The 569104-nt window shown below is 39.3% G+C and overlaps 2 protein-coding genes across 2 annotated transcripts; both read left to right on the top strand.

The window, feature by feature from the left end:
- The first annotated feature begins 91611 nt into the window (after positions 1-91611).
- On the top strand, positions 91612-443725 carry LOC120524020 (FRAS1-related extracellular matrix protein 2-like). Its single transcript, XM_039745822.1, has 24 exons — positions 91612-96791; positions 115498-115587; positions 231221-231367; positions 257255-257485; positions 283489-283614; positions 284477-284728; positions 343309-343458; positions 358336-358545; positions 364992-365189; positions 369452-369616; positions 369982-370164; positions 379514-379644; positions 381964-382122; positions 384471-384774; positions 390375-390506; positions 394098-394429; positions 412262-412454; positions 413810-413914; positions 420751-420878; positions 422392-422526; positions 423509-423635; positions 427355-427542; positions 432031-432177; positions 440963-443725. Exons 1-24 carry the CDS (start codon positions 91775-91777, stop codon positions 441461-441463), a joined length of 9351 nt encoding a protein of 3116 aa, XP_039601756.1. The 5' UTR covers positions 91612-91774; the 3' UTR covers positions 441464-443725.
- A 23359-nt stretch (positions 443726-467084) lies between these two features.
- trim47 (tripartite motif containing 47) lies at positions 467085-532928 on the top strand. The gene is made up of 8 exons (XM_039745823.1): positions 467085-467404; positions 474446-474657; positions 500926-500971; positions 501495-501590; positions 521374-521598; positions 525828-525850; positions 525935-526050; positions 531358-532928. Exons 1-8 carry the CDS (start codon positions 467216-467218, stop codon positions 531882-531884), a joined length of 1434 nt encoding a protein of 477 aa, XP_039601757.1. The 5' UTR covers positions 467085-467215; the 3' UTR covers positions 531885-532928.
- The last annotated feature ends 36176 nt before the right edge of the window (positions 532929-569104 follow it).

Genomic DNA, 569104 nt, shown 5'->3' on the forward strand with positions numbered 1-569104 from the left:
TACAAGATAAGTCAAAGTGCAAGGACTGTAGTATAGGAGATAGCACATTACATAATCTTATCACATCTCATTTTAATGCAAATAATGATCTAAAGGGATCATGGGTTATTGTACATCCATCACTGTCTAACAATTAAGTGAATATTTCTCCACAATTACCTTAATTAAGAATATAAGTAATTTGGCAAATAAGCTGAGGGTGGCAAGGTGGTGCACTGGTTGTGATGCTGCCTCTCAGTAAGGAGACCAGGATACGCATCCCAGTTCCTCCCAATGTGGAGTTTGCATATTCTCCCCCTTTCTGTGTGGGTTTCCTCTGACTGTACTGATTTCCACCCACTGTCCAAAGACATGCAGATCTGGTGAATTAGAAATGCTAAATTGACCCTCGTATGTGTGTGTGTTTGTCCTCTGTTAGAGAGACCCCTTTCTAGGTAGGCTGGGTGTGGGGTGGGTGTCAAAAAGAGAAGGGGATAAATACAATACACAGAACAGAACACAAGTAATCCACAATACAATATAACAGTGCAATAGAAATATTACAAGGATAAAGCAGAATTCAACAGTAGATGATATCACATAACATGATTTGGATTTGTTTAGAGCCCTGGAGACGTCGGCCATGAAGCTGCCTCCCCACATTGGCCCTTCCACAGTTGAGTCAGCGCTGGGCCAGCCAATCTGTTGAAAGGACCCATCTACCCAATGATTCCTGTAATCCTCCATCAGAGATGATTTTACCTTAGGCAGGCAAAACAACTTGGCAGTAGAGCATTGGCACTAAGTGCCACATTTGAGTACCGAGAAAAGAAACAGAATAGGTGAGGGTTGTGTTCTGTGCTAGCTGGAATAGTCTCCTGCACCCCTGGTCTGTAAAATGACAGGACGAAAAAAGAGGAGACCTTTCAGTCCATCAGTCTTGTTTGATTAGCTGATAGCTAAGCTGTAAGATAATCCTGAAACATATGACCTAGCAAGGCTGGTGCGTGATAAGAACATTCACAGCTAGGATTCTTGCTCTGTTATATTTTAGCCTGTTTGAATCTTGAATCAAATAAGTGTCTAGTGATCATTTGAGAAAAGATGAGTTCAAACAAACGGATTAATTATTGTTTTAACGACAGGGAAATGAGAGGTGATTTTTGGGCAGCACAAAAGAGAAGTCAGAAAAACAGGCAAGGTCAGTTCACTTGACATCAAAATCCCTAAGAAACATACTTGTAAATGTCAAGGGAAAATATCTTTCTAAAGTTAAAACCAAAATGCACTACAATAATTTAATTCTTTTAAAGGAAAAAGGTTTTGAGGGTCTCTCTTTCATTGTTGTTGCAGAGTTGAAAAATGCATAAGTCTGGCAATGGTATCGTTACCATAAACAATATGGTGGTGCCCATAAAAAAATAAAATAAAATAAAAATAAAAAATTGATAGGACGATGATGTCACAAAAATGACGATAAAAATTATTAATAATATGCATAACAATAATAGTTGAGCAGAACTCATTTTTATAGAGATCGACCATTAAAGTGCTAAATAAAGGAAATTGCACCTGATTTGAAAGGATCCCCTCAGTAGAGGCCTGGGTTAACCGTGTTTAAGTTTAATTTTTTTTTATACTTTCATTGTACTTCTTTTTGTGGTTTACATTTACTTATTTGGCTGATGTCTTTATCCAAACCAACTTGCAACGTTTGACATACAATTGGCTATATATTTTTTTTGATTTTCCAATTGGAGTACAGGCAGCTGAAGTGACTTGTTCATGGTCACACAGTGTCAGGGGTAGGATTTGAATCGCCAGCCTTGGGTTCTAAAGTCCAAAGCCTTAACCACTGCATTACACTGCCTGGTTACCAGTTATCCTCCACTTTTCCAGCTTTAGTGTCCGAGTTGTTTGATTAAATTTGGATACATTTAATTGCACTTTTTGTTGTTTTTGATTGTTATTCCTTTTCATGAATGCCACCATATTGTTGATGGTTGTGGTTAAAGCCAACAACTGCCTGAAGCCCAATTGAGGTGCAGCGTGTACAGCCTCACACTTTATTTTAGAATACAAAATAAAGTTACATTCAGGCTGAAAATCAATTCCAATATCTGTGGCCGTATTTATCAGGCACCTCAGAATTACTTCTAGGAACTGCAGTAAAAATCTGGCTAGTATAAGAATTTTTCCTACCTCAGTGTAGGACGTAAAAACTATTTATGAAGTGTCCAACATCTACTCCCCAGTTAGGAGTACGAGTTTACATTTGAGAATGAATGAGGTGATGACTTTATGACATCCTGAGCTGAAAAAAGAATATATTTTCTAGTTTCCTGGGAAATCATAGTGATGTTTCACAGTTTTCTGATACTAACATTATGGTTTCACCACTAAGATAATAATAATAATTAATAATGATAATAATAATATTTAAACTAGTAGGAAGAGAAGAAGAAGGAAGAAAAAGACAAATAAGGAAACATAAGAAGGTAGGATATTGCGCTAAAAAGAATGTAATTGTTGCCTTTCCGGAATTTTAATAATAACACTGTAATGAGCCCTGAGATGGAAAGTCTAAGACACCCAAATCAAATGAAAGTAAAGCCTAATAACGGGTACATTTATTTACCGCTTTGAACGAGCCAAGTTATTTCTCATTGAGCCTATCAAAAAGCAAAATTCCCCAGAACTCCTATTTCAGTATACAGTGATCCCTCGCTATATCGCGCTTCGACTTTCACGGCTTCACTCCATCGCGGATTTTAAATGTAAGCATATCTAAATATATATCACGGATTTGTCGCTGGTTCGCCGATTTCTGCAGACAATGGGTCTTTTAATTTATGGTACACACTTCCTCAGTTTGTTTGCCCAGTTGATTTCATACAAGAGACGCTATTGGCGGATGGCTGAGAAACTACCCAATCAGAGCATGTATTACATATTAAATAAAACTCCTGAATGATATACGATATGCTTCCCGCGCGGTGCTTCACGCACTTAAAAGCTCTAACAGCCCGTATTGATTTTTGATTGTTTGCTTTTCTCTGTCTCTCTCAATCTCTCTGACATTCACTGCTCCTGACGGAGGGGGTGTGAGAAGAGGGGCTATTTGCTTAGAAGATACAGATGCTCCTCTAAAAATTGCTGAGACTACCTTCACATTGATCCCTTCATTGCGGCCGCTTTATCGCGGTGCTTTGCATGCTTAAAAGCCCTATTGATTTTTGATTGTTTACTTTTCTCTCTCTCTCTGACATTCTCTGCTACGCGCACTCCTTTGAAGAGGAAGATATGTTTGCTTTCTTTTAATTGTGAGAAAGAACTGTCATCTCTGTCTTGTCATGGAGCACAGTTTAAACGTTTGACTAAAGGGTGTCATTTCATGTCTAGAGGGCTCTAATAATGTTAAAAAAACGTATTTAGAAGGTCGTAAACAGGTTTTCAATGCTCTAACTGTGAAAATATTAGATTTATAAATAAAGAATCCTACTTCATGGAAATTCATTTATCTGTCTGGAGAGGATTAACCGCTTTAAACAAGGGTTTACTGTATAACTGTGCTGAGAATATTTATAAACAGTGTGGGAGAGTTTCTAAGGACTTAAAATATATAAAAATAACCATACAAACATATGGTTTCTACTTCGCAGATTTTCACCTATCGCGGGGGGTTATGGAACGCAACTCCCGCGATCGAGGAGGGATTACTGTACAGCTGCTAGAGACGCAACCAGATTGCAGTCAAGCTTTGCTGATGTGTCACAGTTGCCTAATATAGTACTGCCATCTAGTGGAGAGCCATAAAAATTTTTTTTTGGTGGTAACAGCTTGCGGAAATGAATGTTATAAATAGTGTCACACACTGGCGATTAGGAAGCAGCCATCAAGTCCTAAGGTGAGTGTTACTTCATGAGGTGAGGGGTTGGTTATGTACACTGACGTCTCTATCTCTTTGCCTACAGAAATAAAGAAGACTAGGGGGCTCCACCCCCTGCTCACTTCGCTCGCCAACCCCTAATGCTTGGTTAATCGGATATACAATTTTAAAAGCTTGTTTTTTCTTTGGAATTGTTTCAGTTTCATTATTTGCACTTTTACTATAAAACTTCAGTAAACATTTTTCTTCAAGATCACATTGAATTTGATTCTGGTTTTGGACTTACATCATGACAACGTAACGTATAACTGCCCGTGAGTGAATATCGTTTCTTTTTTTTTAATAAGTAATCCGACTTTTTCGAATGTTTGTCCCTGTGATTTGTTAATTGTCATAGCAAAAGCTATTCTCACGGGAAACTGTAAACATTTTAATATACGAATGGCATATCAAGATTTCCTTTGGTGTCTAATGTTATTCGCGGAATCTATACTACACTATACTTTTCGCCTGTTAAAATTTGCATCACTTCTCTGTGATCATAAATATACACCTGACCGAATTGTGGTTTCTTCGAAATTAAACTTGTCTTTGATTTAATTGTTGCAGGACCACAGAGACTCATAGCGTATGGTCCATTATTGTGTAAATCTACGTTTTGAGCATTGATTGATGTGAATGCGAAAAGATTATTGTAGACTCGTATATTTTGTCTGTAGTGTTTATGGATTCTGCGGTGGTCTGGCACCCTGCCTGGGGTTTGTTCCTGACTTGAATCCTGTGCTGGCTGGATTGGCTTCAGCAGACCCCCGTGACCCTTTATTCAGATATAGCGGGTTGTGAAATGACTAACTGACTGACTGACTGTTTGTGGATTTCACTTTCCCCAAACATCAAATCTTTGAATTTTTGCGGATATGCCTCCTCATTGTGTAGAAACACTACTTTTCCCTGATGGCAATACGAATTAGATGATCTACAAGTCTCTGACTTAAACTTCAAAACCTTACAATATTTTCATACTTCTGACATATCACCTATGTCCATATATTCGATCTCTATCTGCCTCTCCGTTATTTCACCGAATAATAATTTCTCTTTGTTTGTACTAATGCGATCTTTACTATCATTTTTTTGATACTTTCGAATTTTCCTGCTTTTATATTCTGTAACTTGCTCTGCATGTGTATCACGCCTACTTTTTTTTGTGTCTTTCAAATTCTACTGTTTTCATTATCTCTATCCAGCTCCGCATTTGTTTCGCCCCCTCGGTTTTGAACCTCTTTATGACGTTTTACTTTGTTTTCTACTCTTTGTCTTTTATTTCCAACCTCGCTTTGTCGTACTACCTACTACCTGGTCCGTGATGATTATTTTTCCTTTTTTTGCGTAATAATTTCTGTTTGTTTGCGCTAATGCGATCTTTAGTGTCTTTTTTTTGATACTTTCGAATTTTACTGCTTTCATATAGCTTTCTCTGCATGTGTATCGTGCCATCATTTTTTTTTTTAGCCTTTCGAATTCTACTGCTTTCATAATCTCTTATCTACATTTTTTTCTCTCCAATGCTTTTGGGTCTCTTTTCTCCGTGCTGCTCTTTCTTCTTTGCTTAGTCGTTGACGTCTCACCTAGAACGTATTGTCCTTATACGCTTTCTATGAGCTGAGAGCAGAGGATCTGTTTCTGCTAAAAGCTTGTATGAGACTGAGAGTTTTGATGACTGTGGTCTTATCTGATATTGTTTTCAAGTAGTGCGTGACTTGCAAGAATCTCATGTTCCACATCTCCTGGGATAATCTCTTGGCACCAAATCTCATGTTTAAGGTCCCCGCGAGATGCTCCATGGCCAATCTCTTTCTTCTCGCAGGTCTTTTAAGTGTCTTCCAAGAAGATCACGTCTCGTCTCCCTGGTCTCCCTTCCAAGATTTTTTTATAATAGAAAGAAAAATAAGAATTCACCTACCTTGCTTTCAGGTTCACAAAATGGCTGCGACATCACCACACACAATATCTGTGACGTCACGTCCGGTTTCTACACAGTGATGGCATTCCTGATGACACCACCTCTGGCTCTGCCATAATGACGTCACTTTCGGCCATTTCCAATGACCTCACTTCCGGAAATTTCCGATGACGTCACTTCTGACCATTCCCCATGGTGTCATTTCCGTCATGTCACTTCCTTCCACCATTTTGTTTGATTGCATATAAAAATGCCATACAAACAAATGTACTTTGTCTTCTGTGATCAAATTTTTCATTATTTTGACCTCATTTTTCATCTTTGTCCATCGGACAATATATGGGGACATTCCCCAACTCTTTTTTAGCTTTTTCTTGTGGCTTATTTTACCACAATAGATAGTCCACAGTTATAGAATTTACAATACAATTTATTGTAACAAGAAAATCACACCAGAAGTGCTGCAAAGGGCTTTAACAGGCCCTGCGTTTTGACAAACCCCCAGCGTTGACTCTATAAGAAGACAAGGAAAAACTCCCTGCAGAGGCAAAAAGGTTATTTTGTCACAAAGAAGGTACAGAATAAAGCTGCTAATGTTTAGAAAACAACTAGATTTGTTGCAAGATGAACATTTTCACGATGATAGTGATCGAGACACAATCAGCTGAATGATCTGGAACCTGTAGGTTCTAGTACAGGTTTTTTCATCATAAGGTGTTCAACTTGTCACATCTGAGAGGACAGCACTACATGGACATTCTGCTGCCCACTGAGAGCAAAACAGTCAAATGTGTTGTGAGCAACAAGCGTAGACAGCTCAGAGAAACGCATTACATTTTTGGCACCTGCTCTGCGTGGTAACATGCTCTTAGGACTCTCATTCAAATAGAGACTTTTAGTCATGTTACTGGTCAAAATAAAGTAATTAGCAGTTCATTATTTATCATATTTATGCACACACCTATCCTGCAGTTTTCAGGTAATAAATGGTCCACCAGTAAATTTGTTAATAATGAATCACTTTCTTGCTTTTATGGCTATGAGCTGTAAGTTACTGAAAGTAGCCACAACTATTCTGGCACTTTTTCAGAAATCGTGTTCACTCTCCTAATGTTACTGATTGTCTTCCAGAGTCACATTATGTGTCTTTCTATCTCCTGGACCCTTCCTTACCTTCTGCAAAGCTCAATTTATCCAATGGCCCACATGTTTTCATCTGTTTTCTTGAACCTTCTTGTAAATTGCAGCTCAACTGTTCCAGTAGTTTGTGGAATGCAGGTCTCAGCATACCTGTAAGGCATTTTACTGTCATCACCTATCCAGCCTCACTTATTCTTATGATAATATGCTGACTACTGCAGTGCAGTCTGAATCAATGAGCATCTGTGCGTTGATACTGTAACATCGCTTGCAATTCATATATGTGTGCTCATCCACATGATTACATGTTGATTTACGTGAATGCATCTTGCTTTAACATTACCTCACATAGAAATGTGTATATTAATGTATTACTTCACAAGTTTGGTAAAAAAATTTGTGAAATGGTTGGTTCTGACATGCCTAAATCATCACTATTGCAAAGATTTTTTTCGAATACTTTTTTGCGAATTTACTCTTTGCAGCATTTCCAAAAATATTTTGCTCCTCCCGGAATGTGTGTGGTCCTGGTGAGTCAGGACAGCTCAAAACATCTCTTAAATCCTAGTGAAGTTGGGAGTACTAGCAAAAATTTTAAAGAATGGATAAATCACTCCTACCAGGGCCCAATTTGCAGAATTCTGAGATTTGTGAGGAGTTTGGACTGTTTTACTACTCTACGACGCTTGATAAATAAGGGCACAGTTTTTGAGCAGTGTGAAGAGCAACCACATGGAATTAGAACTTTTCAGATAGGATTTATTTTGTAATTCCTTAAGAGAGTAAAGGAAGATATATTTTTAAAAAGAGATCAGGAGATGAAACCTAAGTCACAAAATGGCAAAGGTCAAAATCATGACTCTTTCCTGTCTATTGTTGCAGCTAAATCACTAAACAAAGGCATTGTCAAAACACCTTATGTGACCTATAATTTTGAACTGAATTAAACTGCACCTTCCACAAATCCAGTATAGCAGGAGTAGATTATATGCATTAAGAATCATTAAGATTTTATACCTGACTAGCTGTCCTCTGTGGTTCCACCCACATAGTAGTGAAACAGGACAAACTTTAAAAATCAATAAAATTATTTTTATGTAATTTGTATTGAGAAAGCATATGGCCGTGATATCTTTGCCAACCAGCAGCTACCCTCTAAAACACATGTAGCTGTGATCTCTCTCTCTCAAAAACGTCAAACATTACGCCTTAACAATCTCTAGATGATAATGTCTGCTGAACAAACAGGTATTGCTAGGTAAGTGGAGGCAAGGTACACTCCAACCTGTGGCGTGAGGTAGAGAGACTCGAATGGCTGGCGCGTGAGTGATGAGAACCCCACCCAGTTCCCCGCTCTCAGCCCGCAGCAATGAGAGAAGTCACAAACTCTGAAATGTTCAAGCAAGTTATAGAACAAAACCTGAATCCATTAAGTAGTCATCATGTGAAAAGCGGACAGACATACATATGTACAGACATTGGATTACATATATATATATATATATATATTTATATATATCTGCCCAGGGTTTGCTTTCTGCCTTGCGCCCTGTGTTGGATGGGATTGGCTCCAGCAGAACCTTGTGACCCTGTAGCTAGGATATAGCGGGATGGATAATGGATGGACATACTGTATATACTGTATATATATATACAGTATATATATATATATATATTGTGAACGCTGGCCCCGGCACAGACAGACGGACAGCATATTTTTACCACACACCATTTATTTACAACCCCCAGTGCCTTCTCGCACCGATTTCCCCAAAGTCCAGGCCCACAGTCCTTGTGCCTTCCTGGCCACCTCCAGTCCTTCGACAAGCTCAGTCCTTCTGCCTCCCGACTTCCACACATGACTGGAGGGAGGCGGCCCCTTATATAATGCTCCCGGATGAGCCCCAGGTGTTCCCGGTATCCGCTCCTTGGCCATGCCCCAGCGTGGCGGAAGTGTCGGCTGTCCTCCTGGCAGCTCTCCGGGCGCCACATAAAGTCTTCTTCCTGGTGTGGCGGAAGTGCCGGGCCTCCGGGATAATTAGGCCCTGGGGCGCCGCCTGACGGTGGCCACGGGTGCATGCCCTGTACCCGAGGCCCCCTGCCTAACCAGGACAGACGCCCCCACTCGGTCTGGAGGAGGCACTCGCCCTCCTCTGGTCCTCCAAGGCGTCCCGGCCGGGCTCCAGCCCCAGCCGAGGACCGTACAGGATACACCGGCATCGGGGCGCCGCCTGGCGGTGGCCACGGGCCCCTACAGGGTAGGGCTTCCATGCCCTCGACCCGTGGCTCCCAACAGAACCAGGACGGACGCCCCCTCGCGGTGTGGAGGAGGCACAAGCCCTCCTCACGTCCTCCAAGGCGTCCCGGCCGGGCTCCAGCCCCGGCCGGGGACCACAGTGCCCCACCGCTAGCGAGGACACGTGGGTCCGAACGGCACAACCCGAAAGGGCAGCACGTCCCCGGAGAGGGTCCTACTATGTCCCCAGGGTCCATCACGGCACCCTGGGACATCTCTCTTCGGCACCATGACGCCACTGTCGGCCGCCATATTGAATTTTCCAAACGTCACTAATTCTCCAACTTCCCGTGTAGGTAGAAGGCTGAAATTTGGCAGGCCCATTCCTTACAGCTTACTTACAAAAGTTAAGCAGGTTTCATTTCGAAATTTTACGCGTAACGGTCATAACGGTCAACAACGTTCGCCATATTGAACTTTTTTATTCATGGCCCCATCTTCACGAAATTTGTTAGGCGGCTTCCCTGTGCTAACCGAAACTAATGTACATACTTATTTCAGTGGTATGACGCCACTGTCAGCCGCCATATTGAACTTTCCAACGTCACTAATTCTCCAACTTCTCGTGTAGGTAGAAGGCTGAAATTTGGTACTTATTTCGGTGGTATGATGCCACTGTCGGCCGCCATATTGAACTTTTTAACAGTCTTTGTTATTACTTATGGGTCCATCTTCAAGAAATTTGGTACACGGGTTCCCAACGCTAACTGAATCCTACTTCCGTACATATACACGTCCATAGCCTGCAGTTCGGTCACCGTGTAAGGTGGCGTTGGGTCCCCCATCCCATCGTCTCCCACGTTGTTGGCTGCCTGCCTATATAAGACCGTCCGTCGCTCCGGTCTCTACATTCCCTTCCTTGCTTCGCCACGGGATTCACATCTCCCTACTGATAACTACAGCCTTTTTGTTTAATCCACGGCTTCTCCACTGTTTTATTGTTTGTTTATTACAATTATAGTTATTGTATAGGTATTTTAGACTTACTTTACATTGCTCAGGTACCCATTTCCTTTATCATTCCCACCGTACCCCAATTAACATGTCTATCGAGGTGATCACCATCGATCAAAGAGCTGTCACTTACAGAGTGGTTTCCATGCCCGGAGATGGCACCTGCCTTTTCCATTCTCTGTGTTACATATTGCACGGCCATATCAGGCTCACTCTTGATATCCGGAGGAACATTGTGTCTTATGTATTGAGTGACTGGGACAGGTTCAAGGTGTGGACTGATGACGGTACAGGAGATAATTATACTACACAGGAGCACTAGAAGAGTGAAATGCTTAAGCCCTTCACCTATGGTTCTGCATGTGAGTTGATGGCTGCCGATGGCTGAATTGTTCGTTTGTCACTTTTAAGTGTACCGAAATGGCCAAATATTTTACACCTTTCGACAACCGCCAATGCCTCTTAAACATCTTAGATTCACAGGTGACGATTTCAGTAGTGGACAATTTGATGTTTATGAATGTTTAAACTCTCAAAAGCTGGATGCGATGTTATCAATGAAACCGGTTGTGTGCTTACAACGCTTGACAAATGCCGAATGTCACTTCAACACAACAAATCCTGCAAATACTAACGTAATTGAAACAAACCATGAAACTCAAACCGATTATGACAGCAGCAATCCAAGCTGTGAGATTTGAGACAAGATTACTGTTCACATGGCCAACTGTACGTTGCATGCTCTAGAGTAAGCTCAGCGCACAGCTTGGTCATGTTACAACCGGAGGGCCGAACTGACAACATGGTATACAAAGAGATCCTTAACAAATAAAAAAAGTTAAATTTTCTTATTAATAAAAGTTTTAATAGTGAAGCGCGGGTATTTTGCTAGTATATATATATAAAAGTTTAGTACTACGGTGTTGTACTGTGTTAGCCATTATGGTTGTAAATAGAAGTCAAGCAAAATTACACTTTTTATTGGCTAACTAAAAAGGTTTAAGATCAAATCACAATACAGAAACTGCACTGGTTAAAGTAGTACATGATTTGAGGCTAAATGATGTATATTTGTTCTTGTTCTCTTAGACATGAGCGTAGCATTTGACACCACAGACCACAGTATTCTTATACTGTAGCTCTCTTTAGACAGTGGGTGGGCCTCAAGCATCTTAAATTGGTTTCAGTCTTACTTAACAGGTAGAAAATTCTTTGTTAGTTGCGATGATGGTACTTTGGACATCATATTTGGTGTACCACAAGGATTTATTGTAGTCCTGCTGTTTTTTTTTTTAATCTACAGGCTTCCATTAGGCCAGATTATCTCAAAGCACAAGGTGAGTTACTAAAGCTATGCAGACGACACACAGCTGTACTTATCAAAAGTATCTGATGACTCTGACGCTCTTGAGTCTCTGATCCAATGTCTTAGCAGTATTTCCGAATGGATGAGTAGTAACTTTCTTAATCTAAATAAGGAAAAAACAAAAATCTTAGTGATTGGCAAATATGGATATTGCAAGAGCATTCTAACATAAACTTGATTCCTTAAGTTTAAAAATTAAGGCAGAGGTAAATAATTTAGGTGTAATCATTGACTCTGACCTAAACTTTAAATCATACATTAACCAGGTTACCAGGACTGCGTTTTGTCACATACTGAAAAATTAATTCACGCTTTTGTTTTTAGTTGGCTAGATTACTGTAATGCACTCCTAACAGGGCTACCTAAGAAATACATCAATAGGAGGCAGTTAATCCAGAATGCAGCATCCAGAATCTTAACTAGAAAATGAAAATCTGAGTGTGTAATTCAGCCAGCACTTGTATGGTTTTGACATATTTCTTTCATCGGTGGTTGTGCTTTGCAATAAAAACTCTGCAAAAGATAATAGTGGGATGTAAAGAAATTTAACTACATTGCCTCTAGCAAAGTTGTCATAATTGCACTTAATGGAAACAAAAATATTTTTATGAGAGGTTATAATTAGAAATAAGTTATTCAAAACATTCAGAAATACCATCAATATGTCTTGATGCTGTCTATACTCCATACTGAGTTATATGGAGTTGGGAAATATGTGATGTAATAAGGAAAGCAGGAGACGCAAAAAGGTTAAGGGCTGGCCATCCCGTATACTGAAAACAGCAAAAAATAAACACGTTGTTACGAAATGGAGTTCAATTGAGAACTGAGGTTGATACAGAGACATTTAAATGGCTGAAACAGGAAGGGGTCGATCAGGGTGGCTGGAAGTGAATCACTAGGGTCAAGTGACCATAATATAATACATTTCTAAGTGTTTTGTAAGAATGCAGATGCAAAGACTAAAACTGATAAGTTTAACCTTGTCTGGGCAAATTTTGAGCAGATGCAGCAAAGACTAAGAAGGAGACTGTGATGGAGCAGTGCAACAGGTTTAAAAAAAGTTTACATGTAATGCAGGACATGTACTTAACTAAATTTGGAATTAATAGGAAATTAAAAAAAAAAAACTGCAGTGGGTTAGTAAAGAGTTAAAAAAGAAGCTGCAAAGGAAAGAACAGTTGTATAAGGTATATAAGACTAATAACTCCAAAGTGAGAAGGATATTAGTGAGGCTTAAAGACATTTGGAGAGGAATATAGCAGATAAGGCGAAGTCAGTCAGTCATTTTGAGTACTCTGTGCAGTTTTACTCTCCATGGTACAAAAAGGACATAGCAGCTGTAGAAAAGGCCCAGAGAAGAGCAACTAGGCTGATTCTACCGCTACAGAGGATGAATTATGAAGAAAGATTAAAGGAGCTGAGTAAAAACAAAAGACGATTAAGAGGTGACATGATTGAAGTATTTAAAATTATGAAGGAAATTAGTCCTGTGGATTGAGACCATTATTTTAAAATAAGTTTATCAAGAACACTGGGACACAGTTTTTTTTTTTTTACACAAACATTAGAAAGTTTTTCTTTACACAAAGAGCCATAGAAATTTGGAATAAGCTACCAGGTACCAAGGTAGACAGTAAGACTTTAGAAACTTTCAAAACTAGACTTGATGGTTTTTTGGAAGAATTAAGTGGACAGGATAGGTGTGCTTTGTTGGGCTGAATGGCCTGCTCTCGTCTAGATTCTTCTAATGTTCTAAAAAGTGGAAGTGATGTCTTCGGCAGGTGGGTTTTTAAGAGGAAGTTGTCATCAGGGATGGACAGATGGAATGTCATTGGAGGGAGGGTTGGTAGTGACGTCGCTGTTTGGGCCGTTCTTCAGCTGGTCTGCAGTGGGACAAAAGGAGAAAGGATCAGATGACAACACCAACCTCTGGTCTGAGAAATAACATCATTTGAGCCCATCAGCCTTCTCCCAAGTGCACCATGTATGTGACAGTGGTTAACTTGTTTAAAGGGTAATGGAAAGTAACCATTTGGCTTTCACATTTGTCAAATTCTCAGTTAGTCAGTCTTCTTATGTTTACAATTATTTATATATTGGCACAAATAGCAAAGCAAGTAAGAAGTATTGACTTGGTATCGGTATCGACCTGGTGCTCTATGTTTCATTCAACAATCTTAAAACAGTGACATTCACTACCCATTGAACAAAGTTAAAACTAAATCCAATTTTTTAAGGATTCTTTTATTTAACCAAGAATGCAGTGGATAAGAATTATGGTAGAATAAACAAATGGAGGAACGAAGCTGGAGACAGTGGAAATAAGAGGGGAAGGGGTGCTGAGTTTGTCTCGTTTAATTTAATTTTAAGACATAATTCTGTGTTACTTACTGTAGTGTGATTTACAAACTCAAAAAATGTGTAGCATTACCCTGTTCCTAGTTACAAATAATAAATAAATAGATAAAATTTACACTGGCATTTATTTATTAAGAAACAAACCCAGAGTACAGCTTACTACCGATATTCACACTGAAGACATCATAAAATCCATTGCTTTCTTCAACTCTCATTTTTATGCAATGTCTTACAATGGATAACTATCCTAAATCATTCATACACAGAAAACAGGTAAAGAAAAAGTTTTCTTTAAATAAGGATGGACACGGTTGTGAATGTTGGGGCACCAACTCGTTGATCCCCTTTTCATTAAATCAAAATAAGAAATAAAAAGTAAAAGTCCTAAATCCACTCCATAATAGGCGACTATTGCTTCTCTGATACGAGCGCTGTTAGTAGTTACTGCTATGCTCCACAAAACGACCTTGATCTGCCAAATCTCCTTTATATAAAGGTTCCTTGCCTGGAAGGTCATAGGATGGTGGCACACAGCAGATCGACTGAGACTCACAGGGAATCCTGGGATGCTGAGGTATTGCGGAGAGGTACCTGATCCTGGCATTTTGAGGGTTGACTGTGCCTGTCGGCAGACATCTCCTGCTTCAGAGGAGATCTTTAAGAGTTGGCTAAGGAGACATCTGATTTTAAAAATAACCACTGCAGCTCATGATGTTTGAACCTGACAGTGATTTTAACCTTGTTTAACTAGAATACGTATTGACATTTTAACCTTCATGGATAATGTTTTTATGAAATATTTATTAATTGGAGCACTGCATGTTTGAACACTTGAGCACTGAAGTATGTTTGCATCTTACTCTTGTTGTTGATGTCCTCATTTGCCCAACTCACCCTGGTCATGTTAGGGATGGTTCTAGGTTAAAGGACAAAATGGCAGATGGAGTCAATCCAGACCATTACAGGATGATGGATATGGATTTGTCATACAGAGTTTCAGGTAACAATTATGTAAAAAAGAACAAATCCCCATATGCTGATAGAGTCCTTGTAAACCCTAAAAAGAACATACAACATAAGAAATTTAACAAATGAGAGGAGGCCATTCAGTCCATCAGGCTTGATTGTTTAGCTAATAGCTAAGCTCTCCTAATATCTCATCCAGATTCCTCTTAAAGGTTCTCAGGGTGTCTGCTTCAACTCCACGTCTTGGTAGTTTGTTCCAGTGTCTCACAACTCTCTACGTAAACAAGTGTTACCTGGCTCCAGTCCTAAATGCATCTTCCCTTAACTTCCATTGCTATCCTTGAGTACATATTCACCTCTAATTTGAAAGTTGAAAGAATGTAGCTGGATTTACTTTATCAATGCCTCTGATGATTTTAAATACTTGGATTAGGTCCTCATGCAGTCTCCAGGTTTAATTCTCAGAGTCTGTCACAGTAGGACATGTCCTTAACTCTTGGGATATAGTTGGTTGCTCTCCTCTGCACAGCTTCAAGTGCTACTATGTCTTTCTTATACCGTGGTGACCAGAACTGCACACAAAACTACAGATGCGGGCTCACTGGTGCATTATATAGTCTGAGCATAACACTCACACCTTGACTCACATTGAACATTTTTTATGACATAAACTAACATTTTATTTACCTTTTTTAACTGCTTCTGCATTTTGCTTAGTCAATAAAAATTTTGTGTCAACATAAACCCCTAAATCCTTTTCAGAAGTTTCTTCCTGTAGGTCAGTGTCTCCCATCTTGTGTTTATAATTGATGGTTCTTTTGCCCACGTGTGGCACTTTTCAGTTTTCTACATTAAGCTGAATTTTCCAGGTGTTTGCCCAGTTATAAAGCTTGTTCAAGTCTTTTTGTCGCACTCCTCAGGGTCTGCCATCCATCCAATTTTAGTGTCATCTGCAAATTTCACAAGTTTACTAACAATACTGGAATCAGTGTCATTAGTATAAACCAGAAAAAGTAACGGTCCAAGGGACTCCACTAATGATCATGTGCATTATTCTCCTCTTATCTGTACTCTTTGTATCCTGATGGCTAACCGATTAGAGATCCAGTTTTGCAGGTTACCTCTGATGCCTAGAGCTTCTAGTTTTAATGTGACGCATTACCCTACTGCACCCCAAATCCATACTTAACACATTTAATGCTCATAGCAGTCTTACAATTATGAAGTGACAAAATTTCCTGGATACCACTATTGTCACCCTGTGCTTTTATGAAATACCAGGCTTCTTCAGCTAATAACAAAGATGGCAGTTTATCTGTATGCCTCCCTCCACATTATGAAAACATGTGAAATCACCTTGTCCACAAAAAAAATTACACATCTCTGTGATTGAAACCTTAGGAAAAGGAAATTGCACCCTGATTATTAATAAACAGACCAATCTGTTAATTATGTCCATGTAACATCGAGAAAAAGGTATCGAATTGCAAACCTGAGGATGATGGTTCAGTTTCCGACACTGACTCCCAGGTATGGCCCTTAACCAGTCACTTAAACTGACGAGAACGTAGTTGCACAAAAATGGGAAAAAGATAACCGTGGCAATTTTAAAATGTTTTGGATCACCTACTAGAAATAAATCAATCTAAAAGTAAACAATGGCACGTACAGTATCTAAAAATAATTCTGGTGAAAAAGAGATCAAAAGTTCAACTGATTTCGGAAAAACAAATGATGTTTTTAAAAGTTGCCTGGTAGCAAATTGAACATGAATCTTATTTCCATGACATCCGATCCATTCTTTATACTTTAGATAATAGTCATACAGCAAGGCGAGAAGTGCCCCTTCCATCTGTCAGATTTGTAATATCCATTAAGTAAAAGACAAAATCCGCACAGAACTATGAGAAGTTGTTCTTACAAGACTCTGTCTGTTACCACAGCTACCAAGCTTTGAATAAAAAATACAAGCCTGAAGGTACAGCTTACAATTTGTAACTAAGATCAACAGTTGTACATTTCTTACATGGCACAACTAAAGAAAACACATGTAGCGTGTATTTTCTCTGTGTGTTTATTTAAAAAGTGCTGCCTTTGCTGTGGATTACAGGTGGGTTTGACTGTGTGAAAAAATAATGAAGTTGGTTTATGACAAGTTTTTTCCTCTGTTTGACTTTTCTACTTTCAAAATATGATTGACATCATCAAACTATCAGCACATTACAATTGGGGGGTCACTTGCAGTATGTAGACAGGATGTTAGTTCAATTCCAAAAATCAGCAGAGAGTACAAAACCATGAAAAACCATGATAGCCATCCATCCATTATCCAACCCGCTATATCCTAACAACAGGGTCACGGGGGTCTGCTGGAGGCAATCCCAGCCAACACAGGGCACAAGGCAAGAAACAAACCTCAGGCAGGGCGCCAACCCACCGCAGCATGATTGCCATAGCGTATGCATTTTCCTATACCCTGTGTTGGCTGGGATTGGCTCCAGCAGACCCCTGTGACCCTGTAGTTAGGATATAGTGGGTTGGATAATGGATGGATGGATAATATCCATTTAAAGCAATAATTATACTAAAGTGAGCAATCCATGGTGGCACAGTGGGTAGCACTGCTGCCTCACAGTTAGAAGACCTGGGTTCGCTTCCCAGGTCCTCCCTTCGTGGAGTTTGCATGTTCTCCCCGTGTCTACATGGGTTTCCTCCAGGTGCTCCGGTTTCCTCCCACAGTCCAAAGACATGACCGTTATGTGCATTAGCGATTCTAAATTGTCCCTAGTGTGTGCTTGTTGTGTGTGCGTGACCTGCGGTGGTCTGGCCCCATGCCCGGGGTTTGTTTCCTGCCTTGCACCCTGTGTTGGCTGGGATTGGCTCCAGCAGAACCCCGTGACCCTGTAGTTAGGATATAGTGGGTTGGATGAACAATACAAAATGCTGTAGTGCAAATATTCAAGCACTCTTGTATCCATCTCCATTGTTCCTTACTTAGTCTATTTTGTTAATCAGCAAAACTCACCAAAGTATTTTTCCCTGCAGATTTGCTAACTTCATTGATGTCCTTGTTCACCAATTTCTCCCTAAAAATGTGCTTTGTTACCAATTTAGGAAAATTTTTGTTTCCTGAGCGGAGTGCCCCATGATGCTTTGTAAAGGCCAGTGTGACATTATAGAACCGTAGCAGCCAATGTTGGATGGGGATGTTGTGATGGGAGAGGTCTGTGCACTTTTAAATAAATAAATGAATGACCCGGAGTGTGCAGGCTCCAGAGGGCCACAGGTGCATGTGAGAACATGCATGCACCACTCCAAGGTTAATTGGGATGCTTGGCAGTTCACATATTCATGTGCGAACGTGAACGGATCAGTCGAGTGCTTCATTCACACCTCGGAGCAGGTGATTGCAGCAACTGTGCTCATATACAGTTTAAAAAGGAGTCTGTATGGCAAAAGGAGGAGAAGCAATTAGAAAAATGAGATGACTGAAAACAGAAAGGAATAAAGAAATAAGGACAGAATAGTGGCACAGTTGGTGCAGAGCAAGAGAGGAGACAGGGGTATGGCTATGGCCTAAAGAGTAACGTGAGGCCGATGATTGAGGGATAGAGCTCTGTGGGGTGTTCAGCAGGAGCAACCATGGAAGAACGAGGAAGGGTGACAGGAGAAGGAGCAGGGCTCACAGTGTCCCTGGAATGTCAAAATAAGGCAGCAAGGGACATGAGACAGATTTTAATTGTTGCTGCACCTGTTGGTTTTAGAGTGAAGGCACTAAGGTTTAGGATTGTTTTTAAGGTGGGAAAAAAAAATCTGTCTGTTATTTTAACCTCATTTTTATTGTACGGATTATTTGTTATTTATTTGTTTGCATTTTTAATCTACACATTTCACCTGATTTTATGGATTAGAACATTAACATTAGAACAATCTACAGTAGATGAGAACAGGCCATTCAAACAAAGCTTGCCAGTCCTATCCACTGAATTCTTCTAAAATAAGATCAAGTCAAGTTTTGAAAGTCCCTAAAGTCCTATTGTCTGCCACATTATTTGGTCACTTGTTCCAAGTGTCTGCGGTTTTCTGTGTAGAGAAAAACTTCCTAATGTTTGTGTGACATTTACCCGTAACAATTTTCCAACTCTGTCCCCGTGTTCTTCATGAACTCATTTTCCACTGTACTAATTTCCTTCCTAATTTTAAACACTCACAGTCATGTCTCCTTTTTATCTCCTTTAGCTCAACTAAAAAGGTTCAGCTCTTTTAATCTTTCCTCATAATTGTACCTGATTATTTATTTATTGAAGAAGAAGCACTGCACTACTGATATGGACTGGGTAATGTGTTAGAAACAAAAGGATGCTACATCATTTGATGGAAATGAAAATTATCAACCTGCAGAGGGCTGAATTCAAAGAAATCCTGACAATCAAAGTGAAAAAATGATGCGTCAGGCAGGCGAGTCCAGTTTGCTGAAATTTCATTGTAGCAACTCCAAATCATACTCAGTAGTTTGTATGGCCCCCAAGTGCTTGTATGCATGCCTGACAACGTTGGGGTGGGCATGCTCCTAATGAGACGAGGGATAGTGTCATGGGACCAGAGCATCACTGAGCTCCTAGACAGTCTGAGGTGCAACCTGTTGGTGTTGGATGGACCAAAATATAATGTCACACCAGAGGTGTTTTATTGGATTGAGGTCAGGCAAGTGAGCGTGGGGGCCAGTCAATGGTATCAATTCCTTCATCCTCCAGGAACTGCCTGCATACTCTCGCCACATGACGCCGGGCATTGTCGTGCACCAGGAGGAACCCAGGACCCACTGCACCATCATAGGGTCTGACAATGGGTCCAAGGATTTCATCCCGATACCTAATGGAAGTCAAGGTGCTCTTGTGTAGCCTGTAGATGTCTGTGTGCCTCCCCAGACCATCACTGGCCCCCAACCAAACTGGTCATGCTGAATGATGTTACAGGCAGCATAATGTTCCCCACGGCTTCTCCAGACCCTTTCACGTCTGTCACATGTGCTCAGGGTGAACCTGCTCTCATCTGTGAAACGCACAGGGTGCCAGAGGTGAAAGCACTCAGGTGCAACCTGTCCTCAGGTTGCTTTGTTTACTCGGGTTATGGCCTTCCTGCGAGGGATGGCTCTATGTCCAAACATAGTCACCCTTACCAAAAATAAACTTCTCATATTGAGTTGGTATTTGTTGGGGGGGTGCATGTTAGGATTTGAGGGGTTGGGTAGGTAAACATCAAAACACTGCTGTTCTCATCAATGAAGTAAAACACCATCTTACATTACATTTGTATTTGTTTAGCGTACAAATAAAGACATACAAAATATTTATCACCTTATATGCTAGAAAACACTCCTCAACCACAACTATAGATATGAGTAAGTACTTTATAATACATAATGTTACCTATATATTGTAAATATATACTGTATGCAGCTTTTTTAATAGCCATTTTATTAGAATCTCATTGTTTACAGTGCTTATGTCTACTTGAATGTCTACTTTTTGCATATACTGAACTGTAAAGGCAGAGATATCAACTACATTTATGTGTACAGAAATATAACGGCAATAAAACACTCTTTCTCTCACATATACAGTAATTATTTCAGAGTAGGAACAAGGATCATGAAGTAAACATAAATCAGTTATTACCCATTCACAATTTCAAACAACTTGTAACTCTTTGTGGCCATTTTTTTAGAAGATTCCCAGCTATTCAAAGAGAAAATGTGAGAAAGAAAGAATGAAAAACAAGTGAAGCAATTTTCAATTTATCATTTGCACCACAATGACTTCTTTTGATCCATCTGGTGGGAAAAAGTAGCTAACCAGAACTCTTTGTTTATCCTATTGAATGCTCAATAAAAACAGATGCACAGGCATTGATAACATAAATAAATGTAATTGTTAACATATGCCTATAAAAAGTTGCTGATCCTGTTGCATGTATTAAGTTAATATGTTAGTAATTTTTAGTTTTGTTCTTATTTAATGTGCAATTTTTCAGAGTTGCTTTACAAATTGTGTGAATATTAGAAGCCAAGAAGAATTGCTTGGTGTCCTGTGGTGGAGCTTGGCATCGCTGACACTTTGATCAAGATGGCCCCCTTGACCTTGGACTGGTGCCTCACAGTGGTTGGGGTGTATTAGCAGCATCAATGGCAGAACCAGCATCAGACCTTTGTTGTATTCCATCAAAACTATGAATGCAAGCCATTGTACGTGCCCTAAGGGATATACTGGCATCCTGACTAGGATGAAGGGTGATTTCTGGCCATAATGTATGGATACTATATATGGAGGTGTAATCTGGCCGGGAGATTCTTGATTTTGATAACCAGTCTATTAAGAGCAGTTAATTCCCAGGCACAACAGATCACAGTGATCCTCTGGCATGGCCCCAATATGGACACCCGCAGAGGTCTATGGGATTCCTAGTCCTGAGGGACAACCCTGTCGGGGTCCTTGGGTGCTGCCACAGGGCGCTGCAGGAAGATGAACTCCCTGTTTCATGCTGCTTCCATTTGACTTCTGCCATTCAGTGCTATAGCACCATAAGTACTCCCATGTTCAACATAAAAGAAACCACTTGACCTCATCCAAGTGAGTTCAGTGGAAGAAGGACAAAGCTTACCTGGAGGAGAGGAAGTCGAGAGAGAGGGAAAAGAAATGGAGAAGAACACAAGTGTTTTGCTATTTTTAAAGCCATTTGTACAGTATTTGTATGAATAAACCTTTTATTGTGAACCCGGGACATGTGTCATGGTGGTTGTGTCAGAGTGCTGCAATGCCCCGTACTACTCACACCAGGAACGTACGGTCAGGGGAGGCAGGTGAGGCAGAGCCTTTATTTTTATACTTTGTTTCCGACTGACTGTCAAAATGGACGATTAAGATTTTTAAAACTAAAGGAAAATAAGGAGGACTTTTACAAGAAAGTGACAGAGATTTTCGTGAAGAAAGATAGGTGCATGGACTTCATTTACAAATAAAGATAAGAACATAAACGGTTTTCAATTTTACAAAAAAATGGGATCAGACTAAGAAAAAAACAATTCAATATTTACAGTAAAAACTACATTTTGACAAATAAAATATTCTTTTGTTTATCGTGCTATCCTTTTGATGAACAGTCTGTATTAAAATTTATTAAAGCATCAGAATTAAAAGCTTTTAAAAACAATTAAATATTTCAATTAAGGTCAAAATTGAAATCCATTTTTTTTGTACACCACTCAATACTTTCATTTGAATTGAAATGTGTATGAATTGAGGAATTGCAACGGCAAATTTATAACACATGAAGGGTTCAGTGGAAATGCGCTCTGTCCGCTCTCTCTCGCTGCTATAAATGTAATGTTCTTTCTTAGCCAAATATGTACCTTACCTATCTATGTATGTAAAGAATGCTGATGAGATATGAAAATAACCAGTAGTCAATGTGCATGCGTCCAACTGAACAGTGAATAAGCTACTCTTTTGGGTTCATATATTTATAAATCTGACTCTGAAGGAGTCAGTGCCTCACCAGCCATGAACCTCACCGCATGTCACTGGGTCACACAATTTATTATTTTCAAGGTTTAAGAATCTTTTTCTAAGAACAGCCTAGAAATACACTGTCTGTCTTGTCTTTCTGTATGTCTTTCATGTCCCTTTTCCTGGTGAGAGTTGTGGTGGCATTAGGTTGACCTGGATATACCAGGCAGTTCTTTCTCTGTGAGTTTCTTCTGGGGAATTCCTAGATCAGTAAAGAAATATATACAATCATATTTTCAATTTGTATTTCTGTGTGGTGGAATTGTATTTTTACTATTTGGCTACTATATAATAAAACAGTCACTTAGAATAGTCTGATTTGTCCGTTTGGCTTTGGTGTGACTGGTCAGTTTGTATTTGGTGACGTGACTGAACAGTAGGTGGAGTGTGATATGCATGAGGAATATGAGTTAAGTTGCACACTAATGGTGTTGCCTTCAAAGGCAGAAAGTATAAAACAGTAGGCGAGAAAGGCGCCTCAAAAATAATGACAGAATCAGAGAAGTAGACTTTTCGGGAACACACTCGAGAAAGGGACATCCCGGTGAAGTGAGGTTCAGATATACGTAGAAAGTACATGCAGGGCAAGAGATAGCAAATATTTTAACATTGTTCTATTACTTGTCATCGACAAGTACCGTGGCTAGTATATATGTGAAATGCTACAGGCTTTCTGTTGCCACATGCATGCGCTTGGGAAAGAGCTTAAGGGCTCTGGTGATAGTAGTTACCAGCCCAACCAGGGACTGGCGCTGCTTCCTAATGCCTTCTCTTTCCTCCCTCTGCAGAACGGAAGACTTACAGCCATTCCACCTCTGAATTCACTTCTGCTATCAGCCCTCCTGAGCCTGCTCCTTCCTTCCTGGAAGCCATATAACCAACAGTTTGGCCATCTTTGAGTTAGTGTAGTTCTGCTTTGAATTTACATTTGGAAAGATATACATGGGGTCGCCAGGCTGGTGTCCCAACCCTTTCATATTGTTGTGTCTCCTTTTACACTATCACACAAAATTTGCAAACCCCTGGTCCCTGAGGCTTGATGTTGGTTTCAATTAACATGTTATGCCATGATACATGTAAACACTACCGATGAACTTGACGTTTGGGCCTCAAAATTGGGCTTTAATGTGACAGTGAAGCACAGGCCAACTAATTGTTTTCATTGCAAGTACCAGTCATAAAAACATGGTGGGACCATCCCAGAATTTTCCAGTATGCTTGCAGACTTCTCTAACATAAACATTAATTTACCTCACTCTGATGAGGGGGGTGGTGGTGGTGCAAGTTTTGAATAAATTGTCACGCACGTGCAAGTAGGAGGATGTTGTATGGACCAAGTGAAGGTAATTTCATGCCAGGCCAGTGTATGGCGGGGTGCGCAAAACCTTCTTCTGTTGTCTCTGTAGACCCAGACACGGGAAAACCTGTCTGATTCATCTCTGAAGACATCACTTCCGGTTCCGGTGCATAGAATGATGTCACTTTCAGTTCTGGTGCCTATGATGTCACTTTTAGTTATGATGTCAGAAGAAGGTCACTTCTGGTCGCCCATGGTCACTTCTGGTTTTGGCATTTAAAGCCACCATCTTTACAACCTCAACTCAGTTCACTTTTGGACCCCATCAAAGACACTTCTGTCTACTTTTTCTAAACTCATTGCCTCCAGGGACAATACACGGGTGGCTGCCCCAAACCTTTTTGATTGTGTCGAGTACAATCATTTCACAAAATGAAAGTGTGCTCAAGCTTGGAGTGGGTACAGGTGCATGTGGTAGCACAGTGGAGTGGCTCCGGAGGTTAATGGGGCAACCATGCATTCATGTGCCGACATATTCGGTTTGGTTGATTGCCTTGTTAGCAGTCTAGGGTCTACAATCAGTACCCTGCATCCCTAGAAGGATAAAATGGGAGCAAAAATGGGGTATGGAAGAGAAACAAAAAAGGAAAGAGACGGGAGGTTAAAACAAAAGTGAAAAGAAAAGGGGAACAGCAGAGTCAGGCAGTTGGGAAAGTCAGCCCCAAAGAGAACTATGTGGCTGATGCTTGAGGGGCCTGAGGGGTCGTTCCTGTTGAGCGCACCAGGGAGCAGGAGTGATCCACAGAAGTGTGGATGAAGGGAAAAAGAGGCAAGGCATGGCACAAAGCCTCGCAGGACTGGCAGTGAGTACACAAGCCAGATTTATGTAATGGCTGTTCCTATCAGTAGATGTCTTCTGATGCTGAGAAGACCATAAAGGGAAAGCGGTGGAGACTTCAAATGTGGGAAGAAGCATCAAAGTTCATGAGTGATTTTAAAGGATGGACAGATTCTGCCTGGGACGTGATCCTCATTTTTATCTGGATTATTTATTGCTTGTTCATTGTTGATTTTAACCTCCACCTGAACACCTGATCTTATTGAGAATTTGTATTTATTTGATGATTGAAGTGCACTTCCTTCATTGATAACACTGGAAAAGCATTAGCACTTTTTGCACCATGTCTTACAGTTACGTGTCATCATCGGGCAGCTCATCTGCTCAAACATACTATTGATGGTTCTGGGATTTGAAAACTGCCAAAGATCCTCACACTTGCTAAAAATATCTGCCCCCCTCTTTGTTAATGGCATGCGAAACATGTTCACACACCTTTTATGTGACAAAGAAACCAACCAGACAATAGGATGCTTGTGCCTGGCATCAGATCATTTGGATACCCTCTGACCTTGTCATCACCTGCCAAAATGCAGCCATCTAGATTTACACGCTACGTAAAGTGAGAGCCTCAAGACCACCCACTGCTAAGGAAAATCTATTGATTATGAGATAACAGATTAGAACAGATTTTGAGGTGAAAAAGAGCAAATTTAGAAGAAAGAACAAACTTAGAATCAAAAAGCATTTAGGACGAAAAAGAACAAACCACATAACATGGAAAGTACATGCAGACTACACACACTGCAAGACTCAAAGTGCACACTGCACATCTAATAGCAGCACTAACCACACTCAGACTGCATGTTTGTTGGTTAGTGTGAGGTCCACCAACTATTAGAAACACAATGTTCTACTTCACAATTTTCTTCAACAGGATTTAGTGCTTCTTTGAAAAAGGAGCACCATTCTTCTTTTCCTCAAAGTGGTAGAAGATCATGTAGGTCTTCTTGGTTTTTATAAACTTTAGTGGGGTTCTCTTTAGCAGCGGTTGAAAATCAAGATCGGGGTTAATGTCTGACCAATTACTGGCACAGATCAATGTTCATTTTGGTCAAATTAATGTGGCTATCTTTAAGGGAGCAAAAGGTGGAGAACACTGAAGGGCCAATTGGTCTAGTCCCTCAGCCAGAGAAAGGCTTGCAGCTCCCCTGTTATACTGTATTACAACCTAGCTTGAACAACATAATTGCTGCCTATTTTTCTATCATTGTTGAATTATTATTTTAAAATGTATTTCTTATTTTTATTGGCTTTAATGGTTACTATATAACTGTATTGTCACTTTAAATGTGATTATGTTCCATGTGTTCTGTGGGCCACCCTGATGCCACCACTCCTGAGACCTTCCTCTGGCTATTTAAACCCCACAAAGCATTGACACTTAACTGGAGTTAATTCTGAGTAATGTTTGTGTGTATGTGGGTGTGTGTGTGGGTGCATGTGTGTTTTGGTGAATTCATTGTTTTTTTTATCTTCTGCTTCTTTGTTTATTGGATTTTAGCTTTGAATTGTGTTTTGGGACTTATTCACTTAGGATTGCCTTTTAGACAGTGCCTTTTTTTTCCTTTTTCGAGCTTTAAAGTATTTTTTTTTTCTTCACTTTTTAAATAAATATATTTTCATTTCTAAAGATTCCTTTTATGGACTGCCTCTTTGAGCCAAAGGTTTTTTTTTTTTGTTTTTTTTTACAGTTTTCTTTCCCTTGAGAGGCACCTAAGATATTTTGCAACTTTAAAGACATTTTGAATATAAAAGCCAGTCATGTCATTTTTTTACATTTCATTTACAGTTATTTGCTTAGCAGAAGCTTTTATCGAAAGTAACTTACAAAAGAGGCCAAAATAATCAAGTAAAGATCAGTCTGGGAGAACACGTTACTGGACAAGGATACAAAATTGATCATCACAATGGAAGAGCTCAAAACAAAACACAAGAAAGTTATATAACTGTCTTATTGACTGGGGAAAAAGCTCCAGGCTTTGCATCTTGACGGCCCCACAGTCTAATGGATCATGGACTACCTGACCAACAGACAGCAGTTTGTGAGGCTGAGGGACTGCGTTTCAGAAATGGTGGTGTGTAATACTGGAGCACCTTAGGGAATTGATCTGTCTCCCTTCCTGTTCACCGCTCTACACAACAGACTTCCAGCACAATTCCGGCACTTGCCATTGACAGAAAGTTTCAGATGACTCCTGCATCATAGGCTGCATTAATAATAAAGAAGAGTCAGAGAACAGGAAAGTCGTGGAGGACATATTGTGGTGGCGGGGCAACAACCTGCAACTAAACATCAGGAAGACAAAAGAGCTGGAGGTGGACTTCTAATGTGCCAAGAGACCTCTGAGACCAGTCATCATCCCGTGGGAAGACATGGAAATGGTGCAGAGCTACAAGGACTTGGGAGTGGGGGCACATAAACAACAAACTGGATTGGTCTGACAACACAGTGGCAGTGAACGATAAGGGTTAGAGTAGACTGAACTTCCTAAGGAGACATAGGTCTTTTGATGTGTGTAGCAAGCTGCTGGAAATGTTCTATCAGTCCATAGTAGCCAGTGTGGTGTCCTACACTGCAGTCTACTGGGGAAGCAACTTGAGCTCAAAAGAAACACAATGCCTGAACAAACTTGTCAAGAAAGCATGCTTCACCACAGGGCAAGCCCTGGACACACTGGAAGCTGTTGTGGAAAAGAAGATGGTGTTAACACTGGGTGCCATCATAAAAAATCCCCACCATCCCCTCCAGGAGGCGCTCTCTTGTAGCACTTTTAGCCACAGGCTCATTCCAGCACAGTGTACTAACAAGTGCCCCTGGGGGTCTTTTCTGCTCACTGCTGTCAGGCAATTCAATGGCTTCAAGTCGACCACCATCATACCAGTGCCGAAGAAGTAATCAGTGACATGCCTGAATGACTACCGACCAGTTACACTCACGCCAATCATAATGAAGTGCTTCGAAAGGTTAGTCATGTCACACATAAAGACTAATCTCCCTGTCTCCCTTGACCCTCTTCAGTTTGCATACTGCTCAAACAGGTCAAGTGAGGATGCCATATACTCTGCCCTTCACCTCTCCCTGGCACATCTGGATAAAAAAGACACACATGTCAGGATGCTATTCGTAGACTTTAGCTCTGCCTTCAACACAATCATCCCTCAAAAGCTGGTTGTAAAACTGAACAGGTTGGGTCTGAACACCACCCTCTGCAATTGGATCCTAGACTTCTTGACAGAGAGGCCCCAGTCAGTTCGGATGGGCTGCAACACTTCCAGCAACATCACACTGAGCATTTGAGCGCCGCAGGGCTGCATGCTTAGTCCACTGCTCTTCACCCTGCTGACTTATGACTGCACAGCCACGCACAACACCAACCACATCATCAAGTTTGCGGATGATACAATGGTGCTGGGACTGATAAGCAGGGATGATGAAAGAGCATACTTAGATGAGGTGCAACGGCTGGCTGCATGGTGTGAAGACAACAATCTATCTCTCAATGTCGACAAAACAAAAGAGATAATTGTGGACTTCAGAAAATCATGTCCTGCCCACATCCCAGTCAGCATCAACGGTTTAGATGTGGAGACTGTTAGGAGTACCAAGTTCCTTGGTGTGCACATAACTGAGGAACTTACGTGGACACATAACACCTCATCACTAATCAAGAAAGCCCAGCAGAGACTACATTTCCTGAGGCGGCTGTAGCGAGCACGTCTTCCCCCTTCCATCCTCACCATGTTCTACAGAGGCACCATTGCGAGTGTTCTGACCAGCTGCATCACTGTCTGGTATGGCAACCGCAACATATCTGACTGCAAGCGCCTTCAAAGGATAGTGAAGACAGCAGAGAACGTTATTGGGGTGCCTCTCCCTTCACTACAGGACATATTTTACAAACGCAGTGTCCGCAAGGCCTGCAGCATTGTGCAGGACCCCTTACACCCCTCACATGGACTTTTCACACTTCTGCCATCCAAGAGAAGATACTGCAGCATCAAAGCCAGATCTGCCAGGCTGCAGGAGAGTTTTTACCCCCAAGCTGTTAGACTCCTTAACACCAGGCTGCCCCCTGGGACCTTCCACACAGCCTCAACCACCTCTAAAAAAAAAAAACTTTTAAACATGAAAACCACTGTCCTGCAAAGATGAGTGTGCGTGTAGAAAAAAAACAAAACTGAAAATCTCATACTGACCTTTAAGTATTTTGTCACTGTTTATCCTTCTGCTGTGAAACATTCTGACCTGTCATTGTTTACACGTCTTAAACAACTATTATCATACACTGATAATTCCTGTATTATCTATATCTATTATTTATTTATTATATTACATATCTTACACATCAATATTGCTGCTACTTCTTTGTCCTATCTTTGCACAATGTCTTGTCTTGTTTTTGTTTTAATCTTTAATTTTTACATTTTTAAATTTAAATTTTATTTTTAATTTATCATTTGCATGTCATGTTGTTACACTGTGGACCCTGAGCTTCGCAATTTTGTCTATCTGTATACTTGTATATGGTTGAGATGACAATAAAGTTCACTTTGACTCTGACTTTTGACTTTGAAATGCTTCCATCATGTGTACTCATTAAGTATATTTTTATTGATTTATTTATTTATCGATCGATCGATCGATTGGCTGTAATACATGTCCTATGAGTGTGTATTGCATATTTTTATGTTTCTGCTGCAGTATGCATTTGAATTTCCTAATGGGGTTAATGAAGTTTATTTAATCTAATCTAATCTACTAATTTCTAGGTTATAAAAACCTAACAGTTAATACCACATAACTAGAGAGTCTTTAAGCACTTCCTAAACACTTTGAGTGAGTCAGAATTTCAAATGGAGGTAGGCAGCTCATTCCATCAGCTAGGAGCCACACAGGAAAAGAACCTGGACTGACATTTGATGCCACACAGAAGTGACATCACCGTCATGCAAGGCACAAGGAGTAAGAAACTTCCCTGCTAATGAGGTGGTACAAATGAACCAATTTTATGGAAGACAAAAAAACCTATGTGCCAGAGTCAAAGTTTGTAGCTGAAAAACAAAGGTATGCACAATGAAAAATGTAACAAACCATGACTAGACTTTATAGAAATAGAGATATAAAGGTATATTGTAGAGTGACGATAGGCACAATGGGGCGAAGAATTATACAGTCCGATGGCTGTAGAGCAGTTGAAGTACTTCTTAGCATAACATGCTAGAATGAGTCGGGGTAAAAGTTGTTCTAGGACAATATTTTTGGGCCCGGTTAAGCTGCAGTCTCAGGTAGCAGTGTGAGGACTGGCTGGCTTGGGGTGAGGCTATTTTGGTCAGGCATAGTATGCTCTAGTGGCTTATTGGAATTTTTTTAACACCTTTCTGTCATGTCTGAGACTCAAGATTACAACACAGCCAACAAGAAGTCAAGCAAAATGACACTTTTTATTAGCTAAATGCACAGATTACAATATGCACGCTTTTGAGACAAATCAGGCCCCTTCTTCAGGCAGTTTGTAATCTTGCTTGAAGAAGGGGCCCGAGTTGCTTTAAAAGCTTGCATATTGTAATCTGTGCATTTAGTCAATAAATACAGAGACCTCTAGATGATGGAGAAAACGGGCTGGAAGAGCAGGGCATTGTCAATGAAGCAGGCAAGGAAGCTGGTCATGCTGAAATGGCTTCCAAGGAAGATCTCTGGACTAGAAGAATGTGTGGAACATGGAGGAGAGCCAAAGCAAATTCCTCTTATATTCCATGCACAATGTCTTACCCACACCAACAAAACTGCATCAGTGGGGGCTCACAGAGAGTCAGATTTTGGGCCCTTTGTGGAAGACCAGCAAGGCTCCAATGCATATTATCAATCTGCTGGTTGAGCCTTATAGACAGGAAGTTCAGAAGGAGTGACGACCAGACCTTATCTGAAGTGGAGGAGTGAAAAGAGAGGAGAAATAACATCAAAATCAAAGTGCCCTGCTACATCAGATTGGTCAAATCAGAAGTAAGCCCTTGTTGAACATTAACCAGCACAGGAGTCCTGGAAGCAGCTGCTGACTGGGAGATGAGAGTGGATCTCAAGAAACATCAAAAAGTCTCAGAGGAGCTTGATATCTCAGTGCTTAAGCCAGATGTAGTTCTATGGTCATTTAGCAGCCATACCATCTGCGCTTCAAAACAGTTTATCAATCTGAAGCTATGCCTGTTCAGGGCCAGCCAGTACTTGGATGGGAGACCATCTAGGAAAAGCTACTGTTGCTGCTGGAAAAGGTGATGATGAGGCCAGCAGGGGGCGCTTATGCTGTGGTCTATGTGTGGATCCCAATGCCCCAGTGTAGTGATGAGGATGCTGTGCTGTAAATATAGTGATGTCCTTTGGATGAGACATTAAACCAAGGTCACAACTCTCTGTGGTCATTAAAGATTCCTGGGCATCCCAGTAATCACCAACACGAAAGGAGACAAAATCATCGACCACAAAAATATAATGCACACATTTAGAGACTATTATAAATCCTTATATTCTACTGAGTTTAAAGAAGACAATACACTATCTAAAGCATTTCTGGATACATTACAGATACCACAAATAGGCACTTTTAGTGTGGAGGAACTCAATAAACCTCTGGATTTATCAAAATTACTAGATGCTATAAAGTCCCTTCAAGGTGGGAAAGCAGCAGGCCCTGATGGCTACCCTGCAGAATTTTATAAGAAATTCTCCGCTCAGCTAGATCCCCTCCTATTAACAACATTTACAGAAGCTAGAGACAATCAAGCTCTTCCTCAAACTTTTTGCCAAGCATTAATCACCGTTTTTCCTAAACAAAATAAGGACTTATTACAATGTGCATCATAAGACCAATTTTGAATAATGATGTTAAAATACTCTCAAAAATCATAGCTAGAAGGATGGAGAAAGTACTCCCTTCGGTAATATCACAGGATCAAACTGGATTTATCAAGGTTCGACACTTATCTTCAAATCTTCGACGCGTGTTTAATGTAATATACTCACCAACTAAGTCAAACACCCCAGAAATATTATCATTGGTTGCAGAAAAAGCATTTGACATGATTGAATGGAAATACCTTTTTACTACATTGGAGAAATTTGGGTTTGGCCCGAACATTTGTGCATGGATCAAACTACTGTATACCAATCCAGAAGCTTCAAATTGTTTTAACAACATTTGTTCAGACTACTTTAAACTAGAATGTGGTACCACACAAGGATGCCCCTTGTCACTGCTAATATTTGCAATCGCCATTGAACCACTGGCAAATACACTGTCAAAATGCTTATCAGATAAAGAGGATTATCAGAGAAGGACTGGAACAGAAAATTTCTCTATATGCAGATGATATGGTACTATATATATCAGACCCACAAAATTCTGTGCCTGCAGTCTTAACAGCACTTACAGAATTTCAAAAGATCTCTGGTCTCAGAATTAATCTAAATAAAAGTGTACTCTTTCTAGTGATTTCTCAAGCATATAATATTAGATTAGACACCCTACCTTTTATCATTGTAAAACAGTTTAAATACCTAGGGGTAAACATCACAAGTAAACATAAAGCTCTTTATCAACAAAATTTCACCATCTGCATGGAAAAAATTAAGCAAGACTTGCATAGATGGTCAACCCTTCATCTCACTCTAGCTATAAGAATTAACACTGTTAAGATGAATAAAGCACTGAAGTGCTTTACATAATAAAGAATAGAAAAATAAAAGACACAATAAGAAAATAAAATATGTCAACATTAATTAACATAGAATAAGAGTAAGGTCCAATGGCCAGGGTGGACAGAAAAAAAAAAACTCCAGATGGCTGGAGAAAAAAATAAAATCTGTAGGGATTCCAGACCATTAGACTGCCCAGTCCCCTCTGGGCATTCTACCTAACATAAATGAAACAGTCCTCTTTGGATTTAGGGTTCTCATGGAAGGACTTGATGATGATGGTCACGTAGACTTCTGCCTTTTAATCCATCCATCATTGTTGGAGCATCATGAAGCTTTGAATCAGAAAAAGAAACAGAAGAGAGAGTAGGGGTCAGTACGGATTTTAGAGCCACCATGAATAGTTATTATGAAGAATTGAACATACAGAGTATCAGGATTAAGTTAAAGTGAAGTTATAAAAAGGCCATGTTAAAGTAATGTGTTTTCAGCAGTGTTTTAAAGTGCTCTACTGTATTAGCCTGGCGAATTCCTATTGGCAGGCTATTCCAGATTTTAGGTGCATAGCAGCAGAAGGCCGCCTCACCACTTCTTTTAAGTTTTGTTCTTGGAATTCTAAGGAGACACTCATTTGAGGATCTGAGGTTACGATTTGGAATATAAGGTGTCAGACATTCCGATATATAAGATGGGGTGAGATTATTTAAGGCTTTATAAACCATAAGCAGAATTTTAAAGTCAATCCTGAATGACACAGGTAACCAGTGTAGTGACATTAAAACTGGAGAAATGTGTTCGGATTTTCTTTTCCTAGTTAGGATTCTAGCAGCTGCATTCTGCACTAGTTGCAAACGATTTATGTCTTTTTTGGGTAGTCCTGAGAGGAGTGCGTTACAGTAATCTAGTCGACTGAAAACAAACGCGTGAACTAATTTCTCAGCATCTTTCAGTGATATAAGAGGTCTAACTTTAGCTATGTTTCTTAAGTGAAAAAATGCTGTCCTAGTGGTCTAATGAATATGTGATTTAAAATTCAGATTACAGTAAACAATTACCCTAAGCTTTTTACCTCCGTCTTGACTTTTAATCCTAATGTATCCAGTTTATTTCTAATAGCCTCATTGTATCCATTATTGCCAATCACTAAGATTTCAGTTTTCTCTTTATTTAACTTGAGAAAGTTACTATTCACCCATTCTGAGATACAAGTCAGACATTGTGTTAGTGAATCAAGAGAATCGTGGTCACCAGGTGCTATTGATAAGTACAGCTGTGTGTCATCAGCATAGCTGTGGTAGCTCACGTTGTGCCCTGAGATAATCTGACCTAACGGAAGCATGTAGATTGAGAAGAGCAGCGGACCCAGGATAGAGCCTTGTGGAACACCATATGGATATCATGTGTCTTTGAGATGTAATTACCACAACTAACAAAGAATTTTCTCCCTGTCAGGTAGGATTCAAACCAATTTAAGACACTGCCAGAGAGGCCCACCCATTGACTAAGGCGATTTCTAAGAATATTATGATCAATGGTGTCAAATGCAGCACTCAGATCTAAGAGGATGAGAACAGATAAATGGCCTCTGTCTGCATTTACCCGCAAGTCATTTACTACTTTAACGAGTGCAGTTTCTGTGCTGTGATTTGTTCTAAAACCTGACTGAAATTTATCAAGAATAGCATGTTTATTTAGGTGGTCATTTAACTGCATAATGACTGCCTTCTCTAGAACTTTACTTAAGAAAGGCAGGTTAGAGATGGGTCTAAAATTTTCAAGAGCCGAGGGGTCAAGATTATGTTTCTTAAGAAGGGGTTTAACTACAGTAGTCTTAAGACATGTCAAGAATATTGTCAATTAGCACGCCCGATACTTCTTTGAAATAATTTGTTGGTATTGGATCAAGGACACAGGTGGAGGATTTTAACTGAGAGATTATTTTTTGTAAATCAGGTAAATCTATCCTAGTGAAAGAGTTTAATTTGTTTATAACAGGATGCTGGGGTTTAGGAGGATCCTTAGTGTTGGAGGGATATACTATGTTATTTCTAATATCATTAATTTTTGATTGAAAATACAGCGATAGCCTCACAGGTTTTACTGGAAGTACTTAGGAGGCATTCCTTTGAGTTACCTGGGTTTAGTAGGCGATCAATTGTAGAAAATAAGACTCTGGGATTACTAGCATTGTTATTTATAATCTTAGAGAAATAGCAGCGCCTCTCAAGACGGACAGTGTTATTGTATTCTGTTATTTTAACTTTTAATATTTCATAGTGGATAGTTAGTTTAGTCTTCCTCCATTTACGCTCAGCTCTACGGCATGTTCTCTTTAAATCAGACACTCTTTGGGTCTTCCATGGTATAACAATGCTAGAAGATTTTTTCACTGTCTTTTCAGGTGCAACTATGTCAACAGCAGCTCTCACTTTAGTATTAAATCTTTCCACCTTACTATTTACATTATCCTCGCTATTATATTGGCACTATAAACGGACTGATTGCTTAAAATGTTTGTAAGTTTTAAAGCTGCTGCTGAGTCAAAGAAGCGTTTTTTAACAATATGCTTCTCATGGTGTTTTTATCATTATTTCTATATTAAAAGTAGAAGAAAATGGTCTGATAGACCAATATCAATGATCTGTTTTATATCAACTTTCAGTCCTTTAGTAATCACTAAGTCTAATGTATGACCTGCTTTATGTGTAGGCTGATTTACGAGTTGTCTCAAATCAAAAGAATCCAGGAGGTTCATAAATTCTTTTACTTTTAGATCACACTGATTATCTATATGAAAATTAAAGTCACCAACTATTAGGAGTGTGTCATAGTTAGTAATTAAAATTGACATTAAGTCAGAGAATTCCTCAAAAAGACGCGTGAATTTTGGAGGTCTATACACGGATAGTACTAGAACTTGAGAATCTCCATGGATAACAACGGCGAGATACTCAAAGGACTTGAACTTACCAAAACTGACATCTTTACATTTTAACCAGCTCGAGTAAATGTTTGCCAATGCCGCCCCCCCTTTTTCCCTGGCGGTCTGCATGAGTAAAACTGTAATCCGGAGGCAGATTCGATTAAAACAGCGCGCGTCTGAGTTAACCACGTTTCACTTAGTGCAATAAAATCTATTTTTTTATCACTAATAAGATCGTTGATAAAAAACGTTTTGTTAGTTAAAGCTCTAACATTTAATAGTGCCATATTTAATGTTTGGAGGGCAGAGATGAGTAGTATATATGTTATTGATATTTGGAATAGGAACTAAATTATTTTATTAGCCGCTCTGTGTGTATTTTTTGTTTAATCTGTGATCTGTTTTTATAGTTTTAATACATTGTTCCTCTAAAATAGTAATTTTAATTAGATTATTGGAGTTTATGCTGTATTTCCTAGATTTTCTACGTGCATTGAGATTGCTTATTACAGTATTAATGTTGTGCACTTTAACGGAAGATTCTATTAAACACTTATCATGTCCTAGCACAATAGTATCATTTCGGAAGGGGTTAAGAGCAGACATAGATAGTCAAGATAACCGAATTACCTTAGATATGTTTTCGGAGAAGACCCGGGCGCCGAAACTGTTCGGATGCAGGCCATCACGCTTGAAGAAATGTGGCCTTTCCAAAAAGAGATTCCAATTGTTGATGAAACCGACGTCTTTCTTCTTGCTTTCTTCTAAGCTTCTTTTTTATTTCAAAACATTCCAATATACATCAATAAATCATTTTTAAGCAATTATATTCAACAATAACCTAATTTATTTGGAACTCATAACAACCACGTATCCAAAGAGCGACCCTACAAAGACAAAAGGCAGAAGGTGGCATGGCTCTACCTAACTTCCATTTTTATGACTGGGCAGCAAACATACAAGCTATAAAAACCTGGACACAAATAGAAGAACATACACAGGCTTGGTCTGCAATAGAAGTAAAATCCTGCAGTACTTCTTTATATTCCCTGCTCTGTGCCCCAATAAATTCAAGTTATCTGCAATATACTAATAACCCAATTGTGCTTCACTCACTCAGAATATGAAACCAATGTAGAAAGCATTTTAAGATGGAGAAGCTTCTATCTGTGGCACCCCTGCAAGAGAACAACCTCTTTCAACCTTCACAAACATATGCAGTTTTTAATATATGGAAAAAATTTGGAATTAACTTGCTTAGAGATCTTTATATAGACAACGTTTTTGCATCCTATGAACAATTACATTCCAAATTTAACATTCCAGCTACACATTTCTTTCACTATCTTCAAATCAGGAACTTTGTTAAACAGAACCTTCCAAATTTTCCTTATCTTGCACCCTCATCCATGCTGGAAAGAATATTTCTCAATTTGAGGGACTCAGACACCATTTCTGCAATATATAAAATTATTTTACAATCCCTCCTTTTCAAAGATCCAAGAGGACACTGGGAAAAAGATCTCTCAATTAATATATCAGAAAAGGAGTGGAAAATAGCAATGCAGAGAATTCACTCGAGCTCCATATTCGCAAAGCATACAATTATACAACTTAAAATTATATATCGAGCACATCTGTCTCGACTAAAACTCTCCAAAATGTTTCCAGGGCATGATCCAACCTGCGAACGTTGCAACCAAGTTCCAGCCTCACTAGGTCACATGTTCTGGTCCTGCACCAAATTAACATTATTCTGGACAAACATTTTTAATTACCTTCCAGACAGCCTTGGACTCACAATCCCTCCTAATCCATTAACAGCTGTGTTTGGTGGGCTCACAGATGGGTTTAAAGCGGAGAAAGACAAACAAATTGTGATTGCATTCACTACACTTTTGGCACGCAGACTTATTTTGCTAAACTGGAAGAATCTTAACTCTCCTCTTTTAAGTCAGTGGGAATCCGATGTTTTATACTATTTGAAATTGGAAAAAATCAAATACTCCTTTAGAGGATATGTACAGATTTTTTCAAAACATGGCAGGATCTAATCAGTAATATTTCAGAATAAGCTCTCAAAGCACAGAGGAAGCAATTATTTCCTTTTTTTTTTTTCTTCTCCATTCATCTCTATTGGCTTATCAAACTCATCAGTTTAGGTATGTTTACAAGCCTTAAGTTTTACTCCATTGGCCTTGCCCACTCTCTCAGGGTTGGGGGTCAACTTGTTCTCAATCCTACTTTTTGTAAAAATTGATTGATTTGTATGGAATGATTGAAATAAAATTAATAAAATTTCAAACAAAAAATAACTAAAAAAAATTTAAAAAATAAAGATTCCTGGGCATCTTTAAAAAAGGGTAGGGTGCATCCTGATTGTAGGGAGCTATCCTGGTTGAATTGCCCATCATGGCCTCATCCATTCTCACTCCCTAATCATCTCCTGTCTCAAACTGAATATCTCTCTCAATCCTTCACCACTTTAATAGCTAATATGTGGTGAGCATACTGACACAATAATGGCTGCCATCGCATCATCCAGGTGGGTGCTACACATTGGTAGTGGTTGAAGTGGTTCCCCTCTGTCTATGTAAAGTGCTTTGAGTAGCAAGAAAATCACTATATACATGTAATTAATAATTGTTATTATTATGGTGCTCCTTGAGCTAACTGCTGTTGGAGGAAAAAATGGAGGAAGCCCATAGCAGAAAATCCTCAAATGCTAACAGAGGGCATAGTGGACATGGAATCGCATAGTGGAAACAGGCTGCAGAGGATTTCCAGATCAGTCACTATGGCGATCATTTAGCATTTTGGGGATTAGAGGTTCATCCCAAAAGAAACTTGGTTAACATCATCAAGCAAGGAAACTCAACACTGAGGTGGTTGTGGCTGAAGTGCAATGAACACTGGGGCAACTCGCTTAACAGATGGGATAACTGAGTGGATGTACAGCCTGAGGATCATCAGGTTGCTGAGGTTCACTGTTGAGTGCTCCGGAGGTGTCATGGGCTCAAATTGACTAAACACCTAAGAAAGTTCTGAGTGCCCACACTACAAAACTCTGTGAAGAAGTGGATTTGCAATGATAAAGTTACTTGCCATCCATCTCACACAAGGTGCAAGGAACTTCCTTACTAATGAGGTAATAATGACACACCCATCGTTTGGCAGAGAGAAGAAGAACCTGTGTGCCAAACTTAAAGTGTATAGCTGAAAAACAAAACTGTGCACAAAGAACAGGTAAGGAGACCATGATTAGGCTAATAGAAATAGAAATAAAAAGAAATATTGTTGAATGATGATGGGCATGATGGTATGAGGGACTGCAAAGACTGTATGCTGAAGAGCAATACAAGTGCTTCTTAGAACAACATGCTGGAATTAGTAAGTGGCTAAAGTTGTTCCAGGACAAGATGTCATGGAGAGGATGGGCAACATTAGTCATTCTTTATTCTGTTACTGCCTCCAATGAGTCCAGGTTCATTTGGCTTTCCTGATCAGTTTGTTGAGGTGTGTGTATATTGATTCATTATGCATTTGTCTTCTAAATGGTGAGGATGTCAGACACTTAATTATTCGTAAAGTGAGTTACTGAGTTTATCTATTCATTGGACAGATGCTGCTGGGTTCCATTATGTTAATCAGTTACTATTTAGTTTTCTGTTTGTTTTATCAAATCTGTATACTAATTGTCCATCCATCCATCCATCCATTATCCAACCCACTATATCCTAACTACAGGGTCATGGGGGTCTGCTGGGGCCAATCCCAGCCAACACAGGACACAAGGCAGGAAACAAACCCCGGGCAGGGCGCCAGCCCACCGCAGGGCACAGACACACCAAGGACACACTAGGGACAATTTAGAATCATCAATGCACCTAACCGGCATGTCTTTGGACTGTGGGAGGAAACCGGAGCACCTGGAGGAAACCCACACAGACAAGGAGAGAACATGAAAACTCCACACAGGGAGGAGCCGGGAAGCGAACCCGGACCTCCTAACTGCGAGGCAGCAGTGCTACCACTGCACCACCATGCCACCCGAGTACTAATTGTGGATTTAGTAATTTATAAAATCTGTTTTTTCATTTTACATGAGAAGTTGTCACAGTACTATGTAGCTGCACACAGTGAAGAGTGCTATGCAAAAGTAAATTGAATGGAACTGAATTGTGGCTCATAAAGAAGTAAGTCCAGATATGATATACATGTTCACTTTGTGTATGTGTGGGGGAATTTAAAACAATTCTTGGCCAAAGGAAGAATTAATATCTCATCCTCTAGTGAATGTGTGAGGAAGAACCATTATGGGTGTGAGTAGCAGTGTGTAAAAATGAGCTGCCACTAAAATTACTTAATTAGATGGAAAAGGGCTAAGCTGAAATGTGATTTCCTCTAAGCTTACTTGATACACAATATAAATGGCACAAAAAAAGATCAGACAATTAGACAATAGGTTCCTGGGCCTCTAAACATTCACAGAAATTAAGATTCTGGCAGTCAGACAATACTGTTTTGTTTCACACGCAGAACAACACACTGACTACATTTCATTTACAAATGAAAGCCGGGGCTGTTCTGCCCTTTCTGGCAAGAAGGCAAAGACCAATGGTGTTAGATGCAGACGTCCAGAGAACTTTCAGATTTTGCAGAGGGATGGTTACTCTGAGACAAATGAATCTCTTTAAGGCAAAAAGAACAGCACTAGGATGCAGCTGAGAGCCTGAAATAGGAGAAGTGCACCGGAGAAGTGGCATGTGGCATTAGTAGGGCAGTACAGGCACAAGAAGTAAGTTAGAAAAACATAAAGCACAGGTTATGTGCATGGGCATTACTTAACTGGTTGTGGAAGAGTTTAGGAGAAAAGGGACTGGATGTGCTTTTGGGATCTAATACAGACAATCGGTGAACAGAAGAGAATACCAGAGGGGTGAAGGAACAGTGTGGTTGTACTCATCTATAAGAAGAAGGGGGGTATTGAGGATTGTGGAAACTATAGATGGATAAAGCTGATGTCACACACAGTGAACATTAGGTAAAGGGGTATAGAGAGAAAGAACAGGAAAAAGACCATTATAGAGGAGGGGTAATTTGGTTTTATGTCAAGAAAAGGAACAACTGATGCAGTCTTTGCATTGAGACAGCTGATAGAGAAGCATTGAGAAGAAGAGAATGGACTGCGTGTGGTGTTTATTGATTTGGAGAAGGCTTATGATAAAGTGCCATGTCAAGAAATATGGAGGAGAAAGAAGGGCCAGAGAAGTGTGTGAGGATTGTCCAGGATATGTATGAGGAAGTGAGGACTCGGGTTAAAAGCAGTGTTGGGATAACAGACAAGACTTCAGTTAGAGGAGGTCTGCACCTTTAATTCCTTACCTCTTTGATGTGGTTATGGATGTATTTTCGTGTAGGCTTATTTTGATGACATTGTGTTGTGCAGCACCAGAAAATAGGAACTGGAGAGGAAGATTTAAGAATGGAGAAGGGATTTAGGAGATAGAGGATTGAAGACAATTAGGAAGAAGAAAGAATATATGAGGTTTCATTAGATCATAATTCAGAAGTTAGACTGTGGGGAGAGCTATTGAAAAGAGTGGGTAATTTAAAATAGCTAGAATCATTGTTAGCCCAAGATGGAAAATTAGATGCAGAGTTAACCCACAGAGTTCAGTTTGGATGAAACAATTAGAAGAAGGTATCAGGAATACTGTGTGACCGAAGAATTAAGGTGAAGGTTAAAGGTAAGTTTTTTAAGACGATGTATGGACATAAGACATGGGCAGTAAATGGAGCAAAGCAGGAAAAGAAGTTAGTTGTGGCAGAAATGAGAATGTTGAGATGGATGTGTGAAGTTACCGAAATGGACAGAATAAAAAATGAGACAATCAGATGTACAACAAAAGTGGGAGAGATAGCTAAGAAAGTACAGGAAAGTACATTGAAGCGTTTTGGACATTTGACGAGGAGAGACAATGAATATGTGGGCAAAAGAGTGATGAGAATGGCAGTAGAGAAAGTGAGGAAGGCCAAAGCAGAGGTGGATTGATAAAGTAAAAGAAGGTCTGAAGGAAAATGGTCCGACAGGGGAGGAGGTACAGGACTGAGTTGTAAAGAGAAAGCTGATCAATCACATCAACCCCACATAAAAGTGAAAAAAGATGAAGAGAAAGAAGAAGAAGAAGAAGAAGATTGCCTTGTGTTGCTGTTTTCTTCTTTATGTCTCATGTGCTCTTCAGAACATCACAGCATAGAAGAGCATTTTGTGAAAGTAATTTTTTTATTTTATTAAGATCCTTTGTTTGCCCTTATTACTAGCCAGGGTTTGACAGTAAAAAATCCCCTCTAATATGCATTTTTGGAAATGTTTTTTGGCCTTAAGTACTTTAGTACTCTGAACGTTCATCACAGCCAGAATTTGAAGATCTGAAATGATGTTTAGGAAGGCAAGGGAACAGGCATTCTAAAATATAGAAAAGATGTAAAAAAAGCTGTGAGACATATGCACAATACAAAGCATTTTAAAGTCAGGGTTGAAAGAAACTGACAGCCAATATGTTAATGCATTCTTTTAGATTTAGATTTATTTATCAATAGCACCTGATGATCCCGACTCTCTTGATTCACTGCCCCAATGTCTTACTTGTGTTTCTGAATGGATGAGTAGTAATTTTTTCAAACTAAATAAGGAGAAATTCGAAATCTTAGTGATTGAAAAAATGGATATAATGAAGGTATTAGAAATAAATGTGATCCATTATGCTTAAAAGTCAAGACAGAGGTAAAAAATGTAGGGGTAATTATTGAATCTGACATAAATTTCAAATCACGTATTAATCAGATCACTAGGACAGCATTTTTCACTTAAGAAATATAGCAAAAATTAGATCCCTTATATCCCTTCATACTTTTCTTTTTAGTCGACTAGATTACTGTAACACACTCCTCTTAGGACCACCCAAAAAAGACATCAATTGATTGCAACGAGTGCAGAATGCAGCTGCCCGAATTTTAACAAGAAAAAGAAAATCCAAGCACATCTCTCCAGTTTTGATGTCACTACATTGGTTACCTGTGCCACTTAAAATCTAGAATAGCTTACTGATAGAAATTCGCCCGGCTAATATAGTGGAGCACTTTAAAAAAACTTCTAAAAACCCATTAGTTTAACATGGCTTTCTCATAGCTTCATTTTAGTGTAGCCCTGATATTCTGTATATGCTTTTAATTATCATTTTTTTCATGGCTCTGAAATCTGCACTAATTCCTAATATTCTCTGCTGTTCTGTTTCCAGTTTTTCTCTGGTGGTGTTCTGTGCCACCACCGCCACCTGATCAAAGCACCATGATGTCCCTACATTGATGGATTGAAGGCCAGCAGTCCACATGACCGTCATCATCTAATTCTTCCACTTGAAGCATGAAAACCAAGAGGACTGATTGAGATCATTGATGTTAATTAGAATTCCCAATGGGGCTGGGTGGTCTCATGACCTTGGAACCCCTGCAGATTTTGTTTTTTTCTCCAGCCCTCTGGAGTGTTTTTTGTTTTTTCTGTCCTCCCTGGCTATCGGACCTTACTTTATTCTTTGTTAATTAGTATTGCCTAATTTTATTTTTATATTTTTTGTTCTTTTTTCATTCTTCATCTTGTAAAGCACTATGAGCTACATCATTTAGATAGATAGATAGATAGATAGATAGATAGATAGATAGATAGATAGATAGATAGATAGATAGATAGATAGATAGATAGATAGATAGATAGATACTTTATTAATCCCAAGGGTTAATTCACATAATCCAGCAGCAGCATACTGATAAAAAACAATATTAAATTAAAGAGTAATAACAATGCAGGTATAACAGACAATAACTTTGAATAATGTTAGCATTTACTTCCCCGGGTGGAATTGAAGAGTCGCATAGTGTGGGGTCTCCTCAGTCTGTCAGTGGAGCAGGACGGTGACAGCAGTCTGTCGCTGAAGATGCTCCTCTGTCTGGAGATGATCCTGTTCAGTGGATGCAGTGGATTCCCCATGATTGACAGGAGCCTGCTCAGCGCCCATCGCTCTGCTACAGATGTTAAACTGTCCAGCTTTATTCCTACAATAGAGCCTGCCTTCCTAACACGTTTGTCCAGGCGTGAGATGTCCTTCTTCTTTATGCTGCCTCCCCAGCACACCACCACGTAGAAGAGGGCACTCGCCACAACCGTCTGGTAGAACATCTGCAGCATCTTATTGCAGATGTTGAAGGAAGCCAACCTTCTAAGGTATTTGTATGAAAACGTGCTATAAAAATAAATGTTATTGTTGTTGTTGTAGAATTATTGTATAAATATGCTAGATTCCTGTGCCAAATTTATAAAACGATGCAGCTGATTTATATTTTTGGTAAACCTGGTAGAACTGCATTATAGTACTCTAGCCTGCTAAAACAAAAAATAAGTTAATATTTTATATTCTTGCAATTAATTTATACATCAAATGTGTGCTATAGAAAAGAAGGTTGGAGTTTCAACATTTTGAAAATAAACGTTACTTGTTTTTATATTTACAAATACATGCTGATGCCCTTCACTAACGCAAGGTTTTCCCAGGGCTGTACATCATCCACTTTCTTCCTCACTTAGTTCTTTCTCTTTCTTTGTCAAGAAACTTAACAATGCATCTCATGAAGTTGATATTGCCAAAATGTTGTGTCTAACCTTTTCTATTGTTTCATTGGGGCAATAATCCATAGATAGATAGATAGATAGATAGATAGATATTAAAGCTAAATTTAGGTATTGCCACTAATAACTGACAGAAACAAAAAGCCTTAAAGCTCTTGTCAGAGTATAAATAATGCCGCAGCTGTCCCTGTGTAGATTTCAGCAGCTGCAGACCCAAAGGCTTTCCTGATCCTGGGATGAAATCTGAAATCTGACTTCAGAGTTTGCCGACTCTGTGGGAGGAATTTTTCACTACCAGGCGCCTGTCCTTTAGGTCAGGAGACAGATCCAGGTCACAAAGTGGAATTACTACGGCAGCCTTTGGCTTTTTAAGACACATTCCAACAGCTTTCCCCAGGCCAACTGTACAACATGAAGAGTTGTCTGGTTACATGATGGTCGTTTCACATTATTTGTATGTACATATATTTCAGGACATGAGGTGCAGGAATTCCATTAATCAATACAACAGTGTACTATACATAATTACATTTATAGCAGTTACTTATTAGGTGTCAAAGAAGCTGTACATAATGTAATGTGCGCTTGGTAAATATACTGCTTACACTGCAATTTTGGCTTTATTTTTTAATAGATTATATAAAAAAATTCATGAAAATCCACTTTTATGGTTGTTGTTAACTGGCGTTTTGAAAAAAAGAACTTTTTAGGAAAAAGTATTAGTGAACAGAATATAACAATTACAATGTCAGTAGTGCATTGTTTTAGTATCTGCCAGTCTTTCCTGCCATGGCTGTTCTGCAGTTGGTTTCATTTGTTTTCTTCAGCGTTCATTATGCCAATTCTAATTTTGTCATGGTGACTTGGAGACTTTCATAGACAATGCAGTTGCATTACTATCCTTGCATTGTTAATTTTTAAAATGTAATTGACACTGTTGTCAACGATGGGCGTACTATACTTAATAAATGCTGGACACATACATAAAATTGTAAATTATAGTAGCAGTAGTAGAAGTAGTATTATCACATGTATGAAATACAGGGAAATTCTTATTTGCATGTCTGACCATCCTGATCCTGGGCTGGCGCGGGTCCCATGCTTGATTCTGCCAGGACAGACTACGCCACTCCCTGACCCCAAATTCAATCAAGTCATTTTAAGAATGTTATGTTAGGTTATAATGTAGTTAGCATCACATGTCTACATGATGTCAGCATCTGTTTTAATGTGGGACATTCTGAGATACCAACTACAGTCTGCTCAGTGACCTTTACAGGCCGCTGGCCACCCACAAGGAGCAATTTCAAAAATGTTTGCTTGAATGTAGATAGGTAGATAGATAGATAGATATGAAAGGAACTATATGATTGATAGATAGATAGATAGATAGATAGATAGATAGATAGATAGATAGATAGATAGATAGATAGATAGATAGATAGATAGATAGATAGATAGATAGATTATAAAGTATAAGAAGCATAAGGTTTCCTTGGTGCAACAAGTATAGCACATTACCAAAAACCAAGTGACTTTTCGAAATTGCAATACACAGATTAGTAATGCATAAATGCATTTTTTACAAGTTTAAATGTTCATTGGGGTTGTGTAGCACATGGTAAAATTATCATTCTCATCAGTTATAAATGAATTTGAAAAAACTTCAAATAATACTTGAAAAGGTTAGACTAGTCAAAATCTATATGGTATAAAAAAATAAATAAAATCATGACTTAAAGGGCATATGATGGTGGTGCAGCAGTACATGTACTGCACATCTCCTCTCCTGGTCACTTTCTCTCTGTGTCTGTGTGTGTTTTTCCCCTCCAAGGCACTTTGTTTTTCAAAAACAATTCTCAGTGAGCTGTGATTTATTCTTTACCGATTAGATCTTAGCCATTAGATGATGCCACAAGCACATTATGCACCATGGTGTCTACATTATTAAGTTCATTGGACAAGTTCTGAGTTAATGGAAGGCAGCAGTGAAAGTGTAGTTTGCTTTCAGAAAAAAATTAAAAGGGAATAATTTGTTTTTCATTAAAAAATATTTTTATAGTGTGACTAATTTGTTTGTCTTTATTGCATATATAATGTTGTATTTTAAACCAGGTCTCCTCTGTATTTTCCATGGGCCATTAGGGCAATCCAATGCTAAGGAAATCCTTATTATTGACATTTTGCTGCCATAAACTTAATGGCAGTTAAGGTACCGTACTACCTTATGACGCTTTTCCACTGCATAGTACGGCACGACACGGTTCAGTTCAGCTCACTTTTTGGGGGTTTTCCACTGGTAACAGTACCTGGTACCTGGTCCTTTTTTTAGTACCACCTCAGCCGAGGTTCCAAGCGCGCCGAACCGTTACCAAAACGTGACGTGTAAACTCTGCTGGTCACTGATTGGCCGGAGAAAATCGTCATTACTGGCTATTCTTTTCTTTAAAGGTACACACACGCGGAAGTTTGTGTCCCGTCTCTCCATCGCTGGACGCAGTTTGTTGCATAAGTGGATGAATGTTTCTTCAGACATTCGAAAGTTCTCCAGCCACTGAGTGTTTATAAAACCGGGAACAATCACATCCCACCACTCTGAGGCACGGTTAAATGTCCAAACAGATGGTCTGTTGCGTCGACTTTTTTGCAAAATGTGGAAGATCTGTAATATACAGAATTTTTAATTTTTAATGTTACACTGGCAGTTAAGTTCATTTTATGCTTTGCAACAGTGCTAAAAGTTAGCTAGTGATGTGCTTTTTTTAGATGCTTACCCTTACGTGTCGTCGAGCTAAAGTGTTGTCGTTGTCTGCGTGTTGTTGTAAAAGTTCCACGGTGTCACGGCAGTAGAGGCGGCGCAACTATAACGACACGTGAATAATCCCGCCCACTCTAAAGCGGTACTAAACTGCAGTCGAAACGCAAACCGAGCCGAACTGAGCCGAACCAAGGTGAGCTGTACTGAACAGTGCTGTGCCGTACTATGCAGTGGAAAAGCGCCTTTATAAACCCGCTTACTCCAGAGAAGAGTTTGCTGGGGGCTGAAACCCATCCCAACAAGCATAGGATACAAGGCAGGAACAATCCCTGGACAGAGCTCCAGACCATCACAAGGCAAACACATGCACACTGGGGTCAATTTAGCACTGCCAATCAACCTATACTATGTGACTTTGAGCTGTGGGAGGAAACCAGAGCACCAGAAGGAAACACACAAAGACATGGGGAGAACACGCAAACTCCTAGCTGGGAGGACCTGTGAGGCAAACTCTGATCTCCTTATTGCAAGACAACAGTGCTACTGCTGTTAATATAAGATACACAAATAAAAGATAAAAGAAGCCGCTCTACCTCATCTAGGGGAGTTGGAGTCGGGTGGAAGAGTGGAAGGAGAGACAGAGAGAAGAAGAATTGCGTTGTGTTTGCCACTGTTACAAAGAAGCTTTTTATAAGGTATCTTGCATAATAAAACGTGCATTTGTGCCCAGCACTTGTGTCTTTGCAGTTGTGTCTGGGGTTTGGCGGGGTGGAATGGGGTTGGTGCTTCAATGCCCCCTAGTGGTGACAAAACTAATTAACATAAATGTAAAATGATTTTTAATAGCATCTAATGTAATCTAATCTAATCTAATCACTAATCACAACCAACCCTCAAAATGTTGGCACCACTCAACAAAAACAAAAAGAATAATGAAAAAAATAAAATTTCAAGTCTTAAACCAAAATCAAGACATACAACAAAACTCACGTTCATATAACTTAAAACCACAATAAAATATACTGCACTCTGAGAAAAAATTCTCAAGCACCAGAAAAATTACTAAGCGCCCAAAGATTATAGCACAAAGGTTTTGGATTCACTATGCATACAAAAATGACCAACAGGAAAAACATTTTGTTTATTTCCATATAAGTGGGTTTGAAAAAAGCATAAAATCACAAATATGCCCAGGTGATTTTTATTACAAAAATTTGAAAATCAATGCTTTAGGTTTTGGAAGAAAACATATGAAATGACTGCGGTGGGTTGGCACCCTGCCCGGGATTGGTTCCTGCCTTGTGCCCTGTGTTGGCTGGGATTGGCTCCAGCAGACCCCCGTGACCCTGTATTCGGATTCAGCAGGTTTGAAAATGGATGGATGGACATATGAAATGATTTAGTGTAAAATATTTGTACTATAAGAGAACAGGATGCGGTACACACATTATATGATTAGAAGAGAAGCAGAAGTGTTAAAACAGTGCAAATGCAGACTATATGTGCAGTACCTATAAAAAAAGTATTCACTCCTTGTAAGTTTTCATATTTTATTGTTATATATCATTAATAACAGTAGATTTAATTTGGTTTTTTTGACACTGATCAACAGAAAAACTCTTTAATGTCAAAATGAAAACAGATCTTTGTAAAGTGATATAAAAAGCAAAAAAATTGAGAATTTATCTAGTCACCCCATTAAATACAACACCCTTAAATCATCACTGGTACAGCCGATTGGTTTTACAATTCACAGAATTAATCCAATGGTGGTCACCTGTCTGGAGTTTCAATGGATTGTCCTTTAAATGTACCAAGATGTGGGGGCCAACTTGTGGTGGCCTAACCTACATAATGAAGACCAAAGAAAAGTCAGAGGAACTCTGTCAAAAGCACAAGTCAGGGATTGGAGACATGAAAAATATCCAAGTCGCTGAAAATCCCTTGCAGTGCAGTTAAATCAACTGTGAAGAAATGGAAAAGTGTAGGCACAAAAGTAAGACTGCTTTGTTTAGACCATCCACAAAAACCGAATCATCACGTGAGACCAAAACCAGGGAGAGAGATCAACCTGACCATTATGAGAACTGTGAAAGAGTTACAAGCGACAGTGGCTCAGATTGGAGACACTGTTCTCCACCGGTGACAGCTTTATAGGAGCGTGAAAAAGAGAAAGCCACTGATAAAAACATTACTTGAAATCATGGATAATGTTTCGCAGAAGGCAGGTGTGAGAATCTGATAACCGTGTTCCTATGATATGATGAGATTACCATTAAATAAAATGTTTAAACACTGCCATTGTTAAAAACACACCAATCCTATTGTGAAGAATGTTGGTTGCAAAAAAATGCAGAGAAATCTTAGAAGAAAACCTGATACAGTTTGTAACTCCAATCATAAAGTCAAAGCTAAACAGGAACGGCTTCAGAACAACAATGTTAATGTCCTGGAGTGACCGAGTCAGAGTCCACAGCTCAAAGCATCTGTGCACACAGACTTAAGCCTCTCATGGCACTAAATACTGACTTGAAGGGGGTGAACACTATGAAATTTTGAGTTAGAATATAATAACCTTTTCCAATTTATTACAAGCATATGAAGCCATAACAGAATGAATTATTAAACATAAGGAAAAGGACTGAATTTGACTCACAGGTTCAGTTAATGTAACTTAAACCTGAAAGTGCAAGAAGTTTTGTCTTAGAGAAGCCACCGGCATAATTTTTCAAGGTTAGAATGAGGTAAACAAGTAACAAGCACCCTTCAAGAAAGCAGAGAGAAACTGATGGGAAAGCTCATATGCCCCTCCTATAAAGCAGTGCTAAGATCAATAGAACAATCAGGAAAACACCACTCTTAAGGAAGGAGTGCTCAGAGTAATAGGAGAATCGACATGAGTCAGAAATTACTGGTGGATTTGGTTGATTGGAGGAGGTAATAAAGTTCTGCATATTAAGAGACAGATGACATGATGCAGTAGATAAGGTTATGATAATCAGAAAAAAAAAGTATAAAAGCAGATTAATTGTTTAATTAATTGCTCATCCCATGGACTGAGACCTTTGCGCATAACTCTGTGCAAATAAACAAATATTTTGCATTCTCATCTGGGCTCAGTGACTGCTTTCTTTGAAGATGGAAGAACGTTTTTCCATGACAGTACTTGTACCATCAATTAGTTTGTGTTTTATACTTGGACTTAATGTAGACCACTTTACAAAGAAATGTTTTTACATTTAAGTTACTTTTTTCTGTAGTTCAGTCTGAAAAAAGCCAAATTAAATCTATAGTGATTCGATGTTACATAACAAAACAATATGAAAAATTCCAAAGGAGGCAATAATTGTTATAGGTACGGTAACTGTAAAGATTGCTTTTTAATGCTCTTCAGCAGACAACAGTTCAGACATATAACAGCTAAAAGAGATTCATTATAGTCACCTGCATAATAAATATAGGGATATGCCATAAATATTTTTATATTTATAGAAGGCTGCTATGTTAGGTCTTGAGCTGTTTGTGCTAAACCCTCTTTTTCACCTTTGCAATGCCCCAGGTGCCTGCAGCCAAGAGCATCTTCCATCACCAGGGACAGCGATAGTCATAACTGAGGATGGACTAGGCCAAGTGAGGTCATAACAACATTTACCTGTGTTTTATTCAGTTAAAGCAGTGCATTTAATGGTCTTTAATAAATAATCCGTAAAACAGTGACAATAATCAATAAATAAACAGCTAAAGCCAAAGATGAAATGATAGTCAGAATTTTGTTCCCAGTGTTCTCTCCTTCTCTCTCCTTGCTCTCAGCTTCTCTGTTCCGGTCTTCTCAGCAGAACTGACGACAGGTGACTGCAGTCTTTAATTGACTCTCATCCCAGCCACCTTCTGACGGTGTCTGCCGGGATTTACCAAGCCCGGCTCCCTCATCCTGCCACATGGACCCTGGAGCACTTGATCTCTCTTACTCTGAGCACTCAGCAAGGGAGATGTTCCCCAGGAGTATCATTCCCCTTGCACTACCGCGGAGCATCCCCGACACTTGCCTCCTTGCCCACCTGAATTGGCTCTTCTTTCCTCTTTCTGTTCCTTGATTTTTTCTTTCCTTGTCTTTGTTTCTTGTTCTCTATTTCTGTTCCCACTGACCTACTCAGACCTTTTTCCTATTTCCCTTTGAATGTAGGTGACTCACTAATGAAGCACAGGCTGTGCCGACTGCGCTCATGCATGTGAACAAGTAATCAGTCAATTTTCCTATTAAATACTCAGCGGGCTGCATGTCTTTTCTTTCACACATTTACAGTCACAAAGTCTAAGCTGCACTATCTCTTAAAACTCCTGAACCTGCTCTGGCCTGTCGATCGTACAATGCACCCCTGACACACTTCACCACAACCACTGACTGCTTAAAGAATAATCAAACCAGTGACATGCAATATTTGGAATACTGAGGCTGTAATGTAACTCCACAAATCTGCATAGAGTAGACAACATACTAATCAGGAGCCACCATATATAATTTAAACCAGATATGTGTGAAACTTTTACAACATGCCACCCGTGATAATCAACAGCAATTAAACAAAGCACATCTGATAGAATGAAGGCAAAATTCCAAAATTCCACATTCAGTGCACCCACAGATGCCAAAAAAGATACACTTAAAATAATATATGCAGGAACATTCCATTATTAGATCATAGCATAAATCATATTCGGCAATGTGTCCTGACACACCAATGAGTCTTATATTCCAGAAATCATCATGTCCTAGTGCAAGATAACCAGAGACACTTCTCAAAGAACTTCTAAACTGACACATGTTAAAGTGTTAGGACCTTCCACTTCATTATTCTGACTTTGATTATGGTGCTATTTGAGAATTAGTTTAGTGGGCTTCTTTTTTTTTTTACAGATCCCTATCTTTATTTCAACAATGATTCTGTTTATTTCTACTTGTTCTTTGCATTTCCTTATCTTTCAGTCATAACACTGGGGTGTTGGGATGAAGAGCTTGTGTTGTGGTGTAGCTCCTCTATGCTTGTCTAGAGGGCCACTTACACTATACTTATAAGTGATACTGAGTGACACGCTGGTGAAGAATGCATTTGAACCCCTACCAAGATATGAAGTATTCAGGTTCCTCCTATGTCAATGCTTTGTCTTTGTCTGTGTACTCAGCTTTGCTAACTCAATGCACATGTTTTTGGCGTATGCCTGGTGTTTGAGTACACTCTACAATAACACTAGTGCCCGATTTGTTACTGCCTTGCAGTTGGGATAGCCACCACTGCCTTCTAATCCTGAAATGGACTGAGTGGGTTCAACAATGAATAAATTAATTGTTGCCTCTGGCTTGCCACTGAGCTCTAAACTCCCAGATCTCAATTGCACAGACAAGTCCCAGGTTCACAATGTTTCTTATTTAACACAAGCTCCTTTTTAATTTCTCGTCCCAGCATATATTTTCCTTTGTTTTCCTTCATTCTCCTTCTACTAATCAATTCTCCACTCCTCCTAGACCAGTGTTGCCCTACTCCGTTTGCAAATCTGACTCACTGGGCCAAGTGGAGGGCTCTCTGTTTTAATTCCCAACATGTAGGGTACTTCTGTTGCTCAATCTATTGCCTCTGGGTAGCACTTCCGTGTTAAGCAAGACCACCCTGGTTGTTCAGCAGTTAATTAATTCCTGGCAGCTCCTGACAGGGCAGTTGTATGGCACTACAACTCCCATGCTGTCCCTGTGGGCATCCATACAGAGTCCCACCAGAAGGGATGCTACCACCCAGTGTATGGGGGAAATGATCTGCCCATAGCAGGCAGTTTCCCACGGACTCCTGACTGGAGAAAAGGGACTGCCAACCAGCCTGGCTGGGTTAGTTTCCCAACCAAGATGTACATCTGTGGCTGTTAGGACCTTCTAGCACAGAGTGGGAAAACTGCAGCTCCCTTCCTGACCATCCCTTAGTTTGGCTTCCAGGTCAGGTAAGGGAGCAGGGTCCATCCCAGCTGGTACACCACAACATGCACACAGTGTCACTTCGTTCGACCAATTAAACCCCTTAATCCAATTCCAGATTAAGAGGGTTCAACCTTTGATAGATATAACTCAAATTCAAAGTGCCTTTACAATGATTATTAAATGAGGGCAAAGACAGTCGTTCATTTCTTAAAACTTAAACCGAATAAATAAAACAAATGGAAAAGCCAAACCATTTGCTTAGATGTTTTTCAAGGCACTGAATGACCCCAAAGTTATAAGATGCCACTTTGACTATTAATAGCAGGCGTTTGACAACCAGAAAGTTCCAAGGTCTTAAGAGCAGGGTTCGAGCTGTGAAAGTTTTTAACTAAAAGTTAACTGTGTGTCTTTCCTTGGCCATTGTAAAAGTAGTCTTTGTTTCTGTTCATATTTCTCTCTTTAAACCTGAACATGAGGTGTGAGAAATGTACTAAAACATACTGGCAACTCGTAAAAAGTGTAATAGCTACATGGACAAGCCTCTGGACTGCCACAGCTATTCCATTCAAAGAACTTATGGAATGTAACTTCAGACCTTTAAAAAAAAAGGGCTCTGTAATTAGAGCTATGTCGAAAATTTGTAGATGCAACTGAGACATGATTAGGCAGACTCTCGAAAAAGATCCTGGGCAGTTTGGAAGTTTGGAAAATACCATAGGCAAAACAAAATATGTTGTAAATAATAATGGAAGAAAATTTAGTAGAATGTTTATTGGCATTAAGGTGTGTAATACTAGAGCACCTCAGGAAACTGTCTTGTCTCTCTTCCTGTTCACCAAAACACAACAGACGTCCAGCAAAATACCACATACAGAAATTTTCAGATGACCCGTCTATCATAGGCTGTGTTAATAATGGAGATGAGTCGGAGCAGAGAAAGGTTGTGGAGGAATTTGTTGTGTGCTGCAGGGACAACAAACTGCAACTCAACATCAGCAAAACAAAAGAGTTGGTGGTGAACTTTTGGTGTGCCAAGGAGCCTCTGAGACTAGTCACCATCCTTTGGGGACATGAAAGTGGTGCAGAACTACAAGGACCAGGGGGACCATATAAAGAACAAACTGGAATGATCTGACAGCAGTGGTGCTGTACAAGAAGGGCCAAAGCAGACTGCACTTGCTAAGGAGACTCAGGTGCTAGAAATGTTCTATCAGTCCATAGTAGCCAGTGTGCTGTTCTACGCTGTGGTCTCCTGGGAAAGCAAATTGAGCACAATGCCTGAAAAAAACTTATCAAGAAAGCCTGCTCCATCATAGGATGAACACTGAACATATTGGAAAGCTGGCATGGAAAAGAGGATAGTGGCAAAATTGAACGCCATCATTAAAGATCTCCTTTATCCTCTCCAGGAGGCGCTCTCTTGGAGCTCCGCTAGCCATAGGCTCATTCCAATATAGTGTGCTAAGAAGCACCTCGGTTGGGTCTTTTCTGTCCACTGCTTTGTATTTGTTAAGTTTATTTTGAAATATCTGCACAATGTACATTTATTTATTGATTGATTGATTGTTTTATTGGCTCTATTATTTGTCCTGTGAGTGTGTATCTTAGTTATTTATGTCTCCACTGCTGTATGCATCCGAGTATCCCCATGGGATTAATAAAGTTTATCTAATCTAATATAATTAAACAGTCTGAGCACAAATCAGGATGGCACTGTTTGCTCAGTCAGTAGCTTACTGTCTCACAGTTCCAGAGTCTCAGATCTGAAACCCAAATCACACACTCATCGTGTGGAGTTTGCACATCTTTCCCGAATTGCTGGATATTCCAGTTTTCCTAAAATTTTGCAAAAATGTACAGCTTAGGTTAATCCATCCATCCATTTTCTAACCCGCTGAATCCGAATACAGGGTCACGGGGGTCTGCTGGAGCCAATCCCAGCCAACACAGGGCACAAGGCAGGAACCAATCCTGGGCAGGGTGCCAACCCACCGCAGGACACACACAAACACACCAAGCACACACTAGGGCCAATTTAGAATCGCCAATCCACCTAACCTGCATGTCTTTGGATTGTGGGAGGAAACCGGAGCGCCCGGAGGAAACCCACGCAGACACGGGGAGAACATGCAAACTCCACGCAGGGAGGACCTGGGAAGCGAACCCGGATCTCCTAACTGCGAGGCAGCAGCGCTACCACTGCGCCACCGTGCCACCCGCTTAGGTTAATTGTCAGTTCTAAATTGTGGGTGTTTGTGTTAGTATACCTTGTGATGGATGACTGGCCCCTGTTCAAGGATGGGTTCTACTGGGATTTTCTTTGACCTCTGTTATTAAGCCATGTTGAAAAGTCAGGCTTGTTCTTTAAAGGATAAAAAGCAAGAAGGACTGGGAGATGAAAAAATATAGGTGTTAGGCAATATGCTAGTCAGAAAATGATAGGTAGTATTTAACCTCTTAAGCACTACAGTGTTTTTGGCGTTATTGTGTATAAATTAAGCACCTTGAGTATGGGAAAGACACTATATAAATAAATTGTATTATTATTATTATTATTATTAAATTACATACTGTCACACGTATGTGCATAGGGGACAACTTAAGGGCTCTGATGATTGAAATTCCCTGTTGCTCCAGGGGCTGGAGCTGTGTCCTAATGACTTTTCTCTTCCTTCTTCTGCCTACCGGAAGATTGATGAGTATAAGACCACTGATGTCACTTCTAATGTTCATCCACCTGGCACCTGGCTCTTCATGTCAGAAGGATTTAAGACCGGAAGATCTGCCCATTTTGAGACAGTTCAGTTGGGAACTTCTTCCAGTACTAGGTTACTGGGGTGTGCACAATGTTTTTATTGGTAGTCCTGGGAAAAGAGCTAGCCATTCGGACACCGGCACCTAAACCAGTGTACGTCAATCACTTTTGAGTCACAGGAGGCCATTGCTGTGAAAGTTCGAGAAGCACAAGTACAACATAACAATTACTCATTGATATGCTAAGAAACATTGCTGGTGTACTCTAAGTTGAAACTGAAGGAGCAGTGCTCAGAAAACTAAGTAATAGAGAGAACGGGCAACAGACAGCCTCTGGGTATTGTAACTGAACCCAGGATGCTTGAACTGTAAAACTGCATGCTGTGACAGTTCAAAGGAGAACTTCCAAATTAAGCAGAGCCTCGAGCACTTTATCAAATATGTCATTCTCAATAAAATCAAAACTTTCTTCAAAACTGACTCAGATTTTGTGCATAACTATGCAGAATGGTGTGTAAAAAAATTTGCTGTTATTATATCTGTTGGTATTTACACACAACTGTGACATGTAGTACAAATGACAAATCATAGACAACTATACATCATTAGAATGCTCTGAACCTCTGCTATCCAATAGTAAAGAGCCTTTCACTGTATGCAGCTTGACATACTGTAGGTGGGATATTTGATAATAGCAGACTAAATCAGCTGTAACGCTGTTCACCTTGGGGTATACATGTGTAAATTGTATATTTTAATAATGAAAAAGCAGACAACGTGGAAACTTTTCATTTATTTAATAGAAAAGTATGTAAAAATACAATTATTGCTTTTGGCTGACTTGTGGATTTATTGCATCATACATAAACCATATATTGGGACACAATGTGCATAAGTGGATAACAAGGAAGTCAAATTATTGTGTAGACAAAATCAAGACGTCATGTCATTTTCCCAGAATATGGAACCAATGTCGGAAGTACTTCAAGATAGAGAAGCTTTTATCTGTGGCACCTCTGCACGAGAACCACCTTTTTCCACTCTCTCAAACGTACTCAGTTTTTAATGTTTGGAAAACATTTGGGATTAAATCACTTAGAGATCTGTACATAGATAACGTCTTCACATCTTATGGACAGTTACACTCCAAATTTAACTTTCCAGCAACACATTTCTTTCACTACCTTCAAGTTAGAAACTTTACTAAACAAAACCTCCTCAATTTTCCTCACCTCCCACCTACCTCTATTCTGGAAAAAATATTGATCAGTTTTGAGGACTCAGACAGCATTTCTGTAATATATAAAAATAATTTAAAGTCCCTACCTTTCAAAGATCCCAGAGTACAGTGGGAAAAGGATCTCTCACTCAACATTTCAGAAAAGGAGCGATAGGCAGCCATGCACAGAATTCACTCGGGCTCCATATGAGCAAAGCATACAATTATTCAGCTTAAAATGACCAGAGCATCTGTCTCGTTTAAATTCATCCAAAAAGTTTCCAGGGCAAGATCCAAACTGCGAACATTGCAATCAAGTTGCAGCCTCATTGGGTCACATACTGTATTTTGGGCCTGCACCAAGTTAACATCATTTTGGACCAAAATCTTGAAATGCCTTTTAGACAGCCATGGTGTCACAATCCCTCCTAACCCACTAACAGCTGTGTTTGGTGGGCTCACAGATGGGTTTAAAGTGGAGAAGGACAAACAAACTGTGATTGCCTTCACTACACTATTGGCACGCAGACTTATTTTGCTAAACTAGAAGAATCCTAACTCTCCTCTTTTAAGTCAGTGGGTAACTGATATTTTATATTATTTGAAATTTGAAAAAATCAGAGGATCTGTGCAGAACTTTTTCAAAACCTGGCAGGATCGAACCATTAACATTTTAGAATAAGCATAAGAATAATTTTCCTCCCTTTTTTATTCTATTTTTATTTATTTATTTACTTATTTTTCCTATTGTTAATAGTTTTATTCTATTAGCCTAACTCTCTTTCTCATGAGTGGGGGTTGATTTGATTCAAACCTAGTTTTGGGAATGATAAAACTTGACTTGCTTGTATGGAATATTTTTTGATTTTAAATAAATTCATAAAATGTTAAAAAAAATACCATTATTGATTTTGACTGACTTTTGGATTTATTGCATTGTACATAAACCATATACTGTAATGGGACAACTCATGCACTAGTGGATAACGAGGAACTCACATTATTGTGTAGAACAAAATCAAGATGTCATGTCATTTTCTAACCTGCTTAATCCACCGAACCTGCTTAATCCAGTGCAAGGTACCAGAGGGTGCTGGAGCCTAACCCAGGTAACAAAGGGCAATTGGCAGGAGCAAAATCAATATGTGAGACAAAGTTAACGTCAAAAGTATATTAGCTAGAAGTCAAATCCTAAAGTCAGAATAGCATGGGAAAGCACAAACTTCATTTTGAATAATAGAATCCAAAAACTTGTGTAATGGACAACACACATGGGCTGGCATTCTTGATGGGATTGACCCCATTTCCTTTACTGGCTGGGAGGGCAATCCAACAGAGAGATATGCTGTACATTCCTCCGACCCCCAAGATGGCAGCATCCCTGGGCTTCGGTACCGATTTGGACACCTGCAAGGAATGCTGGAAATTGTAATCCAGTGGGGCAGTCCTGTTGGGGTTATGTTGGTGCTGAAGAATCGGTTTGTTGCAGAGACATACACTCTCTACTTTATGGGAGTTCCATATGACCCAGAAGTACTCCCAGTTGTTCAATAAAAAGAAGCACACCACCTTGTTCAAGCGAGTCAGAGCAGGGAGAGGAGACAGGCAACACTCGCCTGGGAGGACAAGCAAAGAGAAGAGAGAAGAAGAGTGCTTGTAATTGCAGTGCAGAGGCATTTCTTTGAAATAAAACCTTTATTTTAACCTGGGAATTGTCTGTGCATTAGTGTTTGATCACACTTGGGACAATAAAGTTTCTTTGCCATCAGGTTTTACAGTGATGTCAACAAATCAGGCGTTACAAGAATTACATGATTGGCAAACTCTCCAAGAAACTGCGGTGACCAGAAGTGGACACAATACTGCATATGAGCTCTCTCATTTACATTACATAGTCCAATTATAATGATTTATGTTCAACAGTTCTTACTAGATGACAGAACATTTTGTCTTTTCAATAGCTTATGTGTGTTGCTTAGATGATGAAAATGTTGTGTCAACATAAACCCCTAAATCTTTCTCACAGGTTGCCCATTTTAGACAGTGTCTCCCTTCTTGGATTTATTTATAATTGACGTTCCCATTGTCCACAGGTCAGACTTTGTACTTTTCTATGTTAAATGACATTTTTCAAGTGTTTGCCGAGTTGTGATTCTTGTCCAAATCTTCTTGAACTGGTTTTGGTGCCTCCTCAGTGTTTACCATTTCTCCAAGTGTAGGTTCATCTGTGAATTTCACAAGTTACTAACTATATCAAAATCTACTTAATTATTTTGAATCAGAAAAAGTTGCTTAGATTATAGCCAATTTTCATAGATATGTCTTTGTTAAAACCATTTACTCTGTAATTTGCTTAACTTGTGGGGTGCCCTGGCCTGACACCATACTGTTGTGAAGTGTTTACATTGAATTCGTGTGTTATGGGGTGTATAAGCAGTCCATTATGATTACACATTTCTAAGTTTGCTGTGTGTCTCCTTGTCTGCTAGTATAATGTTTGTACAGCCATATTATTCTTTGTGTTGCATATTGACGCATTGTCCACAAGGTGCTGAAAAGAGCTTTCTGAGAGCGTCTGTCAACATTAAGGGCCATACTGTATTGAGCTGTTAAATGTACTGAAGAAATAGAGGCCATGGGGAACAAAATCTGTTTCTATTCGGAAAATATCCAGTCTGTTCAGCTGGATTCCAAAAAATATGCTGACACTGTTAGTGAATTTTAGGAAGTGGAACACTCCTTTATCCAACAGTGTTTGACACACATCTGCAGGTCTGGCTCTTAGGTAGCATACTAATGCTAAGAGAGCCACTAAGTCGAGTGCAGTACTAGCGACCTTTACAGAATATTATTTACGTCAATAGGCAAGAAATGGCTGGCAGCCACCATAACATTGCCATTGCTAACCCGAAGAAGCACCCGCATGACTAAAGCATGAAGGAAGTAACAGCCTTGCTTTCCACAAGCTTTCAAGTGACAGTGAAACAAAATGGAAGTCAATGTAAGTAACTTGTGACCAAGCTGAAGACGTCTTTAAGTTTAAGGGTCCAGGAAGGATGGTTACAGTATAAAGGAATAAAAACTTCTTGAAAAAAAAATATCTACCTTGGTCTGGGAAACACTGAAGCTCTTTGGAGTTGGTCTTGTAGCCTTCACCTTGGCCATGCTCTTGGTTATTACCTTCCTCCTTTCCTCCTCAGTCACCTCTCTGCTCTTCCTTCTCTTGTCCATGTTCAGGGTGATGCAGACAAGGAGAGCAAACGGCCCATTGAGGAATTTGCTCCATTCTAACATACTTAGAGGGCTGATAAGAAGATTGAAGACAGCTGTTATACTAATTAGAGTAACTAGTTTGCCTAAGATATTACTACAATCTAATTATGCCTTTTAATGATGCCCCAATAATTTTGTCTAAACCATTTTCTTTTTTTTTCTTTTTTTAAAGTAACATATTAATTCCTAAATCAAAAGCAAAGTGTCTATTCTGTGGAATATGGAATAAAGACTGGTGAATGGTAATAACTGTACCAGTTTCAACTTCTTTCACAGAAAATTGTGAATCTTTTTTAAACAGCAGATACTTTGGCCTTGTCTGTAATTTGTTTTCCTTAAAAGAACATTTGTTACTTTACTTTTCAGACTGCCTTTCACCCTGTTACATTTTCCAACATACACTCATGCACTAGGTCTACCTATCTAGTACTGGGTAAATTCACTTTTGCCTCTAGAACTGTGCAATTTCTTTCAGGTATGGATTTCAACAAGGAGCTGGAAGCATCTTTTATGGATTTGATTCATATTAACTCAATAGCATCATGTAGCTACTGAGGAATGTTTGGCCATAGTTTCATGCTGCATACCTTGTAACCCAACTCATTCCAAAGCCACTCAATGGGACTGAAATATGGTGCTGAGCAGACAGCTGAAGTAAAGAAGTCACTTGATGGAACAAACTGAGATGATCTCTATTTTGAGACATGGAACATTATTCTGCAGACAGAATTTAAAAAGGGATAGATTGCGCCATGAATGGATGCACGTCGTCAACAAGAATCCTTATGCATTAAAATGACACTATATGAGGCTTAATGTGTAGTGTTCACAACAGGCAGGGTGAATTTCATGAATTTGTGCTGTTTATGCTAGATTCTAATTATCAAAATTTACTAAACCAGATTTCATTTTTCCAGTCTTCAATTGTGCAATTTTGGTAACCATTGTGGACTTATCTTTTCTAGCTGATATAAGAAGAACTTGGCATGGTTGTCTGTTGCTGTAGTCCATCAGACTTCATAGATAGATAGATAGATAGATAGATAGATAGATAGATAGATAGATAGATAGATAGATAGATAGATAGATAGATAGATAGATAGATAGATTAAAAAGGAAAAAATAGAATGAAGGAAATAATTCTAACTTGGGAGTCACAGTTCCAGTGCTGCATTATGCAGGCATATTGCTTTTGGTATAAAGAAGCTTGAGTCGCATTACATAACACACTTCTACTGAATGATTCATTGGCTTAAAGTTCTGTGTTGGTGTATCAGAGAGATGTGCAGCACTGTTCATAATGGCACACAATTTTGTTTTAATTCTCTCTTTTGCTACTACCTCCAGGGGGTCCACATGTACCACAGATGTACCACACTGACTTCACTGACTGTGAAAAAGGGATGGTTGAATAGATTAGAATTGACAATCAAGTAAGCATTTCAGATTAAAGAAATTTGAATGCCTGTTATTTTTTATTTTCATATACTTTATGTATTTGCCACACCATTCACATGGAGGTTGTGCAAAGAATCTCCAAGCAAGACGAAAGGCCTGGATCTAGAAACCATAACAGCCAAAGGATTGACAGAAACCCCATTAATATATATATTGTAAGGTTTCTGAACTCTTTTGGGACTCCACCCAACAAGACGACGATCCCAAAGCGCGATCACCATATCCGTTGCCAGGTCAACCGCAGGCTCCTAGCGCTGCAGCGGCTACAAGTGTCATCGTCGATTGGTGATGCAAGGAACATTATAAACATAGGGAACAGTATTACTTGGCCACTAACCTGGCCAAGACCCTTCCTGATTGCTGATTGCTGTGTTTCTGTATAGCAGAGTGGTAGATCCTGCTACAATAAATAACCATGCTGTTCCTGTTTCAAGCTGAATAAAGATGGTTTGGGTAATATACTGAGACTCAGCCTCATGTTTTGCGGTGCAAGACAGTGACACACATATCACTATATATATATATATATATATATATATATATATATATATACAGTATATATATATATATATATATATATATATATATATAAAACTCTTGAGACGTGACAAGACGTGATCTTTGGAACAGAGATCTTTGAAGAGAGACACAGAGACAGAGACACTTTCACATTCCGCGAGACAGACAAGTCATATCATACTTACAACCTTTGTAAGCAAGTCCCGTGATACACATGCAGAGCAGGTTACAGATAATAGAAGTAGAAAAATTTGAAAGTCTCAAGAAAATGAGAGTCAAGATCGCATTAGTGCAAACAAACGGAAGATATTACTCGGTGAAATAACGGAACAGCGAAACGAGATTGCATAGTGTTTGAAGATGTCTGGGGGACAGGCTTTTAAATGATTGCAGCACCGCACAAAATGCAGATCACGCAGCATGGCAGGAGTAGCAAGCCATGCAGCTGATCGAGCAAACAGGAGGTAAAGAAAAACAACTATAATTTGTTTCCCATTGTATCACCATGTAAGAGGGGTTTCCTTGGAGTACATTCAGCGGGGGGCACTTCACAATGGTGTGTTGTGCTGGCTTGAAGGATAGGCGAGCGAATTGCAGATCACGCGACACGGCAGAGGCAGCAAGCCAGCAGCTGATCGAGCAAGCAAGAGGTTTAAACAGCACTGTATTTGTTTCCCACTGTATCAACGTTTAAGACGGGTTTTGGAGGGGTAGCTGCGTCTCCTTGGGGTGCGTTCAGTCCAGTTCCTTCACAACAGTCCATAGCGCTGGAGGGGGAAGGGGTTGGCAAGTGAAGTGAGCAGGAGGCAAAGCCCCCTACTATATATATATATATATAATGTATAGATAGATAGATAGATAGGAAATGCACTATATAATAGATAGATAGATAGATAGATAGATAGATAGATAGATAGATAGATAGATAGATAGATAGATGGATCAGCACCTCTCACCTGCCAATATGCATAATGACTGTGCTGGATTTGGCAAGTTACGACTTAAAGTAGGCAAAGGTTGTTGATGCAGAAGTAAGCGATCATTCCATTTTTGTGAGTTCTTATAATTCAATACCTGGCAGACAGACCTGTCTGGTATTTAAAATACCTGTAAACCTGACTATCCAGGTTTTTCCATGGGAATCCATCTGTTTAGAACAGTTCTACCATAGGAGTCTTTAATTTGCTAACAAGGGAGCTATTAACATCCAGAAGGTCTTTTTCTTTGGTCCTTTTGTTCCAGTTCATAGACACTTCTGTTTGAGCATTTGCTTGAATGCCTTGGAATCTCATGCCAAGTTGTTTTTTTTTTTATTATTTTTATTTTAGTTAAGGTCTTAAGGAAAATACGGTGTAAAGATACGCTTCAAAAAGCCCTGATATATGAATGGAAGTTTTCTCTTCAGATTTTAAACAGATATAATGTATAACAAGCTATCTTGATGTTAGTAAATGTAGCCTCAAGGAGAAAATGGAGTAATAAGAAAAACCTCAAGACAAAAATCTGTCTTCGTTTTAGCTTAAAGTTCAAATTGGCAGCAAGGTCAGGCTGAAAGCAGGAAGAATTTCAAGACGGGGCATGTAACATGTGTTAAGAACCACTCCAAGTTTTCAAGTTGACAGCTGAAAGATCTCTTTTGGATTAAAAAAGTAATAATAATGTAGTATTGTACTGAAGCAAAGGGACATCATTATGTGTGATGCGCCCAGGCTTGTCATTACATTCTATACAGGTTTCTAAAGTGAAGGAATCATGTTAGGTAATACAGAAGCATTTTATTTCCATTGCTTTTAATAAGTGGTTCAGTCTGCAGCCCTTGTATTTCACGGACTCTGTAAGATTAAGATCAGTTTTAATATATGACATTTTAAACAAGTATTGACTGCCTAATTAGATCTGGATAACTTAATACAGACAGGAGATTTGTTTTTACAACTTTGTCTGTGTCACGAAACCCCTTCGTGTAACCATTCAGATGCACAGAGTGCAAACAATACACAGTGCTTTGCAAAAGAATTTACACTTGAGGCCAATTGTTGAATTTTAGTAACTAAAATTTAGCAACTTACAGCGCATTGCTGCACCCAACACATGACGAACCACCTGGACTAAGACCCGAGTGTCGCAGGTGCCATATCAGCACCACACTGAACAGTGTGAGTTTTTATAGTGGCTGGAGTGCCAATCCTGTCACCGACCCCTGGGTTTTCCCCGTAAGTTGGAGGACCTGCTTGCAGGGCTGGATACAGATTACCATCGTAACCAGGACGGAACAATTGTAGGTTAAGGGCCTTGCTAAATGGAGTGGAGTCACTTCTGGTGTTTATGGGATTTCAACCGGCAATCTTCTGACTGCTGGCACAGATCCCTCATCTCAGAGCACCTATAGTGTCCAAACTAAAATAAAATGTGACTCAGGGTGCAATCTATAGGGGAATATAAAATTAGCTGAAATACAGGAAGCAAAGGATTATGGTGCAAGGAACTTTTTCAGAATTAGGCGATATTAAATGTGGTGTCCTTTCATTATCAGTGCTGGGGCTGCTTCTCTTTTTAACACAAACGATCCGGATAAGAATATAATCAATACACTGTTTAAGTTTGCAGAGGATACCAATCTAGGTGGAAGGTCATGTGAGAACATAATTTCAAGACATATATCAAAATCACTTCTGAAAAACTTGTGGTACACCTGCTGAGACTATCTGTATTAACAACCTTTTATTAAGAATCTTCCTAACTACAACATGCTCACTCAACATCTCCACCTTTACTACTATGTCTGCCCATTTTTTTGACATATGTCCAGTACTTTCAACACTGCCATTATTGATCTGTGATAGAAAAAAACCTCACTTTCACTAATCCCAATAATTATCTGACCCCCACCATGAATGAGGTTTAAAACCTGATAACAGTGGGTAATTCCCCACACGTCTGGGCTGGGTTCTTCAATGTCCTACTTGACGAAGACAGATGGGGGTGCCCATGGGTAATATGGCCCACAATCTGCCAAAGTTCTGAGGTCAGGTGACATCTTTAGTCTCCCATTACGACACACAAAATGGGTGGTGACCTTATTTTAATTCCAGGTAAAATTTGTGCAAAACACTCTTGATTTGTTAATTTATCCATCCCTCCACCTCTGACAAAACTTGGCAGTAATGGGCTTGATAGACCTCATTTGACTAACAGGAGAATGAAGTGAGTTTGGGTCATGTGTGCAGCAGTTTGGGAAAGATCTTCATGCCTTTACATTTCATTCTAGAAAAGCAGAGTGGGTAGATGACTACTAATGGTTTTAGAAGTGGAACACACTATTCTCCAGCTGCTTCTTCTCCCCAACAGATAGACTTGCACACCAAATCAAAGAACATAACGTCAAAAGACTTTCAGTAATGAATCTATCCAAAACTGGTCATTCCTTCCTGTGACACTTTGATTGGCTTTAACTGTCTCAAAAAAGTGCATTTTTCACCATAATAGAACTCCTATTTCAGAATGCTAGAAATGGTGGTGTCTAGGAACTTAAAACTCTCTTCCACCTCATGCGAGCTGGCCATTGATGTATAAGGTGGTCCAGATCTAATTTTGCAATTTTCATTACACCATAATTTATTAAGTTTATTACATAGAAAATCACCCGAAAAATTCCGGACCATGGAGAAGTGTGCAAACTGACAACATGAAGAATCGTCTTTGCACTGAACTGGAATCATCCCTGCATAAATCAAAGTCATCCAGACGATCTGGATCTGCATAATTAGATCTGGACCCCCCTGTATAAAGGTGAGTGATCTGTAGACTCACTTTAATTGCACTAGTTATTATTTTGTTTACTTCACATTTAGGTCCATATTGCTATGGCTACACCATTTGACCAGTTTGGTTCCCTCACTCTCCACTTTATTAGAGGTTAGGAAATCACAGTACTGTATATGGCTACATTGTAATCAATAAGCAGACACAGTTGCAGGTATGCATCATCTCTATGGAAATAATGTAATTAAAGACAGAAGGAGAAGAGGATAGGGAGAGAGGTCCATGCAAGTGTAAAAGAATAATTACTGTATGTACACAAGCCATGGAAATCACTGTTTGTCTTCAGATAAGTGTTATAAATAAGGGAAAAGTAATCACTTGAGACATAAAGCAAGTCAAAAACAGGTTATAAGCCTTGTATCAGCCTGGGGATGACATTGAGTTACCAACAGTATGAACTGGCCTGACATCTTTCAAATTACCAACTTCATTAGAACAATTAGAACAATCTAGACGAGAACAGGCCATTCAGCCCAACAAAGCTCGCCAGTCCTATCCACTTATTTCCTCCAAGAAAACATCAAGTCGAGTTTTGAAAGTCCCTAATGTCTTACTGTCTACCACACAACTTGGTAGCTTATTCCAAGTGTCTATCGTTCTTTGTGTAAAGAAAAACTTCCTAATGTTTGTGCGAAATTTACCCTTAACAAGTTTCCAACTGTGTCCCCGTGTTCTTGATGAGCTCATTTTAAAATACAAGTCTCGATCCACTGGACTAATTCCCTTCATAATTTTAAATACTTCAGTCACGTCACCTCTTAATCTTCTTTTGCTTAAACTGTAAAGGCTCAGCTCTTTTAATCTTTCCTCATAATTCAACCCCTGTAGACCTGGAATCAGCCTAGTCACTCTTCTCTGGACCTTTTCTAGTGCTGCTATGTCCTTTTTGTAGCTTGGAGACCAAAACCAAGATGAGGCCTCACCAGTGCATTATAAAGGTTGAGCATAACCTCCTTGGACTTGTACTCCACAGATCGTGCTATATAACCTAACATTCTGTTAGCCTTCTTAATGGCTTCTGAACACTGTTTGGAAGTTGATAGCTTGGAGTCCACTATGACTCCTAAATCCTTGTCATAAGGTGTACTCTCGATTTTCCAACCGCCCATTGTGTATTCAAACCTAATATTTTTTACTTCCTATGTGTAATACTTTACATTTACTGACATTAAATTTCATCTGCCACAAATCTGCCCAAGCCTGTATGCTATCCAAGTCCTTCTGTAATGATATAATGGATTCCAAATTATCTGCTAATCCACCTATCTTGGTATCATCTGCAAACTTAACCAGTTTGTTACTTATATTCCTATATATATTAAAAATAGCAGCGGCCCTAGCACTGACCCCTGTGGAACACCACTCTTAACATCGGCCAGTTCTGATGAGGTTCCTCGCACCATCACCCTCTGCTTCCTGTGTCTGAGCCAATTCTGCACCCATCTAAAAACATCACCCTGAACTCCCTGAACATTGGGTTACCACTGGTTAGCAAAGTGCAGTGCCACAATATTTCTTTACATTTTCAATAATAACTTGCTTAATTCATGGTTAATAGAACATATCTGTAGATGGTGTGACAGATAGGGGGCGCTATCGCTCCCTTGAACCCCTGTCCACGACTCCAAACACCAGGTAAAAGTCCAATACTTGACTTTATTAAATCGCCACAGTGCACAAAGCACCCTCTCCTCCACCATACTCATTAACAAACCAATAACTACAATAATAACAATCCTCCACTCCCAGACGCATTGCCACCCTTCCACCCAGCTCAGCTCGCCGTCTGGGAGCTCCCGTAGTCTTTTTATATATCCTGACCCGGAAGTGTTCCCAATCCCCAGTCCATGTGATCTTGTATCACTTCCAGGTCAGGTAAAAAGTCCTTTTCTTCACCCCGGAAGCACGTCATTCCCCTTGTCCATGTGTGCTTCCGGGGCGTAGGGAAAATACCTGTTGTTCCTCCCTGCAGCGTCTCCTAGTGGCCCCCACGGCATCCAGCAGGGCTGCATATAAAAACTGCAATGTCCATGATGCCCTGCTGGTCACCGGGGAACCTCCACACTGCATGGAAGGCTCCACCTAGCGGCTTGAGGGCATTGGCCGGGATAAACGGCCGGCCATACACCACAATGGTCAATTAATCATTTTCTGACCTGCTCAGTCTTAAACAGGGTCACAGGGGTGTGCTAGAGTCTATCCCAGTTAGTAAAGTGAACAAGGCAGGAACAAACCCTGGATGGGGCACCAGTACATCACAGGGCAAACACAAACCACACCAACCACACACTAGGACCAATTTAGGATGACCAATCCACCTAACCTGCATGTCTTTGGACTGTGGGAGGAAACCCACGCAGACATGGGGAGAACATGCAAACTCCATGCAGGGAGGACCCAGGACGTCAAACCTGGTCACCTTACTATGTGTTAGCAGCACTACTACCATGCTATCCTAGATATTAACAGTCCATACATATTTTATTAAGAATTTACATTTTTCTTTCCTAAAAGATAGTAAAACCGTTGAAATAATAATATTATCAAACCTCCTTAATCCAATTCAGGGTGATTGGTGGGAAGGAGCTGTTAAAATATGTTATTTCTGTTGCACATTACTTTGTATTATCTTAAAAAGGCACACGATTTAATTAATGGATACCCAAACTAAAGTTTTAACAGTTTTTTAATAGCTTCAAATACAGCTTAAATAGCCACTATACTTGTATAAGGCATGTAATAAAGTCATTTATGGGCCATTTTAACATAATATGAAACAACCCAAAATAATGCAAAATGAAAATTTAAACTGAAATGATGGTATATAGTGATGACAGTGATTATTTTCTAATTTAAAAGCTGAAAATGTTTTCCACTGTCATTCATGTCATAATAACACATGTTCACTAAATTCTAGACTCAAGGCATTTATGGGAGTATTTCTTCTTTAAATTTATGCCCAAATTAACATGCCCATGTTTCATATCAAACACACATTGATATGGTTGTTTGCTTTGCTCACAGCTGGTTTTAATTTGATCTTGCTTTTAGTTATTTAGGAGTTTTACATTTGACTGCAGGCCTCACACTATAAAGAAGACAGATGATTTATGGTGACTCATGGCAATAAGAACTTTATTGCATTTATCTTTACAGATAAAGATGAGAGTTACCAGTTTGCATAATTTACGGGACTTTTTTTCTACCCGTCACAAATATTATGAATAAATAGTATGAAGTGATACAAACACAAGAAATGGAGTTATGGTTCTTGTTGGTTCTAAATTATATTTGTGATTTTTTTTAATTACTATTGTGTCAGAGAATAACATTCTCAAGTCTGCCTACTCCAAATCGGAGTCAGAAGACATCTTGAGCACCAGGCAGTAGCCAACTCTCTCACACACTAAACTGCTTTAGAGGCTTCAATTTACCAAACAAGCACATCTTTGGGGGTGTGGGAGAGAAAAACGGGAGTTTAATGGGAAATCTCATGCAAAAAGTAGGAGATGGTGCAAACTGGACATACCATAGGATTTGAACCCAAGACATTGCAATGCGGGCGGCACAGTGGCACAGTGGTAGCGCTGCTGCCTAACAGTTAGGAGACCCGGGTCCACTTCATGTTCTCCCCATGACTGCGTGGGTTTCCTCTAGGTGCTCCGGTTTGCTCCCACAATCCAAAGACATGCAGGTTAGCTGCATTGGCGATCCTAAATTGTCCCTGGTGTGTGCTAGTTTGGCGTGTGGGTCTGTGTGTGTGTGTGCCCTGCGGTGAGATGGTGCCCTGCCCGGGGTTTGTATCCTGCCTTGTGCCCTGTGCTGGCTGGGATTGGCTCCAGTAGACCCCCGTGACCCTGTGTTAGGACATAGCAGGTTGGAAAATGACTGACCGACAGACATTGCAGTGCTAACCACTGCCATCCAACTGTGTTGTCTTCTGTTAAAATACCATACTTACATGTAGGACATATTATTTTTTGTTTGTATAGTGAATGAAAAGGGTTTTGGTTATCACACTATCTAAAAAAATAGTATAATTTTGAATCGATGTATTTCATTGCTATCTTTAATCGATTAATTCATTTACTGTACCTGCTTATTTAATTCAGGGTTGTAGGGGACAAAAGCCTATCTGTGCATCAGTCAGTGATAGTCACTGGATGGAAGTCCACCATACACTTAACCAGACATTCACACTCACTTTAACAATGTAAAATTAGCATTGCTAATCAACTTAATACCCCCATTTATAGAATGTAGTAGAAATAAAGAAAAATCAAGAATTCCTTAAAGAAAATTCCATGAGGACATGGAGTGATATACCAACAATGACTAAGTAGTCAAATGAAGTGTAAAGAAGCAGTGGTAACCATTGTGCCACCATGCAAAACTTAGCCAAACGTACCAAAACAGATAAAACTTCAAACTTTCCATAGTGAAACATGAATCTAAGGTGTTTGTCAATAACAGGGTGTCACGCTTGAATATCAGAGGTCAACCATCTGGGTTCCTCCCAGGTATGTAATACGACCGCAGGCCGAGAGAGGGCATTGTCACTAACTGTGTCATCTTCCTTTACAATGCAGACAGACCGCCCAGTAAAGGCAACTGACTCCACCCCTTCCGGCCACAGGACCTTAAAAGCCCAGCTGCTTAGAAGGAGGCGTCACACATTGACTGGAGAGCAGGGAAGACGAAGCTACTGTAATCTCAGTGAAAGAACCCTAAAGAATCCTTGATAGGTAGTGTCTGTATTTGTCAGAACACTGGAGGGCGATATTTCTGTTTTTACTCACACCATCAAGCACTGATTAATTTTTGTTTCTCAAGTAAACGTAGGACAGCTGGATTGGCACCACACACTTATTTTGCCTTTCAATCCGTCATTCCCTTGGATGACCACAAGGGATACCTTATTTCTGTTCTGTTCTGGATTGAGGTTTTATAATAGACTGGTGCTCCATGCTGAGCTGCTTTTTGTTTTGTGGGCGCTGCTCCTTGAATGTGTAAGCTCTGACTCCAATGATTCTATAATGGAAAAAGATGATAAAAGAATGAATGGATGGATGGTTACATATGGCATGAAAAAACTGCATGTTAAAATGTGACAAAGAATAGTATATCAGGGAATGAATGGATTTTATAATTAAAAACCTGAGTGCATAAAGTGGAAAGATAGAAAGTATATAGGCTCAAACGACAACAACACTGTGCCATGAATGAATGAACAGGAAAACGTTTAGGGAAGTTAACTTTGAGAGCTGTTGAAACAGTTTGAAATAATCATTAGCACTTAAAAGAGTGTGGTGCATTATCAGGCAATTCAGTCGTGGGTCCACTTCACCACATTAACCCCAGTGTCAGTGTTATATTAAAGTGGAGTAAATAGAGATAGGGCAATAGGGCACCTACCCGCCCAGAATGTAAGTGTTATAAGTGGCAGCTTCTATCACAAAGGATACCATACCACCTCAGCCTTCTGCAGAGATCTGGCACTTGTGGGGGCTCCGGCCAGCAGCATCGCACAGATAAGCCCTGCACTAGCAACCATTACAGACAAACAGACAAAGACTGAGATATGCCTTTTATATTCAAATTACATAAAGGTGCAACTTAAATTAAAGAAATTAAAAAAACTAGTTATAATAATTAGGAATGGGGCACAGTTAACTGTGGTCTGGGCTGTGTCTAAAACACTGGACTGTAAAAGACAAAAGGAGATGGTTCAGTTCCTACCCGTGACTCATTATGTAATCCAGAGCAAATCACATTAATCTAACTCTATTCCAACAGTAAAAAAAAAGATATATAAACTTTGAAGTATACCCTGATCTTGATGTTCAGAATGCAATGTGGAAAAGTAATTCTGCTTACAGTACCATCTAAAAACCATGAAAGCAGCAAAATCATAAAAGGATCATTTAGTGTATAATATACAATCATATTGGGAAAACCCAATTGGAATATCAGCAGAGTGGATGCAGTTGCCACAGTTAGGACACTCAATCAGTGTTCCAGCAAATTATCTTTTCCAGCTGTTGAAGCATGTAGAACATTAAAGAGTGGGAAATTACGGGTTTGGGGGGGGCACAAGTCAAAAGTCCAAGGATTGAGCAAGGCAGCACTTCTGATGGGTCAAAGTGGCTCTTGAGTTTCATGGTGTGATAATGCTTTTTGGAACTGTAAAATAAAATTGTTTTGGTATACGATAGACTAGTCAGTGTTTAAGTTGACTTGAAAGATTTGTTCCTTTTTACTGAAAATCTCTGAAAACAAAGATTTCTCGGCAGAGATCAAACAGTACTTTCTCACAAACTGTTAAAGTAAAATTGCAGTAAAAAAAAACAAGAGTGTATAATAAAAGAGTATTGTGGCAGCAGAGCCGGCGCTAAGCTAAAGGCTAAGCAGCTAGCGAGGAAGTGCCTTCTGTGATCCTGGGAAATGCGAACTCACTACCAAATAAGATCGACAAACTGGCTGTGCTGGTGAAAAATGTCAGGACCTACAGAGAATGCAGTTTGTTGTGTTTTTGCGAAACGTGGCTCACAAATAACATCCCAGATGCTAACATGGAGCTACCCAGGTTTAACATAGTTAGAGTGGACAGAGACGCAAATACCTTCGGGAAGTGGAAAGGAGGAGGACTCGCTCTGTATGTGAACAAAAGGTGATGCAACCCTGGACATGTAAACGTCAAAATCTCCACTTGCTGCAGGGACATCAAACTGTTGGCCATAAGTCTGCGTCCCTACTGCATGCCCAGAGAGTTTGGACACATCATTGTTGTTATTGTTTACATCCCTCCTTGCGTGGACGTAGAGATAGAGTGTGATGTCATCCACTCCGCTATTGCTAAACTATAAACACAGCACCCCAAGGTGCTTGTGCTAATCTCTGGAGATTTTAACCATGTGACGCTGGACAATACATTATCTGCCTTCTCCCAGTATGTGAATTGTAAAACCCGAGGAAATAGGATTATTGACCTACTGTATGCAAACGTTATAGACGCATAGTGCCACCCTGCTGCCTGCGCTTGGGAAAGCAGATCATAACCTGGTTCTGCTTCAGCCTCACTACAAACCAAGAGTGAAGTGATACCTACAACCACATGCTTTCAGGAAGTGGTCCCCTGGGGCACAGCAGGCTCTGAGAGACTGTTTTGGAACTGCGGACTGGGATATCCTGCAGGGATCAAATAGTGAGAACATTGAGGAGGTTGTTGACTGCACTACTGACTACATCAACTTCTGTATGGACATTGTAGTTCCAGTAAGAACAGTATGCTGCTGTGCTAACTACAAGCCATGGATTGCAAGTGACATCAAGGGCCTTTTGAACCAGAAGAAAAGGGCTTCCAAAGGTGGTGATCAGCATGAGCTCAAGCATGTGTAGAAGGAACTCCGAGTCCAGCTCAGGGTGGCGAAGGAGCAGTACAGGAGAAAGCTGGAGCAGAAGTTGCAGAATAACAAATGAAGGAAGTGTGGGATTCGATGAAGATCATCACTGGCTGCAGCTCGAAGCGGGGTGCCTCCATCAAAAGAGACAGGGAGAAAGCAAACCTGATGAACAACTTTTTTAGCAGGTTTGACCACCCTAACCCACTCTCACCTCAGAGTACTGCATCCTCCACCCATCCTTCTGCTGATACCAACATAGAAGAGAGTTTCCCCCCCACCCAGAATTACAGCAGCCCAGGTAAGCAGAGAGCTGAGGAGACTTTGTGCCAGTTAAGCAGTGGGTCCAGATGGAGCATCACCATTACTGCTGAAGGCCTGTGCGTTGGAGCTGGGGAGTTCTGTACAGTGCATCTTCAACCTGAGCCTGGAACAGGGGAGAGTCCCGAGGCTTTGGAGAACATCTTGCATCACCCCAGTCCCAAAGATATTACATCCTGGTGAGCTGAATGACTTCAGGCCTGTCTCCGTGACGTCACATGTGATGAAGACCATGGAGCGGCTGCTACTTCACTACTTCCTCGACCCTCTGCAGTTCGCATACTAGGAAAAGGTGGGAGCGGAGGTTGCCATCATCTACATGCTACACCGATCCCACTCCCACTTGGGCAGAGGCAGTGGTGCAGTAAGAATTATGTTTCTGGACTTCTCTAGCACCGTCAGCACAATCCAACCTCTGCTCCTTAGGGACAAGCTGACAGAGATGGGAGTAGATTTATATATACCTGGTGGCATGGATCGTGGACTATCTTACAGACAGACCTCAGTATGTGCATTTCGGGAATTGCAGGTCTGACATTGTGGTCAGCAGCACAGGAGTGCTGCAGGGGACTGTGCTTTCTTTTTTTTTTTTGGTCTTGTTGAGCCTATATACATTGGACTTCCAATACAACTCGGACACCTGCCACATGCAAACGTTTGCTAAAAACACTGCTATCGTGGGCTGCATCAAGAGTGGGCAGGAGGAGGAGTATAGGAACCTAATCAAGGACTTTGTTAAATGGTGCAACTCAAACCACCTACAACTGAACACCAGCAAAACCAAGGAGCTGGTGGTGGATTTTAGGAGGACCAGGCCCCTCGTGGACCCTGTGATCATCAGAGGAGACTGCGTGCAGAGGGTGCAGACCTATAAATATCTGGAAGTGCAGCTGGATGATAAATTGGACTGAACTGCCAATACTGATGCTCTGGGCAAGAGAGGACAGAGCCGACTATACTTCTTTAGAAGGCTGGCGTCCTTCAACATCTGCAATACGATACTGCAGATGTTCTATCAGACGGTCGTGGCAAGTGCCCTCTTCTACATGGTGGTGTGCTGGGGAGGCAGCATAAAGAAGAGGGACACCTCACGCCTGGACAAACTGGTGAGGACGGGAGGCACTATTGTAAGCATGGAGCTGGACAGTTTGATATCTGTGGCAGAGCAACGGGTGCTGCACAGGCACCTGTCAATCATGGAGAATCCACTGCATCCACTGAACAGTATTATCTCCAGACAGAGGAGGAACTTCAGCAACAGACTGCTGTCACCGTCCTGCGTCACTGACAGAATGAGGAGATTGTTCCTCACCCACACTATGCGACTCTTCAATTCCACCTGGTAAACGCTAACATTAAACAATGTTATTGTCTGTTATACCTGTCTCGCACTCTCCACCTTGCATTTTTTAATTTGCACTGCATTTTTATCACTCTTTAATTAATATTGTTTTTATCAGTATTCTGCTGGAGTATGTGAATTTAACCTTGGGGATTAATAAAGTATCTATCTATCTATCTATCTATCTATCTATCTATCTATCTATCTATCTATCTATCTATCTATCTATCTATCTATCTATCTATCTATCTATCTATCTATCTAAAAGGAAAAATTAGCAATGTAACATAATAATAATCTCTATATACAGTATATAAAGTCCAACATCTGTCTCAATGTCTGAGAGAACTACTTAACGGAATTAGATCAAGTTTTTTCCTATAATTTGCCAAAACATTCCAGTTGATTTTGTGACTTCTCTCACTGTGTTATGTATCACAGTTCGCTTGCGGTACCAATTTATTTGCGCAAGTCCGAGAGACATACAGCAGGCCAAAGGGAAAAGGGGGACCTCCTCACTCACGCACCAGCTTGAGGGAGTGTACCTTACATCCACTTAGCTAGTGAATGAGAGAACTACTTAATGGATTTGGATTTTTTTTTGTATAATTTGCTTGAACATTCCAGTTGATTTTGTGCTAATTATCATAGTTCACTTACAGGAGCAATATATTCGTGCTAATCCGAATCCGGGAGGAGGAAGTGTGACGTCAGGAGTAGGGAGCCGGGCAGACTCTCCTTAATGTCCCGTTTCACTACTACGTGGGCGGAGTCACGGGGGACGGCTAATTTGAAATAAAGCGTATCTTGTATATAAAAGAATACTGTTTCATAGCCAGGCTATGCATATAAGTGCAAACCTTTTTACTGCAAATACACAGACAAAAGCATCTGATTAAGTATTCACGACTGCCTACAAAGCCGTTAGATAAAGATGTCAGCCCAATTTACAATAATAATTAGGGTTGTAAAAAATGGACAAGAAATGAGAAACTCAGATGGTCAGAATAAAGTGAGAGGAGAGAATTCATGAAATATGTGATGAAAAAGACAACACACTCAAAAGCAGATAATGAAAATGGTTACTCATTCAATTTCCAAATCTGATTATAGATTCTCTCCTTTGCTACAACCTCTAGGGGGTCCAGGGTGTGTCCCATAACTGAGCCTGCCCTTATAATTAGCTTTCCAATTCGGTGGGCCTCTCTTAAAGTGATGCTACCGGCCAAGCACACCACACCGTACAAAATTACACTAACCATTACAGACTTGTGGAAGATGTGAAGGATGTCACTTCCCACTCTAAAAATAATAATTCTTTAATGGCATTTTATGGTTCATTACTGGATTGTGTAGTTCTTCCATTACTTGACAATTCTTGGTTCTTTGCACTCTGAAATCTTCCTAACATGAAGAGAAAAAACTGAAATCTTTAATGTATTGTGAGGACTACCTAGCAAGTCACTACAGATTAAGAAGACCTGGAGCCTCATGTATAAACGGTGCATATGCATAAAAATGTAGTGTACAAACATTTCCACGCTCAAATCGCGATGTATAAAACAGAAATAAAAATAAATAAATACATTTTCATGGTAGCTCCAACCCTGGCATACGCAAGTTCTCCACTCGATTTTGCAAACTGGCGGCACCGAGCGTCAAAGCAGTGCTATTGTTCCTGTGTGATTACCCTTTCTTTTTTAGAACCAATTTCCTGATCTGGCTTTATCATATACATTGAAACTAACTGCATATTGTTTATTTGTTTATGGCATCTGATTGTAATTAACCTGTAACAATATAATGGTCCAGGGAATAGCCAAAGTATTCCAAATACCATAGCTGCTTTAACATTGTTACTCTCACTGCACCTTTTTCTTCTTCTTCTTTCAGCTGCTACTGTTAGGGGTTGCCACAATGGATCATCTTTTTCCATATTACTCTCACTGCACCACTCGGAGTATGTATATCACTGCATCTGAATGTGGAATCACAGATCTACAGCAGCTGATTGGAAAGAGAATTATCGGTATATATCATCAAGCACATGCTGCCTTAGCCATGCTGCCTATTTGAACTGCTCTCAAACGGCAAACGTTTCAGAGCCTTTCCTGTACTGGCTCAGAAACAGTTTCGTCCCAAGAACTATAAACATGCTCAATCAGTCCATCAAATGCTCTTTCTAGTACTGTTTGTACTCATTAGTACAATCACCTCACTGTAAACTTGCGATAGTTATAATATTGCACAAATTGTGCCACTTTATAAAGCGTGTATTTACATATGATGACGATATCATTTTTATGATGAAATGCAGCAAAATATTTGTATTATACAGATAAAACTTTAATTTCATTTAAATAATCTGTATTGTTAATAATTAAAAATGTGTGGACATGGTGTTGATATGCTAGCAAGGAGCTGGCGCAATGTTCACGGATTGTTTCTGCTTCGCGCTGTATGCTTGCTGGTGCTGGCGTGACACGAAAAAGATAGAATAATTAAACTATGAAGATATTTCAATGTTCCTTAAAATTTTGAAGAATCTGCCTTCTAAGCTTACAGATTGCTTAACATCTATTACAGAGCTGATTGCGTGGCGATTGGTTACTTGGAGAAAGAAAAGGAAGGACAGGAATTGGAGGTTAGAACATTTGAAAGAGACAGTACTGCTGCAATAGATTATTTCATTGAAGGTCGCGCAGCAAGCATCTTGCATGAGGCATGAACAATTACTGCACCACCATGTTCCCATGTTTAATACATGCTTTAACTCCTATCATCAAATACAAAATAAAGTATTTAACTTGCTACTTTAGTTACAATGGGATTTGAGAAACTAGTAAATTAAACGATTTTAAGATGACGTTTATGATGTTCTACTTTAATGACAAAATAAACTACGTGACTAAAGTGGAAATTTCGAGATTAAAGTTGACACTTCGTTTTTTTTTCCCACTGTGTGCCTATTTTTTTTTCTCTGTACCCTAATAAGCTTTCATATGATACTCAGATGGTGGGCAACGACTCAACTTTTCACGGTGACTTTGATATCTGACAACTTCTTTTTTATTTCAGGCACCGTGCGACTTTGTCAACTTGAGCTTCGAGTTTCTCCGACACTCTATGTCACTCGATCAACTTCCTTTTGTTGTTTATACCACTGTTTAAACCAACAAATGGTATGTTTTTCTTTGCCTCCACTTGGTATTCGCTGAAATTCTTCTGTTTTCCCTCGTGCTTTTGCCATTGCCTTTTCACAGAATTGAGCTTAAGGGCTATGTATATTGATTTGCATATACAATGAGGTGTAATTCTGGGAGGAGACAGGGTGGGATCAGCAGGCGCGTGCACGTGCATTACTTTTCACGCTGACCGGGATTTATGTAGCAGAAGAACGTGGAAGCTGGCGAACTCACAGATTTATGCATCTGGATTTTTTTGTGCGTACGCACACTTCCGCTTTTGTCCGTACGCCATGTTATAGTGTGAATTCTACACACGCTTTTATGCATGAGGCCTCTGGACTTAGCCTGTGTTATTGTATGCAGCAAGAGTTATTTTAAATTCACAAACCATTGGTGTTTTACAAATCTGTTCCCATTTGTTCATGGTTGTTTACCTTATGGAGGCTGTTACACATTTAAATAAATAAAGGTTTGTCCTGGAGCCATCATGCAGATGGGTCTTTTGGAAACCAAAAATGGTTCTCCTATGTTTTGCTCTGTAGAACCACTCTGGCAGTTTTATTTATAAGAGTGTACAGAGTCATAAGGTCCTGGCACAGGTAATTCACCAGTACTTGGATGGGAGATCAACCAGGAAAAGCTTGGGTTGCTGCAGGAAGAGGTGGTGGTGAGGCCAGCAGGATGCACTTACCCTGTGGTCTGTCTGTGGAGCCTAATGGCCCAGTGTGGGGATGGTGACACAGTACTGTAAAAATGGTGCTATCCTTTGGATGAGATGTAAAAACAATGTCCTAAGTCTCTGTGGTCATAGAAGATCCCTTGGCAACCTTCATAAAGAGTAGGGTGTATCCCTATGTCCGGACTAAATTGCTAACCACATGCTCATCCATTTTGGCCCCCCGGTCACCCCTAGTCACTAATTGGCTAACAATCTCTCAGCACTTTACCACTTAACAGCTAATGTGTGGTGAGCATATTGGTGCAAAATGGCTGTTGTTGCATCATTTAGCTAGATGCTGCACAATGGTGGTGGTTGAAATGGCTCCCCACTCTATAAAGTGCTTTGAGTAGTAAGATAGGCACTATATAAATGTAAAGAATTATTATTATTATTATTATGTTGGCATTGGGCACAACAGACAAACAAAAACTGAATAGGACATCAGTCCATTGAAAAGCACATCTGCATATCCACATCCACCATGGGCAAGTTTTGAGTTACTAATTAGCTTTATCTGTATGTTTCTTTTTTTTGGGAAAGTTCAGAGTACAAATAGAAAAACTGGTAAGAACACAGGAAGAATCTGCAAACTTCACACAGATAGTCACCAAGCCGATATTTGATTTAGCACGTCTGGAGCTGTCCACAATGGAAACAATAGGTGCTTAATTGAAAAAAAATACAACGATCTCTTTACTGTATACTGTATATTTTCCCAAACCAGGCTACAGGGATAAATTATTGTGTGTGTATAATTACTAGAGCACAGACAGACTTACTTAACTAGTTTTCTCTCAGACTAGGAAGATTAAGAGGACCGAACTGGGAAAATGACATTGTAAAAGTTACATTCTTGACTTAGTGCCAATAAAATAGCCTAGCCTCATTTCTAATCACTGCATTGCTTACTGCTTATGTAGACTTTACTATATTAGTCCAACATGCTGTATTTAGTCAAAATGGCTCTAAAAATATACTATCCGTTGATAACGAAAAAAAAAACTTTAATTAAATAACTTATTAATAGATACTTTTAGATTTTCTTTCCATATTTATCTTAATGGTGAGCTTATAACCAACTGACATAAAGTAGGGTCAAAAACACAATACACAGCATATGGAAGCTCATCCCTTAGAAATGACAGATTTATTTTCATTTGTAGCTGCTGCAAGAGGAAGCATTCAGACAAGATACAAAGAGTTTGGACTACTGGTGACTTTCAATGCTGTATTATTCCAAGGAAAAGTATAAAGATTACTTGTAAAGAAGGCAAAAACGTTTGACAGGAGGGGTGAAAAGTATTTCATGAATACACAAAGTATGCTGTTATCTGCTATACTAGCTTTGGAATGGCAAGCATACCAGCATATTATAAACTACAACAAACCTGTTACCGAATATTTATTTTTGGGAAGGACTGAGGATATCAAATAGGTAAAATCGTATTCTGTTTGTGATATAATGTGCATTATTGCAATGCCCTGTTATATAAAACCTCAAGTTTGAGATAATTTGAACAGATGATATGAAATTTAAGATTATGTGAAGATTTAACTCCTTGTTTTTGGGATGTGGGCAGTAAACGGGACTTCCTGATGAAAAATTGTAACAGAACCAGGGGACATTAATCACCACCGGCCTGCGCTTTGCTCACCAACCCCCCTGGCCTGCGCTTCACACCAGCCACTTCACGTCTCTGCCACTCGCGTTGTGAAGAGTTGGGCTGAATGCACCCCAAGGAGACATGGTCATTCCTCTGAAATCCCCAGTGATATAATGGGAAACAAATAACAGTTCTTTTTTTAACATCCTCTTTGCTTGATCAGTTGCTGCCTTGCTGCTGCTGTCGTGCTTTGTGATCGGCGTCTCGCACGGCTCTTCGAACATTTAAAAGCCTGTACAGCAGCTGTCCTACTCTTTGTCTTTTTTTTCTGGCCCTGGGCGTGGTTAAATCTCTTGGTACAAAGTCTTGTTTTACTGGACGTGAGTTCTTGATATTTTTTAGTTCATAATTTAAGAATGAAATAAGAATTTGAAAATCTTAAAACATCACATTGAAGTCTGATAAATTCTGAAAAGAATGATATCAAACATATATATGTAGGTTTTAAAATAAGCTCGATTTAAAGCATGACATTCAAAACGTCACTTAAAATCATTGCACAAAATTGTTGCACTTTTAGGCTTAGGATTGTATATATATAGAGTAGATCGTGTCTAGGCCAGGTTTTGAACTAGCTGTACTAACCACTATATCTCCCAGCATTATAACTATTAATAAGTAGATTGTAAGTAGGTGGCTTACAAAAATCAAAATATATACAAAATAATTGTAAGACTGCAAAGTTAGCAAGCAAATAAGAATACATACCTTAGGTAGAGTGCAAGATATTCAGTTCTGATGTCAGTCCCAGGACTAGGTGATAAACTATCAACATAAAATAATCACAGTAACTTTAGGGTTCTGATGAGAGATTGCCTACTCAGTCCTCTTTTCTCTGGTTTGAGATCGACCCCATACCTGAGTGACTCCCTGTCAGCACTCATCTTGACAGACCAGCTACTGCAAGGCTTCTGTTGACATTGCTGTTTCTGTCTCTCCTGTTTGTCTCTTCTTCCTTATGAATTGAAAGCTTTCCACTGACTGCTGATTCCATTTCCTAGATAAACCATTCTATGATGATACTTAAGCTCTGGATAAAATACTTAACTTAAATATCCATTATCCATTATCCAACCCGTTATATCCTAACACAGGGTCATGGGGGTCTGCTGGAGCCAATCCCAGCCAACACAGGGCGCAAAGCAGGAACAAATCCCGAGCAGGGCGCCAGCCCACCGCAGGACACACACACACACATATACCAAGCACACACTTGGGACAATTTAGGATCATCAATGCACCTAACCTGCATGTCTTTGGACCGTCGGAGTAAATCCACGCTGAGAACATGCAAACTCCACGCAGAGACGACCCGGGAAGCAAAACCAGGTCCCCTTACTGCGAGGCAGCAGCGCTGCCACTGTGCCACCGTGCCGTAATTTAACCAATGAATTCCAATATTAAAATTTTTACTTAATCTTAAAATATGAAATTATGTCAGAATTGGCATTTTGTTCAGTAGTAACAATAACAAAAGAAGCGACCAAGTTATGCAGCTCAGATTAACCTGCACAACTACAGTATGTTGTGATTCAGTGGCAGAAATAATATGACTTTTCCTTCAGTGTCATTAGATCACTAATCATTTTTAAAGAACATCCTCATTAACCAAACACTTTACTGAGAAATACAAAGTCACTCACCAGAGGAAGAACCCAGCTGAAAGTCAGCAATGCAGTAAGGTCAGTTATTAACAATAAATAACCCTAAACTACAACCAAAATTAGCCCAGCCCCAGGATGATTCAGATTCACCCCTAGCTTCCCAAAAACAGAAAAATGTCCATCTTTCTTTATCTTGTATATTTATGTTTCTGTTGGTATTTCCTTAAACAATAATGCATTTGTCCCTAAATTTTGTACAAAATCACTCACCGTATAATAAAAATATTAAGATCTGATAGCATACTTTACTTCCCACCTGCTTATTTACATGTGAGTTCTGGGACATCACGTAGCCTACCGGGACTTTCAGTATGTGGCACCCAATAACTTCATTAAAGTTTGACAGCAAAATTGTCGAAAAACAGTAAAGGAATTGAGCAAAATTCAAAAATAAGAAAGATGGCAAAAGAGCAAACATGATAATGCATTTAAACAAGCAAAAATGTCAGAAGGTAAGAAAATTAGTGTATGTAGAGGAACTAGGAGTGATATCTCACCTTATGGCCACAAAACTGATTATCAGCCATCTCCCATGAGGATTTCTCTGGGGAAATCAGAGAAAAGTACAGTGCGCCATTCCCAGGTCTAGTTGACTAGGTTCTCATCTCTGTTTCGCCCAGCTGACTAAAAATATAAATCAGACTTCTACTACATTTGGTAGTCTGCTGACTTGGACGATTGAGGGAACAGATCTGAGACACCAAAGGAGGTGACTGTATTCTTTCAACCGCTGTTTCAGAGACTATGAGTTGAACATTTTCCCACCTACCCTCAAATTATCTGTGATTCTTAGATTGGATCCCAAATCTTTTTGATGATATTGGCCAGATCCTTTTAGTCCATGGCACTTAGAAACACATACTCACATACTACTAAATTCCAAGCTTCTTGGCTGGTTTTAATTAACAGTAATCAATGCATCCAGATCTATTGAGTATAGCTATTTGTATTAAATACCATGAGGAAAACTTCTTTCTGAATGTCAAAATACACTACACATGTATTTTATTTCTTGCTTTCATGACATAATTGCAAAAGTAAATGACCTGACAAGCAACAACTCTCACCTTTGTCTTTTCATTACATTGCATTCCAGTGTTATTTGATTCATTATACAAGTGTTTAAAGTTAATAATGTAAAAGAGGCAATGTGAGAGAACTGAAAAAAAAACAAGTGATGCCTCCTTAAATACCTCAGTCCTCCCCATCACTGAGAGTGCATTATCAAATGTACTTAAAATGCCTGCTATTTATCATTGGACTTTTCTGGACTGACAGGGTGTTAGATACTTATACTGTAATTTTTAAGTAAAGCCACAGTGGATGTTAACCAACAGAACTGACAAACACGGTAGGAACACACTGCAATCTGACAGGTTCATTTTTAATCAATATATTTATTTTTTCCGATTGTGACTGAATGCAGCTGTGTATGTGTGAATGGGTCCTACGTTGGACTTCTGCCCTAACCAGAGCTCAGCACCCACCCAACCCTAAGTAGGATTAAGTGAATACTTGATAATGAATGTATGCACATATTGATTTTAATTCTGCTGAACTGAGTCTCTTTAGGTTCAATGCTTTCTAAAGGTTTTACTTTATGTTTACTGTGAGTCCTTGTGATTTGGTAGGACATATAATCAATGACAAGAAAACTACCTTTTGGTTTATTGTGAGAAAAATCCATCAGTATACTGCTCATGCTAATAAAATGTAATTTACTGGGAATGTGCAAGTTGATCTCCAACAGGACACAATTTTCTGATTTTTGCTCTGATTGCTAATTACAAAATAATGGCATTGTTTGGTAGGGCTATAGTTCAATACTTTATTATGGTACGTCATGTCATTCTCTAATCTGCTAAACCCTAACTTGTTTTGCAGAGATTTTTGGAGCCTATTCCTAAGTAGCATTGGGCGCAAGGCAAGAACAAACCCCAGAAAGTGTACCAGTCCATCGGAGGGTGAGCATACACATATCAAACATACACTACGGCCAGTTTACTGCCACTAATTCACCAAGCCTGCATTTCTTTGAACAGTGGGAGGCATCCAGAGCACCTGGAGGAAACCAACGCAGACACAGGGAGAACAAGCAAACTCCACACAGGGAGGACCTGGGACATGAACCCTGGTCTCCATACTGTGAGGAGGCAGTGCTATCACTGTTGCACTCTCTACTGTGGCATGTAATCTATCAAATGTACAAAACTGAACCCGCCTAAAACTTATACATGAAATATTTTATATTTACCTCATATCATGTGCCATAATAAATTACTCCAGACACATTAGATACTCACTGTTCTTATGTACTGTAAACCATCTGCTTGGTGCATGTTGCATATTCATGTGTAGTTGTCCATTTTTGGATGTTTCAGTCCTTTCCAGAGTAAGATATTTTTGTGTACAGACAAGAGAGTGATGTGCATGCATGTTCTATTTTATTTATTTCCTTTATTTATTTTAGTATGAAAACACAAACAATTAATAATTTTAATGCACTTTATTGTGTATCTTAGCTGAAGAGCACTTGCCGCCTCTCTCTATAGCACATCTGACCCATATTTTCCTTGCAAATTGGGTTATTAATGATTGGCATCCGCAGCAAAAAAAAAGAGCTTCTTTAGGTTGTGTTTTTGGACTCCTTTTATGAATAATAATGCAGCATTTTGGCCTATTTTTAAAAATACTTAATCCACCTTATAAGCATTTGTTCATCTTTCGGGTAACCCTTCCCTTCACACCTACATACTTTATTATTCTTCAGTGGCATTGACCTAATCCTCAGCGCCACAATCTGCTTTACGGTATGTCATTTTGTCAACATCATGTATCGGGCTAGCTTTTTGCGCCACTTTGTGATTTTTGAGGTGTCCTATATTTTTTTTTTAACGACCTGGCAAACCTGCCTGGCCTCTTACATCTTAAAGTAAATTGTCCCAGTAGAAGTAATTGTAGTCTTTTTCAGATTAGAAACACCTAATAGTTACACATGGCAAATAAACTTGAGTAAACATAAAACTCAATATAAAATAGTGAGTAAAATAATACATTCTTTTGGAATAATGCAATGTAATTTCCACAAATAATGCTGACATCTCCAGAGTAAAAATTTGATCCAAATATTCCATGGCATCTCTTTTGTTTTGTTTCATTCACAACTATGCACACTAAGGAAAGATACTGGAAACACGGCTCTAAACAACAAACAAATATTTGTTTTGCAGCATGAACAGGTGCTTACTCATGTAAAACTCTCTCAAAGAGACAATGCCTTCATTAATAAATAACATGCCAATAGTGAGACCTTTTTTACCCAAACCCAAAAAGATAAAATTCATAAAGGGGGGTGGAAACTAACTTAAGTAATCCATCTGCTTATGCTGTTTTGGCGGCACTCATAACACTCCTTTATGTTTGCTCCTACTCATTTCTCCTGACATTTTCTACTTATGACAAAAAAGCCCAGTCAGCTCAGCTGCCCAGGGTCCACCAGGGTTTCAAAATGATGGATTTACTTCATTCTGTACTGTTGCTCTGTACAGCACTTTGGGTTAATACAAATAAACAAAAATAACTAGAAGTATGCCAAGAAGGGGTACTTTTTGTGCTACATTTGTTAGACTCAAACACTCAACAATTTAAAGAGCTGAAGTTTTATGGAGAAGTTTGGTCAGACTGGGTATCATTTTTGAATTCTGTACAGAAGAGCTGGCACTGCATTAAGTACACACACACACGCACATTTCTGCTACTAGTATTTCTAAAACTGCCTTGTGTTCCAGTTAATCAACATTAGGTACAGGACTGTCTCCCAAACACTTCTAAAGCTCCAGATCCCTATTTAATAAGAATTCCAGCTCTCAAGGGAGATAAAAATCACCTGTACCACTGTCTCCTAACAGTTCTCACAAACCCATGTCAGTTACCAAAGTTCTTAGCGTTTGCCTACTGTAGTCTTGCCTTTTTTTTGCATTTACATTTCTGGTAGCACAGTAGTTAGCAATATTGCCTCATGTACCCAGGGATGTGGTTTCAATTATTGTCTTGGCCACTTTCTGTATAGGGTCTTCTTTCTCTACCTGAGTTTTCTCCAGGAATTCCTTTGGGTTGATATATAGTGTCAGATGACTTTATATATTAGCATAGCATTGTTTACATTTAACAAGTGCGATTCATGTTTGTTTTCCTTGACATGTCTGTTTATGGATGCAAATATTTTAAGATTTTGTTTGTTATGGTTATCAATTACAGATGTAAATATGTGCTATTGTCCTGAGCCTATACTCAGGGAAACGGTGGTAAGTAAGAATACAGTACGTTTAATTGAATCGAAGGGTTTTCATTGTGGTCGCTTCCATACATGGCTGAACTTCCTAAGAATGCACCCTTCTCTTTCTTTTAACAGCTGTAGATGGTAACCCCAGTAACACTACAGTATATATGTGGTACAAACAGCTTAATCTTAGAAAATAATTACTTTTTTAACAATCATCTATTAGATGGCTGCTGGAAGCCTAAACCTATTCCAGCAGAACTAGTTATAAAGCAGGATGCCACACCATTACACAACACAATCTTACACACATCCACTCTCTTTCAAATTGGAGCAATTTATACTCAACAATTCAACTTTAAAGTTTTTGGGATGAGGGTGGAAGCTGGAGTACATACAAAAGAAAAGCCACAGCAGCAGAAGTAATAAAACATGCTTATAAAGAAAATGACTGGAAATGGAACTTTAAGGCAGCAGCTATAATCACTATAAGTGATAACAATTTCCAACAATCACGACATTAAGTCCACTGCTTACCAATGAGTATCAATAGAACAGTATGGACAATTGTTTTCAGAAAAATAATAAGCAGTAGAATAAATTAATAGAAAAAATGTATTTGTATCTATTTTTTTTTTTTTTGTTAAATTCCATAGACCATCTGGAAATTGTCTTCAGAGAACAACCATCATTTAGCTACACAACAGCTCCTAATATGTCTTTCTTCTGTCATAATAACTCCTGGTCATTATGGCTTGTGAATCAGGCTTCACCAGTTCAAGCCTTCTGAAATCCATATCTATACTGTAAATGTTTATACAGCATGTGCCCGGTATCATCTATTTAGAAAGACTGGAAAAATGAATCTACTGTACTTTCTAAACTGACTTTATTTAAATGTTTTAAAATGAATCTAAAATATAACTTATCCTTTTTCACATATTAGCTTATTACAGTATTTAACAAGTTGTTTGATGGTACTCTAGAAAATCTGACTTGAATTGCTTGCCATTAACATTTTCCTCATAATTCTTTTATTTTCTCAATGGCTCATGTCACCATTCAATATCAAAATTGTTTTCATTAACATCAGAAAACTTGTTTATCAATTTTCTTTCACACTCAAAGGTGGCAGGACAAGATTGCATCATTTGTTACAGGTCTTTAAAGACATGCAAGAAAAAGGAGATTTCTAGAGAGAAATCCCACTGGTTTTGGCACTAACAAAAATGCCTACCCTGCAAATCACACATTGATTTTATTGTTACTTCTTATACAGTATTTCAGAAGGTGAACAAAATAAAAAAAGAATTAATTTTAAATAACTAGAATAATTAATTATAGTTCATAACACATTGTGTCAGCACTTGTTTTACAAACACAGGCCGCAAGAAGAAGCCAGATGTGCTTATAAGGAATGTAAATTGTGATTTGATATTGAATGAGTTTCTATGAGGAGTGGGAGTGGTGGTATATAGCTGGCAGTCATTTAAAATATGTTCTTTTGTTCAAGCAAGAACTATCAAAAATGGTTTAGGCTTTCAAAACCAGCTCTGAGAGGTGTTATAGTAAGCCCAAACATCAAACAGGTGGAATATCTCTTTAAGGAGTTACTTTTCTAGAGTGAAGTATTAATAAATAGCTTTACGAATAGGTTTAATCCATAAAATATGGTATTGAAAATTTTCCAAAAGTATGAAATTTACTGTAGAAAATCCATCCATCCATTATCCAATCCACTATATCCCAACTACTGGGTCACGGGGGTCTGCTGGAGCCAATCCCAGCCAACACGGGGCGCAAGGCAGGAAACAAACCCTAGGCAGGGCGTCAGCCCACCACAGTACTGTAGAGAAGATATGCATTATTGATGTTTCATTTATTTTCAGCTTTACCCTCACCCTAAAAATGATAGGTGGGCAGTGTAGCCCAGTAGACAAGGCACTGGGTTTTAAACCACACAATTTCAAGCTCAAGTATTGTCCCTCAGCAAATCACTTACCCTTTAGTGCTCCGTCAGGAGATACGGGTAAAGAATTATGACCTGCAAGTGCCTTTGGATAAAAAAGTATTGTAGCTTCCTTCTAGCTCTTCAGTCCGTAAGTAGTCTAGTTGGTAAGATACTTGGACTTTAAATGACTCACTCACTATGCCTGCCTGTATTACAATTGTAAAAAATTCAATATGAAATATTTGTATTAAGGTTCTATACTAATAAAGCACCTTAGAGACACTGTTGACTATATAACATTGGGAACTGAAACTTGAACAACCAATGTATTAGCTGTCCTTCTGCTTGAATCATCATCATTAGCACCTGTCTATTTTTCTCAGCATGTAATACCTTTCAAAGCAACACTCAGACAAAATCAGACATCTTAGCAAATGACAGAAACACATTCAATGGGGAACATTTTTAAAATATTTAGAAAAAGGAAAGCATTTCTGGAAATTTTTAATGATCTAAGATGAGTGTAAAAAGGTTAACATGAAATGTAATTAAGCAAAGAATTCATGAAGGAGTGATAATTTATCCCTGTCTGAGAAAGTGGAAGATGCAGCTATACTGGACCAGGACACTGATGTGTAATGTAGCATGAAAAACCCATTCATTGGCACTGATAGTATTTAAAACATTTCAATATGGAAAGAGAAACGTATACACACTTAGAAGAAACTGTCTAAATACTTAACTACTGGAGGATGTTCATGATATTTGAGGGGAACACAGAAGTGAATTCTACTATCCTAAGTCCTTAATGATTAAATCTGAGCATCCTAGGCAGAACCTACTTCATTTTAAAATACTAAAATGAATTTCTAATCTAATCTAATATTAAAAAGAAAGCTAACTTACTATATTACTTTGCTCTGTTTTATTTGGGCTTCTTAATTATTTTCTCAGCACCTTTATTCTTGTTTAACTTCTTTAAACATTTCTTAAACTGTGAGAGGCCTATTAGATATGAAGAGTAATATAAAACACTGTTTCTCATTTTGCCAGAATATTGATATTAAATTATGATCATTCTTTGACTTACAATAAGTTTTTCAGATTTTTTGGATGTTTATTTTTGTTAAATTTAAAACTAGGTAATGCACAACGACAGCAATGTTTCCATACTTTTAAAATCCTTTTTCCTTAGGTATATTTTAAATGGGGAGGGTTACATCAGGAAGGGCATCTGGTATAACATTTTGCCAAATCAATATGCGGACAACAATACAAATTTCCATACCGGATCGGTCGAGCCCCGGGTTAACAACGACTGCCACCAGTACTGTTAGCCAACAGGGTGCTGGCAGAAACTGGGCTGCTGTTGGCCGAAGAAGAAGAAGAAGAAGAAGAGGAGGGGGGAGACATGTCCGGAGGCAGGAGGAGAGAAGGAAAGTAAAGAGAGTGAGAGAGGACATGCAAGTGATGGGTGTAATGGAACAAGATGCAGAGGACAGAAAGATATGGAAGAAGATGATCCGCTGTGGCGACCCCTAATGGAAGCAGCCAAAAAGAAGGAGAAGATATTTTGTCATTAAAATATACATATTTTCTCCAGCCACGTACATGTTCTAATAAACATAAATATTAAGATAAATAAAAACATTCACCAACAGGTAGAACTCTATTAAAAAGTAAAACTTGGCATAGTGTATTAGGGTTGTGCCTCATGGTGAATGCCATTAACATGAATTTCTACTCTTATCTCTACTATATGACATAAAGTATTGTATTTATGACAGTTTCATGGAGGAGTGAAGTCATGACTTTATTTAATTGGAAAGAAAGAAAACTTCCATGTTACACATCACATTTCAAAAACCCTTTCATAGATTTTTGAAATTTACATTTCATTTTGAAATTTAAGAAAAAAAATCTTAAATTCAGTTCTTACATTGTGCACTTTTTACCTAGTAATATTACTACAGATAATATAATTAAAGAAAAAACATACAGTGCTACGTAAAACATACATATTATGCATAAACATTTTTAAATGGTTTATGTTTGTCTTTTAAAGCAACTGATATAAATAAAGTAATGTAATGAGAATTAAGATAAAGTGCATTAAACAAGGCAAATGAAGTCTAAGCGGCCCTCCAGTTGCGCCCTACTTAATAATATGTTTATGTACTGTATGTGTGTGTGTGTATATATATATATATATATATATATATATATATATATATATATATATATATGCGTGTGTGTGATGATAGATAGATATACATTGTCATAAAGAAATATTACACAATAAATAAATAAATGTGATGTAGATTTCACTTGTTTGTGACAAAGTAACCCTAATATATCTGAAACAGGTAATACACCAAAGCTTTAAAACCAATATCTAATACAGTATTATATAATTGAATATATTCAATTTTATTTCATTTGACTCTTTATTGCCAGTAATTATACATATGTTATTGCCCATCTTTGCTCAAATGAACAGCGTAGAGCTCCAACACTTAGACACAAAATCAATGAATATATAAGAGAGGAGACCATTTCTGTGTACGCAAGGCATGTAAAAACATAATACTACGCGGTATCCTTAAAGCAGACTTTGCAGGCAACCTTATCTTTAAAACACCGATTGCTTATTCCTAATTTAATGCGAACTTTTCCACAGATGTAAGCCTCTCAAAACGACATTAACATAATATTTGCCATTTATTCTACAGATAAAATGTGTAAAAAGAAAGTAGCGGACGCCACAAGAGGGCAGAAAGAACCGCCTGTTTTAAAGTTCTATTAGAAAAATAAGTCAAAGTCGTATCTTGCAAATTTCAAACCTCTCCTCAAAACTAATGCAGATGAGGGAATATTCACGTGTAGTTTTATACAACAAAATGGGTCAAGAATGCGGCCCACGTGCAATTGAAGCACACACTTCGCCTTCTCTTTTCTTACAGTTTGTTGCTCGGTTTCGTTTTTAATTAAAATTTTCTTTTTGTTATTCTTTTTTTTAAGGGGTAAAAGTTTTGCTCCGCTTTTTTAAGTTCGTTTTTTGCTCCTACTTCTTTTAAGTGTTCCATATTTAAATACACAGCTTCGCGCGTGATTCCGTTTCTGTCACTTTGAAGAACCTGCTACTAGTTTTAACATTTTTTTCTGAATAAAGCCCGCCTTACCCCGCCCTTCGTCGACCTTGTTTTCTTATTGACAGAATTATAACCCAATCACAACTCGGAGAACACATTCCTGCATACAGTATGTCCAATCACTGATTGGGGAGGTGTGGTTAGTCCACCGCCGGCTCCAGAGTTCTACTGAAGTTTATAACCGGAGTGGCTGCTGAAAGCACAGCGCAGAGCACACGAGCTGCGCAGATTGCCGGCTCACGTCCTTTTCCTTTCTTTTCTTTTTTTTCTTATTTTTATTTTGTTCCCTCGCCCCATCCCCGTCTTTTTAAAGGGAGTCTTGCTGCTTGTGAGTGAAGCATCTGCACGCAGGTACGGATGGCTGGAAGCAAGCACTTGAGGACTGCATCACTAGCAATTATTTGCACTGGCTTGCTGGCTGCTTTGGCGCTGACAGGTAGAGTGAACGCTCAGAGCGATGACAGCTTGGGATTGTTTTACGGATTAAGATCAGGACCCTCCGTAGATGCTATACTGGTTGCCAATAATGGAATACGAGTGCCGTTTGGACGATCCATGTTTATTGATCCAATTAATGATTTGGTGATTCAAGTTCAGCCAGGTGACAGATGCTCTATCACCGTCCTGGACAATGACCCTTTATCTCAGAGGCCTGGACAGCTGACACCAAAGAAGTTTCCCTGTGACTTTGGCCCCAGCGATGTGAAGTATTCACATTTTGGCTCCAGAAGCCCTTCAAAGGACAGAGTAAAGCTGCAGCTCAGGTATGACACACAAACTGATACCATTATTATACCGTTTATGATCGAAGTGGAGGTGGTGTTCACCCAGTTAGAGGTTGTAACGAGAAATATGCCTCTGTCTGTGGAAAAGCTTCTTGGAACTAGCAATCCTATTGACAGAAAGGTTCTGGAGTTTACTTTTGATAGAGCTGCACAGGTGTGTAAGATTACTGCTTTGACCAACCCTAATGGGCTTCCCAGGTATGGCAAGTTGATTAATGATGCAAAGGCTGGCCAGATGGTGGACTGTGATGAGTATTTAAAACTAGATATACGATACCAGCACTCTGCTGCCACAAGGTCCCCCAACAGAGACTATATTCCAATGGTAGTAGAGCTGCAGGACAAAGAGGGCAACCTACTTAAGCAAGAGTATTTTCAAATCATGGTTCGAATTCGAGAGGGGGAGGAGAATACTGCTCCCAAGCCCAGCTTTGTAGCAATGATGATGATGGAGGTGGACCAGTTTGTAATGACAGCCATTACCCCTGACATGCTTGCAGCAGAGGACACAGAATCTGATCCTGATGATTTAATATTTAACATCACCTCTTCACTTTCTTTTGAGCAAGGCTACATAGTGAGTACAGACGATCGCAATCTACCCATTACTACTTTCTATCAGAGAGACCTTAAAGATCTAAAAATTGCCTACAGGCCACCTTCTCAAGATGCAGATATGGAAAGGATTTTTCAAATTGAATTTGAAGTTGTAGACACAGAAGGGGCTACATCAGATATTTTTGCATTTATGATTGTTGTGAAGCCAATGAACACTCTGGCACCAGTAGTGACACGGAACACTGGTCAGCTTTTATATGAAGGTCAGTCCAGACCTCTTTCTAGTCCTCAGAATCTGGAAATAAGTGATGAGGATAATCTTGCAGATGTCAGAGTTACAGTTATTGATGGCCTGAGACATGGAGACCTGACAATTTTAGGAGTGAGAAGGAAGTTCTTCACTGCTGCAGACCTTGATGCTGGCTTAGTTGTGTATCAACATGATGGAAGTGACACCTATAGTGACAATATCATTTTTAGAATGACAGATGGAAAGCATGAGGTTGAGTTTCTTTTCCCTATCACAGTTGTACCCACCGATGATGAGCCACCCATCATAAATGCCAACACGGGACTTGTGCTGTCCAAAAATGAAATGGTGCCCATCTCACCCTTTGTGCTCAGTGCTACAGACATTGACTCAGAAGACTCAACCATCAAATTCATTGTTGAGCCCCCTTTTTCTACAATTGGTGAAATAGTGCTTCGTCAGTCAGAAGTGCCCGCAGACCCCTCTACTTGGAAATTTCTAGAAAGTGATGAAATATATGAAAAAGTTGTGACAGAATGGCTACAGCAAGATATTATGGAAGGAAAGCTTTTTTATAGACATGTGGGTCCTCACAGCACAGTTACAGTTATGGATCACTTTATTTTCCGTGTACAAGATGACAATGATCCCCCCAATCAGTCAGGTGAGAACACCTTTATAGTGAAAATTCTTCCAGTGGATGATCTCCCTCCTGAATTGTTTCCAGGAACAACTTTACAAATGATTGTTCAGGAGTACCATGTCACACATTTTAGGAAGAAGTTTCTACGTTACACAGACCTGGACTCAGAAGACAGGGACTTGAAATACACCGTAATCAAACCACCAACTGACATAGATGAGAATAATATGGTGGAACTTGGCCATATTGTCCTAACGGAAAGTCCTAATACTATAGTGAGAGAATTTACCCAGGCACAAATTAACCATCACAAAATAGCATACAAGCCCCCAGACCTTGAACTTGGAATTACTCCTCATGTGATCCAATTTCAGTATACTGTTGAAGACACTTCTGGAAACAGTGCAGAAGGAACGTTTACCATATTTCTTCAGCCAGTTGACAACAAGCCTCCTCAGATTATAAATACAGGATTTACAGTTTTTGAAAGAGGAACTCATATCATTAAAAGTGCAGAACTGGATACTAGTGATGCAGACACAGACAGAAAACATATATTATTTACTGTTGTCCAGCCTCCTCTTCATGGGTACGTTCAATATTCAGGCATCACAATGTCTGAAAGAGAAACATTCAACTTGGAAGACATAGCCAAAGGTAATGTTGCCTATATTCATAATGGAGATGAGACAACTAGTGATTTTTTCAAAATAGATGTCACTGATGGAGTGCACATTGTGACAATAACTATCCGAATTAGTGTTCGCCCAATAGACGATGAAACACCAACTATCATGCTGCCCTCTGGCACTATTGGCTCCTATATGGACGTCTTGGAAAATGGTGCAGCTGAGATCACAACAAACGTTATTCAAGGTAGAGATGAAGACACTGACGATTTGATGTTAACATTCATAGTTGAAGATCCTCCTGTTCTGGGTGAAATCTTAGTCAATGGTGTTCCTTCTGAAAGATTCACACAGGGCGATATTATCAATGGGGTGGTGGTATATGCACATACAAGTGGTGAAATTGGCCTTAATAAAAAAGAAGATTATTTCAATTTAACTTTGTCCGATTTGTCAGATGAGTGGACAATTGGAGGCAATAAAGTCCACGGGGTGCGTGTACAAGTCACTATCCTCCCGGTTGACAGTCAGGCTCCTGAGGTTACAGTTAGGGAGCAGTTCACCGTAGTAGAAGGTGAAAAGAATGTCATTGAACTGGACCACATGAGTGCTGAAGATGTTGACACACCCAATGATGACCTGCTGTGCACCATTATTGTCCAGCCAACATCTGGCTATGTGGAGAATATCTCACCGGCTCCTGGTTCAGAAAAATCACGTATAGGAACAGCCATCAGTGCTTTCACTATTAAAGATATTCGACTTGGACACATTTATTATGTTCAGAGCATTCATAAGGGTGTAGAACCAGTTGAAGACAGATTTAATTTCCGATGCTCAGATGGCATAAATTTTTCTCAGAGGCACTTTTTTCCCATTGTGATCACTCCATCTAATGATGAAAAGCCGGAAATCTTTATGCGAGAATTTGTTGTCATGGAGGGCATGAATATTGTGATTGACACACCTATTCTTAATGCAGCGGATTCTGATGTGCCTACGGATGACTTAATGTTTATCATTACTAAGCCACCAAAGCATGGGTCTATAGTTAACCAGCTGACCACGGGTACAGTCCTAGTAAGCAATTTTACTCTTGATCAGATCAAAGAGGCCTCCAGCATTGTTTATGAGCATGATGACTCTGAGACCAAAGAAGACAGTTTTGATGTCATACTTACTGATGGGAAGCATACTGTACAGAAAACCATTATTGTCATGATAATTCCTGTTGATGATGAAACACCAAGAATGAGTATTAATGACGGACTTGAAATTGAAATTGGGGAAACAAAAGTAGTCAATAATAAAGTCTTAAAAGCTACAGATCTTGATTCAGAGGACAAGTCCTTGACCTATATTATTCGCTTTGGGCCTGGACAAGGTCTTCTTCAAAGGAAGAAAGCATCTGGAAAACTTGAAAATATAACAGTGGGAATGAACTTCACCCAGGATGAAGTGGACAGAGATCTGATTTTCTATATCCATAATGGACAGGAAGGCATTCGTGATCTTATTAAGTTTGATGTTACTGATGGCATAAACCCACTTATTGACAGGTATTTCTATGTTACAGTGGGCAGCATTGATATGGTATTTCCTGATGTCATAAGCAAAGGGGTTTCTTTAAAAGAAGGTGGCAAAGTGACTCTGACAACAGATCTCCTGAGTACAAGTGATCTTAATAGCCCAGATGAACATCTTGTTTTTACCATTACACGAGCCCCTGTTCGGGGACATTTAGAGTGCACTGACACCCCTGGCATGCCTATAACTTCTTTCACACAGCTTCAGTTAGCTGGCAACAAAATTTACTATATCCATACATCAGATGATGAAGTTAAAATGGACAGCTTTGAATTTGAGGTCACAGATGGATACAACCCAGTGTTTCGTACATTCAGAGTTTCCATTACAGATGTGGACAATAAAAAGCCTGTAGTTACAGTGCATGTCCTGCATGTGAACGAGGGTGAAGTCAAACTGATAACTCCCTTTGAGCTTACAGTGGAAGACAGAGATACGCCTGACCACCTGCTGAAATTCACAATTACCCAAGTGCCAGTACATGGCCAGCTGCTGTTTAATAACACAAAGACGGTTACCACTTTCACCAAGCAGGATTTAAATGAGAACCTAATTAGCTACAAACATGATGGCACAGAAACCTCTGAAGACAGCTTCTCATTTACTGTTACTGATGGAACTCACACAGATTTCTATGTTTTTCCTGACACTGTATTTGAAACTCGCCGACCCCAGATGATGAAAATTAATATTATTTCTGTGGACAATGGTGTGCCACAGATTGTTGTTAATAAAGGAGCACCTACTCTGAGGATTCTTTCAACTGGGCATCTTGGCTTTGTGATTACAAGCAAGGCTTTGAAAGCTGAAGACAGAGACAGTACGCAAACATCCCTGCAGTTCAAGATCACGCTTGGTCCAGATCATGGCTACCTTATTAACCTGGCCAAAGGCAATGGCTCCATTATTGGATTTACGCAAGGTAAGGAATATACGTACTTTGTTCAGTTTTCAGTTGATGTTAATCTATAAATTAATCAGCAGGATTATGAATGAGGTGTCCTTCTGTTTAAATCACCAACAGTAGAACACATGTTATAAATGATGAAAATTATTTCTTATAACTTCCAATATATATAGCCATCCAGCCATCCATCTGTAAATGCATGTTATTGATGATCAATATCCAGTCTATGGCATAGAGCTAAAGAGCTAAGCAATAGTCAACAAGGTTGCAAAATAAACCCCCTCTGCTGATGAACTTTGTGACCCTGAGCACACTTAGTCTACTTTGGCTCCTGTTCTCATTTACATGTCTATTTACTGAACCCAGTAAATCCAATTTTAGAATTAGAGATGTCTAGTCAAAAAAATAGTGACCCTGTACAAAAATGTGAATAGTTATGGAAGAAGAATAAGTCAATATGAGACAAAGTGAGGTCTGTCATGAAATTAATGAGGTTGATAATATTGAAGACATTGTTACTGTAAAAAGTGTTACATGTTATTACATGTTAGTCCCTAGAAGTATTTTTTGAAAATGTCTTCTGTGACGTCTGCCAGTACATTGGTAACAGAGTGTTTTAATCAGGTTTATGAATTTCACAAAACACTTTCTAATATACAAATATACAGAATGAAGACCTTATATATACAGTATGCATATGTGATATTTCCAGAAAACAATAAAAAAATCCAACAAATGATGAAACAAGAAAGAAATCATCTTAGATATTGGATCTTTCAACTCCAGAAGATAAAAGAGAGCAAATTCAGCCACTTTCGAAATTGCTACTTACCAACATGTAACAGATGTATTCCAGTTCCATTGTAAAAAAAGAAAATCAGGCTTGACAAGATCTGAAAAGAAAACCAAAGATAAAAGTATCTAGCAAACAGCACCATTCCATTTGCTGAGCTAATCCAGTATTAGGATTGCAGGGTGCAGGAATCATTCCATGTGAGAAATACTGTGTTTATTATGAAAGGTTCAACAAAAATGTATAGAACCTCAGTACAATGGGCTGCAGTTCTTTTAGTATCAGATAAAATATGTGGAATAATCAATTAATGTTAATTTTATATTGTGTATTTCATAACAAGCACTATCCAATATACTCTTAGAATGCTGTGATTGTATACAAGGTAGAGTCATAATAGTTATTAACAAATACACTAAATAAGATCTGTTTTGCTCAATTTTTACAGCAATGAGTAGATTCCATCATGCAGCGGTGCCTTTTCTGTACAGTGCTTTTTACGATGCTCTATATGTCAAAGCATCCATTATTCTATTTCCTCAATAACATATTTCAGTTTAGGGTTACAGACAGCCAAAGGGTATCCTATAACTTAGTAGCATAAGGCAAGACACAGCCCTTAAATGTTGTGTCAGTCCAGCACAGGAAGTCCCGACTTTATAGTCACCATTCAATCTGTCAGGGAGGTCTTTTCAGACGTAAGAGGAAGCTGGTGCACTTGCAGAAGATCTCATATTGCAGACTATTAGAAATCAAAAAGTTCAACCTTATTCACAAATCTGAAGACGAGATAGGCCAAAGCATTATCAACAGATGTGCCTTTATAGCTGCTGGATGACTTAAACTCACAAGGACTCCAGATGCCTCCAAATTGTAATCTTACCCTAAAAAATCCATGTATCGGTTAGTTATATTTTGATGTTTATGGTGGGTGCTTCATGTGCAGAAAAGAAGGGAGGCATAGCAGTTGTCACTGCTGCCTCAAAACTCCAGGAGGCATGGATTTTTTTACTAGACTGGTTGCTGTCTTTCCCTCAAGTCTTTTTTGGTTTTTCTCTAGTTACTATGGTGCTGTCCCACATCTCATGGGCATGCAGATTAGGTTTATTGGCAGGTTAAATATGACGCAGTTTGGGTGTGTTTAAGAGGCCCTGAGTACTCTATTCCAGCAATGTTCTCAGTGCTAGGTGGATTTTGGTGAGCAATCTTTATTTTTAGTGTCTTCCAGGGTAAACATCTTTACAATGTAATTTGTTTGTGCTTTGAAATACAAAATTGAGAACAGAATCTGGCACTATAATCAATACATATGGAGTCTTTATAGAATGGCTAGCAGAACAACTGAGTGATTAATGCACAGAAGTCAAAGCAAGGTAGCAACATTTTTGATACATAAGCACTATTAAAGCAATAAATCCATCCATCCATCCATTACCCAACCCGCTATATCCTAACTACGGCGTCACGGAGGTCTGCTGGAACCAATCCCAGCCAACACAGGGCGCAAGGCAGGAAACAAACCTCAGGCAGGGCGCCAGTCCACCGCAGGGCACGCACACACACACACACACACACACCCACACAACAAGCACACACTAGGGACAATTTAGAATCACCAATGCACCTAAAATGCATGTCTTTGGACTGTGGGAGGAAACCAGAGTACCCAGAGGAAACCCACGCAGACATGGGGAGAACATGCAAACTCCATGCAGGGAGGACCCAGGAAGTGAACCCAGGTCCAGCAATAAATTAAGAGTCTAAAGCTAGAGGCACATTACGGAACTTCTACTCAAAAGGGTTGTCAGTCTTAATGACTACAGTTTTGGATCTTGTCTCCTTGAGGATGTCAGATTACATGACTAGGAATTTCAAGGGATGAGATATTGCACAACTCTGTGGGAGGTTTTCAGCATAGTTTCACATTTGCAAAGTATTGCCACATTCTGACAGCCAATAACATGATGACTGACAGTGCCAGTACTTGGGTATGGCGACTTCAGCCACAATCTCACTTCTTTTATTTTCCTTTTCCAAATCTGTTTTGGTTTGACAAACAAAAGGCACCAGAAAGAAGCACTTCTCCTCTGTTTGCACAGTCCATTAGAGCCATGTTCTTTTTCTGCTGTGGGCCACATTGTATGGATTGTAGTTACAGATAAGAACTCATATGTTGTCAGTTCATGTGCACGCACACACACACATAGGCCTGCTCCTACGGCTTAAGACAAATTGAGACCTGGGTGAATGGCAAAGTGGTGTGGCAGAATTGATGGGGACGTGAGACACATGACTGGCGGTGACGTGAACGTGTCACAACTGTCCAATTCACTGAGATTATGTAAATAGAATCTAAAAGTAAAAATAACTGGAAATCTTGCGTAGTGTGTTAGGGGCTTTAAATTTAAGAGAAGATGAATGTTAATTGCTGCATTGGTTAAATTTCTAGTGTGTGCATTGAAAAGATAATAAAATGAATGCTATCATCAAAAAATGACTGTTAAACATTTAGTATGTACTAGGCAGGTAGCTATCTTCATCAGTTTTTAATTTGATTTTCACCCCTGATAGATATCAGGACTCAGCAGTATGATGTAAAATCATTACTACATGAAACTGTCTGTTAGCTTTTCTAAGTGATGGTCATGGTGCTTAGAGACAACAATGAATGAAATTTGCTTTAAACTGTGTTGGAACAATTAGACGGCTCTCTGAGAGACACATTTCTAAACCAATCCAATGCCATATAAAGTAGTGCTCAAAGTAGGGGTGGTGATTTTGAACTGCAAAGATCGGAGATGTTCTCGTTAACCTGGTCTGACAGATAGCAAGCTTCTGTTTATGATGAACCACCTATGAACAAAAAGCTTCCTAATAAAATCCTGTTAGATATATACAGTAACTGTGCATTGCTAGTGCAAAAAGCATATTGCACATTTTAAAAATAAACATAACCTGATGCAAGGGAGAAACCTTTCTGGAGTATCAGATTATAAATTGGCATTAATGGATGAATGGTAAATGTGAATAATATATCATCATGCTTTTTCATATATTATTTTGTCAAATATATTATTATGTATTTGTTTCTCCCGTATATTGTCACATACGTATTGTCAGGTACGACAACAGTGTGAGAATCAATGTATGCTTGAAAAATTGGCAGTTACATTCATGAAAATATGAACTGCAAAATATGCATTTGAAGTGAAAGGTGCGTCACATGCTGTGAAAAGGACTGCCGTTAAGTGAGCTGATAACAAAGTGCCACAGGAGATGCAGATTTCAAGACTTGAAACAAATCAATCAAATCAACAAGTCTGCTGAATAACATCAGTAGATGCACAGATGAGGCTGTATGACATCCATCTTGTGACTGCATGTCTAAATGAAAAACTTACATTATTTAACATTACTGTCCAATTGGAAATACAAACATGCCATGGAAGAATAGCCGTAGCATTTAACACATTGTATATCCGTAGACCACAATGCTTATCTAAACTCTGTTTGCTGTGGTTAGGTCATATAGTGATGCAATAGTTAAAATGACAGAAAGATATTTTAGCACACAGAGGTACTTTTCAAATGTGTGGAGCCCAGTAGCTGAAGTGGTCTATATGTGTGTGCCCTTCTGACTCCACTGTTGCAGCACTCATTACAATGTTCAAATTAATTATTAAGCTTCAGTTACCTTGTGCTATTAAGCTCCTGAGTGAACATCAGAAAATTTAGCTTTTTATTTTCTCTCAGCATCAAGTCTTTTGTTGTGTATCTTTTACTCTCTCCCTGAAACCCCAGCACCGGAATAAAATACACGGACTGGAGAAACTGGGGGCGAGTGTTTAAGGAAGAAGCCCTGTGGCTGTGTCCTTTGCAGCACAGAATTTCACTGCTGTTCACCACACACTTTTTAAGAGGTTGTCCCCAGTAATGTATTTTCAAGTGAGAATCACGTCTGGCCCCTCAAGACTAGGGTGCCCAGTCCTTCCTAATTTTTTCTACATTATGCATCCCAAAAGCCAGTTTTCACTGCCACAGCACCCACAAGATGAGGAGTGAGACTAAGTGTAAGATGGAAATTACTCAATCAATCAATCAATCAATCAACATTTATTTATATAGCACATATTCATACAAAAAAATGTAGCTCAAAGTGCTTTACAAAATGAATAGAAAAATTGAAGACACAATAAAAAATAAACATAAGTCAACATTAATTAACATAGAAATAAGCCGCTTTTCCACTGCATAGTACGGCACGACACGGTTCAGTACAGCTCACTTTTGCGGGGCTTTCCACTGGGAACAGTACCTGGTACCTGGTCCTTTTTTTAGTACCACCTCAGCCGAGGTTCCAAGTGTGCCGAACCGTTACCAAAATGTGACGTGTAAACTCTGCTGGTCACTGATTGGCCGGAGAAAATCGTCATTACTGCGTCACTGAACTTGCGATACGAGACACAACAGACCCGCGAAGGTTCGAACTGGTTTTAACCAAAAATGGCTGTTCCGTGGTCTGTTGAGGAAGTACAGACGTTCCTCTCGTTGGTAGCCGAGGAGTGGATCCAGCGAGAGCTGGATGGGGCGACGCGGAATGAAAACATTTTCCAGGAGGTCGCTCAGCTCTTGGCCGCACACGGCTACCATAGGACTTACAAACACTGTAGGGACACCTTAAAAAAAATGAAGAGCGAGCAGTAGAGGCGGCGCAACTATAACGACACGTGAATAATCCCGCCCACTCTAAAGCGGTACTAAACTGCAGTCGAAACGCAAACCGAGCTGAACTGAGCCGGACCAAGGTGAGCTGTACTGAACCGTGTCGTGCCGTACTATGCAGTGGAAAAGCGGCTTAAGTAAGGTCCGATGGCCAGGGTGGACAGAAAAAACAAAAAAAAACTCCAAAGGCTGGAGAAAAAAATAAAATCTGTAGGGGTTCCAGACCAAGAGACCGCCCAGTCCCCTCTGGGCAATCTACCTAACATAAGTCAAACAGTCCTCTTTGTATTTAGAGTTTTCATGGAAGGACCTGATGATGATGGTCACGTAGACTTCTGGCTTTCAGTCCATCAATGTTGGTGCATCATGATGCTTTGAGTAGGTGGTGGTGGCAGGCCGCCACCAGAAAGAAACCGGAAAAAGAAACAGAAGAGAGAGTAGGGGTCAGTATGGATTTTGGAGCCACTGTGAATAGTTATTATGAAGAATTGAACATACAGAGTATCAATATTAAGTTAAAGTGAAGTTATAAAAAGGCCATGTTAAAGTACTCTAGCCAATGGAGGTCAGCATAATAAGAGTAGAGGCAAAGCCAGGGCAGATGCTTCAGCATTTGGTAGATGGGAGGATAAACTGCATTTCTCTGTCATTTTCTGGCATTTTTGTAAGGAATAATTTGCTCTTGGTAAGTGTACAAAGGGTAAGAAGCACTGAGGTTAGTACTGCTGCTCCATGGCTCTGGAGTCCTGAGTTCAAATACTACTGGCTGCATTGAGTTTACTCATTGATCTGTTATCTGCTTGATTTGTTTGCTACAGGTACTCTAAGTTATCTTCTCACATCATAGAGATGCACATGTTAGGCCAACTGGACACTGTGAATTTTACCTGTATAAGCAAGTGTGTGCATGAGAGCGTGGCACCCTATCCAGGTTTGGTTCCTACTTTGCACTACCTCCGTGCTGCCCTGAACTAGATGAAGTGGATTAGCTAATGGATGGATAGATATATGTATAATTAAAATTCTAAATCTTCTGATTAGAAATTCTGATTTATTATGTAAGTGACAAGAGGCAGCTTTCATTCTTAAGTAAGACAGTTCCCAGAGGACGGCAGTGATGGAAAGGCACATTGCTGACTGTCAGCCTGCGTATAATAAAAACTCTTGGCTTCATTCTATTCCTAGTTTCTTTGTCATTGCATTTAAAAGATCCTCATATATTGTTCACATTGGTGTCTGCCCATGAGAAAGCATCTGATTTAATGGGATCCCTTTAAAACAAGTGGTGTAAACATAGCAATAACCTCATGTTTAAGACAAATCTGTGCAGATATTTGTGTTAGGGGTGCATGGAAGGCCCTAATTCACTTGCTGATCATCATTTTTCCCAGCAAAACTTTAATTCATGTGGTCCTCCAGGACTGAGATGGTGCAGTTTTGTTTCAGAAAAAATAACAAACTAGGATGAATCTCAGACTCAAATCATTCTTACAAATTTCCTGGCTCAAAAATAATTGGGCACATCCATCCATAGTTTATAGCTGGCTTGTCCAGTTATGGGAACAGGAGTTTATAAGAGCAGTTTAAGGTGCAAGACAAGAATCAACCCTGGATAGGGCGTACAATACAATGCCAATGTAAAAGCATTAATTAATTTAACATGTATGTGCAAAAATGAAGAACCAATAAAAAAAGCATGAAAACCTGATGAAAAAGGACTTGAACCTAGCCTTTGAATGTTGTGGGACTGTGTTACTACCAACCATGCTACTCTTGGTAGGTGTCATAGGACTGTCAATATTATTTTCATTTGATTTTTTATAACTAACACAAATTGGATAAACCTGAACATGTGATAGTATCATTTGCACCAAGAATGCTGAAGAACGCTTGAGATTTCCATCTGGTCAACCATCAAACTGTGGAAGAAAATTATGAATACAGACACCCCCCACTGGAATGCCCCGATTTAAGCAATAAAACACAGGCAGGAGAAAGCGTCAATCGTTATTCATTATCTAAATCTCCGAAGAGGCAAAAAGCATCATATCAGTGTTTTTGCAAAGGAAAAGGTGTCCTCTGTGCTATATCTATACAATCCATTGATTAAGTCATTATTCTTTAAAAGGAATTCATTACAAATTCAGAAAATTTTTAACAGGATTAGTTACACCTAGTTGCTACCAGGACATGGCAGATGTTGATACCTTAGATAACCACAACTTGATTGATAGTCCTGGTTGTTTAGGATGTATGTGACTTTTTGAATGTGTATTTTTCATTTTTATTTTTATTTTAGGAGATGTGTGAACTTCGCCACATACATCTTGTTTTTCAAAAAGTAAAGAACAATGGCCTCATTAATTTTATGATCCAGCTTTGGTACAAAAACAGGAAACTTAGTACTATGGAAGAATGGTTATGCCATAAATGATATATACATTTATCACAGTGAATAATAAAGTAACAACATCAGCTTTTAAGCATAAGCTCAGAAGGATACAAGACTCAGACACATGCCAGGTGCACATCCCTAATTTGTAGAGATAACAGCAAGAATTTTCCTTTCTCACATCACAATCAATGGCAATGTAAAATCTTCAATTAACTTAACACTTATGTCTTACATGTAGAATGAAATTGAAGGACCGATAGTAACCCCCCCCACACACACCACCACAGATGGTGGAACATTCAAACTCCATACTGACAATCGTCAGCTTCTGACAGATGCTGGACAATATCAGTACCAAGTGTGGCACCCTTGATAGGTGTGAAAAATACTGTCAATATTTTTTAAATGAGATTTGTATAACTAATGCACACTGCACAAAACAGAACATGTGATAGTGTCAGCACCAAGAAAACCAAAGAATGCATGAGATTTTACACTTCCATTTGGTCAACCATCAAAGCAGTTTATCCAGGGTTGACAATTTGGATTAACATACCAGTCAGTTAAGTTGCCAAAGCATGTCTAAAACTGACAAAAGTGTGACGCAGTGTTTGAGATTTAAGACACGGAGACGGAAGAATCTTGAGTGAGAAATACTAAAATGCAATAGATAAAGAATACATGCTTCACTCAGGCAAAGTAATAGTTTGGTCTATTCCAGGAATGAGTAGATCTACAAATGCAACTATGTGATCATTTAACATCAAAATTAAGTTGGGTTAAGAGCAGATAGACTATATAAATGTATGTTTCTTTTCAGACAGCCTAGAATGTGACTCCATACCATCCATGTGAATAAGATGAGCTTAATGAGGAAGTGAAATTACAAATTCCGCTCCTCGGCTACCAACGAGAGGAACGTCTGTACTTCCTCAACAGACCACGGAACAGCCATTTTTGGTTAAAACCAGTTCGGTCTGTTGTGTCTCGATAGAAGTTCAGTACGCAGTAATTCGATTTTCAGCCAATCAGTGACCAGCAGAGTTTACACGTCACATTTTGGTAACGGTTCGGCACGCTTGGAACCTCGGCTGAGGTGGTACAAAAAAGTAATTTCTTAGTTGAAATGCACAACTTCTTTGTCAATAGCTGTTTATTATAAAGGCAGCGTGGTGGCAAAGTGGTTATCATTTTTGTATTGGTAATTCCAGCTGACTAGGTTCAAAATTCTGACCAAGTAACTGTCAGTGCAGATGTTGCACATTCTCCCTTTATTTGTATGACGATTTTCTCCAGAAACTCAACTTTTTCTCCCACATCTTAAAACTGGGTGTTTTGGGTTAATTGGAATCTCTAAACTTGACCAGTATGAGTACACATGTGTGTTAAATGTTAGCTATGATAGACCAGCAATGTGCCTGAAACTAGTCTGCCAGTCAACCATCCCATATCAGGATTAAATTACCTGAGAAATGGATGGATGAACGAAGAACTGTTAGAAGATGGTACAACAATGGCCATTCTTGTGTATTTAAAAGGAACAAAACCATCCATCCAGTCGTTTTCCTAACCTGCTCATCCAGGGCCGGGTTGAGGAGCAGCCAGAGCCTGTCCCAGCAATCACTCGGCACAAGACAGGAGCAACACTTGGACAGGGTGCCAGTCCATTGCTAGACTACAAGGCACAAATATGCAGATAGTATACATTTATATTGATCCTTCTTGATGAATGAGATCTCAGAATTCTTTTGATGTACAATTTTAATTAAGTGTATATCTAATTTTTAATTTCTTGTACAGTATACGAAGTATAGGGAAAGTATTGTAATCGTTCAAAAATTCGATGTCAAGATCTTGATCAATCACAACTTTTTAGACCTCCCTGAGTCCAAAAATACCATTTTTGGAATTATGTATGTGTGTCTGTCTGTCTGTGTGTGTGAATGTAAGCATGATAACTTGAGTATGCTTTCAGTTAGGTCAACCAAATTTTGCATATGAGTATTAGGTACAAAACTTCCTTTCTTTTTTTATTTTTTATTTATTTTTTATTAATTTTATTACAATCCATACAAAGCAATCAAGTTTTTACAAAGAGAAAAATTAAGTTAAGAACAGATCAATCCCCACCCCTGAGAGAGGGAGCAAGCCAAACGGCGTTAAATTTAAGGCTTGTAAACATACCTAAATTAATAAATTCTCTGTGCTTTATGAACTTATTTTAAAATATTACTGATTAGATCCTGCCATGTTTTGAAAAAAGTCTGTACGGATCCTCTAACTGAATATTTGATTTTTTCCAACTTCAAATAATATAACACATCAGTTTCCCACTGACTTACAAGAGGAGAGTTTGGGTTCTTCCAGTTTATGAGAATAAGTCTGCGTGCCAAGAGTGTAGTGAATGCAATCACAATTTGTTTGTCTTTCTCCGCTTTAAACCCATCTGGAAGAACACCAAACACAGCTGTTAATGGGTTAGGGGGGATTGTGAGTCCAAGGCTGTCTGAGAGGTAATTAAAAATGTTTGTCCAGAATAATGTTAATTTGGTGCAAGACCAGAACATGTGACCTAGTGAGGCTGGGGCTTGGTTGCAACGTTCGCAGGTTGGATCATGCCCTGGAAACATTTTGGAGAGTTTTAGTCGAGACAGATGTGCTCGATATATAATTTTAAGTTGTATACTCAGCAAAAAAAGAAACGTCCTCTGACTTTCAACTGTTTTTACTTTCAGTAAACCTAATGTGTAAATATTTGTATGAACACTAAAAGAGTCAACACTATAAGACATAAACTAAAAATGTTTCACAATGTGTCCCTGAATGAAGGGAGGCTCAAAATCAAAAGTACCAGTCAGTATCTGGTGTGGCCACCAGCTGCTTGAAGTACTGCAGTGCATCTCTTCCTCATGGACTGGACCAGATTTGTCAGTTCTTGCTGTGAGATGTTACCCCACTCTTCCACCAAGGCACCTCCAAGTTCCTGGACATTTCTGGGGGGAATGGCCCTAGCCCTCACCCTGCGATCCAACAGGTCCCAGACGTGCTCAATGGGATTGAGATCCGGGCTCTTCCACTGCGAGGATGATCAGCTGTCCTTCCTGTCTCCCTGTAGCGCTGTCTTAGGCGTCTCACAGTGCGGACATGGCAATTTATTGCCCTAGCCAACATCAGCAGTCCTCATGCCTCCCTGCCTAATGCACGTTCACGCAGATGAGCAGGGACCCTGGGCATCTTTTTTTGGGTGTTTTTCACAGTCGGTAGACAAGTCTCTTTAGTGTCCTATGTTTTTAGAACTGTGACCTTAAATGCCTACTTTCTGTAAGCTGTTAAGGTCTTAACGACCATTCCACAGGTGCATGTTAATTAATTGATTATGGTTAATTGAACTTGCATGGAAAACATTGTTTAAACCCTTTACAATGAAGATCTGTAAAGTTATTTGGATTTTTAAAACATTATTGTTGAAATACACAGTCCTGAAAAAGGGACGTTTCTTTTTTTGCTGAGTATATAATTGTATGCTTTGCACATATGGAGCTTGAGTGAATTCTCTGCATTGCTACTTTCCATTCCTTTTCTGATATATTAATTGAAAGATCTTTTTCCCAGTGTCCTCTTGGATCTTTGAAAGGGAGGGATTGTAAAATGATTTTATATATTGTAGAGATGGAGTCTAGGGTGCAAGATGAGGAAAATCTGGAAGGTTCTGTTTAACAAAGTTTCTGATTTGAAGATAGTGAAAGAAATGTGTAGCTGGAATGTTAAATTTGGAATGTAATTGTTTGGTACACAACTTTCTATCAACTTTTGAGCTATTTCCGCTAACTGAAAGTTGTACTTTTTTATTCATGCAGCTGCAGAGTATGATTTTTTCAACTTTACTTTATAGTAATAGTTCAATATATTATATTATTAATTTGATTTGATTTATTGCTGATGGTTCTTTAATGTACATGATATAAAAATATAATCATTGTCTTGCGGTTTACTCATCAAATACCCATCCACATATCTGTGTATAAGAGAAACTCTAGAGTAGATTTTTATAGTCTCTTTCCTGAGTTTTTGAGAAGCAGAACTGTATAAGAATACATTATAATTATTCAGCAGAAGTGTGTCAAGAAGAGCTACTGGGGCTCCTTTATTCCAATGGCAATGTGCCTTTATAGTAGCTCACTGGGATTATAAATGCTGTTTTTATCTTTAGCCAAGTCAATTTTCTTTCTTTTTAATCATTCTTGTTTGTATTTCAGGGGGATTGTTGTTGTTTGTTATTAAAAACTGTAAAAACTAAAATCCACCAATTATTCATTATAATTATTCATATAATTATTATAGTAATGTATACACTTTTATTAATTCGAAGAATAATTTGCGAACTATATTAATGACTAGTAAATCTATCTATCTATCTATCTATCCATCTATCTATCTATCTATCTATCATTTACCTTAATTCCCTTTTTCTTATATATAATTTATAGTATATTATTTCTTATAAATAAAGAAACATGAGTATTATGTCAACGTCCTCATACAGTGCTCTTAGAATACAGACCACAAAGGACTGCTGCTTTGTTTCTCGAGTTGTTTAGTTGTTCAACCTTAGCAGTCTTTCAAATATTTACAAGGCTGGCATCTCACAAGTTTCTGGCTGCTCACTTTGCCTCTTCATTAGACTGCTCGACCGTAAATGTTTCAAAGAATGTAGCCCATTATTAGGGCCTTTCCCAATGTTTACAGCTGATAAGCAAGTCAATGGAGTTACTGCGTTGCTTTATTTACTGGTTTCATCCATTTTCATACAGTTTTGAAATGTTGAAATGTCAATATTCTTAAAAAGAAAGAGAAAATCAAATAGCAAGAGCAATTGTAATAAGGTATTTTGTGCTTTTGGTGACATTTGCGTGAGACTGAAGTAGAGCTGGGATTTAGATCTAATGCAATTACAGAGTTTGACAAGCAGCCAGAAAAATTACAGGCACCATCAAGTAGTAAACTATGAAGCGACACTGATGTTTAAAATTGGAAAAGCAGGTGTGTGACACTGCCCTGTGAGAAAGAATTGTGTCTCCAAATGTTCTAGTCTGTCATTAAGATATTACCAAGCACCTACTATGCTTGAGAATTTCCTACAGGCATACTGTACACATGTAATTCTGATACCCATTGTTTGATGGAAACAGATGGACTCGGAAGTCCAGTTCCATTTTATTATAGAACTATTAACGTAATAATATGCCTTGAGTTTTTGACAGTTAGTGCCGTAACATTACATTTCCAGGAAGGTACGTTTCAATCCCAGCCCAGTCATTGCCCGTATGTATTTTGTGCATTCTCACGTGTTCTTATGGGTTTTCTCCATGTCCCTCAGTTTTTCTCCCACACCTTCTAAAGTTGTCCAGTCAGTGGATGTATGCTTCATCTTGCTTTGTGGTAAACTGATGTCCCATCCGATGTTCCCACTTTATTTCTGGAGCTAGCCTGCCTACATGGTTCACAGCAGAATGAGAGAATGAATATAACAGTAGCATATTATGTAGCATTTATATGATCAAGGGTTTTAAGTTGACGTTTGAAAGTTGAGAATGATTCAGTATTTTTAAGCTCAGTAGGTAATGAGTTCCAGAGCTTGGTGGTGGATGGAGGAAGAGGATCTAAGATTATGGGAGGGAATGTCAACATGAAGAAGATCAGAGAGATATGGAGGGGCAAGGTTATGAATGGCCTTAAATGTTAATACAAGAATATTAAAATCAGTTCGAAGCTGCTGCAAGACTGGAGTAATATGGTGAAAAGACGGGGTTTGAGCAATGATGCGAGCAGCAGAAAAATACCATACATTCATTCATTTCATTTTCCAAATATCCTTATTTAGGTTATGAATGATGGAGATTATCATAGCAGCATTGGCCCAAAGGCAGGGTCCAGCCTTGAATGAGGTGTGAAACTGTCATAAGGCCAAGAAATCCAGAGTACCCTAAGAAAACAGCTTACTTATAAGTGGAAGAACATGGAAACATCCACAGAGAGGGACCACACTATAGGGTACTAACCCAGCGTACTGTTGCTGTGAGGTAGCAGTGTACTCCAGCGCAACACAGTCCTACTCTAAATAATAATAATACATTTTATTTATTCGTAGGCACCTTTCTAAAGATTCAAGGACACCGAATAATACATAAAACAAACATTATAAACAAAACTAAAAATCTAAAATTTAAAATCAGACAGAGCAATTGTAGCCAAAGAGAAAAAGCAGTCTTAAACAAATGAGTTGTAAGTTTATATTTGAAAAGTAAGAATGAATCAATGTTTCTAAGCTTAGATGCTAATGAGATCCAGAGCTGTGGAGCAAAGCAACTGAATGCTCTCCTCCCCATAGTGGAAAGACGGACGAAGGGGACAGTCAAGTGGATGGAGGAAGAGGATCTAAGGGTACGGGAAGGAATGGCAACATGGAGGAGGTCAGACAGATACGGAGGGACAAGGTTGTGGATAGCTTTAAATGTTAAAAGGATAATTTTGAAGTCAATATGGATACTAGAATACCATAGTGTGCAAAGAGAAGTAAACTGACATTATAAGTAGTGCTTGAAGTGTAACCAAATTAGTGGTTGTTGATGACATTTTGGTTGTCCTTGTGATGTTTTGTTAATTTTACACAACAGTTAGGCCCCCCACCTGCTTCAAGACGGGATTGGAATGCGTTTACATTAGTATATAATATCTGGGTGTTCCCTTGGAGATCGGAGCATGTTAACATTAGTATATGATTTCAAAGAGCAGGGAATGTGGGATGTAGGGACTGTTGGTGCCTGTAAGCATCGGTAGGCCCACCTCATGTCCTGGTTTATAGACATAAATGATCTGTGGACAGAGTGTCAGTCCATCGGAAAACACACACACACACACACACACACACACACACACACACACACACACACACACACACACAGAGGCTAGGATCAATTAGCAACACCAATTCATCTGAGCTTAATCAGGTTAAAGTTTAGTAAGTTCAGAGCTGATGTTTTAACATAGGCACAGTAATAGCAGAGAGTTTTCATTCCTACTTCACGTCGCCAGGGTCTGCATGGGTTTTGCATGTTCTCACTGCTCATTTGCAGATTAATTGGTATCAGCGTGTCAGTGGGTTAACTGCCTCAAACACATTGTCCTCAATTCTTTTATCACAGTATTCTCAGCAAGAGTGACTCCTCTTGCATTAAAAAAAGACGATATTTGGTTTGTGGTTCTTCAATCCTGAAATAAATAAAAGATGAGATGGAGAAAAGGAAACGGTCATAACAGAGAACTTCTAACTTTGGCAGAGTTTAGAAAATGAAAATTTCCAGGTAAACATTAAATTTACCAATGAACAAAGATCGTAGTAAGGAAGAACTTTAGCAGGAACGTAAAAAACTTTAACAGATCCAAGCTGTTTAATGAAGTTCTAGAATTTTAAAAGCTGAGTGAAGGTCAGTGGACTGGTAGCCATTTTGGTGTTGATTGAAGTTTCCCACATAGCAGTTATTCCTAACTATTAACATGCAAAGCAAATAATGAAACTAACTTTCTTTCTTTCTTTCTGCTTTTTCTGTTCAGTGACACAAAAAACGATTGCACATGGTACACTGATTCAAGGAAACAAGTGCTTTTCCCTTAATCATGCTATTAAAATGTGTAAATTGAAATCCTACTGTATTTATCAAACCATTAAACATACCCATTAAGTAGCAGTAATTTTCAACAGTGGCCTAGTTCTGGCTAGAATGGATTTAGTAAACACATGAGTGGAAAAATATATTTTGAAGGTTTTCTACCGTTAGTGGAATCACACACAAGTTCTTTTTTTAAGTAGTGAACACTATACTGAAGGTCTCCCTGTGTATACTTTTCCAAATTTATAACTGGACCACCAGCTGACAGGCTCACACACATTGACTGATGTAAAGCAATTAGCATTTAACCCCTTAGGCACAATACCTCACTATCTGCAATAGCCATTTTAATAAAGCTTTATAGGTTCACTATACAATGTATGCATTTCAAATAAAATATCTTTTAGGATTAAATGTCAAAAATAACCAAAAGGTAATTGTAAATGTATATAGATTCTTTAGAAACTGTAATTTAAAATGGTACTGTACAGTACATACAAACTTTCTCAAAACGTCTTCATTCATTACTTACAGGGCAAATTCTATCATAACAACACTGGCCCCAAATTGGGAACAGCTCTGGACAGGGTAAACATACATGCATACCCCACACTCACCTCACATTGGAGCCATTTTATAATCTTCATTTAAACTAACCTGCATGTCTTTGATGATGAGGGAAGAAAACCAGAGCACCAGGAGGAACATTCATACTTCACACATACAATGTCCAGGTGTTAGATTCAAATCTATGAGGCAGCAGCCTTGAATACAGTGCCATTGTACCACCAAAACTGTAGATAGTTAATCTGTATATACAGTTATTTACTCCCTTTGCCAGTTGCCTCATGTGGGTATAGATAGATAGATAGATAGATAGATAGATAGATAGATAGATAGATAGATAGATAGATAGATAGATAGATAGAGCTTTATTTGTCCCTTGGGGGAAATTTGGCTTTTTACAGAAGCTATTTGAATAAATAAATATATAAGATAAAGAATGACTAAAAAGCAAGAAAATTAAAAAGAAAGAAAACTTCTGATTTGACAGTCACAGTGCCATTGAGGCATTATGCAGGCGTATTGCCATTGATATAAAGGAGCCCCAGTAGTGTTTCACTTTTGCTGAATAATATGTTGGTTTAAAGTCCTCAGTGTTTATGAGCCAGAGAGATGATTTCCAGCATCTCTCTTTTGCTATAACCTCCAGGGAGTCTAGATTGCATCCCATAACTGAGCCTGCCCTTTTAATTAGCTTCTTGATTCGGTGGGACTCTCTTGAAGTATTGTTACCAGCCCAGCAAACCACAGTATAGAAAATCACACTGGCCGTCACAGAGTTGTAGAAGATGTAAAGGATGTCACTTCCCACTCTAAAAATAATCATTTTTTAATGGCATTTTATGGATCTTTACTGGATTGTGTGGTTCTTCCATTGCTTGACAATTATTGGTTCTTTGTGCTCTGAAATCTTCCTAACATGCAGAAAAAACTGAAATCTTTAATGTATGGTGAAGACTACCTAGCAAGTCACTACAGATTAAGACGACCTGAAGTTAGCTTGTGTTATTGTATGTAGCAAGAGTTCTTTTAAATACACAAACCATTGGTGTTTTACAAATCTGTTACCACATTAAAGGAACACACTCTCCTAAGAATAAACATATGTAGTTTGTCTGTGTTCCAAGGCCAGACCAACCTGTTATTGATGTGGACACCCAAGTACTTATAGGATAGTATCCTTGACTAGTGTCCTTGTCCTTGAATAGTGACCGGACATAGAGGCTCATTGGTGCGATAAAAATCAATAACGAGCTCCTTGGTTTTGCTGATGTAAAGTTACTGACAATTCTCTTTGTACCAGAAGCAAAAGGTCTCCATCTGACTCCTCTACTCTGACTCAACCCCTTTATCTCTACACTCTATAAGTGCAGAATCATCTGAGAATTTCTGCACATGACCTGACCTGGTGTTGTAATTATAATCTGAGGTGTACAAAGTGAATCATAAAGGAGACAGGAGTCTTCCTCATGGTGCTCCTTTGTTGCTTACATCCATTTCAAAGACACAATCCTTAATTTTCACAAACTGCGGTCTCCCTGACAGATAGTCCATTATCCTGGACACCATAGGCTCAACCATCTGCATATCTCTGCGGTGGCCCCTTAACAGTGAAGGCTGCATGATATTGAAGGCACTGGAGAAATCAAACAACATACACCTCCCAGTGCTGCGCCAGCTTTGTCCAGATAAGAATATGCCTTGTGGAGCAGATTGATATTTGCATCCTCCACTCTAATCTTTGTCCTATACGCAAGCTGCATTGGTTAAGGTGGCCTAACAAAAGAGAATTCGTACAGTCCAGGACAAGCCTCTCAGATGTCTTCCTGATGTGAGACGAAAGTGCTACTAGGTGAAGATGTGCCTGTCTTCTTTGGAACAGGAACAATGTAAAATGTTTTCCATAGCAATAGCACTTTCTGAAGTCTTAGGGACAGGCCTTAAGAACTCAAGGACTGGCTCCATCTGGTCCTGCAACTTTTCCTGTGTGTAGCTTCCTCAGTTGCCTCCTTACTTGGTCTTCTGTTATGGACAGCCCATGTTTGTGGTCAGATTTGTATAGATATGTGAGTAAAACTTACCTGCGATCAACTGGTGCCCCATAAAGTGCCTTTTGCTCTGTGCTTCTGAGAAAATCAGCCCCTGACATTTAACACGATTGAGCGGGTTTGATAATATATGTAGTGTACATATGTACAAATTAATATTTTATTTTATGTAGCACCTTTTAAAACATCCCAAGCTAATTTTCACTGTTCACAGATTTACAGATATGTTTTACAGTTGAACACCAACAGGTTAAGAAACTTGTTCATAGTCAAACTGTGAGTCATTGGTGTTGAATTGAACCAACAAACTGGTGGTCCAGTTCCTTAGCCACTGTGCTACAGTGCCTGACTATTCAGTTAGTTAACCTTGTCTAAAAAAAAAAACTGCAGCCTAACTACAATATAATTTCCTTTTTTGTAAAAGCAAAGTTATTCATAAATTTACATTGATTTTTGGAAAATAGTGTTTAAATATTTTTAAAATACTTGTTAATCTTACTGATCTTTTTCATGACTGCATTTACTTTTTCAGCTGATATTGACGACATGAAGATTTGCTATGTATTACGAGAAGGGGACAATGCTACAAGTGATATCTTCTACTTCACTATTGAAGACAACGGTATGTTTAATCTAAAATAAGATAAGGTGTTTATTGCTTCCTGCTTCCGTGATAGGTGTCTGCATAAGCCGATTGACCTAAATGTGACGCCTTAAGTTGTTTTTTTTTTTATGTGAGTGCTTTGAAGAATATGAATAAGAATGTGTCCTTTTTCTGAAATAAGAAATGTGCAGAATCTAGTGGTTGTGACATCTTCTATTGTATATACTGACTGTTAATCATAATGATCTCCCAAGAATGTCTGCAGTTATGTGATACTGAAGCATTTTGTCAGATAATTGGAGCTCATTATGTATTCGATGGTCATGGACTCTTACAGTATAAACAATCTGTTAATAATAATGAAGCCCTGATGATTTCCACTGCTACATGATGCTAAAGTATATTGCCATATCATCGTAGCACAGTGTGTGCCAGGGTTTGCCAATGTTTTAATCTGTAATCATAAGGAAAGCAAAATTTTAAATGTGGCCTGCAAGGCATACCCAGGAAAGAGCAAAGATAAAACAAATTCTTTGCAGAATCCGGGCCTCAGATGATCAGTGATTGAGAATGTTACGTCCAACTCATTACAAAACTGCTCTTAACTAATTGATCACCTCTTGCGTATTTGCAGAGAAACACTTTGTGACCCTAATGCATTTGGTTATACACTTTACTGTTCCTTCAGTTAAGCTTTTCCCACGTGCATTGCAAGTCAAGGCCTTTCATTCTTTCAGGCTTTGCTTTAGCCTTGAGGTGCTGAAATTCCTGGAGTTTTAATGTGTGTTGTTTAGCTGGCTGAAGTGCACAGGCTTTCTGTCTGATATTGATTTGTGTTTAAAACTCTTTTACTCGCTTAGACGTACTGTATGTATTAAACACTACCTGAGTCTGATTATAATCATTGTTCATCCTGCGTCAACCAGCTAATCTCTAAGACCTTCTGACACTGTTTTCTCAGTTTTTGTGACTTTTCTTTGAGATTCTTTTGGCAAACTGATTATCGTTGTGCTCCCTGGAACCCTCTCCATAGACCTGAATTTATCCATCAATGTTAACAAGCACATCACATCTGAAACTCAATTTTTATCTTCTACTGTTGATAGGGTATACCTGTCTGTAGTTTAATGACACGTTTCTATCTGCCATATTCATGAGAATTCTCCTGTACACTTTATTAACTTTTTTCTCTGTACAGGTATTATTTTTTTTATTTTCATTTATTAAATATAGCAATCGAAGTGTAATTATTTACTAAAATGTGCAAAAATACTTCATGTTAGTAACTGTAGAGATTACCTTTCCACATATTTATTCAGTAAAACATAAGGTGTTTAAGGTTTTTAGTCATGTTTACATAAGAGAACATGACATTTTTATAATTCATTAGTAAGTGTTATCATTATCTGTACTATAAATAATTAATAAGACCCCAAGATATTTAAACTTATGCACTTGGGAGCAGCTTCTCATTCCTTAACTGCAAGAAAAAAACATTTTTTTTGGGTGGAGAACCACGACCTCAGATTAGGAGGTACTATTTTTCATCTTCCAATGCATACTCTAAATCACAGTTTCAGATTTCTTGGTTTGTACATCTCAGAGAAACTAAACGGGTTACAAAGCACCAGTGTCTTCATCAGAAAAGCACAGCATTGCCTTCAATTCCGAAGCTGATTTAGGAAATGCAGCATGCAGAAATAAATGCTGGTGATTTTTTTCCGTAGCACTGTTCAGAGTATATGGACAGGAGAGATCACCACGGCCTAGGAAAAGAGCTCACAACATAGGGGTGTGAAGCGGGCACAGCGTATCACTGGGTCTGTACTTCCCACAATAAGAGTCCATATATGCCAAATGCTGCAGAAATAGGATTGATACATTCCTGTGTGATCCTACTTGCACAGTTTGATTTCCAAACTGAGGTCAGGCTGTAGGTATGCTAGTATCAAAGCTAACGCCTCTCGGTTCAAGAACAGATTCTACGTCTCTGTAGTCTGTCTTCTCAATAATGTGCACCACAGCTGGAATGGGAACATTAGACATACAAAGTACATTAAACATCCATGAGCATACTTCATAGCCATGTAAGTGTTCTGGTTTTTATTTTAATGTCTTGCTGTTGTTTTGTTGTGTATTGTATATGAGTGACCTGTACTATGTTTCAATGTACCTAACTGGACAGAAAAGTAAGATTTCCCATGAACATTTACACAAAAAGCAAGTAAAGAATCTTGAAACTTGACTGTCTGCAAACAGAAATAGTTTAACATATAGTTTCTCAAACTTTATGTCCTCCAATAGTAAACTACACCTTTATATTCTACACCTGAAAAACCATAATAGGGAGGGAAGACAAGATGCACACTTGGTGGGAATTAATGCCCACATTGAAAAGGCTTGACTTAAAAGATGTGTTTTCTCTCTGCGATTTAGGTGAATCGGTCATCCACAAAAATAAATAGCACCTTGCTAGGGGCTAATGAGTATTGCCACACTTATTTTTTTCTTTTGGGGCAGCTCCATAGTAGGAGGGCAAAATACCCCTTGATTGAGAAGTTTGCTTCCAGTGAAAGTGCTGTGCATAGAGATGTCTATGACTATATCCTGCCTTTTTCACACTCCGTCAGGTTTCAAGAGATTCCAGACTTTCCATAGCCTAATATGCCAGGGTCTGTCCTGCTAACTGACTGGACTTACACCTGACCACCATCCTTTGCTCAAACTTTTTCTGGCTGTGTTTGACCAGGGCACATGAATCACCTAGCCATCATGCCTTCACTTCTGTTCCAGGCAAGACTTTATTTGACTTAACTTGAATATTAATCAGGATCAGTTATGGATTGCTCTTTGTCTGGCCCACACACACAATTATACCAAGGCAGAATCCTAGTAGGGGTCCATCTATTTACTCGGTTTTTAATCACACTGTTCATTTTTATATGTAAGATGTAGCAATTGTGCAATTTTTCACCTATGGCCGATCTGCTTGGATAATTGAATTACTTTAATGTAATAATTACCTTCGTATGCAATTTTTTCTTTAACAAATAAAAGCTTCCAGTACTGTACATTTTCCATGTGTTCTGTTTAGCCTGTTTAATGCCTCCTAACAGCGCTGTTGTGTTTATCTTTGGGGTCAGTGATGTTATACAGTATATCCACAGGGGGATTTGAGAGACTTCCAGTGGAGAATCTCAAGAATAGTGTGCCTATTTAAATTATAGTCAAGAAGGCAGAGGTGGACAAGTATAGTATATCGTTTATTCCGATTGTGAAGGGGCTACTCAGTGTTAAAAAAAATTTACTATCTGGAAAAAGGAAAATCATCCAGATGCTGCAAGATAAGTCATTGGCTAATTTTCCTATCTTGCCGAAACCTCTTTGAGGAGAGAGAGGATATAAAGGCTTTCCTTACAGCGGCAGGTGTAAGGAAGGGACACACCCTGTTTAACAGATAACTGAAGATGAAAAAAGGTATAACAGGCAGCTTGAATGTATTTAAACAACATAAAAGAATAATAATCTTAAACCGCTTCCTAAAAGTCAGCTTATGTGTTTTTGCTCACACTGGATGAGGTAATTTTGGTTGTAATAGTCGATACAAAAATTTACACACTAATTCCTGGCTTCTTCTCAAGTGGCACAATGGTTACTGCTGCTGCCTCACAGCTCCAGAATCCTGGCCTAGTTGTTGTCTGTGTGGAGTTTGCACATGCACATTGTGTCTGTTTTAGCATTACTATTTTTATGGGTATGTCAATTTCCACCTACGTACAAATTATTCAGTCAGGTACTTTGGTGACTATATGAACAATTACCAGTGTGTGCATTAATATGCCCTTCCATGCCACATGTGGACCCATCCAGCACTGATTTCTTCCTTACTGCTGAAGCTGTCCAGCATCCTCTATGGTCCTGAGCAGCTTTCAGTTTGTTGGTTAATAGACAGATAAGTTATTTAAATAAAATAAATCTTTTGGAGTAATTATTGTTTGTATTTTCTGTACAATGAAGTGTCTTTGGATTTAAAATACACATGATGTAAGATATTTTGATAAAACTGATGATTAGTCAGATATATTTTTTTTGTTTTATCAGTTTTATCTTGAGTCTGTAGCTTTTGTCTTGATTGATTAATAGCGTTTGTTTTGATCTGACACTAAATGGTCCTGAAACTCTCTTTGGATTTTTCCAAGTAAGCCTAAGTGTGCAGTTTACATGGTTTCACCATTTTTGTATAGATTTATCTCTATTAAAATGTGCATATTAGGTTATATATGGGCTTCAGACTTGTCCTATGTACAGTGCCTTGGAAGTTTTTATATTTATTGTTACACAACTTGAATCAGAGTTTATTTAATTTGGCTTTTTGACACTGATCATCAGGAGAGGACTATTTAATGTCAAATTGAAAATTTTATATATTCATTTTGTATATAATTTTATAAACAAAATAATTGATTACCCTCTAATATCAGTTGATCTGTGTCAAAGAGATACAATAGGTTATTTCTTAAAAATGATTATAATTTAGTTCACCCAACTTCCATTTCACAAAGACATTTTTTTTTACAAAAAAAATGTTTTTAACATTGTTACTTGAGCACAATGTCTTCCAACATTGTTAATTGAGCACAAAGGCTTCCGATATTTTAAACAATTTTTGAACAATAGGTAAATGACCATTAATATCATCTTAAAAGTAACAAAGTTCAGAGGGTCAGCATATCCAGAAATGTCCAAGAATCAAACTTCTGTTAGCGAATATTCACAATGTTGTCCATCAGGCCGACGCATTTCGGGACGAATCCTTTCATCAGGTCTAGGCAACTAGAAACTAAAGACACATCTCATTAAAACATATGGAAACATATTCTGAAGGAGGGATATACAATAAAACCTTACCAAAGGTACAGATTTTCAAAGCACTTCTCAGACCCAACATCTACAATTCTGATTAACGGACCTCTCCCTTATTGGAAGGGCACTAGATTGAAAGTAGTTGCTGGTGTGCCAATAAATCCCATACATTAATAAAATCAGGATCTTGTTAAGACCTCAAAGTCTAAGAAATGTAATACAATATAATAAATTAAAAATATCCTAAAATCGAAGCAGAGTATATAAAACATATACAGTATTAAAAGCTGTAATGTTTACCCTATTTATAGTTATTTATAATTAACATTATATATAAGTTATTTTTTGTACTTAAGTAAAGATAATATCTTTGTGAAATGAAGGCTGGGTAAGCTAAAATATAATCGTTTGTGAGTAATTAATTTGTATTTTTGTAGCATTGCAGCTGGTTTTGTATAATTATAATTATAATTAAAATATAAGTTTTTTTGATTAATCAGTTTCAAAAAAGCTAAATGAAATTCACTTTTATTTAATGCTGTATAAAGTAAAATGTGAAAACGTTCAAGGTGGTGAATAGTTTTTATAGGCACTGTGAGTGCTGCCTGTGATGGGATGTTGTCCCATCTAAGGTTATTGAAACTTTTGTGTTCTTCATAACATGTATTGGGCAAAGCAGTTTCTGCGGTGGTTTCTTTTCATGATGGTATGCTAGTTCAGTGGTTTAGGTTCATGAGTTCCGTTTCCCATTACTTAGTGACTGCACTTTGTCCTCATGTTTCTTTCAAAATCCAGAAAGGTGCATTTTAGGTTAATTGACATCATAAATTGTTTCTGGTATGATTGACTGACTTAATGTGCCCTACTGTGATCTAGTGCTCCATCCAATACTGGTTCTTGCTTTGTGCTAGATGGAGTTTAAGTTAGCTGTAGCATTGTCTAATCCAGTAATGGAAATCCAAACATCCATGTATTTACCTTTTTTTAGTACATTTTGAGGGTTGTATGGAACCAGACTCTATCCCAGAAGAATTGGGTACAAGCAGAAACTAACCTGAAACAGGGTATCCGTTTGTTGTAAGGAATGTTTACAGTATATATACCATACAACTTACACTTGCTCATTACAGACCAGTTTAGAGACAGTCACTTGAACTGATCATGTCAGGGCCACACAGACAGAGACTGGCAGCATTAAGTGCATGTTATCTTTATTGAGGAATGGCACAATATCACAGTGTTAAGTACTGCTATCACACTACCCCAAGAGACTAGATTCAGATCCTGCCATAATCTCTGTATGTTATTTTGGCTATTGTCAAGAAGGCCAAAGTAAAAGTAATCAATGACTTTACTTTACTTTACCTGGGGGCACAGTGGAGGTTGTCCTTACTGACTGAATTACCTCCCAGCGTAGGTTTTCAAAGAACTATAAGAGCTGCCATTTATTTTGAACATATACAGTACACCAAAAGCAACTAGACTTTCAATTGCACAAGTATTATTAAAGACCTCATTCATCCTTCACAATCATTTTTTGTCCTTCTCCATTCTGGCGAATGATATAGCACTATTAACACTTGAACCACTAGACTAGGGGATAGTTTTTATCCTCTGGTCATAAGGCTATTCAACAGTCATTCCATGTTTACACCTGCATTCATGTTCCTTGCATAACTGATGTTGTATTTAATGCATGGCATCATATTGACAGGCTGTTATTTGTATTAAACTAATGTCACTACTTTGTGAAAGATATGCAGATGAGAATCTCATTGTACTGTGTGCACCTGACAATAAACTTGAACTTCAGTTTGCATACTCCTCCATGACCATCTGAGTTTTTCCTTGGTGCTCTAGTTTATTCCCACAATCCAAAGACATGCATTCCATTAACTGGTGGCATTACATTGGCCTAGTATGAGTGTGTTTGTCTGACACATCTTTCAGTTTATATCGATTGGCAAATTTCTCCCTAGGTGTGCTTGCAATGAACTGGTGCCCTATTTTGTATTTATTCCCGTCTTTCAGCCAAAACCTGCTGGACAGACTCTGGTATGCAACCACAAAAAATTGCTTTGAGGAAAAAATTAAAGTAACATGACATAACATTTTCAAACTAAATCCAAGTAAGCCAAGGAACAAGGCAGGGCCCATTCATACACACACCCACACTTATAATGTCACAGGGCCAATTTTGAATCTGTAATTAACAGTCAACATCAACAAATTAAGAAAAGAATTGAAAGTGGAGAATAGTTTTATGTAAATAAATATGATCTGGAATGTATTTTTTTACACAAAACAGACTATAGGCAGACACACACACTAGTCTTCAGACTCTTGCTACACTATGTTTTGATGCAGGCCTTCATTGTTCTTTAGAGCTGATTATTTAGATAAGAATGTTTTACCTTTATGTGTATTATGGCTTTTTTTTACCAATTAGGCAAGGAAATAAGTGTTGAAAATGTATTTTCTGTATTTGTGAAAGCCTAGCAAGATAGAAATTGTTTAATGGCATATTATATTTCAAAATATTTATAAGAAAGATCTTGGCAACAATACAGCCAGGTCCTGTTGCAACAGCTAACAAAGAGTTACAGAAGAATAAGAACTCATGTCTGGCACACGCTCAGTGTGTCCATCTCACAATAAAGAGAAAAAGAGCCCAAGGAACAATAAAGGCTTTTCATTTCTCATACATGGAAAACTCCTTCTAAAAGATAGTCCAGGGTATAGTTTTCAGTGTGTTCCCTACTAGTATAAATCAAAATTGAAACAATGCAGCAGAACTGCCAGTTTGGCGCTAGTGCCTTTTTGCCTTTGAGCATGCTGAACTTTTGACGCAGTAGACATCTCATATTGTATTAGTGATACATGGGGTTCTGACTGGTTCATAGTATTAGTAACATCATGCGTGAGGAATGATGTTTACCTATTAACATTTAGATGGCACAATCAGATGGTTTTAACTCCAAGCAAGCCTTTAAATGTAGATGCAAGTAATAAATGAATGTGTTGTAATTCTATGCTGTTGTTAATTTGACATGCAAGGTTTGTACTGGAGGGAGGAATCATGATGTAAATCCAACACCCTGAAAGTGTTTGTGTGGAGTAAGCATAATCACCTACATCCCTAAAGATATGGAGTTCAATGAAATGGTAAACATCATGCCAAATTGGTGCCTCTGGGTATGTCTGTGAGTGTTGCCCTATGATGGACTGGTACCCTGTACTGGACTGTTTGCTGCCTTGAACCCAGTGCGTCTGGGATATGTGATTCACTGCAGCCCTGATTTGGATTAGGGAGGTTTAAGAATATTAGTTATGTTAGGACTTTTATAAGTAAATATTCAAAATAAAAGACACCCAGTACTTGAAAATTAAAACAGTATTAGGCTTCTTATATCTGTAATGGTGCTTGTCAATAGGAGAAATACAGAATATTATATGTTTACTGATTTTCTTATAAACAATTTATTTGTTAAAAAAAAACTAGTCCATCTCTATGTAATATGTGATGGATTGACACTTCTGTAGCATCCTGGTATATTTTGATTTCTAGAACTGATAAGGATGTGTACTCCTTAAAAATATAAAATTGCCCAGCTTGTGGATTCATTGCTTGACATTTGCTGCCAGTGACCTCTCCCTGCAGCCTAGCAACATGCCCCATTATTGACTGCTTTAAAGGGTGAAGTGGTGGCTCTGAGGCTAAGGATCTGCTCTGGTATCCCAAAGGTTGCTGGTTCGAATCCCCGTCACTGCCAAAAGAGATCCTAATCTGCTAGGCCCTTGAGCAAGGCTGTTAACCTTCAATTGCTTCAGAGGTGCTGTACAAAGTCTGACCATAAGGGGTATGCGATAAGTAACAAATTCCTAATACGAGAAATTGCATAAGGCAAAATAAATAACAAAAAAAAAATGTACTGTACTTGTTTTTTTTGCCAATCTTTGCAAAATTGTCAATGTTAACTTGTTTGGCTTTGTACACTCACCTGAACTTTCTACTTGATGGATCAGTGTCATGTCCATTGCTTCTTTAGATTCAAGTTGTTCCAGCCATTCATCAAATTCTGTTCTAGTGATGTCTAATTTAGGGTTGCTAAGGCTGCATCAAACCTACGTGTCATGCCAGTCTATCACAGGATATGTTCACAAATACAAAATCACTTTCTGTGGTCTAATATAGAGTCACCAAATAGCATAACATGTACATCTTTGTGATGTGTATGGAAAAGCAGAGCAGCATGAGAAAAGTCTATGCAGATGGCAAAGAGAACATGCAGAGCCCACATTTACTGGAACATATGTAGGGTTACACGCTGATCCAGAAATGGGTGCTGAACTATGAAACCTTCTTGTTTAAAGTCCAGTGCCTTAGGCACTAGGCCACTATCTGTCCAACATTAAAATTATAGGTTATTTATATCTCTAAAGTGTCTTTGCACAGTTTTCCTAAGGTCTTAATATACTGCATATACAGCTTTCATTCATATTTAATGCTTGCTTTATACTTAATTGGAAATGATTAGCCTAACTTGAAACAGTAATAAATAATTGTTGTAATACCACAGTTACTAAACTGAAAGCCACGAGAGTATCTGGAAACTGAAAGCTCACTGGTTCAGTAGACTAAGCTCTTCTGAATACAGTAGACTTCTTCATGAATGTCCTTTGAGGTATTCTGGATGAGAGACAACCAATTAGCCTCTGTGTCAAGACCTTCACCTCCTGTAGGAAGCGGCACCAACCATTAAAGCTTCCTGTTGAGAAACTGAGGACAGAGAGGTTAAGGGTATAGAGAATTCAGTTGTGCAGAACAGCTTATGATTTTAAATAGTAGGAGAAAAACAACTTTCAGATTCTCTGCATTTCAGGCTATGGGTAGAATGGCACTATGTATTGTATGGGACCATGTTGTAGACTTTTTCTTTATTTTGCTAAGCAAAGAAATCATGTGAAAAGACAAACCTGTTTTGTAAGGAGACAGGCCATTTACCACTGCTGTTGATATGTGAGAAATATTGATCACTTCATATCACCTGTCTTAACTCATAAAAAATAGTAAAGGGGTGTTTGGGAGAGTTCCTGGATCCATAAAGAATACATCTGGCCAGCAGTTAGTCCTAATTAGTCATTTAGTATTCATGCTATAATGCACCTTTCATAATCTCAAAATGCCAACTACAGAATTACAAAGCACCAGTTTAACAACAAGGAGGGGTACATGTGGTACAATAAAGCCAACAGAAGAGGATGCTGACTTAGTTAAGAGTGGGTAATGTCCGAAAGTTTATATTGTCAGGGATTGTTCTGTTAATTATTGAGTCACTCGTTTGTATTGTGTGTTTATTATAGTTTGTATGTTTTAGTTATAAAGCAGGGGATCCCAACCAGAGGGTATATTTTGCCAACTCAGGTGATAAATTTGCTTAAAAACGCTGAAGTAGTGAAGATCTTTATTAGCTCCCAAAGATGACATGTCTTTCAACTGCACCAAGAATATCTAAAATCATAGGTGTAGTGAGAAGTCAAGCAAAATGACACATTTATTGACTAACTGAAAGATTACAATATGCAAGTTTTTGACACAACTCAGGCCCGTTCTTCAGGCAGGATCTTGCAAAAGGATTGTTTGATTAATGCCATTTATTAAGAAATGAAAAAATACAAAACTGGCTGGCCTTGTCTGAAGCCTCTGTCCATTAAATTATAGTAATACCTTTAGTGGCAGCACTGTATACATGTGTATATTATTTAGATCCTTCTATACATAATTTCTTTCAAGGAAAGATACAACTTAAAGGTTATTTATAAAGGATAGACATTAAAACACAAAATCTCAGGTGTATATCTTTTATCACATGTGGTTGGACTGAAAATGAAAGAGCAGATAACATACTTAGGAGGTGAAGGAGGGAACGAAGCCAGGGTGGATGAAAGGAAACAAGGGAAGATTAGGTGTGAATATGCTGCCATTAAAGAAGATTAAGGAGGAGATTAAAAAGTGCAGTAAGTGCATCATTAAGATATGGAGAAATATAGATTGCCAATTCTATATTATATTTCCTATTGAAGGAATTCTGAAACCAAAATTATATTTTTACATGTTACTTACCCATATGTTTGTAGTAATAGCCAAGAACAAATTTTAATCAGATGTTTACATGCAGAATAGAGAGAAAAAAGTTTTTAATACAGTTTAAGCCAATAGTAGCCAATGTTGCACAGTGGAAAAAAAAGGTTTGAAAATGCCCATGGAAAAAAAAATGAACTGACATATAATCCACATGTTAATTATCCAATTGTATGCACAAAACATGCAAAACAGATGTTTTTTAGGTTAAAGATCGCTAAATAGATGAACTGAAGAAAGGACTTTTGACCAATGAATGACAATTCTCCTGTACCTTCATGGCACCAACTCTTAACTGTTCCTGCCTAAACTTCCATTACAACAAATATGCAGTGAACAGTTTGAAGAGGTAAATAAACACCTAATACATAACCTAGGCAATGTGTTGTAGTGGTTAAGGCTTTGGACTTCACACCCTGAGGTTTTGGGTTCAAATCTCAGTACTGACACCATGTGACCAGAAGCAAATCACTTCACCTGACTGTGCTCCAATGGTCAAACCAAAAAAGAAATGTAACCAATTGTATCATAAATGTTATAAGTCTCCTTGGATAAAGGTATCAGCCAAATAAGTAAATGCAAATTTGTGACAGACAAGCTTCTCTTATTTGTTCATGTTTGTGCACAACAATATTTTCTAAAGTCCTTGAACTTCCTCTTATGTCATGGAGAATATGATTACATCACATACACTTAAATAACAACCTTTATTATACCATATACAGTATACGTTAAGTCAAGAACGTAAAGGGGTACAACCCATAGTGAAATTATCCACATATTAAATTTTTACACTGTGAGTACAGACAGGTCAAGTAACTAACTCGGGGCCGCACAGTGCATTAGACTCCTGAATTGACCTTGCACTTTCAAGTCCACTTACATGCTGCATCTGCTAAAAGATTGACCATAAAATATTTCTTAATGGAGGATTACGACATAACCCAGAGTTGATATTTCTTCTGCATATTGGTCTTACCTTGTGTCCGTGTCATTTGTAACCTTTTATCATTTGCTTTCTACTGTATTATTCACTCTTTATCTGGAGTTGCTTAATTACAGCACATAAGAAATTACATTTCAGTTTTTGAAGATAAAAAGATTAACTTCTGGTCACATAACACTAATTGAATTGTTTAATAAAGGTTGATAGGTGGTATTTCCTTATGCCTATCTTTAGAGAATAGACTCAGTTCTGTATTACACTGAATAGAGAAACCCTTGTCCTGTAAATGAGGTTATTTTAACATAACCTCCTGAAAGATTAGGAATGACTAATTATAAACAGATACAAATAATAAAAACAAGATTAAGTACAGTAAGTATATAAGCAGTACAGTGATATTATCCCATCCCCACACAAATCCTTAGCCTTAAGAGATATGTCCACACAGGATAAAGAAATTTTACTTTAGTTCCACAAGCTGCTTTTTGCTTTTTAATTTCGGCTTATATCCTAAAGATGGGCTTTGCAGTACATTGCAATTGATATTTTGAACGAAGAAAATATTATGAACACTGAGTGGTAGCTCTTGCTTACTCATTTTACCTATTTTCTGATTGCCGTAGGCAGAAATGATAAAAACATGAAAGTGGCAAAGCTACATAAAAAACATCCAAGAGACCTAAGCATTCTGCGGGCCTCTGTCAAAACATACTTTATGTCCAACTTTGGCATAATAATGCTGTTTACATCACTGAAGCAGGTCTGAACACTGTATGTCTGTGTGCCATCCCATCGTAATTAGAGATGAAAGACAAAAGTGGCAATGCGCTAGTGTTTAAAATTTATTTAAAATTGTATAAATTTTAATGAATTAATTAAGAATTTTTTTCTGCCCAATTTCCTGTTCTGACCACAGTTTTTCTTTCACTTTTTTCCTTTTTTAACGCTCTTTTAATTTAACAGGATTTCATTATAGTCACCTGAGGTTTTTTTTTTATATAAGTAGTACTCATTCCATTTTTATTAATTCTAGCACTTGAAGGAACAAAATGATGTGAAAGAAAGAAAAAACTAATTATAGGGTGTAAACTGGCATTGTGTGTATTATGCACACAGTAAAATAAACATTTCAACACTACAATTTCTTATTAAACTTTTCACAGAGGGAGGAATCTGAGAGGAGGAGAACCTGTCAGAAGCTTTTATAATAATGTAACTTAATCTTTCCAGTGTTAGTTGATTTGCTGCCATTGTTTATCATTTCTTGGGGTTGGAAACTATTCCCTGACCGTAGTTGGACATAGGAAGTGATGGCCTAGTGGCAGGACCCAAGACTGTAAACTACTGCTGTAGGTTATTGGTTCAGTTTTTACCCCTGACTAAATTGTGTGGAACTTTATAGATGACTTCACTTGTAATGTTTCATGCAATAGTTCAATAACTGTAAAGCACCCTAGGACCGTGTAAACTAGAAAGAAGCTATATTATAGCATGCAGCTTATATAGTCATGGATATTGGGCCCATTTATAGTCACTTATTTGCATACTAGCTGTGTAAGCCCGTGCTGTAAACAGCCCAGGGTCATAGAAACTATTGAAATCGTCAGAAAAATAATTGAAATGTAGAGATGTCAGTTAATTGAAAGGGACTACTCTAGGCATCTCTGTCATAGGAGGTTTTGTTTTGCTGATGTGCTTGCATCGCTTGTGTATTAGCGGGAGGAAAAGTAAAAGTGATACCGTGTTGCCGATGTTAGCAGCTAAGCAACTTTTGTATTTCTTCTGAGGTTTCGTTTTGCTGACATGCTTTCCTCGCTTGTGTATTAGCGGCTAAGCGAGTTTTCTGCTTCCTTGGAGGCGAAGCCCTAACCCCGACTCCACCTCTCACTTCCGGGCCGGACAAACACACACACTTCCACGTGTAGATGTTTATATATAAGATATTTGGCATTTTGGGGAAAACACACACAAACACATAAAGAGACGAAATGTATGATTGTGATAGTTCAAATAAATATATTTCTTTGTATATACTGCATGATTGTTTTCTGTTTATGTTTTAAGATTATGCTTTTTGTGGGTGGAATGATGGCACAGTGATAGAGCTGCTGCCTCGCATTAAGGAGACCAGCGATCACATCCCAGGTTGTCTCTGTGTGGAGTTTGCATGTTCTCCCTATGTCTATGTAGGTTTCCTCTTTGAAGCTCTGGTTTCCTGCCACTGTCCAAAGACATGCAGGTCAGGTGAAATGGCGTCTCTAAATTGGCTCGTGTGTATGTGTGTGTGTTTGCACTTTAATGTACTGGTGTCCTGTCCAGGATTTGTTCCTGCCTTATGCCCATTGCTACCTTGGATAGGCTTCAGCAACCATGACCGTTGTCTGGATTGAGCGGGTTACAAAATAATAATATTAATTCTTTGCATCTATATAACACTTTTTTCACTACTCAAAGCGCTCAGCAATTGCAGGTTAAGAGTCCCTTTTGGCATTTATGGGATTCGAACCGGCAACCTTCCGATTGCCAATGCAGATCCCTAGCCTCAGAGCCACCACTCCAAGATGCTCACCAAAATGACATGATAACATGATTTTTGTCTTTGTTGCTTGTCTTTTCACAATATTATATTACCGGATAAGTTTAGTATTTTTCAGGTCAAAGTTCTTTCTTCACAACCATTTGCTTCATAAAATTGTGTTCTAAATAAAAGCACTTTTTATAAATTAAAACCAAACAAATCCTTGTCGGTTTTTGCAGCTAATGGATACCTGGGTTCATAGGCAAATGAAAAAGCTTTAAAACTTGCCAGATATGTCCACTTTGAAGCAGCAAAGGTTTTGATTTAGGAAAACATGCCTTTGTTGTTTTAAGAAGAAAAAATGCACAAAGCAAAATAAATGTTTTGATATTCAGCTTTTTTAAAAGGAAACTGTTGACTTTGCTCCACCACTCGCCTTTTTTCCTCTGCAGCTTTCAGGGCCTGTGGTGTGGATTCACCTTGAAATGTCATCACCAAGAGCTTCTATTGATAATGAATGTGGATGCCCTGATGTAAATTGCTGATTGTGTTCTGTAGACAGCTAGGTAAAAGGCACACAGGATTGCCTATATTCTTTCACTATATGGAGGTGTATTTCATTGTTTCAGTGGCCACTTCCACCATGCTGTGCCACATGTTCCTACTTCATTCGCTCACCAAGGTCAGAGGTAATCTGTATGCCACTCTTTCCCCAGATTACTTCACAGTAGCAGTCAGCATTTTTCTACCAAACATACATACTGTACTACTGATCTGTCAGTTGAGGTACCACTAGTGACAGTGAGGTACGAGAGAGTGATAGCTTACAGGCTTAGCCAGTGCTGTGTCTGCAGTCTGCACCTTTGCCCCCTGCACTCAGCTCTGCCACTGTAGCTCGCGAAGCTCCTTTTTATGCCAGCTCCTTTAGTTAGCGCAGAGCTGTTATCCTGGCTTCATAGCACCAGGTTATGCATGTGTTTTGCATATTTTCACTCATGTATTTATTGATTGTTATTTGCAAAACGTACAATGAAACTCTTATGTGCTGTTTTCACCATGCTGTTACTCAAAGTGAATAATGCAACACAGAATCTAAGGGGCAAAAAGTAAGTGCCATTTAGGAAAAAATAATCATATGATTTGTGTGCACATCTGTCTTATTATTACAAGCTGAGGTAGAATATAACTGTTGAAAAAATAGATTTGCAGAAGCCAAATTAGGATAATAAGCAGAATATATCTTGGTACTGGGGGTTTGTCGGGTTGTGATAACTCCACCCATGATGGGGGCTTTGAGCAGACAACCAAAAAGGAAATGTATTCTTACCTCAAAAATAGTTCTAAGAATCTGTGATAAAATGATTATTTTTATTTTCCTTTTGCTATCACAATTATACCACATAAATGCAAAAAGCATATTTTCTTAAATAGAAACCTTTGCTGCTTCAAAGTGGATGTATTTAGTAAGTTTTAAGGCTTTTTCATTCACCTACAGACCCGTGTATTAGTCTCATTGTAAGCTGCACAGACGAGGTATTTTAAAATTCCTAAAAACACTTCACTTCAGAGTACAATTTTATGTTGCAAATTAATGTATACCAATAATGTGAAGAAAAATACCAAACTTATCCTTTAAGCAGAAATGTTCTTGATAAAAATAAATTTGATTGAACATAAATATACTGTATATTAAAGTACATCAGAACCCCATTTATCTGCTCCCCAATTTACTAAGGCTCTGCAGTATCTAAAACAAACCTACTGTACAATGCACTACTTTTCTTATAATTCATAAATGTTTTGCCTTGAATACTGTGCCAGGCACTTAAATGTTATACTTTTCACCTCAACTGTATCAAGCAAGCAGTCAAGGAGCAGGTGACTGTGGGAATGTGGGCACGACTCATTCAGCCCTCCCCAGCTGCACTCCTCAGCTAATGTCAGTGTGTCGCTGACATGCTCTACTGTTTTGTTCACTTCCGATTTTTGTGTTTATACCTTTTAAAGTGCTGTGGTGAACTGCAGGTGTCAACTGCAAAGTCAGTGACCACTCTGTGACGTGAACTAAATGGAGATCTCCATCTGTCAGCTGCACAGCGCCTGTACTGTGCAGCTCTGACCACTGTAAGTGACGTCAGCCCCCACCTTCTCAGTGAGTTTTCATCTATCCAAGGAGACATTGGTCCAGATTACCTCGGGGTCTACTGGGTATATGGGAAATTACCTTAAGTTTATACAACTCAGTTCCATGATATTTCCCATGTTACTTAAACACACTAATGAGATGAACAATAAAACAATTCAAAATACACCACCTGTGACCAATTTTTACGTGTTTATATTTAAATTACACATCATCGATTATTAAATGTGTTAAATCTTTCCCTAATTTTATATATACAAATTTTACAGATAGTTATTTTGTTTTATATTTTTGTCTGTATTATTTCTGTTGCATGCTTTTAGTTTTAACTTTTTTAGTGTTCCACATACTTTGTTTTATATTACATTTACTGTATATACATTTGCATCTCTACTGCATATGTATACCAGATATATTTATGCATATATTTGCATAAAGCTGTATATGTAATATACTGTAGCATTTTTATACGTATATTTTTTGTATTTCATGTGTTTTTTCACTCAGAGATTCTGTCTATGTGGTTTGTTTTTTATTTTGATTTTGGCTGACAAAGATTAATTTGGTTTCCATTTTTTTTTTGTTTACACGATGGTCTGTGCAATGTCACAACACCATTTCTATCGCGTTGCTGCCATGACCAGCTGTCATGCATAAGGCGGCAGTCACAACATGTGTTATGCCTTGGTGGATAAATCTACATCTTGTAATTTTCATCATGGTCAGCTTGTCTCACATGTAAGCCCTAGTGTGTTAGGTATTTTCATGGCTCTGATTTACATTCAACTATTGATTTTTGTCCTGTTCTTTTAATTTTGGTTACAGAGTTATTTATCGTGGTTTTGACCTTTGCCTGTTCCTCTTTCATCTTTCTTCTAAAAATATTTAGAAACTTGTGCCTTGTAATAGTGCCTTTACATTTATATCTTTATACTGTGGAAGCTGGCCCGCCACATCCGGAAGTGCTGAGATCCAGCGCTCCAAAGGCACAGGGGCACCCCCTGGCGGTGACCACGGGCCCCTGCAGGGTAAAGCTTCAAAGTTCTGTACCCTTGGCCCCCAAAAGAACCAGGGCAGTCACCCCCACATGGTCTGGGGAAGGCGTAAGCCCTCCTCCGGTCCTCTTGGGCGTCCTGGCTGGGTTGCCACAATATATATATTTAAATTTTTATGAAAATTTAAAACCATGTATACACAGTATCTATCTATCTATCTATCTATCTATCTATCTATCTATCTATCTATCTATCTATCTATCTATCTATCTATCTATCTGTCTGTCTATCAGGATGGTGGTATAGTCCTCAGCACTGTTGCTTCACAGTTTCAGAATTCAAATTTCCTGTCTGTGTGATGTTTGCATGTTCCCTCCATTTTCATGTGTGTGATTTTTGTCTGAATTGTGTAATCTGCATTGGACCGGTACCCTGTTCAGAAGAGTTTTTTGCCTTACACCAAATGATACTAAGACAGGCTTTGGCTCCCTGCAAACCTCATTTTAAATGTCTGGCTTTGGAAAGTGAATTAATTATTAAATTAATGTATATACCTGTATTATGCACCATGGTGGTACAGAAAATACAGTTCTTGTTTCACTCCTGTGTTTTTGATTGTGTGTGAAGTTTTCACATCTGCCTGCACGGTGATTCTCTTTACAATTCAGTTTCTTTAACACTTAACCAATGATATGAATGTTAGGATTATTGTTCAGTCTTATTTTGTTTTATTGAGTCTGAACATGAGCATTAGTTCACCCAGTTATAGACTCCCATTAGAAGGAGGGTTTATTCCTACTGCAGCGCTTAAGTTTTGGCTTCCACAGGGCCAGTAGTGAAGTAAGTCGTTTTGGAAACATCAGAACGGATGCTTGAGTATATTTCTGTATAAAGTACACACTTCAAACTGGTTCAAAGAGAAGGCTGCTTGAATGGAGTTAAGGATTCCATGGGCGCATATTCTGGAGCTTCAGCTACTTTTCAATTCCCTATCCATTCACCGTCTTTGTGGTGTCAGCAACTTCTCCCAGCATTCACATGTGTTTCTCCTGTCTCTTCCTGCATCCCACAAATGTGATCTTAGTGTTAATTGGTAACTCTAAACCGGTGATGGGTGTCCGAATGGCTTACTATGCTATTGGGTTTTGTTTCGACTTGACTCTCTAATAGAAGAAAAAAAATCAATAAACGTGAAAATCGGAAAATTGTGTAGCAATATACATCTTACTGTTCAATATAATCAAACTTTGAAATCAATAAAATGATTTAAATTAATTTTTTTAAAACATAACCACCATTCAATATTAATGCCACCATTAAAAAGCTTTTGTTTTCATAAATGTTTTATTAATTTTTACAATGTGGTGTATTTCCATCAGGTATTGGGCTAATTTTTGTCCCACTTTTTTGATTTTTTTCAGCTGTCTTTGGGCTATACATTTTTTAAGGACCTGTTAACCCTACTCAGACACAGGCTTGATTCAGAAGCAAGTTTAAAAATATACACTACATCAGTGAATGTGAATTTTCACTATTGGTGTCTGCCACTGTGTAATAAAAGACATTTAGTTGGGTTTATGACCTCAACAAACGCTACAATTTGAACTTTAACTGACAACGCATACAGCTGGTCTTTGACCAATTTGTCCTTTCTAACATGAATATGTTTAGATTGGGTCGAGTAAATGTTTTTGTACTTTTATTTCCAAGCAAAAAAGATCTTTTAAATGTCATGAAATAAACTTTATATTGCCCTTTGCTCTGTAAATAGAAATTTCAAAGATTTAATTACTATTCCTTGTGAGTACAATGCAGGGACACATATTTATTACTTTGGTCGTTAAATACTTATCTCTTTATAAAGAGATCATAAATTGTTGAAATGTTACAAAAACAAATATATAATTGCTGAGCAAATATTGGGCTTCTTTGAATTATTAAAGATCAGTAGCTTTTCTTATCAAAGCTGCTAATGAGACACACCGGGAGGTTTCTGAGTTTTGTTGTCATTTTATAGCGGGGTCAGACCTTTCAAGTACACACATCAAAAGATATCAAAGAATTGAAAATACTGGCTTTTTGTTCATTGTGTCTCATTCATGTGCCCACATCCAAACAGCAGGTGATGGTATATTTGGGGGTGATTTATGCTAACGTTTCTAAAATTTGTGATGAATGTTGTTAGCGCATGTTGCCCTGACAATACACTCCACCATTTTTTGCTTTGTACATGATTTATGAATGTGTAGTGGTGCTTGGGTATGTTAACTGTAATGTATCACCCTCTCAGTGGACATCAAAGTCCCAATGAAAATTAATGGCTCCAATAAGAGCATGTAATTATGCCATGGAGCTCAGTAGTCTATTGTTCACTAATAATTTTGTGTGTACATTCATGCGCCGTTTTCCAGTTTACTTTCTGTGAAAAAGCACATCATCAATTCTGCATTGTATGTATATCCCTTTAAAATTCACCAGCGTCCTTAAATAAATGATTCATTAAACTGTAGTCCCACACAGACACTAACATTGCTAACTCTTCATGGTATATTTCAGGGTTGTTCTGCAGAATCTTATGCAAGGCAGGAACAAACCCTGACAGTCCATTGCAGGGTTTACACATACAGACACAGTCATACTGAAACAGGTTTAGTTTCGAATAGCCGATTAACCTAAAGAACACACCTTTAGGCACAGGGTAGGAAAACTGGAGTACCTGAAGAAAAACCGGTGTGGACACTGGGCACATATTTAGGCTGCACACAGACAACAACCGGGCAAGAGATTGAAACCCATAATGGCAGATCCTTGAGGCAGCAGTACATTAATGTTAATGTTAAGGAAAAATCATTTTTAAACTCATGAGTTCTTAAGAAATCTGTTTTTGGTAAAGCAAAATAAAATTTTCCAACTTAGTTCAGATCAGTGGCAGAGCATAGGGCCCACTCTTACACATCATACGCATTCATATTGGAAGAATTTATAGTCATTTATCAACTATAATGCATCGGTTTCTAATGGATTATTCAATTGTTGCTAATTATCATTTTCACTGTTCGGCTGTTTATCCTTGAGTTTTGGGATGTGGGTGTTCTTAACCTAAAATGCACAATATGTCTTAAGAAACCAGCGTACCAAAGAAAAGACTGAAAAAATAATGCAAATTTGAAAGAGGAGATGACCAGGTTAGTGAAACTGTGAGGCAGCAAAGCTTTTTGAGAACTAATCAATCAATCAATCAACATTTATTTATATAGCACATATTCTTACAAAAAAATGTAGCTCAAAGTGCTTTACAAGATGAATAGAAAAATAGAAGACACAATAAAAGATAAACATAAGTCAACATTAATTAACATAGAATAAGAGTAAGGTCCGATGGCCAGGGTGGACAGGAAAAAAAAAAAAACTCCAAAGGCTGGAGAAAAAAATAAAATCTGCAGGGGTTCCAGACCAAGAGACTGCCCAGTCCCCTCTGGGCAATCTACCTAACATAAGTCAAACAGTCCTCTTTGTATTTAGGGTTTTCATGGAAGGACCTGATGATGATGGTCACGTAGACTTCTGGCTTTCAGTCCATCAATGTTGGTGCATCATGGTGCTTTGAGTAGGTGGTGGTGGTACAGGCCGCCACCACAAAGAAACCGGAAAAAGAAACAGAAGAGAGAGTTGGGGTCAGTATGGATTTTGGAGCCACTGTGAATAATTATTATGAAGAATTGAACATACAGAGTATCAGTATTAAGTTAAAGTGAAGTTATAAAAAGGCCATGTTAAAGTAATGTGTTTTCAGCAGTGTTTTAAAGTGCTCTACTGTATTTGCCTGGCGAATTCCTATTGGCAGGCTATTCCAGATTTTGGGTGCATAACAGCAGAAGGCCGCCTCACCACTTCTTTTAAGTTTAGCTTTTGGAATTATAAGGAGACACTCATTTGAAGATCTAAGGTTACGATTTGGAATATAACGCGTCAGGCATTCCGATATATAAGATGGAGCGAGATTATTTAAGGCTTTATAAACCATAAGCAGTATTTTAAAGTCAATCCTGAATGACACAGGTAACCAGTGTAGTGACATCAAAACTGGAGAAATGTGTTCGGATTTTCTTTTCCTAGTTAGGATTCTAGCAGCTGCATTCTGCACTCGTTGCAAGTGATTGATGTCTTTTTTGGGTAGTCCTGAGAGGAGTGCGTTACAGTAATCTAGTCGACTGAAAACAAAAGCGTGAATTAATTTCTCAGCATCTTTCAATGATATAAGAGGTCTAACTTTAGCTATGTTTCTTAATTGAAAAAATGCTGTCCTAGTGGTCTGATGAATATGCGATTTAAAATTCAGATTACAGTCAACGGTTACCCCTAAATTTTTTACTTCCGTCTTAACTTTTAATCCTAGTGCATCAAGTTTATTTCTGATAACCTCACTGAATCCATTATTGCCAATTACTAAAATTTCAGTTTTCTCTTTATTTAGTTTGAGAAAATTACTATTCATCCATTCAGAAATACCAGTAAGACATTGTGTTAGTGTATCGAAAGAGTCGGAGTCATCAGGTGCTATAGATAAGTACAGCTGTGTGTCATCAGCATAGCTGTGGTAACTCACGTTGTAACCTGAGATAATCTGACCTAACGGAAGCATGTAGATTGAGAATAACAGCGGATTAATAAATAACTAATATTTATTTGGTTTAGCAAATTAAACTTTAATAACTAAGTATTTTATAGACCATGTAAATAACCATTTCTAATTGAGTGTCTACACTGTTTTACTTAAACACCTCAAAGTTGTACTGGTGTTAGAACTGCTTCCTCTTGTTTCTAGATAAACTGTCACTTTCTAGGGAGTTTTTAGGATTAATTAGCATTCCTCCATTGGAACTCCCAAGAACTGGTGAATTTAAGCTGGCCTCTATGTGTGAGTGTGATTGTGTGCATGAATGTGGCCAGTGATGAACAGGCACCTTAGACATTGTCAGTTCCATTCTCCCTCAGTAAACTTATGCTGCTCCCATACCTATTCTGGATTAAACCATTTTAGAAAACAGAAAGGTGAATGATTGAAAATTCCACAAAAATAGAATTACCAGATTTTTAAATTACTATTATTTATGTTATCTGTGTGCCTGTCTCATATACTTCATTCTTTTATTAATTTTTTAACATAAGTGTTATACATTCATGGTCATGGAAGCTGAATCCTATTTGAGTAATCTGCTTTTTGAGAAGGCATCGGCCTTCATGACATTGATCAAATAACGGATGGATCAATAATAATCTAGAAATCTTTCTGCTTAACATTAAACACTAATTAATTTTCATTAATCAAAAATTCCAACGACATACAGGTTAGGTGGATTGGCGATTCTAAATTGGCCCTAATGTGTGCTTGGTGTGTGGGTGTGTTTGTGTGTGTCCTGCAGTGGGTTGGCACCCTGCCCAGGATTGGTTCCTGCCTTGTGCCCTGTGTTGGCTGGGATTGGCTCCAGCAGACCCCCGTGACCCTGTAGTTGGGATTCAGCGGGTTGGAAAATGGATGGATGGATGGATAATGCAAACAAAAATGCTTAAGTGGTTGGGCGTATAGGAGTGGGGTTGGGGGAAGTGGGTGATAATGGATATTTTTGTCATAGTCCCTTTTGAAAAATCACTAATGAAAGATTAGGTTTCACTCAGTGACTGTTCAAAGCCCAAAGTGTGAAAACTTATTAGAAAACCGGAAAGAAGAAAAAGTACTAAATGTAGGGGTCAGCCACGATTATATGAAGCAGAAAACCTTTTTCAGCAAAAAACTACAATGGGCCTTCTGAAGCTTGGCCAATCAATCTGTTGTTGCAGACTTGTTCTGGATAACCTCTGTTGATAACCTCTGACTTAAAAGGTTTCCTGGTATTCTACCTGCCCTTTAGGGAGGCCCACTTTGGACATGCTGGGAGTGTACTTTCTGAATTAGCCTGGCTTTTCCTATTTGGAAATACACTACAAAATGCAGGCTGCAGGAAGCTCATGGCCTTTAGTTCTCATTTTGATGCCGAATATTGTCAGAAAATATGAAATTATGCCCTGCTCTGGGCAGCATTTTACCTTACAACTTCATTATTTCTTTGCAACTGTACCAGCTATAATAAACCTTTTGTCAGGTGTAGGGTCCCTTAACCTAACATGGATGGAATTTGTTAAGAAAGCAGACCACCATTCAAAACACTGGAAAAACAGAGTAAAAAAACACAGACTGTGAGCAGGTTTCCAAATTATATAATAATATAAAATCCCAATCATGCTTATAAAATGCAGAACTGTAGTACTGGCCTCTTAGTTTCATTATCCAGTTATTAATTGATTATTAAACCAGCCAAATTCAGTTCTAGGATGCAGAAACAGCATCGAGCATAAAGCAGAAACCATCGCTGGGTGGGTTTCTAGTTATTCATCTATCAGTATATCTAATTTTAAAACTGTTGGAATGTTAAAGCCTGGCATCATGACTGTCAATTTTTTGTATTCTAATATCCAGTTATTAATTCTTGGGAATCATGTCCAGTCCAGGTATGCAATGCAGAGTTGCTAAACCAAGACAGGGAACTAGTCAATCACAGGACACATTCCAATACACTGGGCCAGTCTTAGTGGTGAATCAAATAATGAGAAAAACAAAGGAATAATAAACAGATTCCATATGGCTAACCATATGATTTTAGTCAGCAAGTCATTACCCAACCCGCTATATCCTAACGCAGGGTCACAGGGGTCTGCTTGAGCCAATCCCAGCTAATACAGGGCGCAAGGTAGGAACAAATCCCCAGGCAGGACGCCAGCCCACCGCAGTATATGATTTTACCTTTTACAAAATTTATTTGCAGAGTAGCCAGAAGAAACATGTTGTCAAATTAATGGGAAAGGTCTAAAGACATAACAATGCTAAAGTCTAAATACACCTGCAATCTACATTAAGAGGGATCATTAACATGTTGGTCCCAAAAATACCACCTTATGCGACACCATAAATGATGCTGTGCAATGTCTGCACAATAGCATGAGTAGGGAGACTGATGTGCAGTCTAAATGTCAAAGTCAGATGTACTGTACGTTTTTGTGCTACCATGACAACAACTTGTTGCCCGGTTTTAGTAAAACCACGAAGTACATGTCATGTGGTACATTTATCCCAACTGACCTTGTGAGGAAACCTGTAGAGAGACAAAGCTGGGCTTAAGGTCATCTTGGTTTATGCCAACTAGAATTTAATTTCCATTTAGTGCACTACACAGTTTTATAAATACAGCATTGTTACATTTGAACATAAAATGAAATGCCAACATGTTGAAGTGTTGCATGAAAAAAAAAGTGCAAATAGATAAAATCTGTGATGTTCTGTGTGCCTGTATATTCTTTTCATGTCTTTGTAGGTTTATTCCAGGTATTCTTTTTTCTGCCCCACATTGTAAATATATGGTTATTAGTTTGTTTGGCAACTTATCCTGTCAGAGTGAGCAATTTAATCAGTTTATGCCATTTCCAGAGTTAATTCCTGCTCTTCATCTGGATTTGCCAGAGAAATTATTTACTCCCTACAACTCAAAAATTGGATTGTGTAGGACTAGTAAATGAATTGTTGGATACAGAGACAATAATACATAATATTGGCATCAATAGTAACCTGAAAGGCTAATGAATCAAAAAACTTGTAATGTCCGTAAGCAGGTCTCACAATTTGTATCTTTTTATTAACTGGTACTTGTTGTTTTGTTTCAATAGTTTGTAATGCCCCAGCGCACTTGTCTAGCCTAGAAAGTGTCACTGATTCACATAAAGAATAATTAATGCCAATATATACTCACAGGCTACTTTATTAGGTACACCTTGCTAGTACCATGTTGAACCTCCTTTTGCCTTCAGAACCGCCATAATTGTTCATGGTATAGACTCAACAAGGTATTTGAAACAGTTCTCATGGATTTTGGTCCATATTGACATGATAGCATCACGTAGTTGCAGCAGATTTATCAGCAGCACATCCACAATGCAAATCTCCCATTCCACCACATCCCAAAGAAGCTCTGTTGGATTGTGATCTGGTGATTGTGGAGGCCATTTGAGTACAGAGAACTCATTGTCATGTTCAAGAAACCAGTCTGAGATGATTTAAACTTTGTGATGTGGTGCATTATCCTACTGGAAGTGGCCATCAGAAGATGGGTACACTGTGGTGATAAAGGAATGGACATGGTCAGCAATAATACAAAGTTGGCATTTAAATGATGCTCAATTGGTACTAAGGGGCCCAAAATGTGCTAAGAAAATATCCCCCACACCACTACACCACCATCAACAGCCTGAACCGTTGATACAAGGCAGGATGGATCTATGCTTTCATGTTATTGATGCCAAATTCTGACTCTACCATCCGAATGTTGCAGCAGAAAACAACATTTTTCCAATCTTCAATTGTCAAGTTTTGGTGATCCTGTGCAAATTGTAGCCTTAGTTGCCTGTTCTTAGGTGACAGGAGTGGCACCCGGTGTGGTCTTCTGTTTCTGTAGCCCATCTTCTTCAAGGTTCGACATGTTGTGTGTTCAGAGATGCTCTTCTACCTACCTCAGTTGTAACGTGTGGTTATTTGAGTTACTGCTGCCTTTCTATCAGCTTGAACCAGTCTGGCCATTATTCTCTGACCTCTGGCATCAACAAGGCATTTTCACACAGAGAACTTCTGTTCACTGGATATTTTCCCATTTTTGCACCATTCTCTGTAAATCTTAGATATGGTTGTGCATAAAAATCCCAGTAGAGCAGCAGCAGTTTCTGATATATTCAGACCAGCCTGTGTGGCTCCAACAACCACACCACGTTCAAAGTCACTTCAATCACCTTTCTTCCTCATTCTGATGCTCGGTTTCAACTTCAGCAGGTCATCTTGACAATGTCTATATGCCTAAATGCATTGAGTTGCTGCCTTGTGATTGGCTAATAAGATATTTGATTAACAAGAAGTTGAACAGGTGTACCTAATGAAATGGCCTGTGAGTGTATGTTTTACTTTAAAAGATTTGGGGACTCAGGTGAATTTTATGTCCTAAATTACTATGTACACTACATCTGAGAAAAATAAGACATTCAGCACGATATCTTACGAAAAACAATATTGTATTAAAGGACACCAACACAAAATAACAAAATAATGCATACCCTCCCTTTAACAATTACGTTATAGACCAAAATGTGAAAAACAGAAACAGCAATAACGAGAGAATTGAAAAACTCAGTCCTTCTTTTCAGTGAATTGAAAGTTTAAGGTCCATAGGACTGTAGACTACCTCCCTGTATGTGTCTGCAATTACAAAATGGACTCCAGATTAAACAGAAGTGTGGTTTAAATAGTGAAGAAAGAACCAAAGAAAACAAGACAGATTCAGCATGTCCTCTAAAAGTACAATACTTTCAAGTTGCATCATCTATTATTGCATAAATGAAAGTGGGCTCCATTGTAGAAGATCAGGAAAGCCCCATTCCAAAAAAATGTTGACAAGCCTCCATCCTTCTGGAAGAATGTCTTTTGGACAGATGAAACTAAAGCAGAATTTTTTGGGTAAAGGAGCTCTACATACACAAAAGATAAAACAATGCTTACACGTAAAAAAAAAAAGATTTTAAACACGGAGGAGGCTCATTAATATTATGGGGTTACAATGCTGTCTGTGGCACAGGGTGCCTTGAATCTGTGCAGGGCGCTCAGTGAAATCAGATTATCAAGACATTCTGGAGAAAAACATATTACTCAGTGTCAGAAAGCTCTGTGTCAGTGACAGCTCATGTGTCATCCAGCAGGATAATGTTGCAGTCCTGATCTGAATCCAGTTGAACATCTATGGAAAGAGACTGAGAATCGAAGTTGGGAAAAGGAATCCATCAGCCCTAAGAGAACTGGAGCAGTTTTCTGAAGAAGAGTGGAACAAATTACCAATTGAAAGGTTCAGAAATCTCATTCAGAGCTACAGAAAGCACTTGATTGCAGATACTGCCTCAAAATATATTTTGGTTTAGGGTTCCAATAATTTTGTCCAAGCCATTTTCATTTGTTTTAGTTTTAAAAATATTATATTAAATCAAAAAAAAAGTGTCTGCTCTTTGGAATGTGGAATAAAGACTGGTGGATGAGAATTCCTTTTGTTGGAAAAGTGGTTCTTTTTAAATAGTGGAACAGTTCCAGTACTTTTGGCCTCTGTATATTTAAGAAAACACCTCATTTTATTATGTAGTAACCACGGTTCCTGTTGAAGACAGGTAATAGAATAATTAAAAAATATTTGTTGTCTCTTGCCCTACTTGCACCTTCAGCTGCTTTCCTTTGTATTCGTGTGTGTGTGACCATGTCTTCTCTGGCACTCCCTCTCTTGAGTGTGTTCTTGTAAAGCCTGCTTCTAAAACTCTGTGATTATTTTTGCAGTGTCTTTCTAACCTTCTCTCTGGCTTTATACTTTGAAACTGACTCTTTTCAGCATGCTTCTTATGCCTTTACTCCTCACCATGCGTCATTTCCTTTCATCGTGCTACCAAAGTCATATTGACCAATCAGATTATCCTATGGGACTATACAGTACTATTACTTGTAAATAGTATATTTGTCTGGCAAGGTAGCCTTTGAGATCAGGATATGGTAGCATTTTTTTCTTTACTCAGGTCACACAATGAGTTAGAATAGGATTTTAAGAGGTAGTTGTTTGTATTTAAGGTTGATTCTTTTCAGAGTCTAGAAAAAGCACTCTATCTATCTATCTATCTATCTATCTATCTATCTATCTATCTATCTATCTATCTATCTATCTATCTATCTATCTATCTATCTATCTATCTATCTATCTATCTATCTATTCACCACAATGCCTTTTAACATGTGGTATCAATTTGTCTTGTACTATACTTTATAGAGTGATTTGTAGTAGTGATCACTATTAAATTAAAAATAATTTTCACCTAGTGCTGCCACGTTAGACCGCTCCCCAGGCCATTGAACCAAATAAGCAGGTTATAAAATAATAGAAGAAAATTTATTAAGTATATGTAATCTAATTTCACAAATAACTTAATGTGTGTCTGATGCATAATAAAGGGAGCAGCTGTCATTGTCTTAGCTCTATAGCCAACAGCGTTGAAGCATCCATCAAGATAAGGTTAAGAAGTATTGAGAATGAGCGCATAGAAATTCTTTATCAAGTGCCAGTAGTTATGGTCGGCAGTGTACTGTGATCTTTTTTGTCAGCAGGAAATAATCATGAAGTATTTATTTGTTCAAAGCAGCTCAGTCTTTATTGTCAAAGCAATCTGATTGCCACTGGCTGTCGGACAAGTCTGTTGCTAAAAAGTGTAGAAACACCTGTTACTGTTTTATATATATAAAACGCACTAAGCACACAAGCATGACCTATCATGCACAATAGTAAGATTACTGTCATGCTGACGGTTCTGATGTTCTGTTGCCGTCTGCATTTCTTTAAAACAGATCCACAACTTTTCATCAGATGAAATCTCTAAATTTCCATAAAGTGTTGTATGGCTTTATTTTCTTGTTTTCAAAATATTAACTTTTTTTTATGTTGTGCATATTTGAGTATATCGTCTGAACAGCAAAGTGTCCTGCAATAAATACTGACACTATGCCAATACCTTTTGGAGTCATTTAAAACATAGCACCAGTTATGTTAATTATCTGTTTTAAAAAGGCTTATAGAAAAGTCCAATTAAAGGCAGCATTGGTACAGTATTTGAATATTCAGCCACCCTGTTTCAGGAAAACCAATGTTCATGCCAGCGGAACTGAATATAATGAAATAACAAATCTTAGAAGGGATATTGTTCCATTGCAGTACACACTCACTGATATGAGGCTAATTGAAAACTGACAATCAAAGTGAAGAACTAAATATGACATAAATATAATCATTCCTACATAGTGTCATGTGAACCAGAGCGTTCATAAGATAGGAACTAACACTTAGGTGGGTTACATTAGGGTTTCATTTACAATGAATATGAAATTTTACAAACATATGTTATAGATACTGTGGTGGGCTAGGGGCCCTGCCCGGGGTTTGTTTCCTGCCTTGTGCCCTGTGTTGGCTGGGATTGGCTTCAGCAGACCCCTGTGACCCTGTAGTTAGGATATAGCGGGTTGGATAATAGATGGGTGGATGGATGGATGGATGGATGTTATAGATAGATAGATAGATAGATAGATAGACAGATAGATAGATAGATAGATAGATAGATAGAAATGTAAGGTACTAAATAATAGACAGATTAACAGATAGAACAATGGGACATACTTGCAAACAAGTATGTTTATATCTTTATATTATGTACTTTTCTGCAGTTCTTTTGTACCAAATTCCTCTTGCAAGTTATCCTTATGCTAGATGATATTTGTCCATTTAACAGATTTAATCTGAGGATGTTGTTAAATTTATGGGTCACAATTTATTGAACTTTACCATAACTGGAAAATAGTGTACTAAGGTGTATTGCTAGACTTTTCAAACACGCATTGTTGTCTTTCACTTAATATCTGTACTAGGGCTGTTAATAAGACACATTAGTAACTCGTTGGTGGATCAAAGCCATGTTTACATAATCCCTTTTTAAATTGTCTCATGTATCCATTTTCTTAAATCATTTATTCAATTATAAGGTAATGCAGTGGCCAGAGCCAACCCTGGAAGCATTGGGACAAACTTGAGTTGAATGCTGATCTGTTGCAGGGCATCCACACTCACATTCTAATACGCAGATACTTTACACGCTTACTCACTCCTTCACTCATATAAGACCAATTTAGACTTACCAGTTGAGAAAGATATGGGGTGACACTAAGCCCCAAACCCTGGACACAACAGAGACAGATACAGTTAGGAGTTGAAAAATAACGATTATATTCTATCCACTACCTTTACAGGCCCTTCTAGAATCCTTAGTGCATGACACCACAACAATAAAGACTTTCCTACTCCTCTTCCTCCAAGCAAGTGTTGTTCTCTGCTTTCTGTATCCAATTTGCTTGGATGAGGTCAAGCGGTTTCTTTTATCTATGACCCGGGAGCACTGCTGGTGCTATGGCATAGCCCAATGGAAGCACTTCCGGGTCAAATGAAAGTCCTTGAAAGTAGGGATTTTTAATCCTGGCAACTTCCTTTAGCAGCCCCTATGAAACCCAACAGAGCTACCCCACAGGTGACTACGGGTCCCAGCATGCCCTGTGGGTGTCCATGTGGGAATCCTAACCCAGGGATGCTGCCATATAGGGATCCAAATATTGTTGTCTCCCCATTATATTGCCCACCCAGCTAGGTAAGGGTTCCTGTTCCCTCTCAGCTAGAAAGCCTGCCCTTCCATTTTCCTTTATTATGGCATCCTGGCACAGCTACGAATCATCTTCCCTCCCTTTCTGGATTCTTGTCCATCCACTATGGCACTCACATAGTCAATTTGTATAATGGGTGAAAATCCACTTGACTATGGGGAGAACATGAAAAAGAAACTGACATAGGCTGGGACAGTATATAAAGCCAGAACTCTGTACTGTGCCATCAGCTCAGCCTGTGTATGTTTCATTTTTTGGAATCTTTAAAACTATTTCAGTTTAAGGCACATGGAATAGTTTTCTTGTTTATTTCAGTGGGGCCCAAGGCTCTGCCCCATTACCAAACAAAGTCCTTTCTTACTTCCAAATATTTAGAACACACCCTGGAAAGTCATTTGGACATTGTATTACTAACCCAGAATTTCTGAGTAATGCAAATGAATAGTTTTTAGCTACAATGATCCATTCATCGGTTTTCAAATAACTTTTATCCAGTTCAGAGCCATGGGGGACCAGAGACTGTCCTAGCTTTGTAATAAGTAGCCCCAGGAGGGGTTTGCAGGCAATCAGGAGGTACACTCACACACACCAAGCTAATTTAGGGTTACCAATTTCCTTAATGGAGATGTGGACGAAAAAGCAAACTTAACCACCAAAAAATAAAAAAAAAATCAGTCTAACTTGGAGAGAATGTGGCAGAATCTACAAAGATGGTGACAAAGCCAGGATTTAAATACATGCTTTTATAATTAATTTCGTTTATAGGTGTACTGTGAAAAAGGAATGACGTGGAAGAAAGTGAAAACTCCATCAAAACAAACCCTTTGATCTTATGCAAATCCACGATTTGCTTGTGTGAATCACCACAACCTTTGAGCCATCCTTTGTTAAAGTCGTTAACAGATCCAGAGTGCACAGTTTTGAATGACAGTAGGCCATTCTGTCATACAACTAGGCAGATGTTTTATTTCTGCTTTCTGTGTTCTAAATGGGGACACCTATAAACTGTGTAATATTACCAAGACCTCCTGTATTTGGTTTGTTTGAAGAAAAAGGCATGTAGTTTGGCTTAAAATCCTTCAGGGAGTCCAGCTGCATATGAAAGGTCAGTTGCAGGCTTTTGGAGATTAACTTTGTTCCAACTAACCAGCTCATCCAGAGTCTCATGAAATCCTCCAATGCTTCAGTGCTAAAGAGCAGCTAATAAGAAATAATCTTCTTATAAAGCTTTCACCCGCCAACTGTAACTGGTGTTTTACACTCTAAGAAGGAGTTACCACTGAATCACCAGGAATAAAAAGAGATTAAAGCTTCTTCTTTTTTTTAATCAGATAAAATGGAAGCTTTACACTCCTTGAGAAAAACAAAGCTGCGTGATATATTTGATGTAAAATGAGGCATTTGTAAATGCTGCACTTAAGTAAAATCTCAAATTTTGTAACAGTTTAAAATAAATACTGTTGCTACAAAGACAATAACTTTATAGAATGGTGCTTCAGATTTGCTTACTTTTGCACTATTTATAAAATATAAAATTTGCATAATATTTAACAATTTTTTGTCCAATGATGGCATCTGTTTTTAATTAAGGAATAGCTTGATGTGTTTTGATGTAGTAGTAGCACAAAAGATACCGAGTTGAGGTTTTTTCCAGTGGTTGGTTTCACGCGCTATTTGAGGTGCTTTCTGTGTGGAGTTTCCATGTTTCAATCATGTCACATGGCTGTTTCTCCAGAGTTCAGTGCCATGCTGTCAGGATTACTGGTGAGTGAGTGTGTTATTGTATTTGTGCATTCTTACAGATTGGCGTCCTATCTAGTATGGATTCCTGCCTTTATTGACAGGATAGATCTCAGGTTCCAGCAATCCTGAGTCAAATAAAGTAGGTATAGGAAAATAATAAAAAATGTAAGTTACTTATGTAATACTTGGAAATATATTTTAATTTTCATTTTTTTATTTATAGTGCGGTGTAGGCCTTAGAGTATCGGACTTGGTTAATGTTCTCCACTTCTGTTTCACCATTGAAATCTGACAAATTCACTTAATTCGTCTTTTATCCTGCAGTATACTGCTGTTCTGTCCTGCCTTGTGTCCAGTGCTACTTTGATAGGTTCTGGCCCACAGTAACCCTGAATTAGAATAATTTTGGTTTGATTTTATGTTGTTATATCCATCGTTATTTAATCTACTTAAACCAGTTCAGAATCATGAGAGTATAGAATCTATCCTGACAGCACAACCCTGAACTCCACCACAGGGCACATTAACTGACACAGCACTTCAGATTCCTTATATCCTTTGTGGGTATCTGCCTTAACAACCTATGCAGTGTCAATGAGGAACGCATGTGGCTGATCGCGATTCCATGTGAGCAAGCAACCAGCCAATTTCTCCATTGCACATCCTGCAGCCGTGCGGCTTTCCACTGGCACATACCCACACCCACCAAGTCTGAGCCACCTTGTTTTTATAAACCACAAAACACCATGAATCCTTGACAAGCTTTACCACAGATGCCAGTCCATTGCAATATCAATTTCCAGTGTCATTCCGATTTGGGTAATTTGGACTCCAAAATCAATCTCTTGAAGATGGGAAAAAATTTAAGCACCTAAAGAAAAAGCCACATTAACACAGGAAGAATGTATAAATGACATAGACAGTGATCAGGTGATTGTCTGCAGGACAGAGTGGACGCACTTCCCTTTTATATTCCCTTACATTTAATGGTATTTTTTACAGTATTTTTCTGTGTATCATGGTGGCCATTATACATTTTATTTGCACTTCAGAGAACTTTAAAATGAGCAAAACTGCCTGTTCTCATTGGTTATGTGTGCTTGCTCCCAGGACCTTTTTTCAGAATGTTTTTGTTAAGTGAAAATGATTTCTTGTTTTTTACACTTTGTTTTTTGTCCAAAGAAATCTACATTAAAAAGTAGCAAGAAAACATGCTGAAATTAGTCAGAAGAAAGTGTCATCCTTACCTAATACCCAAACAGCTTAAAGGAGTTTTTGTGTTTTCTTATAGATGGGATTAAAGTGTGACAACACAGGTACAGCTTCCATTTGTTTTGCTGCCACATGGTTCGATGAGGTTTAATCCCCTGTCAGCCAAAGGCGGCAAAGCCTTGAATCCTGTGGATGGTTTGTAACCGTAACAAGAACATCCACTGCTGCACCGAGAAAACAGGGTTGTACCTACCAGGACAGCCTGTGACTTGCATGTCCGTAAAACACAGGGACACTTGGCAACTGAAGATTTTCTTACACTTTAACATAATCCATCTGTGCATCTATTTACCTGTCTCTCTTCAATACAGGGTTATTGGGAGCTAGAGTTTGTTCGCAAAGCACATGCAAGTATTGCAGAGGACACAGGTTTAACCAAGGACATACTTTCATGTAGGATGAAAATCAAACTGCACATTGACATACCGGTAATCTTTACATCTTTCGAATATGGGAAAGCACCAGAACACCTCAACATAAAAATGGGGACACAGGAAGAATGTAAAAACTCAAAATTAAATAGCTGTAATTTGAAAAATAATGGGTAATTTATTCTTCAGCGTCACAACCTTACCTGACACACACTTCATCAAAAATGTGATGCAGACTGCTACGACTCTGATTGGCCAGTTTGGTAACTACATACAGTATTTCCTGAAATGCATTTCTGTTCATCTTACGCTATTCTGAAGTAAACATGGAGCAGATCGAGAAATGATTTATTGAGAAAGTTAGAAAATACATAAGTTTATAGGATACCTCATCACAACACTACTTATTTTCATTTTGTTTCATTTTTATTACTATTTAATTTAATATTGTTTCTTTGTATCAGTATACTGCTGCTGGATTATGTGAATTTCTCCTTGGGATTAATAAAGTATCTATCTATCTATCTATCTATCTATCTATCTATCTATCTATCTATCTATCTATCTATCTATCTATCTATCTATCTATCTATCTATCTATCCACAAAGACAATCAGATGGCGGCCAATTTGTGGAACGTAATATGAGCCAACATCGGTTTGGAAGTTGCTGAATGTAATAAAAAAGTGGAAAAATGTGAGGAACAAATACATTCGCCTATGGAAAAAAATGTGTAGCAAGAGGAGTGGTGATCCCGGAGGGCAAAAACTGCCTGCATCTTAATGGATCATTTGCTTTTCTTGCATGCTACAAACACCGCCAACTAGTGTTCAGACATGTATCTGCATAAGTATAAACTTCTTTTGACAATGTAGCTATGCATAGCTACAGTGTAGGCTCAACACTGAAGTATAAATCGGCCTTAAAGGAGGACCTTTCAGAACTGTCCCATCATGCTGATCAGCACATTTTATTTTTTCCTTTTGGAAGCACTTTATTTCCTACATTTTTCCACAATTTACCTGTTATATATTTTGTAAATCAGGTTGTGAGCAGTTAATGAAAATTAAAACATACTGTATATCATTAAATTTTGCTTTCTTTGGTCTGGGGGAACTTTGCTTATTTTACCTTTCCGTTTGTGTATACTTTACACAGGGAAGTGGCTGAACAGTGTCACTTTATAGCTCCAGAGTTCAAATCCTGGTCACTGTACTGTATGTGCACAGTTTACCTTGTCTGCTTGAGGGTTTTCTCATGGGTTTCTAGTTTCATCCAACTTTGGCATACTATTAATTCTACATAGTCCCAGTCTGAGTAGGTGTGGATGTGTACAGGATTCATTACAGCCTTGGACCCATGTGTTCAGGTGAAAATACTGGCTTGGCTTTAGTTTATTTTTTGTTTATTTGATATTTTATCGGTTTGACTCATTGTTTGTTGTATGTTTCTTCTTATGTAATTTTTGCTATTGTCACATTATTTAAATGATGTTTCATTATGTAGTGTGTATTTTAACTGTCCATCTTATTGCATTTTGTGAATGGAACCTCCAATGGGCAGGGCCAAATTGATGCCACTTTTCAGGGACTGCCCTCCACCTTTGCATTCTGGTGGATGAAACAAATTCCCTTATAGTGTCATTGGCACGGCATTATTAGTATTTTTGTTTGATTTTTCGGTTTATTGTGGATTTTTGTGTATGTTCTTTGATATTACTCTTGAAATATGTATTGGGATTTGCTTGTTCTGGGTTGCTTTTTTAGGTCCACCCCCTTTTTGCTATTTGCTGTTCCTTTTGTTTATTTCAAAGTAATTTAACCTTTTATAATGATTATCAATCAGGCTTATCTTTCAAGCCAGAGGGTTTTACAGCTCCTAACACTAGTGGTACATTTTGATATACATTTAAGATGTTTTTATACACTTTAAAAGCTAGTCCCAGTTTTTGGGCATGAAGGCTAAAGCCTTCCTGTTGAGTGTTAGGCTGTCTGGATTGAGACCTATTCTAGACAGGCTAGGGAATATCCTGGCCTTATTTAGGGGTCTTTTAGAAGCCTCACACCTCATTTTGCTGTTTCATATACACTGAAATCATAACACCATGTACTTAAGAAGGAAAAAGTTAAAATGCCAGATGGATGAATTAAGTATACTAAAGTATAATTCCCAGCCATGTTGCTATGTATGTAAGGTTTCTGTTTGCTTGGTTTTCTGGTTATTTCAGCTACCTTCCCTATCCAAGAATGTGTGTTTTAACTTAAACGTTCATTTTAGTATGAATATGCCCTAGGTGGAAGGTGTCCAGTCTAGGAAATGTTTGTGCATTATTCCCTGTACTCCCAGAATAGGCTGTATCTTTAAGTGACACTGCATTGTAAAAAGCAGATTGGGAAATTGATTGATGGAATACATATAAGCTTCTGGGTTGCTTTGTTAGGAACACCTCTTTTTACCTTTTTTTGCTATTTGCTGTTCTTTTGGTTTATTTCAAAATAATGAAACCTTTTATAATAATTATTAATTGGGCTTATCTTTCAAGCCAGATGTTCTTACAGATCCTAGCACTAGTGGGACATTTCAATACACATTTAAGATGTTTTGATACCCTTTAAAAGCTAGTCCCTGTTTTTGGGAATAGTCTAAAGCCTTCCTGTTCATTATTTGGCTGCCTGGGGTGAGACCTATTCTAGGCAGGCTAGGGAAGGTCCTGACCTTATTTAGGGGTCTTTTAGAAGCCTCACACCTCCTTTTGGTGTTTCATATGCATTGAAATCATAACACCATTTACTCAAGAAGAAAAAAGTTAAAATATCAGATGGATGGATTGAGTATACTAAAGTAGAATTCCCAGCCATGTTGCTTTGTATGTAAGGTTTTAGTTTGATTGGTTTTCTGGTTATTTCAGCTTCCTTCCCTATCCAAAAATATTTGCTTTAACTTAAACGTTGATTTTAGTATGAATATGCCCTGAGGTGGAAGGTGTCCAGTCCAGGAAATGAGCGTGCATTACACCCTGTACTCCCAGGATAGGCTGTATCTTTAAGTGACACTGCATTGTAAAAAGCAGATTGGGAAATTGATTGATGGAATGCTTATAAGCTTCTAGTTAGACATTGATTTACTTATGTAAAGAGAAGATTGGCATAAAACAACTTATACATGTATTTCTGTGTTTTACTGCATCATAGCATAACATTCTTAAACCTTGTAATCTAATTCAAGGTTACAAAGCAGGAATAAAACCTAAACAGGACACCACTTCATCAAAGGGTTTAGAATTAACATACCTTTACTGAGGTTTCCTTTAAAAAATATTCTGTAGGAGTAGTTGTTGTGTGTTGTGTGAGCTGTACTTGTTCATGTCGTATTTTTTACTGTAGACATGAGGTCCCTTTAATACAGCTGGCCTTATGTTGCTTGATAGTTTGAAAAATGTAGGCACCCCTGCCCTCCTGCCCCTTATACCCCTTGATACCAGCTTCTAGATAAATGTTTCCCTTTGAAATTGCTTCCAGCTGGGCACCAAGCCATGACCTTGTCTTTATTTTCAGACCCTTTTTGATAACATTGAATCTCAACCCAGTGCTTTCCATTGCTTAATGAAGTACTGCCATACACCCAAACAGGCCGGGGGTCTTGTCTAAGAATAATTCATAGTACTAGATTGTTAAGGTTTGCTCCCCCATTGCTGCATTGCCACAGAGAGAAATGAGAAGAGTTTCACAGTAGGATGCAAAGTGACTGCAGCTAATTGGCAATGTTGGAGGATGCACAGTCTCTCTGGCACACAAAATTCTATTAACTAAAATGCTTTGACGTGATAGGAAGAATCTGTTAACATTCAATACCTTTTTATCAAGTTCATAGATTTTTTGTAGTTGGTTTCATCACAGGGAGTGAATATTTAACTTTGAGACCTTTAAGTTGGCACATCCTGCATCCTGGTAGGTTAGAAAGCAATAAGTGCAGGAGAAAAGATGGTTTATCTTATTATTGCAAGGCTGTTGGGCTTGACTGCATTTGGTTAAAAGCTGACTAAAGTCACTTCAGGACAGTTACATTAAGTATGCAATGCTGTCTGGGATTGCTAATGTTAAAAGGGCTTGCTTAGATGTCTGCAAAGAAAAGAATAGGATATTAGGTTGGAGAAAGTCTGTTCTGTAAACAGTTAAGTTTCTTTTATCTGTTGGAAATTTTAGAGAAATTATTAGCGTCTCTGCTGCCGGAGATTTTACAGAAGTTAAGTTTTCCTTTTTAATTTTCTTGTCTGATTTATGTCATATATAAAAGAAAGGTGTCTTTGATGTACAGATCAGAAATGCTTGTCAACATGCCATGGCTCTTTGGTGTCTTTCTCTAATAAAGCTAAATTCATTAACTACATATTGGTCCCAGTTCTGTAAGAGAGATCAACTTCCTCCAGATTAGCTTAAATGTATTCTTCTGCTGTCTAAGCCAGTGGTTCCCAAACTTTTTTGATTCTCAGCACCGAGGTTTCCCAAGGCACAGGTCAACTTCTATCTTGTGAAATAGCCCAATTTTTTTTAATTAAAAGATTAGGTAAAAATAAGTAAATCATGTATTTAAGATCACAAAAAATGTAATTGAACAAATTAAACTAATTATAATTAATGGGATAGATGAGCCTGTTGATCACCACACATTTTCTCAAATCTTGGAATCAAACTGGACACAGCCACTCTCATTTCCTTCACCAGATTGATTTTCGCGCAATACTTAGTTTTAATCACAGCGACCACCGAAAACCCAGCTTCACACAAATAAGAAGTCGCAAATGGAATTAAAATTCTCTGAGCTTTACCACTCAGAAGGGAATATTCATCTTTTATGGATATCCAGAATTCAGTTAATTCCATGCTGCCAGGTCTCATTTTCAATGTATTGTCACAAGACAACTCAATAAGATAATTTTCTTCTCCAGCAGTAAATTCAGATGGAGCCCTTGCATTAAATGGATCTGGAATCCATGCAAATTTATCGATATTATCATTTTGAAAATATTTCTTAAACCATAAGCCGTGGTAAGTGTTCTTCAAAAATAGATTTCATACCTCGAGAGAAATCAACTCCATTGGAGGTCAAAAACTGTTGCAACAAGAGGAAGCATTCTTTGCCTCCGTCTTCATTCATTTTTCTTTTCCATAGTTTTAGTTTTTTTGTAAAAATGGAAAGTTTCTTAATCGACTTTAAAAGGTGCACGTTGCTTCGGTGCAGGGTGAGATTCAGAGCATTCAGCTTTTCAAAAATATCACTTAAGTATGCTAGTTTTACCAAAAAATCTTCATTCACAAAATCTTCAGTATACTTGTGGTCTTCCTCTTTAAGAAAAATATAAATTTCCTGTCGCAGTTCAAACGTACAAGGCAAAACTTTAGCACAAGTTCGTGAGGTGCTGTAATACAACAAAGACATATGCTCGGATCCCATATCCTCACTTAGTTTTGTGAAAAACCTTGCCTTTAATGGCCGAGTTTTTATAAAGTTTATTACATTCACTACATATTCTAAGACCTGGTTCAATTTTGACGCGAGTGCTACCCTGTGAATAACACAATGGGTCCAAAGTGCATCAGGGGCTTTGCTTCAAATAAGTGCTTGCAATCCTTCATAACAGCCAGACATAGAACGAGCACCATCAGTACAGACACCAACGCACTTAGTCCACTCCATATTATTTTCGGATATAAAAGTATCAAGGATCTCGAACACGTCTTGAGCGTTAGCACCAACAGTGGTACTTTTACAAAAGACAAGGTCTTCTACAATGTTATTACTATCTATAAACTGTACATAGCAAATCAAGTGAGCATCATTATTATTATCTGTGGCCTCATCCAGCTGCAACCCAAATTCCTTCCCTTATTTTAAATAATTGATCATTGAAGTCCTCCGCTATGTGCTGTATTCTCCAACTGATGGTGTTATTGGACAAAGGCACTTTTGAAAGCAGCTTCCCAGGAGACTCATAATGTTCACCATATCTACAGCAGCCGGTAGAATGAGTTGTTCTGTGATGGTATGAGGCTTCTTACATTTTGTAATGTGCCCCTTGTAAGATGCTAGCAAAGCATTGCTTGGTATTGATGCCTGCTTATAAAAACTAACTTTTTGTTGATTTAACTCTTTAACTTTCTTGTAAAGTAGTCACGAGATTTACTAACCATGCTGGTATGACTGGTTTCTAAATGGTGTTTCAACTTACTTGGCAGCATACACTCTGGTGCCAAAACTTTCATACACAGTACACCCTGCAGCCTCTGTTCAACATTGACTTCCATCAATGTAAAACCAAAGCCCAAATAACTGTCATCATATTTTTGATATTTGCGCTTCTTCGCACTCTTGCCACTGGTTGATAGTGTGCTCTCTTTATTTTCACTCTCACAGCGCTTATTATGGAAATACTTCAAAAACTTCACTTGACTTAATCACAACAATATTCGGTTGATACAATCTCCAAAAACTAATTCAGCACTAAGGCCACATGAAACCGACAGTCCACTAGTCCAGTGTTGGGCACACTCACACAAGCACATCCATATTTATTCAGACAAGACTAGTTTAAATTGCTTGTTAACTGCATGACTTTGGGCTGTGAGAGGAGACACAGATGTGGCTTCTGCAATTAACAAGAAATAAAGGTTGTATAGAAAACAACTACACAGACCCAGTTTACCTTAAGAAGAGATTTCAGGTTTTTTTAGAAAGGGAGGACAGTTAAGATGTCTGGTAGGGATGTCATCAACAAATCCCATTCAGATGCTGATATTTGAGAGATATTGGCTATGTCAAGGTTAGCCTAGAAGGCAGGTGGCAAGTCACTACCAACTAATGGAGACTACGGAAAAAGTACAAAGTATTTGAGTATGATGTCCAGGCCTTGATCTGAGATGCAAGGAAAAAATAGACTTACAACTCTACATTATTTGACTTCAAATATCAGTATGCAGTGAGAGCAACAACATACTGTATAATCAGGAACAGTCCATTGATGCTGTGGTGCATAAACCAACAATGGACAGCTGGGTGAAAAAAATTATTGGTCTAATAAGAAATATATAGCACAGAAGTGCAAATCTGTTGAAACCTCAAAATCAAAGGCCCTTGTGAAAAAATGATCACCTTTTGTCTTCATATTCCAAGATTCCTTGTTACTCTTTTAGCTGCAGACAGTTTTAATGATTTTGTCCATTTGTTTGGGGTCATTGTCATGCATTAAGGAAGTTGGGAACACTTATATGACCAGTCTGATGGATAACAATCTACCTGCATTTCTCAGAGTTGATCAAATCATCAACTCCATTTGTGGAAATGTAGCTCCAGACCTACAAGGAACCTTCACTGTGCTTCACTGTTGCTTGCAAACTTTCACCCATGTATTTTTTTCCAGCCCTTTGGTGGACAAACTGCCTTTTGTTAGCACCAATAATTTGAATTTATGACCCATCTACTTGGTGCAGTAGTTTTCTACAACCCAGTTCTTGTGTTTTCATGTATAGGTAAGCTGTTTGGTTTTATTCTGCATTGCTGGAACGGTTTTTTGGTGGCAGCTCTTCCATGAAGACCACTTCTGATAACAGCTCTTTGGCCTGTAAATACCAAGTTCTGATCTGATAGCAATGGTGGATATCTTCTGATTTGTTTGTGCTTCTACAGAAGTGCTTGGACAGCACATATGAAAACACCTTTCTGCACCAGACTTTCTGATTGGTAAAGATGTTGATGATACAGAGTTACTTGTGTCTTGTCACTATTCTCACTTTTGTCACAGTATACAATTTGTATCTACCATAATCTCACCTCTTTAGTTTGGTTGTCCCTTGCCCACTTTTATTCCTTTTTGATGGTTCTTACAGTTTCAGTTAATCTATTTGGTTAAACTCACAAATTATCTTATTTATCATTAGCATGTGTTTGTTATATTTTCATAGCCAATCTGGGTTATACACCTCATGTTTTTTAACTGGAAAGTGGAGCATTGCTATATTAATTTGTTTCTTTAAGGACATTCACATATTCTAATGTTATTGCTTCACATTTTGCATAAATAATGTTTCGAAGTGTAAATATGCTCTTTTAAAATGACACACTAAACCAGAAGACATAACATTAGAACATTAGAACAATCTAGATGAGAACAGGCCATTCAGCCCAACAAAGCTCGCCAGTCCTATCCACTTAGTTCTAAAAAAACATCAAGTCAAGTTTTGAAAGTCCCTTAAATCTTACTGTCTACCACACTGCTTGGTAGCTTATTCCAAGTGTCTATCGTTCTTTGTGTAAAGAAAAACTTCCTAATGTCTGTGCGAAATTTACCCATAACAAGTTTCCAACTGTGTCCCCGTGTTCTTGATGAACTAATTTTAAAATCACAGTCTCAATGCACTGCACTAATTCCCTTCATAATTTTAAACACTTTAGTCATGTCACCTCTTAATCAGCCTAGTCGCTCTTCTCTGGACCTTTTCTAGCGCTACTATGTCCTTTTTGTAGCCTGGAGACCAAAACTGTACACAGTACTCCAGATGAGGCCTCACCAGTGTGTTATAAAGCTTGACCATAACCTCCTTGGACTTTTACTCTACACATCAGGGCTCTATTTAATGTAACATTCTGTTAGCCTTCTTAATGGCTACTGAACACTGTCTGGCAGTTGATAGCATCAAGTCCACTATGACTCCTAAATCCTTCTCATTAGGTGTAGTCTCGATTTTCAGACCTCCCATTGTGTATTCAAACCTAACATTTTTACTCGCTGAACTAGTCTAAGACAAATATTTTGTGCACTATCTAAAGTACCTAAGACTTTTGCACCTAAGACTTTTGTTGTATATCTACAACATATGTAATTTTGTGTAGAGAGAGCATTCTATTAGAGTGATTTTATTAAAAATCAACTTGCTTCTAGTATTTTACAGTACTGACAACTATGCTAAGTTATTGGTAATTGATGTAATTTGTTTATTTATCATACTCATATAAGCACTTGGACAATTCCCTAGAAAACTGTAAAAATCAAGTCTAGAGATACTGAAAAACATGCAAATTACCTGATTATATTACTTTGTACCTTGTCACAATACTTTATCTGCATACTGTATATTGTGAGATTTTTGAGACCCTGACAAGCCCCCAACTGCGCTGTGTGCCGAAACACTTGCTTATCTGCCACTGATTGCTTATCTGCCACTGAGGCAACTGCAAGTTCACAGGCTCCCTACGTAGATAGAAAATATGAGAAACATTTCAAACCAGCCACTGACCTGGCCGTGTGCTCACTTTCTGTCTCCTCGTTTGTACAGGAAGGCTGTCTGTTCTTTGGAACTGAGACGGAAGAGAATGTAGGATGACATTTTTGTCCCTGCTTGCATGCTGTGTGCGTTTGAGTGATAGCTCCCGTTTGAATAAATGCTTTCAGAATGTTCCTGTCTTCACAACAATAAAGCTGTTTTTTGGGAACCTGGACTCACCTTCTTCTCTCCCGTGCAAGTCTGTCACCCACTCATCACAATATATACTATGTATACATATTCACTATAACAAAAGGACAAGTGTCTGTGTGTATCTCTGTTTATTTGTGTGTCTGTAATCTGTAGGATTAAAAACAAAAATTGAGAATAGGCAAAGCAAATAGAAGAAAGGTAAAAAAAATTAAAAACAACAATAAAAGTACCAGATAAGAGTCTAAAAATAAGAAAACTGGACTTATTGACTTATTCTGTTGTCCAACATTGTACAATAGTAATAGCAGCATGGTAGTGACTTTCTTGCACATGCTTAGGCCATGTAAAAAGAGGTTTGCAGCTGCAATGCAAATTACTGATGACTGGTGTTAAACTAAGAATAAATCCATGTGCAGGTTAGGAAATCAAAGCCCTGACACGACTTAGCTAGAGTTAGTAAACCAGTGCAAGGCAGTCACGGCCAACATTGCATTTTCCCAGCAGAACACTTGAGTTGTAACAGTAGCCATTTCGAGAAGCGATGGTGAGAGGAAGCAGTGAAAATGAGTGTCTTTATCTGGAAAAGGCTGCCATGAGGGAAAAGGAATAGGTGCATATTATTATACCAATCCAAATGGAAGACCCATGTATTAAATAATATTTAATGTTTAAATATCATGTAATTCTGTAAGTGAAACAGAGTTCTATAAAGGGTTTATTACACTATGCTCCACTTATGTAGTTTTGATATCTTTATATACCTGTATATACTACTATACTACTAGTCAAAAGTTTTAGAACGCCTCAGTTTCTCTAGCTTTTATTCAAATTCTAAAGGTAGTAATGCTCAGTCTCATTTCATTTGTTAATTTCTGTGTTCTTACCATCATCACTGGAATATTGTCAAAGCAGTACGTCAGAGGGTGTAGTAACACAGTCGGTTCCAACTCTGCTTTAAGACAGACAGAGGGTTTTAAAGTAATCGACAGAAGTTGGGACACCTGTGCAAACTGTTTGCTCCAACTTGTGAGGCTTAATTTACTTTTAATTGCTGTAGAATTGCGGTTGTAACCTATTAGTTGTTTCCTGAAGAAGGCCCACTGTAATATTCTGAAATTTCCTTTTTCAGTTTTTGCTAAACTAAACTTTAAATTTAAACCTCTGTCAGTTTACTGCATGCCTTTTCACCATTTTAGGCCATTCATTACATTTCAACTGAATAAATTTGAAGAAAAACTGAAAAACTGAGGTGTTCTAAAACTTTTGACTGGTAGTGTAGATAAGCAATCTGTTTAGAAAAACCTGTACAGTATAAAGTATAAAAGAACTAATCTATACTGGGAAAATCCATCCACCCATCCATTATCCAACCGGCTATATCCTAACACAGGGTCACGGGTGTCTGCTGGAGCCAATCCCAGTCAGCACAGTGCGCAAGGCAGGAACAATCCTGGGCAGTGCGCACACATACACACACACACCAAGCACACACCAAGCACAATTTAGGATCGCCAATGCACCTAACCTGCATGTCTTTGGACTGGGGGAGAAACCAGAACACACGGAAAAAACCCACGCAGACACGGGGAGAACATGCAAACCGGGAAGCGAACCCAGGTCTCCTTACTGCGAGGCAGGAGTGCTACTACTGCGCCACCGTGCCACCCACTGGGAACATTCATAGTTAAATATTAAGCTCATATGCACTTCTTTAAATTATTGCTTATTTTTGTGGTTATCATCCAACTGTACGTTTTCTCTTTCATCTTCCTGAGTTTTGTGTTTTTGAATTGTAATGCACAAGACAAATTAGACTTCCCATTCACTTTATTATTCACTGATGCTAAAGTACACTTTAACCTTAATCTCCTTGAGATATATAGGAAAAAGCTGGAGTGCCCTGACAGAACCCACACCGACACAGATAGTAACTGGGCCACACTTTGAATTCAGGTTCCTAAATTTGTACATAAATGATAACCACCAAGCCACTGAAAAAGCACTCTTTAGATGAATAACTCATTTCAGATTTTATTATAATTGAATATCTTCAAAGACCATAATTCTTGTGTGGTTTTCTCTTTATTGGCCACATTTCAGCTACTGGTGAATGTTATAAATAACTCAATGACTACTGCATGTTACCTGCACATAATTTGGTTATCTCTTTGACACCTTAGGCTTTCACAGAAGCATTATCCATTTGGCATGTTTGATGACAGAGGCCCCAGATGCTTACTAAGTTTTTAATCATCGCAAACATCGGAAACAGAGATGAAAAGCTAATAGACTGGGGTGGGACGGGGAACTCTTTCCCTACAGGTACAAAACAGTGTACACCCCAATTTGGTTAAAAATAATAGCTTTCAGCAATCCCAGCTGCTTGAAATTTCATGAATTTCTAACAACCTTACCTGTGTCTACAAGTCTGAACCTTTTGTAGCTTTTGTAAATTAGATCAATTTTGAGGTACACCTGTTCTGTGTATTTATTTATTTGTTCTTTTAAGCTTCTGTTCTTATGTGTATAAAGATTTCTATTAAAGCCTTAAGTCTAAAAATGGTTTATGATTGTCAGTTGAAGAAAAGAAAAACTTGCCAAGTTTAAATTTGTCGGATTGCACACATTCATTAAAATGAGTGATGTGTGCTTGGTGTAATTGGTTCTCTGCACAACAGATTTAAGTATGCATTGGCATTATTCAGATAGCATTTTCAGTTGGAAATTAGCAGCTGGCAAGCCTGGGCTGCCACCACTTTTATTAAGTAGGCCTATTAGTTTTTAGTTTTTAAAGCCATAATTTGAAAGAATTAAACCCAGCAGCAGGGGTAGGATGGCAGCGTAGTGGTAGTGCTCCTGTTTCATGCACCTAGTGCCCTGTGTTTGAATCCCTCCACTGAAGTACGGTCATATTTCACAGTACAGAGGAATCTGAACATATTTGTTACCTTTTGTGTTCTTAAGAATTCCTTATGAACACTATGTAATAACAGTATTTTTGTCTGGCACCTCCTGACTCACCAGTACGAGAAAACCCCCGGATATGATATATCAAATGTCTTGTCTTGATGTCTTGTTACGCAACACAACAAGTTTTATGGAGATCACCCTATTTCCTGCCCTCCAGACCTGGAAAACCCTAATTTTTCAGGATCATATTTTGTGCATAAAATGACACCCTTATGATAAAGAGGTAAACCAATAGGTGGCTTCAACAGAAATGATAAGAAGGACATGAAGTTTTGCAGGCCACATCGATTGATTCCAGGGATTCACTGTGTATTAGGAAGCTAGTGGTCAAGGTTACTCCTTTTCAAAAAGTACAGATCAGTAATATAGGCATGCAGAGTGTTGTTTTATGCTACTTTGAGGTTACTGATCAATAATATGATAATATTTTTGACATATGGCTCTTTATGGTCCTAACCTTCTAAGAGCCACTCCTAGAATGTTAAAAATAACAGATTTTAAATATAAACATGTGGGATAACATTTCAGACTATTTCAAGGTCAGTGATTATGAATATGATGTTATTTTTGATTTTTCATCCGTTACTAGTAATCTAGCCCACTATGGACCTCTATCAGAGGGAGAAAAGTTACAAATTTCTATTGCAATCAAGAATATTTAGACTGTAACCATTTCAATTGAAGTACGCATAAAATAAATCATTACATTTCTCATGAACACCTGGAATTGGGGCGGTTTACACTAATTTAGAATTTGTCCATTTTTTTTTAAACTATAGAGGACACACCAGAAATAACCTTTGCCATAATTTACACTTGGCTGATTAAAGCCTTGTTTAGTTCATGTGCTATAGTAGTTAATGGAGTCAAACGTTTTCTGGTTCTACATGAAGGGCTGCTCTCTAACACTGATAACACAAAGAAGGAAAAGTAAAAAGAAAAGAGTCCTTCTGCAAAACAATCTTGTCTGTTTGAGATATGAATGTGTGGTGGATTCAAAATGAATCTGAAAAAATGAAGATGTATAATTCTTAATTACTGGCTGTCACAGTGGCACAATAATCTTTTAGGTCTAAGGACTGGTTTGATTTGTAGCCCAACCATTGTCTGAATAGAAGAATATGAAATTCAAACTAAAATGAATTTTCTACAAGTTAAAACAAAGCTAATTTGCATTATAAGAAATATACATTTGCTATTGCACTTAGAATGTAGCATTACAAATTAGAATGGCAGATCAAAGTGACAAACATGACAGGTTAAACTGAACTTCAGTGCGGTCAAACTTTTTAACGACCTTGAAAAAACAACGCTCACTATGGTGTGCTTCCATTGTCAAATAGCCATTATAGCACAAGTGCAAACATCTTCAATGAACTCCAGCTAACCCCGGTGCCACTTTTTCAATGGTTAAAGAATGCTTTCCACTGACAGAGGTCTTATAAGACCTCCCAGGCATGACAGCGCTAAGCAGCAGAGAGAGAAGGCTAGGGAAGATTAATTATTTCTGGGGGTGTGAGGGCAGCCAAGAGCAAATACAGCCATCCAAGAAAAATACAACCTTAAACCTTCATTTATTATATGGAATAAGGTTGGCTTTTGATGTATATAAGGAGCATGTTTTATTACTGAGCTGTAAGAGGTCATATTATATTATATAAAACATTTAAAAGCTGAGTAACATCCATTGTTCACATGCGATTACTCCAAAATAATTTTGGAGATATTTATTCTGCAGCTTTATAAATTTACTTGCATAGTCCCATAAATAAGAGGGGCTGTAAAATGGGCTTACTTCTTTGGGTGATTCTTCAAAATCTCTTCAAAATGAGCAATTAGTAATGATTTCATTCCACTTGAGACTGAACTCTTCTTTTTCTTCTTCTTCTTCCCCTGTAGCTATTCCTATTTTTTATTAGGGGTCATTGTTTTGTTTAACTAGACTTCTCCAATAGAGGTATCAGCATTATTTATCGGCCTTCGACCCATTTATCAGGGCTTGAGACTGGCTTCAAAATGGAGGTTGGATTTTTCCTGAAACTGAACTCACTAAAAGCAACAGATACTATAGCACTTTTGCAGATGAATATTAAGAATAAACATCCTTCCCAACTTTTTTTTCTATTTCAGAGTATCCCCATATACATTAACAAATTGTTCTTTAAAAAATTAGACTCAATTATAACCTCATTTTATTTGGAATTCTAGACATCCATGCATTCAAAGGGCAACTCTACAAAGACCTAAAGCAGAAGGTGGCATGGCACTACCTAACTTTCAATTATATTACTGGGCAGCAAATATGCAAGCTATAAACATCTGGACATTGACACAAATTGATGAATGTACACAAGCCTGGTCTACAATAGGAATAAAATCCTGTTGTATTTCTTTATATGCTCTGCTTTATGCCCCAGTAAATACAAATTATTGTCAAAATACCAATAATCCAATTGTCCATTAATCACTCAGAATATGGAACCAATGCAGGAAGCACTTCAAGGCAGAGAAGCTTTTATCTGTTGGAAAACTGCATAGTATTTAATGTTTGGAAAATGTCTGGGATTAAAACACTTAGACAGTTTTATATAGATAATGTATTTGCATCTTATGTACAATTATACTTCAAATTTAACTTCCTGGCATCACAATTTTTCAACTACTTTCAAATAAAAAAACTTTGCTGAAAGGAACCTACTCAATTTTCCTCACCTCCCACCCTTTTGCATTCCAGAAAGAATACTGATCAGTCTTGAAAATTCAGACAGTTTCTCAATAATGTATAAAAACAATTTAAAGTCTCTTTGTTTAAAGATCTTAGTGTATGGTAGGGAAAGGATCTTTCAATTAATATCTCAGGAAAGAAGTGGAAGGTAACCAGGCATAGAATACACTCTAGCTCAATATGCACAAAGCATCATTTAGCTTAACATCTTTCATCGATCACATTTATCTCATTTCAAATTGTCCAAAATATATCCAGGGCAAGATTCAACCTGCCAACATTGCAATTGAGCTCCAGCCTCATTTGGCCACATGTTCTGGACCTGCACCAAATTAACATCATTTTGGATAAAAATCTTTAAATGCCTCTCAGACAGCATTGGTGTCACAACAACGCTACAGCCATTAACAGCTGTGTTTGGTGAACTCCTGAATGGAAGAGTGGAGAAGGTGAAGAAGGACAAATTGATTATAGTTGACTATACCACACTACTTGCAAGTAGACTTATCTTGCTCAACTGGAAGAATCCCAGCCCACCTGTTATAAGTCAGTGGGTAACTGATGTTCTATACTATTTGAAATTGGAAAAACTTAAATTCTCTCTTAGAGGATCTGTTCAAAACTTGTTTAAAATATGGCAAGATCTAATTAATAACCTTTTATAACCAATTATATCAAGATTAAGGACATTCTTCCATCTTTGTTGTTTTTAAAGATTTTCTGTTCCTGTTGGCGCTCTTCTCTTTCTCTTGGGTGGTGGTTGAATTCTGTTTTGTTAAGTTCTATTTGATTGCATGTAATGTTATTTTCTCTGTTGTGTAAGTTAGACTTGATTGTATGGAATGTTATTTTCTTCAAATAAAATAAAAAATAAAAAAAAATATATATATCCATCCATTTTCCAAAGTGCTACCACTCCGCCACCGTGCCGCCCTTTTTTTTATATATTGTTCAGGCAATTACTTGTCTATGATTCATTTATGCACTATTTTCTTGCAATTTACTCTCACTTGGGACAACCTGTTATTGCAACAGTAGACATAAGATCTTAATAAAGATATCCACAGTTGATCACACTTCCTTCTGTCAGCGCAGGTATGCATGGGAATGTGGATACTATGTAATGTCCATTCACGGAATGATCAAGCCTAAAACTGAATCAATTTCCTTGTAGGTGAGAGGCAGTTCTGCCAACCACCACACCACAATGCCATTCAGTGAGGCGGCTATCCCTCCATCTGTCTTTTGGTTATGCAGTCATCAAATTGGTTTTGTGAGCAGAGTAAAAAAGGCATTAAGATGGATAAATAAGATAACTAGATCTAAACATAAAATGTATCTCAGTATGAGAAGTGTGTGATGCAGCAGAGCAAGCCAGCAGAGCTAATTAGTCCCGTGAACACTGCCACCCCTTTCTTAGCATAATAAAAATGACTAGGGAAGAAATGCCAAACTTGCTCAGATTGCATTCTTCTACGGTTAATGCACATGTGTTAACATGCGAATAAACCAAGCAGTGCAGAGTTTTCAATTGCTGTACTTTCTTCGTAATAAGTAACCAATGCATTGCTAGTTGCTTAGTCTGTTTGGTAAACATGTTTAATAGACATTCTGGGAAAGTTAGTTAAATAGCTGCTTTAGTTATGGCCGAAAAGGAACAGGGTTTTTGTGTCCAGTTTTTAACAAATGAGAAAACCATACAAGTGAGATTAACAAGATAAGTACTTGGAAATGCCCTCTGTGTTGACAAAGCCCCAGTTAGTACTAATGTGACGTGATTAACAGGGGCTCTTGACAAGGCTCACACACAGACACACACACGCACACACAACACATGCACATAACAACCAGACTATAATACAGCAAGAACACTTGTAACAAAAGCATGCACTACATATAAATAGTCCGGCCTTGGCACAATAAGGTTCATTCTGAAGTGTTGTCCAACAAAGTTTCTAAATGTTCCATGACTTATTTCGGCTTTTAGCTTCAAATACCCAAATAAGTATAAGGTTGACCTAATAATTAAGGGGTCAAGCAGGTCATGTGGATTCCAAAAGAATCGGAGAGATACTCTTTTTTTAATATGTCATCTTCCTCTTCTAAACTATTGTGGTACTAATATGGTACTAATATGTTAAAATTATTAAAATGTATATATCTGTAGTGAATATTTACAGCAGATAGATAGATAGATAGATAGATAGATAGATAGATAGATAGATAGATAGATAGATAGATCTAGATAGATAGATAGATAGATTAGATAGATAGATAGATAGATAGATAGATAGATAGATACTATATGATTTGGATAGATAGATAGATAGATAGATAGATAGATAGATAGATGTGCCAGCAGTATAAAGACATTGTTGTACAAAACATTATAATCAAAGTCCAATCAATTACAGTGTAAAACACAAGAATGTCTTTTACCCCAATATAAATGCTTATTGTAAAATGTTATTAATTAGATCTTGCTGTATTTTAACAGTTGTTTTGAACAGATCGTCTGTGAAATAAAGACATGAAAACTAATAATTCAAAATTAACAAAAACAATAATAAAACTTAAACTTTGCATACCTTCACCTGGTTGGTCTTCCCTGCACAACTTCAAGTGCTGCTTTGATTTCTTGTATTACGGTTTATAGAATTGCACACGATTCTTCAGATGTTGTCTCACTTGTGTGTCACATAGTCTGAGCGTAACGTCCCTTGATTTATAATCAAGAGTAATTACTATATTATCTTACATTTTATTTGTCTTTTTAACAGCTTCTGCACATTGCTTAGATGATGAAAATGTTCTCAACATAAACCTTTTCTGAGGTTGCTTCCGTTTAGTTTAGTGTCTCCCATCTTGTAGTTAAAATTGACGTTCCTTCTGCACATGTGTAGCGCTTTGCATTTTTCTACATTAAACCTTATCTTCAGAGAGTTCTTTGGTAAAAAAGATCAGTCATAAAATAATTCCTTGTATAGGTTAAAGGCTTCATGTTCTCCTATGTCTATGTTATTTTTTTCTCTTGGTATTTTGTTTTTTTCCTCTCAAATCCCAGACACATGGCACAGTGTGACTAAGTGTGGATGTGTGCACATGAGTGTGCCCAGTGAAACACTGGAATATCATTCTGGTTAAAAACCTGTACAATTTCTTGTACCACCTGTATTTTCATGGCCCTGCCATTCTGAACTGAATAAGCAGGTTTGAAAATGGATGGGTGGATGGATACTTTCTAATAATAAAAAGCACTATTTTTCTAAGCATTTTCTGCAATTATATTTCAACAGAAGACAAATGACAGATATCCCTGTTTTAATATCATTTTATTGTTAAAATATGTGTCACACCTAAGAACATGTACAGATTCAGTTTCTCACTTTTTTTCCTTTCTTGCTATGTTTGTGCTGTTTAGAAAATGCCATCAGTTAGCTTTGAATCTAAAATGAAGCCAACGGTTTAAAATGCTCGACCTTTTCTGACTTATTGTGATCTAAATGCTTATAAGGATGATGAAGGCAGACAAAATAAGATATGTAAAGCATGATAAATGCTTTGGCCCATCAAAGCTAGTTCCAAACTACTTACAGCTTTGCAGTTTCCCCCCTCTATGTTCATATTTTCATTCCTGCAATAAGGCTTTTTATTGTAGATTTGGTTTGCACGCAATGATAACCTAAAGTTCAATAGGAAGACAAAATCAAATAATTACAAATGTAGAATGCCTATTATTAAAAGAAGACACTTCCCTCTGTGAATGTACAGTATGTAACTTCTGAGTCATCATGCTTCATACTGTGGATTTGAGATATCTACAGATATATTGTGCATGTGCCTTTTGACATTTTCAAATTAAAGGTCAAAGAAGTCACAAGTCACAATTAGGTGGTAATGAACATGTCCTGTGAAAAGAATGAAAAGTTAAAAGGGAAATTTTAACCTGGATGGTGTTCTTCATAGCTGGATAATGTGAGGATTAAAGAACTCACTAAGGCTATTGTGGCACATTTGATTCTTTTGATTGTAACCACACAGATTTGTCTGTTTGTGTTTAGTCACTAGCTTTCAGACACACCCATCATAAAAAAACACCTTATCCATTTTCTGAAATTGCAAGTACAATTTCAAAAGCAGCAGATGCTAAAGTCATTTCTAAATGTGATTCTCAGTACTGAACGTCTGATGAATCTTTTAATCTCAGCATTTAATTTCTCATTCCTTTCAGTATTTTAGTCTGCCCTTTTCATGTATTCTGTCATTTTTCTTCCTTATCTTCAGCCTTCCTCTCTTTATTGTCTCTTAGTCCTCAACTCTGGAAAATTCTATAAATACATTTACAGTTAGGTCCATAAACATTTGGACAGAGACAACTTTTTCAATTTTGGTTCTGTACATTACCACAATGAATTTTAAATGAAACAACTCAGATGCAGTTGAAGTGCAGACTTTCAGCTTTAATTCAGTGGGGTGAACAAAACGATTGAATAAAAATGTAAGGCAACTAAAGCATTTTTTTTAACACAATCCCTTCATTTCAGGGGCTCAAAAACAATTGGAGAAATTAAATAACTGGAAATAAAATGTTCATTTCTAATGCTTGGTTGAAAACCCTTTGCTGGCAATGACAGCCTGAAGTCCTGAACTCATGGACATCACCAGATGCTGGGTTTCCTCCTTTTTAATGCTTTGCCAGGCCTTTACTGCAAACGGCTTTCAGTTGCTGTTTGTTTGTGGGCCTTTCTGTCTGAAGTTTAGTCTTCAACAAGTGAAATGCATGCTCAATTGGGTTAAGATCAGGTGATTGACTTGGCCATTCAAGAATGTTCCACTTCTTTTCTTTAATAAACTCCTGGGTTGCTTTGGCTGTATGTTTTGGGTCATTGTCCATCTGTATCATGAAACGCCCAATCAATTTGACTGCATTAAGCTGGATTTGAGCAGACAGTATGTCTCTGAACACCTCAGAATTCATTCGGCTGCTTCTGTCCTGTGTCACATCATCAATAAACACTAGTGTCCCAGTGCCACTGCCAGCCATGCACGCCCAAGCCATCACACTGTCTCCACTGTGTTTTACAGATGATGTGGTATGCTTTGGATATTGAGCTGTTCAACGCCTTCTCCATACTTTTTTCTTGCCATCATTCTGGTAGAGGTTGATCTTGGTTTCATCTGTCCAAAGAATGTTTTTCCAGAACTGTGCTGGATTTTTTAGATGTTCTTTAGCAAAGTCCAATCTAGCCTTTCTATTCTTGAGGCTTGAGTGGGTTGCACCTTGCAGTGCACCCTCTGTATTTACTTTCATGCAGTCTGGATATCGATACGCCGACCCCCTGGAGAGTGTTGTTCACTTGGTTGGCTGTTGTGAAGGGGTTTCTCTTCACCATGTGAATGATTCTGTGATCATCCACCACTGTTGTCTTATGTGGATGTCCAGGTATTTTTGCGTTGCTGAGTTCACCAGTGCTTGCTTTCTTTCTCAGCATGTACCAAACTGTAGATTTTGCCACTCGTAATATTGTAGCAATTTCTCAGAAGGGTTTTTTCTGTTTTCGCAGCTTAAGGATGGCTTCTTTCACCTGCATGGAGAGCTCCTTTGACCGCATGTTGTCTGTTCACAGCAAAATCTTCCACATGCAACACCACACCTCAAATCAACTCCAGGCCTTTTATCTGCTGAATTGATAATGACATAACGACGGACACTGCCCATGAAATAGCCTTTGAGTCAATTGTCCAATTACTTTTGAGCCCCTGAAATGAAGGGGTTGTGTTAAAAAATGCTTTAGTTGCCTCACATTTTTATGCAATCGTTTTGTTCACCCCACTGAATTAAAGCTGAAAGTCTGCACTTCAACTGCATCTGAATTGTTTAAGTTAAAATTCATTGTGGTAATGTACAGAACCAAAATTGGAAAAAAATTGTCTCTGTCCAAATATTTATGGACCTAACTGTATGTGTCAAAGGAAATACCCTCCCGTTTTCTCATGTTTTCTCACTATTCAAAATTAACAGATAATGAGCTCTGTCCTTCCAGGTATGAATGAATGATATATTTTAATACCCCCTTTCATCTTCTCACATAGCCAACTTTCTTCTTCAGTCTTGTTCTTTCACCCTTTTCATCTCATTCCCTACCTCTACTTGCACACCTCCCTACATGTGCATCTCTTCTCATAGCTTTTGACTCAGTTGTATAGAACTGTAAATCTTACACTGTGAACTCATTTTTACTTCATTAAAGCAAACTGGACTCTTTCTTGAACGTGGTTCTCACAACCTTTCAACACCGACTCACTGATGAATATTTAATCTTACTTTCATCCTCTCACATGGCTGCCTTTACTTTTCAGTCTGGTTCTTCCTCTGAAGAACTTACATCTCCTCTATTTTTTTTTCTTTTATATCTCCACCTCTTTCTTTCATGCATATCACCTCTTAGTTCTCAACTCTTCTCTGCTTAACCCACTTTTGTTGTACCTCTGATTGTCTCATTTCTTATTCTGTCCATCTCCATAACTCCATATATCCGCCTCAACATTCTCATTTCTGCCACATCCAACTTCTCCTGCTGTGTTCCCTTTACTGCCCAAGTCTCAGCTCCATACATCATTGCTGGTCTTATTCTCATTTATTTAAAATTTACTGAGCTGAAGTATCGGTTTACTGTTTCACTTTGGTTTTTTCTTTACACAATGCACATCTCTGCCTTCCCATCCTCCATTTGAGTTCCTTTCAACTTTTAAATTAATTTTTGGAAATATACCATGGTGTAAATTGCCCAATATCTGAAAGAGCTACACTTAATTTAGTCAGTAGATTCAAGGCGAAACGCAGCTGCAGTACATACAAAACACCCACACGGTCGAAAAGATGAAATAAGCCTCCTGGAGCTCTGTTACATTTTATGAACTTTAATGATATTTTTTTTAATGAGTTAGAAAAATTTAAATGAACTACAATCTAAAAGCATTTGGTTTGTTCAACTGTGTACAGACTTCAGAATCTGATTAAAATTAACGCTGATGGCCAGAACATTTAATTATTAAAAATTAGAAGTTTTGAGACTCATTTTATATGCTGTATGTGTTCTTTTGAAAGTTGCACTTGCCTTGCAATTGAACCTTTTTAAATAATTATAATAAAGTATGTATTTATATTTTCAAATTTCCGTCAAAATGTGTTTACCTTTATAGCCTGCAATGGGCTAGTAACCAAGTGCAGATTTGGTTCCTGCATAGCCTCTGATATTCCTGGAATGGTCCCCATACCCCTAAACGTGATTAAGTGGAGGTGTAAGTGGCTGGATAGATGGATATTTTTACTTAAGAAGCTTGTATTTGTCACAAAGCCACTTGGCACAAGGTAGATTGCGCCTAAGGCAGAAGCTGTGTTCTTGCAAAATAAAAAAGGAAAAGACTGTAGACTACAGAACAACACGATTATGTGGTTTTATTTGCTGTATAACAGAGCTCCTACTCATACTTGAGTTATTTATTTATTCATTCACTCAGCTATACATCTGTTTGTCAAGTCCATTAATTCTAGAAACTGGAGTCTATACCAACAACAGTGTGCACAAGGCAGCATCCAACCCTGGACACAGCAAAATTTTAACACTAATTTTCACAAAGGCAATTCAAGTGAACCAAAGCATGTTTCAATGTTGATTGAAACCGTAAATCCATCCATTTTCCAACCCGCTGAATCCAAACACAAGGTCACAGGAGTCTGCTGGAGCCAATCCCAGCCAACACAGGGCACAAGGCAGGAACCAGTCCTGGGCAGGGTGTCAACCCACCACAGGACACACACAAACACACTGAGCACACACTAGGGCCAATTTAGAATCACCAATCCACCTAACCTGCATGTCTTTGAACTGTGGGAGGAAACCGGAGCGCCCGGAGGAAACCCACGCAGACACAGGGAGAACATGCAAACTCCATGCAGGGAGGACCCGGGAAGCGAACCCAAGTCTCCTAACTGTGAGGCAGCAACGCTACCACTGCGCCATTGTACCGCCTGAAACCATAAATCCTGCAGAAAATTCAAGTACCAGCTGCTGCCCAACAATTATTTACATACTGTATGATATTATCATGGCAGACAAGAAAAATATATATTGTGACGAGTACGGACCATAACAGCAACCCAAACCCCAGACTCAGCCTCACAGACACAAGTCCAGGGTGCAAATACAGGGCTTATTATAATGAAATACCTTACAATAGGCTTCTTTGTAATAATAAAACCAAGCAAAACTCTTTTCCCCATTTCTTTCTTCTTCCACTCCTCCGCTCCTCCAGGTGAACTTTTTCCTTCTTTCACCCCACACCCACTTGCTTGAATGAGTTCGAGCAGCTTCTTTAAACTTAAACTCAGGAGTACTTCTAGTGCTTGGGTCAGGTGGAAGTTCCCGAAAGCAAGGATCACAAATCCCCCCAGCACTGCACTGTACTGTTCCCATCATACCTTGTAGCTGTCCGTATTGGTAGTGCTGCCAATGGATGCTGCCATCTATTGTAATGTATCAGGGGAGTTGCATTTTGTAGCCCTTTCAAGTTGTCTGCCCTCTGTCCTTCCATCACACTGGACTTGAGGCCAGGTGTTGTTCTTCAGTCCAACCTTGCCAGGACCCCAACATGCCCACTTACACATTGGTATCTTCTGTCAACTTCCTGTCTAAGGCAGGAAACACCCTGCCTTTTTTCTTGTGACTCCAAAGGGATGGGCTCATATGTAGGTAAAGAACCTTGCGTCGTTCTGAATGGGATGCCCACGCATGCGTGCTGTCCATCACAATATATTTTATGTTATACTATACTAATATTTACTATATATTATAGTTCTATAGTATATATATATATATATATATATATATATATATATATATATATATATATATATATATATATATATATATATATATTATACAATATATACTGTATACACACATATACAGTATGTATATGTAGAATAAAACAACAACAGGACATGAAAGGCATTGCAGTAAAAGAGAGAAAAGTGAAATATTTGTCCGGGGTAAGTTTATTTGTTTATTAGATATTATAAGGAAGCAAGTCTAATTACATATATTTTTCATTTTACTTTGAAGTTTTAAGGCTGCTGCTTGGTATACTCTGATAAATTGTCATACTGTGTATTGGCCCAGTAGCAAAATGTTCTACCATCTGTAATCTTTTTGTGTAATCTTTATTAGCTAGTGCATTGGGAATTAGCAGGCTCAGGCTGGGCTGTTTAAGGCTGATTGGAAAAATGTTATAGTCAGAGCTGAAAATAAAGTAGGTTGGAGCCATCAGAGCCTATAGAAATCCCTTAAATAGTGATGCATTTTGTGCTATAATTTGTTAACCTAGTATTGAGGGCCTATTTGCAATTTGTATTTAAACATGTTTGAAAAAGAGATAATTGAATATAGAACATCTCAGTGCCCTTGTGTCATATTACAAAATATGAGTGCAGCAGTTAACTGATGGAGTTTGCACATATTCCCCCGTTGCTTGGGTTTATTTTTTTAGGGCCAGTCATGTTTTCCTTCTGCATCGTTAAGAAAAGTTTTAGATGATTCAGTAAATCTAAACTGGCCCAATGTGAGGTTGTGGGCAGCGACTAATTAATGCTTTGACCAGGATTGATTCCTGCCTTGTGGGAGATGCTCCAAGGTTAGGCTCTGGTTCTCCATGGATCATGGTATCCTAGATTGGATTAGATCGTTCAGGAAGGGAGATTAAATGGATTGGTAAAATGGAGGTGATAGAGTGGCATCACTGTGTAAGAAACTAAGGTCCAAATGTATTGTGTAACTTAAAGGTCTTTGGCTTTATGAGTAGTTGTGGTAAAGCATGTTTTAGAGGTCTGTGGCGGTGTGGTAGTTTGTATTTAAAATCAGTGTGCTCAGGCTTGGTGCGAATGGTAGCAAGGACAAGCGGCCCTAGGGTGTTGATAGCAGGATTGACAGAGCAAACGTTCAAGTGCAGACGTGTCCAGTTGATCCAATTCCCTCATTAGTGCTCTGGGGTATGCGATTAGGCACCTGCGCCCACAGGGATTTAAAGACAATCCTGAGCAGATAGAGGGGATGGAACAACCAAATTAGTAAGAGGCAGAAAGAAAATATGGAGGTTAAAGAGAAGGGAGCATTAGGATCATGACAGAACTGGTGCCGTATGGGGTGGAGACAGGAGGTCGGGAATGAGAGAGTGGATGGCACTCAAGGGCAGAGTCGCTTCTGCTGAGCCTTTGAGGAATGGAATTTAAAACAGTCCTGAAGAACATTTAGTGTATTATTAATTCTAATTTTCTATGTTGCAATATGATTGTCTACATGCAATTCCCATTTTTAGATCATATTTGTTATATTTCCAAGTTATTTTTCTTCTACCAAAATATCAATATTTATCATTATTTATTGTAGCATTATTTATTGTACTTTTCTCTTTTTTATTGCTGTAGTTTATATAATTTTCTTTTAATTAGCTGTTATTTTGTGCTTTTTATACTTTATACTCTTTGTTTTAACTACTAGATCACTTTTGTATTTGTGTGTTTGTGAATTTTCACCTTTTTTGTTTTGTACTTTTGATTGTATTGTGTAGAATTTTGTTCTAGTAGTAGTGGAGAATATTTTATTAAAATAAAAAATGGATATACATCAGAAAAAGCATGATGGCAACAGAATGCACTATTTTAAATTAGTCCTCCAGCATTGCACAGTTTTATTTAAAATACATAAAAATGTCTTCTGGTCATATTTGATGTGCTTTTGTATTTGAAATCAGTCACAGCATCATAAATTTTGTCTCTGTAGGGTTAAACTTTGTGAGTTTTCCTGCATTTCCTGAAATTAATGAACAGCAAAAATAAAAATGAAAAACGTATAATTTATACAGCTCCTAAAACATGTTAATCTTGCCATACTTTTTTGGTCAATTTTGACCCAACGTTGACTTCAATGGACTTTCTACTGCATTTAAAGTAATTTCTTTGTTCCTAACGCATAAAAATCATTTGCTGTAAATGTCATCCTTTCAATTCAGAGATGTTAAAACTTTTTAATAAAGTGTCCTACCTTTACAAAAAGCAAAAAAACTTTCAAAATTTCAGATTCTTGTAGAACTGCTACACATTTTGAATATGTCAATTTTGACCCACCCATATTTCTACGTTTGTTGATCTCCTGTGAAGAATAAATTTCACATTTGGACAAATAAAGTATCTATCTATCTATCTATCCGTCCATCCATCCACCCTAAATGTCATCTGTTCTAAAACATAGGATCTGTGGATCTACAGATTATGATGGTTAATCAAAATAAAATAGATCTGAGGGAAATAAAATCTGATGTCCAGGTACATAAAAAAGGATTTTAGAATAAGGTCAAAGAAGACACGAAAAGTAAATGATTGGGTTAGTGTTCAGAGAGGGTTAAAAGTAGCGAAAGATTTTTAAATAATGAACTTAATTCATATACAAAAAACAGTTGTGGTTTTGAAGCAAATGTTAAACCTGGCTTTTTGTACTGTATATTCTGACAAGCTTGGAGAGTAGTACGCCTACATCTCCTTACTTATTCAATTTTTTGGTTTTTGAGATGAATTTAGTGTTTTAAACTTAGATACAAATGTGACAGGTATCAAATTCTGTCATCTAATTTTTACGCTTTTTACTGAACATGAGTCAAATTTCAATATGTTGTTTACAGTAAGCAGTAAAGGTAATTGTTAACCCATAAGAAACCTATGAAAGCTCAGGTAGGAAAAAATGATAAACACCAACGTTTGCCATCTTATCTTGCTATTGGAGCAATGGAAGAAAAATCAGGTGACTTAGAGTTTCACTTGGCTGCAAACTTTGGTCAGTTACCTTTTTTTCTTTAGTACATCTTCATACACGGCATGTTGCTCAAAGTGCTTTACAAGATATTCAAGAAAACTACATGAATATGTGAACAAATTAATGAAGTGCCAAAAATAATCAATACACACTTTAATACAGATATACAAGTAGCAGACAAAGCAGAGTCCATAATTATGAATTTGTTTTTAAGTCTCTTGTAATTATAATGTTAAGGGAGAACAAAAACAACTCTAGCTGACGACATGCTGTAGAAAAAGAAACAAACTACATGGGTTCTGAGGCCAAAATATCCCACATCACTCAACTGGATGTTCTATCTGACATACTATAAATATGTTGAAGTAGTTCCTATTGTTTTAGCAAATTCTTAGTAGATAACAGTCAACCAGATTTTTATCCCAGACTTGAAATCTTAGTTAAAAAATGTGATGGTTAAAAGAAACACATATCCAGTCTTTCATTTTCAGCATTTTTCAAATAAAACCGTTTAAGTCACATTGAAATCACAGTTCCCAAATGCCGTTGTGAAACAGTCTTTTAGCAATATTAATTCCAAACACGGCTTTCAGCTAGTTTTTTCTGATGTTTTTGATTTCTTACTGTCTACATCAAAATCTAAATGGAAGTGGGATTTATCAGCTACGTCTGTTACATTTTTCTCCCCATGGACTGAAAGCCAGAAGTCTACGTGACCATCATCATCAGGTCCTTCCATGAAAACCCTAAATACAAAGAGGACTGTTTGACTTATGTTAGGTAGATTGCCCAGAGGGGACTGGGCGGTCTTGTGGCCTGGAACCCCTACAGATTTTATTTTTTTTCTCCAGCATTTGGAGTTTTTTTTTGTTTTTTCTGTCCACCCTGGCCATCGGACCTTACTTATTCTATGTTAATTAATGTTGACTTATGTTTATTTTTTATTGTGTCTTCTATTTTTCTATTCTTCATTATGTAAAGCACTTTGAGCTACATTTTTTTGTATGAATATGTGCTATATAAATAAATGTTGATTGATTGATTGATGCTTTTGATCATCTGTGAACAATAAAGGTAAATTTATGTTGACCAGGGTGTAGCTGTCGGAATCCATTAATTTGTCTTCTGATCCTACGCACGGCAGATATGAGCCTGGTCTGAATGCCACCACTCTGTTTTTGAGGAGTCCAACATAACAAGTGTTTAACCAGCCTTCTGCCCCCTTTCACTTGAACACACACACGCACACACACTGTATTAGGAGTGCTGCCTGCTGAAGCTGTGACAGGGCTACTGGTCTTACTTGGTCACCAGCTTTAGTTATTTAGTCATCTCACACACAAAACGTATTCACCATGAGAGCATTTGTGTGTTTCTCAAATCGAGCATAAAATAATTGCATTTTAATCACAGAATCGTCTGCCTACTTAGAACAGTGCACTGACTAGATGATGCAGCGAGAAGTGTTATGAATGCAAATAATGAAATGTGTTTAAATGCGAAAGTGCTATAGTAAACTGTCATGCCATTGTTCAGAAAAGTATTGATTAATATTGATTTACCAATGTAACACCACTGCATACACTTCATTTTGAAAATCTCTCCGTCTACTGAAGAATGTTTTAAAAGCAAACTGGGCAAACTGGGCAGAGCAGATTGCACTTCTGACATCAAAAGTGCTTCACTTTTATTTACCAGTTATATATTGATACGAAGATACGCAAAAGTTTACACTTTTTATTTCATCTTTTCAGCAATTATAATTGCTTATTGGTATTTTTCTAAGTCTTTTGTTTAGTAATTCAGGGTAGCACACTCAGTGAAGTGTTTATTACTAAAAAAGTGAACTTTAATTTATTTTACCGATAGTTCTTGAAGTAAATGCTGAATTAATACATGAATAAAAAACTAATGCATCGTATACATTCAGTGATTCAGCACTACTTCTCAATTATGTTTTTTTTTATGTACATGAATTTGCACATGAACGCCTTTGCAATAGGCCAGCTACTGTAGCTGTCATTCATAACTTTTATTTCCTTCAAAGCCTAATGAGTTTGAACAGTTGGAGGAAAATATGCATTGCTTGCCCTTCTCAGATGAGGAAATAGAGCATAGTAAAAAAAAAAAAAGAGACAAGTACAACAAACACTGACATTTTAGTGTTAACACTGTACTGCTTGTTTTTTTCTTCTTTTTTCCACTGGCAGCCTTTAAAGAAGCAGATCTGAATAGAAAGCTTGGGAATTCCAGGCCCTCTGCAGCAAGGCATGAGGCTGTGGCTTTTGTGACCTATAAAACTAAGCTTTAAAAGGTTTCCACAACAACTACTAGTCTTGTGTTGGAATCAGAAAGAAGGGGCAGGGTGATTAGTTTTGTAAGTAAAGTGTTTGTAAAAACACTTAGCAAACAGCGTAATTAGAGAAAGGCCGGATTAAAACTGTTTTTTTTCTTTCTTTTTTTACTTTTTGCGTTAAGTCAATAATAATAACTGCTTTAAATATGGCTATTATTTATATCAATACTTTTACTACTACTGTTACAATTAATAATAATAAAAATTAGAATGATATTTTTTAATAATGTTAATAAAGATTAATACTATTACTAATGCAACAACTAACCATAATTTATACTAAGGTTAAAAGTTATTTCTATTGAAAAGGAAAAAAAGGTTAAAGATTCAACGTTTCAGTTGTATAGCCTTCATCAGGTGTGCTTAACCATTTTTCTTCTTTTGCAGATACACCCTGACACAGCTCTACACTAACTTTATAACATTTATAACATATATTATACTATTACAATTAATATTAATACTATTACTGCTGCTCTTTTGCTCCTATCAAATGATATCACGTGCCCATAACCCGATGGCCAGTATATTTTTTTGACCACTACTGTCACAAATTATAATAGAGTTAATTTAAAGCCTTTTACCACTACAGTAGTATCACTAATATTAAATACAGTTTTAATAATGATATTCACACAAGTAATAATGCAGTGCTATTACAGCTGTTATTTCTCCCAGAAATAGTACTATTGTCTTCATATCTGTATTTAACAATAACCTACCCTAACCTTATTGTTCACTCACTTAATCCAGTCCATGGTGGTGTGGTGCAAAGGCTGTTGCTAATCAAAATAAGCTTATTAATACAAATGTTGTTATTACTATTATAATTAATAATAGTGACAGTAGTGCTACTACTACCACTGGTAATACAACTACTGCTAAAACAACTAAAATAATAATTACTCATATTTTTGGCAACAATGTATTAATATTAATGTTAATAGTATTATTTCTTCCTCTACTACAAGTAAAAATAATCTTGTAACATTTCACAGTAGTGTCTTTAAAGGCTTTCTGTAGTGCATTTATTAGTCATTTATTGTTAAGTAACATAAAGCCTTTGGTGATGTCTTCTTAGACAATGATATGCTACTAATACATGCACAATAGGTTAGCCTCTCTTCTGGAGCTATTGGTGTTTTATAAGTCCTATTGAGACCCAACACAGCATTTGTTAAAAGTCTTCTTGCACTGGTGTTACTGGCTAAAAAATGCACCAAGACTGCCAATATTCTGAAGGATTACCAAAACATTAGCGATAATATTGTGAATAATAATATTAATAACACTAACTCTAAACTGAGTGGGTGCCATTGTCGACATTGCTGCATATCCTCTCTCTGACACACTAACTCTGAGGACTTCCAGCCAATGAGTTATTCAGCAGAAGTGTGTCAAGAAATGCTATGGGGGCTCCTTAATACCAACCACAATATGCCTGCATAACACAACACTGGGACTGGGACTGACACTGCCAAGTCAGATGTTTTCTTTCTTTATAATTTTCTTCCATTTTAGTTATTCTGTAGTGCATTTGAGAGGGGTTTGCAGTTTGTGATAATATAATAATCCAATAATGGCACATTGCACGAATACACTTGACTTGAGCATTCATAGTTTTCATCCTCTTTCTCTGTATGTTTAGCATTTGTTTGCTCAGAGATTGATGTGCTTGCTGCTTCCCGAGCAGCTCTTCTTTTCTCCACCCTAGCTGCCCGCTTCTCTCTTCTTTCGTTGCCATCTTTTTGCGTTAAAACTGATTAAGTCAGTGTTTGTGTTGCATTACTTAGTACGTTTTTCTTAATTTTTCACTTAAGCTGGCATTTAAGTCTTCAATCTACCTCAAGAATGATTTAAGAGATGAAAAGGCAGGGGAAGTGACGGCAAAGGTGGTAGGGATGAGAATGGTGCCCGTACGCATGCGCCGCACGGCTGTCCTGCTGGCCACTCCCAAGAGTTGATTTTACATTAAAAGAAAATAAAAATAAAATGAGGAATAACCTTGGAGGTCAATCATCACCCCGAAAACGGATAGTATATATCATATAGTATATGTGTACCAAATTTCAGGTCAATAGTTCAAATGGTTTGCGAGCTACAGGTGATTTAAAATCCTGGACAGACAAACGGGCAGCCACAGTAGCATACTATATAAGAAGGTTATTTATTTTTTTAGTTTCTGTAAAAAGTCCATCTGCCACTGTTGATACACACACATACATCTACATCTACCCCTAACCTGCCCCCCTGTAGATATACACACGCACTTTCCCTCGTAATCAAACACACACACTCGTATTCCTCCCCTACAGACTCACGTACACAGATCACTGGTCTCTGCAGGCATACAACCTCAGGAAAAGTCTGGACTTGATGATGTTTTATTGCTGCTGTCTTCTATACTTATTATGTTTATTTTATTATTTATAGTGTATTGTATATTTTAAGTATTCTCCCTTGAAGCCGAATCTATCTATCTATCTATCTATCTATCTATCTATCTATCTATCTATCTATCTATCTATCTATCTATCTATCCTAAAAATTGCTCCCTGACCTCCAAAGGTCATATGAAAAGACAATTTTCCCATAGGGGGTTAATAAAGTATATCAAATCAAAAAATCTATTGATGTATCTGTTTCTTTCACAGTAATACTAATAAGGGTGGTGATTATTATTACAATAAACACATTTCTTATATTTCTTTCAGGACAAACTTTAATCACACTTGATGCCACAATATTTAACCTGTGAAACTCTGTCCATTACTAGCCAACTAGTCAAGCAAAATGAAAAATTATTTTTGGTTTGGCTTTCATGAGGCTCAAATAAATTAAAAAAGACAAAAGTTAGACAGGTCGTATCATTTTACACATTCTGATATTTTCTTACTTTTTTGATGTCTTAGTGAATTAAGAAGTTCCATCTACAAAGAAACTCTTTAAATACAGTCTGGGTATTTCTCAGACGTGGACTAAATTGAACTGAATTGCTATTTATTGCCATATACAGTTAAAGATGTGCAGGCAGGAACCATTTCTGTTCTGTTTTGGCATGCAGTGAGCTGAGTGTTTGCTAGTTAGAATCACTAAAGATTGTTATTTATTAAAAATGATCATTTAATCATTGAATATACTTTAAAACTGTGAAAATACTGCTTACAGCTATTTGTCTTGAAATTCACATACTGTTAACTTGTAATTTATGCATCTAAATGGCTATAAAGACCCACAGTTTGCCCAGTAATGGACTGGCACTTGATCCTACTCTACTCAAAGTGCTATCAGAATAGGGTCTGGTCTTCAGAGACCCTGAATTAAATAAGATAGGTTAGAGAATACTTGCGCTTGCTTCATTAAATGTTGGATATAATTGCTGTTTTACAGTATGCTGTTGTAGTTCTGTACACCTTAATAGTAATGTGAATATGTTGCTTAATAATAGAAAAACAGACTATTTCTCTGCTACAGTCAGACAGTAACAACTCCAGCTACTGTATGTACTCACAAATGGAATGACTAAACTTATCATGACGGAAGCAAAGTAGAAAATAAATGAATAAATAATCTGCTGTAAGGCCAAGGAAATCGTTGTCCCATGAAAGTGTACATCCGTTATTGCACTTCAATACTTGGACAGCCTTTACTTACTTATAATGTCACTATAACAATCTTGAATGGCAGTGTACGCCATTATTGTATGAGGTAGCTTTCTTTAGGAACTGTACCTTTATTATCATTGACATACCATTCAAATCTCCATTTATCTCTGACAGTAGATCTTCTGTTAGATATGTTGTGAGAAAAAGTTTGTACCTGTTTTTTTGGTATCTGGATTCCTACACTAAAGGCTTCTATAGTGTGACATGGACGTAGTAGAAGCCATAATAATTGTTAAAGACTGATTTGACAAGTAGCTGTGATGCCTGGCTTGCTCACAATTGGCCTTCATTCCTTCTTGCACCCAGGTATTGATGGTCATGTACCGAGGTGGATAGTGCAATGAGATCACATAAAGAAGCAAGGTAGTGCTTTGTGCTTTTTACTCACCAAGCCAATGTCCAATAATTAAATAAGGTGCAGTGCTCACTTTTCATAAATGAATAAATAATCCATAAAATCCATTGCATGTACTAATGTTAAAATACGATAAATAAGTCAATTAATATTCCATTAAAACCTAGGACAAAACAGAAACAGAATTGCCTTTAACTTCATTCTCTAGTGCTCTGCCTCTGTCACTCTTGTCTCCTCCGTTCACCCATCTACAAGGCTTAATCATCGGGGCTCAGACCCTGGTGAAAACAGTCCTCCACAACTTGCATCCCCGTCACCATTCTTTGGCATTCACTGGGAGGCGCTGAACCCAACTCCTTCTTCCTTTAACTTTGGTGACCATAGGACCCCCAGGAGCCCCGTCTTGACTCCTGTCTTGGTCATATCCCATGGCGTCCACTAGGACATACTTAGCTCAAATCTCTCTTCCCTATGTTTCAGCGTCTGTGGGATCCCTAGGAGCCCCTCCTTGACTCCTGCCCCGGCCACCATCCCTCGGCATCCACCGGGATATGCTGAGACTGACTCTGTCGTCCCTATACCTCAGCCTCCATGAGATCCTTATTAGCCCCTCTGTCACTCCTGCTCTCCATAGCACAGCAGGAGTGATTCAGACTACCCAAGGAGTGCCTCTCGTACAGCTCCACCAAGAGGCTTCCAGTGACCATTTCACTGCTTTCTCTCATCATTGGCTCTCCTCAATTCTGTCATTCCTCTTTTTTTTTCACCAACAATTTTGCTTTCTCATTTTCTTCATTTTGTTTTCCTTGCAGTTCATCCCAGGCTTCTTTTATACCTTTCAAGCACATCTTAACATCCTGCAGAATATCACTGGGGAACAGCTGAATCGATTGCGCCTGCACATAACAAGCAATCGGCTTGCCACCCCACTGAATGTCGTGTGACCACACAGCACTGTAGAAGAATGCTCCTGCACCCACAAGCATGGCCTGAGCTGTACTGATGTTATGTCTAAAAATCCTGTACTGCCACAGACCCCACACTCACTTCACCACAGTAATTGTAAATGCTAATTTTTCTTGAAAATATTGTTTAGATATAAATGTCTCATGGCCTAAAAATAAATAGAGATACATAGCACATAGCACATTCTAACAAATGATAGATTGACATTCTACTGGAATACTGGTGAGCCTACTCATTCAAAAGATTTTGGCCTTGTCGGACAAATATGTCAGACTGACATCTCGTCAAGTGTACATCTGTTTTTTGGAAATCATTTCATCTCAGTTTGGTCCAGCTACGTTTCTGTTTTGGAATTCAGAAGTAGCACAGTCACAATGCATGGAATTCAAAAGCAGTTAAGATAACCATACACCATTTATGTATTATGATCCAACATAAAATAGTTGCATTGCTTTCTGATTCACTCTTACTTTTATAAGGTACACTGAGGTGACTGAACATCAGCTCTGCCAAGCTTTCTAAGAATTTAAAGCATTATCACACTGGAGTCTCATAATGTTGTGAGCAATGGTGACACACAACACTATGCAGCCCTTTCATCAAGGTGTCCTGTTTGTAGCAGGTTGAGGAAATGCAAAAGATGAATGTAATGATGGGCAGACATATTAGTTGAACAAGCTAGGGTTTTAGATACATAATGTATTATGATCGTAATTGTGCAGCCTAATGGTTTAAATAGTTTAAAAAGGTAATGTGAGTTCATCAAATGTTTCTATGATAAGATTGTAACAAAAGGCAACAAAAACAAAATGCTTGTAGCACATGTGATTTTTATATTTACTTAGGCTATGGATTCTTTAGCACACAGATGCAATCTCTAAAGTGACAATGAAATGTTTGAAAGAAAACATGTGGGCATGAGACTAGAGGGCATGAGACTATTGAGAAGCCTGCCTAGGGCAGTAACTGTCCTGGAGCCGACCTTTTAAGGGTATCTTCAAATTGTAATAGGCCATCTTCATCTCTCTTCTAGGATATCCTAACTCTCAAAGTGACCTCACTTTGAACTTACAGTCTCTTTCATTGATCCCCCTGGCTGACTCTGTGTTTTAATTTTTTTCCTTTTGGCTTCTTCCTTAATTTTGCTGCTCATTCTTTGTGTCTTTCCAGCTCTCCTTTCAAGGGCAGCACTCCCACGTGAGCTCTACCCTAGCACTAATTAGTCCCGACTGGCACAGCACCAGAGCAATTGACCCACCTAATTAAGGGATCAAATTCAGTCTTTAATACGGCATGGCTGCTTGTGCTGACCTGCGTGATTACATTTGCGTAAAAATTTAAACGAGTGGCATGCTTGCAATCTGTTACTACTAACACAGATTCTAGGACCATAGGAGATTCAGAAAATAAAGGAACTAATTAATATGCTGTGAAAACATTCATCTGAGAGTTACTTCTTTCCATGAGTTTTCCAATACTTTTTGAGGAACATTTAAAAATAGCAATGCTACTAATTGTTTTCTTGATTGAAACTATTATTAAACTGATACATTTACCCAATATCAGAACAAAAGAACATTTTAAACATGCGAATGAGGGAAAAGATTAGACAAAAATAACTGCATACAACTTTAAAAAAAGAATAAATGCAAGAGAACATGGGAGCTCTGCTCCTTTTAGGTTGAATGGCAAATCTACTAATATTGATAAATAAAAGACAAAAGTAAAAAGTTCTTTCATAACAATGTTCCTTTATTTTAGCTTTCTCTTGACCTAAAGGAAGTCAAACAGAGTTACCGTTATTACTTTGGCAGAACATGAAAGAATTCAAGAAAAAGGGCAACAAGAAAGAGTCATTAGATCAAACAGTACAAAATTAAGGCATTACAGATTAGAAGGTAAAATTAATTTAGGATGAATTAAACAAAGCTAAACCTGGAAAAGAAAAGCAGTAAGACTACCCTTAGATGTTATTTATTTGTAGTATGGCCAGAACTGCAGAAATTACAGAAGTTACAGATGTGACTTTTGCTTATCCGTTAAATTTAAATCAGGAGTTTTGTTTTATTGATCCACAACATCATCAATCGGGAAGCAGGTTTTGATGTGTGGAGTACAGGGCTGCATTCACATGCTATCAGACAAATGATAAATACATGCTTCAAAGCTGGAAATTACACGTGAATGCCCTACAAACTTGGAGCTGGAAGTTGGACAATTCATGAAACAACAAAGCTACCCGAATCATTCGACTGGAGGCATAATGCTGACCTTTCACTTTAGTCAGTTATATACAATAAAAGAAAAGTGATTTTTGCAGTCGAAATTACATTTGGTTTGCTCTTTATTTTCACATAAAAAGCTTGTTATCTTTGAATTGTTTCATTACAGACCGAGTAACAAACAACACACCTTGTGTTTCTATGAAAGGTCTGAACAGAAATTAATGTGAATGTACTGAAGTGAGAAGGTCAAAGTCACAAGTTGGAGCTCCGAAAACACCAATAACATGTGAGCACAGCTTAGAAATGCATACATCTCATATTTATTTATACCTTTATTTGTCATCTGTATTATACTGTAGACATTTCTTGCATGCATGACTGAAAATTTTAGTATAACTATGATTAGCATTGCTGCCTCATGGATCCAGCTCTAGAGACATGACTGAAATGACATGTGGTTATTTAATGGACACCGTAATGTCTTGCGATTAAATCTCACAACCATAAAGGTTTTCCTTTTTCTTTGGCCTGTGTGGATTTTCCTTTCACGTCCCAAAGACACGCGTAATATCTTCATTAGTAATTTGGTAATTGACAGTTTCCCCCTGGAAACAAATAAAGCTATCTATCTATCTATCTATCTATCTATCTATCTATCTATCTATCTATCTATCTATCTATCTATCATATTTATATCTTGTCATTTTTGAGAATGATGTGCAACATCTGGAAGTTGCATAGTGTGCGAATCAAAGTTGCAGACACAATGCTGTCACCATGATGTTGCAGTAAGCAGTACACTAACAGAGTTCAAATGAGCATACATAGAATTAAAAGAGAAATTGAAATCCAAAACTTTCTCTCTCCTTGTTTTTACTTGCATTTTATAAAGGATGCGCAAAGCTTTCCAGCATTGAATGTGACAACACTTACTCTTGAAAGTAATATGAACACAATTACATTTTTACACCACCAATTTCTTAAAGTCATGTCAGAAAGGTAATTACATTGTGGCTCAATGTATAGTGTGGTGAATTGTTCTGTATTCTAAATTTGTAAAATACTTTACCGCTAGCCTCATAGGCAATAATAGTAACAATTCTAGTTTAAGTGTGTTAAGATAACTTACCTCTGCTGTCAGAACTTCACTAGAAAACACTTGTCCAAATAATTTTACTTTAGGTGTTTGCAATTTGTGATGGTAGAAATTTAAACCTTTTTTTAATAGTTTGGTTTTGGTTAGATAGGCCAAGATAATTAATATTTCTCATATTATTTTAGGTCATAACCGAACAATAAACCTAAATTAAAGATTGAATTTAGCACGAAAGTCAGGAACCAGAAAATTAAAGTAGTTTTTGACAAAGTTCAGGCAGTCATGATTGGTGTCACAGTGCACCAGCAAGGGTCATCAAAGAATGATATCACTTCTACATGCATATATGTTAATGACTATGACACAATGTGGCATATCAAAATTGTTTAATCAATGGACAACAGGCTGTACAAGTGTAAAATGTAACCAAAAAAACAAAATTAATCTAAGATCACTATTTGTGGTATACAGTATATGTCTATCATTACATTAAAGTTGGGCATAATTCTGCATCACTTCCACATCCTTCCCTGGATGGTGACTGGTCTCAGAGGCCCCGTGGAAGTCCACCACCAGCTCTTTTGTCTTGCTGACGTTGAGTTGCAGGTGGTTCTCCCTGCACCACAATAAGTCGTTTACAACCTTCCTGTACTCTGAGTCATCTGAAAATTTCTCTAGATGGCAAGTGCTGATATTGTGCTAGACGTCTGTTGAGTAGAGGGTAAACAGGAATGGAGACAGGACAGTTCCCTGATGTTCTTCAGTATTACACACTACCATTTCAGATGCACAGTCTCTTAGCCTCACAAACTGCTTTCAGTTCATCAGGTAGTCCATGATCCAGGAGACATCAAGATGCAAAGGCTTGAGCTTTTCTGAAACTCAATGAGGCAGAATTGTGTCAAAAAGGATTAAATTATAAAAATACCTAAGAACATTATTAAAAATGATGGAAACAAGTCCTTCAGCCCAATAAAACATTAATCCTTCATGATAAACATTTTACAAAATGAAAAAATAAATAATGCAGCACTGTCATTTTTAACAATATACCGTTATTTAGTAGTCCATGAGCATACCACAGACCATCATGTGTCCAGTGGGATTTGGCAGTGAATTTCATTACACATCACATTATTTTCAAGGACCTGGAAGAATTTCCTTGAGCTATCAATTTGACCAGTACAGCTATGGAGGTTGGCACAGCCAGACCAGCACTGAAGCTCAAGTAATTCACAGGAAGAACTGGGCCACATTCACAAATTTCACTTTATGTGCTATATAAATATTATTTGCTGTTATTAATAATATAAAATAAAATTTATTAACAACACATAAACAAAAAAGTGGACTGGTCTGACAACATAGTAGTGCTTTACAAGAAGGGACAGAGCAGGCTGGACTTCCTAAGGAGACACAGATCATTTGATGTGTGCAGCAAACTCCTGGGAATGTTCCACCAGCCCATAGTAGCCAGTGTGGTTTTCTACATTGCAGTCTCCTGGGGAAGTAACTTGAGGAAAGCCTCCTTCATCGCAAATGTGAACCCTGGGCACATTGGAAGCTGTTGTGGAAAAGAGGATGGTAGCAAAACTGGATGCCATCATGGAAAATCCCTTCTATCCTTTCCAGGTTGTGCTTTCTTGGAGCACTTTTAGCCACAGGCTCATTGCACCATGGTATGCTAAGAAGCCCCTCTGGGGGTCTTTTCTACTCACTACCATCAGGCAATTCAATACTTCCTCCCAAAGTACGTTAATTTAGAAATTTCTGCATATTTATTTATTTACTAGCCATCCCCCACGGCTTTGCCTGCATATTAGTGAAACAGTACAGTGAGGAGGACCCCGCCCAGCTCTCTACTCCTGACATCACTCTTCCCCCTCCCCTCGGCCTGCAGCCTCTGTCCCGGATTAGCACGAATATATCGTTCCAGGCGAACTATGATTCTTAGCGCAATGAGAGAAGTCGTAAAATGAACTGGAATGTTCAAGCAAATTATATATAAAAAAAAAAGATCTAAATCCGTTAAGTAGTTCTCTCGTTCACTAACTAAGTTGAGTTAAGGTTACTCCCGGAGGCAGACACGTGAGTGAGGAGGGCCCCGCCCCCTCCCGCAGCCTGATGAGTCTGTCTCGGATTTGCGCTACTAAATCGGTACCACAAGCGAACTATTATGCTTAGCATGATGAGAAAGTCGCAAAATCAACGGAATGCCCAAGCAAATTATAGAAAAAACTCTATCTAAATCTGTTAAGTAGTTCTCTCATGAAAAGTGGACAGACATATAAACAGGTCTAAAAACTATTAGAAATTGCACGCTTGTTCCACCAAATTTTTACAACCGTTTCTTAGTGAGCACTTTTGGGCCAAGGGTAACCTACATTGCAAGTTTCAAGTCCCAAGTCCTCATGGTTCAGGAGATTTCATGATGAGTGAGTCAGTGGTATTTGACTTTTATATTTATTTATTTATTTATTAATGGATTGATTTGCTGTATTATTTGTCCTGTGAGTCTGTATCCTTGTTTTTTACTTTTATGATGCAGTATGCATCTGAATTTCCCATTGGAAGTAATATTCTATCTAATCGAATCTAATCTAATCTAGTAAAGAGCAAGTGAGGGAAAAGAATTCTGTGGTCCCTGTGATTCCACATTTATAAAGTAATACTATAAGTAGTCATTTAAAATATAATAATTTTTTTTTCATAAGTATACTATAAATATAGTAATATAATGAATGTTTTTTAAATCCTTGAATTTTTTTAGAGACAAATAAATCATTAACAGGTGATTTTCATTAGAAAATAGGACTGCTTTCTTCATTATTCTCTTTTTATTGTGTATTTTATAATGGAAAGTGACCTTCTTCCAGCTTTATAACATTCCATTCATAACAGAAAGGTATAATGTGCATTTTTCATGTATTCACAGTTGAAGGATGCCATTTGTTGTATTTTGAAATTTTACAGCGTGATTTAAACATTCTATTTCTATTTGCATGAATACTAAATGAAGAAGGTCACTCATAGCCCTTGAAGTTTCTGTTAGAAAGATTTGTGTCCGAATCAAACCCACAGTTTTGCAAGCTAAGAAAGACAGATGTTAATGTGTTAAGAACAAAGGTTAAGAAAATGGGCTTTATCAGAGTTAAAGAAAAAAAATCTTTGTGTAAAAAGTGTGCTTGGCCTCCAAAGCTGAGAATTTGATCAACTAAAAAGTCCAGAAAAAAAAACCAACCTCCACCCCTTAATTATTAAAATACACGCAACCATTAAACTTTTAGGAGGACTGTTTTTATGTTGCCAGAATATGCTCACATTTCTTAACGTTTCCAAAATTTGATAGTTTGTGTCTATTCGCACATAGTATTTTTATGTATGGATGAATTAGAAGAATAAATATAAGCTGCAATTTACATATTAAACATATGATTTCCCTGGGAAGTAATCTGGCGCCTGCAGAGCGAGTTAAGCTGTTGTTTGTACCTGCAGGACAATAAGATTTGTTGGAAGGAATGTTTTGCCATAAATCTAGGTGTAGCTGCGGGGCATTGAAGAGAATGCATGTCGAGCCAGGTGCTATTCGCAGACAGGAGTCTTAGGGTGGGAATGGCAGACAATCCATTTACACTTCTAGCCACCCTTTGTTCAGCAAGTTTTAACCACACATATATCAGTGTATTTGTGTTTCTCATACACTCCTACCTCCTTTTTTGATTTCTGGTCTTTTTGATTCTGTTTCATTTCTGACTGGTGTATAAATAATTCTGCTACATTTAAATGTTTTCACCAGCATAGAATTCAATAGACCGATTCCTAAATATATTTATTTAAAGCGCGTTCAATACCAGCTTAACCTTTTCAAAAGAAAGGTCATTGTGTTTCTGATCTCTCAGGTTACAATCAATGTAAAGACTTCAGGTGGAAGACGAGGGGAGCATTTCAGGGTGACTCACATGTTAAATTTGTATTGATGTCAAAGAAGTGGTTGTGATGTGTTGCCAGTGGCTGGCCTTTGGTATAAATCTTTATGAGCAAATGCTGCATTATACAACTAGAATTTAGAAGGGGATAATCACATGGATGTGTGTGTTAATAAATTTAATATCAAATAGTTTGTTATATGAAAAAAAAATGTATTAAATATAACGTTTTATGTTTTTTCTGTAAACACAGAATAAAAAGGACAAGTTCAAAAACTGAATAAACACTATTAAACCCACCTGATCCAGTTCAGGGTCAAGGAATGCTGAAACCCATCCAAATAACGCTGGGTGTAAAGCATGAACTAACTCTGAATGGTTTGCCAGTATATAATCAGGCATACTCATGTATAAGTGCCCACATTCACACTCACAAGGGAATCATTATTGAAACTAACGTATAATATACAGAAAATAGTTGTACCTGAAAAAAAAAAATACTGGAACAGACACAGGAAGAAAGTCCAAATTCTACACAGACAATGATGTAGAGGCAGTAGCTGTATTATGTGGTAGAAATCATTACCTTAAATATATATATATATATATTCCTCAGTAGGAAAGAAAAGAGTTTTCAAAAAATGTGTGTTTTACTTTTCAATATAGTGCCCTGATAGCTTCAAACACTTCATTCACTGTTCCTGCAATAACTTTGACCCCTTTGAAAAAAAATGTTCTGTTTGACCTTCAAACCAGGACGTCACAGCTGCCTTGACGTCTTCATCACTTGAAAACCGCTGTCCACGGAAAGATTTCTTCAAAACTCTGAACAGGAAATAATCTGAGGGAGCCAGGTCAGGACTGTAGGGTAGATGGTTCAGCTGCTGGAAGCCACATTCTCAGATGGCAGCATATTATTGACATGACTGGCGCCTTGTCGTGAAGAAGCAGCACACCTCCTGTGAGTTTTCCGTTTCTCATTGATGGACTCCCGCAAAGCAATCATTGTTTTAGTGTAACTTTTTCCAGTTATGGTTGTCTTGTGTGGCAGAAGCAGAAGTCCTTCAACATCCTAAAAGACAGTTGGCATGACTTTGCCTGCCGATTTTTCTGTCTTGAACATTTTGGGGCGGGGGATGACTTGTGCTTCCACTGCATTGACTGCATTTTGGAATCTGTGATAGACCCAAGTCTCATCTCCAGTCACCAATCAATGAAAAACTTTCCTTGGTTTTCATGGTGCATCTCCAAGTTCTCCTGATAGCACTGGAGCCTCGTGGCCTTCAGACATGGTGTCAGCATTCTTGGAACCTACCTTGCACTGACCTTTGACATGCCCAGTTTTTCATGAATTACTTTCCAAACTGTACCTGCCGAGATGCCTATTTCTTCAGCTATTCTGGAAACCTTAATTCCTCTGTCCGACAAAATTAAATCCTTGACTTTCTTCCACATTTCTGTGGAAGTTGCTTCCACAGGCCATCCAGTGGGAGGGTCATCTTAAATGGATTCTCTACACCACTTAAACTGCTTGCTCCAACATTGCTCCAAAATCCCTTTTTTTATGAGAAATTTTATCACTGAACCTTGTATTGCATTTTCTTACTTGATTTGCAAAAGGACTCTCCTGACATTCTGTCTCTTGGAATATTAGACTCGCACTGTGCAGGTGTAACCTTGAGATGTGTCACAACATACCCAAACTTGTTTCAGCAGGCTTGCTAGCTTCTTTCATACTCAGGTAGATAAATTATTAAACATCCCTTTTATATTAATACAAGAACCAGGCAGTAGGAAGATTGTCATTATGTGTTTTATTTCTCATCATGAAAAGGGATACACCCCATCACAGCAGCCTGTGATGTGTTTTCCTGATATGCTTAAATAGATTTCTGACATGTATTAACCCTTTTATACTGTTTCGATTATCGATGCTATATTTTAATGTGGAAAGCATACAAAAACACTTTGTGTGCAATAACTATATTACCCTTAAATGACTATGTGATCCCTAAGTCTCATTATTCTCCTACATCTATTTAAAATAGAATTACAATAACTCATGTAACATTGCTGATCTTCTAATTAATGGCTTTGATTAAATAATAATGAGTATTTTAAAGGACAGAACTCCATTTCCAAGCACATACTGCAGCAAGAAGTGATTTGACTAGCACTCTCTGTAGAACTGGCAATCATACAGGTCCATTGTTTTTTAAACACGTATGTCTAAAACACTAAACAAATTAAGGATTTAGATTCAGCTTTCTGAAAAAGTAAAGATTCCCACTTGTTGCGTAATGTATTGTATATTTGTCTTTTTGTGACAAAAGTATGTAAATTAACTCAAACTATACAAATATAAGTATTTATATCCATAATATTTTCACTAAAGTTGTAAATTAAACTTGTATATTCCTTTGTAGCTTGTTCTCCCCACTGTGAAAACGTGAAACTCTTTCCTAGCTCATGCCTCTACCTTATGTCACTAAGTTTTCATGTAAAACTGCTTGGAATAGTCCTGAAAAAAAAATAATGCCGGCTCAAGTGTTAGTTGCACACTTCCAAATTTACATCTATATTGAAGGGTATATTGAACAGCTGAGTAGCTTTAAATTTCTTAGACAAACTGAGGTGGGCACATTTGTCTCTTGCCAAAATGGCTCACCAGTGAGATATCTGAGGATAGCCTGAATTTCTGCATCTGTTCTCGCAGACTGTTACAGGTGTAATATAAATTCCATCTCACTGGCTGAAATAAGTCCTGTTATGGCATCACCTCATTTCAAACTCATAAAACACTGCAGAGGTTGGTGTTGGCGGCACAGAAAATTAAGAGCATTGAGTTGCCTTCACTTTAGAAAATACACGTATAGAACACTCACTGCTTTAGAAAGGCAAACAAGATTATTAAAGCCATCAACTATCCTGCATATCTGCTTTTCACAATCCTCAATTTCTGGCAAATCAATTAATCATAAGAATTCAAATGTTATAACATAAATAAAAAGTGTGTAAAAATACGTAATGCCTGCAAATAATTATTGTGATGTGTGAGTCGGTGTCTTGCACTCCAAAGACGAGGCTGAGTCTCAGTACTTTAGCAAAACCAGCTTTATTCAACTTGAAACAGGAACAGCATGGTTATTTATTGTAGCAGATCTACAATTCTATTATACACAGACACAGCAAACAGGTAAGGTCAGGGTCAGGTCAGTGGCCAAGTTCTGATGTTCCCTGCATTACCCATTGGGTGACCAGCACTTTGCGCGTGGCAGCGGTCAGCTTGTAGTTGCTTCTATGGCTCTATGAATCTGCGGTTGCCTCTGCAATGGGCAAGCAATCCTCAACAGATGTGTCAGTCATGCTTCTGAGTGTTATCCCATTGGGGTGGGTCTCAAAAAAGTTCAGAAGTCTTTTAATATACTTTTTGTTATTATATTTTGTAAACTAATCAAATCAGAGAGGATAAAGTGCTGGGGTCTCAAAAAATGCCCATTTAGTGCACAGCAAAAAATTGAAGATCAAGGTGCAAAACACCAAAAAACAAACAAGTTAGGTGATTCTCCAGCACAGTTCAAGTCAATAACTGCTGTGAAGTCCGACTCCTTGGGTAGCTGCAGACTAAACACCAACTTCTAGTCAAGTTCTGGCTTATATGACCATGTAGGTGGAGCAGTTGGGAAGGAGGGGTCATGGGCATTCTCTCGAAGGTGATGTCAGATGCCTTCCAGTGGGTGTTCCGCAATTCTAAAGGTGGAAATGGAAGAGTGGTTGGTTCCACTTTCACTCCCTTAACCTTCCTCCATGTTTCCACAGATGAGAACCCATTAGATGCTCCTGGACCTTAAGGTGTTTGACGATAATTTGCATGCTTAGTATACTTTTTAATTGTATTTTTGTGAGCTGGTCACTGGAAAATCCAAGTATGAATTTCATTTTACTGTGTACAAATGACAATTGACTTGGGTTATTGAATCCTGATGAAATTTCAGTTTAAAGTCAGAGTTTTCTGGGTCCTCAGTCAACCTTTATGTATAATGCTACATCCACCCATGTTTCAGTTTCAAATCCATTTAATCCAGTGCATGATAATGAGAAAACATTGTATGCCATTTAACTACATTTAGTTGGAAAAGTACCAAAAAAACCCAAAATTTAAAACCACACACTGCCAGCATTTTGGAATTTCTGGTACCGGAAGTAAACATTAGCATTACTGTCAATCACCTGCAACCCCATACCCACCTAACTTTTATCTTGACTGTATCTACAGTAATTGTGGAAAAACATCCATTTCATAAACTTCATAGTCCATGCTTTGACGTGACTGGAAATTCACAGGGGAATCACCCCAGTGCTTCCGTGCGATGGATTCATCACAGTTTCAAGAGGGAAGGTAGTGTGCAGTGCACCATTGTGTGGTGCATCAGGAAGGCTGGAGTAAGATGGGAGGTTTTGGAGTTATTAAGCCATTATTTGCTTTGGAATCATTTTAGTAGTGGTACTGGTAAATTTTAGTACCGATCCAACACTAGTCTGTATTGTGTAAAAATTTCAGTTATCTCAGATGTTCAGGTTCTTTTTTTATTATATTGATATTTTTGGGTACTTTTGCCCCCACACCTTTGAGTTCCTGTGTTACTGCTTTTGTTCTTCCAGATTCTTCTTACTACTGGGATAAGCATGTTCAAAAAACAAATGACTTTTTAAGTAAATAACTAGTGCTAAATGTTGATACAAACAGCCATGTTTACACTCCACATTTAATGGCCTTTAAGAAATATCAGATCAGAAGGAAATGGAGTATAATGTCAGTTTGAATAGCCTGTTCTCATATCCTTTTTCTTGTTCTGAATGAATTTATGGATGTATGGGTGGATTGATGAATGTAGTGTTAAAATCTAAAATGTATAGTAATACTGTATATACAGGGTGAAACAAAATTATGTTAACATTTAAATGGTGGAAACAGTTTATTCACAAAACACACTTCATATGTGCAAAATGATTTACAGGAATGTCTCAACTTGTTCGCCATCATGTTCAACACATGGACCATATGTGAAACATAAATAGTCCACAAAAATTGTATATAAACATATACATAGCAGTGCCATTTGTGTTAACATAATTTTGACTCACCCTGTAATAATATATATTGTTATTACTTTTGATAGTCTCCATCAGCAGTCTTATGCTTTCAAAGTTTTGGCTGTTTACAGCCAGTACCACTTGGGGTAAAAACTTTTTGAATCTGCTATTCTGAGCGTTGATGCTTTTGTACTGTTTGTCTGACCATAGAATTGAAAACTGTCTGGGTTCAAATCTTGTAATCTGGCACAGGTTTGATTATTGTGATGTCAGAAATCTGGAGCAAATGTCACAGTACTCTGGATTGTCCGGTGTATTTGAGTTATCGTGCAACATAATGATGCCAGCAGTCCCATCACTTTCCATATTGCAATGATCAAAATAGAAAATTATGGACTTACTCATTATATATTTCCTAAGGCATCTCCGAAAGTAAAGCCATTCTTGTGCCTTTTTTCAGGGTTTGACCTCAGCTGTACGGGTGTACTCTGGTTCTTTGGAGATCTATTAACTCAACGAATCTGAAGGCGCTTACAGTTTCAACAGTTGTTCCCTTAATGCTAACTGTGATGTGACTCTGCCAGTGTGTCCCGAAGTACACAATTGGCCCTTTTATCTTGGTGCTGCTCAGGGTCAGGTTTTTGTTGTGACATGACTTTGTCAGATCTGCCACCTCGGTCCTGCATGCAGTCGTATTGTTGTGTCTTCTGTCTGAATTCCAGGATTGAGACAAAGGGAGTCTTGTGAACAGACGTCTACACTCCAGAGCACATATGGTGCAAAATTTGAATGTGTGTTCAGTAATAAATGTGCTGTAAAGATTTCCTACTATATAATGAGAATTTCTCAGCTGTTGCTCAATTTTTAATAGTTAAAACCAGGGCTGACATAAGCTTTTGTTTAGTCCTAGAGCAGTGAGATGATACTATAATGCTTACCCTTAATTCTATACATTTTTTCAAGGAATTACTAGTTGTAATTAATTAAGGCTTGCATTCACCAAGCTGTTAATTTTTCTCATGCAATGGATAAAGACAATTATCCTTATAGTACGTGCAAGAATAGAGGAATTTATAGAATAGTAATGACATGCAAATGAACTGGATTGATAATTTTAAACTTTCATCTGTGTAACTGTGCACAAGCAAGTGAGATGTGAACTAATAAAGAATAAAGCAGGACAAATAGAGATGGTGATGGTTCCGATTTCTTAAGGGACATTGTTAATGTTTTCAGTTTAAATTACAGAATACAGGAGAGGGCAATGGAAAAATCCAAAGGCAACAAAAAGATGTTGTTATAATTCCAGACAATGCACTAATATAATATCAATGTACACTCTAATACATAAGAAGCGAACAGATGTATAGACTGAATGGTATCTTAATTCTTTTAGGACAATGTAAAATTATATTTTTTGCATGAAAAGAGATCATTTTGTAGAAAAATTAATTTTTGGATTGTATTTTACTTATTCTTCTGCATATATTTTTATTTATGAAACATAAGTTAAGATCAACATGAGAAAGGATGCAATCTAAATTGAACCGAGGTATTCCTGGACGACTGCTATCTGTGCTTTTCTGCCATTTCTAAGTATTGAATGTGGAATATCATTATGGTTGTCTCCAATTATTTTCATGACTAAAGTATTTTTCCTTGAGTTTGGATTTTTGTGTGCCTTTGGTCCATGAGAAAGTGAACAGCACAGTGCTGCCTCACAACTACAAGTGTCATAGGCTCAAATCCAGGCATCTGTTCACCTCTGTGTGACATCAAATCTCAGTCCAGGCTGTTTTATGTGTGGCTCCTAGCTGTTGGGATAAGCTGCCCATCTCCTTCGAAATTCTGACTTCCTTAATGTTTTAAAGAAGTGTTTGAAGAGTCTCTCGTTTGATGAAGTTCTTCGTAACTGAGTTGTTAATTTTTATGATCAAAGGATTGTAATTATATTGCATTTTTTTAGAGATCTTCACTAGTGTTAAATCAATTTTGTAACCTTGTGCTGTAACAGTTGTTCCTGAACAGTCCCCCATACTGATGTTTATTTGATTTTGCTGACCTCTTTTGTAAGTTGCTTTGTATAAAAGCGTCTGATAAGCAAATAAATATACAGTAAGTGTGTAAATGGTCACTATATGGGAGGATTTTGCCCGTTCTTCCTTGCTCCCTATGCAGTTTCTTTAGGTATTTCGGTTTCCTCCAGCTTCCCAAAGACACACATATTAATTAATTAATTGATTGATTGATTGTCAACTATAACATTGGCCTTGTACTAATGAGTGATGTTCAGTCTTAGATTGATTCCTGTGTTGTTCCTTTTGGTCCCAGGACTTGGCTGTGGCTTTTTGCAATCCTGTAATGAAATAAACAGATTCAGAAAAAAATGAATGGACAAGTTCTTTGCTTTTGATGCAGAAAACTAATTACGCAAAGAATTCAAGTAGTAATGATATAAGGATTTACTATACTATTTTCAGATATTACTGGGACTAAGTGAATCACAATTGTTTTTTCAATCAGTGTATTTGGAGAAAGCTCCTTACCTAAGGTACTTGCACCATGGACTCTGAGATTTGGATAGAGAGCCAATACATTTTCCTCCTAAAGTGTCTTTCACTGTATCAGTGGGTTTATCTGACAGGTCATTTTGAACGTGCCCAGCATTGATGTGTATTTTATGGCATTGATGGCTCAAATAAGGCCTATCAAAATCAGGATTATGAGACGTAATATCAGTACCTACAGTCTAGACATGAAGTGTAGAGTTCCAAGTAATTTTTATTTGTGTCTTGTTTTCTTTTTTTTTGTTAGCTGCTTGTGGGCACTGGGGAATGGTGACAGTGGCTATACACATGTTGTATGTTTTTTTGGATATTTTGTATGTGATTTAATTTATGACATTGAATTAAAGTACAATAATGTGAATTACCTTCACAAGGTGTTTATTTGTCCTGTCATGGAGTTTGTTTTTGTCAAAACTCTTCTCCCTTTAGGGATCCTGGCTCTCCTCACATGGGCATACTTGCTTGAATGCATTCAGAAATGCATTTGCTGTTTAGCCATGCATCATTCTGTGTGGTGGGTAGACATAATGCCCTGAGCACAGGAAGAGAGGTCAGATCAAACAGCTTGGAAATTAAGTCGTAAATGAAAATGTGATTGATGACACCTGCTACAGTCATATGCGCAAAAAGAGAAATTTAAATCATATGCTTACCCATAATACATTTACTCCATTATCTTCCATGTAAAGCCTTTGTGCACAGGTAAACTGTATCATGTCAGTTTGTACTCAGACATGTTACATCTACATCCATCCATCCATTCTCCAACCCGCTGAATCCGAACACAGCGTCACGGGGGTCAACACAGCGTCACGGGGGTCTGCTGGAGCCAATCCCAGCCAACATAGGACACAAGGCAGGAACCAATCCTGGGCAGGGTGCCAACCCACTGCAGGACTGTTACATCTACAGGATGGTAAAAAATTAAAAAGAAAAGAACAATAGGTAAGAAAATGTATGCATGGTGTTAATGTTTCGGTGTGTTCAGAGACTTGGTTAACTGGTTTGAAGTTGGAGCACTTTTACATTTTCTAGTAGTCACTTCATCAAAAAGTTTGTTATCACAATTTTATTTATTACATATTTTTATAATAATAAGTCAGATTCAAAATTAATTATTATAATAAAATGTAATTACATGTAATAACAGCATACTGTGGAATGTGACCCGGACACAGACAGGCGGATACGTTCAACTCACCCACAACACATTTATTATACATTATTTACAATTATAAGTGCACCACAACCCCAAAAGTCTCCAAAAGTCCGGGCCAATAACCAAATGCCTCACTCTCTTCATGCCGCTTCCTTGCCTCCTCCAAGACCTCGTCTCCTTCTCTTCCGACTCCAGCCATTGTATGGAGGGAGGTGGCCCCTTTTATAATCACCTGGATGTGTTCCAGGTGCCTCTCGACAATCTTCTGCCCCCGCTCCTCTTCCCCCCAGCCGGAAGTGCTGAGGTCCAGGGCTCTAAAGGCATTGGGGCGCTCCCTGGCGGTGACCACAGGCCCCTACAGGGTTGAGCTTCAAAGCTCTGTACCATAGGTACCAGGACGGTTACCCCCACGTGGTCTGGAGGAGGCGTAAGCCCTCCTCCGGTCCTCCTGGGTGTCCTGGCCGGGTCGCCCTCCCAGCCATATGCGACAATACGTAAAATATGTTTTTTAATGCCGTTTTAGAATATTTGGTTTAAAGTCTGTGCTAAAGGCTCAAGCTAAAAGTGGCTATATCCAAATATGATAGTTAGTGGATCATAGGAACGTGTTTTGTCACTGTAGTGTAACCGTTGTACTGCTGCACTCTTCAGTTTGAATCTGCTTAACCTCTGAAGCTTCTGTGTTGTGATTTGCAATGTGTCGAGTTGTACAAATTGACACGAAGGAGTAATGCAACCACACTGAACACCTTTATCTGTTCATGTTTACTATTAACTGGTTGAAATGTTAAGACAAAAAACATATGGTATGAGTGCTCAAGCTCTGCCGATACAATTGCTCCTCCCACAATTAACACAATGAATACTGGAATGCGATGCTAATTTACAACAGCATACATATTCATACCCGGCTTAGTATACAAATACACACCTAAAATATTACGAAAGAAAACATATCGTATGAGTGCTCGAGCTCTGCAATCCAATTCTTGTTAACAAAAAACACGTGGAAAGGCCAGTGGACGTTCAAATAACCAAAATTAATATAAAATCATTCAAAGCACTTCAAAACAACAACCGTACATTCCTGAGAAGATCATATTACAGTTACTCTCAAATACAAAAAAATGAAGTTAAACAATTTCAAATATTTCAATTAATTCTGCTGTACAGAGAGTACACCGTACTTACCTCCTCTCACACATAACACAATGAACACTGGGAGAGGCTCACACTGATGATGTAATATAACTTAGTAAACAGATCAGGGAAACACAGCAGGAACACAACAGAAAAGCATACAACATAATGAATATTATCAGGATTTGGTGAAGCCCCATAGACACCAGTTACATTAGCATAAAGTGTCACTGAGGCATTTTTCATATATTCATACAGGAGTTAGTTTGTTTTTATTTTTTACTTTTAATGACATGAACATCATATCGCTTATCCACTTTGATTCACTGCTGTGAATGAAGGCCACACAAGACAACTCAGAGCTGCAGAGTTGGGCTAGGCAGAGCCATACTGTTAGCATGCAAGGAGACCGATCCCTGAATTCTGGTACAGTAAGAAGTGGTGCTTACCTTGTACTGCTGTATGGTTGATTAATAAATGAACAATATCATTACATCCATATTGAATGAATAAAACATATAATTATTTTCAAGTTTATGAAATAAGTAGTCATCTAATATCACAACCTTTGCCGTCTGGAGTTTTTTTTTTTTCTGTCCTTCCTGGCCATCGGACTTTACTCTTATTCTATGTTAATTAATGTTGACATTTTATTTTCTTACTGTGTCTTTTATTTTTCTATTCTTCATTATGTAAAGCACTTTGAGCTACATTTTTTGTATGAAAATGTGCTATATAAATAAATGTTGTTGTTGTTGTTGAAAAGGTAGGCCATCCATCCCCACTTACATCTGACCCTGGCACATCCCATACCCTGCAGTGATGTGGATTTGCTCCAGTGCACACGACTGCGGATGCTTCACTGTATTGCTGTCATAGCAGCTTTCAAACAAGTAAAAGAAAAAATATAAAAAGTGACCTTTCTCAACATAATATTGAAATTGTAAATTTGCAGTGGAAGGCACACTGTTTTAAGACAGGCACGTTTGCAAATTTGTAGGTGCTCTTCAATAAGAGATTCTGAAATTAAATAATGTGTACAGTGAGCTGTATTCAAGATAATTCAAGAAAATTAAACTGTCCTGGTAAATTTCCTTAATGAATAAGTGTGTGAAATTTCACCATAAACAGACAGACAGACTGACAGACAGGTATTGCTGTCACAGTAGATGCCTTTCACATTATACGCAAACACATCAGAAAAGGGCAACAAGCTAATATCATACATTGCTCACTGTTATCAATTCTAGTAGCTTCAAGGAATCCTGTTAGTTAAAGTGTTATTAAATGAAGATATCAGCTACAAAACATATATGGAGAACCAGATATGCCAGGTCTTTATGGCCAAAAACAAGAAAATGCTAAATTTTACACATCAGGACACATCCGTTTCATCTTGAGATTCATATGGTGCCATTCCCCTACCCTCAAGCTTACTCCGTATGATTCATTATAGCCAGGTACTGTAGAGCGTAACGTTTCAGACATTAGGACTTACTGTGGTGCTCAAAGTAACGTGACATAATATTCTCAAACTGCCTAATCCACGTCAGGGTACAGAAGGTTGCAGCACAGGGTGCCAGTCCATCACAGTGACCATTCACACATACAACCTCATTTACAGAGAGTCAATTTAGAATCCCTGGTTAACCTTATATCCACATTTGATATTATTTTAAGGGAATCTGAGATACCAGGATAGAAACACACACTGACATGGGAAGAGGACAACACCTGGATTCAGGATTCACACCCAGGATGTTGGATCCGTGAGGCAGTGGTACTAGCTATTGTGCTTCTGTACTGCAATCTGAAAAGTAAATATTCTGAAATAGAGCTTAGACAACTGATGGATTGTATATTGGAGCCAGTACCTGTTAGAACTCTGTTCAGTAGATTTTTTATTCTGCATTTGTTTATGTTTATCTATGATATAGTGATTTCCATATCTATCTATCTATCTATCTATCTATCTATCTATCTATCTATCTATCTATCTATCTATGATATAGTGCCTTTCATCTATCTATCTATCTATCTATCTATCTATCTATCTATCTATCTATCTATCTATCTATCTATCTATCTATCTATCTATGATATAGTGCCTTTCATATCTATCTATCTATCTATCTATCTATCTATCTACCTATCTATCTATCTATCTATCTATGATATAGTGCCTTTCATATCTATATCTATCTATCTATCTATCTATCTATCTATCTATCTATCTATCTATCTATCTATCTATCTATCTATGATATAGTGCCTTTCATATCTATCTATCTATCTATCTATCTATCTATCTATCTATCTATCTATTTTTGCATGGCCATTATACTTACCATAAAAAGACAGCAGAACAAGAATTTCTCCACCACACATTTGTCCATTGTATAAGCAACTGAATAAGATTCACTAGGATCTGATTGTTGAACTTTGTGAAGTTAGTTAGGCAACCCACTGTCTTGTGTCTGTTGCTGGCTATACAAATACAATGCCTTGAAAAAGTATTTTCCATCTTCTTAATTCCCATTACTGTTCCTCAATTACAATCAATTATTACCTGTGTAAAAAAAGGCAGGGATGGGCTGGCATTCCTTCTGGGCTGGAATTTCCCTTACTCTGCCCAGAGTCTCTCATAATGGATGGACAGCGTCAGTGGATAGGTGTCACAGCTGTGATGGGTGGTGTGCCCTTTCCAGGTCGGGAGACCAGCGTAATGGAAAGGCAGAGAAAGACTACTTCCAATGGGAATGTGTTGCCCCAGTACACCGTTGAGGTTCCCATATGGACACCCACAGGTATGCATGGGGATTGAAGCCCTAGTTGGCGGCCCTGCTGAGTTCCTTGGTTAGATGCCATGAGGAGACTCACCTGTTCTACTGAGGTTTTGCCTCTCATAGAAGTGCTTCCTGAAGGTAATTCTGCGGTGCTGAAAGTGCCCCCGAGTCTGGCATGAAAAGGAGTTGCTCTGTTTTACCTATCTGAGTCAGGAGACAAATTTCACAGGAAGGAGTGCAGAACAAAAAAAGAAAAGGAAGGAAAGTATTGTCTAATAATACAGTGTAGTTTGATGATTTTGTAAGACTCATAGCTATATCACTTTATTAAAGGCTAATGGATTGTACAACTTCATCTACCATTTGAGCAAATACTTGCTACTTCATTGCAAAGAATGAAAAAATGTAAATTTAAAATCACATGATTTTTAACAGCATGGAGGAGCTGAAATTCTCCTGTCTATTCATCTCAACATCATACTTGATGCTTATTGTCCATAACTGACAGATGAAATAACTTTTGAGAAGATCTGGGGCTTAAACAAAGCTTTGTATTTTCGTATAGTGGTGAATTTAAATTTGTTTTTATTTTTTTGTCATTGAGTTGCTTCTTGTAGAACATAATATACAGTATCCCACATCTGTTTTTCTTTTAATTCTCCTCATGTCTCATTCACTTTCTTTTTTTTCTATCAAATAGATGTAAATATGCTCAAAGACAAAACTTGTCTGCATATCATCTTTGTACTACTTCAGTGGTGACTATTTAGGATTTTGTATTTCAATTACTTTGTCACTATCCCTTAATATGATGCTGTCCACTGAATTTCCATTTTGGGAACACTTGAATGAGCAAAGCACCTGTTTAAACTAACGTAGATAAATTGCTAATTTTGTGCTGCTTTTTATATACTGCCCTAATGCCCATTTGGGACAGCACAGTGGGGCAGTGTTAACACTGCTGCTTCATAGCCTTTGGAAACTCAATTAAAAGCTCAGCTTCATCACAGTCTGTATGGCATTTACGCTTTTCCCCCATGCCTTATGTATATGTGTGCGTGCTTTTTAGGTGTTTTCATTTCATCTGATATCCCAAGGCCCTGCATGTTAGATTGTTTATAGGGTGGAATTCTATGAGGAAGCAACAAAAGATACAATCAGAGCGGTGCAGAGGATATCAATTATCTTGATTTTTAGAAAGCATGTGATAAGGTCCCACAAGAGAGGTTGTGTGCCAAACTAAAAAGAAGTGGGAGATCAGGGAGCAGTGTGTAGATGGGTGCAAAACTGCCTAAAATACAAGAAGCAGAGAGGAACCTTATCAGAATTAGGTGATGTTAACAGTGGTGTCTTGCAGGGATCAGGGCTGGGGCCAATGCTATTTTTAATCTATATTAATAAGTTAGATAGGAATATAAACAACAAGTTGGTTAACTTTACACATGATACCAAGCTAAGTGGATTGGCAGATAATCATGAATCCGTTGAATCATCACAGAGGGACTTGGACTCCATACAGGCTTGGGCAGATTTGTGTCAGATGAAATTTAGTGTAAGTAATAAAGTAAAGTATCACATGTAGGAAATAAAAATGTTAGATTTGAATACACTATGGGAGGTCTGAAACTTGAAAGCCCATCTTATGAGAAGAACTTATAGGTCATAGTGACCTTCCAGACAGTGTTCAGAAGCAATTAAGAAAGCTAATGTCATTGTCAACTTTATTTATATAGCACATTTAAAACAACATAGGAATGCTGTGTCCAAAGTCCTTTACAATAATAGAATTAAAGAAAAACATACAATTAACATGAATAACATAAATAGAAATAAAATAAATTAACATAAATAAAATAAATAATAAATAGAAGTAATGTTACATAATCATAATGAGGAAACCATCAGTATTACTGAAGGTCACGGAATGCAAGTGAATAGAAATGAGTCTTTAATCTTGTTTTGAACAGTTCAATTTTAGACGACTTCTTTATGTGATGAGGTAAAGAGTTCCACCGGCGAGGAGCAGCAGCTGTAAACGCTCTGTCCCCCTTAGTTTTACATTTAGTACAAGAGACAACTGACCAGAAGATCTAAGCACTCTGGATGGCTGGTGTAAAACACACAATTTGGATTAATAGGCAGGAGCAAGCCCATGTAAAGATTTAATAAAAGTTTAAAGCCCTTATTAAAAAAAACTTAACCTTAGTAAGGATGACTTAAATAATTTTAGACCGATTTCTCAACTACCTTTTTATCTAAAATACTTGAGAAAGTTGTTTTGCAGCAGCTTCAGAATTTTTTGGATTGTGATGGTGGTCATGGAATTTTTCAGTCAGGTTTTAGAACTTATCACAGCACTGAAAAGGTTTTACTCAAGGTTGTTAACGATATTTTACTTTCCGCTGACTCTGGGGTTTCAACAGTCTTAGTGCTTTTGGATTTAACTGCAGCCTTTGATACCATCGATCACAACATATTGTTGTCAAGGCTCGACAAGTGGTTAGGGATCCGAGGGGGTGCACTAGATTGGTTTAAATCTTATTTCACAAATAGGACCTTTTCTGTTGGTAACAAGTCTGTACTTTCCTCTACTGCTCATTTGAAATATGGTGTTCCACATGGCTTTATTGTGGGTCCTTTGTTATTTTCCTTATATTTGCTACCCCTTGGATCCATATTTTGCAAATGTGGTATTTCATTTAATTTCTACGCTGACGATACCCAGATTTATTTACCTATGACTAAGGAGTCCGTAAAGTCACTGCACGAATGTTATGATGAGGTCAAACATTGGGTGGCCGTTAATTTTTTGAATCTCAATCAGAGTAAGACTGAGGTTATTGTACTGTATTTGGACTAATGGCTTCTGATGGGGCTATCAGAGATCAGCTCGGCTCATTAGCTGGGTTTTGCAAACCCCACGTCAAAAATCTTGGGGTTATCCATGATTCTGATCTTTATTTTAATAAACAGATTTCGGCCATTGTTAAGAGCATTTTTTTTTCAGCTTAGGCTGCTTACTAGAGTCAAACCATTTCTGGGGCACTCTGATCTGAAGAAGGTATGCCATGCTTTTATTATATCATGCCTCGATTATTGTAATGCACTTTATTCTGGAATCAGTAAATCTCATCTTTCTTGGCTGCAGATGGTTCAGAATGCTGCTGCTCGTTTTCTTACTGGGGCTCCCAGTTGAATTTAGGATTCATTTTAAAATTTAACTTTTGGTTTATAAGTCTTTAAATGGTGTTGCCCCATCCTATCTGGCTGAGTTGTTGGTTCCATATTACACCAGTTCACTCTTTACGTTCCTCTCAACAGCAGTTGCTGGTTGTGCCAAAGTCTAAGATGAAGACAAGGGGTGAACGTGTCTTTGCAGTTCTAGTACCTAAGTTATGGAATGCTCTGCCAACTGAAATTAGTGTCAGCGTCTTCAGTTCAAATGTTTAAATCTAGATTTAAAACACACTTGTTTTCACTTGCTTTTAACTTTATATGAGTAACTCTGGTATCAATTTTATTAATAATGTATTAATTATTTTCCCATATCCATTGTTTTTCTGTAAATTGTTTATCTTCTAATTGGTTCTTTTAACTTATTTGTTTTAGTATTTGTGTAATTTTTGTACTTTGTTTTACTGATTTATTATGGATATTTTTTTTATTTTATTGTACAGCACGTTGGTTTTACACTTTTGGTGTTTTAAAATTGTGCTTTATAAATAAATTTTTATTTGATTTGATTTGATTAAAGTTTTAAAGTATCTGCTGTTAAGTGTAGTTGTGTGTCAAAAGTACAAGTAAATGTAGCCATTGTTTTGTATTTTATATGTAGTCATAAAAGTTCTTAAAACCTTAAACTTTTTTTTAATTCTGCCTGCACTTCTATTTCTGTGAGTTGTATTACGATCACTAAAGAATGAGCCAGGAAACTGCACCTAGAATCAGCGACTGTCAGCAAGAACTGGACATCTCAATGACTGAATCTTAATTCAGTGGTGTGGGCACTAATAAGAGAGGCTTTGCCCTCTTTAAGAACGAGCTAATGTATTCCTAAAAAAACCTTCATTAAGTGAATATTTGTAATGTGACTTCCTAATTTGTAAATATTTTTAAGCTTTACTGAGCACTTTGTGTGTTATAAAATACCACACTACATGAAAATTGACAAAATTAGTTTAATATTAACATTAGTAATAATTAATGATGTTTAATAAAGCACTTTACCTAGACCTTATCTCTTCTAGTTTCACATTCAATAGAATGGCCTTTTGATTTACTTGATCTTTTCTAACTAGTTTGTAATCTGTTTTGGAGTTGTGACACCCAGGATATTGTAAGGAGGTATGTGAGTAACACAAGAAATAATGTGAACGAAGCCCAGCACAGATGAGGTGGTCTGCTTTGAATCTTGGGCAGTTCCTTTTATTGCTCTTGTCATCACTCTGATGCAGAGTAACCGTTGTCTCTTCTGTCCACAAGAACCCTAACCTTGAATTTGACTGGCGCCTCATCTAGGGCCGTACCTTGTGTTGCAGTGCTGGTGGGACAGGCCTCAGCTCCATGTGACGCTAACATTATTAGATCAAACCCTTTTAGAAAATGGGCTGAGAGAAGTTTATCATTTCTCAGAAACCAATGTCTCCCTCTGTAACAATTCTCTGTGGAAAGAAATTCAGCAGAAGAATTTTTAACCTGGTTCTGTCTCTGTTGACTGTGACTTGCCTCTTTAAATAATATAAAAATATACAGGATTGCTGGCATCTTCTACTAGAATTAGAGCCTATACCTGTATGTTCTCTCTGAGGGTTTAAGTGATTTATAGGCATACGTCTCAGCCCTATTATAGAATGGTTAACACTGTGAATGGTTGCTTCTTTTCTCTTTCAGAGGTTTTGTATTAATCTGATCCATTTAATCAGTTTCCTGTTGAGCTCTAGCTCTCTGAAGAGGAGGGATTACATTTTTGATCCTCCTAGTAACACTTGAATATTACTAAGGCATCGTTTCTTCTGATGTAAAAGTGCACTCATCCTGTCGTTATTGTGAATATAATTATAAAGTCATCTTCATTGTGTCACATCACTCGTGGTAAATGGTTAGGTCAAAGACACCAAAGAGTCAAAATACAGGGCCCACCACAGTGTTTGACATGCAAACACATTTTTCCTTGATTGAACCATTTGCTCCACAGTTTAAAATTACAAATCAAACAATTCAGACCTGATTAATGTGCATATTGCAGACTTTCACATAAAGGTCTGTGCAGGCATTTCAGGCACACCATGTTGGAACTACAACACTTTTTTTTCATGGTTCCCCCCATAATGTTTGGGACAACTGGTGTCACAGGTGTTTGTGATTCCACAGTTGGGTTTCATGGCTTCATAAAATACCTCATCTTGCTTCCACCCTTTGGTGTTTCTAGTTGCCATTGTTCAACATGAAGACAAGAGCTGTGCCAATGGAAGTTAAAGATCTAATTTTGAGGCTGATAAAATAGAATAAAATCATTAGAAACATCGATAACCTTAGGATTAACTAATCAACTGTTTGGGATATCATTAAGAAGAAAGAATATGCTGGTGAGCTCAGTAATGACAATGGGACTGGTAGGCCTAGGAAGATCTCCACTACTGATAGCAGAAAAATCCTTACTGTGGTAAAGAAAAAGCCCCAAACTCCTGTCCAACAGACCAGAAACAGTCTTCAGGGGGCCGATTTTTGTGTGTCAGAGACAAGTATCTGCAGAAGACTTCCTGAACAGAAATACAGAGGCCACAGTGCAAGATGAACACTACTAGTTAGCCACAAAAACAGGATGTTTAGATTACAGTTTGGGAAGTAAGGACTTAAAAGATCCTGCAGAACTCTGGGAAAGGTCTTGCGGACAGACGCAACAAAGATGAACCTGCTGTATCAGAGTGATGGCAAGAGCAAAGTGTGGAGATGAGAAGGAACTGTCCAAGATCCAAAGCAGACTACTTCATCTGTTAAACATGGTGTTGGGGGTGTTATCACTAGGGCATGTATGGCTGCCACAGGTCCTAGCACACTTCTCTTCATCGATGATTGAACTGCTGACGGCATTGGCACAAAATTAAATTCTGAAGTGTGTAGAAACATCTGACCTGCACAAGTTCCAGTAAATGCCTTCAAACTCATTTGATGACGCTTCATCCTACAACAAGATCATGATCCAAACATACTGATGAAGAAACACAGGAGTTTTACAGTGCTAAGAAATGGAAAATTCTTGAATGGCCAAACTAGTCACCCAATTTAAATACAATTGAGCTGGCCTTCCATATGCTGAAGAGAAAATGTAAGGGGGCAAACCCCCGAAAAAAGCAGGAGCTGAAAAGGCTTGACAGAGCCTCACCCGAGAAGTTCCTCAGCACCGGCTGATGTCTATGAATCACAGACTCCAAGCAACCATTGCATGCAAACAATATGCGACAAAGTCCTAAATGTGACTGCACTAATAGAGATGCCATTGCTATGGCACAGACATTAGGGTGAACCGAAATGGAGGGCCATGTAGAAAAAGTGTCGGTTTTACATAGTTTGAGTGAAATATATACAAATACCCCCAAATGAAAGTCTACAGTGTGCACTTTAATCACACCTAAATTATATGATTTGTAATTATAAACTGTGGAGCACAGGGGTAAATAAAGGATTGAAAAATTGTCTTTGCCCCAAACATTATAGAGGGCACTGTAGTTAGCAGGGCTTTTATTTAATGGCTCATCTCGATATCATTTCAGCTAATTGCATTCATTATTATGTTACTTTTGTTTTATCTTTTTATTTATTGGCTTATTTATTTTGTTGAATATTTTCCAAACATGTCTTTTTATTGTTAAGATCTAATCATAGATAACGTTTGAGGAAAGCCAGAATAACTGGAGGAAAATCTACAAAGACACAGGGAGAACTTTCAGACTCTGCAAAGTCATTTGCCAGGCATGAAGCTTCAAGCCAGGATGTTGGATTTGTGAGCACGCAGCACTACTTACTGTGCCACAATGCCACTCCCGTTAGACTCCTGCTTGGTGAATTACCATTGCTGGGCTTCACTAGTTATAGCTTTGCCTTATCTCATTGCACTTAATGAAAGTTCTGTTGTCCGTGTTTCATAACTGTAATGATTCCAGATCTGTTTATACATCACTACACCTTAACTAATGATTAGTGTCTAAATTGATAAAGTGTGTAAAAAAATGATTTAATTAAATTCAATGATTAATTAATGTCTAACGGCCATTGGTAAAAAAACAGTGTAATTAATAGAAAACTGCACTGTGATTTCTTTTAACATTTCTGAGGAGTCGGCCCCTACAATGCTGAATTGTGTCAGGGTCCCTAAGTATCTGAATTTGTGCTGTTAGTCGTGTCTTTTCTTTTATCTTCCCTGGTGGTCATGTAATTGAGCCACTTATGCAGTCAACCTGTTGTTTGTAGGATTGCAGCTGCTGACCATTTCCTCAGTGGCCGTTGCTACACATGTTTGAAATACTCCCCATGTTTGTTAGCAGGCAGTAAGATCTTGTCACAAGGTAGCTGGTCAAGACTTGTGCAGTTGTGGACGGAAATATCCTATTATGGCCTCAGCTTTAGTGTTTATCTATTCTGCTCATGCTGTTATTATTTCCTTTTGTTTATAGGAGTCAGATATTGTAGGCAGGTGAATAATCCCTCCTTTTGTGTGGCTGATTAGATGGAGCGACCCCTCATAAGCTCAGATACTGTATATACGGTGGACTAAGTTCTTGGTTTTTTTGTAGGAATGAATTTGGATCTGCTAGGGTGCCGCTGCAGTGTTTTTCTTTAATATCTCTTGATTGAGCAGCACTCACCACTAAATGATCCTCCATGCCTTGTATAACACAATCGTCGCTGAAGAGTTGGGAGTGTCAGAAATTAAACAAATCAGGTCTAACAAGTCATAGATGTATGAAGTTATTCATATTGAAGATCTGAAATTGCAAATATGTAGTATGTCACGGAGCAAACAAAGCCATAACAAAGTCTGAATCTTTATAAAAACTGAGTGTTTTTTTTATACACAACAGACAATGGAGGTTTAATCAAAGGGAGATGTCAAATTAACTGTAAATTAAACAGAAAATTAAACCCTCTCTGCACCAACTCAGCCTAACCTAGGAAACTTGCGCCCCGAGTTATAAAGTGGTGGGACTCATCCACTTCCCCACCACCTAAAATTCAATGCTGCAGGCACTAAATTGTTGATTGAGGTAATCTGTAAAATTTTTAACATAATTACATATTTTTTCAACGTTATGCCTGGCAATTTCCTATGCTATTATTATTAATTTTATTATGAAGTTTTGCACCATCATTATGAAAATGAATATGAAAATAAAAATGATTTATTTTAAGATGTTTTATGTTCCCACTGCTGTTCAAATCCTTGTTTCATGTTCTTTTTTTTTCATTTTTGAGTTATTTATTTATGTTAACATTGCTAATTTGCTTTATTCCCGATGCATATGTTATTTTTCTAAGTTTTTTCTGGCTGGTTAACCCTGGGTGCGGGGCCACCTGCCCATCACAACAAGGGAGTGCCCTCAGCCCTATAAAGGTGAGGGTCAGCCCGCATTTCTCTGTGGTTCATTCTCGTGGTGTGGCAAATTCTCTTGTGTTTATTCTTGTGCTTTCGTGATTTTTCTGGATTTTTGAACCTCTGATTTGTTTTTGATTTCGCCTCTTGGATTCTGTATTAGGACTTTGTTCTCATTGCTTAGGAAACCCCTTTTCCTCTTGTTTTCCATGGAGCTTCTTTGTGTCCCAGGCCATTTTTGGAAAAATAAATCTTTTATTTGAGAAAGATCTCGAGCCTTCCCTTGTTACTAGCCGGGTTTGATGGTTTCCCCTTTTAGTGGACATTTTGGACGTTTTTGGAACTTTGTGCTTAGGAGTTGTTGAGATTCGTAACAGGTTGTATTGCTGTGTCATTATGAAAGTACATTTTTTTTTTTTAATCGTTCACTGATGTTTTGTGTGCCCATTGGCACAATGTGTTGTGTGGTTGCTGGAGGCATGTTTCTTGAGAGTTGCATCAGATGGCATTGTTAGAGTGTCAGTTTATTAACTGGCAGCAGGAGGCAATCATTCCCCAAGTATTCACTTTTACCATCCAATTTCATATTTTGAATTAAGGCTTCAATTTAACAACAAGTTCTTTCTGATTACATTATTGGTTTGTGTCATGATTTAGACAAGTGTTCATGTGTTCTTGGCTTTGCTTTTTCTGCCAAACGTAATCATTATTTGTACTTGTGGTCTGCCTCTAACCCATGTTGGCAGTACATAAATATCTCCCACTGACCTCCCAAGTTGCCTTTTGCTTTTTCTTTGACTTGCCAGTTGAGTCTTTGTACCAACTATCTAACCAGTATTTTTCTTTGCTGCCTAACTTGTAACAGAATCCCACATGTTGCATTTGGGAGCTCTCTGTTGATCCTGATGTTTTATTAAAGCCGTCCCAGCCTGCTTCCCTGCGATCTCTTCATTGCTTTTATGTCTTGCCCTTACCAGTTAAGAAACATGAGCTTCTGAAATCATACCTGAATCTGAAAATATAATAGTGATTAAGACTTTGGACTTCAAGCCCTGATGTTGTGGGTTCAAATCCCACTACTGGCACTGTGAAACCATAAGCAAGTCGCTTAACCTGCCTGTGCTCCAATTGGAGAAAATGACAAAAGAAATGAAACCAAATTGTATCACAAGTTTTCGAAGTTGCCTTGGAAAAATGTGTCAGCCAAATAAGTAAATGTAAACGGACAGTGTTTTTAATTTATAATGTTAATTTATGAGGTTCTCATAGCTTTTTCTTGTATGAATTCACTTTAAACACAATCTGCTGTGTTACTATGTCCTTTTAATTAGTAAATATGTTTCGAGAATGGAAGGGCACTCAACTGTTATCCCTGAATTCTCTGAAATGTGCTTCTGCTGCAGGCTATCAGACTCTTTTATTCAGGATCAGCAACTAAATCCTCCCTAAAGGCATACATACCTTTTCAAAGCACCGTCCTTAATTAATTTCCTAATTGTTTGGTTGATACATGCTTTTGTTCGTCTTTCTCTGGATGATTCTGTTGTGAGAAGCAATTGAGAGGCCTATACTATTAATGCTTGAATTTATGTTTTATTAGATGGGCACAATTAATGAATAATTGGATGTATTTTTTTTTTTGTAAGATTTGGTTTTGTTTAAATATTTCTGTGAAAAAATCACTGATCACAATAAAAAAGAAAATGTATGGATTAATGTTTCTTCAGAATTGGTCATGAAATGTGACAAGTTAGGTTAATGACTCTGAGTTGGCTCAACATATTAAATTTTGTCCTGTGACAGACAGGCGTCCCTTTCAGGATTTTCTTCTGAACCAGCCTCAGTCTGTCTGCTAGTCTATAATGTGACAAGAGGGTGTAGAAAGTAAGTGGATGGCATCTCAGATCACAAAAGGCACACAATACGTTCAGAAATAAACTTTCTTGTTATAAGAAAGGAAGCAGAAGTACGGTTTATACAATTTTTCAGTTAGCCAGAGCAACATTTTTTCAATGTGTGGTGGATTCAGAATGTGGATTCACATATTCCTGTGTTGCAACCCTAAAATCTACATTTAGATTAGATTAGATAATCTGGAGAAATTCAAATTAATTATTTTATCCCTCATTAAACATCAGTCAGAATCCCAGAAATGACAAAGCAAAAGCAGGATTTTAGAAATTAAAATAAAATTATTAAAAATAAAAAATGGAAATATAATATTGGCAGAAATCTTCAGACCCTTGACTGAGTACTTAGATGAGGCAGCCTTGGGTCTTCTTGGGTATGACATGACAAGCTTTCCACATTGTACTTGGGGGAGTTTCTGCCATTCTTCTCTGCAGGTCAAGCTCTGTCTGTTTGGATGGACACCATCTGTGGATGGCTAGTTTGAGGTTTTTTGACGGATGTTCAATTCTGCTCAAATCTGATTTCTGGCTGGGCAATTCAAGGGCATTTCCAGAATTGTCCCTAAGACACTCCTGTGTTGTCTTCAGTCTGTACTTATAGTCATTGTCCAATAGGAAGGTGAACGCTTGGCCCAGTCTGAGGTCCAGAGCACTCTGGAGCAGGTTTTTCTAAAGGATATGTCTGTACTTTGCTCCTTTCAGCTTTCACTCAGTCCTATCTAGTCTCCCAGTCCCTGCCACTATAAAACAACCACATAGCATGATGCTGCCACCACCAGACATGACACTAATCTTGGTTTCATCAGACTGTAGATCCTTGATTCTCACAGTCTGGGAGTCCCTATAGTTGACATTTTGCAAACCAATTAGTGGGCTTCCATGTAACTTTTACAGAGCTCTTGTCTGGCCACTCTGTTATAAAGCCCAGACCGGTAGTAATGATTGGCCTTCTAGAACCGGGGTCACCAACTCTGGTCCTGGAGGGCCCCAGTGGCTACAGGATTTCACTCCAACCCTTTTCTTAATTGGTGTACTGTTTTTGCTGCTAATTATCTCCTTTTCCTATCATTTTAATTGACTTGTTTTTTAGAATTTGTTGTAGGCGCAGAGTCTTCTCATTAATTAAACAAGTTTTTTTAATTCCTTGGCTTGATGCTGCTGTTATTGTGCGATAGCAGACATTTCTGAAATTGTCGATTTTCACTTAAAATGCTTTGGGGACCTGAGCAGATCAGCATTCCTAAGACCTTCACCTTTCTTTATTTTCAGATATTGTATAATGGTCACTGTTTGCTGGCCATTTTTTGGTTCATTTTGTGTCTCATTACTGTTTAGCTGCTAATTAGGAAAAATAAACAGTTAAGCGGTCTGAGTCTTTGAAAGCAAGTCAAATAAAATTAATTCAAAAGAAGTTATTTAGGAGCATAAACAGGTCACTGATTAAGAGTAGGGTTAGAATGAAAACCTGCAGCCACTGTGGCCATCCAGGACCTGAGTTGGGGACCCCTGTTCTAGAAGTTTCTCCCATCTCCACATAGGCTCTCTGAAGTTCAGCCAGAGTGAACATCCAGTTCTTTGTCACCTGTCTTACTTTGGCCCTTCTTCCATGACTGCTCAGTTTGGCCACACGGCAAGCTCTTGGAAGAATTGTGGCTGTGATCTCTTGCTTCAGAAAGCATTTGGTAAGGTGCCACATGAGAGATTGGGCATCAAATCAGAGGGTGATGGTGTGAGGAACCTCTTCAAAATTGGCCGATGTTAAGAGTCGTGACCAGCAGCGGGCAGTGCTAGGGCTACTGCTATTTTTAATTTATATAAATGATTTAGATAGAAATATAAGTAACAAGCTAGTTAAGTTTGCAGATGATACCAAGATAGGTGGATTACCAGATAATCTGGAATCTGTTAGATAGTTATATCATTATAGAGGGAATTGGATATCAGACAGGCCTGGGCAGATTTGTGGCAGATGAAATTTAATGTCAGTAAATGTAAAGTATTACACATAGGAAGTAAAAATGTTAGGTTTGAATACACAATGGATGGTAGGAAAATTGAGAGTACACTTTATGAGAAGGATTTAGGAGTCATAGTGGACTCAAAGCTATCGACTTCCCAACAGTGTTCAGAAGCCATTAAGAAGGCTAACAGAATGTTAGGTTATATAGCACGATCTGTGGAGTACAAGTCCAAGGAGGTTATGCTGAACCTTTATAATGCACTGGTGAGGCCTCATCTGGAGTACTGGGTGCAGTTTTGGTCTCCAGGCTACAAAAAGACATAGCAGTGCTAGAAAGAGTTTAAAGAAGAGCAACTAGGCTGATTCAGGGCTACAGGAGATGAGTTATGAGGAAAGATTAAAAGAGCTGAGCTTATACAGTTTAAGCAAAAGAAGATTAAGAAGTGACATGACTGAAGTGTTTAAAGTTATGAAGGGAATTAGTCCAGTGGATCGAGACTGTGAGTTTAAAATGAGTTCATCAAAAACACGGGGACACAGTTAAGGGTAAATTTTGCACAAACATTAGGAAGTTTTTCTTTACACAAAGAACGACAGACACTTGGAATGAGCTACCAAGTAGTGTGGTACACATTTACGAATTATAGAGGCTACTGTACTCGTGGGAAATTTCAGTGCTGCAGGAATATTTTTACAGCCTTCTTCAGGTCTTTGTCTCAACACAATCCTGTTTCAAAGCTCTGCAGGCAGTTCCTTCGACTTCAAGACTTGATGTTTGCTGTGATACACATTGTGAACTGCAGGACCTTCTATAGCCGGGCGTGTGCCTTTTCTAATCGTGTGCAATCACTTGAGCTGACCACAGATGCAGTCCAAACAAGGTGTAGACATAAGTGTAACATTTCAATGATGATGAGCTACCTTTCAGGTGACATAGTAAAAGGTCAATGTAATATTTCAGTTTTTTTTTTATTTTTAATAAATTTGTAAAATTTCTAAAATTATTTTTCCACGTTCTTATTCAGGGGTTGTGAGTGTAGCTTGATGAGGGAAAAAAATGAATTTAAATGATTTTAGCACAAGTCTGCAACAAAGCAACATGTAAAAAAAAAAACAAAAGTGAAGTGGTCTGAATACTTTTTGAATCCACTTTCCATGCAGATGTGCCACTTCATGCAGAAGGATAACCAGAATGAAAGTTTCATATTTTCTTTTTTCTCACTTCAGTTTGCTTATCTTCATCTTTTCTACCTGAATGCGGCATTTGGTCATGGGTGGTCTGTGTATTTCTGTTTTTTTCCTCTGCTGTAAGTCTTTAGTGTGTGTATTTTTTTTTTTTTATTCTACAAGTATGGCAATTTTGCTTAATCATCACAAATAAATTGAAAGTTGCTCAATTAAAGATAAATGTGCTCCTGTCAAGGTTCTCAGTTTGCTGGGTCCACCTCAAAGGATTTTTTTTAAATTGCAGGTTTGACATCTGGCTTTTGTTCACCTTGAGGAGTTTAGGTTTCTTTGTCAGAAAGTTGATTTTTTTCTCAGATTATCAGACGAGGAAGCCCTTATCTAACTGTTCTCAATAAGCGAGTCTGGTTTCTTACAAACAGCATATTTCATTCTTATGTTGGGGGATAGTTCTGTTGTTCATTTCGATAAAACCCATAAGCCCTTGGGGCTCCTCAAAAGTATTTGAAGCTTCCTTTGTACAAATGGCCTTGCAGTGGTGCCATGAGTAGAAAGGCATCACTAGAAGCGTCGCTGAGGGGAGATTTACCAAGTGTTGCTGAATAAGATGAAGATTGATTTGAATTATGCAGCTGTGTTCATTGTCTCTAGGTGGTGGTGGGGGGGGGGATCATAAATGTAATAGTATTTCAAAACTGAGTAGTTTTGAAATTAATGAAGAAATGACCTTCAAAGGTGCCCTGCGGTGGGCTGGCGCCCTGCTCGGGCTTTGTTCCTGCCTTGCACCCTGTGTTGGCTGGCATTGGCTCCAGCAGACCCCCATGTCCCTGTGTTAAGATATAGTGGGTTGGACAATGACTGACTGACTGACCTTCAAAGTCATTACAAAAAGATCCAGACTTTCCCATTAGTTAATCAGGATTCAGCACATCTGGACAAAGATTAAATGTTAGGTTCTGTTTCAAAATATGAATAAGAATGCTATGGCAGTTGGGGAGGACCTGGGACGTGTGATTATTCAGAAATGGAAGAAATATAAAATGATCATCAATCACCCTCGGTCTGGAGCTCCATACAAGATCTTGCCTCATGGGGTGAGGATGATCATCAGAAAGGTGAGGGATCAGCCCAAAACTACACAGGAGGAGTTTGTTAATGATCTGAAGGCAGTTGGGACCACAGTCACCAAGAACACCATTGGTAACACACTACGCCGTAATGGATTGAAATCATGCAGTACCCACAAGGTCCCCCTGCTCAAGATGGCACATGTACAGGCTCGTCTTAAGTTTGCCAGTGAACATCCAGGCCTGTACAGACTGAGAGCGATTGATGGTCATTTCATATTTCTTCCATTTCCAAATAATCGCACCAACAGTTGTCACCTTCTTACCAAGCTTCTCGCTGATGGTCTTGTAGCTCATTCCAGCCTTGTGCAGGCCTACAATTTTGTCCCTGACATCCTTTGATAGCTCTTTGGTGCTGCGCATGGGGGTGGAGAGGTTGGAACGGAAGAAACTTGTTCTGTGGACAGGTGTGCTTTATACAAATAACGAGTTGAGATCAGGAGTATCTGTGATTGATTGATTGATTGATTGATTGATTGATTGATCGATTGATTGATTGATTGATTGATTGTAAAGCACACAGCCAATCTATGGGAGCCAGAATTCTGGCTGGGTTGTAGGGGATCAAATCCTTATTTCACTCCATGACATGCAAATCAATTTATAACTTTTATGTAGTGCATTTTTTCTGGATTTTTAGTTGATATTCTGTCTCTCTCCATTAAAATGAAGCTACCATAAAATTAGAGACATTTCCTTGTAAGAGAGCAAACTTATAAATTCAGCAGGTGATCAAGTACTTATTTCCCCCACTGTGTACCATATATTTTTTCGGTCTCTGAATCATATAATGAATAATAGTAATACTTTTGTTTTGTTTATTTTTCCCACATTCATAACCTCCAATGTTGCAGCTAATCTGTGTTTTTATTGCCACTGCTTTTTAACAACACCGACATGGGAATAAAACAAAAGGTACCTTTGCAGACAAGAATGACTCCTGTGACTAATCTAAACGATTATCATCCTGTCTAATGTCCAAAGCGGTTTGCATATAAAGTACAGTTTTTACATTGATATTCCAACCATTTGGACATTTGACAAGCTGGTCAATTTATTATTAGTCACCTGCTAAATCAGAGGTGAGGATTAAACTTGCAGCTGTGTTGTTTATATTCCAAATTCTTAGCCCTTGGCCTAACAATGATTAAAAGCTAAAATTGGCAAATATGCTTAAGCTTTCTGGACTTTGTGGGTCATTCAGAGCAGATGGTTGGACTTTCCCACTCTTTTCTTGCTGCTTCACTACTGTTGTGTGGGTTTCTGTGGTCCTTTATTAATGCCATACTTAAAGAGCAATGGCTGAGCTTGCATGCATTTTATTTCCCCGGTGATGAGGATTAACTGCTGTTTTGGTCCTTGTCCAGAGCTGGATGTGACCTTTATCAACAAGTAGAGCAGGAGCTCTTACAGTTAAATAAGGGAACACAGTACAGGATTACATGTGGTAATAACCTTAATAGTTTGGTGAAAATGACTGCATTAGCCACATAATGCAAAAAGACAAAAGCCGGAGCTGACTCCATCAGCACAGCAGTGAGGCAGGAACCAACCCCTGGATTAAATGGCACACCCAGCCCACAGTAGGTCACATTTGTGATCTGGGGCGGAAATCTGAAGTACCCGCTGTCGTGATTCAGGAGTCCCAAAAAATACCTTCAAAGTTGTCCTCTGTGGGGGGAAAGGGGGGCGAGGGGGGTGGAGGGGGCATGGAATACCATCAAAACCCCATCTAGAAACAAAGAAATGATCTTTGTAAAATTCATGATTTATTTTAAACAAAGGTTCAACATGAATAAAGCTCTTATGAGCACAAAAGAATTGCTAGAGAAAGCAAGGCAATCCACTGCAAACACAAAATCCAAAGGCGAGGTCAAAAACAAAGCACAGGTTCAAAATCCAGAAATCACAAAAAGTAATAAGACACAATAAAACGCAAATGACGCTCCACTTCCTAGCGAGTTCATAATAAACTGCCAGAGACTATGGAAATTCCCACAGTTAATAGGGTGGAGGGCAGTTCCAGGCGGTGATTGGTAGGTGGTCCCTCCCCTTGGTGAACCACCCACAAAACACATGAGACATAACCAAATAAACACAAAGAATATTGTACACCAGTAACAGCGTACTGCAGGATAACGTGCAGTGAATACACTTGACTTGACCAAACTCTGTTGACCATTGATTGCCAACTTTGATTAGCCTTTTTCTCAGTCTCATTTACTCTTGCGATTCTCTTTCGCTAAGTGTCGGCCTGTCTTCGTTGTATGGTCTGTTCTATGCTCTCACTTGTTCAAGCAATTCTCTTTTGCTCTGTGTGAGCCTCTCATAAATGCTGAGTGCGCTCTTCATAGTTTTCATCCTAGTTCTTTGTACGTTTAGCATTCGTTTGCTCAGAGGTTGATGCGCTTGCTGCTTCATGAGCAGCTCTTCTTTTTTCTACCTTAACGGCCCACTTCTTCTCTTCTTTCGTCTGCATCTTTTCAGGTTAAAACTGATTAAGTCACTTTTTTTGTTGCAATTACTTTTTCTTTAATTTTTCACTTAAGCTGGTACTTAATTCTGCAATCTGCCAAAAGAATGATTTAAGGTATGGAGAGGTAGGAGAAGTGACAGCAAAGGTGGTGAGAAGGGATGAAAATGGCGCCCACACTGCTGGCTGCTGCTAAGAATTGATTCTACAATAAAATAAAACAAAACTAAAAAGAAGAATAATAATTCCCAAACTCTTTGCTTTTAATATAAACCTGTAATGCAGAGTTTCAGCATAGTATATGTGTACTAAATTTCAGGCTGCAGGTTATATGATTTTTGACCATGACCTTCCTGGGTTGATCTTTGACCTTGGAGGTCAATCATCACCCTGAAAGCGGACAGTAGACATCATGTAGTATATGTGTACCAAATTTCAGGTCAATAGGTGAAACGGTTTGTGAGCTACAGGTGATTTAAAATCCTGGACAGCCACGGTAGTGTATTATATAAGAAGACAATAAACAAAAGAAACATTATACAAATAAATAATAAAAAAAAGACAAAACACACAACTCTGAACCCCAGCCAGGGGAGAAATGCTGGCTGAAACATAACACCCTGTGGCCACTAGGGGGCATATCAGCACCCCAAACCCCAGACACAATTGCACCATAACAGTCCCAGTTCAATAAAAGTTAAAAATAATACGATCTGCACAACTCAGCAATACGGCACAACTGCAGCTCCACTCCCTCCCTCTCTCTACATCCGACTCCAACTCCTCCTGAGTCGAGTGGAGAGTTCCCTTTTAACTCCAGACCTGAGAGTACATCTGGTGCTTAATCTGTTGCCCTTGGGAAGCACTTCCGGGTTGAGCAGGACCCCAAACTGTCCTTACAGTGACAAGATACAAACAGCTCCCTCTGGCAGACCCCACAGAACAGAACAGGATAGGCCCCTGGGATCACAGCTGCTATGCTGCCCTGTGGGTGTTGCATCTTTGGGCTCACCAGATAGGATGTCACCACCCAGTGTATGGGGGAACGTTCTTCCCATAGCAGGCAGGCAGCCGCTCTCCCAATGTTCCTGGTACCCAAGCACAATCAGACTGTCCAGAGGTTTAGCTGCTGCCACAGCATCTTCCTGTGCCCATGGCCTGGCACGGCAGGGGAATATCACTTCTCCTCAGCTGTTGTTTGTTTCCCATGGACTCCAGGCCAGGTAAGGGAGCAGGACCCATCCTGGCAGGGACACCAGTTGGTCTCTCACAACCCGTAGGAATAAACACACAAGCAAAAAGAGAATGTGAAAAATGTACAAAAAGAGTCACCAGGTGTGAGGAGCTGAATTTAGTGTCCAGGACTCACAAGGCAGCTTTGCTAATAAATATATGATTAAAATTCTATACTTTCAAAGCAGTTTAATTAATAATAATAATAATAATGCTGCATTTAAATTTGTCCCGTAATGCACCTCAATGTTAGGCTATTCATACAATTTCTAACTTGTTTGTCATTATTTTAGTAGGAAATTTGAATACCCTAAACCAGCAAGAACATAGAATGTTAAAGCTGGTAAATTATTTTTGTAGAAATCAAATGTGAATTAATATGGAACTGTACAGATTTTGCAGAAGGTAAAGTTTTTAGAGCTAATGAGCTTTGTAGGTAGTGAGACAAACGCAGAGCTTTGTGCTGTCATGCAGAGCAGCTTTACACCGTAAGCTCAGTTTCTCCACCCTGTCTGCTAAGGTTTAAGTCAAACAAATAAAAGGCATGGTGAAGTTGCTTGAGGGGTCTGTTAATGGGATAATGGATTTGATTCGTCATATTCTGTGGCACAGTAGCTTTCACGTTCCAGAGATCACACAAGTTGTATTTACCTGTGAAACTTGGCCAGTTTTGCCTGAATGCCTTCATCGGGAGAGCTAAGTGGGAACTAAATTAAAAGTGTGCATGTTTGCTCAAGAGACTTGAGCGGAACATATTGAAAAAATTCTTCTGTGCCAGTTGCCTTTCAGAGAGGGGGAGCCGCAATAAGGCAGATTAGGTAAAGCTTCAGTCAGGACCCTGCATTCTTGGCGACCGACACGGCAGAGGTTTGCACTTGTTGCTGTAATTTAATTTTTTGGCACTAAAGATTGCAGACGCTGTACAATTTCATTGAGTATCAGAATATTTATATTGTAGCATTAGTTGGTAAACACACAAATCTCATAGCTTCAGTTGGCTTCCTTGCCATCATAAGAGGTTACTAGAGCAGATAGCACACACCTCTGTGCCATTGTACCTTGTCACTACATTATAAATATTAGGGTGATTTATGATCCAGGATATTATTTAGAGACTTTCCCAACTAATACTTATACAGTCATGGAAATGGTTGACTTTATCAACATATATTTAACATACAGGCAAACATTAGATCTTCACGCAAACAGATAAAGGTGATTGGCTCAAACAAATGACACATAAAGTTGACATGGTGTATTCATTCTTATAATCTATATTAACAAAAATGTATATTTGTTACGCAGAAAAAGTAAGTCCACCTCAACAGCCTTCAAATCCATAAAATCAGAAACAGATGTTCCGGATGATGTTCCAATGATTAGAACCTCCTTAGGGAGTCTGCAGGTGGTCCTGACTGTCTTATTTAAACCACAGGTGTCAAGGGTATGGTGTTCTCTTTGCTACTGACACGTGTGGTGTCACATGCCAAGATCACAAGAACTATTCCTAAAAAATGGAAAATTCTTGAATGGCCAAGCCAATTTAAATCCAGTTGAGCAGGCCTTCCATATGATGAAGAGAAAAGTTTAGGGGACAGCAAGAGCTGAAGATGGCTGCATTAGAGGCTTGGCAGAGAAGATCCTCAGGACCTGGGGCCTCATGTATAAACGGTGTGTACGCACAGAAATGTTGCGTAAGAACTTTTCCACGTTCAAATCGCGATGTATAAAACCTACACTTGGCGTAAAGCCACGCACTTTTCCACGGTACCTCATGCCTTGTCGTACGCAAGTTCTCCGCTCGGTTTTGCAGACTGGCGGCACCCAGCGTCAAAGCAATGGTACTGTTCCTGTGTGGTTACCCATTATTTTCCTGATGAGCCTTTATAAATACACTGAAACTAACCGCATATTGTTTATTAGTGTAACGCATCTGATTGTAGATTACCTGTAACAATATAATGGTCCAGGGAACAGCCATAGCATTCCAAATACCATAACGGCTTTAGCGTTGTTACAATCACTGCACCTTCTTCTTCTTCTTTCAGCTCCTCCCGTTAGGAGTTGCCACAGCGGATCATCTTTTTCCATATTACTCTCACTGCACCACTCGGAGTATTTATATCACTGTATCTGAGTGTGAATCACAGCAGCAGCTGATTGGAAAGAGAATTATCAGTATACAGTTTCATGGACACTCTGTCTCAGCCACTGCAAAACATTTTAAAGCTTTTCCTGTACAGACCTCGCGGTTCAGAAACAGTTTCATCCCAAGAACTTTAAACGCACTCAATCAATTGCACCTTTTAGAACTGTTTGGACTTATAAGTACAATCACCCCTCTTTAAACTTGCACTACAGTTATAATATTACACAACCTGAGCCACTTTATAAAGCGCGTATTTACATATGATGACGATATCATTTTTAAGGTGAAATGCAGCAAAATATGTTTATTAAATTATACAGATAAAACTTTAACTTCATTTAAATAATCTATATTCTTCACTGGGAGTGTCGTTAAGGATAGAATAATTAAACATGTACTACGAAGATATTTCAATGTTCCTTAAACACTTTGAAGAATTGGCGCTAAGCTTACAGATGGCTTAACTTCTATTACAGAGCTGATTGTATGGCGATCGGTTACTTGGGGAAAGAAAAGCACTGACTGCAGTGACGGCTACGCCAATATATATTAAATATAAAACAGAAAGAGAAAATAACAACACAGCTAAAAACGCAGCGACAAATTTCGGCAAAAGTTAAATGCTTGTGTCATGAGCACGAGGCGGCTATGCAGTGTCTACAATGGACGAGGCCATCCACCGTGCATAAGCTACTTTACTGACATTGGCGGGTGAAGGAGCCATCGATTCTTCCTCTGCCCAGTGCCACCACAAGTCTAGAGCCGCCCCTGAGTACTACTGCAATAAATTATTTCATCGAAGTGAAACACATGTTTAATAACGTGCTTTAACTCCTATCATCATGAAAATGATATCACGTATATATCTCAGTATTTTAGTTATTCAGAGAGCTGTAATATCACGAATGTAATGGACTCTGTGTCCAGTTGGAGGAAGAGAGCCGGTTTAAGAAGCAAGTAGTGATTCACACACATAGAAGATCAAATACAAAACAAAGCATTTAAAGTGCTACTTTAATTACAATGTGACTTGAGAAACTGGTTAATTAAACGATTTTAAGATGAAGTTTATGATGTTCTACTTTAATGTCAAAATAAACTACGTGATTAAAATGGAAATGTCGAGATTGAAGTTGACATTTCGTGCTTTTTCCCCACTGTGTGCCTTTTTTTCTCTGTACCCTAATAAGCTTTCATATGACACTCAAACAGTGGGCTACAACTCGGCTTTTCATTACGACTTTGATATGTGACTTCTTTTTTATTTCCGGCACTGTGCGATTTTGTGAACGTGAGCTTTCAAGCTTCTCCTACACGCTATGTCACTCGATTAACTTTCTTTTGTTGATTATACCACGGTTTATTTGAACAAATAGTATGTTTTTCCTTTGCCTCCACTTGGTATTCGCTGAAATTCTTATATTTTCCCCCTTGCTTCTACCAGTCTTTTCACAGAAGGCTGAGCTTAAGGGCGATTTATATTGATTTGAATATTTAAAGAGGCGTAATTCTGGGAGGAGTTGGGGCGTTACATAAAGCGCGTGCACGAGCGTTACTTTTCAAGCTGATCGGGATTTATGTAGCAGAAGAACGTGGAAGTTGGAGTATGCACAGATTCCTGCATCTGGATTTTTCTGTGTGTAAGCACATTTCGGCTGTTGTGCTTACACCATGTTATAGTGCGAGTTCTACGCACGGCGTTATACATGAGGCCCCTGGTGATGTCTGTGAATCGCAGACTTTAAGCAGTCATAGCATGTAAAGAATATGCAACAAAGAACTACATATGATGGCTTTAATAGACCTGCCATTGCTGTGTCCCAAACATTATGGGCCCTGAAATGGGGGGACTGTGTAGAAAAAGTGTTGTCATTTCTACATGCTGTGACCGAAATGTATAAAAATCACCTTAAATGAAAGTCTGCAATGTGCACTTCAATCACATTTGAATTGTTTGATTTGTTATTTAAAATGTGTGGAGCAGATTGGAAAATCAAGGAAAGAAGTGTCTTTGTCCCAAATATTATGGAGGGCATTGTAGGTAGATAGATAAAGCACTATATGATAGATAGATAGATAGATAGATAGATAGATAGATAGATAGATAGATAGATAGATAGATAGATAGATAGATAGATAGATAGATAGATAGATAGATAGATAGATAGATAGATAGATAGACAGATTTTTTCTTTGTACTTATTTTGTCCTCACAGTTTTTTTTTTATAATACATACATTACAGATCATTTAGCTATATAAATCTACTTTCTATTCTGATCAAGTATAGTTCTCCTTGATTTTTTCTTTTTTTAATTATATTACTTGTCCTCTGACTGCCCATATCATAATTTTTAGTTTTACTTTACCCAAAGAATGCAGCACTACTGCTTGGCACCTTTCATGTATTGTCCATTAACTGTGCTCAGCTCCTAGTATGATGGGGGTCTTGTTTATATGAGACTCAGTGTAGCTGATAAGCTTCTGGGACTTGCATGGTTACTTACAGTTGCCTTTTCAAAGAACAGTGTTTTCCGAATGCCTCAAGGGCACAAACACTCTTCGTTTTAAATTAACATTTCAAAGAAACATAGAAAGTAGCATCTGCCTTTTGTTGAGATTAGGTAAAGCCTAACAAAAAGCGTGTGTTTAAATTTAATCCAGCAGGTATAAAGACCAATTAAGTGCTACAGCAAGGTAACCAAGATGTTGGCAGGCTCTCACATAATCAGAACTACAAAGAGTGCCGCTCTTTTATTTTGATGTGTTTTGGGTACAAAGCTGCAGAAAGTCCCCATCATGTGTCACCACTTTGGATATTTAAAAAAAAAAAGACAAACCTCGTTGAGCTAAATAGTTGCCAGTAGACCACTTACATGATTCTGACAACCTGGTAATTTTTAGTGTCTTGTATTCCGGCTGCATTAATTAGTGAGACATCCCATAAAAAATCCCTTGACAGCATTAGGCAAGTTGAAGTAATCCTCATTTCTTTTGTTATGCTAGTTACCGACACAACTTGTATTTGTTATACACATTTTGTGGCAGTCTTATGAGGATTATTTTTAGCAGGCCCTATTTTGACTAATAGGGTTTGACTCAAGGTTTTTATTCTTTTTTTCATTATTTCATTCTCATTTCATTTTTATTTTTCACTAGCCACAGTACCTGCCACAGACAAGTAATATAATAATAAAAAAATATTTCTTGCCCCACATGTGCTTTTTCTCTGTATTTGTGTGTGTGTGTGAATGTCTCTTCACTGGTGTTCCCACTCTTGAGTGTGCTCCCATAACACTGAATCTCATACTCTTTCGTTATTTTCAAGGTGTCTTTCTCACCTCCTGTCCAGTTTTATAATTACCATCTTTGAAAGCGACTCTCCCTATGTGACTTATACACTGTTATTTGTTAATCTCACTCTCGCATTTCCTCTTTCGTCGCGTCACCAAAGCCAAACCAACCAATCTTACTAAAGCCAAACTGACCAATCAAATTGCTCTCTAAATTTGGACACACAAACCTTAGTATTTTATAATATAGTGAATTATTATTACAATGAATATTTGGTCTCAAAATATAGATATGGGTATGTTCCATAAATTTTTTGCTGTTCATTCTTATAAATTCCACTTTCAATTATAACCCCAGTCTGCCATACACTCTTACAAGTTTAGTGTAGTTAAATTAAAATTAAGGCAAACAGACAGAACATTAATCAAAACTTCACATTGAAAGCAAAAACACTATGCTGCATATACAGAAAGATATTGAATTATCTGTGGATTTTTTTGCTAGTTGTTAAATTCAGTGCTTCAGACATCTCTTCTTTACTATTCAATTCAGTTAGTTTTCATATAGTGCTCTTTACTGAGTGATTGCGCACGATTTCACAGGTAAAAAACAGTTTTCTAAATTCACAATTATGTAATGTGTATATATTTAAAGATACACATTAGTTTAAACACACAGTAAAATAAAGCAGATCCAAACCAATTAACGTAAATGAGTCCTGGAAATATCTGTCTATTAACATCATCAGGGGGCTATGACTAGCTAACAATAGAACAGAGGAAAACAACAACTCCAGTCTAGCATTACTGGTGGGGTTCCATTTTAGTGGTAACAAAAGTCAAAAGACAAAGTCAGTCACAGTCCTGGAGACCTCTGCCAGCTGGTCACCCACACCTTACTGGGCTTTCTTCAGTATTCAGTTTTGTGAAAAATTAATACACTCCATCAAATGATTCTCTTATTTCTTTTTCAACATTGATAGATAGAATGTTGCGGAAAAATTTTTTCTCTGTTTTCAAATAAATCATTCTCGAAGACCAGATGAAAATGCAGAATGATTCTTTATTTGCAAATAAATATGCACAAACAGAGTGAGCAATCAAGAAAACAATTCATTCAGTCTTATACTTTTCTATTACCATTACCTTAAATAATACATCACGTCATCTGAATCTTAATGTGCAGAATTCTAGCATCTTAGCCAGTTGACTGCAGCCACCAGTAACTTCATGTAGATGTCGATTCTTTGATTATTCTTAACACTGCTTCATTAATAAGAGTGTCCTACGTGTTTTCCCATTTTTCTTATCACCACTTCGTAATAGGGGTGTTTGGGCTTTCTCAGTAGTTTGTTCTCATTTTGTAAGGGGGTGTTTATTACTCATTTACTTTATTTTAATCTTATTAATTACCTAGATTATTCCTATTAAGATGAGGTAGCCCTGATGTGCTCAAGCTTTAACCCACATTTAGTTAACCCTTTAGTTCCCTTTAGTCCTTTTCCTTATGCTTTTAATAATTTGTTGATACAACTTAATTTAAGTATACACTTGTATGAAATTATAAAAATGAACATATATTGATTAAAAATATTTGATTATAATTCTATAATAGATAGATAGATAGATAGATAGATAGATAGATAGATAGATAGATAGATCCTTTATTTGTCCAATGAGGTAAATTTGGCTTTTTACAGAAGCTCTTTATATAAATAAATACATAAGTAGATTTAGAAATAAATATACATGCACAAACATAATGTCTGAATAATGAGAATGACTAAAAAGAAAGAAAACTTGACTTGGCTATCACAGTATGGCATTATGCAGGTGCAATGATATGCAGGTGTTAGTATAAAAGACCCCCAGTCACGATTATTGACAAACATCTGCTGAAAGATTCATTGTCTGAAAGTCCTCACTGTTGTTGTGTCAGAGATAGGACGTGCAGCATTGTTCATAATGGCACTCAGTTTTGTTTTCATTTTCTCAATCTCCTACGACCTCCAGAGGGTCCTGAGTGCATCCTATAACTGAACATGCCTTGTTCATTAACTCGTTAATTCGCTGAGCCTCTCTGGATCCTGAGTTGGTTTGTGGTGGGTGCGGCAATGCACTGTATCAGTACGTGACCCTAACCTCTCTCCTGTCTCTCTCAAAGTGATTCTACCAACCCAGTACACCACAGTGTAGAAAATAGCACTGGCCATCTCAGAGTTATAGAAGATGTGACGGATGTAACTTCCCACATTAAAGGAACATAGTCTCTTAAAGAAAAAGAACCTGCTCTGTGCTTTCTTCTATAGTTCCCCTGTGTTATGAGACCAGAACATTATGTCATTGATGTGGACCCCCCAGCAACTGTAGCAGTACACCACCTCTACATCCACTCCCTGAGTAGTGACTGGATGTAGAAGCTCTTGTGTCGAAACTCAATAAGCAGTGCCTAAGTTTTGCTGATGTTTATTTGCAGACAATTCTTTCTTCACCAGGAAACAGGAAGTCCCCCACCTGACTCCTCTACTCTGCCTCATTCTCTTTATCGATTACATCTATAGATAAGAGTTTCCAGCCATCCTAATTGTCAAAAACGTCATTATGCTGACTGCTATAAAGCACCTGATGATTTTTGGCAAATGCATCAAAGTTTCGGCATTGTAAATTCAGCTCTCAATCACAATGACACATCAACGCCAAATCACAATTTCTTCTGCTGCACCAGAAATGCCGAAAAAGCTTTAAGTTTTCAGCACTTAAAAGAAAAAGGTTTCTTTACTTACTAAACACATGAGCATATTTTTTTTCTTATCTGCCATTCTATATTATACAGTGTGATATTTAACAAAAAAAAAAAAAACATTTTCAGTTGAGGACAACGTAAAGAAATGATAAATACTAAAAATCAGTATATTTATGCCAGTAGGTAAAAACTTGACTCTCTCCTTGGGTGTAAGTGCAATATACTGTATATATTTGTTGGGCAAAAGCACTGATAATCTAATCTAATGTTCTTTTTTATTATTATAGGGGGAAATAAGCTGAAGAACCAGCACTTTCGTCTGAACTGGGCATGGATCTCCCTGGAGAAGGAGTATTATGTTGTGGATGAGGAGTCCAAGTTTCTAGAAGTGGTTCTGAGACGCAGGGGCTACTTGGGTGAAACTTCATTTGTTAGTAAGTGTTGCAGTCTCAAATCTTATGTAATTAAGTATTTGGAAAAGGTTTGTTAACATTTATAGAGAATTTTGCTATTTCTTCTTTAGGTTTGTCATATTTACTTTAGACATTTTTACGTGTTCTTTACAAATTATAATAAAACAAAAAGTAAATGTTGGGTTTTAATAACGTCACACGGTCAGTAACCTTATAAATGATGGCGACATTTTTTTCCAGGAATAACTTTTGTTCAAGATTGTTCAGGAAATACAAAGTACACCATGTTCTTGTGATGCAACAAATATAAAATATATCCTCAGCATGCCTATGTGGTCCTAAATTTTTAATATGCCCCATGATAACAGGCATCTTGCTAGTTTGCCCATCAGGCATGAAGAAGCTCATCTGTTGGTACGTCAGAATTCTAATTGATTTTCCTTTCTGCCTGCAGTAATTTGAAAAAGTATTCAGATTCTTCCAAGCTTTCTAATGTTGCTAGATTTAAAGTGATACTTGCGTATCTTGTTCCAGTCTTCATTTCTTCTCCGTGCTCTTTTGCTCAATGCAAGAAAATGTAGAAGTTATTTTTGGCAGGTATTTTAAAAGTAAACATTTCCACATAAAATATTCAGCTGGCATAAGCATTCAGATCTCAGTTATTAATATTTTGTTTGCTTCAATAACAACTTAAAGTATGTTTGATAAATGTCTACCAACAACAACAACAACATTTATTTATATAGCACATTTTCATACAAAAAATGTAGCTCAAAGTGCTTTACATAATGAAGAATAGAAAAATAGAAGACACAGTAAGAAAATAAAATAAGTCAACATTAATTAACATAGAATAAGAGTAAGGTCCAATGGCCAGGGAGGACAGAAAAAACAAAAAAAACTCGGGCTGGAGAAAAAAATAAAATCTGCAGGGATTCCAGACCATGAGACCGTCCAGTCCCCTCTGGGCATTCTACCTCACATAAATGAAACAGCCCTACTGTACAGCATATAGATAAGAACTAACATATATCGGAAGAGTAAGGTGATATATTTTAGCTCAAATATTAAGTGCATGTTACCGTACAGCTGTGAATATTACACGTCAAATTAATGAATGAATGAATGTGCAAGTGTTAATTAATGAGATATATTAGAAGCTTAAATATAATATGGCCAGAGACAGTAAACGATGACAAACTTTTTCAGTGAGCAAAAGAAGAAAGTATGAAAGTTAAAATTAGGATGAGGAAATGAGGGTGGCTGGGACACCCACTGCAAAAGGATGTGCAAGCAATTTAAAGAAAGTTCTTGGACCTGAACCCACAGAGGTGAGGACAAAGATGGAGACAAAAGAAGGAGGAGAAGTCAAAGTACTGTTGAGGAGCATGGCACTGCTTCATAGAGGCTTTAAGTTCCACCTAGGAGCTAAAGGAAAAATAAGAATAATATGTTAAAGAGCTCACACCTTTTCATGGGATATGCTGAATGTTTTGCAGTTTGGTGGTATATTAGTTAATACTGCTGCCTCATAGTTTCCAAAGTCTCTGTATGAAATTTCAACATGCACCTTAAGAGTTAATAGGTCTGCGTCTTGGTCTTAACATTATTCCCAAACATATGAATTATAATTTCATTTTTCAAACTGTGTTGTAGGCATGTCCTAGAATACTGTATATCCAGTGAGAGACTGGTGTCCCATCCAGAGATAGAGATCTTCGCTTCATGCATAGTGCTGCCTGCACAGGTTCTGAATCTTTACAAATCTGCAGATTTAGGAAATGGATGGATGAATGGATATATTTGAGACTGATTAGCGCCCTGTGCATGGATTGTTCCTACCTTCTGCCCTACGCTTGCTGGGGTAGGCGCCTGCTTCTCCACAACCCTGCTCGGCATAAAGCGGGTTTGGAAGGTGGATGGATGGATATATTGCATGACAGTTACAATTGTGTTGTAACAATATTAGTATGTTTCATTGTGAGTCCACAAATGCATTTTAGCCTCCCAAGGTTCTTTTTTTACTGGTGGACAAGTTAATCCTAGAAATGCCTAAATTGTTAGGCTTGCTTTATATGTACAGTACATTCCACAATGCTTACCATTGGAATCTTAATAAAGGCTGACTACCTTTATAAAGGACTCTACACTAAACCCCTAAAACACCTTAATAATAAATGAGGACACTTTAGCCTCAGTTGCCCACACTGCATGCGTTGAACCTCTGAATACCCTAACGAAGGCCAGGAGCCTGCTCCTTAGTGATAGGTATTTCGATTTGCTTTACTGATTTGATTCTTTTGAAGTACAGGTTTAAGTAAATCGATTATTTTGATTCTGCGGTGGGTTGGCACCCTGCCCAGGATTGGTTCCTGCCTTGTGCCCTGTGTTGGCTGGGATTGGCTCCAGCAGACCCCCGTGACCCTGTAGTTAGGATTCAGCGGGTTTGAAAATGGATGGATGGATGGATTATTTTGATTCATTTGATTCACTTAGAGTCTGGTGTACATGGGTAACATAGGTAGCAATCTCCCCTCTGATCACATTACAAATATATAATTTAACAATGTGTACATTATGTATATGTGTATATAAATAATATAATTGTTTATTAAATTATATATAATTATGTATATATGTATATTTAACATGATAATTCATATTCCATTATACTATTTCCATACACAAAGCATCATAATATATATTAAAATAAGACAGTCCATTGCAGAATTAGATTAGATTAGAGTAGATTAGATTAGATTAGATTAGATTAGACATTGTTTGTTCCCAAGGGGAAATTGAAATTAAAATCACAAGTGAATGAGAATTGTGCAACTCTTGTGTAAATCAAATGAACTATTAAACTTCTGTTTCTTTGTGGAGAAACCAGGCATTTCAAATACTAGAAGTTTAAACAGATGAGCACATACAACCTGAATGATTTAGGTCAATGTCCACAAGCTCCACAAAAGTTAAACCAAAAGAGATGTTTGTATAAACAGGGAGTCCTTTCTTCTTAATCCATCTGAGGTGCTCTTTTAAAGTGCATGCCATTGCCTCAGCCTTTGTCCTCTTGACACTTGTCTCCATTGGGGCGTATTTTCATTTTGTAGGTGGCACCGTACTTTGTCCTTTTCATTGCCTCTTAAATACTGTCTGTGTCACATATGTTTTACACCCTCCCTCTCAGTATCATAATGTATTCTCAAAACACAATGCTTTTGGTAGCTGATTATATAAAAATCAGCAACAGCTGCAACAGACAAAATTGGACAACTGATAATTTCCAATCATCTTGTTACTTGTCAGTGAAGTTACTTTAAGCTATATATGAGAATGTGTTAAATGCATAAATAAAGTTCCAAGCAGCTATTTCACATCTTCTTACAAGCATACACACACTGGTGAGTTTATCTGAGCTTAAATGTATACATTCCACTAACAACAACACCTTATTAGTATTTGCTTTTAGATTTGCATATAGCCAGTATTCTTCAATAAATTTCCATGCATGCCAGATTTCTTTGTCCCTGAAAAACACTTCATCATTCCTAAGGTCATTCTTCTGTTAAAAAGGCATCTGCCTGTTGGATGCACACTGTCAGAGATATAGTTGGCTTTTACAGCTTATTTTCTTTAAAACCTGCATCTTAACCTAATTGACCCTATAATAATCCTGATATCCACAGTGATTAAATACTACGAATCTTATTTAACTGTAAAAGAACAATTTTTTCACCCCAAAGCATACTATTACACTTATTAATGCATACAGCAGTCAAGTTTTGACTCCTGAAGGGTGGGTTTGATCACCTTCGCCAGACATTGGCCATGCAGAGTATGAACACTTTCTATGTGTCTTGTATATTTTCTGCAGGTATTCTTGATTTCTCCCCCACCCCAAAGGTGTGTGGGTGAAGTTTTCTGGATACTAGGCACAGGATAGTTGTTTTAAACATGTGTCCTGGCATTGTTTTTAGGGCCAGTTCATACCTTGCACTCGTTATGCCCCACACTCACATAATGGAATATGTCTGAGAAAATGGATGACTGAATCATTTAATTGGCTTTTAATGTGGGCTCTCCAAGCTGTAGTAAATCCCTCCAACTTTTCCTAATGACCATAAGCCCCACTTTCAGCTGATGATTTTCCTCTCTGTAGTGCTCAATACTTCAGATAACTCTCCACTAGCAATAGGCCTGTTGAGCAGTCAGTAGCATTTTTCCTTATCCCCGTATCTGCTGCTGTCTTAGCAACCCACCTCATTTTCCTAATGTGGGCTTATTTCCCAAGAGCTGCCTATACCTGAAAGTAAATAAAATAAATAAACCACAAGGCAGACAACATCCTTCTGTTTCTATTTGAAATAATTTTCCGTGGCAACTAAAGAAGAAATAGCTGTGATGTTGTATGGAGTTAAGTCAAGATGAAAAGAACGGTATGGTCTGAAAAAGGTAAAAAATAATTTTAAGCTAAAGGGTGCTCAGCATGCACTGAGTCAAGTTAAATATAAAGTCCCCTGCATTTATATTGTCATAAACCTTTAAAATTCCTCTTTAACACATAATTCATATCTTTGACATGTTTAAGGATGTCAATTAAACGAATATGCTGTGTTTGGGTTTTAAGTAAACATAAAGACCTTTGTGGTATTTTAATAGCATTGCCCTGCCTCTTTTAGTTTTAACAATAAAGCCTTCATTAGTGTCTTTATGGCTTTACATTACATTAAGTTACATTAATTTTTTTATGGCTGCATTCCATTTTTGGACATTACTTTTGTGTTGGAGTAATAATTCTGTAGCTTACCATATATGCATATCTACAGTAAATGTCTCTCCTTCCATCTAGCTTTGTTTAACATTAATCCTGTTCAGGCTTACATTGGCTGAAGAATATCATGGCAGAATTTGGTGCAAGACAGAAACCATGTCTCAAAGGGGTGCCATTTCACTTTTTCTAAAATCCACTTTTGGCCTGTGATCGCTGCATTGATAACACGCCAAGCTAACAAAAGCCAAGGCCACCTAACCGTTATATCTTTTTCCAAATCCTCCTGGGGGATTCCTTGTTGTTCAGAACACCTTGAGTCAAGTCGAGTTTCTTTTCATGTTTACACAGAACAGTTGAATTCTTACCAGCATATCTTTACAGAATAGTTGACAAAATCCAATAAATGAATAAAAAGTATACATAGCTTGCAAAATACTATATATATTGTAAAAGGAGACACAAAAATGTGAAAGAGTTGGATCACCACCCTGGTGACCCCATATCATTAGATGCAAAAATTAACAAAGAAAACAAACAATAAATGTGTAATTGTCTTTTCAGACTGGAGTTCAGAATTAGTGATGTGCAGTGAACAAACAAACTAGATTTTCTGTACTTGTCTTGGTCTCTGAAAGAAAGCACTGGTTCACTGACAGTAAAGAATAAATTGAGGCATGTGCAGTGCATGTTACGTTTTATACAGCATTCTACGACAGTCCAGAGCTATCATTATAACTTCACTTGAATGGCTGCTGTCTTCAGGAAATAACTTATCAGTAAACTGTTTCAGCGAAACGGTTATGTTGACAACTAGCCCATCACTGACTTGGTAGATGACACCAAACATCTCCCCTTGATCGGTCCACTCTGACTGAGTAACTATGATCGTTTCAGTACATGGACTGATTGAATGAACCAATGTGCCCCCTACTGATCTGGAGAATCATTGTAAGTTCACTGACAAACTGAAGACAAGAGACTTGCAGTACAGTTCCCTGAACTAGTTCAGCGAAAGAATCGGTTCATGTACTAAACTGCAGACAAGAGACTTGCAGTTGTGGAACGAGCCCCGGACACAGACAGAATGACATTGTTTCAACACCCAACACACGCATTTATTTACAATATATTTCCAGTTCACAGTGCACAACCCAGTGCCTCAGCACCAGTCACCCCAAAGTCCAGGCTTTTTTCCTCAGTGCCTCTCTTCTTCAGGCCGCCTCCACCTCTCCATTTCGACTTTATCCACTCCTCACCCAACTCCAGCCCCCGAATGGAGGGAGGCGGCCCCTTTTATAGCCACCCGGATGTGCTCCAGGTGTCTTCCAGTAACCTTCCGCCGACACTCCCCTGTGTGGCGGAAGCACCGGCTGTGTACCCGGAAGCACTCCGGGTGTCCCCCTGTCTTCTTCCCCCCAGCACTTCCAGGTGTGGCGGTAGTGCTGAGGTCCAGGGCTCTCCAGGCACTGGGGCGCCCCCTGGCAGTGATCACGGGCCCCTACAGGGTTGGGCTTCAAAGCTCTGCACCCGTGGTCCCCAACGCAACCAGGGCAGTCACCCCCTCGTGGTCTGGAGGAGGCGCAAGCCCTTCTCCGGTCCTCTTGGGAGTCCCGGCTGGGTACTCCCCCAGCCGCGTGCCACACGGTATATTCAGTCACAGTTCAGATCACTGATGATATATGTATGACAGATTGCATCAGAAAGGACAAGATATAAAAGAAGGAAATTGTGGGAGATTAATCCAAAACTGCAAATAATTTTATTTAGTCATATTTCAATGTTCAAATCCAAAGATTTAGTCTATAAACAACATTGTGGTATAGCAGACTTTTTTATCCAGATGTAGCAGGATGATATAAACTGCAAGGGAAATGACATCCTCTGCGAACCCATGGTGATGATAGACAAACTGGAGTTGATCGTGACAATCTGGAATATTCTGTTTAATGTGTCCCAGCACCAGGCTGTCAAAGCTGTCAAAGCACTTCATCACAACTAGAAAGTGGACCACCTGTCAGTAGTCATTCAGACCCTCCACTTGTGTTTTCTTAGAGACAGGGATAATTTTTGTCATTTGAGAGAACAACTGAATCCACCAGAGAAATATTCAAGTTGTCACTCCAAAAAAAAATCCTCAACTTGTTCTTCTTGATCTGGAAAAGCAGCAGTTCCACTGTGAGGTACTAAAGATTGCTGGGATCCTTACCCTATCAAAGAGGTTAAGCACAGCAACCTTAATTAAAATTAATAATAATAATTTTTCTTACATTTATATCACAGTTTTCTTACAATTAAAGGCACTTCAGTGAGTGGGGAGCCACTTCAACTACTTCTAATTTGTAGAATCCAGCTGGATGATGCGTCGGCAGCCAGTTCACTCACAACACATTAACTGGTGAAGTGGTGAGAGAGAGAGAAACCCAATTGGAGACAAGGGATGATTAGGGGGCCAGAATGAGTAGGTCATGGTGGGCAATTTAACCTGAACATCAGGATATTCCCTACACTTTACGAAGGATGCCCAGGGATCTTTTGTGACCACAGAGTCAGGACATTGATTTTCTATCTCATTCAAAGGATGGTGCCATTTTTACAGCACAGTGGCTCTGGGCCATTGGGATCCACTTTCAGACCACAGGGTAAGCGCCCCCTGCTGGTCTCGCCAACATCTCTTTTAGCTCTAAGCCAAGATTTTCCTACATGGTCTTCCATCTAAGTTTTGGCGGGGCTTAAAATGCTTAGCTGCAGGTGGATGACCTGTTCTGAAGTGCAGGTGGTATGGCTGTGGTGTGGTATGGTGTGTCCAGGAGTCTCATTTTGTCTGCTGGCATTCATGATTTCACTCTTTTAGTCGACACCCAGAGCTTGTGGTTGTAAGTGAGGATTGCAAAATGCATTCAGTGGTAAACTGATAGCTTCATCAGAGGATTTGTTAGGAATTACTTGCTGGCAGTGTGACCCATTTAAGCCAGTTGGGCCAAGCCCAAAAAAACTCTGTTGAGCCTCCATGTGAGCTTGGAAAAGGCCCTATATAAATAAAATGTATTATTATTATGTGGACTTGCTACCCACTAGACAAAGAATGAAGGTCAGTAGAACAGTAAGCCAGACATCTATTAGTAGTAGTAGTAGTAATAGTGATAATAATACAATACAATACAGTACAATACAATTTATTTTTGTATAGCCCAAAATCACACAAGAAGTGCTGCAATGAGCTTTAACAGGCCCTGTCTCTTGACAGCCCCCCAGCCTTGACACTCTAAGAAGACAAGAAAAAACTCCCAAAAAAAAAACCCTGTAGGGAAAAAATGGAAGAAACCTTGGGAATGGCAGTTCAAAGAGAGACCCCTTTCCAGGTAGGTTGGGCATGCAGTGGGTGTCAAAAGAAGGGGCTCAATACAATATAATACAATACAATACACAAAACAGAATAAATCCTCAATACAGTATACAAATAAAACATTTTAGAAGTACGTAGCAGAATTTAACAGTAGATGATGTCACATAATATAATTTGGATTTGTTTAGAGTCCTGGAGACCTCATCCATCAAGCTGCCTCCCCCATTTGGCCATTCCACGGCTGAAACAGTGCTGGGCCAGCCAATCCGATGAAAGGACCCCTCTTTCCCATGATTCCTGGGATCTTCCATCAGGGATGACTTTACCATAGGCAGGCAAAACAACTTGGCAGGTGGGCCATGGCACCAAGTGCCACATTTGAGTACAGAGAACAGAAACAGAATAGGTGAGGGTTAGTATCCAAATATAACTATCATGTTACTTATGTTTTAGTGCTAATGACTAACAACAAAGATGCAGTCTATACAGTTTATCAGCAGCTCTAGTCAGGATATGCTAAACTGAAATAATGACTAATGAATAATAACTTACAAAATCCTAACCTCTTTTATAAGTTATATATGCCACCCTTAGCATTCATTCTTTAGGGGTTTACAAAGCACACATTAGACCACTCGGCAGAGATCAGTTTTTAATTTGACATTAAAGAGTTTTTTTTTCTGTTGATCAGTGTCAAAAAAGCCCAATTAAAGCCACTGTGATTCAATGTTGCATAACAATAAAAGGTAAAATCTTTCAAGGAGTGAGTACTTGTTATTGGCACTGTACCATAATCAGCCAGAGCATTAAAACCACCTAGTAATGTCTATGTCCTCCTCATGCCCGCCAAAACAGCTCTGACCCTTTGGGGCGTGGACTCCAAAAGACATCTGAAGGTGTCCTGTGATATCTGCCCCCAAGACATTAGCAGCAGATCCTTCAAGTCCTGTACATTTCGAAATAGGGCCTCTGTGGATCCAAATTGTATTATGTAATATCATCTATTGTTGAATTTTGCTCTGTACTTGTAATATAATGTAATATATTATACTGTATTGAGGATTACTTGTGTTCTGTTCTGTGTATTGTATTTTATTTACCCCCTTCTTTTTGACACCCGCTGCACACCCAGCCTACCTAGAAAGGGGTCTGTCTTTGAACTGCCTTTCCCAAGGTTTCTTCCATTTTGTCTTCTTAGAGAGTCAAGGCTGGGGGTCTGTCAAAAGGCAGGGCCTATTAAAGCCCATGCAGCACTTCTTGTGTGATTTTGGGCTATATAAATATAAATTGTATTGTGTTGTATTGTATGGATCAGACTCGTTTTTCCAGGACAACCCAGAGGTGCTTGATTGGACTGAGATCTGGGGAACCTTGGAGGCCAAGTCAACACTATGAACTCTTTGTCATGTTCCTCAAACCATTCATGAACAATTTTTGCAGTGTGCAGGGCACATTTTCCTGCTACAGGAGGCCACTGCCATCATAGAATACCATTGCCATGAAAAGGGTGTATGTGGTTTGCATTAATCTTTAGGTAGGTGGTACAAGTCAAAGTAACATTGCCCAGACCATCCCACTGCCTCCGCTGGCTTGCCTTCTTACCATTGTATATCCAGCTACCATTTCCTCTCCAGGTAAACGACACGCACCCGGATATACACATGATTTAAAAAGAAAACATGATTCATCAGACCAGGCCAGCTTCTTCTACTGTTCCGTGGTCCAGTTCTGACTCTCACCTGCTTATTTTAGGTGGTTTCAACCATGGACAGGGGTCATCACGGGCACTCTGACTGGTCTAAGGTCACGCAGCCCCATATGCAGCAAGCTGCAATGCACAGTTTGTGTTCTGACACCTGTCTCTCATGGCCAACATTAAGTAGATCTTCTGTGGGATGTCTCCATGCCCATGACCCTATTGCTGGTTCACCGGTTGTCCTTCCTTGGGCCATTTTCAGTAGATACTAATAACTACATACTGGGAACATCCCACAAAACCTGTCATTTTGGAGATGCTCTGACTCAGTCGTATAACCATCACAATTTGGCTCTTGCCAAAGTCACGCATATCCTTACACTTGCCCATTTTTTCTTGCTTCCAACTAATCACCTTCAAGGAGTGACTATTCTCTTGCAGCCTAATATATCCCACCCCTTGAAAGGTGCCATTGGAATGAGATAATCAATGTCATTCACTTCATCTGCCAGTAGTTTTAATGTTATGGTTGATCGGTGTATTTCGTAGTTGAAATGGAGTCAATTGGCTAACAAACCAAAGCAACAATAATTTTGCTTTGCTAGATATATAACAGTTTGAATGCAAGTAGCACCAGACATCTTTGGTAGCCTACTGGCTACAATCTGGCAGTCATAACTGACAGCAAATAATAACCATTAGGAACAGGTATGGCCTGGTGGTCTTTATCTTGACTGACTAGTGACAAAAACTATCATAAAAAGAGGCATTCTGAAAGAAAACATTCTGGCATTGAAAGAGCCATTGTTCAATAAAACAAGTCTATTTTGAAATTAAACCTGTCATAATTAAATGTAAGGTAACTAACTTACAAAACCAAAATAAATAATATTTCATAAATGTCACATGACTTTTGTTTTACATTTATTTATTTGGCTGACTTACACTTGAGATACAATTGGGTTACATTTCTTTTGTTTTTCCTTTTGGAGCACAGGCAGGTTAAGTGACTGGCTCATGGTCACACTGTGTCATTATGATATTTGAACACGCAACATCACAGTTTGAGGGTTCAAAGACTTAACCACACTGCCTGAAAAAAAATTAATTGGACCTGCTTTTTATGATTTGGCTGACATCTTTATCCAAGGTGAAATACAACATTTGAGAGAAACAATTGATTACATTTCCTTTGTTTTTTCCAATTAGAGCCCGGGCAGGTGAAGTGACTTGCTCAGGGACACACAGCAGACTCAGGGTTGGAAGTCTAAAACCTTAACCACTACACCACACTGCCTTTAATTCTACATTTTTAGATTTTTAATGACTCATTTAAACATATTACTGTACATATTACTGTACTTTTTCATGTGATTATGTATTTCAAAGTCAAAGTCAAAGTCAAAGTGAACTTTATTGTCATCTCAACCATATACAAGTATACAGATAGACGAAATTGCGAAGCTCAGGGTCCACAGTGTAACAACATGATGTGCAAATAGTAAATTAAAAATAGAATAAAAATTTTAAAATTTATAATTAAAACACAAACAAACAAGACAAGACATTGTGCAAAGATAGGACAAACAAGTAGCAGCAATATTGATGTGTAAGATATGTAATATAATAAGTAAATAAATAATAAATAATAGATATAGATAATACAGAAATTATCAGTGTATGATAATAGTTGTTTAAGACGTGTGTAAACAATGACAGGTCAGAATGTTTCATAAATCCTTAGAGGTCAGTATGAGATTTTCAGTTCTTTGCAGGATAGTGGTTTTCATGTATAAAAGTTCTGTTTTGTAGAGGAGGTTGAGGCCGTGTGGAAGGTCCCAGGGGGCAGCCTGGTGTTAAGGAGTCTAACAGCTTGGGGGAAAACTCTCCTGCAGCCTCGCAGATTTGGCTTTGATGCTGCAATATCTTCTCTTGGATGGCAGAAGTGTGAAAAGTCCATGTGAGGGGTGTAAGGGGTCCTGCACAATGCTGCAGGCCTTGCGGACACAGCGTTTGTAAAATATGTCTTGTAGTGAAGGGAGAGGCACCCCAATAATGTTCTCTGCTGTCTTCACTATCCTTTGCAGGCGCTTGCGGTCGGATATGTTGCAGTTGCCATACCAGACAGTGATGCAGCTGGTCAGGACACTCTCTATGATGCCTCTGTAGAACATGGTGAGGATGGAAGGGGGAAGACGTGCTTGATTCAGCCGCCTCAGGAAGTGTAGTCTCTGCTGGGCTTTCTTGATTAGTGATGAGGTGTTATGTGTCCACGTAAGTTCCTCAGTTAAGTGCACACCGAGGAACTTGGTACTCCTAACAATCTCCACATCTAAACCGTTGATGCTGAGCGGGATGTGGGCAGGACGTGATTTTCTGAAGTCCACGATTATCTCTTTTGTTTTGTCGACATTGAGAGATAGATTGTTGTCTTCACACCATGCGGACAGCCATTTCACCTCATCTCTGTATGCTCTTTCATCATCCCTGCTTATCAGTCCCAGCACCGTCGTATCATCCGCAAACTTGATGATGTGATTGGTGTTGTGCGTGGCTGTGCAGTCGTGAGTCAGCAGGGTGAAGAGCAGTGGACTAAGCACACAGCCCTGCGGTGCTCCAGTGCTCAGTGTGATGATGCTGGAAGTGTTGTAGCCCATCCGAACTGACTGGGGCCTCTCTGTCAAGAAGTCCAGGATCCAATTGCAGAGGGTGGTGTTTAGGCCCAACCTGCTCAGTTTTAACACCAGCTTTGGAGGGATGATTGTGTTGAAGGCAGAGCTAAAGTCTATGAATAGCATCCTGACATATGTGTCTTTTTTATCCAGATGTGTCAGGGAGATGTGAAGGGCAGAGCATATGGCATCCTCAGTTGACCTGTTTGAGCGGTATGCAAACTGAAGAGGGTCAAGGGAGGCAGGGAGATTAGTCTTTATGTGTGACATGACTAACCTTTCGAAGCACTTCATTATGATTGGTGTGAGTGCAACTGGTCGGTAGTCATTCAGGCATGTCACTGATGACTTCTTTGGCACTGGTATGATGGTGGTCGACTTGAAGCATGTTGGGACTGACGACTGGCTCAGAGATGTGTTGAAGATGTCTGTGAGGACACCAGCCAGTTGACTTGCACATTCTTTGAGCACAAGACCAGGTATGTTGTCAGGTCCTGCAGCCTTCCTTGGATTGACTCTGGATAGAGTCCTCCTCACATCTGTTATGGAGAGACAGAGTGCTTGGTCAGTGGATTTAATGGTCATGCATTTAATGTATTTAAATTTGGCACAAATGATATTTCATAGCTAGGGAAGCTGTAAAGGGACATCCCTAATTTTATAAAAGGTTGTGGGTTTTCCATTTTGATGAGTCTTTTGCTCTTTTGTACTGCTAAACTGTTTATTAGGCAGATGCCCATCTCCAAGTTCATATGCAAGGCCATTAAATATTAAAAACATTTTTTCTTAAATTTGAAGGGAGAGTAGGGCAGTATGGTTACACCGTAGCTACAAGCACTGCCAGTTTGCACCACTGGGGTCTTGGGGTCGCTGTCTGAATAGAACTGGCTGATCTTGCTATATCTGTGTGGGTTTTTCTCCATCATGCATTTCATGAATTCCAGTTACTTTAGTTTAACGTCTTCATTCAGTGTTCCATGTGATTGTTCTAAACGAGCCCTGGATGAGTGACTGTATGTTTGTAAAGTAATGTCTGTTCAATCCAGAATGGGACCTGCCTTGGACCAGGTGTTGCTCTGGTGGCTCCCTGAAACCTCATAATGGAAAACCAAGCTTGGTGAGTCAATAAAAACCACCAACTGGTTAAGCCACTTGCTCAGGTTTAACTAAGGACATTGCTCAGGAGATTTAACTAGTTTGTGGTTTATAGTCCAACGCCCTATTTACTAGGCCACACTGCCTGTCTATTTTATAACAACGGCCAAGACAAAGGAGAGTGACATGTAAAGAAAATCGTTGACAGATGGGGTGATTAGATGTATTCAGCTGTGAACATAGGTTAGAGGTCATGGGCAGGATTGCTCCTAAACCCCCCGAAGGATACATTTAGTGTATTTAACTTATTGGTATTCTCTCTCATCCCCCTTGCTTAAGTTTTTAAGTCATCAATCACCATTTCATTAAAAGGTTTCAGTCCACAAGAAGGGGATAGCAGAAAAATGCTTACCTAAAGGGATGTTTTCCACAGCCTTGACCACAGTGGGTTTATTTAATTGCATGTGAAAATGATAAATTAAAAGCAAACACGTCAAAACTGTAGAATGATCATTAACTCCGTGACTTGCCTTCGCTGCATGTCCTGAACAAAACAAAAAGATTTACAAGCACATTATTTGCTCAATGAGGCATGTGCTTTTTGCTGGCTTACTTATTCCAGGTCACCCCACAAGGCTTTCTTAGCTAACATTCACTGTCGTCTTCTTCTCTTTCATCAGTGCATCACACTGAGCACAATAAACACAAGACAAGAATAATGCAAACTAATCAGGGCACCAGTCTGGCAATTTATGTTTTTTTCATTAATTATACCATTAATGTAAGCAATTAACAATGGAGTCGGCATTAACTGGGAAATCAAGAAACCTTTGAATGGCGTCATTTTTATGATAACGCAGCATAATTATTGTGACATTTACTTTATATTTACAATGTAGTCAACACAACTCATAATTGATTAATTGCAGCCAAATCTCCTGCCCAGCCCATTTTATTTTAGTATATTTCAGAGCTGAAGTAACAATTATTAAATAGAAACTCAAATTCGGAAATTACCATTCAGTCACAAGTTCTGTCCCCATGCATTACTCCAGTGTTTGTTTCCTTTGCCGCATGTTATTCTTGACTAAGGTGACTTTCTTTTCTCCAGAAATTATGGAGAAAAGCCCTAGAATGGGTGTAAGCCAATGCCAATGCCCAATTAATTCTAGTGAGACCACTTTACTGGTTGTGTATGCAATTCTGGTGATGCTACAAAAAAACTGTGTTCACATTGCCAGGCCGACGCAACTTAAGTCCAGTTTTTTTAATGTGACTCAAGTCTGATGTGGATACAGAAGAGAATGGTCAGATCGAAATTCATGTATTTTTCTGAAAGTTCGCATTAGCTGAACCCTGCCGTCATCGGCCAGCACCGGCAATATGGCAATACAACAATGCAGGAGGGTTACAGTTGTACAACAGCCACAGTCACTCTTCTATGACATTTTGTGGTTTTATTTTGCGGTTTCTTTACCATTTTTATGTACTGATAGATGCTGCCCTTTTTTTTATATGTTTTCCTAGTGCTGACTTAGACGTGTGCGGTGTGTGATTGCATCACAGTGACTGGATATAAGGTGGTTGTCGCTTTCGTCTCATCATTATTCAAGATTCTGGATAACTCTGCTCTTTCTAGCAGTTCTTTAATATTTTCTGTGCTTATTGTTTGGTGATTTTTTGCTTTTTTCTTGACAGTATCTTTTCCTCGATCTTTATTTTTTCTCGTTGCTGTTTTTTGCACACTTAGGACAATGTCACCAACCAAATTAAAATGTTTAACAAATATACAGGAAATCAAATACCAGAAAACACAATATACAATCATATTACCAAATCACAGAACTTAACAAACACAATACATTGAAAAAAAAAATAAACAAAGACAACAGCAACCGGGGTGGAGCCCTGGCTAAAGCGTAACACTACTAGGAGCTGAGCATAGTAGAGAAACTGAGTGTGCTCCTGGTCTTAAGGACATGCTTTTTACAGGCTAATGGACTGAATTGTGCTCAGTTCTGAACAGAGAAAGCATCGCAGATGTCAAAGGCATCGATAAACTTCATCCAGAAGACCATTTCCAGTTAAATAGTCATTCACTTGGTCGATAAAACTTAATGGAGAATGAATCCAGAAAGCCCCACTTTATGCAAAGGTTTAAGGGACTGTATTGTTGAATTGGAGACCCTAAATAATACCAGGATGACATATTCTTAGCCATAAGCTAGCTAAGTGAGCTTGATGGACTGGACAGCTTCTTCTCATTTGTAAAATCTCTATTATCTATAGGGTGTACCCATATCTAAGACAAGAAACAACCTTTAAATACTTACCTTACGGATTTCTGAGTTTCTGCCTCCTGGATACCACCATCCATCACTACAATTCTTTAACCATTTCCTGCAAGTCCAATATCATGTACATCTTCACGCACCATTTTTCCTTTTATTATATTATTTGGCTGATCATAACACTTTGACCCAAAATTGGCCCCTTATTACAATTCATCTGTCATAACTTACTAAAACACACTTTTTTTGTGTAATGGCCTGCATTCTTGCTTTATCAGTTGTAGGGTAGCAAGTTGGTTTCCCGCTTGTTACCACATCCCACTGCAGTAAGGAGACCTGAGTTCGCCTCCCGGGTCCTCCCTGCGTGGAGTTTGCATGTTCTTCCCGTGTCTGTGTGGGTTTCTTCCAGGTGCTCTGGTTTCCTCCCACAGTCCAAAGACATGTAGGTTAGGTGCATTCGCGATCCTAAATTGTCCTTGGTGTATGCTTGGTGTGTGGGTGTGTACCCTGAGGTGGGCTGGCACCCTGCGTGTGTACCCTGTGTTGGCTGGGATTGGCTCCAGCAGACCCCCGTGACCCTGTAGTTAGGATATAGCAGGTTGGAAAATGAATGCCTGACTGACTTCCAATTTGTGTGATTAAAAGAATATTTACACAAATTAAAGAGTGCCCTCTATAAGGATTGGTACAAAGACATGTTTTTCCTTGATTGACCCCTTTGCTCCACAGTTTAAGTTATAAATCAGACAATTCAGACGTAATTAACGTGCATATTGCAGACTTTCATTCAAGGGGATTTGCATACATTTCACTCACCATTTAGAAGTGGCAACACTCTTTAACTGCAATGCTCTTATTTTGATTTGCACTCCCTTTTGGGTCCTTAAACGGCACCATTTTGATTCCTGTTGTTAGGTCTTCTTCCTAGGGGTGTGGCCTTCAAGGTCGTGACCTGTGATTATCAAAGCGACAGGATAAAAGGATGGCTTTGAGCACAATTTCTTGTCTGATCTGCAGTTACCAAAACCCTTTAAGAATAAAAGAATAATTTATCTCATTTACTGTTGTCTCACGTGTTACTTTCAGTTTTGATCGTTTCTGTTCTTTTGACTTCAATTCCTGGTTTTCGTTTTGGGTTTCGATTTCATATTGTTATCATCCTTTTATTTGTTTTGTTTTGTTTTCTTGCACACATCTTCCGGTCACACTCTAAAGCTTATCTCTGTCAAAAACTGTAATGCAAATTTTTGTTATTTTCTGAAATGGTGCTTGCTGCAAATTTTTAAACAAAGTATCAAACATGAATTTAAACACTTTACAGTAGACCAAACAAATGAGTTATTTGTAATTCCAGAGTAAGATACTAGACTGGGTGGCCAGCTCCCATTCTGGTGGGCCACAGTGGCTGCAGATTTTTGTTCCAACCCAGATGCTTAATTAAAAGCCAGTCCTCACCAATAACACATCATATTTAATTTCATGGCTTGTTAAGTGTTTTAACTCTACCATGTTTTTTCATTTTTATATCAGAGATTTTGTTTTCCTTTTCTAATGATGCATCTATCATCCAAGTGGTTTGAAGCCAAAACAGATGAGTAATTTTCAGTTCTTCACTTTTCTTCAGTTTCCTTCTGAGTACTTATTAAAGCAAATTGTGAATAATGAGTGGAAATGGAGAGAAGCTAGATGTAGAACTTCTGGTTTCTTTTGTCCAAGGACCCCCGTCAGGGTTGCCCTTCCTTTTGCATCTTATTATTTATAAGGATCATTTAAAACAATGAATACCGCTTAAGGCTAAAATAAGCAATTAAAGGTTCAAAATCTTAACAAAGGAGACAACTACAATGAACCACCAAAAATCTCACTTGAGCAATAAGTGTTTTATCTGCAATGGATGATTTCTCATGAAGCAAATGGGTTGGAACAAAAACCCAAATCCAGTGTGGCCTCCTAGGACCGACGTTGCTTAGCTCTGATTTAAAGTACCTGAGTACTTAAATAGCAAATAAATTAAGTGAAGTTTATACATAGCTAAAAATAGTCACTTATTAAAATAGAATGGAAACCTGTAGCCATTGTGGCTCTCCAATATCATAGTTGGCCACCCCTGTACTGGACCATAGATTGCTGGATATCAGCATTTCAAGTTAGAATATCCAGTATCCAGTACAAACTTTTTAGAGTCTAATAAATCATTTTATTCCTACTCAGTAGCTTTCACCTTTACCTGCAGATTTACTCAGGAGACAGGCAGACGGCTCCTAATGTTTTATTAAGATCCCGACCCATGCTGTGTTATACACCGTTGTCAAGTAGACTCCCCAGGTTTATTTGCACAACCTGCATCTGTCAGAGCAGCCCAACCATAAGGTAGCCTGCCAGCCGTGCTGCTTGAAGTTGTTGTGATCAAATAACAAGCGGCACACATAGAGGAAATCAAGCAGAGAAAGACACCGATATGAAAATGAGGGTGAGAAAAAACTAGCATTGCCAAGGAGGTGAAGCAAGCAGACAGGAACATGAAAGCCTCTAGTGCTGAGTTTATGGTAGGAACAGGTAAACAGTTCTCAGGCTTTGCTTCATGGCCCATGATTCTGGCTTGAAGATATTCTGTTCCTGTACTCCCTTGTTCAATCCCACCGCCCTTATGACCTTCAGAAATAGCAGTCTTATCTCATCAGCAGAAAAAAAAGAAAAACTGAACTGACATATTTCCTAGTCATTGTTTAAAACTGATGCGTTTGGAGTTAAGTGGCTTTATCTTCTAGCCTTTCACCTCTTGCATGCTTTGGTTCAAAGGGTATTACTTATGGGGGCATCAATTCACCATTAATTTTAAGAAAATATCTATGTTTTGACTTGTCTGAAAGGCAGCATTGAAATATTTAGTCTTCACTCTTAGAAAAGGTTTTCTGACAGCAAAAATAGTGTGTTTATTCATGTTTATACCATTTTGTAATATACAGATAAGGGCGGGTAGGATGGTGGATTTGACAACTGAAATTTGACCATGCCGGCGGGTGGGCCATTATGAGATGTGACTGTGCCTGAATATGCAAGCTTATTAATTTAGAGTAATCCTTGGACACATCTGCTGTCCTCGTGACAATCCCTGACACAATTGGGCCAGGCGCAATTGTGGATTTAAATAAAAGTTTTTTTTATTAATCACAGTACCTTCATATCAACGCCAAATACTACCGCCAACTACAATAAACCATCCTTTCCTCTCTCCTTTTGTTCCTCCTGGTGAGTTTTGCCCTTGGCCTCCCAACTCTGACTCACCTGGGTATGGTAGACCTGGGAGTACTTCCAGTGCATGGGCACGGCTTGTAGGAAGTACTTCCGGGCCAGGGAAGCTGGGAGAACTTTTTTTGGTACCACCCCCGGCAGCACCCAAGGACCCTGTCAAGATTGCCATTCCAAACTACAGGTCCCATGATACCCTGTGGGTGTCCAAACTGGAACCAGACCAGAGAAGCACTGCCACCTCCTGTGTTGGTATGATAATGTGTCCCAGTCCATCCATTATAGTCCATGCGCGCCGATTGAAATTGGAAGCATTAGCCATCCCTGCCGGGTTGCTTCTCCCATTATGTTGTCCATCCATTATAGCCTTCCTGTCAGGTAAGACATCACTCTCCATCCTAGTTAGGACAATATATTTTTTGTATTTTTGAATGATGGGTCTCTTGATCCATCTGCTATGTTGTATTATGTTACTAATTTTTTTAAAATACCTTCTGACCAATTGGGGTGTTGCAGTGCCCAAAACCCCAAACACAGCCACAATGACACAAGTCTCAGTATAAATAAAATGATTTATTAACAATAATACCTTAAAAAAGGTTTCTTATATGTTGTTCAACTACAAATGTTCTATTCTTCGCTCTCTTTCTATCTTTTATTTCCTCCAGTCCTCCCAGGCGAGTGCCATGCAGCTCCCCTCCTGATTTCAACTGCCCTATAGAAGACCCTGTGCTTCTTTTTATTGAAAACCTGAGAGTATGACACATTCCAGCTCCTACAGAAGTCCCAAAAAGTATAGAGTGTAACTCCCTACAGCGCCCACAGACCCCAGTAGGGCTTCACTGCTGGACTACAGTTCCCAGCATTCCCTGCAGGTGTCCAAATGGCTACCAAAGACCAGGAATGCTGCCAACTAGTGGATCTGGGAAACATACAGCCTAGATATGGAGCCTCCCCTGATCTCTCCATTATATTGGCCTTCTGGCTGGGTAAGGGATTGGGGCCAGTGCTAGCAGGGATGCCAGCCTATTTGTACCATAACTTTACAACCTTCACAATTTTTAAAAAAATGTAATCATAAACTGACACACTGACAGCATTACACTGCTCAATGAAGATTCTGCAACCTGAACATTTTTGATGATAATAATAATAATAATAATAATAAATCATCACAAGTTACTCAAAGTGCTTTACACAGTCATTGGTGAGCTACTTCAACCACCACTAATGTGCAGCACCCACCTGGATGATGAGACGGCAGCCATTTTGAAGGGGTGAGAGACAGTTAGTCAAATTGGAGACAGGGGATGATTAGGGGACCAGAACGACCAGGCCGTACTAGACAATTTAACCAGGACAGCAGAATACACCTTACTTTTTACGGAGGATACCCAGGGATCCTTAATGACCACAGACAGTTAGGATCTCATCAGAAGGAAGGCACCATTTTTACAGTACAGTGTCCCTGTCACTGCTCTGGGGCATTAGGATCTACATTCAGACCACAGTGTACGTGCCCCCTGCTGGCCTCATCATCACCTCTTCCAGCAGTTACCCAAGCTTTTTCCATCCAAATACTGGCCGGACCCGAACATGCTTAGCTTCAGGTAGATGACCTGTTGTATGTGGTATGCATGTGGTATGGTTGCCGGCTGACTTTTGGGTGTATCTTATGGATTTTGTCCTCCGGATTACTAAAATCACCTCTGCATTTTCCCCTGTCACGTCTTGTTTTAGTGCAATCGCCCAATTTTTGTGATTTCCTCTCATTTTATAAGTACATTTATACGGGACAACAACTACAAATGGCACATCTGTGGCGATCTAAAAGTAGTGGCACTGCTACCAGGAATGCAGCTCATAAATCCCAGGTGCTGTGCATGGGATGGCCATGCTAAAGAGTCTCATTAAATTTAAAAGGAATTGGCTGCTCTGGCAGCGTTATGGTTCCAGGGCAGAAAAGTTTGGCACATAAACTCCATGTTGACCCAATAAAAACAATTTGGCATCCTTTTCATATAAAACTTAAAATGATGTAAAACGTTCATGAACGCAATAAACAAAAAAGGTAAAGATTTAAATTTTTCAGACAACAATTTCCACGAATAAAGGATACCAAGACTAAGAAAGGCATTTTATTGGTTCACAAATCTGACACGACACCAATGACAATGACAATGAGAATTGTCTTGGTAACTATAGAGCACCAAACGTCATCCATCTGGTTGACAATGTGCTTCAAGCATACAAACCATGAAGTGCAACATGTAGCTAGAGATTCATTTTCGGTATTCGCACTTGAACTTCTTTCCTGCTAATCTCAGTGTGGTCAGTGGTGCAGTCAGTGATGAACATAATGAAAGGTTTCACCAGGACAGGAAATCAGTTTTTGTTGGACACTAAAATGTGAAGTACAAACAAAATAAGGAGCAGAACATATTTATCTCAACTGAATTTATGCAGCGTGTCAGCATCATTAAGTGACTAAACACACTAATTTCAATAAAAGTTAATTTGATCTTTCCCCAAATTCCTACATGATATAGTCAATGTGAAATTATATTTTTTCAAGGTGTTTTTATTGCCACACGTACAGTGTATAGCAGAATTCTTACTTGACACAATAATCAACATAAAACATCAGGAATAGAAAAAAGCTCAAACTTAAATATTAATAATCTCAGTAAACAGCTTCAAACGCAGCGTTACATACACAGGAATTTCAGAAGATGTGGCACTTAATGCACCCAGTTGATTACAGGCAGTTTATCACATATGACAGTTGAGCATCCATCTTACCTGCAGGTAGAAACTGCTCTTAAATCTCACAATTGTTCTAAAGCACCTGCCGGATGGACGTTAGGGAGAAAAATGTTCCTGCAGGGTGACTGGGGTCCTTTATGACTTATTTTGCTTTTTTCAGACGGATGTCCTGCAGAGAACTGTGCTGTTTTCACCACCCTCCGCAGTGTCTTAGCTGAACTGCTGCCATACCGGCACACCACACACTCTGTCAGGATGGACTCTGCAGTACATTTATAAAAGTTGATTGGGAACTGCTCGAGACATTCAGGCCTTCCTCCAATGTCTGAGAACGTAAATGTGCTGATGGGCCTTTTTGATGACTGCTGTAGTGTGTTCATATTTACAGTATGTTTGACTTGAAGCTGTTTATTTTAATTGCCAAACAATTTTTAGGAAACAAACTCTTGAAAAACCTCTGTTGCCCAATGTTATCAATATCAATCGATGCAATGCTAATGGACCACTTGAAATGATGGCCATTATCAAAATCACTTCACCTGTTTCCAGAGTCTGTTGTGTATGGTATTACAAATATACTAGCCATGATACCTGCCATAGGCAGGTAATATAATAATTAAAACATATTTGCTATCTAGAAACACTGCTACCCTCAACACCTTTCCTCTGCATTTGTGTGTGTGAACGTCTCTTAACTGGTGCTCGAGCATGTTTCCGTAAAGCCGGCTTCTCAGACTGTCATTATTTTCGAGGCACCTTTCTCAGTACGTGTCCAGTTTTACATTACCATCTTTGTGGAAGACTCTTTCAGAATCCCTCATACACCTTTACTCCTCTTCTCAGACTCACACTTCCTCTTTCATCATGTCACCAAAGCCAAACTGACCAATCAAATTGCTTAAAGGGACTGGACACACAGACCTTAGTGTTTTATTATATAGTAGATAGATTAATGTAGCAAAAGTGTATTGAACTAGTCTTGATGTCAGAAATTACACTGCTGGCCATTAAAGTTGCAACACTGGGAAAATTTGTCATATTGGTCCGAAACTTGTAGGATGGATAGGTCAGGGTGGAGTGTGGAAATGATCACAAGCACAGCATATAAGCAAATGTCTTGTCTCGACCCTCCATACCCCTGAGTTTCTTTTGCCCCAAACAGAACAAGGTTTTGTCATTAGTGATTTAATGAGTTTTTTCATTGCACTAAAGGAAATTTCAATCAAGTAACATACTTTATTTATTTATACGCTACCCCCTTCATTTCAAACATAGGTTTCTGAAATAATGGCATCACACAAACATCAACATAAAATATCTGTTGTTGCATGCTGTGGCTGCCAGTTTTCCAAGAATGTGCGGCAGGCTTGCTGCCAGGCTTTTGTGTGGCTGGGGCAGCAGCAGCAGTCACTGTTACCATGCATTGCAATCTGGCTTCTAATTCTACCTCTTGTCATTGTTAAGTGGCAGTCCTCCCAGGCGAACAGTGCCATAGGAGTGTCAGCTACTTGAACATGTTCAGCACCATAAATAGCTGGGGACCAATCAGCTGAAGCCAGAACCTCACAATCGTCTTTGATCGATTATATTAAAATCGGAATCCGACAAGTCATAGTCCAGTTTAGAGACAACAGGCAAAACGTAATCCCCGGAGCGTTCTGCTTTACACATCCATTTGGATCTCTCGGCAGGTGTCAGGGCCATTTTTGCCGTTGTTTGTGCCTTGTTACTCATGGGAGTGTAGGAAATCTCGGTTGAAACCAACGAAGCTAACTTTCTTTCTAGCAACAAGACTCCAACTAAAACATAATGGTTGGTTTTGTCACAGTTGACAGTTGATTACTATCATCAACTCCTCCTTTTGACAAAAGTCAACATCAGCCTTGAAAGAGTTAAACTAGAAAGTCAGAGCGTGATAGGAAGCAAAACTTTAATAGTAGTAAGTGTAATATTCCAGCAGGCTTAACACAAACACTGAAGGAGGCATCCAATAGAAGTTTGTGAAGATTTTTTAGTGCTTTAAATTTTTTATAACTCTTATATCAAGTTTTTTTTTCAAAAAGGGGAATGTTTAGGGTTTGTTGTAACTCAGTAATCCACAAAGTACAGAAATCCATAAATACTTAAAAAATTGCTCTCTAGGAGGAATTACTGTCCAAACCCTGACTAGAAACTGATGGGCCCAGAAGAATCTTTATAAAATAAGTGGTTTATTTTAACAAAAGGCTCTGTAATCCAAGAAGCTCCTAAGAGCACAAAAGGAATTACCTGAGAAGGCAAGGCAATGCACAGCAAACAAAGTTCCAGTACAAGGTCTTAAGGTGAAATAAAAAAAACAGAGCAATAATTCAAAAAACTAAGGAAATCACAAAAGCAAAAAAGATCAGTAAACCACAAGAAACCCTCCCCTCCCAATCACATTCAAAACGAACTGCCAGTAACTATGAAAGGCTCTCCAACATATGGGGTGGAAGGCAGTTCCTCATGGAGATTGGCAGGGGGCCCTGCACCTTGGGGGACTCCCCCACTAAACACAAATAAACACAAAGCATAATGTCCATAACAAACAAAAGAAACACTGATATAAATAAATGGCACAAAATTGGACAAAGCAGAAAAGAAACACAACTTTGAACCCCAGCCAGGCAAGAAATGATGGCTGAAACATAACAGGGTTATTGTTGGTAATAAAAAAATCTGATGTGTCTAGCACAGCGTTTCCCAACCTGTGGGCCATGATGGCATTGCAGGTGGGCTTTGGCCAACCTCAAAAAAAAAACAAAACGCAACCTCACCGCCTCCAATGATCGCTCTTGATCCACAGCAGTAGCAGCATCACCAGTGGTTCACGGCCGACTCTGGATGAAAACCCAAATTGCTTCAATGATCACTCTTGATTCATATCGGCAGCATTTGTGGTGGGTTGCGGCTGACCACAGATGAATTCCTATCCACCAATCTGATGATCTCGCTCGATTCACAGTGGCTTTATCTGAGGAGGATCACATCTCATCCTTGCAGACCTCCCAAACCTGCTCATGATATTGTAGTCGATTCACCATGGAGGAAAAACATTGACAATCGCATCTAATTATTCATGTAACTCTCTGATGATCTCACAAAATATACCCCCACTACTTTGTCGATCACGCTCGAGTCACCGGGGGTGGCCACCCCACTCCCCCAGCTCAGATGATCGCATTAAATTCTCAGTAGGTTGCAAATACACTAGCATGTGAAAAATTGGGTCATGACACAACCAAGATTGGTGAAACACTGGTCTAGCACAGGAATTTCCTATTTGATTTGGGCTGTAGGATATTACAGGTCTATAAAATAGAATTAATACAGGACATTGTTGAAAAAGTGTATATTCTCCTTCCCCACATGTGCTGAGGATACAATAATTATTATCTCCATATGCAAAAATCTACTGGAGTGATTGTGCTCAAAATCAGTAGGCTTCTAGCAGGCTTCTGGTGTTTTACAGAACAAAAATGTACAAAGTTTCATTCAGATTGAGTGAATAATTTGAGTTATCAGGTATATAGTCTCACATCCTGACAGGCAGACATCACTTTGAATGTAGTCATCAAATTGTGTTCAGAGATGTCCAAAATTATTTGCAAATCTGTTGAGAACTGCAAGATGGCATTTTGGCTCTTTGTCTATATATACTTTGTAGTATAAGTTGAGGAGGTCAAAAAAGGGAAATCATACTCATTCAGCTGAAAGTTCCTCTAAGCCAAGTTTGTTTAGTCTTATAGGGTTCTCCTGTTTCAGAATTGTGAATTTGATTGTGATCACACATATGAAGACATCAAACCAGAAAAGGTCAAATCCTGTTCAAAATGTCTAAAACATGTACAGTAAATCTACTGAAATCTCGAAGTGTACTCTACAACAGTTGAACATTGTGGAATATGATAATACATCATATCTTCAATTAATAAACTGAATATGTTTTGTTTTATTAACTGTTGGTTTGAGAAAACAAATTGCTGTCTTTTTGTCTCCTCAAGGTATTGACACCAAGGATGGGACAGCAGAAAAAGACAAAGATTTCAGGGGTAAATCACAGAAGCAGGTGCAGTTTAATCCTGGCCAGACCTTAGCCACATGGCGTGTCCGTATCCTGACGGACCAACAGTTCGAACAGTCAGAAACCTTCCAGATTGTTCTCTCAGAACCTGTAATGGCTGTTCTTGAGTTCCCAGAGATCGCCACAGTGGAAATTCTTGATCCAGCAGATGGTGAGTGACTGTCTCTTGTAGCACTTTTGTTTCGACTGTTGTGTTCTTAAATGTTAATTTTTGCTGGAGCTTGAAATCTTATTCTGTTGTTCAGCTGTTTTAGGCAACATTGCTTTAACTTATACTTTAGTATTTTAGATAATCGATTAGCTTTAATACTCAAAGGAACCATCCTTAACTAGAGGGGGTAAAGGTAGAAAGAGGGTCCTCTAAGCATTTCATTTTCTATCAGTGGTAGATTTGCCTAATATGTAAACTCTCGCACATAGTTATAATGTGGAGGTGCTAGTCTGTGCACCACCATGACAAGTTGAAGGATAATTTCAGTATTTTTCAAGTTGAACTTATTTCTTCACTATCATGGTACGTATTAGTTTGACACATAAAACTGTGTTCTAAAATGAAGCATTTTTTATAAATTAGATCAAATACGTAGACTGTTCTTGTTTTTAAATGGAAGTCATAAGGCAGAGTGCCAAACATGAAACGAAAAGCCTTAAAACTTAGCAAATACGTCATTCGGCCAAACTAAGAATGTTATTGAGTACTGATCTACATCTTGAGATTATACTTTTTGAACAGGTGAATAAGTTCAAGTAGAGTCCAAAAAGTAATGGGGTGTCAACGGGGTCGCCCTTTTTAATTTCCCAATATATAAATCAAAATGCAGTGCTCGAGGGCTCAAAAATGAAAACTGGTCTGTCACTCTGAGTTCTGTCCTTCCACTACATCTGGGCCCAAATGAGAAGTCAACATCAGTAGGTGTTGGACCTTTATAGCTCTGCTGATGGAAGGGGAGGCATTATTTTCCCTCAAGGGATGTCTTCTCACTTCTGTTGAGGAGGTGAAAAAAGACGCGGCTGTTATCAACAGTGCCTCCTTCTCACCCCAATGAGGTATTGCGTATCTGTGTCAGTAAGGTGCTCCTTTGAAGCACATGTGTAACAACATGTATTGCAAAAAAATGTATTCATGTTGTTTTAGGCAAAAAGGCAAATAGCACAACATTGTTGTGAAATTCAGCCATTTTAATAGGTGTCCGGCCGTGTGCCTCATCTAGTCGATTATTTACTTCTACGGCAACCTGTCATTGACATGGTATCACTTTGTTGAATGTTAATATCCAGATTTGAACTGCTGCCTCTGTCCCGTAGACAGCCATCAAATAATTGCCATATCCTCAGCATCTATGTACTGTAGATAAAATTCTTTTCGCATTTGAAATGGAAATTACGTATGACCACGCAAAATGGAAATTACGTATGACCACAGAACATATTGTAATACAGGAACTAATCACATCTTTTGTGGACGCCATTTTTATATCGTCTTTACGAATTGTTATTATTTGTGTGACAGTTATTTTACTGATATTGAAAAGAAGTAAACACAAACACGCCGATCTATCCCATAGAAGTGTGCCCCGCGTCGCCCTCCACTCTAGACTCCAGTGCTGAGCCGTCCACTGCCAGGCGCGTTGTGACAGAGAAGTTTTATTTATTCGTCCATGTGACTGTCGTGGAAACTTATAACTTTTTTTAATTGGCAGTACTTGATAGTAGAAGAGATGAGGAAAACAGCTTTGCATCTTTCTACTTTTTAACTGCGGCGAGCTGTAAACTCGAAGAACACACCGGCTTCAGCGGCGAAGGGTTGTGAGAACAAAGTGGACCCTGGGAGCCGCTGAATGTCGGGCTGCTCCGCCGGGTTCGAGAGCTTCACAGTTTCAGGCAGCGTCCTCTCTTCTCGCACTGTTTGTGACACTTCGAGTCCCCCTCAGCTCCTGGGAGAGTGGACTTCTTTCTGAATGAGTGTGATTGGTGCCATCGAAGCAAAACTCTCTTTGTAAATTGCACTGCACAACTACTTACTTTCCTTTAAGGTGAGTTGAGGTCACTAAAACCCCACAACATTCAAGGTTGGTTTTGTGATGAATTCTTTTAAGATGATGGAGGGTTTACATCTAAGAAGATGTACTGACCTCTTCATGTTAAGCTTTGGACTTGGGAATTATTTGGACCTTCTACCCGTTAAGCACGGAAGGGCAGCGTCCACATTTCTCAGAATTATTTTTCTCTTAAATCACAGGCACGTAGTGCAAGGTTGTCAGGCAGAAATTGGCAGGATCGCATAGAAAATGTAATTTCTATACCACAGCGGTCGTGTAGCGCCTTTCACAAGGGATCTCCTACCGAGTGATGATCCAAATACATTTAAGATCATCATCTGGTATTTTGGGTCATTGTCCTGTTGCAGCACCCAAGATCGCTTCAGCTTGAGTTGACGAACAGATGGCCGGACATTCTCCTTCAGGATTTTTTGGTAGACAGTAGAATTCATGGGTCCATCTATAACAGCAAGCCTTCCTGGTCCTGAAGCAGCAAAACAACCCCAGACCATCACACTACCACCACCATATTTTACTGTTGGTATGATGTTCTTTTTCTGAAATGCTGTGTTCCTTTTACGCCAGATGTAATGGGACATTTGCCTTCCAAAAAGTTCAACTTTTGTCTCATCAGTCCACAAGGTATTTTCCCAAAAGTCTTGGCAATCATTTAGATGTTTCTTAGCAAAATTGAGACGAGCCCTAATGTTCTTTTTGCTTAACAGTGGTTTGTGTCTTGGAAATCTGCCATGCAGGCCGTTTTTCCCAGTCTCTTTCTTATGGTGGAGTCGTGAACACTGACCTTAATTGAGGCAAGTGAGGCCTGCAGTTCTTTAGACATTGTCCTGGGGTCTTTTGTGACCTCTCGGATGAGTCGTCTCTGCGCTCTTGGGGTAATTTTGGTCGGCCGGCCACTCCTGGAAGGTTCACCACTGTTCCATGTTTTTGCCATTTGTGGATAATGACTCTCACTGTGGTTCGCTGGAGTCCCAAAGCTTTAGAAATGGCTTTATAACCTTTACCAGACTGATAGATCTAAATTACTTCTGTTCTCATTTGTTCCTGAATTTCTTTGGATCTTGGCATGATGTCTAGCTTTTGAGGTGCTTTTGGTCTACTTCTCTGTGTCAGGCAGCTCCTATTTAAGTGATTTCTTGATTGAAACAGGTGTGGCAGTAATCAGGCCTGGGGGTGGCTACGGAAATTGAACTCAGGTGTGATACACCACAGTTAGGTTATTTTTTAACAAGGGGGCAATTACTTTTTCGCACAGGTCCATGTAGGTTTGGATTTTTTTTCTCCCTAAATAATAAAAACCATCATTTAAAAACTGCATTTTGTGTTTACTTGTGTTATATTTGACTAATGGTTAAATGTGTTTGATGATCAGAAACATTTTGTGTGACAAACATGCAAAAGAATAAGAAATCAGGAAGGGGGCAAATAGTTTTTCACACCACTGTACCATGGTCTCGCTACCATCCTGTAGACCTTCCCTTTCACTCTTGCTGATATCCGTCTGTCACAAATCACTCCTGACACTCTTCTGTACCCATTCCACCCTGCCTGCTCTCTCTTTTTCACCTCTCTTCCACAATCCCCATTACTCTGTACTGTTGATCCTAAGTATTTAAACTCATCCACCTCCGCCAACTCTACTTCTTGCATCCTCACCATTCCACTGACCTCCCTCTCATTTACACACATGTATTCTGTCTTATTCCTACTGACCTTCATTCCTCTCCTCTCTATAGCAGATCTCCACCTCTCCAGGGTCCCCTCAACCTGCTCCCTGCTATCGCTACAGATCATAATGTCATCAGCAAATATCATAGTCCACGGGGACTCCTGTCTAATCTCATCTGTCAACCTGTCCATCACCATTGCAAATAAAAAAGGGCTCAGAGCCGATCCGTGATGTAATCCCACCTCCAACTTGAATGCATCCGTCACTCCTACTGCAGACCTCACCACTGTCACACTTCCCTCGTACATATCCTGTACAACTCGTACACACTTCTCTGCCACTCACAACTTCCTCATACAACACCACAACTCCTCTTGAGGCACCCTGTCATATGCTTTCTCCAGGTCCTTCTGGCCTTCTCCATATTCAAGAGCAAACATCACATCTGTGGTGCTCTTTCTTGGCATGAAACCATACTGCTGCTCACTAATAATCACCTCACTTCTTAACCTAGCTTCCACTACTCTTTCCCATAACTTCATGCTGTGGGTCATCAATTGTAGCCGCCTGTAATTACTACAGTCCTGCACATCCCCCTTATTCTTAAATATCGGCACCAGTACACTCTGGTTAAAAACTCCACTGCCATCTCTCCTAAACACCTCCATGCTTCCACAGGTATGTCATCTGGACCAACAGCTTTTCCATTCTTCATCCTCTTTATAGCTGTCCCTACTTCCTCCATGGTAATCCATTCCACATCCTGATTCACTATCTCCACATCATCCAACCTCTTCGGTCTCTCATTCTCTTCATTTATCAGCCTCTCAAAGTACTCTTTCCATCTGCTCAACACACTTTCCTCGCTTGGGAGTACGTTTCCATCTTTATCCCTTATTACCCTAACCTTCTGCACATCTTTGCCAGTTCGGTCTCTCTGTCTGGCCAATCAGTACAGGTCCTTTTCCCCCTACTTAATGTCCAACCTCTCATACAACTCATCATATGCCTTTTCTTTAGCCTTCGCCACCTCTCTCTTTACCTTGCATCTTATCTCCTTGTACTCTTGTCTACTTTCTGCATTTCTCTGACTATCCCACTTCTTCTTTGCCATCCTCTTCCTCTGTATACTCTCCTGTACTTCCCCATTCCACCACCAGGTTTCCTTTTCCTCTTTCTTCTGTCCAGATGTCACACCAAGCACTCTTCTTGCTGTCACCCTTACTACTTCTGCTGTAATTCCCCAGCTGTCTGGTAACTCTTCACTGCCACCCAGTGCCTGTCTCACCTTCTCACCTAAACTCAACCTTACAGTCATCCTTTTTCAAATTCCACCATTTGATCCTTGGCTCTGCCCTCACTCTCTTTCTCTTCTTGATCTCCAACTTCATCCTAACAACCACCATCCTATGCTGCTTACCTACACCTTCCCCTGCTACCACTTTGCAGTCTTCAATCTCCTTCAGATTGACTCTTCTGCATAGGATGTAATCTATCTGTGTGCATCTTCCTCCACTCTTGTACATCACCCTATGTTCCTCCCTCTTCTTAAACTATGTATTCACCACAGCCATGTCCATCCTTTCAGCAAAATTCACTATCCCCTGACCTTCTTCATTTCTCTCCTTGACACTATACCTACCCATCACCTCCTCGTCTCCTCTGTTCCCTACACCAGCATGTCCATTGAAATCCACTCCAATCACCACTTTCTGTCCCTTAGGTACTCTGTTCATCACTTCATCCAACTCACTCTAAAAATCTTCTTTCTCATCCATTGCACACCCAATTTGTGGTGCATATGCACTAACAATATTCATCATCACACCTTTAATTTCCAGCTTCATAATCATTACTCTGTCTGACACTCTTTTCACCTCCAAAACACTCTTGACATATTGTTCCTTCAGAATAACCCCTAGCCCATTTCTGCTCCTATCCACACCGTGATAGAACAATTTGAATCCACCTCTGATCCACCTGGCCTTACTCCCCTTCCATTTAGCCTCTTGCATGCACAATATATCAACCTTCCTTCTCTCCATCATATCAGCTAACTCTCTCCCCTTACCAGTCATACTGCCAGCATTCAAAGTTCCTACCCTCAGTTCCACTCTCTTTACCTTCCTCCTCTCCTCCTGCCTCCGGACACGTCTTCCCCCCTCTTGTACTCCTTCTTCTTCTTCGGCCAACTGTAGCCCAATTTCTGCCAGCACCCTGTTGGCTATCAGAACTGGTGGCGATCGTTGTTAGCCCGGGGCTCGACCGATCCGGTATGGAAATTTGTATTATTGTCCGCATACAGTATTTGCTTTGGCAAAATTTTACACCGGATGCCCTTCTTGACTTAACCCTCCCCATTTATCCGGGCTTGGGACCGGCACAAAGAAACACACTGGTTTGTGCATCCCCTGTGGTTGGGTTATTGTTCTAAACTTATTCCATTTAAAAATTATGAAGGCCATTGTGCTCTTGGAAACCTTCAATGCTGCAAAACATTTTTGTCGGCTTGCTCATCTGTACTTTGGCACAATTCTGCCACTAAGCTCTGCAGGCAGTTCCTTCAACCTCATGTCTTGGTTTTTGCTCAGCTGTGGAGCACATATAGGTGTGTGCAGTCAATAGAACTGACCACACATTGACACCAAACAAGGAGAAGAAACATCTCAATTATGATCAGTGGTATAAGGTACACCTGAGCCAAATTTCAAGTGTCAAAGCAAAAAGTTTGAATACTCACATCAATGATTTTTATTTTAATTAAACCTACAAAAAATCCTGTTTTTGGTTTATCTTTCTGGGGTATTGAGGAGCTTGATGCAGAGGAAAAGGAAATTGAATGATTTTAGCATAACAAGATGTGTAAAAAGTGGAGGGCTCAGAATATTTTCTGAAGGCATTGTATATCTCTGCTGCAAACAGTTTTACTCTAGGGATAATAAAGTGTGTCTAAGCTATGTTTTATAAATTAATAGTTGAAGTACATTTTTTGTTTAAACTTGATTTATTCATCCCTCTTAATTTTATACATACAATTGGCCTCGTGTGGTTGCTGAGTGCTGGTGACTGAACGTTTTTAACTTCATTACATTATGTATGACAGTAGATGGGGGAGCTGGTGTTTTTCAAACCATCCTCCCACCTTGCAGTACTCAATCCTCCCAAGCCTAACTTGGCCACTAAGTGAAAAGCCTTTCAAAATAAAGACATTCCTCAGCATTGAACAATCCTGCCTTTTTTCTGAGTCAACAAGCTATGGAGTGTGCGAAAAAAGCAATTTGTATTGTCCACTTTCCTCTAATTAAAACACAAGGGAGGTTAGGTCTTTTCACCAAAACAGCTGAATTATTCCCATGTGTGACTCAACGTCAGTTAGTCAACAGCATGCTATCTTCCTAATAGCTCAAAAAGGGGGAGTTTTACTTCTTTACTGTTTTAGAAGTTGCTATCAAGTCTGATGAAGTGCAGCCTTTTAGTTTCTGATTAATTGTAATACTTTTTAGGATGAGAAGAAATGACCCAGGTGTCATTTGCCATGACCATTCATTAAAGTACACTACATTACAGTAATCAGTTAATTTGTGTAGACAGCACACATGGACAGTGTTATGCTACCATAATTTGTCATCTGTGTTGTTGGAGTACTTTGAGCTACTGGTTTACTTTTTAAACTTTCAAGTCTTGCTTTGTTCAATAATATGTTTAAATTCCAAGGTTTGTAATATTGGATCTATTTGTTCTGCCTCTTTACATTATAATTGAATATTTTACTATTTGAAGCAAAGTATTCAGTTCTACTCACGTTTTCTTTCATTTCTGATGATAAACAAGTAGACTTCTGCGTCCATATTTATCGCGTCTCAGAATTAATCCTAGGGATTGCACAAAAGTCTGACAATGAAAAGAATTTGTCCCGCCTCAGAGTTGGACATGAGAAATGGATATGAGGCATCCTACACTAACTCTCAACCAGGAGTATGAGGCCACATGTGTGAATGAATGACGGAACAATTTTACATTACAGTACTTAATACTCCTGATGATGTTTTGTAGTTTCCTTGGAAATCACAATGACGCTTTGTTGTTGTTCGATACTAACGCTAAAGCTTCGCCACAAAGATAATAATAGTAATTATAATAATAATATTCAAAAAAGAAGAGGGAAACATAATAAAATAGGATATTGGACTGTGCTGCACATAATTGTTGCCACTAACGACATTAACAATAATAATGTAACAGGCAAAGAGATCTTTAGATTGAAACACAGCCTGGGTGAGAGTAAAGCCTGATAATGGGCACGTTTATTTAACAATGAATGATTCACAACTATACTTTAAGAAGAATCACCTTTCCGCTGCTATGGCCATGGGAAACGCCCCATAAAGTAAAAGATATACTGAAGCTAGTGACGGGTTCATGGAATGCAGAGCTCAGAATACCTGTGTGACATTTTGCTGTTAATCGCTTATCCAGCCCCGCTTATCTTTAGCATAATGTGCTAGCTACTACAGTACAGTTTGTATCCGTGGCCACCTGTGTGTCATTACTATGATATCGCTTGTAATTTACATATGTATTCTCATCCACACTTGAGGCAATGACCTATATGTGTGTGTGCCAATTTGCATGTCTGCACCTTGATTTAACATTAACTCACATGGAGCGGTGGGGAAATCTATAAATCGGCGTATTGCCTCACACGTAAGGGCAGAATTTGAGAAATGGTTGTTCGTGACATATCCAAATTATTGCTATTGTAAAGCTGCATTTTATATGCAACACATCTTATTTTAAGTGCACAATCACGAATACACAGTCCTTTCTTGCCTTCTTCTCTCCTTTCTCTGCTGCCTCCACTCCCCTCTCAGCTAGCTTCGTCCACCTCCTCCCGACTATGGCTCCCTGGATGGAGTTAGGCGGCCCCTTTTATAGGGCACCCAGATGTGCTCCAGGGGTTCCCAGACCTTCTTCCAGCAACACTTCCAGGTGTGGCGGAACTGTCTAGGCGCCCCCTGGCGGTGGCCGCAGGCCCCAGCAGTGTTGAATATCTAAGCTCCAAACCCGTGGCCCCGCTGTGACCCAGAGGGCTTGCCCTCTAGTTTTCCGGGGGAAGTATTGCCCTGCAAATGCCCTCTCCCCTGGTCCTCCCATCACAGGGTTGTCCTGGCCGGGCAAGGGCCCTGGCTGTTCACCACAGTACGCACATAATATTTTCAACCCTACTTACTGTAGCCCATTTCAGGGACTCAGGGCTTCAGATCCTATTTTGGCAAAAACGTATATAAGACAGGAAATAGAGTGCCAGTCCATCATAGGCCCCACTCTTGCACGTACCTATACTGACAATAAAGGTCCAAGATTAGGCTGGTGCCTGTAAACTGTAAAATGAGAACAAGATGCAGCAGGCACTTGTCTGGTAGATAGCTAGATCCATTGACCAATCACAGCACTGTACAGCATGGCAAAGTGGTCTGCAGTGTACAGATTACTTCATCAATTTATATAATCATAAGGCCAGATGCAACATGAAACATTAATTCAAGACAAGATATTTTTTTTCTATTTTTCTGATACAATATTCATAAAAGTGATACTGGAATATACACTGAAATCCTTCTCCCATGCTAACACTGCACCTTTATACGAAGCAAGTCCACAGAACTTGAATCACATGCTGTGAATGACATTGATAGTCCACTGTTGAGAGTAGGTTATGAGCCTCAAACTAATAGTGGCCACATAAAACACAAAGAAGATTATCTTATAGCACACATGTCAGGCAGAAATTAGTCAAAAATGTTATTGACAGTAACCTGAGAACTACACTATCATTCACAAAAATATGTCTTTAAGTTGTTTTATCTTAAACTAGCAAAATACCCACATTTCACAGCGGAGAAGTAGTGTGTTAAAGAAGGAAGATGTGAAACAAGGCCAACAATAACAGGCTTGAAGCGGTGGAGTAAATGAAAAGGCAGGAGTCACCAGCAGGAAGACGTGAAGGAAGGTGAACAATAACAGGCTTGAAGTGGTGGAGTAAAGAAGAAGGGAGCAGTGAGCATGACGAACAGCTGAGGAAAGTAAGGAAGCGAGTGAGGAGGCACATGAGCGCGGGATGTCGCTAATGTATATAGGCAGGGAGCCAACCACGTGGAAGGTGCATGGACAATGGCCGTGCGGAAAAAGGAAGGGGGACCAGGGGCGGCCCTCGTGAGTCTCTGCTGTGAAATAAATTGTCTGTTAATGGAAATAAGGAATGAAACCGCCAAAAGCAGAGGTCAGTTCTGAAAGTTCCTTATAGCATAATGGTGATAACCGCCAAAAAGAAGACATTATTTTTGAAAGTTTGTTATGGGGCACGCCGTGAAATAAAACATAATTAACGTTTGTAAGTACAGTGTAAAGGATGAGCATGGGAAATTTGGGCTTCCTATGTATATTGGAAGTCACAGAATTAGTGATGAGGGGTTTCCCCTATCTATATATACAGTTTAGGGGGTTCACCCGTTTTCTCCCCCCCATTGGGTGTTGCAATAGGACATGAAACATACCTAACTTTTGTAAGTGCACTGCAAGGAATGAACACGCAAAATTTCAACTTCCCGCCTATATGGAAAGTAGGAGAATTAGTGATGAGTCAGTGAGGGCTTTGCCTTTTCTATGTGTAGATGCAGACTCAACCACAGAACATCTAAATGGTCCAATCTGGTCTGCTCTGAATAAAAGTACAGCCTTGCAGCACTCTCTCTTTGCTCCACTGCATACAAAACATGGCATTTCATCGTTTTGCCATTGGGAAATCTTCTTGACAACATTTTAAAGTGGCAATTAAGGGTTTGCATATTTAGATAACTTCTAACATACAGATATTAATAAAGAGTGGCAACAGGGTATCATTTTATGATAAAGTTCATGCATATATACAGTGGATTCAGAAAGTATTGAGAACCCTTTACTTTCTGCATGCTTTATTGTGTTGTCAATTTAATTTTAAATAGACAAATTTGCCATTGTCGTCCATCAATCTAAATAACTCCTAATGACAAAGAGAACACATGTTTTCAAAAATGTTTGAAAATTTAAAAAAAAATCAAAAACTGAAATCTCATTTCTATAAGTATTCAGACCCTTTTGCTGTGACACTCCAATCTGTGGTCAGTTGCATACAGTTTTTGTTTTAATTCCCCTTGAGATGTGTCCACCTGTGGAAAACTGAATTGATTGGACATCGGTTATAAAGTCATGCATGTACCTGTGTATTTGTGATTCCACAATTCGCACTGCATGTGTAGACAATGCTAAGCCATGAAAATCATCCTAACCTTAACCTCCATCCTAAAACTGTATTCACATTATGTCCTAAAGCCACACTGACTTCAAAATGTCCAACTGCACGACTTTACACATACAGTAGATGTGTTTCTGTGCACAAGTAGATATGATGTGAGCACGAGCGGTAACCTTTAGCAGCACAACTCAGTAAGTGGGATAATTTGACAGAACACCACAAAAAATGTGCACCTGCCTGTACAGTCAGAAAGCCAATGCCCCACCGATCTCTTCTGAGAATGCTGAACCTGCCTTGCTATAGTATCAGAAATTGCATACCGCCAGTTGCAAGTAATGGACATAAGCCACTTTTGTCATTTTCTCCAATACAGTTCTCTTTATTCAAAACAGAACCCTATGGTGCAAAAGTTCTATTTTCTAGGCTCCACCAAAATGATATATTTTAGCTATATTACTTACTCCAGGTAGTATGTAGTAATAATCAAGAAAAAATGTTAATCTGATGAAAAATAGAGATAACAATCTTTCTGATAGTATGGCCATATATGCAGAGTAACGTTGGAGCAAAGCAACGCAAACAATATCAAAACATGAAAAAATCTCACGCTACTTATGCCAATTAATCCACATCTCAAGTCGTCTAGTCGTATGTGCTCACAAGGGACAAAATCTGTGTATTTTTTGCTTTAAATATTGTGAAAAAAATACCTTCCAGAGGAAGCACATACATACAGGAACAAGCTTTTGAATTGAAGTCAGGGCTGTTGACCAATCAATGAGGTGGAGAGGATAGTCTTCAAGTCAGAAGTTTAGTCACCTATGAATGTGTTTCCTCTGTGTGTGTTGCTCTAGTTTTCCAGAAGTATTTATTTAAGAATAATTCAGTAAAATGCTTGCACTTTGCTTGTTCTGAGTCTAAAACTGGATGACTTGACATGAGGATACTGCAACATAAGTACCATCCTATCAGAAACTTTTATTATGTCCATTCTCCATGAAAATATAAGATTACAATTTTTCTCAGCTATCACCACAAAACCGCATGGCATAAGTAACATATAAAAATATATCATTTTTTGTTGGAGTATTATATTATTATTTGGAGAAAGTATACTTACAATAAGTGCTCAATTTAAAATAAAAGACTAATATGTCATGCACTGTGTAGATGCCATGAAGGAAGGACAGGTATCTTGGCCAGGAAGGAGGATGGTTTCTTGCCCTCCCAAGAGGCCATAATAGATAGACTGTGTGAAAATGTATGCCAGGAGCAGTTCATTCCCCCACGTGACAGGTGGCAGTGTTTCTCAGTGCTGAACCCAATCAGGATATCCGCAGGGTGGCATGGGAATTGGAGTCCAGAAACGCAGCCCTGTTGGGGTCTTTGGATGCTGCCATAGGGTGCTGCCAGGGGAGTACTATCCTGGTTTTCACACAATCCGGAAGTACTCCGGGTAACCTGGGTATGACACCTGAAGCAGTTCCTGGGTCTAATTCAAAAGAAGCCTGCAGCCTCACCTTGAAAATTCAGACTCAGGAGGCAGCGGGCAACACTCTGCTGGAGGTGGAAGGAGAGAATCATTAATTATCTTTTTGTATTTTGGCTGGTGCTCAACTGAAATGGTATTGGTTAGAAATAAAAACCTTTTAATTTGAACCTGAAATTGTGTTGGGTGATATTGTGCCTGTGGTTTAGGGCTTATTGGTGCCCTGTTTTGGATACAACTGAAAACATAATTGAACTTTGCTAAAACTATCAACCTCCCAGAGAAAATTAAACTTAAACAGTTTATATCTGTAGGAAACAACAATTATGTATTTCATGTTTCCCCCAAACTGACCAAACTTGAGACTATTGGCATGGTGAATTTGCTCTCAAATAAGTAGTTATAAGTTCTTTTTTGCTGGCATTTTTAAAGATATTTTATATGTTGAATAGAACAGAAAATTTACAAAGCATTAGTGTTTTTTGTCACTGTCATGCATTGCTATTTTAGCTTCTAATGCTCTGCCTAGTAAGCCGAGTAGTGCGCCATGATGTAATGTTTGAGTGAAGCTGTCTGCTTAGCCTTCATTCTGCTTTAAAGATCTTAAACAGAGCTACGGGGACATGACATGAAATGATCTGGAGTCAAGCCTCTGCCTTGAAGAAGAATTTTGGGCATTACTGGTGCCAGCACTTCTGAGTTCAGAAAGGAGGCCGCTTGCCCATATTAGCTGCCCTGAATATGTGCTTTTTACCAAGCAGCTTAAAAAAATAGATTTTTTCAAGTCTTTTTAAAATATTTAAGAGTCTGACAAAATAAAATTCTTGCTGGCATTCTTGCTATTTATTCACTTTATTTGTATTGCCTAATGAATATGGTAGATTTAGCAAGTGGCTATGAACACACACACCTTGAATTACAGAATGTGATATGTGTGTAATATGCCATTGTTTTAATTGTTCATAAATTGAATGTGTAATAATCTGAATAATAATAGAGTGTAGTTCATTATAAATGTTTTATGTTCATTGTTATTTTCAAAATACACAAAGTGACAATAAATACAATAATAGTGAAGCCTACCATACAGACATGACATGGCTCATTGGCATCTGGCCTGGTTTTCTTGATCATTCATTATAATTTACCCAATGTTCTGTTTTGCCTTTATTTATAGACCGCTTTACTCAAAACTTATAACACTGTTTGCTATTGACTAATAGAGGAAAGGTAAGGATGCAATGAGAATTGTGAATGTACTAGAAAAGAAAAAAAGAACATAAAAGGTTAGTTAGATAGAGTTCTGCAATAAACCCAATTTCTTACCTTATAAGCCTTTGTTAGCCTTAAATAATATTCTTGGTGAAGATTCAACAGTCAAAATGATGTGCATACAACAATTGCCAACTACTTTAAGGTCTAGAGACAGGTTAGAAAAAGAGTGGAGGAAAGGATGGCGGATGGATGGATGGACAGACAAATGTTTCATATTAAGTAATATTCTGTACCACTTTTAAATGAAAAGAACTATCTGTTGAAAAGCATGAGAGAAGATTACAGAAGGGAAAAGCTGAACTAAAAAGTAATCACTAACAGAATCATAATGTTCTTTGGGTCCACCAAACCCATGGCCTAAACCCATCTTTACCAGTCAGGATGGCACTACCGCTTAACCACATTTCCATTACCAAACAGCACACTTGGTTCTCGACTCCCATCTCTCTCTCTCTCTTCTAACCCTAATTCCTTTCTTCGATTTTCCCACAGCTTACTGGCCTTCTGTAATTCAGCAAAACAGGCAGGTTTTAAAATAACTGTCTTGATCCACTGGACAAATTCCCTTCATAATTTTAAATAATCACACTTCCTTTTAATCTTCTTTTGCTTACACTGAAAAGGCTCAGCTCTTTTAATCTCTCCTTATAACTCATCCCCTGTAGACCTGGAATCAGCCTAGTCACTTTTTATACCAAAACACCAAATCAAATCAAAAACAAAACTAGCAATTATAGTGAGTCCATGTAAGGTATTTGTTTTTTTTATTTTAGAAATCTTTCCATTAAGAAGTAAAATTCAGGTATCTCACTAAATGTGCCACCATCTTTTATAGGGGCAACATGGTGATGTAATAAGAAATTCCTTTCATTTAGAAGAAAAATCCAAATTTTTATATATTTCTCTGCCTGCTGTCTTAAACCTTCCCAGGCTTGTGAATTGCTAAGTGTATGTTCCCAGGGTCTGTGGAGTACAGAGTTCAGCATACCTGTATAAAGTTTTGCTGTCAATCTCTCATCCTGCCCCGTCGATCTTCTAGGGCAGGGGTGTCAAACTCCGGTCTTGGAGGACCGCAGTGGCTGCAGGTTTTCATTCTAACCATCTTCTTAATTAGTGACCAGTTTTTGCTGCTAATTACTTATTTTTAAGTAACTTGACTCAGACCCTTTAGTTGTTTCTTTTTCTTTAATTAGCAGGCAAACAATAATGAGACATAAAACAAGCCGCCACATCACACCAGATCTGAAAATAAAGAACGGTGAAGATCTCAGTAAGGTTGATCTCACAACTCACTAAAACACTTTGAGGATGTGAAAAACAGAAAATCAACAGTTTTGGAAATGTCAGCTGTGGCAGAATGAGAGCAACAACAAGCCGTGGAATTAAATAACGAGTGTAATTAACAACAAGAATCGGCTTCTAATTAAGAAACTGGTTGGAGTTTGAAGCCCCGGCTTAGCTGGTCACCTGTTGGCTCGTTTCATGTCTCATTTCTGTTTGGCTGCCATTTAATGAGGAAGCGAATCAATTCAGAGGACTGAATCCTTCTAACAGGGCTATTAAAAAGTGACTTAGCGGTGAAAACAGGTCACTGATTAGGAAAAGGATCTAAATGAAAACCTGTAGCCATTGCGGCCCTCCAGGCCTTAAGTTTGACACCCGTGTTCTAGGTTAAAGTTAAAAAGCGCTTTCCAGAAAAGCAAGAAAAGATTAAATTGGTTGTAAAAAATCTCTTCCATTCAGAGAACTTAAGAATACCATTAAGAGAAAAACAATTAGATTCTAAATTAGAGCATTCTTTGGCTGTTTACTGTATTTTTAATTAGTGTTTGTATATAATTTCTTTAGCAGTTTTGGAAATTTTAATGGGCTGTGCTGTATGTGCAATCAAAGGCTTCAGAGTCGGCATTTTTCACCAGCTCTTGAAGTTAGCATAATAAAAAGAAATAAACACTTTTTTTTTCCTCAATTGCCCCCCACCCACCATCCCTCGCTTCTCGTGGTTTATGCCTGCAGTGGTTATTTAGATAAGAAATGAGATTCCTGTAGACATAAAAGCAAACGTGTTCTTTGAGGAATGAAAAGAGACAGAAGGCTGCCTTTCTTCTTCCTTCTCAGATCTTATATGTGAGCTTCACTTTGTGAGCGCTCTCTTATCTCTATTTGGGTTATCCTATTGTGAGTAAAATGCCCTCCTCTGGATTTTCTATAATGCTGACAAAAAGAAGCATTTCACAGCTGGTTTTGTCATCATTTAATATTCAGCTCCAGTGATACCCAACGCTGACTCCCTTTAAGGATTCTTTCTTACCTTTGCTGATCCAGACCTGCAGGTTGTAACATGTAGACATTCCTTAGATTTGTACTTCAAGCATCTTTATTTTCCTTTTACTTTACCTACTGTATATTATGAAGGGATTGTGGGGGGATCAAAACTCCAGTTTTGAACTTTCAGTAGATTAACATATTGTAGGCATCCTCAAACATAATCCGTTCGCTTTAGAGTGATGTCTGTTTGACCGTGTTTCAGGAGATGCATCTGTGGAGATGATCACTCAATCTAAATGAAACTTGACACAGTTATTAGCACAGTAAAAGTCTATTCATTTTGAAGAGGATTGCTACTTTGTGTGCCTGGATCCCTTCAAAGATTAAAAGGACTTGCACCTCAGTTTGGGGGACTCCTACAGTTGGGTTGTGGGTTTGAATCCTGAACAGATAACATGTCTGCAAAATGAAAGCTGCAAACCTATACAGTGAGTACTAGGAAAGAGAGCCATGATGGCACAGTAGATCTAAAATGGCCCAGTGTGGCTGTATCCTTGAGTGTACCCTGTAATGTATGAACACCCTATCTAGGGTTGTGTCCCATGGGCATTGATACCATCTCTCCTCGATTCTGATCTGAAAATGTAAGTAAAATCAATAGAGAGAAAGAAAGACCGGTGGCATGGTGGCATAGTGATAGAGCTGCTGTCTCTCACTACGGAGAAGACCAGGGTTTGTGTCCTGCTTCCACACTAAAGGAGTTTGCATGTTTTCCCTGTATCTGCATGACTTTCATCTGGTTTCCTCCCATCGTCCAAAGACATGCAACTTGGGTAAATTGTCAACACTAAATTGAGCTGCTAGTGTGTGTTTGTGGTTTGAGTGTGTGTATATGTAGGTTCACCCTGTGATGGACTGGTTCCCTGTCCAGGGTTTATTCCTGCCTTGTGCCCTATGCTAGCTGGAATAGGCTCCAGTACCCCCCATACCCTGGTGTGGATTAAGTGGGTTAGAGCAGGGGTGGGCAAAGTCAGTCCTGGAGGGCCGCAGTGGCTGCAGGTTTTTGTTCCAACCCAGATGCTTAATTAGAAAATAATCTTTGCCAATAATTTAATTTCATGACTTGTTAATGCTTTAAATCTCAATGTCAGGTCATTCTCATATCCTAGACTTTTTTTCCTTTCTAAGCATATCGTCCAAAAATATTTGAAGTCTAAAATTGAAGAGTAATTCTCAGCCCTTTACTTTTTTCTCTTCACTTTCCTTCTAAGTATTTAATTAAACCAAAGAGTGCACATTAAATACACACAGGTGTAAGTGGAAACAAGTTAAATGGAGAAATGCTAGTTTCTTTTGTCATTTGCATCTTATTACTAATAAGGAACAATTAAAAACTAAGAATACAGCTGTTTAAGACTAAAATAGGCAATAAGGGTTCAAAATCTTAATAAGCGAGACAACTAAAGTGAAGCAGAAGTGTTACTTGAGCAATACATGCTTCTGATTAAGTAACTGGGTTGGAACAAAAACCTGCAGCCACTGTGGCCCTCCAGGAATGACTTTGCCCACCCCTGGGTTAGAGAATGGCATGACATGACTACGAAAGACAAGAGTATATTAAGGACATTGCAGTGAGCTGTTCATGGACTTACCTTACACTGATGAAGAGTCACACTTGCTTTCTACACTGCTCAGATGTTCCTTCCTGTTAAGCTGATTTGTCTGGTCCAGACCTTCTGAAGCTGTATTTTCAAGTCAAGGATGCAACTGACCTAAGGGTGATGCAGAACAAACATTTCAGAGAATTGTCCATTTTAAAGTAACACAGTTGTTCTATTACACACTAGTGCAGACCAAGAGTACAGAGCTGCACGAAAACAACAAATGTCAGATGAACTTAACAAGGTCTTTGTGTCAACACGCTACAAAGGTTCAGCTCTGTTCAGGCTTTTTTGTCTCAGCCAAATTGTTCAATTAGAAGTCAGCCCTTGCTGATAACAGAACTTATTATCTAATCTTATGACTTGTTAGAGCTTTCATTCCTCCATGTCAGGTCATTCTTATATTCTGAAGTTTTCCTTTCTGATGATATCATCCGAAGGTTTTGTGGATTAATTATTCTCCTTACTTCACTTTTTCTCTTCTGTTTATTTCCAAATATTTTTTTAAACACAAACTTTGTGATGAACACACGTAAGAGTAAATGGAACTAAGTTACAAGGTGAACTTGTGACACCTTTCTCATTTGAATCTGATTGGCAGATGACTCAGAAAACTGTAACCAATGATAAAACACTGCATCTCCTGAAAGAGGAAAAATCAGGGTTGGCCATCTTAACAAACGAGTTAACTAAAAAGCAGTGAAACTGGGGTCCCATTGAACTTGGACAAGGTGGGACCTCCCAAAGAGTGACTCCATGAATCTGGAGCACTACCGGACTGCTTTTCTACTCAGGCTTGTGTATGACACCCTCCCAACACTGGCAAATTTCAAAAAGTGGGGTGTAAGAGCACCATGGCCCACATCCTGTAAGACTCACTCAAGGGAGATACAGGTGGTGGGACGAGAAAGTACTTAGGAGCAGGAGAGAGAGGTTAGGAGGACGTGCTGATACAGTGCATTGCCGCACCCACCACATGATAAACCAACTCAGGATCCCAGATTAGGACCTGAGTGCAGCCATGCAACAGGTGACACCTCAGCACCACACCAGTTCAGATGGAATGGAACAGTGTGAGGTTTTTTATAATGGCTGGAGTACCAATTCTGCCACCAACCCCCAGGTTTTTCCCTGCAGGTTGGAAGGCCTACTTGCAGGGCTTGATGCAGATTAACGTCATACCCAGGACGGAGCATCTGCAGGTTAAGAGCCTTGCTCAAGGGCCCAACGAAGAAGAGTCACTTTTGGCATTTACAGGATTCGAACCAGCAACTTTCCCGACTGCCAGTGCAAATCCCTAGCCTCAGAGCCACCACTTCACCCTCTTGGAGCAGGAGACAGGTAAGAAAGAGCAAACCCAGGGGACAGCAGCACCATTGATTCAGTTCATTAGAACAGGAGAGAGACCATCAGCCTCCAGAAAATCCAAGAACAACAACTTTCACAAGTCACCAGCCTGGAAGATAAGGGTGGACCTAGCAAGGAAGTGGCAGATTCCCCTAATCGTCCAAACACCCCAAAGGTGTGGACATTTGGTCAGAGCAGGTGACAAAGATCATCCTGATTGAATTAACTGTCCCATGAGAGGAAGGATGCGATGAAGACCATCAAAAGAAAGCTGCCAAGTACTAGAAACTGATGCAAGAATTAACTGACAAATGATGGCAAGTGTGGCTTTTAACAGTTGAGGTTGGATTTAGAGAATTCCCTGCAACAAGTGACATGGAATTTGCTGACAGCCTTGGTATTATCAAGAAAAGAGAACAAGATAGCAGCTTGCAGGTTTGGTAAGATAGTTATGGCATAAAAGGGAAGAGAGGATTTGGAGGCCAGGAGCTGATGAGCAGTGATCTGGCCAACTAGAGGCCATTACAGTTAATTCCTGAGGAACATTGGGTACTGATGACATCAACTGCTGGTCAGAAGCTACAATAACTTGAAAGAGTGTCTGAGGACTAGGCATTCCACAATGTATGTTAGAAAAATGTATGTAAATTGTGACTGAGCCATAACTGCTTTTGCATTAATAATTGGCCTCTAATTGTCACATTTAAATGGAATAAAAACTTGCAGCCGCTGCAGGACAGAACTGAACGTTTGTACAGAAATACACATGTGCTAGAGACATGCATATCTCAGTTATAATTTACTGAGAGTAGACCTGTTAGTTATATTCTTCATCAAGGCACGCTCAGCCATAAGCAAACTGGTCTCCTCACCACAGCCTCTGACTGGATCATCAGAGTAGATCTGGGCTAGCAGGTGCAATTTATAGACTATATCACACAAACAACACTTCGGCCAGTTGTCCAAACAATTGATCATCCCTGGGAAGAACACATGGAAGTGGTGAACAAAGGAAAAAAGAGTAAAACACCAGGAGCTGGCAGAGATGTGCTGGATTTGTGGTTGGTAAACTGTCTGTGCGCTGATTGAGATGGGCTGTTGGGTCTTCTCAGGGCCGTCCCTATGTAGGGCACCGTCTCGACTTGGGATGATAGGGGCTACAAAGAAGAGTGCCATAAGAGCTGAGAAAGAAGCCATGGAGAAAGCCATTAGATGGTTATGGATCAAGAGAATCAATCTGTGGGTGGTTGCTGGATCTCCTAGGCAAGGGTGTATAATGTTGAAAGATCTGAGAAACCCAGGAATTTCACTGATTGTGCATCCTAATGCATATAGGATATGTATCTTGATATTCTGCTTTGAAATGTTGGAAAACATTGTGGTACAATTAAATTTTCCCGTTCACTTCCCCTATTTCGATTTCAGTGCACAGGTCATTAAATATACCTTTGAATCAGCAAGCTAATTAAAAAGGACAAGCACAGTTATAGGATGCACTGTGGACCCCCTGGAGGTCTTAGCAAAGTAGAGAATGAAAACAGAAATGAAGGCCATTGTGAATAATGCCTCTCTCTGACACACTAACGCTGAGGACCTTCAGACAATGAATTACTTCATCAGAAGTGCATCAAGAAACACTGAGGGGGCCGCCTGTATAATGCCTCACTGAGACTGTGACATAAGTTAGATGTTTTCTTTATTTTTAATTTTCTTGCTTTTTAGTCATTCTAGTGTGTGTTCAGATCATGGTGTATATGTGTGTATTTTATGTATTTTTCTACCTATTTATGTATTTATTTATTTAAAGACCTTCTGTAAAAAGCCAAATTTCCTCCTATCTATCTATCTATCTATCTATCTATCTATCTATCTATCTATCTATCTATCTATCTATCTATCTATTTGGCGTTTACATACAGTAAGTTTCTTTCCTTCCGTTCATTTGTCAGCAGTTTCCTTTCTTTTGTTATTGTCTGACTTGTTGCTTTTAATTCGTTAAACATAATCTCATTTTCCAGAGTGAGCAATAAATCCTTTGAAGTGCTTGAAGCTATTGTGTCCCAAAATCAGTGTCAAATTTGGATTTGCTAAGTTAAAAAGTTAAACCAGCACAGGAATTCATTTACCCGTCCATCCATTTCTGATCCCACCTAATCCAATTCGTGGTCACAGGGATCAGTAGGCAAGCACCAATGCTGCCCTGTTGTATTCATTCACTATTTCATTCATTCGTTTGTGCCTGTGAACTCATTTTTTGGGTAAAAGTCCATCTGCCACTGAAGCATCAGGAATAAGGCAGGAACCAACCCTGGAAAGAAGCACGAGTCCAACACAGGGCACACACAGTCACCTTCACTTCGTCATATTATCTCACCTGTTGAGACGCCTAGTGGAAATTTACTTGGATCCAGCAAGATCATGCACACTGACAGGGACTAGGTTATAAAAGAGCAGCACAAACCGGTGAGCTCGTGTGCCACCATGTTAGTATTTCAATAAGTGTATTAGTGTATATTTAACACATAGTAACTGTTGCTTAACTGCCATTTTAAGCTCTGAGTTATGGAAAGTGATTCTAGTAGCTAAATGAAACTAAATATTCTTGTCAGAGTGCCATGTTTGGCACCTGATGGGTCTTTGAGGATGGTAATTCTGTGTTTATTTATATTTAAGCTATAAGCTGTACTTATAATTTGATGATTTTCAATGATTGGAAAAAATGTCAGAAATGGCATGGATAGAGGTCATAGCATTCTAGTTTCAGGTCACCGGCCAAGACTGTTATTAGCTGCTGCCTCATTACATGATGCCCTGAAGCTGGTGTGACAAAGTCAGTGCAGTTTAGATTTCAAATTTTGTCTGCAAGTCAGATAAGGCAGAGTCTCACTGTAGGCGAGCAGGTCAAGGATCTTGCAGGCGCAAATGAAAGTTTTTCGTTTTATGCAATTTCGCAAGATGGAGTACTGAATCGTGGGTCCCTTCACAGCCTGGACACTAAATGCGTACAGTTTGCAGGTGCCATTTTTGACTATGTGGGTTTTAATAAAGTACTCTAGTATTTTTGGTCCTCATTCTGAAAACTTGCAGCTTAAATTATCTGCTTATTCTTAGCTGGTCCTATTAGGGAGAGCGAATTTTGTTGACACAATTTTAATAATTTTATTGTATACTGTAAGTAGAGCTCTTTATATTGGATAACGTTCCTTGATTTGCCATCATAGAGGAGTCAGATACTATCCCAGCAGCACTTGGTGCAAACCAGGAACCAGCCCTGGACAGGGTTTCAGCCCATTGCACAACCATATTATTACTGACCAGTAACAGCATCTGCACGAAAACGTAGTTTTCAGACTCTTTCTCTGTCTCTGTTTAGTATTCATTAGCTCAGAGGTTGATGCGCTTTCTGCGTCCTGAGCAGCTCTTATTTTCTCCACCCTAGTGGCCGCTTCTCTTCTTTCAGCGGCATCTTTTTGCGTTAAAACTGATTAAGTTTGTTTTTGTGTTGCAATTACTTAGTACATTTTCCTTAATTTTTCACTTAAGCTGGCACTTAAGTCTTCAACCTACCTCAAGAATGATTAGCGAAGGTGGTAGGGAATGAGAACGGCGCCCATACACATGCGCTGCACAGCCGCCCTGCTGCACGCTGCCGAGAGTTGATTCTGCAATAAAATAAAAATAAAAAGAGTAATAAAAATCATCACCCCGAAAGCGGATAGTAAACGTCACATAGTATATGTGTACCAAATTTCAAGTCAATAGGTGAAACACTTTGCGAGCTACGGGTGATTTAAAATCCTGGACAGACAAACGAACAGCCACGGTAGCGTATTATATAAGAAGATAGATAGATGGATAAATTGATAGATGGTGGGTGAGACGTAGAGTTTTCAGCTAGATATAGTTGGGCTCACGTCCAACCAGCTCTCTTGTTTCTGAAACTGAACCCCTCTAAAGAGGCTGGGCTCCTCTCTACCCCCGAGTTGCTCTGGGGAGAAGACGTTGGGCGGGAGTAGGCTTCTAATTAAGTCAATGCCTGGTCGATGCCATGTTGGAGTTTGTCCCAGAAAATGAGAGGGCTGCCTCCGTGCAGCTGAAGGTCGCAGAATGGAGGAGTCTGACTGCCATATGTGTCTATTCACCAAATGTCTGTTCAAAGTACCAGGTCTTTTTGGAGTCCCTAGAGGAGATCTCGGAAAGAGTTCTAGATGGGGACTCCATAGTTCTGCTGGGAGACTTCAATGCCCATAATGGAGATGATGGAAACACCTGGAGAGGTGTGATTGCAAGGAACAGCCTCCCTGATGTAACTGAGCAGTGCTTTGTTATTGGACTTCTGTGCTAGGCTTATCATTAATGAACACCATGTTCGAATGTAAGGTGGCTTATAAATGTACTTGGTATCAGAGCATCATAGGCCAAAGGTATATGATTGATTTCATAATCAGATCATCAGATTTGCGGCCATAAGTTCTGGACACTCGGGTGAAGAGAGGGCAGACCTGTTAACCGATTACCACATGGTGTTGAGTTGATGGGGAATCAATGCCCATTTCACTGATTAAGGTTAGTGAAGTAGTTAAACAACTCCACAGTGGCAAAGCCCGGGGGGTGGATGAGATCCACCCAGAAATGCTTAAAGCTCTGGAAATTATTGAGCAGTCATGGGTGACATGCTTTTTCAGTTTTCAATGGTCATTGGGAGCTATGCCTTTTGAGTGGCAGACCAGGGTGGTGGTCCCCATTTTTAAAAAGAAGGACAGAATTGTGTGCTCTAACTGTCGGGGGAATCACAATACTTGGCCTTCCTGGGAAAGCTTATGCCTGGGTACTAGAAGGAAATTACACCCAGTCATGGAACCTCAGATCCAGGAGCAGCAATGTGAGTTCCATCCAGGCCGTGAAACTGTGGACCAGCTCTTTACCTTCATGAGGATTCTGGAGGAGGCATGTGAGTACACCCAATCAGTCTACATGTTGTTTTGTAGACTTAAAGAAGGTGTATGACCGTGTTCTTCAGTGGAGTCTGTAGAGGGTACTGGGAAAGAATGCGGTACCAGGGCCCCTTAGACAGTGAGAGCTGTGTCCTCATACTTGGAAAAACACCAGCACCAGAGGATGTGGAACTCCACCAGGAATGTGTTTTGTCTCCTGTCCTGTTTGTGATTTTTATGGACAAGATATCAAGGCACAGCCAGGGAGCAGAGGGGGTCCAGTTTGGTGGCTTTAGAATCGCATCACTGCTTTTTGCAGATGATGTGGTCTTTTTGGCATCATTGGGCTATGAACTCCAGCACGACTGCGTTTCTAGGGGCATGGTCTCTGGGGTCATGACCTTGAGTTCATCAGCACAATAGGATAAAAGGTTAGCATCTATACCAAGCTTTATCTGATCTGCTGATAAATCCTATAAAGCTTTAAAGAAAATTCTCTGTTTGTTATTAATAATCAACCTTGACAATCACAAAAAAGGTCTGTGTCAGCCACCCGTATACTTGAGATTTGGCTGCAAAAACAGAAAATAGGTTGCACAGTTGTGTACAGATTGAGTCCAAAACAGAACTGATTAACAGAGGAAAGATGGCAAGGTTTTAAGGTCAGTCACGGGAAGTGAGGTCCTCGGGCTCGGAACCGGAAGTGACGTCACCGGGCCCAGAACTGGAAGTGACGTCATTGGACTCAGGCAGAATTTCAAGTGTTTGATCTGCAGGAATAACAGAGAAAGGATTATTGCACTCTGCCACCCCATGGCCTGGCTTGGAATTATATTCTTTAGCTGTCTTTAGCCGCGCACATATGTGACACCATGTTTTACTTTGTTTTGATGTCTTGTCTGATTTTTGACTGTGATTTTGGCCTCCTGTTTGAGTTTCGGTCACTTTGTTTATTTTTGATTTGTTTTGTTTTGTTCTTTGTAAGCATCTCCTAGTTTGATTTAAAAAAATAGCCAGGACAGTTTTTCAAGTCATAAACTTTGTCACTCAGGTAATTGTCTCCATAAATAGGTTTTTGACATGGAACTTTCTGCCTTGTCCCTATGTGTAGAGGTGATGGAGGCTCAGGGGTGGAGCAAGTAAAATAAATACAGTGGAATCATCAGAGAAATAAGACAATGTCAGTCGTAATGGTGGGGTGGTGGTTAACATTCTCATCTTGCAGCCAAAAAAATCAGATTTGATTTGTGGCTATCACTCAACTTTTTCCTTTAATCAAGAGTTTTCCTTGCTATTTTTCTCTTTTCACCCCATGCTGCCTAGAGTGGTACCATATTGACTCCAGAGTTATTTATTACACCGTGGGGTCACAAGTGTATTCTTTCAACATTACACTACCGTCGTAAGCTGCCTATTTATTTTTATATATAGTATTTCAAGCTACATCTGTCAGGTTGGCCTTGTCCACCCAGGGAGTGACAGGAATGGCCTGAGGTTGGAGTGACTGGTCATAACTCAAAATGTAACGCTATTCTTATAACGAATTGGGATCGCTGATCATATTTAGACTAAACAGAATAAGACAAACCCCGGAAATAGAGTTGCTGGGATAAACTATGAGAGTGTGATCTGTCGGGAGAGAGATAAGCACATCACACAGGCAGTGATGGTGATGTGATGTGATGTTTAGCATGCTTGCTAAGAAATCTGGGTTTGATCCCCATCCATTATATTTACCTTTATCTTTAATCAGGCATCTCCCTCATTATTGATGTCGCGACCCCAGGCTGGCCCAGGTGCAGCCGCATTGTCTGCATTGTTAATTATTGCAAACTAAAGTTTTTTGTACCAGAAGCAAAACTATAAAGGTTTATACAAACAAGCTTTCCAATACTAAGTTCCAGTATATACTAAATGAGTAGCACATATATGAAAATATGTAACTACTTTTTAACTTTCCACCTTTCTACTTTCCCACTCTGACAATACCAAGTAACTCAGCTGATCATATTATAAAATGTTATAAGAAGTATAACATTCAAAGCAGACCTCTGTAGAACAAATATATCTAATGAAGTCTATGGATCTATTTGGTCTTTAGACTCTTGTATAAATTCCACATATGACAATAAGTAACACGTTTTGTTTCCTTCTCTTTTTCAGAGTCAACAGTTTATATACCCCAGTCTTCATACATTATCGAAGAAGACATCGGCGAGTTGATGATTCCGGTTAAAAGAAGTGGTGATGTGAGTCAGGAGTTAATGGTCATTTGCTACACACAACAAGGTGAGGACAGTTACACATTTTCTTTTGTCTTCTTTTGATTTGCAGCTCTCATATTTCTGGCCAATTCATAAAGCAAAGCTTTTTCTCAGTTCACGGTGAATGAACTAAACACGCAGTGTTTGCCTCTTTTCTGTTTTATGTGTTTGACTGCTGTCTGATTCCCCTCTGACATGGCTTAACTTTTTTTTGCAAAAATAAAAAAGCACAGAGCTCCTCTACACATCTGTGGCATTTCCCATTTGGAGATTTCAGAGAGAAAATGGTTTTATGATAATTACCAAATGTCAGACTAAACCTCATTAGAACGTTGACTTGTGGAAGTGACGGAAATGACATTTTAAATTAGATTTTAAATTCACTCCCAACAGGTGCTTGATGGCCAGGCACCCCAGGGAATGCAGGCCCCCCAGCAACAGCATAACAGAGAGGTGATAGTGATCAGAGCTGCTCACCTTCCATCCCTCGGCATTCCTAAATTGTATGTGTGTGGGTCAGATGTGGGGGGTATCCCAAAAGGAATTTCTTCTTTTAAATATTTTTTTATTTCATTTGTTTAGCTTTTTTCAATGTTTTACTCATTAGCCCCATTTCATTTAGTTCAGTTTCCTCCTACACGGACTGACAGAAATCAAGCCAGGTAAGCAACAAAGACTTCAAACCAGTCAGACCCTTTTGAATGTTTGCGCCATACTGCCTCAAATGAACTGTATGCAATGCAAATCACTTTGATTTTGTTTGCTTATTGTGAATTCTGTCTGGTAAAGGATTTGAATGATAAAGAAACTAAATTCTTGCCATGGATTTTTTTGGAAATAGATGATGAACTGGAAAATGGTCTGACTTTCAAATTGTTTGTGTTTAGGATCTGCCATTGGCACCATCCCCAGCAGTGTGCTGTCGTACTCGGATTACATTTCACGGCCAGAGGACCACACCAGTGTCTTAAGGTTTGATAAGGATGAGACGGAGAAGTTCTGCCGGGTCGTTATCATTGATGATTCTCTTTATGAAGAGGCAGAGACTTTCAATGTGACACTGAGCATGCCCATGGGAGGTCGTCTTGGCAAAGAATACCCGTCCACCCAGGTTACAATCACACAGGACTTGGATGACGGTAGGCATGACTTTGCTAAGTTTAAATGTTTGGCTGCTATTACTTATAAATATTTTATCCACCTTACCTATTTTTTACAGTACACTAATAGTGACAAAAACTGACAGGCATGCATTCAGTTTTATTCAGGTTGAAGTTTAATAAGTTTAGTTGTGATGCTTTAACATAGGCAGAGTGGTAGCACAGAGCTGTCATTCCTTCCTCACTGCGCCCAGATCTGCAGGGACTTTGCACTCTCCCCATGTGTTTACCAGTTCGTTGGTATCAGTGAGGAGTGTCAGTGAGTTTACTCACTCAAAAATATTGTCCTCAGTTCTTTTAGTACCATAGCAGATAAAACTGGCAGGCTTTGCTGGGTTGAGCAGCCTGTCCTCGTCTAGATTGTTCTAATATCCTCAGTTAGAGACTCAGCATACACTATAAAATTCAATAATTAGTCTGTGGTGCTTCATTCTGTTTCATTGTGGTTTGACTCTATTGTGCTTTTATCCTTTTTCATTTTTTTTTCACTTATTTTTTTATCGTACGTGCACACGGCATGCCATGGGAAGTAATGTTGAGTATTTATTGGCCTCTGTGAACCTACCCTGAGATGGTATCAACATGCAGGTCACTTGGCTCCTTCAAAAGCCTAAGGCTTATATACAAAATACAATGGAGTATAATTAACAACAACAACAATAACATGTATTTCAATAGCACATTTGCATACAAAGGTTGTATCTCAAAGTGCTTTACAAGTTGCCAGAGTGGCAATTACATGCAAAGATAATCAAATTAAAATTAGATAAGAATAGCAGTATACAACAATAAATAAGGTACTCTTCAATCAGACAGATGTATAATTAAGAGAAATAGACTCCTTAAATATTCTATTACTTCTTTTTTCAGTCTCTAAATGATAAGATCAGATGGCCAGGATGGGCAGAAAAACAATTCAGTTAAACTGGAGAAAAAAATAAAATCTACAGGAGTTCCATGCCAAAATACATGCCAGCCTCTACCCACCTTAAATTAATTGCCTTAAGTTGTTCTTTATTGTTCTTCTTTTTAAGGCTTTGTCCTAGATGATTTGACACAGTAAGGCCTTGTTCACACGGGCGTTAAGTTTTTGGATAAACGAACTTGCTCTGAACGTCCTAGACGTTTATGTTGCATTTTGTGGTGGCGATCGATTGACTTCTACACCGGCGTTCGTTTGTCTCTGTCTAACGCCAGACTGCAGCCCAAATTGTAGTTTGTGTGTTAACCTGTGGAGGCAGTGTCGGGAACTGGATATGAAAGCCCTTGTCGTTTTATTTGAGGTGCCTCCTTTCAATATGGACCATTTTGCTATGTTAAATATTAATCTTCTTGTTTTAAAAATACTCGTAATACGGCGACGTAGGGAGAGAAAAATCGCCGCTACTTGGTTCATCCTCTGACTGCACAAAAAAGGAAGTTTTTTTGTGCTTTATGAAGAAATGCGAAAATTTCCGCGCAAGTTTTTTAATTACTGTTGGATGTCGGTTTCCACTTTTGATTGTCTGCTGCAGCTGGTGCAATGCCACATTGCACGCCGATCAACCAATATGCGACTTGGTGTTAGCCCCGAAGAGAGACTACTTGTCACTTTGAGGTAAGGAAACAGTAGTCGAGTGTGCGCTTACACCGGTGTTATGCACTGAAATTCCCAACCCCGCCATGGATTGACCCCTACATAATCGTTATCAAATATTATATTAGAACATAAATTAATAGGTTCATGGTTTACAAATTACATGAGACAATAAAATAAAATAAGCAATATGAAAATATATATCCGGTCCTCCGAAGCGTAAAATAAACGCGCAGAAAACGAACTAGAAGCGGTTTTCTTGCGTTCGTTGGGTTTTGAACGCCAAGAAAAAGCTGCATGCAACGTTTTTTTGATGCCGTATAAACGCGCTGCCAGACAAACGCACGTCACCAAAGCCCGTGTGAACACTCTCATTGACTCCTACGTGTAGAAAACACTCGGCGCTTGATCCGCGCTCACTGGACGCTACAAACGCAAAAAAACGCTCGATTTTAACGCCCGTGTGAACAAGGCTTTAATCTCATGGCTGGTTGGGGTATCCTCTCTTGTGCATACATTCAAACATCACAAGTGGATACACAGGACTTTGTACAGGTGATGGTGGTGCGGAAAAGAAAACAGAGAAAATAAAGATAAATGCATTTTAAATTTTAAGAATTCTAAGTTCAGTCCAACTGTATTGTTATGTGTTGTGGTCATGCAAGGAATGACAAGTACACTGGAGAAATGTTGGGGCACTAACCTGGCCATTCCCAGTTACTTCAAAGTCTTTGATTAACAAATGCTGTAGCTGCGTCTTTTCCAGCTTCCCAAAATCAAGAAGCTACCCAGTTGGCAAAGTAGGATCCATTTCTCAGTCCATTCAAGTTCGTTTTAAAAAGGTTTAGTGAAAGTTTAAAAAGTACCAAATCACAAAAATTCAGAAAAAAGTTATTGCACACACAGAATAAAGGACAAAAAGACAAAAAGAATTTCTTCTCTCTTTCATTACCTTCTCAGCTTTCTTGTGTTACACTTTCCATACTAATTTGTGCTGTTTCTCAATGGCAAACTTACCAAGGCTTCACTTAGTACATTGTCTACGTACAGTTTGAAACTGTTTGCCATTCATGCCTTACCAACAGCAAGGCAGATCTTAAACTGGAACTAGAGGGACATGAAATAATTAGAATATTCCATTTATAATTTAGCTTGTGGGAATTACAGAAGAACCTCCCATTGACAATGCACTAATAAATAGGCATACATTCTAACTAAGAAATACTCCTATCATTTTAACATAATCTAACTAACTAACAAATGGCTCTTACAAATGCAAACAAAAAGGGGGCTCAGTGGCACAGTTTACAAACATAAAACAATGGTTGCCTCTCTGGGGCTATCAAAATCAGCTCAGTTTGTTGGCTCTTTGTCTGGCTGGGGAGCTCCATTTTGCAAGCTGCTCGGTCAACAAAAGACGTCCTTTTCTGGACGGCTCGAAATTTATTGGCTGGTGACCAGAAGTGGTGGATTCAGTTGCTTTCACTGGGTATCTGCTTGGCACTGTGGAGGGAATGGGACAGGACATGATTAGCGTTACTTACCTTGGACGAGCCCAGAAGGTGATCCTCTGACATGTATGCGCGTCAGTATATAGAGTACAATGAAATTCTTATGTGAGCTCTTGGCCATGATACTGCCATTTGGTGTGACTCTGATTCCATAGGTTCCGTAAAATGACAACACAGATTGTAATAGTCAAAAAATTCGGACATGAGCGTCAGTAGGCTTTGCACCCTAGGAACAAAGTTACCTTCTATTCTATAACACTTCAATAATTATTTACTGCTCTGATGCTGATCTTTCTGATCACAAAATAGGTCATTATGTTAGCAATTGATGAAAAAAATGTATAATTAATTGCAGAATTACAGTATTTGAGAATTCCTTTAGAGTGCCTCTTTCTCTTGCACAATTTGGCTCAAAACCTAATCAGCACATCGTCATCTCATAACAGCTTTAACTTTCGAGTTTGGTATTTTTCCATCCAGCCATTTTAGCTCTAGACCATCCTCAAGAAACTGTGACACACAGACAGACACACACCCATCATTGAGATATCGCTGTTTTCAGTATCGAGGATAGAAAGTAATTTCTTGATCCATGATTTTATGCCACCCATCGTGCTGTTGTAGTCGATCACAGCACAAGGCTTTGTAGCCTGCTTGTTTCCTTTTGCTTGTACAGTGAGTGTAGCTGCATTATGTACAGCGCTAAGAAGACAAACATCTTTCTTGTCCTTCCATGTCAGCACAAACAGTTTACCCTTTTGTCAAGCTTCTAGTTCACCTAGCTGTAATTTAGCTTAGCCAAAGTCTTCAGGCATGACACAACGGTTAGGATGCAGTGTTCCATATGCGTCAGTCTTTCTCTGCAACAAGATATTTAAATAGCTCTAGTGAAGTATAAAAATTGTCCATTGTTAACACAGTATCCTTGATTCAACAGAGCATCTATCAAAATCGGCACTGATGACGTTGTATCGGCGTACTGATTATATTTCAGATCAAACATTGTCCCTTTCCCTGTGTACCCAACCGAATTCCAAATGTATCCAATTTTATATTCACAAAGCTTGTGAAACTTTATGCCAAATCTTGCTCTTTTTGATGTGATGTTCTGTATGCATGACAGTCTGCCCTTATAAGCCATGAAACGTTCATCCATGCTGACATCGCGGTCCGGAATGTAAAGTTTACTACAATGTTCTGGTATATCTCCTAAATGTTCTTAATTTTGGATGCTGGATGGGTGTTCTCATCAAAGTCTTCATTGTTGGTAAAGTGCCGATATTTCATAATTAGTGAAAACCTACACTCAGACATAATTTCTCCAAGGAATGGCAGCACTGACAGCACTTTTACAGCACAAGTGATTCTCGATTCTAAAGCTTATGCAAGATGCATCTGTACAGTTGCCCGAGTGACACTTGGGACTAACACGTTTAGCAGCCCAAGAAATGCTCTGGTCTAACGCTAAGGAGATTAAGCTATATTTGCATGAGTCAGGACATCATTTCACTGACGCTCTGTCTCTCGAGCGCGATCCCATAATGCCTACTTCTCAGACTCTGTTCTTATTTTTGAGGCATGTTTCTTGTTTCCTGTCCACTTTTATACTTCTTGCCTTTCCAGGTGACTCTCTGAGTTTCTTTTCCTCATGCTGCTCACACTTGCACTTCTTCTTTCATTGTGTCACCACAGCCACACTGACCAATCAGATTGCTCTGAGGCACTGGACACAAAGACCTTATAATTTTATTATATAGTATATGTCTTGATTATTCGCTTTGAAGGCCCATGCTTGCACCCTGATAAATCTTTCATATCGAAGCTCCTTGGATGGATCATTAGTGAAGGGCTAGATGAAGAGTGGTACCTACCTCTGTGATAAGAGGAATAAGAATTACCACCAATGTAATTGCTGCATGGAGTAAAGAGTGACTTAAAGGAAGCAGCTGCTTTGTAGTTTGGACTCTTTAGTCAAGGGCTTGGTGTACCATCTGAAATTGTGTTTGATGTCAGCAAGGGCATGCAATCATGATACTTAATGCCAAAACATCAGCCATTCCTGATGAGTGGGACACATCAAGGCAGTCAACTCCTAGCAAATGGATGGCGGTGGGTAGGAAGAAGAAGAAGAAGAAGGGAAAAAAGCAACCTTATTCATTACACATAAAGGAAGGCACCGCTTTACTAATATGATCAAAAGTAACAGAATTAAAAATCATCACATTCATACGTGCAGTGAGTCTACCTTTCAAGTTTACTTGTATTATTGAAAATACTGTATAATCTCAGAAATCTAAACTTTAAATTGCTTTTTATTAAACACCAGAGGCACTCATTTCATATTTAGTTTCTTTGTTAGTAGTTGTCCTGCATCTCACCATTGCAGTCCCTGGCCACTGATTTTTCTTATGTCCACTGAGTTTTTCTCCAGATAATAATGTTTGCTTGCACAATGTCAAAAAACTTTGAGTTGGTTTATTGGCAAATCTAAGTTGGCACATGTGTGAGCAAGTGTGCCCTGTAATAGACTGACATTCTGTATGTGGTTGGCTCTCGTGTTGCAATTAAAGGTGTGAGGAAAGTGGTACATAAATGTAAATTATTATTATTATTATTATTATTATTATTATTATTATTATTATTATTATTATTATTGATAGGGAAAGAAACAGCAGGTATAATTAAAAGAAAGTCAATCATAGGGTCAAAAACAAACTTTGGTAACACTTTAGTTTAGATACATGCATCTTTTACACATACTGTACATAACAAGACCTTAACAAAGGCCTCTTTTGGTCTTAATGACGTTTATAAAGCATCATCTTCTTTCTTCTTCTTCTTTCAGCTGCTCCTGTTAGGGGTCACCACAGCAGATCATCTTCTTCCATATCTTTCTGTCCTCTGCATCTTGTTCTCTTACACCCATCACCTGTATGTCCTCTTTCACCACATCCATAAACCTTCTCTTAGGCCTTGCTCTTTTCCTCTTCCCTGGATGTTTTATCGCTAACATTTGTCTCCCAATATACCCAGCATCTCTCCTCTGCACATGTCCAAACCAATGCAATCTCGCCTCACTGACTTTGTCTCCCAACTGTCCAACTTGAGCTGACCCTCTAATGTACTCATTTCTAATCCTGTCCATCCTCGTCACCCCAATGCAAATCTTAGCATCTTTAACTCTGCCACCTCCTCCTCTGTCTCCTGCTTTCTGGTCAGTGCCACCGTCTCCAACCCATATAACATAGCTGACTCCTGACACTCTTCTCCACCCATTCCACCCTGCCTGCACTCTCTTCTTCACCTCTCTTCTACAATCCCCATTACTCTGTACTGTTGATCCCAAGTATTTAAACTCATCCACCTTCGCCAACTCTACTCCCTGCATCCTCACCATTCCACTGACCTCCCTCTCATTTACACACGTTTTCTGTCTTGTTCCTACTGACCTTCATCGCTCTCCTCTCTAGGCTTATAAAGCAACAGTAGAGCCGTTATTAATCTCTGTGCAGTGCGACATATTAAGAACCTTTGATAAGCTAGTAAAATTGCTTATGAATATGAAGGATTCCCAGGTCTTTTGTTTATTATGCAATATCAAGAGAAATAAGTCTCACATAAGCCTGACCATTCTAAAGTGAAGTTATTTGAGTAGGTTGCATTGTACAAATAAATAACTACTCTACTGATGCTTTGTCAGTGTTATTAACACCAAATGAAGCGTTTGTTACATAAGAGTAATTGAGTAATAAATGCTTTTTTTGCAGTATCTAAACTAAATTGTTACCCAACATTTAATCAGCTCAAAGAAGTTCACTTATTCAGCTCCTTATTATTTGCCTGCAGGAATTAGAACACAGAGCAACATATCAATGAATACCAAGTGAAAGAGACAGATGTTTATAAAAAGTGAAGTTTAGGGAAACCAAAATTGGTTTAATTGAAATATTAAAAATGAAATATACTCAAAATCAATATGCCATTACTTTGTAGCAATTTGCCTTATGGGACTTTTCTCGGAGTAGATTTTTTGATTTAGGATTTTTTTATCTCTGGGTTTATGAGCCAATAAAATTTTGTTTCTGATCTTGTGATGATTCTCTTTTGAGTATACAATCTGTTTCTTGGGATGGTACTAATGTTTTAATTAATTAACAGCTGGTAATATTATTGGTGTTACATTGAAAGCGGCCAGGATAGCATCCAGCGTCTAATTTAATGGAATGAGCAGGTTTAGAAAATTGATGAATGAAAGCTTCCGGAGGTGGCTCAAATGAAATTCTGACCATGTCACCTACAGTACTTCCATAGCATTTACTTATTATTTTTATTATTATATTTTTACTTCTTTAAGTTAATACTCTGTAGCTCATATTTTCACTTACTCACTAATTCAGGCCATGGCTTACTTTGTGCTGCCCACATTAGGCTCACAATGCTGACAAAGGAGAGCAGGCCATGATAAAATCGAACACTTTTCTGAATGTGGGGTGATTAGTAACAAGTGCGCGAAAAGCAGCCTGCTTACTTGGTAGCGGATCACTTGACACACAAATGAGGATGCCAGAATTATTTTAACTTCTGCAAACAGCTATGCTGCCCATGTTTGTAAAGCAAGTGATATGAGTTAAATAACTAGAGAGGTGACATGGAGCTATGCTGAAACTCAGGCCGTCATTAATATTTGGGCATTGGACTTTGTCCAAAACAGTTCAGATGGAAATTTCCAAAATAGACTTATGAATGTTTATGAAATGAAATAGGAGCCCAGCTGACAGACACCAGGCCATGACCCAAGTCAGCGTGCCACTGCAATTTACACCAGTGTCGGAAGTCTTTTTTTTTAAGAATAAATTCTTGTCACTAATCATTGAAATACAAGAACATTTTATAAAGAAATAGGGAAAATTTCTAAAATATACTGAATAACATTTAACTTTATTAGAATAGTGAATTTCATAAAAAAAAAGACTCAGCTTCTGTGTTTTTATTTAAAAATGTTTAGACTACAGTGTCTTGTGAAAGTATTCACCCCCCTCTGTGATTGATCTGTTTTGTCACATTATAACCTGGAATTAAAATGGGTTTTTGGGAGGTTAGCACCATTTGATTTACACAACATGCTTACCAATATTTTTATTGTGACACAAACAATAATTAAGACAAAAAAACAAATACCAGGTGTGCATAGGTTTTCACCCCCAAAGTCAATACTTTGTTGAGCCCCATTTTGCTGCAATTCTACCCACAAGTCTCTTGATGAATGTCTCTGTTAGCTTAGCACATCTCACCAGTGGGATTTTCACCACTTTCCTCAAGGCCAAGCTGCTCCAACTCCTTCAAGTTAGATGAGTTACAGCAGTTGGCATACAGCAGTCTTCATATCATTCCACAGATTCTCCATTGGATTGAGATCTGGGGTTTTTAAGATATTTAAATGTTTCCCTTTAAACCACTCCACTGTAGCTTTAACAATATGGGTAGGGTCATTGTCTTGCTGGAAGATGTACCTTCGTCCCAGTCTAAATATCTCTGGCAGAATGAAACAGGCATTGCTGAAGAATTGCCCTGTATTTAGTGTCATCCATCTTTCCTTCAATCCTGACCAGTTTTCCAGTCCCTGCCAATGGAAAACATCCCCACAGCATGATGCTGCCAGTACCACTCTTCACTGTGGGAATGGTGTTCTTGAGGTGATAGGAAATGTTGGGTTTGCACCAAACATGGTGTTTCACATGATGGTCAAAAAGTTCAATTTTAGTCTCATCTGACCAGAAAACCTTCTCCCCTGTTTTTTGACGAGTCCACCACATGCTGTTGTTTGCTTATTTTTTTTCTTTAAGCAATGGCTTTTTTTCTGGCTTCTCATCCATAAAGCCCTGCTCTTTGGGGTGTACAGCTTAAAGTGGTCCTGTGGACAGATACTCCCATCTTCGCTGTGGATCTTTGCAGCTCCTTCAGTGTTATCCTTGGTGTTTTTGTTGCATTTCTGTTGACTGCCCTCCTTGACCTGCCTGTGAGTTTTGGTGGGCGGCCTTTTCTTGCCAGGTTTGTAGTGGCGCTGTATTCTTTCCATTTTACTATAATGGATTTAATGGTGCTCCGTGGGATATATTTTTATAACCCCACCCTGATCTCTTCTTCTTCACAACTTTGTCTTTGTCCTGTGCTTCTTGGTGTTCATATGGCTTGCTTAGTGGTGTTGCAGAGTCAGGGGCCTTTCAGAACAGGTCTGTTTATACAGACATCATGTGACGCTTTGATTGTACAAGTTAATTGGTTGAATACATATGCACTCACAACTTTTCAGTTTTTACTTGTTTTGGATATACAGATCATCCGGAAAGTATTCACAGCACATCACTTTTTCCACATTTTATGTTATAGCCTTTTTCCAAAATGGATTAAATTCATTTTTTTCCTCAGAATTCTACACACAACACCCCATAATGACAACATGAAAAAAGTTTACTTGAAATTTTTGCAAATTTATTAAAAATAAAAAAACTGAGAAATCACATGTACATAAGTATTCACAGCCTTTGCCATGAAGCTCCAAATTGAGCTCAGGTGCATCCTGTTTCCCCTTTTCATCCTTGAGATGTTTCTGCAGCTTAATTGGAGTCCACCTGTGGTAAATTCAGTTGATTGGACATGATTTTGAAAGGCACACACCTGTCTATAGAAGGTCCCACAGTTGACAGTTCATGTCAGAGCACAAACCAAGCATGAAGTCAAAGGAATTGTCTGTAGACCTCCGAGACAGGATTGTCTTGAGGCACAAATCTGGTGAAGGTTACAGAAAAATTTCTACTGCTTTAAAGGTCCCAATGAGCACAGTGACCTCCATCATCCGTAAGTGGAAGAAGTTCGAAACCACCAGGACTATTCCTAGAGCTGGCCGGCCATCTGAACTGAGCGATTGGGGGAGAAGGGCCTTAGTCAGGGAGGTGACCAAGAACCCGATGGTCACTCTATCAGAGCTCCAGAGGTCCTCTGTGGAGAAAAGAGAACCTTCCAGAAGGACAACCATCTTCGCAGCAATCCACCAATCAGGCCTGTATGGTAGAGTGGCCAGAAGGAAGCCACTCCTTAGTAAAAGGCACATGGCAGCCCACCTGGAGTTTGCCAAAAGGCACCTGAAGGACTCTCAGACCATGAGAAACAAAATTCTCTGGTCTGATGAGACAAAGATTGAACTCTTTGGTGTGAATGCCAGGTGTCACGTTTGGAGGAAACCAGGCACCGCTCATCACCAGGCCAATACCATCCCTACAGTGAAGCATGGTGGTGGCAGCATCATGCTGTGGGGATGTTTTTCAGTGGCAGGAACTGGGAGACTAGTCAGGATAAAGGGAAAGATGACTGCAGCAATGTACAGAGACTTCCTGGATGAAAACCTGCTCCAGAGCGCTCTTGACCTCAGACTGGGGAGACGGTTCATCTTTCAGCAGGACAACGACCCTAAGCACACAGCCAAGATGTCAAAGGAGTGGCTTCAGGAAAACTCTGTGAATGTCCTTGAGTGGCCCAGCCAGACCAGACTTGAATTCGATTGAACATCTCTGGAGAGATCTTAAAATGGCTGTGCACCGACGCTTCCCATCCAACCTGATGGAGCTTGAGAGGTGCTGCAAAGAGGAATGGGCGAAACTGTCCAAGGATAGGTGTGCCAAGCTTGTGGCATCATATTTAAAAAGAAGGGGCCTAAGTTGCCTCGAAAGCTTTTTAGTCAGCCAATAAAAGGTGTCATTTTGCTTGACTTCTCACTAAATTCATAATGGCTAACACGGTACAACACCCTAGTACTATTGACAAGTAAATAAATGTGACTTTACAGTTAGTGAGATTTAATGGGCTTCACTTGATTAGTTTTCTTTTTTTTTTTTTTTGCAGTGCAAAAATTATTTATTTAGGCTGAAATTCTGATACTTTCTTCTCCGTTTCTTCATCTATCATCTCCCATGTACCATACCAGAAAAGTAATGATGTTTTGCTGTTTCTTTGAATCTGAATATAGGTTGGAGGCAAAGCACATCAGTTCTTTTTGCTTTTACAGCGCTTCATGTCTGTTTATTTTAGCTGAAAACATCTGACCTTCCCTTCCCTTGGCTGAAAGTATAACAAGTGAACATTTTCAGATATGAGTTTTTTTTTTCATCCATGTAAACAAGTTGAGAGCAGCTCCCGGCATTTTTTAAATATCTGAAGAGTAATCCCACTCTTCAAATAAGTCCTCCATCTCTGCTTTATATAGACATGTACTGGCACTCCATTCTCTGAATGGAATTTTTAGGCCTTTTTTTACCGAGTAGTTGTTTCTGGTAAATTTTATTGGACAGTGTTGTGGAGCAAATAGTGGCTAATTTATTTTGTACATTTTTAAAATGAGCATGTTTTCATTCATTTTATTTTTTGTTTTGGTCCCATTTTGCTCCCTGTGCTTCTGACAAAGGCACTATGAACTTGATTAGCGTGCTATTGAATGGGTGGACTAACATTTTTACAGAAAATAATGTACAAACTGTGTGTTGTGTTCTAGTTTCATCTCTTCATACCATCAATTAATTTACTGAACCCACTTAATCTAGTTTAAGTGGAGAGCTGGAGCCTAATCATGCAAACAACAGCACAATTTATTTCTCATATAGCCCAAAATCACATAAAGAATGCCTCAGTGGGCTTTTGTTTTTTTGACAGCAAAGCCAAGAAGACAAGAAAACATTTTGTAGAAAAAAAATGTAATACATCTTGGGAAAGACAATTCAGAGTGAGATCCCTTTACAGGTAGGTAGGTCAAAAAATGGGGTGAATACAACACACAAAGCAGAACACAAGTAATCCTCTTCACAGAGCTAGATGGCCAGCTTATCATGGTCACCTCTGAAGTACAAGACAACAGTACAAACGACTTTGTTCTCGCGCAGCACTCCTCACCACATGCAGGCACAGAGCACCGCGACAACGTAAAATACCACTCACTTAAAACACATATAAGGATACAGAATTGTTCAAATACATCAAAAGCAAAGTAGAAACCAATTAACATAAATGAAAAACAGCAAGATCTGCAGGTCAGCTATTTGTAGATCCGCAGCGTGATTGCAGAAGAGGAGTCAGACAAATCAGACCCAGTCAGAGTCCTGGAGACCTCGGCCAACGACCCACCGCCACACTGAGCACAACTCTTCATGGGCTCCCAATCCACTGCCACACTTACACTCACACTCACTAGTATTGGGGCAATTTCCAGTTACAAATGTGCATAATTCACACATTTTTCAGCTGGAGCTTTAACTGCTGTGAACACTGGGAGAATGCTACACAAACATCTAGGCCATCGTTTGAAACCAGACCCCTTGAGCATTGCAGTAACACCACAGCATTTGAATGTAGCTGAAATAAATAAATCATCCATAATCATTCATTATGTCATTTGCTGCCTTAACAATGTTATTGTAAATGTCACAATTAAACGATAAACCCTAACAGTCTGTTTAAATTAATGTATTGCTTTGTCGTTATCACAAGTAAACTCACCAGCTACTTGCTTTCTTTTTATCACTTTTTATATAACATTGTCCTCAGTCCCAGTCCTGAGGGGCAATTGTTCATGCAGAATTTACGGGTAACCACGTTTGTAGTGAGATAGATGAGCCTACATTTAATTGACCCTGGTTAATCGGGGGCTTTGTGTAAACAGAGAAGCCTCTCATTCATTTTAAGTGTGTGTCTCGCATTTTAAAACCACTTTGGAAAGACATAGACATGTTCTGCATTCTGCATTTCCTTCTGTATCTCAAAAATGTTCAGGTTAAGCTAATTAATTGTCACCCCCATGTAGGAGGGCATGAACATATCCAGCAATTGACCGTCAGTTCCTCTAAGATTGGTTGCTGACTTGCATCTCATACTGCCAGGTTCTGCCTTTCTTTGAAGTGGAGGGGCAGCAAGGTGTCACACTGGTTGACACTACTGGCTCACAGGTACATTGCTGCAAATCCCAGTCTGAGCACTGCATGACGATTTCATGGTCTACCTTGAGTCCAGGCAGGTTTATCTCTATGATATTTTGGTTTTCCTCTTACTTTCCCAACAGCATACATGTTAGGTGGATTGGTGATTCTAAGTGGTAGTAGTAGTGGTAGTAGTAATGTGGCCACATATACAGAGTACAGTGAAATTCTTACTTGTTAGTCCAACCAACATGCAACTAGTGTTGCATCTGTACTAAAAATTTGACTTCGGTATCAATGCCAGCATTCGAACCTCAGTACCAAAATGATATTGAAGCAAAAAAAATGGACATCTCCCCCACCCTGTCTTAAAGCAGCCTCCCATTAGCCTTCGAGCTCCATAGCACAATCACACGCCTGCCATGCCTTGCTGCACTCTTCAAATCTGCATAAGTCCATTTGGAGTCCGCGCCACATTTATAATAATATATATGTTTGAAGAGTATTCTCCAGGGTGGGGAGGTGTCCCTTATAGAGAACCCACCCCCTATAGTGAATAGATCATTGAAAAGTTAGGTTTGCAGTCGCTCTAATAAATAAATAAGCGTTAGGTGCCTAAAAACTGACCTTCTTTATTACACACTGGTGAGGCCTCATCTGGAGTACTGTGTGCAGGTTTGGTCTTCAGGCTACAAAAAGGACATAACGGTACAAGAGCAAGAACAGAAAAGAGCAACTAGGCTGAGTCCAGGGCTACAGGGGATGAATTATGAGGAAAGATGAAAAGAGCTGAGCTTTATAGTTTAAGAAAAAGGAGATTAAGAGGAGACATGACTGAAGTGTCTAAAATTATAAAGGGAATTAGTCCAGTGGATCGAGACCGTGACTTTAAAATTAATTCAACAGGAACATAGGGACACAGTTAGAAACTTGTTAAGGGTAAATTTTGCACAAACATTAAGAAGTTTTTCTTTATACAGTGAGCCACAGACATAGAATAAGCTACCAAGTAGTGTGAGAGAAAGTAGGACTGTAAGGACTTTCAAAACTCGACTTGATGCAATTTTAGAAGAATTTAGTGGATGCGACTGGCGAGCTTTGTTGAGCTGAATGGGTTGTTTTCTTCTTGTTCTAATGGTTCTAATTCAATTCTGGTACCGAAACTGACAAAATGCTAGTATTGGGGTTTTCTGTACTTTTTCAATAAAGGTATACTGCACAACGCTACTATGCAACATGTCAGAGCCCTCTGAAGCCATGATGAGCAGTTTAGTAGATGCCCTAACCAGAGTGCTACCTATTATTATTATTATTATTATTATTATTATTTCAAAGTTCCAAAGGTTTCAGACATTTGCTGACAGTCATGGTGAACATAGGATGTGATTGGGCCTTGCAGTGGACTGACACACCATCTAGGGTCAGTACTTCCTGCCTTGAGTCTGACATGTGAAGAATCTGTATTGCTTCAGTAAAATTCTGCAAATAGTTTTTTAATTTGCAGAGTCTGTAAACCTTCAGTCCGTTATTTGAATTCATCAGTCAGTAATTTTAAGCTGCAGGAGGCTGAAGGCCAGGAGGAGGCCATTGTGCTTTGACTAAGGGGATTTACAGAATTGCAATAGCACCTCTTGAGCCAAAAGCAAACATCTCGAATTTGTGTTGAATTTCCGAAAAGCACAGGGTGTGGATTAGCTTAGTCTGTCAGTCTCTCTAGGCCTGTAAGATACCAATGACTGGGATCAGAGTTTAATAATATTACTTGAATCCTTCCCTTTTGAACCGTACCTCAGCACAAAACCCCCCATTGTGGTCTCTCGGCAGGTGGGCAGGGCACTAAATGAAGAGGTAATCACCTTTTGCGGTGTTTTAGTCATTCACACATTTTGCTTTCTTTGTTGAACACCAGAATTGGCGCACAAAAGCTGTTTCATCTGTTAAATGATTGAGCGTGCTCCTTCCTTCAATCGGGAAAGGAGAGAAGCAAAAAGGAAATTGCTTCTTGATGCAATATGTGATCCTGTAATGGAATAACTGAGAGAGCTATTTCTGAACATTGCAAGATAGCACCTACCAATTGTACCTGAGCAAATACATCAGGCTAAAACTGGAATCTTATTTCTTCAGCTATCTTCCAACTATTTCAGTCAATTTGATTTGTGACATTCGTTTTTTCATACTGTATATAAAGGTTGGGGAGCCAATTGAAATGATAGTCTAAAGACACCATCAGTTTCTGTCTGTGTGCAGTAAAGGTGGCCTTAAATTTGCAGACTAATTCACTGGTGCCATAAATATTTTTAAAGACTGGTGTCATGGTTCTGTTCTTTTCATTTCTTTTTTCTCTGATTAATGTTGTGTCATTCCAACATCTCAAAGATGCATAGGATACGTTAACTGCCACTTCTAAATAGGCCTGCTCTGTGTGCTCTGTGTGTCCCATCATAAGCTGGTACCTCAATCAGTTTTACTTACCTACCTTCCTGTCCATACTGTTGAGTTGGGCTCTGACTGATTCCATGCCTAAATGGGTTTTCCTTCAGCTACTTCTGTTTTCTTCCCAAATCCACAAGCACGGGCTCTTTGAGTTAAGTGACATTGTCTTAGTGTGATGGTGTATGCATGAGTGGCCCTGCTATGGATTGGTACCCCGTCTATGGCCGTTTACTGCTGTGCATGCATTGAGGACAGGATTGTTTCCTGCCCCATGTGTTTCAGAGTTGGCTTAAGCGAGTTTGAGAATGTTATTGTGAACTGCTTTGACCAATGTGCTATCTACATGTGTGGTGAAAAAGTGGAGAATCCATCCTTCCTTCCTTCCTTCCTTCCTTCCTTCCTTCCTTCCTTCCTTCCTTCCTTCCTTCCCTCCTTCCAGGTTGTAAGCTAACCAGTCAAAACAGAATCATGTAAAAGTCAAAGCTTCTGCCAAAAGCAGTGTCAGCAAGACAGGTGCTAGCTGTGGGTGGGGTGTCAGTCCACTGCGGAAGTGGAATATCTATATTAAATACAAACATCAATTGCTTTCATATCAATAACATAACTTGCCAAATTCTCATTATGTTGAAGTGACTGTAATCTGCGATTGTTTACTGTGGCCTATTCATTTAACATGAGAGGCTTTTGTTGAGAGAGGGTGTCATATTTTCATTATATTGTTGAAGCTGTGAATTAGGGGTGTGCGATGTCTTAAAAGTTCACATTGTTACTTAAAAACATTGAAAATTTACAACGCCATCGCCATTATGGAATGATGTGTATTGATTATGAATAGAATTGCTCAACTGTGAACTGTGAAAAGCATTTGCACGCTCAGGAGGGCCGGGTTTAGGCGGTTGCATTTATATCTGTTTAAATCACCCGCAGTATGCGCTGGCATTCCATCATTACAATGAGTGGCTTCAGGGGTCCCACTAAAAGGGGCTAACCTGCCAAGCTGCAAAAGAATCCTATTTTTTGCAGCAAAAACAAGCAATCATTTGAAGGCTAAAGAGCAAAAATCCATGGGCACTCAGTGCCTGCGAGTACCACGGTGCTCCCTGTGCTTTTCTTTTACAATTTTGTGTGGGGCACACTGACAGAGCTACCTTCATTCAGCTACAGCAAACTCCTGCTAAACTAAGTGATGGTCCGGGTTAGATCCACTCTCCCTGGTTGCTTCTGGGAGCCTTTTGAACCTGGAATCATTGATAAGGTACCCAATGATAAGCCAGCTAATGAGAACACACACAGTCAGTAAGGAGTTGGTGTAAAGTGCTTTTATTAAAACCAAACAGTGCCCAAAAAGCGCTGTGCAATAAAGATCTTCAATAAATCAATAATCCATAAAATCAGAGTGGAATGTGGAGGTTAAAAATTGATAAACAAGCAATAAATATCCATAGATAGATAGATAGATAGATAGATAGATAGATAGATAGATAGATAGATAGATAGATAGATAGATAGATAGATAGATAGATAGATAGATAGATACTTTATTAATCCCAAGGGGAAATTCACATTCCTCCATTAAAACGAGGTTAAAACCCCAGGCAGATTCCTCTCTTTAAACAGTCACAAGCCCTAATACCTCTTCCTAAAACTTGTCGTCAGGCGTCTCCTCATACTGCAAGGTCCTGTGGAAAAAAAGCTGAGGAGATGCCCGCTAACAGATGCCTTTAATCCCAGGTTCAGGTTCTTACTGCCAGTCACTTGGCATCCATAGGCCTACCCGCTCAACCCCATACATGTCTCCCTTAGCCAGTCCGTCGGCTTCAATCCGGGAGACGCTGCACAACAGGGCCGCACGTACTCCTCTGCATTGCTCTAAGGAGTGCCCCTTTGCCAGCCCCACACTATAGCACAAGCCTGCCGTTCACAACCCTGAAGCTTACTCCTGACCACCTGCCTCCATTCTAACCAACACAGGCTCTCTTGATCCTACCTGTCTTCAGCCTTAACCTCTGTTCCTTCCTTTATTCCTTCTTTTCTTTGTCTCATTTTTTGATTCTCCTTTTTTAACCTCCGATCCTTCATTCTCTCTCCTCTCCTTTTTCGATTTTGATTTGATCTGCGCTCCATCTCTCTCCTGTACACGCTGCCTAAATAGCCCAGATTGGGTGCAGGTTTTATCATCCACATACTCCAAGGTTTGAATGAAACTCTTGACTAACCCGATCAGCCAAGCACCCTGCACTACCTCAAAGATTGCACACTCCAGGACTCTTTATTTATTTATTAATTTATTTGCTTATACAGAATGCCGCAAACCTCTCTCATCCAAAACTAGCCTACATATGTACTCTTACACAAACGGTAAACATGAGTTGTTGAGTCTCAAGTTTCATGTAAATGCTCCATCCATCCAAACATTATCCAACCCGTCATATCCTAACTACAGGGTCCCGGGGGTCTGCTGGAGCCAATCCCAGCCAGCCCACCACAGGGCACACACACACCAAGCACACACTAGGGACAATTTAGGATCGCCAATGAACCTAACCTGCATGTCTTTGGACTGTGGGAGGAAACCGGTGTACTCGGAGGAAACCCACGCAGACACGGTGAGAACATGCAAACTCCATGCAGGAAGGACCCAGGAAGTGAACCCACTGTGCCACCGTGCTGCCCGTAAATGCTCCACCTACTCCAAAATACCAATTGGACAAGTCGTACAAAACAAAGCTGCCAAAATTTTCCCAGTTGTGACATAACGTAGACGTTTCAGCTTAGTCAGTAGTTTACAATAAAACACTAGAAGGCTTCGCCCCGTGCTCGCTTCGCTTGCCAAACCGGCCTGCGCTACGCGCCAACCACTTCACGTCTCTGCCACTCGCGTTGTGAAGAGGGGGCTTGAACGCACCCCAAGTAGATGCGATCAATCCTCCGAAACCCCCTCTTAAATGGTGATACAATGGGAAACAAATACAGTTTGTTCTTTTTTACCTCCTCTTTGCTCGATCAGCTGCTGCTGCTGCCATGCCGTATGGTCTTCATCTCGCGCAACGCTTTGAACATTTAAAAGCCTATACAGCAGCTGTCTTTTGTCTCATTGCCTTATCTCTCTTCTCTCCCAGACATCCTCTGCTCCTGTTGGGTGTCCTGCTCCCGAGGCACACCCCTATGAAGAGGAAGATTTTCTGTTCTTTTAATTGAGAGACGGAACTGTACCCTCCAAATACACGCAGAGCTCGATTCACTCCTGAAAGAGACTTATGTTTGTTTGAAGTGTTTGAATAACGTTTAAAATCTCCTGTGTATTTCTGTGCAACTCTGTGACCCAAGCGTGACAGCGTATATGGATTTCACTTTCACCAAACAACATATCTTTTAATTCTCGTAGATATGCCTGTTCATTGGGAAGAAAACTACTTTTCCCTGATGGCAACACGAATTAGATGATCTACAAGTCTCTGACTTAAAGTTTAAATCTGAACAATACATTCGATCTCTTTTCGTTGTTACATTATTTCACAAAGTAATAATTTCTGTTTGTTTGAGCTAATGCGATCTTTACTATCATTTTTTGAAACTTTCGAATTTTCGTACTTCCATTATCTCTACCCTGCTCTGCGTGTGTATTGCGTCAACATTTTTGAATTGTTTACGACAATCTACTTTGTCGTCTTCTCTTTGTCTTTTATTTTCATAGTTAAATCTCTTGGCACAAAGTCTCGTCTCGCAGGACGTGAAACTGTCTCTCTGAGAAAGTCACGTCTCGTCTCTCTTCCCGAAGATTTTATTATTATAATAGAGAGATATATCCTGAATGCGTTTGGAGCAAAGTGAAATATGTTTAATATGTTTATTTTGCTCTTTACTTCCACAAAAAAATGACATTTATCTTTAATTGCATTTTTTGGTAGACCAAGTAACAAATGGTTAGCGACCCTGCATTTCTCTGAGAATTCTGAACAGAAACCCATGGGAATGCACTGAAATGGAGCAATGGCCCGGGACCTCTCGTGACTCCGGCTGTGCCTGATAGCTTTCTTGTGAAGTGCACAAGATATGGGACCAGAAGATAAAACTTAACAAACTCAAAAAATAAGCCAAGCTGAAACAAGGAAACAAATTAAACTAAATAATGAAACCAAAACGCTGAGCCTGAAACACAGTAGAGAAAGAACAAAAAGCAAAATTAACTGAACTGGGAAATTTTAAGCAGAGAAACACACACAAAACAGTCTCAAGTCCGACCTAGGCCTCTAGCAAAACATGGAGTCGTGTTTACGGTCCCTGTTGTTGAAAGAGTCTATAAACAAGTGGACTTTATTAGGTGAAAGTCATGTTACACAATACTTTTATTGTTTCTGTTATTATTCATCAATTTTTCCATTTGCCCATCCATGTTCTTTATACACTACCCCCAGAAATATTCATAAAAGTCTTCTTGCTCTTTTTAAAATATCTTTCCTATTTAAAATCCCAGCTGGTACACCTGACAGAGGGCCGGAGATGACAGATAAGGGATGCACCCTTAGAAACTGCTTTTCTTCAAGCTCAATAAGCCTCTTGGCAAGCCCAGTCATGAAACATGAGTCACAATGAAAGATTTCTCGTGTTCCACCATGAATGCTTTTGGACAGGGAAGGAAATTGCTGCTTAGACGTATCTTTTATTTGTTGTTGCAGCACAGGTCATAAAAAAAGAAATATAAACTCGCATGGCTTCCTGAAATTTAAGGACTTGAGAAAATCTGTCCCGAGGCCCTTTTTGGTAAATTGTATTTGTCAGAGTTCCTAGAATGATTGACTGGGCTCTTAGGGCATGCGCCGCCCAATTGAATTTTAAGTAGAAATATTTGCTGACTGGCCAAAAGCTAAGATGCAAATAGTGGTGTACACAGTGACATCCTAGTCTGTGTTCTGGTGCTGGGATAAGTGGCACAATTCCATCTATTTACTGAAACCTCTGAGTCTAGTACAGTTTACCAGGGAGCCAGGGCCTATTCATGTATCATTGAGTACATGGCAGAAGGGACACTGGGTCACCTCGTGGAAGGACACACACCTACAATGCCCTCAGTCATACAGGACCAAATTAACCTGAAGTATAGTGAAAACAAACCATGTGGACATGAGAAGAACATTCAAACCCCACATAGACAAAAGCCGGCCTGCAGACTGAATCTGTGTGCTACGACCTGTGAGATTAGTTAATAAGAGTGGTCACTTAAGCTGCCACAGAATCACTGTTTTGATCTTTGACTTCTTCTTTTTTCAGCTGCTCCTCTTAGGGTTTGCCATAGTGGATCATCTTCTTCCATATTATTCTGTCCTCTGGATCTTGTTCTGTTACACCCATCACCTGCATGTCCTCTCTCACCACATCCATAAACCTTCTCTTAGGCCTTCCTCTTTTTTTCTTACCTGGCATCTCTATCCTTAACATCCTTCTCCCAATATACTCAGCCTCTCTCCTCTGCACATGTCCAAACCACCGCAATCTTGCCTGTTTGACCCTGTTTGTCCCACCTGAGCTGACCCTCTAATGTACTCGTTTCTAATCCTGTCCATCCTCGTTACACCCAGTGCAAATCTTAACATCTTTAACTCTGCCACCTCCAACTCTGTCTCCTGCTTTCTGGTCAGTGCCACCGTCTCCTACCCATATAACATAGCTGGTCTCATTAGCTTCCTGTAGACCTTCCCTTTCACGATTGCTGATATCTGTCTGTCACAAATCACTCCTGACACTCTTCTCCACCCTGCCTGCATCTTTTTCAGTTCTCTTCCACAATTCCCATTACTCTGTACTGTTGATCCCAAGTATTTTAAATCATCCACCTTCGCCAACTCTACTCCTTGTATCCTCACCATTCCACTGACCTCCCTCTCATTCACACACATATATTCTGTCTTGTTCCTACTGACCTTCATTCCTCTCCTCTCTAGAGCATATCTCCACCTCTCCAGGGTCTCCTCAACCTGCTCCCTAACTATCACCACAGATCACAATGTCATCAGCAAACATCATAGTTTTTTTTTTTTTTGTTTTCTAGTCACTTATATTTTCTTTCACTCTTAAAAATGCAGTTTCCTTTAGTAGAGCAACATATTCAAGTCAGTATTTTTTTTTTACTAACAACATAAAGGCACGCTGTCAACGAGCAATGAAGATAAGAGCTTTTTGATGAATATTTGTGAATGTGAGTGAATCCATCACCAGTGAATTCAGAAAGTATTCAGACCCCTTCACTTTCTGCACACTTTATTGTGTTCTAGATTTGATGATTTGAAATTAATTTGCCATTTTTGCACATCAGTCTATACTCAATAGTCCGTAATGACAGAGTGAAAATGCGTTTTCAGAAAGGTTCACAAAGTTGCACAAAATCAGAAACTGTAATCTCTCATTTGTATAAATATTCATTCCTTTATTTCAGTACTTTGGAGAAGCCCCTTTGGCAGCAATTCCAGCTTTGGTAAGTCTCTACAAGCTGTCTATTGTTTATGTCATTCTTCATGGCAGATCCTCTCTAGCTCTGTTAGACTGGATTGAAAGCATCTGTAAACTGCCTTCTTCAGGTCTCTGCAGAGATGCTCAATGGCGCTTAATTCTGACCTTTGACTGGACCACTCAAGGACATTCCGAGGCTTGTCCTGAAGCCCCTCCAGTGTTGTCTTGGCTCTGTCCTTCATGTCTTTGTCATGCTGAAAGGTGAACCATCTTCCCAGTGTGCGGTCACGTGAACTCTGGAGCAGGTTTTTTTCAAGGACCTCTCTGTATTTGGCTCCTTGCTCCTGCCATTAAGAAGCACACTGTAAGGATGGTGCTAGACAGGTGACGAGCAGTGCCTGGTCTTCATCTTTTAGTTCTGCCCAGAGAGTTAAATTTTTGTCTCAACAGATCAGAGAATCTTTTTTCTATAAAATGCTGTCATATGCCTTTTTCTCAAGAGGAGCTTCCAGCTAGCCACTCTACTATAGATGCCTGAGTGAGGGAGTTCTGTGGAGATGGTGTTCCCCATGACAGGTTCTCCCATCTAAGCAGAGAATTTCTGAAGCTCTATTAGACTGATCCTTGGGATCTCGGTCACTTCCCTGACCAACACCCTTCTTGTCTGATTACTCGGTTTGGCTAGGTGGCCAATTCTAGGAAGAGTTCTGGTGGTTCCAAACTTCCTTCTGTTTCATAATGATTAATGACACAGGAATATTCAGAGCTTTAGAAATGGTTTTGCCCTGATCTGTACCACACAACATCGTGGAGATCTACATAGAGTTCCTTGGGCTAGTTGGCTTAGATTTTGTTCTGCCATGCAGTGTGAATTGTGCCTTTCTAAGTGATGTCCAGTCGATTCAGTTTAGTTCACTAGAGTTCTAGAAACATCCAAGAAGAAAACAAATAGGATGCACCTGACAACAGTGTGGAGTGCCACAGCAAAGGGTCTGAATACTCATATGAAGGAGACATTTCAGTTTTTGATTTTGAATACATTTGTAAACCTTTCTGAAAACATATTTTCACTTTGTCATTGTGGCTTATTGAGTGTAGATTGATGTGCAAAAGCAACAATTTATCCATATACCTTATATGCTCTATGAATATATTTATTCATATATTTGAGAGGGAAAAAGTCCAAGGCTAAAACTATCAAAATACTACATTTAGAGGTAAATTTGGTTTCACCGCTGTCAACAATAAATTCCCAACATGCCTTCTTTAACATTTAGCATGTAAAAGAGTCCATTCGACATGTACATTCACAGCACCTGTTACTGCCGCTGAGGGGTCTGTCTGCTTCCTGTCTGCAGTTTAACCAGCATGTAGGCAGGCAGCTGTGTAGAAAGCAGTAGGAATGAGGTGTGTGTGTGCCTGCTACCATTGTTAATGGGAAACTAGCACCCTCTACTGAGAAAAAAACAAAAAAAAAACAAAATCAATAGCTACAACTGCCAGGCACGTGTGGACTTTGTAGTGAAGGTTAAATTCCTTTCAATACATAACCTTCTTCCAAATGGCACAGGGTACTTTTACTCTAATGCCTATTAAAAGTCAGCCATGCCTTATTCTTTGGAATATTATGGTAACGTTTTCAATAGTGTAGAACGTGTGCCATGGGTAGAATTATATTCAAGCTGGGCACCAGTTGAATGCTTTCTGCAAACAGATACTGTTTCCAAAACACAGTTAAAATTAAAACAGCCATTCACACCTTTTATGAACATTGACATTTTGGCCATGAAGCTAATAGTTATGATCAGAGCTCTCCTTTTATATGGGGGCAGGCTGTCACTGTACGCATATGTGTTATTAGAGTAACTGTGCAGCTTATTGTACAGTAAAAATAGTAAATGTCTTTTTAAATCTTTACATAGTGCATATTGTAAGTAGATAGATAGATAGATAGATAGATAGATAGATAGATAGATAGATAGATAGATAGATAGATAGATAGATAGATAGATAGAGTTCCACATGGGGATGGATGGGCAACCCAACCAGTACAGGGTAAGGTTCCTTACTTGGACAGGAGACCCCAAGTGGTCAGACAAGCATCCTACCAAATGAGACTCTCCAAAGGAGAGGAAGGTTCCTTACCTGGATGGGAAGCCCCTCGCGCAGATGGACAGGCGTCCCGACCGAATATATTTGTAGTACTTTCCCAAACTGGGATAAAAGGAAAGGACAGGGAAGGACTGTCTCTAGGGGATGTTTATCCCCCCAGGACACTAGATGGCAGCAGCCTTAGATATCGGTGTCTGTTTGGAAACCAACAGGGAATGCTGGGAATTGTTATCCGGTAAAGCAAGGGTCTGTTGTTGCTGCAAGAGGACGCTGCGGGGAGATACGCTCCCTGTTATTTGGGACTTCCATATGACTCGGAAGTGCTTCCAGCGGGCAAGAACCCTGGCACCGGGAGTACTCCCTGGTCCACAATAAAAGGGACTGCCTTTTTCAGGTGAGCTGGGAGCGGACACAAGCAACACTCGACTGGAGGAGTGGCAGTGCGGTGGAGAGAGGAGGAGAAAGAAAGAAGAGGAATTCAGTATTTAGTCATTGTAAAAGGTCCTTGTGTAATAAAAACCCAGGACTATGTTTGTGTGTTTGTGCTTGGGGTTTGTGCTCTGTGGCGCCCTCTAGCCTTCACAATAGATAGATAGATATGTAAGGCATTATATAATACTAGCAAAATACCTGTGCTTCGCAGCGGAGGAGTAGTGTGTTAAAGAAGTAATAAAAAAGAAAAGGAAACATCTTGAAAATAACGTAACATGATTGTCAATGTAATTGTTTTGTCACTGTTATGAGTGTTGCTATCATATATATATATATATATATATATATATATATATATACACATACACATACATACATACGCACACACATTATATATACAGTATATATATATATCTATATATATATCTAATATCTATATACATATCTATGTATATCTATATCTATATCTCTCTATATATATATAAACATACATACACACACATTATATCTATATCTATATCTATATATAGCAAAATACCCGCGCTTCGCAACAAATTAAATTAAACCTTTTTAAACTGAGGGAAAATATACCAATAATTATTTGTTAAGGATCTCTTTGTATACCACATTGTGAGTTCGTCCCTCCAGTTGTAATATGACCAAGCTGTGCACTGAGCTTACTCTTGAGCATGCAACGTACAGTTGGCCATGTGAAAAGTAATCTTGTTTCAAATCTCACAGCTTGGATTGCTGCTGTCATAATCGGTTTGAGTTTCATGGTTTGTTTCAATTACGACAGTATTTGTAGGACTTGTGTTGAAGTGACATTCGGCATCTGTCAAGCGTTGTAAGTATACAACCAGTTTCATCAATAACTTCACATCCAGCTTTTGAGAGTTTAAACATTCATAAACATCAAAGTGTCCACTACTGAAATTGTCACCTGTGAATCTAAGATGTTTAAGAGGCATTGGCGGTTGTCCAAAGGTGTAAAATATTTGGCCATTTCGGTACACTTGATACCGACAACCGAACAATTCAGCAGCAGCCATCAACTCACATGCAGATGCATAGGTGAAGGGCTTAAGCATTTCACTCTTCTAGTGCTCCTGTGTAGTATAATTATCTCCTGTACCGTCATCAGTCCACACCTTGAACCTGTCCCAGTCATTCAATACATGAGACACAATGTTTCTCCAGATATCAAGAGTGAGCCTGATATGGCCGTGCAATATGTAACAAAGAGAATGGAAAAGATAGGTGCCATCTCCGGGCATGGAAACCACTCGGTAAGTGACAGTTCTTTGATCGATGGTGATCACCTCGATAGACATGGTAATGGGGGTTGGAATGATAAAGGAAATGGGTACCTGAACAATGTAAAGTAAGTCTAAAATACCTACAAAATAACTATAATCGTAATAAATGAACAATAAAACAGCGGAGAAGCCGTGGATTAAATAAAAAGTCTGTAGTTATCAGCAGGGAGACGTGAATCCTGTGGCAAAGCAAGGAAGGGAATGTAGAGACTGGAGCGACGGACGGCCTTATATAGGCAGGCAGCCAACAACGTGGGAGGCGTTGGGATGGGGGACCCAATGCCGCCTCACATGGTGACTGAGCTGCAGGCTATGGACGTATATATGTATGTAAGTAGGATTCAGTTACTGTTGAAAAGTTCAATATGGCGGCCGACAGTGGCATCATACCACCGAAATAAGTACCAAATGTCAGCCTTCTACCTAAACGGAAATTTGGAGAATTAGTGACGTTGGAAAGTTCAATATGGCGGCTGACAGTGGCGTCATACCACCGAAATAAGTACGTACATTGGTTTCGGTTAGCGCAGGGAAGCCACCTACCAAATTTCATGAAGATGGGGTCAGCCTTCTATCTACACGGGAAGTTGGAAAATTAGTGATGAGTAAGTGAGTGAGTGAGTGAGAGTGAGTCAGTGAGGGCTTTGCCTTTTATTAGTATTGATAAAGTTTATTTGTCCTCTGGGGGAAATGTAACTTTTTTACAGAAGCTCTTAGAACCAAATAAATAGATACATATATAATAAAATAAATAAATACTTACATACATACATACATACATATATAAATAAATACACGCAAACTATGGGCTGAACACACACAGAATGACTAAAAAGGAAAAAAAACTTGTGACTTGGCAGCCCCAGTCCTAGTGAGGCATTATGCAGGTGTATTGCTGTTAAAATAAAGGAGTCCCCCATAGAGTTTCTTGTCACACTTCTGCTGAATAATTCATTGGCTGAAAGTCCTCAGTGTTGTTGTGTCACAGAGAGGATGTGCAGCATTGTACATAATGGCACTCATTTCTATTTTAATTCTATCCTTTGCTACAGCCTCCAGGGGGTCCAAAGTGCATTCTATAACTGAGTGTGTCCCTTTAATTAGCTTATTAATTTGGTGGGCCTCACCACAACGTAGAAAATCATACTGGCCATCACAGAGTTGTAGAAGACAGGATGATGTCATTACTCACATTAAATGAGCACAGTCTCCTAAGGAAAAAGTGCCTGCTCTGCCCTTTTGTATGTAGGTCCTCTGGTATTATGAGACCAGTTTATCCTGTTATTGATGTGGATCCCCAAGTACTTGTAGGAGTGCACCACCTCCACATCTACTCCCTGAATAGTGACCGGACATACAAGATGCGTGTTTTAATGAGTTTATGACATACTGCTGCTCACTGGAAAATAAACTTCTCTTTGATGTGTTCTTTTGAATAGCCCTGTGTATATTTATCCATCTGTCTTTTTTCTTAGTCAGCACTGGGGGAGAAAACAGGCCATTGTTAATGCAAGGCAGTCAGCCTTGAATGGATACCAGTCCTTCAACACAACAGATCAATTGAAAGCTGTCATTCTTCCTGGACAGACAGACTGTTGGGAAATATCAAACCATACAAAAGTAAGGGGAACATGTACAAAGCACCCAGAAGAAGAGTATTAGAATCCACAGAGAGAGGACCCATCTTCTTTGGTTAGCTATGTTTTCCAGATAGCTCCTCAGGTTTTTTAATCTTTATGTTCTAATCTTCAACATCATGACCTGATCACTTTTTCCAGATTCCAGTGGCTCTTCATGTGAATAAAGACTTTGTGATTTCCCCTCTTGGAAGCAGTAATTTAAAAAATCCATTCATCCAGCCATCTAACCGTTTTTCAATGTAGAGTTTATCCCCTCAGTGTTAGGTACAGTATAAGGAATCAACACCTTGATTGCATTCCCATTCCCTACAGGACACACTCTTGTATTTTAGGCCATTTGAGAGTGACTAATGAACATAGCTTGAAATTTTTGGGTGATGCCCACCACGCAGGTGCTAATAAGGCTGATTCAGCCTCTTGGAGCTGTGCCGCAGCAGCACTAACCTTTGTGTCACTGTGCCACCCTGCTCTCTTTGTATTTCAAGTTTAACTTTTAAGTCTTTCAATTGAGAAAAATCAAGAATCCTGGAGAGATCTTGTGGCGCCTGTCTACAGTTGCTTTTGTTTTTTTCTTTCCTTATGCCCAACGTTGAAGGTTTATCTTGGACTGGATTAAGCTGATTAGATAATTGCTCGAGATATAGGCCTTTGTACATATTTGAAATATTTTGTCCTAATTTATCAAGTGTCTAAAAGGCTAAAAATATGCATAGTGCAGCACATTTGCTAACTTTGCTCTCAAAGTTGCACAACCCAAATTTCCTACTATGGTTGGATTTTTTTACCTCAGATTACTATAGGCAGGCCTGGTGTCTTCTCTCTGGGAATATTTACATAGAGATAAATGATAAAACTTCGAGCCACACCAAGAACAAGCGTATAATCTGACATTTGCTTTGCCTATCACCATCCCATAAATATTGGGCATCGCTAACTTATGATTATACAGCACACTCGCTGCCTTCTAGGAGATCGGTATCAGGGAATGCATAGCTAGTGCTGACCCGATTAGTTTTAAGCCCTGTCATTACATTTCAATCTGACGTCCCTGCCACTTCAAGTAAGAGCAAATACTTGGTTAAATAAACACTAGGCTGGCTTCCAAGTGATTATTTTCGAGCAGGCTCACTTGGCTGCATTCTTCAGGCTTGGCAGGTTTAGAGTTTCTAAGAAGCACGTAGTCACAGCTGACCTGAGAGGTTAAAGGTATGAGAATTTGGCTTGTGAATGTGACAGATGTTGACACGTGTGCTGTGACGCCGACTGTGAGTTTACTACAGGATTTACTGTACAGTTGTCATCTCCAACTGCTTCTGCTTTCACTTTTTTTTTTACTTTTATTTACTCCGTATATGCTTTTCATTTGCTTTTTGACTTTTTTTTAATTTTGACATCTGAGGTTGTGCCATATGAGGCTTAACTTTAGATCTGACATATGTAGAGAAGACCAGATTGGTGAGATAAATTATTCACAAAACTTTCTAGCATAGCAATTAATATTGCAAAAACTAAAATCAAGGTTAAAGTAGAAACGTTTCTATATAGGGCAAGCCATCGTCAGTCCTAAAATAAGAGTTCCCTTAACCTCATGTTGCTTTTTCTCTAGATTTACAAATCAGAAGCAGCTCAATCACTGTATTGAAGCACATCATTAGGTTAAGTTTATCCGCCTTTAAGAAATACAGTGCCTGCCGTCCATAATGTTTGGGACAAAGGCACATGTTAACTTGATTTACCCCTCTGCTCCACAGTTTAAAGTTACAAATTCAAAATCAGACTGTGACATTGCAGATTCTGCTCCAAGCTCCCATCCAGCTTTTGGGAGCTCTCGAACCCGACACTGTTGGTAATGTCACAGATGAGCTAGGCCGTAAAGACTATTTTTATTAATAAAATCAACAAAATCAAAGTGTTCAAATAAATAGTGCAGTGTCTCAAAAATCTTCAAATAAATAATCAAATAAAAACAAGTGAACTGTGGAAGTTAAAAACACGTTAGAAAATATCCTTCAAAAACCAAAGTTAAAATAATGGCTGAGAGCAGTCTTTTCTTTAAAACTAAAGCCATGTGCGTTCTTCTAATTCTTCTCCCATTCGGGCCCCGCAACAAGGGAGTCGGCCTATCAGCAAAATGCAGCTCCTTCATTTCTTCTGATCCCCGGCTACGTGGGGCTCCAGGCGGACCGAGACTTGGGTTCCTTCCCCAGTGGCCAGGGTGCTCACACTGGGACTCAACACGCCCAAAGCCTCCTCGACTCCGCTTCCTTCAACGGTCAGTCGACCCCTCTGCCGGTCACTCCAACTCCTCTAAACTGCTCAGCTGGAGTGACTGGTTCAATCTGCCCCCTCTGAGAGTCGGCCAAATTCTCCTCGGGGGCTCTCCTACCAGCATTACCATCCAACCTGCTCTCGGTCTCACGCACCGGCTTTCTCCTTCCTGCCGCCTTCTTCCCTATTAACCTCCATTCCTTCTCTCTCTTTTTTTTCTCTTTTCCTGCCTCATCTGCATCACGCTTCTATTAAATATTACGGGGACGTGGATCAGGTGTGGCAATTAACAGCTCCTGGCAACAATTACAGATGCGGGTGACTTCTCACCTGTGTACTTAATTGAGGACTGTCCGCATCACGAATCACCGGGGAACTGCTCTGGCCACACTACCACGTCCCCTATCTAAGCTACGAGTGTGCCGATTATTTATTTAAAAAGTGGCCTTTTTAATGTGAGCTGTGGACCCGCTACATCACCCAGATATGATTAAAGTGCACATTACAGGTTTTCCTTTAAGTTTATGGGCATACTCTAAGGGGGTTCCCCCGTGCTCACTTTGCTCGCCAGCCATTTCATGTCTCTGCTGCTCACGTTGTGAAAAGGGGGGGGGACTGAACGCACCCTAAGGAGACGCAGTCGCTCATCTGAAACCCCCTCTCAAATGGTGATACAATGGGAAACAAATACAGTTTTTTTTTTACCTGACTTCCTGCTGCCATGCCTCATGATCTGCATCTCGCACGGCGCTTCAAACTTTCAAAAATCTGTACAGCAGCTGTCCTACTCTTTGTCTTTTATTTTCAGCCCTGGGCATGATTAACTCTCTTGGCAGAAAGTCTTGTCTTGCGGGACCTGAGTTCTTGATATTTTTTAGTTTATAATTTAAAAATGGAATAAGAATCTAAACATCGAACAACATCACATTAAACTTCGATAAATTCTGAAAGGAATGATACCAAAAATATATATGTAGGTTTTAAAATAAGCCCGATTTAAAGTCACATAAAAACATCACATAAAATTGTTGCACTTTTTGGCTTAGGATTTTATATGTATAGAGTAGATTTCGGTCACAGAATGTAGAAATGACATTTTTTCTACATGATCCTCACACTTTAGAGCACCATAAAGCCTATTAAAGCTGTCATATTTAGCACTTTGTCACATGTCCCTTGCATGCAATAACAGCTTGAAGCCTGTGATTCATATACATCACCTGGTGGTGAGGATCTTCTCTGGTTGCTCTGCCAAGCCTCTAATGCAGCCATCTTCAGCTCCTGCTTGATTTAGAGGCTTGTCCCCTTAATTTATCTCTTTAGCACATGGAAGTTTTGCTCAGATGGATTTAAATTTGGTGACTGGCTTGGCCATTGAAGAAGATTTCCATTTCTTAGCTCTGTGTTGCATTTGCATTATTTTTGGGATCATTTTGCTTTTGTTGGGTGAAACACCATCCAATGAGTTTAGAGGCATCAGAAATCTACACCTCAGAATTCATTGTGCGTCTGCCGTCAGCAGTTCCATCATCAGTGAAGAGAAGTGTGCCACAGCCATACATACCCAAGCCATAACACCACCACCATGTTTAACACATGAGGTGGTCTGCTTTGGACATTGGGCAGTTCCTTTTTGTCTCCACACTTTCCTCTTGCCATCACTCTAATACAGCAGGTTCATCTTTGTCTCATCTGTCCACAAGACCTTTCCCACAGACTGTTTCTGGTCTGTCGGACAAGTGTTTTTCTTGACCATAGTGAGTCTTCTGTCATCTGCAGTGGAGGTCTTCCTTGGCCTACCAGCCCCTTTGTGATTACTGAGCTCACCAGTGCATTCTTCTTCTTAAAGATATTCCAGACAGGTGATTTTGGTAATCTTAAGGATCTACAGATGTCTTTGATGGTTTAATTCTTATTTATCATCCTCATTTTGGCTTCTTTGATCTTCATTGGCACATCACTTGTCCTCATGTTGATCAACGGCGACTACATACTCCAATGGGTAGAAGCAAGCAGACGTATCTTATGAATCCATGAAACACACCTGAGGAATCACAAACACCTGTGACGCCAACTGTCACAAACATTATGGTGCCCTGAAATGGGGGGACCACGTAGACAAAGTGTTGTCATTTCTACATGGTGTGACCAAATGTACGGTTCAGTGCAGGCCCTTCTCACATATGGAAATTGGCTTGCAAACTTCCCAACTCCATAGTCTTACAGGGCCAGACATGTATACGTGTATTCCCATTCATGTTAAAATGTTTGTGGAAAATATCAGCAAAATCTGCTGCTGAAAAGGCTATGCCCACAGGATTCCTTCTTTAAAAACTTGACCCTATTTCCTCCAGTCTGTGCAGTTTTTGTCAGCCGTGGTTCAGCCAAAAATACAAGTGAAGTAAACCAGAAAACAAACCAAACAAACACCTGACAATGAAAGAAAATAAAAAGCTACAACTGCTGTTATCAGATAAAGAGCTCAGGAACAGAAGCGGACTGAAACCTAAAGATTAATTTATATATCTTTATGTCATTTTTACTATTGCATCACTTCATAGTCTTTATAGAGGGACTGTACTAGTATATTGTACGTGCTAAAGCGCTGTGACTGTATTCTGGCATGGCATGTTTGGCATTTACAATTATGTTGTAATGTTAACTTACTTTAGTTATTTGTGTAGCCCAGTGTATCTTAAACCATGGCTCACGACCCCAGGTGATAATTGATGGCGATACTTTAAGGAGGAACCTGGGATGATGTTCAGGGGAAATGCATAATGATCAGCTGCTTTTCCACAGCAGTTACTGGTGACAATGACAAACAATAGGCAATACTTGGTCACAACAAAAAAATTATAAGAACCGCTGGTGCAGGCTGTGCAGTCGTCAGTAGTAACGCTAGAGTGTAGTTCAGCACATTAATGTAATGTAAATGTACTCTGCTGTATATTCTCCTCTGGCTCTTTATTACTAATAGCAAAAAGGCACTTAGCGGGATCTCTTTTGACCTCTTTTTTACTCAGTGTAACGACACACCATGTTATACAAAGAAATACTTTTTTTTTTTTTGAGAATGTGGCAGCCAGTTCTTTGCACCTCATATTAACTCCATTGTTAATGACATTGACCACTGTCAGGGATGCCAGGGGCCATGACCCGGCTGGGACGCCATGAGGGACCGGATGTGGGTCTGCGCCCACCCTGGATCACGTGGGGGTCGCCTTCCTGGTTGCTCTGGGGGTCACGGGTACAAGGCATGGAAGCTCCACCCTGTAGGGGCCCGTGGTCACCGCCAGGAGGTGCCCCAATGCCTTGGGGACCTGTTACTCCAGCACTTCCTGGTGTGGCGGAAGAATTAGGACGGCGCCCGGAGAGCTGCCGGGAGGACAGCCGGCACTTCCGCCACGCTGGGGCATGGCTAGAGGAGGAATGCCGGGAACACCTGGGGCTCATCCGCGGACTCTATAAAAGGGGCTGTCTCCCATCATTCGAGGCTAGAGTCGGGTGGAAGAGGATGAGGCACGAGGAGAGTGTGTAGACGGCCCGAAGAGCAGGCATTTGTGGCCAGGACTAAGTATTGGGGTTTTGTGCACTAGTGGACTGGGTCTGAGTGACCATACTTGTATATATTTGTGTGAATAAATGTGTGGTGGTTTGATGAACAAGATGTCCGCCTGTCTGAGTCCGGGCTGGGTTCACACCACATACACCCGTAGGCAGTGCATCATTCACATTTCTTACAAGTCTAGTGATGATCTTGAGTGCTAAAGTAGAATCTGGTGCCACAGAAAGATTTTCCCCTGTCACAGGATGTTCTCTGTACACACGGGATACGTTTATTTGCTTCAAAAGAGTTTTTTGGGAAACGTTTTGGCCAGGGAAGGTTCATCCATCATAACTATAGCCTTGGTATTAGTCAGACTATGTTGAGCAGAGCACCAGCGCTGTGTGTGTATCAAGGGTTTAAATCACCATTCCCCTACATTGATCACAACCTACATGAGACATTGGATTGGTTTAGAAATGGGTACTTCAGTGAACCATCTAATTGTTCCCACCCACATTTATGCAGAATTCACTCGTGGTTGCCACCAGACATATACATTATACTGTACTGTACATCTGGCTCTGCAAGACTACACTTTTCATGGCTACTGATCTGACCAAATCAGTTTAGCCACACCATCACCACCTAAGGATGTACAGTAATGGATAGGCACTGGGGGGTGTTGGCAGTAAACATTTCTTCAAGTCATTATTATTATTATCAATCATCTTAACTTGAGATGGTGACTGGATGCTGTATGTCCCTTTAAGTAATAATTTATGTGCTAGAATTAAAGAGCATTGCGGACCACCAAGGAGGATCCACAGATATTTGGGTTGAGGACCTCTACACAGCTTACACATCCCTTGTAATGCCTGGGATTAATCCAGAAGTGCTCCTGAATGGAGTATCCCAAACATCCATGGGAGAAGGTGGACAAAGGGCTGGGCTGGTAGGAGGACATGAACCCAGAGTAGAGTGTTGGGAAGTGTCAGAGAAGGAGGTTTGATTGAATTATGTTGGCCAGTAACTACAATAGGCCTATATACAGGCATCTCATTGTTGTATTAGTTAGGCCGCAAATGCAGTTATTTCTCTAGGTTTGTTATTTTGTTACAGCCCTCCATATTGTCCTTAATAAATCACCTTTTTCTTAGCTTTACTGCTGTTCATTCTGGGTCCAGGAAGAGTGGTCCCTGCCAGTTACACTATATAAAAATAAAAACCACACTGCAGATAAAACAATCCATCGCTCTATCTGTCCGTCAGATTTGCTTGGAGTCATGGGACCTTAACCTGTTCCAGTAGTGTCGAGCAGTAGGTATTAACCAGTTCAGGATGGACCACTAGTCCATTCTAAGGCTCACACATACAACCACAACCACACTTAGGCCAATGTAGAGTCAACGGTAAGCCTAACACACACGTCTTTGTGGGTCTGGGAAGCAAACGGAATTAAGAGAAGACACACAGACATTGGGAAAATGTGCAGACAACACACAGATGACTACCAGGTGTGCTGCCAAATCACTATAGTGCTATTCTTGTTTATTTATGCTTCATTTTTGTCCTGAACACTGGCATACAATAACTACAACACACGACTATATTATATTTTCACATTTTAACATGAAGAAATGACGTTTCATGTTACAATAATCCCATCCTTTGTGCTAGTAAAATAATTGATAGTTGTAATGTTTTGTTAATTGTCTTGTATGAATTTCAATTCACATTTGTAATGCCTTTGCCTTAAAATTTGATAAACAAGTCTCTGAGCAGTTTTGGTCTTTAAGAGAGGTGAATTTTGTGCTCTCTACAGGTTTTTCAGTCTCATTAATCACAGTCAGTGCAAGTTACTCAGTTGTGGTTACTGCAAGTATATGAAGGGTCTGTGTCACCATTAAAAATATGAATAATTGTATCTAATTGTTAAGCTAATGCTTTTATAAACATTGACTTATAAATCAAGTGCATACATGGTAATGTTTGTTCAGTTGCAGCACTAGAAAGTTACGTGACTTGCTTATGGTTACACAGTGGAGTGATGGGGACTGAAGTGAAAATCTAACAGTCTAACACCTTGGCCAGTAGGCCTCACTGTTTACAACGGAAGAACAGCATTTAGTATTCTAGAATGGTCAGTGTATTGGGATCCTTCAGCCTATCAACATCCAGATGTTGTGCAGAAGCCATAAAGAAGGCTAACAGAATATTAGGTTACATAGCACAATGTGTGGAGTTCAAGTCCAAGGAGGGTCTGCTCAAGCTTTATAACACACTGGCGAGACCTCATCTGGAGGTCCTTGTGTACTTTTGGTCTCCACGGTACAAAAAGGACACAGCAGCACTGGAAAAAGTCCAGAGAAGAGCAACTAGGCTGATTCCAGGACTGAGAGTTATGAGATTTCGGTTTCAGCAAACGGAGATTAACAACCAACATGACTGAAGTTTATAAATGGAAATCCTACAGCGATTCCAGGCTGTTACTTTAAAATGAGTTCAACAAGAACATGGGGGCACAGTTGGAAACTTGTTGAGGGTAAGTTTTACAGAAACACTAGTGGTGAGGCTTTTGGTCCACCTCTACCCTTCTTTCCTTAACTCCTTAAACACCAACATTTTCCATGTTTTTCAGGCACTCTCTGTTCAAACAAAGTTAAAAGAGGCTGCCCTTTCTTTTAAAACATAACATTACAGACATAACAAATCCACCTAATCCGAGTCGGGTTATGGTGGCTGTGAACTACTCTGGCAACACTTGGTGCAAAGCAGGAGACAATCTCAGAGCGGGTACCAGACCATCACGTGACTTGGCCTTTATAGTTTATGTAAATTAATTTGTCCAGTCATGGGTCACCTGAGAAAGAACTGGACCTGCAAGTAGAGCTGCCACTTCTTGACTCTTGACCCTAACTCACTGCAACTCCCATATTCCAGGCTACTGTATATGGTTTAAACGCACAAGAAACTAGGAATGTCTCTATTGCTCTGTCTGTTGGTGGCATCCTTGCTACTGCTTAGACGAAAGAAAAAAATTGAACTCTACATTCTTGGATGGTTAAAAAATATGTGCCGCCTTTCACACTTGCACTTCAACCCATGCTGTAAATAACTTATTACCCATGTAACTCCATGTAGGGCAATAATATGTGCTTTGGTTGGAAGAATGTTAACCCCATCTAGTTAGGAATAACATCTGGATGTGTACTTTCCTACTATTTCATATCTTTTGCTGACTATCTGAGTTAATAGCTTTGCTTTTTTCCTTTTGATAAATGTATAGTTTGTGGACTCTAGGGGGTTGGCACCCTGCCCAGGATTGGTTCCTGCCTTGTGCCCTGTGTTGGCTGGGATTGGCTCCAGCAGACCCCCGTGACCCTGTGTTCGGATTCAGCGGGTTGGAAAATGGATGGATGGATGGATTCTAGGGGGCATATCAGCACCCCAAACCCAAGTGCATAGTCCCAGGCTAAAATAGAGTATGTTTATTTAACAAAAATACCTTTTCCCAGACATCATTTTCCACACAATACAATTCCTTCTCCTTTCCTTCTCTCCTCCACTCCTCCCAGTTGAGTTTTTTCCCCTTCGTCTCCCTCTAGCAGCACCCGAGGACTGCCCACCAGACCTAAAACTCCCAAGGAGCCCTGCAGGCACCCAAACAGAAACTATACCAAAATAATGGCTCTGAGAGGCAGCCTCTCTCTGTCCTTCCACCGTTATGGCTTCCACTAACCGGCATTACCATCCATCCACATCCTCCTTTACAGGTTCTAATAGGGTGACTGGGTTTAGAGTCTGTACTTTACCAGCTCTTAACGCTTCACATATCAAGACAGATTAGTTTAATTTGTAAACATACCATGCCTATGAAAAGTACTCACTGCTATAGATGTTTTCACATTTTATTGATATTAAACATTGAATCATAGTGGATTCTTTAATGACAAAGTGAAAACAGATCTCTGCAAAGTGGTTGAAATCAGTGCACATCTTTTTGGCTCAATGCACATCTTTTTAGTAATATTAAAAAGGCAAGTTTACAGGGGGATATTACAGTCATGGGGGACTTTAACTACTCAAATATTAACTGGGATAACCTTGCAAATAGCGGAGCACAAGAGCGGGAGTTTGTAGAAGTAATCAGTGACTGTTTTGTAACTCAGTATCTTGAAACACCAACATGGGGTGAAGTCTGTCTGGATTTAGTATTTTGTAATTGTCAGGACAGAATTGAGGGTTGTACCACTAGGGTTAAGTGACCACAATATAATACAATTCTCAGTGTTTTGGAAGAGTGCAGATGTTAAGATTTAAACTGTTAAGTTTAATTTCAGTAGGTCTAAGGAGGAGAGATTGGAATAAGCTTTCAAGTGTGGAGGCAGTCGAGGAGCAGTGGAACAGGTTTAAAAATGTTTTACATGTAATGCAGGACAGGTGCATACCTGAATTTGGAATTAGTAAGAGATTTAAAAAAAACTCTGCTGTGGGTTAATAAAGAGTTAAAGAAGCTGCAAAGGAAAAAACAGCTGTGTAAGGCATCCTCTTTAATAAAACTTCTGTGTGTGTCCAGGTGTCCGTGTGTGTGTGTCTTCTGGTGAAGTGCGCATGCGCGGGGCCACACGCCACGTGTTCAGTCTCTTCCTGAGCATTCCCTGTGTGTGCAGAGAGAGAGAGAGACAGAGACACACACACAGGTGCATGCACGCGAGAGACAGACACGCAGGCTGCCCGAGAGACAGACAGACAGACACACACGCACGCACACACACACACACACACAGGCAGGCAGGCAGGCAGGCAGGCAGGCCCGCGCGAGAGACAGCACGCACGCACACACACACACACACATGCACGCAGGCAGGCCGGCCCGCACGAGAGACACACTCACACACACAGGCAGGCCCGCATGGGGGACAGACACGCACGGACACACACGCATGCAGGCCCGCGACAGAGACAGACACACACACACACAGGCGCACGCGTGCATTGTTGCAATGTTACTTTTCTTGGTTGTTTATTAGATTATTCAAATTTTCATTTTTTTCCCGGTGCTTAAAACTCATTAAAAAAGGTGTTTTTAGCGAGCGGGTCGTAAGGCTATAGCGAACTCTTGCAGTGTTAGTTTTCTCTGTTGTTCAAGGTTTTCTTAGTGTTATTCAATGTTTTTACATTTAGTTTACTATTACTATGTGCATTCAATGGTATAATTAACTATATTTGTGCTTAAAATCTTAAAAAATATATATATTTACATACAGTTCATACGGTCTGGAACGGATTAATTGTATTTACATACAATCCTATGGGGGAAATTACTTCGGTTCCACCGAGGTTCCACTGTATTACTGTCTGACAAAATTACAGGTATTTTACGGAAATACAAACCAGTATCTATCTATCTATCTATCTATCTATCTATCTATCTATCTATCTATCTATCTATCTATCTATCTATCTATCTATCTATCTATCTATCTATCTATCTATCTATCTATCTATCTATCTATTACTGAGAGAGAAAATTAAAGGCACACAATACAGGGACGCATATTACAGCCACATACAAGGTCCCTTGCCATTTAATATACTGTAGACTGTTCCTACTAATGTTTATGCACTACTGTTCTAGCGCCCGTTATTGTAACGGGCTTAATGTCTAGTATAAGAATAATAGCTCCAAAGTGAATTGTAAGGAGTTTGAGAACATGAGGGCAACCAATAAGAAGAATATTAGGGAGGCTCCGGGTGCTACGGCTTCCTCCCACAGTCCAAACACATGCAGGTTTGGTGCATTGGCGATCCTAAATTGTCCCTAGTGTGTGCTTGGTGTGTGGATGTGTGCGTGCGTGTGTGTGTGCCCTGCGTTGGTCTGGCACCCTGCCCAGGGTTTGTTCTTGCCTTGCGCTCTGTGCTGGTTGGGATTGGCTCCAGCAGACCCCCGTGACCCTATGTTAGGATATAGCGGGTTGGAAAATGACTGACTGTCTAAAAGAGAGTAAGGAATGTAGAAAGGAATATAGCAAATAAGGTGAAAGATTACCCAAAGAGATTCTTTTAGTATTTTAATAGCAAAAGAACAGTAAAAGAGAAAGTGAAGTGCACCAGAATAGTAAAGGGGAATTAAAAAATACAAACAATTAAATAGCGGTTACTCTAAACTCACTTTTTTCTGAGCTCTTCACAAATGATAAAGTGGATAACCTCCTAGAGGTAAACAAGACTACAGGGGAGGCACTGAGGGATTTTTAAATTGTAGAGGGAGAAGTGCTGCTCAGATTAAATAGGCTGAAATCAAAGAAATCTTCAGGACCAGATAACATTTACCCAAAAGTTCTTAAAGAGGTTAGTAAGTACATATATAAACCCTTGAAGCATATTTTAGCCAGTCACTGCACACTGAGGAAATTCTGTGGGTCTGAAAAATGGCAAATATTATTCCATTATATAAAAAGGGTGACCAGACAGATCCAAGCAGCTATAGTCCTGTAAGATTAACGTGACTCACAGGAAAATCAATGGAAGGAATTATTAAGGATAAAACTGAGCAACACCTGGCAAGAACAGGAGTCTCACTGAGCAGGCAGCATGGGTTTTACTAACATGCTTGAATTCAATGAGGAAGCAACAAAAGGATATGATCAGAGTGGAGCTTATGATATTATTTATCTTGGATTTCAGAAAGCATTTGATAAAGTGCCACATGAGAGGTTGAGCATCAAACTAAAAGATGTTTAGTCAATCCTAGGGCCGTTGCTATTTTTAATATATATAAATGATTTGCATTGTAAGTAACAAGCTGGTTAAGTTTGGAGATGATACCAAGATAGGTGGATTAGAAGATAATTTGGAATCCGTTATATCATCACAGAAGGACTTGGATAATATACAGGCTTGGGCATTTTTGTGGCAGATTAAATTTAATGTAAGTAAATTTAAAGTATTTCGCATAGGAAGTAAAAATATTAGATTTGAATACACAATGGGAGATCTGAAAATCAAAAGAATATCTGATGAGAATGATTTAGGAGTCATAGTGGACTCTAAGCTATCAACTGCCAGACTGTGTTCAGAAGCCATTAAATAGGCTAACAGAATATCAAGTTATATAGCGCCCTGATGTGTGGAGTACAAGTCACAGGAGGTTCTGCTCAAGCTTTATAACACACTGGTGAGGCCTCATCTGGAGTACTTGGTGCAGTTTTGGTGTCCAGGCTACAAACAGGACACAGCAGCACAAGAAAAAGTCCAACAATATTTGCATCCTTAATTGGCCCTTAACAGAGTCCAGAAATCAATGCAATTGAGAATTTGTGGCTGGACTGGAAAAACGGGCATTCACTTGTCATCCTCATTAATTATGACAGAGTTTGAGCAAAGAAGAATGGAGAAAAATAGCAAAGTGCAGATGTGCAAAGCTGAAAGAAAAAGAGAGACCACAGAGCGCACAGACTGTAGGCTGTCATGGCTGCCATCTGCTAAGTACTGACTTGTGAATACTTAAGCAATTAGTTACTTTGGGTTTTATATTTGGAATTAATTTAGACCACTTTGCAGAGATCTGTTTTCATTTTCACATTCAAGAGTGTGTTTCTGTTGATCACTGTCAGATTGAGTCCGGTGTGATTCAATATTGTATAACAATAACATGTAAAACATTTGGGTTGGGTGAAGACTTTTTATAGGCCCTGTGGTACATGCATGAGTGTGCTGTGCAAAGGCCTGGCCCGCTGCTGAGGGTCGGTAATACCCACTTAGTAAATCTCTTGACAGGAGAATAGGAAGTCTCCGTTTTTATATTTGCATTTAGGATTTATTTACAGAGGGCACAGGGTGTTTGTTATGTTTTACATGAACTTCATTGGTTCTGCTCATATATCATAAACTCTTAAAAATGTACACAGGGTGTACTATATATGGAGATTCACAGATTTACTGACAAAACAAGACATTCTGCTTCAGTGCATTTTTCGTTGATGGCAATGATTTACTTGTACGCAGCCTCACCAAACATTCCCAGGCGAAATCACTATTTATATCTTGTCCCTTGGAAACCAACTGCAGAAGCCGAAGTCCACTGTAATAGTTCTAGCCTGATGCTAAAGCTTTGCCTTTATGTGCACTATTTGTGTGTTTGGTAATTTGTAAACTGTATACTCGCATTTTACCTGAGTGCTTACACTCAGTGAAGAGCGCCCTACAAAAATACACTGACTGGAGTTGAAGGGTAGGGCAGAGAATCGGCCTTTTCTGTCCTCTCTATAGTAAACGTGACTCATCCCACGACCTTCCCATTCTTTATTTTCATGTAGAATTATTCCAAATGAGAAATTAAAGTTGTTTTCTCTGCAGACTTTCAAATGAGATTTAGTAATAACTAGTGATGAGCGAGCATGCTCGGCTGAACATGTGTTCGGCTCGAGCATTGCTATGCTCGGAGCTTGGCGCTACTCGAATGAGCACCACATGTGCTCGTGTGCCATGCTCGAGTCTCCGCCCCGCACGTTTCGCGGATTGGAGACAGCCAATGAAGGGGCAGGTAACTACTACCTACAGTAGCACCTACAGGTGCTGGCATTACAATGATTGGCTGGCTGGAACACGTCATCGGGTGCTATATATGCAGGCACTGTCATATAATGTTTTAGAGCGTCAGCTCACCTGCAGGCACTGGCATATAATGTTTTAGAGCATCATTTTTCCCGTAAAACTGATTTTTTTGGGGGGTTTGGGCATGTTTTCTGTAAAAGTGGTATGCAACTTGGACAAACTGGTTCCCAGCAGCAACTTGGGAGTCCAAGATGCATCCAGACATTGTCTCCATGCTGTTCCTGGTCCATTTGGGTGATGTTTCTGTCACTTTCTGACCTTTTCCAATGGACCAGGCACCCTCCCCTCTTCAGAGCAGGGGGTGTCTGGTTGTCTCCCATTGACTTACATTGAAACATGAGGTCATTCCAGGGCAACAAGTAGACATTGAGTAGATGTGGACTAAGCACTGCAAGGTGAGAGGAGCGGGAATGTAGAGCACTTGCTCCATTATTAAACCCAGAGGTCTGAAGAGCTTGGAACCAGGCCCGTCTTAATGTATGGGCACAATGGGCACTAGCCGGGGGCCCCAGGAGCATAGGGGCCCATGATGTTTCTGATGCCTATGTATGTTTCTGTTTTGCTGTCAAAACAGGGGCCCCAGTGCATTACTTTGCCCTGGGGTCTATGCACCTGTTAAGATGGCCCTGCATGGAGCACATTCAAAAGTAGCATGTTCTGGTTATTATTATCTCTCTATTATAATAAAAAAAATCTTGATATGACCTTCTCGGAAGACACTTTAATGAACCGCAAGACAAGGCAGTGAGACAAAAGGACAGCTGCTGTACAGGTTTTTAAATGATCGACGCGCATCGCGACAAGCAGAACATGCAGCTCGGCAGCAGCAGCACAAAGCCAGTAGCTGATCCGTCTGCTTCTCCTTAGCGTACGTTCAGCCCCCCTTTACAACACGAGCGCCAGAAACGCGAAGTGGCTGGCACATGCACACCCCTTGGGGCGAGCAAAGTGAGCAGGGGTCAAAGTTATTAATAAAAATAACAATAATAAAAATGAATTACATTTATATACTACTTTATTAGCTGCTTAGACAGAAGGGAACCACTTCCGCCACCACCAATGTGTTCAGTACCATCCACCTGGATGATTCAAAGGCAGCCATTATTGCACCAGGATGCACACTACACAGTAACTATTATGTGGTGAAGGGGTGAGAGGCAGTTTGCTAATTACAGACAAGGGATGATTAGGGGACCAGAATGGATGGGGCTGTGATGGGCAATTTAGCCAGGACATCGGGATTCACCCTACTCTTTTTGAAAGATGCACAAAGATCTTTAATGACCACAGAGAGCCAGGACCTCAGTTTTTACGTCTCTTCTGAAATACATTGCCATATTTACAGCACGGTGTCCCCGTCACTGCATTGGGGCATTGGAATCCACATTCAGACCACAATACATTTTCCAGCAACCTCCCAAGCTTTTCTTAGATGATCTCCCAACCAAGTACTGCCCAGGCCCGAACATCAGTTGAATAACCTGTTCTGAACCACATGTGTTACATCCAAGAGTAGCACGTTCTGGTTATTCCAGTGCAGTTGCTAAGATGCTGTAGAAAACTATTATGATTGCCATCATGAATCGTATCCTTGACACCGAGAGTAACTGATGAGGAAGATCTGTATCGACAGGAAGGAGAAAGTTATTCACAATACATAGAATAACCTTCTACCTGCTATCTGAAAATCTGACTGGAAGAAGATGTCAGACAGTGAGGTATAGAGCCAGTGGGACACAGACAGCATGTTCTGTTCTCAGCTAATGTGTTCCTTGAGTTTTATCCAAGTCAACTGAGTCAATCGTTACTGTCAAAGGAAGCCTGCACTCACGTACCAATGATTCCATTCATGGTCTAAGAGCCTTAGGCATTGGCAGACATTTTTTCTCTTCACATTAATGATTGTAAAATGTTTGTGTTATATGTTTGATTGTTTTTTTTTTATTGTAGCGTCAATATAATTGAAAGCTTTCCAATTTGACTAGTGCAGGTAAGGCGGCTTCAATGTGTGTAGGTAACCATGCTAATGGATACCAGTTATTTTAGATTTTCCTTCAGCTGCTTTTTATGTTCTTATGCAAATAGTGAGATTATTTGACATGGTTGGTTTCCAACGTTGAGTGCTATTTAACTAAATCTGCAATGCCGTTGTATAGTCTGAACACTGTGTGTACGTTGATTAACTGCTAAGGCACCCGTGATAAGAAGTTAAAGGTATTTGTTTAAATGTATGCACATACTTCATGCTGTTCGGCTATTATTTGAAGATAATAAAAAAACAAAAAGATATTTTGTAAGTAGTCGAAACAATGGATTGCATGTTGATCTCAAAGAGTGTGGTAGCTTATCTATGGAAGACAGAAGTTTCGAAATGCTAGAATATGAACTTAAAGGTCACTTGTGTGTATCTAATAGCAAGTTGGTCCACCTTTTAACATTTTGTCAGAGTGTGAGTTCAAGAAAGTGTGAAAATTGTGGCAAATGAATGCTGCACCCTATCGACTCCCACTTTGTCACGTGGGTATAGCAAACTAGAGGTCATGGCATCTCATTCTCTACTTACACATACTGGCAGAGGTCTTTAGTGCTTGGGGGCCATGGCATTCATTTTAGTTCACTGTCATATTGCTGGGACAGAATGCCTTAAGTCATGGAGCATCACAATGTTGTTGCAGCTCATTTACAGTGCCCTTCATAATGTTTGGGACAAAGACAAATTTGTTCTTGATTTATCTCTCAACAGTGTAAAATTATAGATCAAACAATTCATACGTGAGTAAAGAGCACATTGCAAACTTCAGTTTAAAGGTATTTGCAGACATTTCAGTCACACCATGTAGAAATTACAAGTTTTTCTACATGGTCTTCCCATTTCAGGGCGCCATAATGTTTGGGACATTTGTAGTCTAAGGTGTTTGTGATTCCTCAGATGTGTTTCATGGCTTCATAAGATACCTGAGCGTGCTTCTATTCTTAGGATTCTATAGTTGCCATTGTTCAAAATGATGACAAGAGCTGACAAGAAGAAATTATGAGGCTGAAAAACAAGAATTAGAGACATCAGTAAAACCTTAGGGCCACCAAAATCAACTGTCTAGAATTTTATTAAGAAAAAAGAACACAGTGGTGAGCTTAGTAATCACAAATGAACTGGTAGACCATGGAAGACCTCCACTGCTGATGACAGAAGAACCCTCACTGTAGTAAAGAAAAAGCCCCAAATGTCTGTGTGACAGATCAGAAACAGTCTTCAGGAGGCTAATGAGTGTGTCAGAGACGACTATCAACAGAAATACAGAGGCCACACTGCAGGATGCCATCCACTAGTTAGCCACAAAAATAGGATGGCCAGATTATAGTTGGAGAAAAAGGACTTAAAAGAGCCTGCAGAATTCTGGGAAAGGTCTTGTGGACAGATGCAGTGAAGATGTACCTGCATCAGAGTGATGGCAAGAGCAAAGTGTGGAGACAAAAAGGAACTGCCTAAGATCCAAAGCAGACCACCTTATGTGTTAAACATGGTGGGGGTGTTATGGCCTAGGCATATATGGCCACCACAGGTCCTGGCACACTTCATTTCATTAATGATGGAAATGTTGACAGCAGTGGCACTATGAATTCTGAGGTGTAGAGAAACATCTGATCTGCTCAAACTCCAAGAAATGCCTCCAAAATCATTGGACAACACTTCATATTACAACAAGATAATGATCCAAACATACTGCTGAGGCTACACTGATATTCTTCAATGCTAAAAAATGGAAAATTCTTGAATGGCCAAGCCAGTCACCCAATTTAAATCCAATTTAGTAGGCCTTCTATATTCTGAAGAGAAAACTAAAGGGAACAAGCCCCTGAATCAAGCAGGAGCTGAAGATAGCTGCATTAGATGCTTGGCAGAACATCACCAGAGAAGATCCTCAGCACCTGGTGATGTCTATGAATCACAGACTTCAAGCAGTCATTTCATGCAAATGATATGTGCTAAATGTGATGGCTTTAATAGAGATGCCATTGCTGTGTCTGAAATGGGGGGACCGTTTATAAAAAGTGGTCTCATTTCTACATGGTGTGAGTGAAATGTATGCCAATAAACTTAAATGAAAGTCTGCACTTTTCACTTCAATTACATCTGAATTGTTTGATTTGTTATTTTAAATTGTGGAACGGAGGGGTAAATAAGAAAAAAATATGTCTTTGTTCCAGATATTTTGGAGGGCACTGTATGAGTGGGGCACACTACTGTTATGAAGGTATGCACCTACTCTAACTGGCAATAATGTCCAGTGGTGCTCTAGTCATTTCAATTGACCAGATGACCACAAAAACAAATCCCCCCCCACCTGATTTCATCTGAAAGTCACTGAGGTAGAGCCATGGATGTGTAACATTTTTGCATTATCTTAGTTCTTACATCAGTATGATTCATCAGACCTGGCGATGTTGTTATCCTCTCATGTCCAACGTTTATATTCAGTAGTTCACTCCAACAATACTTTCTTGTGTTTCTCTTTCTCAACTGGAATCAGCTGCCATTTCCCACCTGGGATGCGTTGGGCACTCCATATGATATGACTCTGTCTGCACCAAAGTCTTACTGTTAGCTCATTGACTTTAGTCGCATGGTCAATCTGCACAACTCATGTCAGCTTCTTTTGTCTCCGTTCATCAAATGACTTTTCTGGAGTGCTGCTGACCACATATTCTTTAGATCGAGGTGCACTTCTTCAACACCTAATAGCTAATACGTGCCACAAGAATGGCTGTTGCCGCATAATCCAGGTGGATGCTGTACATCAGCGGTGGATAGTTTTAGAAAAACACTAAATAAATATAATTAATAATGAATTCCGATTCCATTTGAGACCTAGCCCCAAATCACTATGTTCAACCACAGCTCATCACACTCTTGTAGTGAGTGGCCATTTCAATGCCATCTCTGAGTTATCTTCACGGCCAGGCCAAAGGATACCATGCAGTGTCCTCTGGTCTGCCTTACTGAGTCAGTCTGGGGTGGTGAGGTCGGGGGTCCCATGAGGTCACCAGTGCATTTGTTATCATATTGCGCCTTATGTACCTTTAAATCCGAGGCACGCTGACTTTGAGGGGCTGCTGTGGGTTTCTTGTCTCATAGGCCTCGTGTTGCGCCCTTCCTGTTCTTATGTCACCTTAACTCCCCTACTGCTCCAGCAACCTAGCAACTCCTTAAAATAAAATATCACAGGGGATTAATGCATTAAAGAATATTAAGTATGAAGTGCTTCAACACTAAATTGGTCCTTTAAAAAAATGATACGGCACGATTTTTTTTTACATTTATATATACACACGCATAGTAGAATCCAGGCCAGGAAAATATCAGATGAAACACAAATAAAATAATCAACTGTGCAGCTGTTTTATATGACCCACTCCATATTCATTTTCATTTATTTATACTCCTTCTGCTTTTGTGAGTGTAAATTCCCATGATTCTCTCTTCCTTATTTGGTGGTCCCAGTTTAGGCACCTCTTTCATTGTGGGGGGTGATCCTGATCTTTCCTCGCCCAACAGCTGTCATTCCCAAAAATCTGGACTTGCGCTTAAGTATACAGTTTTAGGCTGTTGCGGGAAGATGACTTTCATAGCAACAATCCCCAATCTGAAAAAGTTGGGATGGTATGAAAAATAGAAATTAAATAAAAGGTGCAATGATATTTAAATTTACTTTGACTTTTCTTTCATTGCAGACAGTATGGCCCCAAGATATTTCATGTTTTGTCGGGTCCACTTCATTTCATATGTTAATACACATTCATTTCTGCATTTCAGGCCTCCAACACATTTCAGAAAAAGTTGGGACGGGGGTTCAAATTAGGGCCACTAATGTGGTAAAATAACAGGTGATTGGAATCATGATATAATATCCATCAAAGGCCGAGTCTTTGAGGAGCAAAGATGGGCAGAGGATCTCCAGTTTATCAATAAATGCATGAGAAGATGATTGAAATGTTTAAAAACAATGTTCCTTAAAGAAGGACTGGTAGGGATTTATATACTTCTCCTTCTGCAGTGCATAATATCATTAAACAGTTCAGGGAATCTGGAGGAACTTCAGTGTGCAAAGGGCAAGGGCGCAAGCCTAAGCTGAACACCGTGATCTCCAGTCCATCAGACGGCACTGCATCAAGAACCATCACTCATCAATAACTGATGAACCACTTGGGCAAGGGATGACTTTGGCAAACCTTTGTCAAGCACATCATATGCAGTTAAATTCACAAATGCCACATCAGAATTTACCGTGCTAAAATAAGTCTTTTGTTAACCATGTCCAGAAGCGGCATTGACAATGGAAATGTGTATTGTGGTCAGACGAATCAGTATTCCAGATCTGTTTAGAAGTAATGGACACCATGTGCTCCGGACCAAAGACAAAAAGGATAATCACTGTTATCAGCAACAAGTTCAAAAGCCTGCAGGGTTTGTCATGGCATGGCACTGTGTCAGTGCCCTTTGGCAAAGGACATTTATACTTCTGTGATGGCAACACTAATGCAGAAAAGTACATTGAGATTTTAGACCAATATATGCTACCTTCAGGATGACATCTTTTCCAGGGACGTCCATGCATTTTTCAACAATTCAGTCCAAAACTACATTCTTCACACATTACAAAAGCATGGGTGGGGATGAAGAGGGTCCGGGTACTAAACTAGCCTGCCTTCAGTCCTCTCCTGTCCCCAATAGAGAATGTGTTGAGAATTTTGAAATGAAAAATACGACAACAGCGACCCTGTACTGTTGCACACCTTAAGACATTGTCATAAGAATGAACCAGAGACAACAAAAAGGTTTGTTGGCAGCCACCAGCATATTATGCCCTGGCTGCAAATGGATAATTTGTTGTGAGTCCAAAACAGAAAGGATGGCGACTTTAAAGGCCGAGACCGGAAGTGACGACATCGGAACCGGAAGTGGTGTCATCTGGACCGGAAGTGGTGTCATACAGTGCACAGGAACCGGGGATGACATTATCATTGGCACCAGAACCGGAAGTGACATCATCATTGGCGTCCCGGCCCGGAAGTGATGCCATCATTTGGCACCAGAACCGTGCAGAATTTCCCGTGGATGGTCTGCAGAGGATTGAGAGAAAAAGTCAGTGCACCTCGCCACCCCCTGCCTGGTCTGGTGTGGAACTATTATTAAAGTCAAAGCAAAACACACCAGTGACCTGCCTGAATTTGTTTTTCCTTGTAATGATTATTTCCCTAATAAAAAGCATTTAGCTAAAGTGGAGACAGGTGCTATTTGGAGCTCGCATGCAAAGCTGGGTGCTAGCAGGTGGCATTGCTAATTGAGGCCCGGCTCCCTGCTGATAGATCAATTCATCCAACTTCCTGCAGCTGTTCACACCGTGTGCCAGGCCTCACTTTGGCTCCAGCTGATCACCTTGACAAAGCCCTGGTTAATCTTATGTTGCTCAAAGTTTAGCTGTCAACAAAATGAGTCTGGCCAAAGAAGGAAGTGTGCTGTCCCATCGGGCACCTTTGACTTTTTACAATTGCAAGTAATTTCAAGTTGCCTTTGATGTAAATCACAATTCATGTGTATAAATCTGAAGAGGTTAGGGTGGTTCAGGGGTTAATGTTGCTACCGATCTCTCTTTTCTAAAAAACATGTAGGTTAAGTGAATTTCTGTCACTGTAATTATAATAATAATAATAATAATACATTTTATTTATATAGCGCCTTTTCCATGCTCAAGGCACTTACAGAATATAAGAAAGAACGGCAGGGTATACAATATATAGCATTGTACAAACCAAATAAATAAATAAATAAAGAAGATTAAGACAGTAAATTCAGAGAAAGCCTAACAGACAACATAATTGATGGTCTCGCACACACACACACACACAGGTTACATGAGTATCTTGACAGAGAGGTAAACTGAGAGAAGGGTAATAAAGCCAAGTAGAACTAAAAGCCTTCCTGAACAGATGAGTTTTGAGTTGTTTTTTAAAAGAATTCATGAAGTCAGCTGATCTAATTAATTTCGGTAGGTCATTCCAGAGTCTGGGCGCTATACAGCTGAAGGCCCTGTACTGTCTCAGTGCAAGTGAGGGTATGCTGGGGTGAACCAGCACCCTTCTAAGGAACTGAATCCTAGTGTGGAGTTGGAGGATTTGAAAATGGATAGTTTCCAAACTGAAATTGTACAACCGTATTCGCAAAAAAGTTGGGTCAGTATGTAAAATGCTAATAAAAACGAAAAGGAGTGATTTGTAAATTTAAATAGACTTGTTTACAAACAAAAAAAGTCTGAATTGGTGTAAACCGCCCTAATTCGGGGTGTTCTTCAGAAAATTAATGCTTTATTTCATATGGTACAAGTACATAACAAACAAGAATTAATGGAAGGAGTTATTAACTCTTTGAGGGCTGAGTATTTTTTCAGCAGATGGCAGGAATACACAGCAGCACAGCTACTGGCCACTGGAGTTGTCTTCACAAAGGCGCCGGCCGGCGGAGCTAAACACATATCTGGCGAGAGAGCGAAGCGAATGCACAAGCAAAATACTCTGTGGACAATGTTTTACATATTATTGCTGAATCGGACTCTGACTTATTGCGTTCCAAATTTGAGAAAAGTGATCTCGAGATCGAAAACGAAAGTGATGTACCAGCATCAGCTGATCTGTCCCCAGCTGATCGTAGTGCTGAATGCGTTCATGTAGCGGGCAGCAGCTACGTGAAGACAGTAATATATGTTGTTGTAAGTTGACACCCACCTCGAAAGAGTTACAGACAAGACAGAGCAACACATAAATTAAACAGTTTTACTGAGCAGTCAGCATTGACTCAGATGAGGAATGTCATCTTTTACCAACATGCTGGAATTCTATGAGGAAGCAACAAAAGGGTATGATCAAAATGGAGCATCTGATAGTCTTTATCTGGACCTTCAGGAAGCATTTGATAAGGTGGCACATGAGAGGTTGGGCATCAAATTAAAAGAAGTGGGAGTTCAGGATGATGTTTTTAGATGGGTGCAGAATTAGCTCAGACACAGGAAGCTGAGAGTGATGGTGCGAAGAACCTCATCAGAATTGGCCAATGTTAAGAGTGGAGTGCAGCAGGGGGCAGTGTTAGGGCCACTGCTATTTTTAATATATATAAAAAATGTAGCTATGAATATGAGTAACAAGCTGGTTAAGTTTACAGATGATACCAAGACGGGTGGGTTAGCAGATTATCTTGAAGCCATTGAATCATCACAGAGGGACTTGGACAGCACACAGGCTTGGGCAAATTTGAGGTAGATTAAATTTAATGTTAATAAATGTAAAGTATTACACGTAGGAAGTAAAAATGTGAGGTTTGAATACACAATGGGAGGAATGAAAATCAAAAGAACATCTGATGAGAAAGATTTAGGTATCGCAGTGGACTCTACACTATCAATTGCCAGTCAGTGTTCTGAGGCTATTAAGAAGGCTAACAGAATTTCAGGTTATATAGCACCCTGATGTGTGGAGTACAAGTCACAGGAGATGATGCTGAAGTTTTATAACACACTGGTGAGGTCTCATCTGGAGTACTGGGTGCAGTTTTGGTCTTCAGGCTACATTAAGGACGAAGAAGAACAGCGACTAGGCTGAGTCCAGGGCTACAGGGGATAACTGATGAGGAAAGATTAAAAGAGCTGAGTCTTTACAGTTTAAGCAAAAGGAGATATGATTGAAGTGTTTAAAATTATGAATGGTATTAGTCCAGTGGATCGAGACTGTTATTTTAAAATGGGTTCATGAAGAACATGGGGACACAGCTGGAAACTTATTAAAGGTGAATTTCATTCAAACATTATAAAGTTTTTCTTCACACAGAAAGCCATAGACACCTGGAATAAGTGACCAAGTAGTGAGGTGGACAGTAGGACTTTAAGGGCTTTCAAAACTCAACTTAATGTTATTTTAGAAGAATTAGGTGGGTAGGACTAGAAACGTTCTTGGGCTGAAATGGCCTGTTCTTGTCTAGATTATTCTAATGTTCCAATGTTCAAAAATAATAGTTAGTCAAATATTACAGATATTAAAATGTGTGCTTCAATTTAAATGGTCAAAGTCTTAAAATTCTCAATTGTACCAGAAAGTTGTCATTTTTCACCAACTGAAGTATAAAAAATCAAAAATAACATCAATCTCCTAATCACTGACCTTGAAATAGTCTAAACTGATACTCCACATGCTTATGTTAGAAATTTGTCATATTTAACATTCTAGGAGTGACTCTTAAGTGGGCAGTGACCATCAGTTTAAGTCCTTTTGATAATTTTTGGTGAAGACATCTATCGGGTTTCTCTTTATCAAAAGGTTGTAATTCCTGCACAAAATATGATCAGAGTGCCAAAATAGGAAGAACCCTTGCTGGCAGGGATGCTGTCCCATGCATGCCATCCATCACATATTTAGGTTGTCCATGTTTGGTATATGCTTATCTTTTTTTTTTTCTGAGCCTATTCACATTGATGTATGAAATAGTTTTATAGTTTGTGTGACCCTCCTTGGAATTCTGTTAGACCCTCATGTAATGCTGTTGTAATGCTACATGACTCAAGATGATTTCTAGTCGGAGAGCATGTCAGATTTAATGGCTACTCTTGCTGAATCTCATTACCTCAGAGACTGTCAAACTATACAACAAGAAATCGCAAGCACCTGATGACTTTACATCATGGATCCAGTTCTCCTGTTATGCTCCAAATGTATCATGCGGTCACCTCATTTTGGCAGGCAACCAACATAAACGTCTGTAGTTACCTTAGTTACTGAGCAAGCTCTTCAGCTACAGTCTCAGTCCATCATTTTTTTTTTCATACAAACTCTCTGTCTGTGCTGGTTTCAAAGTTTGCCAGGCCTCGTCAAAATCTGAACAGTATTTCATGTTTTACTTAATCAACTGCATTGTTTTTTGAAAATATACATTTATTCTGTAATTGATGTATGTAACAAGTTCCAAACCACTTGGGAAGAGGGATTTTAGGATTAATGATGATGTGACAATTTGAAATAACAAGGTGATGTGAAATAATCGTTGGTGATGGAAACATGTGCTAGTATATTGCATATGGAGCCTCCAAAAAAAAGGCCTAGTCCTACAATAGCAATGATGGGTCGTGGCATGCCAATTTATCAACAGATGTGTCAGCAAATAATCCAACAGTTTTGGAGAACATTCCCACAAGAGAAATCAGTAGGATTCTAGGCATTTCACCTTCTATTAAAAGACTGGTAAGACTTTAGTTTGGGTAGTGCATCTACTGTTTGCTCTTATGTAACAAGACCTGAACAAAGGCTTCTTTTGGTCTTCATAATACTTATAACATATCTGTGCTGCGTGGTGGTAAAATGACTTGTTAATATGAAGGATTCACAGGTCTTACACTAAACATGTAATATCAAGAGAAATGTGTCTGGGTTAAGCCATCTAAGGGCTCATTTATACTTCACGCGACGCATGCTGCAGCGGACGCTCCTGCTACGCAAGCGTTGAAGTGTTTATACTTGCACGTGTACTTTACGTAAATCTGGAGGAGTCCACCAGGTGGCAGTGTGAGATATTATCACGGTGAGAACATGTTTGGCTTCTCTGTGTTGTGAATTGCCTAAATCACCTATTAAATTCCGATAACACCTTACCGCAATATCTGTGAAAAGGATGTTTATTGATTCAATCCATCAATCCAGGGATGTGTCCATTCCAACAAGCATTGGGCACGACTGAGAAACAATCCCTGGACGAGGTCTCCGCTCATCGCAAGGTGAATACAAGCACACATACACTAGCGTCATTTTAGCGGCACCAAATCCCCAAATCTGCTTATCTTTAGAAGGAAACCGGAGCACAGTGTGGAATACAAGCAGGAAATACCAGCAACGTAACTCCCTGCGAGACAGCAGTGCTACTGCTCCGCCACCGTGTCACCCCCATGTGTGTAATTATTAACAGTATTCATTATTTAAACGAAATTATATGTAAAATGTAACATACACACTTTAATGCATTTCATCATGAAAGTGATATCAAGTATGAATCTAAAGATTCTAAATGTGCAGAGAGTTGGAATATCAGACATTTAATGTGTTCTGTGTGGTGATCTTTTGCTGCTTGCCGCAGCTGTCAGGTCCAAGAAGCTCGTAGCGATTAAAAACTGGGATGACGTTTACGACGGTCTGCTTTAATGATAAAGCAAACTACGAGGTTAAAGTGGACAATTCGAGATTAAAGCCGAAATTTCCACTTTAAATCACAAAATACACGTTTTCACCGTGTCCTTTATTTTTTTCTCAGTGGTTCAAATATAACGCTATACATTATGTTGCTGTTGTTAAGTTGCAAAAATAAAAAATATAAAAAAGACGACACAAAAGATGGCATGTGAGACTTTTAAAATGTATCGTGTCATTACGATCGGGAATATGCGACGCTTGAATATAAAAGCACCACGAATGCATCTGTATGTCGGCATTTTGCTTCAACACTTTGAACCATTCATCAAACAGCAAAGCGCGCACATCGATCCCCGAAGGATCTCCATAGAGGCTTGCTGTCACATGTAAATAGTAAACAGAGACTCTGACGTCACGTTCCGACTTTTAGCACACTGCGCCCCCGACTTTTTGCTGGTACTGCAACTCGCGCGCGTCGCGTTAATTTCTGAGGACCTGCTCAGAGGACGCGTGAAATGAACGCGCTGGGAGCCGCGATGGCAGCCATGATGAGCGTGAAGTATAAATGAGCCCTTAGACCACTCCAAAGTGAAGTTTTGTTAGTAGGTCACATCGTTGAGATGAATAAACACATTACTGATGCTTTGCAAGTGTTATGACCACTCAAAGAAGGGTGTGTTAAAGTCTTTTTACATAAGAGTAAATCTGTAATAGATGCATTTTTGCAATACCTAAACTAAATTTGCCAAAAATTTCAAAGACGCCATTAAAATTTCAAAAACCCCCTCCTGAATGCACGTAATCTCCAGTCCTTCAGGTGTCATTATCTTAACAACCCTCCATGATATCATGGCATGGGCTTGTGAACACTTGAGTAAGCCTTTGTCAATCAACATCATTTACCGCTACATCAACAATGCAAGTTGAGGCTTTACTATGAAAAGCAGAAGGCATCAACACTGTCCAGAAGCACTGTAAACTTTGGTGGGCTCTGACTCATCAGGGATAGAAAGTAGCACAGTCGAATTGGGTTTTGTGGTCTAACATGTCAAAATTTCAAACAGTGCCTGGAATAAACTGCCATTGTGTTCTCGTGCTCAAAGATGAAAAGGAACATCCAAGCAGTTATGATCATCACTGGGTCCAAAAGCCAGCATCTGCCATGGTATGGGTCGATGTCAGGGCCCATTCACATTTGTGAGGGCACCATTAATGCACAAAGACATGTACACATTTTGGAGCAACATATGATGTCATCCAGTAGCTGTCTTTTCCAAGGATGTCCTTGCATTTTCCAGCAGGACAACTCCAAATCGCGTTCTTTCCTGAATACAAGTGCATGACTGCATAACCAGAGAGTCGGGGTACGAACTTGTCCTGACTGCAGTGCTCATGGGTCTCTGATTGAGAATGTGAGGCACGTTATGAAGTACAAAATATAGCAGCAAAGGCAACATACAGTTGCACAGTTGGAGACAAATTCTGCTTCTTAAACTTAACCAACTCGTGTCTTAATTTCCTAAATGCATAATTAGTGTTATTAAAAGAAATGGCAATTTGAAACATCGGTAAATACTCGGCTGTCCCAACTTTTTTAGAGCATGTTTCTGGTTACTGTCATCAGATTGACATGAGTGTATATTTTCAAAAAATCAATTCAATTCACAAGATGAAACATCCCATAATGCATTTTGGTAACGCTTTTAGTATGGTTCAGGGTGAACAGAATTTATTGTACATTATAAAGCTGGGTGGCCTCCAAACCCCTAGAAGAGGCCTAGTGAAACATTTCAATATAGGTTCAGGAATAAGACCTAAAAGGGGCCATATGTTAAGGCAGGACCCTCAGGCAACAGAAGAACCCCATATAGATAGCTATATAGACAACAGTGCAACACTATGGGATACAATTTCTGTTTTTGAAACAAGCCATTCACCTTGTACAATGCACCAGGGCAAGAGATGACTCCAGGTGAGACCAAGAATAACTGGTGTGCCAGCCAGGCAAAACGTCATTTAATATGTTGCCACAAATGGAAAAAATAATGTCTTAACAAAAGGGATCGGCAAGATGCCATTGTGAGAAAGGCTTTGAGGCATCCGTGAGACCTTCCTTGTGGCTCATCAGGTCTGAACTGAGATGCCATCTCTTAAGGCCGACCCTCCTTTATATCAGCCAGAACCAAAGGGGTGGGGCCTGTTTACCCTCAAGGGGTGGTTTCTCAAGACTGCATGGGAAAACGGAGACCAGACTGTTAGCAACAGCGCCCTCTCTTACCCCAGCATGGTACCACATACCTTAGGTGAGCCAAGAAGGCAATCCTCTTACGCGCATACGTGACAACAGTCGCCACTACAGGATTACACAGGGTCCAGCCAGGTAAAGCATAGCCCTGGGATCTATTATGGCTGGAAGACCTATTACTTGTTTATAAACACAGCATTGTATACTGCAACTTTCATTTACTGTTTTATACTTTCCACTCCACTACCTAAAGATTGATATATACAAATAATCTGTTAAACTGAAATACAGCCAGGTTTAAAAATGTGAGAGGAATATAGGGCCACAAGAGGACTGGGCCCAGCATTTTGTATCTCATTCATTATTCCTGGATATAAATTCATTAGGAACACACATGCAGCCCTGCAGAGGAGTTTCAATAAACATTCCATGTCAGTGATAACCAAATCTACAGATGGAAGGTGAGACATATAAGGACATACTGGCCAAGAACTTAACAAAGCTGGGAAAAAGGGCAGCTTCTGTATAGTTGGTCCTGAACAAAGCATTTAGCTGTGATGTTGACTTCTGCTTTCTCTTAAATGATTGTAGACATTTCTAATCAACACATTTTAGCAAAAAAACTAAAATAAAAAGTGCTAAAAGTTGCTGTTTAAGGGGGCTTATGCCATAACTGAGAGAGTGGAATGGCACTTAACTGAGAGTACTCTTCTACATTTTGAAGAAAGTCTTACAGTGTCCTTAAAAATGACACAGGGTGTACATACAAATTCTCAATAGACAATACCTGAACCAAGTCTAGAACAAAAGAGTCTAGAGATGTGAGGCAGCAGCGCTAACCACCGTGCCACCATTCTGTAACATGCAGTGCCTATAAAAAGGTATTCAGCCCCTGGAAGTTTTCACATTTTATTTTTGTACATCAGAACAATCTGAACGAGAACAGGCCATTCAGCCCAACAAAGCTCGCCAGTCCTGTCCACTTAATTCTTCTAAAATAACATCAAGTCGAGTTTTGAAAGTCTCTGAAGTCCTCCTGTCTACCACACTACTTAGTACAACCTTGAATCACAAAGGATTTAATTCACCTCTTTTGACATCGATCAATAGATAAAAACTATATAATGTCGAAGTTAAAACAGGTGGATCATTAAAGTATACTGGGGGGAAAACCCCCATGGTGCCTTCAACGCCCAACCCCTAGTTGTGGCCAGAATATTAGTAAAATCTAGGGCGGAGTGGTGGCTCTGAGTCACTGCCAAAAGAGATCCTACTCTGCTGGGCCCTTGAGCAAGACCCTTAACCTTCAATTGCTCCAGGGGCGCTGCACAATGGCTGACCCTGTGCTCTGACCCCAAGGGGTATGCAAAAACTAACAAATTCCTAATATGAGAAATTGTATAAGGTGAAATAAAGAACAAAAAAAAAAATCTGTAAATGTAAAAAAGGAAAATTATTATTTATTGCAGTCAAAATTAAGAAATTCTATAAATATGTAAAAGAAAAATTAATTATTATTTAACGGAGTAAAAATCATAATATGAGTATAAAATATTTTCTCTTACCGATTGGAGTATTCCCGTTAAACTGAGGTCCACTATGCTCGATGATTATTTATAAGAGACTAAATAAATGATCCATTCGTTTTAACTGAAATTCTTATAGATAAAAAAAAATATTTTTAAAAGATGACTTATTTAAATAACAGGAAACATCACGTGAAAACTAAAGTGGTATGCAATGGGACATCGTAACTCGACCTTCAGCTAACTAAATCACCTAAATACAAACATTGGTGTTATTAATAGATCTTTTTCTTTAATAGTTTGTTCCTGTGAAATTTACTCGATCAAAAATAAAACCATGACTTTCTTGATATTAAAAACCACAACTTTCCTGATATTTTAGTTTATAATTTAAAAACGGAATAAGAATCTGAAAATCTAACGTCACAATAAAGTTTAATAAATTCTGAAAAGAATGATACCAAACATATATATGATGTTTTAAAATAAGCCCGATTAAAAACGTGACATAAAAACATCACATAAAATCGTAGTACAAAATCATTGCACTTTTAGGCTTAGGATTTTATATATAGAGAGTAGATAATAAGCTGAAGTTAAGCAAAAGAAAGATAGCAACTAATCTTTATTTACAAAAATAATTAGAGGTTTAAAGAGAATGAAGAGTGTATCTAAGCTACAGCATCTAATGACTGACTCTTTTCCACTTTAGTGCCCGTCTTCTACTTTGGAGATACTGAATATCACGTGGATGAGAGTGACGGCTACGTGGAAGTTCGCGTTTGGAGAACGGGAACTGACCTGTCAAAGACGGCGACTGTCACTGTGCGATCCCGTAAAACGGAGCCAGTTTCTGCAGAAGGTGAGCTCACTCCAGATATGTTAGAGTAAAAGTAAGTAAGGTATAGAGAGGAGCATGCTGTAAAAATGCTTTATGCTTGTTGTAGGGGTGATTTAGGTAGTTATGGCTTATTAGGTATAACTCATGTTCAATTGTTCTTTTCGCTACCTGTTTCATTTCTAAAGACAGAGCCCTCTTGTTCCTTTTAAGCTGATTTGATTCATTAACTGGGTTTACACATTCATTCAGAAGGGAAAATTATGTAATTACAGTACATACTGTAAGTATAGCTGTTTTGGCCTGGAGTCCCATCCCAGCAGTCTTGATTTTAAGCAAGGAGGTAGCATTGGACAGTTTAATAGATGTGGGGTCTTGTGTATGTAAATATTTTAAGGTTTTGTGTTTTTGTGTTACTTTATAATATTCAAACATTTGTGTAAGCATGGGTAAGCATTCCTTCAGAGATTGGGGTACATAAGAAAAAAATAAATTCAATTCATATTAGTCCAAAATAAATAAAAAATAGAACAAACCCTTGTGGTAGTGAACTCTTGATGAAAAAGATGTCTGCTCACATCACACCTGTCATTGCCACATTTTATTGATTGCATTCAGATTTCAAGATTTCAGTGTTTTTGTTTTTTTAGGCTTCAAATGATATACTGCTAAATCATAGAGATGTTAACAGGGCATCAGTTCGGGGGGGGGCCCAAGGCCTGGTTCTGGGTCCTCTCCCGTTTTCTCTGTAGGCCAACACGCTAGACTCCATCATCTAGTCCCATGGTTCCTCATATACATGCACCTGTACCTGTCATTCCCTCCAGAGAACCACAAAGAATCAGCTAGTACCTCTGCATGTCTCACTGATATCTCAACCTTGATGAAAGAGCACCATCTCCAGCTCATCCTGGCATAGATGGACCTTCTTGTTATGCCAGCCAGCCTGTCTATACAGCACCCCATCGGCTCACTATTGCTGACACATACCAAGTCAGTGTTCAGCCTTGGAGTGGTAATCGATGACCAGCTGACCACTGCAATAGTCTGTTGGTCCTGCAGATTCACTTTGTACAACATCCATATTTCATGGAGTATGCAGCAGAACTCCTGTGCTGAGCTATGGTCTTATAATGTCTAGAATACTACAACTCTCTGCTAGCATGAATTGCCAAGCTGCTGCAGATGATTCAGAATGCAGCAACATGTCTGGTGTTCAATCAGTTGAGACATTCACACGTCACTCCTCTTGTCAGATCACTATATGGGCTCCATGCAGCAGTAGCAGCACATAATAAGTTAAAATCCTCAGTGCTTACCTACAGATTAGTAAGTGGGTCAGGATTTATATACATGGAGACACACACAAGGCCCTATGCTTCTTCTTACCCACTCATGTCTGCTGATGAATGGTGTCTGATGATGGCACCCCTGTGTGGCATCAACTCTCAAATCCAGAGCCTTTTTGTGTGGAGGATCAAGCTGCCCACCTCCATTCAAATGTTTGAAGACTCGCTTGTTCTGTGAATTTCTTCCTAATTGATCACGGCTTTGTAACCAAGGCAGTCTAACTAGCTTACATTTTGTTCTGAGCTCTTCACATGTGATGATCAATTCTGTATCCTTGTACTGTAACACTTGTTCCTAAACAGTTCCCCAGACTGAGGTTTCCTCAATTATGTTAATCTCTGTTGTAAATTGCTTTGGATTAAAATGTCTGTTCAACAAATAAATGTAAATGTAAATGAAACATATGGATGATTTTGTATATTGTACATCTGAGCTAAAAGGTACATATACCATCCATCTAATGTTTGAACCCCTGCTTAACAGGGTTACACAGACCCCGACCCAATCCCTGCACAACTGAAAGAAAGACAAAAACCAACTGTTGTGTCTCCAGTCCTCTGCAGGGCACACTTACTCATACCAAGATAACAATGGGGGTACAGGGTAAACTACCAGAATGGTGAGAGGAACCCACATAAACAACAACCTGAAAAATAACATCTGAGAGACTGTGCCAATGCTCACTGAACTGCTGGACCACCTGAAACACATCAAAATGTTTTTTTCACCTCAGGGCGGTTTTTCCTCATATTAGAAACACCAGGGAAGCTGATACCATTTTATTTTATTTTTGAATCACTAATATCCTTATAAATCTCAGTCTTCTGTGTGCTTTGTTACTCTCTTTTAGAATACTTTTGGGAAGAATAAATTAGTTGCGAATATGTCTGCTCCTCATGTTGAAACTTGAATCACAAGTGGAGAAAAATGAAGACAGCGGTCATGCTCGACAAAGCAGCACTTTGACACATGAGCAAAAAGCTGGCATGTAAACGCTGATCAGAATTTCAAGCAGTGTTCTTCATTATCAGCGATTTACAGCTTGAACTCTTAAATTCAACAGATAGTTGGCAGTTCCAAAAATCAGTCTTAATGCTATGCATTGTCTAAATGCATAAGACTGATAATGTACTGTATACTTATATGTCACTTTATTGGATTTCTTTTCTGAACCCATTGATTGTGGCCATATCAAGCTCAAGGGTGGACTAAACGCTCACACATCCACAGCGGGGCCACACTACAGTCGCCTTTCAACCTAACAAGCATACCTTTTGAGCGTGAAAGGAAACCAAAGAAAATAGATGCAGATATGGGAGGGACATGTAAATGACACACAGACAATGATTTGGTCTTCAGGAGCTATGAGATGAGACAGAGGCTCAAATATATATATAAAGTATATCTGGAAAGTATTCACAGCGCATCACTTTTTTCACATTTTGTTATGTTACAGCCTTATTCCAAAATGGATTAAATTCATTTTTTTCCTCAGAATTCTACACACAACACACCATAATGACATCGTGAAAAAAGTTTACTCGAGATTTTTGCAAATTTATTAAAAATAAAAAAATTGAGAAATCACATTTACATAAGTATTCACAGCCTTTGCCATGAAGCTCCAAATTGAGCTCAGCTGCATCCTGTTTCCCCTGATCATCCTTGAGATGTTTCTGCAGCTTTATTGGAGTCCACCTGTGGTAAATTCAGTTGATTGGACATGATTTGGAAAGGCACAAACCTGTCTATATAAGGTCCCACAGTTGACAGTTCATGTCAGAGCACAAACCAAGCATGAAGTCAAAGGAATTGTCTGTAGACCTCCGAGACGGGATTGTCTCGAGGTACAAATCTGCGGAAGGTTACATAAAATTTTCTGCTGCTTTGAAAGTCCCAATGAGCACAGTGACCTCCATCATCTGTAAGTGGAAGAAGTTTGAAACCACCAGGACTCTTTCTAGAGCTGGCCGGCCATCTAAACTGAGCGATCGGGGGAGAAGGGCCTTCTCAGTTTTTTTATTTTTAATAAATTTGCAAAAACCTCAAGTAAACTTTTTTCACGTTGTAATTATGGGGTGTTATGTGTAGAATTCTGAGAAAAAAATGAATTTAATCCATTTTGGAATAAGGCTGTAACATAACAAAATGTGGAAAAAGTGATGCGCTGTGAATACTTTCCGGATGCACTGTATATATATTCATCATGTAGTTTATTTATTAGTAAGTTATTTTGAAAATGGAGATTGCAATATATTGTAAGGCGTAACATCAGCTTTAGAGTTGCTGATTTACCAATTAGTCAGCGTCTCGGGAGGTAAAGAAAGAAAGAAAGAAAGAAAGAGAAAATGTTATGAGCCATTATTCTGGAAGGTTTGCTATATGTGTGTAGAACAGAAAGAAAGAAAGAAAGAAAGAAAGAAAGGAGTTTCGGGGAGAGACTGTTCGCATGGCATATTTCAGGAATATAAACGAGGTCCATGGAGCTTTTCTTCCATCAACTAAGGTTCATTTTTAAAAAGTGTGCCATGTCTAATATTGAATGGACAGACATAATCCTCACTGTGAGATCCATTGGTTCAATTCTGCATGAGCTTGATGGACTGGATTGTCTGCTTTAGTTCATCAAATGTCTTCTTTTGCTGTGTTCAACTGTGTGACAACTGCAACACAAAACTTAAATCCCAGTCAATAACTCTTACAAAAAAAACGTAATTGAGTAACTTGATTGATTTTAAACGCTAGAGAAAATACATGCAGGCATGGGAAGGACATGCAAACCACACACACAAAATGATTTGGTCTTCATGAGCTATGAGACCGCAGCCCAGATATCTGTATTGATCATTTTATTTATTCTAAATGAAGATTTCTCTTTTATTTGTACCAAGTTTAAATCTTTATTATTTATACTGACTACTGATCAGTTCACACTCTTATGGGGGGTACCTGCCATCCCTGTAGTTCATAGGATTCATATCAGAAAATAATGGTTAAGCGGTAATTAATTAATCTGAAAGAATGTGTGCTTTTTTCTGTGAGTCATATTCTCATTTTTTGTAGACAGCTGATTATGAACCCCTTTATCAAGACTAATTGGCTGGATACTATAAGATTAAAAAAGTCAAAGCTAGTGTTACATCATCAATACTGAAGCTGACCATAGGGATGCTGATAAGATTCTTTCTCTTTATAGGATTATCTAACAGTGAAACTGCCAAGGTAACCACTATACACAAATCTCTGTAGAGCAGTCTGAAAGAACAGCCTTATCACCCTCAGAAATTATAAAATGTATAAAATGTGTGCATTTCAATATAACAGGTGTCTCATATTATACATTACAGGAAGAATACCAGCAAACAAAATACAAAAAAAGTAAATGAAGTAGGAGTGGGCAGTACATCTGGAAGTTTACTATACAGATGAAACTCCCTTTACTGTATGCTTTTTCTTTTTATGCAGAAAACTTGCAGGCACATTTAATCGTAAAGCATGTCCTCTATCAAATACAAGTAAGTCTGTGTAAGGAATGGGAAATGTGATTTATGTCGGCGTATTAATGTCTTAAAGGTAATTTCTTTTTGTACAGACTTGTATGTGACATGGGCCCAGCCTGATTGGTGAGTCCATGCTAACTCCATCCCCACCGTGACACACCGTGAATTAGGTTAAGCAAACTTGACAATGTCAGTACGCTTAAGGCTGACAATTTGAAACAGAGAGAGAGGACAGGAAAAAAGAAAAGAAAAAAAACACTCAATGAGATATGAGGACAGCTTAGCTATTAGCTAAACAAATGGGCTTGATGGACTGAATAGTCTCCTCTCATTTGTCAAATTTCTTATGTTCTAGGAAAAGCAGGGTCTTGCCATGTTTGCTTAGAAGCAGCATGCACGAGTGGCTGAGTTTCATACTTTTATCAGTTCAAGCAGGAATGTTGCATACCTGCTATCAAATCCATTTGACTAGCAAAGCATTAACGAGCATTTCAGCTGATAAAGAAATGTGCCTCTGGGTAAAATTAATTTAAATTACAAATGCATTCACTAATTGTTAAAAAAAATACATCCAACCTTTAGAGCTTTTTTAATTATACTATATTATGGATTTTTGCCATGATTGCCCACTCCTAAAATTAAGAAAAATGCAAAAAACAGTGCAAAAATGGGGGGTCAGACAGCTGACACCCATCCACCCCACCCTTATGCCCCCACTGTTTAACACAGGATCATAACAATTACCATGCTTGACTCTTGTGCATTAATTACCAAAATCTTTGTGCTTCACCAGCTCCAAATTAGGAAATTTTTAGTTACTTTGTTCAATTCATTTTGTTTCATTTTTGTGTACAATTAATCATTATTTTCTGACTTTAATTATTTTACTTTGTTTCGTGTGTTGTTTTGTCTGGGCACTGCTATGTTAGTTTAGGTCAGCTTACCGTTATTGTCCACAAATTGAAATTTGCTTTGATCCAGTCAACAGCATACAAAAGCACATTCCTATATACTGTATATTCATATGTAAAATAAAAACTAATGCAGTCTTTAAATACATAAAAGTAGAATTGTATAGTAGTTACAACCAAATTATTATGTATTATCAGTTATTTCAACCAAATTGAACTTGTCCCATTTAAAAGTTTTATTACAGTTGGTATAACAATCTTTCTACTTCTATTTACTTTAAATTTTAGCAGCAAGTATCGCAAGTAGGTAAAATTATGTTTGAAGCAGTGTGTCTGTTCCTTTACACTCTTACCCACCTTTCTTTGTGCTCTTTCGTTATGAAGTCCTAATTGCGATTGTCAACAGAAAGTAGACCCCAGCTTGGTTATTTACCAAAGTTTATTTTTATAGTCACAGACAGACCCTCATACCAGACCAGGAATGAATATGACATGTTGTTCTGTTCTTGAGAGTTCTGAAGCACTTAAATCCCATACAGTTCCAATAATGCCCACTAGAAGGGGGAACAATGTCAAAATTCTGTGACCCATAAAAAGATGTATTAATACAGAGATGCTCAGTAGCAGAAACGTCACCTCCAAAGGGGACAAAGAGAAATGGAGTTGCCTAAACAATAAAGGCAATTCGATAGCAAACAGAGTCTCAATACAGTAATTCAGTTATAAAATCAAGAAACAGAGCAAAGAGGTCTAAAAGCCAATAATACACAAAGCACAAATTTAGTAAATGCAAATGCAAGAACTCACCACTCCTAAGGGCATTCAAATGAACCGCATGGGACTGTGGGTTGCCCTTGCCCTTGTAGGACTGAGGGCAGTCCCTTGTGGTGATGGGCAGGTGGCTCCACCTCTTGGGGAACCACCCACCAAGCAGAAGGTACTTGAAAAAAGATGCATAAACATAAAGAAACTAAAAATCAACAATGTAAACGTAAAAAAATAGACATTTAAACAACATTTCAACCACAGGCAGGAGAGGAACCCTGGCTGAAACATGACACATGTATGGTAGTCCATATAGAAACATTAATTTTCCTCAGCCTTCTTAATAGATAGCTACACTGTTGGTATTTTTGTAAATATATTGTGTGTTTTCATTAAAGTTCAAGCAAATTTCAGATATTTTTTCCCTAGTACTAAAAGCTATTTTACACTGCATACCTCTTAAAGTCAATGAGAAGCTCTTTTGTTTTCCTCACATTTAGTTGAAAGCTTTGTTCCTGGCACCACCTCTGCGTCCCTCTGACTTTTTCCTCAGATGTGCCGCATTGTTAGAGGTGTCAGTCAGTGAAGCAAACTTTGTAGTGTCAGAGGTGTCAGTCAATGAAGAAAACAGCTAAACAGTTGCTCTAAGATTCTCTCACGCTGTTAGTATAGACTGATATGAGTATTGGGGTGATCTCTGTGCTTTGTGGAGCCCCTATTTATATGTGATGGACTGCAGAAATTTGTCTATAGCAAGCATGTGTGTTGCTATCCAACCAGTGGTCTGAGGCACACCGTTGTGACCGGGAGACATAAACTTAGCCAAAGGGGGTTTGAGGCTTCCAGAATGACCATAAAGTAAGCCAGGGACCTTCTCTGGGTAGGGCAGAAGAGGCTTACTTCAGACCAGCTTGACCCTTACTACTACCTGAGGACAGGTCCCAAATTGGGAAGCTGGTTTTGAAAGTTCAAGTAGACAGTTAAAGGCCCAGAGTAAACAAAACTGCCTTAGCAGAGGGAGAAACACAAGTCCCACAAAGAATCTTTATAAATAAAAGATTTATTTACAAAAAATAGATAACAAAACAGCACAAAAGAGACACAAAGGCAATTCCTAAAGGGCAGTCCACAGCAGACAAAATCCAAATCATAGTCCAGTTATCAGAATCCTTGAAACAAAACAGAAATCCAACAACAAAAATCACAGCAGTACTTACAGACAGTCCTTAAACAACTCACAATGATCATCTGGATGGGAGGGCCTAGCAGTGGTGTCGTCAGGGTGGCTGTGCCTCCTAAACTACATGGAATAGATTTAAAATTAAGATAGAGTGCAGGAATATAAGCCTAGCAGAAAATACATAAAATATGAAAAATAATCATTCAAAAACAATAAAACATAAAATGCACAAAATACAGACCCATACGTTACACATGACATCATAGCATCCCCACATTAATTCATTGTCAATTCAGTTTAGTTTATTTTGTATAGCGGTCTTCAATGAGTGCTGCGACGAGTTCTAAAGTAAAATGCAAGTGTAAATTTTACATATTAATAAATGCACAATTAGTACACATAAAATAAGACACACGGGAAAACAAAGTCATTTGAAAGTAATTAACATAAATGGAAATCAACAGTATCTGTCCATTAATTCAGTGTTTCCTAAAATATTTTTCTCACAGCCCAATCTTAGTGTCTTCAAGACCCAGTTTGTGACGACCGTCAGATCTTTGTGGAGAATCGCCGCCGACAGTCATAGCAGCTGGTTTGGCCTGTGACAATCACCACCGAAAGTCATGCCAGAGCAATGACGATTGCTTAAATTGCCCATGGTGAACCATAATGAAACATTTCAAAACCCATACATGACCAATTCCCCTCCCTTTGAATACAAAGGTGAGTCATGATCCTGTGAGACCCAAAAGCCAGCAACCCTGGACCCATTTTGGGTCGTGACCCATGGTTTAAGAAACTGTCGATTTAATTAATTGCTGAACTACGGCCAAGATGACAACAGAGGAGAGGAAAACAAAAACCTCTGGGGGTTCCACGGTTATTTGTAAGAGAGAAAAGACAAAGTCAGTGTAAGAGAAGTTAATGTACATACCTAGGTGTCTGAACATTACCATCCATGAACAACAAAGAAACAAACCATAAGAATGGAAAATTTTGGGGTTCATTTTGACTACGCTGTGGTGCGCTGGCACCCTGTCCAGGGTTTGTTTCCTGCCTTGCGCCCTATGTTGGCTGGGATTGGCTCCAGCAGACCCCCGTGACCCTGTAGTTAGAATATAGCAGGTTGGATAATGGATGGATGGATTTTGACTACATTTTGGTTTTGGTGTTTTAACTAGTGGACGACATGGTGGCGCAGTTGGTAGCGCTGCTGCCTCACAGTTAGGGGACCCGGATTCACTTTCTGGGTCCTCCCAGCGTGGAGTTTGCATGTTCTCTCCGTGTCTGCGCGGGTTTCCTCCGGGTACTCCGGTTTCCTCCCACAGTCCAAAGACATGCAGGTTAGGTGCATTGATGATCCTAAATTGTCCCGTGTGTGTGTGTGTGTGTGTGCTCGTCTTGCGGTGGGTTGGCGCCCTGCCCAGGGTTTGTTTCCTGCCTTGAGCCCTGTATTGGCTGGGACTGGCTCCAGCAGACTCCCATGGCCCTGCAGCGGGTTGGATAATGGATGGATGGATGGATGGATGTTTTGACTAGTTGTTTCTTCCATGCATCGATCCACACTACAACTGATCTGATAATTTATATCATTTTATTAATGTACATCATAATACCCTCCAAACCTAAAGGATGATTTTTTTACCCTTTATTTTAATGACGTTTGCAAGAAATATCTGCATCCCAGTAGGTGGTTTACACCGAGCTCCTCCACATTTTTGAACGTAATGTCACTGCAGCATAAATTACTATACCGTTATTTATTGACTATTACATTAAGCACAGTATCAGCATGTTAATAAATTGGAATGACACTTTCGAATACGTACAGAATCATTTTGCTTTTGATCGCGCCATCATGCTCAGAAGACTCTGAAATGATAACATTTTTGATGTGCACCTTTTGGTTTTGGCCAAGCTGTGCTGTCAAGTGCAGTGGTGTATTATGTGCGTCGAGATATTTTAAAGGAGGACGTGCTCTCTGGAATGTAAACTTTCCTCACTCCTATACCTCACAGACAAAGCAAGTTATCTTCTCTCTTTTATCTTTCTCTTTTTTATTTCAAAGGAGGCCACTTAGGAAAACCTGGTGATTGTGAGCTGGGTAAGAATTGATGGTACCTTGTTGGAGTTTTACTTTAACATTCACCCTTGCTGTGATTTTTGTCTTATTATGTGGTGACTGGTTAAAAAAGGTAGGAAACAGAAATTAAGATGTTAGATGTATTGATTGGTTAATCTAAAGCTCTTAAAATGAAAAGCATTTTTTAACAAATTAGAAAACATGTCTTTAATATTTAATATGAAAGACTGTAGGTTAAGTAGATTAAATTAAATAGATGCTGAAAAATATACTGACATGACAGGTTAGTTTACTGTATCCCCATGGTACTAATTTCTGTAACTGATAAAATCAAGTCCTGTTAAGTCTAAATATCATAAAACAAAATCTCTTTACCTTGCTAAGAAGTCATGAGTCCACCCCAAACCACTGTTAGTTATTCACAGTTTTGCTAACAACATAAAGCCAATGTGTTTTTTTTTTCTCTCATGCCTTTATTCTTTTTAAAACACTAAATTGCCCCAGTAAAATCTTCATTTTATATTATGTATTCAGTTTAATGTGTTTAATGACAGAAAATAGTGGAATGGGACAAAAGTAGAGGCTAGCAACAGAGAAGACCCTTGTAAGCACAGGATGGTGGCTACAAAGGGTTTGTAAGTTCCTCCTTTTTGCTAAAGTGCAGTGCACGATGTCAAAGCAGCTCGAGGTGGGAGCATTTTGTACTTTCATAGGTGATAAATGAGAGGAGTAACCAAGGCAGCACGTGATTCTAGAAAGGAAGGAGTGGAACTGATTTGTTCTTTTGAGCGAGGAGACACAGGGGCTGCCTAAAGCTGATGTCACAGTATGTGACTTTAAGTCATTGGGGACGTCAGTGTCAGAATGTCAACTGCAGCTGCTCGTCACAGGACCATGTCAATTCACACAAGTGTAAATCACTGGGTATATCAAATTTAGCAATTGTGTGCTGACTTTCCAGGACTGTCAAGTGTAAAGTATAGCCCGGCCACAGACAGACACGACACCAATGTCTTAAACACACGGGTTTTATGTACACTCTTCAGCTGTGGGGCACGCCTTCCCCGTGTCCCACAGGACCAACACAGTCCCAAAAAGTACTTAACAGACCTCTGCACCTCTCCTTGTACCACCAGTCCTTCCTGGCAACCTCATCCTCTTCCTTCCGATTCTGGCTTCCTTTGAAGGGAGGCAGGCCCTTTTTATAGCCCTCCCGGAAGTGCTCCAGGTGTTGGATCAGCTGGTGCTAATTGCACCTCCGGGCAAGGCTGTAGAGGTGTCCAGGTTGGCTCCGGGATCCCTGCAGCCCCCCTGGTGGTCATTGCAGATCCACACAGGGTTGGGGAGAACTCCAACTCCCATGAAACCCTGCAGGAAACTGAGGCACCATCATGAACCAGGGAGGCTGCCACCAAGCGTCCCGGGGGAGGTACTGAGGAGCCCCTGGCTGCTCCCCTGGAACATAAGTAGAAGGGGCGTCCCGGCCGGGCATGGGATCTGGCCACCCGCCACACAAGCTTGACCATTTTTGTAATGTGCTGCCTGATGGAAACTGGCACTCTATGAAAAGTTAACAGGTACAGCAAGTTTGGCCACAATCTCAGCCCTTAGTTTTTCTCTTTTTTTCTTTCTGTTGTGGCATATAAAACATGAGGCATCTGACAAACGAGCTTCTCTTGCGTTTATGAGATCCAAACTGCATTCCTTATTCCGTATCACTGTTTTACATGTATGGTACTTCTGGATGTGCACTGATTGGTTGTCAACACTCAAGCACACAAGCCAACCCCTACGACTAAAGAAAAAAAGATGTAGTGTGAGTGAGTCATGGATTAATCAATATTAACTATTAAACAATTATATTAAACAATAAAGAACTAACCTTCAGTGCTCTCCATAACATTTCAGTCAAAGACCAATTTTTCCTTGATTTGCCCCTCTGCTCCACAGTTTAAAATTGCACGTCAAACAATTAAGATGTGATTAAAGTGCACACTGCAGACTTTCGTTTAAGGGGATTTGCGTATATTTCGGTCACACCATGTACAGATAATAACACTTTTTCAGGTTGTCAGGATGCACATCTGTATTAAGATGATCATGATCATCTACAATATGACTGCATTTCTGTTGTGCTCAATCAGAGGATTTTTCCTTCTGGGCTCAATGTATTGTGAGCAGGCCGAGCCACAGGGCCACTCTGATTCTGCCCATATTGCCAGCGTTTCCGAAATTCTGCTGCGAGACGAGTTCTGGTTGTTCTGCTGTCAAGCACCTAAACTGAGATCTGTTAGAATTCAGTGTTATTCTTGTTTGTCGTAACATTGAGGTTTCCCTTAATTTAATTGAATTAAGTGGGTTTAAGAAAGTGAAAATGTTTAATTGCACAGAAATCAAGAATATTTTTCCTTACTTGAATAGCACTGTACTTTAGCTTCTTACTCATTTTGAATGTGTTTCAGGATCAATAAAGTTTCTATTATATCTTATCATACCATACCAACCTCCACATAGTAGCATTCTGAAGATTTTACACATTTGCACTAAACGCTCCTTGATATTTTCATCATGTTTCAGGTTTCTGTGTTCATCTAATTCTGACACCATATTTCCTATGCATGCTGTTTTTTTTCCACAACTGTTGGCGCATAACACCTGCTTTTATGTTTATCTTTGGCCCACTTTCCTTGCTGATAACGTTATGTACGTCTTTGTTCATTTATCTCCAGTCCACTGACTTTACACGCTTTGCGTATCTTATCCATCACCATGCAGTATCACCAGTGCCATCAGAGTAACATATGTTTGTAATTCTTCCACCTCTGATTGCAATCCTTCCCTCCAGTCTTCACTTCTTCTTTTTTCAGGAAAGGATTGATTAATTGATTTTGATTGTGCATTCATCAGTAAACCCTGTGGTTTATTGCACGTTGTGACCGCAAGACATACACAAGGCCCATTGTAGATTGTTCCATTTGTTTAGTCAGTCCCAGAAGCTGCTTAAATATAAAGTAAATTTGAATTTGTAAATCTTTAACATTCAACCTTTAAACACCTGCAGGGCCTTAATGTAAATATGACTATGCTCTCCTTCACATTAAAGTTTTTTAAATCTATAATATATAAGTAAGAAATGTGCAGATGTGTAGTTTTTACTAAATCGCTACCCATTTGTTATCAATGCACACTTCTTACAACAGACATGAGCTGTGGTTCTGTGACAAGGATGGCAAAGATGTCAACAGAAATTCACCATTTTAAAATAAATTTTATATGACACTGTTATGAATTAATAACAATAGCCCCTTCCACATATAGAACCCATTTTATTACTAGGTTGTCTGTTCACGAAATTTAATGGAATTCAACCTTACGATGAAAATCGTTTAATTTGCACTTGACAGTCAAAAGTCAATTGGGGGCATCGTTTAAATTGTATAACATGTATGGGACCACCAGTGCCTGAATAGCTGTTAGCTTGCTGTACATGTTCATATAATACAATACCACTTTCCCTTAAAGCTCCATAGTACTGTGATTGGCGTTCTTTATTAATTATTTTACACTTTCCTGAGCAGTTTCTGTGATTCCTAAGTGGCTGTTCCGGGGTTTCTAGGTCGAGCAGTTTTATTAAGGTGTATACAATACAATACAATACAGTTTATTTTTGTATAGCCCAAAATCACACAAGAAGTGCCACAATGGGCTTTATCAGGCCCTGCCTCTTGACAGCCCCCCAGCCTTGACTCTCTAAAAAGACAACTAAACACTCCCAAAAAAAAAACTCTTGTAGGGAAGAAATGGAAGAAACATTGGGAAAGGCAGTTCAAAGAGAGACCCCTTTATTTTTCCTACCTTGGTTCCTGACTAACTTGTAGTTTTTTGGCATCTTATCGTGACACCATTTTAAATATTGACAGGCTCGTTTAACATCAGATTCTTGAATTTAAGCTTACTTTTACTTTGGTGAATGATTTTGCTTATTTATGGGTGCTGCCATTTTGTGCCTTTCATCTTTTTTTTTGTTTTTTCTCTCCTTCGAGCCATCTGACCTTCCTTTTTTCCTTTGTTACTTATTCGCTTATATTATTGCCTAACCTTTTTGTTTTTTTATTTCATATAACTATCTTTTTGTCATCATGTGAAGCACCTTGAGCTACATTGCTTTTATGAAATTGTGCTATATAAATAAATGGTGTTGTTGTTGTCAGGATTGCAACCTGCGTTGTTAGGGATGTGTCCTCAGAGGTCATGACCTGCTGTTAATGATGCAGCACGTGTAAAAGTCGACTTTCTGGGCTCTTCCTCATATAAATTTACAGATGCAATACCCATTTTTGTTGATTCTTTTAAACTATTACAATACCCCATTCAAGGTCTTGCTTTGATACTGACCCTTGACCATGAGTTTTAATTCTTTTTTCAGTGTTGGCATTTAATTTTTGATTAGCAAGTTTTGACTTTGATCTCCTACCCAGATTTCCTTGCTAGTTCCTCTAGCATGATACAGAGAAATCTCCATTCAGAATCGATTTATGTTTTCTGTTTGTAGCTTTGTCTTTGCAATGTCTAGTTATGTTATAGTAGGTCAGGTAATGGTTGGATGGATGAATATTTGATGTATAAATATTGCTAGTAGTGCTTTATAAAATAAAAATGAAGGAGTTCCCTTGCGGATCAGCTAGTACTACTACATGCTACATAGTTTCACGTACAGTTGATTTTTCTCTGTAGCGCTCTTCATCGAGTTTTGGCTCAGAGCATTGTACCAAGTTCACTGATAACCTGAAATTACAAAGTTTACAAACTACGAATCACATAATGAATGCACAATTTGTTTATACAGTGGAATGAAAACCAATTCCAAAATGATTAACACTAATAGAACCTATTGATATCATTTCATTAACATTATTTGCCAGCTAATGGGATAAGAGAAGAAAAAGGAGAAGATTATAATAAAATGACTATCTTCAATCTCAAATGCATCTTTTCTAGTAAAGGTAGAAGGGGGTTTTAGGTATAGAAATGGTAATGATACAATAAAATAATAAAATATAATAATGTTAAGATTACCTGATTAATACTGAAATGTGTTTTTCTTCTTTGAAGCTGGAATTGACTATGTTGGAGTTGGTCGAAATTTGGATTTTGCCCCAGGAGTGAACATGCAGACCTTCCGGGTCACCATTCTGGACGACTTGGGTCAGCCCATCTTGGAAGGACCAGAGACCTTTGAACTGGTTTTAAGAATGCCAATGAACGCTGTGCTCGGAGAGCCAAGTAAAGTCACTGTAATCATCAATGACTCTGTGTCTGACTGTAAGTTGAACGTTTATTTTGAGATGTTTACTACACATGTAATGAGATGTTTTAATTTGAATTTCTTCAGTGTTTCAGGCACTAAGTTTATTTAACAAATGACATAACTCACTTTGAAGCCAGTAGAAACTAAATTAGGCCCATGGAAAATTGGTGCATTTCATTTGTAAAAATGTATAATACTTAAAATATCTCATTTTAAAAAGATCTAATACATAAAATATAGCCGTCTACCAGTTGGTTGTTTAAACATTAGGTCTCATTCACATTAGGTCTCATTCACTTTGCCTCTTTTCTCCATTTATATACACGCTAGCTGTGTAAGCATGTGCTGTAAAAAGCCAGGGTTTCTAGAAACTATTGAAATTATCAGAAAAATAATTGAAATGCAGTCAGCGGTTTCGTTTTGCAGACGTGCTCGCCCCCTTTGTCTATCAGCGTCTAAGCGAGTTTCTCTCTCCTTGGAGGTTTCGTTTTGCCGATGTCCTCGCCTCGCTTGTGTATTAGTGGCTAAGCGAGTTTGTCTTTCATCGCCGGTTTCACTTTTTCGATGGAGTCGCTTTCTTTCAGCTTCATGCTGTAGCCTTGTACTCCTTTCTTCTTCCGACTCGTTAACAGACAGACACACACACTTTATACTGTATATAAGATATTTGTTTTTATAAGCTGCTGTTTTTGTGCAATTTTTGTGATGATCATAGAATGGAATTTTTTAAAACAGTGCATAGGACCATAAATCCGAGTGTAAATTCAAGTTCATCTCTAACTTATCTTTATCATGCACAGTCGAGTCTGATTCTTTATAGTAATTACAGTCTCAGAGTGCTGTTTCTTGGCCAGCAAATGTAGAAGTACACTCTCAGTGGTCATGTGGACAGATAAACCTATTTCCTGCCATGCAAGAGCCTCCCACAGAACAGCCTGAATAATCTGATGCAATGATTCAAAACTACTGTATATTGGAAATATTCCTTATGTATTATGGTCCAGGCTGGTATGGTGGCACAGTGGTAGCACTACTGCCTCACAATAAAGGGACTAGGTACATGTCCCAGGTACTGAGTGTCTAGAGTTTACACGTTCTCCCCTTTGCCACATGAGTTTCCTCCGGGTGCTCCTGTTTCCTTCCAAAGTCCAAAGACATGCACAGTAGGTGAATAATACAGAACTGGCCCCTGATGTTTATGTGTGTGTTGTGAAAGCTCAGGGGCACCAGAGAGCCCCAACCCCCAACAAAAACACACCAAGACAGTCCCAGGTTCAAATAAAAAGGTGTTTATTTTACATATCCCTCACAAAAATTAACAAAGCACAAGTCATCTCTCCTTCAAACAACTCTCCTCTACTCTCCCACCACACTGCTGTCCTCCAGTTGAGTTGCTTGTCCTCCTCCCAGCTACGACTCGTCTGGATAAGGGAGTGCGACCCCTTTTGAGGACTCAAGAGTACTTCCGGTGCCATGACATAGCCAGTTGGAAACACTTTCTGGTTATGAGAAAGCCAGGGATATCCTCCCCTGGCAGCGCCCCCTATTGTCCGCCAGGGATCCCCACAGGGCTGCTCCTCCAGACTCCAAGTACCATGCTGCCCTATGGGCATCAAAACAGGGGCTGTATATGAGGGTCACAGCCACCTATTAAAGTGGGGGATTAACTGCTCTCTGCCATGCTCTCCTGCCAGTTCTTGTACTCTTCAAAGATCATAAGGCATCCCAACTGGGAACTGCCCCCATTTACTTCCTCCTTCCATTATGGCATCCCAGCCAGGTAAGGACTCCACCTCTGTTCTGGGTGGGACGCACAACTTTCCTCTGAGGAATCTACGGTGTATATGCCGCTCGGTGGACTGGTACCCTGTCCGGGTGCTCTTTGTATCTGATGATTGCTGGGATAGACTGCAGCTGCCCCTCAACCCTGCCCTGGATAAATAGGTTAGGAAAATAGATGGATGGATTATGGTCCATGCTGACTTAATGGTATCATGTAGCTCTTGTAGACTTTTTGGTAACATTTTTCAACAACTTATTCTACAGTATATTATCCCAAAGGTGATTGATATCTGGGCAATGTGAAGGACATTAAATTTAACTAAAGTCACTGTCATGTCCATTGTACCAGCTTTAGATGATACATGCTTTATGAAATCACATGTCACCCTGCTGTGGAAATCAACATCAATGGGAAACTCATTTGGTAATAAGAGGCCAAGATAACATTCCATAAACCATTACACCACCATCAGCTGGCACCATTGACACAAGACAGGACAAATGGATTCATACTACTTACAATAATCCCTCTTACAACAGAGACTGAGATTTGTCACATCAGGTATTATTTTTCCAATCTTCAGCCGTGCAGTTTTGGCGATCACATGCTGACAGTCACCTCATTTTCCAGTTCTTAGCTAGCAGACGTCAAACCCAGTGCAGCCTTTTTGCCATACACCTGGCATGACCTTTTGCTTGTCCACTTCAGATCCAGTAAGATATTCATTAAGAGATGTCAACATTTGCTATTATTTGAGTGTTTATTGCCTTTCTGTTTGCTTGAACCTGTCTGGTCATTGTCCGTTGACCTATATCACTATTAACAACGTGTTTTCACCTGCACATCTCATTTGTACTGGATATTTGCCATTCTATAAATAAATCCTAGTAAATCCCAGGAGGGCATCCGGTTTTTGGGCACCACTACATTTGGCACCAACATAGTCAAATCTGCTTAGAACACATGTATTGCCTGTTCTAATTCTTGGCCAAACAACAGCTCAATGTCTTAACCAGGTCTATATATACAGTATACTGAGGAACAGACACATGATTGGCTGTATGAAGATGCTGACTATTTGTATGAAACTAAAGTGGCCTCTGCATATACAGTGGTGCTTGAAAGTTTGTGAACCCTTTAGAATTTTCTATATTTCTGCATATATATGACCTAAAACATCATCTGATTTTCACTTAATTCCTAAAAGTAGATAAATAGAAACCAGTTAAACAAATGAGACAAAAATATTATACTTGGTCATTTATTTATTAAGGAAAATGATCGAATATTACATATTTGTGAGTGGCAAAAGTATGTGAACCTTTGCTTTCAGTATCTGGTGTGACTCCCCTTTGCAGCAATAACTGCAACTAAACATTTCCGGTAACTTTTGATCATTCCTGCACACCGGCTTGGAGGAATTTTAGCCCATTTGTCTGTACAGAACAGCTTCAAGTCTGGGATGTTGGTGGGTTTCCTCACATTAACTGTTCGCTTCAGGTCCTTCCACAACATTTCGATTGGATTAAGGTCAGGACTTTGACTTGGCCATTCCAAAACATTAACTTTATTCTTCTTTAACCATTCTTTGGTAGAACGACTTGTGTGCTTAGGGTCGTTGTCTTGCTGCATGACCCACCTTCTCTGGAGATTCAGTTCATGGACAGATGTCCTGACATTTTCCTTTAGAATTCTCTGATATAATTCAGAATTCATTGTTCCATCAATGAAGGCAAGCCATCCTGGCCCAGATGCAGCAAAACAGGCCCAAACCATGATACTACCACCACCATGTTTCACAGATGGGATAAGGTTCTTATGCTGGAATGCAGTGTTTTCCTTTCTCCAAACATAACGCTTTTCATTTAAACCAAAAAGTTCTATTTTGGTCTCATCCGTCCACAAAACATTCTTCCAATAGCCTTCTGGTTTGTCCACGTGATCTTTAGCAAACTGCAGACAAGCAGCAATTTTTTTTTGGAGAGCAGTGGCTTTCTCCTTGCAACCCTGCCATGCACACCATTGTTGTTCAGTGTTCTCCTGATGGTGGACCCATGAACATGAACATTAGCCAATGTGAGAGAGGCCTTCAGTTGTTTAGAAGTTACCCTGGGGTCCTTTGTGACCTCGTCGACTATTACTTGCCTCGCTCTTGGAGTGATCTTTGTTGGTCGACCACTCCTGGGGAGGGTAACAATGGTCTTGAATTTCCTCCATTTGTACACAATCTGTCTGACTGTGGATTGGTGGAGTCCAAACTCTTTAGAGATGGTGTTGTAACCTTTTCCAGCTTGATGAGCATCAACAACTCTTTTTCTGAGGTCCCCAGAAATCTCCTTTGTTTCTGCCATGATACACTTCCACAAACGTGTTGTGAAGAGCAGACTTTGATAGATCCTGTTCTTTAAATAACACAGGGTGCCCACTCACACCTGATTGTCATCCCACTGATTGAAAACACCGGACTTGAATTTCACCTTCAAACTAACTGATCATCCTAGAGGTTCACATACTTTTGCCACTCACAAATATGTCATATTAGATCATTTTCCTCAATAAATAAATGACCAAGTATAATATTTTTGTCTCATTTATTTAACTGGTTTCTCTTTATCTACTTTTAGGACTTGAGTGAAAATCTGATGATGTTTTAGGTCATATTTATGCAGAAATATAGAAAATTCTAAAGGGTTCACAAACTTTCAAGCACCACTGTACATCACATTCCAGAGTATGTGACATGTACTCTTACATTTTTTTGTAATTAAAATAAAAGTGTTCTCTAATCCATATTATATGGCTAAGATACACATAAAAATATCAGTGACCTGTAGTGAAAAACCTTCAGACAATAAAAAAATCAGAGAATAAAATCATCAACGGTAATATGTAGGGCAAAAAACATTTTTTATTTGATAACTATAGCTGTGTTGTGTCAGCTAGAATTAAAATTGAAAATGGCAGCTTGGCAACGTATGTCCAATGTTTCCACAAAGTTTCTTCTTACTCCGCTCCCAAATAAAACACCAGGTGAAGTGTTTGTGTGTGTCACAGGTTGCCTTTCATGCAGTTGATAAAGAAAATGGGAGAACAATGCTGAAGTATAACAATCAGACATATGCCTTTGATTGTGTACTAACTTGAGTTAGACTATGTCCACACTACTATGTTTTCATCTGAAATGTAATTTTTAACTGAAAATGATCTCTGTCCACAGTAGCGTTTTCACATCACACTAAAACGTCTGAAAACGCATATGGCAATGTAGTTCGCCAGCACGGGGCATGCACACATCAGTGGAAACATGAAGAGGAAGTGTCCTCCTTGAAGGGGTGCTTATGGGATTTAGCAGAGAACTGTAGTGATGGAAAAATTATTTGCCTAATGCACACGTATGAAGCATTTAAACTGTAAAAAATGCAATTTAGATGCATACAGGTAAACAACTAAAACAAGCGCCATGGTAAATAACTCCTCTGTGTTGGAATGAAGGGCAACCGATCAGGGAATGGAACATTGTAATGAGCACGAACCAATCAGAGTGTGATTACAGTCCGTATTTTCAAAACTCTACATTATCACAAATCCCACACTGCAGTGCCAAGCCGGCGTTTTTAGAAATATACGGCTCTGGTCAGCGTTTTCCAAAGTCTCCATTTTTGGAGGTTAAGAATGCCAGGGGGCAAAAGGTGAAAACAGAGACTAAAGTGTGTGGTCTTAAACGAAAACATAGTAGTGGGGTCACTTGTAAAAGACGAAATGCTAAAACCAATACGTAATACAACATAATTAAATCACAGCCTTCATTCAGTGTGTCACAAAAACCAAAATAAAACATTTTTATTTCTAAACAAATTACCATAATGTTAACTTAGTTGGCCTGTCCATATGCACAATGTCAGTATTTTCGTGAAGCCATACAGTCCCCTAAGAGGACCACTGTGACTCAGACTTGGAATATCCCGGTTTCAGATTGTCACATTATTTCCTACTTTGCATTTTCTTAGCCTTATTATCTGCTCTGAATATATTTTGGTGGTGTCATAGAGTTAAGCCCTCTATTGGAGCTGCTATGACCCTTGTCATCTGAACTGATACGGTGAACTTCTTCAGGATGAACCAGTTGGAATTGACATGACGTGACTTTTTCCAGCAGTTGTCAAAGTGTTATTTGTGTTCCGATTTTTGATCTCCTGCACTGTTTCCTGACTTGGTTCATGTGCTCAGCTAGTTTGCCTAATCATTTGTCTTTCTGGTTTCTGCTTGCCATTTTATTTTTTGACATTTTCACATAAATGCTGCTGCCACCCTGCTGTTATGAATAAGGCCTTTATTTATTTTTTCATTTTCTCTTCATCTTTTCTATTTTATGTAAGTGTGTATTCACTTATATTTATATATTATTTATTCATTATTATTCTTATCTAATTTTCATTTTTTTTATTTATTGTAAAGCACATTGAGCTACATCCTCTGTATGAAAATGTACTACAGAAATAAATGTTGTTGAGCTGAGATTTGGTAGCATCATATCACTTAACATCAAAATGTTTGTGGAAATAAACATGTGATCAATTTACACCAAAATCTATGCATATGATCACCTCAAAAATGATGGAAAAAAGAGTGCAGTTATTTAGTATAACCTCTTTTTGTGTTTGTTTTTTTTCCCACTAGTGCCAAAGGTACAGTTTAAGGAGCCAATGTATATGGGGAATGAGAATGATGGGCAGATTAGAGTGATGGTCTACCGAAGTGGAGACATCAGCTATCAGTCCACAGTGCGCTGCTATACTCGACAAGGGACCGCTCAGGTCATGATGGATTTTGAAGAGCGGCCTAACATTGACAGCTCAGTCATCACATTCTTCCCTGGTAAATAGCTATATTATATTATATTATATTATATTATATTATATTATATTATATTATATTATATTATATGTGCCATGATTAGGATGTTGTTTCTTACTTATATTTAATTTTTGTTCTTTTAGTGATTTTTGTGGTCACATTTATTTTTGTCCCTTATGTGTTTTTCAGAATGTTGAACATTATTAAAGTCTCTCCCATGATGCCATTTTGTTTTTTATATGGACACAACCATTTTGAACATTTTTGTTGAATGGTTGCTATTCCATTTCTATGCAAGGTCAAGCAGAAGTGTGTGATGCTTGAAATTGTCAGACTGTAGCTATAAAGGTCAATGTCATACTTTTCCTATTTGTCCATCTCTGAATTTACCCACTTAAATTTATTTTTCAATCGATGCTTTCAAAATTCTTGATCTGCTGTTTTGACTACAATTTGACTCTGGTTATGTATTTCTTTTTTAATTCTTTGTTTTTTGATCTCCTGCACTATTTCCTCAGCTAGTTTAACTGATCATTTGTCTTTCTAGTTTTGACCCTGTGCTTGCTGTTTTGATTTTTGACTTAAAAACTGCTGCCCTCATGTTATTATGAATAGGATTGTTGCATATGTTTTCTTTGTTTCTCTTCATCTTTTTGCAAATCTGAGCACTTGTTTTGTGTTCAGAGTCTAATTTTTGATGTTGTTAATTTACTGGGGCCGTCTTTGCCACCATTTTAGTTATTTCTATTGTGGTCATTTTTGCCATCCCATCATTAAGGTTCCATGGGTTTAAACAGTACTTGCATTACTTGGATTACTTGTATTCTGTTTTGTGTGTTGTATTTACCCCATTTTTGACGCCCATTGCACGGCCAACCTTCCTGGAAGGGGGTCTCTCTCTGAATTGTTCTTCCCAAGATTTCTTCTGTTGTTTCCAACAAGGTTTCTTAGAATTTTTTCTTGTCTTCTTAGAGGGTCAAGACTGGGGGACTGTCAAAAAACAAGGCCAGTTAAAGCCCATTAAGACATTCCTTGTGTGATTTTTGGGCTATGCAAGAAATACATTGTAGATGTTGTTGTTGAAAGCTTGCCATGTCGGGCATTTTCTCATCTGTGTTTATGGATTCAAAACTCCCTATTCTGTGCTTTTAAAACCTAATTTTTATTAGCTTTTTTCCTTTGATTTTTGACTTTTGATTTGGCCTTGGTAGCAGTGCGGTTTATCTTTCAAGGTTTTCAAGTCTTTTTTTTTTTTTTTATTTCTGACTATATCCTTTCTTTTGCAATGGTTTCTAGCATAATGCTTGTGCAGGCAGCACAATATGATGACATGGCAATGTTGTGGTTTAGCAATGCTTCCTCATAACATTTGAACCTAACATCTCTCTTCGTCTTCGTCTAATTCTTCCACGTGAAGCCTGAAAACCACGAGGACTGATTGAGATCATTGATGTTACGTAGAATGCCTAGTTGGGGCTAGGTGGTCTCATGGCCTTTGAACCCCTGCAGATTTTGTTTTTTTGTTTTAGTTTCTCCAGCCCTGTGGAGTTTTTTTTTTTGTTTTGTTTTATATTCTTTGTTATTTAGTATTGCCTAATCTTATTTTTTTTATAAACTTTTCTTTCCTCATCTTGTAAAACACTTTGACCTTCATCATTTGTATGAAAATGTGCATTAGAAATAAATGTTGCTGTTGTTGATTGTCCATGAGGAGTTTGCACCTTCGGCCTGCTTCCAAGTAGATTTGATTGATTGGCAAGACCTGTGTGAATGTGGACCTGTGCTTGGAGGACGCTGTGATGGACTAGATTCCTGTTTAGGTTTTGTCTTCTGTTGCTCACGTGGTTGTGACATTATTAAAGCTACTTTGATATACCCCGCTGGACAGTAAGTGCACTTTTCATAGAATGCTTTTGTGTTTATTCTCACTTAATACTGCAGTAAATGAAAAATAGCAGTACTCCTATATAAAGAAACATATTGCTGTTCAAGCGTCAACAGTTATTGCAGCCTAGTCTCCCTGGTAGCACCAGATGCTTGTTTGATAGGCTCAGTAACCAAATATTGTGGAAGCATTATGTTGAAGCTTTGTGTTAACTCTTTTAGGGCTAATTTTTTTTTTCTTATCTCCCAGGGCTGAATATTTTTTCAAAAACTAAAATTTTTTAAAAAAGAATACAAAGCAATTGTTTAACATATCAAATCAACAAAAAATATTTACTTTTGACAAATGTTACTGTCTTGCATGTTGTATGAGCCTGCATACTCTATGATTTCACGTACATATCACATACATTTTACACAGCAAAGTCCTGCGCTGTCTGATCTCGTTCAAAGCAGCCAATTTCAGTCATTGCCACATTGCACTGCTTACAATACGTGTTGCTTTGGTGCCTACTCTTCAATTGTCTGTTGCTGCACTTTCTCACATATATTGTTAGCGTGTACTGTAGAGAGACAAGTCACCCTTTTTCCATTGTGCCATTCCACTGCCGCCAAGTTTTCTGCCCGCATGAAAACCGTATTGTCACCTCTATCTTCTGAAACTTTATGAACTTTATGCATGGCATTTTAGCCTGGTTCACCCCATGGGATGTGCTTCTGTTTATTACAGAAGTGAATAAAACTTTGCAGCAGCACGTACCTATCACCATGCTGCATAACCTGTCCAAAGCCACCAGGGGACAAAGCACGTTTGGACCAATGCTCCCTGAAATTATATCACCAGTTCTGCCCCATCTCTATTTGTAATACCACAGCACGCTTCATCTCGTCTTTTGTTGTGGGTTTACACTTTGAAAAACGAGAATGCGATGCAAACGCAGCCAGCGATTAAAAAATTTCTCTGCCTACCTGTTTATCTCGTCTGACGGTAGCTGAAAAGCAGCATCAGGAGAGAGCAGCCTGAAGTACAGCAACTGGTGATCTGTCGTGTCCAACAGCAAGCCATGCCGTCTTGTGAAGTCCAGCAGCCAGATCGGCTCTCAACGGATCAATGTCTGTATATTTATCCCACGTGAACCTTGCCGTAGATGCATCGGCTGCGCGAGCACTCAACTGGAAGCAGATCCGCCAGCCAGCTGATGCCGGCTTCTCACTCGCTTGCTCGATCTCCTGATCACTGTCAATAAAATCCGATTCTGAAAAATCAGAGTCCGACTCCGCGATAATGTGCAAAACATTGTCTGCCGAGTGTTTTCTTTTCTGCACTCACTTCGCTCCCTTGTCACATGTCGTTGCCATCTTGCCATTGTTTACATTTTGCAACTCACGCACGCTAGGATTAGTTGCCGAGTCAACGAGTCTAGCATTCCTCCAAGCACAGAGGGAATGCCTGTGAGTGACAGTGAGATTTGTCGCCATTAACAGCTGATTATCGCCCTCTATCCCTGGATGTCGACTTTAGTCGACATTCGCCCTCAACCCCTCCTGTCGACAAAAGTCGACATCCTCCCCAAAAGAGTTAAGTCTAACTGCCATGGAGCGAAGCTTTACAAAGCAACCACCAGTGCATCAGGTCAGGTCAGGTTCGGGAGCAGGCACCAGTACAGCACATTGCCGCACCTACCACACCACGAAACAGCTCGGGATCCAGAAATGACCATCAATCTGCCACAGCCAGGTGTTATGTGGGTCTCTCCTTGGCCTGGTCCAGCTGCTCAGGTCCTCAACAATTAGGATCCTGCTAGCCAGATCACCCTCGGGGAATTGCGCCACATGGCCATAGTGCCATAACTGATGCTCCCTCACAATGCAGGTAATAGACAACCATTAATCTGACACAAAGTCAAACCAGTGGTACCCAAGGGTTCTCCGAAGAGACACAGTACCAAAGGAGTCCAGTCTCGTCTCAGATCACTGGACAGCGTCCATGTAGCAAAACAGGAATCACCTGAAAGATCAGAAAGATTTGGACCTTCGTCCTTTTGCAGAGATATTTGGAGTGCCACACACCCCTTTCCAGTGACCCATGACCCCTCAATCCATCTACTGACTTCATAGGAAGAGTCACCTGAGACATGAATGTCACTGCCTCGCTGAGAGGTTTTTACTTACCAGTATTAATATCTTTTAAAAATAGAGACGTCTAGATTGACTGGGAAATAGTTATGTTCATCACAGATTTAATCACGTACAGTAATTTGCTAATGTAATGCCAATACACTGCCTACAAAAAGGAAGAAAACTGCTTATAGGGTTGCGAATGTGAAATTACCAAGGTTCACACAGTTTGATAGCAGTGGTAAGATGGACAGCATTAACCTACCAGTGTTTATTTTCAGGTGAAATAGAGAAGCCATGCATTCTGACCCTGGTAGATGACACTATCCATGAAGAAGAAGAAGAGCTGAGGCTGGTGCTGGGCAGTCCAAAGAGCGAGTCTCCTTTTGGGGCCTCCATTGGTGAACAGAATGAGACACTGATCAAGATCAAAGACCATGCAGACAGTAGGTCTCAAATGTTTCCTTAATCATTTAAAAAAACTCATTTGGCTTGTTGCTGTCGGGTGCCTTTCAGTATTCTTGATGCAGACTCCGCCACTTTGAGCTGCTTAGATCTTTACAAGATACTGTAGATTTCCACTCTTATCTTGAGAGAGAGGAAAACAAAGGAATGGAGTCTTCAGCAGTCCTCTGTCTTTCACTGGTGGTCGGCACCGTCAACCGTAGGTGACAATCAAGCTGTTGACGATGCTGTTGCCTTTTATTACTTTTGTTTTGTGAAATCAAAATGTATTTTATCGCAGCTGTCAACATGAATTTTTCAAAAAGAAATATTGCATCAGTAACTGGATTTTTTGTTTAATTAACAGGGGCAATCATTAAGTTTGGAGAGACAAAGTTCAGCATCAGTGAACCCAAGGATGCTGGCCAAATTGTAGTTGTAAAACTTCCAATTCTTCGCCTGGGAGACACTTCAAAAGTTTCTGTCATCAGGGTGCACACAAAGGACGGTTCTGCTACTTCTGGAGAGGACTATAACCCAGTGTCTGAAGGTACCTGAATAGCACACAGTATGCCAGGAATGCATTTTTCTGAGTTTATTCCAAAAAAAAACTCACTGTCCTTCAGGATGAAATAATTTGTATTGTGTAACACAAAGTACTTTCTGCATTGACCCCAACCATTTATTTCTGTCCTTATTGATGAAGCAACATTTCAGAATGTATTGGTAATTTTCACACTTGACTAGTTATACATATTTAAAGGTAGCTCACAGGAGGAATAAGAGTAATGTTTTTGTATCTACTTTATAAATTCAGAAAGAAAGTAACATAGCATAAAATGGTCCAGAAAGATGGTGTTGAAGCACCTCAGCTGGCAGCAAATAGAACACCAATGATGGTATAGCATTCAAAATGGGTGTTAATGTTGCAACACTCCAAAATAGGTGCAGAAAAGATGCCACAACCCATATTGGCAATATAGGTCAATAGTATGAGCTGCAACAGAGACGGATGAAGGCCAACAGATGCTAAACACAGACCAGCAATGGTGCCTCCTCCGCCCTTCCATTGCTTAAAGAATCCATTTGGTAATTTTCAAGTCAAAATTATTTCTTCACAAACTAGCTATATATGTCATGCACAATTGTGTTCTAAAGTTAAGCGTTTTCAATAACTAAAAAAAAATGTTGCCCCCACTGAAAAATAAAAGTTTACAACAACCAACGAATACATCAATTTTTCTTGCTAAGACTGTTCTCAATTATTGATCCGCATCTTGTGTTTACACACACACATTGTAAATTAGCTTACGTATAAAAGTCATTTTTGAACAAAAAACCCCAATATTATGAGAGTCAGCCATTTTAAAGGAAGACCCACTGTTTATGTGCGAACTCGTACCCTTAACTCAAGTAAAACACAGAAGGAGTATATATATATATATATATATAGTATATGTATTTATATATATACAGTATATATATTGTCATAAGAATAGTCCACAGACATCAAAAAAGGTTTGGGGCAGCCACCTGTATATTGTGCCCTGGCTGCAAATGGGTAATTCATATTGAGTTATTTACAGGTTTGAATCCAAAACAGAACTGACTTAAAGGTTGTAAATATGGCGGCTTTAAAGGCCATGACAGGAAGTGATGTCATCAGGGCCAGAAACTGGAACTAAAGTCATCCATGAGGCCAGGGCCAGAAGTGACGTCATCCATTGGGATGGAACCATGTGGGATTTCCCGTGGATGGTCTGCAGAAGATTGAGAGAGAAAGTCAGTGCAGCTCACAACGCCCTGGTCTGGTATGGTACTACTATTATTCAGGCTCTTTAGCTGCCTCCCACTCGCACGCATGTGACAATATATTATACTAACCTCCCCCACGGCTCCGCCCGTGTAGTAGTGAAAGAGGACAGTGAGGAGGGCCCCGCCCAACTCCCTACTCTTGACGTCATCCTTCCCCCTACCCTCGGCCCGCAGCGTCTCTCTCGGATTAGCGCGACTGTATCGCTCCTGCATGCAAGCTATGATTCTTAGTGCAATGAGAGAAGTTGTATAGTCAACCGGAATGTTCATGCAAATTATAAAAAAAAAAACAGATCTAAATCCATTAAGTAGTTCTCTCGTTAGCTGGCTAAGCGGATGTAAGATACGCCCGAGACTGGCACATGAGTGAGGATTTCGCCGCCCCCCCTCCCCATGGCCTGCTGCATCTCTCTTGGATTCACACAAATAAATCGGTACCACAAGAGAACTATGATACATAGTGCAATGAGAGAGATTGCAATATCAACCAGAATGTTCAAGCAAATTATATAGAAAAACTTGATTTAAATCTGCTAAGTAGTTCTTTCATGAAAAGCGGACAGACAGAGATATATATATATTTTAATTAATTTGTTAAGATTTTAATTTTTCCAGTGGTGCTTTGTGCCTCATTGCCTCCATTGTAATGCACTAGTGAGGGCAAGATATTTTTTTAAATTTATAGAAAACACTTCTCTTTAGAACACAGTTTCTAATGGCAAATGTATTTATATTATGTTTGTGAAGAAATAATTGTGACTTGAAAAATACCAAACTTATGCATCAACTGACAAGACATCAAGACTCAATAAGTGCTGAAGGTCAAATACAAGATTAAAATTCACCTTGATTATATGAAACATCAGTAAAAGAAATGATAAAACTAATAAGCCATGAGATGGAAACAAATGTGATATTGACCTTCTAACCAAACTTTTAAACTTTAGTCACACACTACACCAAAGAAAACATTTTTAACAATGTAGATTAGAGTCAAACATGGCGGATAAGGACACTTACAAAATTATAGTTGATTATAGTCGAGTGTGGAGGTGCATTGAGAATAAACTCTGCGGTGGACTCCTTCCCTTGCTGCCCTTATCACCTGCTTATTCTACCTAATGGTTAATCCAGGGCTGAGCCACAAGCTGTTTTTTTATGATTGTTTTACAGCCTGCTGTTTTTCAGTATGTTTTAGCCATTTACATGTGAATATGTCAGGAGAAAAAGTAAACTTGACCAACAGGCTGCAGTTCCCTGCTCATTGTCTTAAATACACCAAGGCTGGGAATCCACAAAGGCAGGAAGGGAAACAGCGACGTCCCCATAGGTACTGAAAATGTGGTGCTAAGGGTTTGGCTGAAATGCACACGACCACATCTCATTTCATAAAAGCTATAAGATATGGAGGAAAATTTCAGACAAAAATAAATAAATCAATAAATGGATTGTGACAGTGTGTAAATAAAAATACAGTGATAAGTGAGCAAAGATGATTAATATATGTTTTTTGTTGGCAATTTCTTTATGTGTTTATTTAATTATTTCTTCATTTATTTATTTCGGTGACACCACATGCAACATGAAATATAAAACTGCCATTTTCACCTGACAGGTGGGCTCTAGCAAGTGTTGTTTTTTTGACTGAGAGTGCACATAAAGTTTCAGACATCAAATGCTGCAATTATAAGCGGACTCTTCAAATGCAGGATTAATGTAGCCATTTTGTGCATTGGATCAGGACAACTTTCTGCTTTGGATGTGCACAGACACAACTCTGAGCAGGTGCTTGGCATGCCATAGAAATCCCATGGCTCTTTAGATATGTGCATGTCCCTTCTGCCGACAACTGACCTTACTAGAGCTCACCATCTCAACTCGGTCAGGTCAAAATGACCGTTTTCATTTCAAGGCGTATTTAATGTTGCAGGTGGTGTCACTGAAGTGAATAAACGAAGAGAGATAATTCAATCTATACTAATAAAAGGCAAAGCCCTCACTGACTCACTCGCTCACTCACTCACTCACTGACTCATCACTAATTCTTCGAGTTCCCGTGTAGGTAGAAGGCTGAAATTTGGCAGGCTCAATCCTTACAGCTTCCTTACAAAAGTTGGGCAGGTTTCATTTCTAAATTCTACATGTAATGGTCATAACTGGAAGCTAATTTTCTCCATTTACTGTAATGGAGTTTCGTGTGACATCATCACGTCTCCCACGTAATCACGTGAACTGACTGTCAACGCAGTGCGTAGAAAACCAAGAAGGGCTCCAAAAAGCGCTGAAGAAAACATACATTATACAATTGAGAAGGCAGCGAAACAATAAGAAGCGAGTGAATGACATATACAACCATATTCATGAGTGCTGCTACTTCGGAAACAAAGCACGGTGTAAACCTAAAGTTTAAATTAAGTTCATAGACAGGCTGCCGCTGGCGTTTGTCATGCCCATGGGTAATGCGGGATACCAGTTTAATGAGAAGACGCAGGATATAAACGAGAGTTTTGATCACTTTGTAACTAAGTTAAAATTGCAGGTGAAGGGGTGTGCTTATGCAAATTCCGAGAGACTGTGTTTGTGGGGGATTGACAGTTAAGGCGGGTGGGGGAGTCACGTCATCATCTCCCCTCCCATTCACCTCATTTCGCTCTGAGCTGAGCTTCGCAGCTAACGCACGCAGTCTTACGGAAGCGACTTTGTGACGCTGTCACCAAATACTCACAGAAAAATCTACAAGTTAATACACACACTATCTCTACAGTTTCTCCACACTGAATCCTCCAGGCACTACTTACAAAAGGTTACATTGACAATCGTGTTACGTTATTTTTAAAATGTTTCCTTTTCTTAGCACAAGCACAGCTGAGAAGCTTCGATGCATGTGCTCCATAACGCATTAAAAAATCATTTAATCACACTTTGCAATACAAGCAAAGGGGAACTTATGTCAATGCATGATTTCATGGTACACCGATTACATTGATTAGGGCTTCCCGATTCATTTTACCCTCGCACACCCTTGGTTTGAAAAGAAGTATGAAAAAATATGAGGTTAACACAGAAAAACAGATCACCAATTGAAGCTTTATGAATAATCAATTCGCCATTAATAATTGTTTTGGTAAAGCCATATTCAGTGTAATCCTATCCACAAGTTAATACACACGCTGTCTCTAGAGTTTCTCCACACTGAATCCTCCAGGCACTACTTACAAAAGGTTACATTGACAATCGTGTTGCATTATTTTTAAAATGTTTCCTTTTCTTAGCACAAGCTTTATGAATAATCGATTCGCCATCAATAATTGTTTTGGTAAAGCCATACTCAGTGTAATCCTACTTCCATTTTATAATTTTTCCGCCACTAGCCATGATTAAATGAACGGTAAAAAAGTAAGAGCGAAGCGAGGGTGACTTATTCAGGCAGGCAGGCGACAGCTCAATAGCTCGAATTTGGATATAAGTAGGTTCTATTTAGTCGCCAGAAATATTTGTTAGGAATGGAAGTTGAATTTAGTCTTTAAATTTCTATGGTAAAGAAAAAGTTATGCAATGATGACTACATTTAACTATATAAAGTCACTGTCGGAATAAATAAAGTCAAAACTTGAATATATAAAGTCAGCGTCGGTATATATAAAGTCAAAACTTGAATATATAAAGTCAGCGCTGGAATATATAAAGTCAAAACTTGAATATATAAAGTCATTCCCAAATATATAAAGTCAAAACCTGAGTATAAAAAGACAGCGTTGAAATATTTCGGAATATATAAAGTAAGCACTAGAATATATAAAATGAAAACTTAAATATATAAAGTCAGCGTTGGAATATATAAAGTCAGTGCTGGAATATATAAAGTCAAAACTTGAATATATAAAGTCAGCGCTGGAATATTTCAGAATATATAAAGTAAGCACTAGAATATATAAAATGAAAACTTAAATATATAAAGTCAGCGTTGGAATATATAAAGTCAGTGCTGGAATATATAAAGTCAAATCTTGAATATATAAAGTCAGCGTCAAGATATATAAAGTAAGCGCTGGAATATCCATCCATTTCCCAACCCGTTGAATCCGACCACAGGGTCACGGGGGTCTGCTGGAGCCAATCCCAGCCAACACTGGGCGCAAGGCAGGAACCAATCCTGGGCAGGGCACATGCATCATTTTCCGAACAGTGTTTTTTTAATTTATTCTTCCGAATACGTTTTTGTTCACTTAGTTCAGTTCAGAGTCGTTTCAATCAATAGATTTTGACTTTGACTTTATATATTCAGGAATGAGTCTATATACTCCGATATTGACTTTATATAATCAGGAATGACTTCATAAATTCCGACGTTGACGTTATATATTTAGGTTTTGACTTTATATATTCCAGCGATGACTTTATATATTCAAGTTTTGACTTTATATATTCAGAAAAAAGTTTTGACTTTATGTATACCTACGCTGACTTTATATATTCAAGTTTTGACTTTATATATTCTCACACCGACTTTATATATTCACAAAATCAATTTATTTGCCTGTTTGGCACCCCATAGTATATGTGTGTGTGTATATATGTACACATGTATGTATATATACACTCACCTAAAGGATTATTAGGAACACCTGTTCAATTTCTCATTAATGCAATTATCTAATCAACCAATCACATGGCAGTTCCTTCAATGCATTTAGGGGTGTGGTCCTGGTCAAGACAATCTCCTGAACTCCAAACTGAATGTCAGAATGGGAAAGAAAGGTGATTTAAGCAATTTTGAGCGTGGCATGGTTGTTGGTGCCAGACGGACCGGTCTGAGTATTTCACAATCTGCTCAGTTACTGGGATTTTCACGCACAACTATTTCTAGGGTTTACAAAGAATGGTGTGAAAAGGGAAAAACATCCAGTATGCGGCAGTCCTGTGGGCGAAAATGCCTTGTTGATGCTAGAGGTCAGAGGAGAATGGGCCGACTGATTCAAGCTGATAGAAGAGCAACTTTGACTGAAATAACCACTCGTTACAACCGAGGTATGCAGCAAAGCATTTGTGAAGCCACAACACACACAACCTTGAGGCGGATGGGCTACAACAGCAGAAGACCCCACCGGGTGCCACTCCACTACAAATAAGAAAAAGAGGCTACAATTTGCACAAGCTCACCAAAATTGGACAGTTGAAGACTGGAAAAATGTTGCCTGGTCTGATGAGTCTCGATTTCTGTTCAGACATTCAAATGGTAGAGTCAGAATTTGGCGTAAACAGAATGAGAACATGGATACATCATGCCTTGTTACCACTGTGCAGGCTGGTGGTGGTGGTGTAATGGTGTGGGGGATGTTTTCTTGGCACACTTTAGGCCCCTTAGTGCCAATTGGGCATCGTTTAAATGCCACGGGCTATCTGAGCATTGTTTTTCCTTTTCTTTTTCATAACTTCTTTAACACACTACTTCTCCACTGCGAAGCGCGGGTATTCTGCTAGTAAATACATAAAGGAATAAGCAACTTAAACATATTTCATGACACATTTACACCAATTATTTATGTTCACATATCATTGTGTTTTTAGTTATTGTCTCATTTCACAACACATTTATTTACTTGCACACTTATTTAAATAGGCAGCGTGGAGGCGCAGTGGTAGTGCTGCTGCCTTGAAGTAAGGAGACCAGGGTTCACGTCCTGGTCCTCCCTGTATGGAGTTTGCATGTTCTCCCCATGTCTGGGCAGGTTTGCTCCCACTGTCCACAGACAGTAGGGTTGGGTGAATTGGCAATGGTGTGTGTGCGTGGTTGCCCTGAGATGGACTGGCACCCTGTCCAGGTTTTGTTCCTGCCTTGTGCCATATGCCAGCTGGGATAGGTTCCTGTAAACCTAGATTAAACAGGGTAGAAAATGAAAGACAGATTAATTTAATTTTGACCAAAATATTCTTCCATAATAACAATGTGTTATTAATTAAAACTGCAAGTTGCCAGTACAAATGACCAAGAGTGTCTCCCCAACCCATTGGCACAAATAATACTAGAGGGCATTGACTCGCTCTTGCTTTATTTCAATAGCTGTACAGCTACAACTGGTGAGTATGTTTTGCCCATAAAAAGGTCTCCAATTGCAGACATCTTTGAACAACTACCCAGACTGCACCAAATGATACAAAATGAATTCAAACATAAGAAATACGACAGATGAGAGACCGTTTAGTCCTTCAGGCTCGTTTATTAAACTAACAGCTAAGCTGTCCCGATATCTCATCCCGATTCTTCATAAAGCTTTTCAGGGTTTCTGCTTCAACTGCATGTCTCAGTAGTTTGTTCCAGAGCCCAGCTCTGCGTAAAGAAGAGCTTTCTAAAAGGACCAAAGGCAATGGCAGTGCCAGTAGATTTACCTTTTATAGTAGTGGTGAACGAAGGACCATACATACAATATGAAATCTTAATTTTGTTTATTCATTAGAACAGGAGAGGCTATAGTATAAATCCAGTATAGTTTAAATAGTCATATGTTTGTTTTATTTTGCCTTAAATAACAAATTCAGTGTTGTACTTAGTTACGCTGTTGCATCATTTATTAGCATTAAATATGAAAATCCATCCATTCATTCAATCTTTTAACCCACTTGTACAGTTGCAAGGTGGAAACCAGGCCTGGATGAAGTGTTACTCCATCCCAGGGCAAACTCTCACATACAGTGTTTTAAACCTTTTCACATACAGTACTTTCAGAGACTAGCTGTAATGCTGTACAGAAGAGCCAATGCCCACCACGGGTCATACGCCCCAATAGATGCCACCATTTAAGCAATAAGAGCACACCTTTCAATGCCTGCCTGTTTTTCTATTATAGACGAATTTCAAAGGGAATACTGGCTGCACCCATGTACTCTGTACACCAAGGACACATGTCATCTTCTGAATGTACGATTCTGCCCTTCACATATGCAGCCATTAAGGACAAGAGCATTTTTAATAGGGCTTGTTAAACAATGATGCTCCATGCTAGCAATTCTAATATCTCTAATGAATTTGTTTGTAGATTTAGATCCGCCTCAGGCATTATGAACACAGTTGTTAACATCACCAGTGAGTAATAATAGTTAACATGTCCTCTTTTTTTCCACATGTGCCCGAAAGGCAGCTTGCTGTTTTCCTCAGTAGGTTCTGCACAGAATTCAAACACAAAATAAGAAGATGCAACAATCATTTGGCTTTTTGCTTATGCAGATCTCAAAAATTGGAGGCTGTATGCTTTAATGTCCTTGGCAAGATCAAGAGATTTATTTTGAAAAGGTGTCTGTGAAGATTAAAACATTGATAAAAATGAAGCCAAAGCACATGTCTTGCTTTGTCAGGCTTACTTTACTTTGTAGATTTCCAAGATATCCTTTTTTAAAACTGTCCTATAATTTTCAGAATGTTAGACCAAACATTAGTATTTATCAGACATTCAAACGTTCACAAGTATGTTTCATCCACGCTTATGCACAAGCACCCTTTTGCATTTTAGTGTGTTCAATTTCTTCCTTTGTTTATTTCTCACACTCGCTGCTAAGAATAAGCTGTTGAACATACGTTATAACGTCACATTTAGAAGCTAATTTGCATGACAGTATACACAACCACTCAAATAAACTGTAAGTACATGTTAACAAAACATGACATTCTTAAATGCTGTTATTCAGTGTGGGGTCTGGGATGGCAGATCTTATGCTAGCAGCATCAGAAGGAGGGGACTACCCACCAAGGGCAATGTGCCAGTCTATTGCAGGGTCCATTCACACACACATGCATACTCATTTCCATTCAGGGCTAGTTTGGTATTGCCAGTTAACATAATAAATACAAAAGTGCTAACCAGAATTTAAAGTCAAAAAGCAAAGTGAGATTCTAAACCACAGAGGTTCCCAGAGTGTTAGGTTGTGATGATCTTAAAGAATTTCTTAAAGATCAGGTGCTTCACTGTGTGTGTGCCACCTTCTTGTAAAGTCAGGCACTGTATTTGTAAACCATTTTCAGTATGTACTATAAAGACTTTCGATGAACTAACTTAAAACTCAAACAACTCTTTTTAAATCTTCTAATGCAGAGATTGAATTCAAAGAGGGGGAAACTGAGCATACTGTGGAGGTGGAGATTTTATATGATGGAGTTCGAGAGATGAGAGAAGCTTTTACTGTCCACCTGAAGCCAGATGAAAATATGGTTGCAGAAATCCAGGTAATGTGCACCATGACCACTGACTAGTAATTGTCATCACGTGTAACGTGTGCACTCCTTATGTTTACATTAAAGAGGTTCAATTTAATTGATGATAGATAGATAGATAGATAGATAGATAGATAGATAGATAGATAGATAGATAGATAGAAAAGGCACTATATAATAGATAAATAGAAAGATAGATAGATAGAAAAGGCACTATATCATGGATAGATAGATAGATAGATAGATAGATAGATAGATAGATAGATAGATAGATAGATAGAAAAGGATATATAGATAGATAGATAGATAGATAGATAGATAGATAGATAGATAGATAGATAGATAGATAGATAGATAGATAGATAGATAAAAAAAGGCACTATATAATAGATAGATAGAAAAGGCACTATATGATAGATAGATAGATAGATAGATAGAAAGATAGATAGATAGATAGATAGATAGATAGATAGATAGATAGATAGATAGATAGATAAAAGGCACTATATAATAGATAGATAGATAGATAGATAGATAGATAGATAGATAGATAGATAGATAGATAGATAGATAGATAGATAGATAGGAAGGTTGCTATATACTTAATAGCAGAACAACAGCAATGAACATCAAAATATCCATTAAAAAAATGTCATTACTTGTGTCACATAATCAACATGTCAAGTGGTCCAGTCGTGTACTGATAACATTCAAAACAGTAAAATGTACTTTAAAAAAGTATTTTCCTAAAATATTGTTAAATAAACTACCTTTAGAAAATACACTTGTGAATGGAAGTGCAATGTGCTCAGTCGTAAACAAGCATTTGAATTGTAGACCAGTCTCCCATGGAGAGCCATTACTGGAGTACCTCGGGATTCTTTTGCAGCAGCCTGTCAAACTAAATGGGTGAACTGACCTTGTGCTTGTTGAAGCACCTCGGATATGCACAAGTACAAGACATGTTCTCTCCCTGATAATGTTTACATTTGTTTTTCTTGAACTTTTAATCTTTAGTTTTACATGTCACTCAGGACACACTTTTTGTTGATGAGCAGCACTATGTTATCTGTTGAATAAGCTGCTACTGAGCTGGCCTCCTGACCAGTGGATGAAGTGGTGAGGCAGGTCTTTAATTCAGATGCTCAGGTGCTTGGGCATGTTTCGTTTTAATTTATGAGAGTGATTTATTTAATTATATTTTAGTAAAAATACATGTTTGTGGGACATTGTGAGCATACATTTGGATGACTTGACATGTGGATTATGAGACATAAGTAATGTAAAATTTTTTCATTCTCATTTTTAATATCATTGCTGTTGTCCATATATACACGTATCATATCAGTATCTTTGTTATCTCCTTTCTGCATGAGAACATGATATTAAAAATTATTCTCAGCCATCACTACAAACTACATGATTTAAGTAACATAAAAAACATTTTTGGATGGCTGATTACTTTAAAAAGCCTTACTAGTACACCTGTGATGCCCACCTGCAAGAGATTGTACATGAACTCACATTACCTTTACAAGTATATTAATGTTTTAGATCAGTGGTTCCTAAACTCGGTCCTGGGGACCCCCTGGAGCTGCAGGTTTTTGTCCCAACTAACTTCTGTTCCTAATTGGACTCCTAGCCTAATTAAGTGAGCTGGTATTTCACAGTCTCTGTGTTTTGGGGTCAGAGAGGAAATTACAAAAACGAGTGTGCTAATACATTTTAGTAAACATTAACCAGTTATATCTGGGTAAAGTATTATTTTTTACTCTTTATTCATGTTCATCCTGATTTCCGTTCTGCCTTTCCATTATTGTCTAATTAGTGGGTTTGTTGCTGAAGCAGTTTCAGCCTTTCATCATTTAGGGTTCGCCTGGGTGTCTGCTTTGCTTGTTTTTAATTTTCTCAATTAGGATGCAAAGGAGGGAGCAGACAACACAAAATGAGAGAAAAATAATAGGAAAACAACAAAGAATTAAGCATTTCAAGCTGTATCAAAAATAGAAATATTTCTAAATGTCTTATAATGTAATATTGCTATGCTTTTCTGAATTCAGATTAAGAAAAGAAGAAGAAAAATAAAACAGCTAACTAAATGAAGATCATTTATTATCAATTATTATGAATCTGGTTGGAAAAAAAAACCTGTATCCACAGGGGGTCCCCAGGAGTCATTCTTTCTTCAGGCATCCCTACAACAAAATACTCTATTATCTTCATTTAATTTTAACTGAAATGTTTAAAAATAAAAAAATGAAAATAACAAAGCTATTGAGACTCTGAATTTGACTTGTTATATTAAATTATATGTTAATTATTCTTTTTTAGATGAACAAAGCAATCATTTATATTGAAGAGACCAACTCCATGGCCGATGTGACATTCCCATCAGTCCCTCAAGTCGTGTCTCTCCTGCTGTATGATGATACTATTAATGCTAAAGAAAATCCTCATCCACCAGCGGGTTATCCTGTTGTCTGCGTCACAGTAAGTGCTCGCTAAAATTAATTTTGCCTCTATTTTTAATGGCAGCTTATCCTGGTGGAGGTCTGTCAGGGTCAGCACCATGTATATGATATTTGAAGAACACTACCAGTGTTAAAAGTTCAGCCCTATTAGTTTAAAAATACATAGAGCAGGGAAAAGAAACTTAATCGCAGAGCTACAGCATGTGACTGAGATACATTTTTCTGATGCTTGCTCTTAATACTTTCCCAATGAACACTTAAAATATCTTTACTATTTAGAATACATCATAATAGAGACTCCCTACAATCAAAACACAAAGCTTGACATTTGCAGTTCCACGCTTTTAGAGCTGTAGGGAGCAGCACAGTGATTATCTGTGATTATCCACAATCCTGAGTTTGAATCCCATACCTGATCATTTTCTTAGTAAAGTTTGCATGTCCTCCTGTGTCTCCAAAGGCAAGTAGGTTAAGATATTTTTAATGCAACATATTCACTTACATTTCTTTCAACTGACACTAATACTTGGTCCTTAACTGTCCCTTTTTTACACCTTTGGAACCCCCCAATTATTCATAACTTCCATGTGTTAGTTATCCTTAGCTCCTCCTCGCTAGCTGTTCTCCATAAAAAGCTTTGCCTATAGACTTAGTACCTAACACACCAACTCCATATGAACGTTGTGATTCTGTATACCCAAGATGGCAGAAACGGGTGAAAGACCTGCAAAAGACCCTCAAAGCAGGTCAGGACCTTCACTAGCCCTTCAATAGATGTTTTAACCCGGCAGCCTGACTCCAAACTCTTCAGGCAGACTTCAGCCTGCACAGGCTTTAACAGTTTGGATGTGAGGTACGAGTTAAGTCATATCTCATTGAGCCTGTCAAGGCGTGATGAACGATATAACTGGTATCTCATTATACAGCCACTATAAATGCAACCAGTTTGCTGCTTAGTTCTGGTGCCTTGTCATGAAAAGGGTATAACGCTGATGAAACTAGATTTGTTGTAAAATTAATATTTTGATGATAATGACAGTGGAGTGATTGAGATAGTGACAATCAATTGGATGATGTAGAACCAGTACACTCTGACACTAATGTGGATTGCTAACCCCAAGGTTTCTTCATCACAAGATCTCGGACTTGTCACAACTTTCAGGACTGCACTACATGGACATTCTGTCACCCACGGAGTGCACACAGTCACCTACTACTACAACAAGCATGGACAATGAAAAGAAATGCATTATATTTACGGCATGTGTTCTTCTAAGCCTGAACTCTGAGTGGTGTCATGCTTCTAGAACTTCTTATTCAGATTAGGAATTTTAGTTGTGTTGCTGTACTTATATAAAGTAATTATATTTTCGACAGAGCTACAGTTGATAATAAAACCATTTGTTTCTAATACATTTCTTTACTTTTTTTTTATACATTTCCTTATTTATCATATATGCATAGACCTATACTGCAGTGTCCTGGTAATAAATGGTCCAGCAGTCAATGTGTTAAAGTTCAAAATACTTTAACTGTTCAAAAATATATCTAGAATGGCCCTCAAGGGAGAGGAACCATCAAAACCTCTGGCTTGAGTGATACGTGTAAAACTGAATCTTTATAAAAGGAGATATTTATTTGTAATCAGCAAAATGGCAGAAAAACAAAAAATTAGGCAAAAAGGGTTTGCGGAAAAAACAAACTAGTTGAAAGTCGTAATCCATAAAACTTAAAGACAGAAGTAATAAATCCTAAAACTAGAAAACCAATGCTTGCAATAATTATGCACACTTTGAATGTCAGTGAACCACAGAAGGGTCTGCTTCCCAGGCTCATATAACGGCTGAGGGTGGTCCTTCTCTAGTGACATCATGGTGGCCCCACCTCTTAGGGCTCCGCCCACAAAACACAAGGAGCATAAGAGAACATAGCACAATACATAAGCAAAATTTACATAAAAACATGAAAAATAATAACTCCAAAATTACAAAAACAACAATAAAAAGGAAGATACACTTAAGCCAGTGGATAAACCCTGTCTGTAGTTTCTAAACCATAATAGTTACACAGAGTTCACCTGAAGTCACCACTTGTTTTGCACTTGGTTGGTTCAGCATACATTCTCACACTTGACATGAAACCTTGATTTACTTTTATTTTTATTTTATTATAGTCTGGGGTATCTCTATTGTTTTAATTTACTCAGCTTTGATATTCCTCATTGCCTTGAAATGTTTTATCAATATTCTACAAATCAATGAATTCATAATTACTTAAGCAATTTTTGATACACTTTTATTTAGAAAGAAATTAACCCTTTATTTTTTCAATGTAATGTTCTCACTTACTGTTTTCTCACCTTTGCAGGCCTGCAACCCCAAGTACTCTGATTATGACAAGACAGGCTCCATCTGTGCTAGTGAAAGTATTAATAATACTCTAACGCGGTACCGCTGGCTTGTGAGTGCTCCAACGGGTGCTGATGGTGTGACGAGCCCCATGCGAGAAGTGGATTTTGATACCTTCTTCACTTCCTCAAAGTACATCACCTTGGATTCTGTATACTTCCAAGCAGGCTCTCGAGTGCAGTGTGCTGCCAGAGCAGTCAACTCTAATGGAGATGAGGGTTTGGAGCTGATGAGCCCTGTGGTATCTGTCAGCATTGAGGAAGGTAATGTATATGCAGTTTAAAGTGGATTCTTTAAATATCCTATGAAGTAAAACAATTCAAACACTACCCTGATAAAAATGTGTAACTATATAAAGAACTTAGAGAAGAAGACTTTTCATATTCTTTGAGGAAGTGATTATAATTGGTTATGTTGAAAGGTCTTTAAAGTTCTGTTCTCCACCACACTATTTGGTCATTTGTTCCATGTGCATATTTTCTTCACTCAAGGAACCATAAGCATGTGGAATAAATTACCAAATACACCCCTAAAAATAAAGGTGCCAGAGTGATTGTTCAGGGCAGTGCCATAGGGGAACCATTTTTGGTACCCAAAAGACCCATTCACTGGAAGACTCCAAAAAGAGCTTTTGTCTACTGTATATAGATTTATAATAGACTCATACAGTAAATAAATATAAATATACTAGCTGTGTAAGCCCCTGCTGTTAAAAGCACAGGCTCCTAGAAACTATTGAAATCATCAGAAAAAGAATGAAATGCAGAGTTTGTTTTGCGGATATGCTCGTCCCCCCTTGTCTATCAGCAGCTAAGCGAGTTTCTCTCTCGTTTGTCTTTCCTCAACGGTTTTACTTTGGCAATGGAGTCGCTTTCTTTCAGCTTCATGCTGTAGCCTCGTGTTTCTTTCTTCTTCCAACTGGTTAACGTGGGGCCTCTTTGCCAGCTCTTTGAGCTTCATACTGTAGCCTCACACTTCCAGGCTGGACAGACAGACACACTTCCACGCATAGACATTTATATATAAGATAGTAACACATTTGTGAAATACCAATGGGTCATTATTTTAAAAGGAATGTGGCAGGGTGCAGTAATGACAGGTTGCAACAATGGAGAATACAGTAGTTGGGACACCAACTGGGTCATCCCGTTTAATGCAGTCTTCTAATTTAAATAGATGTCTTTCTGGCGCAATTATACAGCTCTCTTGGGGTGAAACAAAAAGAAACTCAACTGGCTCGTATGCCGTCATAAAATAGGCTCCATCTGGCGGTCTGCTCAGCTTGTTAAAAGACACTTCCTTCTGATCACCCAGGCTTCTTATAGTATTATGTGGGCAGGAAGGGGCAGGACTAAGCTCTCACTGGTTGGTTTTTCGTAGTTGCAGGGAGAGAAGAAGAGGAAAGCTTTACCGATAGCACCCTCTCTCACCCCAGCTGGTTATCACATGCCTCAAGTGAGCCGGCGAGGAAATTCTTGGACATGCATGCATGACACGACTGTCGTTGCATGTATAACACAGATTTTCTTCAATTGTTAGTGTCCTGCTAGGTAGTGTACCATACATTAAAGATTTCAGTTTTTTTCCTACATATTAGGAAGCTTTTCAAAACTCAAGGAAACAATTTTATATGCAAGAAACAAATCCCAGAATTAAATGGTACTTGGTCAAGAAATAGTTTGATGAGGAACCATACAACCCAGTAAAGAACTATAAGGTGCCACTAAAGAACAAGTATTTTTAAGAGTGTAGTGCGCTGAAGAGTACGACTTTAGGGACCTTCAAATCAAATCTTGACTTGATGTGCTGAATGGACTGCTTTCGTCACAATTGCTCTGATGTTCTACTAAAAATATCTCTACTTTTCATCATTAAAATGACGTCACATAGCAGTATTTGTTCATGAAATTGATTTTTTTTGGACAGAGGTATAAAGTCTTCCAGCAGCAAAAAACACTTGCAGTATTTTGAATAAGTAAAAATAGAAGTTTCATTCTTAAAAACACATGTATCCAGCCACTCATTTGCAGTATGTACACTAAAGATTGTCTACATATCAGGGTCTGTACTTAGAAGGACTGCTATTCACTTACAAATCTTGCACAAGCACATTTGCACTGGGGCACTTAAGCCACGTCTTTGGATTATAGGAAGAAATTACATTTCCCCCAAGATAATGAATAGAGTTGCAGAGAATTGAGTCCTCACAGAAGGACACCATGGGTCAGTCAGGCATGCCAAGATGCTGAGACTGTATCACCTATCAGCTATGACACCCCACAGAGTTATTTTTTCATGTAATAAAATTTACCTATAAGAAAAATCAGCTCAAGAGAGAAAACAGCTATTTCATCAATCTCATCACACCCGTGTTTTCATCGCCTGCTTTATCCCTCCTCCTACGCTCTCCACTGCTTCTGCAGTCTCTTCTTGGCTCCACAGCCAAACAGATCCACTTGCCAAGAAGGTTCAGGGGATTCTGTTAAACTTGTCGTGCCAAGAATGTTCTGAGATACTTCTTGCTTTGTTAATCTTGTTAAGTTCTTCATCTTCTTATTGCTATTATTTTTTTTTGCCTGTGCACATGGCTACAGTTACTTGGGTCATTGTTCATCTTGGCCACTGCCTGCATGGACTTTGCACCTCTCCCACTTGTCTTTCAAATTTTGCCTTCCTATTACATCCCAAAGTCCTACATGCTAGTTTAATTAGTGACTCAGTTTACCTGACAGAAATGAGTGTGCGTTGTATGTGAATGTGCCTCAGCTGTAGACTGGGGTCCAATCCTGGTGTTGTTTCTGATGGTTCTGCAATAGTACTAGTTTCTTAAGCAGCCCTCTTAGCTCATAATGACACCACACGGGACAAAAAATGCACCATAAACTGAGGGGAGGAATAAACAAAGGGAGCAGACATACAGTAGGTGCAAAATAAAGGAAAATCAAAACCCTTGTAGCCTGCCTAGTGGTGCTTGCCAGACAGGTGGTTATTTCAAACTCTGCCCCAATCAGTAATCTACAGGTATATGATCTTGGTATCTCAGACCACAAAGTAGTGTCAATGGAGCTGCCTTTTTTCTTCCTCCGTACCAAACCAAAACAACAGATATATTTCAGTAATCTGAAGAACATCAATGTGGATGCCTTGTCCCTGGACCTTAAACTTCTTTCTTCTGACCTTACCAGCTCCCTCTCTGTTGTTGACCTCGTGGATTTCTACAATCAGCCCCTGAGCAGTCTCCTGGACTTTCACGCCCCCTTAACATCCAGGTCGGTCTCATTCTCGTGCTCAGCACCTTGGTACACCTGCAAGCTGCGAAAAATTCAGGTGGCTGGGCGTGCCCTTGAGCGGCGGCTCAAGGCCTCTAGGCTGACTGTCAATAAACAGGCTTACAGGGAACACAAGAGGGCGTATGCAGAAGCTCTGAAGGTTGCACAGTCCAGGTTCTATTCCACCATCATCAGAAACAACTCCATGAATCCCAAAAAACTTTTTTCAATTATAAATCATCTTCTCAAACCTCCTTCACCTGCTCACTTTCGAGGCTACCGATGAGAGGTGCAACATGCATATCGATTACTTCAAACAAAAAGTTGATAGCATCCGTTTGCACCTCTCCAGTACAGATATCCTGCCCTCCCCAACTATCGACCCACTGTCTGAGACAGTCCAGCCCCTTTGCTCCTTTTCTGTTGTCACACGGGAAGAGGTGGAGGACGTCATCAGGAAAATGAAACCGCCTACCAGCTCCCTGGACCCTTTTCCCTCAGCCTTGCCAAAGGCCAACATCTCTGCTGTCTCTCCACTTATCACCAGGATTATAAATCATTCCTTTCTGGTTGGCCATATTCCGTCTGCACTAAAAACTGCAGACCTCTACTGAAAAAACCCACCTTGGATCCTGAAGTTCTCTCTAACTATAGGCCCATCTCCAATCTTCCATTTCTCTCCAAAGTCTTGAAAAAAACAGTTGCAGCAGAACTTCATGATCATCTCAAACTGAATAACTTGTTTGAAAAGTTTCAGTCTGGTTTCCGCCCTGGCCATAGCACCGAAACAGCCTTGGTCAGGGTTACCAATGACCTTCTGATGACAGCAGATACTGGTTCCCCTTCTCTACTCATTCTCCTTGATCTGACAGCTGCTTTTGACACAACAGACCATAACATCCTCCTTCACCGCCTGCAATACACTGTAGGACTCTCAGGAAATGTTTACAATTGGTTCACATCATACCTGACTGGCAGAACTGTGCATGTACCATTGGGCAGCACAAAATCTCACACCCACAACGTTACCTGTGGTGTCTCACAGGGTTCTGTGCTAGGCCCCATCCTTTTCACCATCTACATGCTCCCCCTTGGAATTGTCATTATCAGACATGGTTTATTTTTCCATTGCTATGCTGATGACACTCAGCTTTACCTCAGGACTACCCCAACCTCCTCTATTGCTCCTCCGCCAATATCTACACTGACTACCTGTCTGGAGGAGATAGAGGCTTGGATGAGGCTCAACTTCCTTTAGTTGAACAGTTCAAAAACAGAAGCCATCTTAGTTGGTACACCACAACCATCTCCATTCTTCTACTATCACCAGTATCACTTACTTTGGTCAAAATATCCCTCTTTCCACATCTGTTACCAATTTGGGTGTTATAATGGACTCACAACTCACCTTTGACACCCACATCAAACACCTCTGTAAGTCATCTTTTTACCACCTCAAGAACATCGCCATACTACGCCCAACACTCACCCTGGTAGATGCAGAGAAGCTCGTCCATGCCTTTGTCTCTTCCAGGCTGGATTACTGTAATGCGCTCCTCACCGGGATTCCCGGTAAGAGTATCCAGAGACTTCAATATATTCAGAACAGCGCTGCCAGAATCCTGATGAGGGTGCGAAAGCACGATCACATCACCCCCATCCTGAACACTATTCATTGGCTCCCTGTCCAGCTCAGAAAAGAGTACAAGGTCTCCCTTCTCACCCATCAATGCATTTATGGACATGCCCCTCTTTACCTACAGGAACTTCTTACTCCTTATACTTCCTCATGTGCCCTCCGCTCTGTACACATAAACACCCTCCAAGTCCCCAGAACTAAGCTTAGCAGCATGGGTGACAGGGCTTTTTCACCTGTGGCGCCGAAGTTTTGGAATGCTCTCCCTGATTACCTGAGAGCTCCATGTTTTTAAGCGAAACTGAAAAACTCATCTCTTTAGAAAGACTTTTTGTTAAAGTATTTTTTATAGATTTTTATTTTTGACTCTGTAGCACTTTGAGATTGCTAAAATATAAAGTGCATTATGAATAAAGTGTATTATTATTATTATTATTTACCTTCCAATGTCCCCACTACTATAGAAGATCTGTACTAAGGAACAGCTAAAGTGATTTATTACTGGTACTTCATACTAATTTGAGGCATAGGAAAAATAAGAGATACTGTATAGTTAAATTATACTATTAAACACTGACATCTAATTCCAAAAGCCTTTAACCGAGAGTCAGATGCATCCAATAGGCATGCACATAAATAGACTATGACATGTTTCATTCACTTATTTAATGAACATAATTAATTGAAGCATACTCTGAGAATATTAGGGTGATGGTAAAAAATAATCTTTCTATTGTTTTGTATGGTTCTTTAAGAACTCGTTTTTATTTATTGTCTAACTCTGGAATCTCTAAAGTGGCATTATGAGGTACAGAGCAGGGCCCAAGGCAAGATTATATTCTGTTACAGCACGTAACTTTAATACAAATATACAGCATATAATTTATGCAGTTATTTTGCATTATTTGCTACTTTTTATTCAAGTCAGATATTTCTTTTCTTTTTTTTTCACCTTTAGGCATGTGTCAGCCTCGACTCGTTGGGGCAGTTGGAGCTGAGCCATTTTCTGCCAAGTTGCGGTACACCGGAGCAGAAGATCCAGATCATCCAAACCTTATTAAGCTAACAGTCACCATGCCACATATTGATGGTAAGAATGGTTTTAACAGCATAGGATTTAAGTAAGTTTTAATATTCTGTTAAATATGAAAATAAAACAATATGTTTTTAAAGGACAAATTACCAAATCTCAGGTAAGATTATATTTCTGTCTCATGCTGCTTTACCTACAACATCTCATCTCATCTTCCCATGCGCTTTTCCTGGTGAGGGTCATGGCGGCAGCAGGTCAGCCCAGACTTTCCTGTCCCCAGCTTCATAATCCAACTATTCCTAAGGAATTCCCAAGCCAGCCGAGAGATATAAATCCTCCAGAGTGTCCTGGGTCTGCCTCAGGGTCTCAGGGTGGAATGTTTTCAGAGCAGCACTAGGGGGATCTGCCCAGGGAGCATTCTTACAACATGATCAGACCACCTCAGCTGGCTCTTCTTCATCCGAGGGAGCAGTCCAAAATTGCAGAGCTTCTCATCCTATCATGGAGTGTCAGCCAGCCATCCTGTGAAGAAACCTCAATTCTTCTGCTTGTACTCGCAACCTCATTCTTTCAAGCATTAAGCTTTTCCTGCATATTTATTAATATTTTAAAATTAATATCTTTTTTATAACATCATCGAATACTGCCACTGGTACACTCTTCTGAAATAATAAGGACTTCTGCAGGTGTTAAGATGTCAATCTCCTGTACGAGGGGTAAAAATCTATATATATTAAATCATAAGCTGTTTGTTCATCACACTAAAACAGCTGAACTTCTTTTCACAAAATTTTGCAAAAAGGGTGTTGGATGTTAGGTGTTGCTAAACTGTTAAGGAGCAACGTTCCATTCTTTCAAAACCCAAAGAATTTTTAAAACTCCAAAACAGTTTCTAGTGAGTTCCATGGTTGCAAAATCTTATGTGAAACAAAGTTTAGAATCAACTTCATAAAAATGTATGCAAATGAAAACACATCTGTTTCGCTCACCATTACCTATTTTTTTGTAATATTATATTATACATAACCAAAGCAGCAACGTTTGAGCCACCAGTAAGAACAGTGGTGGTCTGCTCAGTGTTGGTCAAACATACGGAGAGGAAATTCATTGCACCGTGTACACATCATGATTACTCTGAAATGAACTGTTGACACTACATTATTAGAAAATGTCACAAGAATGAGTCACAGACATCATGAAGGTTTGGGGCAGCCACCCGTATATTGATCCATGGCTGCAAAATGAGTTAATTTGAACAGAGATATTCACAGATTCGAGACCAAAACAGAACTGATGTTATTGAGGTTAGAAGGTGGCTTTCAAGGCCAGTAAAGGAAATGACCAGAAGTGGTTTCATCAGGGACCAGATGTGACATCAGAGTTGGAAACAGAAATTAATCATCGGCACTGGAAAACCCGGAAGTGACGTCATCAATGGTGCCGGTACCCTGTGGGATTTCCCGTGGATGGTCTGCAAGAGATTGAGAGAGACAGCCAGCGCACCCCGCCGCCCCCTGGGTCTGGCATGGAATTACTATCATTTAGGCCCTTCAGTTGTCTCCCAATTGCACGCGTGTGATACAAAGTAAAACCTTGCATTTTTGAAAAAGCAAACAATATCATTAATCTTCATATCGCTACTAAGCGTGTGACAATAGAGGGCACTGTCGCTCCTCAACCCCTGCAGACAAACGTCCAAGTAAAAACACCAATAATCTTTTTAATTTCTTTTCTTTATGATATTGGGCCACAGTAGACACCAATCACCCCAATAAACAATAAATCACAATAATATAATAAATCCTCCTCTCCTCCCAGCATCTCTGACACTCTACCTCCCAACTCCAGCTCTGCTTGCTGGGTTTCCTATAGTCATTTAAATAGTCCTTGACCCGGAAGTGCTCCTGTCCTTCTGTCCATGTGATTCCATAGCACTTCCGGGTCAGATAAAGAGTTATATTTTTCTTCAGCCCGGAAGTACTTCTGTTCTTCCGTCCCCGTGACTTGGGAGTACTTCCGAGCTATACGGGGAAACAACAATCCCCTTGTCTCCCTGCAGCGTCACACGATGGTACCCACGGCACTCAGCAGGGCTGTAAAGCCAAATTCCATCTTCCATGATGCCCTGCTGGAATCTGGGGCACCTCTAGGCTGCAAGGAAGATGCCATCTAGCATCTTGGATGTGTCGGCCGGGATAAGCTGCAGGTCTCCATCACAAGCGCAATAAAGATAAGCTATGATGAAACACAATAAAGTATGATTCTTTAATGTATGCGGACTCACTGTTCAGAATATGGTAGAAAAGGAATGGCTAAGAACCGCATTAGGAACTTGATGGTAGGCATTTACAGTTTAATTTTAAGGTGTGATACCATTAGAGTGGTGTGATGTGTTGCCATTTTAAATCCATCCATTTTCCAACCCGCTGAATCCGAATACAGGGTCACGGGGGTCTGCTGGAGCCAATCCCAGCCAACACAGGGCACGAACCAATCCTGGGCAGGGTGCCAACCCACCGCAGGACACACACAAACACACCCACACACCAAGCACACACTAGGACCAATGTAGAATCGCCAATCCACCTAACCTGCATGTCTTTGGATTGTGGGAGGAAACCGGAGCGCCCGGAGGAAACCCACGCAGACACGGGAGAACATGCAAACTCCACGCAGGGAGGACCCGGGAAGCGAACCCAGGTCTCCTAACTGCGAGGCAGCAGCGCTACCACTGCGCCACCGTGCCGCCCCCATTTTAAATCAACTTTGAATCATTTTTATAACATTATTGCATAGTGCCACTGGTGTGCTCTTCTGTAATAATAAGGACTTCTGCAACGATGTCTGTGAACCCCAATCCCAAGCCCTCCAGCTCCCCTACTGTAGATGCTCTCCGCGGTCAATTGATGCAGTTACTCAACAGGTCATTCAGTTTATTCATGAGGGTATACATACTGTATCTATTTATGAATGCAGGAAATACAAAGTAGCCCAATCATGCACAAAAAGTCATGAGAGCAGAAAAACTGATAGAGAGGTAGTGTAAATGACAGATGGGACACTTACATTTTACAAAAGGGTCAGCCTTCAAAAAATGCATAAACATTTCTTTTTTTACCTTAACCCATTATACATATATACCCAAGCAATGCCAGGTACTTTGGTGAGTCATTAATAAAAATAATCAGGAAGAGGTGGAAATGATGGGTTTAGAAAGAGAAGAAGAGGTTTAATACTCAGCACCATCCCCTGGTCTGGCTTATCAACACCCAACTTTGAACCCTTTGACTGCCTCCCAACTGCACTGTACTCTCAGCTGTATTCTACGCAGGCTGTAGTGTCCGTAAAACTTTTAAGACCAAATCTGCTTATTGACCCAGTAAATGTGAAAATACTTCCTTGATTTTAGAGACTACCTCTGCTGAGTCTTATGGAGACCAAAGCATTTAATTCTTGGAAAAGAATTGAAACATCATGCAATTTTAAGTTTATAATACTACTCCTAAAATACCAGCATACAATTTTTATTTATATTTTCACTTAGAGCTTTGCTTAATGAGCATCACCCCCCCAAAAAAAACAATATTATATACGTATATGATTACAGTTATCTATAATATGTAAAACTTTTCTTTTGTGTTTTCCTAGGAATGCTTCCTGTTGTCTCGACCAGGGATCTGTCCAATTTTGAATTGACCTTGAGCCCTGATGGCACTAGAGTAGGGAATCACAAGTGCTCCAATCTGCTCAACTACAACGAAGTGAAAACACGCTATGGATTCTTAACAGAAGCCACCAAGAATCCAGAGGTGATTGGGGAAACATCACCATACCAGTACAGTGGCTCACTCCGAGGGGAGAATACTCTACGCTTCTACAGGAACCTTAACTTAGAAGCCTGCCTTTGGGAATTTATCAGCTATTATGATATGTCTGAGCTTCTCACTGACTGTGGTGGTACCATTGGGACCGATGGCCAGGTAAGGGCACTGTTACTAAAAATACCTAGAAATGAATATTCTTTCATTCATTCATCATTGTGCTGTCCATCATATACTGTCATTTCACTGCATTTTTCCATTCCTGGACTCAAAGAAAAAACAAAGAATAATGCAATAATGCCAGGGGTCTTACACAGAAGCATAGTGTTGTTTTTATTACAGGGGAAACAGTGAAACTTATAAAAACTGAGAATGAAAATAAAAAAAAAAAAAAAACATTTATAGGTCTTTACCCGTATTCTGTGGGTGAGGTGGTCTGTCTACTTGTATGCCTCAAACCAGCCTACAGCAGCTACCTCCACACCTCAATTTTGGTTTTATTCAAAAAACAGAATATGTTTCCTACATTTGTGACTCTCTGACTCTAGTGTACTAAAGTTGTCATTGAGCTGCCAATTATGCCCCTTTCCAAAGATTACATCTGGGCCATTTTCTTCTTCTTTCGGCTGCACCCATTAGAGGTTGCCACAGCACATCATCTTCTTCCATATCTTACTGTCCTCGTCATCTTGTTCTGTCACACCATCACCTGCATGTCCTTTCTGACCACATCTATAAACCTTCTCTTAGGCCTTCTTCTTTTCCTCTTGCCTGGCAGCTCTATCATTAGCATCCTTCTCCCAATATACCCAGCATATCTCCTCTACATATGTCCCAACCAACCCAATCTCGCCTCTCTGACTTTGTCTCCCAACCGTACAACTCGAGCTGGCCCTCTAATGTACTCATTACTAATCCTGTCCATCCCCGTCACACCCAATGTAAATCTTAGCATCTTTAACTTTGCAGCTTTCTGGTCAGTGCCACCATCTCTAACCCATATAACATAGCTGGTCTCACTACCATCCTGGAGACCTTCCCTTTCACTCTTACTGATACCCATCTGTCACAAATTACTCCTGACACTCTTCTCCACCCATTCCACCCTGCCTGCACTCTCTTCCTCGCCTCTCTTCCACAATCCCCATTACTCTGTACTGTTGATCCCAAGTGTTTTAACTCATCCACTTTCGCCAACTCTACACCCTGCATCCTCACCATTCCACTGACCTTGCGGACAACATGCGGGTCATAAATACTGTTATGTGAATGGCGTCACATACCATGACTTCTTGGAAGCATGGCATGAGTAACAGATGCAAGCATCTTAGCAACCACTTCCTAAAATGGCGAGCCCACAGAAAATAATATATGTTCTGCTAAAGAAGAAGAGAATGGAGAAAAATGGACTAGGAAATGAGTTAACATCTTTTCTACATTGTTTGTATGAAAATGTGCTATATAAATACGTTATTGTTGTTGTTGTTTTGTCCCAAACAACAGGTTGAAAGCTGGAGGATCAGCTAAATGTATTACCAAAGCCTAAATGCAAACCAAAAATCACATCAGTGTCTCTTGTGACTGCGCTTCCTAACACCTGTTTAGGCTACTGGAATCCCAAAATGTCAGCACCCATAATAAAAACAAAGTGGTATTGCGCTAAATGGTGAAAAAAATATAAACAAAAAATTAAATTTGTAAATATGACTAATAGATCAAATAATAAACAAACCATAATTCTGTAAAGTTCTACAGTAGAGATCTAAAAATATTATTGAGATGCTTATAAAAAGTCTAATAAATTTTCAAAAAATTTTTTAATCATAGCAAAAGTAGTGAATTGATGGTACCAAAATAGTAATAGCAAAATTAGCTATTAAGTCTAAAAACAAAGCAGAGAATCCAACCAAAAGCGATACTAACACCAAGAAAAAAAAATAACTAAAACTCCAGGAAAATTGTATTCTTTCAAGAAAAAAGGGTAACACTTTACTTTAGACTAGCCAACCCGCGGCGTAGCATACACCGCATAATTATGTATTGATGGGTGAACACTTCCTGAAAGACACAGTTGTCCAAATGGGGTTGGTTTTGAGGATATGACTGTAGGTGAATGAAAAGATGTAACTCTGGAGAGGGCAACATACAATACACTGTTTTACACACCGCATACAGCGATTCACATTCGCGACAAATATGATTCTTCTTAGATGGTGCTGTCGTGTCCACCCACGCTCTCGAAGCATACACACTGCCTGGTCATGTGCCCGCTCGCAAGAACAACCAACAGAGACCCGCCCACCAACTGTAAGACCATGGGACACTCCTCGCAAACTGTTCTACACGCCGCATACAGCGATTCACATCTGCGACAAACAAACTGTTTTACACACTGCATACAGCGATTCACATCCGCGACATGATTTTTCCTAGATGGTCTTGTCGCGTCCACCCTCACACTCGAAGCATACACACTGCCTAGCCATGTGCCCGGTCGCAAAAGCAAATGACAGAGACCTGCCTACCAACTGTAAGACCATGGGACACCCCTCAGAAACTGTTTTACACTCTGCATACAGCGATTCACATCTGCAACAAACTGTTGATGAATAGATGAATGACCACTTTACTGATGCTTTGTAAGTGTTATAACAATCCAAAGAAGACTTTGTTAAGGTGTTGTTACATAGTAGTAAATGTGTAATAGATGCTTTTTACAGTATTTAAAGTGTTACCAAAAAAATGAATATTAAAAGAAAACAGAATAATAACAAAAACTTAAAATGAATAACAACAAGTGGGCACCTCTTGGTATCAGGTATTCCTCAGTTTACTGTACATTGCAGGATGACCATGAATAATAGGAATTGTATTGTTTAACTGTTGTTGTTACAGCACCAATCCAAAGGTCTCTAAACCAGTGGTTCTTTTATTTTTTCTGACAACCTAATTTTGCTTATTGTGTGTCTTGTAGAATTGGTGTCAATTGTAGAATCACCATTGATTGTCATCCTTGTGTTCCCTCTTGGAGATTCTCTGTGGTCCGGGGGTGGTAGTGTTGCTCCACCTTGGAGAATAGCCACAAATCATTGTCTGGGGGATTGTTTCAGCCATGTAAGCAGCGACCCATCACAAGGTTATCTGCAAATGTTCTCAACTTTTTCTCATTCAGTTCAGTGTAATTCACAACTCAGGATGACCCGATTATAGACATCACGGTTGCAACCCATAGTTTAAGAAACACTGTTCTAAACCACTAAAGATTAACAAAAGAGGTTTCCAGAGCTAATGGGAGCTTATGCAGTTGATTCTTTAAGTATTCAGCCCCCTCACTTTCTATACACTTTATTATGTCTTAGATTTAATTTTATGTTGATAAATTTGCCATTTTTTCCAGTCAATTTACACTCAATAACCCATAGGACTACAAATTGTAGAAACCCTTTTGTCAGAAATTCCAGCTGTGAGTCGTCTTGGGTAAGAGTTGCCAAGAGCTTTGCAAACCTAGATTTGGGCAGTTTATCCCATTCTTCCTGGCTTCCTCTTAATCTCCATTAGACTGGATGTAATGAATCTGTAAACTGCCATCTTCAGGTCGCTCCACAGGTGTTCTATGGGGTTTAAGTTTGTGTTTTGGCTGGGTCACTCAAGGAAGTTGAAGACTTGTCCCCAAACCACTCCTTGGCTGTGTGCTTTAGGTCATTGTCATGCTGAAAGGTGAACTGTCATCCCAGTCATCTGAAAATCTCCTTTTTCCTTCCACCTAGGAGCCCCCAACACACAATGATGCTGCCTCCAGCATGCTTCAGTGAGTGGATGGTATTAGGCAGATGATGAGCCATGCCTTGTCTTCACCAGGGCAAAGTGTTTGGAGTTCTGACCAAACAGTTCAATTATCATCTCAATAAGCCAGAGTCCTTTAAAAGCAAAGTTGACAAACTCAGAGTGGTCTGTCATATGCCTTTTACTCAAGAGTGACTTCTGTCAAGTCATTACTGTAAACACCTGATTGATGGAGTGCTTCTGAGAAGGTTTTCCTTCCGACAGGTTCTCCCATTTCAGAAGACGACTTCTGAAGTTCTGATAGAGTTACCATTGGGTCCTTATTCACCTCACTGGTCATGACCCTTCTTGTCCAGTTACTCAGTTTAACCAGATGGCCAACTCTAAGAAGAGTCCTGGTAGTTCCAAACGTCTTCCATTACACAATTATTTGAGGCCCCAGTGCTTCTGGGAACACCAAAAGCTTTAGAATGTCTTTTGTACCTTTCCCCTCGTCTGTGCCTCATCATAGTTTGATCACGAAGGTCTAGAGAGAGATCCTTGAACTTGGTTTTTGTCCTGACATGCGGTGTGAATTGTGGGAACTTAAATACATACAGTAACTACAAGTGTGCCCTTCTAAACGATGCCCAATCAATTCAGTTTTCCATAGTTTGACTCCAGTCAGATTCTTGAGACATCCCAAGGAGAATTAAAGCAAACAGGATTCACCTGAGCAAATATGGAGGGTCTAAATACATATATGAAAGTAAGATTTCTGTTTTTCATTTTTAATAAATTTGTAAACATTTCTGTCCTCATTTTCTTATTATGGGTTATTGAGTCAATTAATATGCAAAAATAGCAAATTTATCCTTATAAAATTAAATGTACAACTGATAAAGTGTACACAAAGTGAAGGGGTCTGAATACTTTCTCAATCCACTGTATGCAGCAGGATATTTTCCTGTGTCTCCATCTTTTCTAAAACACACATTATTTAGGGCGTTTAAAATGGTTGGTTCTATCAGCAGATGGTACTTGACTCTAGTCAGATGCCCCCACTCAAATGATCAGTGGCCTCCCTTGAGTCTCGAGTTAGACAGATATTTTATACAATATGTATGTAATTAAAAAGGAAGGTAGGAGCGAGTACAGTTTTGGAATTTGGACAGTAAGCAAGCAATACACGTTACCTGCTATGTAATAAGATTACACTGTAAATTTAGGCTTACAAAGAGATAATAATAATAATAGTAATGATAATAATAATAAAAATAAAATAATAATTATTATTATTATTATTGTGCCTTCAGAGAACTCGTTGATCTTTTTGAGTTTAAGTTCATACAACCCACACACATGAAAATAAAAAGCTGATTTTTAGTGCTGAACTTGTGTCATGCCAGTGTGTTAAACCCATAGGATTCTCCAACAGGTGTGTCATACTCTTTCCCCAGTAACCGTGAACATCCTTATCCAAAGTACACTTCAAAGGAATTACAGTATGACCAGAGCAATTTTATTTCTTGACGGAAGGGATTATTTAGCGAGAGCGAGGTGCAGCTCTTAAGTGCATTCCACTCCTTGACCCTTTCACATTGACAGTGCTTCCCACACAAGAGCCTGTGTTATGCCAACAAAAGAAACATGTTACATTTCTTGGAAGGTTGAGCACGTCCTTTAAGAAGGAGAATTGCTGTTTTCTTAAAAACAATATACAATGACTCTACAATCCTGAGTCTGTTATTCTGGTTAAATAAAATTATTGCAGGGCTAGAGTGAAAAAATACTAAATCTTAGATCTTACTGCAGGTCCTGTGTTATGAGATAATATGGCACTCATCACTAAGGTACAGTGAAGTTAAAAGTTTGTAAAGCTGAACAGAACATACCCTATAAGGATACATATATACAGTATGTGATACAACCAGTATAAAGCACTCTCATATAATTTTTCATGTCTAAAATTAAAGCAATCATTCAAGGTGAAAACATTTTAATAGCACCCTGGTTGAGCACTGGGGTCTCGGGTTTCATTCCAGGACTGCTCACTTTTCTTTTTCTTAAACTGATCATTTTTTTTTATTAGGACTTGACACAACTTCAGCCAGGGAATCATTTATATGATATTATTTCTAATAATAATAGATAATAATAGATAATAGATAATAATGATTATCATTTCTAGTGAGGGCTTTCCTAGTAAGTGTTCTAAATAGTTAAAATTACAATCACTTATTTTGTGTTATATGCAAGTATTTTTTAAATAAGTTATTAAAACAAAACTGAATGCCATTATGAACAATGCTGCACATCCTCTCTCTGACACACTAACACACTAACACACAGAGGACTTTCAGCAGAAGTGTGCGAAGAAACACTACAGGGGCTCCTTTATACCTAACAGTAATACACTTGTGTAATGCTTCCCTGGGACTGGGACAGCCAAGTCAGAAGTTTTCTTTCCTTTAAATGTTCTTGCTTTATAGTCATTCTGGTGTGTGCTCAGACCAAAGTGTGTGTATGCAGCTTGGTTTGGTCAGTTAAAACTCCAGCACCAATCATTTAAGGCGTTCTCCACAGCCACGTCAGTGAGGTAAAGACTGCAGATAGTTCATAATGTTCTTTTTAAACTGTTCTTTTTCTGCTTTCTTCTTACTTATCTTCTGTTTTGAACTTCACACCCTACTAAGCTGTTATTTTCTTAGTTGACTACATTTGCTGACTTACTTGTCTTTCTTTCTATTACCCTAGGTATATTGATTGTGTCATATATAATTAAGCTGAATTAGATTTAAATTACATTAAAATGAATCTGCGGTCCGGACAGATTGCACACATATACAGAGCAGTTCTGGATTTAGTATTGGCATGTATTTATTCTCGCCGCACACAGCATATTGAGGCTACTATGCTGTAGTTAGAATGGGAACAGTGAACAGAGTGTGACATGCCATACTGCCATTAAGACGTTTAGTGTTTTAGCATGTTGGCAAATATATGACGTGCCACTGCAACCACCCCTCTCACTTTTTAAAACCTCACAGGTGTTGGGTTGGCTGCCCTTTCTCGACCTACCTGACTGAAGACACCACCCTACTCAATATTTTCATCTTTTCTGCTGACTTGATTGTTGTATCTGTAAAGAAAACACATTTTGTTAGTCCCGGCAACAGGGCTCTGTCCTCGGCCCTCTGCTCTTCTGTTACTACATGCTTCCACTTGGCCATTATTATTCATAACTTTGGACTGGGTTATCAGTTTTATGCAGATGATAATAAACTCTATTTCAATGTTAAAAATTAAATTTCATCAGAGGTTTGTCAGCTCACAACTTGCCTCAGTGAAATAAATAATAATAATAATATTAATACTAGGTGGCTTTGCCCCCTGCTTACTTTGCTCGCCAACCCCCTGGCCGGCGCTACACACTAGCCTCTTTGCGATTCTGCTGCTCGCGTATGGGGGTGCGAATGTACAATTTAAACAGATTTTTATTTTCATGGGAATTGTTACATATTGATCACCGCAACGTATAACTACCCATGATTGAATTTAGTTTCTTTCTCTCTATTAAATAAAGCGACTTATTCGAATGTTTGACTCTGAGATTTTTTAATTGTCTTTGCAAAAGCTATTCTAACCGGAAACTGTTAACGTTTTAATATGAATGGCATGTCAAGATCTACTTTGTTGCCTGATGTTATCTGCGGAAGATGTACTACATTACCTTTCTTGGATACATCCTTCTTTCTACAGTAATTTGTAAGATCAGACATTATTAAAATGTCTTTGTGATATTGTAAGTTATTGTTTTCATCTTCCGCATGATCACCACCACTTGTTTCAGCATAATCTATTGATACGCATTTAACCAACTTGACATGTAACCAATCAACATTTTTGGAAGCATTTAACCAATTTGATGTGTAACCAATCGACATTTTTGGCTTTAATTCATTTGTCTTCCTCGTTTCTCTGTGCTAGGATTGTCTGTGTACTCATTTTTTATGTTGATAACCCTTCATGATGAAATTCTTCAATAACATTTGGACATAATGCATCTTCTTTAATTGGGAACTTAAAGTGAGGAAAATGTTAAAACGTATAAGAGCTGAGAGCACAGGAAGTGTGTCTGACAAAAGCTTTCACACGAATGAGAGTTGAGAGGACCGTGGTCTTGTTTGAAAATGTTTGAGAGGAGGGCGTGACTTGAAAAAATTTGTTTTATATAATAGACAGAAATGTATTTATATAGTGCCTTTTTCCAGATGGAGCAGAAAAACTCTTTGAAATTAAATTACAGCAAAACTGAACTAAAGTGCAATTTAAGAATATGAGCTCCTTGTCAGTCAATCTTGACGGTGATCTCATCAGACCTTCTTCTGATGCAAGGAATCTTGCTGTTATTTTTGATTCCTCCCTTTCTTATTCCTCCCACATAAACCACATTAAGAAATTTTCTTACTTTCATCTTCATAACATATCCCGTGTTTGCTTATCCCTCTCCTTTCCTAATGCTGAGAAACTTGTCCATGCTGTTATCAGATCCTGTGTCGATTATTGTAACTCCCTGCTGGCAGTTGTCCCTTCTAATCTTCTATCACAGCTCCAGTTGATTTAAGACTCTGCTACAAGGGACCTTACATGAACCAGCAACAGCAAGCACATAACACCCATCCTGCTTCACCTCCACTGGCTCCCTGTGTCTTATAGGACTGAATATAAAATTCTATTATTAACTTACAAAGCTTTAAATGGCCTCACATGGCACTACATCAGTGACCTTCTCTGTCACTCTGCTCCTGTTCGCCCACTAAGGTCCTCTGATTCTAGCCATCTTCTTGTGCCTCACACTAACCTGCACTTCATGGGTGACAGCAGGGTCTTTAGCTGTATAGCGCCCAGATCTTGGAATGACCTCCCGAAATTAATGAGATCAGCTGACTCCATTCATTCTTTTAAAAAACAACTGAAAACTCATCTGTTCAAGAAGGCATCTAACTTCACCTGACATTCTGACGCTTCTTTCAGTTTACCTTTCTGTCCAGATGCTCAGGATCATTTCTGTATATCAAATGATCAAAATATCAAATGATATCAAATATCAGGTGTTTATTTTAGTATTGAATTTAGTATCTTACTCTGATTATTGTCTTTTATTCTATTAATTGCTTTGTATAACCTGTGTTTATCTGTTTAGTGTTATATGTAGAAAATAATTGTATCCAATATTGCATATACCCTGCTGTTCTTTCTGAGACTCTGTGAAGCGCCTTGAGCATGGGAGTGGCTCTATATAAATAAAATTTATAATAATAATAATGATAATAATAATAATTATTATTATTATTATTATTATTATTATTATTATTATTATTATCTTGTATTTCCACTCATGTTAATTGTGGCTCTTACTGATGGAAACACTGCAGTACTGAATCCAAGGGATCACAAACCCAATTCTGTAATTAAGTTATGAAAAAAATGTCTGTAGCAAATAATTCTGAATTTTAAAAATCAAAATGTTTTTTTAAAAATGCATAATCATTTTTGCTTAATTTTAAAAAGTGACAAATAAACAAAGTTAGGTCATAAGCAATGTATATAACGTGACAGCATTCCAGAGAACAGGGAGAGCCTACCAGGCAACCCCATTTAATTTGTGAACTTAAATAAACAAGTGGACAATGAAACTTCATAAAACTTGAACAGAAATTTACATTTTTGGCTTTGTTTTAATGCCTCTTAAGTCACTCTTTACAACACTGCTTCAGGTCAGTAACTGGGAACTCCATCCTTGAAAGCTTGGGTCCAAGAAATGACATCTCCTTCCAGGGTTTGAAATTCTTCGATTAGTGTTTAACGATTTGATGTTTAATGATTCTGTATTTTTGATCTCCCACACCATTTCCTGACTACAATTCTTTTTTCCACGTCCTGAGCTGATTTGAATGGTCATTCATCTTTCGGGTTTGCTTAAAAGGTGCTGCCACAAAGAAGCACAACTCTCTACACGTACATTAATCAATTAGTTAGCTGCTATGCCGCTGTTCAGTCAATCAGGTCTGTGATCCCTTGCAATGTTTCTTTGAAGAACATAAGTTCCATTCATCTCTTATCATTTTTACTGCACGATTTAAATTTGTATCCTTCATACTGTAGCAACTTAATAAAGAAAGGGTATCCAGCCCTAAAAAGGTCTGCTAAAAAATACCCTAAAGATTAACCTGCTAACCTATGTGAATCTAGAAAATGGCTGCTAATCATGTAGATAGAGAAGGGAGAGCTGTTGAGGGTAAGAACTCACCATCAGTTAAACATTAGCCTGTGTCAATGTTTACTGTCACCAACCCACACCAGATCACCTTCAGGTATTCAGTCAACCTGTCACAATATCCCTGTATGATGGAAGAACAATAGTGTTAATGGAGGAAAGCCATCCTAACACAGGAAGACTTGGAGACTGTCCTGACAGTGGTGCAAGCAGGGATCTCACCCCAGAGAGGGAAATTAGTCTGTCATAATAGCACACACACACGCACAAAGAAAACACAAACATATTCAGAGATGGCAATCAACCTTCATATAAAAACTGAGACAATCTGTAAGCTCCACAGAGATATCCCATCCCAACTCCAAACCTGAGCATTGCACTCACAGTAATTCTAAGTAATTCTAACATTCTGTATAGTCTTTATAGCTTTGCCACCCTTTGGATTATCACACTGTTTGAATAAAACCTTAGTGTTGTTTCTACACATTCACATAAATAGTCAATCAACCAAGCAGAGCCAGTTTGCCACTCCACAGAACCCGGGCAGTTTCTGCATCTGCTTATCCCAACGCTTGTTAAAAGCAGTTACTAATTAACAATGGCAGACAGCGTCGACTTCAATAAATAAGTCAGCTATTCACAGTGAGTAGAGCAGCACAGATGAGGATTAGAATCAAATGAGACAAAAATATTACATTAAACTTAAGTAATGGCTATTTGTTGTGTTTGTTAAAAAGGAATTAAAAGTATTTTTCACAGCAGGATTTTGACATGGACTAATAAGGCATTTGTGCTTTGAGCTTACTATACTCAGCCAGGGGTATAACCTTTGAAAGCTTTCAAGGCCATTTCATTAACTCTACTTCCTATCAGGCAAAAGTTGAAGAGATTCCTACAGTTATTTTCACTTTAGTGTTTTGTAAAAGAAATTAACACAGAATGAGTTGGACAGTATATTCCCAGGGGGGTGGCCGTTCATGTGCCCTTGTTTTCAGAGGCGTAAGGGCTGACCTTGGCCCGTTCTCACCTCCAGCACGCCAGTCCTTCTCTCTCCCTGCCAGCTGACTTCTTGTTCTCCTGAATTGACTGCTAATCTGCAGTAAGGCCGCAATAAGTGCAAAATATCACTTTTTTGCTGAGCTAATATTCTTCATATAGAAGAACAAATAGACTTTAGACCACCAGGGTACACTAATAAAAATGATCATTTTTCATTTTATTACGCTTGGACTAATGAATCTAAATTTGAAAAGCCAGGCATCCAATTTCCAAAAAACTAACATTAACAAAGTTGATTACCACTTTCTAAAATAAAGGATGTTAAGGATAGAGCTGTCAGGCAAGAGAACAAGAGGAAGACCTAAGAGAAGGTTTATGGATGTGGTGAGAGAGGACATGCAGGTGATGGGTGTAATAGAACAAGATGAAGAGGACAGGAAGATATGGAAGAAGATGATCCGCAGTGGCAACCTCTAATGGGAGCAGCCGAAAGAAGAAGAAGAAGTTTTGGAATTACTTCTGGTGTTACTAACACAGAAATGACAGATTCATATCGAACAAGACATCACTGACATTTGGTAATAATAGTCACAGGATGGTACATGAAAACATAACCCAACCTTAATGTAAATGTCATTAGGATTTTAATAATCAATCTTAATAAAAGGTCAAGTGTCTTGTGTCTGTGTATATTTGTATCTGTTTGTCCATCTAAGGCTATATCTCTAGTGCTAATATTTGTGATGTGTTGTAATGAAAAATGCAATGCATTTTATTACTACATGCTTTACAAAATACATTCCTATAGATAGTGTACTGCAGACATTACTGCTGAAAACATCCAACAGAGAAAAACTGCAGGACGGACAGGAATCAGGTTATCCACCTTAATAAAATAACAAGTGTCTGTGTGTGTGTGTGTGTGTGTGTATTTGTATCTATGTGTCAGTATTGTTGCTAGGGTTAGAAAGAAAAATATAAAAATACGCAAGACACGAAGAAGGAGGGGCAAAAAATCAAAAATGATAATAAAAATTCCAAATAAGGGTCTAAAACAGGGGTCTCCGACCTTGGTTGGCATTTCAGAGGGTTTGACAAAAATGAAAGGCTGCATCGCGGTTTGCCAAAATTGAGTGAGGTGTGTTGTCAGACTTTATCGTGGTGTGATCGGCGTTTTGTAGTGTGCCACCATTTGTAGGTCCTTTATTATTAAGTGCTCCTGTCCTATGATGTGAAAAGAATCAAGCATTGTGGGTGCAATTGTCATCTGTGAATGCGCAGCAGACATGCACAATCTCGCAGGTTTCTTGTTGCACCCATCAGTAAAGATGAGTAATGTTGGACTTTGGACCAAGAAATGATCCACAGAGAAGGGGGAGGTCAAGTATTGATTTATATGGAAGCCCCTGTAGTAGTACCTCTTCCCTGAAGAAGGGGGGCTGAGATGCACCAAAAGCTTGCATATTGTAATCTGTTAAGTTAGCCAATAGCAGGATATATTTAGCTTGACATCTCTGTGCAAGCCCTGATTGACATTTTTGCTGGGAGGGGAGGGCACAAGGGGGACTGAATTGGATGAAACACCTACTGCTTACACTCAGTCCATCTCTCGTGCTGGTGGTCCTGACAGTACTACCCCAATTTTAACTGTACGGTTCATCTGTTTTTTAAGTGAAGTACAGGTGACAAAGCTTGTCGTCTCTATTTCATTGCTTAGCAGCATGTCGGCACCTGTTGCTTCACGGGGTCTCCAATCCAACAAACTCCTCGATTGTTGATCGTGTATTATTTCCTCGTGGTGCTTGATGCCTCACGGGATACCCCGATTAGTCAGATGAGTGTCTAAGCTTCACAGGGGACACAGTTACAAGATTATTGAGATTTATGAAATTAAATTATTCTGTTTATATTTAAATTTTATGTACTGAGATAAAAGCTTATTTTTTTAGTTCAATTTGTTCACCCAGAGTATTTGTATGTGGTTCAATTTGTGGATGAAAAATGATAGATAGATAGATAGATAGATAGATAGATAGATAGATAGATAGATAGATAGATAGATAGATAGATAGATAGATAGATAGATAGATAGATAGATAGATATTACTTTTGTGGTGGGTGCAAACATAAATGAAACATTTTCTAGGGGTGCAGATCAAGAAACGGTTCATAACCACAGGTCTAAAAATTATGAAAATTGGTCTTGTCAAACTGTTCTGTTGTCTGATGTTAGACGCAGGTAACAGCAGCATGGTAGTGGCTTTCTTGCACCCGCTCAGGCCACATGAACAGGTTTATAGCTGTAATACTAGTGATTGATAACTTTGCATGGTGGGCAGTGGATGAGTGAAAATAACTATACATCAACGAGAAATCTGGGAATTCAAAGCACCGACACAACTAGGCTACAGTCGCCAAGCCATGCCATGCAGTAGCAGCCATTGACACATTTTCCCAGTAAAACACTTCAACTATAAGGGTGATTGGCTCAATGAGCAAGACTGAGAGGAAGCAGCAAAAATGGGTAGCTCTATCCAAAAATGAAAATGCTGCTAGGAAGGAAAAGAATTGAGTGCGTATTATTATATCACACCAAATGGGCAAGTCATGTATCAAATAAAAAAATATGAGGTCTGCGTTAATTACTTAGATTTCAACTCATCGGCCAGTTAGTAATAAAACAATAGCATATTGTTAATAACATATCTATATATATAATTCACTAAGGCAGGACAACCATGGAAAGCACGCCGGAAGGGCGTGGATTCACTAAGCCACCGACAAGTAAGACATCTATGGCGCACGCAGAAGGAGCCACGCCCACCAACTCCTGGCACCTCCGAGCCACGTTGACTATTCATAGAGGCATGTTTCTCGTGGAGGTGAATCGCCATATGCAGTGTGTAAAACGGTTTGCGAGGGGTATCCCATGGGATCCTTAAAACAATCCTTTACAACTGAGCTTAAAACACAAAGAAGTAAGCAGTCTTTAAAAACCGAGTTTTCGCTTACGACACACAATCGCGTGCACCATAGCAAACTGTTTTACACGCTGCATACAGCAATTCGCATCCGCGACAAACATGCGTCTTCCTAGATGCTCCTGCAGGAACACGGAAAGTCTACGTGAGTCACAGGTGCATCTGGACTGTGCAAAGACGACAACGACTCAAGTGACAAGTTGGAGGTGGGCACATGAGCGATGACGGTCCTCCAGTTTTCAGTCACGGACGATTATGTGTTGGTTTGTTCCATGCATTGTTACAATGTTGCTTTTCTTGCTGATTTATTACATTACCAATTTTTGAAATGTTAATTTTCTCCCTGTGCTTAAAAATCATTAAAAAACCGGCCTGATTATGTGGCATATGGTACGCCACGGGTTGGCTAGTTAGTAATAAAGCAATAACAAATTGATATTACAGTTGAATAGTTATTTTGTTATTCTGTTATTATTAGAGAATGTCATTAAAGAATGGTACTGACCAAATTAAAGGCTGTGCTGACAATAGCCTTGCAGTGATGTAAACTTCAATGTGCCATAAAACGATAACAAGAACAGAGCTCAGCCCGCCTTCTTGTGATTATCACTGCCTCGACTTTCGAGGATGTCTTTCCATTTGATTCATGAGATCGGCAGCAGCCTAGGGGGTACAACAGAAGGGTTTTTTAGTTTCATGGCATTGCTCCCTGATGTAGGAGTACTCCATGTTTTCACCAGTTGCTGAACTGGTGCTTTTCACAGAAGCTCTTGCACGGGACTACTGTTGTAAGAATCATGATGTTTCAGTCTGAAGGAGTATCTATAGACATTGAAGGGGTTCAGTAAGAATTTACTGAAATAAAATAAAATAAATCAAACACTCCAGGCATTGATCAGTCTGAAGCAAGAGTTTATTGCTAGACAGACAGAAATGGCGTATACCCTGCTAGGGTCCTGCTGCAGCTCCTAAGATGTGTGTGTTCTCATTGCTTTCAGCAGGCTGCTTTTATAAGTTCATGCAAATGTCATCATTTATCTCTTGTCAAGTGTCATTTCTTTGAAAGAACAAAATGATCTTAAAAACTAACAGAAAGGCTAATTCTGAAAGAAACTGCATAGGCAGCTTTGCTAGTACAAACCACAGAAAGAACCTGTCATTGGTGGAATTGTGTCAAATTTCCTTTCTGCAGAGGAAAAGAGAGAGCATTATTGCATAACGCTACTTCATGTCCCGGAGGAGAATTACGATATCATATGCCCATAAGAACAGCTGTGTGACAAAAGAAAAATGAAAAAATCTGTTTATGCGAAATTTACCCTGAACAACTTTCCAACTGTGCCTCCATGTTCGTGATGAACTCATTTTAAAATAATAGTCTCAATCTACTGTACTAATTCCTTTCATAATTTTAAACACTTCTTTTAATCTTTCCTCATAACTCATCCCCTGTAGCCCTGGAATCAGCCTAGTCGCTCTTCCTTTTCTAGCACTGCTATGTCCTTTTTGTAGCCTGGAGACCAAAACTGCACCCAGTACTCCAGATGAGGCCTCACCAGTGTGTTATATAATCTGACATTCTGTTAGCCTTCTTAATGGCTTCTGAGCACTGTCTGGCAGTTAATTATATCGAGTCTACTATGACTAAATCCTTCATATAAGGTGTATTTTCATTAAATTGCAAAAGTTTATGTGTTTATTACATCCCCAGCAAAGTTCTGGTACCATTTAGTGAGGCATTGTCTATGTATCAATCAAGAATACCCTTTTCCTACTGTTACTCAGCTATTAACCACAATGTGAGTTTTACAGAATTTCAAAACTCCCGTAGCTAACCCTGTTTTGTTTGGTTTCCTGATCTGATATGTTACTGGCTGTTTAACCAATCAAATGAAGCAAATGTTTGCTGTCACCTAATAGCAGATAACTCTTTGACTTTTAGCACTGTTGCCAGACAGCCAGATCTGTTTAGATTAGAAATTGCTAAATTGCATTTCACTATCAATTTTGACTTTAATCTCAAAATAGACCTTTTTTTCTTCATTGTGTCCCCATTTTTTTTCTTGCGTGTGACCCAAATATGCTTCCTTAGTATCCATATTCATCACAGACTGTAGATATATTTGGTTAATACCTTTGTTGGGTTAGTAACTGTATTGTGTGTTTAATGTTACACGTGTTGGGAGAGGACATCACAGCAATGTTTCTGCCTATTTGTGTTTTGCGGTTTGTTGTTTTTTGTACAGTCATTTCACTGAAACACTTCTGTTGTAGATGTCATTTTACTCGTACTTGTCTACTGTTTAGGTAAGTGAAGTTGAAATGGATTCCACCGACCCTGGAGGTGACTTGAGTCTTGGCTGTCCAAGGGAAAGCACTTAAACCCAGGATACCAGATCTGCAACATTTACAACATAATTTACTAAAACAGAATTTTAAAAGTGTGCTTTGTTAGATGGAGGTGTTGGACTGGTTGTTATCTGTCAGAAAGCTGCAGCTGGTGTATTTGTTTAATCACAGGGCTTCTGTAAAAAGCTATATTTCCTCCTGAGGACAAATTATCTATCTATCTAGCTATCTATCTATCTATCTATCTACCTATCTATCTATCTATCTATCTATCTATTATATAGTGCCTTTCGCATCCTATTATCTATCTATCTATCTATCTATCTATCTATCTATTATATAGTGCCTTTCTAGCTATCTATCTATCTATCTATCTATCTATCTATCTATCTATCTATCTATCTATCTATCTATTATATATCTATCTATCTTTCTTTCACATCTATCTATCTATATAGTCTATCTATCTATCTATCTATCTATCTATCTATTATATAGTGCCTTTCGCATCTATCTATCTATCTATCTATCTATCTATCTATCTATCTATCTATTATATAGTGCCTTTCGCATCTATCTATCTATATCGCACCTTTCACATCTATCTAGCTATCTATCTATCTATTATATAGTGCCTTTCGCATCTATCTATCTATCTATCTATCTATCTATCTATCTATCTATCTGTTTATCTATCTATCTGTTTCACTTGAGGCAATTGTTTTATTTTGGAAATAATTGATGGGATTGGTGATTTTGGATTTGCTAGTTTTGAATTTCCAGTTGTGGATGAATGGAGGCTTGCAGTTATAAAGGAGTTGAAACACTTTTTAAATATTGCCTTGAAAGTTTCCATTTTCTGTTAAAATCTTTTTACGATTTTCAGTTTGATTTGAAATGGGAATAAAAAGCATTTTACATCACAATTTATTCTTTTTCAGGTTCTAAAATAAAGACAATAAAATGTGCAATGAGCCAAGAGTGTTTATGTTTATATAATGTAAAATTCTTTATTGAACATTATGCTGATTTTGTAGCTTTTTCCTGTGCTTGCTTTCAGTATATGGACAGTGAAATCGTCTTTTCATACCTCATTTAGCCCACTCTTTTAAGAATGGAGTGTTTTTGTTTAACCAAGTCTTGAAACAGATGTTCTGTCTGCATGTTTCCTACAATTTGCTTGCATTAATAGCAGCCAAAATAAAATAAATAAATGAGCAAATTACAAAGGAACAACCCTGTGTGTTTCATACATTCAGCGGTGACTCTAACCTGGAGAGTGCGGAGGTGTGCTTGAGTGTATATCACGATGGACTTCTATTTTGTCTGTCATCAAGTGCAGCTGGAATCAATCCCAAATCCTCCATGACTCTGTAGTGGAATAAGCAGGCTCAAAAAACAAAAGGACAAAAGAGCTATGTAGTTGTACAGCAAAGAAATTGAAATGCTTTTAGACTCAAACTAAGAGACCACAGCCTCTAACAGCATGACACAGATTGTGTGATACATAATTTTCATATTACAGCTGGTTAAGTAAACGACTTGACCCTCAGGTAAAGGTGCAGACCAGCATTTATGTTCCAAGTGTAATTAAGTTGATAGCAGTCTCCTTTTTTCCAGGTGCTGAACCTTGTACAGTCTTACGTGACGCTGCGTGTGCCACTGCACGTGTCCTACGTGTTCCACTCTCCAGTAGGAGCCGGTGGCTGGCAGCACTTTGACCTGGAATCAGAGCTCCGGCTAACATTTGTGTATGATACTGCCATCTTGTGGAAGGATGGTATTGGCAGCCCACCTGAGGCAGAGTTACAAGGTGCAGTATTTTTTTTTTTTTTACAATATCATATGAAGAAAGCATCAGAAACTTAGGCCTGAAGAATCAGAGCAAGTGCAGGTTTTTATAGAAGAGGTCAAATTGTGCCTAAAAGTGGGGCTACATCTTCTATATCAGTAAGAAATGACATTTAAGAATTATTTATCAATCAATCAATCAACATTTATTTATATAGCACATATTCATACAAAAAATGTAGCTCAAAGTGCTTTACAAAATGAATAGAAAAATAGAAGACACAATAAAAAATAAACATAAGTCAACATTAATTAACATAGAATAAGTAAGGTCCGATGGCCAGGGTGGACAGAAAAAAAAAAAAAAAAAAACTCCAAAAGCTGGAGAAAAAAACTAAAAAAAATAAAATAAAATTTAGGGCACATTTCAGAAGGGGCGCTGCTGCCACACAATTAGGAGACCCGGGTTCGCTTCCCAGGTCCTCCCTGCATGGAGTTTGCATGTTCTTCCTGTGTCTGCCTGGGTTTCCTCCCACAGTCCAAAGACATGCAGGTTTGGTGCATTGGCGATCCTAAATTGTCCCTAGTGTGTGATTGGTGTGTGGGTGGGTGTGTGTGTGTCCTGCGGTGGGCTGGCAACCTCCCCAGGGATTTGTTCCTGCTTTGTGCCCTGTGCTGGTTGGGATTGGCTCCTGCAGACCCCCGTGACCCTGTGTTAGGATATAGCGGGTTGGGAAATGACTGACTGAAGACTGAATACATTCCAATTTGAGTCAGAGTACTTTAATAGTTAATAATTCTTTGCATTTATATAGAGCTTTTCTCACTACTCAAAGCACTCAGCAATTGCAGCTGAAGGGCCCAACAGAGCAGAGTCCCTTTTTGGCAATTACGGGATTCGAACCGGCAACCTTCCAATTGCCAGTGCAGATCCCTAGCCTCAGAGCCACCACTCTACCTACTTTGCTATAAAGCAGGCACATTTCTGATAAGCAGACATAATTATAATGTACAAACAACTATGTAATAATTGCCAGCCACAATTGTATTCATCTTTATTTCTTGTTCCCAATTGGGAACATCACAATGAACTTCCTCTGTCTTACAGCTAATTTCCATAACAATGAAAGAAGCCCAGTATTTGAAGGGTAGCTTTTCCCTCAACAATGCAGAGTCAGACATGTCAGTGGGATGCTTCATCAAGACAGAGACAGAATTTTTTTCTTTGTAAGCAGGCTCAGTTTAGTTAGTTTGCAGTGTCACTCAGATATTCAAAAAATTTGATTCACTCAGAAGGAATCTTTTGATAGGAGTAGCAGTTACTAACATGGGAACCTGTTCTCTTAATAACTGTTTTTGCTGTGATGTGCTTGGCAGGTGCTCTCTATCCAACCAGCATGCGAATAAATGAAGAAGGACGCCTTGTTGTCAACTTCAGAACGGAAGCACGATTCCGGGGCTTGTTTGTGACATCACATTCTGGTAAGAAGACACATCTGATACATTATCTATTCTAAAACTATAAAGGCAAAACACTTAAGAAGAATTGGGGTATCAAGGGACAGTCTTGTTTATTAGCCAGTTGTTTAGTAAGGGAAATACCTGGAAAAGTCACAGATGTCAGCAACACCAATGGACTTCCATCCGTGACTGGTCCATCGCTGATGTCATTGTTGTTTTCGGGAGGTGTACAGACAACCGACCCTAGCCCACTTATGAAAGCTTGGCTTGTGTCAGAAATGGACTGGAGGTACTCAGATATCAAGACAGTAAGACTGGCTTGTGAAGACGTGACTGTTACAGGAGGATGGATGATTTGAAAATTAAGTAATGAACTGAACACAAAGAAAAGGAGTTCTGTTAACAACCACAAACAATGTTTGAACCAGTGCTTAATTTGCAAATGATGAGGTGCTGGATCTCACAGCGACTCCCCCAAAGTGGAATGGGGGTACAGCAGTAATTTGGGCACCAGTGCGTAGCGCTGTAAATGTTGAGCTACATCATCACCTTAATAAATAAATATGTGAAGTCAACACTTATATCTCACATATGTAAATTAGTATTTCACTTGCAGTTTCCACTGTCCACACTCATGGCAGCACACTCGTATTGGAGTTTTCACTCCCCTGATCTGATACATGGTTCATCCCCTTTGCTTCATTCCCATTCCCACGCATATAAGAATTCCCACCAGTTACACCAGAAATAGTGCGGCTTGCAGGGTTAGCACCCTTTTCTCTTTTACATCAGCCGTTCAAAAACAGACAGATGTAATGTTAACTGGAGTCATTTTATAAAGTTTAAATAAAAACTGTGTCGATTTTATGTGGATTTTGAAGTTAAGGAGTGCATGTGGAGATAATGGAGTGCCAGTCTGGAGGTCCTGGAACACAAATGGATAAAAATCAAAGGCACAAATTAAGCACTGGTTTGACCTGAGATGTTTTATTACTTGGGTATTATGCTGTGAAATAATTAGCTGTTTTTTTTAAACATTGATATGCTTGTTAGGATAATAATAAGCCAGACACTTTTGATAAATGTCAATGAAAATAGAATCAGAAATAGGGAAATATGAATTACTAGCCGCGGTACCTTTTAAGACAGGTAATAGAATAATTTAAACATTTTGCCTTCTCTTGTCCAACATGTACTCAGAGCCTTTCCTCAGTATCCGTGTGTGTTCAAACCTCTGTTCATTGGTTCTCCCTCTCTCAAGTGTGTTCCCATAAAGCCTGCTGCTCACATTTCTTTATTTTCAAGGTGGCTTTCTCACCTCCTGTGTGATTTCATATTTTTCGTCTCTCTGAGCAGCCGCTTTTACTTCTCCTTGTGCATCTCACACTCACACTTCCTGTTTCCTCACGTCAATAAAGCCAAACTGACCAATCACACCAAAGCCAAACTGGCCAATCAGACTGCTCTGAGGAACTGGACACACATATCTTAGTGTTTTATTATATAGTACATGCAAAGAAATGTTTCTCTTAATTATATGAGTTATGGGTTATTAGATATAAAAGAAAAAGAGGAGTAATACATCAACCCAGAAAGGGAATGTCCGTTTTAGGAAATAAGGTTACTAAGGAAATGGAAGTGTCTGCACATTTCTAATAAAAATTAATCCGTATATACTCACGTATCAGTCGGGTCTTGAAAAATGAAAAATCAATCATAAAATCAGACCCCGATTTATACAGCCATTCAAAAATGCGACACTTAATTTTTTTTTTTTACATCTTCATGCAACGACGTTTAATTTAAAACCAGCTTCATGTTTTCTTCTGATTGAACTTAAAGGTGTATCAAGGTGTGAGATACAAAAAACACAAATCAGTGCAAACGTCACTTCGGAATAGTTTGTGTATTACCGTGTGGTCACGTAGGCACAATACATAGAAAAAAGGCTGTGTGCTCCGGTGGGCGTTAGCATATCATAATCTCTTGGACCAATAGCGGGAGTTTTCCACATTCAACTTACACGACTGGCATTATAAAATACCAGAAATTATACGGTAAAATCAAGCCCCGATTTATCTGCGGGAGAACTTATCCGCGAGCATATACGGTAAGTAGACATTCAATCAAATTTAAAAAAATAGGAGATCATCTTGAAGGCAGAAAAGAAAGTCTGAATTTGTGCATCACTGCTGGGGGATGCTGGTGGAAGTTGGGGATCTTTTGCATTTACTCTTTTACCATTTTATTTTTGTTCTTCTTCAATAAACAAGATAAAAAGTTTTAATATTAATTTGGAGTAGAGTTTTACATATGTATAGTGTCAAAGTTTAGTTTTAGTTGAGTGTGCTAATTTAGGGGTTTTTCATTGAAGAGTTAAGTCAGGTTATTGATAAACTACAAGTTGACAGGAGCTTGAGGCATACAAATAAGAAATTTGACAAACGAGAGAAGACCATCCAGGCCATCAGGAACATTTCACTAGCTAATAGCTAAGCTGCCCCGATATCTCATCCAGTTACTAGTACGTAGTAGGTCAAGGTTTCTTCTTCAACTCCCAGTCTCAGTAGTTTCTTCCAGATTCCCAGAACTTTTTACCTAAAGACCTTCTTGGCTTCAGTCCTAATTTCACAATAGTGTCCTCGATTATGTGATTGACTGCTTAGTCAAAAGAATTCTGGCCAAAGGTAAGGTAAACCAGATCTTTTAAAACTCCAACATTACGTTCTAGGACCAGAGATCTAGAACTGCAGAATGAACCCCAAGGTCACCACTACTGTAGTTCCACATCTCTCACCTTTTTGCCTGGGAAAAAGAGATGGATAACCTGGGTATCCTTCCTGGCCTGGCTCTAAAAAAGGGAGTATTTAAGGCATGAGGATGGAAGAGGCAGGAGTAAGGGGCTGAGTTTGAGGCCTCCGCTCAGACAATTGGGCAGAGAAGAAAAAATGTGTGCATATCGTTGTTACAACAAGACCTTTCTGTTGTGTACCCCATAAATGGCACACTATGTCCATGTGTTTGGAATCTTTCATCAGTTATCAAACAGTGTTTGTCCAAGGATGATTAAACTGTTAACTGACATACAGACATCTTCTTGACCTGTGGCTGACACTCCATTATGTAAACTCATGCACTCTCAATCAGTTTGCACTTTTGATTCGATGTTACCAACTCTCTATAGTGTAAGTGACTTGTAAAGGGATGTGTGTCACCTGTTCTGTTTGTTTTACACTGCACATTTATATCTGATGTATATTTATTTATTTTGGAGTTGATGTGGTTGCAGGTTGAATGTTATGTATTGCTTTTTAATTACAATTGCTGTATTTTGTGTTTTTCATCTCTTGTGTTGCTGTACAATAGTGTATTGTCACTGTTTGTTTCTATGCCAGAAGGACAAGCAGAAAATATTTTTCAATGTTCTGTAAATTTAGACAGCTAGCCTAACCCACCCATCCAAACCTACAGTAAATGAGCAAATGCCACACAGACACTGAGTAAGCACTATGCCACCGTGCCACCCACGATCCAAATACTTTTAGGCCTAATCTGTATGAAACACGCTGTACCTTTTGTATTGCTTTTCTCTGTCATCTTAATGGAGAACTGAAATTCAAACACAATAACTGAACTTCCAAGACAATTCTTATTGTCGTTAATAATTCCACTTGTCCTTCAGCATTAAAGTTCAAGATTCTTTGCTTCAATCACAGGCTTTCAGTCAGAGTACACTGGCATGGACAGAGCGCCTAGTGAATAGATTTCACTTTGTTTCAACACACCAGAAAGTTGTTTCATACTGGCTCAGACAGAAAAATTCCCTGGCAGAAACTAAAGTGCAGCCCATCATTTCCAGGAGTACGTATCCAACAGAATTAAGCTGCTTACACACGATAGGCCATTCACTAGACTCTTCTTTTATCAGAAGCATTACGAGCTCAACGGCCGTTTTCATCTTTTCATGCCGAAGAGCTAATGAGCCTCTTCTTTCTCCCTTTACTCTTACGAGCGTGACTCCAGATGCCAAGCCTTTCATAGGTAGAGAAAATGCTCCATTATAACCCTTTTTGTGCAGCTAATAATATGTCGTGAAGAGCACATTTTCAAGTTTTACGTATGGTGCAAATCGAGAAAAAAATCCGAGTTCTTTACAGGAAAGGGAATGGCATGGGATTTCAAAAGTAAATTGAGGCCTATTGTCATTAAAGAGGGCACAAGTGTGTCAGGATGTTTAGCTTCTGAATGTTTTTATTTGTGTAGGACATGTAGTCATATGAAGAAGAAAGCACATCTTGTTCAGATTTGTTAGTTTTACATATCAGGACATAATTATCAGTCCCCACCAAAGTCCAAAAATCTCAAAACTTGTTTCTCAGATGACAAACTGAATTTAGTGAACTGAACTGAACAAAATTTTCTGAATTGGACTAATCACATTTGAGAAAAGTTGACATGTGTACAATATTAAGTAGACTTGTGCACAGATCTGCACATTTGTGATGTACACTTTGAATACAAAGGCACAAAAACATGTCAAAGCGTTGGAGGTCTGAATGAGAGGACTCGATTCAATGCTTTAAGACACTGGGAGAAACAAGAGGTGTGAGAAAGAAGGATGCTTGCATGTTGGTTAACACTCACAAGCTGAGAAAGACCTTGATCCTTGGTAGTCACTGCGCTCAGAGGAGCTCTTATTATTCATCTTGACTAGCAAAGGAGACAAATGGTAATATGGGGAATTTCCTCAGCTCCTTCTCCAGTGTGACCTGTGTTGATGAGCTGCAGGGTGTCCTCAAATTATTATGACCAAAAAAGGACTAAAACACGAGCCAAAGATCATACATAATCAAGGACAAGGGAGGCGGTTATGTTATTGAGACAGAAAAAGACCCTGCTGCCAAACCCAAAATGCTAAACAAAAGTTAAAGTCCAAAAGATGAGTTAAAACCTAGCACTAGGAACTGCTTGAATTTGAAACTAATTATCATGAAGAGTTTTGAAAGAACTGGCAGTGTAGCCAATGAGGGAGAGTGAGTTGAATGAACACCGCCATAATACAGCATCAATTCCTGTGGTGTCAGAAACGTAACAGAACCGAGACACTGCTCAAAATTTTGTACAGTATAAACAATAAGGACATTCAAGAATAGTAAACTTTGTCAGTATGAGTTACAATGAAAAATAGACTCCAAATCCATGATCGAGAGCATTAAAAAAACAAAGAACGAAATAAGCATATACAGTATAACAAATTATTCCTCACACCACGTTTATCAGACCCCCTAAGGTTCGCAGAATGACCCGATATACTGTATGACAGCACATTATTCATTATATTGTTTCACAATTTGTTTTGGAAGCCCATTATCACTGTCTCCTCAGAGCTTTTAGTGCTGGCCTGGCATTGTTTGTGTGGAGTTTTCACATTCTCACTGTGGTTTTGTGGGGTCTATCCCAAATACTCCCAATTTTCCTTTCACGTCTTGAGCAGATACAATTTAGGCCAACTAATGACTGCCAAAATTATATGTAAACTGCTACTCTCTGCTAAACACACACAAGCACAAGATGGCATCTTGTTCTTCTTTCTTATTTGTCCCTTATTGTTAACTAGCTGTCCCCCGTGAATCCGCCTGCAAAGCAGTGAAAAAGGACAAACATTAAAAATCAGCAAACAAACAGGTGTCGGTAGCTAATGGGCGAGAGGTATAGTGACTTGAACGGAGGCTGGTGCGTGAGTGTGGAGTGCCCTGGCCCCTCCCAACTCCTGATGTCACACTTGCCCCTCCCCTTGGCCCATGGCCTGTCTCTCAAATTTGTGCGAATAAATCACATCTGCAAGCAAACTATGATACTTAGCACAATGAGAGAAGTCGCAAAATCAACCAGAATGTTCAAGCAAATTACAGAAAAAAACCCGATCTAAATCCGTTAAGTACCACTCTCGTGAAAAGCATACAGTACAGATAGACAGACGTTAGATTTTATACATATAGAGATTTGCATCTAGTTAAAAAAAATGAGGGACTAGCATCCTAACAATCATGCACAGTAAATCACAAAAAAAAAAATAAAAAAGAATGTATATTGAAACAAATGCACTGCACTAAAAAATGTGTGTTTCATAATTATTGAGACAGAACACTGGGGAAGGCCATCTAATATTGTGAGATGTTCAGTTAATGTTAGGGGCAAAGTGCAGATTGGAACAAAAATCTTCATCCTTTTCCACTTTCTGCAAGAACAGTTGCCTGATCCTGAACTGACTCATGCCATCTAAAAATACCATAGCACTAGGAAAGCAATACATTAGTCAAAAAGGGCAGACTCAGTTTTGGGGCACACTCTGGACCCCCAGGAAGTCACAGCGAATGCAAGGATTAAAACGGAAATGAGGGCCATTATGAACAATGCTGCACATCCTCTCACTGACACATCTCATTTAATCCTGCCAACTGCTCTATCTATCTATCAAAAAATTTTCTGTAAAAGGTCAAATTTCTCCATAGTGGCAAATAAAGTTCTGTCTCACTGAGGACTGGTGTAGTTGTGCTAATAACGGAAGAGTTCAGGCAGCCTAAAAGTTGTAGTGGCTTCTTTAAATCAGGGAGGACTCAAGGTTATAGTTGAGAGTGTGGCTTTCCCATCATCATCATATCTTGTCAAAACTGGGAGTACCTAAAAATTGCCACTCTTCTGGTTACATGGTAGCAGAATAGCAGATTGTGAGGTTGTATCAAGATTGATTAACCAGAGGGTTTTGTATGCTAAACTTGCTCATTATCAAAATTAACTTGAGCTGTCCATCTTTTCCATAACCCATTTTAATGTGAAGAGCCTTTCTTTTATTACAGCCTCTTATCTCACCTCGATGGTAATGTGTGCTGACCACCCTGGCCTTACATTCAACCTGAGTTTGGTCAGAAATGAACCAACCTACAATCAACCGATACAGCAATGGACGTTCACTTCTGACTTTGCAGTAAGATCATCAAAAACCTGTTCTTTGACATGTGATGTTTTATTCTGGCTTTATTAGTGCAGTGGTCGTTGTTGGCATTAGGTAATTGCTTTCATCTAAAATTTACATCTGCAATTTTTTAGTTTAGTATTTATTTCTTTTACTTGTCTGATTTTACTGCTGTTCACAGTGCAACATATATTCAATTATTCTATTACACTGCTTACTGCACTATACACAGTAGATAACTGCTGTGTAACCCTGAACATAATTTAGCGAGTCTGCACGCATTATGTTTTAATCTTTCATGAAATCAAGGCATAGAACAAATAATGAGAAATAAAAAAAAATAAGTCAAGGAATCATAAAGTGTATAAAATTGACTTAAAATTATTGATTGATCAAAGTAGCCTGCACTGTTTGCTGATATAACAGCCAAACCGCCTTAACCCTTATGATTCAGAATGCCATTCACTCTGCAAGTCACCAAGTCAGCCTCCAGCAAAAGAACCCCAGACCGTCACACTTCCTCCTGTATGTTTGACAGTTGGTGTCACACACAGAGAGATCATCTTTTCACCAACTTGACGGCGTACAAACACCCTGCGTGATGAACCAACGATTTCAAATTTGATTCATCAGTCCATAAGACTTTCGTCAAGTCTGCAGTAGTCCACGGCCGGTGTTTCAAGGCCTTTTTTGTCTTTTAAGGAATGGCCACTCGCCCTGTCAAACCTGCAGCACAAAGTCTCCTCTTCACAGTAGAAACTGAGACTTTCTGTGTTCGACCTGCTCTGTTAAGCTGTACTTGAAACTGCTGTGCTGAGAGGCGTCTGCGATCAGACAAGCTGGTGACCCTCAGAAACTTGTCCCCTGATTGGCTTGTGACTTTATCTCTGTCAGATATCTTCCTATCAGTGTTTCTTTCAGTTTCCAATTGCCTTTGAATTATGTAGGACACCATTGTGCTCACTGACACTGTGATTTTTTTGCACTTTTGCACTTCTAAGTGTGATAATGCTCTGTCTCATCTGATTTGTTAATTGCCATTTTCTACAGTGTAATGTTGTCCAGGTAGCACTTCAGAGGATGTCTTAACACAGTCTGTTCCAACTCTGCTTTAAGACACACAGAGGGGTTTTAAGTAATCAACAGAAGTTAGGACACCTGTGCAAATTGTTTGCTTCAACTTGCAAGGCTTCATTTACTTTAACTGCTGCCGAGCATCTGTAGGTTTTAACCTATCAGTTGTTCTGTGAAGAAGGCCCTTCTGTAATATTCTGAAATTTCCTTTTTTCCAGTTTTTGCTCACCTAAACTTTAAATTTAAACCTCTGTTAGTTTGCTGCTTACCTTTTAACCATTTTAGATCATTCATTACATTTCAACTGATTGAACTAGAAGAAAAACTGGAAAACCTGAGGTGTTGTAAAACTTCTGACTGTCAAAGTATAAGTGTATCATTTGTTTAACGAATCATCTTGTCACATTTTTTCTCACAGTATTTTTGATCACTCTCTTTTGCTTTTTTCTAGGTTCGGGACTACTCCGGCACATACACAGTGAAGCTGATACCATGCACTGCTTCTGCCAATCAAGAGTACACAATTCCTGCTGTCTGCAACCCACGAGAACCCATCACATTTGACATTGACATCAGATTCCAACAGGTATCAGCACCTTCATGCTCATATTAAGCAACGATTAATCAAAAACTGTTTTCATTAATTTACCTAGACAGATAAGTAGAAAGTATGTGCAGTATGTCATAGGAGGCTACTGAGGATATATTTTGAGGAGACTAAGATGTAAGCGAGGGGATCACTTAACACAGGGTTGGATTCCATGTGGATGAAAACAGAAAGTTATTATGTGTGCCTTCCTTCTTCCCTGTTCTTGCTATGGTCAAGCCTGCTAATCTAATTTAGTTTTCTCTACTCTGAATTCTTTTCTAATTCCCTCACAGTAAAACTAGTGTCGCATATACAGTATCCTAGTCTTATCATTACCACACTCTGATGTATAGAATCAAGCCACAAGAGCTGCAGTCTGGTTATCACTTTTTGGATAAGAATTACCATCCTGTAAAGATCTCTTTGGCTCACTTTATGACCTTGCTTGTGTAGCGGGCAGTTTTTAACATGGGGTGTTATGGTTTAGTCTAGTCTATTGCCATGTGTACATCATTCAGTAAAGTTTTTGCTTGCATGCCTCCTTAGAAAACTTGATTGAAATACAATGAAACAGGCAGCCTTTAGTAGTACAGTATTAGTTTCTTCATCATGCCTCTCCGCATTTCTTTCTGCAACCATAACAACGTGTTGAAGTTGACTCAACAATGTTAGTCAAAGCAAAAAACGTCCTAAAAATGTTCTAGTTCTTTGGCAATCTAGGATGGCCACAGGAAGAGTGGTGGCTCTGAGGCTAGGGATCTGCACTGCCAATCAGAAGGTTGCCGGTTCAAATCCCGTAAATGCCAAAAGGGACGCTGCTCTGTTGGGCCCTTGAGCAAGGCCCTTAACCTGCAATTGCTAAGTGCTTTGAGTAGTGAGAAAAGCGCTTTAAAAATGGAAAGAATTATTATATTATTAACTTATATGTTGTAGTCTCTTTTGGAATTAAGCACTTGAATCTGTAATATTTTTTTCCTAGGTCAGTGATCCTGTTGCTGCAGAATTCAGTTTAAATACTCAAATGTTTCTGCTGTCCAAGAAGGCTCTTTGGTTGTCTGATGGATCGATGGGTTTCGGCCAGGAAAGCGATACTGCCTTTTCCGAAGGTAAAGCAATGTGTAACTGAAAGAATATTCCATTTACTGTGCTTACTACACTGTTGCTTTGATTGATACTGATTAATGTTGATGTTATATGGCCAATAATTCAGCTCACGAGTCCTGCTTGAGCAGCATTCTGGGCAGGCATGATTCATATACCGTAGTACTAAAAGGTCTCACATGGCTATTCTGATTTTTTGCATTTGGTTTTTATTTACTGAAAACTCTTCAGTGTTTTATATATAAACTGTTAAGCGTTAATTTCATAATCTTCATATATAAGGCCCTTAACCTGAAAATTGTTCCCGGAGTGCTATACATTGGCTAATCTGTGCTCTGATCCTCAAAGGGCATGTGAAAGGACAGTTTCTACTGAGAAAATAAATAAAATAATAAAGTGCATCAAATCAAAAATTATATATAGACTGTATATCTTTATAGGTGAAAATGTTTAGCTTTCATATTTCCTATATTTTGATTGAAAGCATTTTAGCCTTATATATATGGAAGCAAACGTTTGTGATACGGTTTGCATATTTATAGATAGAGATCCACAAAGGGAAAAAATGAGTCACGTATCTTAAAATATTTTTTTTATTCCTAAGATAAGACTATATGACCAACACGTCCCCCAAATTCCCATCAACCAGCAATATATTGCCTTTGATTCCTGTATGTCTAATCATTTTCCTCACATGATGACACCTGGCAGATTGCTGAAAATTTAGGAATACAAAAAACTATTTTAAGATATGTGACACATTTTCTCCCTTTATATATATAGTGACTTCTATGTGGCATAAAACACAGACACAAGTCCTGATTAATATAAAGGTTTTATTTATTTAAATACCTTCACAATAAAAGCTTTAAAAGGCAAACAGCCCGCACAATACAAATCTTCAAGGCTTTTTCTTCACTTCCGCCCTTCTAGGCAAGCTCCATCTGCTTCCTCCTGACTCTGGCTTTGTAAAACCTGGGACAACTTCCTATGTCCTGATACTGTGGCTCAGGAGTACTTCTGGGTACTTCTGGAGCCCAGCAAAGTAGGGCTCATAAATCCCCCTCAGCACCCCCTGGCAGCACCCACAGCCAAAAGAAGTATAGTTCCTAATATGCCCTGTGGGTCTCCTTAACGGTACTGATGCCCAAGAGGGCTGCCACCTAGGGTGTGGGGGTGACAATATCTTGAATAAATTGTCTTTCCCTCTCCTTCCACACTATTGGCATCTCTGCTGGGTAAAGACCCAAGTTCTGCTCCAACTGGGTTAGATGCCAGTCCCAGCTTCCCATCTCTCTCTCTCTCTCTCTCTCTCTCTATATATATATATATATATATATATATATATATATATATACAGTACAGGCCAAAAGTTTGGACACACCTCCTCATTCAATGTGTTTTCTTTATTTTCATGACCATTTATATTGGTAGATTCTCACTGAAGGCATCAAAACTATGAATGAACACATGTGGAGTTACGTACTTAACAAAAAAAGGTGAAATAACTGAAAACATGTTTTATATTCTAGTTTCTTCAAAATAGCCACCCTTTGCTCTGATTACTGCTTTGCACACTCCTGGCATTCTCTCGATGAGCTTCAACAGGTAGTCACCTGAAATGGTTTTCACTTCACAGGTGTGCCTTATCAGGGTTATTTATTGGAATTTCTTGCTTTATCAATGGGGTTGGGACTAGCAGTTGTGTTGTGCAGAAGTCAGGTTAGTTGGACGATCATTTATTTTTCAACAGGACAATGACCCCAAACACACCTCCAGGCTGTGTAAGGGCTATCTGACCAAGAAGGAGAGTGATGGAGTGCTGTAAATGGTCATGAAAATAAAGAAAACACATTGAATGAGGAGGTGTGTCCAAACTTTTGGCCTGTACTGTATATACCAGTAACAGCGCACTGCATGATAACGTTCGGTGAATACACTTGACTTGAAAATTCTTAGTTTTCATCCTCTTTCTCTGTACGTTTAGCATTCGTTTGCTCAGAGGTTGATGTGCTTGTTGCTTCCTGAGCAGCTCTTCTTTTCTCCACCCTAGCAGCCCACTTCTTCTCTTCTTTCGTCGGCATCTTTTCACGTTAAAGCTGATTAAGTCAGTGTTTGTGTTACTTAGTATGTTTTCTTTAATTTTTCACTTAAGTTGGCACTTCAATTTGCCTCACGAATGATTTAATATATGAAGAGGTAGGTGACGGCGAAGGTGGTAGGGAATGAGAACGGCACCCATACACATGCACTGCCAGGCCGTCCTGCTGCCGAGAGTTGATTATACAATAAAACAAAATAAAAATAAAAAGAGGAATAACCTTGGAGGTCAATTATCACCCTGAAAGCAGATAGTAGAGGTCATGTAGTACATGGGTACCAAATATCAGGTTAATAGGTCAAACGGTTTGTGAGCTACAGGTGAATTAAAATCCTGGACAGATAAACGGACAGCCACGGTAGCGTATTATATATAAAGATATACAACAGAAAATAAATAAATATCTGTATGAGCTGTCAGGAAAACGTATGCATTTTCTGTCCTGATCAGCCCTGTTGACTGAATTGTCTCCTCTTCATTTGTAAACCTTTTCATGTTCTCAGGACAGTAACACACAGAACAGATCAAAAACTTCAAGATTTACCTGCAGTGATATTGCTCGTGTCTGCATAATAAATTGATTCCCACTTGCATGTCTCCTTCAGACTACTGACATAAGTATATCAGGTCAGATCATAAATAAATCCACCAGCAGACAATGAATAATACAACAGCCAAGATGTCAGATGATACTGAAAAACAAAACACATAATAGAGTGACGGGGTTAGTAAGCAAAAACAATTTAAAGTGTAGTTATTTCAAAATAGATGGTGTCATAATTACATTGTCAATCTTAAAATTTTCTTTAAAGTATTGGTTATTATTTATACTGTTATTTAGTCCCATGTGCATGATGTCATCAAGTAGCACCTTTTTAGAATTGTTTGCTATGATGTCACCTGTCCTTTTGAATCAAGTCTGTGCATACACAGAGATTTACAGGGTGTGCTCAAATGGTTTTAGCAGCCACCTTATTTCAGAGGATTCTATTTTTGTTTATGAGAGTGTTTTCTGAAATTGACTTATTTTAACAGTTTTTTTAGTAAAAATACATGCGTTGGGGACATTCTAAGCATATGACTGGGCGACTTGACATGTGGCTTATGCAGCATGAGTAGCGTGAGAGTTTTTTACGGACATTTCTGCTTTGTTTGCTGTTGTCCAGTGTTGGTCACCATAGACACAGATCCTATCAGAAACTTTTTATCTCCATTGTACATGAAAACATGAGATTCATTTATTTTCAGCGATCACTACAAACTACATTGGGTAAGTAAAATATAAAATATCATCATTTGTGGGTGGACTATTCCTTTAACTACTGGATTTCCAGATGTCCTTATTGGCTACTCAACAAAGAGAACATAACGCAGCCTAATTAGGGCGGCAACATTGCACCAAAACAGGATAACTGACCACTGAAATAGCACTTTCTGCTTTTCATAACGTGCTCTACTACTGGTTTCCGAACAAGAAAATTCACTAGTTTCATGAACCTTGTTTTAAATGATAATAATAATAAAGCAGTGTTTCACTTTGTTATTATAATGTACTATTATTTTTTCTTTGGTTGCTAATCATAATATTTTCTGTTAGTGATTATAATTCTTTCTTGTTAACAGGTGATATAATCTATGGTCGAGTGATGGTAGACCCTGTGCAAAATCTTGGGGACTCTTTCATTTGTAACATCGAGAAGGTTTTCCTGTGCACTGGATCAGATGGCTACATACCGAAGTATAATCCCCCAAATTTTGAATTTGGTTGCCTGGCGGATTCTCCTTCTTTGTTATACAGATTCAAAATTATTGTAAGTAGCCTGTTCATTTCAGTTCATTCCAGTCTATTCTTGTATAGCAGTCTTCACTAATCACTCAGGCTAAGAGCAGTTGTACAAACAGGCAAGTAAAGCTGTAATACAGTAGTAGTAAATTCAGTTCAAATAAATGTAATTTTCATTAAGCCCAACCTCAAACTTTTTATACATTGTGGCCTGAAGTGGGCACTCCAGCTCCCCAAACCCAACACAGACAGACAGAGGCAGAAGTCCAGCAACAAAAAGGTTTATTTGGTGGGAAACTCTTCCCAATCTTTTCCCACAGCACAAACACAAAACAAATAAGCATCACACCGCAATTCCTCTTTATTCTTCTTTTCTTTCCTTCATCCTCTTCCTCCCAACTCTGGCTTTTGGAATGAGGTGAAGTTGCTCCTTTTATTCTACATCCGGGAGTACTTCTGGTGGCTCATTAGCGTGGTCTGGAAGTACTTCCAGATGAGGTGGGAGCTCAATGAAATAGGGCTGAGCAGTCCCTGCTGCAACCCCTGGCGGCACCCATGGAACCCAACAGGCCTGGTTCAACAAACTCCAAGTCCCATGATGCCCTGTGGGAATTTGGGACACAGCTACAACCCAGGGGGGCTGCCATGTAGCGATCTGTGGGAGATCCTGCTCTGTGCACACACTCTCCCCTGGCCCTTCCAGTATAAAGATATCTCGGCTGGGTAACGGTCCTGGCCATCCACCACAACATATTTACGATTCATCTTTGTCATCATTGGTGCTACATCATTGGCCCTGACATTCTCAAGTCTATTTATTCCATTCATAATTTGTAGACTATCTTTGCCAGTTTTTGAACTTGCTAATCTAGTGTCGTCACTCACCCAATCCCACCATTGTAACTTTGGTTTTCCTTTGTTTTCTTCTCCCTGCCCATAAAGATCTTTTTAGGGGGGTTATCATCATTTGCTCTCATAAAATCTCATAATAGTCTTAGATACACCACATCATTTCCTTAAGTGATGTTTCCATATTTTGCGTAGAGTTCATGATTGTATCTGTGGCGCCAAACCCCACCTTCACATACTGCAAAAAAGTTTTCTCAGTACTTCACGCAGTAACAATTGTTCATCTTTTTTTGTTCACATCCAGACCTTGGAGCCATATGTCAGAGCAGGAATAATTAGGGTTTTATTTAGCCATATCTTAAATTTTAGAGATAGATTTTTATTTTTAAAATGTGTGCTCAGTCTAAAGTAACATTGGTTTGCCAGCTCAGTTCTTTTTTTGAGATATGTCATTTATTGGATTGATTAAGGAGCCCAGATAAATAAATTCTTATTTACTACCACTTCAAAAGTATGGTCATCTGCTTTTACATGGTCAGTTTTGGGTGTTTTGCACTTGGTTGATTTCATGATTTTAGGTTTTTAATTGTTTATTTTCAACCCCATCCCTTCTGCTGCACTTAAGAGGCTGGTAAGACGATCCTTCAGACCTTTTCTGGCTCTGGATATCACATGCACATCATCCGCATATGCTAGGATTTGCTTTATTGTATAAAAATGTTGCCTTTTATGTTAATTTTTGCTTATCATATTACTTTTTCTGAGGCTATGTTGGAAAGGAGACACACCAACACGTCCCCTTGTTCTTGTATAGTTTTGAGAGGAGCTGGTAGATCATTTTGGATTTTAATAAGCATATTACGGCTGTGGTCATTTCAGTCAAGTTTATGGATTTACTTAGGATGTCACATTGATCCACAGCTTCATATAATTTGGGTCTTATTATGCATTCATATGTTATCTTAAAGTCCACAAATGCAAGGAATATGTCATTTACAGAGTACTAGTGATGAGCGAGCACCAAAGTGTTTGGGTGTTCGGGTGTTCGGTCCGAACACATCGCGATGTTCGTGTGCTCTACCGAGCACCCGAGTATAATGTAAGTCAATGGGAGACAACCAGGCACCCCCTGCTCTGAAGAGGGGAGGGTGCCTGGTCCATTGGAAAAGGTCAGAAAGTGACAGAAACAACACCCATGTTAATCGGAGTCGTGCAGGTCTGTCAGGTGGAAGACAACATTTAACAAGCGGAGAGGTACAGTGGTGTGAAAAACTATTTGCCCCCTTCCTGATTTCTTATTCTTTTGCATGTTTGTCACACAAAATGTTTTTGATCATCAAACACATTTAACCATTAGTCAAATATAACACAAGTAAACACAAAATGCAGTTTTTAAATGATGGTTTTATTATTTAGGGAGAAAAAATCCAAACCTACATGGCCCTGTGTGAAAAAGTAATTGCCCCTTGTTAAAAATAACCTAACTGTGGTGTATCACACCTGAGTTCAATTTCCGTAGCCACCCCCAGGCCTGATTACTGCCACACCTGTTTCAATCAAGAAATCACTTAAATAGGAGCTGCCTGACACAGAGAAGTAGACCAAAAGCACCTCAAAAGCTAGACATCATGCCAAGATCCAAAGAAATTCAGGAACAAATGAGAACAGAAGTAATTGAGATCTATCAGTCTGGTAAAGGTTATAAAGCCATTTCTAAAGCTTTGGGACTCCAGCGAACCACAGTGAGAGCCATTATCCACAAATGGCAAAAACATGGAACAGTGGTGAACCTTCCCAGGAGTGGCGGCCGACCAAAATTACCCCAAGAGTGCAGAGACGACTCATCCGAGAGGTCACAAAGACCCCAGGACAACGTCTAAAGAACTGCAGGCCTCACTTGCCTCAATTAAGGTCAGTGTTCACGACTCCACCATAAGAAAGAGACTGGGCAAAACGGCCTGCATGGCAGATTTCCAAGGCGCAAACCACTGTTAAGCAAAAGAACATTAGGGCTCGTCTCAATTTTGCTAGAAACATCTCAATGATTGCCAAGACTTTTGGGAAAATACCTTGTGGACTGATGAGACAAAAGTTGAACTTTTTGGAAGGCAAATGTCTCGTTACATCTGGCGTAAAAGGAACACAGCATTTCAGAAAAGAACATCATACCAACAGTAAAATATGGTGGTGGTAGTGTGATGGTCTGGGGTTGTTTTGCTGCTTCAGGACCAGGAAGGCTTGCTGTGATAGATGGAACCATGAATTCTACTGTCTGCCAAAAAATCCTGAAGGAGAATGTCCGGCCATCTGTTCGTCAACTCAAGCTGAAGCGATTTTGGGTGCTGCAACAGGACAATGACCCGAAACACACCAGCAAATCCACCTCTGAATGGCTGAAGAAAAACAAAATGAAGACTTTGGAGTGGCCTAGTCAAAGTCCTGACCTGAATCCAATTGAGATGCTATGGCATGACCTTAAAAAGACGGTTCATGCTAGAAAACCCTCAAATAAAGCTGAATTACAACAATTCTGCAAAGATGAGTGGGCCAAAATTCCTCCAGAGCTGTAAAAGACTTATTGCAAGTTATCGCAAACGCTTGATTGCAGTTATTGCTGCTAAGGGTGGCCCAACCAGTTAATAGGTTCAGGGGGCAATTACTTTTTCACACAGGGCCATGTAGGTTTGGATTTTTTTTCTCCCTAAATAATAAAAACCATCATTTAAAAACTGCATTTTGTGTTTACTTGTGTTATATTTGACTAATGGTTAAATGTGTTTGATGATCAGAAACATTTTGTGTGAAAAACATGCAAAAGAATAAGAAATCAGGAAGGGGGCAAATAGTTTTTCACACCACTGTATGTACTTGCGACAAGAACAATTTGAGTAACTTGAGAAAAAGAGAGGACTAGGGGTTCCAGTCGCCGGAGAGCATCATAAACATGTTCGGTGTGTTCTCCGAAAGCCCATTTTTAATGTTTTAAAAGTCCGGACACTTAGCGCTGCTCCTGGTCATTTGCATTCCGTGATTGTCCTCCTGATCAGTGACGTGCGGTGAGGTTCATGGCTGGTGAGGCACTGACTCCTTTAGAGTCCGTCAGATTTACAAATATATGAACCCAAAAGAGCAGCTTATTCACTATTCGATTGGCAGCCAGCGTGCACATTGACTACTGGTTACGTTTCATATTTCATCAGCATTTACATTTAGAGCGACAGGAGAGAGCGCATTTGATCTTCACCCTTCTTTGTGCTCTAAATTTGCCGTTGCAATTCCACAATTCATACTCATTCAATACAAATGAAAGTATAGAGTCACATGGCTACTGGCATTACAGTGAGGGCAGTACTTACCTGCCCCATGATTGGCTGTCTCCAACCCGCGAAACATGCAGGGCGGAGACTCAAGCATGGCGCACGAGCACATGTGGTGCTCGTTCGAGTAGCACCATGCTCCGAGCATAGCGATGCTCGCTCATCACTACAGAGTACATTGTTATCTTCAAGAACAGCACGTGTTATTCACAGTAGCAGGTATTACTCTGGTTTATTCTTTTATCAAGAATTGCACTTAAAATGCTAGCAACTGTTCGTTTGTTTGTTTTGTTTTTTTTTTTTTTGTTCAAACAGCTTGTAACTACAGTTTCTTGTAATTCTTTGATCAGGACAAGGCTCAGCCCGAAACACAGGCAACTGTATTTGGTAACGTTGGATTCAATGCCCGACTGGCCATTGACGACCCAGAAGCTCTGCCACTTGTAAGACAGCCGGGATCAGATGGATTCAGAGTGGACTCATTTCCCATGTTCCAGGTTTGCAACTCACTCTAAACTCTATCACTGAGCAAGCATACTGTGTTACAAATAATAATCACACAGATAATATTCAACATTTATTGGGTATTTCAGAAGGGCATTTTATCATATGTCCAATTTTAAAGCAAGTGTCTAGGGCAGGTGTATTAGCAAATAGTCAACATGGCTTCAGATGGGGAAGGAAGTATTTTACTAATAGGCTGTAATTCTATGAGGAAGCAACAAAAGCATATGATGAAAAGGCTGCATATGATATCATTTATCTTGCTTGTCAGAAGGCTTACCAAATGTAAGGTTAAAAATCAAGTTAAAAGAAGTGGGAATTCGGAGGACAGTCTGTAGGTGGGAACAAAACTGGAGGAACATACAGGATGATTTTAAAAGTGGTACCCCTTAGGGTGTAGTTCTGATGATATTGCAAACTGTCTGGACAAATATATAATCGATAAGCGTGTTAAGTTTTGCAGATGATACCAAACTAGGTGGAAGGGCAGATTATGTAGAATCAACTAAATTGTTACAGAGGGACTTGGACAGCATACAGGCTTGGGCAGATTTGTGGCAGATGAAATTTAATGATGTGTCCGGGTGCACTTCCCGGGTCCTCCCTGTTTGAAGTTTGCATGTTCTCCCCGTGTCCACGTGGGTTTCCTCCCACAGTCCAAAGACATGCAGGTTAGGAGCATTGGTGATCCTAAATTGTCCCTAGTGTGTGCTTGGTGGGGGTGTTTGTGGGTGTGTGTGTGTGCCCTGTGGTGGGCTGGCACCCTGCACGGGGTTTGTTTCCTGCATTGCGCCCTGTGTTGACTGGGATTGGCTCCAGCAGACCCCCATGACCCTGTAGTTAGGATATAGTGGGTTGTATAATGGATGGATGGATGGAAATTTAATGTAAGTAAATGTAAAGTGTCACATATAGGAAGTAGAAATGTTAGATTTCCTTTAACAATTGCTTCCAGTAATTTAAATTTGTGATGTACAGTAAGCTTAGGGTTAGAGTTAATTATCTATCTATCTATCTATCTATCATATAGTGCCTTTTCTATCTATCTATCTATCTATCTATCTATCTATCTATCTATCTATTATATAGTGCCTTTCACATCTATCTATCTATCTATCTATTATATAGTGCCTTTCACATCTATCTATCTATCTATCTATCTATCTATCTATCTATCTATTATATAGTGCCTTTCACATCTATCTATCTATCAATCTATCTATCTATCTATTATATAGTGCCTTTCACATCTATCTATCTATCTATCTATCTATCTATTATATAGTGCCTTTTCTATCTATCTATCTATCTATCTATCTATCTATCTATCTATCATTTAGTGCCTTTTCTATCTATCTATCTATCTATCTATCTATCTATCTATCTATCTATCTATCATTTAGTGCCTTTTCTATCTATCTATCTATCTATCTATCTATCTATCTATTATATAGTGCCTTTCACATCTATCTATCTATCTATCTATCTATCTATCTATCTATCTATCTATCTATTATATAGTGCCTTTCATATCTATCTATCTATCTATCTATCTATCTATCTCCTTCCTGTTCTTGCTGTCGCTGTGCATGCTGGGTGGTTGTCTCGAGTGTGAGCGAGTGGAACTGGTGGTGGACGCTGAGGTGAGTGTGGTGATTCTTTTTTCTTCTAATTTTCTAGTTTCTTATTTCTATCTGTTCTTTGGTGAAAACAGCTACACTTGTTTTTGTACTGAGTGGCTTAGGCCACGGCAGCCGCAATGGCTGCTAATCTTGAGCGTTTGAGCCGCCGCCATGGGATTAAACTTATATCGGAGGAGTTTGTTCCTTTAGAGGCGGGGGTTTTGGCGGTAGGCGAAGTGGTCGGATGTGACAATATTAAGTCAGCTTCACGAATGAGCGGGAATATCGTGGTTTTTTTGAGCTCTGTGGATTTAGTTCCGACAGTGGTTGAGAAGGGGGTGGTTATTAATGGCTCCTTTGTACAGGTTTCCCCTTTAGCCGTCCGTCCCGTAGAGTAACAATTTCAAATCGCCGCCTTTTCTCAAAAATGAAACTATAGCGAAAGAGTTGGAGCGGCATGGGCGTCTGGTATCGAAAATTCGGCACATTCCTTTAGGTTGTAAATCGCCTGATTTAAAACATGTCTTGTCATTTAGGAGACAAGTTTTTATGGTTTTAAATAGAATGGATGACGAATTAAATGTGGCAATGAAGTTTAGAGTGGACGGTTTCGATTATGTGATTTTCGTCACTTCTAACGAAATGAAATGTTTTGGGTGCGGGAGTGAAGCACATTTAATTAAACAGTGTCCTGAGAGACAGCAAGGGAGCAAGAAAACTGGCCGTACAAACACAGAAATAGAGGGGCAGAAAGTGGAAGATCACGAAATTGTGGCTGATGGCGCAGAGGCGCAAGGTGATAAGAATAAAATGCTACTAGAGCTGAAGGGCAGGAGAATCAAGTGCGCCCAGAGATGAGCCGAATGAAGGCGGTAGTGAAACGGTAGATCAAACAGCGACTGCAGCAGAAAGTGTGTGGGGAGAAATTGATATGGATGAGGGAGGCAGCAACGAGACAGAGGAAAAAAGTGAATTTAAACGTCCTGCTCAAAAGGCAAGGAGAAAGAGAAGATCGGGCACGAAAGAAAATTGTTTTAAGTCAGGGCTCGGGGGTCGTTGGAGAGGATCCCGCCTATGGTCCTTGTCAGGAGGATTTTCCGTCTTCGCGGAGACGGCCGATAACGTCTCAAATGCGGGAGTGTCGGGAAGAACGACGACGGTAATATCTCCGATGGGTCTGCTGCCTCGGAGCCCCCAGAGTTAAAAGCCAGGGGGGGTTACAGCGCTCAAAGTGTGAAAGAGTTTTTGGTGAATACCGCCGGAAAAAAGGGGGTGGATGTGGCCGAATTTTTCCCTGACATTGACCTCTTTCTATCGTCTGTCCGCGGGTTGCGACGAGACAAAGCAGCCTCCGCAATGTTTGATGTTAAAGAGCTCGTGAGGCTAAAGAATTTAACAAGTAAACTGAGAAAACAGTCCAATCTAAACACCACCTAATGGCTAAGCCCCTGTTAAATCTACTCCACAGTCTTTGTGGTGGTCCCTGTGTTTCATTGTGTGTTCATCTATCTATTCTGTTACCATGGCAAGTGTACACATAGGAACCCTAAATATTAACGGTGGGAGAAGTCCAGATAAGAGGGTCGCATTGTTTGATTTTATCAGACAAAAGACTTGAATGTCACCTTTCTACAAGAAACCCACATTGATGAGCAAAATCAGTGGGAGTGGAGCAGAGATTGGAAGGGGGACATTTTATTTAGTAATGGGACAAATGTTAGTGCTGGAGTGGCCATTTTATTTCTTGGAGGACTTCAAGTAGAAGTTTGCAGCACTGATGAGCTGGTGAAAGGGACTCCTGAAAGTGACGGTGAAACTTCAAGGCAGTGTCGTCACTTTCATTAATGTATGCGCCCGAATGAGGGTGAGGAGAGGCTCCACTTCTTTAACAAGTTAGGAGATCTTTTATCCAAGTGTGACCCTGAGGAAGTGGTGGTGTTAGGAGGGGATTTTAATTGTACACTTGATACCAGAATAGACAGAAATAATGGGCTGGAACCGCACCCTCGCTCAGCACGAGCTTTAGGTAAAATAATTAAGGACATTGGGCTGGAAGATGTATGGAGGGCTAAAAATGGGGCCTGTCGGCAATACACCTGGGGCGAGTGGAAATACGATCTCAATGGCAAGACTCGATCATTTTTATAGTTTTAAGCACCTGTTAGGTTTATTTAAGGTGTGCTCTATTGTGCCTACTGGATTCTCTGATCACAGTTTGGTGTGTTGTACACTTATTTGTAACACTTACAGACCCGTAGTCCATACTGGCATTTTAACACACTCCTCCTTAAAGATCAGAACTTTAAAGAGTTATTTGTTCATTTCTGGGGAGGCTGGAAGGCTATGAAGAAGGAGTTCACCAGCTTACAACAGTGGTGGGAGGTTGGGAAGAGTCACATCCGGGCCTTGTGTCAGGAGTATACCAGAAATGTCACCCAAGTATTGCGGTCAGAAATGGCAGCTTTAGAAATTAAAATAGCTGAATTTCAACAGCTTCTAGAGAAGGGTCCAAATGAGCAGCTTCAGGCGAGCCTGACTTCTGCTAAACTGGGGTTGGCTCACCTGCTTGAGACCAGAGCTCAGGGGGCTTTAGTGAGGGCCCGCTTTCAACGACTGACTGAGATGGATGCACCAACTCAATATTTTTGGTTTAGAGAAAAAACTGCAGAGTAAAATCTTACATTGCATAAGAACACCCGATGGCAGTGAGACACAAGAGCCCAGTGAAATAAGGCAGGTGGTCCGCGAATTTTATGAACTTCTGTTTGCTGCAGATGGAGATGGTGGCAGTGAAGACCAACAGGCCTTTTTGCAGGACTTACGCAGCTGCCCAATGCAGATGTGGCACAGCTAAATAGAGAGGTGACCTTTGCAGAACTCACCACAGCCCTGGGACAGCTGAAAACAGGGAAGGTCCGGAATCGATGGAATACCAGTGGAGTTTTATAAAGAGTTCTGGGATGTCATCGGCCTGGACTTATTGGAAGTGTTCGATGGAGTTTTAAAACTGGCTTGTTACCAGAGCTGCCGTAGAGCCGTGATCACGCTGCTGCGAAGAAGGGAGACTTGTGTCTCATTAAGAACTGGCGGCCTGTGTCTCTCTTATCGCTGATTATAAAGTTCTCTCTAAAGCCTTAGCCAACAGGATGGTCCAAGTTTTAGGGAGAGTGGTGCATCCTGATCAGAATTACTGCGTGGCTGGCAGGTCCATCTTTAATAACATTTTTTTAATTCGGGACATTTTGGCTGCTGCAGAACTGTTTGGTTTTCAGACTGGTCTTATTTTTCTTGACCAGGAAAAGGCTTTTGACAGGGTCAGTCACTCATTTTTATGGAATGCCATGAAGGCGTTTGGGTTTGGGGGGTCTTTTATTAAACATATTCGCTTACTTTATAGTGACATTTCTGGTATCATAAAGGTCAATGGTGGCTTGTGTGCACCTTTCAGTGTCAGAAGAGGAGTCAGACAGGGATGTTCTTTGTCCGGCATGTTATATGCTCTGGCGCTGGAGCCTTTCCTGGTGCACCTGAGGAAGGTGCTGACTGGTCTCTCCATCCCCAACTGCAACATGGACCCTGTGAAAGTCACTGCTTATGCAGATGATCTTGCTGTGGTCATCACAAGCCAGAAGGATTTGGACAAATTAACTGATTGTCTGAGGAATTACAGCAAAGCATCTTGGCTAAAGTGAATTGGAACAAAAGTAGTGCAGTGTTGGTTGGGAACTGGAAAGGATGTAGTCCTCCTCGACTGAAGGGGGGTCTGCAGTGGACAACTGGAGGCTTCCTGTACCTGGGAGTCCATCTTGGAGATGACCACTACATCCAAAAGAACTGGGAGGGTCTGTTGGACAAGGTTACAGCTCGGCTTGCCAAGTGGAAGTGGATACTCCCTCAGTTATCCTATAGAGGACGGATGCTGGTCATTAATAACCTGGTGACCTCCAGCCTGTGGCATAAGTGTATTTGTCTACAACCTCCACCTTTGCTTGTTCAGCAGATACAGAAGGCGATCATGGATTTTTTTTGGACTGGTACCCATTGGATACAGAAGGGCGTTCTATTTTACCATTGGATGAAGGCGGACAAGGACTTATTGACATTACCAGCAGGATTGCTGCTTTCCGCCTTCAGACCATTCAAAACTGCTGTATCCTGTCGAGCAGAGCCAGTGGATGAACTTAGCCGTACTCTTCTTTAAACAAGCCAGGCATATGGGACTTGGGAAAAGTTTACTGCTGTGCCACTTAGATAAGATCAAGACTTTACAGGTGCCAGGTTTTATAAAAGCCTTCTAGCAGCGTGGCAACTGCTGTTGATAAAAAAGGACTGTGATGACCTCTCCACATTTTGGGTCCTTCATGAACCACTGTTCTACAATCCTGCTGTTGGCACTGCTACAGGACTTTCTGAAAATTGTATTAATCATTTCATAATACATGGAATAACCACAATAAAGGACATAATTGACTGGGAAAATTACACTTGGAAAAGTGCACAAGTGGTAGCAGTGGAGACAGGGGTACACTCAGTCCGCTAATGGAGAAGTTTCTGTGGCAGGTACAATCATCAATGGACAGGGAATCCATGACACTCCTGCACGGAATTTTCTCATCACAATTGAAGCCAACTGACGAAACACCTTTTCCAACGCTTACTGTGTCTCCGGCTGTTGAACTGAGGGATGGTGAGACTAATGTTTTAGCCTTAAGTTCTCTAGAGGCGTTATCTCTACCTACAGTGCCGGGGAAACAGCTGTACAGGATTTGTGTGAAGGTGAACAACCTGGAGCAGCTGAGGACACGAAGACACGACACACCATGGAGAGACAAGCTTGGAGCCCCTCAAGGACTGAACCCCGCATGGAGGTCGTTGTACAAGCCGCCATTGGCCAGTAGGGTGGGAGACCTGCAGTGGAGGTTGGTACATGGGATACTAGCGGTGAACTCCTTCTTATCGATTATATGTCCGGGGGTCTCAGATTGCTGCCCTTTTGTGGTCTGAGGGAAAGTGTCTTTCATGCATTTATGTATTGTGAGAGGCTCCAGACCTTTTTAGTGAAATTGAAAGAATAGTAGAAGGGCTGGGGGTCCCGTATAATGGCACGGTGTTTGTGTTTGGGGTTAGAATTACAAAACACACCAGAGAAAATATGAACTTAATTAATTTTATTATCGGGCAAGCAAAACTGTCAATATGGAAGACCGTAAAAACAAGATTACTGGGAGTGGAAATGAAAATGTTGTTGTATTTTTTAGAAAAGTATGTGAAAGTAGGATATTAGTGGATTTTAATTTTTATAAGTCCACAAATAATTTAGCAAAGTTTAAGGAAATGTGGTGCGTGAATAATGTGCTTTGTGTATGTGATGAAGATAATTTGCAATTTGTGCTTTGACTTTGGTGTTTCATTCCTTTATAAATTGGGTGGATAAATTGAGAATAAGTGGGATTGGAGGGTGGAAACAATGGGGGGGATTAGATAAATATATACTCCAAGAACAATATGAATATGTAATGGTTTAAAAATGAATATTCATCATTAGGAAAGTGTGTACGTGTTTTTTTGTAAGACTTAAGATTTTGAGTTTTACTGTGTTTTTTGTATTTATTCCTGTGTTTATTTAATAAAGTTTGCTTTTAAAAATAAAAAAAAAAAATATCTATCTATCTATCTATCTATCTATCATTTAGTGCCTTTTCTATCTATCTATCTATCTATCTATCTATCTATCTATCTATCTATCTATCTATTATATAGTGCCTTTCATATCTATCTATCTATCTATCTATCTATCTATCTATCTATCTATCTATCTATCTATCTATTATATAGTCAGTGGTTCCCAAACTCAGTCCTGGGGACCCAATGTGTCTGCAGGTTTTTGTTACAACCAACTTCAGTTTTTCATTGGACTCTTAGCCTAATTAAATCATTATTTACAAGTTTCTGTGTTTTGGAGTTAATGTAGAATTTACAAACTAAGTTTGGTAGATATTTATTAAAATGTAATAAGCAGTTATATGGGGAATATGTCATTTTTTTTAAGTCGGTAACAGTATTTTCAACCTAATTTTCAGTTTGCTTTTCCAGGTGTTCTGGTTATTTAATTGATTTTTTTACTAAATAGCGGGTCTGAGAGAAGTCGTTGCTGCTTTCATCATCCCGGGTGTCTGCTGTGCTTCTTTAATTGTCAGTTTTAGGGTTAAATGAAGGGAGCAAACTACACAGGAAAAGGGGAAAATAATAGGAAAACAACAAAGAAGAGTTAAGCATTTATAGCTTTAGAAAAAATAGAAATATTTTTAAATGCCTATTAAATGTAAAACCATACTGTTGTGTTTTTCTGAATGTAGAATAAGAGAAGAGTAAAAAAGACCAGCTAGTTAAATTGAGATCAGTTGTTACTGATTATTATCACCGATTGTGAAGCTGCTTCGAACAAAAACCTGCAGCCACAGTGGGTCCCCAGGACCGAGTTTGAGAACCACTGTTCTAGGAAGTAGAAATGTTAGATTTCCTTTAACTTCCAATAATTTACCTGTGATGTACAGCTAGCTTACCATCTTATAGTTATTTAGACCCATCCAATCACCAATTTTATACTTCATGATAATATTTCAGCCTCCAGTCTTTAGGAGTTTTCCCACCACGCAAATATTTATTAAAAATACTGTATGCGCTAAGGGTTTATATATGCGCTCACTAACTTCCTTAAGCATTCGAGGATAATTGTCACCTGGTCCGGGTGACATGTTAGATTTGTTAGATTTCAGCGTATTTAATCGAAATACCTCTAACTACCTCCTTATCCAGTCACTTTTGGTAGGTTATTAACTTTTCTACACCTATAAACATCAATAAAATGCTAGTTCCAGATATTTGCTATTTCACTGTCTGTGTATTATAGTTAACCTTTGCGATTCCTAATGTTGTTCACCTCTTCCTTGATTGTTCTTTTACTACTAAAATAGTGAAATAAAATCTTTAAGCCATCCTTAACCTTTTTTGCAATAATAAATGATTGAATAATTTTAAGTTCAATGCTTATACTTACCCTTTGTTTGATACATCTTTTATATTTCATGATCTCTTTAATTTGTATACCTTCATCTATGTCTCTATTATGGTGCTTATAAACCATTGTGTCTTTTAGGTCTCTTCTGGACGGGAATGGTATATCCATACCATTTACACAGTACGCTCAAAAGAAAATGCTAAGAGAGGTATTGGCAAGAGGAGTTTGGAGTACCAGTACCACTCTCTTGTGCAGGGCAGTAATCTCAATACAGCAATGGCATCTCATGCACGGAGAGCCACCAGAGAAGTGCCAGATAATGAAGAAATAGGCCTCGAAAACAATCGAGGAACCAACATTCAGCATATTGCCTTGGACCGGACTTACAAAAAGCAGACGAAAGTCTTTATAGATGGCATCGTCCCACGCGAGGTCAACAGCAAAGATTCAGAGGATAACCTAATCACCATTGTTTGTGGCATAGCAGGCCTGCTGCTCACTATTTGCTTCATCGTTATCATTATCCTGTTAATAAAACGCAGACAAAATTCCAAGGGAAAGGATGTTTCAAAAGGATCTACCAGCAGGGAGCCAATGATGTCCCACACATATCAAAGCAGTGATAGTTCCGAAGTTTGATTTCACATGTATTTCGTCTAACACCTATACTCTTTGTTGACTAGTGGAAATGTACCTGCCCAACTTCAAAGTGCCTATAAGCGAAAAATTGAACTCAGTTCTTTTATGTCATTTATTTACACTGGAAAAAGTCAACAAACGAGAATTCCATGGCTCCTACTCTCGACACTTGATATTTTACTATTTACAAATGCAACAGAGGCATTGATTGATTGGCTCCGCAGTAACATTGTCTTGAATACCCTAAAGAAATCAGTTTTGTGCTGGTCATTTCATGAAAACTCCTCAAATCTGAGCCGCACCCCATTTGTGATACCCAGAAGCGGTGCAGGCAACACGTTTTAAGGTTTAGGTAACCAAAAAGGCATAACAAGGTAGACAGTACTTGTAAGTGCATGCTGACTACAAAACCAGTATTTGTAATTCCTTGAGTGCCTCATTGTAGGTACCCATCTGTGTTTTAATTTCCTGAAATGGCTATTGAATAGCAATGCAGTGTGGGTGTTGTCCATGGTCATCAGCATACCACATCTATTCAGCCAGGATGTCAAACAACTTCTAACTGAAGCCCCTTAATAATTAGACTTCTTGCCTAAGTATAGCATTTCACTCTTTAGCAGTATAAATATTTTTCTCTTGCTATAGCGCTCTGTTCCACTGTATTTGTTCGAACCCAATGGTCATAATGTGCACCCACCTCATATTGTCACACAGTGGCATTTAGGATGTCATTTTTAAGTAACAAGCCCAATGGCCTTACACATGGAAGTATGTGGGATAAAAAATGAAATATGGAAATGCGGAAAAAGGGACATGAGCAGCCTAATGAAGAAAGCAAATTGATTCTAAGTGTAAGGAGTTAAGAGCGTATCTGATAAAAAAGCCAGTCATGGACAAACGTAGTTTGGCCACTGTTTGCTAAAACTATTTCATTAAGTTTGGAAACCACAAAAACAAGGAGCCCAGTAATGAAATCAAATTTTATTCAAGTTTAGTTGAAGCACAACATTTACAGCTGTTGTGGCCCTGAGTCCAAGATGGAGTATGACACTTCTGCTGGATTTTATCTGTTGCACATCAGGTAGGATTTGCTTTTGAATTCTGCTGATTTGTGATCTGCAAAATCATAAAATCATTTTAGTTATTTGGTTGTAGTGAACAAGTACAAAAAAAAGGAGTTATGTCTTCTATGGCCGCCTCTGAGCACGCTGGTTCACTTAAAGAAGAATGTTTAGTTCCGATCATCATCACATGTCCAGCAATCCTCAGAACCCTTGAATGAGTTCGCAAAATAAATCACTGCCCAAATTTTTAATAAATGCTTAAAGAATGTATATATTGTAAAATCCCTATTGATATGGTTCCAATTTTTGAATAGGATAATAATATAATTTTTTTTTAATCTGTACCTTCCAGTTGCTGTTATCTTTAGTCTTTTTAATCCTAAAAATCAGAACTGGTCGCACATTCCTATATAACATACTAGTACCAAGGAACAAACCACGTGATAATAATACCACTATGACGTAAATACTGATTTTGAGTTGGAAATTAGGCGGATTGTCTTAAAGATTAAATAAATATTGGTGGTCAGAAATTCACCAAGACTGTTTACAAAGAAACGTTGCTAAATTTCATTTTACTAAAAAGCGAAACGTGGTCTACATTTATGTGCAGCTCCTTATGCTCTGTTGGATCTGACAAAGTGAGGTACAGTAAACTGCTTGATGTGTTTTATTATTATTATTATTATTATTATTATATATTATTATATATATATATATGAGTTCACACGATGATACACGTGTTTAACTAGAATGTGGTGCAAACCAAACCGGTGGGCGCACTATATGCTGCTTTCCGTTTTCTTCTCAAACTGAACCTTGCTCTTTAAAACTCAGTTTTGTGTTTCAGTAGCCGGTGGGATTGTTTCCTTTCGGTGCACATTTATTGATTCAAAGGAACCGAGCCTTTAATTACTGTATAACAAACGGGGACAGTATAGACACACATTAGAATCAAGACGGCTGTCCTGTGCGAGAGCGGGGACAGGACCTCGTGCCATAAATCGGCTGTAGTGTGATTGTTCAGATTATTTTGATTTCATTTCATTCATCTACTTTATACTGGATATAGTTTTTCCTACACATCACTGGTGCAAATGACCAAGGGGCAAAATACCCAAAACTGTTTAGTTTTTGCTGGTTATGTGAAATTGTCCCTTTTGTGACGTAACTAAATTGTAATGAGTTGGCTAGATAAGGTTAGGGGATTAGTGCACACTGCAGTGTCGGTGTTCATTTGGACAGTTAATTCATAAAAATGACACCATAATAAGACAACTTAAAAAAAATAAAAAACACTGGAATAAAATGATACTTGGAATGGACATAATTTACAGGGCAAAACAAAGTTCAGCCACTTAAAATGAGGCAAACTAGCGATGCGTGGCGGATGTTTGTTATTTGTTGTAACAAGAATCAAATAAACTGCACTGACAAAGAGCCAAAATGTTTTTCAATGTAGTTTGTTTTTTTTTTTTTTAATTTTTTTTTAAATATGTATGTTTGAGTGAGTATTTAAGTTATTACAAAATATATTTGCTATTACAAAGTATTAAGCAGCTAAAAGGCGGGGGACTAAAAAGGGAAAGAGAAACTGAACACGGTGCTTCTTTCAGTGAATCTTAATTCTGTGTTTTTAACATTAATTTCCCACTCTATTTAGACATACGTTATAATAAGACAAATTCACACGTGAAATGCTTTAATGTAGTCAACCGGGATGCTGTAGCTGGACTTCATAGGTTTCTTCATTTACCAACCATATATTATATCGTTTTAGTGTGAAAAATGTTGTGTATTAAAAAATAATACAGTTTCCTGTCTGTAATGTAAAAATGGTGTATTATCTATCTATCTATCTATCTATCTATCTATCTATCTATCTATGTATCTATCTATTATATAGTGCATTTCCTATCTATCTATCTATCTATCTATCTATCTATCTATCTATCTATCTATCTATCTATCTATTTCTCGCTAGTATTTCATTCATAATAATGGTAGTAGTTGTTGTGTACGTGATGCATTCTGTTACAATGCCAGCCGTTCCCCTTTTGTACCCGTGTAGTTGTGCCGTTATTACAAGATGTGGGCCTTTTTTTGTTATACCTGACAAACTTCAGGAACTGTTTTAAGTCATTAGTTTGCTATTTTGTATAAATATAAATATTTAAATTTGGACTTTTGTTTTGATGTTTCGGGAGTGGTCAGTGTTAATATGCTGGTTGTGTACTGTAATTATTTGTAACATAGACTTTCAAGCACAAATTGACTGAAATCTGCAATAAAAAGAATAAAATCACATTTTTTTCAGTACACCTTGTTGGCTGTGTTTCTTTTTCTGGGCTTCCGTGATGATGAAACATGGCGTAACATTCTCAAATTTGCCTAAACCAAAGTGTATCCCAGCAGCATTGGGTGTAAGGCATTAACCAACACAAAAAGGAGTGTGCCAGTCAGTCACGGGACACACATACAGTAATTAATCAGTTAACTTAGATGTGGGAAAAAAATGCAAAGTATCTGGAGAAAAAGCCATTTAAACACGGGAGGAACATACAAATGCCACAAAGACGGTGAGTGGGCACAGGAATCAAACCCAGGGCCCTGGATCTGTGAGACAGCAGCCATAAGCATTGTGCCACTCTATTGGGTTTACTTGACCGTTTTCCAAATGTGACTTAACAAAGTTGAAGGCTTCATCTGGTTTTTGAAACAGAGCAGTGTAACATTGAGAAGAAGGCTGAACAACATCCTTCAAGATATGTCGTAAAGATATGCAGGAATAATGTCTCAACGCTGCTACGCATGTGTTCTAACATTACCTCTCTGATAACTTCTTTGTACCATTACTAGTGGTTTTTGTTTCAATAGATTGTTGATATTATTAGACAATTGTATAGTCATTATGCAACAGTGATACAGGTCTAGACTGTGAAGGAATGCACTAAAAAACAAGCTTGCATAACCAAACATAGAAACTAAAGGAAAATCTACAAGACCTACGGATTAAACTTGAAACGTTACTTTTGTCTGAACAAAAAAATTTACACCAAGTTCTCTAAAAATGTTCCTCAGTGGGGAGACAAGTTAAAATTTAGACCCTACGGTGGAAGAAGCGGAGGACAGCAGTTTACATGGGATAATGAGTATACCGACTCATAAGAGACAGTACAAAATGATGAGAAGAATCATAAGTAAAAGAACAGGCTAAAGCTCAGAATCATTCATCAAAGCCAAAACACAATCAGAAACGCCGGAGTCAAAAACCACAGGAGGGAATTTGGAAAACCACAAAAGACCAAATAATGATCTTTTAGTGCAGTGAAACAAGGTTTATCCATCAAGCTTGGATACCCTAGAAATGTATGGGCGACCTTTGTAGATTGACGTCAAAAATTGAGCATATCACAGGCAAGATCTGCAGGGACACAGCAGAAAACAGAAACTTAACATAAAATCACTTACATGGGTGTTGTGACAAAATGGAATTACGGTAAATAATGAATTTTCTCAAAACTGGTTCTAGACAGAATCAAATCTCATATTTAAATTCCTTGAGCCTTAAAACCATACAATCGCCATACAGATTAGTAGGAACTGCACAGGAATTTACACAAAAATCATTACATTTTGACATCATAACAGTGAACAACAAGAGCATTTATTTCTATAGCAAATTTTCATACAAACGATGTAGCTCAAAGTGTTTTACAAGATGAAGAAAGAAAAAACTAAAATTTAAAAATAAGATTAGGCAATACTAAGTAACAAGGAATAAAGTAATGTCCGATGGCCAGAAGGACATAAAATACAAAAAAAAAAAACTCCAAAGGCCTAGAGCAAAAAACAAAATCTGTAGGGGTTCCAAGGCCTTGAGACCACACACTGGGCAGAAGGCCAACTATTAAACACTAAGCCCATCTCTAACAGTTCACTGGTAACAGATGTGAGCACAAAGCTCAGTCTGTCTGTCTGTGGCTCAGCTGTGTACACCTGACTTTCTCGTCTAAAGTCAGAGGATCATCAAGCTGTCACTGTCTACCATATTGGTTCTTAGACCTCATGACTCCTTTCTCTCTCGTTCCTTCTGTCTCTCTAGTGTGGATGACCCTTTTCCCTGACAAATGATGATTTTATGATTTGTTATGTTCATTAACTTTTTATGCAAATTCCTGCTTGAATTCTTACGTGCTATATGTCTTTTTTAGGGTTTTGAACATCGAGGATTTCAATTCTGAGGTCATATTTTGCATTTAAGGCTCTACTGAGGGGGTTATAATGTAAATCCATTTTACCACAATGCATTTTGTTTTTTTTTTATTTGGGCACTGCAATTAATACTATTTTGCATCTGTCATTTCTGTAATGGGAGTACCATTGGCATTTGAACTGTGATGGTTTATGGGATAAGTCGATCCATTTAGAGTCGGGAAAGTCACATGCTGCTGTGACCTCTCCATCCTTAGCAACTTCGCCCAACTCTGTCTGGATAATTCCCAAACACTCCAAGGCCAGCTCAAAGATATGATCCTTCTTAGGCTCTACTGGTCTGCCCCATGTCTTGTCTCAATGCGCTATGTCTGAGCCTCCCCCCTTAAACACCAAAGGCACATCTTATCTACATCTTCAGACCACCTCAACTGACCTTTGTTGGGAATTGAAAAATCTTTGTGTTCTTCTTAGTATTTTTCTTTTTTCACTTAGGTAAATCTTTTCTGTTCCTGTTCTGATCTTAATATTTTGAAAGTTTAAATTAAAGATTAAAAAAATTGTTGGGGAACTAAACACTACTTGCTGGGGAGACGCCATGGGCACGATTATCAGCTACAAGCCACACATTAAATCAGTTGCTGGGGATACTCTGCTGATTGCCCACTGTTGTGACAGAAAATTAAAGTCATATTACGGACAACAAAGCCAGTATTACTGTCAGAGAAAATTACAGGCATTTTACGGAAATACAAACCAGTGTTACTGCGAGAGAAATTTAAAGGCACACAATACACTGATGCATATTACAGCCACATACAAGCCAGTATTACTGTAAGAAAAAATATTACGGACGTATCTACTAACAACATGCCACCTAAAAAAAAGGACACGTCAAGTAGGACAAAAGACACAGACAATCAAATCCTATATAAGCAACATCTCCTGGAAGAACGGTCAGCTCAACAAGTAAACATCAACAAAAGAAAGGCTGAAAGACAAAGAAAAATACGAGCAAATAGATCGATTAAAGAAAAAGAAAATGACCGCCAGAAAAACACTAAAAGAGAAAGACTCAGAAGAGCAAACCTTAGAAAAAGTTGGCATTTACTTGCCAGAACCAGTATTCAGCTACGGTCAGTTATATATTGCATTATCAAGAGTTAGAAGTTTTCCAGATGTTGTTGTCAAGGTTGTAGATGGTCCTGAAAAAGACAAACTGTTGCCAAACTCAGACAGAATATTTACAAGAAATGTTGTCTATAATGAAATTGTATAGAAACATTTCATGAGGTAAAAAAATAGAAATTTTTACCTAAATATCTTCTTCAGATATTGTGTCTTACAGATTGTTTCAAAGTTTTACACTATTAATATTAATTATACTTACTGTGTTGTCATATACATTTCTATTTTATTTTTATTATTATTTTACTTTAAGACAAGAAGCAGAATGAGGTCAAGGTTCTTTGCCATTTAATACAGACTGTTCCTACTAATGTTTATGCACTACTGTTCTAGCGCCCGTTATTGTAACGGGCTTAATGTCTAGTTATCTGATAATCTCGTTGCAATGATTCTTGCCAAGGCATGGTATGTATTAGGCAGCAAGTGAACAGTCAATTTTGAAGGTGTTTTGGAAGCAGGAAAAATGGGAAAGCGTTAAGGACATGAGCAACCTTCCAAAGGCCAAATTGTGATGGCTAGACAAGTGGGTCATAGCATCTCCAAAATGGCAGGTCTTGTAGAGTGTTCCCAATGTGCAGTAGTTAGTACCTAACAAAAGTGGTCCGAGGAAGGACACTGGTGACAGGGTGATGGAGGCCCAACGCTTATTGATGCACATAAAGAGTGACGGCTATCCCATCTGGTCCAATCCCACAGAATAGCCCCTGTAGAGCTGAAAAACGTAATGCTGGTTCTGAGAGAAAGGTGGCAGAACACACAGTGCATCACAGCTTGCAGTGTAGCTGCAGATTGGTCAGAGTGCCCATACTGACCCCTGCCCATCACTGAAAGCACATATAATGGGCATGTGAGCTTCAAAACCAGGGCCTGGTTTGATGAATCACATTTTATTTTAGATCATGTAAACAAAGTTTACCTGGGAAAGAGATGGCAGGTGGATGTACTACGGGAAGAAGGCAAGACAGTGGTGACAGTTTGATGCCCTGGGCAATGTTCTGCTGGGAAACTATGGTTACTGGCATTCATGAGGGTGTTACTTAGACACGTACCACCTACCTGAAGATTGTTGCAGATCACATGTATCCATTCATGGCAGTAGTATTCCTTGATGGCTGTGGCCACTTTTAGCAGGATAATGCGTCCTACCACACAGGACAAACAGTTCAAGATGTTGACTTTCCATCCAAATTTCCAAGATCTCAATCTAAACATACATATGTGCTGGAAAAACTAGTCTGAATCATGGAAGCCTCACCTTGCAACTTACGGGACTTAAAGGATCTTCTGTGCAGATACCACAAGACACCTTCAGAGGTCTTATGGAGTCCATGTTTCAACAGGTCAGAGCTGTTGAAGGGGGGCCTACGCAATATTAGGCAGGTGGTTGGCTGGTGTAAATATGTATCCATCCATCCATTTCTAACTGAATCCGAATACAGGGTCACGGGGTCTGCTGGAGCCAATCCCAGCCAACACAGGGCACAAGGCAGGAACCAATCCTGGGCAGGGTGCCAACCCACCGCAGGACACACACAAACACACCCACACACCAAGCACACACTAGGGCCAATTTAGAATCGCCAAACCACCTAACCTGCATGTCTTTGGATTGTGGGAGGAAACCGGAGCGCCCGGAGGAAACCCACGCAGACACGGGGAGAACATGCAAACTCCACGCAGGGAGGACCCAGGAAGCGAACCCGGTCTCCTAACTGCGAGGCAGCAGCGCTACCACTGCGCCACCGTGGTAAATATGTATGTAACTTTATATATATATATATATATAGTGGACTTGAACCCGGACACACACAGAGGGACATCATTATCTTCACCCAACAAACGTTTTTATTTACAATTATTTACAGTTAGCGTGCACTCCCCAGTGCCTCCTGTTCCCCAAATGTCCAGGCCTCACAGTCTTTGTGCCTCTCTCTTGGCCGCCTCCCGTCCTCTCTCTAGCTCCGTCCTCTTCCACCCGAATTCCGTTCTCGACTGAAGGGAGGCGGCCCCTTAAATAGGAACCCGGATGGCTCCAGCTGCTTCCCGGCATTCCTCCAAAGACACTGCTGTGGCGGAAGTGCTGGGCTCCAGACTTCTACAGGCACCGGGGCGCCGCCTGGCGGTGGCCACAGGTCCCTACAGGGCTAGGCTTCCAAGCCCTTTACCCGTGGCCCCCAACATAACCAGGGCGGACGCCCCCTCGCGGTCTGGAGGAGTTACAAGCCCTCCTCCGGTCCTCCTGGGTGCCACTCTATATATATATATATATATATATATACAGTAATCCCTCGCTATATCGCGCTTTGACTTTCGCGGTTTCGCTGTATCGGGATTTTATATGAAAGCATAACTAAATATATAACGCGGATTTTTCGCTGCTTCGGGTTCTGCGGACAATGTGTCTTTTACTTCCTGTACATGCTTCCTCAGTTGGTTTGCCCAGTTGATTTCATACAAGGGACGCTATTGGCGGATGACTGAGAAGCTAACCAATCAGAGCACGCAGTTAAGTTCTCCTGACTGAGAATCTAACCAATCAGAGCACGCAGTTAAATTCCTGCGTGCTGAATGCAGTGTTAACCAGGAAGTCTCATCTCGCTCATTCAGCATCAACGTGTTTCGCTGTGTAAAGAGTTGTGCTCTTTTGTGTTTATCTTTGTGCATAGTCAAGCCCTTCATTATGGCTCCAAACGATCTGCTACTGCTTCAGGGGCCGTGCCCAAGCATAAGCGGAAGATGTTAACGATTGCGAAAAGGTAAATGTTTTGGATTTGTTGAAGGCTACGATTCTTTTATTTAAAAAGTAGGAAAGGAATATAAGATCTACGCCGCAGTGTTCTTTTAAACAGGGTGCAAAACGAGGTGTAAGTGGATGTAATAAGGCAGTAGTCTGGATGGAATCTGCTTTAGGGATTTGGATTGAAGAAGAACAACGGCGGTGCTACACAGTCGCCTGAAGAGGATCCTTTAAGGGCTGTAACGCTCTCCTTTGTTGTGCAGTAAAATTAAACTCATTGTTATCGGACAAGTCGTCCTGTCATTGTTGGTGAGTAACCATAATAAATTTTCTACTTACAGTACTTAGTACATGTACGTACGTTTAGTGTCACTGTATACACATTTACTGTATACTATTTTTGTTGCATTGTACGTATTTATTGCTGGTGGCATGTCTATCGTAATGTCTATAACATATGTGATATCGGAGACACTCGATATCTTTAAAATAATATTTAGGTTTTACTGTATATAAACAGTGTGTTTACATACATAATTTCAATGAATGTTACCTAATATCTAAGAGAATACAAAGGGATTATGCAGTATAACTCTGCGGGGAATATTTATAAACAGTGTGGGAGAGTTTATAAGGGCTTAAAATATATAAAAATAACCATAAAAACATATGGTTTCTACTTCGCGGATTTTCACCTATCGCGGGGTTCTGGAAGCATAACCCCGATCGAGGAGGGATTACTGTATATAGATATATATATATATATATATATACTGTGAACGAGAAAAAAACAGAGAAATCGATCAAGGGTTGGGAGAATTCCCCGTATAATATCTGCCATTGCTGAGTAGTCTTATTAGACTGAAATACAATCGTAATTGCATAAAATCACATTCAACAAAGACATTGAGTTATCTGAGGTGTGTTATAAAGAAGAAATATTAATTTAGATGAACACAAAATGGAACTGAGTTGGCAGGAAGTGAAAAGGTGGACGACGTCATCAGTGGAAGCCAGAAGTGAAGTCATCGGCATGGGAGCGGAAGTGAGGACATCGATACTGGATGGACGTGACGTCTTTGGCAGAGGAATCTGGAAGTGGAGTGATCGCGGAGAGCCGGAAGTACTGTGGTTGTGTGGAACTGAGGTATTTTACGGCTGTTGTTCTTCTGTTTTTCTGTTGATGAAAAAGAAAAGGCATCAATATTCTGTTACGCTCCCCCTTCGTTCATACTTTCACGCTCGTTTAGGTCCTTTGTCTGTCCCCTAAGCGTGCATGTGTGACTATATATATATATATATCTATATAATATAATATCTATCTATCTATCTATCTATATAAGATATATATATTTATATATCGGCCAACATCTGCCACACCCTCTCAGTTGTTAGAAGCAGATCATAGACATATTATTTAGCAGGCACTGTATAAGATATATGTATATACATACATTATATATATATAAATTTGTTGCATATGAGAGCAAGTCTGTTTCTTCTGCAGTCCAGTGTAAAGGATTCTTTCCTTATCAGCTTATTTCTTAGCTCTCATGTCAGTTAGACTGAATGGTATTTTTAGCACAACACTCAATCCCATCAATCCCATCTCACCATTCCCATTCCTAATCTCATTTAACTTTCCACAAGAAAACATTCTGTAACCTGGGACCTTGTTCCCTTTTACATTTCTGTGGGAAAAACATAAACTACTAGGAATATACATGAGGGCATCTGAGAGAAATGCGAAAAGACAGCTTGTTAATAAAAGCTAAATACAAACACAGATGAAGACACCCACACATCCATCTCAAACGCACAGAGAAACTTGAACTCTGCTTTTGGGCTGTGATGGCAGACCAATGCCAGTTGGTGTGTTGCTGCCACCTACTGGATGCAGGTAGAATTTTTCTTAAGCACTGCACTGCCTTCTAAATTCTGTCCACAGCCCCATTTATATGGAATACCATTTATGCCAAAAAGAAATAAACAAAATGACAAATGGTGAAAGAAATCATTAGATGACAAAGCACCCTGCCTTCACCCTTCATCTTGCAGGTGGTGAGTCCACATGTTGGTTTCATGTCACCATTTTGGGCTGATCCCATTCAAATTATGTGGGTTGCCTGACCACCAGGCGCTCCATTGGTTGGTCCTGGTAATACTATCCGCAACAGGATAACCTGATTTCCAGTTTGCACCTGTTACGTAAGGGTCAGTATTTTTATGTATTTTATGCTTTGTTGTAGTTTTTGAATAATTATTTTTCATGTTTTTACCTTTTTCTTATGTTTATAATTGTGCATTGTCCCTTTAACTGTACTTTCATTCCTTGTGTTTTTTGGGTGAAGCCCCAGGAGGCAGGGCCACCCCTAACATCATTCTGTCTGAGCCCAGGGTACCAGCTACTGCATGGCTGCTGGCTCTCATGTATCCCTGGGGCTCCGCTCCCCCTACTCGTTGTAAAGAACACAGGGTACCTAATTTAAAGAACTATAAATGATACAACAATCATAACCAAAAACTATTAAATTAATAAAACAATATTCTTAATAACTTGATTCAAAAAACAGAATGTATCAAAAAGAAAAGACATCTGAGCCAGGGATGAGCCCTGACCAAACCATAATGAAAGGAAAAGCATGTTTTTTGGACAATGCAAATGAAGGGAATGCTCAGTAAATAATAAGTTTGGTATTTTTCATGTTGAAGTTATTTCTACACAAACATGCTTCATGTGCATTTGCCATGCAGAATTGTGTCCTAATGTTAATCGCTTTCTAAAAACTGAAACAAACACTTTACACTTTACATTGTAGTCAATGGGGCATGGAGGAAAAGCTTAAAAACTTACCAAATACGTTGATTTGTCAAGTCAGGACAGTTGTTGAGTATTGATCTACCTACAGTCATATGAAAAAGTTTGGGAACCCCTCTCAGCCTGCATAATAAGTGACTCTCCTTTCAACAAAAAAGATACCAGTGGTATGTCTTTCATTTCCTAGGAGCATCGGAGTCCTGGGGTGTTTTCTGAACAAAGATTTTTAGTGAAGCAGTATTTAGTTGTATGAAATTAATTCAAATGTGAAAAACTGGCTGTGCAAAAATGTGGGTCCCCTTGTAATTGTACTGATTTGAATGCCAGTCACTGCTCAGTGCTGATTACTTGAAACACCAAATTGGTTGGATGAGCTCATTAAGCCTTGAACTTCATAGACAGGTGTGTCCAATCATGAGTGGTAAAAGGTATTTAAGGTGGTCAATTGCAAGTTGTGCTTCCTTCCCTTTGACTCTCCTCTGAAGAGTGACAGACAGCATGGGATCCTCAAAGCAACTCTCAAAAGATCTGAAAACCAAGATTGTTGAGTCTCATGGGTTAGGGGAAGGCTACAAAAAGCGATCTCAGAGATTTAAACTGTCAGTTTCAACTGTAAGGAATGTAATCAGGAAATGGAAGGCCACAGGCACAGTTGCTGTTAAACCAACAGGTCTGGCAGGCCAGGAGCGGCATATGTGCAGGATTGCAAGAATGGTTACAGACAACCCACAGATCACCTCCAAAGACCTGCATGAACATCTTGCTGCAGATGGTGTATCTGTACATCGTTCTACAATTCAGTGCAATTTGCACAAAGAACATCTGTATGGCAGGGTGGTGATGAGAAAGAAGCCCTTTCTGCACTCACACTACAATCAGAGTCGCCTGTTGTATGCAAATGCTCATTTAGACAAGTCAGATTCATTTTGGAACAAAGTGCTTTGGACTGATGAGACAAAACTTGAGTTATTTGGTCAGAACAAAAAGCGATTTGCATGGTGGAAGAAGAACACCGCAATCCAAGAAAAACACCTGCTACCTACTGTCATATTTGGTGGAGGTTCCATCATGCTTTGGGGCCGTGTGGCTAGTTGAGGGACTGAGGCCCTTGTTAAAGTTGAGGGTCGGATGAATTCAACCCAATATCAACAAATTCTTCAGCATAATGTTCAAGCATCAGTCACAGAGTTGAAGTTACACAGGGGTTGGATATTCCAACAAGACAATGACCCAAAACACAGCTGGAAATGTACAAAGGTATTCATGCAGAGGGAGAAGTACAATGATCTGGAATGGCCGTCACAGTCCCCAGACTTGAATATTGAACATCGAAAATCTATGGGAGGATTTGAAGCAGGCTGTCCATGCTTGGTAGCCATCAAATTTAACTGAACTGGAGAGATTTTGTATGAAAAATAGTCAAAAATACCTCCATCCAGAATCGAGACACTCATCAAAGGCTATAGGAGGACAGCGTCGAGAGGCTGTTAGATTTGCAAAAGGAGGCTCAACTAAGTATTGATGTCATATCTCTGTTGGGGTGTCCAAATTTATGCACCTGTCTAATTTTGTTATAATGCATATTGCATATTTTCTGTTAATCCAATAAACTTAATGTCACTACTCAAATCCTACTGTTTCCATAAGGCATGTCATTTATTAAAAGGAAGTTGCTACTTTGAAAGCTCAGCCAATGAGAAACAAAAATCCAAACAATTAAGAGGGGATCCCAAACTTTTTAATATGACTGTATTGTAAAATAGTTCATACATAACATTTATAAACAAAAAAAATCAATAATTTGATTTTTAAAAAGAAGACCAGCTGTGCATGGGGGACGTGGTTCCCCCCAACAGACCAAATCACTTGCTGCTGTATTTACATAAAAATTTGCATAAGTGAAAACGTATCCACAATAAAAACAGAACAGTACCAGCAATATGCAATTATAAACTATTATTTCCAGATTATTTTTGTTGTCACAAACATGCGTTGGAAGCACAGAAAGCACTGAATGTTTGTGAAGAAAAAACATTGACTTGAAAAATAACAAACTGATCCTTTAAACAATGGAGCCAGCTTAGCCAACTGTTTAATATTTTTTTTTTTGTACCATAACAGATTGGAAAAAGAAAAAAACAATGGGCCAGGATGATGGCATATTCTGATGTTATTAATGTTATGATTCATCTCACAAAGTAGTGAAAGTTGTCAAAATCAGCCAGTGAAGCAGACCTGAATCCCACCAGCCTGCAAAGAGGAAGTACCCCAGAAGGCAGTCTAGCTTCCACTAGAGTGGCTGGCTTTGGGCTCCACCAGGCCATAATGTGCTTCAAAATTTTTAAAAATATGCTATGAAATGTTTAAAAGAACACTCAAAATGCCCCACAAGGGAAGGGGTTACCATGAATCCCTGGCTTGTACATAGCAAAGCAATGAAGAAACTTTATAAAAGAAGGATTTATGAAAGGAAGAAGAAAAATACAACAAAGCAGTTTATAGGATCAACGCAAAGCAAATGACTCCCAATATGAATTCAACAAGGAAAAGTAACAGAAGCAAAAACTAGTTGAGAACCAGAGATCAAAATCAAAGAAAATATAATACAACTTCAAACCAAATCTACCAGAGTGAATTCAAAATGAACCACCTGGACTTCAATTCTCAGCCTGTCTTGACTGACTAAGGGTGGTCACTGAACTGTGATGGATGGGTGGTCCCGCCTCTAAGGGCTCACAACTCAAGGAACATAAGTGAACCGCAAAACATATGTAGATAAGTAATTAGACATAAATGAACAGAACGAGAGTATAAAAAGTAATGGAAAGCAATGGACAATAATAAAAAGTGAATACAGAAGACAAAAAGAAACTATTTAAGTATAAGCCAGGGGGAAAACTTTGGCTTGAACATAACAATCAGCAATGGTTGACTGCATAAAATGTGGTGGCATCACAGAAAATTACAAAACTAGGCTTGGGTTCGAGAGGCTGTGAGGAAATTGTGTGATCGGTCATCCTGACGATTCCCAGTAGGGTAAATTTTGCCATTCTCATTATTAACAAGATTGAGCCATTGCAGTCGATAAATTTGACCTTGTCCAGAAGACATATCAAGTTCTGTGGTGTGACTCCAGATTAAAGGAGAGGAATTAAAGCAAGAAACACTAGAAGTTAAGAATTTCGTAGTTTCAACAACACTGACAGCGTGTGAAATGACATTATTTTAATTAAATCCGCACGCAAGTTTATAAAGTTATACAGCGTTTGACGTATCCGGCCCCCCATTGGGTTGGTCAGCCCTAGGCCCCGCACGCCCCTAAGGCCGCCTCTGGTCTGGAGTGATCACCAGGGGCCTCATGTATAACGCCATGCGTAGAACTCGCTCTATAACATGGCGTAAGCGCAAAAGCCGAAATGTGCTTACGCACAGAAAAATCCAGATGCAGGAATCTGTGCGTACTCCAACTTCCACGTTCTTCCACTACATAACTCCCGGTCAGCGTGAAAACTAACGCTCGTGCACGCGCTTTATGTAACGCCCCAACTCCTCCCAGAATTACACCTCTTTGAATATGCAAATCAATATAAATCGCCCTTAAGCTCAGCCTTCTGTGAAAAGACAATGGGAAAAGCATGGGGGAAATATAAGAATTTCAGCGAATACCAAGTGGAGGCAAAGGAAAAACATACTATTTGTTCAAATAAACCGTGGTATAATCAACAAAAGGAAGTTGATCGAGTGACATAGCGTGTTGGAGAAACTTGAAAGCTCACATTCACAAAATCGCACAGTGCCGGAAATAAAAAAGAAGTCACATATCAAAGTTGCCGTAGAAAGCCGAGTTGTAAGCCCACTGTCTGAGTGTCATATGAAAGCTTGTTAGGGTACAGAGAAAAAAAGGCACACAGAGGGGAAAAAGCACAAAATGTCAACTTCAATCTCGACATTTCCACTTTAATCACGTAGTTTATTTTGTCATTAAAGTAGAACATCATAAACTTCATCTTAAAATCGTTTAATTAACCAGTTTCTCAAATCACATCGTAATTAAAGTAGCACGTTAAATGCTTTGTTTTGTATTTGATCTTCTATGTGCCTATGTGTGTGAATCACTACTTGCTTTTTAAACCGGCTCTCTTCCTCCAACTGGACACAGAGTCCATTACATTTGTGATATTACAGCTCTCTGAATAACTAAAATACTGAGATGTATATGTGATATCATTTTCATGATGATAGGAGTTAAAGCACGTTATTAAACATGTGTTTCACTTCAATGAAATAATTTATTGCAGCAGTACTCAGGTGGCTCTAGGCTTGTGGTGGCACTGGGCAGAGGAAGAATCGGTGGCTCCTTCGCCCGCCAATGTCAGTAAGGTAGCTTATGCACGGTGGATGGCCTCGTCCGTTGCAGACACTGCATAGCCGCCTCGTGCTCATGACACAAGCATTTAACTTTTGCCGAAATTTGTCACTGCGTTTTTAGCTGTGTTGTTATTTTCTCTTTCTGTTTTATATTCAATATATATTGGCGTGGCCGTCACTGCATTCAGTGCTTTTCTTTCTACAAGTAACCGATCGCCACACAGTCAGCTCTGTAATAGAAGATCTGTAAGCTTAGCGCCGATTCTTCAAAACGTTTAAGGAACATTGAAATATCTTCGTAGTAAATGTTTAATTATTCTATCCTTAACGACACTCCCAGTGAAGAATATAGATTATTTAAATGAAGTTAAAGTTTTATCTGTATAATTTAATAAACATATTTTGCTGCATTTCATCTTAAAAATGATATCGTCATCATATGTAAATACGCGCTTTATAAAGTGGTGCAGGTTGTGCGATATTATAACTGTAGTGCAAGTTTACAGTGAGGTGATTGTACTTATAAGTACAAACAGTTCTACAAGGAGCAATTGATTGAGTGCGTTTAAAGTTCTTGGGATGAAATTGTTTTGAACCGCGAGGTCTGTACAGGAAAGGCTTTAAAACGTTTTCCCGTGGCTGAGACAGCGTGTCCTTAAAGCTTATACCGATAATTTTCCTTCCGATCAGCTGCCGCTGTGATTTACACTCAGATACAGTGATATAAATACTCCGAGTGGTGCAGTGAGAGTAATATGGAAAAAGATGATCCTCTGTGGCAACTCCTAACGGGAGGAGCTGAAAGAAGAAGAAGAAGGAGAAGTGAGAGTAACAACACTAAAGCAGTTAAGGTATTTGGAATACTATGGCTGTTCCCTGGACCATTATATTGTTACAAGTTAATTACAATCAGATTTGTTACACTAATAAACAATATGCGGTTAGTTTCAGTGTATTTATAAAGCCGCGTCAGGAAAATAATGGGTAACCACACAGGAACAGTAGCATTGCTTTGACGCTGGGTGCCGCCAGTCTGCAAAACCGAACGGAGAACTTGCATACGACAAGGCATGAGGTACCGTGGAAAAGTGCGTGGCTTTACGCCAAGTGTAGGTTTTATACATCGCGATTTGAACGTGGAAAAGTTCTTACGCAACATTTGTGTGCGTACGCACCGTTTATACATGAGGCCCCAGAGCCTTAACTGAACCTATTCAATTCCTTATTGTCATGTCTACAAGCACCATGTGCAATGAAATGCTTGCTTGCATGTGCCCCCTCAGACAGAGAACACAGACAAAACACACATAATAAATAAATGAATATAAATAAGTAAATAAATAAAACCAGAATCCTAGGAATAAATAGAGACAGTGGCAGAACTATATGTGCAGGTAGCAGTGGAGGTGACACAACTGTTACCCGATTGTTCAGGAGTCTGATTGCAGTTGGCTAGAGACTGTTCCTGAACCTGGAGGTGTGTATCCGAATGGACTTTAGTCGCTTCCCAGATGTGAGGAGGGTGAAAAGTGACAGTGCAGGATGGCTGGGGTCCTAGCCTGTCTGTTGGTGTTTTTCCTCCTTGGTGAATGGAGCACAATTAACAGAGTGGGGTTTGGGGAGCTCACCCAAAATCGTCCGCAAGCCACCTGCAATGTTGCTGCTATGAATTGAGCATGATTGTCGGAGCGGTTTTGGGAGCCGGAGTTTTGTCTAGGATCAGCTACGACCCACCTACAGTGTTACTGTGGTCCACAGGTAGGGAAACACTGCTCTGGAGTAGGGAAGTCTCAGTAAAGAAATAATATTTTTACATGACCTCATGATCATTTTTGTGTCTGGATAAATCAAATAACTCGTCCATTGTTCCGAAGATGGTGCAAGATATTTTGATATGGCTACTCTGAACAAAAATGGAGAGAAACGTAATACTGTTTTTCATTATTACACATTCTGGTAACCCCCAACATGAAATACAAACACCCAGAAAACTGGTGAGAGACTCTGTAGTGACTGAGGATTTAGTGATAAGTTTGTGATACTTTTAGAGGAAGCTCTTGTGATCTGGCAACACAAGCGTCGAAATAAATCGGAGACCAAACCCTTCTGTTCAATGTGACTAAATGCATCGCAGGTAACAGACACCAGTTTCTTCTAGGATAATTTCGGTATTGTTTAAGTTGAAGTTCTGTTTTTATATAATCATGGTACAGAATATATTAATTTGCCATATCAAATTTCATTTTGAAGTTTTTTTATTAATTTAAAAAATACCTTGTTTGTTCTTGAAGTTTACGATGGGGCTAAAGGGTACACAGATCAACAGGTGAATGAAAAAGCCTTAAAACTTAACCAAATACATGAATTTGTCAAGCTATAAATGTTATTGAGTATTGAATGGCATCTTAAGATTACATACTGTGAGGGACAGCATGATGGGACCAGCATCCCAGCTGTAGTTGGTTTGGGGTCCTTACCTGGACGGGATGCCCATAACATGGAAGGACGGGGAAAGCGATAGTTCCTGCTTATTGTCTCCCCCCATATGCTAGATGGCAGCAGCCCTGAATATTGGAAAACATTCGGACACCCACAGGGAATGCTGGGATTTGTAGTCCGACAGTAGTACAGAACTGCTGGGATCCATGGGTTCAGCTAGGGGATATTTGAGGCTTCCATATGGCCTGGAAGTGCTTCCAGTGGGCATACCCCTGGCACCAGAAGTACTCCCTCCATAAAAGGGACCACACTGCCTTGTCCAGGTGAGACGGATCTGAGAGCGGAGACCAGCATCACTCGCCTTGGAGGAGTAGCAGTGCTGTGGAGAGAGAGAAAAGGAAGAATTTCACTTGTGTGCTGATTTTACTTCAAGGTATTTGTAATAAAGACCCCTTTGTTTGAACCTGGGACTGTGTTTATCTGCTCGTGTTTGGTGCTCACAACATATACAGTACTGCAAAAAAGCTTATCCATCTTGCTTTAAGAATGTAAAAAAGCAAACCATTCTTGTGACATTCAGCCATTTTAAAAGGAGACCAGCTGCATTTGACTTCACCAACTACTCCATTAATATACTGCCACGTGGATTCACTTCAGAAAGTCATCTCCAAGCACCCGTTCTGGACATTATTGAATGTTGATGTGCAGCTGTGAATTGCTTTTTCTGTTTTGTAGGCAGCTAGACAATAATAACTGAAAAAGGCACATTAACGATTGCTTTTATTTATTCATAATACGCTTATATGTCTTTATGTCTGAAAAATTGCCTACTGCCATTGAATTGATAATACATGTGTGTACTTCAGAGAAGGGGAGTACACTCATATGAAGAAGTTTGAGATCCCCTCTTAATTCTTTAGATTTTTGTTCATCATTCGCTGAGCTTTCAAAGTAGTAACTTCCTTTTAATAAATGACATGTCTTATGGAAACAGTAGGATTTCAGTAGTGACATTAAGTTTATTGGATGAACAGAAAATATGCAATATGCATCATAACAAAATTAGACAGGTTCATAAATTTGGACACCCCAACAGAGATATGACATCAGTACTTAGTTGAGCCTCCTTTTGCAAATCTAACAGCCTCTCGACGCTGTCCTCCAATAGCCTTTGATGAGTGTCTGGATTCTGGATGGAGGTATTTTTGACTATTCTTCATACAAAATCTCTCCAGTTCAGTTAAATTTGATGGCTGCCGAGTATGGACAGACTGCTTCAAATCATCCCAAAGATTTTCGATGATATTCAAATCTGGGGACTGTGAAGGCCATTCCAGAACATTGGACTTCTCCCTCTGCATGAATACCTTTGTAGATTTCAAACTCTGTTTTGGGTCATTGTCTTGTTGGAATATCCAACCCCTGCGTAACTTCAACTTTGTGACTGACTCTTGTACATTATGCTGAAGAATTTGTTGATATTGGGTTGAATTCATCTGACCCTCGACTTTAACAAGGGCCTCAGTCCCTGAACTAGCCACACGGCCTCACAGCATGATGGAACCTCCACCAGATTTGACAGTAGGTAGCAGGTTTTTTTCTTGGATTGCGGTGTTCATCTTCCGCCATGCAAATCGCTTTTTGTTCTGACCAAATAACTAAATTTGTGTCTCATCAGTCCAAAGCACTTTGTTCCCAAATGAATCTGGCTTGTCTAAATGAGCGTTTGCATACAACAAGTGACTCTGTTTGTGGCCTGAGTGCAGAAAGGGCTTCTCTCATCACCACCCTGCCATACAGATGTTCTTTGTGCAAATTGCACTGAATTGTAGAACGATGTACAGATACACCATCTGCAGTGAGATGTTCCTGCAGGTCTTTGGAGGTGATCTGTGGGTTGTCTGTAACCATTCTCACAATCCTGCGCATATGCCGCTCCTGGTCTGCCAGACCTGCTGGGTTTAACAGCAACTGTGCCTGTGGCCTTCCATTTCCTGATTCCATTCCTTACAGTTGAAACTGACAGTTTAAACCTCTTAGATCGCTTTTTGTAGCCTTCCCCTAACCCATGAGACTCAACAATCTTGGTTTTCAGATCTTTTGAGAGTTGCTTTGAGGATCCCATGCTGTCTGTCACTCTTCAGAGGAGAGTCAAAGGGAAGCACAACTTGCAATTGACCACCTTAAATACAGTGGTGTGAAAAACTATTTGCCCCCTTCCTGTTTTCTTATTCTTTTGCATGTTTGTCACACAAAATGTTTCTGATCATCAAACACATTTAACCATTAGTCAAATATAACACAAGTAAACACAAAATGCAGTTTTTAAATGATGATTTTTATTATTTAGTGAGAAAAAAAATCCAAACCTACATGGCCCTGTGTGAAAAAGTAATTGCCCCCTTGTTAAAAATCACCTAACTGTGGTGTATCACACCTGAGTTCAATTTCCGTAGCCACCCCCAGGCCTGATTACTGCCACACCTGTTTCAATCAAGAAATCACTTAAATAGAAGCTGCCTGACACAGAGAAGTAGACCAAAAGCACCTCAAAAGCTAGACATCATGCCAAGATCCAATGAAATTCAGGAACAAATGAGAACAGAAGTAATTGAGATCTATCAGTCTGGTAAAGGTTATAAAGCCATTTCTAAAGCTTTGGGACTCCAGCGAACCACAGTGAGAGCCATTATCCACAAATGGGAAAAACATGGAACAGTGGTGAACCTTCCCAGGAGTGGCCGGCCGACCAAAATGACCCCAAGAGCGCAGAGCGACTCATCCGAGAGGTCACAAAGACCCCAGGACAACGTCTAAAGAACTGCAGGCCTCACTTGCCTCAATTAAGGTCAGTGTTCACGACTCCACCATAAGAAAGAGACTGGGCAAAACGGCCTGCATGGCAGATTTCAAGACACAAACCACTGTTAAACAAAAGAACATTAGGGCTCGTCTCAATTTTGCTAAGAAACATCTCAATGATTGACAAGACTTTTGGAAAATACCTTGTGGACTGATGAGACAAAAGTTGAACTTTTGGAAGGCAAATGTCCCGTTACATCTGGCGTAAAAGGAACACAGCATTTCAGAAAAAGAACATCATACCAACAGTAAAATATGGTGGTGGTAGTGTGATGGTCTGGGGTTGTTTTGCTGCTTCAGGACCTGGAAGGCTTGCTGTGATAGATGGAACCATGAATTCTGTCTACCAAAAAATCCTGAAGGAGAATGTCCGGCCATCTGTTCGTCAACTCAAGCTGAAGTGATCTTGGGTGCTGCAACAGGACAATACCCAAAACACACCAGCAAATCCACCTCTGAATGGCTGAAGAAAAACAAAATGAAGACTTTGGAGTGGCCTAGTCAAAGTCCTGACCTGAATCCAATTGAGATGCTATGGCATGACCTTAAAAAGACGGTTCATGCTAGAAAACCCTCAAATAAAGCTGAATTACAACAATTCTGCAAAGATGAGTGGGCCAAAATTCCTCCAGAGCTGTAAAGACTCATTGCAAGTTATCGCAAATGCTTGATTGCAGTTATTGCTGCTAAGGGTGGCCCAAACAGTTATTAGGTTCAGGGGGCAATTACTTTTTCACACAGGGCCATGTAGGTTTGGATTTTTTTTCTCCCTAAATAATAAAAACCATCATTTAAAAACTACATTTTGTGTTTACTTGTGTTATATTTGACTAATGGTTAAATGTGTTTGATGATCAGAAACATTTTGTGTGACAAACATGCAAAAGAATAAAAAATCAGGAAGGGGGCAAATAGTTTTTCACACCACTGTACCTTTTACCACTCATGATTGGACACACCTGTCTATGAAGTTCAAAGCTTAACTTCCAACCAATTTGGGGTTTCAAGTAATCAGCACTGAGCAGTGACAGGCATTCAAATCAACAAAATTACAAGGGGACCCACATTTTTGCACAGCCAGTTTTTCACATTTGACTTCATTTCATACAACTAAATACTGCTTCACTAAAAATCTTTGTTCAGAAAACACCCCAGGACTCAGATGTTCCTAGGAAATGAAAGACATACCACTGGTATCTTTTTTGTTGAAAGAAGAGTAAATGATTATGCAGGCTGAGAGGGGTTTCCAAACTTTTTCATACGACTGTAGGTATATGCAAATACTCTTAAATGAAAGTCTGCAATGTGCACTTTAATCACATCTGATTTGTAATTTCAACCAGTGGAGCAGAGGGGTAAATCAAAGAAAAACGTATTTTGTCCCAAAAATTACGGAGGGCACTGTATCTTTGCTAATTTAGTACTTTCTCCTGTGGCTGCACACGTTTTCTCAGGGAACTCAAACTTCTTTCTTCCCAAAACAGTTTTTTACATCTGACTTAATTTCATACAACTAAATACTGCTTCACTAAAAATCTTTGATTATAAAACACCACAGGACTCAGATGTTCCTAGGAAATGAAAGACATAACAACTGTTATCTTTTTTTTGTTGAAAGTAGAGTAAATGATTATGCAGGCTGAGAGGGGTTCCCAAACTTTTTCATACGACTGTAATTAAGTGACAAGAACTGACTAGGTAGCCCTGTGTTGGCTGGGATTGGCTCCAGCAGACCCCCGTGACCCTGTAGTTAGGATATAACGGGTTGGATAATGGATGGATGGATGTATAATTGATTACTCACTCCACCAACTGAGACGTTTGAGCAAAGCTCTGTGCAAATAAAGAAATATCCTGTATCCTCATCTGGGCTCTGTGAACATGAAGATGGTGGAGAGTTTTTTCCATGACACCTTCTTCCTAACCCATTTATGCAGGGCAGTGTCGAAAGGCAGCTAAAGCCTGTGCCAGCAAGCATCGGGTGCAAGGCCGGAACAATCTCTGGACATGGCAGGAGTCCCTCGCAGGGTGAGCACACACACACACACACACACACACAGTGCCAGATCGGTATTATATTATTTGAGGAGGGCTGTCTGAACGCATGGGTACGCTGGGCAGTTGACTGGGTGCCCTGCCAGCATATGGGGTCCCAAGCTAATCTATGTATGTTGTGATTTGCTGAGTGGTTGTGTAGGTAGGGGGCCCAGGGGGTCTATAATGCTATTAAGACAGCCCTGTATTTGAGCTCACATCTCTGTCGTTACAAGCCATAGTAGAACATAACCACCGCAGAAACAGAACTTTAGAAACAAAAGTGAGATTATAAACAGATCATAACTTAGTGCTGGGGATCTGTTGGGTTGTCTTAACTCCACTCATGACTGCAGCTGTGAACAGACAAATGAACAGGAAATGTATTCTTACCTCAAGACATCCATGATAAAATAATTATTTCTATAGTTCCCTTTTGTTATCACGGGGAGATCTCATAAATGTAGAAGGTATGCTTTCCCAAATCAGAACGTTTGTTGTTTCAAAGTGTGTGTCTCTGGTATGTTTTGGGGCTTTTTTGTTCACCTATGAACTTACCCTTTCGCTGCATTGTAAGCTGCAAAAACATGCAATACTGATGCCAGTATTAGAAATCGCGGGCGAGGGACTTCTCACGCTGCACCATTGAGTCGCCAGTCACGTATGTGATCAAACTGAACTGACACGCTCAGTCCGACTGACAAGCCACAACGTAGCTGCTCAGACAGTAGGTTTACTTGACACCGACAGTTTAACCTATTAAAAATCTTAAAGAATATACATGATGGCCACAGGCTTCTCAAAATGTCGTCAAAGACCGACACGGAGAAGAGGTTGTCACTGTCACCACTCGATCCACCCGCACATGCGCACAATAACGGCAGGCACGCAGATCTGCAGTGACAGAAGCTGCGTTCCTGCCTATTGTTGTACTATGTTCTGAAAGTACAAAGAAAGGAAAGGTGGAACTGGACACACGGGTGGTTCAAATCAAATCAATTTATAAAGCACATTTAAAACTGCTGCACCAAAGTAATGTACAAAGTTAAACAAAAATAAAACTGTAACAACATTGAATAAAAAGACAATACTATTTAGTCACCAAAATCCAAAGCTTAAAGAATATCAACGACTTCCAAGACATAGCAAAGCAAAAAAAAAAAAAACATGCGTCTTTAAGGGATTTTAAATGCCGGGACCGTGGGAGCAGTTCTGGCAAATAATCATCGCGAGTTTAATAGCATCAAGTGAAAAATGATCTCAGTACCCTGGAAGAAAAACATTGGAAGATGACATGTGAAATATATGGAGGAGCCCGATTATTTAGTGCTTTAAAAACTAATTTTGACTGACTTTTAGCATTATTTTGAACTTGATGGGCATCCAATGAAGAGAAGCTAACATATGAGTAACTGGTTTCCCTCTTGGTTGAGGTTGCGGTCACTACTCTTCCTGTTTTACAGAGAACTTAAGATATGTGGTCTGTTATTTAACGTTGTGCGCAGTTATTTCGGGTTCTTCCACTAAAGGTATCCTAACCATTGGCCATTTAGTTGTATGTATATTCCTATAATATTAAAATGAGCATATCTCAATGTACTATGTACTGGGATCGATACACAATAAAATTTTATGGCAACATCAGAAAATCGGGTCATGAGACTGCTCGCACTGAAAGACAACCAACAGAAATGAAATTGCGTGGCACAACCCCTCTCCTACTGCACGTTAAACGATGCCCGATGTATAGAATCAGTCGATCACAGCAAATCGGGTATAAAATCGCACGCACGCATAACAATGCGACATTTTTAAATCTCTCGCGCTCCTTCAGCACCAGCGCCTGATTTTAGCGTCATAATAACAGTTACCTTCTCTGACGTCAACAAAGGGGACGGAACCGGAAGTTGATTGAAAGAGCCGTGGTGAAATGAATCATTTTGTTTTAGTTGGAGGACTGTGTGTTTAGGTTTTGTTGCTGATAACCGCTTTCTCCCGTCGTTACTGTTCTTTGCTTTGTGTTTATCATGGCCACTGCTGCGTCCGATTATACAGAGGCATTAGAAAAAGAACTCATTTGTCCCATCTGTCTGGATTTCTTTGAGGACCCAGTTATTTTACAGTGTGGACACAACTTCTGCCGATACTGTATCCTCCTTCATTGGGAAGAGAACGGCAGTGACTTCAGTGGATACCAGTGTCCGGAGTGCAGGAGGGTAAGATACGATACGATACAGTGATGTTGCACGATGGAAGGGGACCAGCGTGGTGTTTTATTTACGATTGTGATTCGTGCTGACTCCTTTATATACGTGCAAGCGCAGAGTACTGTACATGTATTTAGATGCATTTTTAACAGTTGGAAGGCAGGCGGGATTAATAACCTGTTTAAGAATTAAAAGCAGTTGGAGGAAGGAAGTCATCCGTCGTCCAAGGGGCTTAATGGTCCACTGTTTTAATACGTGTGCTGTTCTCCACTGTGCTTTTATTTTTTATCTTCACTTTGAGATTACTGGCGTTTAAGGGTTCATTGGCCCGCAAGGTGTAGAGGTCGATGTTTCGGAAAATCATTTTTATAACTGAGATTAGTTAGGTGAGTTTGAATTGTTGCGTGAGTGGCACAGAATATTGCCAGTGACCGACTGACCTCTGCCCAGGAGATGTTGCTGCCTTTAGAAAGCAAACAGGACTATTAAAAACTCCAGCCATCCTCCACTGTTGCTTTTCTTACACCCCTTCTAACAAATATACAGGACCACTGGAACCCCCACCAGTAGATTTTGGGACAGTTTGTACCCTGAAGCAGTAAAGTTACTCAACAGCCACATGCAGTAAGAAAGAGTAACGTTAAAAAAAACCTGTGTGTTGTGTGAGTATGTATTTGTTTATATGTTCACTGCACAAATTATGTACACTTTCTTATCTATACTGTGATCTAATCTATTAGCCATGTGGCGGCAGCATGGTGCAAAAAAAAAAAACAAGTCATGTAAACACAGGTCAGGAGCTTCAGTTAATGTTCACATTAAACCTGGGATGGGGACAGAATTTGATTGCAGTGGTTTCAATCATAGCATGATTGTTAATACCAGCCTGGCTAGTTTGAGTATTTCTGTAACTGCTGATCTCCTGGGAGTCTCACACACAACAGTCTCTCAGAGTTTACTCAGCGTGGTGAGAAAAACAAAAAGCATCGAGTGAGTGGCAGCTGACGCTGACGTATTCCTGCACTCACTCCCCTCTTCAGAGTAAAAGAACAGATAGCCTTCCTCAGAGAAAAGATGGAGAGTGGGTGCAAGGTGAGGCCTGTGGCTGGCTTTAAATGTCAACCAGTAGGCAACAGACACGTCCTGTGGCGAGCCTGCGAACTTGTAGTTGACCTGGCAGCAGATAAGCAGTTCATACCTGTTTTAAAGAGAGTGTTTAGTGCACAGTGCAGTTGGGTGATCTTGGGATCTCACAATATCTATCTATCTCATTTAATCCTGCCAACTACTCTATATATATATATATATATATATATATATATATATATATATATATATACACACCCGTACTTGCTTCGTGTCTCTGCCGCTTGCATTGTAAAGGTTGGTGGCTGAACATGCGCTAAAGATGGATCAGCTGCTGGCTGTACCGAGCTGCGTGAACTGCTTGATCTGCATGTTGCATTGCATGTCGATCACGTCAATCATTAAAATGTCTGGACAGCAGCTGTCCTTTTGTCTCACTTCCTTGTCTCGGGGGACATTAAAGTGTCTCTGAGAAATTGTTTGTAAGTAGGGCGTGACGTTCAAGAGGTTTCGCAGGTGTCTCCCCGAGATGATCACATCTCAAACCAAAATTTTTTTTACATAATAGATAGATATTGTGGATAAAGACTTCAGACAAGACAGCAGGTGAGGTTATATAGCAGCTTTATTTTGCAGCGTCACAGTGCGAAGAGTTTCAGAAAAGCAGACAATCAAATATACATGACAGCGTCAGGGCTCTTCTGAACCCCGTCTGTTGGGTGTGGCAAAGTTTTTATACCCCTAGAATGTGTGATTTAATATCATTATGAAATGTAACAGTCGATACTTTTATCATACACAATCCCTGAGCCCCTTCAACGCCCCTGGTGCAACTTGATTTCTTGATTTTTTTTAATTTTTTTCTCCAGCCTTTGGAGTTTTTTTTTGTTTTTTCTGTCCACCCTGGCCATCGGACCTTACTCTTATTCTATGTTAATTAATGTTGACTTATGTTTATCTTTTATTGTGTCTTCTGTTTCTCTATTCATTTTGTAAAGCACTTTGAGCTACATTTTTTTGTATGAATATATGCTATATAAATAAATGTTAAATGATCGATTGATTGGCCCCTTTGTTATGGCGTTCAGATGTAAACTAAGGGAAAACGTGATAAGGCAGACTCAGTGTGGAGTGCTTAGACCTTGAGTCCTTTGGACAAATAGTTTTCTGTTTGCTCAGCAAAGTATGATTTTACATAATGTATGATTTCGTAAAGCTTACTTCTCAGACATGAATTAGTACAAGGGAACGAAGAGAACATTCATCTTCCACAATATACAGTTGTGCTTGAAAGTTTGTGAACCCTTTAGAATTTTCTATATTTCTGCATAAATATGACCTAAAACATCATCAGATTTTCACTCAAGTCCTAAAAGTAGATAAAGAGAAACCAGTTAAACAAACGAGACAAACATATTATACTCTGTCAGTTATTTATTAAGGAAAATGATCGAATATGACATATTTGTGAGTGGCAAAAGTATGTGAACCTCTAGGATGATCAGTTAGTTTGAAGGTGAAATTCAAGTCCGGTGTTTTCTATCAGTGGGATGCCAATCAGGTGTGAGTGGGCACCCTGTGTTATTTAAAGAACAGGATCTATCAAAGTCTGCTCTTCACAACACGTTTGTGGAAGTGTAACATGGCAGAAACAAAGAAGATTTCTGGGGACCTCAGAAAAAGAGTTGTTGATGCTCATCAAGCTGGAAAAGGTTACAACACCATCTCTAAAGAGTTTGGACTCCACCAATCCACAGTCAGACAGATTGTGTACAAGTGGAGGAAATTCAAGACCATTTTTACCCTCCCCAGGAGTGGTTGACCAACAAAGATCACTCCAAGAGCAAGGCGTGTAATAGTCGGCGAGGTCACAAAGAAAGCCACTGCTCTCCAAAAAAAAAACCATTGCTGCTTGTCTGCAGTTTGCTAAAGATCATGTCGACAAACCAGAAGGCTATTGAAAGAATGTTTTGTGGACGGATGAGACCAAAATAGAACTTTTTGGTTTAAATGAAAAGCGTTATGTCTGGAGAAAGGAAAACACTGCATTCCAGCATAAGAACCTTATCCCATCTGTGAAACATGGTGGTGGTAGTATCATGGTTTGGGCCTGTTTTGCTGCATCTAGGCCAGGAGAGCTTGCCCTCATTGATGGAACAATGAATTCTGAATTATATCAGAGAATTCTAAAGGAAAATGTCAGGACATCTGTCCATGAACTAAATCTCAAGAGAAGGTGGGTCATGCAGCAAGACAACGAACCTAAAAACACAAGTCGTTCTACCAAAGAATGGTTAAAGAAGAATAAAGTTAATGGTTTGGAATGGCCAAGTCAAAGTCCTGACCTTAATCCAATCAAAATGTTGTGGAAGGACCTGAAGCGAGCAGTTCATGTGAGGAAACCCACCAACATCCCAGACTTGAAGCTGTTCTGTACGGAGGAATGGGCTCAAATTCCTCCAAGCCGGTGTGCAGGAATGAGCAAAAGTTTCCGGAAATGTTTAGTTGCAGTTATTGTTGTAAAGGGGGGTCACACCAGATACTGAAAGCAAAGGTTCACATACTTCTGCCACTCACAAATATGTAATATTCGATCATTTTCCTTAATAAATAATTGACCAAGTATAATATTTTTATTTCATTTGTTTAACTGGTTTCTCTTTATCTACTTTTAGGACTTGAGTGAAAATCTGATGATGTTTTAGGTCATATTTATGCAGAAATATAGAAAATACTAAAGGGGTTCACAAACTTTCAAGCACCACTGTATGTAATGTAATGGCGCTTTTCCACTGCATAGTACGGCACGACACGGTTCAGTTCAGCTCACTTTTGGGGAGTTTTCCACTGAGAACAGTACCTGGTACCTGGTCCTTTTTTTAGTACCACCTCAGCCGAGGTTCCAAGCGCGCCGAACCGTTACCAAAACGTGATGTGTAAACTCTGCTGGTCACTGATTGGCCGGAGAAAATCGTCATTACTGCGACACTGAACTTGCGACACGAGACACAACAGACCCGCTAGATTTTTAGCACAGCCAGCAAAGGTTCGGACACACCATTTTGTTTTAACCAAAAATGGCTGTTTCGTGGTCTATTGAGGAAGTACAGACGTTCCTCTCGTTGGTAACCGAGGAGCGGATCCAGCGAGAGCTGGATGGGGTGACGCGGAATGAAAAAGTTTTTCAGGAGGTCGCTAAGCTCTTGGGCGCACATGGCTACCATCGGACTTACAAACAGTGTAGGGACAAGTTAAAAATGAAGAGCAAGCAGTAGAGGCGGCGCAACTATAACGACACGTGAATAATCCCGCCCACTCTAAAGCGGTACTAAACTGCAGTCGAAACGCAAACCGAGCCGAACCAAAGTGAGCTGTACTGAACCGTGCTGTGCCGTACTATGCAGTGGAAAAGCGCCATAATACTGTATCGCATATCTATGAGCTGCTCCTCACAACTGAGAGGACGTGGCGAATGTCTTCTATATAATGTATATATGTGTGTGGGTATGTTTGATGTGTGCGTATTTTTGTTATGTTATTTATGTGTTGTCAACTTTTGAGGAGACATGCAAGTAAGAGTTTAAACCATTTGCCAATACAGCTTTAACATATGGGATATCTCAGGCGAAGATGATGACCTTAAACCGAAGGGTTGCTGGTTCACCTCCCACCTTTTTATTATTTGCATGATGGTACTAAGGGTGAAAAAATAGTCAAGCGTAATTTGTCTTGATTTCTGGATTTACTTCACAAAGGCTGAAAGTACAGTGTGTCTTTTAACATCCAGTGGAGACTGCATTGTTGATTCTGTTTTGAGGTATTGCCACTAGAATCCGTAAAGTTTACAATTTTTTTCATTGTCCCTGACCTCTTTAAATTTTCCCAACATGTGTGTGCCAAGAAGCTGGTAGCTCCTTATCACTGCACTAATAACCCGCTTTTGTTTTGCAAATGTGTGGTTTCACAGAACGTACCCTGCTACACCACACTGAGATGAAGGCGTCAGTCACCCTGCTGTAAACCTAACAGCTGAAATCTGTGTTGAGATGTTTATTTTGCAACGCGTTTGTAAAGAATTATAAAGATAATGAAATACCATGATTTGAAATACATACATTTCATGCCTGTTCCAATCTGTGTAAATATAAAATGACAGAGGAAATACGGGGCAAGAAATGCTGAACACACGGCTAAAACAGAAAATGTTCTCCTATGTTAAAGTAATAACAACATAATTTTGATGTGAAATGTAGGCCCAAACATACAAGAAACACTTTTACAAAAGGTATAACAAAACAAGTATGCTTTTATTCAAGAATAAAACCGAAGAAAAAGAAATTGCTCAATTGACATGTTGCTGAAGCCCAACTATCAGTCGGTTCAAAGTAAAAGACGTTCACATACGTGTGTGTTTGCACGTTTCATTTTCAACCAGTTGTCACAGACCGGCACAGATGGCGCAGTGGATACGCTGCGGTTTAGCAATGGCGAGGTAATAAGTTCAAATAGCCCGTCATCTTTGAATTTAGTGTTTTGAGTAGTGAGCTGCTATTATTATCATCATAATATAATGCAAACATATATTTGATGCAAGTTTTTAACATCCTGTGTAAATTTATAGTACTTGTAAAAGATGTTACTTTTCCTCGCACATGGACATTCATATCAACATGTTATTTCAATTATTTTTTTATTCAGTTTTCTTCTTGAATAAAAAAAATTGTTCAAATGACTGATGTGACTGTCTGCATGTGAGGAAAAGTAACATCCACCATTGATACTGCGATGTCTGTTTACTCAACAATACATTTGCTTTTATCCCGTCAGTGCTAACTTTTACAAGTACCATAAATTTACACCGGCTGTTACAGACTCAAATCAAATGTATCTTTTTATTATATACCATAATAGTAACAATAATAGCAGCTAACTACTCAAAATGGTAAATGCAAGGAGGACCCAGGATAGAATCTGCAACTTCTTGATTATGAGACTGCAGTCCTTACCTCTGCACCTGCCAAGCGGACGTGTCTACTTCCTATCAATTGACAGTTTTTACACATTACAAGTAACATGTAAACTGAACAATTTATTTTTCTTTGGTTATATTCTTGTATAAAACCACATTTGTTTTGTTAAATCTTTTGTAAAGTGTTTATTTGATATTTGGACTTCAGTCTTCACACATTATACACTTCACCTCATCATTTTGTCATGAAATAGTTTCTGGTTTTAGTTATGTGTTCAACATTTCTTGCCTCACATTTCCTTTCGTCCTACATTTACAGAGATTGTTGTATTCCAAATAACGATACATTATTTACCCTATGCAATTCCAGACACCTTACTCCCAGCTCTGAGAATTTTGCATCTGACTTGACGTCAGCTGCCTCGGTGGGTGCTGGGGTTGCAGGCAGCCTGCTGCCAGTGCTGACTGACACATTTGGCGCTGACGAGGTGTGAAGGAATTTAAGGTGGCCTGACATTACGAATATTTTCGTAGACTTCAGGGATTCTAGTGTTAATATTCTATATTAGGCTGTTATCTTTCTCCAGGGTGACTTGCATGATCAGGATACAGTCCAGTCGTTTCCGTGCAAGTTGGAGTATCAAAGGGCTAGGAACTGAACCAGCAATTTAAGTGCAGTGCCTTAGGCACTTTAAAAACTGCGCTTTATAAGCACGTTTAACACATGTTGAAGCACATTTTACCAAAAAAGTTTGCACAGAAGTTCAGATCTAATAAGAAGTACTTGGAATCTCTGGGAAAGTTCCCAGGGTTCCTCAATGCGTACCTCTTATTAGATCTGAATTTCTTTCATATGAAAAGAGGTCAAGTGCTCCTAAATATGGCATCCTTTTAATTGTAGGATAATTTTTATAGTTTCAGTATTTTAATTTAATAGTTTATTTCAGGTTTGTTACTGATTTTACTTTTTTTTATTGTATTTCATTATTTATTAGACTTTTCCTGAGATAACATTCACCAGGAACTTTCTTGTTAAGAACCTTGTGAACAAGCTGGATGACCTAAATGTTTTTAGGACTAAAGATACAAAACCTGCCCAACCACCTAAAGAAGACTTGTGTGAAAAGCACCATGAAGAGCTAAAGCTGTACTGCAAGAAAGATGGAAAACCTATATGTGTGATTTGCAGAGAATCTCGTGCCCACAGGTGCGTAAGTCGGTAACTCTTCTGACATACTCATTTATTATTTTGTGTTGGTGGACATGTTCTCCAAATGAGAGAGTAACAGCCATGTTTGTTCATTGTTGGATTACTGTTCTTAGATACACTGGCTATGTTTGTAGAACTAGGGTATTGTACCGTGTTGGCCATTGTGAAAACAGTGAGAAGTCAAACTGGGGTCCCACTCAGGTTTGTTTCTCGCTTTGTGATAAGTGCTTCAGTAATAGGCACCAACTTCCCGCAATCCTGAACTAAAAGAGCAGTTTACAAAATGCATCCGTGTTTGTTTGTTTACTATTTTGGTATAACAATAATTGTAATAATTCTTCACATTTATATAGTGCTTTTCTCACTGCTCAAAGCACTCTCCACGCAGACCCGGGACGTGAACCCATGATCTCTGAACTGTGTCATCTGTGTGCTAATATGTTGAGCAGCATGTCAAATGAGTACATTTGTTAACATAATGTCAACATTTAATAATTTTCAGGGACACCGTTTGACTAATGTACAGTATGCTGAAAAGGCGAAATTAAATTTTAAACCATTTTTTCCGTTTTTAAACTCGGTGTGTTTTTGGCATGAAATTGGAATTTTATCCCAAGTGTTATATCATTTCTTTCAGCATTTCTCAAAAATGAGTGGAGCCATATTTACATTGGTTTAATTAAAACAGTGGTATAAATACAGTGGAACCTCGAGATACGATCACCTCTGCATACGAGAAATTCAAGATAAGAGGAAAGTATGAGTGAAAAATTTGGATCTAAATACGAGCATTGGCTCGCGTAAAGAGCCATGAGCCAGGCTGTGGGTATGCGTGACGCGTTTCCCGATCCGCCTCGACTCGGGGATTCACCCAAGTTGACGCTGCCCGCATTTAACGTGAAAATAATTATTCCATGATGCCTCTCAAGAAGATTGTTGCCAGTAAGATTAAAGAAGTGTTGGCAAAGTGGGAAGAAGTAAAAACTTTCTTTGAAGAAAATCTCCCTAATAAAGCAGTGTGTGGGCACACCATGAATTTGTGTAATGACAATGTAGTGTCGCATTTTAGGGGCATCTTAAAAAGAAGACAGAAGCAAGTGTCATTAGATAAGTTTTTGGTAAAGCAACCTGCAACTAAAAGAACGTGAAGTGATTCTGACCCAGAACCTGCTTCCAGTGGGGTAAAATTCCCAAGAAGAGAGAGCCTTCCTGCATCAGAGGGGGACTCTCCTTCCCCACAGTAACCCGTTTTATTTACCAGTGTTATTTATTAAAGGTAAACTTTAATTACTTTAATTAAAAGTAAAATACAGTATATATTATTTATCAGTGTTATTTGTTAGGAAAATTGATTTTTATGTTGATATTTTTGGGGGTGCGGGACGGATTAACTGGATTTCCATTATTTTCAATGGGGATGTTTTGTTCTACAGTAGATACAAGAAATTCGCTATACGAGCTCAGTGCTTGAACGAGTTAAACTCGTATCTAGAGTTTCCACTGTAGACAAAAACAAGGTAAAAATGTTGGAAAAAATACATAACATTGAAAAATCCAATAGTTTCAGGATATGCCTGCTCTCATTTTTTTTATTTCAGTGTGACTCAACATTTTCCACTCAAAGTACAATGAACTATATACATTTATTTCTTATATCAGAAAATCAGAAATCTATACTAATAAAAGGCAAAGCCCTCACTCACTCACTGACTCACTCACTGACTCATCACTAATTCTCCAACTTCCCGTGTAGGTAGAAGGCTGAAATTTTGACAGCTTACTTACAAAAGTTGGACAGGTTTCATTTCGAAATTCTACACGTAACGGTCATAACGGTCAACAACGTCCGCCATATTGAACTTTCTTATTTATGGCCCCATCTTCATGAAATTTGGTAGGCGGCTTCCCTGCGCTAACCGAAACCAATGTACGTACTTATTTCAGTGGTATGACGCCACTGTCGGCCGCCATATTGAACGTTCTAATGGTCTTTGTTGCTTATGGGCCCATCTTCAAAAAATTTGGTACACGGGTTTCCAGCGCTAACTGAATCCTATTTTCATACATATACATTACATTTTTTTACTTATTTATTTATATAGCGCCTTTCCCATGCTCAAGGCACTTACAGAATATAAGAAAGAACGGCAGGGTATACAGTATATAGCATTGTACAAAGTAAATAAATAAATAAATAAAGAAGATTAAGACAGTAAATTCAGAGAAAGTCTAGTACACACACACACACACACAGGTTACATGAGCATCTTGACAGAGAGGTAAACTGAGAGAAGGGGAATGAAGTCAAGTAGAGCTAAAAGCCTTCCTGAACAGATGAGTTTTGAGTTGTTTTTTAAAAGAATTCATGGAGTCAGCTGACCTGATTAATGTCGGTAGGTCAGTCCAGAGTCTGGGCACTCGCTATACAGCTGAAGGCCCTGCTGTCACCCATGGAGTGTAGATTAGTGTTGGGCACAACAAGATTGCCAGAATCAGAGGACCTTAGTGGATGGGCAGGCACATAGTGATGGAGAAGGTCACTGATGTAGTTTGGCGCGAGGTTATTTAAGGCTTTGTAGGTTATTAGTAGGATTTTATATTTGATTCTGTAAGACACAGGGAGCCAGTGAAGACGGAGCAGGATGGGTGTGATGTGCTCGCTGCTGCTGGTTCAGTAAGGACTCTTGCAGCGAGTTTTGAATAAGCTGGAGCTGTGATATAAGATTAGAAGGGCACCTGCCAGAGCGAAGTTACAATAATCTATGCGGGATGTGATAAAAGCATGGACAAGTTTCTCAGCATTAGAAAAGGAGAGGAAGGAGCGAACACGGGATATGTTACGGAGGTGAAAGTAAGAAAGTTTCTTAATGTGATTTATTTGGGTGGAGCAAGAAAGGGGGAACCAAAAATGATACCAAGATTCTTTGCAGTAGAGGCAGGTCTGATGAGATCACCACCAAGATTGACTGGGAAGGAGCTCATTTTATTAAGTTGCATTTTAGTCCCAATTTGCAGGAGTTCAGTTTTGTTGCAGTTTAATTTCAAAGAGTTCTGCTCCATCCAGGTTTTAATTTCACTAAGGCAGGTTGTGAGCTGAGAAAGCTCTGATGAAGTTCCACTTTTAACATTGAAGTAGAGTTGAGTATCATCTGCATAAAAATGATAGCCCAGTCCATAGCTACGAATAATATGGCCAAGGGAAGCATATAAATACAGAAGAGAAGAGGGCCGAGGACAGAGCCCTGAGGAACTCCTTGTGTGACTGGCGCTGAGCTGGATCTGCTGTTGCCAAGACTAACAAACTCTTGCCTATCAGTCAGATAGGACTTGAACCACTGGAGGGCAGTGCCAGAGATACCCAGCATGTTCTCCATTCTGGACAGTAGAATGTCATGTCTGACAGTGTCAAATGCTGCACTGAGGTCTAATAGAATTAATATGCTGGTTTGTCCAGAGTCTGCTGCCATAAGCAGATCATTGGTTACAGCAGTTTCACAGCTGTGCTGCACCCTGAAACCAGACTGAAAGGGTTCCATCAAATTATTAAACGTTAAGTAATTGATGAGCTGGGAAGCTACAACATGCTCAAGAGCTTTTGACAGGAAAGGTAAGTGGGAAATAGGCGGAAATTGTTAAGATTGTCAGCATCAAGACCAGACTTTTTTAACATTGGGGTTACAGAAGCGATTTTAAAAGTGAGCGCACAGAGCCAGTGTCAAGGGATGAGTTTATTATTGTTGTAACAGTCGGGATTATGGCATGAAGGCAGGATTTAAGTAGTGTGCTGGGGATGGGGTCCAGTACACAAGTAGTCGGCCTCATCTTACAAAGCAGGTTATTAACAAACGCAGATGTGACTGGTGAGAACTTAGAGAAGGAGCTGGATGGAGTGGGAAAACAGGGAGAGATATAAACAGATGATGTATTTATGTTAGTTGAATTATTTAGATCTTTAATTTTGTTACGGAAAAAGTGGAGGAAATCCTCACAGACTTCAGTAGAAGAGGTAGTTGGGCCAGATGCAGGTTCAAGTAGTTTATTAACTACAGAAAACAAAACCCTTGGATTATCATGGCCACTTTCTATTATTCTGCCATAGTAGGTGTTCTTAGCAGCAGTTATTATTTCTCTGTAAGCTCTTTGGTGGTCAGAGAAAGCCTGGATGTGCACGCTGAGGCCAGTCTTACGTGACATCCTCTCAAGCGCCGCCAGCTGCTTTCATAGATCGCAATTCTGAGTTATACCAAGGAGCTGAACGCTTAAAGGAAACCTCCTTATGTTTTAAAGGAGCTGTTTTATCTAATGCTGAATGAAGGGCTGAGTTATACAGTAGTGGTCAACAAGACTATCTAGTGTTGACGGAATAGGTGCAGACAGTAAAAGATCAGAAATGGATCCAGAAAGGATAGAGGGACAGATATTTTTAAGGTTTCTGTAAGAAATTTGTCGTTTACAGGTTAGAGGAGGTAAAGGCAGTGAGACAGTGAAATATACTGCTTTATGGTTGGAGAGTCCCAAATCAGTGCTGTAAATGTTGGCAACAGATAGTCCAGAAGTGCATATATATGTCCATAGCCTGCAGCTCGGTCACCGTGTGAGGCGGCGTTGGGTCCCCCATCCCATCACCTCCCACGTTGTTGGCTGCCTGCCTGTATAAGGCCATCCGTCCCTCCAGTCTCTACATTCCCTTCCTGGCTTCGCCACGGGATTCATGTCTCCCTGCTGATAACTACAGCCTTTTTATTTAATCCATGGATACTCTGCTGTTTTATTGTTCGTTTATTACGATTATAGTTATTGTGTAGGTATTTTAGACTTACTTTACATTGTTCAGGTACCCATTTCCTTTATCATTCCAACCCCCATTACCATGTCTATCGAGGTGATCACCATCGATCAAAGAACTGTCACTTACCAAGTGGTTTCCATGCCCGGAGATGGCACCTACCTTTTCCATTCTCTTTGTTACATATTGCACGGCCATATCAGGCTCACTCTTGATATCCGGAGGAACATTGTGTCTTATGTATTGAATGACTGGGACAGGTTCAAGGTGTGGACTGATTACGGTACAGGAGATGATTATACTACACAGGAGCACTAGAAGAGTGAAATGCTTAAACCCTTCACCTATGGTTCTGCATGTGAGTTGATGGCTTCCGCGAATTGTTCGGTTGTCGCTTTCAAGTGTACCGAAATGGCCAAATATTTTACACCTTTCGACAACCGCCAATGCCTCTTAAACATCTTAGATTGACAGGTGACGATTTCAGTAGTGGACACTTTAAACATTCATAAACATCAAACTCTCAAATGCTGGATGCAAAGTTATCGATGAAACCGGTTGTATGCTTACAACGCTTGACAGATGCCGAATGTCACTTCAACACAAGTCCTACAAATACTGTCGTAATGGAAACAAACCATGAAACTCAAACCGATTATGACAGCAGCAATCCAAGCTGTGAGATTTGAAACAAGATTACTGTTCACATGGCCAACTGTACGTTTCATGCTCAAGAGTAAGCTCAGCGCACAGCTTGATCATATTACAACCGGAGGGCCAAACTGACAATGTGGTATACAAAGAGATCCTTAACAAATAATTATTGGTATATTTTCCCTCAGTTTAAAAAGGTTTAATTTTCTTCTTAATAAACATTTTAAGGCAGTACTTCGCTGCTGCGAAGCGCGGGTATTTTGCTAGTTATTAATATGACCCACTCTTCAAAATAGCTTTTGTCCAGAATGAGACAAAGTGGCAGTTTACACTCCTTGCATCTACAGTTCACACATTTGCTTTTCTCAGACTAGCGGGCTCTGCCCCCTGCTCGCTTCGCTCACCAGCTCCCGGGTGGGCGCTACGCGGCTCTGGCACTCGTGTATGGGGAAGCGGATATACAATCTAAACCGATTGTTCAATTTTTATGGAAATTGTTACATATGCATAATAGACCTATTTTACATTACAGCAAGTAATTAACTACTCATACATAAATTATGCACTAACATTACGATACATCCTTCTTTCAACAGTAATTTGGCCGTGTAACTGATCGACAATTTTCGCGTTAATTTGTTTGACTTCATTGTTTTTCGTTGGTAGGATTGCCGTGTACTCATTTCTTCTGTTAATAACCCATCGAGATGAAATTCTTCAAATAAGATTTGGACATAATAAGTCTTCTTTTATTGGGAACTTAAAGTGAGGAAAACCAATCAATCAATCAATCAATCAACATTTATTTATATAGCACATATTCATACAAAAAAAATTTAGCTCAAAGTGCTTTACAAAATGAATAGAAAAATAGAAGACACAATAAAAAATAAACATAAGTCAACATTAATTAACATAGAATAAGTAAGGTCCGATGGCCAGGGTGGACAGAAAAACAAAAAAAAACTCCAAAGGCTGGAGAAAAAATAAAATCTGTAGGGGTTCCAGACCAAGAGACCGCCCAGTCCCCTCTGGGCAATCTACCTAACATAAATGAAACAGTCCTCTTTGTATTTAGGGTTTTCATGGAAGGACCTGATGATGATGGTCACGTAGACTTCTGGCTTTCAGTCTATCAATGTTGGAGCATCATGATGCTTTGAGTAGGTGGTGGTGGTGCAGGCCACCACCACAAAGAAACCGGAAAAAGAAACAGAAGAGAGAGTAGGGGTCAGTATGGATTTTGGAGCCACTGTGAATAATTATTATGAAGAATTGAACATACAGAGTATCAGTATTAAGTTAAAGTGAAGTTATAAAAAGGCCATGTTAAAGTAATGTGTTTTCAGCAGTGTTTTAAAGTGCTCTACTGTATCAGCCTGGCGAATTCCTATTGGCAGGCTATTCCAGATTTTAGGTGCATAGCAGCAGAAGGCCACCCGCCTCACCACTTCTTTTAAGTTTAGCTTTTGGAATTCTAAGGAGACACTCATTTGAAGATCTGAGGTTACGATTTGGAATATAACGTGTCAGGCATTCCGATATATAAGATGGGGCGAGATTATTTAAGGCTTTATAAACCATAAGCAGTATTTTAAAGTCAATCCTGAATGACACAGGCAACCAGTGTAGTGACATCAAAACTGGAGAAATGTGTTCGGATTTTCTTTTCCCAGTTAGGATTCTAGCAGCTGCATTCTGCACTCGTTGCAAGTGATTTATGTCTTTTTTGCGTAGTCCTGAGAGGAGTGCGTTACAGTAATCTAGTCTACTGAAACCAAAAGCGTGAATTAATTTCTCCGCATCTTTCAGTGATATAAGAGGTCTAACTTTCGCTATGTAGCTTAAGTGAAAAAATGCTGTTCTAGTGGTCTGATGAATATGCGATTTAAAATTCAGATTACAGTCAACGGTTACCCCTAAATTTTTACTTCCGCCTTAACTTTTAATCCTAGTGCATCAAGTTTATTTCTGATAACCTCACTGAATCCATTATTGCCAATTACTAAAATTTCAGTTTTCTCTTTATTTAGTTTGAGAAAATTACTATTCATCCATTCAGAAATACCAGTAAGACATTGTGTTAGTGAATCGAGAGAGTCGGAGTCATCAGGTGCTATTGATAAGTACAGCTGTGTGTCATCAGCATAGCTGTGGTAGCTCACGTTGTGCCCTGAGATAATCTGACCTAACGGAAGCATGTAGATTGAGAAGAGCAGCGGCCCCAGGATAGAGCCTTGTGGAACACCATATCAGATATCATGTGTCTTTGAGATTTGATTACCACAACTCACAAAGAATTTTCTCCCTGCCAGGTAGGATTCAAACCAATTTAGGACACTGCCAGAGAGGCCCACCCATTGACTAAGGCGATTTCTAAGAATATTGTGATCAATAGTGTCAAATGCAGCACTCAGATCTAAGAGGATGAGAACAGATAAATGGCCTCTGTCTGCATTTACCCGCAAGTCATTTACTACTTTAACGAGTGCAGTTTCTGTGCTGTTATTTGTTCTAAAACCTGACTGAAATGTATCAAGAATAGCATCTTTATTGAGGTGGTCATTTAACTGCATAATGACTGCCTTCTCTAGAATTTTACTTAAGAAGGGCAGGTTAGAAATGGGTCTAAAATTTTCAAAGGCAGAGGGGTCAAGATTATTTTTCTTGAGCAGGGGTTTAACTACGTAAAAAATTATAAGAACTGAGAGCGCAGGAACTGTGTCTGACAAAAGCATTCACACGAATGAGAGGTGGGAGGACCGTGGGCATGGGCCATTAACCGTAAATGGTTGAGAGGAGGGTGGGACTTGAAAAAATCTCTTGGTAATAGTCTTGTCTCAAGATTTTCTTTTATAATAGAGAGATATGGCCTTTGTGCTGGGAGTAGTGATGGTTTAATTTGCAGCATGCACATGAGCGGGGTCTACCAAGGTGAAAAGAATCTGCAGTCACGCACCACATAACTGAGCTGCTAAGTCCTACAGAAAGTTCTTGTGTTTCATTGCTTCTGTGCTTTGCAAATCTCGTTTTAAATAGCATCTGGTGTTGACAATGCCAGCATAATGAACAAATAATGTGCAATGCCACCCTCTGGTGTACATATTGTACTGAATTTATGAGTCTATGGCTTGAAATGTCATTCAGAGCCCACTGTCCATCATCACCGTTCACTCTCATTTGCACAGTGTCCCCTGAATGATAGTCATGTGCAGTATTTATAAAAACACAAATGGGTACATAAATGCAAATAAATATTTCATTTATTTAAATATTTTCAAAAAAAAATCCTAAGCCCTCCTGAAAAAGCAATTATTCATTCTATGCCAATCTATCTAGTTGGAACAAACTGTCATCATCAGTATGGGGCAGCACTTTCTGTTTGGTGGTGAATACCTTTGGGTGCTAAATTTCAAAAACACTCCACTTCTGACCAGTTGCTCCATGTGAGTGAATGATGATCTGTATATTCTGTAACAATTCACTTCCATTTCCAGAATCTAAAATAAAATTCAGACTTTCCAGGAATTGAGGCCGGGCAATACAAATACTTTTTTACTGATTTTACTTGGCAACTCAGTAATTTGTGAGCAACTCTTACTTAGCTTGTCTGTCATAGCCTCTTAATGGGTTGAGGAAATCTGTTCAGGGATTGATTGGTTCTCTAAAATTTCACTCAGTACTTTTACAGGGGGCCCATATATGAAACTACCCCAGAATTACAGAAAAGATACACAGCCCCCTCTGAGACAATTGTGCATACAGATTGTGCCTCTTTTTTTTCTTGACTCTACAGTGATGTTCGAGTTGTACTAATTGTTCTGTGTAGATCCCACTAGGTAATTTCCACAGTTGGTATTTTGCACTTTCAGGGGTGTGTTTTTTTTTTTCCCACTCCCAAAGTGAAAACCATCATTTAAAATAAGATTTCCGTGTCCCTGGCTTGACGGTGGACCTGCCAAATTTGTGGTTTTTTTTTTTTCTCTGCAGAAACATTGTTCTCAAACTGTCACTGCCACATCAGTCTGAATATTCATTTTGTGACTGGAAAGGGGATCTTTCCAACAGGATGCAGTGGGAAATATTTACTGTTGACCCAGTGCTTACACATTATACCCACACCCACAATAGGTCTGTAAAGCTGAACAGGTTCTGGGGCATTAAAACAGTGCAGTGTCTGGAACTGAATACGCTGGGGTTACACAAGCCACTGCAGAAAGGTAGGGGTGCTCTAACCAGGTGTTTTAGTGTGGATACTAGTTATTAATTTCATATTGCTGGAATTGGATGATTCTGTTTGTTTTATTTATCCCTTAAATTTTTTTTACACTAACCTCCTGCATAACCAGACATGTAGAAGCCATATGTTCTGTATTAAAGTGTAATCCTTGGTAGTTTTACAGTTTTGCTGTTGGTCAAAAGTTTTAGAACACCTCAGTTTTTCTGAGAAAAGGAAATTTCAGAATATTACCAAATGGGCCTTTGTGGACGAAGACTTCAGACAAGACAGCAGGTGAGGTTATATAGCAGCTTTATTTTGCAACGTCACAGTGAGAAGAGTTTCGGAAAAGCAAAGAATCAATATACATGACAGCGTCGGGGCTCTTCTGAACCCCATCTGTTGGGTGGGGCAAAGTTTTTATACCCCTAGAATGTGTGATTTAATATCATTATGAAATGTAACAGTCGATACTTTTATCATACACAATCCTTGAGCCCCTTCAACGCCCCTTGTGCAACTTGATTTCTTGGCCCTTTGTTATGGCGTTCAGATGTAAACTAAGGGAAAACGTGATAAGGCAGACTCAGTGTTGGAGTGCTTAGACCTCGAGTCCTTTGGACAAATAGTTTTCTGTTTGCTCAGCAAAGTATGCTTTTACATAATGTATGGTTTCGTTAAGCTTACTTCTCAGACATGAATTAGTACAAGGGAATGAAGAGAACATTCATCTTCCACACCTTCTTCAGGGAACAACAAGTAGGTTACAACCTTCAGATGTTCTGTCACAGTTAAAGTAAATGAAGCCTTGAAAGTTGAAGCACACAATTTGCACAGGTGTCCCAACTTCTGTTGATTACTTAAAATCCCTTTGTCAGTCCTAAAGCAGAGTTGAAACAGTCTGTGTTACAACACCCTCTGAAGTACTGCTTGGACAATGTTACACTGTAGAAAGTTGTAAATTCCAGTGATAATGGCAAGAAAACTGCAAATAACAAATGAAATGAGACCGAGCATTACTACCTTAAGAAGTGTAGGGCCTTCCATTAAGAGAAACTATAAAAAAAAAAACGCAAAGTCTCCTACACAATCCAAAGGCAATTGTAAACTGGAAGAAACTCTGATAGGAAGAGATCTGTCAGACCCAAAGTCGCAACCCAATCAGAAGACAAACTTCTGAGGGGTCTCCAGCTTGCGTGATACAGGAGCCTCACAGCCCAACAGCTTAACAGAGCAGGTTGAACTGAGCAAGTCTCTGTGAAGAGGAGACTTTGTGCTGCAGGTTTGACACGGCAGTGAGTGGCAGTAAGAAAGCCATTTCTTAACGGACAAAATAAGGACTTGAAACACCGGCTGTGGACTACTGCAGACTGGAAGAAATTCTTATGGACCGATGAATCAAAATTTGAAATCTTTGGTTCATCACTGATGCAGAGCGTTTAAATAAAATCTTGTACACTTAATGATTCCTTGATTTACTTTTTTATTTGCCATTGTTTAGTTGTTCTATGCTTTGATTTGGTGAAACTTTACGACATTAATCTGTGTGCATTTCCATATGAACTGAAAAAACTGAGGGGTTCTAAAATGTTTGACCAGTAGTGTAAACTGCAGACCACAGGTTCTACCTATTCGATTTCTATTAAGTGAATGAAATTCTTCATGCTTGTTGTTCAGTGACAGTCAAAAATATTAAATTAAGTAAATCACCTTATAGTACTGATTTTTATACTAATACAAATGTAAACAAAAAATATCCATATTACATATGGCATAAAAGAAAATGGTTTAATAATTACAAGCCTCAATTCTAATAAAAAGGTTAAAAAATGTGTATCAATAACATACAAAGTAACATGCTTAACAAGCTTACACATCAGACACATTGTGCTCTTAAGCTAACATACTATTATTTACTGAGCTTCTAGGGAAAATTCTTCATTATCCTTTTTCGAATTAAAAATGTGAGTTACTTTATTAAACCAAAGCTTACTTACTATTTACACAAGGAGTATCTGTTTTAATTAAAGGACAAATTAAAATCCCTGAACTCATTAAAGCAGCTTCTCTTTATTTTTCTACCAAGACCTACGTCTCTTTTCTTCCACTTCGATTTTTCTTTAATTTTGAAACAAGCTTTCATAGGCAGGTTTTGTAAGTACAAACCACATGAAGAGATGTAAGAGTCTTAACACTGCTGCAGTAGTCAAAAATAAGCAAATTTGGGCTAAAAGCAGTTATGAACTAATTCAAATATGAACTTAAATAAGTTAAAACTACTGCATAATTAGAAAAATAGTGTAACCCTTAACAGTCATCCTTCAAGATTTTAACACCACAGAACTTTAATAACCCGGCAGCAAAACGACAAACCCACTTCCATAGGTAGCGCTACAACAAAAATGCTAAAAAGCTGAGCAACGTTGATAATGGAAAAAAAAATTGCTTTGAGATTTGCCAGTTAACTGGTCACCAGTCGAGTCATTGGAGTGAAAATCAGCCAGTTCAGATTGGCAGCTGATCGATAAAGCATCACTTCAGAAAGGTGCCGGAAGACACAAACATTTTCTTTTGTCCCCCATTGCATGTACTGTAAGTGTGTGTGTATGTATGTATGTATGTATGTATGTATGTATGTATGTATGTATATATATATATGTGTATATATATATATATATATATATATATATATAGATATAGATATAGATATAGATATAGATATAGATATAGATATATATATAGATATAGATATAGGGATATAGATATATAGATATATATAGATAGAGATAGATAGAAATATCGTGGTGGATTGCCGAAATTTTACTCCGGCCCTCACCCCCAGGCCACCAGGAGGAGCTCTCCCGACAGCATGATCATGGCCCGAGTTCCAGCAGGGCATCATGGACTATGTAGTGTTTGTACACAGCTGGATACCTTGGGGCCACCAGGTGTGGCTGTAGGGGGCCCGTGAGGCTCTTATGTGCCCTATGACCCGGGAGTGCGTCGGTCATGTGACAGGAAGAAACGACATGTTCCCGGGTTGAAGAAAAGGACTATTTACCCTGACCGGAAGGAATGAGGACTTGTGGACTGTTGGGCAGGAACACCTCCGGGTCAGGGAGTATAAAGGATCATGGGAACTCCCAGACAATGAGCTGAGTTGGGAGGCAGGGTGGCTAAGCGTGTGGGAGAGGAGGATTGTTGTGTGTTTTGTTTATTGGAGAATTGTGGAGAGGGCGTGCTTTGTGCACCTTATTATTATAATAAATATTATTGGACTTTTATCTGGTGTCTGACATGTGGTCTGAGGGTACAAGGGTGTGAGAAAACCCTAATCTGTCACAATATATATATATATATATATATATATATATATATATATATATATATATATATATATATATATATATATATATATATACTAGCAAAATACCCAAGCTAGCAGAGAAGTAGTGTTAAAGAAGCAATGAAAAGAAAAGGAAACATTTTGAAAATAACGTAACATGATTGTCAATGTAATTGTTTTGTCACTGTTGTGAGTGATGAGTGTTGTTGTCATATATATATATATATATATATATATATATATATATATATATTTACACACACATACATAAACATATATATATATACATATCTATACATATACACATATATATATATATACATATATATATCTACATATATACACATACATATACACACACACATAAATACATACACACATACATACATACATACACACACACACACATATAAACATATATATACATATACATACAGTACATATCTACATATATACACACACAGCTATTTCAGATCAGTGCAATACGCTGCTTGTTAAAACGGATAACTCCGCTCTTACGTGCAAGTCTGCGTGGATATTATGAACATAATGCATGCATAAGGTTCGAGCCGCATGTAGACGGACTTTTTGTTCTTGAAGTCACCAAAGCGCCGTGCAAACTCAGTGCGCCAGTTTATCAGCAAAGTGCGATTTGGGAACACCGTAGTGACGACTTGGTTTAACATTACTTGGCAACAGGGAAAGTGAGGCAAGGTGCACTGGTGCATTTGTGTCTCCCATAAAAGCAGCTTCACTTGAAATCACTTTGTGATTGTGCACGGGTTAAAGCGTCCGCTGAAGTGTCAGATTCTTATTTAATTATGCTGCTTTCTGTATCTTCTGCATTGCATTCAGGTTAACCTGATGTTTTGTCTCATAGTGCCGTCTTAGATTAAATTCTGTAATTACAGCCACATTAGCTCCACAAATGAGACACACGGGTTTAGTAAACATATACTCAGCCTCCCATCGGTTTTTAAAGGCTCTATTTTCAGAATCAACTTTTCTCTTCAGCATCGTGTGAGCTAGCTTCGCAATAACTTGATTAACTTCGGTAAGTGTTAGGCAAGGCAGCTGAAGCGCTGCATTATGGGATCTGTAGTTTATTGTGTTACCAGCGCTTCATATACCCGGCTTTAATAACAATAATACAGTATATAAAATGATCTCGCGGGCGGATATAATTACGCGCCGGGCGGATGTGGCCCTGGCCCTTGAGTTTGACACATATGGACTAAATAGAACTTGAAAAGATATATTTTTCAAATGTGATCGCAATTCAGATAGAGTTGACGCAAGACTACAGCCTGCATGCCTCAATAAGTCATCCTTCCCTCGCTCTTACTTTTTACCGTTCATCTAATGAATACACTGAGTATGGCTTTACCAAAACAATCATTGATGGCGAATAAAGTATCCATTATTCGAGTATGTAGATCGGGTTATATATATATATATATATATATATACCCGCGATCGCAGCGAGAAGTAGTGTGTTAAAAAGCTATGAAAAGAAAAGGGAACATTTTAAAAATAACGTAACATGACTGTCAATATACAGTATTTGTTTTGTGAGTGTTACTGAGTGTTGCTGTCATCAAGGATTTGATTATCATTATTTCTTTCAATCAGGTTCGTATTTGTAGGATGTGTTGTGTTCAAGTTACATTCCGTGTTTGTCAATCGCTGTAAAGATGACAGGTTTCATTCATCGATTCGTTTCTTACTGCATCAATAAACAGCTCGTCTTCTTCTTTATCTGAGACCTGACACACTGCATGCACGGTTTTTTACACTGTCTTCCTTTAGCGGGACATTGACTTTTTCCAACGTGTGCTTTGTTTTGGATTTATGAATATGCTTGTATGTATGAGACGCTTCATATTTTTGCTGCCTTTTCAATTGTGTAATTGGTTTTTGTTCAGCTCTTTGGAACTGTTGCTTTTATCTGTGCACTGCGTCAGTTCACGTGAGCCGCTCGGTGTACATGCATCCCAGCTGTGCTGGTGCCATCTCGTGCTATGTCCATGGCTGTATTTAATGTTACCTTAGTCCTGGCACTTAAAACTTTCTCTCGCAGTTTCGCTGAGTTTGTACCAAACACCACCCTGACCATCTCATCTTCCTCTGCATAAGCACAGTCCTTAACCCGTGAATATTTAGTGGGAGTTTGCTATTGGATTGCCGCTGACGGACGGCCTTATATGGGCAGGCACTAAATTACAAACGCCAGCGGCAGCCTGTCTATGAACTTAATTTAAAGTGTAGGTTTACATCGTGCTTTGTTTCAAGTAGCAGAACTCATGAATATGGTTGTATATGTCACTTTCGCCGCTTCTTATTGTTTAGCTGCCTTCTCAATTATATAATGCATGTTTTCTTCAGCGCTTTTTCGAGGTCTTCCTGGTTTTCTATGTACTGCGTGATTACGTGGGAGGCGTGATGATGTCACACGAAACTCCCCCCACGGCGTTGAAGCTCATCTCCATTACAGTAAATGGAGAAAAACTGCTTCCAGTTATGACCATTACGCGTAGAATTTCGATATAAAACCTGCCCAACTTTTGTAAGGAAGCTGTAAGGAATGAACCTGCCAAATTTCAGCCTTCCACCCACACGGGAAGTTGGAGAATTAGTGATGAGTCAGTGAGTGAGTGAGGGCTTTGCCTTTTATTAGTATAGATATATATATATATATAGATATATAGATATATATATATATATATATATATATATATATATATATATATATATATATATATATATATATATATATATATATATATATATATATATATATATATATATATATATATATATATATATATATATATATATATAGGAAAGTTTTGTGCTCTGGTCTGTCACACACGTGCGAGTAGGAGGCAGCTAAAGGGTCTGAGTAAGTGTAATAAAACATCGGACCAGGGGGCTGCGGAGTGCGCTGACTGTTGTGAATTGAACCCGGGCACAGACAGGCAGACATGTTGTTTTTCCACCACCACACGTTTATTTACACTATATACAAAGTTAATTAAAGTGCACCACAAACCCCCAAAGTCCAGGCCTCTGTCACACACTGCCTTTCTTCGGGCCGCCTCCACTCTTGCTTCTTCTGCTCTGTCCTACTTCCACCCGACTCCAGCCTCAAATGAAGGGAGGCTGGCCCCTTTATTCACACCCGGATGACCTCCAGGTGCTTCCCGGCAATCTCTCACCGACACGCCCCCGTGTGGTGGAAGTGCCGGCTGTATCCCCGGAAGCACTCCGGGTGTCCTTGCTCCTCTTCCCCCAGCACTTCCTGGTGTGGCGGAAGTACTGAGGTCCAGGGTTCCCAAGGCATCGGGTGCCCCTGGTGGTGACCACAGGCCCCTACTGGGTTGGGCTTTCAAGTCCTCTCTACCCGTGGTCTCCAAAGCAGCCAGGGTGGTAGCCCCACGTGGTCCAAGGCGGGCGCACGCCCTCTTCCGGTCCTCCAAGGCCTCCCGGCCAGGTCGTCGCCCCTGGCGTCCCAGGAAATCCTGCAAGGTTCCAGCATCTCAGAAGATGTCCCTTCCGAAGCGGTCCCTTTGATGGCGTTACTTCTGTTTCCAGCCCCTTTGCTGACATCAGTTCCTCTCCAGACCTTTAAAGCCTCCATCTTGGGCTACTATAGCCAGTTCTGTTGTGGACTCTGTTCTGTGCAAATCGTGCATCAAAAACATAAACTTTTGCAGTTGGGAACAACTATATACGGGTGGCTGCCCCAAAACTTTATGATGTCTTTGGCGTATTCTTATCACAGGTCATAATTTGAACTCTTTCAGGCAGCTCTGAACACAGTTTCTTTGGGGATGATGTCTGTCTGTTTGTGTCAGCATTTCAGTCCATAAACATGACAATTCAAAAATGAATCATACAGTTTGAATTCAATTTTGCACAGCAGTTAGCATTGGAACATTTTAGGTTATTGAAAATTTGACTTTAGTAGTCAATATGTAATTGGGAGATAGATAGATACTTAATACTTATTAATCCCAAGGGGAAATTCACATACTCAAGCAACAGCATACTGATAAAGACAGATGGAGGAAAAAGTACAATATCATGCTCTTCATGGCGTTTTACTACCTATTATTTTACACTTGGGTGTTTAACTATAAGTGAGGGCTGGCCTTGGTACAACAGGCTGGTGTAAAAAATACGGGTGAGATAAAGTCCAAGCGACAGTAGACACAATCAGATGTCTGGCCATGGGAGGTGCCACTATTAACTCCACAGTTGCACAACTTTGCTGTTGTAAACTCCCTTTCCAAATATCCAAGTAAGGAATCACTTCAAAGCGCAATCTTAACTCAGAAAGTACTTTAATTCCTGTTGCTGTGATTTTTCCGCAAGGACGCATAGCATTAATGGCTCAAGTGATATGAAAATAGGACGACAACATTTATTTCTATAGCACATTTTCATACAAACATTGTAACTCAAAGTGATTTACATGATGAAGAAAGAGAAAAAAGACAAAATAAATAATTAAAATTGGAGAACACTAATTAACATAGGATAAAAGATGGCCTGATGGCCAGGTGAAACAGAAAAAAAACTCCAGATGGCTGGAGAAAAAAATAAAATCTGCAGGGGTTCAGTGGCCATGAGGCCATCCAGCCCCCTCTAGGCATTCTACCTAAATTATCTAAATCAGGCTTCATTGTATTCAGGGTTCTCATGGAAGAATTTGATGATGACGGTCATGTGGACTTCTGGCCTTTAATCAATCCATGTAAGGACATCATGGTGCTTTGATCAGATGGTGGTGCAGGTCGCCACCACAGAAAACCGGAAAAGAACAGAAGAGAGTGTAGGGGTTAGTATGGATTTTGGAGCCACCATGAATGATAATGATAATTAATTGAATATACAGAGCATCAGGATTAAACTAAGATGAAGCTATGAGAAAGCCATGTTAAAGTAATGTGTTTTCAGCAGTGTTTTCTACCAGTCAGCTATTCCAGAATTTAGGTGCATAACAGCAGAAGGTCAGCCTCACCACTTCTTTTAAGTTTAGCTCTTAGAATTCTAAGTAGACACTCATTTGAAGATCTAAGGTTACGATTTGGAGCGAGATTATTGAAGGCTTTGTAAACCATAGGCAGTATTTAAAAGTCAATTATAAAATGACACAGGTAACCAGTGTAGTGACATCAGAACTGGAGAGATGTGCTGAGATTTTCATTTCCGAGTTAAGATTCTAGCAGCTGCATTCTGCACTCGTTGCAATCGATTGACAAACTATTCTCACAACTGCAGCAAGTAAACAAAAGAACGAATGAAGTACGAGGCCTGAACTTTCACCCAGAACCATCTATCTATATATATAATTCACTAAGGCAAGACAACCATGAAACCCGAGTTCCAGCAGGGCATCATGGACTATGTAGTGTTTGTACACAGCCCTGCTGGATACCTTGGGGGCCACCAGGTGTCACTGTAGGGGCTCGTAGGCTCTTATGGGCCCTATGACCCGGGAGTGCGCCACGGTCATGTGACAGGAAGAAACGCGCGTGCTCCGGGTTGAAGAAAGGACTATTTACCCTGACCCGAAGGAATAAGGACTTGTGGACTGTTGGGCAGGAACACCTCCGGGTCAGGGAGTATAAAAGGATCATGGGAACTCCCAGACAATGAGCTGAGTTGGGAGGCAGGGTGGCTAAGCGTGTGGGAGAAGAGGATTGTTATTGTGTTTTGTTTATTGGAGAATTGTGGAGAGGAGCGTGCTTTGTGCACCTTATTATTATAATAAATATTATTGGACTTTTATCTGGTGTCTGACATGTGGTCTGAGGGTACAAGGTTGCGAGAAAACCCTAATCTGTCACAATATATATATATATATATATATATATATATATATAGATATAGATATAGATATATATATAGATATAGATATAGATATAGATATAGATATAGATATAGATAGATATAGATATATAGGGAAAGTTTTGTGCTCTGGTCTGTCACACACGTGCGAGTAGGAGGCAGCTAAAGGGTCTGAGTAAGTGTAATAAAACATCGGACCAGGGGGCTGCGGAGTGCGCTGACTGTTGTGAATTGAACCCGGGCACAGACAGGCAGACATGTTGTTTTTCCACCACCACACGTTTATTTACACTATATACAAAGTTAATTAAAGTGCACCACAAACCCCCCAAAGTCCAGGCCTCTGTCACACACTGCCTTTCTTCGGGCCGCCTCCACTCTTGCTTCTTCTGCTCTGTCCTACTTCCACCCGACTCCAGCCTCAAATGAAGGGAGGCGGCCCCTTTTATTCACACCCGGATGTCCTCCAGGTGCTTCCCGGCAATCTCTCACCGACACGCCCCCGTGTGGTGGAAGTGCCGGCTGTATCCCCGGAAGCACTCCGGGTGTCCTTGCTCCTCTTCCCAAAGCACTTCCTGGTGTGGCGGAAGTACTGAGATCCAGGGTTCCCAAGGCATCGGGGCGCCCCCTGGTGGTGACCACAGGCCCCTACTGGGTTGGGCTTTCAAGTCCTCTACCCGTGGCCTCTAAAGCAACCAGGGTGGCAGCCCCCACGTGGTCCAAGGCGGGCGCACGCCCTCTTCCGGTCCTCCAAGGCCTCCCGGCCAGGTCGTCGCCCCTGGCGTCCCAGGAAATCCTGCAAGGTTCCAGCATCTCAGAAGATGTCCCTTCCGAAGCCGGTCCCTTTGATGACGTTACTTCTGTTTCCAGCCCCTTTGCTGACATCAGTTCCTCTCCAGACCTTTAAAGCCTCCATCTTGGGCTACTATAGCCAGTTCTGTTGTGGACTCTGTTCTGTGCAAATCGTGCATCAAAAACATAAACTTTTGCAGTTGGGAACAACTATATACGGGTGGCTGCCCCAAAACTTTATGATGTCTTTGACGTATTCTTATCACAGGTCATAATTTGAACTCTTTCAGGCAGCTCTGAACACAGTTTCTTTGGGGATGATGTCTGTCTGTTTGTGTCAGCATTTCAGTCCATAAACATGACAATTCAAAAATGAATCATACAGTTTGAATTCAATTTTGCACAGCAGTTAGCATTGGAACATTTTAGGTTATTGAAAATTTGACTTTAGTAGTCAATATGTAATTGGGAGATAGATAGATACTTAATACTTATTAATCCCAAGGGGAAATTCACATACTCAAGCAACAGCATACTGATAAAGACAGATGGAGGAAAAAGTACAATATCATGCTCTTCATGGCGTTTTACTACCTATTATTTTACACTTGGGTGTTTAACTATAAGTGAGGGCTGGCCTTGGTACAACAGGCTGGTGTAAAAAATACGGGTGAGATAAAGTCCAAGCGACAGTAGACACAATCAGATGTCTGGCCATGGGAGGTGCCACTATTAACTCCACAGTTGCACAACTTTGCTGTTGTAAACTCCCCTTTCCAAATATCCAAGTAAGGAATCACTTCAAATGCAATCTTAACTCAGAAAGTACTTTAATTCCTGTTGCTGTGATTTTTCCGCAAGGACGCATAGCATTAATGGCTCAAGTGATATGAAAATAGGACGACAACATTTATTTCTATAGCACATTTTCATACAAACATTGTAACTCAAAGTGATTTACATGATGAAGAAAGAGAAAAAAGACAAAATAAATAATTAAAATTGGAGAACACTAATTAACATAGGATAAAAGATGGCCTGATGGCCAGGTGAAACAGAAAAAAAAAAAAAACTCCAGATGGCTGGAGAAAAAAATAAAATCTGCAGGGGTTCAGTGGCCATGAGGCCATCCAGCCCCCTCTAGGCATTCTACCTAAATTATCTAAATCAGGCTTCATTGTATTCAGGGTTCTCATGGAAGAATTTGATGATGACGGTCATGTGGACTTCTGGCCTTTAATCAATCCATGTAAGGACATCATGGTGCTTTGATCAGATGGTGGTGGCGCAGGTCGCCACCACAGAAAACCGGAAAAAGAACAGAAGAGAGTGTAGGGGTTAGTATGGATTTTGGAGCCACCATGAATGATAATGATAATTAATTGAATATACAGAGCATCAGGATTAAACTAAGATGAAGCTATGAGAAAGCCATGTTAAAGTAATGTGTTTTCAGCAGTGTTTTTCTACCAGTCAGCTATTCCAGAATTTAGGTGCATAACAGCAGAAGGCCGCCTCACCACTTCTTATAAGTTTAGCTCTTGGAATTCTAAGTAGACACTCATTTGAAGATCTAAGGTTACGATTTGGAGCGAGATTATTGAAGGCTTTGTAAACCATAGGCAGTATTTAAAAGTCAATTATAAAATGACACAGGTAACCAGTGTAGTGACATCAGAACTGGAGAGATGTGCTGAGATTTTCATTTCCGAGTTAAGATTCTAGCAGCTGCATTCTGCACTCGTTGCAATCGATTGACAAACTATTCTCACAACTGCAGCAAGTAAACAAAAGAACGAATGAAGTACGAGGCCTGAACTTTCACCCAGAAATATGTAAGAAAAATTCTACAAGTGTTTCTAATATTCTGCCATTAGATGTCGCCATTTAAACTGACAAAGGACTTTCTGACATTAACATTAGCCCAACTAGCAGTTTTCAAGAATAAAAAGTCAGATCCTAATGCAGTGGAACTTTTTTTTTCCAATATCACTGAAGGCTTTAATGAGAACATTAGCATATTAGAACAATTAAGATGAGAATAGGCCATTTATGGGCAACAAAGCTTTTCAGTCCTCTGCACCTAATTTAACCAAAAATCACCTAGTCACGTTTAGATGGTCACCAAAGTACTATTATCTGCCACACTGTTTATTATATAAATTCTCCTCCAGTATTCTTAGGTGCATTGGCACATTAGCTGCCATCATCTCTGTCTGTCCACATGAAATGACTTTGCTCCAAGTGAAGTGATTTCCTGAAAATATGGTACACTTATTCTTCAAGAAATTTTGTCTGGAAAGTTCGATTTTCATTGCAATATCTTGAATAGAGCAAACTGTACAAATGGTTGGAAATTTTAAAGCTTCCATTTAAAAAAGCATTTGCAAAATTGTATTCCCTAAAACACTGAAACATTCCAGTTAAACTACTATTTCATATTTACTTTGAAAGTGGTTATTTCAACATAAATATTTTGCATAATTTCTTCTTTAAATAATATTACCTTACACCCTGAGCAGCCTGGTACCGGGCCAAGTGATTCCTGAAAAATCTTTTCGCAATATCGTACAGGTGAACTAAGTGACACAGCAACACAAATGATACCTTATTTGCAAGTGGCTGGTGTCGACGTCACGCTCCTAGTAATCAAATTGTTAACAATATTTACGGTTGACTTTTAATCTGGTATGAAATCATGCATGTGGTGTTTCATGAATTGTTTTGTCGCAAAAATATTTGAAAAAAATCATAGTAATTATTCAAATATGTGGAATATCCAAGTGTTATGCATCAATCAAAAAGTCCCAACCAATACATTTCAACCAATTTGATGAACTCTCCTACTAAACAAGCACCCAGCTGAAAACCGCAAGCAGCTTTATACTGCTCTTCTGATTTTTCCTGTGTTCTCGCTTATTCACAAAACAACCGAAAATATCCATAAGTGACACATCAGTACTTACTGTAGATTCTCCTGATCAAAGCACATTATTGTACGATGTATCATGAGATATCGTCCAAATAAGAGGAGTGACAAGGCCATCTTTGCTAAGTACCACCTCATATTTCCATGTCATTAGCTCTGGCTCAATAGGTCACACACTCGGAAACCTCATCCCATTGGATGGCAGCGACTGTGATATCTCCAAAGATACGTAGATATCCATATGTGAACATAATGAGATACAGTTGAGGGCATGCATAATGGAAAAATATACTGTTTGAAGCAAACAATTTAAGTAATATAAATGTGTAAGTGGGTTAGGAGGGCACTTGGGTGTAAGAGTGTATTTAGGGTATGAGGTTCAGAGTTTTTATATGATTCACTAGTTTATGTGCAATAAAATAATTCTGAACCTCAACCCCCATTTGGAGAGTCTTTGGATAGGAGAGGGGAACCCATGGTGCCAAATTCTGTCTTTGTGCTATCAACCTGAAACTTTAGGCAGGTACAGCTGTCATGACTAGGAACACCTCTCAGAGGCGAGAAAACGGCCCTGGCTTTACTTGTACAGTACATTACAGTACATGAGATGTTTGGTATCACAAAACAAAAATTTGAAAATATTACAGTGAGTGTCTACTTTGTTGTCCTAGTTTAGCTGCAGTTTGCAAGTAAAGGAATGTTTAACACAGATTATGTAACACTGCAGTGAATACACTTGACTTGACCATCCTCTTTCTCTGTATATTTAGCATTCGTTTGCTCGGAGATTGATGCGCTTGCTGCTTCCTGAGCAGCTCTTCTCGTCTCCACCCTAGTGGCCCGCTTCTTCTCTTCTTCCGTCGGCATCTTTCCGCATTAAAACTGATTAAGTCCATGTTTGTGTTGCAATTACTTAGTATGCTTTCCTTAATTTTTTACTTAAGCTGGCACTTAGGTCTTCAATCTGCCTCAAGAATGATTTAACTCTTTCAGAGCTGATGTCGACTTTTGTCAGAAGGAGGAGTTGACGATGGTAATCGACTGTAAACTGTGGCAAAACAAACCGTTATGTTTTAGTTGGACTCTCGTTGATAGAAGGAAAGTTAGCTTCATTGGTTTGACCGAAATTTCCTGCAGTCACATGTGTAGCAAGGCACAAACAACAGCAAAAATGACACTGACATCTGGTGAGAGAATAAAGCGAATACATAAAGCAGAATGCCCCGTGGATGACGTTTTACCTATTATCTCTGAACTGGATTATGATTTGTCAGTCTCAGATTTTGATACAAGTGATTGAACCCGAATGTGAGGTTCCAGCTTCAGCTGATTGGTCCCCAGGTAATCGTTGTACTGACAATGTTCGCCACGGAGGACTGCCACTTAACACTGATAAAAGGTAGAAACCAGATTGCAATGCACTGTGACCATGACCCAGCCATCCAAAGACAGCCTGCCGCACATTTTTGGTAAACTGGCAGCCACAGCATGCAGCAACAGATATTTTATGTTGATTTCTGTGTGAAACCATTGCTTTTCAGAACACTGTTTTTTTTTTTTGAAAAAAATATTCAGCCCTCAAAGAGTTAAGATATGAAGAGGTAGGGGAAGTGATGACGATGTTGGTAGCGATGAGAACGGCACCTGTATGCATGCACCGCACAACCACCCTGCAGCCGAGAGCTGATATTCAATAAAATAAAAATAGAAACAGGAATAAAAATCATCACCCCGAAAGCAGACGGTAGAGGTTACATAGTATATGTGTACCGAATAGCAGGTCAACAGGTCAAATGTTTTGCGAGCTACAGGTGATTTAAAATCCTGCACAGCCACGATAGCGTATTATATAAGAAGATTTGAGAAGTTGTCTGTCAGGTTTTAGTGAAAAATTGAGTGTCCTTCCTTTAGTTGTTGAATAATAAGGCCTTATTTTGGGGTACTCTTGCTCGGGTGGAGATTGCTGAAAAAAATCCCCTCAGGCTGTAATTGGTCACCTGACATCTGGTCCTAACAGCAAAACAAATCGTCAACACAAGTTGTTAACACGGGTGGAGTCTTGTTGCCAGATCCGAGGTTTGTGCAAACCCATGTGATGCCAGCTTACTTCTCTTGTTGCTTGAGATTGTACGAGAGATATCCAGAAAAAAAGGTTACAAATGCCCTGGAGGATGCAGGGAATTTTTTTTTTCGAAGGTTGGCATACCTGCGTGTAGGGGGTCCTAACGGTCAAAATAAGCCCGGGACCGCGTCAGTCAGTTGTGAAATGTCATCACAGCAAGCGAGTTCGTCAACCTCTGCTGAGGCCGTTTGCTCCACATACCGCCGATGCGAGAATCGTTCGGTCATCAAGTTCCTCACTTTGCGTTGCAAATCCGCGGCCGAGATCCATCATCAGCTTGTGGAAACTTATGGAAAGAATTCTTGGGTGGGAAACGTTTTTCCAACGATGAGGAGGTGAAGGAGACAGTGGAGAAGTGGCTTTCGGAGGTGGAGCGGAGCGTATTCGACGAGGGTATAAAAAAGCTGGTGACCAGACTGAAGAAGTGCATCGAAGTTGACGGCGATTATGTTGAGAAATAAACACATATTTTGGAACATGCCCTGTAAATTTGGTTGAAATATATTAATTTTTCGATTTTTAACAGCTGTTGTAACTTTTTTTTTTCTGGATATCCCTATTCACTTTCACCTTTTAAGTGAAATGAAATAAATGTAAAAGCAAAAAATGCTCCCTAAGCCTGGCTCACTGACCCATTATGAATACTGTGAATAAACGCTCACCGTTTGAATGTCACTAAAAGGCGACCTCACAGCTGTATTCTCTGCAGATTGCGATGATTCAGTATTTATCTGACACTAATTTATCAGCAAAGCGGCCAGTTATCCAATTATGGTTTGTAGCCATTAATCTGAACTTGAGACTTCAATAAGGGTTTTAACTCTCCAGCTGGGTATTCTTTCAAAATGTTTTGTTTTAAGAAATATGAATTACAATTTGCACTTAACCCTCTGCAACCAACAATTAAAAATACCACAAAACATTCCATTTTTGCACCCTTGTGTTGGAATTTGGTGTCTGTGAAAACTGTTTCAGCCCCCACAAGATAATATTGTTAATGCTTTTGAAAAATGTGTATTAGTAGAGTATGTAAAATAACATCTAACTACATTTTGGTGGCATAATGCCTAGAGGGGGCTGGGTGGTCTCGTGGCCTCAGAACCCCTGCAGATTAAATTTTTTTTTTATCCAGTGTCTGGAGTGTTTTTTGTTTTTTTTGGCCTCCCTGGCCAACGGACCTCACTTTTATTCTATGTTAATTAGTGTTCCCTAATTTAAATTCTTATTTATTTTGTCTTTTTTCTCTTTCTTCATCATGTAAAGCACTTTGAGCTACATTGTTTGTATAAAAATGTGCTATAGAAATAAATGTCCTTGTTGTATTATTATTTCTGGATGTGGCTTGTAGTTGCAAACGATATTTACTAAATAAAAGTTGCCTCTTTGATTAAGTAAAAAAAGAAAAGAAAAATTCATTTTCAAAAGTTCATTGTGTTTCAAACATGTCTTTTTATTTAAAATGTATAACTTGTTTTCCTTTGCAAACTAAATTGAAATATTTTATTAGCAAAAATAGCTGTGCATTGTTTAAAGTCTGTTTTGTGTTTATTTTGTTTTCAAGGCGTCATGAGGTTGTGCCTATGTCAGAGTTCATTGACGATCTAAAGGTAATGTTTTTCTTGTCTGAACCATCTTAATGGCCATTCAAAGTGAGTAATCTGGATAATAAGAAGCCAGTTCTGTGTTTTTTTTTTCAGCTTTTCAGTAAATACAGTGTGCAGACTGTCAAGCTAATATCATAGCTAATGATAGATAATCAATATCGTAGATAATGATAGATTTGAATTTGGTTACAATGACATTGCCACATTTCAGATTGGGCACCTTTTGATCCAGATCAGACATAATGTGATTTATTGTAATGTAATGTTTTTGTATACAACCCAATCCTGAAAGGTAGACTCTTCATCTTGAAGTAGTTGAAATCTAGGCTTTCACTTAGAAGTGACTGTAGTACTAGGGTGTTGTACCGTGTTAACCATTATGGATGTAGCGAGAAGTCAAGCAAAATGACCCCTTTTATTGACTAACTAAACAATATGCAAGCTTTCAAGGCAACACAGACCCCTTCTTCAGGCAAGATGTAAGTGACTTAGAAGTGACAGAATGGCTGCATTGTCTTGTCTACAGGCTGAACTTCAAATCAAACTGAGTAAACTAACCAGTGACAGAGATGCCTGTAACAGGGCTAAGAAGAATGATATGGACACTAGCCAGTGCATTAAGGTACGTGCAGTATATATTTTTACCCACCTGCATCCTTTTGTGTTAATTCATTCTCTGTGTAACTCATTTAATTCAAGTCAGGATCACAGAAAGCCAGGGCCTATCCCAATAATTTGGGGCACAAAGCAGGAACCAGCCCTGGACAAGGGTGTAAGGTTTGCCGCAGTATCACTGAACAACAAGCCCACTCTCTGTGACACACAGCGCCAATTCAGAGTCACCTCTTAACACAACACACCTGTCCTTTGGGACGCGAGAGGAAAACACTCATAGACATAGAGAGAACGTGCAGATGCCATACAGACAACAATTAAGAGTGGGATCCAAACCCATGACACTGAATGCTTGAAGCAGCAGCATTAACCACCGTGCCTCCCATTTATACATTTTGTATGGTTTGTTAATTGTTGCTGTATGTACGGTATTCTGTCCCAGCACATATGCTATTTAATAGTGAAAACCCATCCATCCATCCATTATCCAACCCACTATATCCTAACTACAGGATCACAGGGGTCTGCTGGAGCCAATCCAGGTGAAAACCCATAACTTTTCTTTAGTTCCCGCATGAATGTGCAACGTGAAATACAGCTTCTGTTGTGCATTCTAGTACATCAGAAATGCATTAGTGGTCTAAATTGTTTTTCTTGTTATATCTGTAGATGATTTTTTTTTAAATTGTCAGAACCAGAGGTTCTAATATTTCTGTAGGACACAGTGCAGAAGCAAGGCCGTTAAGAGCCCTAGGACCCCTGTGGACAATCATCCACTGACAAGGGTGTGCCATAACTCATAGTGACAAAAGTTCTTTAAAAGACACTTTTATTGGGTAGGCCCATTCAATTATACAGAGCTCCCTGTGTAGAAATTTTTGATGAGTATTAATCACTAAGACATATGCAGAGGAGGACACCATAATAATGAGGGATGTGAAAAAGAAATTTTTAACTTGGTTAATTAATTATCAGCTTTGTCTTTTGCAATACCGGTAATTAATCTAATGATTCTGCAAAGCTACTACTTTATTTACCTCATCTTTCTCTGTTGTTGGAGGTGGGACTCCAGCCTTTAGACTTATGTCAGGGTAACTGAGGCACGCTCATTTTAAGAAACAGAATGGTACAATTTATTGCTAAACGCAAGGATTACAGAAGTGTGATAAATGCATGCATATATATATTGAAATATAAAACTGGATACAGACACACTAGACAGACAAGCATATAGGCCGTGTGTTTACTGGTATTTAGAGTTCTGCTTTATCTTGGCACAGAGAAATACTTTACAATACCAAGTCTTTATGGATGATATATGCTGAAGTTCAAATTTCTTAAAGTATTGGCTTCCTCTAAGCAGACAGGGCTTTGTATGTAGCTTGGCAGACTGGATCTCAGCTCTCAGGCCACTTAGAGAGAAGAGTTTGTCGTCTTTGGTTTTCCAAGGAAGTTGCTTCTACCTTTTAGGTTCAGAGATCAGGATTGAGAAGTTTTTAGTAATTTTGGAGAGTTCCTCCTCCCTAAGATGATGTCAGAGAGGATGCTCAAAAAGAATCCCTGAATTTCTTTTAACTTGCCATTTTTCTCCCCTCATTTCTTCCTCACTTCTCACTGCTTTGAGAGACGGAGTACATGTGCTTTTAAAGAAAGGTTGTGCCTTCTTCTGATCGGATTAAAGTCCCTTCCAGTTACAACACTAGTGTCTTCCAATAGGCATGTAGTTTTGTACATCTTTGTTGTCATCCCTTGAATTATAGGTGGTTGTCCTTGCTTGAGTCTAATTCACACCTTCTGGATCATGAGGTCTGCAGAGGGGTCTCTGGAGAGATGTCAGAGCAACTCTGGTTTACACCTCAGATGAAGTCTATATCCTGGTACAAGCCTGAGTTCAGTCATTTAGCTTGTAATGCAGGGACTGCACAGCTGGACACCTGAATCCTTGTTAAATCTACTTTCTTAACAGGCCTGGTGTTCCTCTACAGCCTAGCAGAATGGGCAATGCCCACTTTGTCCAACAACAGGTACAAATTGCAATGAGGGTTACCTGGCTAGGAAGTAAGGATAGCAGGAATATCCTGAGTCACTATGGGGATTTCTGGGATGGCCTCAGGGGTTCCTGAGACTGGTTTTGACCCCTTAGTGGTCAAAAATATAATCTCTAGCTAGACCTTTCCACCCAAGGATATAATTTGAGTTTAGTGTGAGGAGAAAGATGTTTGGCAAGAGTTACTTGTGTTAGAGAATGCTTTCACTATACTTTGTAGAGAAAGTACAGTAGGTACATACGTAAGGCACCCCATCTGTAGACTCTGGGTGTAATCACTGTTCAAAAACACAGAAATCTGCTGCACAAGGCGATGATGGATCACAAAAGGACCTCATCTCAGACCCAAGCCCAACAGTTGGAGTCTGTCACACATCAGGGAGTGTTCACATTTATTATTCGATGCCTTTTGCAGTAGAGCCTTCTTGCTCATTGCCCATTGCTTCGGATACCTTTGGCCCTCTAACACAAGCATGTGCAACTGCAGTGGTGCTAAGAACCAGGATAACTGGCATCTCATGTTTTCAGGCAAGTCCTGGTTCACTTTACCGAACTATGTGTATGGATGCACACTGGTCAAAGGCTCCTGGAGGCATGCACTTTGCAGTGCCATATGGGTCCAGTACCAGATTTAATGGCTTGGAGACCTTATTAGGATCCACTCCTGTTCCAGCCTCATACACATTTCCGGCACCTTGACCAGCCAGCAATACATCACAGATGTGTCGGTGGCTGAGGTAGTATCCTATCTGCAGAGGTTCCCTGGTGCCATATTTCAACTGGACAATGTTCAACCACTTGTGTCACAGAATGTCCTACATTTCCAGGATGAGCACCAAGTGCCTAGAGGTAGGTGTTTTTCCCCAATTAAATAATGTTATTCAAAACAATGTTTTAAAGTGACTTTCAAATTAGAAGATCAGCTTTTTTTAAAATTACCAAATGGCACCATAAAACAGTCAAGCAAACAATCTTGTTTGTTCAGCTGGTTATGTCTGTACAGTCAAAACATATTAAAGTAATGAATATAAAGAGTGCCGTTTCTCTTACTAATGAGCTTATTCCAAAAAAAAGGCTGTAGCGTCAAGTCAGTTGTCTGGAATTGGTTTGGTTATCATAGATCAGTCTAACAAACTAATATGAAAAGCAAAGTTAGCAAAAAGGTGAAAGCAGGTAAAAGTGGTAGAACGTCCAGTCTATTTCAACACTTGAAACAGAAATACCGAAACCCAAAAAATCGATCATAAAATCAGAACCTGACTTATACGCCCGTTCAAAAATGCGACACTTATATTTTTTTATTTAGTTTATATCTTCTTCTTGCCTCCTCCAATCTCACACCAGTTTCTCAGACACATTGAATTTTGTTGCAGCAGCATAGTTACCAATTTCTTTCGCCACTTCAACAACTTTTAATTTATAGATAAGGGATGCTTTTACGCTAAAGGTGTATGAGGGTGTGAGATACTATAATAACCAACTCACTTTCCAATTACCATGAGGGGCCATGGTTCCATAGAGTTATTCTCCCCCCAAACACCCTCCCGCACAATTGTAATTGTTTCCAGGGGAGCATATTTACATAGACACACACACCATATAAACAGGACAACACTTCGAAAGACGAGACTCGGGACAAAATACGTTTACGACGACATAATCATGTAGCACTGTTACAATACAAAAAACACAAAACCCTGCAAACGTCACTTCGGAATAGTTTGTGTGTTACCATGTGTTCACGTAGGCACAATACATAGGAAAAAAAAAAAAAAGGCCATGTGCTCCGTGGTTACTCTCTCAGGTGGGCGTTAGCATATCGTAATCTCTTGGACCAACAGCGTGAGTTTTCCGCATTCAACTTATACGACTGACATTATAAAATACTGGAAATTATACAGTAAAATCAAACCCTGACTTTTCTGAGGGAGAACTTATCTACAAGTATATACAGTAGCCAGCAAAATTATACCAATGTGAGGAAGCACAGGACGAAGATAAGATCTGTCCCCAACCGACATCTCTCGGGTATTCTTCATCCTGCTTCAGCATGCACTGCACAAAGCATTCTTCCTGCTATTTATCCAAAACATGATTACATTAGGAAGAGAGCATGCCTTGTCTGGGGCCGGGGAAAGAATACATCAGAGCTTCCCATTGTGCCTTCTTACTCTGCATTACTGGCAAGGCAACAATGGAGGAGATGAATGAGAAGACTGTCTGTAAAGAGCAGTTGGAAGACTATCAGAGCGTGCTTGGGGGAAGCTACTCCTCCACAGGCAGCTCACTCTGGAGATCTGCAGATGTAACAGATGGAAGAAGCTGCCTTCTATATCTGTGAGCAGAAGAAAAAAAAAAAAAGTAAACTAAACCTGCCTTAGTAGTGAAAGGAAAAGCAGTGAGGGCTGCAGAGTTTAAGGAAAGTTGCATGTAAGTGAAGTGAAAGGAATATGGAGGCTACAGAGAAGCAGAATGAGGGTTGCAAATGTAAAAGCTTAGTTTTTAAATTCTGTTGGTGCAAAAGAGAAAAAAGGTGGCCATGAAGGCAAATGCTGTTCATATCACATATTTATAAACAGACATGCACACACCTTTAATTTCTGTAAAAAATGATTAAATTAATGATTTGCACACTTTTATGTTACAATTGTCCATCCATCTAATTTCCTAGTCCTCTTACCGAGGGCCCCATCAGAGAGTGCTGTGTTAGCGTTCTCAGTCATAATTAAAATTATGCCTCAGTAAAGTAACCCTATTTAATACAAACCGGATTCCAAAAAAGTTGGGACACTAAACAAATTGTGAATAAAAACTGAATGCAATGATGTGGAGATGGCAAATGTCAATATTTTATTTGTAATAGAACGTAGATGACAGATCAAACGTTTAATCCGAGTAAATGTATCATTTTAAAGGAAAAATATGTTGATTCAAAATTTCACGGTGTCAACAAATCCCAAAAAAGTTGGGACAAGTAGCAATAAGAGGCTGGAAAAAGTAAATTGGCAACATGATTGGATATAAAAAGAGCTTCTCAGAGTGGCAGTGTCTCTCAGAAGCCAAGATAGGTAGAGGATCAACAATTCCCACAATGTTGCGCAGAAAGATAGTGGAGCAATATCAGAATGGTGTTACCCAGCGAAAAATTGCAAAGACTTTGCATCTATCATCATCAACTGTGCACAACATCATCTGAAGATTCAGAGAATCTGGAACAATCTCTGTGCATAAGGGTCAAGGCCGTAAAACCATACTGGATGCCCATGATCTCCGGGCCCTTAAACGACACTGCACCACAAACAGGAATGCTACTGTAAAGGAAATCACAGAATGGGCTCAGGAATACTTCCAGAAACCATTGTCAGTGAACACAATCCACCGTGCCATCCGCCGTTGCCAGCTGAAACTCTACAGTGCAAAGAAGAAGCCATTTCTAAGCAAGATCCACAAGCTCAGGTGTTTTCACTGGGCCAGGGATCATTTAAAATGGAGTGTGGCAAAATGGAAGACTGTTCTGTGGTCAGACGAGTCACGATTCAAAGTTCTTTTTGGAAATCTGGGACGCCATGTCATCCGGACCAAAGAGGACAAGGACAACCCAAGTTGTTATCAACGCTCAGTTCAGAAGCCTGCATCTCTGATGGTATGGGGTTGCATGAGTGTGGGTGGCATGAGCAGCTTGCATGTCTGGAAAGGCACCATCAATGCAGAAAAATATATTCAGGTTCTAGAACAACAAAGAGGAAGGTGCGACAAAGAAGGCCCAAGATGATTGAACAGTTAGATGCCTGTATTAGACAAGAATGGGAGAGCATTCCTATTTCTAAACTTGAGAAACTGGTCTCCTCGGTCCCCAGACGTCTGTTGAGTGTTGTAAGAAGAAGGGGAGATGCCACACAGTGGTCAAAATGGCCTTGTCCCAACTTTTTTGGGATTTGTTGACACCATGAAATTCTGAATCAACATATTTTTCCCTTAAAATGATACATTTTCTCAGTTTAAACTTTTGTTCCGTGATTTATGTTCTATTCTGAATAAAATATTAGAAGTTGGCACCTGCACATCATTGCATTCAGTTTTTATTCACGATTTGTATAGTGTCCCAACTTTTTTGGAATCCGGTTTGTATTTTTGTGTCCCATTTTTGCTTCTATTCCTGTACACTAGAGTGCATCATAATTTTTTCTTCTGCATAATTAGGGACATATGTTTTTCTCTTGCATATAAAGTGTGAAAATAAGTATTGGACATGTCAGCATTTTTTTCTAGTAAATCTTTTTCCACATTTCACATGAAAATTCTCACCAGACACTGGTATTAACTCAAGATAACCACAAATATAAAGAATTAACAACATTAAAGGCCATAAATAAAGGTATGTGTAATAAAGTAAAATTGTTTTGAAAGCTTTTTTTTTATTTTAACTTATTTCATCTTGCAGAGACATAGCAGATTGTTGTATCCAAAAATACAATGAAAATAGAATGTGGTTCTATATATTGTTGGAGCACATATACAGTGGAGGAAATAATTATTTGACCCCTCACTGATTTTGTAAGTTTGTCCAATGACAAAGAAATGAAAAGTCTCAGAACAGTATCATTTCAATGGTAGGTTTATTTCAACAGTGGCAGATTGCACATCAAAAGGAAAATCGAAAAAATAACTTTAAATAAAAGATAGAAATTGATTTGCATTTCATTGAGGGAAATAAGTTTTTGAACCCCTACCAACCATTAAGAGTTCTGGCTCCCACAGAGTGGTTAGACACTTCTACTCAATTAGTGACCCTCATTAAGGACACCTGTCTTAACTAGTCACCTGTATAAAAGACACCTGTCCACAGAATCAATCAATCAAGCAGACTCCACACTCTACAACATGGGAAAGACCAAAGAGCTGTCCAAGGATGTCAGAGACAAAATTGTAGACCTGCACAAGGCTGGAATGGGCTACAAAACCATTAGCAAGAAGCTGGGAGAGAAGGTGACAACTGTTGGTGCGATTGTTCGAAAATGGAAGGAGCACAAAATGACCATCAATCGACCTCGCTCTGGGGCTCCACGCAAGATCTCACCTCGTGGGGTGTCAATGGTTCTGAGAAAGGTGAAAAAGAATCCTAGAACTACACAGGAGGAGTTAGTTAATGACCTCAAATTAGCAGGGACCACAGTCACCAAGAAAACCATTGGAAACACATTACACCGCAATGGATTAAAATCCTGCAGGGCTCGCAAGGTCCCCCTGCTCAAGAAGGCACATGTGCAGGCCTGTCTGAAGTTTGCCAATGAACACCTGAATGATTCAGAGAGTGACTGGGAGAAGGTGCTGTGGTCTGATGAGACCAAAACAGAGCTCTTTGGCATTAACTCAACTCGCTGTGTTTGGAGGAAGAAAAATGCTGCCTATGACCCCAAAAAACCGTCCCCACCGTCAAGCATGGGGGTGGAAACATTTTGCTTTGGGGGTGTTTTTCTGCTAAGGGCACAGGACAACTTAATCGCATTAACGGGAAAATGGACGGAGCCATGTATCGTGAAATCCTGAGCGACAATCTCCTTCCCTCTGCCAGGAAACTGAAAATGGGTCATGGATGGGTGTTCCAGCACGACAATGACCCAAAACATACAGCAAAGGCAACAAAGGAGTGGCTCAAGAAGAAGCACATTAAGGTCATGGAGTGGCCTAGTCAGTCTCCGGACCTTAATCCAATAGAAAACCTATGGAGGGAGCTCAAGCTCAGAGTAGCACAGAGACAGCCTCGAAACCTTAGGGATTTAGAGATGATCTGCAAAGAGGAGTGGACCAACATTCCTCCTAAAATGTGCGCAAACTTGGTCATCAATTACAAGAAACGTTTGACCTCTGTGCTTGCAAACAAGGGTTTTTCCACTAAGTATTAAGTCTTTTTTTGTTAGAGGGTTCAAAAACTTATTTCCCTCAATGAAATGCAAATCAATTTCTATCTTTTATTTAAAGTTATTTTTTCGATTTTCCTTTTGATGTGCAATCTGCCACTGTTGAAATAAACCTACCATTGAAATGATACTGTTCTGAGACTTTTCATTTCTTTGTCATTGGACAAACTTACAAAATCAGTGAGGGGTCAAATAATTATTTCCTCCACTGTAAGTATATGCTTTAATATCATTTTACAGTGTAGGGAAATAAAGAGTCCAAGCACTTTTGTGGTGGCTTAAATAGCTTTTGTAGACAGTAATTCAGGTGATTTTGTTTGTACTATAAGAACATAAGAATTCAATTAAATTAAGAATTTAATTAAGAATTCATAAATTTGACAAATGAAAAAAGACTACTTTATCCATCAGTCTTGTTTGTTTAACTTATAGCTAAGCTGTCCCAGTATCTTATCCAGATACTTCTTAAAGGTTGTTAAGTATACAGTAGTTCCCCTCAGTTTACACTGGTGCCCTCCCATACATGATTTGCCATTTAACCGAAAGAATTCTGCTGGATCTACTTTATCAATGACTTTGAGAATTTGTGATGATCTTCTTAGTTGTAAAGGGTTTATGTCTTATTGGAGTTCATATTCCTTAGGCATTAAATATTTGAAAAAAATACCTGATGGAGAGCTAAAATCTATGTTGAAGTCTCTAGCTAAAATTGCTTACTGCAGCAAATGATGACCATGATGGTTAGAAGGTTGCTTAATTGTGGAAGGGTCATAGGTTGACACTATTCTCACTTTCTGACGCTTTATCCCATAGACCAGAACAGAGTGTTCCATATTGCCACTATAGCCCTTGTACACTTAGACTTGCCAGCCTGATCGGCATTTTCAATCTGGAGCTCCACTTGTGGTCATCGTCTAGGTTGACTGCTACTGTGGCTATATACTTGCCCATTTCTGTTGTATCTATAACCATGCAATACAAGACAGGGAACCAAAACAAGCAAAACAGAAGGTTTACACTTTCATTTATGCATTCCCTAACTTAAGATTCCTCATGTGCCTAAAACAGAAGAAAAGTAAAATGAATGTGACAAATCATAGCATTCTGGGTTGGTAACGGCTAGGACTGCGTAATATTGGTAAAAACTGGCATTGTAAATTTTTTTCTGCAATACTAGGGGGCTACGCTCACCAATCTCCCTACCTGCGCTACGCACCTGCAACTTCACGTCTCTGCCACTCACGTACAGTGGTGTGAAAAACTATTTGCCCCCTTCCTGATTTCTTATTCTTTTGCATGTTTGTCACACAAAATGTTTCTGATCATCAAACACATTTAACCATTAGTCAAATATAACACAAGTAAACACAAAATGCAGTTTTTAAATGATGGTTTTTATTATTTAGGGAGAAAAAATCCAAACCTACATGGCCCTGTGTGAAAAGTAATTGCCCCTTGTTAAAAATAACCTAACTGTGGTGTATCACACCTGAGTTCAATTTCGTAGCCACCCCAGGCCTGATTACTGCCACACCTGTTTCAATCAAGAAATCACTTCAATAGGAGCTGCCTGACACAGAGAAGTAGACCAAAAGCACCTCAAAAGCTAGACATCATGCCAAGATCCAAAGAAATTCAGGAACAAATGAGAACAGAAGTAATTGAGATCTATCAGTCTGGTAAAGGTTATAAAGCCATTTCTAAAGCGTTGGGACTCCAGCGAACCACAGTGAGAGCCATTATCCACAAATGGCAAAAACATGGAACAGTGGTGAACCTTCCCAGGAGTGGCCGGCCGACCAAAATTACCCCAAGAGCGAGAGACGACTCATCCGAGAGGTCACAAAAGAACCCAGGACAACGTCTAAAGAACTGCAGGCCTCACTTGCCTCAATTAAGGTCAGTGTTCACGACTCCACCATAAGAAAGAGACTGGGCAAAAACGGCCTGCATGGCAGATTTCCAAGACGCAAACCACTGTTAAGCAAAAAGAACATTAGGGTTTGTCTCAATTTTGCTAAGAAACATCTCAATGATTGCCAAGACTTTTGGGAAAATACCTTGTGGACTGATGAGACAAAAGTTGAACTTTTTGGAAGGCAAATGTCCCGTTACATCTGGCGTAAAAGGAACACAGCATTTCAGAAAAAGAACATCATACCAACAGTAAAATATGGTGGTGGTAGTGTGATGGTCTGGGGTTGTTTTGCTGCTTCAGGACCTGGAAGGCTTGCTGTGATAGATGGAACCATGAATTCTACTGTCTACCTAAATCCTGAAGGAGAATGTCCGGCCATCTGTTCGTCAACTCAAGCTGAAGCGATTTTGGGTGCTGCAACAGGACAATGACCCAAAACACACCAGCAAATCCACCTCTGAATGGCTGAAGAAAAACAAAAGACTTTGGAGTGGCCTAGTCAAAGTCCTGACCTGAATCCAATTGAGATGCTATGGCATGACCTTAAAAAGGCGGTTCATGCTAGAAAACCCTCAAATAAAGCTGAATTACAACAATTCTGCAAAGATGAGTGGGCCAAAATTCCTCCAGAGCGCTGTAAAAGACTCATTGCAAGTTATCGCAAAAGCTTGATTGCGATTATTGCTGCTAAGGGTGGCCCAACCAGTTATTAGGTTCACAGGGCAATTACTTTTTCACACAGGGCCATGTAGGTTTTGATTTTTTTTTCTCTCTAAATAATAAAAACCATCATTTAAAAACTGCATTTTGTGTTTACTTGTGTTATATTTGACTAATGATTAAATGTGTTTGATGATCAGAAACATTTTGTGTTACAAACATGCAAAAGAATAAGAAATCAGGAAGGGGGCAAATATTTTTTCACACCACTGTATGTGGATTTCACTTTCACCAAACAACAAATCTTTTAATTCTCATGGATACGCTTCTTCATTGGGAAGAACCACTACTTTTCCCTGATGGCGACACAAATTAGATGATCTACAAGTCTCCAACTTAAAGTTTAAAGCCAAACAATATCTACATACTTCTGTCATTTCACCTATGTCCATATATTCAATCTCATTTTGCTATTCCGTAATTTCACCGAATAATAATTTCCATTTGTTAGTGCTTTTGCAATCTTTACTATCAGTTTTTTGAGAGTTTTGAATTTTAGTACTTTCATAATCTCTAACCTGCTCTACATTTATGTTTCATGTTGCATTAAAGGTATTGGTTGCATTATACATTTTAGTTCTTTTTGGCTTTGAAATTCACACTCAAGTACTTTTTAAACTTATACTTTTACTGTAACACTTCATTAAAAACAATATCTGGAATTACCTTTTCATCAATATCGCATTGAATTTTGATTCTGTGTTTGTAATCATATCGTGACAATGCAGCAGATAACAGCCCGTGAGTGAGTATTGTTTCTTTCTCTCTACACAAATTGTGTCTGACAATACCATTCACACAAATGAGAAATGATTGAACCGTGTGTGTGGTTGTAAATGTTTTAGATGTGGGAGGGACTTTTCCAAATCTCTTTGCATAAAGTCTTGTTTCGTGGGGCTTGAAATTTTCTCTCATGGGATTTCACTTTCACCAAACAGCAAATCTTTAATTTTCGCGGATACTCCTCTTCACTGTGAAGAAACTTTACCTGTTTTTTCCCTGATGGCAACACAAATTAGATGATCTACAAGGCTCCGACTTAAAGTTTAAATTCGAACAATATATACAATCTCTTTTCGTTGTTCCGTTATTTCACCGAGTAATAATTTCCGTTAGTTTGCACTTATGTGATCTTTACTATCATTTTTTTGAGACTTTCGAATTTTCTTACTTCCATTTTATCTAACCTGCTCTGCATGTGTATCGCACCAACATTTTTGAATTCTTTACGATGTTCTTCTTTGTCATCTACTCTTTGTCTTTTATTTCCGACCCCGAGTGTGGTTAAATCTCTTGGCACAAAGTCTCGTCTCGCAGGACAGGAAAGTGTCTCTCTGAGAAAGTCACGTCTCGTTGAAAGATTTTTTTATATAATAGATATAATGCAAAATTGAAAAAAGTATGTAATTAATATATCTAATTAAATAAATAATTTTCACTAGATGACTTGAATAGCTCTATTTAGAAGGGATTCATCAATCTAGAAGAATCTGCATAGAAAATAAAAGTAATAAAAAAAAAAAGAAAAGCTGCAAAACTCAGACTTTTTTGAGTATACATCATCCTTTCTTGAACTTTACTGCTATATAGTTGGTTTCAGCCCACCAAGCACAAAAGCAGATCGGCACTGTGGCTACTCCTTCTGAAGTGAATTTGAAAGTGACAAGATTGCTATCTGTAAAGTTTAAGCAAAGATGGTTGGCATGACTAAGTTCATTAGACAGTTGCAGGTAGGTTCATCACTTCACGGAACATGCTGACTTTTTCTGCGTTTTTGTACTGTCATACAGATAGTACAGTATATACAAATTGCTCAATTGGAAATTCCATGTGAACACAGTACAAACTCAGAAATAGAAGTCGAACAATTCAAGCAAAGCAAAGCTACCCAAATCGTGCAAGTTGTGAAATAGTGCTGGCCTTTAACTTTAGCCAGTTGTTTAAAATAAAACATTGTCAGCCAGCAATTTTTGGTCAAATTGCATTTGGAGTGGACTGATCCATATTTAATATGTTTATTTTGGTCTTATTTCAATAAAAATTATGTTCATGTTTAATTTTTTCTTTTTCAGACTAAGTAGCAAATCAACAGCGACCTCACGTTTTTCCGAATAGTCCAACCAGAAACCAGTGTAAATGCACTGAAGTTGGTAGGTGAAAACCAGGGCCTTGAATAGTCCAAGAGCAAAAAACGTGAATATACGCTGTGTCGAACTTGTTTCTCACCAGTTAGGCACTGTAATGCCATTATGGCTTCAAAAGACCTGAGTAGCAAGGTAAAGAAGTTATTGAGGGAACTTTACCCCGTTATCTGCACCTTTGCTGATGGGCCTTTAAAACTGCTGTTGGAATTTATAATTATAATAATAATAATAATAATTTATTACATTTATATAGCGCTTTTCAAGGCACTCAAAGCGCTTTACATACAAGGTGGGGGATCTCCTCAACCACCACCAGTGTGCAGCATCCACCTGGATGATGCGACGGCAGCCATAGTGCGCCAGAACGCCCACCACACACCAGCTTACTGGTGGAGAGGAGACAGAGTGATGAAGCCAATCAGTGTATGGGGATGATTAGGAGGCCATGACGGTCAGAGGCCAATGGGCAAATCTGGCCAGGATGCCGGGGTAACACCCCTACTCTTTCCGAAAGACATCCTGGGATTTTTAATGACCACAGAGAGTCAGGACCTCGGTTTAACGTCTCATCCGAAAGACGGATTTATGAATGAATCTTTCAAAGTTTGGCGCCTTAAATGATGCAAGAAAACTGTGAATTTTCTTTATGAGATTTGATCATTAAGTGTCATTTAATTTGTCTCTGTGCAATACTAAATAAAGGCAACATCAAAGGTGAATAAATGGCAGAATGCATATATGTGTGTACTTGAGGCAATTTAAGGTATTTTTTCAGATAACAACTGGTCTTTTATTTGCTCTCACCAGCCACTTTATTAAGTACACCTTGGTAGTACCAAGTTGGACCCCCTTTCTTTGGATTTCTGGTCCATCATGCAGCTCTGCTTTAGATTCGTTGGCTGCACTGCAAATTCATGATGTTCCACCACATCCCAAAAACGCTCAGCTGGATTGAGAGTTGGCGACTCTGGAGGTCATTTGAGTACAGTGAAACCCTTGTCATGTTCAAGAAACCATGATTTGAGCTTTGTGACATGGTGCGCAATCCTGCTGGAGGTAGCCGTCAGAAGATGGGTATACTGCTGCTATAAAGAGATTGGGCATGTTCAACAATACTCAGGTAGGCTATGGCATTTAAACCATGCTCAAGTGGTACTAAGAGGCCTAAAGTGTGCCAAGAAAATATCCCCATACCATTACACTACCACCACCAGCCTGAACCATTGATACAAGGCAGGGTGATCCATACTTTCATGTTGTTGAGTACAAATTCTAACCTTACCATCTGAATGTTGCAGCAGGAATCAAGATTCAGCAGAAATTGAGACTCATCAGACGAGACAACGTTTTTCCAATCTTCTGTTGCCCAATTCTTGTGAGCCTGTGTGAATTGTAACCTCAGTTGCCTATTCTTAGCTGACAGGAATGACACCTGGTGTGATCTCCTGCTGCTGTAGCTCACCTGCTTTACGATTCTACATATTGTGCATTTAGATTTGCTCTTCTGCATACCTCGGTTGTAATGAGTGCTTATTTCAGTTACTGTTGCCTTTCTATCAGCGCAAACCATTCTGGCCATTCCCCTATGACCTCTGGCATCAACAAGGCATTTTCGCCAGAGAACTGCCACTCACTGGATATTTTCCATTTTCAGACCATTTTCTGTAAACCGTAGAGATGGCTGTGTGTGAAAATCCCAGCAGAACAGAGTTTCTGAAATACTCCGACCAGCCTGTCTGGTATGCCACATTCAAAGTCACTTAAATCACCTTTCTACTCCATACTGATACTTAGTTTGAACTTCACCAGGTGGTCTTGAAAATGTCTACATGCTTAAAGGCATTGAGTTACTGGCATGTGACTGGCTGATTGGCTATTTGCATTAACAAGCAGCTGAACAGGTGTACCTAATAAAGTAGCTGGTGAGTGTAAGTGTACCAGATGTCAATGGTCTTGGACCACTGGCTGCCTAGTTGTATGCAGAGAGACAGGTGGGGAATGACTATGAAAGTAGACACTTCACGTTGTATGCAAACACACCCAAAAAAGAAAGATTTTGAAAATTAACAGAATACTAATTTGTAATATTTGAAATTGTTATTCATTTACTTTTTTGGTACATGTTATTGACAAGCTAATATTTCCTGTATGTTGTGATACAAATAAGTTTTACAACAGCTAAAGTAAAAATCCAGGAAAAGTTAAACACCATTTGAAAATAATGTTACAAATTATATAGAATTTTCTTTTAAATGTTTCTGTTAAAATGTAAGTTTTGATCTTGTTTTTGGGCCTCAGAGAGTCAACATTCTGCGTACTAACCATCTTTTTCCTGCCTGGTGCTTAGAAATGTAAGAGAGAAACCTTACATTTTTTCCCCTTTGTGATGCTTTTTTTTTCTTTTTTCAAATAGGGTTTTGTCCTATGACTGCTGAATCCTTAATTAATTGAACTTTAATTTACATTTTTCCATCTTTAGTGTGCACTGCCTATTTATTTATAACTACGCAATTTTCTTAAACATATTACAAAATTCTGATCCACCCATTTTCTAAACCTGCTTTTACAGTATTGTTTTAGGGTATGGGGATACAGGGAGTGTTCTAGGAGCTTCTGGTACAAGGTTGACACTATTGTAGGATCAGACACCATTCTATTGTTTGTCACAGTTGCACAGCACACTTAAACAGAGCTCATTTAGTGTCACTTAACCTAAAAGGTATTTGTTTTGGGAAGAAAGAAGTTTGTGTTCCCTGAGAAAACCTGTGCAGCCACAGGAGAAAGTACTGATTCATCAAAGATACAGTGCCCTCTATAATTTTTGGGACAAAAAATACGTTTTTCTTTGATTTACCCCTCTGCTCCACTGGTTGAAATTACAAATCAGATGTGATTAAAGTGCACATTGCAGACTTTCATTTAAGGGTATTTGCATATACCTACAGTCTTATGAAAAAGTTTGGAAACCCCTCTCAGCCTGCATAATCATTTACTCTCCTTTCAACAAAAAAGATACCAGTGGTATGTCTGTCATTTCATAGGAACATCTGAGTCCTGCGGTGTTTTCCGAACAAAGATTTTTTGTGAAACAGTATTTAGTTGTATGAAATTAAATCAAATGTGAAAAACTGGCTGTGCAAAAATGTGGGACCCCTTGTCATTGTGCTGATTTGAATGCCTGTCACTGCTCAATGCTGATTACTTGAAACACCAAATTGGTTGGATGAGCTCATTAAGCCTTGAACTTCATAGACAGGTGTGTCCAATCATGAGTGGTTAAAGGTATTTAAGGTGGTCAATTGCAAGTTGTGCTTCCTTCCCTTTGACTCTCCTCTGAAGAGTGACAGCATGGGATCTGAAAACAAAGATTGTTGAGTCTCATGGTTTAGGGGAAGACTACAAAAAGCCATCTCAGAGGTTTAAACTGTCAGTTTCAACTGTAAGGAATGAAATCAGGAAACGGAAGGCCACAGGCACAGTTGCTGTTAAACCCAGCAGATCTGGCAGGCGAAGAAAAATACAGGAGCGGCATATCCGTAGGATTGTGAGAATGGTTACAGACAACCCACAGATCACCTCCAAAGACCTGCAGGAACATCCTGCTGCTGATGTTGTATCGGTACATCGTTCTACAATTCAGTGCAATTTGCACAAAGAACATCTGTATGGCAGGGTGATGAGAAAGAAGCCTTTTCTTCACTCACGCCACAAACAGAGTCACTTGTTGTATGTAAATGTTCATTTAGACAAGCCAGATTCATTTTGGAACAAAGTGCTTTGGACTGATGAGATGATGATGTGGACAAATTAAGTTATTTGATCATAACAAAAAGCGATTTGCATGGCGGAAGATGAACACCGCAATCCAAGAAAAACACCTGCTACCTACTGTCAAATTTGGTGGAGGTTCCATCATGCTGTGAGGCCGTGTGGCTAGTTCAGGGACTGAGGCCCTTGTTAAAGTCAAGGGTTAGATGAATTCAACCCAGTATCAACAAATTCTTCAGGATAATGTTCAAGCATCAGTCACAGAGTTGAAGTTATGCAGGGGTTGGATATTCCAACAAGACAATGACCCAAAACACAGTAGGAAATCTACAAAGGCATTCATGCAGAGGGAGAAGTGCAATGTTCTGGAATGGCTGTCACAGTCCCCTGACTTGAATATCTTCGAAAATCTATGGGATGATTTGAAGCAGGCTGTCCATGCTCGGCAGCCGTCACATTGAACTCAATTGGAGAGATTTTGTATGGAAGAATGGTCAAAAATAACTCCATCCAAAATCCAGACACTCATCAAAGGCTATAGAGGCGTCTAGAGGCTGTTAGATTTGCAAACGGAGGCTCAACTAAGTATTGATGTAATATCTCTGTTGGGGTGCCCAAATTTATGCACCTGTCTAATTTTGTTATGATGCATATTATAGTCACTGCTGAAATACTACTGTTTCCATAAGGCATCTCATTTATTAAAAGGAAGTTGCTACTTTGAAAGCTTAGCCAATGATAAACAAAAATCCAAAGAATTAAGAGGGGTTCCCAAACTTTTTCATATGACTGTATATCACACCATGTAGGAGAGACAAAACTTTTTCTATATATTCTCTCCATTTCTGGGCACCATAATGTTTTATGACACAGCGATGGCAGGTCTATTAATGCCATCATGTTTAGGACTGTGTTGCATATCCCTTGTTTACAATGACTGCTTGATTCAAAGACATCACCAGGTGCTGAGGATCTTCTCTGGTGATGCTCTGCCAAGCATCTAATGCAGCCATCTTCAGTTCCTTTTTTGTTTTGGTGGCTTTTACCCTTAAGTTTTGTCTTTAGCATATGAAAGTCCTGCTCAGTTGGATATAAATCAGGTGACTGGCTTGGGTATTCAATAATTTTCTATTTTTTAGCTTTGAAAAAGCAGCATGTTTGGATCATTATCTTGTAGAATGAAACACTGTCCAGTGAGTTTGGCGACATTTACTAGAACTTGAGAAGATAAGATGTTTCTACACCTCTCAGAATTCATTGTCCCACTGCCATTAGCAGTTCCATCATCAATGAAGAGAAGTGTGCCAGGACCTGTGGTGACCATACATGCCCAAACCATAACACCCAACCACCATGTTTAACAGATGAGGTAGTGTGCTTTGGATTTTGGGCAATTCCTTTTTTTCTCCACACTTTGCTCTTACCATCACTCTGACAGGTTCAGCTTTGTCTCCTCTGTCCACAAGACCATTTTCCCAGAATTCTGCAGGCCCTTTTTTGTAAACTGTAATCTGGCCATCGTGTTTTTGTGGCTAACTAGTGGTTTGCGTCTTGCAGTGTGGACTCTGTGTTTCTGTTCATGAAGTCTTCTGCTGATAGTCGTCTCTGACACACACATTGTTTCTGATCTGTCAGAGAGGCGTTTGGGGCCTTTGCGATTACTGAGTTCACCAGTGTGTTCTTTCTTCTTTGTGATATTCCAGACAGTTGATTTAGTTAATCCTAAGTTTTTACCAATGTCTCTAATGGGGTTTTTTTTTTTTGTTGTTTTTCAGCCTCATAGTGGCTTCTTTAACTTTCATTGGCACAGCTGTTGTCATCATGTTGAACAATAGCAACTTACAGACTCCTAAGGGTAGAAGCAGGCCGAGGTATCTTATGAAACACAACTGAGCAATCATAAAACACCTGTGACGCCAATTATCCAAAACATTATGGTGCCCTGAAATGTGGGGGGACCATGTTAAGAAAGGGTTGTCATTTCTACATGGTGTGAGCAAAATGTATGCAGATACCCTCAAATGAAAGTTTGCAATGTGCACTTTAGTCGTGTTTGATTTGTAAGTTTAAACATGTGGAGCTAATGGGGAAATCAAGAAGAAATGTATCTTTGTTCCAAAAATAATGTCAGGCTCTGTATAATTAAAAATGAAATGGCTGGTAACAATGAGCCTGATGCAGACTCAATCCCATAGTGCTGTCTGAGGTTTTAATTTTAACATTGCTCAAACTGAAATTAACTTTAAAATATTTTACAATTACGTATTTATTCACTCACTCAGCAAGATAATACTGCGTTTGGCATTGTAAGCTTACAGTGCCCGAGTTCAAATAATAGCCCAGTTATGGTTTGCGGTTTACACTTTTTTTTCTTATCGTCTGCTTGAGTGTTTGTCTAGGTACTCTGAGTTTCCTTCTGTATTGTAAAGATGTGTGTTGTGTTATCGGTTATGGTAAGTTAACCCAGTGTGAGTGTCCGTGGGTGTGTGTTTGAGAATGCTCTACGACAAGGCTTCCCAAAGTGGCCGATATTGACCCCCTGGGGTCGATTTGAACTTTCTAGGGGTCGATAGTTTCAATAAAAAAATTTGGGGGTCGACGACAGCAAAAGTAGACCCCCTTACTACTGCTATTTGTTTGTTACTTTAAAATATCTATGATTCCAATAGGTACCTAATTATAGTAATTCAAAAAAACACTTTTTTTGATAAAAACACATTACATACCAAACTTGTGAACGAAAAGGTAAAATGTGTCATTAAAAGAGTCACACGTAAGAATGCATGAAAATACATGTAGCACAAACATGTCTGTGCATTGTCTTAACGAACGTATCAAAGCAAGTGTGGGCGTGAAAAACCGTTGCATGTGACTAGGGGGTCGATGGTTTTAAAAGTTTTTGGTAAAGGGGTCTGCGGCAAAAAAAAGTTTGGGAACTCCTGCTCTACAATGAGCTAATGCCCTATTCAGAGATTACCAGATAAACTTGGGTAAAATGAGGGTTTCTGTAAGTGGAAGGATAGTTTATTCACTGCCTTCTCTTTTGCAGATGTTAAGTGATCTCTAAAAAACAAACCTACAATGTATTTATTTTATAAAAATTCTTTGTACACCATATCTGCAAGATTTCTGGTAATTCAGTTATTGGTTATGTGTTTTTAACAATTGCTGGTTTTAAAATGTTTTATGCTGCCCAGTAAGTTCCCAAATGGCATGACTGGCAAATATACAAAGTGCTTTTACAGACAGTGTTTTAATCAAGTTTTTTTTAACAGACAAAGAAGTCTGCATTAAAACACAGAATCGAATTGGAGGTTGGAGATCTTGTCCAATTCCTGCTGGATGAAAAGGATGAACTCTTGGCAAAATTGGATGCTGAAGAGGCAGATGCTCTGTTTACAGTTGAAAATAATTTAGCTCAGCTGGAGCGTGCAATAAATTCATTAGAAAAGGAGATTGATGACATACAAAGCCATCTCAAAGAGAGCAAATCTGTTAAGGTATTTGTATTTTCCAGCTCTCATCCTTTTAAAAACAGTTTACAATATTTGAACAATTCTGATGTGAGGAGGCAATTCAGGTCAATAAAGTCTGTCAATGCTTTTCAGCTAATTTTTCGTAAATAACACAAAGTTTTGAAGAGTTCACGATTTGCGGATTAATAAATTGGTCAATTTCTTATTTGTATATATTTTTATATTTATATTTTAAATTTTTATTTATTTTTTTTCCTTGGATGAGGATGTACCTTGAATAAATAAGAAATACAAATTTCAAAATTTGTATTACTATTATATGGTTATCCAGAAATTAAAAGTAGAGATGACATGGTGCAAGTAAGAATTTCACTTATATGTACATGTGATAATAATGACCCTAAAAAGTTATAAATGGAAGGAAGGAACGTTTTGCAAAGATGAAAATGGAAATTTTTTTTTGGTTTTTAAATTTGCTACTTAATTACTTTTTTGTCATAACAGTTTCAACAAAATTACACGTATACAAATAAAAATCTGTATACATCCAAAATGATATACAGTGATCCCTCGCTATATTGCGCCTCGACTTTCGCGGCTTCACTCAATGACGGATTTTATATGTAAGCATATCTAAATATGTATCACGGATTTTTCGCTGGTTCGTGGATTTCTGTGAACAATGTGTCTTTTAATTTATGGTACACACTTCCTCAGTTTGTTTGCCCAGTTGATTTCATACAAGGGACGCTATTGGCGGATGGCTGAGAAGCTACCCAATCAGAGCAGGTATTACGTATTAAATAAAACTCCTCAATGATATACGATATGCTTCCCGCATGGTGCTTCGCATACTTAAAAGCTCTAACAGCACCTGTTGATTTTTGATTGTTTGCTTCTCTCTCTCTCTCTGACATTCTCTGCTCCTGATGGAAGAGGTGTGAGCAGAGGGGCTGTTCGCACACTGGCCTAGAGGATACGGACGCTCCTCCAAAAAATGCTGAACGACTACCTTCACATTGCTCCATTCCTTGCGGCTGCTTTGTCATGCGGTGCCTCTCCGACTTAAAAGCCCAAACAGCACCTATTGATTTTTGATTGTTTGCTTTTCTCTCTCTCTCTCTCTCTCTGACATTCTCTGCTCCAAACACACACTTCTTTGAAGAGGAAGATATGTTTACATTCTTTTAATTGTGAGACGGAACTGTCATCTCTGTCTTCTCATGGGGCACAGTTTAAACTTTTGAAAAATAGACAATGTTTGTTTGCAGTGTTTTAAAGTCCCTGTCTCTACAGCCTTCTGTGTTTCTGTGCAAAACTGTGACCCAAGCGTGACAATATAAAAATAACAATATAAACGTATGGTTTTTACTTCACGGATTTTCACCTTTTGCAGGAGGTTCTAGAACGCAACCCCCGCGATCAAGGAGGGATCACTGTATTTTAGATATATATATTTGTATGCGGTTGTTTACATCTGTGCCATCATGTCTCATGTTCTTTTTCTTTTTTTTTTTTAATGTAAATAAAGACGGTGTGTGATGGCAGAGCACAGAACTTTGCCCTGAGAAGCCACCACACTGAACAGAGAATATTCTGTAAGAGATATGTAAGCCTGAGGCACTATTACAAGGTTGTAGATGATGGAATAGATTAGATAGGTCATAACATTCATCCTCAGTGAAGTGGCAATCAACATTGTCCAGATATTCTAAACATACAACATTGTCAGCTCACACTATCCATCGCAAATTGGAATGAAATGGGACACTGTGGTAGGAGACCCAGGAGGACCCCCTGTTGACACAGAGACATACAAATACCAACCAGAAGTTAGCTAACATCCTTCTAGGAGAACATCCTTTGAACAGATGAGACCAAAATAGAGCTTTTGGTGAAGCACATCAATGCACGGTTTCCTGAAAATGAAATGAGGCCTTCAAAGAAAAGAATATGGTCCCTACAGTCAAACATGGTGGAGGTTGACAGATATTTAGGGATTGCTCTGCTACTTCTGGTACTGGATACCTTGACTATATACATGGCATCATGAAATCTGAAAACTAAGAAAGTACCATGTTTTCCCAAAAATAAGACTGGGTCTTCTATTAATTTTTACTCCAAAAGATGCACTAGGGCTTATTTTCAGGGGACGTCTTACATTTATTCATGTACAACAATATACATTTATCCAAATGCAGTCATGTCATCTTCTTCTGGAATATCGTCATAACTCTCCACATTCAAACCCTGAATTTTAGCCTGAATTTCTTGTCACGCTTTTTGGATCCTCCAGGATCGATGTTGTTGCTTTGATGTTTGATGAATGGTTCAATGTGGTGAAGCAAAATGCCATCATACAAATGCATTTTTGGTGCTTTGATATTCAACCGTTGCATATTCCCCAATGTAATGACACGATACATTTTAAAAGTTTCACATACCATCTTCTGTGCCATCTTTGTTTTACACCTTCACAATAGCATCAGAATGTACGGCGATGTGTTTGAGCCACAGAGAGAAAAAAATAACGACATAATGAAAATGTTTATTTTGTGATTAAAGTGGAAATGTCAGCTTTATACTCGAAATGCCCTCTTTAATCCCATAGTTTACTTTGTCATTAAAGGAGACTGTTGTAAACGTCATCTTAAAACCAATCCGTTGTTTAATCGCTACGCGCTCCTGGGGCTTCCTTCTGACTTGTCAGCAGCAGCAAGTAGCATCACCACACAGAACACATTAAATTTATAATATTCCAGCTCTCTGCACATTTAGAATTCTTAGATTTATACTTGATATCACTTTCATGATGAAATGCATTAAAATATGTATGTTACATTTTACATATAAATCTTTAACTTTGTTTAAATAATGAATAATGCTAATAGTTACACGTATGTGGTGGCACGGTGGCAGAGCGGTAGCACTGCTATCTCACAGTGAGTCATGTCCTTTGTGTTCCCTGCCTGGAGTCTGCCTGTTTTCCTGGTGGGTTTCCACAGTGGACTCAGTTTTCCATCCAAAGACATGAAGGTTTTGGGATTTAGTGAAGCTACAATGACGTTAGTGTATGTGTGTGCTTGTGTTCACTTTGCGATGTGCTGATGCCGCATCCCCCAATTGTTGGATGTGATCATTAAACATCCTGTTCAGAGATATTGTGGCAAGGTGTACTCGGAATTTAATGGATGTTTTGGGCACACGAGTTTCATCGCGTGAAGTATAAACCTGGCCTTAGGCGTCTTAGTTTTCTGCTGACGATCTTGACTAGGGCTTATTTTTGGGGTGGGGCTTATATTACAGAGCAGCCTGAAAATCATGCTAGGGCCTATTTTCGGAGTAGCTCTTATTTTCGGGGAAACACGGTATCAGAAAGTTGGCCTGCGTCAGAGGTCAGCAGGGCAATGACCCAAAGTATACTTCGAAAAGACACCCAGAAATGGTTTAAGACAAAGCACTGGAGAGTTCTGAAGTATCCAGTAATGAGTCCAGATCGAAATCCCAAAGAACACCTGTGGAGAGAACTCAAAACAGCATTTGGGAGAAGGCACCCTTCAAATCTGAGACATCTGGAGCAGTTGGCAAAAGAAGAGTAGTTCAAAATTCCAGTAGAGAGGAGTTAAGAAATTCATTTATGGTTACTGGAAGCAACTGTATTCAGTTATTGTGTGCTACCAAATATTTAGTAACTTGAAGGTGCCAATAATTTTGTCCAGTCCATTTCTGGAGTTTTTCAGATTGGACTTTATTTTTTTCTATGCTGTTTTGTGTTGTTCCATGGGAAGTAAGCATTTCAGTACCAAAGCATTTGTAATTACAGCAACTTTCTGGAGTAAGTGGTGCATTTTCAGAAAGAAGTGCAGGGGTGCCAATATTTGTGTTTGTGATAACTTGGTAATTTAGTACATGTCCTTTATTGTTCCTCTTGTAAACTGCCTTTGTTCATACCTTTCCTGAAGCAAAGAGTGGCGACAGGAATATATAAAAAAGAACTTGACTCCTTGCCTCTTTTTAGGTTTCTTTTTGGAGTCGTTTTATGTAGAGACCATTTTGTCAAGTTAGCACTGCATGTTGTTCAACTTTTTGATTTATTCCATTGCTTATACATATCATATAATTGTTAATCTATTCACGTTTTTTGCAATATTAAAGACTGAAATGTAATTAATATAAACTCTCTAGACAATCCGGTTGTTCAGGATTATTTATTTTAACTTTGTATCCATTATATTTATCTTTTTTTTCTTTAGGCTTTGATGGAGATATCTTCAAGGTAAGTTAATTTCAATTCTGCACCTAATTTCAGTGATATTTGCATAACTTTTTAGCATTCTCAAAACATATTTGTGTATTGCAGACCCTACGAAAAACCTTCCAACACACGGCCCACAGAAAATTCTGCACACTGGGAGGAATTTTCTGGGCCAATTCAGATGATCTTCTGGAAAAGAATGATGAGTGTGTTAAAACCTGGTATGTACCTCCACTTACTGTTTATTAATTATGCATTAAAGGTTTTCCTGTTTGTGTAATTGCTTAGTTTAAATAGATTGGATTTTTTTTGTAAAATGGAAGTTTGTATTCATTACACAAGTAACGTTTTAAAGCAGTAATGTCAGGGTAGCAGCAAGTTTTTATTCCTGGGACTTTCTTATGTAGTAATCAGATATTGCTGCTAATGGAACATCCTCCTTCTGCCTTCATTTGATTTACCTCACTTTTATTAATGGCTCTTAATTGTTTTGTTTTTTTTTTACCCATAAGTAGCATTCAAACATGTACAGCAAACTAAGAGAAGAGCAACTAACTCAGGGTTCTCAGACTTACTTACTCAAGGTCCACCATAGCCAAGCTAACTCAGGGAGTGTAGCTACTGGGGGAGGAAGCCACACACTGAGTGATTTCTTAACACTTGAATTACCAGAGCCTACGAAAAAATTCCTAGATCCGTCCCACCTTAAATCGCTTCGCACCTCTCCGTCAACTTCTTTTGTCCTTTAAATGTGTTGATAAACAGCAAGCAGTCTGCTATCACATCCCCCCACCCCGCACAGTTTTCTCAGCTCAGGTCTGTTTACTTGCGTGTCAGTTGCTTAGAGTTGTATAGAGTGAGACGTCAAGCAAAATTACACCTTTTATAAATACTCTATCGTTATTTACAACACATGCATTTCATGTGTCTTCCGTGTCTACAAGAATCTATGTACAGTAAACACATTGTTAAAAAAGAAACGTTTTTCATGTTTTAGTAATAACTGACAAAATGTAGAAATGAAGTTTATAATCTGTGAAGCCTGAAGTCCAAATATCAAAGAAACAGTTTCACAAAAAGTACAAATATAACAGAACAAGTGCACTTTTATTCAAAAATATAACTGCAGAAAACAACCCGCATTAGGGTGCGACATTGACACGATTTACTACGACCACTTCGCTGGCGCAACAGTATCAACTGTTGACTGGTAATCAAAACTTCACGAGTTTGATCCCGGATGAGTCCGTTTTGAGAAGTGAGCTGCTTTTATTCTTACTATTTTAGAATAAAAACATACATTTGATTCCAGTCTGTAACAGCCAGTGTAAATGTATGATACTCGTAAAGGTTAGCTTTGTTTTTTTGTTTTTTTTTATTCAGTTTCATTCTCTCAGTCGTGTTCTCGATCCTATCCTACCCTACCCCCATCCCCATCTGATACTGCTGTTTTCACATAACGACGTGCTATAGCTTTGCACTCTATGTAAATAAATCCAAATAAATAACATTTGATCTGGCTTTTATGTAAGTAACATATATATACATGTTTATGTACAAGTATAATAAAACAAGTGCACTTTTATTCAAGACTATAACCAAAGAAAAAAAGAAAGTCACAAGTACACTGCTGACCTTCCTGTGTTTGAGCGACATGGGCATGCTCAAAAAATACACGTGTAATACCACAAAAAAAGTGCCTGCTGACACTTCAGTTCACAAGCATTGGTACCAGAATGCAGTCAGACTTCTTTTTAGGGCACGTACACTGTCCTTGGTTTATTTACTTACTTCCTACAGAGTGCAGAGCCATAGCGTGTCTTTAATTCTAGTGTTAACTGCGACAGCACGAGTTTCACATCTGCCACTTGGATGGATTGGTATTCCATCATTATGCCTATTCCAACTTGAACAGGTACTGTAAAACATACTGTACATACCCAAGGATCAGTTTAGTTTAAAATTAGCTCAAGATGGGTATGTTTTCTGGTTAAGTATAGTTATATTGCTTCGCTATCAATGTATTAATCATTCTGAAATGTAGTGTTATGCATTTCTGTTGATTTTCCATTATCAGACATTTTTTTAGTGTCAGTTCTGACTTGCTTACTAAATCATGTCAAAATTCAAGTAGTAAAATTATAAAAGAAGCTCAGTGAAGCCATCCAACAACACAGTTTATTTATACAAAGAGTTACTTTACTTAGTATTACTAAACATTTCCACAGTGAGCAGTGATTTTTTTATTTACAGTAAATACACTGCTTTAATTGGTGTTTTTTTCCTAAACCTGTTTCATATACTGAACAAATAACGTGTCCACAGACAAAATACTGCAGAGTTATATTGAACTCTAGCAGAAGGTGTAGTAAGATGAGGTGCCTGGTACAAACACAAATCTCCTACTCTTAGGAAAAACTCATTCTGTTGGGAGCAGAAGCAAGCAGAACCTTAGCCCCAGCTTACTCCCCTTAGATAGAGATGCCCTTTATGGTTTAAAAAAAATGGAAATATCCACCCAAACAATTAAGTTAATTAAACAAACAAGAATATATGTTATAAACAACCTTTAACCAATCTTACCCAAATCTGGAACAAGTAAACAAATACTAATTCACACCCCCGTTTGAACCCCTCTATAATGTACTCCCCAGAGAAAGGCGAAACAGAAAAGGAAATAAAAAAAAAAAATATGACCATTTACAGAGAGCACAAAATATTTGTAACATATACATACATATACATATATATACACAAATATAAATTAGACACACACGCTCCCCACACATTCCCCAGTTCCTTTTATATCAACTTTGTCTTAGCTTTGAATCCCACCGGCCTGGGAAGTCCACCAATAAATCCAGCGTACTAGCCAAAGTATTCTCCTGACTTGTGAGTTAAAAAGAAACGATCTCAGCGGCGACTCTTTTATTGAGTGTTGAAGTCCTCCTCACCCAGGTGTATTGCCGTTAACGTCCCTCCATGGCAGATGCCAGCATCAAAAATAAAAGGCAAAGCCGTCCGCTCCGGCGAGCTTCCCTGGTTAGCCAGCACTATCTTTTTTCCGTGCGCCCGAACCGTTCTAGTTACGGAGCCTTATTTGCTTTACAGATAGCTTCCTTGCTCATCCACCTTCCCAGCTCCTTCTTAAACAATCCTTCTTTTTCAAATGCGCTCTTCCTTTCATTTTTTAAGTCGGTTTTCCTTCTTACGAGATACGATGGTGCATTTAGGCAAGGACCCACAGCCGTGGTTTGGCCCCCTGCTCCCCTTAGAGATATCCTCCAAGTCACTCATTCCCTCGGACATCTAATCCAAAGGGAGCAAGCAGCAGTAACAGATAACAGTGAATGAATGATGAATTATAGATTGGTCCTCTTTGCAAAAGAGAATGTGTTTTCGCTGTTTTTATTTTTGGATCTGTTTTCTTTATCGCCACCCATTTCTTCCAGTGCAAGTAATCAGTACTACAGGAATAGGCAGCAATAGGAAGCTAATGTAGTTTGGGTACCAGTCTACAGGGCACGCATACTCACTAACCACATGCCATTTTAGTGTGGCCACCCTTCAGTCCATCCATCCATTTTTTCTAATTCGCTTATCCAGAGCAGTGTCGTAGGGCAGCCACAGGGCGTAATGCAGGAATGACAGCAGGATAGGGCGAGAACACACACCCAAACACACTCATTCTGTCCCTCACTAGGTTCAGTTTACAAGCAATCAACCCAAATGTATTTTTAGGATGTGGGAAAAAAGCCCAGATGTACCCATGAGAAGCTGTGTTGCTAACTCCATACAGTGAGTGTCTGGGCTGGGATCTTAACACAGCCGTCTATGGCTTCCTGTCCTTCTTTTGTAGGACATCAAATCTGTTGTATGGGTGTATGGTGATTTCATGTAAGACTACAAACCGCAGTGGGTAGAGGTGGGTTTGAGTTCAACTTCAGTGGAGATGGGTAGGTTTGCTTTTCAGAACCCATGCAAAACTCTAGTGTTCTGGCTACCTACTATTGGTCATCTCGTTCAAATATTTGTAGCATTTGCCCAGTAATCTATACAGTGCTGTATATACACCCTTTCTTCTCGTTTGGTCCATTAAGTAACCAGAAATTCTGTAATATTTAGGCTTTTAGCTCAAATTTTTCTTTCCAGTGTCTCTCTGGGTGTTTATTTATCAAATGAGCCACGCGTCGCTCAAGGAATGTCTTCTATTGCCAGCATAGGCACTTATTTGTGTGTTTAAAGCTAAACTGTTATGTAAATACAGCTACAAATATGACATATATATCTACATCAACCTTCATCCATACATCCATTTTCAAAACCACTTTTCCTAAGCAGGGTCAGCAAGGAAGCTGCAGAATATCTGTGAAAGTAACACGTGCAAGGCAGAAACAACCCCTGGCCAGAGCACCAGTTTTAAAGCATTTTCAAATTTTTCCCAGTTGATTCTGGGATTCATCAACGGTGCGTTCTGATCTTACTCTGTTCAATGCTTGTACGGACTGGGTGTTGGGCAGGGTCGCTGCTGTGGGGCATCTGTTGGTGAAGAAAGATCTTGACTTTGCTGAGGGTGCTGTGATCTTCGCGGAGTCAATGGAGGCTCTGATCGGGGCGCTCGATAGACTGAGCGAGGAGTAAAAACCAAGATCCAGGCTTTTAATGACCATTTGGGCACAGCCGTCAGCAGTGTGTCTGCCTGCGGAGAGAGTGTTGACCTTGTTGAGAGGTTTACTTTCCTTGGCAGTGACATTCATGTCTCTGGTGACTCTTCCTGTGAGGTCAGTAGCCAGATTGGGAGAGCATGGGGGGGTCATGAGGTCACTGGAAAGGGGTGTGCGGTGCTCCCGATATCTATGCAAAAGGACGAAGGTTTAAGTCTTTAGAGTGGTTGTGAGATATGGACGCTATCCAGTGACATGAGATGAAGACTGGACTCTTTTGGCACTGTGTCTCTCTGGAAAATCCTTGGATATCGTTGGTTTGACTTTGTGTTGCTCATGGAATCCTGAAGGAGGCACATTACCTGCATTGTGAGGGAGCGTCAGTTATGGCACTATGGCCACGTAGCGCGATTCCCAGAGGGTGAGCCGGCTCACACGACTGTCATTGCTGAGGACCCGAGTGGCTGGACCAGGCCAAGGGGATGCCCACGTAACACCTGGATGTGGCAGGTTGATGGTCATTTCTGCAGGGGTGGGACTGGACTGTGTGACTGCCTGGAGGGGGATTGCCAACTGGGATCCCAAGCTGTTTCACCGTGTGATGGGTGCGTCAACGTGCTGTACCAGTACATGCTCCCCAACCTGACTTGACCTGACTAAGGTGTGACGCACTATACATCCATCCATCTTCCATACCCACTTTATCTGCAGGGTCTTGAGGACACCAGAGCCTCTTCCAGCTATGTATTGCTCATTTTTGCTACGCACGATGCCAGTAAGAACGTTGACATGTCTTTGTTTTCACATTGGAAGAATTTTATCAGAAATTTCCAATTATTAAATCATTTGTTTTTGTTTTCTCAGGTCCAGAAAATGTTGAATTGGATTTTTGTACTGCTCACCCTAATGTGCTGATTTCAGATTTTGGAACAAAAATGGAAGAATCCAGAGGACGTGTTCTAGAACCTGAGACGCCCGAGCAGTACACTCGCTTTTTAGGGGTTCTGGCAACGAAGGAGTACACAACAGGTCGCCACTATTGGGAAGTTGATGTCAAGTGCAAGTCAGTTTGGTATCTGGGTGTCACAGAGGTTAGCAGTAATCGAAAAGGCTACGTCAGTCTGACGCCAAGTGATGGCTACTGGAGCATCTGCCTGCAAGATCAACTGTACGCCAACGAGGATCACCGAGTCCCCATACCATATGAGGGGGACATAGCGCGAGTTGGTATTTATCTCGACTATAATACAGGGATGGTCTCTTTTTACAATGCTACTTTCATGAAACACTTATACACCTTCACTTCTGTATTTGTTTCTCCCATTATTCCATTTTTCAGTCCTGGCAAAAATGACTTTTGCGGTCGCATTAAAATATGCCATTACGATTAAAAGGACTAATTACTTGACCAGGTAAGGTTTGTGATTGAGTTGTTATACTGTTTTTTTTTTTCTTTTTTTTAAGGACTTGCCAAGGCTGAATAAAGAAAAATCAGTATATTAGAAATTGTCTGCTCCAGATAAAACATCCATGTTGCATTTAAAAGTAACATAAAAGTGTGCTAACCTTTGAAATATAAAAATACTCAAAGCCGTCCTCAACATTGCAGTAGACGATGGATAACCCATTTATGAGGTATTTTACTGTAGTGTAGTAATAATAATAATAATACTGTGGACCGCAACAGTTTTTAAAGTTAAGATTTAGTGCTAGAGTCGTAAAATTATACGTCTTTTAAAATCCAAATATGTTTTTAGATTTGTACATTCTTTGTGTGTACTTTCCTGTTCTTTTGTTTTCTTGTAATGACATACTTACAACAGATTTTATAGGTATATAATGCCTAGTTTTAGCATTATAGTAATTTAAACTTCTGGGATGTAAGGAATTTGTTGAATAAATTCCTATATTATATTTTAAGCTTGGACCAATTATTTCTTACTTTTGTTTCCCTGCTCTGTGCATTTTCTTCATTCTATAAGTTGTAATACCCACGGTGGTTACTTTAACGTTTGTATTTTTTAACGTTTTATCTGAGTGGCTTTCATTTACCTCTGAAACACCAGGTTAAGAGTTGCATTTGAATTTACAAAACCAAAATTGTTTTTCCAAAATTCTCAGAATATAACTGTTTTCCTTTCTTGAATACTGGTGCCTACTACTGTAATTAGAGAAACACTAAGGTTCTGCTTTGGATTGTGAAAGCTGAAGGCATGTATACGTTTTTAGTCAGGTTTCCTTTTTTCTGCCTCTCTGTAGGATTTTTTTATTGAATTGAATGTCCACTGCCCAGTGCAGAAAAATGATGTTTACTGACAGTTTATTGCAATTAAAGTTCAAGAAAGACAAACTGATAGAACAAAGTTCATTTTGTTAGATTTCACTTTCTACTGCTTTATGGTGTCTTTCAAATAAACCGTCTGTATGCACTTTAATTGTACTGATTGTTTTCATTTTAAAGAGAAGCTGAAAAACAACAAACTGGAAATTTGAAAAATCTCTTGGGTAAGCCGCACTCAGAAGAACTTTGCCCCAAGCTGATATTCCACCTACAGTATCTCACCAAAGTAAGTACACCCCTCACATTTTTGTAAATATTTTATGATATCTTTTCATGGGACAGCACTGAAGATATGACACTGTGACACAATGTACAGTATTCTGTGTACAGTTTATATAACTGTTAAAATACGCTGTACCCTCAGAATAACTCAACACACAGCCATTAATGTCTAAATCGCTGGCAACTAAAGTGAGTACACCCCAAGTGAAAAACGTCCAAATTGTGCCCAAAGTGTCAATATTTTGTTTGGCCGGCCACCATTATTTTCCAGCACTGCCTTAACTCTCTTGGGCATGGAGTTCATGCGAGATTCACAGGTTGCCTCTGGAATCCTTTTCCACTCCTCCATGACGACATCACGGAGCTGGTGTATGTTAGAGACCATGCACTCCTCCACCTTCCGTTTGAGGATGCTCCCCAGATGCTCAATAGGGTTTCGGTCTGGAGACATGCTTGGCCAGTCCAGCACCTTTCCCCTCAGTGGTCGTCTTGGAGGTGTGTTTGGGGTCTTTATCATGTTGGAGTACTGCCCTGCGGCCCAGGGAGGGGATCATGCTCTGCTTCAGTATGTCACAGTACATGTTGGCATTCATGGTTCCCTCAATGAACCGGAGCTCCCCAGTGCCAGCAGCACTCACGCAGCCCCAAACCATGACACTCCCACCACCATGCTTGACTGTAGGCAAGGCACACTTGTCTTTGTACTCCTCACCTGGTTGCCGCCACACACGCTTGACACCATCTGAACCAAATAAGTTTATCTTGGTCTCATCAGTAATCCATGTCCTTGGTCTGCTTGTCTTCAGCAAATGTTTGCGGGCTTTCTTGTGCATCATCTTTAGAAGAGGCTTCCTCCTGGGATGACAGTCATGCTGACCAATTTGATGCAGTGTGCGACGGACATATGGTCTGAGCACTGACGGGCTGAACCCCACCCCTTCAACCTCTGCAGCAATGCTGGCAGCACTCATACGTCTGTTTTCAAAAGACAACCTCTGGAATATTTCGCTCATCTTCTTTGTTCGACCATGGCAAGGCCTGTTCTGAGTGGAACCTGTCCTGTTAAACCTGTCGCTGTTTGGTCTTGGCCACTGTGCTGCAGCTCAGTTTCAGGGTGTTGCCAATCTTCTTATAGCCTCGGCCATCTTGATGTAGAGCAGCAATTCTTTTTTTCAGATCCTCAGAGACTTTTTTGCCATGAGGTGCCATGTTGAACTGCCAGTGACCAGCGTGAGAGAATATGAGAGCGAGAACACCAAATTTAACACACCTGAGGCCTTGTAACATGAACTAGTCACATGACACCGGAAAATGGCTAATTGGGCACAATTTGGACGTTTTTCACTTAGGGGTGTACTCACTTTTGTTGCCAGCGGTTTAGACATTAATGGCTGTGTGTTGAGTTATTTTGAGGGGACAGCAAATTTCCACTGTTGTTCAAACTGTACACGGACTACTTTACATTGTGTCACAGTGTCATATCTTCAGCGTTGTCCCATGAAAAGATATCATAAAATATTTACAAGAATGTGAGGGATGTCGACAGGAGTGGCTAACTGCCAGGTGTATTTTGTAAATTTTCCTCTTTTACAAATTGAAGTGATTTCTCTTCAGCTAAATTTTAAATAATAAACCTGCCTGTAACTGAAGTCATACAGCATGTCTGTGTGTTTGTTTTAAGGCTAGTTGAAGCACAAGATATGGAAGATCCTTTGTGCCAAAATGAAATGCAATCCACCATGTGACACATACATTGAAATGCAATACACATGCAAGTGACCTGTTTAACTTTGGCACGGTTTTCTTGTGTCATAATTAAACACAAATCAGCCAAACAATCACTTGCTTCTCACTACAGCACACACTTTTAAAATGCAGTACATTCCATTTTAATCCATGTCCTTAAATAAGCATATTGAATTTTGCTTCGTGGCAGCACCGTGTGTATTGCATTGAAATTTGAGATCGTGCTTTTATTGTATGAAAAGTGTAATCATATGATTAATCGCCATCAAAATGTGGGGCGAGATATTGTTGTAGTGATTGCAACCGATACACTTCACTAAGTTTATAGTGAAAATTGTACTAATGATTGCATGTAAACCCCAAACTGTCTTCAGACCCCTTCTCACAGCGCAGAAAAATGACATCCACTAATAAAAGGGATTTTTACAAAAAATGATCCAAAGAAACGATGCAGCAAAAAAAAAAAAGTACCATATTTTTCGCTCCATAAGACGCACTTTTTTTTCCCCAAAAGAAAGGTGGAAATGCCTGTGCGTCTTATGGAGCGACTATTGGGTCACAGACTGTGATGTGTGTTATGTGACAAAAGTCGAAATCTAGGGGTAGAGGGCGACAATCAGCTGTTAATGGCGACAGAACTCACCGTTACGTTAAAGGCATTCCCTCTGTGCTTGGAGGGATGTTGGACTCATTGACTTGGCATCTAATCCGTGCTTGTGCGTGAGTTACGAAATGTAGACAAAGGCAAGATGGCATCGACATCTCACGAGGGAGCGAAGCGAGTGCAGAAAAGAAAATACTCCGCAGACGATGTTTTGAGCGTTATCACTAAGTCGGACTCTGATTTTTCACAATCTGATTTTGTTGACAGCGATCAGGAGATCGAGCAGGAGGGTGAGGAGCTGGCATCAGCTGATCAAACACCAGCCGATGACGCCCCAGCTGATTGGCTGTCAGCTGAGTGCATTCACGCAGCCGATGCACCTACGGCAAGGTTCGTGTGGGAGGAATACCCGGACTTTAATCCGTGAGAGCCAAACTGGCTACCGGACTTCACAAGACAGCATGGCTGTTGGACTCGACAGATTACTAGCCACTGGACTACTTCAGGCTGTTCTCTCCTGATGCTGCTGTCAGACGACACAAACAGGTGGGCAGAGTAATTTTTTGAATCGCGAGCTGCACTTGCACCACATTCTCGTTTTTTGAAACTGGAAACCCACAACAAAAGACGAGATGAAGGGCTTTGTCGCATTACAAATGGAGATGGGACTAAACTGGTGATATAACTTCAGGGAGCACTGGTCCAAACGTGCTTTGGACACGTTATGCCGCGTAATGATAGGTACGTGCTCCTGCAAAGTAATTGTGAGCAACTGAGCTTCATAAATTCTGACACTAGCGATGAGGAGTTCCTGGGGTTTCCAGAAAACAAGAAGAGTGCTTGAATCTTAGTCTCTCCTCATTTCTTAAATAACGTGATGATGGTTCTTAATACCGCTGTTGACTTTACATGGTTGAAGTATTATTCTGCTATGTTTTATTAAATATATTAATTAGTACACCAGTTGGTTCAGAATATTTTTTTTCTTGTTTTCCTCCTCTAAACCTAGGTGCGTCTAATGGTCTGGTGTGTCTTAAGGAGCGAAAAAAATACGGTAATTAATACCTTATCTACAATCCCACAAACTCCCCTGTATATCATCCGATTTCGAAAACTGCGCACCCTCTTCCAATATATACAGTAAACTTCTTCTTTCGGCTGCTCCCGTTAGGGGTCACAACAGCGGATCATCTTCTTATGTATCTTTCTGTCCTCTACATCTTGTTCTGTCACACCCATCACCTGCATGTCCCCACTCGCCACATCCATAAACCTCCTCTTAAGGACGAGTAAGCAGTTATTTGGTAATTAGAAACTGTAGAGAGAGAAGTACTGCTTTGATTAAACAGGCTATATTCTACAAATTCACCAGGACCCAGATAATGTTTATCCTCAAGTGTTTAAGGAGCTTATTGAGTACAATATAAGCCTTTTGTACAAATTTTTTGAATATCTCTCTGCATCTTCCTCTTCTTATGGCTGCTCCCATTAGGGGTCACCACAGCAGGTCATCTCCTTCCATATCTTTCTGTCTTCTACATCTTGATCTGTGACACTCATCACCCGCATGTCCTCTCTCACCACATCCATAAACCTTCTCTTAGGCCTTCTTCTTTTCCTCTTCCCTGGCAGCTCTATCCTTAGCATCCTTCTCCCAATATACCCAGCATCTCTTCTCTGCACATGTCCAAACCAACTCAATCTCACCTCTCTGACTTTGTCTCCAAACCGTCCCACCTGAGCTGACCTTCTAATGTCCTCAATTCTAATCCTGTATTCATACAAAATGCATAAAAGTGCAAATGACTACAATTAACAATTTTATAAATAAGTAGACAGTCCGTTACATCACAAATGATATCAAAGTACGTATATTACGGAAAAAGCACAGTTTCAGGATTTTGTGTTTTTCTCCAGGATAAGAATCAAAAGTGAAGAAGCCCATCTCTGTGCATTTGCTGTTCCTGGGTGTTTTATCCTGAGCCATCCACTCATCAAACAGTCCAGAGATGTCTCACAAGTATCAGACTTACGGAGCTTGTGAAGAAGGCAACCAGTACCACTGAACAGCCGCTGCTTCGGGGGCCAAGTGACCCTTCTTGACAAGTACAAAGAGAAAAGATAGAAAAAGAAGATTAAACAATAAGTAATCATTTAGATCTATAATAACAAACACCACATACTGTGGGACTTTATTTGTTCCAAGATGGGAATTGAATTTGTAAATGAATGAATAGTAAGTTGTGCTTAATGGTAAAGTTTATGAGTAAAGCGCTATATAAATGTAAAGAATTATTATTAATGATCATTAAATAATAACTAATCACAGTTTCAACATATTTTTCATAATTTTTCTTATGTTTCTTACCTTTTATTGTAAAAAGAAAAAAGAACATGAATCACATGAATTATAAATCAAGTATATTTTATAAACAAATAAAAATAATGAAATAGCTTTATGGCTAGTAACCTGTAAGAGTAAAAGAAGCTAAACGAGAGGAGAAAACGAGACCATCGGCTTAAGTAAGTGCTGAAGATATGGCCAAAAACCAGACAAGATGTGCCATTAACAGAAACATCAGGATACACTCGGCATTGGCTGCCTTTATAACACGTTTGTAGCGGTTCGGTGCCGCTAAGATTCACACTGACGATATTTTTTTGGTGGAGATTCCGGGGACACACTCAGCCTTGGCCCGACCTGCACACACTCCCTCACAGACGCAAAAAAGCAACCGTATATAACAGTAATAAATGAAATATGGGCAAACTACAACGATCCCACCTCGGTTCCCCTTGATGGCGATATACAATAACCACAACTTCAACAATAACTAACAAAAACCACACACTATGAAGTCCATGAAAATGGAAACTGATGAAATGAAATGATGGAGATGGGTAGTCCAGAGATCAGCACGCTGTATGCGAATGTAAAGGTCAGTCCTACTGGTATTTCCTGATGAGATGATGGCGTATGAATGGGCTCAGGAACACTCCTTTCTTCACAAGACGACAACAAATCCTCAGACAGTCCTCATGCAGCAGGAAGACACCAGACAGTCCATACACCCAAAACAGGAGACGATCTCCAGGACAAAACAAGAATCCACGAGTATCAAACGACAAGGCAAACAGACAGGTAACTCCAGACACGAAACACAAAAGGCTTCGGTTTCTGTCAGCAGAACTGGCCCCCTTTTCAATCTCACGCTGCCTCCTTGTCCCCAGCAGCCCCTGCAGCCTCAGCAGATAACCAATCAGAGCCACAGCAGGGACTGCTGGGAGTTGAAGTTTCTTTACCTGGTAGCGCCGCTACACATTTATAAGTAACAGTCTAATTCGCTGGCCTTGAGGTATTACAGTTTCACATTTGAAGATTCCGACTGCTTCAGTTTGTTATAAATGAATATCAAATGCTTCACCACTGATGTGTGCTGGAACCATTTGCAAAACTGAAAATTTAACTTTAGCATTTCCACAAAAGATACTGATGCTGAATAGAGCCAGTATGAAAATTGCCTTTGTGTGTCATGATCATATTTCTGACAGGTCTTAATGTGCTTCCAATATATAAACAAGTAAGCATCTTGAACTTCTTTCAGATATGACTATGTGTTTGCTTGTTTTTATAACTGTTAATATAATTATTTTTTTAGAATGTTTTCTGTATTTTGTTTGAATATTTATTTAAGCAGTTCTGCCCTACTAGAGTGAACATTTTTTAGAATATAATAATAACAGTAATAAAAACTGAGGACTGTATCAAGAACATGAATAGGCTTGTATTGAGCAATACATTAAATACGATCTAATGGGAAAGTAAAAATTGACTATGAAGACTGTTTGCATCTCTCAGACTGACACAGACAACCTGACTACAGATCTGCATTGTTTTGAAAAACTCATCACAAACTTCAAAGGACTTTGTTGGACAGTTATCTTATCTAAAGATCTTGACCATACATTGTTCTTCTATCTCCTGTTAAATTAATCTTAGCCTGAATGAACCTATTAATTTTTTACCATCCATCCATCCATCCATTCTCTTCCGCTTATCCGAGGTCGGGTCGCGGGGGCAGCAGCTTAAGCAGAGAGGCCCAGACTCCCCTCTCCCCGCCACTTCTTCCAGCTCTTCGGGAGAATCCCAAAGGCGTTCCCAGGCCAGCCGGGAGACATAGTCCCTCCAGCGTGTCCTGGGTCTTCCCCGGGGCCTCCTCCCGGTTGGACGTGCCCGGAACACCTCACCAGGGAGGCGTCCAGGAGGCATCCTGATCAGATACCCGAGCCACCTCATCTGACTCCTCTCGATGCGGAGGAGCAGCGGCTCTACACTGAGCCCCTCCCGGATGACTGAGCTTCTCACCCTATCTTTAAGGGAAAGCCCAGACACCCTGCGGAGGAAACTCATTTCAGCCGCTTGTATTCGCGATCTCGTTCTTTCGGTCCCTACCCATAGCTCATGACCATAGGTGAGGGTAGGAAGGTAGATCGACTGGTAAATTGAGAGCTTTGCCTTACGGCTCAGCTCCTTTTTCACCACGACAGACCGATGCAGAGCCCGCATCACTGCGGATGCCGCACCGATCCGCCTGTCGATCTCACGCTCCATTCTTCCCTCACTCGTGAACAAGACCCCAAGATACTTGAACTCCTCCACTTGGGGCAGGATCTCTCCCCAACCCTGAGAGGGCACTCCACCCTTTTCCGGCTGAGGACCATGATCTCGGATTTGGAGGTGCTGATTCTCATCCCAGCCGCTTCACACTCAGCTGCGAACCGATCCAGAGAGAGCTGAAGATCACGGCCTGATGAAGCAAACAGGACAACATCATCTGCAAAAGCAGTGACCCAATCCTGAGTCCACCAAACCGACCCCTTCAACACCCTGGCTGCGCCTAGAAATTCTGTCCATAAAAGTTATGAACAGAATCGGTGACAAAGGGCAGCCCTGGCGGAGTCCAACTCTCACTGGAAACGGGCTCGACTTACTGCCGCAATGCGGACCAAGCTCTGACACCGGTTGTACAGAGACCAACAGCTCTTATCAGGGGTCCGTACCCCATACTCCCGAGCACCCCCACAGGATTCCCGAGGGACACGGTCGAATGCCTTTTCCAAGTCCACAAAACACATGTAGACCGGTCGGGCAAACTCCCATGCACCCTCCAGGACTCTGCTAAGGGTGAAGAGCTGGTCCACTGTTCCGCGACCAGGACGAAAACCACACTGTTCCTCCTGAATCCGAGGTTCAACTATCCGACGGACCCTCCTCTCCAGAACCCCGAATAGACTTTTCCAGGGAGGCTGAGGAGTGTGATCCCTCTATAGTTGGAACACACCCTCCGTCCCCTTTTAAAGAGGGGACCACCACCCCGGTCTGCCAATCCAGAGGCACTGTCCCGATGTCCATGCGATGTTGCAGAGACGTGTCAACCAAGACAGTCCTACAACATCCAGAACCTTAAGGAACTCCGGGCGTATCTCATCCACCCCGGGCCCTGCCACCAAGGAGTTTTTTGACCACCTCGGTGACTTCAGTCCCAGAGATGGGAGAGCCCACCTCAGAGTCCCCAGGCTCTGCTTCCTCATTGGAAGGCATGTTAGTGGGATTGAGGAGGTCTTGAAGTACTCCTCCCACCGACCCATAACGCCCGAAGTCGAGGTCAGCAGCGCACCATCCCCACCATATACGGTGTTGACACTGCACTGCTTCCCTCCTGAGACGCCGGACGGTGGACCAGAATCTCCTCGAAGCCGTCCGAAAGTCGCTCTCCATGGCGCTCCAAACTCCTCCCATGCCCGAAGTTTTTGCCTCAGCAACAACGAAGCCGCGTTCCGCTTGGCCTGCCGGTACCTATCAGCTGCCTCCAGAGACCCACAGGACAAAAAAGTCCTATAGGACTCCTTCTTCAGCTTGACGGCATCCCTCACGCCGGTGTCCACCAACGGGTTCGGGGATTGCCGCCACGACAGGCACCGACCACCTTGCGGCCACAGCTCCGGTCAGCCGCCTCAACAATAGAGGCACGGAACATGGCCCATTCGACTCAATGTCCCCACCTCCCTCGGGACGTGGTTGAAGTTCTGCCGGAGGTGGGAGTTGAAGCTACTTCTGACAGGGGACTCTGCCAGCCGCTCCCAGCAAACCCTCACAACACGCTTGGGCCTACCAGGTCTGACCGCATCTTCCCCACCATCGAAGCCAACTCACCACCAGGTGGTGATCAGTTGACAGCTCCCCCTCTCTTCACCCGAGTGTCCAAAGACATATGGCCGCAAGTCCACGACACGACCACAAAGTCGATCATCGACCTGAGGCCTAGGGTGTCCTGGTGCCAAGTGCACATATGAACACCCTTATGCTTGAACATGGTGTTGTTATGGACAATCCGTGGCGAGCACAGAAGTCCAATAACAAAACACCCCGGGTTCAGATCGGGGCCATTCCTCCCAATCACGCCCTTCCAGGTCTCACTGTCATTGCCCACGTGAGCATTGAAGTCTCCCAGCAAAACGAGGGAATCCCCAGAAGGTATGCCCTCTAGCAACCCTCCAGAGACTCCAAAAGGGTGGATACTCCAAACTGCTGTTGGCATACGCACAAACAACAGTCAGGACCCTTCCCCACCCGAAGGCGGAGGGAGGCCACCCTCTCGCCCACGGGGTAAACCCCAATGCACAGGCTCCAGTGGGGGCAATAAGTATGCCCACACCTGCTCGGCGCTCTCACCGGGGCAACTCCAGAGGGGTAGAGAGTCCAGCCCCTCTCAAGGAGATTGGTTCCAGAGTCCAAGCTGTGCGTCGAGGTGAGTCCGACTATATCTAGCCGGAACCTCTCGACCTCGCCACTAGCTCAGGCTCCTTCCCTTCAGAGAGGTGACATTCCACGCCCCAAGAGCCAGTTTCTGTAGCCGAGGATCAGACCGCCAAGGTCCCCACCTTCGGCCACCACCCAACTCACATTGCACCCAACCTCCTTGGCCCCTCCCATAGGTGGTGAGCCCATGGGGAGGAGGACCCACGTTACCTCTTCGGCTGTGCCCGCCGAGCCCCATGGGTGCAGGCCCGGCCACCAGGCGCTCGCCATCGAGCCCCACCTCCAGGCCTGGCTCCAGAGGGGGCCCGTGACCAGCGTCCGGCAAGGGAAAACGTCGTCCACATTTTTAATTTTCATTGGAGGTTTATTGAACCGCTCTTTGTCTCATCCCTCACCCAGGACCAGTTTGCCTTGGTGGTTCTACCAGGGGCATAAAGCCCCGGACAACATAGCTCCTAGGATCATTGGGACACGCAAACCCCTCCACCACGATAAGAGTTTTCATTTAAAAATTTACCATTGTTGTTTCTTGTCCTAGTGTGTGGATATAAACACAGGAAACTTCAGTTTCTGTATTACATCTTGCCTGAAGAAGGGGCCTGAGTTGCCTCGAAAGCTTGCATATTGTAATCTTTTTAGTTAGCCAATAAAAGGTGTCATTTTGCTTGGCTTTTCTCTATGCGGTCTGTAAATTCTGTAGACAACAAAAGACAATGCAAAACACCACCATTATTATTCTTAAACCAAGTGTAAAAGATTGTCACAGACACACACCCACCAATTGTGCTCATTGGACATTCAGAGAAGTAAAATCACCAACAACTGTACTAATAGTCAGTGGCGCTCAGCCACTCCAGATGTTGCGCAAAATAAGTAATAATTGTCACTCATTAATGTAACTTATCTCTGTATTATAAAAAAAAAAATCTTGGGAGGAGATGAGACGTGACTTTCTCAGAGAGACACTGTCACGTCCCGCGAGACAAGACTTGATGCCAAGAGATTTAACCAGGTCAGGGGCCGGAAATAAAATACAAAGAGTGGATGACAAAGTAGAACGTTGTAAAGAATTCCAAAAAACGTCGACGCGATACACATGCAGAGTAAGTTTGAGATAATAAAAGTACAAAAATTCGAAAGCCTCAAAAAAATGATAGTAAAGATCGAATAAGCACAAACAAATTACTACTCGGTGAAATAACGGAACAGCGAAAAGAGATCAAATATATTGTTCAGATTTAAACTTTAAGTCGGAGACTTGTAGATCATCTAATTCGTCTTGCCATCAGGGAAAAGTAGTGTTTCTTCACAGTGAACAGGCATATCCACGATTATTAAAAGATTTGTTGTTGGGTGAAAGTGAAATCCCACGAGAGAAAATTTCAAGTCCCGCGAGACAAAAGCTTATGTAAAGAGATTTGGAAAAGTCCTGCCCACATAACCACGCACACGGTTCAATCATTTCTCATTTGTGTGAATGCTATTGTCAGGCACATTTTGTGTAGAGAAAAAGAAACGATATTCACTCACGGGCAATTATACATTGCGTTGTCACGATGTAATTACAAACACGGAATCAAATTTCAATGCGATATTGACGAAAAGGTAAAAGCGAAAAGAGATCTAATATATGGACATAGGTGATATGACAGAAGTATGTAGTTATTGTTTGGCTTTAAACTTTAAGTCGGAGACTTGTAGATCGTCTAATCTGTGTTGCCATCAAAGAAAAGTAGTGTTTCTTACCAATGAAGAACCGTATCTGCAAGAATTAAAACTTTTGTTGTTTGGTGAAAGTGAAAATCCACATACGCGAGTGGCAGAGACGCGAGTTGTTGTCAGGTAGCGCACGCGGGGGGGTGGGCGAGCAAAGCGAATTCTTAGATTTTTTGCGTATTTTGTTTGAATATTTATTTTAGCACTTCTGCCCTACTAGAATGAACATTTTTTAGAATCTAATAATAGCAGTAATAAAAACTGAGGACTGTATCAGGAATGTGAATAGGCTTGTATCAAGCAATGCATTAAATATGAAAGTGAAAATTAACTATGCAGTCTGTAAATTCTGCAGACAACAAAAGACAATGCAAAACGCCACCGTTATGATTCTTAAACCAACTGTAAAAAAATTGTCACAGACACACGAATTGTGCTTATCTTATTCAGATAAGTAAAATCGCCAACAACGTTGTTACTGCACTAATAGTCAGTGGGACTCAGCCACTCCAGATGTTGTGCAAAATCTATACTAATAAAAGGCAAAGCCCTGACTCACTCACTGACTGACTGACTGACTGACTCACTCACTCACTCACTGACTCATCACTAATTCTCCAACTTCCCGTGTAGGTAGAAGGCTGACATTTGGCAGGCTTATTCCTTACAGCTTACTTACAAAAGTTAGGCAGGTTTCATTTCGAAATTCTATGTGTAATGGTCATAACTGGAACCTAGTTATGTACACATATACGGCCATAGCGTGCAGCTCGGTCGCCGTGTGAGGCGGAGTTGCGTCCCGCATCATCACACCTCCCACGTAATTGAGTGCCTGCCCATACAAGGTAAATATTCGCGGGTGAAGGACTGTGCTTATGCAAACGAAGATGAGATGGTCTAGTGTTTGGCGCAAATTCAGCGAAAGTGTGAGAAAAACTTTTAAGTGCCGGGTCTTCGCTAACATTAAATAAAGCCATGGACATCGCAAGATCACACAAGAGAGCGGCTCACGTGAACTGACTGTGAACGCAGTACGTAGAGAACAAGGAAGAGCTCCAAAGAGCGCTGAACAAAAAATGCATTACACAATTGAGAAGGCAGCAAAAGAATATGAAGCGAGTGATGCATACAAGCATATTTATGAGTGCAGCTACTGCGGAAACAAAGCACACGGTGTAAACCTTAAGTTTAAATTAAGTTTACAGACACGCTGCCGCTGGCGTTTGTCATGCCTACGACGAATATGATATTCGCGAGATACAAGTTTAATGAGAAGACACGAGGTATAAACGAGACTTTGGATCACTTTGTAACAGAGTTAAAATTGCTGTAACGGACAGCAAAAGAGCTAACATTAAATAACTGCTGGTGAAGGACTGTGCTTATGCAAACGAATAGAAAGCAAACGTTACGCTATTTTTAAAATGTTTCCTTTTCTTTTTTATAACTTCTTTAACACACTTCTTCTCCGCTGCAAAGCGCGGGTATTTTGCTAGTAAGTAATAATTGTCACTCATGAATGTAACTTATTGTTAAAATGTTTATAACAAAACTTGGCTTTGTCTCTCTTAAGCTTTCTTCATTTCTTATGTAGAAGAACAATGCATTTTGTAGAATGTGAAACTGTCTTCGGGCCGGATGCTGCAAGCCGATTGCCAGCAGGAGGGTCTGCGTTGATCTTCACCCATCACTGAACAGGACTGGCTGACAACACTACATTTCAAAAAGACACCAAGTAAATTTTCTAAATGCTCCTTCCACTTCATGGCAAATACGTCAGTACTGTGAGGCCCCTGTTTTTAAAGAAATCCAGAGTCCTGGTGCAGAAAAACAAAAGCAGATATGTAGAAAATTGGTTTCTTAATTGTTTGCCAAAGTCATGCTGTCCAGCAAACTCCTGGCTGATTGGTGGTTTTTGTGCTAAGCTGATGTTACATTATGTGACTCTTTATTGTGGGGTATCAACAACAACAACATTTATTTCATTAGCAGCTTATCATCAAATGATGTTGCTCAAAGTGTCAAAATAATACTTACAAGCAAAGAAAAAATATAAAAATTAGATAGTAATTATATAATTTGTGAATTTCCCCTTGGGATTAATAAAGTATCTATCTATCTATCTATCTATCTATCTATCTATCTATCTATCTATCTATCTATCTATTATATAGTGCCTTATCTATCTATCTATCTATCTATCTATCTATATATAATCGATCAAGTCGCCCGACCATGGGGTATGCACGACGGAGCCTTGCCCGCCAACTCTAACCCACCTCCTGTGCCCACCCTCGCTCTCAAGGCATGCGCACTGCCTGCTCATGTGCCCACCCCCTACACCTCACCAAACACATCCTCAGTCTCTTTGGTCTCTGCTACAGTCCACATGCACCTCTGAGCCACGTTGACTTTTCACTGTTCTTCTCGATTCAGGCTGCTTTGCTTTGCTAACAGGTCTCTCTCATTGCTGCCGTCTTTGTTTGTCCCCGCAAACTTCTGTTCTCCCTGTTGTTTCTGTGCCCCTTCTTTTTTTCCTTTGTTAGACCGAACCCGGAGTGATGGCCGCCACCCTATGGCGATGCTGAATAGGGGATTGCTGAACTGTGTCTTTCAGGAAGAATAATTGAATAATTATGTGGCGTAGGCTATGCCGCAGGTTGGCTAGTAATTAATAAACAGTTTACAAAAGTAAATAATGCACACTAATATGAGAGAGAGATATAATTAGGAGTCTTTAAATATAAAATTGTTTGTTAAGTCTCTACAAGTCTGAGATAAGGTAAGGTGGCCAGGGTGGGCAAAAAACATTTTTAAAACCCCAATTAAGATGGAGAAGAAAAGAAATCTGCAGGGGCTACAAGCAAAAGGACTGCCCAGCCCCGACTCTGCATTCTACCTAACATAAACGTTAAGTAGTTTCAAGTTTTATTTTATTTAATCATTTTTCTTTTTGCCTCGTCTGAGAGGATTCAGTGCGGTGGGTTTTGTGGTAAGTTCGGCTATTCGCTTTCGTTCAGACATCATAGACAGCTACACAGGACTTTGATCAAGTGGTGCTGGCGCATAACACCAGCACAGAAGAACCAGAAGAAAAAACAGAGAAAAGTAAAGATTACTAATGATATCGGAAGCAAAGGATGGATTCCTTTTTGTACTGGAATGGAACCAACACGCTGCATCAGCCTGAGGATCAAATCAGCTCGGAGTCAGCCTTCCATCAATGAGCAGCGTCAAGGGGTCTTATCAAAAGGGCCAGCCTGCCGCAGTCGCACAATCCTCATTCTGTTGTGGCAGAGCCTAAGGTAGTGAGTTACCTAAAAGAGCAAAAATCCATTGGGATGGCACTGGTAAGCATTGTTCAGCGCAGCAGTATAAACAGACATGGGTATACCATTACAAATTGTCAGATGATGTGTGAATATAAACTGAGGCTTCTAAGCATGATGGTCAGATTTTTGATAGCAGTCATCTGAAATCAAACTTTTGATTTATGGTTACATTGTGGAGTTCTCATAGGTGGCCATGTTCATCCTTTACATTGGGGTCTTCTGACACCAGTGCATATTTCAAGCAACATTACCAGGACTGCGCTCATAAAAACATGAAGCCACCTTGAGTAAGTTTGTGCAATTTTAAAACAACGATCTGCTTCTCTGTCATCTGGTTTTTGCATATCAATCCATTGAAAGACACGAACATTATTGTCACATTTGCATTTATACACAGCCTTGTGACTGACGGGGACAACTCACTTCTCTTGTCTCCAAGGCACTCTGCCACGTCAATGCAGTGTTTATTAGATCACACCCATGGGTTAGAGAAGGGGTGGTGACCACAAATAACCTTCGTGAGATGCTGTTTCCTTTAGGGGGTGATATAGCTCCCTAGTTGGAATAAGTTCTTTTGTAATTGTGGTGCTTTCAATAACCGAAAACGATATAATGTAAAAAAAGACGATATCGCTCCCATAGTGATACGGCGGTAAAAATCACATAAGAGAAAATAACTTAGCTTTCTTTAATGACGATCTGCGTGGCGTAACAGACGGGAAGCCAAAATAGCAAGACAATACCAGGGTGGGATCTTGATCTATATAGTCTGCCATTTATGGTCACTGCGCTGAAAGGATTTTCAGGACGGATGACGTAATCTTCCATCCGGCCATCGGCTTCAAAGTATTTGGCTGCTGTCCAAGCCTTTTATACTGGTTCCTCCACGTGTAGGCCCTTACTTAGGTTCCAAACAAGGAAAGGAGAGGATTCCATTTCATCTGTAACATACAGAAACAGTACAAGGCCTGTTTACGCAGTTGTCCCCGTCACCCTCCGAATGCTAGACTAGCAGTTTCTAAATGCTGACAGCCCCTGTGTGCTAACTTGTCAGTGGATTTCTAAAATAATTTTTGTACAGAGCACAGTGACATTAAACTTACATTCTTGTTGCAGATGCTAAATGGTTTTTTGTTTTACTGGAAACTTGAATTTGCCTACGTGTATTATTCTTTCACTCTCCATTTCCGCGTTATCCCAGCTTTGCTGTATTAACTAAACGTATGGAGACTCATCACAATAAAATAACACCCGGAGGATAGAGAGATCATTACAAATTCATTGTACATGTAAAAAGAGAATTCTTTATTTCTGTTCTCTTATATCTTAATATTCAGAGCTAATGAAGATTTACAGTAAGCTTAATTATCAAAAGTAATACATGCAATAATAAATAATTATTAAAATATAAATGTAAAAATAAACATGTATTCATAAACTTCAATGTCAATAAGTGTAAGCATTTTAATTTAAAAAACTAGGTGGCTCTGCCCGGGTGGGCACTAAGTGCTAGCTTCTTTTCATGTGAATTGTTACATATACATAATAGACCAAACTGTTTTACATTACGAGTAATGAGCCATAGTAAAAAATAGTAAAACGTAATAAATTGAAAGAAGTGTCGTTTCATATTGCATTAGAGGTATTCGTTGCGTTATACGTTTTCATTGTCTTTGGCTTTGAAATGAACACACAAATACTTTTTAAACATACATTTTAACTGTAAAACTTCAGTAAAAACAATATTTGGAATTAACTTTTCGTCAATATTGCTTTGAATTTTGATTTCGTGTTTGGACTTCCATCGTGACAACGCAACGTATAACTGCCCATGAATGAATTTCCTTTCTTTCTCTCTAATAAATAAACCGACTTTTTTGAATGTTTGTCTCTGTGATTTGTTAATTGTCAAGCAAAAGCTATTCTAGCGGGAAACTGTAAATGTTTTAATATGAATGGCATATCAAGATCTCCTTTGGTGTCTGTTTTCCGCGGAAGACGCACTACATTATTTTTCTTGATGCCTGTTAAAATTTTACATGTCCGAATTGTTCGGCCAATTGTGAATACAACTAATCTTGTCCTATTGCATAGCCCATCACTCATACATAAATTACGCAATAACATTACTTCTTTCAAGAGTAATTCGGCCGGTGGAAGACTGGATGGTGTTAACGGTTGTAGATATTCTTCGTGATATTGTAAGTTGATGTTTTCATATTCCGCACCATCATCACCAACTGTTTCAGCATGGACTATTGATACGCATTTAACAAACTTGCTGTGTAACCCGTCAACAATTTTCATGTTAATTCCTTTGACTTCATCGTTTCTTGGTGCTAGGATTGCCCGTGTACTCATTTCTTCTGTTGATAACCCTTCGGGATGAAATTCTTCATTAAGATTTGGACATAATAAGTCTTCTTTTATTGGGAACTTGAAGTGAGGAAAACATAAAAATTTATAAGAGCTGAGAACACAGGAACTGTGTCTGACAAAAGCATTCGCACGAATGAGAGGTGGGAGGACCGCGGGCTTGGGCCTTTAACCAGAAATGGTTGAGAGGAGGGCGGGAATTGAAAAAATCTCTTGGAAATAGTCTCGTCTCGTCTCGTCTCAAGATTTTCTTTTGTAATAGAGAGATACTGTCATTTTCTAAAGTCTGGATTCACCAAAGCATTTTCATGTTTTTATTAGAAATTGATTCTTTTTCATTTAGATATTAAATTGATTTGAAAATTCAACCAGGACATTACTAGTGTCCCTAATGGCTATTACTGGTGTAGCTTTATTTTTAGCAGCCATTCCTTCAGTGTCCTAATGCTGAACTTCATTAACTTATCCTGAATTAGTTATTTTAAATGCTCTTTGGTTATTAGAGAAGCCTTGCAATTGCATTACCAATGCTGAAACCTGTTATTCTATTCACTTGAGTTGCAAGGTTGCGGCATTCCTAAAATTCAGCTCTGGGTTAAAAATTGACCAAAATGAAATGGCTTTCTCATGAAACATGCGATTCTGTTGGTTGTATTGCAGAATAAAGGTTATTCCATTTCACAGATTGCCAAGAAACTGAAGATTTTATACAAAAGTGTCTATTATTATTTAGAGAGAAAAGGGCAAACTAGACCTAACTAGGACAGAAAAAGCGGGACTGGGCTTTTCAGTCATATGTGAAAAATAAATGAAAAATCTTACATTTTAAACAGTCAATTTAATGATATCTTAATTTAAAAAACCAGCTTCTATCAAAAAACAGAATTTATGCATGAATTCAAACTTTTAACAGGTAGCATACATTATGTGGATAGTCAATAATTTTCAATCTGTTTAGTCCTGAACAGGGTTGTGGGGAGGTGCTGGAGCCTATCCCAGCTAGCAATGGGCACAAGGCAGGAACAAATCCTGGACAGGTCATCAGTTCATCACAGGGCAAATACACACACACACACACACACACACACACACATTAGGGCTGATTTCTTCTTCTTTTTCGGCTGATCTTGTTAGGGGTCACCACAGCAGATCATCTTCTTCCATATCATTCTGTCCTCTGTATCTTGATCTGTGACACCCATCACCTGCATGTCCTCTCTCACCACATCCATAAACCTTCTCTTAGGCCTTCCTCTTTTCATCTTCCCTGGCAGCTCTATCCTTAACATCCTTCTCCCAATATACCCAGCATCTCTCCTCTGCACATGTCCAAACCAACGCAATCTCGCCTCTCTGACTTTGTCTCCCAACTGTCCCACCTGAGCTGACCCTCTAATGTCCTCATTTCTAATCCTATCCATCCTTGTCACACCCAATGCAAATCTCAGCATCTTTAACTCTGCCACCTTCAGCTTTCTGGTCAGTGCCACCATCTCCAACCATATAACATAGCTGGTCTCACTACCATCCTGTAGACCTTCCTTTTCACTCTTGCTGGTACCCGTCTGTCACAAATTACTCCTGACACTCTTCTCCACCCATTCGACCCTGCCTGCACTATCTTCTTCACTTCTCTTCTACAATCTCCATTACTCTGTACTGTTGATCCCAAGTATTTAAACTCATCCACCTTCTCCAACTCTACTCCCTGCATCCTCACCATTCTACTGACCTCCCTCTTATTCACACACAGGTATTCTGTCTTGGTGGTCCTACTGACCTTCATTCCTCTCCTCTCTGGAGCATATCTCTACCTCTGCAGGGTCTCCTCAACCATTTATTTGTCCCATTTCATAAGTAACAATACAAATAAGAAATCATTTTACCCAAGAAAGACATCAAGACATCCATCGATTGTAACGAGTGCAGAATGAGCTTCCAGAATCTTAACTAGGAAAAGCAAATCCAAGCACATCTCTCCAGTTTTGATGTCACTACACTGGTTACCTGTGTCATTTAGAATTTACTTTAAAATCCTGCTTATGGTTTACAAAGCCTTCAATAATCTGCTCCATCTTATATTTCAGAATGTCTTACACCTTACACTCCAAATCGTAACCTTAGATCTTCAAATGCGGGTCTGATTACACATTACTTTAACATGGCCTTCTCATAGCTTCATCTTAGTTTAATCCTGAGACTCTGTATATTCAATTAATTATCATTATTATTCATGGTGACTCCTAAATCAGTATTAACCCCTACTTTCTCTTCTGTTCTTTTCCTGGCTTTCTGTGGTGGCGACCTGCACCACCACAACCTGATTAAAGCACCGTGATGTCCCTACATTGATGGATTAAAGGCCAGAGGTCCACATGACCACCATCATCAAGACCTTCCATGTGATCCCTGAATACAATGAGGCCTGACTGAGATCATTTATGGTAGATAGAATGCCCAGTGGGGTCTGGGTGGTCTCTTGGCCTTGGAACCCCTGTAGATTTTTTGTTTCTCCAGCCCATTTGGAGTTTTGTTTTTTTTGTCCTCCTGGCCATCTGACCTTACTTTATTCTTTGTTACTGAGTATTGTTTAATCTTATTTTTGTTTCTTATGAACTTTTCTTTCTTCATCTTGTAAAGCACTTTGAGCTACACCATGTGTTCTCCCATCTCTGCACTCAGCTAGTGACTGCTAGTGTATTGTCCGTAATGGCCCTTCTATGGATACTCATGGGTCACATCATCATCAAATTCTTTCACGTGAAGCCTGAAAACCATGAGGACTGATTGAGCTTAGCATGATGTCACTAGTCACATTTTGGGGTAAAGTCAACTCAGGAGTGCCAGTCCACAGCCCCCTTTAGTGTTTTCTGATATCCTTTTATCCCTTGGCTGTTCAACATGATTTTTCAATCCCCCATGGCCGCCCACTACACATAAGGAACAATTCACCTCCATGTATTCATATGGTACTGTGGGCACAACTTTATACTTTGGAGAGATTAAGTGAATAGGATTGGCATGTTTTGATGCACTGAATGGATTGTTAATGTTACATTGAGCCAGCCCTAGACGAAATGCCAGTCCATTGCAGGGTCCACTCAATATAAACGTCCATGCAGGGTCAGTTTAGATTCTCCATTCAACATAAAACACACACACATACACACAAATCTCTTGGATGCCAGAGGAAGCCAGAGGAAAACCCCAGCCAGACATGGGCCAACTTTACAGAATCCGTACAACTGACACCTGGGTACAGATTGAAGTCCAAGACGTTAGATTTATCAACCAGGAGCACTGACTTCATATATGCCGATATTCTGTGGGAAGAAAAGAGACGTATCCAGTGACTCTGCATAGACAGTTCCCAGGCCAGGGTTCAAACTCTGTGCAGTAAAGCCCATATACCACTCCTTTACATTTAATTACTATTTAATTTTATTTTTAGTTCTTGTATTGGGCAAGGCAAATAGATAAAGACCTTATGCTGTTTAGGGACAGAAGGCAAAACCTAATCAAGTCACAACCATATCAGAGAATAAAAGGACTTCCAGTACACAATTTATAGTAGAAAATCCTAATGCGGGCGGCACGGTGGCGCAGTGGTAGCGCTGCTGCCTCGCAGTTAGGAGACCCGGGTTCGCTTGCATGTTCTCCCCGTGTCTGCGTGGGTTTCCTCCCACAATCCAAAGACATGCCAGGTTAGGTGGATTGGCGATTCTAAATTGGCCCTAGTGTGTGCTTGGTGTGTGGGTGTGTTTGTGTGTGTCCTGTGGTGGGTTGGCACCCTGCCCAGGATTGGTTCCTGCCTTGTGCCCTGTGTTGGCTGGGATTGGCTCCAGCAGACCCCCGTGACCCTGTTCGGATTCAGCGGGTTAGAAAATGGATGGATGGAAATCCTAATGCTCAATGGCAATTACATCCCTGTATTACACAGTCTAAGATTATAATATATATTTGCAAAAATATTGACATATCAGGGTGAAGGTGTAAAATGGAGGAGAATTGCACAATAGACCAGGCTTTTTCCTCTTGGTTTTATTTAAGATATAAGTAAAGGTACACAGTATCGCTGATAGCGCGAGTTATTCATGAGTGTGACCATTAGCCTGATAAGCAGGATTGACAAACACTAAAGCTGATGTTTAACAAAGGCAGCTCAGTCGTTTATGAGGTCACGCGTCTCTAAATCCATGCAGAGTCACACTGGGTGCTATTTACAGAGTCGCAGGCCTGGTTGTACTTTAGATCTTCGAGTTCCCTGCTGGCCTCTATAAATGGCTGTATGACAGTTCATCATTTCGTTATTCTCAGGACCTTGTGATCCTTAGACTCTGTTTAAAGGGCATGTCTGTTACTAATGATTAATAACAAACCATCACAATTATAATCAACCAGCTGCAACTATACACAAATTTAAAAAGGCAAAAAAACAAAACCGCAAGGTCACTCTTCAAAAAGCTTTGTTCAAATATTAGAATTTATAAGTTCACAGTGACGCCCCCTTGAACTAACATCTTGTCTCTCTATTATAAAAGGAAATCCTGAGACAAGATATTCTCGGAGGTAATTTCAACTGTCAATTTCAGGTCCTGCGAGACGAGACTTTTTGCCAAGAGATTTGGACAAGTGCCACCCTGCTCTTAAAACATTGACACCCACACCCTACGGTCCACGCACTTCTCATTCGTGTGAATGCTATTGTCAGACACAGTTCCTGTGCTCTCAGCTCCAAGTGTGGTCGGAAATAAAAGACAAAGAGTAGAAGACAAAGTAGAACATCGTAAAGAGGTTCAAAAACGTTGGCATGATACACATGCAGAGTAGATTAGAGATTATGAAAGACGAAAGTCTCAAAAACTGATAGTAAAGATCGCATTAGCGCTAACAAATGGAAATTATTCCTCAGTGAAATAACGGAACAGCGAGAAGAGATCTAATATATGGACATAGGTGACATGACAGAAGTATGTAGTTATTGTTCGGCTTTAAACTTTAAGTCAGAGACTTCTAAGTAGATCGTCTAATTCGTGTTGCCATCAGGGAAAAGTAGTGTTTCTTCCCAATGAAGAGGCGTATCCAAGTGAATTAAAAGATTTGTTGTTTGGTGAAGTGAAATCCACAGACACGAGCAGCAGAGATGCAAAGTGGCCGGCGCAAATGTCTGTGTCTTCCCCCAAGTCTTAGAAATATCACCTTGTATTTTAGCACAAGGAAGCTTAGTCTCCCCTTCAGTGGCCTGCACAAGGAGTTTATGGTTGCTCGGTGTAAGCAAAAATTGAGGCAGTTGATGCAAGCAGGTCAGTCACCATATGGCGGCAAGAATCATGGCTAAGATGGCAGGCAGCACTAGAGCATGAGGCCCTCAAACGTCTACATTATGTTTGTATTTAAAAACACAGACATTAGCTTCCATTTTCAGCTTTTGTCCACACTACCCCAGCATTTTGTAACCCCTGAACAACAGACATTTTTTGAAAATGTTCACCAGAGCTGTTTACTTCTGAAAATGCAGCCTCAACATTGCAATATGGATGGGCTAAAAACACAGTTTGTTGAAAATGCAGACTCATTGTCCTCTGATTTGTTTGTGCTTATGACTTAGTCCTTCCATGATTAGGCATCTCATTCCCTGATTGGTAACCCTTTGTGGAAGAAAAGCACATTCCAACATAGCAGACATTTATTTATATAGCACATTTTCATACAAAAGTAGCTCAAAGTGCTTTACATAATGAAGAAAAGAAGAATCCATCCATCCATTATCCAACCCGCTGAATCCGAACACAGGGTCACGAGGGTCTGCTGGAGCCAATCCCAGCCAACACAGGGCACAAGGCAGGAACCAATCCCGGGCAGGGTGCCAATCCACCGCAGGACACACACAAACACACCCACACACCAAGCACACACATTAGGGCCAATTTAGAGTCGCCAATCCACCTAACCTGCATGTCTTTGGACTGTGGGAGGAAACGAAAAGGAAAATAAATTACAAAATAAGAAATTAAAATAAGACAACATTAGTTAACATAGAAAAGGAGTAAGGTCCGATGGCCAGGGTGGACAAAAATAACAAAAAAACTCCAGACGGCTGGAGAAAAAAATAAAATCTGCAGGGTCCCAGGCCACGGGACCACCCAGTCCCCTCTGGGCATTCTACCTAACATAAATGAAACATAGAAGAGTTGCTGTCCATGGCGTTTGTTGGTTGCTGACCTGTATGCGTCTAAATTGCACAGTTTGAATGGCAAATGAATTACAGCTGAGAAAACAGAAAAACATTATTAACTGTATTGATTCTAAGTATCCATCCATCCATCCATTATCCAACCCGCTATATCCTAACTACAGGGTCACGAGGGGCTGCTGGATCCAATCCCAGCCAACACAGTGTGCAAGGCAGGAAGCAGACCCCAGGCAGGGCGCCAGCCCACCACAGATGATTATAAGTATTTTAACTCACAAAATACCAACAACTGTATTTTGTATTAATCATGCTGCAGAGAACTATATGATTTGATCTTCATTTAGGTAGGAACAAAAATAAGTTTAGGAACAAAAATAAGTTTATGCACAGAATATGAGACTGGCTTACATTCTTTTATGTGAAAATGCTGACCTCTTGATATTAACAGAACACCCTGTGATATTATAAATCAATGTGTTCGTATTCATCACTCTTGCTTAACAATCTAAGATAAACATGTCATTTATGAATGAATTAATAAGGATTATGAATCTAACCAAACAAATATAATCTAATGAAGATATTAAAGCTATAAGAATGTAATCTCTTTATAACTAATGAAATGAACTTTTAAGAAAACTGCTTAAATTGGGTTTGTGTGTGTCTACGGAGAAGGGCACATTCCTCAGAGTACGAGTGCCTGCTAGTCCTTTGTTTTTCTGCACTCCTGTATGTCATAAATTAAGATGCAACCCTAATCTATGTATGACCTCAAAATGAATTGTTATGTTTTTTTTTCTGTTCTCTCTTTTGCTAATGAACAAGCTATGTGATAAAAGAGAGAACAGGTTATCTTTTAGGCTAGTCTGCCCGAACTCAAATCAGTTGGTCTGAGCTTTCAGGCAGTCTCTCTAACTCACCAAGAATAAATATTAAAGAAATTGCTTTTTAATTTAAATTGGTGTTTATCTCATTGTTTTTCGACTTCAGCACTCACACAGCTTTGACCGGTGGCGTTACCACCCCTTCAAAGACTTTTCCACTGATGCATGCATGCCTAGTGTAGGAAAACAACTATGGCGTAGGCATTTCTGGTCATTTTAGTGTAAAGTGAGGTACTTTCACAAACAATGTTAAAATGCTAGTATGGACGGAGAACATCATTTTTAAATGAAAACTTGGTGTGGACATAGCCTTAATGAGGAGATTGAAGAAGACTCACCCATCACCTCTGATTTTGGTGAACTTTAACTGCTATACCATTGATGAACCGCGTCTCAGTGTAGCATGGCAGCTGTTCGATCTCTGAACGATAATCTGTTTAGTCTCGAGCAGAAGAGACTGCTTGGGGACCTAATCCAAGTACAGTGGAACCTCGGTTCACAACCATAATTTGTTCCAAAACTCTGGTCGTAAACCGAAGTAATTTCCTCCATAGGATTGTATGTAAATACAATTAATCCGTTCCAGACCGTACGAACTGTATGTAAATATTTTTTTTTAAAGATTTTTCAGCACACATATAGTTAATTATACCATAGAATGCACAGCGTAATAGTAAACTAAATGTAAAAACACTGAATAACACTGAGAAAACCTTGAACAACAGAGAACACTAACACTGCAGTAGTTTGCGCTGTAGCACTACAAACTGCTCGCTAAAAACACTTTTTTTTTTAATGAGTTTTAAGCACAGGGGAAAAAAAATGAACATTTCAAAAATCCGGAATTTAATAAACCACCAAGAAAAGTAACATTGCAACCATGCACGCTATGAACCAATCGCTGTAAACAGAAGTGAAGTGGAGGTTAAAATCCAATAGAAAAAAGTCTTCATTAAATACGAGGTTAAAACAATGCAGGAAGCAGTCTCTTTAAAAACAAGGCTTATGCGTCCAGCTGTCTCTCTGTCTCTCCCTCTCTCGCTGCACAGGGAGAGACTGAACACGTGCGGAAATCATCAGTGCACACAAACCGAAAGGGAAACTGGCTTTGTTCGTATACCGAGTCTGTGGTCGTGAACAGATGCAAAAGTTTGGTGAACTTTTTTGGTCATAAACCGATTTGTACATGTTCTGAGATGTTTGTGAACCAAGGTTCCACTGTATTTAAAATTCTCAAAGGCATTGAAAAAGTAAATCCAGCAACACTCAGCTTAAGGGTGAATCGCATACTCAAGGACATCAGTGGAAATTAAGGGGAAGTGCTTTTAGGACTGAAGCCAGTGTAGCTATGCACACAGACATCTTGTGTGTGTATGTCTGAATAAGAGAGTCATGGAGCTGCGATTTTAAGAACTAGACGTTAGATGGAAGCAGAGCGGCTGATCAGGATAGCAATAGAAGATAGGGGGGGAACTCTGTTTTTGGGGTGGCGGAGACGGACGGAGGACAGACTTGGAGAGAGGAATAGACTTTTGTGGAGGAGAGAGACTTTTTTTTCCAGAGGAGAGAAACTTTTGCGGAGGAGACAGAGAATCGACCTGGAGGAACTGGTGAGAGGAGTGATTTTATCGAAGCTTCGAGAGGGCCGCTGGGGATTATTGGATCACTGAGGAGCGTTTGCAGCCCGCGTCTTCTGGAACCCAGGAGTGGTGAGCTGTATATCGCACAATTATCCCTATCTTTACATTACTCTATTGTGGCCACCTATTTGGAGAGTCCAGTTGGAGGACAGATATCTTTTCGGTGGATTACAAATGCTCCATTTGGAGACAGAGCGCTCCAACGGTAGAAACAAAGGGCCCCAACGCCGTTTTCTTTTTGTTTGTCTTCCTGGTATCACTGGCCAGTGAGGTGGGAGGGGAAGAAGGTTTCCTGAGGGACTGGGAGCATAAGGGGAGCTTTTATTAAATACTGCTTGCTTAGAGGCACAGGTTATAGGATTGTATATATCATATTTGCATAAGATACTTATTACGGTTTATTAATTTTCACTGCATTGTTGTTAAGCTTTTATTCTATTTCTTTGTTTGGGACACCATTCAATTGAGGGTGGCTCCTTTGAATAAAGTTGTTGTTGTTGAAACTTTTCCTGTTGGTGTGTTGGACTGGGGACCTGGTGGAGTGTGCCAATGAGATGGAAGGAGAAGACCCGAGTAATTAGAATATATCAGCAGCACCCTAGGGTGTCATTGCTACACCAGGAAGCAGTTCTTTATGCAAAGAGTTATGGGACTCTGTGACAAACTACCGAGACATGAAGTTGAAGCAGAAACCTCAACAAAACCTTTCAGAAGAATCTGGATGAGATATCGGGACAGCTTAGCTATTAGCTAAACAAACAGACTTGATGGACTAAGTGGTCTCCTGTTGTTTGTTAAATTTCTTAAGTATTCTTATGAAAACCACCCAACATATCCCAGGTGCCCAGCTACCCGTTATTGAGGACATTCAGTACAAATGCTGTCCAAGGAAAGTGAGAGGTATCATCATGGACACCTCACAAACCAACCAGCGGCTGTTAACTGGGACGCACTATAGGAGCCTCTGCTCTCGAACCAGTAGGCTAAGGAACAGCGTCTTTCCCTCGGCTGTCAATCTGCTTTAATCGACACCACAGCATCAATCCTTGTCTGTTCCAATCTTCAGTACCTTCCTTACTACTTATTACTTTTGTTACACACTGATTGCTGTATTATACTGTACATGGTGTCACACACGCGCACATGGGAGGCAGCTAAAGGGTCTAAATGAGAGTAATTCCATGCTAGATCAGGGGGTGGCGGAGTGTGCTGAGTCTTTTTCTCACTTTCCTGCAGACCATTCATGGGAAATTCTGCCTGGACCCAATGACATCACTTCCGGTATAGAATCCATGGAAGAAGAGCCTTCCAGTTCCAGCCCTTTTGATTACTTCATGTCCGGGTCTGAGCCTATGGAAGAGGACCCTTCCGCTTCTGCTCTTGATGACATCATTTCCCTTTCTGGCCTTTAAAGCCCTCATGTTCAATTAACTCATCAGTTCAACCTTGGACTCTGATCTGAGCACATCAGTGCTATAATTCAGCCATTTGCAGCCAGGGAATATTATATGGGTGGCTTCCCCAAACCTTTTTATGACTCTTGTCTCTGGTTTTTTTTGACAGTGAGAATATCAGATATAGTTTGCACAGTCTTTCACCTTGTATTTGCACTTTATGTTCAATCAAGAAGAATTGTTATTGAATTCCTTCAGTCTTGCCATTGAATTGCATTCCTACTCATATATCAGATCTTTGCACTTTAACACATTAATATGTTGCTGTTTGCACTTTCTGGTCTGAGTAGCCCAAGTGGGCTCTGATCTGAAGGCATATAATGTGGCTATGCCTACGTAGTTAAGGAGGGGTTCTGAGCTCTCATTATGTCTTCCAATGGTAGCTAACTGCCTACAAACGGGGAGAACATTAGCTGAGTACACTTGTGAATCCTAAACATTACAACTTAGTAAAGTTGTCCTGGAAATGACTAGCAGATGCTTAGGTTCAGGAAGCGTTTAATTTTTGTCTTCCTGATGAAATTCTCTTGCACTTCACTTGCAGTAAGGTCAGGAACACAAACTCAAAAAAGAACCCTTCAAAATCACAGTAGTTGAGGCTTCTTAAAGTCTCTGTGACTGAATATTAGGCGGTGTCTGTTATGGTGACAATCAAGAGATCTTTTGGTGAATGTCAGCTGTGAGAGAAGCCATCCAGTTCAAAAATGAGAAGTCAATGATACATAAATGTTTTTGGATTTAACTGAGAAAGAAGCAGCGCTGATAGTTCCTGAAGGTCCATGTATGGGAGGAGTATGTGGAGGCCATGAAGAGTGATTTTCAGGGAGACTCAGAAGAGATTTCAGAAATCTGTTATAAAAGACCTCACTCCTCGCAGCAAGAGAGGAGAAATGCTGACCTCAATTTGAAATATCATTGAAAAGTTGAAGGAAGCGTTGTCTGGAATTCCAAAAATCAGGTTAGGAATACTGAAAGCAGTTGATATTGTGGGAGAGTCTTAATTTGCATTAATTAATAATTTGTTGCATTTATATTGCGCTTTTCTCACTCAAGGGCCCAACCGAGCAGAGTCCCTATTGGCATTTACGAGATTTGAACCGGCAACCTTCCGATTGCCAATGGTGATCCCTAGCCTCAGAGCCACCACTCCGCCTGTGCAGTGGCGTAGCTCGAGTTCGTACCGCTTGGGGTGGCGTCCTTCAACATATCTGAATATGTTAACCTATTTAAACAGAAAATTAAAAGGATGTATAGAGTAACTTTAAGATAAATTTTGCATAGATTTATTCATATATAAAGAAACAGCAATAATTTTTCACATATAATCTATACTAATAAAAGGCAAAGCCCTCACTCACTGACTCATCACTAATTCTCCAACTTCCCGTGTAGGTAGAAGGCTGAAATCTGGCAGGCGCATTCCTTACAGCTTACTTACAAAAGTTAGGCAGGTTTCATTTTGAAATTCTACGCGCTAACGGTCATAACTGGAAACTATTTTTTCATCCATATACTATAATAGACTTCTGCTCGATGCCCGTGGGAGGCGGAGTTACGCCTCCCACGTAATTTAGTGCCTGCCCATATAAGGCCATCTGTCAGCGGCAATCCAATAGAAACACTCTGCCGCTAAATATTTGCAGGTGAAGGACTGTATTATTGAAACGAAGATGAGATGGTCAGGGTGGTGTTTGGCACAAACTCAGCGAAACTGAGAGAGAAAGTTTTAAGTGCCAGGACTAAGGTAACATTAAATAAAGCCGTGGACATAGCGAGATCGCACGAGATAGCACAAGCACAGCTGAGAACCTTCGATACATGTACTCCGAGTGGCTCACGTGAACTGACTGTGAACGCAGTACGCAGAGAATAAGGAAGAGCTCCAAAGAGCTCTGAACAAAAAACAGATTACATAATTGAGAAGGAAGCAAAAGAATATGAAGCGAGTGACGCATACAAGCATATTCATAAGTGCAGCTACTGCGGAAACAAAGCACAAGGTGGAAAAAGTCAATGTCCTGCTAAAGGATGACAGTGTAAAAAAAAACCCGTGCATGCAGTGTGTGATGTCTCAAATAAAGAGGAAGATGAGCTGTTTATTGATGCAGTAAGAAAAGAATCGATGAATGAAACCTGTTATCTTTACAACGATTGACAAACACGGAATGTAACTTGAACACAACACATCCTACAAATACGAACCTGATTGAAAGAAATAATGATAATCAAATCCTTGATGACAGCAACACTAATAGCACTCACAAAACACTTACACTGACAATCGTGTTACGTTATTTTTAAAATGTTCTCTTTTCTTTTTCATAATCTCTTTAACACACTACTTCTCCGCTGTGAAGCGCAGGTATTTTGCTATATATATATATATATGTGTGTATATATATATATATATATATATATATATATATATATATATGTGTGTATATATATATATATATATATATATACCGAGATCTACATACTGTCAAACAATCGAACTACACGCCGTCGCGCAAAGCAAGAGGCAAGAATTAGGGCGAAACACATGTTGCGTACTCTTTGCATTATTTGACAGTAAAACTATTTCAACCATTCTATGATCTGCTTCTCGCAACTGAAAGAGGGCACTGTGGTGGTTGTTAGCCGACTTGCTGACCAACCACAAGCGTTACCTGGTGGGTAACCACACATACAGTCAGATTGTGATTTAGACTACGAATGCCTTGAATGTAATTACCCCAATCTACATGCTGTCAAATAAACGAACCTTCTTTAACAAACTACTTCTCCGCTGCGAAGCGCAGGTATTTTGCTAGTTATTTATAAGCATCAACTAGACAAGAATATAGAACAGATGCACTGATAAGCCGTGTTCTAATGATTAGTTTAATTACGCTGTGAAAACCAGAAACAGTGTAGTGTACAAGTGATAGGTGAGGATGTTTTCTACGCAGAGCAAGAACGCATTCGGATTGATAACGAACAAAATTATAAATTGTAAATTAGTTGTTTATCTTCCTAGAAAGTATCATCGGTGTAATGTTTATGTTTATTTTTGTTATTGCCTCATAAATTTCAACTGCTGCATCTGATGCCGTCACAGAAGGACAGTCTGAAAATTATTGTTGATAAAAAATCAGAGAATTTTACTTTTTTCATTCATGAGTGATATTTTTCCGATCCCTGCTGCTTACACACAAATTGTACCGAGCCGTTTGGCCAATAATGCCGACCCCCAAAATGTGCTGCTCGGGGCAGACCACCCCATCCTAGCTACGCCACTGGTGCAGTGAGCACAATACCCTGTGACTGACTGACCGGGGCATTAGGTCCTGTTTTTTGAAGGAGAAGCAAGAAGAGCAGGTTTCATTTAATCCAGGATCACACCTCTCAATTTAAGCGTCTTGTGGTCAGTGATACATGCCATTAAGTCACCATGTTTGTAAACTGAAAGTTCAGCTCCCATACTTGGTGTTGACCAGGGAGTTCATTGTAATTGACCAGATGGAAGTGGAGATTGTTTCTAGGGAATCAGTCAACATGACTACCATTCACTGGATGTTTTTGGGATGGATGGATGGATGAAATCACTTCATTAATTATGTTTATGCTTACGAGGAATTTGATTTATTAGATCCTTATATTGATACACATAATACAACTGTAAGAAAACTTCAAAAGAATGAAGATATTAATGAGATTGTAGATAAAGTACTAAGTATCAACAGTTCTTAACAACATATAATCTTGTGACCACCGTAACATGATAAAGATTATTAGAGGTAAATCAAAGGTTAATAAGATTTACAGCTTGAGGAAAAACAAACAAACCAACAAACGCATTTTAGTGCTCTGTTGCTTTAACTTCCAGTGCCCTGTATGGGATAAAATGGATGAGAAAAATGTTCCTTGAATGGTTCCTGGACCTGGAGATATTCAGATCCTGGAGTTTGGGCAAGTCACAGCTATTTATATTCTCTGCTGAAAAGACAATACATCGAAGTCTGGCCTTGTCATCAACAGTGATTGCTCCAAACCGAACAGTTATGAAGAATATAAGGGTGGACTCAACTCACAGTGCACAACTCGACTGCCGATTGGGTTTGGCAACTGGAAATTCTTTAACTATTTTAGAAAAAAAGATCTTCTGTTGAGTCTTCTTAACAATGGAAATGATTTTAACTTACCATTTGAGATTCCCAGAAGTTATGCATCCCAACAACTTGAAGGACTATTGAATCACAGAGGCTTATGGGTTGTGGCCTACAATCATTTCAACAGTCTTCTGAGTGCTGAGGGCCAGATAGTTTTGAATGTACCAGGAGACCAGCTGCACAATCAAGTAGACCCATCACCATTGTGAATAAGACCAAGCCGACTGTTGTCAGTGGCAAATTTCAGGATTTTTCTTGATGGCAGCTTAGTCTCAATACTGAAATGTTTGGTATTCTTTATTAATATTTAATAAGCTCATCTGAACCTAATTTATTGTTTCTTATAAGCGATTATTTGTTTTTTGAGCCACAGAACATTTTATAATGTTGTTTTCTAATAGTCTTTGTTGATAATATCTTGATTTTCATGTGCGACTGTTTTGTGAGTCCAGTTATTAGGGTGCACTTCTGGTTGATCTTGTGACATCATTAGGCACATTTACATGAGCTTCAGTAATCCGGTTACTCACAGAAACATGTTTTTTAAAATCCTATGGATACCTTTTTATAGTTAGAGAAACTGGGATATTGGTCTCAGAGAAATCTGATTAACAAAGGTAGACTTTTGTAGCCATGTAAACCCTTAACCAGGCTACTGTTGAGGATTTTGTAGTCTGTAGATGTCCATTACACTCTGTCAGTATTTGCACTGCACACACAGCTGTCATGGTAGAAGCGTCCACAAAATACATTTCAAGAGGCAAAAGGCTCGGGTGATTATATTATTCCTTCTCCTTGCTGAAATAATCTGTCTCAATATTTCAGAAATCTCCACATTTTTTGTTGATGAGCTGAATGTACAGTACTAAACTCAACAGCACATCTCTAGAGCAGTAGGGTAGCACATTTAATGCAACACACGTTACGTAGTCTGATTACTATTTAAACTAACAAGTAACTCAATAGTTATCTTATTAAAGTAAAAACATTATACATTATCCCAGCAGCACTGGGGGTAAACATGAAGCACACATACCTGGTCGTTTGCTGGACTCAGTCGCACAGCCCAGCACAAAAGAAACCTATAAATAAAACTTCAATTTGACTAAAAATGTTTACAACACAGGAAACTTGACGCTTACTTTTGGATTCACAGTGGCCAGTGGTAATGCCAGTGGCGTAGCTGGCTTGCTGAAGACCCCTGAGGTGGACCCTTCCTGTCTGGCATAGCTGTTAGTAATTTATTCATAACCAGGTCCTGGGGGCCAGCTGGGCAGTGGCGACCACGTCACTTTTAGATCACACGCTGGTGACAAACAAACCAGCTCTCTAAATGAAATTTGTAATAACTTTTTTAATCGCTTTATTACAGCCGCTGTAAGTCAGCAAAAATAAAATAAATTGTGGGAATGAAATGTGGGAGGTGTGGGTAGTAGTAATAGTATTACATAAATATATGTAAAATGTGGACACGTTTACTTTTCCAAGTTTGTGAAGGAAGATGATTAAAATGTAAAATGGCTGTTCTCTGCTATAAAATGAAGCAATTTCAGTTTGTAGCAAATTAAAATGACAACACTGGCTGACAGGTCACTACTACACAATTGACCCGTTTTACACAACTTCTGAGAAAATAGACATCATAAAGTGGTCCTGCTCACTAATCCTCACAGTAGTGACACTAATGCACAGCATGCCATACTAAGGCACACAATAAAACAGATTACAGATACAGTGGTACCTCTGGTCACGACCATAATTCATTCCAAAACTCTGAACGTGACCCGATTTGGTCACAACCTGAACGTAATTTCCCCATAAGATTGTATGTAAATACGATTAATCCATTCCAGACCATACAAACTGTATGTAAATTTTTTTTTAAGATTTTTAAGCACAGTGTAATAGTAAACTAAATGTAAAAACATTAAATAACACTGAGAAAACCCTAAACAACAGAGAAAACTAACTCTGCAAGAGTAGACCAAGTTTGCGCTAGACCCTTACGAACTGTTCATACAAGACCCTTACGAACCGCTCGCTGTAAACACTTTTTTAAGCAAAGGGAAAAAAATAAAAGTTTGAAAAATCCTTAATTTATATAAAAACTAACCCTAAACAACAAAGAAAACTAACCTTGCATGAGTCAAGTTCTCAGGTGAAGGAAGTGAGGAGGAAGCTGGGTGGAGAGGAGGTAGATTTCGACTTCTTGTACTCGGTGGCAAGATCGTCAACATGAACGCCACGCTCATACTTTTCAATGATTTCTTTCTTTAATTGGATTTTAGTTTTCTTCGAACCTTTCTTCTCACCAACACTACCACTCTTCACTTGCTTAGAGGCCATGGTTAATTGCAAAATGAATGCAAAAGCACACGAAATAGAGCACAAAGAATTCGCAACGAATGAACGCACGTGTGACCGAGAACGATGTACAGGGAGAGACTGAACATGTGCGTCGTCTTTGTTAGGCCCTGTATACGCAAACAAAACAAAATGGGAAACGCAGAATGGGAAATCATTGGCGCGTACGAACCGGAAAGGAAACTGGTCACCAGTGTTCTTGTTCGGTACCAGAGCATGTGGTTGTGAACAGATGCAAAACTTTGGCAGTCTTTTTGATCATAACCAGATTTATTCGTGACCAGAGGTTCTGCTGTATGTTAAACTGTGGAACTAACTGACAAGTCACAAATCATATTACTTTTAATATCACTAGTACGGTAAAATACTCGCTTGCATGCCTTCTGTTGCGCAAAAGTCTCAACAATGTTTGACACGTCAAGTTGTCTGGCTCGCTTGTTTTCGATTGAGAGTCCAGCCAAGTCACTAAGCCTGTCTTGCGACGTGGCGCTTCTGAGGTCATTTTTGATGAGTTTGAACTTGGAGAACGATCGCTCACATGCAGCAACTGTCATTGGCGTAGTCAGCAGTAACATCTAAGCCGTGCAAACGTCACTGGAACAGTGACCTATCAGCAACAGTTCAGCTACTTCGAAAACAGTCGGCTTGGTTGACAGGATGGATTGAAAACATGCATGAAATGAAAACAACTGAGCCGGGGAAATGTCGGTGCTATAGCGTTCAACGAGAAGATCGGCAGCAGCATACAATTCGTTGTCAGCCATCGAGGTCAGAGTTTATGGTAACAAGACATTGAACGTTGAAGCCACTGTATAGAGACTGTGAAACTGCTGTTTTATTTAAGTTTTTTAAATTTTTTTATAAAAATCTATATAGTCCCAAGTGGGCCTGCCAAGCTTGTAGGCCCTTGTGGTTCACACAATCCGCACAATCCACAGATGGGCTAATGCATTATTATTTTTTTGCGCAGTATAATGATGTTGAAACATTTTGACAATTGAGAGCTCCAGAAGATTGCTTGTCCATTTAAACGTGAATTATTAAGAAACCAGGCTTCTGCCTTAATGTGGTTATTCATCTTAACCTGGTTATGTTCTTGCAAAAAAAACGCACTTACGTATTAAAGCAATAAGTTAAAAGATTACCTGTGAGACCTTTCTTTATTCCGTTTTCTAGATATCCAAATAAAAAGCAGTTTTATTGCATACATTAGTTTTGCTATTTAGACTTTTGTTTTGATTTTCTTCTCTCTGATTCCTTCTTAACAATTTAGTTAAGTTCAAAGATGCAACTGCCTTTCTTATTTCAGTTCTCTGCACATCTTTCACTTTCTCTCCCGGTCATTTGGTTAACCCTGGTAGCCTCCTATGTGAGGCTGAACAAAGACATTACTGACTCTGACACTGTCATGCATGGACTCCCTGCCAAGGTTACTTTTTTATTACACATGCCAGTCTGTCTGGCATCTTCTACAATGCCATGTCCAAATCCAATGGACTCTTTAGTGTTGCCCATTAATACGCTGAATTGCACACATAAACCACCTTTTAGTACTGGCCTGCCTGCTTTAAGTGCCACTGTCTGCAAGTGGGAAGGAAATGCAGACATAATTGTGGTCATATAAAATATTCTGTTAGTCTTTAAAGCAGAAAACAAAGAAGAAACTATGAAAGTTCTTAGTTTGACATACTGTAATTTAATATATAAAATATCTGGACAGTTTCTGGAAAATTACAAATAAATCAGAAATAACACTACATATAATCTAAATATTTCTGTGCATGCAAACCAGTTTTTTAAAAAAAAAAACACCAATTAAGTCTGTAATAGGCAGAATAAAATAAAGAGGTGTTATTAGGGAACATGTTTGATTTTCTTGAATAAAATGACTGCAATCCAGGTAACCATTTTAAGAAGAAGCTAGAGGTGCGGTATGTATCAAATAATCTAGAAAGAGTTTAAAATTTCAGTCACCTTCCGAGAACTTCTGAATATTGATGACGAAGATAAAGTGTGATTTAATTTGTACAGTACATCATACGATGCATTTTAGATCACCACATTTGCCGAGCATTGTAAATGAATTGCCTAGCATAAACGTTTAATCAGAATTAATAGGGAAACGGAAGCACACTGCTTGACCAAGAAAAAACATCTAATAGTGAATGTGTGTTTGAGTTTCATCCCAGCATATTAACTTAATAAACACACCAATCCATTTTATAATGAGTTTAATCCAATGTCCGGGTCACCTGTTCTAGCAGTCCTGGGCAGCAGCGCAGCAAACAGCCTTTCACTTGCCATCATACAAACAACAGAATCATTCAGAGTTACTGAGCAAGTTAACCAGCTCATCTTTGGTACGCGTTAGAGAAAACTAAAACATACTAAGAAAGGGCACATTCACCCAGAAACGGTCTGAAATTCAAACTAAGGTACCCAGAGCTGTGTGGTAAGCTGTTTTAAGCCTTGTGCCACTCGTAACAAATGTATTTTGGAATTTATGAAAACCGTTTTGCACAGCCATACGTCACATAAACAGTTATTCCAACATGAAAGAAACATTTGAGTCGAGTAGTTGAAGCAGAGGCCTATTAAAACGTACAGATATTTGAGATATTGAGACGACTTCATCTGTTAGTTAACTAAACAGTCCTAATGGAATGAATGGTCTCATCCTGATTTCTCAATCTTCTAATTTTCTTAGAAGAACAAACCTGTACATTTCCAGCTTAAAGGGCATGTCCTACTCTGACAGATTAAGGGAC

The sequence above is a fragment of the Polypterus senegalus genome, chromosome 2 (genome assembly GCF_016835505.1).
Source record: "Polypterus senegalus isolate Bchr_013 chromosome 2, ASM1683550v1, whole genome shotgun sequence".
Classification (NCBI taxonomy): Eukaryota; Metazoa; Chordata; class Cladistia; order Polypteriformes; family Polypteridae; genus Polypterus; species Polypterus senegalus.

Coding starts and splice junctions, on each gene's coding strand:
- LOC120524020 (XM_039745822.1), top strand. CDS start 91,775: ATGGCTGGAAGCAAGCACTTGAGGACTGCATCACTAGCAATTATTTGC. Junction 115,588..231,220: donor CTTCACTATTGAAGACAACG/GTATGTTTAATC, acceptor TTATTATTATAG/GGGGAAATAAGCTGAAGAAC. Junction 412,455..413,809: donor ACCTGAGGCAGAGTTACAAG/GTGCAGTATTTT, acceptor TGTGCTTGGCAG/GTGCTCTCTATCCAACCAGC.
- trim47 (XM_039745823.1), top strand. CDS start 467,216: ATGGCCACTGCTGCGTCCGATTATACAGAGGCATTAGAAAAAGAACTC. Junction 474,658..500,925: donor AGAGAATCTCGTGCCCACAG/GTGCGTAAGTCG, acceptor TTTGTTTTCAAG/GCGTCATGAGGTTGTGCCTA. Junction 525,851..525,934: donor TTGATGGAGATATCTTCAAG/GTAAGTTAATTT, acceptor TGTGTATTGCAG/ACCCTACGAAAAACCTTCCA.